We start from the raw sequence: 576,716 nt of genomic DNA on the forward strand, positions 1-576,716 counted from the left end.
TGCGTTTTGACCATTTTCAATATATTTAAGACAATAGCCGGATCTCCAGCTATTGCACCAGCTATTGCACCAGATATTTAAGTCTGTCTTGATATTATTGACTATAGGCTGCAATGTTACGGCAAATAATGCTGGATCTAAAGTATCACCTTGTTGAACTCCACTTTCTGATAAGATTATATCTTTGCCATAATATACGTTCTAGCTTGCTGGCTTCAGCATTGCTTTGGTGTACTTAGGGATATATCGAAGGAAAATTTTCCTTGACGATAGATAGCATTGTATACCTGTATATTTCATTGAATGCGTTCCTAAAATCAATTTTTAAGAAAGCTTTGAGCTTCTGCTGATGGTATGAGTAATAGATACGTGCTGTATGTGCTGCCGCTTCAGCACCATGTTGAATGCCTACACCAAGTTGGTGTGGAGCAAGGAATTGGAGTAGTGGTTGTTTAATCCTCCCACAGATAATCTTGGATGCAAGTCTGAAGTTGAAGTACCTCCGATGCTGGAAAGGAGAACATATAAGATGGAGGAAATAGATATCCAAGAGATGATGCATAGTGTTTATAAGGAAGTATGTGGAGAAGAACAACACGCCAACAGGTCTTCGGATCAATCAGTGAGACATAAAAACTAATCAAGAAAGCAGAAAAGCAGATCAAACGGAACACTATTATAAGGAGAACTCAAGGAGTGGAAGACAGGGAGAAAGGGACTGAAAAAGTAGTTATCTACATTTGTGAGAGAAGTGATAAGACATCTGGACAATTGGTAAAAGAAATGTGATGTGAAGCAAGAGAAAGTTTGAAAAAAAATGAAAAGAAACTACGATGGACTGAGCAGAAAGATGTAAGTGCAAATAGCGTAATAATAACTGGAAAGGTAAAATTAACAGACCAAATAAAGAGATGTTTGGAATTAGCTAGAGGTTTAAGCTATAGGTGGGAAACAGAAGAGAAAGAACCATATTGGTCAATATCATTGAAAAGGCAATGTTGCCAAGCACGAAAAGAGAGTGCGTCTTTTAATAGAAAAAATAAATGGAAAATAAGATTATGAGAAAAAAGTAAAAGGAGAAAGTGTTGATGTCCCTAACGCTGATACGGGATAATATGTAAACATGATTGGTGAGTGTAAAAGAGCTTCTAAGCATAGCTTAGAGACTGAGCCTGGTAGTAGAGATTGTAATGAACAGGTAGGAACAGAAAGTATAAGGAGGAGGAAAATTTTAATAACATTTTCAAGAAATGTAAATGATTGCCTTGGAATATGGAAATTGACTAAGAATCATTTGGAGAAATTTGCTAAAACAATTAAGGACGAGGAAAGAGATTAGGATAGAAACGAAAATGGACGGACAAAGGAAAAACCACTTCATGGACAAGATATTGGAGAAAATTGGAGGAAAATTCGAGAAAAGGTGGTACAGAAAAGTACCCAATGCTGGGATATACTTCATAAGAGGAGTGACGTAGACATAAGGACCGAGAAGAATTTTATACTGAACATGAGAAAGAGGGGTAAAATTATAGATAGCGACGAAGAGAGAAACAAAGAAAGCAGACATAGAAATACCATGCCAGTACTAAAGAGAAACAAATACTGACGATAAGCTTTAAAAGGAAGAAAAGAGGAAGATGTGGAGAATGAAGGAGAGAATGGTTTGGAAATGAAAGTGTATGTGATAAAACGGAGGTACTGAATAAAACGTTGAAGAAGGAAGAGGTTAAAACTTATAGAAAAGAAGGAAAGAGGAAAATATACTTAGTGAGAGAAAAAGGAAAGACGAGAGAAAGGAAGGCAAGATCAAAATAGGAAGGAGTAATGTACCAAGTAAATTGCAACGAGATGAAGTACGTAGGGGAAAGACAAAAGAGATTAGAACGAAGGATTAGATGACGCTACACTAAAAAATAAAAAAATGAAATGATTATTTTCAATTTTACGTAGCACAGTTAGGCAGGCTAGGCTAAATAAGGCGGTAATGATGAGAAATAAATCGAGTTGTGGAATGGACAGTTGGAAGGAACGGGAGAACTCCGGCCAAACCTACTCACACGACTCTTCCCCACAACAAAGTCCACTACGCGCAAGCTCGGGTCAAACGAGGGACTCCAAACACCAAAGGTGAACGCTCTCTGACTGAGTTAAGACTACAAAGACTGAAGAACACAATATATTAAAAAAGCGAGACATGAGATAAATTGGGAATGAATGAAAGGATTATAGAGGGAAAAGGAATTTGGTAAGGAAATGGAAAATAGCGTAGTATATTAAGAAATATGGGAAGAGAAAATGTATGAGAGAGATACTAAAAATTACTTTATTGTATTTACGGAAGAAGAAATGTCGTATTGCTAGCGGTGTTTCATCTAAACTATTGATTCTTCAAAAAATGTATAGGACCTTGTTGCGTTTAGTCGAATAATAAAACTTTTTGTTACAAAATATTGTTAATAAAATCTCTATTTAAATGGCAATAAGAGAAAAAGCTCTAAATGTTTTGCCAGTTGTCCTTGAGTTTTCTATCCCTGGAAGATCTCATACTTTCCGCTGCATGGCGCTGGTTGTGTCTGTATGCACCTCTGGAGTGTGCAGGTAGCGAGCGGCGTATTGTTCCAAATAAATGAATTGAGTGTAGTTCGTTCTAAATTTGCTGCGACTTAATAATATGCTGAAGTGAAATGAAATTGTGTCAACTTACTGGAAAGACGGACTGAGAATTATCCATAGTATGTGTTAATAGAGATTCTGGCCAAATCTAACCACTAAAGTAGTATTCTTTTTAAATTAAATTTTTGAGACAAAAAGAGAGAAACAAAGAAAAGAAAATGAGTGGTTTGTATGGTAGATTTAAGTCTCTTTAGAAAACTATTATACTTATGTTTCCTATTTCATATTATATTGTCTTGACAAGAAAAGAAAAGTAATGAGAATTAATTTTGAATTAGGTCATATCTTTTGACTTAACAGCTATTTAAGTGCTGGGGTTGCTGCTTGCTAACCTGTTTGAAGTAACCAATTAATTTTAACTACTAAAAGAAGCACAAAAACACTCAAAGAAATTAATTGCTTTAAATATAGTATTTTATGAGATTTTCAACCCTTATTGTTCTTTGGTCTTGGGATTTTATACTCCTTTCGTTCTTTGTCAAACGAAACCTTGAAGAAAGAGCTGAAAACTACTTGTTACCTGCTGTTGAGATGTATTTTTATCAGATTTATGTGAAGTCGAATACTATCTCAATTTCATATGTATTTCTTGTTATTGAATTTTTTCGTATTATAATAAAGTTTGTTATCTGTTTTGGGAAATAAATTCTCGTAATTGCCACTATAACTGGTAATCTGATATACTGCTAACAATCATACGAGGTCACTGTTTTCGTTAATTTTCTGTTTTTTTTTTTGTTTTTTTTTGTGTGTGTGTATGATAGTTTTGGATTTATCTCTTTAATACCAAATATTTCAGTACTGAGAATTTCCGGTGGCATATAATTATGTATGTGTGTTTACTCCGCAACAACTTTATTTATAGCAAATTTTATGCTCTTTCTTTTGGACAATAATATATTTTGAGCTAGAATGTAAGGGAGCCGAGTTTTTTAAAAACTTTATCACGCTATTTTAGGAGGAATCTGGTTTATGCACCATTTTACCAAGATTGTGGCAGCAGCGGAAATCTGACTAGAATACAAATTTAGTATGCTATTTAGATTATCGTAATACACAGGTTTTCAAGTTTGTAAAACTACCTCAGTTAATGCAACCAAAACCTAATTATACCCTGAACTACTGGTTTTAAATCCTTGTTCGTGGGAGAAAAGAAACATGCCTAGGACGACTTTGGCTTTCTACATCTTTGATTTGCATTTTAAGTTTTCTTAATACTGGATTTCTCGTTTACAGAGAGGTTACCAAATATTTTTTCTGATTTTCTGATTTGGAAAGTAATCACAAAATATAATTTACATTACAGAAATGTAAATTACAATACATGTAACAATAGAATTGAATTAAAATTTGGTATCGTATTTTCAAAATATTTGTGTGTGAACTGAGCTTGTTTGTATTTTAATTTTGTAACACCATTGAATGCCTTACAGAGACACATCAGTTGCTTAGTTGGCACATAGATTGGAAGAAGCTTTTTATATTATTGCCAGCGTTTCGTAATTTTTTTAAAGCAATTTTTATATTTCTTTTAGTAGAAAACTTGAATATTATCAAAAATAATTATAAGTTCCATTACGTCATCACTAGGATTAGTTTTTGTTGAAATTATGTATAGTAATTATCCTCCACTGAAACTTTGTTCCATATCAGGAAAATTTGATTATCATGCTTTACTGAATTTAGTTATTAGTCTTTTAACTTTTGCCTACGTTTACTTTATTCTTAGGATTTTATCCATACATTCTTTACGCTTTAACCTTTTCAGAAGTCATCTCACCATTGTTTCCCTCCTCAAAATTTAGTAAAAGAACGCTAATATATTTAGAGTACCAAAGATTGGAAATCCTAAAATGTAAGTATGTCATACTGTAAAATATGTGCTAAGATGTATTGAAAGATATTTACTAACGTGATAAATTCACATAATTGTGTCGGAAGGGCTAAGTGAAGAAACACCATTTCGTGCGAAAACTTGAGGTTAAATATAACTTCCATTCCAGCGGTGGAAGGTTGCCAAGCGCTCTCGTTTATCCCTCAGCAAAGAAGGATATTTTTTTCAAACTCATGTTCCTTAAATGTTAACAGTCTTGATTTTTTGATTGTTTTGGTTTTTTGCTTGTTAGAAAGAATTGTTTTGATTTTTTGTTAAACAATAATTGCTCAGAACGAGGCTGACTATTTGAACCTATAGTTTTCTGAATACTCATTAAGTGATTGTTCAAAAGAATTGCAACAATGCATGGATCACTGGTAAGATCGCCACTTGGTTCAATGTCAATGTTTTCTTCAATTACTCGTTCTTTAGTATGTTTCATGTTTAATTATCCTCCGTAATATGCGGTCTTTGTATAGCTTATATAGTACCCTGTCATGTTACTTGGTAACCCTACTCTCTTATATGATAAATTTGAAGATCTTAAGTTCTTACTAGAAATTTTTACTTTTGTAGCTATTCAAGATTTGTTATTTGTTATTGGAATTGGGCGAAGTTCTCTAGGAAATGCCTCATTGAAGTAACGAGTGTATGCTTCATGGAAAATGTTATAAGCTTCTTTTAAAGATATTTTGGCGTATATTTCCTTCCAGCTTTCATGACTAGGTATAAAATTGAAATGGGAGATATTCGTTTCATTGAGAATTCTTGTGTATGCTGATTTGACTTTCGAGAGTGTTTTGATTAGCTTTTTATACAATGAAAATATTTAAATTAAATAATTGACCTTCATGGTCCGAGAAACCACTCTTTATGACTGTAACTCTGCTGTTTATATATATGTTTGTTATAAAGTAATTGATCGATTACCCTACGACTATGATAAGTTATTCTTGTAGGTCCATTGAACATTCGTGTTAAATTATACGTATTTAAGAATAGTTTGAGTTGATCATCGATATCTGTTACAAGGAAATTTACATTTAGACCACCTACTATAACAGGATGTTTATTAGACTGAGCAAAATTGTCAATAGTTAATTCAAGGTTTTAAATAAAAATATTCAGATCGCTCTGAGGAGTTCTTTAAGCACATATTACAAACAGGTCATGTGTGTTGTTGAAATATATAATGATACAGTAATTCGAAACTAAGGTATCTATACTGGTAAGAATGTACATCTTCGTAGCTGAAAGAACAATGGAAGCAGGTACAACGAACAAATAAAATGATGTATCCATGCTGCAATGAGAAAAGAGAAAAATAAAACGGAATTGAATGCTATTGTCTTTGAAAGTCAGATATATTTCAACTGACGTAACTCTCAATGAGTGCTCATATTAGCTTGTAGGTTAACCACTAGGCTTCTAATCGTTATATGGTCAGTTCGATTACAACATCGTTTATTCTTTTCAGTTTTTAATGATATTATCCTTAATGCATAGATGCATCTAAATAATTATATTTCAAGAAATCACTTGTATGTGTGTATATATTCAACGAATCAATCGAAGACATAAGTTTGTTTTAATAATAATATTTTAAATGGGGCGTGTAGACAGAACGTCGGTATATTAAATACTAATTAAGCAAAACTTGTAATGGCAATACAATTCGTTTCATGTAGCTTACAGGCTATAAAGAACGCTGAACTCCAGAATAATCAACCAAATAAGATTCAATCTGTGCAACTAACGACGATTTATTAGTTTTTCTATTAACTGTTTCTTTTCGAGTACAAATTTGAACTATTTAGCTTTTTGATTACATATAACCTGCTGTTTATACTTGACAATTTGTAAGTATGATGAAAATTCCGCACATTCTTGTATCATTTAGAATAAGACTGATACTGTCATATCAGAACGATAAATTGATAAACTTCCTTATTATTTTATTAAAAACGAGAAAACATTTTCAAATAATTTCAATACGTAGTGGGTATGACGTAGTCACTACAATACGCCTATTAATATATAGGTACTAACATCAAAATGAGATGACGACCCTCTTGAAACAACGTGGAATAGAAAGGATTATACTATTAACCGAGGATCGTACCGGAATTCTTACCAGATTCACAGCTTTTGTATTACGATTAATTTATATAGAAACATAGTATTCATAAATAGTTATCGTTCATTTTATCATAATGCACTACAATCTTTAGTTAACATAACAGAGAGCATGCAGCCTTTATGTAAGACTACGGCCTCTTTTCTCAAACCAGTTAAATATATATTTATTTAACTTAGACTATATTACATTCTATAGAGCCTCTTTTGGACATGAACTATTTAGGTCGGAAGTCAAAGGACGAATATTTACCCATGCATAACTTGTGCAATAGATTAAAATTCTGTACTAAATTGAACATAGATCTCAAAGATCAAATATTAAACCAGATGTGAAGGACGAAACATATTAAAATTCAGTTTATACATTTGGTGTAGAGGTCTAAAGTGAAGTATTTGACTGTGACAATTTCCTATACGGTACAACACTTTAAAATCGGTTTTCACATTAGTCAATGTATCATCGACTACTATGTAACATAAAAGTTGTGACCTCGATGTCAAGGGTAAAATATTTAATTATGTGTAGCCCATAAACAGTATAACATATTAAAATTCTGTATCCCAACAAAGCAATTGTCATTGACTGTTATATACGGGTAAAATTGTGAAAGATCAAATGTCTAACCTTGTATATCTCGAAATTGTTACGATATATTAAATTATATTTTCTAACTTAGCAATGTTACATTGACTACTATATACACCAAAAGTTGTGAACCTCGAGGTAAAAGGTTAAATATTTACTTGTTACAACATGTTAAAATTGTATTAGCTGTTTCATTGTAAGGACCGCAAAGATTTGATATGAAAAAAGCTAAGATCTCAAGTCAACTCTTATGGGCATGATAAATTTATCAAACCCTATTTAACATACTAGGATTTTTTTTCTTAAAATTTTCTATGTCAGTCTATATTTCTCTTTTTTATCATTCTTTCCCATGTTCGTGAAGTAGATCTATGTTGAAGCAAGTAGTTCAACCATTAAATTTAAAATTTCTTTGCTTTATTTCTTTCTTAATTTTCTTCCTTTTACTTACAAACTAGATTTTTTAAATATTTATGCATCTTACACAATTACAACCATTAACATTACCACTAATTCTACTAGTTCCAAGTTCCTTTGATACTGACACATTTAGTTTCGGTGCAGCATCTTGGAACTTCGTACTAGTTCGTACATTTTTGTCCTACCAAACAAACTAATATAACACTCAAATAAACCAAGAGGGGTCATTTCAAAATGTTCAAAAATTTTCATTTTGAACAAAAATATAAAATTCATATTAAACATTTATAATTTTTAAACATTTCAATTGCCTGTATTGCGACAGTTTCAAATTTGAAATGTAATTAGGTCATCATTCTGTAGTTTTTTCTACTCCGAAGACAATTTGTACCAATGTAAGAAACGAAGGATGATCATCTAAAATTTGAATTGCCTATTTTCTTGCGCTGCTATATCTTTAATTTTGTATTTTAACTAACACAGAAGTCTCTACAACTGTCGGATACGTCTATAGCAAACAGGACAAATGTACTATTCGAATAAGCGAGGAAGGGTCATTACAAATTTTCCGGACCAATTATGTATTCAAAATTTTTAAATCAAAATTTAACTACCTCAAAATTGTGTAAGAGTCACGTTCCTTTTTATACATATAATGAAAAGAAAATGCACCATTTAAATAAGCGAAGGAGAGCAATATTAAACTTTGTAGTTTCATGTAGTTTAGTGCGATCATTTCAAGTTCAAACTTTAAGTAACTAACTCAGAACAATGTTACTTAATATTTATGTTCTATGAATTTCTAATTACACATATTTAATAATCTATATAAAGCGTATACAAAATGGGGTCTATTGAATGTAATTTATACAGAGTAAATCTATTTTGTAAGGTTTAAAATCAGATTATTATAATTTCTAATGGAAGTATAATTTCGGCTATGATAAGTTGCAGTATATAAATAATGCCCCGTTAGTGCAATTGTGTTATATAGGGGTCGATATAAGACTTACGGTTTTCTTGTGTAATTTGTGCTATGCTGAATAGATATTCTAAAAAGATTGTAATAAAATAAAGCCATCTGCTATGCTAAATAAGCGTCAAAAAGTGTGATTTATCTATCCTTTTGTAACACAGTCTGTATTTAATATAATTTGTACGATGTCATTTAGGAGTTGAGAATGTGTTGTAGTCCTTCATAAAAAACTTAACCACAAATCTATAGTTATAATTTAAACTCTGCTATGGTAAAAATTGGTTGACGAAATGTTTTAGTAATTTCTACTATTACTAAGAGGGTTATTTAAGACAGTTTTCTTAGCCTTTACAAATTCCTTGCCTTTAAATAGTGCTTGAAAACGTGCTCATGTTCTCCTAAGTTTATGTTGGTAACATGGGGTTGAAATTATGGTTGTGCTTTTGCGAAGCATTGGTGAAGATATTCTTGTACCATTTCATAATATGGGGTAAGAAAATGCGCTTAATTCCTTTTACTGTTCTTATGCCTAATTTTTACGTATGGCAAGATAGCGCCCCCACTTTAGAAAATTGAAACAATGACTAGGTCATTCGTTTGTACTACGTTTGTACCGTTTGTACCGAAAATATTTTCGTTTGTACCATTTTCCTTATAGGGTTACTTGAGAGGTCAACTGGGGGGGCTATCTTGGCGCCAAGATAGCCCCCCGTATCACAGCACAAAAAATTGGAATACACCATTCGAAAGCAAATCGTTTGTACTGTTTGTACCGAAAAAAGTTTTGTTTGTACCCTGATACTTTTCGAGAAACAGGGAATGATATTTGGGGGGGCTATCTTGGCGCCAAGATAGCCCCCCCGTATAACAGCACAAAAAATAGGAATACACAATTCGAAAGCAAATCGTTTGTACCGTTTGTACCGAAAAAAGTTTTGTTTGTACCCTGATACTTTTTGAGAAACAGGGAATGATATTTGGGGGGCTATCTTGGCGCCAAGATAGCCCCCCCCGTATCACAGCACAAAAAATTGGAATACACAATTCGAAAGCAAATCGTTTGTACCGTTTGTACCGAAAAAAAGTTTTGTTTGTACCCTGATAGTTTTCGAGAAACAGGGGATGACATTTGAGGGGGCTATCTTGGCGCCAAGATAGCCCCCCCCGTATCACAGCACAAAAATTTGGAATACACTATTCGAAAGCAAATCGTTTGTACCGTTTGTACCGAAAAAAGTTTTGTTTGTACCCTGATAGTTTTCGAGAAACAGGGGATGATATTTTGGGCGGGGGCCTATCTTGGCGCCAAGATAGCCCCCCCGTATCACAGGACAAAAAATTGGAATACACCATTCGAAAGCTAATCGTTTGTACCGTTTGTACCGAAAAAAGTTTTGTTTGTACCCTGATAGTTTTCGAGAAACAGGGAATGATATTTGGGGGTTATCTTGGCGCCAAGTTACCACCCCCCCGTATCACAGCACAAAAAATTGGAATACACCATTCGAAAGCAAATCGTTTGTACCGTTTGTACCGAAAAAAGTTTTGTTTGTACCCTGATAGTTTTCGAGAAACAGGGAATGATATTTGGGGGGACTATCTTGGCGCCAAGATAGGCCCCCTAATATGTACTTTTTCCATGCCCATTAATAAGTATTATGTGTCTAATCATGTGAATTTATGTGTATTTAGAATTCTTGTTGTACATATCCAAATAAAAAAAAAGGACTTGTTGGGAATAACGCAACGTTAAAATTGAATCGGCGAGTATGAAAACAGTGTGAGTTCAAAATAAGCCATTTTGAGTTAAAGGGGAAAATAACACGAAAGATGTAGAACTACAAGTTGTAATGAAGAGCAGTACAATTTGGAAGACCTCGCACGTTATAGCAGAATGCTATAATGTCGATTGTACATTTGTGGCATTAACAAACGAAAGTTCTTTCTTCAAATATCTCAAAATGCGTTTTGTGGACTAGTAGTATTTTTCCGCTCAACGATTCAATTAAATTTTGGCTATTTGTGCCCTTTTCCGCAAATAAATATCGTAAAAATAACAACAAAGTGTGTACAAATTCAGAAAGATACTGGATTTACAGAAATAAACTTAAACAAAGAAAACTAAAAGATGAAATGTTTGCTCACCTAACTGCGTCCTTTCACGTTTCAGCTTTACACCAACTGAAAAAATTAGCTGTTTATATCTGTCACATTAACGGCTCGAGAAGTTTGCCGCTTTCATGGACAATAGACGAAAGCGAATAGGCCATTGCTGAATAATACGTATTTACTTAAGGAAAAGGGCAGAAATAGAGAAAATTTAATTGAATCGGTGAGTGGAAAATCACTACTAGTTCAGAAAACGCATTTTGAGATATTTGAAAAAATAACTTTCTTTTGTTAATGCCACAAATGTACAGTCGACATTATAGCATTCTGTTATAACGTGCAAGGTGTTCCAAATTGCACTGCTCTTCATTACAACTTGTAGTTCTCCATCTTTAGTGTTATTTTTGCCTTTACTTCAAAATGGTTTATTTTGGACTCACACTGTTTTCCCACTCGCCGATTCAATTCTAACGTTGAGTTATTACTGAAAAATTCATTTTTTTATTTTGATATGCACAACCAGAATTCTAAATACACATCAATTCAAATGGATAAACATACAATACTTACTAATGGACATGGAAAAAGTACACATTAGGGGGCCTATCTTGCGTACAAGATAGCCCCCAAATTTCATCCCCTGTTTCTCGAAAACTATCAGGGTACAAACAAAACTTTTTTCGGTACAAACGGTACAAACGATTAGCTTTCGAATGGTGCATTTCAATTTTTTGTGCTGTGATACCTGGGGGGCTATCTTGGCGCCAAGATAGCCTCCCGCTCCAACATATCATCCCCTGTTTCTCGAAAACTGTCTGGGTACAAACAAAACTTTTTTTCGGTACAAACGGTACAAACGATTTGCTTTAAAATGGAGTATTTCAAATTTTTGTGCTGTGATACGGGGGGGCTATCTTGGCGCGAAGATAGCCCCCAAATGTCATCGACTGTTTCTCGAAAACTATCAGGGTACAAACAAAACTTTTTCGGTACAAACGGTACAAACGATTTGCTATCGAATGGTGTATTACAAATTTTTGTGCTGTGATACCGGTGGGCTATCTTGGCGCCAAGATAGCCCCCCCAAATATCATCCCCTGTTTCTCGAAAACTATCAGGGTACAAACAAAACTTTTTTTGGTACAAACGGTACAAACGATTTGCTTTCGAATGGTGTATTCCAAATTTTTGTACTGTGATACCGGGGGGCTATCTTGGCGCCAAGATAGCCCCCCAAATATCATCCTCTGTTTCTCGAAAACTATCAGGGTACAAACAAAACTTTTTTCGGTAGAAAAGGTACAAACGATTTGCTTTCGAATGGTGTATTCCAAATTTTTTGTGCTGTGATACGGGGGGGGCTATCTTGGCGCCAAGATAGTTTTCGAGAAAGAGGGGATGACTTTTGGAGGGGCTATCAGGGTACAAACAAAACTTTTTTCGGTACAAACGGTACAAACGATTTGCTTTCGAATGGTGTATTCCAAATTTTTGTGCTGTGATACCGGGGGGCTATTTTGGCGCCAAGATAGCCCCCCGCCCAAAATATCATCCCCTGTTTCTCGAAAACTATCAGGGTACAAACAAAACTTTTTTCGGTACAAACGGTACAAACGATTTGCTTTCGAATGGTGTATTCCAAAGTTTTGTACTGTGATACCGGGGGGCTATCTTGGCGCCAAGATAGCCCCCCCAAATATCATCCCCTGTTTCTCGAAAACTATCAGGGTACAAACAAAACTTTTTTCGGTACAAACGGTACAAACGATTTGCTTTCGAATAGTGTATTCCAAATTTTTGTGCTGTGATTCCGAGGGGCTATCTTGGCGCCAATATAGCCCCCCCCCAAATGTCATCCCCTGTTTCTCGAAAACTATCAGGGTACAAACAAAACTTTTTTCGATAGAAACGGTACAAACGATTTGCTTTCGAATGGTGTATTCCAAATTTTTGTGCTGCGATACCGGGGGGCTATCTTGGCGCCAAGATAGCCCCCCAAATGTCATCCCCTGTTTCTCGAATACTATCAGGGTACAAACAAAACTTTTTTCGGTACAAACGGTACAAACGATTTGCTTTCGAATGGTGTATTCCAATTTTTTGTGCTGTGATACGGGGGGGCTATCTCCGCGCCAAGATAGCCCCCCAAATATTATCCCCTGTTTCTCGAAAAGTATCAGGGTACAAACAAAACTTTTTTCGGTACAAACGGTACAAACGATTTGCTTTCGAATGGTGTATTCCAAATTTTTGTGCTGTGATACCGGGTGGCTATCTTGGCGCCAAGATAGCCCCCCAAATGTCATCCCCTGTTTCTCGAAAACTTTCAGGGTACAAACAAAACTTTTTTCGGTAGAAACGGTACAAACGATTTGCTTTCGAATGGAGTATTTCAAATTTTTGTGCTGTGATACGGGGGGGCTATCTTGGCGCGAAGATAGCCCCCAAATGTCATCGACTGTTTCTCGAAAACTATCAGGGTACAAACAAAACTTTTTCGGTACAAACGGTACAAACGATTTGCTATCGAATGGTGTATTACAAATTTTTGTGCTGTGATACCGGTGGGCTATCTTGGCGCCAAGATAGCCCCCCCAAATATCATCCCCTGTTTCTCGAAAACTATCAGGGTACAAACAAAACTTTTTTTGGTACAAACGGTACAAACGATTTGCTTTCGAATGGTGTATTCCAAATTTTTGTACTGTGATACCGGGGGGCTATCTTGGCGCCAAGATAGCCCCCCAAATATCATCCTCTGTTTCTCGAAAACTATCAGGGTACAAACAAAACTTTTTTCGGTAGAAAAGGTACAAACGATTTGCTTTCGAATGGTGTATTCCAAATTTTTTGTGCTGTGATACGGGGGGGGCTATCTTGGCGCCAAGATAGTTTTCGAGAAAGAGGGGATGACTTTTGGAGGGGCTATCAGGGTACAAACAAAACTTTTTTCGGTACAAACGGTACAAACGATTTGCTTTCGAATGGTGTATTCCAAATTTTTGTGCTGTGATACCGGGGGGCTATTTTGGCGCCAAGATAGCCCCCCGCCCAAAATATCATCCCCTGTTTCTCGAAAACTATCAGGGTACAAACAAAACTTTTTTCGGTACAAACGGTACAAACGATTTGCTTTCGAATGGTGTATTCCAAAGTTTTGTACTGTGATACCGGGGGGCTATCTTGGCGCCAAGATAGCCCCCCCAAATATCATCCCCTGTTTCTCGAAAACTATCAGGGTACAAACAAAACTTTTTTCGGTACAAACGGTACAAACGATTTGCTTTCGAATAGTGTATTCCAAATTTTTGTGCTGTGATTCCGAGGGGCTATCTTGGCGCCAATATAGCCCCCCCCCAAATGTCATCCCCTGTTTCTCGAAAACTATCAGGGTACAAACAAAACTTTTTTCGATAGAAACGGTACAAACGATTTGCTTTCGAATGGTGTATTCCAAATTTTTGTGCTGCGATACCGGGGGGCTATCTTGGCGCCAAGATAGCCCCCCAAATGTCATCCCCTGTTTCTCGAATACTATCAGGGTACAAACAAAACTTTTTTCGGTACAAACGGTACAAACGATTTGCTTTCGAATGGTGTATTCCAATTTTTTGTGCTGTGATACGGGGGGGCTATCTCCGCGCCAAGATAGCCCCCCAAATATTATCCCCTGTTTCTCGAAAAGTATCAGGGTACAAACAAAACTTTTTTCGGTACAAACGGTACAAACGATTTGCTTTCGAATGGTGTATTCCAAATTTTTGTGCTGTGATACCGGGTGGCTATCTTGGCGCCAAGATAGCCCCCCAAATGTCATCCCCTGTTTCTCGAAAACTATCAGGGTACAAACAAAACTTTTTTCGGTAGAAACGGTACAAACGATTTGCTTTCGAATGGTGTATTCCAAATATTTGTGCTGTGATACCGGGGGGCTATCTTGGCGCCAAGATAGCCCCCCCAAATGTCATCCCCTGTTTCTCGAATACTATCAGGATACAAACAAAACTTTTTTCGGTACATACGGTACAAACGATTTGCTTTCGAATGGTGTATTCCAATTTTTTGTGCTGTTATACGGGTGGGCTATCTTGGCGCCAAGATAGCCCCCCAAATATCATTCCCTGTTTCTCGAAAAGTATCAGGGTACAAACAAAACTTTTTTCGGTACAAACGGTACAAACGATTTGCTTTCGAATGGGGTATTCCAAATTTTTGTGCTGTGATACCGGGGGGCTATCTTGGCGCCAAGGTAGCCCCCCCAAATGTCATCCCCTGTTTCTCGAAAACTATCAGGGTACAAACAAAACTTTTTTCGGTAGAAACGGTACAAACGATTTGCTTTCGAATGGTGTATTCCAATTTTTTGTGCTGTGATACGGGGGGGCTATCTCCGCGCCAAGATAGCCCCCCAAATATTATCCCCTGTTTCTCGAAAAGTATCAGGGTACAAACAAAACTTTTTTCGGTACAAACGGTACAAACGATTTGCTTTCGAATGGTGTATTCCAAATTTTTGTGCTGTGATACCGGGTGGCTATCTTGGCGCCAAGATAGCCCCCCAAATGTCATCCCCTGTTTCTCGAAAACTATCAGGGTACAAACAAAACTTTTTTCGGTAGAAACGGTACAAACGATTTGCTTTCGAATGGTGTATTCCAAATATTTGTGCTGTGATACCGGGGGGCTATCTTGGCGCCAAGATAGCCCCCCCAAATGTCATCCCCTGTTTCTCGAATACTATCAGGGTACAAACAAAACTTTTTTCGGTACATACGGTACAAACGATTTGCTTTCGAATGGTGTATTCCAATTTTTTGTGCTGTTATACGGGGGGGCTATCTTGGCGCCAAGATAGCCCCCCCAAATATCATTCCCTGTTTCTCGAAAAGTATCAGGGTACAAACAAAACTTTTTTCGGTACAAACGGTACAAACGATTTGCTTTCGAATGGGGTATTCCAAATTTTTGTGCTGTGATACCGGGGGGCTATCTTGGCGCCAAGGTAGCCCCCCCAAATGTCATCCCCTGTTTCTCGAAAACTATCAGGGTACAAACAAAACTTTTTTCGGTAGAAACGGTACAAACGATTTGCTTTCAAATGGTGTATTCCAAATATTTGTGCTGTGATACCGGGGGGCTATCTTGGCGCCAAGATAGCCCCCCCAAATGTCATCCCCTGTTTCTCGAATACTATCAAGGTACAAACAAAACTTTTTTCGGTACAAACGGTACAAACGATTTGCTTTCGAATGGTGTATTCCAATTTTTTGTGCTGTGATACGGGGGGGCTATCTTGGCGCCAAGATAGCCCCCCAAATATCATCCCCTGTTTCTCGAAAACTATCAGGGTACAAACAAAACTTTTTTCGGTACAAACGGTACAAACGATTGGCTTTCGAATGGTGTATTCCAATTTTTTGTGCTGTGATACGGGGGGGCTATCTTGGCGCCAAGATAGCCCCCCCAAATATTATCCCCTGTTTCTCGAAAAGTATCAGGGTACAAACAAAACTTTTTTCGGTACAAACGGTACAAACGATTTGCTTTCGAATGGTGTATTCCATTTTTTTGTGCTGTGATACGGGGGGCTATCTTGGCGCCAAGATAGCCCCCCCCAGTCGACCTCTCAAGTAACCCTGTAAGGAAAATGGCACAAACGAAAATATTTTCGGTACAAACGGTACAAACGTAGTACAAACGAATGACCTAGTCATTGTTTCAATTTTCTAAAGTGGGGGGGCTATCTTGCCATACGTTAATTTTTCCTTGTAAACGGTTGAAAGGTGCTGACAATATTTTATTAGATTCTTATATAATTTTTGTTATGCTAAAATAATAGGTTGGTATATGTGTTCATATTCTCTGACTATCATTTCTGCTGTGTTAAGTGTTTGAAAATGTGCTTAGGGGATAAAAAACGAGCCTTAATCTTTTGAAATCCTGGCAATTTACACATCATAACGTATGTTAAAATGGGCCCTTTTACGGGATTTAAGAAAGGGGCCGTAAAAGGGCCCATTTTAACATACGTTATGATGTGTAAATTGCCAGGAAGATATTTTTCGGGAATAATCATGGGAAGATTCTTCAAAACGGGAATTTTCCGGGAGTTTATGTACACTCACGTCCAAGATTATTGTCGCATGTCTATAAATATGTTGTTATAGAAATATAATTTGATAACGAATTCGCCTGGTATTTCTTATAATGTTAGTATGTGTATAATCGGCGAGAACATGTACGTGGAAAATTTTATGTAAAAAGTGCAGTAAATAAGAACAATAAAATGAAAATAAAACTTTCTTGTCCATTAGCAACATTTTGTTTTACTCATTCTAATATTCGTATTTATATTTCTTTTCCTATTAAATTTACCTCAAATATACATTTTCTGATTATACACATACTACTAGTATTAAAAGTACCCTGCAAAATCATTATCGAATTATATTCTAACAAGAAGACATGCACCAATCATTTTGGACATGAGTGTACAATCACAAAGAAAATTACATTCTATTACTATATTATGATTTCAAAGTTAAATTATGTTTTCATATCACAGTATTACAGTTGGCCCCAAAGGAGTCTTCAAAATATATATTCTGTACGGTATTGTGTTATTTTATTAATACTTTATTATATTTAGAGAATACGCATAAATGTATATTAATTACAATATGTTCTATTGAAGTAAATATATGTGAAGAATGGTATACTTAGTACACATACATAACCAATTAACAGTATAAATCTATATGTAAGTGGATTTACTAAACTTGACCCTACTACTGATATAAACATGTTCAATTTCTATATAAAATTAACAAATTAGGTTGGGTAACTGCCAGAAGACACATGTCACACAATTAATCAACATTTGCAAATACATATTTATATTCACAATATCTCCAAGACAATGATATATCTTTATAATTTTGAACACACTGCCATACACAACCTTTTTTATTACCTATTTCTCAAAATATTATGGTGTAATTCACATGTAAGAGAAATCTTAGTTTTTTTCATACTTTCGAGTAAGAAACAAGAGACACACCAACGTCTATTTCAAACAGTGGTTGGGGTGTATTAATAGTACCTACTTCATCTCTATTTCTACATAATTTCTACCTTACACTAAACAGTAATTCCTTTTCAACATTTGTAAGTTAGTACTTTGCTATCTTTAGTACACATTGAAATACAACTTAGAAGATCATATTATTAATTATATAAGGTACAGGCAACGAATTTAGTTTTTTAACCTCCAAATTATTTATTTAAAACCTACAAGTAAATCATAATAAATGAAAGTAAAGCAATTACTCACATGGATCTTATAATTTGAAAGATAAAGTAAAGAAATCGAAATAATTCCTTCCCGGGAATTTATATGCTAGGGAAAAATTCCCGCTGCCCATAACTAGGCATACCTGGTCGATACTTGTGCGCGAACAGGTCTCGACTCCGACAAAAAAAAACACACTCAGAAAATGTCAAAACGCAAATAAAAACGGTCTCAAAACACACAAATGGACAAATCTCCCAAATCCACTAACGATCATAACTTCCACAGCCAAAACTCCCTCAGAAGTAAAATGTCATAACCCTCAACGGTCATAACTTGCACACAAATGGACAAAACTCCCACACATAAAAACGGTCACAATCACCACATAAATGGATAAAACTCCTACAAAAATGGACAAAACTCCCACATAATCGGACAAACCCGCAACACTAGTAACACTTTTCTTATGTTTCGCACGCTGAAAATAATAAAACGAATTCGAAAAAATGCTTATGATCTAAAGTGGACAAGGTGATAGGTGGAAAAGTTCTTGGACTTTAGATCTTGAGCGTTGTCTGGACATGCTTTTGTTATTTTCAGCGTACTAAACTTTCAACCAGAGTCATTTCAAAGTGTGGGAGATTTGTCTGATTGTGTGGGACTTTCAGTCATTTGTGTGGCGATTGTGACAATTTGTCGTGTGAGAGTTTGCTCCATTTCTGTGGGCTAATGGGGTCCTGCTACCAGTAGAGTTCAATTTATATTTAAATGGCATCACAACTGATAACAATTACCTTAACTATGATAGAAATTTATGAATCAATATTGCATTGGTCGATTTAGATATTTTACGGTCACAAATCCACAACACTGAGTGCAAATAATATCTTATATGGTTGTAACACTATTGATTTACGCGACCCCAAAAACAATGAATTCCACTCTAGTATCGAAATTTATCCATCGCTTTTATATGTTGCTCCCTCCTGCTACCCATTGGTGTGCTAGGAAAATTACCCAAGCAGCACTCTTTTCCAAATTGCACTCCTTTCCAAATCGAATGTGTACGATCAATAGTTGAAACTACGTAAATCATACCAAATGTATGTAGGAACGTACACACACACCCACACAAACACAAACAGATACATACATACATATATATACAGATGGTTCCATAACTCGTGTAATTTTCTAGATCACTGGGAGAAGTTGAAATTTTCACACTATTAATATAAAATTTGGCACTCTTGTTGACAAATATCTAACTTTTTCGATTTTCCAAACGTAATAGGAAAAAATTACTGTTTAGCGCCATTTTTAGGGGTGTAAACACAAAAGTTCATTTTCCTTCTGGGACATTCAATGTTAAATTTTGGGAGCACTTTTCTCAAATAGTTATTCGTAAAGATTTTGCGGCAAATGAGTTGTATTTGTTACAAAATGCAACAATACTCATTCACAATGCTAGTAAAGCCGTCTCAAACATAATTTTGGCACGGCCCACCTTTTGGGGGGCAAGCGGCGTAAAAAGGTGGTGGGTGACGTGTTACAAAATTCCCAAAATTTATTTTCGGATTGCCGGTAAACGTCACATTAATGACGAATGTCACAGAATGAACGCCTCAATGCTCCTTAGACGTAAAAGTGACTGATAATGGGGCTACAGCCCCTTTTCAAAAATAAGAAATTCACAATAAATGTCCTTAGTAGGGACATACGAGAAGAATATATTTTTTTATTTTTTATTGTGAAATTGGCGCCATTGTACCAAATGAGTATGCGTTTTTGAAATATGGAATGCTATTTTGGTAACGCAGCGCCTTAGGGGGCACAGGGGGCGAAGCATTAGATGATGGATTCTTATAAAAATTCACAATTTTGTTCCCGAAATGCCAGTGAGCGTCAGAGTTTTCACAAATGTCACAGGATTAATATTCTAATGCTTCTTGCATGGTCAGTGTCTTATGTAGGGCTATAGCCCCCCTTGAAAAATAAAAAAGGACGATAAATATCCTTAGTAGGGACATACGAGAAGAAGGTATTTTTTGTCAATTTATGTGAAATTTGGCGTCGATGAAGCAAAAGATTATGTGTCCTTCATATCTGCAATATTATTTTGTTAATGTACTGGCTTAGGGGGGCACAGGGGTTGAAGCATAAGTTATTGAATCTTTATAAAAAATTCATATTTTATTTTGGAAAATCTAATGTGTGTCAGATTATTCACAAATGTCACAGAATTAATATTCTAATGCTCCTTGCATGTGCCAGTGACTGATATTGGGCTACAGCTACCCTTCAAAAATCACATAATTTACGGTAAATATCATTAACAGGGACATACGGGAAGGAGATAAATATGCTTTACAATTAATGTGCAATTTGCCATTATTGTAGAAGAATATTTTGATTTTTTTAAAAATTTCCAATCTAGTGTAAATGGGTGTAACAGATTGAGGATAAAGCTATGTTTTTTTGGCATCACTGGAATACAAATTGTGTGTGTGTGTGTGTGTGTTAATCTCCGCTTCGTTATTTAGTCGTAGAAGAGAACGAGTAAAACGAATGGACTTCTTATGTTATTTATGCGCTGGTTCTGCATTTCTGCATGCTGTCACAGCTTTCATAGATTTGCAGTTGGAATATATGTTCATTTTAAACCTCTCTAGAGTTGCGAAATATACCATAGGTTTCTGCATGCTGTCAAGTGGCTGATGCTACTGTGTTCAACTGGAATCGTAATTGGGAGTTGGAACTACAATTTTTTTGCGCACTCGTGTAATTTCTACTAAACTGAAAGTGCGCATTCGCCACTGAGTGCTCCGGAAACCATGCGTGAGTGTGTGTGTGAGAGAGCCGAAATGCAATCTTTAATTTTACGTCCCACCAATATGCCGGATAAGCTGAAAAATACATTCGAAGTGAGAGCGAACCACTGAGAAACTGCAATTTTTCTCTAAGGCCTAGATAAAAGTAAAGCCTATATTCGTATTATCATTTTCGAAAACACCTACATACTGAGATCCATCCAAATCGTTTAAAATTGTCATCAAAATGGTGTATCCCACAGAAACCGTAAGACCTAGGTAAAAGAACATGGTATTCGTATTCAGGATGTCCGAAAAACTCTGTATGCCGAGTTTCATTCCAATCGGTTAAATTCTCATTTAAGGGTCGCATCCCATATAAACTATAATACCTAGCTGAAAACATATATGCTATTCGTACACAGTATGCACGAAAACCACTACATGTCAAGTATTATCGAAATCGGTTAAAATTGTCTTCAAACGGACGCACCCCACATAAGCTATAAGACCTGCGTAAAAATAAATGATATTCGTAATCAACATGCACGAAAGCCTCTCTATGATCAGTTTCATTAGAATCGCTTAAAATTGTCATCATAAGCTATAAGACCTAGGTAAAAAAAAAATATGATAGTCGGAGCGAGCATGTTCAAAGACCCCTCTATGCCGAGCTTTATGGAAATCAATTAAAACTGTCATAGAAATAGCGTATCTCACATAAACTGTAAGAACCAGAAAAATAAATGACAGTCGGAATCAGCATGTTCAAAAATCCCTATATACCAAGTTCATTAAAATCGGCTGAAATTGTCATAAAAAAGTGTATCTCACATAAACTACTTGGCTGAAGTAAAAATAAATATGATATTTTTGATCAGCATTTTGGAAAACTCATATATACCGAGTTACATCCAAATCGCTTACAATTGCCATAAAAAGTGCGCATCTCACATAACTGTAAGACCTAGGTAAAAATAAATAAGGTAGGCTATTTTTAATCAGCATTTTCGAAAACCCTATAAACTGAGTTTCATTCAAATTGGTTAAAATTGTTACAAAAGGGAGTACCCGACATAAAGTGTAAGGTAATAACTTTACTATACACCATAGTCATAAGAAAAGCAAAAACACTGCCGTCAATGTCATACTCGTGCTGCTCCTGTGTGTTATCAAAAACCGGAACGGGAACAGTAGTCGAAATCGGAATTGTAATGTTTCTGTGCATGGTTATATTTCCACTGATTTGGAAATGTAATTTTATTGGGCATGCGCTACCAAGCGCTCCGTGAACAATGTGATTCCGTGTGTGTGTGTGTGTGTGTGTGTGTGTGTGTGTTCCCGCAATCCTATCCTTGTTGGTACCTGCATATGGTTTAACACCTTCCTGTTGGAAAGGAAAAAATGTTGGGAAATTTTCCGTTGCCAACAATTTTTAATCTACAGGAGCTTCGTGCCAGCCCCCTGAGCATCCTCGCGGAAATTCTCGAAGGTACTAATAATTATAGAAAAAATGTAAGAATTTGTGTAAACTGTGTGTATGCTCTGCTGAATTAGCTGCCTCCTGATGGTCTCACACTCTAACTAAGTAATGATGTGTAAATATGACGCATACAGCATCTAAAGGCACTGCATTGCTTACGGGATGGAGAAACGTAAGGGGAGTGGAGAGAGGAGGTAGTCGTTCGAGGGAATAAACACACAAGTAAATTTTCACAGTGTTTGTTGGTACCGATACAACCTTGAAATTTTCGTTTTCGCAGTCGCGTCAACTCCCAGAGCCAGCTTATCATATGACATAGTTAAAGAGCAGAAAGTGAGTTGAAATCAGGGGAGGCATTGATCACAATGGTAGAAACTTATATGTATCTATTTACAACAAGTACTTCCAGAAACAAGGAGAACAGAAACAAAGATTATGACAAATGAATGAAGAGAGGCAAGCGTAAAATATATACACAACGCAGGATTTTATCGGGACACAATTATTGTTTCTATATACACACGTAGATCGAATTTATCTCTCTCCAGATACGAAGGCCTGGGACCAATGTCTGAAGTGAAAGTTAATTCATTTGAAGAAGAGCAAAAATAAATATATCCTTAGAGGTACACTAGAATAGTCTAAGATTGAAGACTGACAAACACATTTGCAAATCACAGATTCATACATAACTACATACGATATGATTTAACATTCACACTACTTTATTTCTATCGTTTGTCAAACAGAACACTTTATTTTAAAAATAAAAATATAGTAAATATTTATTTTAATTTTTAACAATGAAATCTCACAACCGTAGTTTACTAATATGTCGCATACAGATTTATTAAATTAATTCAAACATATGGAGTAGGAAACACGTAAGGTGTAAGGGATGGCAAAGGACAGGCAGCGACCGCAGCCCTTGATTGTTGGTGGGTGTGATAGAACTATCTACGTATTGTGTGAGTCTCAGTAGAATAGTAGTGCACCTCTGGTGACTAAGCAGTCTTACACTAAAATAAGATAACTCTAAAATCTAAAGTGGCCAGATTATTAAAGCTGGAATATTAGTTGTTAGTGAGGTGAAAGTGGTAAGTGTGCTGAGTGTGTGGCGAGTAACAACATTTAGGTGACGGTCGAAGTGATATAATCCTACAAAATTTACGGGAAAGAACATCCTAGAAGAGGAACAGTTTTTAAAAGAAAAGCCTCTGTGACAGCTACAACGTACAGCTTAGCAATATTTCGATATATCGATTGATAGATATTTTTATGTATCAAAAACTTTTAAAATTGATTTTCAATATTTTTCAATATTTCGGTATTTTCCAGCGTTACGATATTACGATTCCTCGATGGTTTTAATGCTTTACTATGTGCATGTTTCGCAATATTTTGATATCCTCTTCAAACCCAGGTAATTATCTGCAATCGTACAAGTATATATATTTTTTGTATTTATTTCGTAGAAAAAGCAAATTTGAATATTTTTTAATTGGTATACTATAAAACATACATATGACGTTTTGTGAGAAGACAGTTCCTAGGTATATTTATTTTTATAACTCAAAGCTGCAAAATCGAAAAAATAAAGAAAAACTGTGAATTTCAGTACATTTGTTATCAAGTGCATCAAGTGTATATTAGTATTCTTCAACTGTCAAAATACGAGCACAATATCTTAGTGGTGTCTACCAAAGGCGATTCGTTGGGTAATTACGACAGTAAAAAATAAAGTGGTATTGCTTCAAACAATCAGCCGAAAATTTTTCTCGTGTTCTGAGTGTTGAGAACAAAAATAAGAACAATAAGTAACATTTCTTCTTCCAGTGTGATGCGACAAAACCTTTAAGTTTTACGGACATGACTTCCCTCCCGAGCCGAGTCTGGTGTTTAAATGGTATTTTTTATTATTACTATATCCCTTCTTCTTCTTCTGTATTTCATATCAGTTTCACATTGCAGGAAAATCAACTGGACAGTTTTTATTTTCTCTATAAACAAAAACATCGTTCCCTTAGCTCACTTGAAACTTTCTAATATCGAACACCCAACCTTACTCCACCTTTGGTACGTTTTGTCTTCAGGTTGCTGTCTTTGCAAATCTGCATTACATTCACGTAAGAATTCTTGGTTGGTTCAGGGCTCACTATCCTATACAGTACCGATACTATAGGAAACGGGAAATAGAACGTAAAGCGTCATCCTAACCACATGAGCTCCCACCAGAAACCGAACACGGGTTTTACAAACAACATTCGTTTTCAGCTGTTGTGTGTGTTTTGTTGGTCTTAACGCTAAGTTGGGATATATTATAATTAGCTTTCTGTACTTTTCGCTGTAGGAGCAGTGACGACATCAGCTTTACGTTCTTGCTATAGGGTGTCTGTGTGAGAATAATCAGATACATTTTTTGGAAACCCAGTTATATTTTCGTGTACCGAAAAACTGCTGTATGAGAATACAGCATGCCTTCAAGGGGCTTCTCACGAGGAAGAAAGGCGGACGATGTGATCGGAAGGCTGCATTCCCCAGGTCCATTATAGTGTGGTCACTGCGTAGCAGTCATAAACGTCTTCGATTTTTGTTCTAACAATGGACGAAATTAAGATATAGAAAATAAAATACGACAGAGCACGAAATACTGTACAAACGCACGAAGCATAGGAACTGGAATAAAAATAGACTCTAATAATAATAATAATAAGTCAAAAAATAATTTCTTACGACGTGAAAATTTTGTATCACATTTTTCACCTTGCTATGCCATGTAACGGTTAGAGATTTAAATCTCTATTCCGTAGTTTTTTTAAAAAAGGAAAGGTCTCTCGAGAGTCCGGATAATTTGGTTTACTTTCCTACCCTGTAGTGCTTTCAGCTACTATCGAGAGGAAGCTTAGTATCGTTCTCCGTATGCTTGATTGTCAGCCCCGACGGTCATTTTTGGAACTACTCGTTCTACGTTTGAAAGCTCGGGGTTGAACTAAACATAATAGTTCGGAATGGGTAAGGTGCAACATCACCTAATAAGTGAAGTAAAAATCGGCGCAGAAAATGTCTTTACAATGTTTCAGAATTCCAAGTATAATTAATAGTGAAGTTATTACCAGAATTGTTATGTATTGCAAAATTTTATATGAAAGTTAATATATATATATCTTCTTATAGTGAAGTGTGTTTGAGTAAGAAAAAGGATTTCGACGTAAGTTTCATTATTCTTAACCGTTTGATTGTAATCAACATGTGATAATCGGTCATTTAAGGTGGTGGATTTCGTTGTTGAATTTTGGAAGATCTCCTATTATTCAATTTATACAGTAAATTGGTAAGTTCTTTATATAAATATATATATATTTAAGGTTAATATTTTTTGTATCTATTTTGAAGTTTGTTGTAATTCAATTTCTATCAGTTGTATCGAAAAGTCACTTGCTTAGATTTTTTATTCAACTCTATTTGACCATATATAAATCATACAGTAAGAATTACCTTATTTTCTTATTACATAATTAATTACTATATAAACCTTAGTTAGCGCATTTGTATTTGACATTTTGAACTTTAGAAGAGTAATTATTTACTTTTTCGATGTGATATAAATTCTCGTCATTTTTCTTGAAATAATAATACTAAAAATAATTCCCCCCGATTTAGCAGAGTTAGATTCCTATTCTGAACAATTATCGTGATTTAAAGGACCTGAAGGTAATATTCTGTTCTGTGCAACTGCACTTTTGTTAAGATTTTTTTATTTACTAATGTGCGTTACACAATTAAATTCCGAACTATTATCTTTCCTTACAAGCACCAAAGTTTTGGATAGACCTTCTATAAGTGCTATAAGAGTAGTTTTCTCAAATGTATTTAAGAGAATGATCGTAAGGATAAATGATATCATCAATCAGTGTCCTTGATAAGATAGAGCATTCAGAAGGTCAGTTAGGAGGTGTTTCTATTTGTATATGTACATACAAGAGACATATTTTAAATTACGTATACTTCAAGTTAATAATTTAGTGTCTAAGCAAGTGTAAAATACAAAACGTTGCATTTTACATCTTAGTTTTGTTGTTGTTAAGTACGCATCGAATCCAAAAGCTGTGCCTTATTAATTGTAATCCTTCTGATAGCAGGAGCATATTAAAAAAAACTCAATAAAATGTACAGGAGTTCTTCCAGTAATAGTCGTCCTGAAGGCTTGTGGTTAAACCGGTTTTCCGATGGTGACAATGGCCTCTTTATTAGGAGTCATAGACCACGAACAGAAAGTAACAGTTCGAGTGAATTGTCAACTCCCGATCCTTTCTTGCATACCTATAGCGATTCTTGGTTAGTTACGTCTGGTGGCTATTCTTCATCGCGTGGTGACAGGCAAGCAGGAACTAACGTGATGCAAAATGTAAACAAGGACGATACGACTCGATCAGCCGTATCTTGTGTAAGTCCACATAATCCTTTCGTCATGGAACAAAATTCATTGATTAGACAAGAACCAGTTGCTGTTCCGATTGAACCAGGTTTTCATAAGTTTGTAGAAAAACAAGGAAATAAAAACACAAATCCTTTTATTTCTCATAACGCTAATCAGCCAACAGGATTGGAAAATAGTAGACTTATAAATATTGGAGTACCTTTTTCTACCAATATTAAGAACTTAAGAGTAGATATAACTAGTAACAATTTCACAGATATATGTAGATCCATACCAATATGTGACGGGAGTAACGACCTATTAATTTTTGAATTTTTGTTATCGGTATATCAGATTGTCAAGCAACGCATATATCCGATAGAGGCAATACTCATGGCATCTATTGGGAAAACTCGTGGTGGTTTTTATGCTGAATTGTTAAGAGAAATAGGGTTATCACATGATTGGATATACATAGCAAATTTTATTTTTACAAATGTGGTCACACACATAGGCCAGAGACATATTTATGATAAATATATTTACTGTTTACAACAGACTACAGAAAGTGTGTTGGAATACGTAAGCAAAGTGATAGACAGTTTTACGATTTGTTATGGTGGTATGCAGGACGATAAATTGAGAGACATATTGTTGCGGGGTTTGAACCCAGTAGTCAGACATGAGGTTTTTCGATATAATATACCCTCATCTTTACCAGTATTTGTGCAGGAATTAAAGAAATACAGCGTTCACGAGCATAATGTTGACATGTATAATTCGTTGGTAGGTGCCAGGCGTGAAAGGTCGAACTTTACAATTCGAGGGAAGAAAACAACACCGAGGTGTTTTGAATGTTTAGGTCCGCATCTGGTAGCTCAGTGTGATCTACGACGTAGATTCGTTAGTGTTAATAGAGCTACGACTAATAGTACTGATAGATAGAAATCTGCGAGTGGGCAAGGTTCTAGCTTCAAAACTGACAGGACCTCAGTTCGATCTCAATCCTTGAGAATAGAGCCAGAAGTTAGTACAGAGAACAATATAAGCCAAAAACATAAAGCAAATTGTGTCCTGACATCGCCCTCAAGAAAACTAGTGGCGGCCTTTATAACAGGTTACACTTTAGGTGCGCAGAATTGTGGCGCCATCGATAGTTGTGCTTCCGCTTCGCTAGTAAATAAAGATAACTTTTTAAAATGGAATAGATCTTTGAAAAGACCGGTTAAGATTTTCACATAAAAAAAATTATTGGTGTTGGTGTAGGAAATACGAAAATCAAGTTAGAAAGTGTGGTATGGTTACCAGTGAGATTATATCAGAAAGTATATAGACTCAAATTTTATTTAGTACCTGAACTTAAACCTATACTTTTGATAGGCATAAACGAATTGAAAATGTTAAAGGCGCGAGTAGATATTGAAAACAACCAGTTATATCTTGGAATAGAAAAAGTGAATTACCTTTACGGTATGAGTGTAAGGAAAACTCGTCTTCGGACAATTTACATGACATTAATAGTGTTTCTCAAAGTGCGGAACAAGTAACATTCAGTGACAGTGTTAACACTTCAAATATATTTTTGAATTCTGAGTTAATGAATATTCAAGATAAATATGTGTGTTTAGGGAAGGAAGATGATGTAAGGGGCTGCATAAGGTAGGTTCCTCTGAGTGCACCCCTACGAGGGAGATGGAGCCGAATGGACAGCAGATACATCTTGCATCCAGAGATCTTCAATCCTCAAATCCCTTTAATAAAGATATTCCTCATCCCTCTAATCTTTATTATGGTCGCGTTGATAGGTCTATGGAGCACAGGGTTGCCACATCAGATAGAGAATCACGAGTGTCTCATATAAAAAAGAAGATCTTGCGTACTCATGATGGGATCAGTGGTCCATCACATGTCCACATCAATAGTGATCTAACTTCATCAGTGGCCCATCCAGCATCCAACCATCAACAGATGATAGGACAGCATCCTTCATTAGATGAACCGAGAACATCTTCTAGTAGTGGGGTGTTACCTTCTCCAACTGGACATAGTGCTCATCAATTAATGGGATGCACAGGTTTATGTGAGAGAAGAGATGCTACATATGGAGTTACAGTTCAGAGTGACAGCAGTGTTGCCAGTTCTATAGTGAATACAACATTAGTTGAGAATGGTACAAATAATTTTCGAACTTCTTTTACTCATCGAACTTGTTCGAAGGTTGGGGACTTAGACCATACTTTAGGTTCGGTACACAGTGTTGCTAGACTTAATCCTTTTCTTAGTGTCAATGAAAATCCACGTCTACACTTGGAACTTAAACAATCCAGAGATGTGAATGAACTTAAGTTAACATCCGAACATGATGTTCTCCCATCATTTTCAAAGAGTAACAATGTTGCCATCTTCGTGCAAGAAAACACCAGTGATAATGATTCAAGAGAGGGACATAAAACTTCTTTGTGTAATAAAAATCTGATAGACTTTAATCAACCTTCTGCTACTCGGAAGTGTTGTGTTGCCAACTCTAAACATTTGAAGAATACTTTATTAAATAATGATGGTGATTTGGAACTTCAACCTCTTATCAAACATGCATCTTATTCGAACTCAGTATCGTGTGTTGACAATAATAATAATACATTTACCTTAAATCTTCATCATCCGAGATTCCAATTTAGGTCCAATGAAAATAGATGTCTCGATCCTACAAATGATAGCAGGATTAGTGGGGAAAATGGTGAAGTGGTTTTCCATGATGGTGCCAGTCCAGTCCAAGGTTCCAGTCAGCTATTTGGAAGTCAGGAAATATGGATGGAGGCTAAGCCAAGCAGTGTTCCCGGTAGTCCAGCCAAGTTGAACTTAGGTACTTCTGCTAGTACAGATGATTCTGAGTGTTCACCCTAAATGTTCCAGATCGTGGAGAACGATGACCGACCACCAGCTATGACAGTGGATCCAATTCTCCTAGAACAAGATCCTAGTTTGGATGAATATATAAAAAAGTTAAGTTTAAAGTATCCTAGTGTATTTTGTAATAGAGTAGGAGTAGTTCCTAATTTTCAATATAATATTCAACTTAAAGATTATAAACCAATTAGACATAAGGCATATCCGATGTCCAGGGTTGCACAAAGAGAGTTAGACAAAATATTAGATTCACTATTGGAACAAAATATTATTCAACCTAGTTCAAGTGAGTATACTTTCCCATGCTTTCTAGTGGGAAATAGGGATGGTTCTAAGAGGTTAGTTGTCAACTATACTGATCTGGATAAATAACTAATAGTCAATACTCAATATACACCACGTATTGAAGATGTTTTAGCAGAATTATCAGAAGGTGTTCTGCTATCTAGAATAGATATAAAGAAAGCTTATCACACTATAAGATTAGCTCCAGACTCATAATATACTGCATTCCTCACGCATAGAGGATTATCTGAATTTAAGTATGTTCCATTTGGCATTGCCTCTGGATCTTTTCTACTTAGTAAATTGATAACAGATATTTTGCATCCTCTGAAAGATCTAGGAGTAAGTTGGGATGCAGATGATGTAGTAACTGCGTTCCGATATTCCTTCACATATGAAAACATTAGATTTAATCCTGAGTAAACTTGCTCAGAGTGGATTAACGTTGTCAGTAGATAAGTGTTGTTTCTTTCAACGACGAATTTCATATTTTGGTAAAATAATAGAAAATGGTAAAATGGATTTAGATCCAGCTCGATTAGAAGTAATAAGGAAACTACCAAGACCTAAAACTAGGCGCGCTGTGATTGCCTTGTGTAGTTTTGCTCAATATTATAGTAGGTATATACCAGATTTTCAAGAAATTTTAGAGCCAATTAGTCGTCTACGTTCTCCTAAGGTTCCCTTTGAGTGGAAAGAAGAACAAGATGTAGCTCTTAAGAGATTGAAAGAATGTTTTGAAAGTCATGTAATATTGAAATTACCGGATCTAAATAAGCCTTTCGTTATCTCAAGTGATGCCTCAAGTCATTCAATTCGAGGCGCTATCTCACAATTAGATGCTGAAAATAGATTAGTTCCTGTAAGTTTTTATTCTCGGAAGCTTGAAAAGTATGATGTAAACAAGCCAATCTTTGTTCTTGAACTCATTGCAGCTTTAGAAACCATGGAACATTTTCGTACATTTTTACATCAACCCTTTGAGTTGAGAATCGATAATTTGGGTCCAGCTTATGCTCTAAGAAACTTGAAAAGAGTTAAGAGATATGGTAGTTTATTATATAGGATTTTGAATTTAACTTTACAGTTAAGAGTGTAACTTCGTCCTTAAATGACCTGCAGATTTCTTCTCACGGTTCTTATCACGTTTACCTGCAGAATGATTCTTATCACGTTTACACAATATAGAAGATTTCGAAGATTTTAATGAAGACCCGTCATTAGATGAAGAGGTCATTAACTTATTTATGGTTAATATATGGAATATGCCTTATGAACAACTTTCTATTAAGGATCATCAGGAAAAGGATCCCGAATTGAGGCCTATAATTGCTAGGTTGAAAAATAGAGAGGAGGTTACTTGTAAAGGATATCCTATGCAAGCGTACTAAAGCTTTGAAGAACCCTTACAAGATTTGTTTGCCCAGGAGTTTATCAAGAAACATCATTGAATTCTACCACTCTTATATTCTTCCTGGGGCGCACTTGGGTTTTTCCAAATGTGCTTCTCAGATCTGTGCGAGATATACGTGGCCAGAAATGATAGCAGAAATTCGAGATTATATGACTTGTTGTATTGAGTGCCAGAAGTCCAAAAGTAAGAATACTGGGACAGTTGGTATCAACCTATGAGACATTTCCAAAAGGAAGATGGTCCTGTGACGTCATTGGACCACTCGTACAGTCCAGTTCGGGCCGATTTTGTTTAATTGTTGTAGATTATTTTACGAAAATATTTTTTTAGAACCTTTTAGAACTTTATCTAGCCAAGTAATCATAAATAAGCTATATAAGTTGATGTGTCGTCATGGATTTATCCACGCCTTATGCCATGACAATCACTCTGTATTCGTATCAGCAAGATTCCAGGATTTCTTGTATGCAAACGGTATCAGAGATATTAGAATCGCACCGTACCACAGTGGAAGTAACGCAAGTAAACGTTACATACGAGTGACTAAGGACTCTTTGAAAGCATACTTTTCAACGAAGCAACATCATTGGGACAAAGGCATTCATGAAATTGAATTTTCTCTGAATACGTCTGTCCACTCAGAACATAAACACAGTCCGATGGAATTAGTATATACATATCCAGTGTTTGATCCACCAGATGTGAAATAGAATGTTGATTCACTTGATGTTCGACACAGGGATCCAGATATCTGGTTGAATGCCTTGCGGAATATGGAACGAGCATGGCTGCGTAGAAAGAAGCTATACGACAAAAACAGAGTAGTGTCATCATATCGAGTGGGAGATAAATTATTAATTAAGTCCCAATTCCAATCTTCCCTTGCAGATAAGGTTACGAAAAGCTTATGTCATCGATGGCTAGGGCCATACACTGTTATTAAGCTGTTAACCAAAAATACCGTCCAGGTACAAAATGATTCGGACGAGCGTGATATAAGGAAATGTCACGTCTCTTTAACAAAGAAATTTAGGGTACCACGATCATAGAGATATGTGTTTACAAATCTGTAAATTGTTATAGTGAGCTAACTTAATGTAAAATTGATGGTATCTGTAGATATTTCTATAAAAATACATTCTAATTTCATAGTTCATTTTTACATATGTATATAGTAAAATCATTGATATCATTCCTGTATAAATGTTATTTATTTGCATTGTTCCGGAACTCAGTCATTAGGTATTGTAGTATGATTATCATCATTTGTATGTTTCTATCTTGTAAAAATTTAAATTAATGTGTACACATATACTAAAGTACTTTTATCTTCAGGAAAAACAAAGACCTTAATGTAAATTGGAAGATGTAAAGTCGCTGATTCGACTATTCCATATTTATGTATTTGACCTCATTATGTGGATGTTATGGAATGAATGAGCTCATCACTCTCATAATTCATCATCTAGTCATTAAGAAATTGCAAATATCTGAAGAAATCTACCATCAAGATAACTATTAATACTCACACATATATAGATTTGAAATAATGGAAAGAATTAAATATGTCAACTGTTAATAAGAAAAATATATATGCTCATATTTGAAGTTATATATGATGATAAAATTCTATATATCCATATTATTCAGCTTCTTATTTATTGTAAAATAGGAGATCAATATATATATATATATATATATATATATATATATAGAGCAGATTTTGTATAATTTTAGATATGCAGTTTTGGTTATGTACATATAATTTATGAATGTATATTGTTGTCATAAAGTATATTATTTTTATTTTACGTAATTATTATTTGGGAATTTTCTTTAGTTCTATTCTGTTTAAGTTTTGCATTTAATTTTATTTAATTTCCTTTGGTTTTATTATTTTGGGTTAGTTTATAGTAGTTAATAGTAATTAACAATTATTCGACAACAATATAACTTCATAATAGCATTTTGCTTACACGTTGTTATACATTAATTACAAAAAAGTAGATTATTATTCTAAAAAAATATTGCATTTTTTTAAATGTACGAAGGGACGTGTGTAACGGTTAAAGATTTAAATCTCTATTCCGTAGTTTAAAAAAAAAAGAAAGGTCTCTTGAGAGTCCGGATAATTTGGTTTAGTTTCCTACCCTGTAGTGCTTTCAGCTACTGTCGAGAGGAAGCTTAGTATTTTTGGAACTACTCGTTCTACGTTTGAAAGCTGGGGGTTGAACTAAATATAATAGTTCGGAATGGGTAAGGTGCAACATCACCTAATAAGTGAAGTAAAAATCGGCGGAAAAAATGTCTTTACAATGTTTCAGAATTCCAAGCATAATTAATAGTGAAGTTATTACCAGAATTGTTATATATTGCGAAACCTTATATGAAAGTTAATATATATATATCTTCTTATAGTGAAGTGTGTTTGAGTAAGAAAAAGGATTTCGACGTAAGTTTCATTATTCTTGACCATTTTGATTGTAATCAACATGTGATAATCGGTCATTAAAGGTGGTGTATTTCGTTGTTGAATTTTGGAAGATCTATTATTCAATTTATACAGTAAATTGGTAAGTTCTGTAAATAAATATATATATATATATATTTAAGGTTAATATTTTTTGTATCTATTTTGAAGTTTGTTGTAATACAATTTCTATCAGTTGTATCGAAAAGTCACTTTCTTAGATTTTTGTATTCGACTCTATTTGACCATATATAAAACATACAGTAAGGATTACCTTCTTTTCTTATAACATAATTAATTACTATATAAACCTTAGTTAGCGCATTTGTATTTGACATTTTGAACTTTAGAAGAGTAATTATTTACTTTTTCGATGTGATATAAATTCTCGTCATTTTTCTTGAAATAATAATACTAAAAATAATTCCCCCCGATTTAGCAGAGTTAGATTCCTATTCTAAACAATTATCCTGATTTAAAGGACCTGAAGCTAATATTCTATTCTGTGCAACTGCACTTTTGTTAAGATTTTTTCTATTTACTAATGTGCATTACAGGCACTCTGACGCCGCGGTACGGCGGTTGCAGATCACTCGTCTAGTATACTGGGTGCATCAAAAACCGGAACTTTCTAATGATAAATATACAACAACAGAAACAGGAAAGCTGTTGGAAATAGAAGGTTTTTAATCTGAAATCTCGAATTTATTCCAATCGCACTAGCCGTTTCCGATCCACATTGTAAGCTGGCCAGCTAATGTTTTACTGTTTAATATTTAGGATATATGAGTATACTGTATATATCGTATAAAATACTCATTCTCAATGCTGCTTCAAGACAGATTCCCGACGATGTCACCACCAAACAGGTCAGTTCATTGGAAATGAATTTAGGCGAAGATTGTAACTCACACTATAATAGATGTTCGATAACTCTTTTTATCTTCAATATAAAGTCCAAATCCCAAAATATATATTTTGGCTATGTCACTGACTTAGATACAATGAAAACAACCAGTAGGATTTTATTGATTATAAATCTCACAACCACGGCTGAAAATTACAACATGATTGCTTAATATGATACTTGATTTAATGGTTAATGCTAATGAATTAAGCTTAAGAGAAAAACAGAAACGGTAATGAAAATGATAAAATTATCGTCTTGTTTAACTAATGACAGAATTCTGCTTTGATAAACAAGGAGTAGGGAGAAGATATATCTTTGATTTTTATAAAAGGTACGGGCCACCGCACTAGACCTTGTCGCTCCAATTTCCTAAACTGTTAGACACAGTTAATATTGAAACTTGCATTTGGGAAATAGGAATTTAATAATTTCTTGGAAAACTCAATTGAATAAACTTCATCGTTCCTCCCCAAAAATAAACCAACCCTTCAGATTTTTCACTAGACGTATATCATACTGTATATATTAGAGCAATTAACAAAATAATTGTTTTGCTATATTAACAAAATGACCTGAGCCATTTCTAAGAAAATCGTTAGAAATCTCACCCCAAGAGTAAACTACATTTTGTGGATCATTTTTAATCATGCGAGTTTAGCCAAATTTTTAGCTTATAAATTGAAACATTTGTTTACGAAACTTGAAGAAAATAGTTTGTCGTTTGAAAAAAATTGTCAGGAAAATTCAGTTGTTTTACAAAACCAAAAATAATCAAAAAATACAAGAAAAAACTACCCCTAATAGGTTTCTCGCCGGGAAAGGATTTTTACAATAATATAAGGTTGTTAAAGAAATATTTATGAATTACCAACAAAATCATTAAACATTTTTGTAAAAATGGTCGATAAAGAAATCACCCCAATTCACAAACTGTCCCCCGTACATTTATTGACGTCAAATGACTTATTGCCAGGCTATTCATGAAATACTTATCTATGAAATACTTATTTATGGAATACGAATAAAATAGCATGACCCGTTTTTGAGTAAAGTATCGATAAAAGACTCAACCCCAAGAATAAACTATCACTCGCAAATTTTTCTCAGGGAAATGTTTTATACCACAATATCGCGTTCTTAATTAAATATTGATTTATGAAACATAAAAAAATGTTGGAGGCATTTTTGAGAAGATCGTGTTTTTCGATGTTTACTCTTCAGTAAACTATTTTAATTTGATGAAACCTTAGCGAATGGACGGACAGATGTATATCAAAAAATGACGTTTTCTATATGTAGATTTCACGAAAGATTTAAATACGTTAAGTTCGTAATTTTTTTCACGATCGCCATACTTTCTATCGGTCTTTCGAAAGCAAAAAGTAGAAAATGGTGATGGTTTTACAGGCGAACCGAAAACTGTCAAAGAAAAGTAATGAAATGGACTTTGAGAGAATGGAAAAGAGAAGGAATTGCAAAGAACTGGGAGATATCTAGGTATAACCGATAATTATAGTGATGAAGACGTCGTAGGGCAGAACCTAGAAGTGTAATTGGTAAATTACGGAGAAACCGGGAGGATGCTTATTTAAAGGAAAACTTCATATTAAAAATGGAAAGTTGACATAAGTTTTCATGTAGAAAGGATTTTCCTTTTTTAAGAAAAGAAGAAGTTAATTTAGGTGTTTTATAACGATAAATGCCCTTACATTTACGGCAGGACAGATGGCTTTTATAATGACATTTCATGAGCACTACGGTTCCATTCGCAAATTATTTTAGTTTTCTAATGTATGAATATTACCATTAGCTTACGACGCTCATTGATCGAATGGTTGGAATGAAATCTTCCTTTTTAGCACCTAGGCTATATGACAAGAGGCACGCTAATTTAGTAATCAAAACAGATTGCTCGGGTTTGTATTTGAAGCAACTACCACAACTAATGATACCAACTCGTGGGATAGATCCATATTGTAGGATTTTTAAACTTTTGCTTCTATAAAAGGGATAAAGGAAGTTTTCATCAAAATTAGCAGCGTAGGTTTATGTGGGAGTTTTAAACTTTATCGACATCAACAATTATTTTATGGACAGAAAATAGCCTAGTAAATCTTCAATCTGAAATTTGGTTAATTGTAATTTTATGCTAGAAGAAAATGTGGTAAAGGAAAATGTCTTTAACAAAACTGCTGTCGGCCTAAACCAGATGTAACTTGTGCTCTGGTATTGAAAAAATATACAGCGAAATGAAACATTTTCATAGGTTTTCTATTTCTGTTCTTGTTATTTTCATATTATTTTTTTAGTTACACCCAGTAGAAGATGATGGAACAAAGGAGTAGAAGGAATAATAAGTTTCGAAAATAAAGTATATTTGTATCTGTCAACATACTAAATTTCTTCTTTCAAGGAAAATCACTCTTTAAAAGCTATTTGAAAAACGTATAAATCGAAATTTGTGGATAATTAATCGTATATCAATGCTTCTGTTATTCTTACTATGCAAGTTTCGTAAATTTATAATTAGCAGAATGTAGGAAATTCAAGGGCAAAATGGAAATTTCTACACCACGGGATGGGATTTTACAAAGTTTGAAGTTAACATAACTGATTTGAACACATAATTATAATCTGTCCCCAAGGACATAAAATGGCGGTAATATTGTGCCTTTATTGATAATGTGTGCGGACTACGTATACGAAAAGTGCATTGGCGGTCTCATTGTTCTGTCCCCTAGGTTAATATACTAAGGAATTTCAAATGAAAATTCACGAAACGTTGTAGAAACCAAACGTCGTACGTTGAAATAACAATATATATCGCCTTGAAATACAGTACTGCGACATCTAAGAAGAGAATGTAGTGTCCGGCCTTGTTGTACCCATGCATGGCTGCCTTTCACATGATGCAGGAGAGAATCAGCCAATTATTTGTTCCGTTCAAGTCGAATTGAATCGGCAATGTGTGTGAAGAAATAATAGCGTCACAATTAAACTTCGACGATTGAAAAGCAGCGAGGTATTATCCGATTTTTGACTGGGTAAAGGGTTTAATCGATCGATATTCATCGCCGGATAGTGACTGTATATGGGAGAGGCTGTGTGTTCAAGAATTCAGTAAGAACGTGGAGTTTTCCTGCTTGTCCACACGTCTCGGTAGTCACACGAAGTGTACTGAATAAGTTGAAGTGGGAGCAGCTTGAGCATCCGCCCTACAGTTTGGATATAGCTCACTGCGACTTCCATCTGTTTGGGCCGCTAAAAAGACATCTCAAAGGCAAGTGCTTGAACTCGGACGAGAACTGAAAGGAAGAGTGTATAACTGACCGCTATCACACACACAAAATTTCTGGGAACAGGGAATCCTTCGGGTCATAATCCAGTGGGATAGTTGTGCTCAGGCGTCTGGTAATTACTTTTGAACGAAGACTTTGATTATACCCACAGTGTCATCTTTCATCTTTCCATTTGAACACCCCTCGTATATCAGGCTTAAATATAAAAAAAATCAATACATTCTTTGTATCGAGTTTAGTTATAGAGAACGATGAGAAGCGAAACGTGGCTGCCATAATGGCTCTCTGTTGATAAGAACTCCTTCTTAAGTGATATATAACGATCCTACATTTTTAAATCGCCAATATTAAAATCGAAAAATTTCTTCTATCGCAAGCATGCAAACGTTTAAGTAACCCACAGTGCTTATAATATGATCAAGCAAGCAGGTGGTAGCAACGATCCCGCAGACCCCTGGAAGTGCGTAAACCTCGATATTGTTTTGCACAGGGCCTGGGTGTTATTCTAGTGACGAGAAAACTTATTTAGGAAGGGACCAAAAGAAAAAATAAAAACACTTTGGCGGGCCAACATTCAAAGAAAAAGAAAAAACAGGTGATCGATACATTTTCTTAAAAAAGATTCTTGTAATTCGAAGTTCTATGATTGAAGACTATAACGTTGAAGTGGTAAATGGGATTTGTACAGTATTTCTACAAGTTTCTGTCAATATTGATTAAAGTAGGTTTCACGGATTGTCAGAAGTGAAGTTAAATTCTATAGATCAGGACTCATATTACGGACCTGATAGAATGCTTCAGCCGGTGTTATCTGGCCCGTGGGCCGTAGTTTGCCCATCAATGTTCTAGTCTACAGATGGATAAGACAAAACCGGTTCCCTCACCACTGTGCCAAGTTGCTGCATAATTAATATCTGCGCCAGACTTTAGTGATGTACTGGAAACTTTTGATTACTTTTGTAAGGTATTAACATGACTGCACTCCTATTGTTTGCGGTCATGTGTCATAGAATGTTTTCTTTCTTTACTGCAGTGAGCATAACGACTAGCGAAGCTTGGGCTCTACACCAATCACGGAAATGTTTTGCTTTACCAGTGATACATTAAAAGATTTCGGTATACGATTCGTGGAGCCTTGTTTCGAACGCACGCTTGTGGAATCGTCAAACACCAGAGATTCACCAACAATATTGCCAAACTTTGGAGACGTGCTGAACGATTTAGTTTCGCAAAAACCACATACTAAATAAATCTAAAGATACTGTATCCTCGTGAGATATTGTCCATACAGCGCGGGAGATGATAGAGGCAAAGCTTCATTCATAGGAGTTGTCAACCGACACCCTCACGTTCTATGGGCTGAAAAATTATATTTAGGTGAACTAGGCAATGTAGGCAGTGTTGAATGATATTACGAAGAGTGTTCGATAATTCCTGATGTAAAAAAAAACTTCCACGTTTCCCACATATGCTCCTTCCACTATAGTGCACTTCCCTCAACAATATTCTAGATAAGTTGTTCTCAAAGTCGGGTCCACGGACCCCTGGGTGTTCACGACGCTTAAAAATTGAAATATAATAAAACGAAACACATCAGTTACGCTGGAGCATTTTAAGTTTAGAAAAAATTGACGCTGTGGGTGGTACGAGCACAAAACAATAGCTATTAATCATTTCTAGTCCTCAAGGATTTTATTGATTTTTCAGGTGACAAACTCTTTGCCGAAAGGACAATTCTCTAACACAATTGAGAAACATACTAATGTTTCAAGCAAAATATTGACCAAATAGAAATATGATTAAATATCAGACAACTCAAAAATAATTGAAGTGAAGTCTTGAGATTGAAAAATCACATAATGTGGGACATGTTCGGCCAACACCGGAAGGATGGCAACCCTAATTTCACTGAAATTACCTGTGAAGAAATATACATGTTCTATTTCGGTATCTCACCAATACTTCTCATTTACTTATATTGATATGATTCAAATGCTTGACAGAGGTGGGCATTCTTTACTAACACGCTGAAACACAAAAACTATATCTCCAATTTAGATTAAATTCCAGATCTCGGATACAACTTAAAAAAGATTTAGATTGTGATTCTGATCCGATCACTTCCACCCCACAAGTCGGCAATTTTGTTATATAGTAGGCATATGCACGTTCGGCACAAGACGCGGATTTGATTCCCGGGCGGGAACTCATGTGGTTCGATTGTCACGTTAATCAAAAGGGCCACGTCTCATATATCGTCGCTGGTGAAAGGGGCGCTCAGCTGAAATCAACAACATTCCGTGTGGGAACTGAAGGGGTTAGGACACAACGATAGGGCGGAAGTTCATGTCAAATGATTCAGTGCTCAAAAGGCATGTTAAAATCCTAACCAACCAAACAACCAAGCTGCAGAGGCACATGAGATTTTCATGTACATTCACCACAACAAAAGATTACGTTAAACAACTTATTTTTTCCAGGGCACGAGAGCGGTAGTGAATATTGAGAAACGCACTATGTTATGAAACATTATATAAAATACATGTTTTAGATAAATGTTAATCTAAAAAGTTAATTTCAGAGACATATTAAACATTTACGTATAAGATGTTTATCTCACAAGGAGACTTACGAAAGTGAAACTAACCGTTTTGAATGAAACTTTGTAGACTTGTAAAATTTCGAAAAATAATCGACACGTATTTTTTATATTTCGTCAGTGGTGAAGCTTTAAGAGTAGAAACAAACTTTGAACCTTAGATATGATCTTGAAGCGTAGAGAGAAAACAATTATTTAATGTAGAAAAAACGTAGTGCCAGGTGAGGGAGTTTCAGGACAGCGGATTCAGAATCTGACGTCAAAATTAGAAAATGCAAAATCGTGCATCCAATATGATGTTTACAATTACAAACTTTTCTGGTTTGAAATGGTCTGCAGGTAGCCAAGAACAATTATGCTTGGCAGGGGTTACTGCGAAGAGGATCCAGAACGATTTGGAACACCTTTCTCTACTTATTTTAACGAGATGCTTGATTAAAGTAAATCTCTATACCTCTCACTATTTGGGGTGCTTGTTTATAGTAAGTCTTCTCGCTTGTGAATATGTCCGAGTTTCATATATCCTCAGTTGTTATAATTATGAATTTGTTGAAAAACGTTTTACAGTATTGATATTCCGCAAGAGATTTGTGATACATAAACATAGTTTACACAACGCACGCCTTATTACAGCAATACCTGTGCACAAATTAAAAAATGGTGCACAATGTTTGAAATAAAAGTTACGAAATTGTCAAACGTAGGAGGTTTTTCTTACAAATAACCGCTTTCGTATCCTAGATACGTATATATTTGCAAATGTGGGTGAAGAAAACCTATTTATGAATCAATGATTGGATCTTTATTACGAAGATGTTAATTTATGTTATAGAGAAGGACAATGTCAAAAAAAGTCCCATGAAAATTTTCCAGGGTCTAGAGAAAATACATCAAGATGCTAAATCCAATTCTTCCCCAGGAAATGTTTCTTATTTGAGATACTGTTTTGAGGTTTAATTTGGGATTCAAATATAATATAAATCAGTTAAATAAGCACCCGATTAGTGAGAGGCGATATGAGGCACTTTCAATAACCACTCCGAGTAGTAAGAGCCCAGGGTTTCACTTTCAAGCAGCATCCCTAGTAGTGAGAAGCGAGGCGACTCACCTTACATAAGCACCCCGAATAGTGAGAGAGTCAGAATATCACTTTAATCAAACATGCCGCTAAAATAAGTAAAGAAAGAGGTTTCAAATTGCTTTGCAACATTCTCGCAATAACGCATGCCAACTAAGATGGTTCTTGACTAACTGTAAACCATTTCAAACCAGAAGACTCTTGTAATTGTAATCAACATATTGGATGTGCCATTTTTATTTTTTAAAATTGTGACGTCAAATTCTGAATCAGCTGCCCTAAAGCCTCCTTCGGAGTATGTTTTCTTCTATATTAATTAATTATTTTTTGTTTATGCTTCAAAACCTTCCCTAACGTTCAAAGGGTTAACGAGGGACTTTAAATCCATACCATGGCCGAAATTAAAAAAAAAATAAGTGTCCATTCTTTTTCCATGTTGTACAAATCTGCAAAGTTTCATTCAAATCGGTAAGTTACACTTCCGTAAGTTTCCTTGTTAGAGACTCATTCACTAGTGTAATAATGATGGCCACAAAAATTGTCTTACACAGTGCTAGGACCTGCATTATTACAAGAATATCTAGTAATTCTAGAATTTATATACAAATTCTGAAAACAAAGTTGTCACAGTCATTTTCTAATGTGCAATTTTGGTACTGAGTGCTCATGTTTGAGTGTAATTAAGTTGTCACTTAAAGTGAGACATGTGGAATACTTTAAATTCATATGGTCAGTACAAGAGCCTGATCAAAAGCATATCCGAAAAGCAATTCCAGTGTCCCATATTGAACGTCTAAGTACTTAGCAAGAAAATGAAAAAAAAAATAGCTACGCGTTAGAATTCTCAGTATATCCTATTTATGTTTCTGTATTTACATTTTTCTTTCGAAACAATTCAGATCTTATGCTTTTCCTTTCTATCGACGGATCTGATATAAAAAGAGTCTGACTTTCGTGAGATTGTTTCTACGTCATCGTCACGCACAAAGTAAAGGAACTGTTTGAATGGCGGGAGAGTAATCAAAAAGGTGGATATATCCTTCTGAGCGTTTAGTAACAAATGCAGCGAGCACTTGTGGTCATAGCAAACTTCAAACTGCCTCTCGCCCGTTTACAAACGAGTTGTTTCTTTCGCAGTAAAACTTGTTTTAAATACCCACTTCTAATCCGATAAAGCGAAGTGGAGACCAAACAGAGTGTCTCCTGGTTTAACGTGGTTGCCAGGTTTAAGTAGTAGTGTAAGAAGTTAACTTCACGAAAAGCTGGTAATTTAGATATAAACAACTATGTAGTTTCTTTTTACACACTTTTAAATTCTTGTAGACTTCTTTCTGCAAAACTGCGTGTACTTATCTACTTTGTGCTATTATTTTACACTGTAGATAACTGAAAATTGTAACACTGTAGAGGTCCTAATACCGCCTGCAATTCTGTAAAACAATGTTAATAGTGTGTGTGTGTGACATTAGATCATCCAGATATGTTATTGGTAGCAGTACCATTTATATCTTGCTGGTGATGTTGGCACCAGAATTCATTAAATGTAGTACGTACCACACGTGTTCCCAAGAAACTGTCAGAAATAGCGACATAAGTATTTAAAAACTAACTAACTAGCTCTATGGCCTATAGAACCCGGAGGTTCAGTGCCGCGTTCACAAAAGCTCTCCACTGACTTCTATCCTTAGCTATTTTCCCTCCGCAAATATAAATAAATGCATTTTGATCTCACTCTCGTTTTTGTATCTCCTCTAGTTTTTTAATGCACATTTTGTTAAAACAAGTCGGTCTCCCAACTCGGAGCCAACAAGTGCGCAAATACGCGTATAGGTAAATGTGAGTTTGTCTCTGTGTGTGTGTGTTTGCGTTAATATTTGTTTCACTGCTTACTTCGTAGAAGAGTGAACTAGGAAAACAGATGGACTTTGTATGTTATGTATGCGCCGCTTCTCTATTTCTGCATTTGGTCATAACATTTCCACTTGGGAGTTAGAATATTTGTTTCGTAGTTTGTTGCTCCTGTGAAACAGCCTTTCTTGCGTAATCTTGAAATGTCTGCCATGTTCATAGTCGGATCCAGCTTCTCCTTTGCTCTACAATGTTCAATAGTAGTTGAAATATTTGGCCTGCTGCTGCTGGTCTTGTAATAATCTGAACCGGGAGTGGGAGTGGAACTGTAATTTCTACTAAAATGAAACTGCTCATGCGTAATCAAGTGAATATGTGTGTGAACGAAAAATAGGCTATTGTCTTTTATAATGCTTCGAAAACAGTGATTGTAACATCCTAGTCTTTGCGTAGTCTGCTCTCAGGTACCGGTTCTGGTACCGGAACTTGGCTCGGAGCTGGAGCACGAACCTGGAACAAATTTGCGCATGCGCCGCAAAGTGTTCAGTAAACCTAGTGTGTGTATGTTTCCGCATTCCTATCCTTGTTGGTACCTGAATATGGTTTAACACCTTACCAGATCGGGCCGGAACAATTGTTGTGACATTTTCAGCTACCATCAATTTTAAGCCTGCAGAAACATCGTTGAAAGCACCTGGGCCTCCTGGCCGAATTTTGGGAAGATCCCAATAATTATAGAAAAATAAGAGAATGTGTGTAAATCGTGTGTATGCTCTCCCGAATTAGCTGCCTCCTGATGGTCTAACACTTTAATAAAAAACGTATGGCGCATACCGGATCTAATGGTACTGCCCTTTATACGGGATGGAAAAACTAAGGTAAGAGGAAAGAGGTGGTGAGATGTGCGGGGGAATAAACACACAAGTAAATGTGCAAAGTGCTTGTTGGTACAGATACAGCCTTAGAATTTTCATTTGTCCAGTCGCGTCTACTCCCAGTAGCCTGCCTGTCACATGACATAAGTAAAGGAGAGGGTGTGTTGATATCACGGGAGGTGTTGATCGCAATTTGAGAAACGTGTATGCATATGTTTAAAACTCATACTTTAAGGAACGATGGGAACAGAAACAATGATTGTGATATATGCATGGAACGGAGGCTAGTCTAAAACATATACACAGCACATGATCGTATCGGGATACAATAATTGTTTCTATCTCTACACGTAGTTCGACTTTCTGTTGCACCAGATAAAAAGATCTGTGTCCAATCTCTGAAAGGAATGTTTATTCATTTTAACAAGACCTAAAACTAAATATATGTTTAAAGATGTGCTATAATAGTCTTAGATTGAAGACTTACAAGTATATTTGCAAATCACAGATTCATACATAACTACATACGATGTTCCAACTTTCACACTATTTTATTTCCTTCTTTTGTCAAACAACTCATTAGTTTAAAGATAATAATATTCTAAATATTTATTTTAACCTTTAACAAATAAAAAGCTCACAAACGTAGTTTATCAATTGGACCTATACTAATTTTTTCAATTAATTCAAACATGTAATTGCAAGGGATAGGCAGCGACTGCAGCTCGTGACTGTTGCTGGGGATGATAGGGCTAAATATGTGTTCTGTGAGTGTCAGTAGAATAGCAGTATGCTTGTATCGAGCAAACGGTTATAAAGCAAAATATGTTAAGTCTAATTTCGAAAGAGGACATATTATTAAATCTCTGCTCTATGGTGTTAGCGTGGTGAAAGTGGTAAGTGTGTTGAGTGTCGTAAGTAACTATATTCAGGTAACGTTCAAAGTGATGAAATCCTACAAAATTTACGGGGAAACGACATCCTGGAAGACGAAAAGTGGTTAAAAGAAAATCCATTGTGACAGGTCCCACCTAGAGCTGTGCGGTATTTCGATATGTGGATTCATAGATATTTTTCAGTATCGAAAACTTTTAGTATCGATGTATTTAATATTTCGATATTTCAATATTTTTCAATATTTCAGTATTTTTCAGTATCACGATATTACGATTTTTCGATAATTTTATTGCTTTAATATGTTCATGTTTTGCAGTATTTTGATATTTTCAAATTAACCTGTTCAATCACATATACTCATCTGCAGTCGTACAAATTTATATAGTTGTGAGTTTGTATCGTAGAAAATCATTTTTGTATATTTTTAAGTTGGAGTGCTATAAAACATGCATATGACGCTTTGTAAGAAGAAAGTAGCTACGTATATTTATGTTTATAGCTCCAAGCAGCATAATCGAAAAAATAAAGAAAACCTGTGAATTTCAGTATATTTATTATCTAGTGCATTATATATATTGGTGTCGTTCAACTATCAAAATATGACCAAAATATGTTAAAGGTGTCAACCAAATGCGGTTCTAAAGATAAACTACGCCAGTAAAGAATAACATGGTATTGCTTCAAAGAAACAGACGTAAAATTTTCTCTTGTTCTGACTGTTGAGAACACACACACAAACAAAAAAAACAGTTAGTAACATTTCTTCTCTCAGTTTGATATCACAAAATTTCTAAATTTAAGACCATGAGTTACCTCCCGAGACGGTTCCGGTGTCTAAATGTAATATTTATTGTGTCCTTTATTTCTCCTGTATTTTATATCTGTTTCAGTTTGTATGCAAATCATCAGGACGGTTTCTATTTTTCTCAATACAGAAAAACATCCTTCACTTAGCTAATTTGAAACGTTTTGATTTCGAACACCCAACCTAACTTCATCTCTGGTAGTTTTTGTCTTCAGTTTTCCTTTCTTCCTTTACGTAACTGCATCACATTCATCTATCCGTTTCCACAATTAGTTCAGATTCGCGATAGTACGTGGTTACTTGGAGATTTTTTCTCCCATGTTACCTCACTAAGTTGAGTTCATCACTGTTCATGGAGGTGAACGAATGGATAAGAGTAAATATTATAGTAGATTTATTACAGTATAGTCTCCTCAATTCCGTACCAGAGTATCAATGTTTCCCTCTCCACATATCTTCATTTTCTACAAGTTTTAAACTATGTAATAATCGAAATTAATCGGTACCTCAAGATGTAGGGGAACGTAAGAGTGATAGGTAAAATTTGCCACTACAAGAAAAAATATTTATTTTTTTTATTTTGGCAAACCCAGTTAAGATTTTCTTTATTTTATCGACTTCTACACTAGTTTTCCATACATGAATCTGAATTCTTCTCAGTTTCTGAAGCGTAGGATATTTTTTATTACAGATTCTAAATTAAAGGACCACACCAACCTTTCCGTAATTTTGGAATCTTCAGTGGCATGGACCGGACACTGCGTGTGTAGTGTGATTTCATAAAACTTTTGTTTTTCTGAAAATCTCGTTCTGGGACTTCTTTTGCACTTTGAGATATATGCTATAGTTGGCCAACTGTTTCGGCATATTGAACATTATATTTGGCTCTTCTACAATTGGTTTTAACATAAAAGACACTGTTCTTCGTTTCTTTCATCCAAATACATCAGTTGAAAATTAAAATTACTTTGTTGCAGTTGAACCAAAAATGAATAACAATGTAAAATAATTAGTACACAACAATATGGACACATTACTTTTGTTTCAACTCCTCCAGTGCTTTACCAGGAGGTATGGTTCCTAGTATTGAAGCTGCATCACCTCCCTGCACCGACATGCTTATTCTTTGAATTAGGGAGCTGGCAGCTCTTTCATTATCGGATATTTGTGTGATGCTTTTTCCTACTTCCTTTATGATTTTTATGCCTTCCTTTCCCTACGAGCCACCGGATTCATCTGCAACTGGTACGAATTGATATTTTTCCATAAGGTTGTTGTATTTTCTTCCTTTCTCGATCTTTTTCTGACCTCCTGCATTATCCGCCTGGACTGAAGAGAAAGGAAGGTTGGAAGGTGCAAAAATGTATGTGCATGTGAAGTCCCAAATTAAGGCTTTACCTTTCTTCCAAGCAATTAAGGATATCCCATCTGGTCTTTCTCCATCTGTTCAACTACATCGATTTTGCTCCCTTACTGCCGGTACACATGCGGAGAATAGTTCTCTCACAATGCTGTCGTTGCTCTTCGAGTATCGAGGACGTTTACCTGTGCTTTTTATGCAGGAGAGACCATGTAGTCCTTTTTTGTCAACAGGATCTTTGCACGATTAGCATACATGGGGTTCGGAAAATCTGCTCCCAGTCTTAACGCAATTCCTATTCTAAAAGATTCATCATTCAGGTGAAAGACTAGGGGACGTGAAGGCAATGTTTTGAGCCAAGCACATGCCTCAATGGTCAATCCAGCGATCAGTCTGGCCTTGTCTTCTGGGTTGTCGGAAGACTGTAGTAAAATTGAAAAATTTGATTGTATGATAGGTTCTTCCCATGTGGATTGTTTAGCCCTGAAACTGAAGTCAGATAAATCGGAGCCCACCAACAACGACCATGTGGACGAGCAATCTTGAACTTCAGAATCCCAGTGGAGATTGTTGTTCTGTTGGAGAAGTGATTTTATTATATATTGAGAGCCGTAGAGTGACGCCAAGAAGGCGGTAATAGCCAAATCTAAGGCTCTTCGAATACCTAATCCACCAAGATTAACTGGGAGAGATGCCTGAAACCATGTGATATTCTGAAGGACACAATTTATGATAGACTCCAGACCAGATTTTATACTGTTGTCATATCCTTCTATTAAATCCTCTTCTTTCCATGAAAGTGAACATCGCAGGAAATATAATAATCTTGGGATGTAAAATGATGTTCTTAGTAAGTAAAAGGCAGAATGAGCAGATATCGATGATATATGCGAGAAATGCACTTCTAACTGGTTAATCTTCTCAGTTAATAGAGTTCTTCTTGTTTCAGCTGAGGGAGCAGCTCCAAGGAAGAAAGCATTGGTTGGCGACATGAATTGAATACCTTGAGCTACTTGGTTGTATGACGAAAACAGTGTACGCTTTTGTTCATTTGTAGTTTCAAGAAAGCTGATTTCGCATTTCGAGAAATTTAGTTTCAGACCAATTGTAGCTGCCTGTGTGTTTACCATTTTCAATGTATTAATGCAATAGCCGGATCTCCAGTTATTGCACCATCATCGAGGTAGCAGATATTTAAGTCTGTCTTGATATTATTGACTATAGGCTGCAATGTATTGTCAAATAATGCTGGACCTGAAGGATCACCTTGTTGAACTCCTCTTTCTGATAAGATTATATCTTAGCCATAATATAAATTCTAGCTTGCTTGCTTCAGCATAGGTTTGGAGTACACAGGGATATATCGAAGGAAAATTTTCTCTGACGATAAATAGCATTGTATACCTGTCTATTTCATTGAATGCGTCCCTAAAATCTATTTTAAAGAACGGTTTGGGCTTCTGGTGATGGTATGAGTAATAGATACCTGCTGTATGTGCTGCCGCTTGAGCTCCATGTTGAATACCTACTCGAAGTTGGTGTGGAGCAAGGAATTGCAGTAGTTGTTGTTTAATCCTCCCACAGATAACCTTTGATGCAAGTCTGAATTTGAAGTACCTCCGATGCTGAGAAGGAGAATAGATAAGTGGAAGGACAGATGGAGGAAATAGATATCCAAGAGATAGCACATAGTGTTTATAAGGAAGTATGTGGAGGAGAACAACACGCCAACAGGTCTTCGGATCAATCAGTAAGACATAAAACGCTTATTAAGAAAGCAGAAAAGCAGTTCACGTGGGACACCATAAGAAGAAGAACTAAAGGAGGGGAAGACAGGGAGAAAGGGACTGAAAAAGAGAGAAAATTAAAGACAAGTTATCTACATTTGTGAGAGAAGTGATGAGATATCTGGACAATTGGTAAAGGAAATTTGGTGTGAAACAGAGAGAAAGTTTGAAGAAAATGAAAAGAAACTAGGATGGACTGAGCACAAAGAAGTAAGTGTAAATAGCGTAATAGTAACTGGAGATGTAAAATTAACACACCAAATAAAGATATGTTTGGAATTAAGCTAGAGGTTTAAGCTATAGGTGAGAAACAGAAGAGAAAGAACCATATTGGTCAATATCGTTGAAAAGGCAATGTTGCCGAGCACTTAAAGAGAGTGTGTTTTTAAAGCAATAGAAAAAGAAATGGAAAATAAGATTATGAGAAAATAGAAAAAAGTAGAAAGTGTTGAAGTTCCTAACTCTGATATGATATAATAAGTATACATGATTGGTGAGTATAGAAAAACTGCTAAGCGTAGCTTAGAGACTGAGCCTGGTAGTAGAGAGTGTAATGAACAGGTAGGAACAAAATGTATAAGGAGGAGGAAAAATTTTATAACATTTTGAAGAAATGTAAATGATTGTTTTAGAATATGGAAATTGACTAAGATACATTTGGGAAAATTTGCTAAAACAATTAAGGACGTGAAAAGAGATTAGGCTAGAAATGAAAATGGACGGAGAAAGGAAAATCAACTTCATGGACAAGATATTAGACAAAATTGGAGGAAAATTCGAGAAAATGTGGTACAGAAAATAACCCAATGCTGGGATATACTTCATAAGAGGAGTGACGTAGACATAACGACCGAGAAGAATTTTATACAGAAATGATGAAGAGGGGTAAAATTATAGAACGAAGAACGAAGAAAGCAACGAAGCAAGAAAAAACGAAGAAAGAAACAACAGACATAGAAATACCGTGGCAGCTACTAAAGAGAAACAGATACTTAAGATAAGCTTTAAAAGAAGAAACGAGGAAGATGTGAAGAATGAAAGAAAGAATGTTTTGGAAATGAAAGTTTATGCGATAAAACGGATTTACTGAAAAAACGTTGAAAAAAGGAAGAGATTAAAACTTATAGAAAAGAAGGAAAGAAGATAATATACTTAGTGACAGAAAAAGGAAAGACGAAAGAAAGAAAGGCAAGATGAAAGGAGGAAGGAGTAATGTACCTAGTTAATTGTAACAAGTGCTAGATGAAGTACGTAGTGGAAAGAGGAAAGAGATTAGAACAAAGGACTAGATGTTTTTTTTTTCAATTTTACGTCGCACAAATACGCAGGCTATGTTAAAGAAGACGGTAATGATGAGAAATGAATCGAGTTGTGGAAAGGATAGTTTGAAGAAACGGGAAACTCCGGCAAAACCTACTCACACGGCTCTTCTCCACAACAAAGTCCACTTTGCGCAAGCTCGGTTCAATCGAGGGACCCCAAACACCAAACGTGAGCGCTCTATCACTGAGTTAAGACTACAAATACTGAAGAACGCAATATATTAAAGAAACGGGACATGAGATAAATTGATAATGAATAAAGGATTATAGAAGGAGAAATGAATGTGATAAGGAAATGAAAATAGCGTGGTATATTAAGAAATATGGGAAGAGAAAATGTATGAGAGAGATACTAAAAATTACCTTATTGTATTTACGGAAGAAGAAATGTCGGATTGCTAGGGGTGTTTCATCTAAACTTTTGATTCTTCAAAAAATGTATAGGACCTTATTGCGTTTAGTCGAATAATAAAATTTTTTGTTACAAAATATTGTTAATAAAATCTCCATTTTAAATGACAATAGAGAAATAGATCTAAATGTTTTGCCAGTTGTCCTGGAGTTATCTATCCCTGGAAGTTCTCATACTTTCCGCTGCGTGGCGCTGGTTGTGTCTGAATGCTCCTCTGGAGTGTGCAGGTAGCGAGCGGCGTATTGTTCCAAATAAATGAATTGGGTGTAGTTTTTTTTTTAAAATTTACTGCGACTTGATAATATGGGGAGGTGAAATGAAATTGTATTAACTTAGTGGAAAGAAGGACTGAGATTTTTCCATAGTATGGGTTAGTGGAGATTCTGGCAAAATCTAACCACTAAATTAGTATTCTTTTTAAATTAAATTTTTGAGACAAAAAGAGAGAAACAAAGAAAAGAAAATGAGTGGTTTGTATGGTAGATTTAAGTCTCTTTAGAAAACTATTATACTTATGTTTCCTATTTCATATTATATTGTCTTGACAAGAAAAGAAAAGTAATGAGAATTAATTTTGAATTAGGTCATATCTTTTGACTTAACAGCTATTTAAGTGCTGGGGTTGCTGCTTGCTAACCTGTTTGAAGTAACCAATTAATTTTAACTACTAAAAGAAGCACAAAAACACTCAAATAAATTAATTGCTTTAAATATAGTATTTTATGAGATTTTCAACCCTTATTGTTCTTTGGTCTTGGGATTTTATACTCCTTTCGTTCTTTGTCAAACGAAACCTTGAAGAAAGAGCTGAAAACTACTTGTTACCTACTGTTGAGATGTATTTTTATCAGATTTAAGTGAAGTCGAATACCATTTCAATTTGTTATTGAATTTGTTCATATTATAATAAAATTTGTTATCTGTTAAGTAAAATAGGTTGTTGTAATTGCCACTATAACTGGTAACCTGCTATACAGCTTACAATCATACGTGGTCATTGTTTCCGTTAATTTTCGGTTTTCTTTATGTGTGTGTGTGTGTATGATAGTTTTGGATACTCTTTAATACCAAAGAATTCAGTACTGAGAATTTCCGGTGGCATATAATTATATATGTGTGTTTATTCCGCAACAACATTATTTACAGCAAATTTTATGCTCTTTCTTTTGGATAATAATATATTTTGAGCTAGAATGTAAGGGAGGGAGCCGAGTTTCTTAAAAACTTTATCACGCTATTTTAGGAGGATTCCAGCGGAAATCTGACTAGGACACAAATTTAGTAAGCTATTTAGATTATCGTAGTACACAGGTTTATCAAGTTTTTAAAACTACCAAAACCTAATTATACCCTGGACTACTGGTTTTAAATCCTTGTTTGTCGGAGAAAAGAAACATGCCTAGGACAACTTTGGCTTTCTAAATCTTTGATCTGCATTTCAAGTTTTCTTAATATTCAATATAACATTTTGTGTTATATGGACTTCTCGTTTACAGAGAAGGGTTACCAAATATTTTTTTTCTGATTAAACAACATTTGGAGAGTAATCACAAAATATAATTTACATTTTAGAAACGCAAATTACAATACATGTAACAATAGAATTGAATTGAAGTTTTGTTTCGTAATTTCAAAATATTTGTGTGTGAACTGAGCTTGTTTGCGTTTTTCTTTTGTAACAACACTGAATGCCTTACATAAACACATCAGTTGCTTAGTTGGCACATAGATTGGAAGAAGCTTTTTATATTATTGGCAGCGTTTCGTAATTTTGGTAAAGCAATTTTTATATTTCTTTTAGTAGAAAACTTGAATATTATAAATTGAATATAATATTATAAATAATTATAAGTTCCATTACGTCATCACTAGGATTAGTTTTTGTTGAAATTATGTATAGTAATTATCCTCCACTGAAACTGTTTCATATCAGGAAAAATTGATTAACATGCTTTACTGAATTTAGTTATTAGTCTTTTAACTTTTGCCTACGTTTACTTTAGTCTTAGGATTTTATCCATACATTCTTTACGCTTTAACCTTTCCAGAAGTCATCTCACCATTGTTTCCCTCCTCAAAATTTAGTAACAGAACGCTAATATATTTAGAGTACCAAAGATTGGAAATCCTAAAATGTAAGTATGTCATACTGTAAAATATGTGCTAAGATGTATTGAAAGATATTTACTAACGTGATAAATTCAAATAATTGTGTCGGAAGGGCTAAGTGAAGAAACACCATTTCGTGAGAGAACTTGAGGTTAAATATAACTTCCATTCCAGCGGTGGAAGGTTGCCAAGCGCTCTCGTTTATCCCTCAGCAAAGAAGGATATTTTTTTCAAACTCATGTTCCTTAAATGTTAACAGTCTTGATTTTTTGATTGTTTTGATTTTTTGCTTGTTAGAAGGAATTGTTTTGATTTTTTGTTAAACAATAATTGCTCTGAAGGAGGCTGACTATTTGAACCTATAGTTTTCTGAATACTCATTAAGTGATTGTTCAAAAGAATTGCAATAATGCATGGATCACTGGTAAGATCGCCACTTGGTTCAATGTCAATGTTTTCTTCAATTACTCGTTCTTTAGTATGTTTCATGTTTAATTATCCTCCGTAATATGCGGTCTTTGTATAGCTTATATAGTACCCTGTCATGTTACTTGGTAACCCTACTCTCTTATATGATAAATTTGAAGATCACAAGTTCTTACTAGAAATTTTTACTTTTGTAGCTATTCAAGATTTGTTATTTGTTATTGGAATTGGGCGAAGTTCTCTAGGAAATGCCTCATTGAAGTAACGAGTGTATGCTTCATGGAAAATGTTATAAGCTTCTTTTAAAGGTATTTTGGCGTATATTTCCTTCCAGCTTTCATGACTAGGTATAAAATTGAAATGGGAGATATTCGTTTCATTGGGAATTCTTGTGTATGCTGATTTGACTTTCGAGTGTGTTTTGATTAGCTTTTTATACAATGAAAATTTTTAAATTAAATAATTGACCTTCATGGTCCGAGAAACCACTCTTTATGACTGTAACTGTGCTGTTTATATATATGTTTGTTATAAAGTAATTGATTGATTACCCTACGACTATGATAAGTTATTCTTGTAGGTCCATTGAACATTCGTGTTAAATTATACGTATTTAAGAATAGTTTGAGTTGATCATCGATATCAGTTACAAGGAAATTTACATTTAGACCACCTACTATAACAGGATGTTTATTAGACTGAGCAAAATTGTCAATAGTTAATTCAAGGTTTTAAATAAAAATATTCAGATCGCTGTGAGGAGTTCTATAAGCACATATTACAAACAGGTCATGTGTGTTGTTTAAATATATAGTGATACAGTAATTCGAAACTAAGGTATCTATACTGGTAAGAATGTACATCTTCGTAGCTGAAAGAACAATGGAAGCAGGTACAACGAACAAATAAAATGATCTATCCATGCTGCAATGAGAAAAGAGAAAAATAAAACGGAATTGAATGCTATTGTCTTTGAAACTCAGTTATATTTCAACTTACGTAACTCTCAATGAATGCTCATATTAGCATTCAGGTTAACCACCAGACTTCTAATCTAATGGTCAGTTCGATTAAAACATCGTTTATTCTTTTCAGTTTCTAATGATATTATCCTTAGTGCATAGATATTTCCTTTAAATAATTATATTTCAAGAAATCACTTGTACATGTTTATATATTCAATGAATCAATCGAAGACATAAGTTGGTTTTCATAATAACATTTTAAATGGGGCGTGTAGACTGAACATCGGTATATTATATATGAATGTTAAATACTAATTAAGCAAAACTTGTAATGGTAATACAACTCGTTTCTTGTAACTTACAAGCTATAAAGGACATTGAACTCCAGAATAATCAACCAAATAAGGATCAACCTGTGTAACTAACGACGATTTATTAGCTTTTCTATTAACTCTGTTTCGAGTACAAACTGGAACCATTTAGCTTTTCCATTAGAAATAACCTGCAGCATATACTTGTAAATTCGTAATTATAATGAAAATTCCGCACATTTTTGTACCATTTAGAATAAGACTGATACTGTCATAGAACGATAAATTGATAAGCTTTTTTATTGTCTTATGAAAAACGAGAAAACATTTTCAAATACCTCATTCAACATTTTCAAATAATTTCAATACGTAGTTGGTATGACGTAGTCACTACAATACGCCTATTAATATATAGGTACTAACATCAAAATCAGATGACAACCCTCTTGAAACAACGTGGAATAGAAAGGATTATACTATTAACCGAGGATCGTACCGGAATTCTTACCAGATTCGCAGCTTTTGTATTACGATTAATTTATATAGAAACATAGTATTCATAAATAGTTATCGTTCATTTTATCATAATGCACTACAATCTTTAGTTAACATAACAGAGAGCACGCAGCCTTTATGTAAGACTACGGCCTCTTTTCTCAAACCCGTTAAATATATATTTATTTAAATTAGACTATATTACATTCTATAGAGCCCCTTTTTTACTTGAAATATCTAGGTCGGAAGTCAAAGGACGAATATTTAACCGTGCATAACTTGCGCAATATTTTACAATTCTGAACTAAATTGAACCTTGGTCTCAAAGATCAAATATTAAACCAGATGTGAAGGACGAAACATATTAAAATTCAGTTCATATATTTGGTGTAGAGTTCTAAAGTGAAGTATTTGACTGTGACAATTTCCTATACGGTACAACACTTTAAAATCGGTTTTCACATTAGTCAATGTATCACCGACTACTATATAACATAAAAGTTGTGACCTCGATGTCAAGGGTAAAATATTTAATTATGTGTAGCGCATAAACAGTATAACATATTAAAATTCTGTATCCAAACAAAGCAATTGTCATTGACTGTTATATACGGGTAAAATTGTGAAAGATCAAATGTCTAACCTTGTATATCTCGAAATTGTTACGATATATTAAATTATATTTTCTAACTTAGCAATGTTACATTGACTACTATATACACCAAAAGTTGTGAACCTCGAGGTAGAAGGTTAAATATTTACTTGTTACAACATGTTAAAATTGTATTAGCTGTTTCATTGTAAGGACCGCAAAGATTTGATATGAAAAAAGCTAAGATCTCAAGTCAACTCTTATGGGCATGATAAATTTGTCAAACCCACTTAACATACTAGGATTTTTTTCTTTAAAGTTTCTATGTCACTTTATATTTCTCTTTTTTATCATTCTCTTTCAAAACTCTTTTTATCCTATGTTCGTGAAGTAAATCTATGTTGAAGCAAGTAGCTCAACCATTAAATTCAAAAATTTCATCCTTTATTTCGTTCTTAATTTTCTTCCTTTTACTTACAAACTAGATTTTTTAAATATTTATGTACCTTACACAATTACAACCATTAAGATTACCACTAATTCTACTAGTTCCAAGTTTCTTTGATATTGACACATTTAGTTTCGGTGCAGCATCTTGGAACTTTGTGCTAGTTCGTACATTTTTGTCCCGCCAGACAAAATAATATATCTCTCAAATAAACCAAGAGGGATCATTTCAAAATGTTCAAAAATTGTCAATTTGTAGAAAAAAATAAATTCATTTTAAACATTCAATTACCTGTATTCGACAGATTCAAATTTGAAATATAATTAGCTCATAATTCTGTACTTTTTTCTACTCCGAAGAAAATTTGTACCAATGTAAGAAATGAAGGATGATCATCTAAAATTTGAATTGCCTATTTTCTTGCGCTGCTAAATCTTCAATTTTGTATTTTAACTAACACAGAATTCTCTACAATTGTCGGATATGTCTGTAGCAACCAGGAAAAATGTACTATCCGTATCAGCGAGGAAGAGTCATTACAACTTTTGCGGACCAATTTTGTATTCCAAATTTTCAAATCGAAATTTAAAATTTGACGAAACATTGTAGTAAATTCTATTATTATTAATATGGTTGTTTAAGACAGTTTTCTTAGCCTTTATAAATTCCTTGCCTTTAAATAGTGGTTGAAAACGTGCTCGTGCTCGTGCCTAAGTTTATGTTGGCAACATGGGGTTGAAATTATGCTCGTGCTTTTGCGAAACATTGGTGAAAATATTCTTGTACCATTTCATAATATGGGGTAGGAAAATGCGCTTAATTCCTTTTACTGTTCTTATGCTCAATTTTTGTTTGTAAACGTATGAAAGGTGCTCATAATAGTTTATTAGATTCTTATATAATTTTTGTTATGCTAATATAATAGGTTGGTATATGTTTTCATATTCTCTGACTATCATTTCTGTTGTGTTAAGTGTGTGAAAATGTGTTTAGGGGATGAGAAACGAGCCTTATTCCTTTGTCAGCATATCAGAAAGAGGCCGTACAAGGGCCCAATTTAGCATACGTTATTATGGGTAAATTCCCAGGAAGATACTTTTTGGGAAAATTCACGGAAGATTCCCCAAAATGGGAATTTTCCTGGAGTTTATGTACACTCACGTCCAAGATCATTGTCGCATGTCTATATATATGTTGTTCTAGAAATATAATTTGATAACGAATTCCCCCGGTATTTCTTATAATGTTAGTATGTGTATAATCGTCGAAAACATGTACGTGGAAAATTTTATGTAAAAAGAGCAGTACATAAGAACAGTAAAATGAAAATAAAACTTTCTTGTCCATTAGCAACATATTGTTTTACTCATTCTAATTTTCTAACCGGCATAACCGTGGGACGTAAAACTCAAAGATTTCATTTCATTTTTTTCATTCTAATTTTCGTATTGATATTTCTTTTCCTGTGAAATTTACCACAAATATTAATTTGCTGATTATACACATACTATCAGTATTAAAAATACCCTGCAAAATCTTTATCGAATTATATTCTTACAAGAAGACAGTTATAGATATGCACCAATCATTTTGGACATGAGTGTACTATCAAAAAGAAAATTGCATTCTATTACTATATTATGATTACAAAGTTAAATTCGTTTTCATATGACAGTATTACTGCTGTCCCCAAACAAGTCTTAAAAATGTATATTCTGAACGGTATTGTGTTATTTTATTAATACTTTATTATATTCAGAGAGTACGCATAAATGTATATTTACTTAAAATATGTTCTATTGAAGTAAGTATGTGTCAAAAATATTATACTTAGTACTTATACATAACCAAAAAACAGTATAAATTTATATGTAAGTGAATTTTCTAAACTAGACTCTACTACTGATATTATAAAATGTTAAATTTCTAAATTTCATAAATAAATTAGGTTGGGTAACTCCCAGAAGACACATGTCTCACAATTAATCAACATTTGCAAATACATATTTATATTCACAATATATCTTCCAAGAAAATAATATATCTTTATAATTTTGCACACATACTGGCACACAAAACCTTCATTCCTACTTATTTCTAAAAATTTTATGGTGTAATTCACATGTAAGAGAAATCTGAGTTTTTTTCAGAAATTCGAGTCAGAAACAAGATACACACCAACATCTATTTCAAACTGTGGTTCGGGTGTATTAATAGTACCTACTTCATCTCTATTTCTACATAATTTCTACATTACTTTAAAAAGTAGTTCCTTTTCAACATTCGTAAGTTAGTACTTTCCTACTTTTTAGTACAAATGGAAATACAACTTAGAAGATCATATTATTAGTTATGTAAGGTACAGGCAACGAATTTAATTTTTAACCTCCAAATTATTTATTTAAAACCTACAAGTAAATCATAATAAATGAAAATAAAGCAATTAGTCATATGTATCTTATAATTTTTAAGATAGAGTAAAGAAGTCGAAATAAATTCCTTCCCGGGAATTTATATGCCAGAGGAAAATCCCGATAATATTCCTGCTGCCCATATCTAGGCATACCGTCGATACTTGTGGGCGAACAGATCTCGACTCCGACAAAAAAAAAAAAAACACACTCAGAAAATGTCAAAACGCAAATACAAACGGTCATAATCCGCACACAAATGGACAAATCTCCCAAATCCATTAACAATCATAACTTCCACAGCCAAAACTCCCTCACAGGTAAGATGTCATAACCCTCAACAGTCATAAATTCCACACAAATGGACAAAACTCCCACACATAATAACGGTCACAATCACCACATAAATGGATAAAACTCCTAAAAAAATGGACAAAACTCCCACATAATTGGACAAATCCTCAACAATTTAAAATGATCCTAGTAGCACTACTTTTATGTTTCACACGCTGAAAATAATAAAACAAATTCGAAAAAATGCTTACGATCTAAAGTGGACAAGATGATAGGTGGACAAGTCCTTTGGACGTTAGATCTTAAGCATTGTCTGGACATGCTTTTATTATTTTCAGCGTACTAAACTTATTTTGGGAGCAGTTTTCTCAAATAGTTATTCGTGAAAATTTCGCGTCAAATAAGTTGTGTTTGTTAAAAATACTCATTCACAAAGCTAGTAAAGGCGTCTCAAACATTATTTTGGGAAGGCCCTACTGTTGGGGGGCAAGGAGCGTAAAAGGTGGTCAGTAATGTGTTACCAAATTCGCAAAAAAAGTTTTCAGAATGACAGTATACGTCACATTAATCACGAATGTCACAGAACTAACGCCCCAATGCTCCTTACATGTAAAAGTGACTGATAATGGGGCTACAGCCCCCTTTCAAAAAGACGAAAATCACAATAAATATCCTTAGTAGGGACATACGAGAAGAAGGTATTTTTTGTCAATTTATGTGAAATTTGGCGTCGATGAAGCAAAAGATTATGTGTCCTTCATATCTGCAATATTATTTTGTTAATGTACTGGCTTAGGGAGCACAGGGGTTGAAGCATAAGTGATTGGATCTTTATAAAAATTTCAAATTTTATTTTGGAAAATCCAATGTGTGTCAGATTATTCACAAATGTCACAGAATTAATATTCTAATGCTTCTTGCATGTGCCAGTGACTGATATTGGGCTACAGCCACCCTTCCAAAAATCACATAATTTACGGTAAATATCATTAACAGGGACATACGGGAAGGAGATAAATATGCTTTACAATTAATGTGCAATTTGCCATTATTGTAGAAGAAGGTTTTGATTTTTTTAAATTTCGAATCTAGTGTAAATGAGTGTAACAGATTGAGGATAAAGCTATGTTTTTTTGGCATCACTGACATACAAATTGTGTGTGTGTGTGTGTGTGTGTTAATCTCCGCTTCGTTATTTAGTCGTAGAAGAGAACGAGTAAAACGAATGGACTTCTTATGTTATTTATGCGCTGGTTCTGCATTTCTGCATGCTGTCACAGCTTTCATAGATTTGCAGTAGGAATATATGTTCATTTTAAACCTCTCTAGAGTTGCGAAATGTACCATAGGTTTCTGCATGCTGTCAAGTGGCTGATGCTACTGTGTTCAACTGCAATCGTAATTGGGAGTTGGAACTACAATTATTCTGCGCTCTCGTGTAATTTCTACTAAACTGAAAGTGGGCATTCGTCACCAAATGCTCCGTATACCATGCGTCAGTGTGTGTGTTTGAGAGAGCCGAAATGCAATCTTTAAATTTTACGTCCCACCAATATGCCGGATAAGCTGAAAAATACAATCAAAGTGAGAGCGAACCCCTGACCAACCGCAGTTTTACCCTAAGTCCTACATAAAAGTAAAGACTATATTCGTATTTCACATGTCCGAAAACACCTACATACCGAGTTCCATCCATATCGTCTAAAGTGGTCATAAAAAGGATATATCCCACATAAACCGTAAGACCTAGGTAAAAGAATATGGTAATCTTAATTTGCATGTCCGAAAAACTCTATATACCGACTTTCATTCCAATCGTTTAAATTGTCATTTAAAGGGCGAATCCCATATAAACTATAATACCTAGGTAATATATATACGTTATTCGTACTCAGCATGCACGAAAACCACTACAAGCCGAGTATTATCGAAATCGGTTAAAATTGTCTTCAAACAAACGCACCCAACATAAGCTATAAGACCTACGTAAAAATAAATATGATATTCGTAATCAACATGCACGAAAGCCTTTATATGATCAGTTTCATTACAATGGCTTAAAATTGTCTTCAAAAGTGCGTATCCCACATAAACTATGAGACCTAGGTAAAAATAACAATGATAGTCGAAACCAGCATGTTCAAAGACCCCTCTATGCCGAGCTTTATGGAAATCAATTAAAATTTTCATAGAAATAGCGTATCTCACATAAAGTATAAGAACTAGAAAAATAAATGACAGTCGGAATCAGAATGTTCGAAAATCTCTGTATGCCAAGTTTCATACAAATCGGCTGAAATTCTCAAAAAAGGACGTATCTCACATAAACTACATGGCTGAATTAAAACGATTATAATATTTGTAATCAGCATGTTGGAAAACTCATATATACCGAGTTTCATCCAAAGTGGTTAAAATTGTTACAAAAGGGAGTACCCGACATAAACTGTAATTTAATAACTTCACTATACACAGTAGTCATAAAAAAGCAAAAACACCGCCGTCAATATCATACTCGTGCTGCTCCTGTGTGTTATCGAAACCGGAACTGGAACAGTAGTCGGAATCGGAATTGTAATGTTTCTGTGCATGGTTGTTATTTCCACTAAATTGGAACTGCAATTTTATTGGGCATGCACTACCAAGTGCTCCGTGAACAATGTGATTGTTTGTAAATGTGCGTGTTTATGTGTCTGTGTGTGTGTGTTCCCGCAATCATATCTTTGTTGGTACCTGCATACGGTTTAACACTTTCCAGTTGGGACTGAAAAAATTGATGGGGCGTTTTCCGGTGCCAACAATTTTTAAGCCTACAGGGGCTTCGTGCCGGCCCCCTCAGCCTACTCGCCGAAATTCTGGAAGGTCCCAATAATTGAGGGGCTTAGTGGAAAAGGGGCGTATCCCACATTTTAATGTTTTCGAGAAACAGAAAGTTTTGCTTTGCAATTGACAAAAGTTTCACTATAAAAGAAAGGTACATAATTACAACCACATATATTAGAGGAAGGTCTGATATGTTTCAGAAAAAATCATCATGCATCTTTAAGAAGAAATAAACATAAGATATGCACATGATCATGGTTGCCAAACCAATACGAGCTTTCTATATCAACGGATCAAAATGAAAGTTCCAATACGTGAATACGTATGTAACGTACAGAATAACACGACAGAGTAGACCATGTTCGTCTCTGCAAATAACGTTTACGTACTCTACTCAGTGAGAAAGAAATCCACAAATGTTCGTGTAGCCATGCAAATAACATGTTTTAGAGAACAAAAATATTTCCTTTGTACGGCAGCACCCTAATATGCTAGAAACGTACACACTATAAACACAACACTGCAGACGAGTATCTTATACATTATACTGTACAATAAACCCAGGCCAATTACCCAGGGCACAGTACTCACGTCCCTGAAGAGACACTTCACGCTAACACTCGAGATCGCTACTGTCAATATCCTCTACCCGTACGTAGTTCCTGTCGCCATTATTGCATTTTAGAGATCTGTAACATTCGTGGTGGATTGGTGGAATGTAGTTTAACATGCTCATTAGATTGTCATACTTAGGCTTCTGAATAGGTCTTCCTTCAGGAAAACCATGTCTTGCAGAGAGCGCGGTTGTCTCTTCCTCGCTGCAAACGTATAGTACTCAAAGGCTCACATGTGGAGTATGTATATTTCACCTGGACTAGTTGGCTGCCTTTCATAAATTTCTTGCCAGTCGCTCCTCTCATATTGAAGACTTCCCCATCTTCTGTTTTTTTGCTAAATATTAGAACATACCCCAACGCTGATACAACCTTCATGACTCCTGTTGTCATTTCGATGACTTGAAATGGCTTCTTTTTAAGCGCTGTCTTTATCAGAGTGACTTGTGCGGGGGTGTACACAGATTGTTTTCCTCTTCGCTCTCTCAATGATACCGAAATCAGCATCGCAGGGGAGGAATATATGACCAAAACCAAAACTATGTTCTATTGTCTGGAGGTCGGTGACATTTAACAAATACAGTCAGAGTCCTATAATGAGCGAATATTTATTTTGTCCAACGCACGAATCACTGTACATTAATACGTCTGTTGCGAATATCTATGGTAGGTGCATCATCACTCGAAGAATACAGCTTGCAATTTCATCACTATCACGAGAAGCAACAGATTCTGACCAGACACACATAACAGCAGAATCATCATGACAGAAATGGAACCCGAAACAATATGTTCACAACTGCTGCAAATAGAAAACAGTTCGCGTGCTTATCATCGGTGTTGGAAGTGCTTGGTTCAGATCCATAACAGCAACTATGGTGCTGCTGTTAATGTATTTGCATTCTTATTTTGCATTTCTCAAAGATTGGTAGGCTGCTTCGGCTTTATGAATATGTATATGATATTCAGGTGGTCTAGGTTCTATGTGCAGCATCGAATCACAATGTTTACAATTGTCGGTGCTTGACATTTTAAATGTGATGTTAAATTCATTATTGAACACATGTCGATATGTATGTAATTTCACTGGACCGACTTCCCTTTGTTCACATTGTTCTACATATAAATCGTACATTTGTTGTAAAGAATGCACCGAAACTACAGCATGTATATATGAGCGTTCAGGGTTTGCAGCTCTGCTGTAGTGAGAACAGTATCTTGAAACGACTTAAAGTGATTCCTGACAATATCTAGTTTTTCTTCCGAAATAGCATGGCGGTGGTGTTGATGTTCACCTGGACGGTCCTCTTTGGAAAAATGCAACGGTTTCTCAGATATATCTTTCGTATGTGCTCTCTAATCACCACGGGCGGTACGCAATCTACGTTCAGTTATACCATGGGTATTGCAGAATGCTTGCTTGGCATACATTAACTTTCATTCCAGATGACAGACGAAGAACATAATAAAAAGTATTGGCGCATCCGAAGACATTCACATTTTTCCTGTCTTTAATGTACACATGTTCACATTCTGGCCTCCTCATTAGCCCAAATTGATAGGCATTTTGCGTGTTGAAATCTCGCATGTTGTAAAACGAAATTAAAAAATATCTTTGGTTTCAGAATCGATATCCTTCAAATAGCCTCTCTACACCACTCAGTTTTACAATACCTAACACCACTTTGTATTTTATCTGGTACTTCCTTACCTATGGGCCAATGTAAATCTTCCCTGTGTTGCTATTAATCTTACATTCATTATCCTTCCATTTGTCTTCGTTTCGTGGTTTAACAGGCGAATTTCCCAGACTGGAATTACTTTCAATGTCCTGCTTAGCGGCCATTATTACTTTCAACAGCAATGTGTATCAGCGGTCACGCTTGGTCGATTTCTAGACTGATAACCAATGACAGATACTGTTATATCACCACAAACTCACAATATTATAGATGGAAGCGGGATACGTCATTTTTCCACTAACATTTTTTATACAAAATTTTCTTAATTTTCGTCCTACGCTTATGGGATCCACAGTATACGGAGCCGAGTCATAACACTTCTTCTCAATATACCCGATAGTTCCCTTTATCCAAATTTGTAGATATCTCGATTTTCCAAATTTTGTGGGATACGCCCCTTTTCCACTAAGCTCCTCAATTATAGAAAAATGTAAGAATTTGTGTAAGCCGTGTGTATGCTCTGCCGAATTAGTTGCCTCCTGATGGTCTCACACTCTAACTAAGAAATGATGTGTAAATATGACGCATACCGCATCTATTGGCACTGCCCTGCTTACAGGATGGAGAAACGTAAGGGGAGTGGAGAGAGGAGGTGAGACGTGTGGGGGATAAACAAACAAATAAATTTTTGACAATGCTTGTTGGTACCGATACAACCTTGATATTTTCGTTTGCGCAGTCGCGTCGACCCCCATTAGCCAGCCTGTCACATGCAATAGTTAAAGAGCAGAAGGTAGGTTAAAATCAGGAAAGGCATTGATCACATATATGCATAGAAACTTATATGCATAGATTTACAACTCGCAGTTCCAGAAACGATACTAGAACTCGTAGTTCCTTAGAGGTACACTAGAATAGTCTAAGATTGAAGACTTACAAGCACATTTGCAAATCACACTACTTTATTTCTATCGTTTTTCAAACAGAACTGTTTAGATTAAAAATAATAATAAAGTAAATATTTATTTTAAATTTTTAAAAATAAAATCTCACAACCGTACTTTACTAATATGTCGTATACAGATTTATTAAATTAATTCAAACATATGGAGTAGGAAACACGTAAGATGTATGGGTTGGCAAAGGACATGCAGCTGCCGCAGCCCTTGTTTCTTGGTCGGGGGGATAGGGCTAACTATATATTGCGTGAGTCTCAGTAGAATAGTATTGCACCTCTGTCGACCAAGCAGTCATAAACTAAAATAATTTAATTCTGATATTCAAAGAGACCAAATTATTAAAACTGATATATATGGTGTTAGCGTGGTGAAAGTGGTAAGCGTGCTGAGTGTGTAGCGAGTAACAATATTTAGGTGACGGTAATCCTACAAAATTTACGGGAAACCTCATCCTAGATTAGGAACAGTTTTTAAAAGAAAAGCCTCTGTGACAGCTACAACGTACAGCTGAGCAATATTTCGATATATCGATTGATAGATATTTTTAGGTATCGAAAACTTTTAAGATCGATTTTCAATATTTTTCAATATTTCCGTATTTTTCAGTATCACGATATTACGATTCCTCGACGCTTTTAAGGCTTTAATATGTACGTTTCGCAAGATTTCGATATTTTCTATTTATGCTCTTCAATCCCAGGTAATTATCGGCAATCGTAGAAATTTATAAATTTGTGTATTTATTTCGTTGAAAAAGCAAATTTGAATTTTCTTTAAATTGAAGTGCTATAAAAAATACACATGACGTTTGGTGAGACGACAGCACCTAGGTGTATTTATTTTTATAACCCGAAGCTGCATAATCGAAAAAATAAAGAAAAACTGTGAATTTCAGTACATTTCTTATCTAGTGTAGTATGTGTATTAGTATTCTTCAACTATCAAAATATGAGCAAAATATCTTAATGGTGTCTACCAAAGGCGACTCGTAACGTAGAATACAACAGTAAAAAAAGTGGTATTACCTCAAACAATCCGCCGTAAAATTTTCTCGTGTTCTGAGTGTTGAGAAAAAAAAACAACAGTAAGTATCGATTCTTCTCCCAGTGTGATGCGACAAAACTTTCAAGTTTTACGGACATGACTTCCCTCCCGAGCCGAGTCTGGTGATTAAATGGTAATTTTTATTATTACTATATCCCTTCTTTCTTCTTGTGCATATCATACCTGTTTCACTTTGCAGTTTCTATTTTCTCTATAAACAAAAACATCGTTCCCTTAGCTCACTTGAAACTATTTGATACCGAACACCCAACCTTACTCCACCTTTGGTAGGTTTGTCTTCAGCTTGCTGTCTTTGCAAATCTGCATCACATTCACGTAAGAATTCTTGGTTGGTTCAGTGCTTAGCATCCTATACAGTACCGATAATATAGGAAACATGAAATTCAACTTAAAGCGTTATCCTAACCACATGAACTCCCACCAGAAGTCGAACACGGGTTTCGCACACAATATTCGTTTTCAGAGGTTGTGTGTGTTCTATTGGTCTTAACGGTAAGTTTAGATATATTATAATTAGCTTTCTGTACTTTTTGCAATACACGCACCGTAGTAGCAGTGACGATATCAGATTTATTTTCTTGGCATAGGGTGTGTTTGTCTGAATAGGCAGATACATTTTTTGGAAACGCAGTTATATTTTCGTATCCTGAAAAACTGCTGTATGATAATACAGCATGCCTGCGGGGGGCTTGTCACGAGGACGGAAGGCGAACGACGTGATCGGAAGGCTCCTTTCCCCTGGGCCCTTCTAGTGTGGTCATAGTGTAGCAGTCATAAACGTCTTCCATTTTTGTTCCAACAATGGACGAAATTAATATATAGAGAATAAAATACGATAGAGGACGAAATACTGTACATGCGTACGAAGCATAGAAACTGGAATAACAATAGACTCTAATAATAATAATGATAACTCAAAAATAATTTCTTACGATGTGGAAACTTTGCATCACATATTTAACCTTGCTATGGCACTCTGGCGCCGCGGTACGCCGGTTGCAGAACACTCGTCTAGTATACTGGGTTCATCAAAAACCGGAACTTTCTAATGATAAATATACAACAGAAAAAGGAAAGTTGTTGGAAATAGCAGGTTTTCAGTCTGAAATATAGAATTTATTCCAATCGCACCAGCCGATTCCGCTCCACACTGTAAGATGTCCAGTGTTAAACGTTGATAGTGTTTTTCTGTTTCATCTTAAGGATATACGAGTATACCGTATATATCGCATATAATACTCATTGTCAAAGCTGCTCCAAGATAGATTCCCGACGATGTCACCACGAAACAGGTCTGCACTTTGGAAATACATTAGTAAGCCGAGGATTGTAACTCACACTGTAATGGATGTTCGATAACTCTTTTTATGTTCAGTATAAATTCCAAATCCCAAAATATATATCTCGGCTATGTCACTGATTTAAATACAATGAAAAAAAAACAGTAGGATTTTATTGATTATAAATCTCACGACCACGGCTGAAAATTACAACATGATTGCTTAATATGATGCTTGATTTAATGGGTAATTCTAAAATATAAACCTTAAGAGAACAACAGAAACGGAAATTAAAATGATAAAATTATCTTCTTGTTTAACTAATAAGGACAGAATTCTGCTTTGATAAACAAGGAGTAGGAAGAAGATATATCCTTGATTTTTATAAAAGGTACGGGCCACCGCACTAGATCTTGTGGCTCCAATTTCCTAAACTGTTAGGACACAACTAATATTGAAACTTGCATTTGGGAAATAGGAATTAAATAATTTGTCTTGGAAAACTTAATTGAATAATCTTCACACTTCCTCCCCAATTCAGTTGTTTTACAAAACCAAAAATAATAAAAAAATACAAGAATATACTACCCCTAATAGGTTTCTAGCAGAGTAATGATTTTTACCACAATATAGGGTTGTTAAAGAAATAATTATGAATTATCAACAAAATCGTGAGACTTTCTTTGAAAATCGTCGATTAACCAATCACCCCCAAATCACAAACTGTCCCTCGTATATTTATTGACGTCAAATGAATTATGACATATTGCCAGGCTATTCATGAAATACTTATCTGTGAAATACGAAAAAAACAGCCTGAGACGTTTTTGAGGAAAGTATCGATAAAATGCTCAAACCCAAGAATAAACTATCCCTGGCAAATTATTCCCAAGGAAATGTTTTATACCACAATATAGGGTTCTTAATTAAATATTGATTTATGAAACATTAAAAAAAATGTTCGAAGCATTTTTGAGAAGATCGTGTTTTTCGATGTTTACTCTTCAGTAAACTACTCTAATTTGAAGAAACCTTAACAAACGGACGGACAGTTGCATATCGAAAAATCACATTTTCGATATGTAGGTTTCACGAAAGATGTAAATCTGTTGAGTTCCTATTTTTTTAAGATCGCCGTATTTTCTATCCGTGGTTCGAAAGCGAAAAGTAGAAAAATGGAGATGGTTTTACAGGCGAATCGGAAACTGACAAAGAAAAGTAATGAATTGGACGTATACATAAATGGAAAAAAGAAGGATTGCCAAAGAACTGGGAGATATCTAGGTATAACCGATAATTATAGTGATGATAACGTCGTACGGCAGAACCTAGAAGTGTAATTGGTAAATTACGGAGAAACCGGGAGGATGCTTATTTAAAGGAAAACTTCATATTAAAAATGGAAAGTTGACTAAGTTTTCACGTAGAAGAGATTTTATTTTTTAAGAAAAGAAGATAATTTAGGTGTTTTATAACGATAAATGTCCTTACATTATAACCACGAAGATTTACGGCAGGACAGATGGCTTTTATAATGACATTTCATTAGCACTTCGCAAATTATTTTTAGTTTTCTAATGTATGAATATTACCATTTTCTTACGATGCTCATTGATCGATAGGTTGGAATTAAATCTCCCTTTTTAGCACCTAGGCTATATGACAAGAGGCACACTAATGTAATAACCAAAACAGATTGCTCGGGTTTGTATTTGAGGCAACTACCACAACTAATGATACCAACTCGTGGGATAGATCCATATTGTAGGATTTTATATTATTTGCTTTTATAAAAGGGATAAAGGAGATTTTCGTAGAAATTAGCAGCGTAGGTTTATGTGGGAGTTTTACACTTTATCGACATCAACAATTATTTTATGGACAGAAAGTAGCCTAGTAAATCTTCAATCTGAAATCATGTTAATTGTAATTCTATGCTAGAAGAAAACACATGGTAGAGGAAAATGTCTTTAACAAAACTGCTCTCGGCCTAGAGCAGACGTTAATTGTGCTCTGGTATTGAGAAAATATAGCGCGAAATGAATAATTTTTGAGTTTTTCTATTTCTTTTCTTGTTACTTTCATATTATTGTTTTTAGTTACGTCGAGTAAAAGATGATGGCACAAAGGAGTGACCGGAATAATAAGTTTTGAAAATAAAGTATATTTGTTTCTGTCAACATACTAAATTTCTTCTTTTAAGAAAATCATTCTTGAAAAGTTCTTTGATAAACGTATAAATCTATATTTGCGGATAATTAACCATATCTCGCAGAAAATAACATTCAGAGCTTCTGTTTTTCTTACTTTGCAAGTTTCATAAATTTATAACTAGCAGAATATAGGAAATACAAGGGCAAAATGGGAATTTCTACACCTCGAGTTGGGATTTTATATCGTTTGAATTTAACATAATTGATTTGAACGCACAATGCATAAGCATAATCATAATCATAATTAAAATGGCGGTAATATTGTGGATTTATTGATAATGTGTGCGGGACCACGTACACGAAAAGTGCATTCGCGGTCTCATTGTTAAGTCCCCGATGTTAATATACAAGGACCTTTGAAAATGAAAATTCCCGCAACGTCGTAGAAACCAAACGTCGTAAGTTGAAATAGCAATGTATATCGTTTTGAAATAAAGTACTGCTACATCTAATAAGAGAATGCAGTGTCCGGCCTGGTTGTGCCCTTGCGTGGCTGCTTTTCACATGATGCAGGAGAGAATCAGCCAATTATGTGTTCTGCCCAAGTCGAATTGAGTAGGCAGTGGGTGGGAGGAAATAATAGCGTCACAATGAAACATTAGACGATTGAAGAGCAGCGAGGTATTATCCCATTTCTGACTGGCGAAATGGTCTAATCGGTCGATATTCATCGCCGGACGGTGGCTGGATACGGGAGAGGCTGTGCGCTCAAGAATTAAGTAAGAAAGTGGAATTTTTCAGCTTGTCCACACGTCTCGCAGGTCACACGAAGTGTACTGAATAGGTTGAAGCGGGAGCAGCTTGAGCATCCACCCTACAGATTGGACATAGCTCACTGCGACTTCCATCTGTTTGGCCCCCTAAAAAGACATCTCAAAGGCAAGCGCTTGAACTCGGACGAGAACTGAAAGGAAGAGTGTAAGACTGGCCGCTATCACACCCACTGGATTTCTGGGAACAGGGAATCCTTCGGGTCATAATCCAGTGGCCATTAATAGTTGTGCCCATTCGTCTGGTAATTACTTTTGAACTAAGACTTCGAATATACCCACAGTGTCATCTTTCACCTTTCCATTTGAACACACCTCCTATATCAGACTTAAATATGAAAAAAATCAATACATTCTTTGTATCGACTTTAGTTAGAGAGAACGATGAGAAGCAAAACTTGGCTGCCATAATGGTTCTCTGTTAATGAGAACTGCTTCTTAAGTGTTATATAATGATCCTATTTTTTTAAATCGCCAATTTTTAAGTCGATAAATTTGTGTTCTTCTATCGCAAGCATGCAAACTATTAAGTAACCCACAGTGCTAATAATATTAACAAGCAAGCAGGTAGTAGCAGCGATCCCTGCGGTGAACCTCGAAATTGTTTTTCACAGGGCTTGTGTGTTATTCTAGTGACGAGGAAACTCATTTAGGAAGGGACCAAAAGAAAAAAACACTTTGGCGGGCCAATATTCAAAGAAAAAGAAAAATTAGGTGATCTATACATTTTCTTAAAAAAAGCTTCTTGTAATACTAAGTTCTGTGATTGAAAGACTATAAAGTTCATCTGGTGAATCAAATTTGTACAGCATTTCTACAAGTTTCTGTCAATATTGATTAAAGTAGGTTTCACGCATTGCCAGAAGTGAAGTTAAATTCTGTAGATCAGGACTCATATTACGGACCTGATAGAATGCTTCAGCCGGTGTTATCTGGCCCGTGGGCCGTAGTTTGCCCATCAATGTTCTAGTCTACAGATGGATAAGACAAAACCGGTTCCCTCACCACTGTGCCAAGTTGCTGCATAATTAATATCTGCGCCAGACTTTAGTGATGTACTGGAAACTTTTGATTACTTTTGTAAGGTATTAACATGACTGCACTCCTATTGTTTGCGGTCATGTGTCATAGAATGTTTTCTTTCTTTACTGCAGTGAGCATAACGACTAGCGAAGCTTGGGCTCTACACCAATCACGGAAATGTTTTGCTTTACCAGTGATACATTAAAAGATTTCGGTATACGATTTGTGGAGCCTTGTTTCGAACGCACGCTTGTGGAATCGTCAAACACCAGAGATTCACCAACAATATTGCCAAACTTTGGAGACGTGCTGAACGATTTAGTTTCGCAAAAACACATACTAAATAAATCTAAAGATACTGTATCCTCGTGAGATATTTTCCATACAGCGCGGGAGACGATAGAGGCAAAATTTCATTCATATGAGTTGTCAACCGACCCCCTCACGTTCTACGGGGTGAACAATCGGTATATTTAGGTGAACTAGTCAATGTAGGCAGTGTTGAATGATATTACGAAGAGTGTTCGATAATTCCTGATGTAAATGAAAACTTCCACGTTTCCCACATAGCCCTCTTTCACTATTGTCTTGTTCCCTGAACAATGTTCTAGATCAGTTGTTCTCAAAGTCGAGTCCATGGACCCCTGGGTGTCCACGACGCTTAAAAATTGAAATGTTATAAAATGGAATTCACATCAGTTACGCAAGAGTATTTTTAAGATTAAAAGACTGTAGCTATGGGAGATACGAGCACAAAACAATAGCTATTAATCATTTCTAGTCCTCAAGGATTTTATTGATTTTTCGGGTGAAAAACTCTTTGCTGAAATGCATAAGACACTTGTAGAAGCTGTGGAGAATTAGCTGCAAAATTTCGAGAATACGTCCCTGCCCCACAACCTGGTAATAGTTGGATTGAAAATCCTTCCACTAATGTAGAAATCCATGACATAGGTCCTACAAGGTATGAATCTCTGACACAGAACGAGAAGAGCTATTGGTGCTATCGTGCGATACATCATGAAAAAGCTTTTGGTTGCGCGTGCGTTGTGAGAATGAAGAGTTGTCTAAAAAGCATTGCTGCATTTGATGCCTTTTTCTACATCTTACTTATGTGAGCACACCTTTTCTGCCCTTTGCAGTATTAAAACCTTAAAGCGAAGTCGCCTTAAGCTGGAATCGGACCTACGATTGATGGTGATAGAACAGATTCCAAAGATTTCAATGCAGTTATGGAAAAATACAATGAATTTCATTACTCACATGATTGATCCCACATTTCAGAACATTGTTTATTAAGTGGATTTCCTTTTTTGAAAAGCCAGTCTTGAAAGTTACTGTACTTTCAATTGAAATTTCGTTCCTTAGAAAGCAATAATTTATCATAGAATAAATTACTTATTGCATTATTTTTATTGATTGTTTTCTTGTCAGTGATAATTTTAATTAATATATTTTTAATGACATGTGACATTTCAGATTAGCATTGCAAGTGGGTCCGCACATCCACTTTCCGAATGAACAGGGAGTACGCGTTTTCGGAACGTTTGAGAACCAGTGTACCAGTTTTTAGAAAAATTCTTGACGGCTATGGTCGAATCCATTCTTCGACAACCTGCATAACATGTTCATCGTTGGCAAACTTTGTTCCTCGCGCGTGCTACTTAATCTTCCCAAACAGGTGAAAGTCACCTGGGGCACGATCTTTAGAGTGGGGAGGGTACTTAAGTATTTCATACCCGATATCGGCAATAGCGCTGAAGGTAAGGATGCTTTTGTGAGTAGAAGCATTATAATGCAGGGGCAGCTCTTTCATGTGTAGCATGCCTCTGAGTTTCCCCTTGATTGCCTGCCTTACTTTTGGGATCAGTTGTGAATAATAGTCACTTTACAGCCATAAGAATACATAATCAAATCAATTTAACTCCCTCCATTGTTCGGATTTTCACGCACTCAGGCTATGTGCAAGGAATTTCAAAATTTACAAGAGAAGAAGAATCTTTTTTAATATAATGTTACTTTAGTTTCGTATTTCAGATAACTCATTAAGTGTCTGGTTTAAGATAGATTAACTGTAAAAAGAATAGAAATATTTTCATTTTTTTTATGCTTTTCCGTAGTACGTAAGGTGTTAGTCAGGGCTGGATTAACATATCTGGAAGACCAGGGCTAGAGAAAAAATATGAGGACCCTGCTGAATTCACCTAATAAATTTCTCTCAAATTACAGTAGGAAAGTTAATGGAATATGTTTAATATTTTGGATTATATTTTATTTATTATACGGACATATATATTATATATTATATATTATGGATTATACGTTCATGTTCTTTTTAGAAGCCCAGTTGAGATTTTGATCAGATTGGAGGATCTTATTCACCTGTAGGCCCGGAGCTATAGCCTCCCTAATTCTCTTCCTTAATCCGGTCCTTGTGTGCATTCCTTAACCCTTAATACCGCAAGGTATTTCAGTTACATAAAACCGCAAGGCGTGTCCAATGGACACATTGCGATTTTTCGCCTCATTTCGTTTTCAATACTTTAATATTTTATTTTTTCTTAACTGCAATTTTGTAGAAATGTGTATTTAAAATCAATACATTCTAACATAAGCCAAATATACAATATTCAGTGTTTCCAACCCCTTTGCATTACGAAAGATAAGCGACTACAAATTTGTAAAAGTAAAGACAAATGTATTCTTCATAGATATATTTTTGTTTATTAGTGATATAACATGGATTAAGTTGTACATTAAACATCAAAATACTGTAATATAAGGAAAAATATAAAATATTCAGTGTTTCCATCTCTTTATAGTACCAAAGATAAACAACTAGTTTGAAAAACTGAACACTAATGTTTTCTTCCTAGACTTGTTTGGTATTGTTGACAAAACATTCAACACTTCACACATTTAACATCACTACATTCTACATTCTAACACACCACACAAAATATATATATCGTTCAGGGTTTCCATCCTCAAGTATCTAAAGTATGATAAGCGACTCATTTGAAAAACTTTGAAAATATTTAATATCTTCTTAGTACGTAATTTTTGATATATCATTGACATTACATTTTTGTATATTTCCCCTTAAGAGTTACCCATGAAGCATTTCAGGCTCTTTCTGATAACACTTGAGTGCTCAGAGCAGACATTTGTCTTGCAAATATCACACACTTGTCTTTGCATTCTGCACTTTTTGGGGTTACACATGTAACATCTTCTCTTGGGCATAGATTTCAGTGTGCCAACACCTGTAGATAATATACTTGACTGAGCTCCAGAAGCATCACGTGTCATGTCGATTGCATTAAGATCAGGTCTCTGAAGTCCTAATTTTCTTCTTCGATGGATTTGAGGGAGAACCAAGAATTCCGCCAACTCCCCAAGAAACATATGTCATCTCGAGTTCTCTTTTCTTATGTTCCACTGAGGATTGATATTCAACCACAAAACAAAGGCGGCAACAGCAGATGCATCCAGAAGATTCATGGAGAATGCTAGAGGCCATCGATTGGTTTTTCTTTTGCAGGAGTATCAGTGTACTAATTGATCTAAACTATCAACGCCGCCTTTTGTTTCATTATAATACAGTATTCTTTCTGGTCTCTTTTCTTTATCAACAACAATATTGTAATATGACTAAAGCATTTTGGTGTAGGGCGATTAATATTTCATTGGTTTTGGCTTAAGTAAACCCTGTTATATTAAATGCAAATAAAATTCAATCCTCAGTCTGGTGCTGTAGGTCATGCACACATGCAAAAAAATCAAGTAAGTCTCATAATAATTTAAAACTATGTCTAGTTAAAACATTCTTCTAAATAGGAAATATAAAAATATGTTATGCAGCAATGTATCAAGGAAATAATAAGACTCCCTACTTCACGTTACGAAGTAACTCCAAAAATGTAATGGTAAGCGGAAGAAATGTCGCTACCAAAACGAGGAAAAAAAGGTAGGTGGACTAAAAAGAGTAGGGAATTAGAGTTCTGAAGTGGCCGTCTGACTGGAAGTATCGACATCTCAAATTTTCACTCGTCAAAGTCTGGGTGAGTACAATGCTGGTTATTAATTGATATCACACTTTATTATTCGACCTTGTCTCAAATTCGTTTAATTCTTATCCTATTTTCAAAATTGATATGACAGCTATTATAAATTTTAACGTAAGGCCTCAGCGCCAGATTTGGGTAATATTCTGATCTGATATCTCTACTTTTATTTCTACAATCTAATTCATCCATCTTAACTAATATTTGCTCTACCTAAAATTTAATGGTTAAGTTTATTATAAGAAAACTCTTCAAATTGCCCCCATGCTATTATGGTTATTAATACATTGAGTTGTGTGTGGATAAAATTGTATATGTCAACGTTCGGATTCTCGGTCCAATATGTTGGCATATGTTATGGTGGAATAAGCGCCGAATTTTGTGGCTAGCGCCCGTGTTAGAAACACGTTATAGAACAATTTTCCGTTTAAAATATAGATATCGATCCCGAAGCCACACATATATGAGTAAGGAATTAAATCATGCAGAGAAAAAATTACATGGGATATCAGATTTAATATTATCCAGGATGGTGCTGATATATATGTTTGAATATGTGCATACCATTTCCTATAGAGAATTCTGTGGTAACTTACAACAAAGAAATATTACATATACATATAGATACGTTTTGCGTTCATGTTTGAGTTGTTTTTCATATGTCAGGCATTCTTAGGATATCGTATTGCAGTGCATTGAAACAGGAAATGCTTATGTAGACATTAGCGTGTGCGAAGGTTATCTTGAAAAACGAAGTAAGTTTCAGTAAAGAAATCACGTTCAAGAATTAAATATTATTCTTATAAAACTTATGAGCAGACGTAGGGTGAAATTAAGATCAGACATGGCGACCCCTCTATCTCCCTCCCATAATGTTTCTCAATCTAGTTCTCAGTCTGGAACACCCAACCAAAATTCACGACCTATTGTAAATGTGTATAGCAATGCTTTTCCTTTTCCTAAATATGATCCGAAAGAAATGACTATTCAGCAATTCTTTTCTGCATTTGACGATACTATAAAGCTAAACAAATTATCCCCGGATGAGGCTAAAGATTTAGTAATTACGTGTTTTTCAGGAAAAGATAAAGAAAGATTACGTGTTTTTATAAACAGAAAGCAGTTAAATTCTAAGTCATATGACACATTTAAGGAAGAAGTAAAAAAGTGTTTTAAAACACCGAAAGAGAATGTAGATATCTTTGCCAAAATTCAAAATAGAATTCAAAAGAAACATGAGTCGGTACAGAGTTACATATACGATGTATTAGGACTAATTGAGAAAGGAGCACCTACATTAACGGAAGCTCAGATTATTTCTATTTTGACAAACGGTTTGAGGCCATACTTTTTAGAAAGAGTAGGTGTGCAGCAATTTAATTCATTGGATGAGTTTATTCAAGCCTTGAATAACACCGAAACGAATAGGCATAGGGTGAAAAATAGGAAGAAACACGAGCTTCATGCTAGACTAAATTCATCAATGAAAAAAGAGTTGCGTAAATTGGGAAAATTGCGTAAATATATGTCGTCGGATTCTGAAACATCATCAGAATCAAGTGAGGCCGAATTATCCGAGTCAGATGAAGATGAAGATAATATAGTTTTGCGTCAAAATAGGAGATCGCGTACTAATATAAGATCTAGTTCGCAGGTTGCGAAAGTGACTAAACAGGACGATAATAAATTTGAAACTAGTGGATCGGAACGGAATAACAAAGAACATGACAAAATATCGCAGGCAATGGAGAATGTCCAGAAACAACTAGAACAATTAACGTTGAAAATGGAAAATTTTGAGGATACACAAAAACAATGTGAGGAAACTAATGTACAGATAACACAGGGAAACAATTCTGCTAAACAAAATGTTAATCAGAACAACAGAGGTTTCCATAGAGGAAATTTTCGTGGAAATTTCAGAGGAAATTCGAGAAATTATGGACAAAATAATTACCAGTCACAAAATAGTGTTGGAACAGGTTCATATAGAGGCAAAGTTTTTAGGGGTAAAAACAATTTTAAAAGTAGAGGTCGAAATAACTACTACCCACAACAGTCATTTGTACCCCAGATGTATCAAACTTAGCAATTACCAGTAGTTAATGACCCAAATTATGTGTCACAGGGAAATCTGTGCATTCCACAAATGGTACCAGTACAACAAAACTTTCCCCAATATGTAGTTCCTACTTATCAAAATATGCAGGTTTCAAACGCAAATGCATCTCAAACGCAAGGTTTAAACTGAGTTCATCCGTGCATGACGGCGGTGCATGTTCGGAGAATAACAAAGTACAGCCTAATAATCAAAACCGTCAACAGAAAGATAATCTAGTCACATATAACGAATGGCGTAAAAATGCTAGGAAATCGAAAAAGGAATTCATTCAAGTCCCTTTAAATATAGAAAACGAAATAGCTAAGTTTCCTATAGACGTAAATTCTAAGACAGTTAATGCTATTGCTGATTCTGCTTCTACTATCAGCATCATAGAAAAATCATTGTTACCCAGAAATGTAACACTTATTGAAACACAGACTAAAGTGTCGGGTGTATCTCAGAACCCCGTAATTATAAAATATATGGCAATTGTTAGATTTTGCATTAATGGAAGGACTTTTCACCACACGTTTCGTGTCTTGGAACATTTTAAACCGAAAGTGTTAATAGGAAATGATTTCTTAATATTTCATCAAGCTAACTTGTGTCTAGGAAAGAATCTTTTAACGTTAACTAGGTTTGGATTACCACCCAAGAATGCAGAAATTGATGTAAATAAGGAGCATAATGTGTCGAATTTCGTATTCTTTTTAGTTGAGGAAGCTCTTGCACCTAAATTTGTTGTAAAGAACAGATCTATGCTACCAGCAAGATCTAAGGTTATCGTTCCACTTACATTAAAACAATCTAGGTCACATAAAGAAATTGTTCTTGAACCGAATCAAGAATTACCGGAAAGGTTAGGAATTTTAATTCCGAGAGCTCTTGTGTCAGATAAGTCTCCAGTTATTGAAATAATAAATCCATTAGCACATAAGGTAGTATTAAATACTAATCTTGTAGTTGGTAAGGCAGAAGACGTATATATTCAACCGGCAGATGTTATTACCGCATTAGAAGATGACGATTACATAAATCATGAATTTTTGGAAGAAGGTCAAAGGTTATTTGATGCTTCAAAATTGAAAATAGGAGAAAAAGCTAGTCCGGAATATAAACAAAAAGTAATAAATAGATTTATGTTGGGAATTTGCCGATATTTTTACCTGGAATCCAAATAAATTAGGCCGTGCGAGAGGATATCAATACAGGGTGCAACTAAAGTCATAGTTACCTACCTCTCGTAAACAATATCAAATTCCGAAAGCCTTGCAATCAGAAGTACGTGAATACATGAATACTTTAATTCAGCAACGTGTTGTAGAAAGGTCTAATTCTCCTTTTAATTCGCCAGTGTTATTTTTGAGAAAACCATCGGGAAAGTTGAGAAAAATAGCTGATATGCGAATGTTGAATTCAAAAGTGGTTCATCATTCCTTGACTTTACCACCTATACATGATATAATTTCTTCCATGGCTGGACATGTTTGGTATGCAAATTTGGACGTCTCTTCAGCATATTTTAATATAGAATTAACACCAGATTCTCGTCCATATTTTGCCTTTTCTCTACCGTCACTTGGGACATTTCAGTATTGCGTTACTCCCCAAGGATTTGTAAATAGTGGTGCTGTGTACAATAGATTCATGTCTATGGTGTTGGCCAAGATCCATCCAGAAAACATAGCCTGTTATGTAGACGATTTATACATTTTTGCCAACTCACAGGAACAAATTATTGAGATTTTAAGAGATCTATTTAAACGTCTTAGAAAATCAGGACTTGGAATTTCAGTAGAAAAATCTCAATTTTTATTTCAAGAAATTTTAGCGCTCGGACACAAAGTGTCGCGTTATGGCTACCAAATCTCAGATCGGCTGTTAAAAGCAATTGAAACTTATCTTGTCCCGAAATCGACGAAGAACGTTAGATCGTTTCTCGGTTTGTGCAATTTTGTAAGGAAATTTTTACCTAATTAAGCGGAAGTAGTACAAAATTTACAAAAGTTATTAAAAAAGGGCGTGAAATTTAGTTGGGACTCTACTCACCAATAGGCATTTGAGACGTTAAAGAAGAAAATTTGGAAGCACCAATACTAGCTCCTTACCGGCCATACAAACCTTTGTGTTTATGGACAGATGCATCCAAAATCGGAATTTCTGCAATGTGTACGCAGTGTACGGACGATAAATTACAAGATTGGACTCCCATTGGTTATTACGCGAGGCTTTTGACACCAGCAGAGCAGAAACTTTCACAATAGAACAGGAATTGCTAGCCGTATTAGTCGCAGTAAAGGCATTTAAATATTATTTAATAGGAAGGCATTTTTATTTGAAAATAGACAACCGAGCATTAGTCTACCTCAAGACAGCAGCTAATCTACCGCCCAAACTACTTCGTTGGAGTTTAATTTTGTCGGAGTATGATTTTACCCCTGTTCATGTTCGCAGTGAGAATAACCCTGTAGACTCGATGAGTCGCATTTCGGTTGCTCCCCCACAACCGGGAGACCTGTTATTAGAAGATTTGGACGAAGAGAGATGTTTAGTAAATTTCCAAGCACCCGAAAACATTGGAAAAATGCAGAAGACGGACCCTTATTTTGGACCCATATACAGATGCTTACAGGAAAATAAGCAAGGAGAAGACTACAGGCTCGAACGGCAAGCTAGAGCATTTCAATTAATTGATGGAAAGTTATACCGTGCACATAGATTTGGAAATATCACAAAGCATTTATTGTGTATTCCATTCAAAATGATAGATGAAATTTTTAACTTATTGCACGCTCATCCGTCCGCCGCAGCGCATGCAGGCCAGAATCGTACATATCAATTGGCGCTACAAAAGGTGTATTTTCCACATATGCGTAAATATTTTCGTCAAAAAATTAGAAAATGTGTTTCTTGGTAAGTGAATAAAAGAGGAAGCCAGGTAGCTACTATTAAACGTCAAATATTTCCAAAAGCGGTCCCATTTTCAGTAGTCACAATTGATCAATGCGGCCCCTTTCCAACATCTTCTACATATCGTCACAAGTATATTTTAATTATGTTTAATGCGTGTACAAGATATGTCATAGCTCAAAGCATACCGGATTTAACGGGAGACACTATTGCGACTGCTATTTATAATAAACTCATCTTAAGGTACGGGGCACCATCATCTTTAATACTAGACCGTCTTCCATCTCATAAATCTAAGATCATGTCAGAATTAGCGAAATTATTGGGAATAGAATTGAAATTCATTCCAGTTAATTCACATTATTCTCTCAATTTGGATGAGAAAACAAGTGACACAATTCAAAGAGCGTTACGTCACTACATCAAATCAACTGGAAATAATTGGGACATTATGTTACCGCAAATTGTGTTTGGATTAAATAATTTGAAGAATCAAACTACTAAATATTCGAGTTTCTACTTACTCCATGGATTTGAAGCAAATATTGTTTTTGATCTCCAATTTAATACTCCAATTCAAGAGGAAGAAAATGTCAAACGGATGGAAACGATGCGTCTCGCTAGAGATGATGCCTATCAGAATATATATAAAAGTTATCTCAAGCAATTGCAGAAATACGAAGACCATCATGCGCAAACACAATTTCACCATGGACAAAAGGTCCTCATTCAAAATGTGACAAGACATAAAGGAATACCAGCAGCATTTGATTTCCGTTATGACAAGCAAGGTGTGATACTATCACGTTTGCCTAGCTCAAACAAATATCTTGTTTCTTTTAAAAATGCAAAAGGAGCTGATGTCCAAGATGAGATAGAAGTACGTCGATTAAAGCTGCTGCAATCTTCAACAGCAAATGAAAATGCTAACAAAGGGCAAGAAGAGACAAACGTCATCCTTGGAAATATGCAACCAGTGAAACACAGCATAATTGTGCAAGAAGAAGTCTATATCTAAATTATCAAAATAATTTAAATAACATAATTAGTGAAATTCATGAAAGAAAAGAGTAAATTAGAATACTTTTTATTTCATCCCCTTTTCCCCTCTGTAAATACGGTTTAAGTTAGGTTATATGTTGGTGTGGTCTATTTGTACTAAATAGTATTCTTTATGGGTGAGCGAGTATAAGGCGCTCTCCTAAAACTCAACCAAACCTTAAGCTAAAAGCTGCAAAATCGAGCTGCAGAAATGTAGTTCAAACCTTCATTTTTCGAACATTGAATACGATTTAGTACTCTTGTAACATTGTGTTGACTCTTTCATCTATCTTTGGGGTTGAATAGGACGTCATTTCGATTCGGAATCCCCTCCCATCCCCCCCAGAATAAAAATTTTCGTTAGAGACATTAGCTAAAACTGATATATATATATATATATATATATATATATATATATATATATATATATATATATATACATATTGCATTTTAGATTAATTAATGTTATTTTTTGTATTAGTAAAGTACACAACCTATTTTTTCGTTTTTCTCCTCATATGGATACTTTCTCGAATAAGTTGGAATCTTTAGCGCAGCAAATAGAAAATATAACTGTAAATGTTTACACTCCATCTTTACAAATCTCTAATGACCCAATGTCATTGCTATTAATAATATCTATTACAAGTGCTGTACTGTCACCTCTCATTATCATATTTTTATCTATAAAATTATTTAAAATTAATAGGGAGTTATCGAATATAAATACTAAAATACATTTACATAATGAAGAAACTTTAAACGATTTTAAGCACGTGCAAACGAATAGTGTGTGAAAGGTTTCCTTATACGAAAAATATTATTGCAACATAATGATAGAAACCTAAGTTATATATTACTGAAGTAATCAAATAATAGTCATAACATGATTTGCAAAGCAAATCCAAAGACAGACTATTATTTTCTTTGAAAGAAAAATTCCAGTTTTGAATATCAATTTCTTGCAAAGCGAGACGAAGACATCAAACTGGACAAAAAAAAAAAGGTACACAAAAAGGTATTCGCAAAGCGAATTTTTGGAAGTGTGTATGCGCATATGAAACAAATATATATTGTGTCTTATGTAATTATAAGTCTATTCATTAAACTCCCATACTAAAATTATATACAAACCTGAAGAAATACAGTAGATCAATAAATCTATTATAACTCATAGTGGCGCGAAATAAAGGTGAACCGTACTTCTTATTCCATAGGGACTTTATGTTTTTCCATTTCAGATGACCAGCAGTAATAAGAAGTTCAATAAATGCTAAAACTTCTTCAGAATCACACAACTTCTACACCTTTCCGCTCTTTTTTCCCCTATAGACCCGATTAGCTTTTGCATTTGTATTTGTAACAATATCACTTATAATATCATCCCCAACGAATAAGTGGAACACATCTTCAGGTGCCTTTATTTCACAGTTAGCAGGAAGAACTACTGCCTCTAACAATATTTCGTGCTTTTATTTTCGTAGAAGTTGGAACGTTCTTATTCCAACGGGCCCCATTTTTACTTACATATTCACTTACACTTGAACGAGAAGGTGCTTGAATGTCATTATCACTATCCGAAGCACTTTCTTGATCTTCATGTTCACTTACATTACTCACGTGATCCGCCTCACTCGAATCACTTTCTAGTGTTTCATCGAATAGCAATTCTTCAACTGAGTTTATACTGTAATCTGAACACGATTCATAATCAGCAAGTATTTGTGCAATTTCTGTATCATTCAGTTTTCTTTTTGACATATTTACACATAAAGTATACTCACAAACACAAAGAAAATATTTCAAAAGATAAATAATCTGGAACAACATCAACCAACACAAAAGCGAGGGAAAACAAATGAATTACTAAAGGCACATAAGAATATTCCCAGCCACCTCTGTCAAGAAAGCAACTACATACAAGAGATAGTACTTTACTAAATTTTATCAAAATAAATATCGCAAAAGAGAAAAAGAAAGAAAGAAAACACGAAAGAAGAACGCAAGTAAAAACTAGGGGATGATGAAGCGTCTAATAGTTGATTCAAAAATGTTGAAAATACAATTATTCAATACATTTTAAATATGTGTCCATTGGACACATCTTGCGGCATTAACGAACTAAAAGTATTTACCCCGCCATATGCAACAAAAATCAGCACCTAAAACGAGCTTACTTTGGTAATATAATGTTATTGAGTAGTTAGAAGCATACCTAGAAGAAAAAGAAAATTTTAAAAATAATAAAGATACAGCTTCCAAAAATTCAAAGCTGTGTGTCCATTGGACACACCTTGCGGTATTAAGGGTTAAGCTGCTATCCCGATAGTAGTACGTTCTCTGGTTTAAAATTAGAGAGGTTGGAAAATTTCGTATCCGATTCCCTGAAACATATCGTCCATTTAGGTTCTTCCCGTTTTTTTTTTGTTTTTTGTTTTTTGTTTTTGCTGATGCTGTAGTGGGAAGTCTGCATTTGATGTTTTGATTTTATTATAGGATATAAATACACTTACCAACTGGTCAATAATTGTTTCCATTTCATTCTTCTACGATTTTGTAAGATTATTTCAACGAAATTGTCAAACAGGGGACATTCTTTCAAAAATTAGCTGACCTTTTATTAAAAACCTCGACTTTTTTACATGTAAATTTGAAAAGATTTTACCTTATAAATGTCTGAATGATGTTGATCTCCATTGGTTCTTAAATCTGCATTGGTTCTTGTAGTTGCCCCAGCCAGCATTTTTTGACCGAAGTAATGCATTATTTCGTTGCAACAGGTATTTGTAAAATTCTTCATAATTCATGTGTGAAATTACGTACATTTTAGTACAATGACCGATCTCGTAACTGACTGTATTAATTATCGTTTTTACACTAAGTATTGATTAGAGAAATCATTCTTTACTCACTGAATTACCGTACTGCTAAAATCGCAAAATAAAATTGATAAAGTTCACTGGAAATTTCCGCGGTATTTTACTTCAGAAAAATGCCAATAACTACTTTTCAACAAGAGTTAAATTTTCATTCTAGACTAAGTACTTATATAAGATAAGGAACATATAATGGGTTATTAGGACCAGACTATATGCTATACGCCTAAGCTTATACGATTACTTACATAACTTTCGTCATTTTTAGTTTCGTCTTTCATTGATTATTTTCTGAAATATCATAGTTAGTTAAAAATTACAAATTCAACCAAACTTACTTGATCAAACTTGGCCTGGTTGTAAATCTTGATAACATTGTATTCACATGAAATAAATATGATGTGCAGGCTTTTAGTTCCCGAGTTATACGAGATCAAATTTGAAGTTTGGGCTACGACACATTTTCGAGAATCAATCTTAATAGTGAGTTGATTAGAAACCAATGAAAGACAGTTCCCTAACACAATTGAAAAACATACTAATGTTTCAAGCAAACTATTGACCAAATAGAAATATGATTAAATGTCAGACAACTGAAAAGCGATTGAAATGAAGTCTTGACATTGAAAAATCACATAATGTCGGACATGCTCGGCCAACGCCGGAAGGATGGCAACCCTAATTTCACTCAAAATACCTCTGAAGAAATATAAATATTCTATTTCGGTATCTTACCAATATTTTTTATTTACTAATACTAATATGATTCAAATGCCTGACAGAGGTGGGTATCTACTTGTTTACTAACACGCTGAAACACGAACACTATATTTCCAATTTAGATTCAATGCCAGATCTCGGATACAAATTCAAAAAAACGATTTAGATTGTGTTTCTCATCCGATCACTTCCACCTCACAAGTCGACAATTTTGTTATATAGTAGGCATATGCATGTTCGGCTCAAGACGCGGATTTGATTCCCGGTGGGAGCTCATAAGGTTCGATTTGCCACGTTAATCAGCAGGCCAACGTTTCATAATATATCCTCGCTGGTGAAAGGGACGCTGAACTGAAATCAACAACATTCAGTGTGGGAACTGAAAAGGTAAGGACCCAACGATAAGGCGGAAGTTCATGTCAAATGATTCAGTGCTCAAAGGGACGTTAAAATCCTAACCAACGGAACAACCAAGCAGCAGAGGCACATGAGATGTTCATGTAGATTCACCACAACAAAAGATTACGTTAAACAACTTATTTTTTGTTTAGTGAATATTGAGAAAAGCACTATGTTATGAAACATTATAATAAATACATTTTTTAGATAAATCTTAATCTAAAAAGTTAATATCAGAGACAGATTAAACAATTATGTATACAATATTTATCTCACAAGGAGACTTACGAAAGTGAAACTAACCGATTTGAATGAAACTTTGTACACTAGTAAAATTTCAAAAAATAATCGACACGCATTTTTTTATATTTCGGGATTGATGCAGGTTTAATAGTAGAAACAAACTTTGAACGTTAGAGTTGATCTTGAAACGTAGACTAGAAACAATTATTTAATGTACAAAAAACATACTGCCAGGTGGAGGAGTTTCACGACAGCTGATTCAGAATCTGATGTCAAAATTAGAAAATGCAAAATCGTGCATCCAATATGGTGATTACAATTACAAACGTTTTCTAGTTTTAAATGGTCTGCAGTTAGCCAAGAACAATTATAGTTGGCAGGGGTTACTGCGAGGAGGATGCAGAACGATTTGAAACACCTTTCTCTACTTATTTTAACGAGATGCTTGATTAAAGTAAATCTCTATACCTCTCACTATTCGGGGTGCTTGTTTATAGTGAGTCTTCTCGATTCTCAATATGTCCGAGTTTCATATATCCTCAGTTGTTATAATTATGAATTTCTTTAAAAACGTTTTCGTTTTCGTACCCCTATTTTCAAATGTCGGTGAAGAAAACCTACTTATGAATCGATGATTGGATCTTTATTACGAAGATGTTAATTTATGTTATAGAGAAGGACAATGTGAAAAAATGTCCCAAGAAATTTTTCCAGGGTCTAGAGAAAATACATCAAAGTGCTAAATCCAATTGATCCTGCAGGAAAGGTTTCTTTTTTGAGATAATCTTTTGAGGTTTAACTCGGGATTCAAATATAATATAAATCACTAAAATAAGCACCCGATTAGCGACAGGCGATATGAGACACTTTCAATAAGCACTCCGAGTATTAAGAGCCGAGAGATACACTTTCAAGAAGCATCCCTAGTAGTGAGAAGCGAAGCGACTCACTTTACATAAGCACTACGAATAGTGAGAGAGTCAGACAGTCACTATAATCAAACATGCCGCTAAAATAAGTAAAGAATGAGGTTTCAAATCGCTTTGCAACCCTTTCGCAATAACGCATGCCAACTATGATTGTTCTTGACTAACTGTAAACCATTTCAAACCAGAAGACTCTTGTAATTGTAGTCAACATATTGGATCCGCCATTTTGATTTTTTAAAATGTTGACGTCAAATTCTGAATCAGTTGTCCTAAAGCCTCCCTCGGAGTATGTTTTCTTCTATATTAATTGACTTTTTTCTCTTCATGCTTCAAAACATTCCCTAACGTTCAAAGGGTTACGGAGGGACTTTAAATCTGTACCATGGCCGAAAGTGTTAAAAAAATAAATGTCCATTCTTTTTCCATGTTGTACAAATCTGCAAAGTTTCATTCAAATCGGTAAGTTACACTTCCGTAAGTTTCCTTGTTAGAGACTCATTCAGTATTGTAATAATGATGGTCACAAGAATTGCCTTACACAGTGCTATCACCTGCATTATTACAAGAATATCTTCTAATTCTAGAATTTACATACAAGCGGTGAATACAAAGATGTCACAGTCATTTTCTAATGTGCAATTTTGGTACTAAGTGCTCATGTTTCAGTGTAATTAAGTTGTCAATTAAAGTGACAAATGTGGAATGGATTTAAATTCATATGGTCAGTACAAGAGCCTGATCAAAAGCATTTCCGAAAAGCAATTCCAGTGTCCCGTATTGAACGTCTAAGTACTTAGCAAGAAAATGCAAAAAATAGCTACGCGTTAGAATTCTCAGCATATCCTATTTATGTTTCTGTATTTACATTTTTCTTTCGAAGCAATTCAGATCTTATGTTTTTCCTTTTTACCGACGAATCTGATATAAAAAGAGTCTCACTGTCGTGATAATGTTTCTACGCCATCGTCACGCAAAAAGTAAAGGAACTCTATGAATGGCGGGAGAGTTAATCAAAAAGGTGCATATATCCTTCGTTTATTAACAAATGCAGCGAGCACTTGTGGTCATAGCCCGTTTACGAACGAGTTGTTTCTTTCGCAGTAAAACTTGTTTCAAATACCCACTTGTAATCCGATAAAGCAAAGTAGAGACCAACAGAGTGTCTTCTGGTTTATCGCGGTTACCAGATTTAAGTAGTAGTGTATGGAGTTAATTTGACTAAAATCTGGTAATTTAAATATAAACAATTATGTAGTTTCTTTTTACAGACTTAAATTCTTGTAGACCATTTTCTCCAAAACTGGGTGTACTTATCTAATTTGTGTTATTATTATACACTGTAGATAACTGAAATATTGTAACACTATAGAGGCCCTAATAGCGATTACAATTCTGTAAAACAATGTTTATAATGTGTGTGTGTGTGTGTGTTTGTGACATTAGATCATCCAGATATGTTATTGATCCCAGTACCATTTATATCTTGCACGCGATGTTGGCACCAGAATTCATCAAATATAGTACGGTACCACACGTGTTCCCAAGAAACTGCCAGAAATAGAGACATAAGTATTTTCCCTCCGCAAATATGAATAAATGCATTTTGATCTCACTCTCGTTTTTGTATCTCTTCTAGTTTCTTATGCACATTTCCTTCCAACAAGTCGGTCTCCCAACTCGGAGCCAACAAGTGCGCAAATACGCGTATAGGTAAATGTGAGTGTGTGTCTGTGTGTGTTCTTGTGTGCATTAATATCTGTTTCACTGGTTTCTTCGTAGAAGAGTGAACGAGGAAAATAGATGGACTTTGTATGTTATCTGGGCGCCGCTCCTCCATTTCTGCATGTGGTCATAACATTTCCACTTGGGAGTTAGAATATTCATTGCGTAGTTTGTTGCTGCTGTGATACAGCGTTTCTTGTCTTGTCTTGACATCTTGAAATGTCTGCCATGTTCGTAGTCGGATCCAGCCTCTCCTGTGTTGTGTATTCGGAACCGGAACTTGTACTCCACCTTGAGTGTGAACAGTTTGCGCATGCGCCACCAAGTTTTCCGTAAACCAGGGTCTGTGCGCGTGAGAGAGGGAGAGAGCTGGAAAGGAAACCAGACGCTAGCAGAGAGCGAAACCACTGCTCTACAAGTTCAATAGTAGTTGAAATATGTGTTCATGTTTCTACGTATGTTGTAGCCTTAAGTAGTCTATGGTCTGCTGCTGCTGGTCCTGTATTGAATCCGAACCGGGAGTGGGAGTTGGAACTGTAAATTCTACTAAAATGGAACTGCTCATGGGTAATCAAATGTATATGTGTGTGAACGAAAAATAGGCTATTGTCTTTTATAATGGTTCGAAAACAGTGATCGTAAAATCCTACTCTTTGCGTAGTCTGCTCTCGGGTACAGGTTCTGGTACTGGAACTTGACTCGGAGCTGGAGGAGGAACCTGGAACAATTTGTGCATGCGCCACAAAGTGTTCAGTAAACCTAGTGTGTGTATGTTTCCGCATTCCGATCCTTGTTGGTACCTGAATATGGTTTAGCACCTTACCTGTTCGGAGCAGAAAAATTGTTGGGATATTTTCCGGTACTATCAGTTTTTAAGCCTGCAGGAACTTCGTTGAAACCACCTGGGCCTCCTGGGTGAATTTCATAATTATAGAAAAATGTGAGAATATGTGTATACCGTGTGTATGCTCTGCCTAATTAGCTGCCTCCTGATGGTCTCACACTTTAACTAAAAACGTATGGCGCCTACCGCATCTATTGGTACTGCCCTTTATACGGGATGGAGAAACTAAGGTAAGTGGAAAGAGGTTGTGAGATGTGCGGGGGAATAAACACACAAGTAAATGTGCACAGTGATTGTTGGTACATATACAGCCTTGGAATTTTCATTTGCGCAGTCGCGTCCACTGCCAGTAGCCTGCCTGTCACATGACATAAGTAAAAGAGAAGGTGTGTTGATATAAGGGAGGTGTTGATCGCAATTGGAGAAACGTGTAGGCATATGCTTAAAACTCATGCTTTAGGGAACAATGGGAACACAAACAAAGATTGTGGTATATGCATGGAACGGAGGCTAGCCTAAACCTTATACACAGCACATGATCTTATCGGGATACAGTTATTGTTTCTATGTGCACAGGTAGTTCGAATTTCTGTTGCACCAGATAAAAATGTCTGCGGCCAGTGTCTGAAAGAAATGTTTATTCATTTTAACAAGACATAAAACTAAATATATGCATGGAGGTATGCTATAATGGTCTTAGATTGAAGACTTACATGTATATTTGCAATCACAGATTCATATATAACCACATACGATGTTCCAACTTTCACACTATTTTATTTCCTTCTTTTGTCAAACAACTCATTAGTTTAAAGATAACAATATTCTAAATATTTATTTTAACCTTTAACAAATAAAAAGCTCACAAACGTAGTTTATCAATTGGCCCTACACTATGTTTTTTCAATTAATTCAAACATGTAATTGGAAACACGTAAGATATCTGGGTTGGCAAGGGACAGGCAGCGACTGCAGCTCGTGACTGTTGCTGGGGATGATAGGGCTAAATATGTATTCTGTGAGTCTCAGTAGAATAGCAGTGTGCTTGTATCGAGCAAACGGTTATAAAGTAAAATACGTTAAGTCTAATTTCGAAAGAGGACATATTATTAAATCTCTGCTCTATGGTGTTAGCGTGGTGAAAGTAGTAATTGTGTTGAGTGTCGTAAGTAACTACATTCAGGTGACTTTCAAAGTGATGAAATCGTACAAAATTTACGAGGAAACGACATCCTCGAAGACGAAAAATGGTTAAAAGAAAATCCACGCTGACAGGTCCCACCTACAGCTGTGCTGTATTTTGATATGTGGATTCATAGATTTTTAAGTATTGAAAACTTTTAAAATCGATGTATTTAAATTTCGGTATTTCAATATTTTTCAATATTTCGGTATTTTTCAGTAACACGATATTACGATTTTTCGATAATTGTATTGCTTTAATATGTTCATGTTTAGCAGTATTTCGATATTTTCAAGTTAACCTCTTCAATCCGAGATACTTATCTGCAATCGTACAAATTTATATAGTTGTGGATTTGTATCGTAGAAAAAATCATATTTGTATATTTTTAAATTGGAATGATATAAAACATACATATGACGCTTTGTAAGAAGAAAGTAGCTACGTATATTTAAGTTTATAGCTCCAAGCAGCATCATCGAAAAGATAAAGAAAGCCTGTCAATTTCAGTATATTTATTATCTAGTGCATTATATATATTAGTATATTTCAACTATCAAAATATTACCAAAATATGTGTAAGTTTGTCAACCAAATGCGGTTCGTAAGGTAAATTACTACAGTAAAGAATAACGTGGTATTGCTTCAAAGAAACAGACGTAAAATTTTCTCTTGTTCTAACTGTTCAGAACATAAATGAAAACAGTTAGTAACATTTCTTCTCTGAGTTTGATATCACAAAACTTTCAACTTTAAGCACATGACTTACCTCCCAAGAGGGGTCCGGTGTCTAGATGGTAATATTTATTATGTCCCTTCTTTCTCGTGTATTTTATATGTTTCATTTTGTATGCAAATCATCAGGACGATTTCTATTTTTCTCAATACAGAAAAACATCCTCCAGTTAGCTCATTTGAAACGTTTTGATTTCGAACACCCAACCTAACTTCATGTTTGGTACTTTTTGTCTTCAGCTTTCCTTACTTTCTTTACATAACTGCATCACATTCATACTTTTCTTCAGATCCTTGGTTTCATTTTTGGGTTAGCATCCAGGCTATAGTTGTTTTAGTAGACAGACACGGGAGATGATATATTTTCTTGATACTCAATCCATTCTAGAAAACAACTTGTCGTTATATATTGCCGCTTTTATTCTAAAGCAACTAATCTTGAAACTGCATACGGTTGACTTCTACCACTTCCGGTTTGAATAGAGAGTTATCAAAGCCGGTTGAATCTATTCTTCAGTAGCATAATAGATTCCAGAAATCACTAATTTGTCTTACTTTCGCTTTCTCTCTCTCTTTATCTATCTATCTATCTATATATATATATTCAAACGGGAAACTGTAGTAAAATATTACAATTTCGGATTGTAATAAAGAAATACAGATTTTTTTTGACACACTGAGTCGATTTGTGGAAACTATTTATCAATATGTCGTACAGATTTATTTTATGTTAATCAATGATACCAGAAACGTATAATTTCAACAATTTCTGTTTGAACAGGATATTAACGGAGTAAAAAGGAATCTATCGTCGGAGGTAGAATCGATTAAAAACTGGTTTTCGATATATCTTTTCCGTTTTTTTCTCTATGGATATCAATATTGCGACCGGAAGTAATAGTAAATTTATAATGCCTTCGGTTTTAATACCATTTGGATGAAGATTCTGTAATCTTTCAAACAGTGAATTGATTCCTAAAAACAGCAACGTGTTCTGCAGCTCTTTTCAAGTGAGAATTTACATGAGTTGTAGCCAACGATACGAGATGTTTTCAGGTAGCTCATCTGGCATTGACAATAATCATAGTAGTGCGAAAAGTCTTTATGTCTATATACCTGCTACAAAATAATATCAACGCTACACAGTTATTGGGTGTAGCATAAAGTCCGCTCAAGATCACGTAACTTACCATTTGAAAAGATTTTTGATTATTACTGTTATTACTGTCTTAGTTTTAATGCGATCAATGCTGAGACTTCATAAGGTTGACTTTTACCACGTAAGACTTTTACCACGGAGGATTAAATGGTGCCTACTCTTGAGACGCTGAATATATTTTCGGAAACCACTTCTCCATATATCTCACCACTTTTGCTCTAATCTCCGTCGACAAACGGAACGACAGGTGTAGGCGTTTTGTAAGAGTTCCGGTATTTATGCATAGCATAGTTTAAAAGTCTAAAAAAATTAAACTCACTAATTTTTATATCAAATATCCATCATACCATTTATCATAAATTTAGTTCAGCCGACAGTAGTTATAATTCTTTTATTGTACCCAACAATTATAACATTCAAGTGACGCCCATTATTGTATGGACTTATTTTGTACTCATCCCGTAACCTTTTCTTTCTTATGAGGATCTTTTTATTTTATTTTTTTATATTTTCATTTTTCTCGACTGAGTAATCTAGAGCTTCAGGAGAACCCTATCATGACGCGCTAACACGTTCCCTCATTTTAGTGTTTACAGGAATGCTTCAATTTATCATAAAATATTAGTCCATTATGAACCGTTGTATAATTCAATTATTTTCAAACATAAGAATACCTAAGAAAAAGGTATTTAAAACTTTTGTAGGTCATTTCGTTTTGGATAAAACTTCAGTCGTCTTTTTATCATAACTTTATGAACTCAGGTATCAGCAGATTTATCTTCGTATCATGAATAAAAGTATTCTATAAATATTTCTCGGTCTATGCTGTCTATATTCTTAAGAGGAGACTAAGGTTACACTCGTCATTAATAACATGTAAACGAAAATAGTAATAAATTTTAACTATTAATAATGTCAAATGTTTAAGTGATTATATTAAAATTTAAGCTTCGTAAAGAAACGAAGATTTAAAAGGCAAAAATCCTCACCATCAGGAACGACGTTTTGGGGGAGTATAGAATGTATTTGTCACTCCTAGTTTTTTTTTTGTTTTTTTTACAAATATAGACTATTTAATAAATCTTATACTAATTTCCTATATAGAAGGTGAAATTCTATTGTCCATGAACGATCTTACTCCACCTCTGCCCGCTAAAATCTAACATGACCTGACATGTCACCCGCTGCTCACAAGATGTGAATATATCGATGTATAGGAAATGAGAGGTGAGCCTAGTTCCTAATCTTACAAAGGATGGTGTTTTGGTGTATGGCAGTGACATTCCATCGCTTATGGGACAACTGAAGGAGAACTACGACACTGAAGATTTGAGGCTATTCGTAGATTCCTCTATGATAAATCTCTAGGCAGTGTTATTACACACTGGCAATGAAAAGCCAGTCACTGCTCTCTATTGCTCATGATGTACATGTGAAAGAAACATACGAGAACATGCGAAGCCTATTGCAAATAATAAGGTACGAACCGTTTCAGTGGTCTGTATGCGCTGACCTTAAGGATATTGCCATCCTCACCGTTTTACAAGGAGGTTACACAAAGCACTGCTGCTTCTTGTGCAATTGGGATAGTCGAGCCAAAGATCAGTACACCATTACAAAATGGCCGCCCAGGAAGCAACTGGTCCGAGGGGAGATGAACGTGGCTAATGAACGTCTTGTGGATCTGAGCAAAATGTTCTTACCACCCCTTCATATCAAATTAGGGCTCATGAAGTCGTTCTTCAAGGCTCTGAACAGGGATGGTGAAGCATTTAATAGTCTCAGAAAACTTTCCCGAGACTCAGCGAGCTAAAGCTGAAATAAGGTGTTTTTACGGCACCTCAAATGAGAGACGTTTTTAAGTATACTACATTTTCTTCTAACCTTAATGAAGTGAGGCTTGGGAGGACTTTCGAGAAGTGTGCAGTAACTTCTATGGAATCATAAGTCACCTGATTACAAAGACATTGTGGGCAGGTTAGTTACTTCATTCCGTAACATGGGATGTAATATGTCCCGTAAGTTACACTTCCTGCATTGTCACCTGGACTTCTTCCCTGAAATGTACAGCTTGTGGGAGGTCTCTGACGAACACGGAGAAAGGTTTCACCACAAAATAGCTACCACGGAGAGGCGATACAGTGGTAAATAGAGTGTGAATATGTTGGCAGATTTCTGTTAGAATGCGACACGCGAGGCACCCTTTAGTAATTACAAGAGGAGTAGGAAAACGAACTGCAACGTAAGTGTTTAATTTCTTATGCAATTTTATCTGCATAATTTATATTGATATTTAAATTATAACGTGGAGATTATTATGAGGGGAGAATAGCATCTTTGGGCGGATATTAAGACATCCCTCTCCTCCCTGAAAAAATTGGTACGTCCTGGACAAAACCGGGTTACGGATTCGAACTCAGGAGCTCGAAACCTATAGGAAACACCTATTTTCGTTCGTGCTAGCGAAAAAGTTTTATTTTGCCGACCAGTGTATCCGATTTCTGACTGGAGAAGGGGTTTAATCGTCGATATTCATCGCCGGCCGTTACGGGAGAAACTATGTGTACAAAAAATATGTGGGAAAGTGGAGTGATTCTGCTCCACGATTACGCTTGTCCACACGTCTCGCAGGTCATACGAAGTGTACTGAACAACTTGAAGTCGGAGCAGCTTGAGCATCCGCCCTTCAGTTTGGACATATCTGACTGCAATTTTCATCTGTTTGGTCAGCTAAAAAGACATCTCACAGGCAAGCGCTGTAACTCGGACGAGAACTTAAAGACACGGTAGAAGACTGACTGCTACCACAGTCACAGGGTTTCTGGAAAGAGGCAGGCCGGTATCCAAGGGAGTTGATAGGTTTATCTAAAGTTTTACCAACTCCCCTATAATTTTCGCGGTAAGCTTGCAAGTGAACTATAATATTATGATGAAAAAAGATATTGTTAGAACAGGAAATTCTACGGCTCATTATACAGTGGGATAATTGTGCTCAGGCGTCTGGTAATTAATTTTCCAGTCGAATCCTAAGAATTCTATGCTCTCAAGTTGGTGGGAACTGATACAGAATATGGTTGACACAAAAGTTAAAAGATGGATTGCACAGGAATTGAACGCCGAAATCAGGAGATAAGTTTCTTAAAAGAGGAAATAAGTTTGTTGAAACGTGAACTGAAGTGCAAGCAGGGAAATTCGATTGAACACAAGCACAATTACGAACTAACTACACCGTCAAGCACTAGTGATGTGTATCAGTCGTGCTCAAGATGTAACCGAATGCATAAAAATAAGTATTGCCCAGCCAAATCTAAACGGTGTTTTAGATCTCTGTTTATGGGCCATTATGCAAGGGCATGTCTGGCTAAGAGGTTGAACCCAAAGTTTGAGTGGAAATATACAATCAAGAACGCAAAAGCTTCAAAAGTTGCCCAGGAAATGTCTAATTTTAATCTAATGCAGTTACAAACAGAAATTACAAGAGTAGAACAAGCCGGCAATCAAGTTGTGTTTCCAGAAGACAAACCACAATTTAAACAAAAATCGTCGAATGTGAGAGGTACGTTGTCATCAGTAAATTTTTTCATACGACAAAATGGCAGAAGCAGGGAAGGAAATGGAGGAGAAAGCACAGGAAATTAACCAGAAGTGCGAGAATGTTAAAGCGAAGGTTGCTAGGAGGAAGCTTAGACCAATTGAGACCATTCGGGATAATAATTCTAACTGGAAAGGCGAGCAGGAGAAAAAGATGACGAATGCAAAGTTTCCAGGATTGCCAGGGATACACATGCCAGGGTTGCAAGTAGTATACCTTCGAAGAACAAGATCTTACTGATGTTTACATTTATGAAGCGTTTGGGGAAGTGGCAGTCAGAAGTAGGACCGGGCCTCCAACACCAAAGGCGCGGACGCTAACCGCTTAGCCACGAAGGAGCTCTTAGGTCAACAAAGAGTGTAATATAACAACATTTCTTCTTTTAGTATATTGTTTAATGATTTGTATATATTTGAACGTTGATAAATGTTCTTCGCTATATTCGCACAGTCACGTTAAGAATTTATAGTTTTTATACAATGAATGAGGTAACACTAAAACATTTTTTGCGATCTAAGCCTAGGGTGAAATAGTTTCCCATTAGATTTGACAGATTTCTCGTCTTGATCATTACTTGTCTGCTTCTCGCCTCATCTTTAATTTGAAAATGCATTCGTCTCGTGCCAATCACAGGCCCCCAACCAGACTCAGATGTTTGGGGGGCATGAATATGTTAGGGTTGGCAAGTCATTAAAATTCTCTTATGCATAGCTAAATTCTGCCTGCATAACGTGCTCATCTGTGGAAAACTTTGTTCCTTTCGGGTGCTACGGAATCTTGGGAAACAGGTGAAAGTCACTTGGGGCAAGATCTGGAGAGTGTTAGCTTTCAAAAATGAAATGATGTTATTTCTAAGAGGATATCTGTCTGGAATGTACTATATCTTAAACTAACCTGAATCGTAATGCACCTGTAATCAAAACACATACGTTCACTCTTATTGAAGCCTGAGTTCTTTATTCTACCTTTTAATCGTATCCTTCTTATTAAAACCTTTTCACATGAAATTCTTTTGAATCCAACTGATTCATATACTTATATAATCTTTTTACTCTATGTCCTTACGACATATATCTTTATACATCTTGTTTCTTGCTCATCTTGTTTATCTTGACAATCACAGTATCTAACATAAAACTTAGACTACAGGATGTGCACTCTTTTGTGACACTTCTTGCCAACCTGCCAACAGAGAGTAGGAAGACTGCTCAAGAATTTTATACCCGGCAACGGCAATAGCGGTGGAAGTAAGGTGAATTTTTTGTGAGTAGAATCATTGTCCTGCAGCAGCAGCACTTTCATGTGTAGCATCCCTCTGCGTTTCCCCTTGATTGCCTGCCTAACTTTTGGAATCAGTTGTGATTAATAGACGCTTGTAATTGTCGTTGGACCCTGAAGATATTCAATGAACTTATACCCTTACTATAACCCCACCCAGAAAAAAAATCGCGATAAGCATGCCAGCTGATTGCATTATCTTGAATTACTTGAGAGGTGGAGATCATGCTGCCGCTACTGCATGCTATGTTCATTGGAATCTGGACCGCAATAATGTACCCAGGTTCTATGCAGTCATAAGATAATATAACCAAATCAATTTAATGCACTCCATCCACTATTCTAATTTTTGCGCACTCGTGCTTTGTGAAAGGAATTTAAAATTTACAACAGAAAAAGAACATTTGTTTTAACGGAACGTTACTTCAGTTCTCCTATTTCAACATAACACATTAATAGTCTGGTTTAGGATAGATTAACTGTAAAAAGGAAATAAATATTTTTATTTTTCTAATTCTGTTCCGTAGTACTTACGGTGTTAACCTATTTGTAGAACCGGGGCTAGAAAAAAAATATGTGTCCCGTTCTGACTTTACTTAAAAAACCTCTGTCAAAGTACAGTAGGAAAGTTAAGGGAAAATGTTTAATATTTTCAATCATATTTTACTTTATGATGATGTTGATTGTATTTTCATGATTCTTTTTGGAAAGCCAGATGAGATTTTCATTAGATTGCTGTCCTCTATTCACCTCGAGGCCGAGGGCTATATCTTCCCTAAGCCCCTCCCTTAATCTGGCCCTGGTGTTAGTACATGTGCTTTCGTGTCCATTGTTTAACCTCCTGTCCCGATACTAGAACGTTCTCTGGTTTAAAACTAGAGAGGTTAAAAATTTCGTATTTGATTTTAAGAAAAACATCGTCTGTTTAAGTTCATCCCGAAAGTTACTGATCTCCATGTTAATTATTTATTATCTGCCCTCATACTGTGATTTATTATGATCCTTTTTCTTATATGCTGATGCGGTAGTAGGAAGTATACGTTTGATGTTTTGATTGGACTATAGGATATAAATACACTTAGCAACTGGTCAATATTTGTTCTCATTTCGTTCTTCCTTCTTCGATTTTGTAAGATTATTACATCGAAATTGTCGAATAATGGACATTCCTTATGAAAACAGTTGACCTCTTATTAAAAAGCTGGACTTCTTTTACATGTAAATTTGAAAACACGTTACGTTATAATTGTTTGGATGATGTTGAATCTGCATTTGTTCTTGGATCAGAATTGTACTTGCGGAAGAATTGCATTATGTTGTTGCAACAAGTATTTGGAAATTTCCTCATAATTAATGTGCAGGAAACTACGTACACTTTAGTACAATGACACATCCCGTAACTGACTGTATTAATGAGTTTTTCCATTACGATACTGCTAAAATCGCAAAATAATGTTGATAAAGTTCACTGGAGATTTCAATGCTATTGTTATTTCTAAAAACTTTCCATTACCACTCTTCATCAGTTAAATTTTCGTTCTACACTAAGAACTTATATAAGATAAAAAAATATAATGAGTTATTAGGCCTAGGCTTTATGCTTAACTACATACATAACGCAAACTTTTTAAAAATTTCTGTCACTTATAGTTTCGTCTTTCATTGATTTTTTTCTGAAAGGAAAGGGGAATTATACAGTACGAATTCAACCAAACTCATCGATCTCAATCTAACTTGGCATGGTTGTAAACCTTGACAAAGTTGTACCCATATGAAATATTATTATGTAGGATCTTAAAATTGAAATCTTTGAGAACGTCATTCGGTCATGCCGGATAGGCTAAAAGTGAGGGGAATGATGAGTTATGAATGAAAAGGTGGAATGAAGGAAGCGGAAAGAAACACACGCACACTGTGTTTGTTCACTACAAACTTCAGTTGGCTGGGGTTGGGATCGAACCCGGGACCCCAAGCACCACAGGTGAACGCTGTAACACTGAGCCACCCCAACCCCATGCAGGCTTTTAGTTTTTGGGTTAGAGGAGATCAAATTTGAAGTTTTCGAGAATCAATTTTGATATAAGTTTGATTAAAAACCAATTAAGTACAGCTTTCTAACGTTATTGAGAAACATACTAGTTTTAAATGCAAAATATTGAACAAATAGAAATATGATTTAATGTTACACTTTCAATAATAATTGAAATGACGTCTGGACATATCAGAAGATCACAAGATGCCGGAGATGCCCAGCAAACTTAGAAAGGATGGCAACCCTAATTTTACTGAAATTATCTGTGAAGAAATGGAAATGTTCTATTTCGGTATGTTACTTATACTTTTCACTTATCAATGTTGATATGATTCAAAAACCGGAAAAAGATGGGTGAATACTTATCTATTAACACGCTGAAATTCAAAAGAACTATATCTACAATTTAGATTGAATTCCAGTTCTCGGATACAAATTTAAAAAAGAACTATTTAGATTGTGATTGTGATCCGAACACGTCCACCTCACAGTTTGGCAATTTTCCAAGAGAAACGCTGCAAATACACACTCTTTCCTTACTGTTATATGGATGACATATGCACGTTCTGCACAAGACATTGGTTTTATTACGGGGGGAGCTCATTTTGTTCGATTTTCACGTTAATCAATAGATTCACGCTCGCAGCCTCACTTGTGAAAGGAACGCTAAACCAAAGTCAACAACATTCCCAGCGTGAACAGAAGGGTTCTTACATGACGATAAGCACACCGATTAGTGAGAGGTGCAGAGACTAACTTCAATCACACATAACGCTAAAATAAGTACGGAAAGGGTTTCAAATCAGTCTGCAAGCTTCTCAGAGTAACTCCAGTCAACTATGATTGTTCTTGGCTAACTGCAAACCATTTCAAACCAAAATAATTTTGTAATTGTAGTCATCATATCGGATCCGCCAATTTTAATTTTCTAATTTTGAAGTCAGATTCTGAATCAGTTGTCCTACACCCTGGGAGTATGCTTTCTTCTACAATATATGATAGTTAAGTGTCTGTGCTTTAAGACCTCTTCTAACTTTCTAAGGGTTGTTTCTACCCTTAAACTCGCACATTGCATAAATGAAAAACTACATCTAGATTATTTTTCGATATTCTACAGATCTGCAAAGTTCCATTCAAATCTGTAACTTTCACTTCCGTAAGAGACGCATTCAGTAATGTAAGAATGACAAGGATTATAACAAGAACATTTCCTAATTCTAGAATTTACATACGAACTGTGGAAAGAAAGTTGTCACAGTTATTTTTGTACTGACTGCTCTTGTTTCAATGTAATTATGTTGTTCCTCAAAGTATCAAATCTGGTATATATTTAAATTCATATGTTGGATGTGGTCAGTACAGGAGCCCAATCCTAAGTCCGCTTCGTCTATCCGACACACAATTTCAAATGCCCCAAATTGAACGTCTAAGTACTTAGTAAGAAAATACTTAAAATTACTACACGTTAAAATTCTCCGCACCATCTATTCATATTTCTGTGTTAACATTTTTCCTTCGAAGCAGTTGAGATCTTGTGCTTTTCCTTTCTATCGACGAAGGGGAAAAAGGAGTCTCACTATCGTGAGAATGTCACGAAGAAGGTAGAGGAACTTTTTGAATGGCGGCATAATTAATCGAAAAGGTGGACACATCCTTCTGATCGTTTATTAAGAAATGCAGAGAGCACTTGTGGTCATTGCAAACCTCGAACTGTCTCTCGTCCCGTTTACGAAAACGTTTCTGCCCGGTAGAATTTGTTTTAAATACCGACGTCTAACCCGATAAATCGAAGTGGAGAAGAAACATACAGTCTCCCGGTTTAATTTCATTGCCAGATTTAAGGAGAAGTTGCTATCACTTGATGATGGAGGTCGCGTGAATTAGCCTTTTACTCCCGATTTACGTTAACCACAAAGTAAAATTTTTCCAATCATCTCCTTCGTCAGGATGCATAAACATGCTTTGCGAACCTCCAGCCAAGCTTGGGAAGACTTGAATGACAAGATTGGTCGCAATGTGGTGGCGTACGTATGAACTATCCTAATTTAAGAAGCAAAAAGAAAAATGAATATTAACTCTACCTCCTTTTTTCACCTGCAATTATCTACCGCAAGGGATAATTAACTACTTCCATATCATAGCAACGTACATGCCGCAACCTAAACGCTCGTGTTGGAATTAGGTTTTACATTCAAAGAAAGTTAAATAAGAAATCGAACTCCGGGAATTTGTTTTCAATACTCATATTTGCCCATAAAACAACCTGTCTCACATGGAAGAAGTGACACGTGCGTAATACATGTGTAAATATATTAATATTGCGTAAAACATGTACAAATTTAAACATACACACAATGAAATAAAATTTACACTGTTGGTATCAATTATACGGGCATAAAAAAGATTACGTGAAGATTACAAATTACTTTTTTTACTTGATAGCTTCCCTATCTAGCTAAACATAAGTTTTTATTTTTGGGTAATAACCTTTCGTGCACGTTAGAAGTGGCTCTTTTCGTTTTTTGTATAACTAATTGTGTGTCACCTTTTCTTTCTACTTCCGACGTGACGATAAAACTGGCACACTGACTAAGCAATCAACTTTATCTTGCCACTATACTTTTCTTCTGATTGAACCTAAAAATGTTTTGTAAAGTCTGGGTGAGCTAACATGATATTCTTGAAAATATCCTGTTTGATTTGATTAAAAGCTGCTTCACATTGTCCCTTCCATTGCCATTTATTTTTTTTCTTTCAACAAGCTATAGAAAGAGGCAGCTTTCATAGCAAAGTTCGGAACAAATCATCTTGACCAAGCAAACCATCCTAACACTGAACTTAAAGTTTTAGTATTGGAAAACCATTATTTCGCTTCGCAAATCTCGAACTGCTGTTATACTACGTCCGTCTTTACGTATTCCTTCCTTACTAGCTACTTAACCTAACAAGGGAACTTCTTAGGCACAAAACAAGCATTTATCAACGTTTAAAATGATGCCGTATTCTTTGAATTTCTTAAACATTTCTTCTAACAACTGTAAATGTTCTTCAAAACTATTTGTCATTACTAAATTGTCATCCACATAACGGATAATTTTACTATGTAATTCTGGCCCGAAAACGTATGCAATCATCGCGTTCAAAGCAGATGATCCGTTACGATATCCGAACGCTACTCGTTGGTATTGGTAACATAAACCCTCAAAATTAAAAGCAAAGTATGGCTGAGAATCCGAATGTAATTCGTTTTGTAGATAACTCTATTGTAAATTAAGAACCGCAGTGAATTTCTTCCCATGTAATTTCGCAAGTAAATCATCAATTCGTTCGGGCCTAACCTGTCGTAATACGGAGTGCTTATTCACCATACGTAAATCAATACATAAATGAAACTGATTGTTCTTTTTTGGTAATACTAAGACTGGGTTACTGTGTATACTCTGACTCGGTCTTATGATTTGCAACTGTAATAACTTTTGAAGCTCGTTTCTGAGAAATGGAATGGCCTTGTAGGGTATAGGATATTGTTTTCTTACTAACGCGCCCGAAGTATTGATTTATGCCTTATACACGAATCCTTTGCATTTCCCTGGGTAGTTAGTGAATGTTCCTCTATATTTAAATAACAAATATAGCAGCTGATTTTGCTGGTGTTGATTTAACCCATCTGCTTTCTGGATTGCAACAATGATTTGCTCATCCGTCGCACACTGTTTTTGAAAAATCTCTGACTCTAACTCCAACGCGATATTTTTTTTGCGTTCTATGACGTTAGTACTATCAGTTTGTTTCTCATCGCTTTCCTCCAAGGTTGATTGCACAGGGACGGGAAGCAAAGATATGACGACCCTGATATTTTCATGCTCCAACGAAAACATTCCCTGATTAAAATCAATGATACTTTGTAGTTGTGAAAGTACATTAACACCAAGATTAGAACGCTCATTTAAATCTTGAACAACATATAACTCAAGCGAAAAAGTCAATACATTGATTTGGACTGGTACTATTGTTTTACCCTTGCACTTTCTTTTGAAACGAACACTATTGTCAACTAAATGGACATCGTCAGCTGATTGAGCCTAGGTGTGAAAATATCCTTACTTATTTCTTTCCAAAATTCGTATGAGATTAGCGAGGCATCTGCTTCCGTATGAAGGAGTGTTTAACTGAGATGTCATTAACTTTGGTTTCTATATACGCTTAGTAATCCCGGTCATAGGCAGTGACGAGTTCTCTCACTTAGTTATATTCCTCCACTTCACTCCTTTCGTCAATATCTAGTGCATCGTCTGCGCCGAAAGTATAATTCCTGACTCGTACAAAATTCGGGGAATTTATAAATGAACTACCCTCGATGGACGCGACCCCTTCGTGCCCATCATATCTTAGTTTTCCTGCTGACCGTGGTCTGACGTGTGCCCACCTTCTCGCTCGGGCGTGCGCTATCGCCAATTCTGCCGTTCTTTACTCGAGTGAAAATTGAAATTACGTCTGTTCTTATTATTATATCGGTTATTTCCCCTTCGCCGATTACTACGATTCCCTAAACTTCGGGTATTACTATAATTGCGTTGTTGTCTGGGGCCACTGTTCGACCGTTCACTATCTGTACGAGCATCATCCGTAAAATGCTGTCCACGCCTATTCTCTTGATTGTTTCTTCCGAAATTTTTTGGTCTAAATTTCTGCTTTGTTGAGCATTATTATCATAGCTATTATTGGTCCTATCTCTAGTTGACCTACTGCATTGTACCCTGACCGACTGATACTGTATACTTCGATTCTCATAATTATTACCTCCCGGCCCGTAACCTTTTTCATTAGGCTTTCGTAAATACTCAAGACGTTTAACGCTGGCAATAAATTGCGCGAAATCTATGCGAGGGTAAAATGCGAAAATTTCTCTATATTTATATGGCAGTGTAGGCACAATGCGGGCTAGTATTATCGCTGGCGAACTTTCTGGATTTAAATCAGTTAATGCACGATATTGGGTGGTTGCAAATTCTAAAACTGAACCGTCTACTCTCGGATCGAACGAGGTATTTCGCAAATCGGTCAATCTGCTCACTACAATGGCTTCAGATTCAAAGGCATTAGAAGTCGTAAAAAGGTGCTGACGTTCTCGGAACCACTCTAAACAGGGGTTCTGTGACAAACTCGGTAATACTGGCAACACCGCATGTTCATGTACATTCAAAAGATCTAATTTGTGTTGGAGATTACGTAAGTACGAACGGGCTGTCTCTTTATCTAGCATTTCACTCTACGTCGGTAAATCTAGAATTACTTGAATGGTAATACTTGGTTTGCGCGTTTTGGGAAAAGATGTATTACCCTTTCATTTAGTCTCCGAATGGTCGAATCATAACCTTCACTGATATGCTCGTGCTCACTACTATCGTCAGCTTCATACGTAAAAATATCTGAGTCGCGGTTGAATTTCTTATCACTCGTTTGTTTAATAATATTTTGTAAATTGCTCTTTTCTCGTTCCAATTTAAAAATACTACTCTTAACTTCCTGATCTACTTCTGATTTTACAGCTAATTAAGTGGGGATATTTTGCACCTGTTGGGTAACATCCTGAATCGTGTGGGTTTCTAATCTACCTACTCGCATTCTTGCCTGCCTAATGTTATCTGTGTTTTCTAAAGCTGCCATTTTAATTTCCGCGATATCATCATGCATTTGGCTCATGTGCAACGTTGTTCCTATAAATCTGTCATCGTTTTCCGTATATACGTATTGCGGGTGCCTCTAGTTTCCTCGAGTTCTGAAATCTGGTTATCTGCTCGGGTACGAAGTTTGTTGACGTTAAATTCTAACACCGCTTGCCTTCCCTTTAGTACTCTGAATTTTTCTTGGTTTCTTTCACGATTCTGTGTGACTTCGGCACGGTAATTTTCAATCTGCGCCTTCGCGGACTCCAAGTTCCTCCTACACTCATCCGTATATTCCTCTATTTTCCTCTATGGCCTGAACATGCGTGGTAATGTTAGCAACGGATTTATTAGTCCGCACTATATCTTTACTTGTTCTTTCTAACTTAGAATATAATTCTTCAAATGTATTACCCAGATCTTCCCTTAAACTTGCAATTTTATCACTATTTTCTTCCAACATTACACTTAATTGTTCTTACTGTTTTTCGAGCAATGTGGTGAGCATTTCCTTTATCTCCTCAGAATCTCCATTGTGAATGATTCTGTTAATTGACACTAAGTATTCTAATAGAAGACTCTAATAGAATTCCTCTAAAAGAAGCTAATATTTTCTCTAAATGCAACTAAATTCCTCTCTAGAGTAACATTAATGGAAATAATACACATACAAAAGCACTAAATAAAACATATACTTCACACTAGTAATGCATAAATGAAAATATGTTATTATTATTATTATTTTCGTTTTAATATCGGTAACTAAGATAACATTTTCGAGTTATTGTAAAGGTGTCCTGGGAATTATGCTATCGCTTAATGAAGCAGGTTGCGTGAATTAGCCTTGCACTTCCGATTTACCTTAACCACGAAGTAAAGCTCTCCAGATCATCTCCTTCGTCAGGATGCATAAACATGCTTTGCGAACCTCCATCTAAGCTTGGGAAGACTTGGATGACAAGATTGGTCGCAACGTGGTCGGTTACGTATGAACTATTCTAATTTAGGAAGCAAAAAAAATGAATATTAACTCTACCTCCTTTCTTTATCTGCAACTGTCTACTGCGAGGAATAAGTCACTACTTCCATATCAAAAGCGAAGTACATGCCGCAACCTAAACTTTCGCGCTGGAATTAGGTTTTACACTCAAAGAAGGTTAAATAAAAAATCGAACACAGAGAATTTGTTTTCAATTCTCATATTTGCCCATAAAATAACCTGTCTCACATGGAAGAAGTGACACAATGAATTTGATCTATTAATATTGCGTAAAACATGTACAAATATTAAACATATATACAATGAAATAAAATTTACACTGTTGGTATCAGTTATACGGGCATAAAAAAAGATTACATGAAGATTACAAGTTACATTTTGTTCTTGATAGTTTCCCTATCTAGCTAAACATAAATTTTTATTTCTGGATAATAACTTTTCGTGCACGTTATAAGTGGCTCTTTTCGTTTTTTTGTATAACTAATTGTTTGTCACCTTTTCTTTTTACTTCCGACGTGACGGTAAAACTGCCACACTGACTAAGCAATCAACTATATCTTGCCACTATACTTTTCTTCTATTGACAATATTCCTTGACCGGTCCTAGCGCTAGCTTCTTGTGTTTTTACCATGGATAGGCCTTTCAAATAATACTTACGAATGTCTCTCCTGGATCGGGAGCTTCTCTTCTATGCCATCCTATAGCTGCTGCATACAATCAACAGGGAATGTCTTTACAACTTCTTTAATATCACTAATAAAAAAATAATTTCTGACGAATATAACTTTGAACTCTGTTCCCGCTTAAAACGAACGTGGAAAATTCTTCCAATATTTTCTTAAAAACGCACTTTTTGGATAGACAATGATTTACATTACAGTAGCTGTTTACACGCGTTATGCGTGGTCCCTTCTTTGATGGTCCCAGCCCGATTGCTTGGCGTACTTTTTGGTCACCACAAAGCACATGACCAGCAAGTAAACACTGGACGTAACACTCTTTCCTATTGTTGTTGGTCAATAATTGTCCAATTAGAATTTAGCTTAAAGTAACTTAGGAAACTGAATGATTTTGCAGTTTCTCGTTCCTCCTGAGAAACGACGCAAAAAGAGTTTTCCAGCACCTTCGAAACAAAGAGTTGTTGTTCGATGCACACACATATACACAGAAAAAGTTAGTTTTGGGGTCTTGAAGACGAGTTTTTCGGTAAAAGCACTTGCAGATATGCCAACTAATAATTTTATTACCAAAAAATAGTTATAAAACAATAAAAAAATGCGCATTAATTTTCCTGCCTCGACGAGCATCTAATAGTCGATAGCAAGGGTAGGAAGTACAATTGTCGAATATCTGGTAATTTAAATATAAACAAGTATTTAGTTTTTTCAACTTACTTCAAATTCTTGTAGATTTATTTCCCAAAACTGCGTGTACTTTCCCACTGTATTATTTTACAGTATAGGTGACTGAAATATTGTAACACTTTAGAGATCCTGATAACGCCTGTAATTCTTTAGAAGAATGTTAATAGTGTTTATGTTTGTAAGATTAGATAAGCTAGATATATTATTCGTACCAATACCATTCATACGTTGCAGGTGATATTGCAGCAGAATCCAATAAATATAGTAAAGAAGCACACGCAATTTCCAAGAAACTGCCAGAAATAGCGACATAATTATTTTTCCATCTCAAATTTGAATGAAATTCATGGATTTTTCATGACTCTTGTTTTTCTATCTCTTTACGTTTTTTATGTACATTTCGTTCCAACAAGTCGGTTCACAACTCGGAGCTAACAAGTATGCAAATACGTGTGTAGGTGAACCATATGCAAGCGGGCAACTAACCACTGCTCTACTATGTTCAATAGAAGTTAGAATATGTGCTCATAGTCTTATGTTGTAGCATTTGTAGGATCTGGTCTGCTGCTGCTGTGTTCAATCGCAAACCGGAAGTGTAAGTTGGAACTGTAATTTCTACTAAGTTAGAACTGCGCATGCTTAAACAACTGTGTGTGTGTGTGTGTGTGTGTGTGTTTGTGTGTGTGGATGAAAAATAGATGATAGTTTTTATATCGTTTCAAAAACAGGGATCGTAAGAGCCTAGTCGTTGCGTAATCTGCTCGGAAACCGGCACTAGATCTTGAGTCGGAACAGGAAGAGGAACTGCTTGCGCATATAGGTGTTCGGAGCTATTCTTGTGTAGCAGCTACAATAGGTACTCGTTGCGTAGTCGACTCCGGAACAGAACTGGCACTGCAAGCGGAACAGTTTGCTGATGCACTACGAAGTGCTTCGTAAACAATGTGTGTGTGTGTGTGTGTGTGTGTGTGTGTGTTTGAATTACACGCAAACAGGCAGAGAACCATTGCTCTATTATATTCAATAGGAATTTTAATATGTGCTCATAGTCCTATATTGTACCCTTTGTACTCTGTGGTCATAATCAGCTATGTTGTAGTCTCCTGCTGGTGGTGGTGCGTTTAACCGGAACCGGAAGTAAGAGATGGATCTGTAATTTTTCTGCGCATGCTTGTAATTTCTACTAAGTTAGAACTACGCTAGAGTAAACAAGTGTGTGTGTGTGTGTGTGTACGTGAATAACCAAACTCAGTATATATTGTTAAATGCTGTTGTTATTTTATAATCTCTGTTTACTCTGTTGTCATTGATCAAAAACTGCTCGTAAAAGAGAACGAGTACATCCCTGATGTTATGTAATGGTTGAAAAAAACTACCGTTGACATGTTTGTTCTATTATTTACATAGTCGTGCTGTTTTGTGTAATGTTTCTGCGCATGCGTGGTCCGGTGTGGTGCTCACAGTCGTAAATGGCTACTAGTTGCGCTTAGTCTGCTTCGGGGGAACCGGACAGGAGTCGGAACATCAGTCGGAAAAGGAGTCGGAACATGAATCGCAACTGCAATCGGAACCAGAACAGGAATCGGTACCGGAACTGGAATATTTGCAGTAGGTCAAAAAACACCATCAAATGGCACCAACCTACTTATATCGATCTCTCTATCTACTTATATATATATATATATATATATATATATATATACAGTGTTTCTGATAAAAAGCCCAGCGCTTATAAATCAGAAACGGCTGGGAATAAAAAGATGAAACAAAACCTGAGATAGTAAAATGTCATAGGGTATACCACATGGTGTTGCTGTGACTCCCAAGGCCACTCCTTAAACGGAGCCCATTGGCCAACTTCAAATTTTCAAATGAGAGCATGTGTTGATTCATACCTTATTCGGTAGCCCTTTAAAAACGAAACAACTTTTGTAGGAAACAATTTTCGATTTGCGCCATCGCTTTCAATGTGGCCGCAAAAAGTAGGTCTTGTATCATATAAAACGTCCAGTGCTTATAAATCAGAAACGGCTGAGAATAAAAATATGAAACAAAAACTGAGATAGTAAAATGTCATAGGGCATATCAGATGGACCCACAAGACCCTCTTTTTGCGGTAATTATGAAAACGGTGGCCAAATTCGAAAGTTGTTTCCTACAAAATTTGTTTCGTTTTTAAAAGAGATACCAAATGAGGTATGATTCAGAAATGATCCGATTTAAAAATTTGAAGTTGAACCCTGGGTCTCCTTCAAGGAAGACCCTGGTCGCATCACAACAACACCATGTGATGTGCCCTATAACAGTTTCTATCTCAGTTTTTGTTTCATCTTTTTATTCTCAGCCGTTTCTGATTTATAAGCACTCGACGTATTTTCAGAAACACCTTGTAAATATCGAATATATGAAACAAACGGTTCTTCTTCTACCAAATATAGAACTGAATAACCTCATTCCACAGTGTTCGAGACACCCTTCAAACCTGGCCAAAACCTCAAATTGTGAATACTTTAGGTACAATGAACAAACTCTCTGTCATAACAGAAACAGTAGAGCACTAAAACCGTTAAAGCTTAAGCTGCAATAAACTGGCCTGTTGGATTGGTTGCCGAAGTACGCAATATTTATACCACCGCCGAATTTCGAGCGAGAATATTCTAGAAACGTTAGCGTAGGTTCTTTAGCCAACGAGGCGAGGGGAAGATGCGCGAATCTTCAGGACGGAGCCGGATGTTGCGACGACGGTCCGAGAGCGTGAGCAAAGTAAGCAACAACGAGGTTCTGTAGCCTGCCGCTAGATGACATTTGCTGTCGGTGTACATAACAAGCAAAGAGTTGTCAGAAACGAATCGTGTTATATCAAGGGCTATGCCAATAATCATCGTTAACGTGGCATTCCAAACAAAATCTGGACATTAATTCCAATAACTCATTGAATATGGTTGTACCTATTTCAGTTTTATCATCAGTGTACAAATTAACTTAATCTAACTTCTTCAATTCTATAATAAAGATCCATATCGTTCAAATTTTCTGTTTCAAGGCAGCGCTAATACGTTCATTATTCAATCATATATTTTATATAACCTTAGTAAATATTTTGTTTATTACTTAGAGGTGAGCTACGTTGTTCTCCAGCTCAACGTACACATGCATTTCAACGTTAATCGTCTGCGTAGCACCGTATGTTAAGGCTTTTAGCTCAGGATCAGCTCTATTCGTATCATTTTCGGGAATATATAATCCGTCTGAATCCGTCTTATCAGAGCTTATGCTTAATGTTATTCTAGGAAGGGCAGGCAAATGAAGGTTGCAACTATAAAATGTATCGCATTATTCGATATATAGGTATATAAAAATAAGGGACAGAGGCAGTGAGAGAGAGAGAGAGATAGAGAGAGAGAGAGAGAGAGTCATCACTTTCAAATATAAAAGTAAATGTATTGAACTGGAAACCTATGAGCGTGTGGCCCCCCTCACTCCCATTCCATTTTAAAATTCCCTATTCAATCTCATCTGAAGTGGAATTAGGCTCTGTACTCTGTACGTTGACACAAACTTTACAAAATGGTACTATCTGTTTCACGGTACACTGCACTATGGTGACTTGCGTTACATGCTTGTGATACACTGGAATGGGTGAAGTGTTTGTTCTTTAAAAGAAATAGTCCTGTGAACTCTAAAGTAATCAATATTTAATTTTGCCTTTCTGAGTACTTTGATTTATTTGTATTAATGGCAAAAAGGTGCGGTAGTCTTTAATGCATATATTGAAGATTTTGCATTGATTTCTTAATATTTTCTTTTGTTACTAACGGGCGTAAGGACACAGACGCTCGGGAAGACGGCGGGAAGAAAGGTATTCAGGTGAACAGTATGCAGTGAATGAAGAGAAAAGGCAATTTGAGTTAAATATGAATCTTTGAGTAAAATTGCCATCTTCAGGAATATTATGAATTGAGAAGCGTAAATGACTTGAAAGAAATGAACAGAGTTTTGAAATGCATACGGTTAAAAGGAAACAAGTATAAAATGTTGTATTTATACAAATTGCTTAAGGTAATGTCTGTCCACGCCGCAAAAAATCGTACAGCGGGTAAAAGATTGGTTCGAAAATTAAATTCTTACATTTGAAAATATTAGTTTTAATCTCAAGAAGCCCCGGCAAGCAGAAAGAACAAATCTATATGAAATATTTAAAGTGTGTCGAATATTTGGCAATTTCTTCTTAAAGTTTGCAGTGCAGTGTGCAAGTCAAAGCATGTTATAAAGAGGCTCCCATTCTTCTCTAAAGTAAGAAGAGGAAATCAAAATCTATTTCATCGTAACCACGCTAAATTTTCCCTGAAAATCCCCAACCATCAAAGAGTGTAGTAAAGTGAAGTGTGTTGCAAATCAACGTGTGTTAGATGGTCATACACAACTAAGCTGGCAATTCATGGGCAAAGATCTACAATTTCTATCAAGTTATTTCTCGTCGTTTTTTTATTTTTTTTATTAACAAATAACGGGCTAAAAGCTAGTAAAACGTACAAAAAATTCATTAATAGAAATGTATTCGAAAAAGTGTACGTAAGTAATTTCATGTGTGATTTTTTTTGATCTAATAAATTCCATTTCATTTATATATGTTTGCATCCTATGGTTGTTTCAGCATGAATCGCTACCGTGTAAATAGCTACCAATATAGAGGGTATTGCATTCAGGTATTTACTTTCACTCTATGAATGTTGATGGGCGTATCGAAGACGGTGGCTACGCGCAAGAACAACCTCAATCTAAGTACATATTGGTTTGTAATCCTATTAGAGGTCTGCTTCCCCTTTATTCTTGCCATTGTAAATAGCGGAATAAAATTCTTGTTCCATCTAACCAATAAAACCACCATAAGAAAGCCGTACCGGACAAGATACGAACCCAGGCGGGTCATAGGAATGGCTTTCCCGGACAGGAACACGATCCAACCGGTCATAAAAATGTCTTCCCAAACAGGGACTGGCAGGAATCGAAACCCCTTCCGGTCATAAGAATGGCGCTCGAACACGGACAGAATTCCTGCACCGTTAAAGTAAAAGTAGTGATTCATGCGTAGAAACGTAAAGGTACAAGGTAAGTTTCTGACTCGTGTTTAGAATTTTTATACAGTTGTGCAAAATGGATGAGAGTAACGTTAAGTTATTGTTGGATGCAATTAAAGAAAATAAAGATGAAATACAAGTTTTACTTGTTGGTTCTAACAAAGAAATGCAAAATTTACGTGAGTCTTTAGAAAACAAAGTAGAAAAAGTCAATGAATCATTAGAAAATAAAATACAAAAATAAATGAATTTTTGGAAGTTAAAATAGAAAAAGTCGTTGAACAAACTAATAATGTACGTGAGTCCTTAGAAAGCAAAATAGTGGAAGTTTCTGAAGAAACAAAAATGCAGATTGATAATGAACTTGAGGTGCAATTAGAAATAATAAAAAAGAATGCGTGGGTAGACGAACAAATATCTAAAGAAATAGTCGAGAAATGTGAGAAGGTAAATGATAAATGCGAGAAAATATGAAGGAAAACTGTTCAGAACTGCCAAGAACTTGAGAATATTACGTTTGATTTAGGTAAATGTGAAGAAAAGGCAGACCGAGCACTCGAAAAAATCGAAGCGATCGAGGAGTCAGTAAACAATATCGAAAGTAATCTAGAAACCAAAGAAAAAAATGTTAGTGGGATTAAGTAATACGACTGATAAGTTAGAAAGAAATGTCACAATATTGCACCGTAGGGTCGATAGTTTGTCACAAAACACAGTTCCTCAAGTTATTGATGTCATCAACATGAACCAAATTATTGCTTTAATAGGTGACAGGTTGTCAAATTTAGAAATAAAGGTAGATGAAACCCAAACGAAGTTAACCTCATTATCGGAGAGCGCTAGCAGAGAAGGGAGTGAACGTAATTGGCGTAAATTAGGTATATCGGGTAATGATAGAAGTAGCCACAAGTCAAAATACAACAGCAAGGAAGAAACTAGTAGCTCCAACCAAACTGATTCTAGTTCTTCTACAGCAAGTGAGATAACGAAACTAAAGAAACGAATTAAAGTAAGAAAATCAGATAGGGGTAATGTAAAAAAGCCTAAACGACGAATATTGCGTCATGGTGACATTGAAATGTTCCCATAGTTTTCAGTTTAGAAGATGATGAGTCACCAACTTCGTTTTTAAAGCAGTTTAAGATTGCAGCGCACGCTGTGGATGTACCTGAATCTCAATATTGACATGTACTAGGGTTTGTTTTTACCGGTAATGCTCTCGAGTGGTACAAGTCAGAATTAGGTACATTCCGTTCATTTGAAGATTTCACTAAAGAATTTAAAGCTCAATTTGCCTCTGAACAAGTTATTGCAAGTAAACTATCGGTGTTGCAATCGCAAGCGCTTAACCCAAAAACCGACGGTACCGTTACCGATTTTGTCAACAAAAGATTCAACAAAATACGTGGTTTGTCATCTGATATACCGAATACTTTCATAGTGAACACGATTAAACAGTTGATTCCTATTTCTTACCGACGACAGTTAGCACTGTTCCCAAATTTAAATTTCATTCATTTTTAACTGCTATACAAAATCTTGAAGCACTGTATTATGACAGCAGAAACATTAATGATAGGAACAATTTTCATGGTAGAACTGTACGTGTCAATCAGGTAGATGAAGTGCAAGGGCATTATGAGAAGTTCAATAAAAAGGGAAATTATGGTAATGAAAACCGTAAAAATTCAGGTAAAGGTAAGTTTAACGGACCAAAAAGGAAGGGAAGTCCGAAAAAGAACATTGATTTAAATACTTAAGAAGATGTCTACCCATCATCAGAGGCTTCAGAATCTCCATAAGGTACCATGTAATATTTTATTCATAAATATCTCACAAAATACTGCACTTAGAAACTTAATGACAGATTATTTGTAATAATTACTTCCATAATGAGATAATCACTACTGCAGATAATTGATCAAAAGACCACTTTCATATCTCTTAAATTGCTACGGGTGACATTCTTTGAAGAAGACATGACGCGGAGGAATGCATTTTGGCAATTTTCGGACCCAAACTCATATCTACCACCGCAATTTTCAAAATTATTTACGCCTTGCGCAGTCTCCCTTTCCTACCCCAACCTCACTTCCTTACTGAGTTATTACAACTTTACGACCGCAACTATCAGAATTTGCTTCTCGTGTGAAAGCTGGTGTCTCTCTTGCGTCAACAAAATACTTCGTAGAATAAAGATAATCATATTTAAAATCTCAGTATCCAACATATGATTCCGAATGCTATTCTAGATCTTTTGTTACTTGAAAGAGATGGGTTCTCTTTTCAAGCAGTGGCTTTCACTTCTGCCACTCACAACTATACAACCAAGAAAAGTCTAAATGTGTCTTATTTATCTATTTTCTGTTTTCTGGATGGATATGTTTCATTTCATTTTATATTATTTATCATAAAAAACAGACAGTACAAGGTTTCTGTTGTAAGAACGAATTAATTGTATGCAGGGGGGCAAAAACCAAGTTTTCCTTGTTTATTTTTATAAACAGAATTTGGTTGGTTGAACAGGTTTGGTCCTTTTTGTATTTATCATGCCGGTCTTGCATGTATATGAAAAAAAGAAATAAAAATAAAAATTTAAGAACTACTCGACAGATCGTTACTAAATTTGTTCAGAATATAGTCAAGAATTAGGAATTGAATTTGTTATTAAAACTACCTATTCAAACCGGAAGTGATTTAAACTAACCCTTTCTGGTTTGATCGTTGATCACCATAGATCAAAAATCGTAAAATGTAGTGGTATCTGGTTTTCTGATTTGTAAGAACATATTTAATCTCTATTATTAACTCTCTACTAAAACCCAAAATGACTCAAATCAACTATAATTTCTGGTTTTAAAAAAATATTGATATACATAGAGCGAAAATGGTAAAAAAAAACAAAACAGAAAGCGGTTCCCTTCAATCGAGCAGCACTCAAACTTTCATATCCTTTTTTATCTTCAATTGAAACCACAGCCGCTTGAAAGGCCCTGTGGAAAGCCGCTCTCCTCCGAATGTTTTCGGGTTGCGTTTTATTTCCAAGAATTGGCGTTAGGAAATACGAGGGTTGATTTAAATTTTCCGTATATCTATATCGTTATAATGGTTCGATAGGTACTTTTGCTACAAAAACAATTGGATATTTTTCCGAACCTCTCATATATATAAAAGGCATTCTCTTGAGGCGGGGAACCGTTTAGTGATTCGAATAAAAGGAGAGGAAGTTTTGTTTTTCTCTGGTTCCATTTCAGGGGATGGGGATTCTTTGGATAAAACAGTCTAAATGATGACTGTCGTGAGGGTATTTTGCTCGATAAGTGGTGAAGGCACCTTTATTACTGTAAATTGGTTTACTTTATCAGCTTGTAAGATAACGTTTCATGAGTGGACCCTGATTAATTAGAGTATTAGTTTATGTAATTTTGTCTTAAGGACTGAAGTAGGAAATTCTTAGGTCTATTATAGTGGAAACTAATTCTTATTCTTTACACATTAGGATAGAGATATACTTAAGCCCCTCTCAGTCTCGGGAGGGCAAGTACAGACAGATAAATATTTTATCTAGAGATGATAGACTATTTTCAGCTATAATTCGCTCTTAATTGAAATAAAGAAATCAAAAAGAGGAAATTTGATGAGTTTTCATTATAATTTGAGTCTGGTATGCTAGTGGTAGTAAGAACTACCCTAGAGTCTTACAAACAGAGTGAATGAAAAGGTTAATCTAGAATTGGTCAACATGAAATATTGTACTAGGATATTTAAAGGATTAAGAGATATTTAACCCTTCTTTTCTCTCTGCCTCCCTTGAGTAAGTTAAATGAAATAAGGGAAAAAGGGGATCTTAACCCGATCTGGTCGAAAACAAACTTCGTGAAGTTAATTATTTGAGGTTAGTGATTCTATCATTCCTCCTCCAGAGGAAATGGAATGAATGAAATGAAATCTTTGCTTTACGTCCCACGGTTATGCCGGTTAGGCTAAAGGAGACGGTGATTATGAGAAATGAATGGAATGGTGAAATGAAGAAAGTGCGAGGAAACGGTAGAACGCCGAGAAAAGCCACGCACACGGTGTTTGTCCAACACAAAGTTCACTTGGGGCTGGGGGGGGGCTAGGATCGAACCCGGGACCGCAAGCACCAAAGTTGAACGCTCTACCCCTGAACCACCGCGTCCCCCTCCTCCAGAGGAGTTTTCCATTTGGAAAGATAGCTGTTAACTGGTGGGTGAGGTAATAACTTTAAATACTGGGAGTCTCGTAATAGCACTCGCACGCAGAGAGGTACGCCCATAATCGTTAAAACTGAGGGCTCGTAGTTGGAGCCATTGCAAACAGTGGGCACGTAGACCCATTTTTTCATGAAAATAGGTATTCCCTCATTTTCTGCCTACAATACCTGCGCACAATCTCATTCACTTCGGTAGATTTCTTCTTGCCTTTCGGGCGTCAAATTTCACACTTTTGGGTGGGGGCTCCTGCAGAAAGTAAAAAAAGCACGTATTCGTTTATGTGTGATATCTGCCTGCTAAATTTTTTATCAAAATTGGAGTGTTACACTTGGGAAGTGTTACATGTAAGTAAATTGGTCTTCTTCCTCTGGAAAACTGCCAGTAAAATATCTTCCTCTATATTAAACCATATGATCTTTTACATCCAGAAACCGGATTTACTTTCAGATTCAAACTCAGATGTCTCTCACCGAAGACGAGTATGCTAATAATTATTAAAATATTATTTGACATACTAGCTCCTTGGCCTTATATTTGCTTTGATACTTCTCCCACAGTATATACTTTTATTACAACACATTAGAAAAAAGTAATTTTAAAGATCCACTCGACATGTCCGATTCAAACCAACAACAGTCACAGCGTGTTCTTTATCCGAAATTTTATATCGGTACGGTTATATCAGGATACGAGTTGAATTGCTTTTCAGTTTAAAGTACATTTCAACGGCGAGACTATTCGTAAGAAGTGAAAGAATATTAGAAAAATTGACTATCACTGATTCTTAGTATTGCGATTTAAATCCATATTGAGAAGTAGGAATTTTGTATTTGGAAAGGTTTTGTAAATTGACATAGTTATGAATTACACTTGCAACTTTTAATGGAAAACACAAGCAATATATATGTGAGTGTGTCTTCATAGTGCCGGAACGATCAATTATGTCGTAAAAAATACAGATCAGGAAAACTAAAACAACACGTATTAAATAGTTTTGAAAAAGCTATACAATAATACCAAACGCAACCTCCTTTATGGGTACGGGGGATAACTGTGCCCACATTTCTTATTGCATATTTGGAAACTCCAGAAAAATTATCAATGACGTGGTCCAGAATTGAAGACAGGACGTTCACGGATGGCGCTTGAATCGACACACACAAAAAAGCGAGCAAGAAAACGTTATGAAAATATTGGACAAGAGTCCTGCATTCTGTGATCAGAAGGTTAGCGTACTGGAGTTCAGCCTAAGAGCTCTTGAGTTCGATACCCGCGCAAGGCAACCTCTTTAACTGTTTTCCCAAATATTAATTTTATACAGTTTAGCCTTGTAACGTATATCCTGTTTCTAAATATATATTTATGTTAGTACTACAATTATTTTGGAAGGATATTAACACGTTACACGCGCACCTGCCTCCGCAAAGACAACTTAAACGTGCACGCTGGAAAGAAGGAGAATTTAATTCCCCCACTAAAAAATAAATTATGGTTATGTTGGTATAGTTCAAGTAACTGAACAAAAGTGGGAACTTATTAAATCCAATAGCTACTAGTAAAAATACTCTCATAGCACGCCAGGTAAACTAAGCTCTACATTAGTCAAATAATAGAGTTAAATCGGATATTATCAACTTTATATCTGTAAACTCGAACAATATAATTAATTGCCAAGTTTTGAGAATACAAAAAATAACACAAAATGAATTTAATTTAGATCACAAAATTGAGAACTCAACTATAAAACTCATTATCATTCAAATATCAACCAGCGATAGCAGCATAGAAACAACCACAATGTTAAATGGCGTACTAACTTGCCAAGAGAAATTCTAGAAAATAATTTACTTACAGTAGGTATTCCAGTTATAAACCAAAGCTTTTCAGCAATAAACTCACATATTCACAATTTATCAAATACACTATCAACACTTAATTTAATTTAGAAGCCGATTAGGTTGAAACATATTCAATTTTGACACCAAATATAATCGTTTTCCTTCCTATTTGATAGCTGCCTGTGATCTGACGATCCCAGGTAGCGCTGCACTTGAACAAAATTATCATTCCAAAAAGTACCACCAGAGGTCATTGAGAACCATAGCTTTTCTTGAAATGATTTAAATCTCAGTTAGGATACTATGATTATTACAAATCGGTGGAAAACTTGCCAACTTCGTTTTAATAACAGAAAAATCGAGGATAATTACAATTTACAATTATTATTTTAAAAAATTCAAAACCTTGACTATAAATGACATATTACACACATCCGGCCCTCCCTAATTAAAAGGTTAACCTTTTAAATATAAACGTTCCTAAATTATAATCCATTTAATAAGCAATTGCCATAAGGTAACTACTCATAATATCTCCGTTAGTTGATTTGAATCATCCACTCCATCATTCATACCTAACCCCCAAAAAGAAAAAAGAAAGAAAAATAAACGAACTAAACAAAATCAAATACCAAAAATAACCAGAATCATCCATCGCCATACAAAATTCATTCACTCATGGATCTCTACTTCTAATCCATCACCCGTTAATAATTATGGCAATTAACTCATTAATAAATTATAATAATACAGCCCAAATTATTTCTCAATCTTGTCTAATATCGGATAGATTAATTTCAAATCTTATTCCTAATAAGCATTATCAAACTATTTATCAATGCTCAAATTAACAATGTTAGCTAACCTGGAAATGCAGAATTGATTTTTTTTTACAGATATTGGCTCTACAAAACATCCATTTAGGCAATAAACAATAAGAACATACTACTTACATACAGCTGACAAATTCTGCAATAATTGACAATATCCGAAACCAAACTTATTCATGAACACATACATACATCAATGGTAGTCGCGACAATATACAAAACACGGCATTGCAGGCCTGCAATAGAAATAACAATTACTATTTGATCAAAACAAATAATACACAAACAAATACATAACCAAAATAAAACTGGTAAGTGGTAACACTCTCTGACTCAGATACTCTACATTAGCTGGATTTTTTTTTATGTTGCAGTTACATCTCTTCTCTCTCGATACTTTTTAGTAAGGGCTACATGTGACCTACGAACATCATTAGGGTTAGCATCAGATCTAATTTGAACACTGTTCTGACCCAGGAATTTGACCAATGTGTACGGGCCCTCCCAACGATAAGCCAAGCTCTTATTAAACTTGTCCACCAATGACGACTTAACTTGCGATTTTATTAATAATTTATCCCCCACCTTATAATCAACAGGAATTCTCTTTTTATCATATAACGCCTTCCTTCTCTTCCACGCTAACTCCATATTACGCATCGCCGATGCGCAAATTTCACCTTTATTCTTATCCACAAATATTTTATCCACATTCCACTTAGTGTCAAGAGGGTCACAGACATTATACCCGTATACTATATCCACTGGACTACACTTTAGTTCTGTGTGGATCGAATTATTGAGTGAAAATTCAATTTCGTGTATGCCCTTATCCCACTGTTGTTGTTTATCATGGAAAAATATCTTTAACCCATTTTTCACAGAACGTATGTATCTTCCACTTAAATTCGAAAACGCTGCGTAAGGGGAAATCCTGATATCTTTGATTCCTTGACTATATAAAAAGTCCGTGAACAATTTAGATACAAAAATAGAGTGACAATCATGGGCGAAAGCATGTATAAACCCATGCCTACACATTAACTTATACATCTTATTTATAATACTTTGGCTGGACAAAACTTTAATAGGTTCCAGATAAACAAAACGTGAACAACCATCTACTATAATTAAACAATAACGTCCTGATTTTGATCTTGTTATTGGCCCAATTACATCTCCATACCAAAGACCGTTTACAGTCTTTTCATATTCTGATACTAACAACCCCATCTTTTTCTTATTTTCGGCTTTTGCTAATTGACATTCTTTACAAGTGGTTACGTATTCCTTAATATCTTTCAAGATACCAGGCCATGTATATCGCGAGGCTAATTTCCCAATCGTACGGCTCACCCCTCCTTGACCACCGGGCAAAATTTGTCCATGATAGAATTCCAACAATACTCTCCATAAATTTTTGGGAACACAAACCTTATAGGGATTCTTATATGCTTTTGTTTTCTTACAAAGTATTCCGTTTACCAATTTATAACCTTCTACCTGTTGTTTGCTTTCCAATTTTTTAATTATTTCTGACAAAAAAGGATCTTTATACTGATGCTCCTTAATAGATAAAGATGCATAGGGCATATCCCACATATTTACCATACATAGGTTTTGCATTTCCTCATCACTAGATTGTACATTCTCAATCAATTCGAAATCATGGGTGTTATATACTCTAGAAATAAAATCAGTTGTTACATTTAAATTTGACGATATGTGCTTAACATCAAAATGAAAGGCAAACAACCTATGCAATAAGCTACCATATTTTTTTACACGTTTAATATTCTTGAGGGCATAAGACAAACTTTGATTATCTACTAATAATTCAAATTTATTATGTAAATAGATTTTAAATCGTTCTAGAGTCTCTACTACTGACATCAATTCAAGCAAATAAATGGGCTTACTATAATCATAAGGACATAATTTTCGACTGAAATACGCTACAGGTCTCAAGTAGCCTTCCGAATCATACTGTTGGATCACCCCTCCAAGACTTTTTAATGATGAATCGCAACACACTATAAACTTTTGGTTTAAATCGGGTAATTTAAGCACAATGTGGGATTCGAACATTGCCTTGATATCATCTAAGGCTTTTTTCTGGGCGGGTCCCCAATGAAATGCCACTTTAGGAGATCTCAATTCATTTATGGATGCATTATTTCATGGAAACCAGGCACGAACCTTGAGTAATATTGCAAGAATGAACATAAACGCAACACCCCCCGACGATTTTTTGGTGCTGGTAAGTTGCGTCTAATATCTATTCGAGCAGGATCCATTTCAAATTTATTATATTCAATAATATGACCTAAATAAGAAATTCTGGTTTGAGACATAGCACTTTTATCAAGTGACAGCGTAATACCATTTTCACTAAAAATATTCAACACTTTTGTCAACAATTTCTTATGCGAAACAATATCTTTAGAAACCAGTACGACATCATCAAAAGACCACTCCAATCCTTCCTCTTTTAAGGGATATAACAAGTCTGTCATAAGTTTTGACAACAAGTAAGACCCCACAGATAATCCGAAAGGTAAATAACGAAATTGAAAAAGGCCTCTGTGCGTCAAAAACGCAGTATACTGGCGCGAATTCTCAGATATCTTCAGTTGTAGATAAGCTTTACGTAGATCAATCACACTAAAGATACGCCCTTGAGATAATTGTGCAATAACATCCTCAATAAGCGGAGTATATTGAGAATTAACCAACAGTCTGTCATTCAAACCTTTGTAATTGACTACTAATCTTCTTCCCCCACTCTTATTTTTAACTAAAGATGCAGGAAAAGCCCAACAACTATTACTTTTTTCAATAATGTTCTGTTCTAACCAATCATCAATAATTTTATCCATTCCTTCTGTTCACTACGTGAAATCGGATATGCTTTATTTCGAATAGGGGTTTCATCAGTCACTTTTAATTCATACTCAAGGTTTTTAACTGTTCCAATACGATCACTGAAAACGTCTGAATAATTAGCAACCAATTCATTTACATACCTTGGTAAATCAGGATCTTCATTCACCAACTTGGGATCGACCAATACCTTGGTAGCCTGCCTATTAGGAGTTCTCGTATCCTCTCGTACATTGGATCCATCCCCCTGTGTACCAGACTGTTGAAAATTATGTACCACCGCCCTGGATGTAGCTCCGCTGTTTGAAAAGGTTTCTGCTTGCACACCATCGCGAGACGCCTGATGTTCCACAAACCATTTAGAAGTCGGAAACTTATGGGACCTGGAATGATTAGTTTCTGCGGCAGAATCATTTTTCAAAAGAGTAGGGGTATTATTTAACCTTATTGGAACTTTAACTTTTCCACCATCTATTATAAATTGTTTCTTGTTAATGTCTATTGCTCCTTTAAGAAAACTAATTCCGTCTATTCCTATAATAAACTTAGGTGACAAGTTTTTATGCAAAAAGAATTTAAGTTTGTAAGTTAAACCACCAATTTTTATCGGTAGAACAACACATTGATCTAAATAAAGCACTTCCTTTCCAATCCCCACTCCACGAAAAGTATCTTTAATATATTGCACTCTCCAGTTAGTGTTTTGTTCCCATTCTTTAAAAGAGTCTATATCACAAAGATTCACTGTAGTGCAAGTATCTAAGGCTCCTTCTAACTTTCGTCCCAAAAAATACGCATCGATAAATGTAGCTATAGGTTTCCTATTATCTTCGGTTGACGTTCTATTCATCAAGGCCGCCTGTTGTTTTTGTTGTTGCTTTTTATACATACAATTTATAACCTTATGATCCCCGCCACAAAAATAACATTTTATTCTCTTTTTACACTCAATAGAAAAATTTGACCCGCACATTTCATCATAGACTAATTTTGATCTTTCATAATTCACATATTTAACAACTTCCTCATAAAGTTCTTGATAAGTTGATGGAATAATATATTTAAAGATTGCGTATCTAATATCGGGTTTCATACCGTGTAAAACATTCACTTTAATACCCTCTTCATTTAGAGTGCCTTGAAACACCACATAAGCATCATAAATATTGCTGATATATTCTAATATATTTTCATTCTTGCTCTGAATACGTTCAACAAACAATCTATTTATTTCTCGTAAGCCTAATGGTGTCAACAGAGAAGTTCGTAAGGCACGACATACCTCCAACCAGTCATTAACATTGCCCAACAACTTAAGTAATTCTGTATTTAATAACCCAGTAGTTTTTCCAATAGCCAACATCATAATACATTCTAAGGGAAACAACCTCAGTTTATTAATTTTATAAACAGAAAACAAAAACTGAAAGAGTTCTATATCTTTGCTTCCATCACAAAAGGGTATATTACGAGCAAAATCGTTTAAAGATTTTTGTGCTGAATGAGTTACAAGTTTACTTAAATCTGTTCTCAAAACAGAAGCATTAGTATTGCATGTGAAATTATTTACAACCGATTCTGAAGGAAATATCTGAGTTCCAGCCAAGTGCGAACGAATTGCTCGTGTTTGTGCTGATAAGCTACCACCAGCTGTTGGAGGTGAACGGCCTTGACTGCCGACTGCTGTTTGCTCGTGGCCACCTGACACCCCCGGGCGACTAGGCGAAGCCTTAATACAAACGTTATCGCTCTGATTTTTATTGCAACTTGCAATAACAAATGAATCATTTTCTACCGTATTATTCTTTCCAGCGTCACTCAAAACACCAGGATCACAAGTGAGATTTTCCACACTAGGATTTGTCAATTGAGTTTGGTTACTAAAACTCCAGTATCACCATTTTCGAAATGATCAAGTTCAAGACGTAGGTCATGATTAACAGGTCCGGTCGCCATCTTACGAACCCCTCGGTGACGCTCAATACAATTTTAATTACTTACTATTTAACTATAATGCAACCCTTTTACAGAATAATCCGGCTCTATCTATCACATAACAAAAATATTAACATATTTTACATTCCCACTCACCAACTGAGATCACAGGCAGCTATTTAGATTTGTAACGTATATCCTGTTTCTAAATATATATTTATGTTAGTACTACAATTATTTTGGAAGGATATTAACACGTTACACGCGCACCTGCCTCCGCAAAGACAACTTAAACGTGCACGCTGGAAAGAAGGAGAATTTAATTCCCCCACTAAAAAATAAATTATGGTTATGTTGGTATAGTTCAAGTAACTAAACAAAAGTGGGAACTTATTAAATCCAATAGCTACTAGTAAAAATACTCTCATAGCACGCCAGGTAAACTAAGCTCTACATTAGTCAAATAATAGAGTTAAATCGGATATTATCAACTTTACATCTGTAAACTCGAACAATATAATTAATTGCCAAGTTTTGAGAATACAAAAAATAACACAAAATGAATTTAATTTAGATCACAAAATTGAGAACTCAACTATAAAACTCATTATCATTCAAATATCAACCAGCGATAGCAGCATAGAAACAACCACAATGTTAAATGGCGTACTAACTTGCCAAGAGAAATTCTAGAAAATAATTTATTTACAGTAGGTATTCCAGTTATAAACCAAAGCTTTTCAGCAATAAACTCACATATTCACAATTTATCAAATACACTATCAACACTTAATTTAATTTAGAAGCCGATTAGGTTGAAACATATTCAATTTTGACACCAAATATAATCGTTTTCCTTCCTATTTGATAGCTGCCTGTGATCTGACGATCCCAGGTAGCGCTGCACTTGAACAAAATTATCATTCCAAAAAGTACCACCAGAGGTCATTGAGAACCATAGCTTTTCTTGAAATGATTTAAATCTCAGTTAGGATACTATGATTATTACAAATCGGTGGAAAACTTGCTAACTTCGTTTTAATAACAGAAAAATCGAGGATAATTACAATTTACAATTATTATTTTAGAAAATTCAAAACCTTGACTATAAATGTCATATTACAGCCTCAATCCGTATTTTATTCAAGTTACACACAAAACAAATTTCGATAATTGTTTTGCGAACTAGGTTTATGAAGTGGTACTTAGTAATAGAGTTATTATTATCAAAGTTCGTAGGGTTATTTACAACAAAAACAAACCATTTTTGTTGCAATTTGTATTTCCTTGCAAATTAATAAATTACGAATAAATACGTAATTTTTATCGAAGTTAAAATGTAGGATTTTTTCATTTGAGTACAAAGGAATACACATAAAATTGTTACTTTGCGCGAGAATTGAAACTAGGATCTCTGATTCCGCAGGCCAATATGCTAACCGTATGACCACACAAGACGGGGCTACCAACCCACAATTTCATAACTTTTCGGTTCCTCTCCTTTGCTTATGTAAGTGCTTATTCAAGTGTTGTGCAAACCCCCTCTCGAAATAAAATTCTAAATGCGCCCATGTATACTCATATAACTAGTTATATTATGGTTACCATAGTCGTTGTGTAAAAAATGTTCTTGGTCTTCGTGTCTTTATCAGTGGACAGTGCGAATTACAAGGCGGATAAGGGGAAATTCCCTTTCGTAATGCTTTATGTATGCTATAACATGGGGCGTCATTACAGATGACAATAGCATGGGAAACTATGACAGTTGTAGCCAAGGGCGTCATTTAGGGGAGAAAAAGGGCACACTAAAGCCCCAAGAGTTTGAGGAATACATATACTTTAATCAATTGTCTATTAATATACTAGTACAAAACGTGAAAGTCTCATGTCGGTGATGCTTTTGCCCCCGTCAACCGTTGTCTCAAATGATGTTTCTTTGTAGCATATATCCAGCATCACCAAAGGGGATTTCCCCCTCATATCCCTTGTACTTCGCACTTTCCACAGATATGGATACGAAGCGTCAAGAACAACGAATATACAGTGGCGTATTTAAGAATTTGTTTCGGGGAGGGACCATGTACAACACTTGAATAAGCACCTACATTTTTCCTTTTGGGTGCCGACAAATTTTAGTGAAACTGTGCATATATGAAATTTAGTTCGGGGATGCACATATAAAGTATTCATATAACAAACTGGGAGAGCGCAAAGGCCTAATATATCAGAGAAAAAGCATTGTCAAGTTTTTGCCTTGACGCATATTTCGCACGTTGCACAAAGTAATAAACTGACGGTGTTGTAGAGTCAGTCCCAAGTGTGACGCAGCAGCCAAGGTCCCGGGTGCGATTTCCGCTAGAGTCAACATTTTTTGCTTCATTCAATAAAGTAACCACTTGTAGCTGCAAGTAAAATGTTAATTCCCATATGTATTTAATGAATTAAAGCAATAGAAATATTCAAATCAGTTGTAAAATCTGTCAATGTTCCATGTTAACTAGAAACGAAATATAATCCATTTCCTAAATATATTGATATCCTTAGTTATATTATGGATACCACAGTCATTGTGCAAAAAATATTCTTGTCTACATCTATTGACAGTGTAAGAATTACACGGGGTATGAGAAAAAAGTCGTCTTCGATAATACTAGATGTTATTGTAATCAAAGGATAATTCCTACTTATTCCGTTTGTAATAAGCGGCGAAAATCTGTCTCCAACATTGGGGAGGACGGGTAAGATATTTCCCATATTTTTAAAGCGAGGTTGAAAATATTTATGAAGTTGAAAAACAATACTGCGGAGGTTCACGGGAGGGAGTTGTCTTCAACATTGAAAGGCGGAAAGATTTGAGTCTTCTCCCGCCCAAAAAACACATTTCAAATCGAATTATTCGGTGGGACAGTATTTCAGTTCCAAGTTTGGAGGAGACATGTCCGCCCTCATCCCCCGTGACATTTGCGCCAGTGCTTGTAATGCACACACTGCCAACAGATGTAGACACGAAGCATAAGAACATTTTTACACAACGCCTACGGTAACCATAATATAAATCGTGATATCAATATATTTCGTTGCTAGTTAACATGGAACATTGAAAGATTTTACAACATGATCTGAATATTTCTACTGTTATAATTCATTACAAACGTAAGTAAATTCATATTTTACTTGTAGTTACAAGTGGCTATTTTATTGGTTGAAGCAAAAGAAGAGATAAGTCAACTCCAGCGGGAATCAAAGGCGGGACCTTTTTCACGTGAGTCACAAATACTACTGATCCCACCACGCTTTCACTTAATGAACTTGCGCATTGTACGATATGCCCTGCGACTCAAAAACTTTAAGACGCTTTTTTCCCTTCAATTAGGCTAATGCGAACTCCAGTTTTTAATATGAATACCTTAAATGTGCACTTTTCACCTTACAACAATTGGCCACTAAGTTTAATTAACACTAGAACGGCGGTGTTTTTGATACTCTCTAGAACGGCGGGAGTGGGTCAAAAATGACCCATTCCATTTTTATTAATTTTTTGTATTCTAAGCCACTAATATTTATTGCATAATAAAACGTGACTTACATTCAATAAACAAAAAAACTTCTTTCAACTCTAGCTTAATATTTATTGATCAATCTGTTTTTTTGCCAATAATACAAATATAAGAAACGTGCTATTTTTTATGAATATAATATTGTTAGAATGATATTATTAAATGTATAATATACAATGTCAGTTTATTATATAGTAATGTTATATATCATTCTAATTCCTAGATAGTTATTATTCTTAGATAGTTTGTTCAAGTGCATGACCTAACTGAACTAAACTAACCTAATCTACACGCATCTAAACTTGCAGTCTTACACAGAACACAGTTCATTCACTCCTCTACAAGGAGAAGGGTCATACACAAACATTGTTCACAAATAAAAACGTGACGTATTACACAAAAATGTTTTTAGTAATATGGTTGTAATACGCATCTATGCATTTCTATAACTTTCCTCTTCCTATTGAGAATTTGTGAAAACACATAAACTGACATAACCTAAAATAGCATACACAGTCATAAACTTGCAGTAGTTCAAACCAGAAAAGGTTAGTATAGGGTGATTGTTTTCTAAATAAGATATGCTAGGTTCTAATCATGAAAGTTCTGACATAAAAAGAATGGTAAACTACCTGTTCTTTCGAACAACTACTTTAAAGATTCTACTTCTTTGGTTGAAATATAATTTATTCAAACATACGAGAAAGTAAGTTGTCTCGCATTTAGACCTTTGAACTTTTTGGTTTCAGTAGCTTTGAAATTTCTGGTTACGCCACAGGCTAGTAGTCTAAGAATTCTTGGCAGCGCAGGAAATTGAACTCGGAATCCCTCAGTCCGTAGTCAGCCACGTTCATCACTAGACCAGCGTGGCGGCCATATAGTGGCGATCACAGTGAGAGCTTTGGCTTTCTTCTTTCAACCCGTTGGTATATAGGAACCTTGTCCCAACCCGTCTGGTCAGCGTGGGAGCAGTAGACCAAGTCCTCCCTCCGGGGAGACGCCTCATCCAATAGTGGATCGAATATGGCTGTAGTTTATTTATTATTATTTATTTGTGCTATGAACGTCTTTTCATGAAACATTTCAACATAATGATACCAACCAAAAAAAAAACAACAAAAAAAAATAGCTTTATATTTTCACAATAGCATGCAAATTGTTTGCTAATTTTTTTGTTAAAATGATTGAAATTATTATGAATATTTTGTTACGATGTAAGACATATAATTTGTGTTTAATATTATTAATAATAATAATAATAATAATAATAATAATAATAATAATAATAATAATCTTATCTATTTTACGACGTTTATTTGCAGAAGTATCGTTTTTTGTGCTTATCTCTTCCTCTTTCAATATTTCATCCGAATCATCATATTCGTTGTTATTCGGCAGGTACTCATCTGAAGAAATATCAACGCATTCAGCGATAGACTCGGCCTCACTTATGTCAGCAAAACTTGCAAGTATTTCATCCAGTGGCATCAGTTTCTTGTTCAAAATGAGTGTTTGAAATAGCACATCAGTCCGGAAATAATTTAGATTCTCCTAATCAACCGACTCTCTAAAGTAGTACTAACTCCAACTAAACTGACAAAATTGCTGAGAAGCTGGTTACGAACACGAGGTGGAATGGGAGAGTATTATGAGCAAGAATGGTCGCAACATAAAGACGCTAGCCAGCAGTGTTGCTACAATGCAACAAAATATCACTAAGAAAGGAGTTGGGTCAAAATTGACCCACGCCGCCGTTCTAGTATAATTGTTTGGTATTTCAAAAGGCAAAGTGTGGATAAGAGTGACACTTAGTACAAATATTTCTTCAAGAGAACGAGTAAAAGTCACAAAAATGGGATCCGATTCGTAAGAAAATAGAAAAGTTGTTAAAACGTAAAGTTCGAAATGGGTCAAAAATGACCCAGCCGCCGTTCTAGTGTTAACAAAGTCTGCTTTCTCCTTGTGAGCTTTGAAACGCAACGAAATGAGTTGATTTTGTTGTCAAAAGGGAACTTTATATTTAAGGAAATGTATCCATATATTAAAAAAAAAAAAACTCCCCGGACATTCAGATTAGAGGTTGAGTGCGTTGACCACTGAACCACGATTACTATGCGTTGATTTGTCTTTAGTTTGGGGTCGCGATGGCTCAGTGGTAGAGCGTTCCCTTCTTCTTCATGGGGTCCCGGGATCAATGACTGCTCCCACCAAGTGAACTTTGTGGTGGATAATCAGCGTGTTCGTGCGTTTCCTCGGTGTTCTCCCGTTCCCTCCCAATTTCTTCATTCCGCAATTTCATTCGTTTCTCATCACCACCGTATCTTTAGCCCAACCTGCATAATCGTGGGACATAAAACTCAAAGATTTCACTTCACTGTAGAGTTTTACATCCCTTTCAGCAGCGAGGCTGTATGAGAGAGAACCTACTCATTAACATGGAATCCGAACCAAATGATCTCGCGCCAGGAATGGAATACCGACGGATTCTGTAACAAGTAGTGACTATTTTTATTAATACATGTATCATATAAAATGTCTCACTCCTCAAGTCTGATACTAAAATATTATTGTTACTACTACTACTACTACTATTATTATTATTATTATTATTATTATTATTATTATTATTATTATTATTATTATTATTATTATGTTAGATTTTACTTCAGATGCAAACTATAATTGCAGTATTTTAGAAGGAATATTATTTAATTGTTAATGCTCATGAGAATTTTTGTTTTCTATATTGGTGGATCTGTTCTCTCCGCCCTGGGAAAGCAGTAATTACATAAATTTTTCTTCCACTGTACAAATAAAGCACTGATTAGCATATAACACTGAAAAAGGATTAAATTTTAAACCCGAAAGTAAAATTTTCCATATTTTTTGTCTGTAAAACAGATGATTGTTTAGCTTTAGTGGATAAATATTAAAAATAAAAAGAAAAAAGAAACAGTAATGAAACGAATTAATTTCTTTCCTTTCTACGTTTCGATTCAATTTCTACGACCCAAGACAAATAGCTGTCATCTTTAAAGACATCAGAAACATATGAAATAAACATGTATCGAAACTTCTGCTGAGCTAATACTCACAGAACAATATATTAATATTTCGATTTTGTATTATTCCTAGAGCCGTTTACAATGTCCCTACAATGTTGTCTGCTAACGTGCAAAAATTGCCTGAAGAAAAATGAAAGAGAATACTAAACAGTTGTGCACTGCTCACTTTAAGTCAATCAATATATATCAAAAAGAGGAGTGGATCCCTGTTGTTAGAAAATAAATACTACTTTGTGAGCTGTTCGAGCAACCAACTGTTCCCTGCACATACTTATAGAAATAGAAGCTACTGTTAGAAACAGAAGAGTTCTAAATGTTGCAGCAAAGTAAAAATATGTTTTGTAGCTATTAAATCTAGACTATGAGAAATTACGACCACCGCGAGATTCGTACACGGAGTCCATGACTTCGTTAGTAGTCCATGACTTCACCGTCTGACCAGGGACTATTTGCTTGCTTTTGTTTGGTATATCAATACGTTTTGGTCAACACTTTAGAACGTGAACATTGAAGTGAAAAAAATATTATGGTAGGATTGACAGTTTGAACTGTTCACTACTGCAACCCTAGTTGGGCATTACAACATTACGCAAACTCTATTTTATATAAACTATTATTATACATTTCATTTTTATAAACTTACTCTTATGTTGTTTCCTCCCACTTTCTTCATTCCACCATTTCACTCATCTCTCATTATCACCGTCTCCTTTAGCCTAACTGGCATAACCGTGGGACGTAAAACTTGCAGATTTCATTTCATTTCATTTACTCTTATGATAGCACTGCCAATTTCCTAATTAAATTCAATGTATAGATAATAGTTTACTTCAGTTGATTTTGAATTTAGCGTCCTTTACGGCAGCGAGGCTATATGAGACGGAAAATGAAATGAAATTTTTGAGTTTTACGTCCCACGTTTATGCCAGTTAGGCTAACGGAGACAGGGATTAATGACTACCGAGGTCGACAGTAAACTAAATTTAAGTATTCCGATAAAAACAGTCCACCTTTCATGGTGTCTGCATGTTGTGTGTTTATATATATGGTGTTGATATAATGATAATAATAAAATAAATTGGAGTGGTAGTACTATCATTGATAATAGAATAATGGTATTGTCTATGTGGGATATTCAATCTACACATTGGCTCGTTTTGGTTCGACTCGATCTGAAGCTTGACCCAAATTCGAGTCGAGATGGAGATTTATCACTGCTTCTGATGAATATAACTGAGTTCAAAAGTATAAGTTCATTTCCGTATGGAAATCACAACGTAGGGTGTGAATACATAGGTATGAAATATTGTATCATTAAGTGTTTCAATATATCTTACTTTTTCCTACACTTAATACCATTTTAACATGTATTATTATATTTACCAGAAGGAAAAACATATCCCAAATACTACGCTTGCCCGGGAGGTTCCAACCAGCAACTTCAGTTTACTGTTTTCCGAAGATACTCGAAATTAGACATCTATTTGTTCGCATCAAAACAGCCATAATCGCATCGTTCAGTCTGTTTGGAATATGGTATATGCATTTATATCTGTAAACTCAGTTTAACTGTCTATTCATTATACAGCTATTCGTATTATTCATATTTCTCTATTAAAACTGTTTTCAATGTTATTATTATATTTCTCACACCATTTTAAGATTTCTTTCGCGAGTTGTTGACCAATTCCATCCCAATAATAGGCGTGTCGTGCATGTAATCAATTTCATGTCAGATACGTACTTTCACCTATTAATTCATTCGTACAGCTCAGAGGATTGGTAAATATTTATAGGTCTACAACAATAATTCTTTATGGCAGTTGGAATTCTATTCTGTAACTCGAACTAGCAGGCGAGTATATATCCCGACCTCTAGAAGGAAGGCGATGGACTCGACACATCAGGCCTGTACTTTACGATCTCTTGGTCCTCCTCATGTTGACTCCTAACTCTCGATGAAATTGGTCCATTTAAAAGATCGAAGAATAATCGAAATAAATATGTTTTAGTGTTTGTAGACAATGCGACACGGTATGTTATAGCAAGTGCTCTTCCGGCGCTTAGGGAAGAGATTATTGCACATGTAATATTTGAAGGAATAATTACGAAACACGGGACTTCCCGAATTTCTTAATATTGGTAGATTGAGCAGTCACTAAAGCAAAATCATGGAAGAAATGGCTGAGAGATTCGGAATGATTCTTCATTTTACAAATACCGATGCCCAATATACCGTGGGAATTGCGGAACAAGCGATAGGAACCATCCAGCAAATGATGAAACATTATTATAACAAAGAGTTCACGAATTGGGATGAGGTACTACCCAATATAATTTTTACGATGAATACTCAGATACATGACGGAACGTGGTATTCACCGTATTATCTGTTAACTGGAAAGGAACCCAGGACATTTTTGAAACAAGATCTGGAAATACCATGCGAAAATGTGGACAATGAGACGAGAATGCAAACCATCAGAGAGGCAAAAAAGTTGGCTTATAGGAACCTACAAAAGAAGTTCAAGGCACAGAAGGAACAGATCGAGAAGAAGTATGACCAACCGAGTTTCGAGATCGGTGAGCAAATCTTGATTAAAGAAATGCCACGAGCTGGTATTCCGGGATGTTTTGGTGGGAGAAATAACATCAGGGGCTCTATATTAGAGAAAATTAATAATATCTCATATAGAGTTAAGTATGAGACAGCGAAAGGCGAAAAGAAGAGGAAGAAGAAGAAGAAGATTACGATTCGGATAGTGATGAGTAAGAATGGAAGTAGGATATGGAGAAGAATGGGATTTTGATTTTTTTTTCAGAAAGAAAATTAGTGAAAAAAAACTGTGCACAACGCGTGTTTATGGGTGGCCGGTCCGTAAGGCGGCTGGAACTCAACCAAAGCCTCTGAGGAAATTCAGATATTTTAGTATTCTGAACCTATAGACATGTATTGGTCACAGGAATTAGCGATTTTTTTAATTAGAGAATATAAACCATTAGAGACATTTATATTTTAGACAATTTGACATTTGGTATTCCTCAGGTGTAGCTAGATAAATATATAAGTAATTAAATAAATAAATACATAAATAAATAACTAAATTAATTCAATAAATTAATAAATAAGAATAACAATAGTAATTCGATAATTTTAATTAATTTCAGAGTTCATTGGAAATTTGATTGAGTATAGAAACAAAAAAAAATAAATAATATGATGAGCAGATTAATGTACAAAATAAACATGTAAATCTAATGGGGAATTGGTCTGAGAAGCAACTAAATCTTTCAAGGCACATGCAAGAGCTTCATAACCTAAAAGAAAATTTGCTAAAACTAAAAGTTGAAACTGCTGTTCCACAACTTGTTGTTACGACAGAATACATAACATATATAATTTTTGAAATATAGGTCGTATTAATATTAAAGATAATAGCATTAATAGGGTTGTACTGTCGACTTTACATAGCGATTAGGAATTACAAATTGCAAAAAGAAGATGCATAAGGCATAATAACAATAATAACAATAATAATAATAATAATAATAATAATAATAATAATAATAAATATAATAATAATATTAACAATAATAAGATAAGAAGAACCTGAGGAAATACATTAATTAAAGTAATGCTAAAAAAGAATGGAAAAAATAAAAACAAATAAAATCCCGTACTTACCTATCAGCTAGAATGAAGTTGAATAAGGGGGTATCGAATCTAGAGACACAAGGCGAGAAGCGTAGCCGGTAAGGAATAAAACGGACGCGGAGTGACGATCGATGGTTAGAAGTTAAGAATAGTTAAAAGAACATAGTTAAGTATAGTAATAATAGATAATAGACAAATATGACTCTAATAGACAAAGTAGTAACTCGATAACAATAAACAGAAAATAGGAAAACTAGGAAATAGAACATCAAAAAGAGGAAAGTGAGTTTACAAGATCTATGATTTGTAATTTTAAATACATAGTGGTAAGCAAAAGGAAATAGATACTGTAAAATAATAATAATAAAGACTGAATAGGATAAATTCAGCCATGGAATATTTTTATAAATATTAATGAATATTATGTATACACGAGAAAATAGGTTAAGTGATTTTTAAACTAGCTGGTAATATTGTATCTTAGTATAGTAATATTATATATATGTATAGAAAGAGAAAATAAAGAATAATAAATGTAAGGAGAAAAATAGAAGAATAGAATACATTAATACGTATATTTTAGATTAATATGTTAAATTGTTTAAGTTTAATAGCAAGATAATAACAGAGGATGTTAGGATGCTTTAAAAAGCTTGGATGCACGTTAGGCTATAGTGACCTTGATATTGGGAGGAAATCCTCCGAAATTCCGAAGTCATACGGACGAGAACGAGAAGGCACGAAGCCATGTCAGGTAGTCGCGTGCCATCAAGATGGCTGAAGGCTGGAGGACGCGCATCTTCTCGCAGCGTGCGAGAGAGAGGAAGCTAAAAGTAGGATTGAAAGCACGAAAAGCATGCGTTAGATGAGCGAATTAAAGTTAAATAATTGGTTATCTGAAATTATACGGAATAATTAATAATAGTTAAGTCAGTGTACTAGATACCTAAATACGAATTTAAAATAAAAACTTTTGTACTAATACAGGAACAACAAAATAGCGTAGAATACAAGTTTAAAAAAACGACGGAAATTAAAGATGTACTTCAAGATACTATTTTAGTAAGATGAGAAGCTACATATAATAGGAGAACGACAAGATAAACATTGTATCAAAAACGCATAAGTATGCATAAGAAAATGCAATGAAAAGTTAGAAGAAGAGAAAAATGCCTATCGTACAATAAACGGGATTGTAATTTTACATTCTGCTGAATGATAGACAGAAATAAGGGAATAATATTTTAAGTATCTATAATTAGTTGACTATATCATCAAGTCATTAAAGTTTTAGTCCGCTTATTACAGACTATTGGGAATAATGGACAGTAGCACGTTATGCTTTTACATTGCGATTGTCGTACTTGCTATATTAGTAATTGTAATTAGTATGGTTACAGCCTATATTATAGTAAAAATAAGGAATTTAGATAGTAAAAACTGTAAGATGGTTAGTACAAAAAGCGAGACTAATCCTGAAATTGGATATGAAAGACCAATTATTGATACACCTAGTAAACATTAACTCTCTGTCCCAATCTATTGAAGAGTGAACAAGAGTAGTCGAAAACACACACACATGTTAACACACGAAGATGTAAAAACACACTCTATTCTTGAAAACATTAATCACAGTAAATCAGATCACAACTCGCAGAGAATGATTATTTCACAAAATACTGATGTAAATAATAGCAAGCAGCCAAGAAATAAGAACACCAAGAAGATATCACTAAGCGTATTGAGAATGCAGCAGATTCCACGAGTACGGCCGAACACAATAATTTTTGTTGTTCACAAACTGATAACGACGTAAAATCACAATCGATGGACATGAACGCAAAATTCAATAAAATTTATGTGATACCCTGTGAGTTATCGATAATATGACCGCGAAATTAATAGAAAACTGCAAATAATCGCGCAAGTGGAATGATGTCGCAACGACTAAAGACGCACAATGCGGACGGAAATCACTCTTGATTTCGTTCAAGGCCAAAGTGTAAAATTCAAACTCAACAAGTTTACAGAACAACGACAGTGTTGCAAAGGACATAATAATGAATTATCATGATTTTATAAGTGGTTATGGTGATATAAAAATTTGGTGACGGTAAAAACAGATAAAATAATTAAGTGTTGGTGAAGGAATGTGTTATATAAATAGTGAAATATTATTTTAAGTGTGTAGAATTATAACTAATAATCGATGCAGTATATCTTTATAAGTGAAGTAAAAACTATGATGACTCTATAAAAATGTGTTAGTTGGAGACAATGCATGGAAGGAACAGAAGGAAATTTCCATGTGTGACTCTGTCGATACATATATATAACTATGAAAGAGCAATGTGTAAAATACTGTGCAAGCATTTAAGAGCTTGTAATATGTAAAACAGCCAACAGATGGCAGGAGAACGTTTGTTTGAATAATGTATATTTTCAATTACGCAAATTAATGCGCGAAATTGTAAATATTTAATCTATTATTTTATATTTTGATTTTATTTTGTTAATATTTTGTTTTCATTTACGAAAATGGGATAAGGTTATAATATATTTGTATCTTTGTATTTGTGTATGTTAGTATTTTCAAATCTCAGGTATCGATTGTATCTGACGCGAAGCACCTTTGAGTTTCAAAGGGGGCCGTGTTGAAGGATTGAATTTAGATAAGTTTTATTTTCAAAATTTTTAAGAATTGGATCAAATAAAGATAAAATGAATGTGCAAGAACTAAAAGACAAAACTCAAAGTTAAGTAATTGCAGAATTAGGTTAAGGAAATTAGTTAAGGAAATAAATTAAACAATAAATTAGGTTAAGGAAATAAATTAAATGTTCTTCTATGTTTTGGTTGTGTCATATGTAAGTAGACATGTATTAATGTGCAATGTTGTAATTACGAAGAAAAACACATAAATAATGCTGTGTCACAAATTCTGAAAGAATAAGTTGTAATGTTTGTCAACAGCAACATAAAATTTTAGGATGTGACAAAATTGTCAGATTACGGAGATAGACGTCTGGAGATTTTGTCTATTTGATGATCATTGCAGAAACGTTAATTTCGGCAATGAGATAGCAAACACGTGAAGAAATGTGAAGCAAAGTGGCAGACTGGAGAATAACTAGATTGACATAAATACTCTAGGAAATTGAGATAATGATGATTCGAAGATCGTCATCATTCAGAGGACATTCGGCGAATCGACGGAGAGAAGTTTCAGACTGTTAGTCGACGAAGAGACTCGCAATTCAATCTTTTGTTATTGAATATTTCGACGAGATTTACTTTAAGTTCATGCATGAGCTATGGTCAACTAGTTCGTTATACAAGTACTATAGCCGTTCTACAGTGGAACATCGTAGCAACAATTTTTATCGTATAAGTTGGAGTTTACTCTGCTGCACCTTGAGTTTCATTAGAGATTACATCGACAGCTACCCAGAAGGTATGTGTTTCTTATTTGTTTTACACCATCAAAAAGAGAAATCAATCAGACTCATTAAGTTGTGATCTGGAAATGTTTGGGCATCCTACACATAACACAGTACACTATCACACCACGATTGATGATTGAAAATACAATGAATCTAAACCTTACTCGTCTTGTGTTTACTTTTTGAAATTAGTAATAGAATTTCCCGCACATTATAGAAAATGTTAGGAGGACGACCTTTCTGTCATTTTGAGCTACGTACATGTTTTTAAAGGCTCGACAAGGTGGGTTGACAACTGATGAGGTTTAATGTAATTATTTTATATAATTTTTCGTACGTTACGGAAAAAAAGAATTTGATAAAAAACAAATGAAGCAATTGAAAACCGAACTCTTGACAATACGATTTAGAATCCAACAGCTTACTACTAAGCTCATACATGCACTTTTGGTAATCTTCTTGTAGCGATGTATACTGGACTTACAAGGCAATGAAATTCTTATTCACTGAAAGCGCTGTTTTTTTTTTCAATTTTGATTTTTTTCACTACGTAGGCGAGAAATATATCCTATGTCTTAACATTCATCAGTCATTTGCATACGGAAAGGATATTTTACATATCTAAATTATATTTTATATTTATTATTTATTATTTCTTATTCGTATTAAGCATATACTGAGATTAATGTTTCAAAATGATGCATCATTGAGTACCATATTTCAATCAATATTGCTTTTTATCTACACTTCATGACAAGTATTATTATATTTAAAAGTAAAAATACACAACTGCAAATCTTTTCCCGATTGCAAATGTTGGTTTGTAGGTTCCAACCTGGTTCCCTTTCTTCCGAAGATACCCGATGTTGGGCTTAGATTTTTTTTTCATGAAAACAACAATAAAGAGTGCTGCCATTCTTTATGGAACAGCATTTACTTTGTAAATTTATCTCTTTAATCCCCAGTTACGTGAAGAACAGTAAAGAGAGAGTTCCGGGGCGACTTTAATTTCAACCCATGCTCTCAAGGGAGTGTACTTGGCCCCATGGTATTTTTCCTATATATGGATGATATTTGCTCGAACTTATCACTTAATCCTAGTGTCCTTCTGTTTTTCGCTGAAGACCGTAAATTATACAGAGAATCTCGTGTCTCCATGAATCAATTGTGTTACAGGAGAGCATGGATTACCTTATAGGCTGGTGTAAAATCTTACACTTGAAAATGAACAGTTAGGAATTGTAATAAGAGTTACTTTGTAAAAAAAAATTCTTTTCCATCCACATAACGTATAATTGATTTCGCTTTTACAATTTTTCCAGTCACAGTGATCGTGATGTCATCTTTGATTCGAAATTCACATTCCCTAAAAACAACATCCCAATCTACAAGAATTCCATGGGCATGTTGGGGCTTTTTTTAACGATTTACTGAACTAAGCACTTTCATCATAATCAACTTTCCTAAAACTACAATAGCAGCCAAGGTCGAAATTCGAACAATGCTCTCGCATATAGGCCATAGCACCAAATACACATCTCGTCAAACTTGTCTCAAATCTCAATTTTTTTTATTTATGTACTCTACTTTCGTGCTCTTGCACGTCGAATATTATCTAAGGATCAACCTTTGCGCCATCCTAATACCCAGACTCCGAGAATACACAAAAATATCTCTGATCTGAAATTTCATCGTAAAATAGTTAACGGAAACTTCAGAACGGAAACATTACTTTCGGAACTAAATTTACATGTCCCTTCCCACATAAGCCGGAATACCTACCTTTTCCAACTTGCCCACTCTATTTTGGCAATTATACAGAGATTTAGTTTTACAGACTACCGAACTGTTATAATCATTTACTAACTAATGTGGATTTTCTTCGAACTACCCGGTATCAGGAATAGCAATTAAGTGATTTCTGAAGAAATAATATTACTCTTTCATCGTTTTTGACACTTTTTTTGTTTTGATGTTATTTTAGTTGTCTTTTTTCTTTTGTCAATATTTTGCTGTGTAAAATGGCGAAGTTATGCTCTTCCTGGGAATTTATTCAATTAATAAATTTAGTCCTGGAAACATTATTCTAAGTATAGATTGATTATGATATATTCATGGAAATAAACGTGTTAATGACATCTAAAATTTCACAGAACTTACTATAAATATTTCTGTTGAAAATATAGTCATTATCCTACCGTCGTATACCGTCTGTACCGTCTATACCGTCTGTATCGTCGTAAAATAAGTGTGAAACAAGATAAATGATAGGCCCCAAATTTTAAATAGGAGAATTTATATTATTTTATAAATTATATTATTTTAAGATATAACGCATGGATTATTTTTTGCAGATGGAATTATTTAACCTAGCAATTTCAAAAATATAACAAATCAATTCAAGTTTAGGTTAGAAGCTAAATGTTCATACGTGTTTGACAAAATGACGATCAAAGTAATAATTCTGATAAGGTAGTGTTAAATCAAGCTACTGAAAATGGTAAGATAGTTCGTTCCATAAGAAACAAATGGAACATTATATATGAAACTTTACAAATATCTTTAAAAGGTATCGTAGATTTAAAAGCAATATCCTTATTATGTGTATATAACAATATGGATGCCATATTTTATTTCTAGGTGGCGTAAGAAATGGAAGTATTTAAAACAGTTGCTGTGTTCCTCAGCATTGTCTACTTGACGATATGTGCTCCTCATATTGATGGTAAGTGCGTTTTTACAATCCTGTCAATTTTTACAATCATCATATATAGCGTTCATAATCTAAGGAACAAGTCTTCGGTAGACACAAAATAAATTTATTTAATATCAATATATATTTTAAATCAAACTTGCTGCTGCAACTACTAGCTAATACTTTTCAAATTTTAAGTAATTTCAAATATATGTAACTAACATGAACACTAACCTGAAAACGAACACCAATTTACTGAAAGCTGTAATTAGAGAAAACATGCTAAATTATATCTATTTGTTTCACTTTTTTGTTTTGCGTAACATAAAAGCACTTACTTGTGTATGATTGTCCAAATAATGTTACAAAGCAAGTTAAATTTGAATATGGATTTTAAATTTTGAGTTACTTCATGAACAGCCTTGACGAATTCTCTTACAGGAACAAGACTGCAAGTGAAGTAATTTTAATAATTACCTTACAAGGTTTGAGATTTTTTTTAGAAAATAATTTGAGAACTTCAGTTAGGAAATGAATGATTATAATGATATTATGGATTTATAGTGATATTCTATATTTATAACTTAAATATTACTTTAGAAAATAGTCGATTCTACTGACGTCATACAGGCTGTGGTTAAAGATTTTGTTCCCTTCCGTAAGAGACCTTCTTAAAGTTCCCCCCGTGGTTTGATGACGAACTAAAATGCTTACTTCGCAACGAAAAAGTGCATTGAAGCTATGGAAGTATTTTCGCAGTGAATATATTTACAAGAACTTTACAGATATTACAAGACACAGTAAATATCTTATGAAAAGAAAATGCGAGCAGTACACTGAGCCCATTACAATTGATACAAGTAATATTAGCAAGCGTTTCTAGACAGCGATAAACAAATAGTTCTCGTATACCGACTGAACTGACCTACAAAAATGCATGTGCAAATGAAAAAGGTCTAAGATTTTTCATGAATATTTTGCTAGTAGCTTTGCTTCGTCCCATCCCACTTCTCCTTCTTTCCCTCTCCCTCTTCACCCTGTTTATTCTGAATCTTAGTCTTGTACCAATACCATTTTGACGTAGACCCAGCAGCGCGTCCTAGGGCCGAAAGAAATTTACGCTTGCTTCCTACGCAGCGTTCCCAATTCACTTTCTCAAAATCTTTCGAATTTATTAAATCGCTGTTTTGTAGAAAGTGTTTTTCCAACTGTTGGAATAGAGCTAATATCACTTTTATTCATAATTTAGTAAGAATATAAATGGTGTTTTCTCATATCGACCTATTTCTTTATTATCATCTCTCTCACTCGTTTGAAAAGATAATCAAAAGCAGGATATTTCAATTTGTTGCTCCATTTATAAACTTTTCACAACACGGCTTGTTGCCAGGAAAATCTTGTGTTACTAATTTAACTGTTCTTCTCTACCATGCTGTGAACAGAATCTCAGTAAATTCTCAACTCGACATTTTGTATTTGGACCTAGCTAAGTCTTTCAATTCATTTCCACACTATCTTCTTGTATAACAACTTAATTCTAGATTCAATTTGCATGGCAAATTACTTAGTCTTCTTTAAACCTAGCTCCGTAATAGGACACAACGAGTTACAGTTTCCGGTACTTTTCTGATTTTATTCCCGTAACTTTTACAGTTCTTCAAAGCAGTGCCCTGGGACCATTTCTCCTCCTATTATACATGTATTACCTGCCTTCTTTGTTCACAAAAAGCTCCACCAATATTCTTTTATTCGTTGATAACTGCAAACCCAACAGACAAGTTCAATCCGAGTACGACGCGATAACTCTTCAACATGATGCTTCCATTCTTCTCAACTTGTGTAACTCTTGGAAACTTAGCTTAAACATTAAAAAAATGTGCTTCTCTTACGATTTGTCTAAAAAGGAACCTATAAAACACATTTTCAAAATTGGTCATAAGATCATAAGCTCCGTCTCCTCTTTCAAAGATCTTGGTGTTATCATTGACAGTAAGCTTATTTTTGAGGATCATATTAGCACAATATCTTGCGCTGATATGAGAATACTGGAACTCCTTTATCGCTTCACCGACATAAAAATTCCTAATTCCTTAACCTTGTTTTATAAGTCATATTTTGCTCCCACTATTGACTACTGTTCTCCTATCTAGTCTATGGCCTGCCTTACTGATTAAAAAATTAAATTCCGTAATTAATTTATTTTAAGCCATTTTATCCTACGGAGTGCCTCACCTACGAACACTTCCAAAAAATTACGTTTTAAAATCCCTCAATATCAAACATCCCCTAGTGAGAAACAAAATTTCTGATCTAATATTTTTGCAAAAAAAAGTAAGAATGGTCACATATCATGTGAACAGTAGTTAAGTCAGATAAATTTTCGCGTTCCCGCTAGAACAGCACGGTCTAGTAATCTCTTTTACAATCGAGCGGCGAAAGTTAATATTGTCCAAAGGTCGCTTCTAAACCTAGTTGTCAGTGCCAATAACCAGTTACCAGAAACTGTAGACGTTCTTTAAGTGAGTGTACTTTCATATCATCTATTATTTAACTATTTTTGTAATCTCGCTGTTGTGTTGTACCACCTTCACCTCAAATCGTAAATAAATTGTTATAAAATGTTTAAAATGTTTCAGTGTAAAATGGCCTAGCGCTGTACCTGAAACCTCTTGTAAATAAATAAATAAATAAAATAAGTAAATATTAACAATATATCTTATTCATTTCATAGATTAACGTGCGAAACGAGGGAAAATGTTAGTTAGTTATGAATGGAAAAAGTAATTTTAGTTAATATAGAGGCCATTAAAGTATTCATGATTTAGTATGAAACATGAAACAAAATTGAGTGATTATAATGTTTTGCATATTTCTCTCACTTTGGTACTGATCTGCAAAGGAGGTTCATTTGATATGTTTATAATTGTAGCTCATGACATCGAAGGATATTATTCTTCTCAATCGAATTTAAATGATGCTACTTACCACTGAGAACGTCTATGAATTTCATTGCATGTTTATATCAATAATATGTTCCCCTATTGTTTTCCATATCTCTCATGCTTCTACCTTGCTCTTGAATATGATCTATTACGAATTTCCTTAGCTTTTTGAACCTATAATATTCTCTTTTGTAAAACTTCAATAAAACTACTTATAAGGAAAACTTTTACATTAATGTTTTCCTTTACATCTCTCGTTCATGCATTATATAACAAATGTTGAAACATCCCGGTTTTATATATTCTAATGGTAGGAATTTCGTGCCCGTTCATATAATTTGTACATTGAACGCTGTTTGTTAGGACGTTTACTTTAATATGTGCCTATATCAGATATCTATGGGGTTTGATATCTATTTGCACTGTTAATTTTCTTACCGATTTTTTGTAAATGTTAATAATTCTTCAAAGCATTACTCCATTCTCTTCTCTTTTCCCAATTTACAGCCAGTTTCTTATATTCATGCGCATTTGCATTATATAGTATAATATGTTTCGTACTTTCAAATCCACTTATGTAAACCAGAATTTTTGTGTATTTTTCCTTGGATGATGCTAATGTTCAATATCGTATTAGTAATAGAGAAAGTCGAAAAAATGTATTTTATACGTGGGATATCACCCCTCTTTCTGATGAAATGATACTTTCATTTTTATGTTCTCTAGTAATATAACAAAATTAGAAGTCAATAAAGGCGTTTATTACTCTATATTGGGATTACTTTAGTATTATGGTGTAAACATAGTTATAAAATAATATTGAGAAAGGGGAGGAAAGAGTTCCTATATTACTAGTATGGTGCGAAAAGAGACTGGTGTAGTATTCTCTGTGGTATAAAATAATATTGAGGAAGGGGAGGAACGACTAGATATTGTGTAGAGACCGTATGGATATTATACTTACAGTTTGTTTTACAATTTTAATAATAATAATTGTCATTGGGTATTGAGAGAGCTATTTGGTATATTACTGTATATATAGTGCCTATATTACTAGTATGGTGCGAACAGAGTTATAAAATAATAATGGAAAACTGAGGAATGACTAAATAGTGTTTAGAGGTCGTCTGAATAGTATATGTATTTTTTGTGCTCCTATTCTTGTAAACATTTCATGGTCCTTGACCACTAATGCTATTTGTGAAGCATCCTGTGACCGTACATATAAATGTTATTATTTGGGAGCGCAACTGTAGTGATATTATTATTATTATTCACAATTACAATTTCTGTGAAAAGAACCAATATTTACGGTTAACGTTGTACTATGTTTATGATTATGAATCCTGTAATATTTTTTTTTGTGAATGATGCATGCCTACCTGACATTGTTGTAATTGGCACATGACTGCCTTGCAAAGGCGCTGAAAATGGAAATGTTTATATTAGGTACAATTTAGGTGATAATAGCACTGAAGCAATTAAACAAATTGACAATAGTTATTGCTTTTCTGTATGGAATTAGCGAAAAAGCGAACACTGTTACTAAAACAGGTGTAGTGAAGGTTAAAATTGTTATACGAACTTTTCCAGGGTAAACTCTCAATGTCGTTTTTTTTCTACCTGGCATTTTCTCTTTTCATGTAAAACGAAAACTCTAATCTCAATACTTTTGTTTAACATGACGTTTGAAATAGAAATAAAGTTAGATGATTACTTGTTTGTCACATACAATTGTCTGTTTTGTGGTCGTTTGATGACAATGATTTGAGATGACACCGAACCATTTGTATTTCCAAGTGGAGGGTTGTAACGACCCTTTCCTCCTAATCCCGCCACACGAATCCAAATCGAGAGTCTCAATAAAGAAAAAAAGAAAAAGATTTTTAATTCAAGAATCGATTTAAACTCGAGCAGCAGACCCGAAAGAAGGGTCTTGGCAGAACAGACACATAAACTCAAGTTGCTGCGTTAGGTTGTGCGCATTAATATTCCTTGTGAATACGTTAATGCAATGCACAAAATAAATCAGAATACAATAAATAATAATAAATAATGAAAAAACCAAAATTCATTCAAATTTTTCAATAACAAACTTTATTACAACAAAGATGGTTGTGTATATACACTAATGCGTTAGATTAATATATATACACAAGGCAACAATAACAACAAAAGAGAATATAAAAAGTAATATATATTTAACTCGCGAAATAATTCGTAAATGATTTCCAAATCACACAATAATTTGATTTGATTTAAAAGATTGATTGTTAATTCAATAGCATTATCTAATAGCAATTTCGGTACCTCAATATGCATTGAATCTAAATTCATTTGAATATAACAACAGAAGTAATTTTTCTCTGATTGAAACATTTTATCAATTCAAATATTTGAATCAGAGAAAAATTCTTCCTTTAATATCAAGTGAAATTTTCAATGTTGACTCAAAACCTATGGTACCATTAGTTTTGCCACCGACTGTACATCAATCGTTAATTGATGACATCGACAACTCTCAGAGTTAATCATAAGAATTGCCTTCCAATCAAATCCAAAATATATAATACAACACTCGTTACTAAAAATTATACCTAGTCCTATTATTTTTGGACGTGACTGTGAAACTTGAAGAAATGTACTGTGAAAATTGAAGAAATATACTAGATTTCCAAATGATGAAAATTACTGATTCCACTATTACTAATCTTTTAAGACAATCAAACATTTGCACAATGAACCTTCAAATTTAAATGCTCTTCGAAAAGTTTTACTCTTTACTGCACGATCTAGAATATCAATGGAAACCATTCATCAGAAATAAATTTATTATGCACGAATTAACGAGTCTTACTAAAGGTTCAAAATTTATAAATATATCCACAAGGAATAATCCCGAACTTCTTATTATTCTTCAAACTAGTTCGTATCAGTACTCCCGGATTATCATTCCACCAATTTCAAAATAATAAGGCAACAATAACAACAAAAGAGAATATAAAAGTAATATATATTTAACTCGCGAAATAATTCGTAAATGATTTCCAAATCACAAAATAATTTGATTTGATTCAAAAGATTGATTGTTAATTCAATAGCATTATCTAATAGCAATTTCGGTACCTCAATATGAATTGAATCTAAATTCATTCGAATATAACAACATAAGTAAAAAGTAATTTCCCCAAGTAATTAAGAAAATTTAATAATATAATATTTCTGAAGCTAATGAGTATTAACAACATTTTATCAATTCAAATATTTCAATCAGAGAAAAATTCTTTCTTTAATATCGAGTGAAATTTTCAATGTTGACTCAAAACCTATGGTACCATTACTTTTGCCACCGACTGTACATCAATCGTTAATTGGTGACATCGACATCTCTCAGAGTTAATCATAAGAATTGCCTTCCAATCAAATCCAAAATATATAATACAACACTCGTTACTAAAAATTATACCTAGTCCAATTAGTTTTGGACGTGACTGTGAAACTTGAAGAAATGTACTGGATTTCCAAATGATGAAAATTACTGATTCCACTATTAGTAATCTTTTAAGACAATCAAACATTTGCACAATGAATTTTCAAATTTAAATGTTTTTCGAAAAGTTTTACTCTTTGCTGCACGATCTAGAATATCAATGGAAACCATTCATCAGAAATAAATTTATTATGGACGAATTAACGAGTTTTACTAAATTTATAAACATATCCACAAGGAATAATCGCGAACTTCTTATTATTCTTCAAACTAGTTCGTATCAGTACTCCCGGATTATCATTCCACCAATTTCAAAATAATATTTTGGGGAGAATTTGTATAGAACATGAAACTTAACCCTACTATGGCAATTTAAATAATATGCAATTAACGTCCTAGTCAAAGCGGAAACCACTCTATTCACAACCAGACAGGATTTGTTTACAATGCGACAAATCTACTACTAAAATTGAAATTTCACTCACCCAAATTTTTCTTCTTCTTGTTACCTTGTTTCTCGGTCTTACAATATTGGAATTGGCTTCGTTGACTGACCATTGAGACGTCACATGAAGAGAACAAACATATTAATCAAACGGCACTTATTAAGTAGAACCTTTTAAAAGATTATCGCCAAAAATTTAAACTGAAATGGTTTTGGCATGCGATCGAGTACTTGCATTAGCAGTTGAGCTCAATAAGGAAAAAAAAGCTTCCTGCATAAAAACCAAAGCAAGTAACTATCGTTTCTCAGTTTTTTTGTTCATTTCACAGATTGATTGTCCCACAAAAAATGCAGAATTCATCCTTTGGGGCAAAAATGCTCCACAAACTAACCAGATATAACTAAGGTTATCGTAATCAAATAGATTACACTGGTTACTAAGACAAATTCGAAACACAAAAGCGGGCACAAAGTTGACCTCCTTTGGTCCCCCGCACAACTCCTGCCTCGGCTCCTATTCTCCTGAAATCTTTCTGTTAAAAAAATGAAAAGAAGCTTAACAAAATAGCTTGCCACTGGGAAACTGCTATTAATTTCATAGCACAAATCACTATTTTCAACACTTTTCTTTCCTTGTGCCGTTATGCCCAATATATTTATAGGCTCCGTTCGACATCACTGTTAAAGACAGACACAGACATCGATACCAAGCAACTCAAGCTACACGTTTCGTTCCATTTCCAACACCGTCCTGCAATACCAACTAAGAGAAAGTATGCGGGCACAAGGCAGCCGCATAACACCAAACCTATATCTATCACGTGACGCGCAAGCAGACATGAATGATTTCCATTTTGTTCTTAGATTCGCGCACTCCTACTCTTTCTTTTTTTTTAAAAAAAGTTATTAACTGAAAAATACAAAGATTAAATATGTGTGCAAGTAAGAGCTAACATGGTTTAAATAACACTATTACATAATGTTAATATCTATTCCCTTTTTATTTCTTATTTTTTGACAATCTCTTGCTTCTCATACGTCGACATCATGGGACGAGTCAATCCTGTCGCAAAGCCGGGGGGTGTCCTCAAGGCGACTCGTTACAGGGTTTGAAACAACAAGTAACACTGCCTCTCTTTCTTTTTTCTTTCTTTTTAAGGTGCATGTCCTCATGTCATGTTGTTTTGATTTTAAACTATTTCCAGCGGCTAAGCCATTATGAAGATCCGATTAGTTGCTGACGACCAAATTAGAATGTATTCATCTCCCGATAATCTATTGTAGCAGGGGTTTGTTTTAATAAATGATTGAGTGGAAAACCTATGGTTAGTAACCTCCATTATCTGAACTTGTAAAAGTGATGCGTTGGATCCCTACTCCTTACTGCCTATGGAGGTCGAAATATCTGAATAGCGTGTGATACGCTCGCTTTCTACCTAACTACTCCGTTTTCCTCCGGAAAGTGGTTGAATGAAAATATGATGGAATAAATTAATTATCAAATTTAACAATGCTGGATGAAAAGTATAAATTTTGGACTTGAAGAATTTAATATAATGGTATTCTTGTAGCGCTTCTGATACACGTTTGATTCTTGCGATTTAGAGTTATCGGTGTTTTATTACTTTGTTAGTTAGAAGTAGAAGAACCCGAATCCAATTTTGTGAGTGAATATGTATCTATTACTGATTGAAATCTTTTATTTTTGTATTTTGCAGTGTTATAGTTGGCATAATTACATAATTTCACTTAATGAGAAACTCTTGTTTTAAGACGAATGAACGAATGATAGAAAGGTTGGGAGAGGATTTAATTGAGGATCCCTGAAGCACCAGTATATTACCAATTTATTATTATCATTATTAGTATTATCATTATCATCATTATAGCCCTTAGATTTTCCGGCTACCATATAATTTTCATGAACTCCTGTTGTTAAAAAATCTAAGAAAATCAGAAGAGACGATGCTGTCTACCACAAAGGCCAATTATGGTTCCTGACGCAATAACTGTTTTTGCTGTAACAAGACAATTACTTCTTAAAAAATGATTACACTTATAATTTAAACCACGGATATACTTCAAAGATATTAATTTTCTTATTCTTATTCTTATTCTAATAATAATAATAATAATAATAATAACCATTATTATTATTATTATTATTATTATTATTATTATTATTATTATTACTATTATTAGATCTAGGCAGAGGCCGCAAGAAAATAAAAAGCTACACGCCCAGAGATTGAAACATACATTTATTACTCAGAACGGAGTGGCAATCATTTAGAATTTTTACTTACATTAGCGCTGTTGCTGGGTTGGAAATTAGTTTATCATAATCACACAGACACACATTCAAAAACACTAACACACTCTCATTTTTTATTTGTTATTTTAATTATTTAAAGAATCAGAGCACTATTTTACGAACTATCTAGATAACACTGTACCGAAAGCGCGTTGCGTGAATGCTTTACTCTTCGCTCTTTGTAGGCATAGATGTACGACCGAAAGGGATTTTCAGCGATTGCATGTCAAGAATAGAATTAAACATAAGGTTAAAATGCATGCAAGCTGCTCGCTAGAGATGATGAAATATCCATCTGCTCACTGAATAGCACCATCAAACGATTTGAGAGGCTATAAAAGTAGATGAAAGGGAGAAAGGAAGAACCTGTGACAGGATGACGTTTTACTTGTATCCTTGTATATCCATGTACAAAGAAAGAATGAATGCATTGGTTTTTCTCACGCAAAGAATTATGGGAATTCTCAGAGTGAGAACTTTAACACGTGCTTGGTTGAAATAAAATTAATGTGGACTACAAAGTGGAGAAAGATAAGATAAACTATTATTTCTTCTTAACTCGGGTGTAAATATATGAAGATAGAATTTAATAATATCTTAATTTTCCTAACAAGTTCTTAAGTACTTGGATGAGCATTCATTGTGCCTTTCATTTTTCTCCTTTTTCTGTAGTGATATGGTATATCATAGAATGGGATAGAAAGGTAGTACACAGATAGAGGTTTAAATGTAAGATATATATCACAGATCGCGCCTCTCAGTTTCGGCACCTGGAAGTTTCACCGAAACAGGGCTATCATCATTCCAATCTTCTTTGCTTTATTATTTATTTATCATTCATTTGTTTTTTCATTTGAACAAGGGAAGTCAGGGACGAGGGATATAGTGTCCTTATTTCCATTTATACATTAATAATAAAATGTGTAAATGCTAGATTTTCGTATCAGGTTACATTTTCATTAAATGTTACACTTGTAAATTTGATAACTACTTCTGAAAGATTTCTCAAATCGCTTTCGCAGTACTCCTCCCGACCGCACACTTTCTTCGCCCCATGCCTCCAACCGCTATCGTTCTTCGGTACTACTCGATTCAGGAGCATAGTACTCTATTCCAGGGTATGGTCCTGCATAATTTTTATTTTCATGTGTGTTAAACAAATGTGGGAAATCTCCCTTTTTTAAATTACCTTAAATCTTCATGAGTTTTGACAGATTAAAATCGAGAAATAAGTACCAGACACGAAACATTACTTTATTTGCAATAGTGATACTAAAATCTTTTGCCCCGAATTAATGGTTTTCGAATAATATGCTTGGGCTCAATGAGAGATCTCAAACGGATTTTGTCAAAGCAGCAACCGTTATGTACCACTGCGCAGGTTGTACTAAATACGGGTCTATCTAATACAATATGTGTAATAATCTCACCAATGTTTTTTTTTAAAAAAAACGAGCAGTTACCATTTTCTCAACGGATGCATTGAAACGCTCATCACTGTCTTTGTTTATGCATGCTTTATATAAATGCCTTAGGCATAGTAGGAACACGTCATGGTCTCCACGATCATTCTCCGGTTTGCGCATGGTCTCCATATCATAGAAAATACAAAGAAACCTCTTTATATGAGTTTGTTTCGGTTTCGTCACGTAACATGTTTGACCTTCTTATACATGTTCGCGACATGTATTGCAAAATTTATTTGGCACATGTATGAGCCGATAACCGACTTCTTAAGTTATACATTGCATTACAGTTGGTGCAAACAGTAACAAATTCATCCACAGTCTTGTAAGCGTTATTGCCCTTTTAGTGTTTTTTGAAACAATCACTCCTGGTAAATTATATATAGCATGCATTATATGTACTCTCTTCAGATTAATATTTACTTTATGAAAATGTCATGTTGATGAACACATTAGCTCAGTCCTGCATGGACGCTTAAGTCAACTATAACCCGTTACGCAACTAATAAAATAACTTTTATTTCTTAATAATAAATTTGTTCTTCTTATAGGTCTAAAACAGCCAATGTTACTCTTTAATCGTAATAAATAAAAATTGGTTTTCATTAATGTGATGCTACTCGGTAAAAATATGTTTCTTTGGTAACTTATTCTAATCTTGTCTTCGCAACCTCGATCATAAATTATTATTTGATGCTTTGGTTTGATATATCTCGCAAATAAATCTGTATCATTAAACTAGCAACCATTTTTCAATTTAACGGTAACTCCTGCACGTTTACAGAGGGCATTAGCTTTATGTTTTAATGTGCCCGGCTTGGATTCGTTAACTGACATAAATTTTGTTGGAATTCGATATGATTAGCTATACCGCAGGCGATACTCTTGGGAAAACAAAGATTGGCCATATTGCTTCCCGAAAGTTCTTCTTAATGTTGAACCAAAAATACGTTCATGGGTAAATATTTGTAAAGTGACGAATTATTACTTCTACTTTTTCCAGCACCAAACATAGAATGTATTAGTTGAAATTGAAATAGCACTTGATTACCGAACAGAAATTCTTCATTACTATTTAAAACTCTTGAAATAGAATCTAATATGGTTTGTGCAGAAATATCTTTGCGTAGTCTTCATGGAACATACATTGCTTTATTAACCATTCTATTATAGGAATCAATAAACATTTCAACAAATTCGTTATGTCATGCATCAACAATTACATTATTCAATGCGAAATTCGTCAAGGTTTCAATATAGGTCAGTTAATTTCTGATTTCATACTATGCCTTTAGCCTTACTACAATTTCATGTTCCACAAAGTTAAACGTAGTGAAACTTTGCTTTCATGTACAACTTCCAAGTTACCTTCCCCTGAATTTGAACAGCTTTTTTAGAGCTAGGTTGCGCAATAGGAACACAACGTAATATTCCAGTATTTTGTGAAAAGATGTTCAGTAGTTACCCTCCCGTAACTTCGAGTATTTTTTTGAAAATTGCACAGTAGAATCGACTTCATCATTCACAACATTCAGAGGATATTGTTCACTTGCACGTAGTTCAATACCCAAGGCCCACTTAAGTTTGTGTACCGTATTCATTGAAATTAACAAGAATAGCGGAATTTTCATTCATATGCGCACCATATGTATCTAAATATAATTTTTAATAATAATTTATGAATAAAATCTTGTTCTTGTTGTTTAAGTGTATTTTCCAAGGGATGCATTTCTTCCTGGAGCATAGTTGCACTATTCTGACCAACAGATGACACCAAATTATTAATCCAAATAAATCGCGTACCATAATTACAAAAATCGCCTACCTTTGCTACATTTATTCTATCAGTTTGTCCGTGCTGAAAATAATTACAATGTCTCAATTTATCATGAACCCACTGGTACATAATTGTTCACGAAATAATCCGTGCGTGAACAAATCAACGATATCCGTTCTTGAGATGCAATATTGTCATATAAGTGACTATTCATGTTGATAGAAATGAAGAAAAGAACATAACAAGATGACATAGCTTTCGGTTGACTGCAGTCCCTGGCACTATTTATCCATTAGACTCCATTAAGTATCCAACACGCGTTCCTTGGTATCCAGGCCTTCAATTACCGCAGTCAAATCAACTCGTCCAATTCGTTGAATTGATTCACGATCGATCCGCCGAGGATATTCAAATGTGAAAATAGAAGTTAATTATTAAAAGTATATTAAAAACAAAAGAAATTACCAACCCAAAATATGAGCAACAATGTTAATATTTTCAGAAAACACACCTTATTTAATCCACTACATTACGCACGACCCATTCACCAAAATTATGTTCTAAGGTGCTACAATTGCTAATGTCTTGTATGAGAGAAAAAATCAGATATTGTATGGAATGACGAAAAAGAAAAATTCTGGTATAATTAAACGTTATTTACGTTAACAAATATATTTTAACAATTAAATAAAATAAACTAGTAAAAATGGAAACTGATATTTAACAAAAAATGATAAATAAATAATAAATAAACGTATTTGTCAACAAAAGGTTTTACTCACCGAACTAAAATAACATACAGAAAATATGAAATGGTACTTTCGAAATATATATAAGATTCAAAAGCAACAAACATATAAAACACATCTGTAATTGTATGACAAGTAAAAATATTTTTTTTCGTAGTTGTTGAAATTGTAAAGAATTACAATATACGATTTTATGTAATGAAACGAATCATTTCTAGGTTCACATCATAGCTGATCTAAAGACTTTCATGTAAAGAAAGGAAAGTACATAGGTATTAGGAAATGAATTTTTCAAGTTTCAATTATGTTACATTGAAAACAGAAATATGCGTAATTCATACTTATATGAAGTAGTAAGATCAATTTTTAAAAACAAAACTTTGTAACCGGAGTCCTTAACTTTGATCTGAATCTTAACATACTTTCTTCTTGCAAGTTGATCTGTTAACTCTGGTTAACAACTGGAAAATTCGATGATCTGTTGCCCTTAGTTGCTTAGTAAAATCAGTCTCTAGATGTTAAAAATCTTAAAGTGATCAGCAACTGCAACAATATAATACTAATATAACAATTGGTTTTATTTAAAACACAATGAGTATTCAACTAAATTTTACAAAGAAAAAGTAATGTCCTACAATTAACGAATGGACTTCGTCAGCATTGATATTAATGTGCTCATGTTTTTATATGATCAATACAAAAAGAGCTGTAACCTGGCCGAAATTTCGTAAAACAGCATTCCGTCTGCTCGTAGCGGTGTGTACGGTGCGGTGTTGTTGACGCTTTTGTGCAACGAGACACTAGCGCCGCGAGATTGTGTACGTAAAAGCTACAGTTAGCTGCAGCGCACGAATGGGGTTGTTTTACCAATTGTCTTTAAACATTTTACAATTTAATGTTTAAGTGTTAGCAGTGCAATGCTGCTTGTTTCTGCAGTATGTTTTTAAAACAGTTCTGTGTAGTGCGGTTTCAAGTTTAGTCTGTATGATTCCTTAAACGGAGTTGTGAATAAAAACGTTATTTTGTACTCGCAAATAAACGTGAATATTGTCAAACATCTATATTTTAAGTCTACTCATACATTTACTGTAACTATTGTATGTATGAAATATATATGTTAGTATAATAGTGCACTTCAATACATACTCATTATTAATTTCAACTAAAATATTATTTACATGTTGTTATCCGCATAGTGTTAATCATTTCCTCTAATTAACATTCGGAGTCATAAAGTTTTCAAAAGATGTCGACCCCATATTCGTTTTGCATTTCAACTTCTTCTCTAATTGACTTTATAGTGGTCTAACTTTTGCCTAATATCTTTTAGGTCTAACACCAAAGGTCTTTCTTAACTCTCTATATGTGATAGTTTAGCATTGAAATATGTAATGTGACACACCTGCTAAAATAAATTGTTCACGAAATTAGCGACTAACTGTAAATGTCTATAGCCTTTGGTAGATCAATTTGAATGGTATACTTTATTTTTCCCTATAACGTATTCTTTAGTTTTTAAAAGCAATTGAAATTATACTCATTTCATATATAGAGAACACCACTATTCTACTCATCGGGGACGCATTTAGATACATATCATGTCGACACTACTGAAGAGAAAACATGTGTATTACAATGTTTCCTGAATTCGTCAACGATTGCAAATCTAGACATGTAAAAGTATCGGTCATGGTATCTTCCAGAGGAAAGTATCTGTGTTATTCATCTAATCAAAAAACAGCGAAAATGACATGAAGTGCTTGAAATAAATAGAACACGAAACGGAATAGAAATTACGCATGCTTTGCGGAATGGGGAACAATCTTCTTGAAGGTATAATGTTGAGAAATAGAACGCGAGCTCAACGCTGTCTCTGAGCTGAGAGGGCTGGCTATAAGCTTTGTTTCCGAAATAACCGTAATGCCGTAGTAGATAATGGTCCATTTGACGCATTCGAGAAAAGTATCAACTTACTGAACTCCGTCGTGAATATTTCACGAAAACTACAAATGAATTTGTATTAGACCAGAACATTGAACTGATCGATTTTTCTAAGAAATGCTACATCGGAGGATATACTGAAATCTTTCGATCGTATATAGATTCTACGGATAATGAAAATATTTTTACTATTATATTATATGATTATATCCACATGTTGTGGTAAGAAAACCCCTTGTAGTAGGTTTGGTAGATTTGACAGACGTGGGGAGTATTCGTGGGATTGTAAAATATATCGTATGGACCCGAAACAGCTTTTCATTCGTGTTGTTTTGTACGTGGAGCAAGGACGATTAATATTCCGCCATTGTAGCTCATGTGTGAAAGAAAAAACTGTTGACAAATGCTAACAAAGCGATTCTAAGGGTGCTTGAGGGAAACATTCTGTATACCAGAGTTTCACCAGGCTTTTGAAAACTGTTATAATATCGCCAGATATATGCAATTTAGGGTTTCGTATTTATGGTTTCTGAAAATCGGAATTCGTCTAGTCTATTCCGGAACTATGTGCGTAAGTTTCTTCAAATAAAAGCAGGAAGACTCAGGTTATTCTTCTTGGTGCAATGCTGAAGAAGACAAAAGAAACCGTGAAAATTGTTATGCTCACGAAGGCATAAAACAAAATAATGGAAACATAAAACGAGCCCCGTACTTAGATAATGCGTGAAGTATAGCATCAATTCACTTTATGGAAAATTTGTACAATTTACAAATATGACACAGTGTGATTGTTGATGGTGGGTTGATGGTGGAGAATTTCATCGGTATCTTATAACACCCAGATTTGAGGTTCATAGTGTTATTCCAGTTGCTGACAAACGTCTTATTCTCGCATAGAAATAATTTAGAACTGAGGATGTACCTCGTTATACTTCGTTATACTAATTTTTCGTTATACTTGCTGGTTTATTATCTCATGGGCCCGGCTACAATTATGAATTTGGTTGTAACTGTAGAACCGAACAATGTTATGTACTATGACACTGAAAGCATCATGCTTAAGCAAAAATGATAAGTAACCTCCGTTAAAGCTTGGAAACTATTTGAGTGACCTCACGGATGAAACAGAAGAAGGGACGGTGTTCACAAATTTTATAGGGTCAGCGCGCAAAAAAATAATAATATGAGAAATGCCTCTGCGTGTCATACATTGATGTCATAATTTCTCAAAAAATAAACTTTGTCATCTTCTATGCATTGGCGTTTGGAAAAGTTGGTGCAACAAATAAAGAAAAAATACAAAGAGTATCGTGTAGAGACCGGGGTTTAAGATGTTTTCATGGCAAAGATATTGAAAACCAACAAGAGGTAAATAAAAAAAACGAAAACCTTCTTTTGACACACATTGTGACGGAACTATACCAAACAAAAAAATGCGTGGCGGACACAAGTGTTTGACAGTTAATGACGCCTGCTTTGAAACAAATACAGAGTATGAGAATTAAATATCATATCTGTAATTTCGTGTGGAGAAGAAACAAATTTGTGAACGAAAGCTTTAAAAGCAACTCAAGTTATTAATATAAACTTTGTCGAAAGTTATTCACTTATATCATCATGAAACTAGTACGACAAACGTTTTGGATCCAAAAAATATAACATGAAACTTTGCAAGCAAAGGCAAAGAAACCTAACGTGACCAGACTAAGGACAAATCTTTTACCTGATAGTGATCGTGCTTCAGTGGTCAAGGCGCTTAACCAGTAATCTGGAGGTTCTTAGTTCGAATCAACGTCGGGCATTTTTTACTTTAGGATTTTAGATGGCGATTGATCGTCGATGACATACGTGTTATTATATTCAGATACTTGAATAGTCGGACGTTTCAATACTTGAAATATCAAATCTTCAGGAATAATAATAATAATAAACTACTAATAATTATTAATATCTCGTACAAAATTAAAAGGTAGGACCTAATTGTCGCTCAGGTCTTTCTTTTAGAAAGAATATTGCGGTTTTGTTTAAAGTTGAGAACGAGGAGAGGAATTTTTCATCTCGATTTTAAAAAGGAAAAATAACATGAGAATTAACATTTTACATTCCAGACGGGACAAGCTTAACTCAAATTATCGCCTCACTTTGGAGATGAGAATCGAGACCAGACGAAAGGTATCGTTAACATTTCTCGTCTTGTCTCGAGTCTAGAAATAGTGGATGTCGATTCTTTAAGTAAAACTTGCTTTGTAGAGTGAATCTTATAGGCTATTTTGTTACTTTGCATTCCAGAGTTCATTTAATTACGGTCTATGTAGGTATTTTTGTAGCAAATCACATATAAATACTTCTCCATACCCTTAAAATTAGTTTATTATATGCCTTACTGTTGAGTGATTATGAGTTAGTTTTATAACAGATATTTTAAGTAAAACATACAGTAAAATACTTCTTACATGAAACTTTAGTCGAACGTTTTATTTCACAATTTGGGTAGTTACAGGCATTTGCCTTGACGGTACCGAACCCCTTCCAGGAAATCTCTACTTGTAAGCAAGCTTTGCCAAACTTTAGAACTTTTAAAACCATTATTATTATTATTATTATTATTATTATTATTATTATTATTATTATTATTATTATTATTATTACTGAAATGTGAAATTAGTGGTTCACCTGGTCCACCCAGCTCCTGCCTAGTATGTATTGTAAAGGACAAACACCGTGTCTGTAGGTTTTCTCCGGGTTTCGTTTCCTCCCACTTTCTTGATACAAATACTCTTTAATTCTTATAATCAACGTCTTCTCTAGTTTACCCGGTTTAACCAATAGTTGAAAGCAAATTTACTTATGCCTCTTGTGAGTTTAGTATCACTAATTTGTACGTGAAATTTGTTGGAAACCTTCCGTTTAATATTTAGTTATTTGAGGGGACAAATGCAGACGGTGTACTCTAATAGTCCTTGACAATTTTCTTCAATCTTGACTATTTTGTAACTTTTGCCCAACACTATAGGCAGCTTTTCAGATTTTAATACAATGTGTCATCATACGGAATTTGTTCTCTATTTTATCATTATTGTTGTTATTATTATTATTATTATTATTATTATTATTATTATTATTATTATTATTATTATTATTATTATTATTATTATCGAATATATGAGACCTCAATATTACGTCCTACAACAATGCAAATGAGCACATTGAAGTTAAGAAAGTGAAAAAAAGTTCTGAACCATCTGTATGGATGAATGGCCTAACAAGAAATACTTTGAAAGAAAAAAGGGACAAAAGAGGATGTCAGCTCCTGGACAATATGAAAATTGAACCGTCTTATGCCTTAAGATAAGGTAAGTAGGATGTGTCTTTATTGGGATACATGGTTACGCCTATTCCTTGTGTAAAATATATTGGAATATATATATGCGTTACATTAATATCAGTTATTAATGTAACGCATAATGTAACTTAATATTTAAAAATTTTGGTTGAACGGATACATGGGACGTGTTAGAAACGGCGAACAAATCTATTACTATTATTTATAGTAAGAGTGGAAGACTTTGAAACAATTCTACAATGAGACAATAACGTTTGAGACAGATTTGTTAGTCTTACTAGGCCCTTAGGATTATCCTTTTGAATTAATAATTTGTTCGCTGTTCCTTTTGTATTAATAATGTAATGCTAAATTTCACAGAGTAGGAATCGAGATTATAGACTGTGACGTCATGTTAGTGTTTCACTTGTGAAGGAAGTCTTTTCAATTGTAACTTGTAAGAACGAGGTAAATTGAATATTTTTCATGCTATAACACATCAGAAATATCAACATTGTAAATTATATTTTTTTCTGGATTTTCTCGGAAGGAATCGAACCGCGGAACCATCACTGAAGAAACGAATGCTCAAGCCATTAACCTAACACTGCTTTTTTAATTAAGAATCAAGAAACACTTGTCTTTGTAGCAAATTGCAAACGTGTACGATTCCAATATTTTGTTAACGATGAAACATTGATTATGGTCTTGGTAAAAAAAAACTATAGTCCAGAGATTTCAAGTTTCAATTTAAAAAACGACCGAAAGTATCTGCCTAACTTATCTCTATTATATTCCGTTATTCTCATTTTACAGTTATTTCCAGTAACCTTTTACGACAAGGACGCGAACACAGATATATCGAGGACATTTAATATTTCAAACGCTCTCCCACCAGGAATCGAAACACAATGACTGTAAAGTTGTAGTTTCTCTATGATTTATTACACGCATAACATAAAAAATTAACATGAACATTGAACATGGGTTTTCTACTTATCAGTATTTGTCCAATACGAGAAAATTTTGCTTTAGCTTTGGTATGTACCTTTGCTAGAAATTTTAATGTGCATATTAAAAACGAGATTCTAGCTGAACAAGAATAATATTATTAATGTGATCAATTGTTTTACAACTACTATAGGAAAACAGATTCCGTATAAGATAATAGCCACTGTCAATCGTAATACTTCAGAGTTGACACATAAACACAATATATTGTGTGAGGGTCACTTTATTCTCTTGACGAGATTAGTATATTTTTTTAGAAAGTGATTCATAGAAATAATAGGTTTAAATTACTCATATTGTAATTACACTCTTGAAAACTAACTATCTTCGACGAAGGAAGTCCATTATATCTAGATAAAGCTTTTCTGTTACAGTCGAAGGTACATGTACTACCAAAATGACCTACCATGTACATGTACTACCATGTACTACCTTAATTCACATACATTCAACACATGAGATACCGAAAATGCTAACTACCTTTAATTCTGTTAAGGCTTGAAATGTCTATCGCATTTGACATAGGCTCTTCATATAAACGAGGAGCACGTAGACATTTTTAGAAATCGATTCTAGTAAACAGAAATAAAAGTGGAACTAAAACTTCAAGTTAGGTGGTTTTTTGTTTAGGAAATCACTTCTGCTCTCACTCAGAACATTTAATAAAAATACACTACGCCGCTCACCACAGATAGAAGTAAGGAAAGCTGCGCATATTACTTTCGTCTTGTAATGAGTACCTGGCACAAACCACATATCCACTTCCTTGGTAGTTTTCCTTGAAACACTACTGGCTATACACGTTTAAAATCTCTTGAATTTCAAAGAATACATTTCTTCATAGTGCGGAAGTTTCCAGTCGTTTGTCTAACTAACTTCGATCTAAGGCCTAACCACGTCCTCAAGATACATTCTTCGTAGTATTTTCGGATTCTGGATTCGAGTTGTATAAGGAAAGGAGTTTATATCATCTTTATTACATATTGGAAGATAATTTATATTGCCCATACATTCTAATTAAGTTAGTAAAGTGTCTTATTCTGGACAAATATAACAAGATATTTCCCTGGCTCTTTTAGCTATGCACTTGGGTGATCTTACTGATTGATTATGCCTTGTTATCGCATTCATTGCCAATTTCTTTCCAAATAACATTTCAGATGAGGAGATATTCGAACAATCTGTAAATAGGTAGGTTTTCATCTCTTCCATGCATGGATCAGAAAACATTTTTTGTATAGAATGATGACGCATTTCAATAATTTCAGTACGTTGAAGAAAGGGATTGCATTTCGTACGAATAAGGTTTAGAATCTTATATTATCCCAGTATTTATAACTTACACTTCTAGAAGTTGTAATGGCAGAATTTGATCTCGATTTTTGCGTACCAGGCACCCGACGAAATCCAATTTTTAAGCCCATGCGCCCGGCGCCCACCTTGGGATCATGTGGTATTGCGTCATAAAGTAACGTGGTGTTAGGCCACGTCTCGTCGGGTCACGTTGTTTCGTGCTCCACTTTTATGGACTAGGTCCTTAAGTGTTAGATTTCGTTTCCTTTTATGACATAAAATTTGAGATTGTTATTCCCTTTCATGGAGTACAGATGTAGGCCTATGTATAGAACATTTCGTGGTAGTTGATTTTAACTTTTGCGCCCCTGGTGTGTGACGCCCACCGAAATTTTGCGTTCCGCATGCTATGGCTTACATGGTTTTACGCTCTGCTTTTATGGGATTGTCAGAATGAAGGATTCATTTTGTTTCCTTCACGCAGAAATTGTTTTCACGTACTTTGACGGAGAAGAAGGTGTATGAATATACCACTTTAATTTCTTTTCGTTCCCTTAGATGAGTAAGAATGATTGATTTTGGCGGTTATTGATGTTTCCTAGGATGGAGCCCTATTACGTTTATTTGGAGACATACTTCACATCATTCCCTTAAATTTGATGTAGTAGAATATGAAATTCGTGATCCATTTCGTTCTTTAAAATATACCTCAGGGATTAGCATGGATACCTTAAACGTGTATTGTTCACCTTAATCAATTTTAAGTTAATATAGGACCTCGTGATTTATATCGTTCTACTTGAATAATGTTGATTAGTATGTTATAGACATTGCAATCGTCCGGACACGGTCCCGAATTCGAACGTCCCATCAGAGGCTAAGGAAGACGATTATGAGAAATGGTGGAATGACAAAGTGAGAGAAAACTTCATAAACTTACTTGCTTGCAGATTGAAACAAGCCACCTCTCGCATCACAGGCAACTGCTATAACACTGAACGACGTACCTCATTGAAAAGATTTAGTTTTTCTGTGCGACTAGTTTTTACAATAGGTTTATGTTTCATATAGAAAAGGAACTTTCTTTAGGTTTGTGTTAAAATGTTATACAATTTAATTTTGTTTCCTGTACGACTTTGATTTTCATGGAAACATTGCTCACTCACAATGCAGTGCTAAGCATTAGCACTTAAACGTATAAACATAACATTATTGTTTAGTTTTGCTGTATTTAAAGATGAAGCAGACCTTTAGGAATGCTCGATTGTTGGTACGAGTTTAGTTGTGTTCATTTTGTTACTGAGAGTCTTAGGGGCATTACAACAGTGAATCGGAAACAATGGGTGCCCGATTTTTTAGTGCTGCTAACACTAAATTATATTTTATCAGAATTAGTCGATTCATTAGTTGGAGCAGTTTGGAGACGAAAAGTTATTTTTTTTAGAAACAGACTTTGTTTTGTACACAAGGTTTTTGTTAAAATTATTCTTAAGCAATTTTGTTTCATACACAAGCCTTTTTTGCATTTCTGGAAAAAAATGTTGATTACTACGCAACAGTTTTTTTCTGAAACAGAATTTTGTTTGTACACAAAACTTTCTTTTAAAAAATCTCAAGAAGAATTATGTTTGTACATGAAACTTTTTTAAATTTTTCTGATAAATTTCTGTAACGGATACTATCACATTCCATCAGTTCTCATCTCTCCATTGTATCAATATTATTCTATATGCATTCTTTAAAAGTAGATACCTACCTGAACGTCCAGAACGGTTTGTAAATCCTAAGAAAATCGCCTTCGATTTTGATAGTTCAAATATTTCTGATGACTGTGTTGTGTCATTTTTACTTATGGTGCCAGTTAATGGTTTGTTTTGAACATTTCGTGAATGTCGATGATGTACGTTTTGTGAAGTGTGTTACATATATTCCATAGAAAGTTTATCGCTCTCCTGATGCATACGGTGAGCCATTAGCAACTAATATTTTTCCTATTATTGTTGTTTACACTGCACTTTCAAATGTGCCTTACTAGAGATGGAAAATCCCACCATGCACCCCATACGTCGTTTCATATTATGTACAAGACGGAGAGATAGAATTAGAAGAAAATAATTCGGGTCAATAATTACGCAAAATATTTCCCTACATCTCAAGTAGCTTGTATATGGTTCTGGGAAATATCGATAGTCTATAATTCGGTTCTTAGTATTTTTCATTGATACTCTGGTAGGTGCCCCCTACTGTAATTATAACAAAGAGGAAAATTCTAGAGCAGTAAAATGATTGTTACACTTCGAAATGTAACAACACTGGGCAATTCGTAAATTTGTAGGCTATTTATTCTTATGTAATGTTGATATTTATACTAAGTACTTATTATATGTTTCATTCTTAGAGGGAAGACCTTGCCATTGTTTGGGTTAACCGCTCTAGCAACTAGACCTATGAATGAAAGATGGGCTGTTACTCATTGACACCATCATCTAGTACTTGACTTTAACGTCTTCCATTCAGCAGAACTATTCAGAACTTCACATACAAATGGATGGGTGACAGAACACGACAATTCTGCACGTTCTATTGGCGCCTGGTCACTTCCTGAATCTGTAATGACAGCGTTATTTATTTCTGGTTAAGATAACTTTCATTTGAATTGGATCCGTTGTGGTACGTGCTGAGCTGGAGGGTGAGGGCTCCGAGAAAAATTGTTTTTGCTCTTTCTCTCTGATCTGTGGCAAGATCTTTACCTTGAAATGATAACAATGTACCAAGAAGAAGGCCTCCTGGTAAATATTCTTCCCTCACAAGTTATTTTTGAGCTATAAGGAGAATGTATATTTTCCCCAAGTGTTAATAACAGTTAGTTGAGGAAATTTGCAATGGTACCTGATCTTTATTCCACTAGAAGGTTTATTAGTCTCATGAACTGTATCGGAAAGAAATATTCTTCCTTAAATTCTAGTTGGACACGAGAGTGGAGTGTTGTGTAATAAATTTGAAGCTCATTAGAATCATGTGTTACTATTACTGTTAGAATCTTCTTATTGCTTCCTAAGAGGATATTAATAAATTTGTTATCAATATATGAGTGCATAGGAGAATTTGCGTTTGTAGTTGGAGTATTAATTCCAATATGTGCATTGGCAGTCAGTGACTGTGGGTTGCTGTTCCGTTTCGGAGAGGGCAGCGGAGAAGACAGCGACTATTTTCTCTCCCCGAGATACAGTCCGTAACTTTCTTAGTATCTTGAACGTCGGCGGCGACACTCTTAGAATCCTGGTACGTAGTCAAATTAGAAGTATGTGATTCGTTGGAAGAAGAGATAGTCCAACTCCATTCCAACTTTCTGGGATACATTGTTTTGATAACTTTCATCACTCTGTAGCTGTAAAAATTGATTTCCCTAAAACACTCACTAGTACTTTCTATTTTCTTTATACATGAACAACCATTCATTGCCATTCGAAAACCTTGATTTTTATATAATTTTCATTTCGGACTTCCATTCCAATTATAACCAGTCGAGCAAGTCCGGATATCATGCGTGGAAGTAGATTCACAGCATTTAACAATCATAACCATAGTCATACAGATTCCAAATCTGGGTGCCAAAAAATTAATGTTTATTTCAAGTACCAGGATAAAAACGAACTATATTACAGCTGTCTGCTTTTAAACGATCCGGATTGTAGGATACATCAGTTATCTTAGCATCACTTTACTTCCTACAGAAAGTACATATAATTTATTTCAAGACAACGACGTATTTCCACATGACTGCGAAGCTTTATAAACAATGGCTGAGAATACATATAAAAACATCCTTAACATCCATCTCGAGTTAGTAGGCTACATAGGCTGTAATATTAGCTTTCTAAATTCCAGAAACCCCATATCATTTAATAAAATAGTTGTTTTATACAAACATATAACTTACTAATTTAACATTGGGAATCATCTGGGATACGAAAGTAGGCGGGGCTAGGCTCTTAGCAATTCATATTATATTGCTTGATATTGCTTGAACACATCTTACCATATATATCAATTTGCAGCACAAAAGAATATGATTGTCAATACAATATGGTATTAAACTTAGACAACACCTCAAATTGTTTAAAAAACGTCAAAATAATTCGTTTCTTACATTTATTAACTTTCACTGGTTTCGTAGACATTCAGTGTATATCTTTCAATCGATCAATAATTTAGAAAAAGATAAAAATGCATGTATACATAATTTGAAGCACCTTCCGCCCAGTGATTCATTTAGTATTCCAGAAAACTATAATTTATCGACTCGTTTTAATAAAATTTGAGTTGAAAATTGATTATAACATTTAAAAATTAGTAACAGCAATCTTAAAATGAAATGAACAAGTATTTACAATAAAAAAATCAAATAATGATAATGTAGACCAAACAAATCAGATTTGTAACGATCGTTTTTCAGATCGTTACAATTCCCCAGCTTCACCGGAAAATTTTATGATCTTCATAAAGCAACATAAAATTTTCACCTTCTACTATTCATTTTTTCTTACATTCATCTCTTTTGGTCTCTCAATACTGAATAAACTAATACAAATTACAAACTAAACAACAATTTTAAAAACAGTAGCATTAATAACATAGAATTCACTCACTCTTTACAAGGTCTTTTATTCTTCGATGTCTTACGTCACCTTTCAATTTATTTCGTTTCTTCCCCGTATATTGTTTTCCTTTTAATTGCTTAGACTTCTTTCTGCTATATTTCCTCGTACATATTATCGTATTACTTCTTTTCTCCAACTGTTGTATTGTGCTTTGTTCTTTGTGTTTCCTTATCTTCTTATAAGGTCTTTTGACTAGTCCATTTGATGTTTTCGTAGATTGTACATGATACAATTTTAACATCCGTACTTTCACCATATATTGTCATATCTTCAATTACATTTGTTGTCCATTGGACAGTGTTCATCAGAATAGGTTCTATTAATCCGTCACAAGATTGATCCTTTTGTCCACTCACTTCACTCAGTTGGTTCAAACGGATATCGACACTTGGTATCTCAATTTTCAAATCCTCCCTCAACTCTTGTTTGCAGTTGGTAAGTTCTTGATGCCACTTCTGTTTAGTCTCAATCATCCTTTTATTCATCCACTCTTCCAACTTCTGCCAATGAAGTTCAAAATTCTTATCCTGATCCTCGAATTTCTTTTTCAAATTTTTATTCATACGTGTCATCTGATCCTCAAAATTTTTATTCATACGCGTCATCTCCTTCCACAGTTTTGTCAAAATTGTTTGAGATCCTATATTACTCCTTTCAGCAACTTCTTCTTCTTCAGAAGCTTCATCAACCTCTACTATGGATTGACTATCTTTACTGGTACATCGAATACAACACCAAGAGCTTAATATTTCTTCTAATTTGGTTGATTCCACTTTTTCACAGGACAGATGAAAATAATTGCGGCAAGTATTACACACTATACTGTTATCAGTATCCTGTCCAGTTACTTCCACACCGTCACAACACAGATACATTAAATTGTCTCTGCTTTTAGCAGTTTTATCACCTTTATTCTTCCTTACCATATTATTCAATAACGTTCCGCCTACTTCCGAAATCCCAAAATCTTCTCCAATTTTTTTTTCTGGAATCCACTATCCTGAACGCCGATATCATTTCAGATCACTGTCGTTATATTCTGACTCTGTATCTGCGACCAGTAACAACATGTCTTCAAAGTCCGGTAACACGGTCGCCATTTTCTGTGACTGTTAAATATTATTTTCTAAAAACACTCACATCTTCCTTCTACTGTAATAACCATTCGTTGCCATTCGAAAACCTTGACTTTTATATAATTTTCATTTCGGACTTCCATTCCAATTATAACCAGTCGAGCAGGTCCGGATATCATGCGTGGAAGTAGATTCACAGCATTTAACAATCATAACCATAGTCATACAGATTCCAAATCTGGGTGCCAAAAAATTAATGTTTATTTCAAGTACCAGGATAAAAACGAACTATATTACAGCTGTCTGCTTTTAAACGATCCGGATTGTAGGATACATCAGTTATCTTAGCATCACTTTACTTCCTACAGCCAGTACATATAATTTATTTCAAGACAACGACGTATTTCCACATGACTGCGAAGCTTTATAAACAATGGCTAAGAATACATATAAAAACATCCTTAACATCCATCTCGAGTTAGTAGGCTACATAGGCTGTAATATTAGCTTTCTAAATTCCAGAAACCCCATATCATTTAATAAAATAGTTGTTTTATACAAACATATAACTTACTAATTTAACATTGGGAATCATCTGGGATACGAATGTAGGCGGGGCTAGGCTCTTAGCAATTCATATTATATTGCTTGATATTGCTTGAACACATCTTACCATATATATCAATTTGCAGCACAAAAGAATATGATTGTCAATACAATATGGTATTAAACTTAGACAACACCTCAAATTGTTTAAAAAACGTCAAATTAATTCGTTTCTTACATTTATTAACTTTCACTGGTTTCGTAGACATTCAGTGTATATCTTTCAATCGATCAATAATTTAGAAAAAGATAAAAATGCATGTATACATAATTTAAAGCACTTTCCGCCCAGTGATTCATTTAGTATTCCAGAAAACTATAATTTATCGACTCGTTTTAATAAAATTTGAGTTGAAAATTGATTATAACATTTAAAAATTAGTAACAGCAATCTTAAAATGAAATGAACAAGTATTTACAATAAAAAAAATCAAATAATGATAATGTAGACCAAACAAATCAGATTTGTAACGATCGTTTTTCAGATCGTTACAACTCAAGCTATCAGTTTACCATGGCAGCTCAAATTCTCATGATTTTACATTAAGTCACAAATGTGAGATTAAGCTGACCCAGTCTATTACTTTGTTTCTGGTTCCGCTACTTTGGTAATTCAAATTATTATTCTTGAGGATAATACAAGAGTTAGCAAACATAATGAGGTCTCGGACAATCGCCAGTAATTGTAAAAGCGTAAGATTAGCACCAACTATAATTTGTTAAGAGAAACAACTTTAGGGAACTGCAGCAAACTTCATGTAACGTCATGTATTGTTATCAATAAAGTTTCAAAATAACAAGGAACTCATGAAACTGAATAACTCTTATTATGGCTGCAACCTCTTTGATTCGCTCCCAACCAATCGCAAATTTTGGTGTTAAGTACTGTTTAGGAACGTAACCTAATGTCAGCTGACTGTACTATGACCCATGACTAGTAATTCTGGCGACCAAGTAATCCTATTGGTATTTTGGCAGTACAGAGATTTCCACCCAGTCAGTCAGTACTTACATCCGGATTTTCTGTAAGTGTTCCGATAAATCATTATCGAAGGTTCTGTTACAATGTAATCTGAAGAGAGACATTTGAAGCTTAAGTTAACAATAACGTCCGATCCAATTTCTGTTATTGTAGACCGTAAGTTCTATCCCTACTAGACATGGGGAGAAATTTCAGTTTAAACTATCAATTTTTTTCCTGTGCTGGTGCTGACTAAAAGTCGACACTACTCATACTCCTACGTTCTAACTCTGCGCTTTGTTCATGAGTAAACAATGAATCATCGAAATTATTTTCTCCTACATCAGTGCGGGAACCTACACTACAAAATAAAGAATAAATATAATTTGCAAAGGATATATATTTTCTTCATATCGGCAATTTTCATTTCCTTTGTAGCTGGAGATTAGCTATTATTATTGTTAAAACTAGTAATAACTACTGTATAGACGGCGTATTGCTGCTACTTGTATTGCCCACTAGACTTATTTAGGTGGGAAGAGAGGACTGAACGAACTTTTTCGTTTTCTGTTTCCTCTAAGCATATAACAGAAGTACCATAATCTGCCTAATCTGTATTAACTGCCTAGTCTGTTCAACTATTCCATTACCCTTACTTTGAATGAAGAAGGCGACCTATTTTCTTTGCATTATCTGTTCTGTCCTATCTAGAGGTATGTGATTCGATGAGAACGCTAGCATAAAAAGGTTCAATACGTATATTAGCGAAGACTGTCTCATCACTACCATCTTTGTTGAAAGAATAGAAATCGGATTACCGCAATTTCGTTTGATATTTATCCCTTAAAACTTATGTTTCAAAGGAACCTCCTCGTTTATGTGAAGACATACGTACCACAACTTCATCACATAGTTCTAATCGACTTGAAAAATTTCCTGGATCTGTTAAATGTATTTCTTTTATACGTGCTTGGTGCGATGAAACACCAGATAGGATGCTTGGCCTGAATTCTATCTCAATACTTAATTCCAGACCTAACTGGCCTGAAACTATTAATTCTGCTATTTCTAACTCGCCCCTTAAATTAAACTCATTTACTAAAACTCCACTCTAGGTGGCGTTTGTACAATACCTGAGTTAACAAATAAAGCATTATTTATTGGTGTACGTCTTCCACTTTGTTGAGCAATTTTTATTTCAGGATATGACAGTCTGTACAGGACTAGGCGAGGCCTGTGGAATTGTTTCACAGCTAATCACTGGAAGAGTTTGGATTTAGGAGATTGAGGTTGCTGGTTTGAGATACCTTCTTTATTCCAAGTATCGATAACTCTTGGCGCAGAATTTTCTTTCCAGCGACCATATTCAAGGTAAATACCCCTTAATCTTTACATTTAAGAGAGTAGAGATTAGCCTACTTATCCAACATACCACGATGTTTTCCAGTCTTTGCTTCCGTGAATGACTTGCTCATCAAACTTAAATGATTGCTTTATTTTCTTTGCAAAACTCATATTTTAAGATTTGTTTTTCTTCAGCTTCTGATCTATCTATGGCAGTGTGGAATCAAAACGTCTTCTTATGAAAAAAGGTTCACACTGAAAGACCTGACTCCCTAGGTAGTATTAGGGCAAGAATGACAAATATGAGTGCTACTTTTATTTTGTTTTTTCGTGATCCCGTTGCATTTGAACACTTTCAACTTCAATTTATCAATACCTTGTTTTTTTCTTAAACGAAAGTTTATGGTTTACTTGCTGCATATGAATGGATTACAGACCACAATATGAATGAAAGTCTAGATCTCGACGGCAGTCCCCATGCAGCTTGGTTTGTTCTGTAACCCAAGAATTAGAATCATGCCAGCTGAAAGTTTTGTTACGCTTTACATAAGAGCAAAAGTATCCAGCATCTTCATTCTACGACACTATCACAGAAAAAATAAAAACTTAAAGAGATGAAATGTGCTTGTTAGTCTTATAATTACATAATCAACATTGTAGAACATAACTTAATGCGACACTACTTTAATCATAAATGAGAGTTAATAAGTTTTGGACTTGCTTGGAAGGACATACATGGCAAGGATTGAAGGCTAATCAATTTACATATTAAATTTATATATTACTACTTTCAATATTATCTATTGAAAAGGAGACTTCAATTTAACTTCTTCGCCGGTATGTGCTTGAAGACAGAAAAAAATTCAATTACAATTTAGACCGATGTGTTTTTAAGTTATAAGAAATAAATAACTCACCCAGAGGAACATCCACCTTAAACTGTTACAATAAATTTGGACTTGAGTTAGATTCACCAGATAGTAATTTCGCATTCCACCATAAATTCTTACATGAAACGTGTGTTATGATCCTGTGCTTTGTGTGTTTGTTAATATCAATCACACAGTATTTTCCATTTAAAAACGGTGGTTCATATACATTTTCCTATATTGTTTTACCGACTTCTAACGCATGCTCTTTCCACTAGCCATAAAGTTTTGAGAAATGGAAACCTGCATTTAAGCCTAGGTGGTATACTTCAAAACATTTAAAAGTATTAGAAAAAAGAGGTAAATACAATTCTAGATACCAAGAATATAACATCGTACCTCATATAGTACAGCGACCTCTGTGTAATAGTCCTCTAGAAGGATAGTTCTCTCCGTTTTTGCGTAGACCAGTATATTTTACACAAGATTTATGACCGGATACATTTTATTTATCCCCTTCAAGGATTAGTTTTCTACCTAAACTAAGGTTACTAGCATTTCTGATTAGAATAGTGGGTACAATCAAGTGTTGTTTAATCCTCGTAACATTGAGAAAACTGTGTTTCTCTGTAGCAACAGATTTTTTATTTGTAGTGCTACTTTGTGAAATACAACCGAACGAGCTCTGTTTAAGAAAATGACAGATGCAGTTTTTGCGGACCTAAAATAGAAAAAATAACATTGGCAACTTATACCATATAATATATGCTGCATCTTGCATCTTCTTTCATGAAAAAAAAATCCTAACCGGACTAAGCAAGGCGTACTATAAAATTAACTATAAAAATGCATCTACGATTTATAACGAGCTAACGTGTAATAGACACGCTTGCATCCAGGCACGGAATCAGAGTAGACCTAATTCAAATCTAAGCCGGATCTAACTACCATATCTTATTAGAGTATGGCACGTAAGAGACAATGAAGTGTATTACCAGTGTGCATTAGGCTAGCTCGTGATGGTATCTAGAGGTGGAGCACTCAGTTCGTTTGCTACCCTCAGGGCTATACGAGAATTTGTCTTAACCAAATATGTAGCAACTTCGGTTCGAATCCCGAACACAACAATCTATTGTGATCTTTGCCTCAAGCTTCATAGGACCTTACAGCAGCAAGGCAACTTAGGGCAGTTGGAATAGTAAGTGAAATGAATCGTCGAGTCAAACAATTTCGAGGATTCAGTCATATATTTAAGGGAATATTTACACCTACTCCTCTCTCAGTGTAATAGCATTGAATTTAGTTCAAAGTCTCCACGTTGCGTGGTGAAACTACACGATTATAAAAACTGCGCTAGCGAATTACCACTGGTTAAGTACTACCGATCTTATTACATTGTTGGATGCTCTCTTTCGCAAATATTAAAGTGTGAATATGTACGTTTCAAAATGATTCCTGACTTGTGCTAAAACATTGTCACAGAAAATAAGATTGTACCTTTTTTACAGGCGTCTTAATAGATCTGGCAATGATGGCCTATTTGTAATTTGGTATTCGTATAGAAGTAAGTATCCCAGTTTATCTTTCGACTACTGAAATTTGGATGGAATATTGTTTGGACATTGGACCTGATCTTCTATATTCTGTAACTTTTTGAGAACATAGGAGAAGTAGTTAATAAAAATAAGATTGAGTAACCCATTACAAGATTATCATATCCTTAGTGATTCACACTATTTTCCTTGCATAGATAATACCATGAAGTTTTCAGTGAAAACAAGTTTAGATTCAAGAATGTTTGCATTGCCTTAAAATTACTATATATTATAAATTGCTATTACGTACACTTAAAAGAACTTCCTGTCCTTTCATGATATTATATTTTGCAATAATGCCGAGTTTAACACCTTCAGCGGAAGATTGTAAAATTTTAAAGAGGGAAGAGTGTTTGTCTGATCCTAATAAATACAGCCAACTATATTTTATAGGTTTCAAACCAGAAATAGAAAGTGCTACCACAGTAAAGCTCCTCATCCTCACTTAATTTTACATATAAATGCTTTTTAATGTGTGATGATTTATGGGGCTCTTTTCGGAAGCATATATATACACGAGTGGTAACTATTTAATAGTTATTTATCTCGCCTAGGTTTTGGTGCTAAATACTTAATTTGGTAGTCTATAATATTAATACAACAAAAGTACTCTAATTTATTTTTCCATTTGCTGGGAGATTCGTGATTGGAAACCATTATACACTAAGTATACACTGATCGCATATATATATATATATATATATATATATATATATATATATAACTAACAGCTTTACTAACTCTCTTAACACGTATTCGTCTTCAACACATACTTAAATTATACATTTTCAAAGAAATTATATGATACTATTATTTATTCCACCAAAAAATGTAAGACTTGTCTTACAGTATACTTATTCCGTTAGATGATAATAATTTTACTGGACATCGCTTTTCATGTGTTGTTTTCATTTTTCGAACTGGATCTGTGGAGCACAGCAGAACTGTGTTGCCTGGCTTTCCTAGAATTATACATTTGAAATAGGGTGCTTAAATTCGTTTGTATAAAAATGTTTTCCTTTCTCTACAAGGCTCAAAATGAAATGCTTCTATGGTGTTGTAATAATAGCTAAGAATGCAAAATTTTACATTTCCCACAGATGTTTGCTTATTTGATTTCGATTTTCTGAATTTTAATTACTTTCTTTACATTTTCAAATTCTGCTCTGTGAAATCTTTTAGTCCATTCTCTCATTCCTTTGACAAGATTACATTTTTAATATTCAACAAATCACACACTTCACTAGATGCGCTTTTGTGGAAAATGTAAAAGAAAGGAGCATTAGTCATCCACACATTCAGCACTAAGTAGACGAGAATCGTGTCCTGTTGTAGTGTAATTCATTTTGACTTAATAGCTGATTCAAGAAATCCAATATCAATATTTAACATTTCAATGTCCTTTAGTTCCCTACTCATTATTTCCTTATCTTATAACATGATGGTCTTTTCTTTTCACTATCTTCCGGATGAAGAAAACTGAAAAAAGTATTTCTATTGTACTAAAACTAATCTTAGTTCCATCTACTTTAGGGCCGTACGCATTATCAGGCTATATAATTTTGTGATTTTTTTGATTGAAATTTTGTTGCAAAATGTATGTTTTATTTCAAATCTATTTTTAACTGAATGACATTTGTAGTGTTAGTGTTAAATGAATTTATTTAAAATAGTGACGTTTCTTGAGAGATGGGATCTGATCCCAATGCTTGAGTACGTGAGCTTCAATTCTTATCGTCGAAATGGTTCACGATTGAGAGAAAATTCATTCTGCGAGAGAAATTTTAAATGTAGTATAGTCTTCGAGAGTAGGTTACCAAACATCGAAATTTTGGATTGGCAATTGTCTAATGAAATAAACTCTGTAATGAATAGATGAAGAATAATTTAATACGGAAGTTTGAACACGAAACTTTGTATCATAGACGTAAGCAGAGACGTTTTAAGGATGGCTTTCCGGGCTCTTCCCAATGAAACTTTATTCAACATTTTAAACTAAATAAATATCTTGTAGAATTTTCACTTTTAAAACAATAACTTTACAAATACACCAAAAAATGGTAAATACGGCACTGATCACCAGAAACACTTATGTTAAGACTAAGTTTGTAAAATTGATGGAAATTTATTTGGTGTATTTTCGTATCAAAGTTCAAACCATGGGATTATAATTAAATAAGGAGTCAGGATAAGGTGTGTTCTTTATAATTTTATACAATTATAGACTAGTGGCGGAGTTCTAAGCATTTCTGAGCAAGTGCCAAGAGGGTGAAAAATACCGTCCCGGTTGGATAAATTTCGCCACTATATTAGTAGTGTTCCTCACAATTCTAAGAATTATAAAAAAAAAAAAAACTAGTTGTTCAATATACAAGTGCAAAAGCAGTCTCATGAGGATGTTAAGCTTTCAGCACAATTGTTTATTTAAATACATCGGCAGACTGTTTGTAATGACATATATCTAACGCCTTTACAACACTGGAACAAGTTATACTTCGATTTATTTGTAGGAGTCTAGGCTTTCAGTTACAGAATGAACGGGAAATGTCTGCGTATAATGGAAAAATAACTTAGGGAAATATAAGAAAAATAATCTTATATATCTCTTCTAGCGATTCATTTAGTTATTGCTAGGCAGCAATTCCAAATAGATGAGTAATAAATGAATTTATGTGTCCTCTCTTATGTCCAACTTAAACTGAAAATTTTACATTGATCCACCAAACTGCACCGGATGAAATATGCTTTTTGCAGTTTCAATAGGGTTCGTAATATTCGATTTTAATGGAAGTACAAGTATGGTTTCTTGCCAATGTTCCCACCGTCAGTGAAGCACTGGAAAAAGTATACCTCGCTCGATTTGTAAGAGTGTAGGCTTTCAGTTTACATAACATAGAATACAAAAATTATTGAGAGACATTTAAGAAATTTTAACCTTAAAAACCCATCTCGCCAGTTTTTCAAGTTGAATAATAAAATGTATTTATATGTCCTATTTTATGCTGAACTTAAACTGAAAATTTCATCTTGATCCATCAGACTGCAGCGTAGGAAATCATATACATTAGTATTCACAATAATAATAATAATTGATTTTAATGAAACTAAAAGTATGGCTTTGTGTGAAAGTTACTTTTTATTCATTTTTATCGAAATCAAACTGTACTAGGTGATTTTCTCATTTGTCATATCTGACAGATTACCTGTACCAAGAAATCCTCTAGGATGGTTTAGCGGTTTCTTGATACGTAGTATAATACAAACATTTCAAGCAAATAATTTTACTCTTGTGTGTTACAATAAACTCTTTTGGAAAATATTGGTTTTATGGTGTTCTACAATGAATAGAATTACCAAACATGCCCGCTGGTATGTGAAGTTATCAGAAAAATATCCAAGTTGTTGCACAGTGCATGCATTAGTTTTGTATATGCATACAGATAATCACTCTTTGGTATAGTGCATAATATGTAGTTTCCTAATTCACGTAATACTTAACAATTTGTTATATTTTTGTGTTCTTGTTTGTGTGTAAGTTGATAATAGAAGCACATTCGCGTCACCATGCAGTGTCGCCGTCTTGCCCAGTTTTATTGACCTGAAAACTTTTATGGATTTCTTTTCGATTAAACTTATGATCTTTACGTCAGTCTTGTTTTATGAGTACGGTGTTACACAGTTGCTTGGGTTATTGGAAACAGCAATCTAGTTTCTTGTGGCAATTGTCGCCTATCTGACTGGCTTCTCTTTGTTGGCGATTCTACTTCAGAATAACTGAGAACACATGGATCTCATCAAATATGCTCCTATTATAGTCACCATCGACAATAGTCAGTCCATTCTTATCTGTCCAAGGCAAAATTGCTACATTCAAAGAGTCAAAACTTACCTCATTTTATTATTTGTTTATAACTATCACTTCAACTGCATATAATAGTTTCCCTAGTCTTCGCAAAATATTTTAAGTGTACTATAGTTGATGTCAAAATAGATGCTCCTAGGTTTTTGTCACAAGGAATATAGAATTAAAGGCTCTTCTGAACCGTAATGACCACTAATCTTCATATTCATAAATATTTAAATTAGAAACAACAATATATGTTTGTGTTTTCAAAAGCGGTGATGATCTCCAGAATTCTGATCAGTCTTGAAAGATCGAGCAGTTCAGTTAAAAGGGTAATTGAAAGCTACAAGAGGATATGAGTTAAATCAGGAATTTACCATTCCTGTTACGGGCGGCCACAAAATAACTCACGCCTACCGATGTTGAGTAACCCTTTCACAGAGGAAGTCGACTTTTGTCGGCAGAACCAAATTTCCTTAACATGCGTATGTCGACTATAGTCGACGTGTTAAAATTTGATTGTTCTTATCTTGGCTTTGTCGAGAGTAGTCGCCAAAGTTGTACCGTTCATTTTTGTTTGTGTTCGATAAACAATAGAAATCAGACAGAAAACCTTTGGCGACCACAATCGACAAAACCAAGATACAGACAAATTTTAACACGTCGACTATAATCGACATTCGCAGGTTAGGGAATTTTTTTCCGTCGCCTTGCACAGTGAAAGAACAGCTCACAGTAAGAGTAAAGCTGCTTTAACAACGTAAACACTTACTCAAATACCTGCACGGAGTTTGCATTCAACGAATTTGTCTTAAGATATTTCTGTAAAATGAAAAATTTCCACGCGACAATCTGGGACAAGTTAACACTAGAAGGACCAAGCCGTCATTTTGACGGCATCACGTAAAACAATTTTCTATATCTCATATATTTCTTTGAGTTATGCAACCATACTTTAGGACTTTTATTCTTTTAAGGAGAGATCTGATACAGCATATAAACATTGTGTTTCTATTTTAAATAAATACGCATTTTTGTTGTATACCCCTAGAAGGACCAAACCGTCAATTTGACTGCCTCATTTAAAAATCTATATATTGTTGTTGATGTAGACTGTTTTATAGGTTGTACGCTATATGGTAATAATAAAGGTAATATTTCTGTTAGAAACAATAAATTTTGAAATATTTTACGTTATTTGCCAACGAGTTTGCTAATTGAGATATTTTTTATTTCTGCTTTTCATTGCTGTAAAGGTAAAATATTTGGTTCTTCTTTGATTGATTTCTTCTTCAATTATGTTCGTATCTTGTTGGTAACATAGTTCTCTGTAGAAATATTGGTTTTCTTGAAAGTACATATGAATAATTACAAAAGCAACATGAGACCTGATAAAATGTTACGTGCTTTCTAAGATTTGAGTGAAAATGAATTTCGCTTGGAAGATCAACAAGGAGACTGCTTCGATGAAGCCAGCAGTAGTAGCTAGAATGTAGTGTCTGAAGCTACTTCTTCGGATAAGAGGAAGGAAACAGATACAGAAGTTTCCAGAATCAATCAGTCTTTATAGCAGGTCATGGGACACGTTGGAGTAAAATGGACAGGGAACGATGGTGGGTGTACTGCCTCACACGACGTCCTTCGCGAGAAACCTGTTCGTTATATTATGATTTACATCATATTGAAGATGGTGATTTTGGTAGTGCTTTTCGCTTGTTCATAGACGAGACAATGATGAGAAACATTCTGAAATGCACCGTTATTGAAGCTCAAACAGCGTCAAGATTTTCTTTGGCCATTGTCAATTGCAGAACACTTTCATTTTTAGCAATATTGATATTTCGTGTAGCTTCAGATATATCTGTAAAGGAACTATAGAACGTAAGCTGTAGACCAGTGTTTTACAGAAAGATTATGTAAAGAAAGACATTTCTTGAAATAATGAAGTATCTTCGGTTTGATGAAAAGTGCCCTAGCTCTTCAAGGCTGAAAGCAAACAAGCTTGCTTTGGTATCATCTGTGTAGAACTTATTCATTGAGAATTGTATCAGGCACTATAAAACCCACCACAGTGTTTGTGTGGATGAACAGTTATTCTCTAGTAAGATGACATGATGCAAATACATATAATATATGACAAACAAGCCTGACAAATTTGGATTCAAATGTGGCTGCTTGCAGTTCTAAAGTCACGGTATCAACTAAAAGGCATTCCCTACCTGGGAAACGACTAAGAACGACGTCGGGACTTAGAGTTCGGCGAATATATTGTTCTGAAGACGATGGATTCTTTTCTCAACAAAGGACTGAATGTTACATGCGATAACTTTTCTTACGAGTTAAAAATTAGCCGTATCTTTGAAAAAGAAACAGTTGACCTTGATTGGTAGTATGCGTCCAAATAGAACAGAACTTTCCAAATGTGCTTGAATCAGAAAGAAAAGAATATGTTCACTACAAACTTTATGGATATCAATCAGAAAATCCACTCACAGTACACAAGTGTAAACGCGAGAAAAGTGTTTGAGTTCAGTGCATACAGGCTGAAATAAAAATGTATTGAAAATGTAAATTCACCTTCATGTAATAAAAAGTTTGAAATAAATATAATGATTTAGGTGTATTATACACTGGGTCTGTGCTAAAGAAAAATAGCCCAGCCAATGTCTACAGGGCAGGTAGTGTGATCACGTGATTAGTAAAAAATGATTTCATACGTAGGAATGTACGTATTATTCCTTTATTTTAATTTTTCAGTCACTGTCCTCTGAACAAACTTTCGACATTGATATTATATTTAATGTATTGACGGGATTTAGTGGATCACCCTGTATTATATCACGAGAAAAACTTACATAAAACATAAGCTAGTCCATTAAACATATTAAATTAAAGCTAAAATAAAAGAAATATAAAGAAAAATGATATATATCTCTTGCATTTAAGTAGCCGTCAAAATGACGGTTCGGTACTTCTAGGGAGGTAAAAATTTTGGTCCTTCTAGTGTTAAGGTACTTCAATCCGAATTTCTTCCTTTCATGAAATTTTCCTTCTTCCTCTTCTATTCCGATTACGGCACCTATTTCTCTTAGACGATCTTGCGTTTTTTTATTTACTACGATCTCCTCTTCTTCTTCTTCTATGACATTAATAAATCCGGCAATCTCTTGTAATAAATCTTGTGTACACTTGTTTTCCATTTTTACCACCAGATGTATATACGTAATGCAAAAAATATATAGTTTCCAATAGGTATAAGTAAATAGTAAGTAGAGGATGTATAAGTATTATTTAAAATGGATTATAAATAAATGTGTTTTAAAATAATATACGAATAAATAAAAAAGGGCTATATATAAGTAATTAACAAAGGAATAATACTATCAGTAAGGATAAGGAAAGGATTATACACGTATATTTATTTGTATTCAACCTAAAATAAAAAAGTAATGGATATCGTTACCCATAACCATATTCCAAATAATTATAAACAATATATTCATAGATTTCAATTCGTTATACGGAAAAAGCAGAAATTTCAAGGAAAAAAATAGCATAACTTTTAAGTAGTTAAAATGGTTTGTAACTTTCTTTTTCGTATTCCATGCGAGTGAAACAAATGTATGTGCACAGCTTGCTTCAAGTGTGTTGTCTAATGTACAAACGTTCTGTACGTTAATTTTATACTTATTCTTTCAGAGTTTCAGCGACCACTAAAAATATGTATTTGACACTAATATCGTCCGTTTTACAACGTAAGGAGTATATATGTGGGACGTTAAACTGAAATATCTCTCTCTCTCTCTCTCTCTCTCTCTCTCTCTCTCTCTCTCTCTCTCTCTCTCTCATTTACGAGGGTACGATGTCTGAGTCATTACGAAAGTTATCACTTAGCTCAGTATGATATTTGTATTCCGTAGCAAATACGGAAACTCAATTTAAAGGCCGCCCAGATCTTTAGATGATGTGTTATTGAGTTCAGAGTATCATCATTAAACACAGTGCCCCATAAGCTACGAATTTGACATTAATATCGTTCATTTTAAATTATTTTAACGTGTCTTGATACTACCCTGGAGACCCCAACTTCAACTCCCTTAGATGGTGTATTAACGAATTCAGAGTATCATCATTGAACACGGTGGCCCCGAAAACTATCAATTTCACACTAATATCGATCATTTTAAATTATTATTAAGTGACTCGATACCAATCCTGGAGACACCCAACTCCAACCCCTTATATCATGTATTAATGAGTTCAGAGTATCATCATTGAACCCAGCGGCCCTGCATGAGTGTTGTGGTTTGACCTCTCTCTCTCTTTCTTGTTTAATGGGTCTCGTTTGCTCGGTGAAAGAGCGTTCACTTCTGGTGCATGGGGTCACAGTTTCGAAATCCTGTTCTCACCAAGTGAACTTTGTGGTGGATAAACATCGTGTACGTGAATTTCCTCCCACTTTCTCCCTTCCAACATTTCACTCATTTCTCATCATCACCGTCTCCATTAGCCTAGCCGACATAAGTGTTGGACGTAAAAGTTAAAAATTTTCCATTAACATAATCGTCATAAGCGTTGGAGATAAATCTCTAAGATTTCATTTTATTGTTTATTTCGTTACTCATGTTTTTTATTCTATCTCCACACTTAGGGGGACACGGTGGCTCAGTACTTGGGGATTCTTGATTCGATCTTAGCTCGGGAGCCGCGTTTCTGATCATTTTTAGATACCTTTTCATCAGGGGATCTCGGTGACACAGTGGCAGAGCCTTCACTTCTGGTGCATGGGGTCACAGGTTCGAAATCCTATTCTCACCAAGCGAACTTTGTGGTGGACTAACATCGTGTATGTGCAAGGTCCCAGGTTCAAAATCCTGTTCCAACCAAACGAGCTTTGTGATGGACAAACACCGTGTACTTGGATTTCCTCCCACTTTCTCCGTTCCAACATTTCATTCATTTCTCATCATCACCGTCTCCATTAGCCTAGCCGACATAAGTGTGGGACGTAAAAGTTAAAGATTTTCCATTAACATAATCGTCATAAGCGTTGGAGGTAAAACTCTAAGATTTCATTTTATTGTTTATCTCGTTACTCATGTTTTTTATTCTATCTCCATTCACTTAGGGGGACACGGTGTCTCAGTACTTGGGGATCCTTGATTCGATCTTAGCTCGGGGGCACGTTTCTGATCATTTTTAGATACCTTTTCATCAGAGGTCTCGGTGGCTCAGTGGTAAAGCGTTTACTTCTGGTGCATGCGGTCAAATGTTTAATATCCTTTTCTCACCAAGTGAACTTTGTGTTGGACAAACACCGTGTAAGTGGAATTCCTCTGGGTTCTCCCGTTTCCTACCACTTTCTTCATTCCAACATTTCATTAATTTCTCTTCATCACCTTCTCCGCTAGCCTAGCCAGCATAACTGTGGAACGTAAAACTTAGATTTCCCATTAGTCTAATCGCCATATGCGTGGGACGTAAAACTCAAAGATTTCATTTCATTTTTTCTCTCTTTCGATCTTAGCTCGTGGGGGCCTCGTTTCTCATCATATATTGATAGCTTTTCATTAGGGGTGTCGGTGGCTCAGTGGTAGAGCGTTCACCTATGGTGCACGGGTTCCGGGTTGAACTCCCCAAAACGCTTCGTCTTTGTCTAATACCATCACCATATTTAATAACTTTTTGGGTCCCTTGTCTGATCCCCAGATCACAGATAGAGAGACAGACAGATATACAATTTATTTAAAACTATCATATGATATTATCAATGATATCTTCGATTCGTCTTGTTCTGAGACCATGGCCAATTTTTCATACCTTTTCGGCAGGGGGCCTCAGTGACTCAGTGGTAGAGCTTTCACCTATAGTTCATGGGGGTTCCAGGTTTCAAGTCCTGTTTCCACCAAGTGAACTTTGTTGTGGACAAACAGCATGTGCGGGATTTCCTCGGAATTCTCCCGTTTCCTTCCACTTTCTTCATTCCAACATTTCATTCATTTCTCAACATCACCGTCTTCATTAAAATAGCAGGCATAGCTGTGTAACGTAAAACTTAAAGATTTCCAAACGTGGAACGTAAAACTCTAAGATTTCCCATTAGCCTAGCTGGCATAACCATGGGACGTAAAACTCAAATATTTCCATTAGAATAGCTGGCTTTATCGTGGGACGTAACAATCAAAGATTTCCGATAAGCCTAGCTGGCATATCTATGGGACGTAAAACTCAAAGGTTTCTTTTCATTGTTCGCGCCTTTAATGTTTGCTGGCCCCGAGCACATACTACAGACAGATAAACAGACAGGTAGACATGATATTATCAAAATTAAAACACATAATATACCTCTTCATTTTATAACATTATTTAATGAACGTTCACTATCTGCTTTATACAAGCCTCCAGATATCTTACGTCAGCTGTAATCTACTTGTAATACGAGTTAGAAAACATTTAAGAATTTCATCATATCATTTTCTCACAATTCAACTTGCAACGAGCAGAAGCATCATGCAGTTCAAATTCGCTTAAATGCATGTTTATATATTTTTTAACGTTAGAATTTCATCTCATTATCAAATGCGGAAACGCAAAGTAAATACACTGTCTGTAGTGCATTTATAGTTAAATGAAGACATAACATACTGTTTTATTCTTTCGGTGATAATCATAGACCGTAATATTTTTTAATAATATATTTTTTACTTACCTATTTAAATAAAAACATCTGATGATAACATTTATCCACAGCTCTAGACATTCAAAGGATCAACCACACACAAACACACACACTATTACAAGTATGAACTGGAAAACAATAAAGACTAATTACCGCTTTTCTCTGTTAACTCTAACTTACAACTATTCTTTTCTCAGGTCTACACACACACATACCCACATACACACATACCTGATTCCCTTTGACAAACATATCATAACACGTTCACACACATCTTCAATAATCGGGGTCGCACACTAGTCATCGAAAACATATCTCGTCACGGTTTCAATACATACATAAGATAATACCTTTCACATCAGACTTCAGAAAGTCATGTTTCATTTTGTTTATACAGGCATCTCTATGGGAATGTGCCCTTGTTTTGCATGAGTATACAGATTTTCATCCTACGTTGTGAAAACATTATCAAATGAGATGAGATGCTTCCGTTATTAGATTATGTCCAATCAATGGAATCCAATACGTTTCAAAACAATCATACTCATCTTAGCAACCCAGGGAACTTTCCCAGGGCTAAACTTTTTCCACATGTGATCCTAACTCTTAGCAACACGATTTAGTATGGGAAGGTATTTCGCTATGAGAGCCATATACCGTTTCTCATCCCAAGTTTTAAACAAATCATGAAATATAATATTTACCTTAGCAACTTAGACCATTTTCATACAATCTGCTTAGATTTTCATCCTACGTTGTGAGAACATTATTATACGATATGAGAAGCTTCCGTTATTAGATTATGTTCATCAATGGAATCCAATACGTTTTAAAACAATCATATTCAGCTTGGCAAACCCAGGGAACGTTCCAAGGGCTAACCTTTTCCCACATGTGATCCTAACACTTAGCAACACGATTTTGTATGGGTATGTGTTTCTCTATGAGAACCATATATAATTTCTCATTCCACGTTTTAAAAAATCATGAAATACAATACTTACGTTAGCAACTAAGACCAATTTAATACAATCTGCTGAGGAGCTTCGATCATTTGAATATCACGTCTTCAGTTCATAACCTACAGGTATTTCGTGGGAATAGGATCAAGGGGTTAAATCGCTTATGTTCTTCGCCTTTGCAGGAGGAGTAGAGCGGGGGTTGAAATAACTATCCAATACACGACGAGAAGACGAAAGGACATGTTTCATCTTGATTGTATAACTGGTAGTAGTCAAAGAGTATACTTCTTTATTCTAGCATAGCAACATACTGGTTTAGGCATGTCCAGGGCCCCCTGATAACAGTTTTAGGGTTAAAGTTTTCCCACGGGGATGAACGCCGGGATCTCTACTGCCGTACATACGGGAATTGTTCGCTTGGAACTTAGCAGAATGTTTCCTGCAAAGAGGCTACTGGTCTACATTCATAGATACTTTCTTTTAATTCTCGGTTAGACTTGCCCAACTTCGAAACTTATATGTTTTTAAAACATTGAAATGACATGGCTTGGACTTTGCTTTCTAGCAGGATTAGTTCTTGATCTTTTAAGTTGGGGTAGATTTTATATGTATTTATTATTAAAAGTTGTAACTCGTGTTGTGTGACGCTTTTCAATTCATCTTTATACTTTCCTTTGTTTTTAAATTGTAAAAAAAAAGTAAGCAATATAATTTGCCTCTTTGCTTTAAGAAATATGCTACCCAATACTCCAAGTTAGATCATCTAATAGTGCAAGAACGTAGTACAAAGTTATCTTTTTTTTGTGTTTGTTCTAATCTAAGACTCACCGTTTCTAAGTGAGACTTCTTGCAATTTTCTCATTATTTTGGGAACAAGTAAGGCCGATAAATGAGACTAACTACCCAGTGTTATATGCAAGTTGGTTTTAATTACGAAAATTGAATTACTTTTGGGAGAAGAAAAGCAAGCTATCGCATAAAAGCCAACACACCGTACAGAGGAAGGTTACTTAAAGAACCTTGTATGAAGATCTTTACAACTTACAAGATGTCCGGTATGAATATCTTCACAACTTGTATGAAGATCTTTACAAAATGTCCTTCTTTATAATGGTCGATTTATATTATATGTACAACAAACACACACACGCACACACAACATCAACAACAGAAACACGCAAACAAACAAAATAAGCGGTAACAGATTTGGCGGTGGTCGCCTCCGGTTAAAGAACTACATTCTTGGAAACATCAAACAACTTACTGACGTTCAAGTGTATCACCGGGAAGTTGAAACTCTAATTTTTTACTTAGGGCAAATCGCGAATATGATTTCATTCTAAATTCTCGAACAAACACTAGTGTTTTTGTGCGAACTTGAAGCAAATAGAGATTCTTTCCTACCAGTTAGTCACTGAGTCCAGTATTATTTAAAGTCAAATACTTTCACAGCCGCATATACTCCACCGGTAATATTCAGGTTAGAACACGGGTGTGCGTACAAAGTGGTGTTTTTATTAAGTTGGGTTCCACACAGGTTTATTTTGTGGCTATAAATTACCAGTCCCAACTTCTCTCGCAATATGCTGAATGGTGCGAGTGGCATACTGGTTTTACAAGCGCTAAACATTACCAGATGATATAACCCGACAAATATAAAATTTGAACAAAAATAATAAACGAGATCATTCAGGGGCAATGAGTTTCAATTTAAGCTTCTAAAGCTACTACTTTGTGGTTTGTCATTCTAAACAGCTCTTTCACACAACCGATTGATACCCGAAGCAAGGACCAGAGAAGATAATTAAGAAGTGCTACAGACTACAAAGTTGATAATGTACTTTGAATTAGTGTAATAAAGCGCAAAAACATTTTTCACAAAATTTAAATGGGACGTAGAATTCCATCGGAAACGCGAAATTGGAAGACCAACTACCAATATGATGCAATAAAGATGCCACACTGTAACCTTAGAAGCTAAAATTTCCTTTCTAAATACCAAACAACTATCTTACTGAAGAAGTAGCTAGCGAGTATATGGATGTCTTTTGCAGCGTCTACAATGAATTCAGGTAGTCTTACTGGACATCAAACTTACAACTGTGTTAAATATGATTCCTATAGGTATAATTATAATTTTAAGCATCGTTGCCACGGTGATGTAAATTATTCATCTCTATGGATTAGAAACCTTAATATCTTTCGAATAGTATGTAGAGTGAGATTATAAATGAAAGTTGGTTGTATAATGTGTTTAATACTGTTATGGACGTCTCTTGTTGATAATTGGAGAGTTTAGGAGCGCAGTGGAGATGTACAAAACGACTTTGATGTGAAAGATTATTCATACTATTTTCAAAACTAACAAATATTAGTAATCTTTCAAGTTTGAATCATCACTGATGTTATCATATATGTATATCGGTCACACGGAATTCGTTATAGTTGATCCTTGTCCAAAGATGACTGCCAAGTGAACGTAAATGCTAACTAACTAACTCTATGGCCTATGGAACCCGGAGGTTCAATGCCGCGTTCACAAAAGCTCTCCACTGACTTCTATCCTTAGCTAACTGCATCCAGTTTCTACTTTGTATTCCTATCTCTACGAGATCCATCTTAATATTATCCTCCCATCTGCGCCTAGGTCTTCCTAATGGTCGTTTTCCTATGGGTCTTCCAGTCAAGACTTTGAAAGCGTTTCTACTTTCTTCCATTCTAGCTACATGGCCTGCCCACCTAAGCCTCCTAGACTTGACGACCCTAACAATGTTGGGTAAACCGTATAATCTATGTAGTTCCTCGTTATGAAGTTTCCGCCATTCCCCATTCTCGTTCCTCTTGGGTCCGAATATTCTTCTCAGGATCTTGTTCTCAAATACTTTCAGTCTATGTTCTTCCCTCAGAGTAAGTGACCATGTTTCGCAACCATACAGAACAACAGGCATGATTATCGTTTTATATATTTTAAGCTTCAAATTCTTCGACAGAATTCGCGACGACAAGAGATTTTGAATCGAATAGTAACACGAATTCCCTGCTTTTAGTCGGCATTTAATTTCTTCGTGAATATGATTTTCGTCTGTTAATATTGATCCTAAATATTTGAAAGTTTCCACTTTATCAAAAGTATTATTTAATATTTTAAAGCCTCCACAATTTGCAGTATTACGGTCCCGACGCACTTCCATGTATTTAGTTTTCTCTGCATTTACTTCTAAACCCATGTCCCTGCAAGCATTTAATAAGATCTCTGCATTTATTTCTACTGTTCTCCTATCATCCCCTATTAAATTTACATCATCAGCATATGCCATCACCTGATGAATGCCGTTCAACTCTAGGCCCTGGTTGCTATCTTTGATTTTCCTTATAGCGTATTCCAGCACAAAGTTAAATAATAATGGCGACAACGCATCTCCTTGTTTCAGGCCATTTTCGACGTGAAAGCTCGTGGACAAAAATTTTCCTACCCGGACTTTACTTTGGGCTTCACTTAAGCATAACTTAATTAATCCAATTAGCTTTCTCGGTATTCCAAGTTCTGTAAGAACGTTGTACAATGTTTCTCTCCTAAACGAATCGTAAGCCTTTCTAAAATCAATAAATAGTTGATGTACCGGCCTATTGTATTCCCACTTTTTTTCGAGTATTTGGCGAATGGTAAATATTTGGTCAATAGTTGATCGATTTCGTCTAAATCCGCACTGATAATCTCCAATAATTTCATCTGCGTATGGGGTCAGTCTTGCTAATAGAATATTTGAAAGGATTTTATAGGATGTTGACAGAAGAGAAATGCCTCGATAATTATTACAGTCAGTTTTGTCGCCTTTCTTGTGAATTGGAACAATGATTGATTCTTTCCATTCTTGTGGCAATTCTTCCTTCTTCCAGATAAGGAGAATGAGTTTGTGTATCTTGTTCCACAATTTTTCGCCTCCAGCTAAAATTAACTCAGCCGGAATTTCATCCACACCCGGAGATTTGTGTTTCTTTAATTTCTTTATAGCGGCTTCTACTTCTATTCGATTGGGTTCTGGAATATACGGTTCTGCGGTGTGTATCTCCTTTTCTCCACGCGCATTAGTTTTTGGCTGCGTGTTCAGCAAATCGTCAAAGAAATCTTTCCATCTATTTAAGAGGCTCTCCGTATCGGTGAGAACTGTTCCGTCAGCTTTCTTTAATATATAAGCACGAGGTTGATAGCCTTTCTTAAATTCGTTAATCCCCTTATACATGTCCCGAATATTTTTAATTTTTACTATTATCTTCAAGTTCCTTAATTTTAGCTTTCAAAAAATCGCGTTTCTTTGTTCTAAAAGTTTTGGAAGTTTCCCGCCTGATATCTGCGAAATTTTGTGTAGTTATTTCATTCGGATTTTGTAGTCACCGCAATTTTGCCTGTTTTCTCTTCTCTGCTAGTTTAATGCATTCTTGGTCGAACCATGGTTTGTTTCTACGTATTTCCGCGTGTCCCAATTTTTCTACTGCTGAACTTTTAATGCTATCTCTAATTTCAATCCAAGTATCCTCAACACTAGTGCACTCCGAGTCTTCTAAAACCGAGAATCTATTCGAAACTTCAACCTGGTATTCCTTTCTTACATGGCTCGCTTCTAATTTCTTTAAATTAAATCTCTCCGTTTTCGGACATTGAATATTACCTTTATTGAACGATAACCTCTCCCGTATTATCGCTACTACCAGGTAGTGATCAGTGTCACAATCAGCCCCTCTAAACGACCGGACGTCAATTATGCTAGATTGCCTTCTTCTATCTACTAAAACGTGATCAATTTGATTATGTGTTCTTCCGTCTGGTGATGTCCAAGTGTATTTATGAACGTCGCGATGTGGGAATTTTGTACTTTTTACGATTAGGTTTTTGGATGTTGCAAAGTTCACGAGTCTAACACCGTTGTCATTACTTTCCTTATGCAAACTTTCGTTCCCTATGATCGGTTTGAAAATATCCTCTCGTCCTACCTTCGCATTGAAATCCCCTAATAGAATCTTCATATGGTATCGCGGGAGTTGGTCAAATATCCGTTCCACTTCTTCGTAAAAACTATCTTTTATATCGTCACCCTTATCTTCAGTTGGAGCATGTACATTTAAAACAATAATATCACACCACCGTCCCTTGAGAGTAATAAAAGAAAGTCTGTCAGTAACAAATTCAACCCGTTTAATTGCTGGTAATATTCGTTTGTGAACGAAAAACCCTGTTCCTAACTGGTGATTTTTATTTCCTTCCCCGTAAAAGAACGTAAAATTTCCGGAATTCTCAGACCCATTTCCTTCCCATCTAACTTCCTGAACTCCTACTAGGTCCATCCTGTATTTCTCTAACTCACTCGTAACAGATTTTAACGCGCCTGCCCTATAAAGACTTCTAATATTCCATGTTCCAAATCTCATGTCCATTTTCTTTTGCCGAGGTCGTGCCAAGTTATCAGTCCTTGTCCGAGGCTTTTGTGAATGTTTCTGAACAAGTACCTTTTTTTACAGGATGAGGGTGTTAGCCTTACCCAAACCCCCAAGCTGGAGGACCACTCCTAATCGTCTGTCCGCGACTGCTTATTCAGTATATTCGCAGCTAACCTCTATATCTAGAGGCCTTCTCCTCGATCCGCAACCTGAGGACGCGCCATGCCGTGGTGACAGGAACCCACGTTACACGGGAAAGTAAATGTTAAATCAACAAAACAAAATATCATCCTCATTTCCACAGAGCACAATCTAACACGCCGCGGTTAATTAATACTTTACTTTCTATTCTGGAACCTTAACATATTAATACCATAAGTAATAACAATATTTATGTTTGTGTTCACGGATAATTTCAACATAAAAATATGTAATTTGACTTTATTATAAAGTCAAATATACTGTGCAAAAATACTGTGCAAAATTACCCCTTAAATAATGGAAGAAAATATCGAAGATCAGCTATTGAAGGACAAGTTCGGATTCAGGAGGAAAAACGGTAATAATGGAAACAATACTGAGTAAGAATAATAAATAATTAGTTAAAACAATTGTAGATATAAGAAAAGCGTTTGAAAACCTAGATTTTGATATCGTGTTCAGAGCGTTGACTGATCTAAAGATTAATTACATAGACACACTAATCATATATCAACTATACAGTAATGAGACAGCTGATATATGAAGATATCAAAAGGAAGCTAGCATAAGTAAAGAATTAACGCATGGAAGTTGACTTTCATTTTACCAGCTTAACGTCTATATAGAAGAGGCTCTGAAAAATTCTTTAACAAAAAACGAGAAAGTCGTAAAAGTGCTTGTAATTGGTAAAATTTGATCACAATATGGTTTTGTTGCTGGCATAGCACGGATACTGGAGAAGAAAAAGGAGATGAAGGAAGCACTTGCGTACCTGAATAGTCACAAAAAAAACGCAAAATGAAGATAAATAAGAAGTAAACCAAAATGACAAAGAGAACATAGAGCAGGACAGAAAAAAGACAAATTAATGGCTTAAGGAAGATAAAATTGAAGACCCAATGAATTTTCCCTTTTTAAGTAATCTATTATTCTTCGACGGAAGCAGTGGAAGATCAAAAATAATGCAGGCTAAACATGTATGTAATACTAAAAGATGACTGCTAAAATCAAGAAATTTGTCGTCAGGTGTTTGAAAACGATTTATTAAGCTCGGGAACAGGCCAGAGACGTCGAATGTGAGAAAGGATGAAATATATAAGCTGTAGGCATTTTAAATTAACTCTTACCGCTGAATGTTGCACATCTCATGATCCGAAAGGAAAAGGTATGAATAAGTGCTAAAGGACGCTAACTAAGGACGACAGATAATGAAGGTGAGACAAAAAAGGAAGAGACAGCAATTTTTGGAATCCGATTCTGCACTATGATTGGATCACCATGTGGATGGAGGGAAAGGCAAAAGGAAAGCCAGGACGATCAAGACCACTGATAGAATATATCGAGATGGAGTTACGAAAAGGAACCGTATCAAAGCATAAAACAGTTCCCCCAAGGGAGAGAAAAGTTTTAAACATTTTCATTTACCCACAGTCCTATTGCTAAGGTGAGGAAGGAGAAGGTTTTCCTCCGTGTCATAAAAGACGAAATACTTGGCATTCTCCAGATATTGCTAAACCTGGACTAGGATCACAAAACTGCTTCTAAGACAACAAATGAATGAAACTCAAAGCACTTGATTTCGGGACACATTTTTCGTTTTGGATCCGTGAGAGGAAAGAACTCACGTGTAACTTAACATATGTATTATTGAGTATATTAGTTAAAAATTGAATCATATAGAAATAGTTTATTCAATGTACATGGACCGATGATTTATCTTTCAATACTCTTAACGTTCTACTACTGAAGTCAGCATTTTCATCCTTATGCTTTTGTCTGAAATATATCCACATGGAATAGTGGACATGTTTTATTATGAAGTTTAAATATGTTAATTAACTTTTCAGTCTGTATGTATATTATTAAAGGTACTCATAGTTACTGTTCATATATTACATGTAGTTTGCTTCAACAATATTATATTAATATTTTTCGTATTTACATAGTACATGCCAGTTTAACTTTTGTGTTTTATAAGGACATAGAAAATTAATACCTACCTGGATAGAACTTGAAGCTTTTCTATTATTTTTTATTTTTGTGGTGAAAGAATGGAATATTCCGTTATCACATTATAAGACCGCTGAGTGGCAGCTTTGAGGCTTATTAGCACGGCATAACTCATTTTTAACACTAATGTAACATAGCGGTTTTTCGAGGGGCAGAGTCGATATGACATACAAGTGTAATGCAAAAGTTTGTTCTTTTACCGTACCCATATTATCAACATTAAGTGAAACATAGTGGATTGTAAATATCTTCTATTGTAGAAAATATTCAAATAGTAATTTGGAACTTGAAATATTGATTCCAGTATATTGATTTCATTGTCAACACTACTGCACCAAGAAATCAGGGAATGGCCAGAAATTTACACACTTCGACCATGCTTCTTCGTATTATTCACATCAAGAAATACACAGTTGTGTGTGATTGTGATAGTGTCGTTGTTTGTTATTTATATGTGTCAAGAATGACATTTATTACAGGAGCGTAGTATGCTTAATTCACAATTTTAAGATTTTATTGTTTGTAAAATGCTACTACCATGTTCTGTTTCGAAGATATAATGGTAGTTAATATTACTGTATGCCAAAAATAAAGGAACTCACTTCACAAAAGTTAATAATACAATTAAATGGATGCAATCAACATTTTTAAGAAAAAAATCAGCTCACCTTGTTATTCTATTTATTTTGTTATTAAAGTATTCAAATATTATATATTTTGATAACTTTCATGTAAGAAACATCTGTACTAAGTGTACAATTTTCACAATTTCAGGTCGTCGACCAAAAGGAAGACCAGGTAAGAACTGTTTAAGTACACTTTCTCTTGCATGGATATGATAACTGCACGATAAGAATATACGACGACAACTAACGCGATTTCCGTTCGACTGACTACCGCGTACTTTCAGGTAATAAAGGTAACTAGCGAAAAAAAAAGAAACTTCTTCATGCTTCTCAAGTTCGAATGGTTACACAATTTGTTATTCTAGATTAAAATGCAAGGTTCTTCCTTTTCATATATTATTTTTATTCATGTAATTCTTCTTTTATAATTTCTTACGCCTTATCATTCGGATATGGTTATATTTTGAACTTCGTACAGAAAATCTAAAAGATTCTCATATTTCATTAAATATATATAATTAAAAATATTCGGTATTGTATATATAATGTTTATATACAGTCAGACAAATAGATTCTTCAAATTTATAAAAGGAATAAAAATTAAATCTAAGACATTTTTTTATATAACAGCGATGGCTGAGCGATTCCTCTAATCTCGCAAGGCATCTCAAGGTTTTCACAAATTATCGCTATCGTCTTACAAACTAAAAATTTAAATATACATTATTCCAGATAAGATCACACAAAGTGTATATTCGGTTCACTTCCGAAAATGACAGAGATAAAAATGATTAAAATTTTGAACTGTATTTCAATGAACAACAATGATTAAATTTTCTAATTTGAAACGTTAATGAAAGCTGAAAGTTTTTAAACTGATAATTGTTTCTTTAAATTTACTAACTCAAGAATTTTTTGGAGCTAAGCATATTGTTCGACCCGATATTAATACTACTAACAACAAAATCAATAATAAGAAAAGTGAGCAATAATTTCAATGTATTGTGTATATATATATATATATATTACAATAACAGTATACATAGAGAGAGAGAGAGAGAGAGAGAGTTCTACATATTTATATAGGATCATTTTGCACTCAATGCTGTTTGTATAATTAAAGACAGCAGAGCTTATAAAGTACTTTCACTAAATAATTTTTGTTATCCCTCTTTCCTTCATACCAACTTTTCTTTAGCTTACGGACTTTTACTAATTTATAAATTGTGTGTCGCTTGGAAACATCTTTTAAACATTTGTACGATATAATATGTAGATTTTCTATTATCTTATATCAATTTAAATCTGATTCTATTTTGGAATAATGAACCATATTAGATATCTAAAAAAGTTCTAGGTCTTCATTCTTTTACGTGTTTCATGTTAGGTGTTATGATCTACCGGTATAACACAGCCTATTGGATTTCACTTTGGAATATTTACTTATGAGTCACATATACAGCTTTTATATAATTGACTCGTATATCTTGCATTATAAATTAATGTCTTCCTAGCTATAAAATAGATTATTTAACTCTGATTGAATAAAACTCAATCGCACTATAAGCTAAATTTTAATTAATAGAAGTATTTTAATAGAAGTTTGACAATGTAAGGCAAGGGAATTAGATAACTTTTGAATTCAAGCAGTCGCTCGATTTTGAGGAATGAGTAGATTGTCCAACTTTTAAGAAGAAAACTCATCAGATGTGAATTTTTTCAACAAAAAAGTTTAAAATTTGTAAACAGACAGAAGAAAACGCATGATTTGTGTTTGCGCATTTTAACTATCATTCGGACATTCCATGTAGGTATAATATAAGCATTTAAACACTACTTAAATGAACGAATCGCTAGAAACATTGCTTATGTTGAATTCAACTTTGAAAAATCTGCCATAGATATAGAGAGAACAGCATATTGACACGAGGTAATCTAATTGTTGTAATCGATTCTAGGAATATTCTTCTTTTGTTGCAATAGACTGTGTGTAACAAATCCCAAAATCAAATCATATTTGCCACTTGGCACAATGAATATACAGGATGGATCCCATAGCATTGGAGCCATGGAGTTTCGAAGCTCTTTTTTTCGGCATCCTATAACTCCGAAAGGAAGCATATGTGCACCCAAGCTTGTCTATACTTTTGCCTTCCTTGATGTCAGAAATAATCTCCGAAACGTCTTCAGTGTTGTTTTGAAACACCCGGCATATATATGAGTTTTGCTGTTCTAACGTCGGGCTCCTTGCTTGAATGTATATACCTCATGCTCACTCGCATAAGCGTAACAAGATAAGGGAGAGTGAGTAACAAATGGAGCAAGTTAAACCAAATATTAACTACCATAGGACGCTACTTGATCAGCGAGCGTTGCTAGCTATAACCCGTGCCTTCCTGAAATCGAAAAGAAAGTTAACACTATGTAAGGAATGCTAACTGCTTTTACTGTCTGCACCAAAAGCCGAATAAAAACAAATAGTGTCTTCAAAATTTGTAAAAGGAATAACAATTAAATCTAGGACATATTTTCACATAACAGCGCTTGCGCGGGTACTCCTCTAATCGGGCAAGGCATCACAGGGTTTTAACAAATTATCGCTATCGTCTTACAAACTAAACATTTAAATATACATTAATCAAGATCTGATCACGCAAAGTGAGTATTCGGTTCACTTCCGAAAATGACAGACATAAAAATGATTAAAGCTTCGAACTGGAATTCAACGAACTACAATGATTAAATTTTCTAATTTGAAATGTTAATGAAAGCTAAAAGTGTTTATACTGATAAAAGTTTACTTTAAATTTACTACCTCTTTTTTTGAGCTAAGGATATTGTTCGACGCGATATTAATACCACTAACAACAAAAACAATAATAACAAAAGTAAACAATAATTTCAATGTATTGTGTATATATATTACCTGATAATACAAACGTGGAGCTGTAGGCAATAATAATACTTCGCAATCAAAGGAGATTTTATAGAAAAAGTAAGTTGAAAAGATATAAATAAATAAATAAACAGTAAAAATGTACATCCACGATATTTTCATTAAAATAAATTTACTTACGAGCCACGCCCTACTTTCAAATTTTAATTACGGAGAATAAGAATATATAATAATAGGCAAAGGAAATATGATTATTCTTTCCTAAGCACCTTTCATGGAACCCAATGCTATGGTGTTATGATAATTTATGTATATTAGTCCAATTTCTTTCCCGCTATTATTTTAAAGCTCATAACAATATCGGAGTTGAATATGGAAAGGAGATGAGCTTGGAGGCCGAAAGGTAAGAATGTGCAACCACAATTGGACAAAATCAATTAACAAAGTATCATATCTAATTATTTAAATAGTTTTTCTTTAACATTTTTAACAACAGCTTACTACAAGAAATTATTTAAACTAATACTTAGGTAATTCCGCCAATATATGGTCTGGTGGGCGGAATTCCACCTAATATTAGCGTGTTCCGTATTCATGAAATACTCTATCATACTAAAAGCAAATAACTTTCCTCAATTAGCGGATAACAAAGATAGAGAAAGGAAAAAGTAATTTGATATATTCCAAGGATAATTCAGTGTTTTTGCAAACGAACCGTGCTAAAATTAAGTTCTTTGTCTTATCTTTGAACTATGAAGACGTGCACTAACAAAATTATATAAAATATCGAACCATATATTAGGCCAATTATATCTATCCGTTCTTATATTCAATGTTTCAGTGTTCCTTCTAAACCCGTAAAATTTTTATGTTCAACTCTTAGATTGTTTGCATTAGAGTGAAAGAATAATCAAGTACCTACTTGTTTGTCTTTTGTGCACATGCTATTAGTCAATCTACAGTCCATATTTATACAGAATCTCTTATTTGACTGAGTATTACTTCAACTTGTTCAGAAAATATTGAACATTCAATACGATGAAATTAACAGTCCTGAAGATGCTTTGTGTGTACTGCGTATTTTATATGACCCAGGATAAATATTTAAAGAGTTACTACACAACACCTATTAGGTGATGGAAACAAATTGACCACACTTCAGAGTGTTTAATATTTGCTAATGTAGTAACTAATTATTCTTATGAGCCTCATTTAACATAATTATTTTCAATGAGCTTTTTCGTTTAAACATAAAATGTTTATCCATAAGCGAAATATATCTACCCTTAGTAGCAAGTAAATTATTGATATGTATTAATGTGTGTTGAAGAATCAAGATGATAATACAAGTTGATATACTATAAATTTCATTCTCCTTTTTCATGCATAACATCAATGAATATTGGATTAAAAGAAAATATTGATTTATAGAATTTGAGATTGTAATTTTCATTGAATTTTAAAAAAAAATTACTTTCATCTTTGTATTATATTTCGTGTATATATACGTAGATGCGTTTGTAATTTTATTTATTTCAAGATTTATGACTAGTTGGAGATAATAGTATTTCAATTTATTCATTTCACAATGTCCTAATGGTGCGGGATGAAATCTTTTTAATAGCATGTTATGGCAAGCTCAATAACTCGACATGTCTCGTTAGACATATTACTTACTTTGCATCTTTACATGTTAAATTCAAACCCACTGTGCCACTACATCGCATTATTACAGTTTGATAGAAATAGATATTAACTCAATTTCTTAAGTGTTTAAATTTTCTAGTTCATGTCATAATTATTGATAAAAACAACCATGTTTTGCCTTTCAAGTAGGAATCAATCTCAAATGTGCAGACAAGATGTTATTTGTTACTTGAGTTCTGGTAGATTAATTATCTGTAATCTATTTTATAGTTTAACTTCGTTCTCAATAGTATATACATTTTGCCCTTATATGCTATGAAGCTAATAAATGATCAATAACCATTTTTTTCATAAAGTAAATAAATTGCTACGAAACCAGTTTTATATTGTTTCCCACAAATTTTGCTTGTTAACACAAAGGGATTCGTATATAAAGCAGTCACAAATAATTCTATAGCTGATTCTTGTCCGAAGATAACTGAAAGCAAATGAGTACATGAACGAAACTGGACAGTCTCTTGATTTCCCCAGCGCAACATAACACTCCGCCGTGAATTTTCGTCTTCACTCTTTAGTATGGAACTATTGGCATATTAATGCAATATGCAATACAATTGTGTGGATGTTCGCCAATAATGTCAATATGAACATATATATTTTGACTTTACATATAAATTTGTTATCCCGTACATCGGAAATACTGTGCAAAATTATCACCAAACGAGTGGAAAGATAGTCGAAGAACTGCTATCAGACGACCAGTTTGGATTAAGGAGGAAAACGGAATTAGGGGAAGCAAAACCGAGCTTACGGTTCATCATTGAACAGTACATTTGTAAATATAGGGAAATCTTTTGACAAGGTAGATTGAAATGTCATGCTCAAAGCGTTGAAGAAACTGGAGTTGGATTACAGAGACAGGACAATGATATAACAGCTTTAAAATAACAAGGCAGCTTTTATAGGAAGAGAACAAATGGAAGCGGGAATACATAAAGGAGTAAAGCAAGGATGAGCATGTTCACCTCTCCTTTTCAACGTTTCCATTGAAGAATTTATGAATAAAATGGATAGGATCGAGAAAGGCGTAAAGGTAAATGGCCATGTTTTCAGCACAGTCAGGTTTATTGTTGACATAGAACTGATAGCTGAGAACAGAAACATTTCTTGCAGGAAACACTTGCAAACTAGAACAATGGAGTGGAACGCACTGGAAAGGAAGATAAGTAAGAAGAAAACCAAAATGACAATGTCTACAGGAACAATACAGAGAGGAGCTATAAAAAAAGTAAATGTAAGACTTTAAGACGTTCTCTTATTTAATAAGTCAAGTATTCTCGGACGGAAGTATTCAATAATACACAGGATAAAGAATAGTGCAAGCTTAATAAGCATGCAATTGGAAGAAAGAGCCGCTGACATCAAGAAATGTGTTGCTGGATTATTGGAAATGATTTATCAAGGCAATGGTGTGAACGAAGAGACTTACATGTCAGACTGGTAGACAGAAGGTGAATTATCCAAGCTGGAAAAAATTTATATGTTGTTGGAGTGAAAAATCATGCGCATATAATAGGCCGAAAGGAAATATGTACTAAAGGAAACTAACGAAGGGTGAGAGATCATGAAAGTGGTAGAAAAGGAAGGAACAGCGTGTTTGGGAAGCTTATTTGTTAGTCCGTTTGGACAACCGTGTTGAGAGAGGGAAGGGCAGAAGACAACCTGGAATAATAACACCAAGAATAGAATATCTAAATGCAGCACGAACAAAGATCTTATCAAAGTATAAAACAACTCTCCCACGAGAGAGAAAAGTTTTAAAATTTCCATTTCTGCACCAACATATGACTGAAGTAAGAAAAAATATTTTACTATACTGTCGTAAAAGATGAGATATTTGACTTCCTCCAAATATTGCTGAATCTGGACAAGACGTACAAATTTGTTGGCAAGACAAGGAACACCTAAAATTGAAAATACTTAATTTCGAGATACTATTTGCATTACTGGAAGAATTAAATAGACAAGAACTGAAGTATAACAAAACGTATTTTATCCACGATATTACTTAAAAACTGAACTATATTGAAGTTATTTCTCCTAGGTAGACGAACCAATGTTTCACCTCTCAATATATTCAACTTTATACTATTGAAGTGAGAAGCTTTGTCAGACTTATGCATTTCTCTGATATATATCAGCATTAAGTTGGTGAAACATTTCATTATTAAATTTAAATGTAACAATTATCTTCTTTATCCTACCTGCATATTCTTAAACATACTCATAATTTCTAATCATATTTTGCATTTACGAACAAATATAAAATAATGCAAGACTTTTCAAAATGCTTAGTATAATATCATACTACCATATTCATATTCAATCCTGAAAAGATAATTGAAAACGTTCATATGACATACGGTGTTACGGAAAGTCTGTTGTCTTATCTTACTCTTATTATGCATACAAGCATTACGTGAAAAATATGGATTCTAAATGTGTTCTAAGATAAAGAAGCACGATCTTTACATTTGGGTTGGAGGGTGGATTTTATCTCATGGTATAAAATGTGTTGAGTATACGTTTAACACATAGTATCTTTGTCCCTACAAGGTATGCTTTACATTCTAAATGCATTATAACGGACGTACTCGACATTCGTCACTAGTACATTGAAGAGAAGTCTTTCATTAGCCATGCAGACAACATATGTCACCACTAGTACTATCCAGTGTTCCTTCTTTCTAATTGAGCTCGACGTTTGTATTTTGATAAAATTGCTTCCACACACATCCATGATTATGTGGATGCTGAGAATATTGTAGGTGTGCTTGGTGAACTATCAGCATTTGACGTAAGTCACATTGGTTTAGAAGGAGATGAAGATCAAGATTTTCTGTTAGGATGGAGTGGCGGAGAAAGCGACACCAGTTCTGGGTTAGGTGATGTTAATCCTTGTTGCTGTTCCATGTGTGTTAATCCATGTGCAAGTTCATCACATAGGAATGTACAAGAAAGTTACAGAAGGTGGTCCACTCGTGATATCCAACCGTATTTTCCTGTTTGCGAAGAAACTGTAGTGGTTATCGTTGGTCTTGATCCTTCATGTACTCCGTTAGATTGTTTTTCTACTTTGTTTGGAGCAGATATGTTCAAACACGTGGAATTGGAAACAAATCTTTATGCTGGTTATAAAATGGAATTCCTGCATGTCAAGGAAAATTTAAACCACGTTCTGTATGGCACAAGTAGGTCACAGTCAAAAAACTAATTCTAATTAGGACATTTTTATACTAGTGACAAAAGAATAATATGTATTATATGTGCCAAATATTATGATATAATTACTAACAGTACATTGGCAATTTTTTGGCAATAAGGTGATACTTGTATGGTTTGAGTCATAAAATACCTTTTTTGTAAAACTTTTTATAGTTTCGAGAAGTTAAAGATCCATCCTTTCAAAGACTAGTTACAGACATTTTCATGGGTCGAGAGAATTAAGATAGCATATGGGGCTAAAACACCAGAAAAACCTCCACAGCCATAACATAAAACCTAAGGCCCGTCCTGCGGGCTAAAATACGAACAACGTACGGCGTACGAGCATAGTGCCATACACGTTATAACTAAATTTTTTAATGTTCAGGAAGGAAATATTCATAAAGTCATTTTGTAGTTGATATATCGATTGCAATACATTAATCTCATTGGCAACTCTTACTGCAGTAGAAAGCAGAGAATGTCCAAAAGCTTTGACAATGCTTCTTCGTATTGATTTATTTGACTCACATGAAGAAATATACAGTTAAGGGTGATTGTGATAGTATCATAATTTGGCATTTATAGTCTCAACAGTGACATGTATTACAGAATTATAGTATGTTTAATACATAATGATAACATTTTATTGTTTGTAAAATGCTGCTACCATGTTCTGTGTTGCAGATATGATGGTGATTTATCAGATTGTACTGTAATATTATTATACGCCCAAAAGAAATGTACTCCCTTCACGATACTTAAAATTACAATTATATGGATATAATAATCCTTTTTCAGAAAGAACCCCGTACGTCATCTTGTTACAGTACTTATTTTGTTATCAATATATTGAGAAATTATGTATTCTCAATATATTGAGAAATTTTCATTTAAGCCAAAGTGGTACTAAACGTACAATTCTCATAATTTCAGGGAATGGACAAAGAGATTTGTCAGGTAAGAATTGTTAAGGTACACTTATTATTTTTCCATACATCTATCCTAGCTATTTTTCCATACATCTACTAGGATTTGAGATTGTGTTCTATTGATAACCGTGAACGTTCAGCTATTAAAGAGAACTAAAGAACGGAAGAAAAAAAAGTTCTTCGTAGTCTCAAATTAGAATATCATTTTGCATTTTAGGTTAAAATTCAAGGTTCACCCCTTTAAGCCTCTTTTCGTATATGAAAATCATATTTTAGATTTTCTCGTGTCTTGTGATTCGGATTTGTTTATATAATGAACTTCGTGGGGAAAATTGAGTACGGTAAATTATGATATTTCACATCGTATATAATTTGTAGCCTATCTATCTAGGATCGTTTTGCACTCAAAGTCAGGTGCATAATTAATTACGGGATACCTTAGATGGTACCTTGAGAGGTAAACTTATTAATGGAATACATTGAGAGGTAAAACGTTGGTTCGTCTACCTAGAAGAAATAACTTCAATATGGTTCAATTTTCAAATAAAATCATGGATAAAATATATTCTAAGTTATGCTTCAGTTCTTGTCTATTTGGTTCTTCCAGTAATGCAGATAGTATCTCGAAATTAAGTACTTTCAATTTTAGATGTTCCTTTTCTTGCCAACAAATTTGCAGGTCTTGTCAAGGTAAAGCAATATTTGGAGAAAGTCAAATATCTCATCTTTTACGACAGTATAGTAAAATATTTTTTCTCACTTCAGTCATATGTTGGTGCTCAAATTGAAATTTTAAAAATTTTCTCTCTCGTGGAAGAGTTGTTTTATACTTTGATTAGATCTTTGATTGCATTTAGATAGTTTATTCTTGGTTTTATTATTCTAGGCTGTCTTCTGCCCTTCTCTGTTGACAGGGGGAAATGGGAGAAATGTATTCGATAGATACTTCGATGAACAGAGTATGTGTCAGTTACGATTAGTAACGTAATCTTACATGTGTGTATAAGAAAGAAAATGAAGTGAAATGTATGGACACGCTGTTCCTTCATTTTCTACCACCTTCATGATCTCTCATCGTTGGTTAGTTTCCTACAGTACTTCTTCGTACATTTTTCCTTTCGGCCTATTATATGCGCATGATTCTGCACCCCAACCATATTTGAATTTTTTCCAGCTTGGATAATTCACCTTATCTCATCGTCTACCAGTCTGACACGTAAGTTCCGTTTCATTAGAAAGAGGAAAAATGAGTGAGGAAAAGGAAGCAGAGGAAAGGAGGAAAAGGAGAAAGGAAAAGGATACCACATGTAAAGGATTACTGGATAATTATAGAAATATGGTAAGGGAACTTTAATAGTTATTAAGAGGTGATTTATGTTCGAAGGTTATTATTTGAGGATCAATTCTGAATAAATCCCGATGAGAAAATTGTTCCCTCATACTACTCCAACCTGGGTCCAGCCAACTTTACTAGTGGGAGTTGTACTAGCCCAGTCCAGGCGACAAAAAGTTTTAATTTAATGGTTTGTCTATTATTTTGAAATGTTAAATAACCTGTATCCAATATCTAATTATCTATAATGGAGATAGAATGCATATCAACCACGGAAAAAATTAAAGTAATGAATATATATTTCCCACAAATACAAATTTTGAGATTTCTTAAAAGACTGTAGTTATTCAGGCTCATTATGTTATTTTGGCCTCTCCCCCAGAGAGGGTTTAAAATATTTTATAATTAGTTTTATTTCATGACCTCCCTCAGATACTTATACATATAACATGCTATTGTACACTTATTATTAAAAACCTGCTTGCATCGTGCCTTTAATTTGGGGACGATTCGCGTAGTGATGCAAGAAGTTGCTTCTGTCCATTATCCGAAATGGACAGGTTTTGAACCAATTCTGATATAAGTTTTGCGTGAGGATAATTGAATAACAAACACTCGATTAGTTAAATGAATTGATGTATTCAGATTAATTAATAACGTGTAATGTGTGATGTTTAAGAAATGGATATGACATAACACTCTCAGATCTCAGTATCCAAACCTTCAGAGAATTTAGACATAGGCAACAATATAGCTGATGAACACATACCTGGAGCTGATCGTACTCTGAAACTTGGACAATGAGATGAATCACCTTCTGGAATCGAACTGGAACGTCCGATGTATAGTTTACCGCTGGTAAGCATGGAACTTAGGAATAACCATTGTACTGTCATTTAAGTACGCATAATGGTTGGCTCGATGACTACTTTCCGATTACAAGCCAACAACTAGAGGCCGTCTGGTCCTGATCCTCTGACCGAGGTTTCACATATCTCGTCGACTTCTCCTCCTTAATTCAAGAAAGAATTGGTTTTTATCATTTTGTTCCAGAATTTGGAATTTGTCATCTCATGTCTGGATTGACGTCAGTTGCCTCAGCTATTGGAAAACTTTCGTTTCTCCATTGTCATGCCATGACCAAAATTCTCAGACAGTTTATTTCTGCCAATCTGCATATTATGTCATATCCTAAATTGTGTCTTTAGTTGACAAGCTGAATTTACAAAATATCTTTCTTAATTTTAAGCTTACACGATCTTTTCTCAACTCTCTCTTTACAACATATTGCAGACTTGTATCTGGACGGTGTTACATAAACAATAACAAAACCATGTGCAATAGTCTACTACATGTTACTGTTTGCATTTTCCTTATTCTTTCTGAAATCCAAAACTTGATTTTATTTCAATACAATTTTAAACCAAACTATACTTAAATAATTGATAATAATTGATTATAATAATCATTAATAATTGAGTGCATCCACATTATGAACACTATCATAGTAAACCAGTATTAAATACTACCACTGAAAACTAAATTGATCACTCATTGACACACACTGACATACATACAAAACAGCGTATCGGCATGGATGAAAAAAGTTTAATGAAATCATCTAAGTACATTTATTACATCTATTGAAGATTTAAACAGAATTTTATAGGCATGCAATAAACATACATATAATTATATCAATAAATACACGAGGTTGAACAATAGCAATCCAAGGATATGTAAGTACATATATTTATATATGTATTAAAAACAGATTAAAAAGGAAGAAAAATTATATTTTTATTAAAGTTTTCTTAAATATAAGTCCTTGAAGAAGTATAGTATACAATATGATGAGTGAAAGATAAAAATTGAAATGGTTAGAAATGAGTTTTTATCTCATATATGAAAATATTTAAAGTAATTATACGAGTTCTGTCTTGTACTCTCATAAAAGCTTTAATATCATACCTATCTTCGAACCAACCTTTCTGGTGTCCATGCATTTCACTTCATTTCACTTCTTATACACACATATAAGATTACGTTACTAATCGTAACTGACACATATTTTGTTCGTCGAAGTACCTATCGGATACATTTCTCGCATTTCTGGGATCTAGAGAGAAGGTTTTGTCACTGACATCAGGGTGACGGTTACTTATTCTGTCATTTACTTACTATCCAATTCACTGACAATTTTTCAATTAATATAGTACATAAATGTGGTTGGACTGGCAGGTATACACATTTATCCTTAGATTCACAATATATATATATGAACGAGAATTTTTACTTTCAGAAGGATTTTTTGCTTTTGTACCGTGAGCACGATTACTGAGATGGAAACACTGATCAAGTTTGAGGATTAGACTGGGACGGTTGGAATGTAGTTTCAGAGAAGAATTTCTGTTTACTTACTTGAGGGTAGATTTAGGGATACATTAGGGTTACGATGACCTGCTTTAATCCCATGCTACATGCAGTTGTTGTTTTACAGACTATGTTAGTCGTTACATATGATACTTAATAATATTACAAAGATTGAAGAGAAGATATAACATCCGGCGGTATGTTCTAATATTCACATTTTATTTTAGTTGGATATTTCGGGACTATAATAGCCAAGAATCATTCGGGGTAGGTACCAAGATCCTTTACCCATATTTATTTATTCAATTCACCATGACACATTTCACTTTAATGTAATATTTATATTCTATACATATTTATATATTAATATATATACTCAATAATCATTTAAACTTTCAAATCAATAACTCCGACAAAATTAATTTTAAGGTTGTAACACATTACATAAGATAATGCAAATATATCGCAAATTTTCGCAACTGACCGCACGTATGATGATACTAGTATTCTCAAGCATTTAATGTAAACTGGTAGACATTCAATTCGCATATCACGCATGAAAACACAGTATATGTACAAATAGTATATACCTATAAAGTCACCATCGGTGGAAGAAAGTGCTAGGAATGTTTGCTTTTGCACACGCACACTCATACACACACACACCCACACATACACACAAACAAATGGACACCTTTTGAAAATTGTCTCGTCGGCAGCGTACATAGTTATAATATATAAGATGCGTGGGAAAGTGCCGCTTTCGATTTAATAGTTTTAGTTGCGGGTCCGGTTGGAATGAAATGCTGTTTATAAGAGAGTAAGCTTATTTTCAGTCACCTATGCTAAAAAAATAAACTTTTAAAGATAGAAAAAGTAAGAAAAAACTTGTGGGGAATCGAATCCAGGTCTCCTGCCCAGTAGGCCCACGTTAATCCCCTACACTACCGATTTCCTTAGATTTTCAACTTCCTTCTTCCTGCTCACATAGCACTGGTACGTAGCGGCTGGCATCTGTGCGGAATTATATACCTCTAAAGTCGGAAACACACTTAATTGTTTGCATCCTTCCACAAAACATACAAACACTAAATTTTGCATACTTGTTCGTCATGGGATGTGAGTAACGGGAAAATTCCGATATCACGAAAAATGCGACATTTTCCAAGTAAAGGAAGTGTCGAAATTTTTCGTCGTTTCGAAATGTTGGTTTTTAGAGTAGTTCCCCACACCATAAAAACGTCATATTTTGTCAGTCAGTGAAGATAGGAACATATTTTATGATAGAAAAAGAGCATTAAAATTCGTTTTGGTTTAGCGGCGAAAATCGAAAAAATGTGAAGTTTGTAATGGCTGTGTCTATTACGTTGAAACTCCGAGGTGATGTTTATTCTGATGCGTAGTTTACGAATCCACCCTTAAACTTGAAAAAAATAATCATTTTCGGTGTAAAAATGTTTTAGGAATGTAATAAGGGTGCGCCTAATTCTAGGCAACTTGTAGATATGGTGGAATCACGAAATTTCGTTTAAGTGTGTATATTACAGCGTAAGTGAGGGGAAAAATCCGACATGTTGGAAAATCCATCTTCGATTCAAGACGGCGGTTCAAAGTTTGTATCCATGAAAATTATAACTTGTTCTCACGGTAGGACAGTCATGTTCTGCTATACTCTTAAGGATGAAGTGCAGTTTCAATGAAGAAACAAATCATTGGAGAAGTCTTCATCTTGAATGCAAAGATGCCATGTTGTTGAATTGGCTTGATCTGCCTTGCTATGAGCTATGTTTAGCATAATAGAGCAAACATAAATCAACGTACGAGCATGGCTCAGAGGTAACGTGTGAGCTTACTAATTAGCGGGTCTGGGTCCTATTCTCGACTAAAAGATTTTGTATTTTTTCTTATCTCCATTTCTTCGTATTAGCAAAGAACTTTCTGTTCGTACTACGGGAACAAAATATTTTCATTATTACACACGTAGAGGAAAAAAATATACTTACACGGCATCTTTTGAGATGGTCCCGAAACGGGACAGTATGTTCGTGTATAGTTTCGAGACGATACTGAAGTATTTAAAATCAAACATATGTAGCTTTTAAAATGGAGCATCACCAGTGTCCCTTTCGGGAGCAATGTTCGGGGGAGCAGTATTAGCCCTAGGGCACTGCTGATAACATTCAATTTGTTATTGCATTATAAACGTATTATTTTGATCTCGCCAGGGGCGCTCTGAGGATGCAGTGTCCCCCAAAAAGAGTCTGAAAGAGACATTGATCATCATTTTCACGATAAAGTGTCCCTACAAGACAACAGTACATTTAGTCTCGCGACAACAGTGTCTGCTTCAAATCGTAAATGGTTGCAAAATATCTCTCTCCCCTTTTATGTCCCTCGTTAAGATACATGCGTATACCAAATTTGAAGTGAATACCACAAGTGGAAAGTATAAAATAGTAATTTTAAGGAAATACACACACACACAGGGACGTACGCAGGGGGTGGGCCCTGGGAGTCCGGACCGTCCCCGAAATTCCAACTTATGTGTAAATTTAGCCTAATTTTAGGGACAAGTTTAGGAATTTCAATATAAAATACCCTGATATTGAACTTGGACCCATCCCGAAATAAATTCCTTCGTACGCTACTGCACACACACACACACACACACACACACACACAAATGGACACATTTTGAAAATTGTCTCGTCGGCAGCGTAATAGTTATAATATATAAGATGCGTGGAAAAGTGCCGCTTTCGATTTAATAGTTTTACTTGCGGGTCCGGTTGGAATGAAATGCTGTTTATAATAGAGTAAGTTTATTTTCAGTCACCTATGCTAAAAAAATAAACTTTTAAAGAAAGAAAAAGTGACAGAAAAACTTGTGGGGAATCGAACCCATGTCTCCTGTGCAGTAGGCTCACGTTAATCCCCTACACTACCGATTTCCTTAGATTTTCAACTTCCTTCTTACTGCTCACATAGTACTGGTATCGTCATCCGCAAAAAAAGTACGCATATACTGGAACTTCCACATTTTCATTAATAACTCAGTTTTCTTAATATATTATCGCTTCTTTGTGCTTTCCTTAACAAAGCAGTGTAGTAATGAATAATTATTTATGATTTTTGTGAAAAAATAAAGCAAAATAATAAAATTATAAGCAAAAAACTGTGATAGTTATGAAACTTTAGTCTGTCAGATAATTACGCGAAGAATATCCCGAGGGAAATTCACTCCATACAGTGCACAGGTATTAAGAGCACTCACAAATACGTAAAATTAAAGGAACCGAAAATAATGTATTTTTGAGATGAACATACAATTCACACTTCACGTGAAGTTCAAATATGGGAAATCAATCAATATCTTCAGTTGAAATTACTGAAAAAAAAACAGAAAATGGCTATTTAAAACTCCAAGTGTAAACCTGCGCTTGAAGCGAGTTTTTATTTTTATATACCTCTATAATCGGAAACACAGTTAATTGTTTGCATACTTCCACAAAACATACAAACACCAAATTTTGCATACTTGTTCGTCATGGGATGTGAGTAATGGGAAAATTCCGATATAACGAAAAAGGCGACATGTTCCATGTAAATGAAGTGTCGAAATTTTTCGTCGTTTCAAAATGCACACCATAGAAACGTCATATTTTGTCAGGTAGTGAAGCTAGGAACATAGTTTATGATAGAAAAAAGAGCATTAAAATTCGTTTTCGTTTCGCGGCGCAAATGGAAAAAATATGAAATTTGTAATGGCTGTATCTAGGACGTTGAAATTTTAGGTGATGTTAATTCTGATGCGCAGTTTGCGAATACGCCCTTAAACTTGAAGAAAATAGTCGTGTTCGGTGTAAGAAAGTGCTAGGAATGTTATAAGCGGGCGTCTGATTCTACACAACTTGTAGATACGGTGGAATCACGAAATTGCGTTCAAGTGTGTAGATTACAGCGCATGTGAGGGGAAAAATCCGACATGTTGGAAAAGTCTTCATCTTCGATTCAAAATGGCGGCTCAAAAATTTGTAACCATGAAAATTGTAAGTTGTGCTCTTGGTAGGTAAGCCAGGTTTCGCTATGTTATTAAGGACGTAGTTCAGTTTAAGTGTAGAAACAAATCATTGGAAAAGTCGCCATCATGAATGCAAAATTGCCATATTTTTGAATTGCCTTCATTTGGACTCATGTGGTATATTGAGGAGATTAAAGCAAACAAAATTCAACGTAGTAAGTTAGCTCCTGTGGTAAACTGTCTGCTTTCTGAGTAGCAGGTCTGGGTTCGATCCCCGCCCAACCTTGTTTTATCTTACGTTTATTTTCTTATCACGTTCTTTCGTTTTATCAAAATAGTTTCTGTTGGCATTGCGTGAACAAAAATTTTCGTTATTACAGACATAGACGAAAAGAATATATTTATACACTAACTGTTGATATCGTCTCGAAACTAGGCAGTATGTTCGTGTGAAGCTTCGAGACGATACTCAACTATTTAGAAAGAAACATATGTAGCTTTAGAGATGGGGTAACACCAGTGTTTCTTTCAGAAACAATGTTCCTGAGGATCACAGTTAGTATTCCCAGGGGTACTGCTCATAGTATTCTATTATTATTCTATTATACGCGTATTATTTGGTCTCTTGCGGGGGCACTCTAAGAGCCCCAAGGAGGCAGTGTACCCCCCAAAAACATTTTGGAAAAAAACATTGAGCATCATTTCCACGATATAGTATACAGACGAGACAAAAATACATTTTGTCTCGCGAGGATAGTGTGTGCTTCGAACCGGAAACAATTGCAAACAATCTCCCTTTTTATACTGGTCGCTTAGATAGATGCGTATACCAAGTTTGAAGTCTATACCACAACTGAAAAAGTATAAGATTATAACTTTTAAGGAAATACACACACACACACACACACATATATATATATATATATATATATATACGCACCTTTTGACAATTTTCTCGTTGGCATCGTATATAGTTATAATATACGGGATACGTGGAAAAGTTTCTCTTTCGTTTCAGTAGTTTGTTTACAGGACCGGTTGGAGTGAAATGCGTTTTATAATAGACTCAACCTTATAGGCAAACACTATATGCTATAAAAATAAACTTTCAAGGAAAGAAAAAGTGAGAAGAAGATTGTTAGGAATCGAACCCAGGTCTCCTGTCCAGTAGGCTCTTTTTTTATTCTTTATTCAAGAAAAGTGCAATTACATACTTAAGCACATACTTAGCTAAAAGAAAACAGAATACAAATTTTGAACGTTAATAAATGGCGTTTACATAATTAGCAAAATATTTCCGTTGTTGTTGAGATGTAAAAAATGACAGACGAGATATTAAAAGTTTTAGATACAGATCAGTATTTCCTTTGATATCGTCCTCAAGTATTAAAGCTGCAGTAGTTATCGTTACCCAGATAATAAGGTTGTGCTCTGTTTGCGGAAAATGTTTATATTCAGGTAGCAGCAACATGTTCGTAACAGTGACATATTTTGCGTGCAAACGGAGAATGCGGCTTACAATAGAACAATATTTGGACCAGATCACTTTGCTTTCATGACACCCTGAAAGACGATGTTCAATTGTATCCTCAGTAGGGTAACGGGCACAATACATAGTAGTACTTAGTCCAATGTTATATCTACGTACATTTGTAACAATTAAATTGTGTACAAGAAGAAACCAAAGCGATTTAAGACTAAAAGAAAGAAATTTCGCCGAAATATTGGTCCAAATTTGCGACCATTGAACAGTCGGAAATTGCTGCTGTATTTTAGGAACATTTCGAATATTACTATGACAATAACAATATAATTGTTTAACAGTATACGGTTCAATATTCTCATGACTGATTAGAGCATAACTTATATCAAGAATAGCATTAGTAAGGTGTGGGTACATATGAGACCAAGGTAGAACACTGACTGGCGAATCTAAAAATACATAAAAAAGACATTGTTTTAGTAACACAGCTCTGATTGAAGAATCATACACATAAAGTAAAACACATGTACGGTGTAATAATAAGCTGCGGCATTGTTGGCGAATATTTAAAATACGTAAACCTCCATGAGCAAAAGGCTCATAGATAGTTGGACGAGCAACTCTGAAGATTTGTTTATGCCACAGAAAGTATAATGCGTGGCTGCTGATTTTACTTTCATATTTGACCGGTAATGGGAAAATTTGAGCAAGAAACCAGAGTTGAGAAAATGCAAATATATTAAGAAAATAAGCACGACCATATAATGTAAGGTCTCGCAACTTATTAGCATATAAAGTAGAAATTATTTTACCCGTGACTTGCGAATAATTATAATCTATGGTTTCTTTTATTGTGCGTCGCCAGTGAACTCCTAAAAGTTTAAAACCATCAACAAGAGTACAAGGTGTGTGATAAAATTGCTCAGCCTCAGAGTGAAAACAAAAAAGTTTACTTTTGTGGTAATTAACGACAGCATCCGAAATACTAGCAAATTTATTAAGCTCCGTCTGAATCACCTGTAAATCTGCAGGGGAATTAAGTATGCCATGGACATCATCAATGTATGCTTGAATGCAAATGGCCCTTGTTTCAATACGGACACCAGGCAAAAGATTATTGAGTTTGTATACTAAGGGTGCAATAGCTAAACTGTATAAAATGGAACTTAAGGGGGATCCCTGGGGGAGACCTCTGTTCACAACCAAATGCTTAGATAAAATACCATTACAATGCATTTGAAGTAAGCGATCGGAAGAAAGCGCTTTTATCATAGAAATAAAATGAGATCCGATACCATATGACGGCAGTAATTGATATAAATAATCGAGATGGAGATGATCAAAAGCTTGTGTCATATCGACTGAGAGTAATGCAGTGGTAGAACCTTGAACATTATTAAAATAAGCAATAGTGTCCCTGATATTACTTAAGGCGACATACAAGGGAGCCATGACCAAACTGAAATGGAGACAATAAACGGTGTAAGACGTGCCTCAGTCTATTTGCAAGAAGACGTGCAAGAATCTTGTAGTCAGAATTAAGTAATGTAATAGGACGGTAATCTTGAATGCGAGTAGAATGGGCATGTTTAGGAACTAATACCAAAAAGCCTTTTTTCATGTGCCGAGTCAAGTGAGGCCGACTCCAAAATTCATTAAACATTTGAGTGAGGAATGGTAACATCAAATCAGTAAACATTAAGTACATTTCATTGTGTATCATACCAGCACCTCCTGACTTTTGCCGTTTAGCCATAAGAATGACATTTTAAACATCCTGTTCTGTAAATGGTGCATCCAGAGTTTCACGATCGGCAGCCTCCAAGCTAGGAAGCATATCAAAAAAGGGGGAAGAGGAAGTACTTATGGGAGATACATTTGTATATAAACTGGTATAATACTTATGAAAGCATGGCACCACCTGATTACCCTGATGCACAGTGTTAGTCTGATCTACTAATTTACTTATCAGTGTACGTTGACTGCGTTTGCGCTCTTTACAAATTTGCTGAAGTGCCGCATCCTCCGTTGCATTACAACTTTCCGTTTTACTTCTGACGAAAAAACCTTTTGTGCGCTTCCGATACAATGATATCAGTAACGCTTTAATTTCTTTGACCTTGACAAACACAGAAGGAGGCATAGGCCTAGGATATGCAGAGTAATAGTCATGTAGTAAACGAGTATAATAATTAAACTGGGTATGATAAGAATGCCAACGCTCCTTACTATAATGTCTACATACAGATCTTAAAGCTGGTTTAATATAAAGTTCCCAACGAGTAAGCAAGGATGAACGTCCACTAGAATTGGAAAATTGGCGCCATTTAGTGAGAAGGCGTTGTTGCAACTCAGGGTCCGTTAACAGAAATGTATTCATATGCCATACCGGAGAACACTGAAAAAATTTTTGAACAGGTAACTTCAATGTTAACAATACAGCACAGTGATCAGTGAACGAAGCAGGATAAAGTTGTATATCCAGCACACAAGGAATTAAGGATTTAGATATGTAAAATCATTCTAACCGACTAGAACTGTGGCTAGTAAAGAATGTATGTCCTAGTTCCGTAGGCTTATAATAATTCCAAACATCGATAAGGTTAAACGAAGTGACTACCTGTTGTAGGGTAGACGAAAAGTTGCGTCCTGGATGATGATCTTGCGCAAGAAGAGAACAATTGAAATCCTCTGCGCAGATAATAGGAGCGCTACTATCATGTAAAGCGACTGCAAGGTCAGTAGCAAAAAAATGCTCTCTGTCAGCTGTGTGATTACTTCCAGAATGAGCATAAACGTAAGCAAGGTGACAGTGTTCTAATTTTGCTGTTAACAGTCTACCTTCCGGATGTAAAAATAAATTATCAATTGCCAAATCTGCCCTATAAATGAGAACAGTTCCGGTACCAGAAGGAGTATTATTAGCAACATAGGTATATTGATGCGGTAAATGAAGAGTAGAAAAGTTTACTTCTTTTAAAAACACTACGTCAAGAGAATGGACCAAAATAAAATCCACTAATGCAGCTTTTCTAACCACGGAAGACAAACCATTCACATTAATTGTAGCAAAATTCACTGAAAACATGGATAAATTATCATACGGAAACGGCAACAAACACAATCAAAACCCTACAAAAAGATACCATAAAAGTAAAAAACGGTTCGGGAGGAGATTCATTTTAAAAACAAGACAATATCCAATATACACTAGGCACTGTAGTTTTCAATTTACACAAGATCGGCGAGTTCACTGAGAAGCACTGACATCCTCGGGAGCACTGATATCATCTTGTAATTGAACGGTTTGAGAAAAGAGTAACTTACCAAGTTCATGTCGCTTCTTACGTTTTCGACGTCCTCGTTCTGGAGATGCAAATGACGAACGGTTGACTTCCGTGGTAGTAGGTGCGGTTGAAACGCTGTCCAGCACCATAGAGTCAGAACAAGTCGTAGTGGTAGAAACAGGATGAACGTCAGTAGTAGTCGTACTCTTGCTAGATGAAGTATTCAAACATGTCACAGGAGTATCCACAGGGGTCTCAACAGTGGGAGGCAGTGAAAGTGGTACCGGAGAGCCGGGCAATTCTTCTACTACGGTAGTGAGACTGTTGCTGCGACTGCAAAATACAGGATCCGGGGGAAACATTTGGCGCTAGAAGGTGCAGCTTCAAAAAACGACGCAGCACTAGGTAGAAGTTTAGAACTGTTAGGAACTACTGTTGATAAAAGCACTTCCCCAGTTACAGGTGGGGGCTGGCACAGAAGAAACACATTCAACACTGGTATTAGCGGGAGAGTCTGAAGGAGGTTTCGGTTGCAATACAGGAAAAATACTGTAATTTGTAAGGTCGGCCGCACTGTCAAGTTGTAAGGGGGGAGGGGGTCCCCTCAGTACGGTACGGACACCTGGAGCCACTGACGTTGACGTATGCCCATGAGTCTGAACCGGCTTGGCCTGGCGATGAGGGCAGGAGGAAACGAGGTGATTTTCACTATCACACCGAGCACACGTTTTAGATTGCCCAAAACAGGTAACCCAAAGCCGTAAATTACAGATGGTCACATAGGAAAGAATGTTCCGTTTTAAAATCATTTGAGGAGTTTCCGACCAGTTCGTACAGGATAATACGAGGGCTAGTCAAGAAAGACTTGGACTGATTTTTTTTCTAGGCAATTTATTATTACTCAGCAACAGGCACATGATCCTTTTCAAAGTAGCCCCGCCCATTTGAATGCACTTTTCCATTCGAGTCTTCCAGTCCTCAAACACGTGTCGCAGGCCATTCTTTGAGAGGTCCTTCAAAACCGCCTCCGATGCCTTCAGAACCTCGGAATTATCGGAGAAGCGGCGTCCACGCAGTCTGGATTTTAGGGCAGGGAATAGAAAAAAGTCGCACGGTGCGGTAGGCGTCTCCACCATCCTCACACCTTTGCAACATCTCCCTGCAAGTCTCCACTCGAATGGCCTTTTGCTCTGGTGTCAGGAGTCGCGGAATCCATCGCGCACACACTCGGCTCATGTGGAGGTGGTCATGCAAAATTTTGAAGGCACTGCCATGAGATATGCGTAGTGCGGCTGCCAGATCGTCGATACTGATGCGGCGATCTTCTCTAACAATGACTGATGCCGTGTTAATGTTCACCTCAGTAACAGCTGACGCTGATACACCTGGTGCACCAGCTTTCGTGATTGTCATTCGGCCCTCTTTAAACTCTTTGAACCACCAGAACACGGTACTTCGTGGCAGAGCGTCATCTTTGTAGGCTGCTCTCAACATTCCTAGAGTTTCTGTTGCACTTTTCCCCAGGCGATAGCAGAACCGTATAGCTGCAAATTGTTCATCTCGTAATGACTCCATTTCTTCTACAGGCGACTTCTAGAAGCGGCGCAGAACATCACCTACAATAAAAAGTCGTGGTTACCAAACATGCAATGATTCCTTAACAACATTTTATATATATGTACAGCAAGACCCACCCTACTTGTATGCCAAACTATGAAGCTCCAGCATTAACAGAACTGCCGGGAAAAAATCAGTCCAAGTCTTTCTTGACTTGCCCTCGTAATGACCTTTGGTGTATTTCTCTTCGTCCATAGAAATAATTTCGCCATACTGTCCCAGAACTTGCTTTATTTGAACATCCGAAATTTCCATAGGAACTGTATGAATTTTCACCAATTTGAACATGTGAGAAGCAGATTCTAAAGGCAGTTCATAAGTACCTTCAGCGTCAGTATATGATACAACACCATTACGATCCATGAGGATCCGATCACACAAGTCCGCATTAGAAAGTTTAATAAAAAGAAACTTACGAGCAAAATCAAGTTCTATGCTCAAAACATCACTTAATGCAAAGTTAAGTTCATTGTGTATCCATTCATGTAAGTAAATAGAATTAGGAACATTTACTACACACTGGAAGTTAATACGAATCGTATTAAGACGTAAGGAAACCATTATTCACTGAATAATCACAAATAATTAACTTAGCATTCCAAGAAAAAGAAGAAAAAAAACAATGCAATTCAATTCAATTGCACAGTCAGCAAACACAACACCAAACGAGGGCAAAAACTGCTAAGCAAACAGACACCACCCTCCACCAAACTCCAAGCACTCTACTCGTACAGACACAACACAGTACACGATGTGAACTGCACGAAGGCCACGGACGAACTAACTCTCGTCAATCCCCTACACTAAAGATTTCCTTAGATTTTCGACTTCGTTCTTACTGCTCACATAATACTGGTACGTTGCGGCCGGCATCTGTGGGGAATTATATACCTCTATAATCGGAAACACACTTAATTGTTTGCATACTTCCACAAAACACACAAACACCAAATTTTGCATACTTGTTCGTCATGGGATGTGAGTAATGGGAAAATTCCGATATAACGAAAAAGGCGACATGTACAATGTAAATGAAGTGTCGAAATATTTCGTCGTTTCGAAATGCTGGCTTTTAGAGTAGTTCCGCACACCATAGAAAAAAAAATATTTTGTCAGGCAGTGAAGCTAGGAACATAGTTTATGATAGAAAAAAGGACATTAAAAATCGTTTTCGTTTCGCGGCGAAAATCGAAAAAATGTGAAATTTGTAATGGCTGTATCTAGGACGTTGAAATTTCGAGGTGAGGTTTATTCTTATGCGTAGTTTGCGAATCCGGCCTTAAAATTCAAAAAAATAGTCATGTTCGGTGTAATAAAGTGCTAGGAATGTTATAAGGGAGCGTCTAATTCAACACACTTTGTAGATATGGTGGAATCACGAAATTGCTTTGAAGTGTGTAGAGTACAGCGCATGTGAGGGAAAAAATCCAACATGTTGGAAAAGTCGTCATCTTCGATTCAAAAGGGTGGCTCAAAAATTTGTAACCATGAAAATTCTAAGTTGTGCTCTTGGTAGGTAAGCCAGGTTTCGCTATGTTATTAACGACGTAGTTCAGTTTAAGTGAAGAAACAAATCATTGGAGAAGTCGCCATCTTGAATGCAAAATTGACATATTTTTGAATTGCCTTCATTTGGACTCTTATGTGGTATATTGAAGAGAATAAAACAAACAAAATTCAACGTAGTAAGTTAGCTCCTGTGGTAAAGTGTCTGCTTTCTCTGTAGCAAATCAGGGTTCGATTCCCCGCCGAACCATGTTTTATCTTACCTTTTTTTCTTATCACGTTGCTTCGTTTTATCAAAATAGTTTCTGCTGGCATTGCGTGAACAAAATATTTTCGTTATTACATACATAGACGAAAAGAATATATTTATACACTAACTGCTGATATCGTCTCGAAACTAGGCAGTATGTTCGTGTGAAGCTTCGAGACGATACTCAACTATTTAGAAAGAAACATATTTAGCATTAGAGACGGGGCAACACCAGTGTTTCTTTCAGAAACAATGTTCCTGAGGATCACAGTTAGTATTCCCAGGGGCACTGCTCATAGTATTCTATTTATTATTCTATTATACACGTATTATTTGGTCTCCTGCGGGGGCATTCTAAGAGCCCCAAGGAGGCAGTATACACCCCAAAAACATTTTGGAAAAAACATTGAGCATCATTTCCACGATATAGTATACAGACGAGACAAAAATACATTTTGTCTCGCGAGGATAGTGTGTGCTTTGAACCGGAAATAATTGCAAACAATCTCCCTTTTTATACTGGTCGTTTAGATAGATGCGTTACCAAGTTTGAAGTCTATACCACAACTGAAAAATATAAGATTATAACTTTTAAGAAAACATACAGACACACACACACACACACATACATATATATTTATATATATATATATATATATACGCGCCTTTTCAGAATTTTCTCGTTGGCAGCGTATGTAGTTAAAATATACGGGATACGTGGAAAAGTGCCACTTTTGGTTCAGTAGTTTGTTTACAGCACGGGTTGGAGTGAAATGCGTTTTATATTAGACTCAACCTTATAGGCAAACAATATATGCTATAAAAATAAACTTTCAAAGAAAGAAAAAGTGAGAAAAGGATTGTTAGGAATCGAACCCAGGTCTCCTGTCCAGTAGGTTCACGACAACCCCTACACTACCTATTTCCTTAGATTTTCGACTTCGTTCTTACTGCTCACATAATACTGGTACGTTGCGGCCGGCATCTATGGGGAATTATTATATACCTCTATAATCGGAAACACACTTAATTTTTTGCATACTTCCACAAAACATACAAACACCAAATTTTGCATACTAGTTCGTCATGGGATGTGAGTAATGGGAAAACTCCGATATCACGAAAAAGGTGAAATTTTCCATCTAAATGAAGTGTCGAAATTTTTCGTCGTTTCGAAATGCTGGTTATTAGAGTAGTTCCCCACACCATAGAAACGTTATATTTTGTCAGGCAGTGAAGCTAGGAACATATTTTATGATAGAGAAAAGAGCATTAAAATTCGTTGTCGTTTCGCGGCGCAAATCGAAAAAATGTGAAATTTGTAATGGCTGTATCTAGGACGTTGAAATTTCGAGGTGATGTTAATTCTGATGCGCAGTTTGCGAATCCGCTCTTAAACTTGAAGAAAATAGTCATGTTCGGTGTAAGAAAGTGCTAGGAATGTTATAAGGGGTCGTCTAATTCTACACAACTTGTAGATATGGTGGAATCACGAAATTGCTTTGAAGTGTGTAAATTACAGCGCATGTGAGGGAAAAAATCCGACATGTTGGAAAAGTCGTCATCTTCGATTCAAAATGGCGGCTCAAAAATTTGGTCGTGTTTGTCTGTCCGATCATCACGGGAAATCAAATCAGCCGTTTGAAATAAATATTTGAATACATTTAGTACTTGGAAGAAAATGGTTAGCTGACGTTCACTAGAAACTTGACAAAACTTTGATACAAATTAGAGGATAGTCAGCTATGCCTAAATCTATTATTGTAGGGGAAAGTGAAAACGACGAACGAAGTAACATCGGATTAAAATTTAGCATTAGAAGTCATTGAAAAACAGAATGTGATGTGCGAAAACGAGAAAAAAAGAAAAGGAAAAACGTAACGTTGCCGACGACAACACACTGGATGGTGCTTATTGAAAGACCCATAAACGCTATTCATTATCTCATTCTTCTCGGTTTGGATTGCAAGAAATAAAACTATTTCTTCGTGCTAATACACCTCTCAAAACGAAATGCTATATTTCTGCAAAATTTTTTTTTGTCACATGACTGGATATTTTTTAAAAAAATTATATTGTGCTGAAGAAAACAAAACCATATGACGAGCTGTGTTTGATCTGAAGACCCCATGATCTTTACTACATGTTCCTATTCATTTCATCAGCGAGACGTTGTTTGCAATGACACTGATACATTGAGTGTTTGTTCGAGAAAGTTGCTTGTCTCGATTTTGTTTACTCTTTAGGTTTTTCGTATAATACATGAAAAAGAATACATACATTTTTCGCTTAGATATCCAGGAATCCTGTTTTAACTGATCAGAAAACAGCAATCTACTGGTGAAATGATATGGGGTAATGTGTAGCATTTTGTTTTCACGCCATCGATAGCAGCAAGGGGCACATGAATTACATAAAAATTGAGTGTGTTGTTATGAACTACTAATATCTTTTTCAAAAAATCTACGTGTTACTTCGTAGCTCAGGGGATAAGTGAGAGATTACAATACACAAGTTCGAACGATCGAGTCTTGTCCCCTGCTGTTATGTTTTTTTTTTCATTTTCATTGTTTAACGGTGAAAGTGACGTAGATACATTTTCATTGGCATTAAAAAATAAAAGAATGGAAGGGAATACGTAGCCCTGAAAAGGGCTGTTTATATATAAGTGTCTAATAGGAGGTCCAATGACTTTCTACATCGATCACTACCTGGAGCCTTCTGTGCATGCTTTCGGTAAGTCTGCGGAGAAAGCGTTCAGTACGGGAGACTTCCTCCCAGCTGTTTTCAACGATTTTCCATAGTTGATTTTTTGTGGATGGAGGCGGGTTAGGCCAGTTCTCCTTCATCACCCTTTTGACCTCTGCCCATACTGTCTCAATTATATTCATATCGGCTCCACGCGGTGGCCAATCTTGGACCTCTAAATCAGCCTGCTGCGAGAGCCAATTCTGAACTAATTGACACATATGAACCGGAGACCTGTCGTGCTGAAACTGGATTACTCCATCGTTGGAGATAACGCACATATGGCAACATAACATCCCGAAAGATATGTAAATATTGCTCACATGTAAGACGCCCCTCTACCCTATGGAGTACTCCAAGACACTGTGATATCATGGAACCCCAAGCAGATACAGATACCCGTCCACAGTGACGTTTGTGGAAAACGTATCTGAGATCATGCCTGGAGCCTCTCGGACGATACACGACTACTGGGCCATTATTTGAGGAAGAAAATGTGCATTCGTCTGTGAAGACAACATGACTCCAATCACGGTTCACATTTTCTTCCGCAAACTGAAGCCGTCGTCTTATATGCTCTTCCGAGATGAATTCTTTCACCGCATCACGACGGGCGTGAAGATTAGCTTCCCTAAGACGCCGTACAGCAATATCTCGAGAGCCTGGGAAATCTGATGCGTGCCGAAGTTGTCTGGCGGTCATGTTGGGATTAAGTCGCGCAGCAGCAACAAGCTGGGCATCCTGCTCAGGTGTTGTCACACGACGCCTACCAGTACCTCGGCGCCGCATAGTTTCTGCAGTCTCTCGAAAACGCTTTATCCACTTCTGTGCTGTTCTTGGTAAAACTCCACACCTTTCAGCGGCTTGTGCAGAGCAATAGCCTTCTTGCACTAAAGCAAGAACACGCTCTTTTCTATTCTCAGCCATTTCTGACTTATACCCTTTTCGCGAGTTGCACGTTGAATGAGCACCCCTTTTAGTTGAAGCTATTAAACGATATGCGCAGTTGGTTACTCCAAGAGCTAGTAAGATCGTCGTTTTTATTTGCTAAGAGGCAGAAAACACGTTATTTCGATATATGTTGTTTGACTACAAGGGAGCACTTCACAACTGATTACTGAATGATAAGATCTGTGGTATTCTGTTCAACTTTCCTTTAGGCAATTTTAAACGTAATAGACAATATTTGTCTGACCTTGTCAGTGCCTGAGGCAGAAGACAAAAAAAATGAAAATGTTTTCAACATAACATTTTCGATTTATGTTTATCTCCTATCCGGTTTTGTTACGATTGCCTCCTTTAGAAATATCAGCTCTCTTTTTTTGGCCCCTATAAGGAAATGCCATTGCGGTTTTCCAACGTTGAATATTTTTAGCAAAATTAACACTTTCAAATAAAGCTGAACAAGCATATGTTTCACAGACAAAACAATATGTAAAGTTCTTTCCAGTTAGGCAACATTCCTTCAAAAAATTGCAACTATAGTTTGCATCTCAAGTAATAGGGTAAATGTGCCAGTAGTGGACCATTTAAGGAGATTTTCAACTTTGTTAAAGTATTAAAAAATCATTTTTTACTAATAACTTTTACTGCATATGTCATTAGAAAGAACAGTGTTTATTTTTTTTGCGTTTGTGTAGCTCGCATAGGAAATCTTTTATACATAATTACACAGGAAAAAGAAAATACCAGAAACCCTGAAAAAAACAGTAGTCGGCCTATGAAAACCAAAGGTCAGCCATTACTTTAACCAATACTCAGCCACACTATAGAATTGACTTTTTAATGTAATTTTAGAGATCAATTCCTCAGTAGCAAATTAAGGAACAAATATATTGCACTCAGAGTTCCTACAAAGAAAAACTACGTGGAAAACAGGCCCGCAACTAGAGGGAGCTAGGGGGCTTGGCCCTCCTAAACTTTTCGTGGCCCCTCCAGACCTCAACACAAAAAACACAATTTACATATGTGTAAGAGATTTTTAATGACTTGCCCCCCCTAACATATCTATGCCCCCCCAAACCTCTGTGGCTAGAAGCAGGCCTGGTGGAAAATATATTGCGATACAGGAAAAAAGACTTCTTGTATGATATTTACCATAAACTAAGAAAAATGTACCTTGGCCTAGACTAGCCTATTTAAAACTAATATATAGGCCTATTTATATTTACATTTATATTTACATTGATATTTATATTTAGCTATGACATTAACCCTTTAATATGAAGTTCATTAAGCACATTCAGGACACATAAGCACTTGTTTAGCAGGTTCCTCGTACGATAATACACTGAGGCACGTGCATTTTCAGTGGTACCAGTGATCACAAAAGTGACACCCAACATATATAAGTGTATCGTTCTCAATATCACTTATGAATTCTTCTTCAGGCCTTAGACGGCATTTCAACAACTTCTTTCGTCTCGTCTTTTTAACTACTAGTGCTACTTGGCTTGACAGTCCTTCTCTTTTTGTTTGACTTAAAATTTTTCCTTTTTTGTATTCTCTCCCTTTTTCATTTTAAACATTCTTCTTCTAGTTTTCTTTTCTTTTCATTCTTTACCATCTGATAATTTCTCCATGCTTGGGAGGATACTGCACTTTGAACTTTTTCTCTGGGCACAAGTTTGGTAGTTTTGTTTTTGATTGGAGCTAGCCAGAAAAGATGCTAATCAAAGCCAGATGGTATGGAAGTATTTTACGAAGGTTTTCTTTGAATTTCTTCTGAGATCATATGGAGTTATTTTTGGCTCTACTGACTGTAGAAACAGAAGCAGACCTTTCACCTTGCGTCGCTTCAGTACAAGATGCCATAACGGATATGTTGTTTTCCTGATTTGAGTCAGACGTAACGTCTATTTCTGATATCGAAGATATATTTTTAGGCTATAGACGGCCAATCGCTAAAATTTGGTATGTTCCTGGACTAAGATATCGAGCATTTCACTAGTAAGTATCTACTGATAGCAGATCGATCCTCTTCGGACAGAACAATAGCCTTATATGTGTTCATTAGTGTAGAATAAGAAAACTCTTTGGATAGAGTATCCTTAACGCACCTGATTGCAAAAACATCTGACACAGAGTCTATTCCAGTAGATGTCTTTGGACTGGTTGAAAGAAACGCTAAATCACGCGTTCTTAAACTGTTAGACATATTTTTCTCAAGCTCATAGTGAGTTAGAATGTAAATATTTATGATTATTCTGTATTGTTTCGGAAATCAGGCAACTCTAGGAACAGAGCAGATAAGAACAAATAATAATAATAATAATAATAATAATAATAATAATAATAATAATAATAATAATAATAATAATAATAATAATAATAATAGGTGAAGAGCAATTGCAGCCTTGGAATTAAAAACGTGCAGAAACGCGACATTGTGCGGAATAATTTTAAAAAATAAATCAATTAGATATGGATAACCCTTACTTTCTCATAGCTAACTTAGATTAAAAGACTAAGCTATGATCAGGGTCAAGGGCGTCGATCCTGCTAGGGCCGGGGGGCCCGGGCCCCCAAAGCTTATGTAGGGCGTATGCTTAGGGTAAAATAAATACTCATTACCTGTCCTTTTTAAATTTTAGAGAAATAATTCCGACCAGCCTAAATCCTTAACCTTTTTTCCCTCAGTTCTAGAAAAATACAAGAATTGAAATGGTTACAATACCAGACTGATATTAAAGTACGGGACAAAAATAAACGACCAACATCGTCATAAGTTTTAATGGCATTTTCGATCGTTTAATTTTGTCCCGTACTTTATAACTGTATTATACTTGTATGATGCAATTAGTGACATCATAACAGTTACTTTTTCATTAAATCGTTAGAAAATTCTTCTACGTATGAGTTAAGTGTCTTAGTTGTATGTCATGTGTCATTTAAATTGAATGAATGATAAGTGGATGACTACTGGAGTATATGTATCCAGTAGTCGTCCGTTGAAAGTAATGGGAGATTGACCATTGGAAATTGAAGTGAAGAGTCATTTCCAGTAGTCAGCCCCTAATGGCTGACTACCGGAAAACGTTATCAAAAATGCAACTTGTAGTCAGCCCCCCTTATTTCTACGCAATATCTTGTTTTGTTTCATAAACCACGAATTTTTGATAAGCTACGATACAATCATGCATAGAAGAAAGCAATAACTCGTACTATTTCACAATAATATAATTTTAACTTAACTTTGAAGTAAAGCTTCCTCCTTATTTTTTTATTAACAAAATGCGCACTTTGCTCACTTGCATCACCATACCTCAAATGATAATTTTTCATTTCTGCCACGAGGAGTCACACCAGGCCAGAACAAATGAGGTTGAATACTGGAGCTCTGATTTAAGTTGTAGTTTATTATTTGTTTGATAACAAGCGACTGTATGTTTATTTAATATTCTTTTTACTGAAAAATGGCTGACTACTGGAGACGGCTGACTTTATTCACACTTACCCTCTTAACTAACTAACTAATTCTATGGCCTATGGAACCCGGAGGTTCAATGCCGCATTCACAAAAGCTCTCCACTGACTTCTATCCTTAGCTAACTGGATCCAGTTTCTAGTTTGTATTCCTATTTCTGCGAGATCCATCTTAATATTGTCTTCCCATCTGCGCCTAGGTCTTCCTAATTATAAGCTCAAGTAATATGTAACATAATAATAATAATAATAATAATAATAATATCTTAGTATCAAACTTTAAGCGATTTTTATATGATGCATATATTCATGAAAATATTCACTACTTCTTATGTACTCATTTGGTGTTCCCCTAGGGTTACTAGGAATTGAAATCAGGATCTCTAACTGTGCAGTCTAGGATGCTAACTGTATGACCACAGAGCACGGATCTGACAAAAAATATTTTCATAACGTTTTGCTACCCCTCCTTTTCCCGTATCGATTAAAGTGACATCCGTGATGGAATTGTTTTCAATTCTGAGTGAAATCAGTCACTTTTTTCTGGAGAATCGAAATGTCCAATAAGAAATGGGGGTCCCACTTTAAAATTTTAAAGTTACCCATACCGCCAAAGGGAATGGGGATAGCGGATTTTGTTTGGTATAATTGAACTATACATATAAAGCAGAAACATATATTCTCATTTTTGGCGTGTGTTTTCAATTTGATATTAACTTAGAAATCTATTTGAACTTTGGTAGTGCTAGCATTTCCATAGCGTCATCTTCGTATACAAACAGATGATGAATAAAAGTGACAGAGGTTTGAAAGCTGACAGTTTATCTGATTTTGTTTTTATAACCAATTCAAATGTTAAAAATGTAACGTTGTATTTAGAAAAAATAAAATATCCTTATATTGAAAGAAAACCGGACTGGGAACCGAACCGTCAATCATTACTGTAATTTCAAGCGCCTCGCTAAACCCACTTATTTTCTTCTTAATTTACGTCGCGAAAGGCGGCCCCGAAGTTCACTTACCAAAGTCTACTTTCTCCTTATCAGTACTTTCTGTATATTTCCTACTCGGTTATACACGTTTTACAGTAACCTTGAATGATAGGGACACAAACACAGACAGGTTGAGAACATTTAAAATTCCAAAAGTTCTCCCACCGGGAATCAAACCCGGTACCCTGTACACCATAGACACACATGCTACCCATTAGACCACACAGCCAAGTTATAAAGCCAGCGCGTTTTAATAATTCTACTGGACATGCACGAGATATGCACTTGTAATACATTGAGTGATTTACTCGAGAGAGGCAAAGCATTTTACTTTGAATTCATTTCTTGGTTTCGTTTGTACTGTGTTTATTCTTTGTATTTTTCGTACACTACTTGCAAAAGCAAATACATTTTTCGCTACGGTGTCCAGAAATACTATTCTAACTGATCATAAAACAGAAATCTTTCGGTGAAATGATATGGGGTAATGTGTGCTATTCTAGTTTCATACCGAGTTCCTTCGTAGCTAAGCGGTTAGCATGCGCACCTTTGACGTAAGAGACCCGGTTCGATTCCCGGTGTGAGCTCATGTGGTTCGGATTTCACGCTAATCAGTAGGTAAACGTCTCATATAGCCTCGATACTGAAAGGGGTGTTAAAATCAACTCAACAGTATTTTATACCATCAATTGAAGCAAAAGGTAGACAATACTATCCTGTTAAAAACATGCATTTATTTCTTTGGCACATATTACAAAGCATCGGACTATTTGCGACACTTCAAGAAAAAGATGCTTTATGAATATTAAGTCACTTCAAGCGTTCAAATCACTTTGTAAAAATCCAGATTATGAATTGCAATAACTTTTTACGTTGTAATTAAAATTACAGCATATTTTGTTTTCTATCTCTCTCACATACTTTCTCTCTCTCTCTTTCTTTCTCTATATATACACACCTGTATATTACAATAGGTATCAGAACATGAATAATTTTCGTTTTGGACGTGTGATTTAAGTTTGGTATTCAAATCAGAAAGTTGTTCCCATTATAACAATGTTAACGTTCCTCATTTTAGCGTCTTCGTATATAAATGATGACAGGGTGAACAAATGTAACAGGCTTTGAAACGTGATAGTTCAATGATTTTTTCCTCAAGCACTTCAAAGCAGAACTTTATATTTAAAGAAATGTTTCCATATGTTGAAAAATATCAAAACTGCCGGGAGGCAGATTCGAACTGCCGCCCTCCGATGCTAGACTTTCAAGAACACTACTAAACACGCTTGACCACCTTTTTTTCACATTTTTATTGTTCTTGAAGGATTACAGAATAATTACATTGAAATACAATATTACTATAACAGCAGGAGTATTACATGATTACAGTAGTAATATATCAAAAGGTTTTAGAGCATTTATATAGTAGAGAAGAGTCACACAGATATCGGCAAATAGTATACAAGAGTGGTAAAATCGTGAATTGATGGAAAGAAGTAGAATTTTACCATGTTATTTTTGAACTTCAAATATATTCAGAAAGTACAATGTACAGGTAGTTCGCAAATAGCTTTTATCTTTCTAGCGGGCGGAAAGCGTCTGTATTGAGTGCACAAGAAATCTTGATAGTCTGTTACAAAGCGTAGTTTTCAGGATTGTAGTATGTATTCAATCGTATGAGCTGCTAACCAGGTAATTGAATTGAGTTTAGTGGTTGGATAATAGTGAAAGTCCGGTAGAACGAATATGCGAGCTGTGGTAAGGGTAGGAACTGTACGGCAGATTTTGCTGACAGCTGTTTGGAATTTGAGCCATATTGTCTCTGCAGATCCACATTGAATTAAGCGATGCACAATATCATCTTCACTACCACATGTGACACAACTAGTAGTGTCACTAAATTTGAGACGGTGCTTTTTGGCATTCGTGGGGAGAAGCTCATTGACAACAGTGTACCAAGTCGACTGAACAGATCGTGGAATGTGACGAGCAAACACATTGCTCCAAATCTGGGACCAATTGTTGTTTGGATGTTTCAGTTCCATACGAGGAGGCTCAAGGTTCAGCTGGTTGAGGAGTAAGATATAAAGGCACTTCACTGAAGTTATTGATGCTTGTTGTTCAGCACTCATTTAAATATAATCAGCAACCACCTCTCTGAAATACCAGTAGCAACAAGGGATTGAATTAATATGTAGAGGCAAGTTTTTACCTATACGTTCGATACAATCAGCTAAGATACCATGGCTGACACAATTTACATTGTGTTTAATATTTTCAAATGATCGAAACTTGAATAAAGCAGTAGCTTTACATTGAATATGAACAAGACCCAAACCTCCATGTCCGGTGGGTAGACAGGTATATGGGTATTTGACTCTGAAGACGTGACCGTCCCAAAGAAACCAATTCCCAACACTGGTAAGACGTTTCGCAATGTGGGAGGGCATAGGTAGGATCTGGGCTAGATACCATAGTTTGGAAAATGCGAAGACATTTAGAAAATACACTCTGGACCGTAAGCTGAGTTGACGAGATCTGTGAAGTGGGAGAACATGTCACACAGTATTAACTAACTGGTTATAATTTAACTGTATGGTTTCAGCAAGGAGAGTCGTGAAGGTTATCCCAAGGATTTTCAATTGGTCGACCGCTCGTATTTGTGTGATAAAAGAGGTCTGTACAAGTGGCAGGATTTTAGTATTTGCACGATTTACCAGAGTGCCAGACATATTCACATAATCTTCAATGCATGCTTCTACAGAATGAAGATCCTCTTGGTCACGTAAGGACACCGTCACATCATCCGCATAACTGCCAACTTTTAATTTATTATTATGAAAAGAAATTCCTTGTATATGTGCTGCAATGTGCCTGAGTAGAGGACTAAGTGAAATAATTAAAAGGGTCATGTTCAGAGGACAGCCTTGTCGGACACTGCGTTTGATTTTTATGGGCTCACTCAAAAATCCGTTTAAGTTTTGTTTGTGCTTCATCATAGAGTACACGGATCCATCTGATGAATTTCTCCCCTATACCAAACTTTTGTAGAAGCGCCCATAAATAGCCATGATTTACTCTATCAAATGTCTGATGGAAATCAATAGATAAAACCGCAGGAGTGCTAGAGGAAGCTTGGCAACTAGTTATTACATTCCGAATCGTTTGCAGAAGATGATAGATTTTCCTATCTCCTACACTTGCAAATTGGTATTGCCCTGCCAAGGATTCCAAATATGGTTGTAGTCTGTTATTCAAGCAGCGGGCCAGAATTTTATAGTCAGAGTTCATTATTGTGATGGGTCGGTAATCAGTAACTAAAGTCGCAGTATTTACTTTGGGAATAAGGACTGTCACTCCTGGAGATTTATAATTTTGCACTGGCGCATCACTGAAATATTCATTGACTATGTCTGTTAATGTGTCTCCTATCAAAGGGAAGAAGCGTTGGTACCATTCTGCTGGAAGTCCATCTAGACCAGGAGATTTGTTAGAAGGTGCATTCATCACAGCAGATTTTACCTCTTCTTTCGAAATCGGGGTGTCCATCGCTCTGGCTGAATCATAATCGAGCACTGGAGAAAGGTTGTGGAAAATCTGTTGTTGGGTGTTTGCTTCGCCGCAGGCACCAAATAGGGAACTATAGTAGCTGTAAAACGCTGTTTTGATTTCAGGGAAAGAGGAAAATGTGTTCCCTTCGTCATCTTGAATGCGTGCTACTAATTTACTCGCACCACGCTTATACTCCTGTATAACATGATGTAGTGATGGCTCTTCTTTGAGGTCGAATATAGGAGATTTACTTCTGATAAGTACACCTTTCATTCTTTTTCTGGTCATTGTTAAAAGTTTTGCTTAAAATTTATTAACAGTACATAGGAGCGTATGATCAGAAAGTGCTGAATGTTGAGCATCACATAAACATCTGTAATAAAAATTGTACAGGCTACGATCATCTCGACTCTTCTCTGACGAATACCATCTGGAAAAACTAGAAACACGAGGTTTCAGATATTGATGCCACCATTCGCTGAGCGTTCGAAAATGTCGTCGTTGTGTCACCCAATAGTGCCATTTAGCTGTAAAAGCTTCACAGTAATTAGTGTCAGCGAGAAGGGAAGTGTTTAAGTGCCAGTATCCTCTACCACGTTCAATTTTGACATCAGGAATTTTCAAAGATATGGCGTATGCGTGATGATCAGAAAAGATGGTAGGAGTTACTTCTACGTCTATAATCTTTCTGGCTAGGCTGGGAGACAAATAGATACGGTCAATTCTTGAAGCGGAATTATTCCGAACGTAAGTATATCCGCGTTCATGTGGACGTTTCAATGGCCAGCTGTCTTGTAAGTGAAACCCTTTAACCAGTTCATTTAAGGTAGGACAGTAGTTAAAACCAGGAGATTGGTCTTCAGGACGGAGCACGGCGTTGAAATCTCCAGCCAGTAAAAAATGGTCAGTGTTTGAGAAGGCAGATGGAACATCATGTACATAAAATTCATTCCTTTCTACACGATGTTGTGATCCGGATGGTGAATACAGATTTACGAGCTGTATGTTTCCTTTTGTGACAGTCATTATTCTGCCGGTTAGGTGAAATGTTCCAGGTGTGAAGTTTACGTCACTCTTCACCACTATTGCAGTACCAGTGCCATTTATGGTGTAATTGTTATAAACTGTATAAGCTGCACCGAGATTTGGCCTTTCTAAGCCAACTTCCTGTAATAGCGCGACATCTATATGCGACTAAATTAGAAAACCACGTAACGAAAATTCTTTGGTAGATGACTGCAGGTTGTTAATATTAATAGCTGCTATTTTAATAGACATGATGAAAAAGAAAAACATTATAGAAAAATGTAAATCGGTTTGTAAGTACATCATATTGTACACAAGCTATTGAAATCAGGAAGAATCGATATGCTGAATAGAAATATCCTACGAACTGCACTATTACTGGAAACGGAAATGTCATACAACGTCCAATGTTGGCAAGAAATTGACAAACAGGGAACAGACACGAAGCGTATACTGTACACAACTAACCTAAGGTTTGAGTACTTACTTTTTATCGGAGGAACATGTAGAAACGCTATGTTCAGACTGTTGATCAGTTCTCTGAGAGAGGGCTTTACACAGTTCTTGTAGTTTTGTGCGTTTACGTTTAGTATGGTCGGGGGAACTAGGTGCACCTCTTACTGTTTCTTGTGGAGACGAGTAGTCCTGCACTTGATCATCTGCTGGAAGACTGAGAACGGGCGAAGACAGGGACGAAGCACTGAGAGTTCCTAAGATTGGTTGAATGGGGGTTGCACTTTCGTCGGTAATCATGCTAATGGAATCATCTTCTGGACAAGGGGGTAAGGAAGTAACCATATTAGAAGGGGTGCCAAGTGGAGAGGGAGTTGAACGTTGAGGTTGCGGTATTTCCTCCGGAAGAACACCTGGTTGTTTGTTCAGAGAGGGACGCTCATCAGCCTCATTATCACATGAAAAGGTTTTATCACAATCAGCAGCACATTGAGACATGAGGGGTGGAAAATCACTGGTATTGTTGATATCAGATGACACAGGCATTACGGTATTATGAACACTAACATGGGAAACACAACTTTCGGACACTGAAACCTTTGGAGACTGGTTCCGCACACCATAGAAACGTCACATTTTGTCAGGCAGTGAAGCTAGGAACATAGTTTATGATAGAAAAAAGAGCATTAAAATTCGTTTTCGTTTCGCGGCGCAAATCGAATAAATGTGAAATTTGTAATTGCTGTATGTAGGACGTTGAAATTTCGAGGTGATGTTTATTCTGATGCGTAGTTTGCGAATCCACCCTTAAACTTGAATAAAATAGTCAAGTTCGGTGTAATAAATTGCTACGAATGTTATAAGCGGCGTCTAATTCTACACAACTTGTAGATATAGTGGAATCACGAAATTGCGTCCAAGTGTGTAGATTGCAGCGCATGTGAGGGAAAAAATCCGACATGTTGGAAAAGTCGTCATCCTCGATTCAAAATGGCGGACCAAAAATTTGTAACCATGGAAATCGTAAGTTGTGCTCATGGTAGGTAAGCCAGGTTTCGCTATGTTATTAACGACGTAGTTCAGTTTAAGTGAAGAAACAAATCATTTGAGAAGTCGCAATCTTGAATGCAAAATTGCCATTTTTTTGAATTGCCTTCATTTTTATTCTTATGTGGTATATTGAGGAGAATAAAGCAAACAAAATCCAACGTAGTAAGTTAGCTCCTGTCGTAAAGTGTCTGCTTTCTGAGTAGCAGGTCTGGGTTCGATTCCCCGCCGAACCTTTTTTATCTTACGTTATTTTTCTTATCACGTTGCTTCGTTTTATCTAAATAGTTTCTGTTGGCATTGCGTGAACAAAATATTTTCGTTATTACAGACATAGACGAAAAGAATATATTTATACACTAACTGTTGATATCGTCTCGAAACTAGGCAATATATTCGTGTGAAGCTTCGAGACGATACTCAACTATTTAGAAAGAAACATATGTAGCTTTAGAGACGGGGCAACACCAGTGTTTCTTTCAGAAACAATGTTCATGAGGATCACAATTATTATTCCCAGTGAGACTGCTCATAGTATTCTATTTATTATTCTATTATACACGTATTATTTGGTCTCCTGCGGGGGCACTCTAAGAGCCCCAAGGAGGCAGTGTACCCCCCAAAAACATTTTGGAAAAAAACATTGAGCATCAATTCCACGATATATAGTATACAGACGCGACAAAAATACATTTTGTCTCGCGAGGATAGTGTGTGCTTCGAACCGGAAATAATTGCAAACAATCTCCCTTTTTATACTGGTCGTTTAGATAGATGCGTATACGAAGTTTGAAGTCTATACCACAACTGAAAAAGTATAAGTTTATAACTTTTAAGGCAATACATACACACACACACACACACACACACACACACGAATATATATATATATATATATAAATATATATATATATATAATATATATATATATATATATATATATATATATATATATATATATATATATATATATACGCACGTTTTGAAAATTTTCTCGTTTGCAGCGTATATAGTTATAATATACGGTATACGTGGAAAAGTGCCTCTTACGGTTCAGTAGTTTGTTTACGGGAAGGGTTGAAGTGAAATGTGTATTATAATAGACTCAACCTTATAGGAAAACAATATATGCTATAAAAATAAACTTTCAAAGAAAGAAAAAGTGGGAAAAATATTGTTTGGAATCGAACCCAGGCCTCCTGTCCAGTAGGCTCACGTCAATCCCGTACACTACCGATTTCCTTAGATTTTCGACTTCGTTCTTACTGCACACATAATACTGGTACGTTGCGGCCGGCATCTGTGGGAAATTATATACCTATATAATCAGAAACACACTTAATTGTTTGCATACTTCCACAAAACATACAAACACCAAATTTTGCATACTTGTTCGTCATGGGATGTCAGTAATGGGAAAATTACGATATGACGAAAAAGGCGACATTTTCCAAGTAAATGATGTGTCGAAATGTTTCGTCGTTTTGAAATGCTGGTTTTTAGAGTACTTCCACACACCATAGAAACTGCATATTTTGTCGGGCAGTGAAGCTAGAATCATAGTTTATGGTAGAAAAAAGAGCATTAAAATTCGTTTTCGTTTCGCGGCGTAAATCGAATAAATGTGAAATTTGTAATGGCTGTATGTAGGACGTTGAAATTTCGAGGTGATGTTTATTATGATGCGTAGTTTGCGAATCCGCCCTTAAACTTGAAAAAAATAGTCATGTTCGGTGTAAGAAAGTGCTAGGAATGTAATAAGGAGGCGTCTAATTCTACACAACTTGTAGATATGGTGGAATCAGGAAATTGCGTTCAAGTGTGTAGATTAGAGCGCATGTGAAAAGAAAGATCCGACATGTTGGAAAAGTCGTCATCTTCGATTCAAAATGGCGGACCAAAAATTTGTAACCATGAAAACTGTAAGTTGTGCTCTTGGTAGGTAAGACAGGTTTCGCTATGTTATTAAGGACGTAGTTCAGTTTAAGTGAAGAAACAAATCATTGGAGAAGTCGCCATCTTGAATGCAAAATTGCCATATTTTTGAATTGCCTTTATTTGGACTCTTATGTGGTATATTGAGGAGAATAAAACAAACAAAATTCAACGTAGTAAGTTAGCTCCTGTTTTAAAGTGTGTGTTTTCTGAGTTGCAGGTTTGGGTTCGATTCCCTGCCGAACCTTGTTTTATCTTACCTTTTTTTCTTATCACGTTGCTTCGTTTTATCAAAATAGTTTCTGTTGGCATTTCGTGAACAAAATATTTTCGTTATTACAGACATAGACGAAAAGAATATATTTATACACTAACTGTTGATATCGTCTCGAAACTAGGCAGTATGTTCGTGTGAAGCTTCGAGACGATACTCAACTATTTAGAAAGAAACATATGTAGCTTTAGAGATGGGGCAACACCAGTGTTTCTTTCAGAAACAATGTTCCTGAGGATCACAATTATTATTCCCAGGGGGACTGCTCATAGTATTCTATTTATTATTCTATTATACACGTATTATTTGGTCTCCTGCGGGGGCACTCTAAGAGCCCCAAGGAGGCAGTATACACCCCAAAAACATTTTGGAAAAAAACATTGAGCATCATTTCCACGATATAGTTTACAGACGAGACAAAAATACATTTTGTCTCGCGATGATAGTGTGTGCTTCGAACCGGAAATAATTGCAAACAATCTCCCTTTTTATACTGGTCGTTTAGATAGATGCGTATTCCAAGTTTGAAGTCTATACCACAACTGAAAAAGTATAAGATTATAACTTTTAAAGAAATACACACACACAGACAAACACATATTTATATATATATATATATATATATATATATATATTTACGCACCTTTTGACAATTTTCTCGTTGGCAGCGTATATAGTTATAATACACGGGATACGTGGAAAAGTGCCTCTTTCGGTTCAGTAGTTTGTTTACAGGACCGGTTGGAGTGAAATGCGTTTTATAATAGACTCAACCTTATAGGCAAACAATATATGCTATAAAAATAAACTTTCAAAGAAAGAAATAGTGAGAAAAAAATTGTAAGGAATCGAACCCAGGTCTCCTGTCCAGTAGGCTCACGTCAATCCCCTACACTACCGATTTCCTTAGATTTTCGACTTCGTTCTTACTGCTCACATAATACTGGTACGTTGCGGCCGGCATCTGTGGGGAATTACACCTCTAAAATGGGAATAGTAATCGGGTTATATATCCGTTTTTTAGTATCATTAAGAAAATGATGTCTTGTTATTTAATTGTAATAAGAGTTGAGAAAGACACCATTCTAATACACTGTAATACTACTATGCAAAAAGTGGTTTGTTTAAAATGCTATAAACAAATTTTCAAAAGCGTCAAATAATATTCATATTCTAAATTACTTAGTTAATAATCGTCTTCATTGAAAATATGAGAGTAAAGATACACGAAGACTCTATGTAGTTGCCCAGTGAATATAAACATTTCAAGAAGTCTTGCTGCCCAGTAAGTACATTTTTTACCAAAGGACACCATTATAATAAGATGTACTACGTTACACTGCAAAAACTAGTGTTGAATCAAATGTTATGAACTAATGTTTAAAAAGCCTTAACAAAATTCATTTTTATAAATTACCTACAAATTGTAGTCTTTATTGAAAGTACAAGACGAGAGATACAGGTTGACTGCAAGAAATTGTCCAGTAAATATGAAATAATTGAAAAAGTCTTGCTGCAGGTAATATGTACAACTATGCCTAAGGTTTCCATTATAATCCACTGTACTACATTACAGTACAAAAGTAGTGTTCACTCAAATGCTATGAAAAAAAATTAAACAATTTCCAAGAATATTCATATTTGTAAATTACCTAGTAAATAGTAGTCTTCATTGTAAATACAAGAATAAATATGCAGGAAGCCTGAAATATTTTCGCACTCTTATATCACAGATGAGAATTACTTTTAGTGCAGGTAATATGTACAATTGACAACAAGGGCACTATTATAATACATTGTACGTACTAAATTACACTGCAAAACATAATATTTAAAAGGGTGGAAAAATTCACATTGGTAAACAGTGAGTGTTTTCGGAAAATGCAAGGTTTAATTGGTAGGTTATTGCAAGACTGTGTCCGCTGTTTATGTTTCAGAAAATAAATTCTGTTATTGCCTCTAACATGCATAGATGTGCGCAAAGTGTTTATAATTAGCCATGTATTATCTGTCAGGAAAGTAAATGTACACCTATTTTTCGAGTCTGGCATTCCTGTGCTCCATCCGTGGAGAGTATGAGAATTAAATCAATCAAATATTTACTAAGGAGCAAAAAGAAAGGTTTAATCTGAATAAGACATTGCAGAGGGGCACAAGCTCCGAATACGAATAGTGCATAGTGTAAATAAAGGAAGACACCGAAAGAGAAAGCCAGAAACAGCTGTTAAACTTAGAAAAAAAAGTAAAAATTTTCGAAGTGGGAACATAAAACACAAACACAATAAATACGCCAATACCTCAACGTTCACCATGCCATGATTGGTGTAGTGGTTAAGGTGATGGCTTACAAATGCAAAGGTGGTCAGTTCGAATACGCATGAAGGAAATTTTTAAAATTTTTGCTGATAATGCATACATCTCATAAGAGGGTAAAAGAGGTGGTATTTACTTTTTCGTAGCAATTATTCTTGGTAATGTTTAGTACTGATAATACTTTTCTTGTCTTTGCGTATTGCTTTTATTCTTTTCTTCATTTCGAAAGAGAAGAATATCCGAACAAATGCCACCAAAATATCTCTTATTTTGAATGTAAACGCAATTTGCGGTCAGTGAAGAATAAAAATTGAACGTTCCGAAGCAGCTGCAAAAATTAAAAAGAAAAACATGGAAATGAACCATACTCATGGTTACTAAAAATACAATTTCTACATGCGTTACACCTCCCGACCACATTTCTATGTTAGAAAAAAAGAGGCTTGTGTTTAGGTTAGTCTGGTCATTACGTTTTGCAAAGGGGCCTGGTTTAGCTCTGACGCACCACAGGTTTGAGAAAGGAGCAAAACACTTTTTCTCTATGTGTGTGTGTGTGTCTATTTATCTTTCAATCTGTATATATATATATATATATATATAACGCTATTTGTGAATGCCATAACCACCCTAATTTTCAGCGGATTGAGAGGAAACTTGGCACAAACATTAATTGTTGAAATATCTTGATGCGTTCGTTAACCAGAATAATCAGACGAAAATGTTCAAAATGGCGCCCCTTCAAACTCTTAAAAAGTTCCAAGCGAACCAAATTTCGCCCATAAATAGGTATTCAGAAAGTTTGAATAACTTTTCCTCTTTTACTGAAATATTTGTGTGCAGGGACTTATCCTCTTTTATTGAAATATTGGACCCGATTAATCGCCTAATGAAGGTTCACGCCCTTTCGGTACGGTCAGGCTTTTTTTTTTGCAGGAGGGGTTATTTAATATCGGAACAAGGTCATTATTAGTGATGATAAGGAATTACACATTGAAAGTGAAGTAACTTGTGAAACGTGGTATTTGAAATAATAATATAATAAATGTGATTTCCTCTAACACAGAGAACTGTAAATCATTTATTTCGAGTTCGGGAGCGTGAATGTCGAGGAGAGTTATTTGATTTGCTCTTTAGTAACACATCGCAATGCAAATAAAGGTAGGCAACATTAGTGGTAAGTAAATAATAATAATAATAGTAATAAAAATAATAATAATAATAATAATAATAATAATAATAATAATAATAATAATAATAATAATAATAATAATAATAATAATAATAATAAGTGTTGTTTGTGGCAAAGCAATATCTTCCTCAATTCTTCTTCAAACGTAATGATTGTAACGCCATATCTCCCTTACAAACAAAATATTAGCAATTTATATCGAGAGAACGGGAAATTGTATAGTGATGGGAGCAACGTTGGACAGTATGCACTCATAGTACTCAGAAAAATAAGCGATTTCAGTGAAAAATGAACGAAGAGTCATTGTCATGGGGAGTCGTGGGGCCACGGCAGAGCCCTCTTTAGGTAAAATGTCGATAACTTATATCGAGAGAACAGGAGGTAGTGGGATCGGACCAACGTTGGACACCGTGGACCTATAACACGCATCGAAAAAATTTGGGGGGCGGACGCCAGCGAGCCTTATTTCTTTCCACATAATAATATAAAATTATATTGTCGAAATACACACACGAGTTAGCTCCTAATATTTCATATAATTATAATAATAATAATAGTAATAATAATAATTATTATTATTATCGACAGCGTCTATTCATTACGTGAGCATGATTGACATGAAACCAAAGAGAAGGTCCATCATTCGTACAAAGAATAAGTATAGTCAGTTACTTTAACTGTGAGCGACAGGGAAAAATAAGAAAAAAGTGACTACCTTAGCGAAGAGGAACAATACTTTCTCTCAAATTGATAAAAAATCAAGCCGAGATAGATTCCAATTCGCATGGGGGGTGCGAAAACCAGTGCTTTGTCCTATTTTTTTTAACTAACTCACCGAACGTGTTTCAGTAACTTACTTATTGCTAATTTTACTTGCTTCACTCGTTTAACTTGCTTTTTCTAATAACTTATAACGACAGGGACACAAACACACATACATCATAGATTCTCTCTTTGCCGGGAATCGAACCCGTTACACCATACATCAAAAGCGCACGTGCTACCCACTAGACCAGCAGGGAGGGCATAGCTCAGTCTCTGTCATTAGGGATTACGATCACTGTATTGCCAGCTATCACTTCTGTAGGTTGTATACTATGATCACATGTTTCTTCTTTGTTGGAAGAGTTAAAACTACGTTCTATGTAATACATGAGGTATTTAGACCTACATGCTCTTCATATAATGTAATAAAAGGGTCAAGCTGGGAAAAAAAGAACATTACTTGGACAAAACGGAAACTATTGGAATCAGAAATATTTATCTACGAGGCATGCGCAGTAGTATATTTCAGAATAGTTGCTGTTTAGTTCAGTAAACGAAGAAAGGGGTATAGAAAAGCAAATACGTCGCGTCAACGAGATCGACCAGTGTTGACAGAGGCGGAAGCAGATGTGTAGTAATACAACAACTTGGTTAAATTGATAATTGGTTCTTTATTCTGTAGTAGATCGTATCACAACTTTACGGGAGAGCAGAGAAAGACTTACTGACGCTATAATAGAGTAAGCTTTAGTAACACGATCATATAGACACAAATGGATTTAACTGTGAGTACTACAACTTAAATTTAACGAAACCGTTTAGATATTCAGTGATTTGCAGGGTTGTATAAGACACAATACAACTCTTCATACCTCAGCTTCCAGTAGCTAGATACATGCAATTTCTGGTTAGATACTGAAACTGCTGTCGGATTTTAATACATAATGTATTGCAGGATACAAAATGCATTGCATTACTTGTTTGTTTGTAGACAGCTACTAGCTTAGTGTTCTGAAAGGTTGTGTATAAACTAGAGATAGCAAATTCCGGAATTATTACTTTTCGGACTCCCGTAAGTAAACCCGGAGAAATTCCGGAATTCGGAAAATTCCGATTTTGGAATAATTCTGGAATTCGGAAAAATCCGGAATTTAGAAATTTCTGATTTCGATAACATTGGTCACGATATAAATTGCTAATATTTTGTTTGTAAGGGAGATATGGCGTTACAACCATTACGTTTGAAGAAGAATTGAGGAAGATATTGCCTTGCCACAAACACTTATTATTATTATTATTATTATTATTATTATTATTATTATTATTATTATTATTATTATTATTATTATTATTATTGTTTTATTTACCACTAAAGTTGCTCACCTTTATTTGCATTGCAATGTGTTACTAAAAAGCAAATCAAATAACACTCCTCGCCATTCACCCTCCCAAACTCGAAATACATGAGGCCCGGATTCGATTCCCGGCTGCAGCTCATGTGGTTTGGATTCCACGTTAATCAGTAGGTCCACGTCTCATATAGCCTCGCTGCTGAAAAGGACGTTAAACTCCAAATCAACTCATATCAACTCGAAATACATGATTTACAGTTCTCTGTGTTAGAGGAAAGCAGATTTTAAATATTATTCTTTCAAATACCAAGTTTCACAAGTTACTTCACTTTCAATGTGTAATTTCATATCATCACTAACAATCATCTTGTTCCGATACGAAAATAACCCTCTCCTGCAAAAAAAAGCCTGACCGTACCGAAAGGGCGTGAACCTTCTTTAGGCGATTAATCGGGTGCAATATTTCAATAAAAGAGGATAAGCCTTGCACACAAATATTTCAGTAAAAGAGGAAAAGTTATTCAAACTTTCTGAATACCTATTTATGGGCGAAATTTGGTTCGCTTGGAACTTTTTAAGAGTTTGAAGGGGCGCCATTTTGAACATTTTCGTCTGATTATTCTGGTTAACGAACGCATCAAGATATTTCAACAATTAATGTTTGTGCCAAGTTTCCTCTCAATCCGCTGAAAATTAGGGTGGTTATGGCATTCACAAATAGCGTTATATATATATATACAGATTGAAAGATAAATAGACACACAGAGGGAGAGAGAAAAAGTGTTTTGCTCCCTTCTCGCACCTGTGGTGCGTCAGAGCTAAACCAGGCCCCTTTGCAAAACGTATTGAAAAGCCTAACCTAAACTTGCTAACGTAGAAACGTGGTCGGGAGGTGTAAGGTATGTAGAAATTGTATTTTTAGTAACCATGAGTATGGTTCATTTCCATCTTTTTCTTTTTAATTTTTGCAGCTACTTCGGAACGTTCAATTTTTATTCTTCACTGATCGCAAATTGCGTTTACATTCAAAATAAGAGATATTTTGGTGGCTTTGTTCGGATATTCTTCTCTTTCGAAATGAAGAAAAGAATAAAAGCAATACGCAAAGACAAAAAGTATATACAGTACTAAACACTAACAATAATAATTGCTACGAAAAGCTAAATACGACCTCTTTTACCCTCTTATGAGCTGTATGTATTATCAACAAAAATTTTAAAAATGTCCTTCACGGGGATTTGAACTAACGACCTTTGCATTTGTAAGCCTGCACTTTAACCACTACATCGAGATCATGACATGGTGAACGTTTAGTTATCGGTTTATTTGTTGTATTTGTGTTTTATGTTTCCACCCCGACAAATTTTACTCTTTTTTCCAAGTTTCTGTTTCTGGCTTTCTCTTTCGGTGTCGTCTTTTATTTACACTATGCACTATTCGTATTCAGAGCTTGTGCCCCTCTGCAATGTCTTATTCAGATTAAACTTTTCTTTTTGCCCCTCAGTAAATATTTGATTGATTTAATTCTCATTCTCTCCACGGATGGAGCGCAGGAATGCCAGACTCGAAAAATAGGTGTACATTTACTTTCCTGACAGATAATACATGATTGCCAGAATAGAAGTAGTAATAAGAGTTCTTTCTTATAAATTGTGTGTTTGCTGTCCACAGTTAAATGGAAGAAATAATACCGGTTCAATTGAAGTATGTGTTGGTAACAGGTGTGTGCTGTAAAGGGAAGTGAATTCCTCAAGGTATAGTTTTCCAGAACTTGACACCTTATGGGAAAGCCATGACCGGGGGTCTGGGGGCTTAGCCCCCATCGAGCTTTAGCGAGTTACACCTCTAAAATCGGAATAGTAATCGGGTTATATATGCGTTTTTTTAGGATGATTAAGAAATGATGTCTTGTAGTTTGATTGTAATAAGAAATGAGAAAGACACAATTCTAATACACTGTTCTACTACAATGCAGAAAGTGGTGTTGTTTAAGATGCTATAAACAATTTTTTTAAAAGCCTCCAATAATATTCATATTCTAAATTACCTAGTAAATAATCGTCTTCATTGAAAATATAAGAGTAAAGATACAGGAAGACTTATGTAATTGTCCAGTATAAATAAACATTTCAACAAGTCTTGCTGCCCAATAATTACTTTTGTACCAAAGGACAGCATTATAATACAGTGTACTACGTTACTGTGCAGAAAATGGTGTTCAATCAAACGTTATGAACTAATGTTTAAAAAGCCTTAACAAAATTCACATTTGTAAATTACCAACAAATTTAGTCTTCATTAAAAATACAAGACAAGAAATACAAGTAGACTGCAAGAAATTGTCAAGTAAATATGAAATATTTCAAAGAGTCTTGCTGCAGGTAATATTTACTACTATGCCTGACATTTCCATTATAAGGGACTTTTCTATATTACAGTGCAAAAGTAGTGTTCTCTCAAAAGTTACCAACAAATGCTTAAAAAGCCTCCAACAATATTCATATTTGTAAATCACCTACAAATTGTAGTCTTCATTAAAATACAAGAATAAATATACAGGGAGACTGCAAGAATTTGAGCAGTATATATGAAACTTTTTAGGAAGTCTTGCTGAGGTAATATGTACAACTATGCCAAAGGTTTCCATTATACAACACTGTACTACATTATAGTACAAAAGTTGTGTTCACTGAAATGATATGAAAAAAATGTAAACAACCTCCAACAATATTTTTATTTGTAAATTATCTAGAAAATTGTAGTCTCCATTGTAAATACAAGAATAAATGTGAAGGAAGCCTGAAATATTTTCCCGCCCTTATATCACAGATATGAATTACTTTTCCTGCAGGTAATATGTACAATTAACAACAACGACACTATTATAATACATTGTAGTAAATTACACTGCAAAACAAAATATTAAAAAATGCTTCGAATAAATATTTAAAAGGCTGCAAAAATCATATGCAAAATGCATGGTGTAATAGGTAGGCTATTGCAAGACAGTGTCCGCTGTTTATGTTTCAGAAAATAAATTCTTTTATTGTTTCTAACATGTATAGATGTGTGCAAATTGTACATAATAAGCCATGTACATGATTGCCAGAGTAGAAGTAGTAATAGTGTTCTCTCTAATAAATTGTGTGCTTGCTCTTCAAAGATACATGGAAGGAATAATACCGGTTGAATTGAAGTATGTGTTGGTAATAGGTGTCCGCTGTAAAGGGAAGTGAATTCCTGAAGGAATAGTTTTCTAGAACATGACACCTCATGGCAAAGGCATGAACGGGGTCTGGGGGCGAAGCCCCCAGCGAGCTGTAGCGAGTATGATTTTAAAAGGAGAACACTACATTTGGCCCAAAAGAACCATAACATTTACGTTTATGGTTACCAAGAGAAAAAAGTACAGATGACTGATAATTCACTGGAATTCCGAATGAATAATGAAAAAGGTATAATTTTGTTGTGTATTGAACCATCACTCGCTTTTACAGTGCCTCGAAATATGATAGAGAAACGTTTCCTCAATATTCTATATCAACGAGTACATCCATGAATCTTGTCTCGTCACATCTCATTTGGTTGTTTAGATTCAAAATATATATACTAAAGGGTGGAAAGTTGTCATGTTCAAAACTGGGGGGTGGGATGGTTAATGAATAAAAAATTTGAAGATGATTATAAAGGGCTGATAAAGAATAGAAAGAAAGGAAAGTGGCGTGCCAAAGGAATCAGCGAGGACACTAAAACTGTAAAGATTAGTGGTCGAATTTACACATAAAACAATCCACAGCCAAATATATTTCCATATGCCGAAAGAAGTTGGCCTACTAAATTGTGTGGCCTAACTGTGAACCTGAGTGCCCGAGGACGAGTCCGTGCTTTCTATGCAACCATCTCACAAGAATGGTGGGTCCCAGTGGTTTCAAATTAGTTGTCATTACCTGATGAAGAACTAGTCCGTCATGATATATTTACTCTCCTGAGAGAGAGGACTGTAAACATCCTTCAATGTATGGAAATGATTTATTCAAAAAGATTTGATAAATTCGAAATTTGAAGTTCTTACAGTAAAACATATACCATCGAAAAAGATGCTGTAAAAATGTTAATCAATTGCCTCTAAGGATAGCTTATTATAACTTACGATTACAATTGAGATAATGACATTTTTGTTTGGAGGGCCCAATATTTCTTAACGCACTGTGTACTGTAGATTTTTCAATATGTCATTTTTGGTCCATGTAGTAAATTCATTTGTTCTTTACTTAAATCAAAATTCATGAGGAAACTTCGGAATAATTTAGCAGGAATTATATTTTGAGGAATAATATCTTTATTTATACATTATTCTAATGAAATCCCTCTATATGTGCATGCCAAATAGATGAGTATTGAACTTATACACTTTCATGCTACGTGAAATGATAGGCCCGGACTTGGACAGAAATTTTTGAAATTATCCACCAATCTGATGTTTGTCAGAATAATTTAAACTTGCTTCGTCCCTTTGTTTTGCAAATATCTTCTCAAAATACTTGTGCGCATTGATTTTACTATTTTTCATTCGTTTTATATTTTCAGCCGCCAAAACCAATTATTTCCGGCGCTATCGTATTAAGTCGTGTTTCTTTTCACTTTTCAACTTGGGAAAAGCATCGAATAATAACACGTTGATTTACTCCAAGGATATTTTAGTTTCCTCACTAGTAGGCACAAGAAATCAAATAACGATATATAAGTTAGTCAAATAGAAAATGAAATGAATTGAAATATTTGAGTTTTACTTTATGCCGGTTAGGTTAAAGGAGACGGTGATGATGAGTAATGAATGAAAATGGTGGAATGAAGAAAGTGGGAGGAAATGGGAGAACTCCGAGAAAACTCACGCACGCAGTGTTTGTCCACCACAAAGTTCTCTTGTCGCGGGCTGGGATCGGACCCGGGACACCAAGCATCGGAGGTGAACGCTCTTCCGCTGAGCCAACGTGGCCCCGATTACTCAAATAGTCCTTCGATGCAGAAGGGAATGTTGAACAGTAAAATTCTGCAGTGCAAACAGTCAAAAAATAGGGAGATATGGACTTCAATCAAAGCGACGCCATGTTCCTAAATGTTATTAGTGATGGAAAGGATTCATTCCCGTTTGTAATCTTTTCAGGACAGTTTGATGATAAGTGTTTTCTCTTGAAAACTCCCGTTTTCCTCAAATTTTTCTTGTTATTTTTTTATAGGCCTGTCCTTATATAGCTTCTGTTTTTGTATGTATTAAATATGATTTTTTTTAAAAATTATTAACATGGCGCTAGGTGTAGGTTTATTTGCGGTTAAATTACATTTCACAATATCCATGTAAGTTAAAACAGGAACTCTCACTTACTCCTGAGTTGATCACAGCTTCCAACGATAATTGGCTAATTCAAAATTCTTAAGGGTTCTTTGCCCATCTGGAAAGGGGCCTATTTTTCATTTTCATTAATAATAACTGGAAACCACGATTTAGCTGATGGAAGGGCCATTGCGATCTGATTATTTTGTTTCCGTATTCTCACTTTATAGAGCCGGGCTTAGATGGTGAAAGTTGGTGATTAGTTTGATTCACGCATATTTGAATAATATGGATTAATATGATAAGGGATATGTATTAATATTGTTTTTCTTTTAGGTTTTCTGGAATGTAGCATATATGTGTGCCTGTAATTTTAGTATTTTGAGCGTAACGATGTGGGAATGAAAATGTGATTTATTTGTTTCCGGACAATGTATTGTTGCTCATCAATTATTCGTCTCCTTTGTTCAGTTCTTTATAAATACATTGATTCATAAAGAAATTCATAATAATTCCGTACCGTAAGTACATATATTGCTTATGCCTCCGATAGCAGAGTGCAAAGCGTGTTTAGAACTCCAAAGTCTGTTTTCGTAATACCACTGGCATTTCGTGCCGAGTTGAGAACTATTCGAAGCTAGGTTTTTTTACTCCGATACTTAACGAACTGGTCAACATGAAAATGACCCACCTTTTCCAATTAATGATGAGTATATATTCGTTCTGGTCCATATGAATAGGAATCTAGATAATCAACTTTGTAAATTAACTTTTCTGAGAAGAACAGTCATTTGTATAGTCCAGTAATTAAATAATTAATTGTAAACTTCGCTTTTCCCCTTAACTCGAAGTTTGTATATGTGCCTTTATTTTTTTTGTCATTCCGCAGTTTAAATTCTCTTTCCGTTGCTTTCTGTCAACGATCGCACTGTTAACGTTTTCCGAAATATAACCTCATGTATTTATGGATATTGAGTTTTCACTGCATACAAAAAGATCCGAACCTGTAAAGTGAAGTATACTATGGTTTGTTTGAAAGAATCTGATATCAATTCATACTAATTCGAAAGTATTGATTAGCGTCCTATAGTAGTTTGTTGTTTTTAATATATATATATATATATATATATATATATATATATATATATATATATATATATATATATATATATATATATATATATATATATATTGAGATTGGTTCGAACAGTAGTGTTCGTAATTGTAAAGTATAGGATGTCTAAAAATAAATCGACGTCATAGGAAAATGATTAAATGTATATGTGAGTAATGATAATATTAATAATATATTGTCGTAAGAGTGAATAAATAGACGATGCCCAGGCGTATATGTGCCCAAGCAGTAGATTTTATTACGATGCCTTATTGTATTTATATAATGATAAATATTAGTACATTACTCATTACGTTTAAATATCGTGTGAGGAGAGTGTGTTGTGGATAACGTTAGATTGTATCTCTACTTTGTGGCTTGACATTTAATAGTAATCGGTCATACTAACAGATCATGCAGCCTAACGATACGAATAGTGGTTATAGAGAAAATGATTCCGGGTATTTATCTGTTACTCACACAGCAGAATAACAGTTTGCAGAATTGACCCAATTTAAAAATATGTCTTCCTTTAAATTTTTCCACGTCACCTGAATAGGCTAAGTTCACTACTGCTAGAAGAAATGACGAAATGGATAGGATCGAATAGTATAGAAAATATATTACCGCGCATTCTCGTTATTCCGTACCAAGCTGTCGAACCTCCAACTTCAAATATTTTCAATTTCGTTAGTCTTAAAGTAAGTAGCGATTGAAATTTATTGACACCAAAAGTTTGCGCCCTTATGGATGTGGGAGCAACTAGTGAGATTTGGCAAATAAAAAATTAGTACAAAATTTATTTTTTAAAATTGGTTTCAGTAAGAATGTTTTCTATTTTATCGACCGTATTCTAGTTTGCATACTTTACTTAGAGGTCTTCTCAGTTTCTAAGGTGTCGGATAATTATTTTTTTATTTTGAAATTATAAATTAAGAGACAATACCAACCTTTCTTTTGGACCGGTGGTAATATGAAGAACCTAAAAATTAATTTCTCGGAGTTATTGATTTGAAAGTTTAAATGATTATGGAGTATGTATATATTAAGATATGTGTGTAATATAAGTATTATATTAAAGTAAAGTGTGTAATGGTGAACTGAATAAATAAATAAATAAATAAATACGTGTAAAAGGTCTTGGTACCTACCCCGAATCGTTCTTGGCTGTCATAGTCCCGAAATATCCAACGAATATAAAATGTGAATTTTAGAAGATACCGCCGCATGTTATATATTCTCTTCAATCTTTGTATTATTATTAAGTATTATATGTAACGACTAGCATCGTCTGTAATACACTAATTGTAATTAGCATGGGATTAAGGCAGTTCATCCTAACCCTTATGTATCCCTAAATCTACCCTCAAATTAGTAAACCGAAATTCTTCTCTAAAACTACATTTCAATTCCATTCCTCCCATCCGAATTCTCAAACTTGATCAGTGTTTCCACCTCAGTAATCGCGCTCTCTGTATGAAAGCAAAAAATTCTTCTGAATTTAAAAACTCTCGTTCGCCCTGCGAAAACGAACTAAGCGCTACTTTCATACTTTTAAGAAAATTACGTATAAAGGTTGATGTCCAGCATTAATGTAGCCGTAATCAAAAGTGAAATTATGTTGGTTTTTTTGTTTGTTTTCCTCTATTTTCGATTGTGCAAAACGTTCTAATGCTTATCTGGAACGAATCGTCACATTTACGTGGATTTTCGAAGATTGGCGCTCAGTTCACTTTTGCATAACACGGTACATCTATATAGTTATATATATTGTGAATCAACGATAAATATGTGTAAGTGTTAGTACAACATTTATGTACTATATTAACTGAAAAATAGTCAGTGAATGGGATAGTAAGTAAATGATAGAATTAGTAACCGTCACTCTGATGTCAGTCACAAAACCTTCTCTCTAGATTCCGGAAATGGGAGAAGTGTGTTCGATAAGTACTTCGACGAACAGTATAGGCGTCTGTTACGGTTAGTAACGTAATCTTATATATGTGTATAAGAAATGAAATGAAGTGAAATGCATATACACCAGAAAGAATAATAGGTGTGATATAGTTCGTATTAGAGTACAAGAGAGAACTCGTATAATCACTTTAAATATTTTCATATATGAAATAATTACTAATTTCTAGCCCTTTCAATCTTTCACTCATCATATTGTATACTATACTTCTTCAAAGACTTATATTTAAGAAAACTTTAATAAAAATATAATTTTCCTTCCTTTTTTATCTGTCTGTTAATACATATATAAATATATGTACTTATATATTCTTGGGTTGCTATTGTTCAACCTCGTGTATTTATTGATATAATTATATGTATGTTTATTGCATGTCTATAAAATTCTGTATTTAAATCTTTAATAGATGTAATAAATGTATTTAGATGATTTCTTTAAATTATTTTTACCCATGCTGATACGCTGTTATGTATGTATGTCAGTGTGTGTGAATGAATGATCAATTTAGTTTTAAGTGGTAGTATTTAATATTGATTTACTATGATAGTGTTCATAATAACTTTGTAATATCATGTTAAATTTATTAGTATCTGATTGAGGTCATGAAAGATAACTAATTTTAAAATGTTTAAACCATCTCGGGGACAGAAGACAAAATAACACGATGAGCCTGAATAAATTTTGTTTTCAGAAACCTCAAAATTTTTATTTGTTGGATATATACATTACTTTAATTCTTTCCGTGGCTGATATGTATTTAATCTCCATTATAAGTATTTAGATACTGGACACAGGTTATTTAACATTTCAAAATAATAGACAAACCATTAAATTAAAACTTTTTGTCACCTGGGCTGGGTTAGGACAATTTCCACTAATGCGGTTGGCTGCACCCAGGTAGGAGTAGTTTGAGGGAACAATTGTCTCTTCGGGGTTTATTCAGAATTGATCCTCAAGTAATAACCTTCCAACATAAATCACCTCTTAATAACTATTCAAGTTCCCTTACCATATTTCAATAATTATCCAGTAATCCTTTACATGTAGTACCATTTTCTTTTCTCCTTTTCATCCTTCTCTTTTCCTCCTTCTGCTACCTTTTTCCTCACTCTTTCTTTTGCTCTTTCTAATAAAACTGAAGAGGGTTCCTGGCTGTAAGCTGTTTCTATAGACACAGTCATTAAATGTCTTTGATGTTTCCCTTCGAAAGTCCAATATGAATTATTTAAGCTTAAAATATACTTAGAAGCAATAATTCAAGAATTTATTTATTTATTTTCATTTCATATCAGGCTGAACTATCAAGTTAAAGATTCAGTACAAGTCAGGGATTCCCAATCACGGCGCTTTTTGTTTCATTATAAAAGTGAAATTACGTTAACTATAAAGAACTGTTTTCTCTTACCTCATCTACGATTACTCAAGTTTTTATGAATTCACAAAAGTGCAAATATCACTTTTCAGACTTATTTGATTTCTGTACTTTTTGTTCCGCCCACAATGCTAGCCTTTCGGTAGGGTCACGGTTTTGATGGGATATCCCTTTTTTTGTAAGGTTTGAAAGTTTTAGCAATTTGTTCACCCCGGTTCGAGCCCCGATCACGAATTTCTTTTTTGTAGACTCGCAGTATTTTATTCAAAATGAAGTAGTTTTTTTTACTTTGTAATTAAAATCTCTATTTTTTATAATTTAGGGGATAGTATGATATAATGCCCTCCAAGTCCAAAATTGCTTATTCCTGTTTTCTCGATCAATTTGATTATTAACAAGCAACTGCTTTGAACGAAAAGCCAATGCTCTTTCTTTAGGGAAACTAGAATAAGTAGAGCTTTAGATGAAGAGTTGGAATTGTGGCTTCCCAACCCGGTGGTCCGGATTCGATTCTCCTTTCCCATCATACATTTTAAAATCTTACATTATAAATCACAGCTCCAGTTGGATGCCACTTAATAGAAGATAATCTCCAATAGAGCAATTCAGTGATGATATAATTCTGAAAGTAATGGAAGAAAAAGGAATCGAGGAAACGAGTGACAGTGTTAATTGTTGCAAGGATTTTTATCCGTTAATTTCGGATTTGGCATTATCCGTTAATTTCGTGAATTTTGAAATTGTTGCCTTTTTACCCTGTATTCTACACTTTTCTCTTTGTGTCTAAGTGCTTAACTTTTCAGAAATTTAATTGCACAACTCACGAGTCATGAGTTACATTTACAACCTAGTGGTAAATACTCTTAGTACGGATAAGTTCTCCAACTCGTTTGAGTGTTATAGAATTATTCATTTTTAATATTTACGAATAATTTACTGATTACCAATATTTAGCGTTTTCAAAATACAGTTAACCAATAATGAGATTTCTTCTTTGTATCAAGTAGTATTACGTATCAATCAGTGGCGCCGCAACCTAAGACCTCAGGTTCTGTAGGACCCCCAAAATTTTCATTGAGGCTGGATTCTTCTCTTCAAAAGATCCATTCATACTTTAAGTAATTTGCAGGTAGGATTGCTGTTAATATTTTTTTAAAACTCAGCAAAAATGTATAAGTTTACATTAAAATGGTTATATTCTACATATATCGTATAAACAATGTGTGTATTATTTGATACACAGATACGTATATTAATTTAAAATAAGTAAGCTTGTTTATATAATACCTAATTTTAGTCAATGATAAAATTAACTAAATCCACAAACTGATATTTACTCACCGGAGACTCTGGTGAATATGTGTAATTTTACGTGTTCATCATACAAACAATAAGTACTATCAGTACAAAGGCTCGTTTCTGTCATTTCGTCAGTCTGTATTTTGCTCCACTCCTGCATTGAAACACTCTTTCCGATTTGTTTTTTAACATGTGGGGAAAACTTTGTGCTGCTGATGTAGCTACTAGAAGCTGCATCAGTTGGATTGCCAATGTCTCGGATATTATAACTCAAAAATTTGTTTGGCGCAACGTAGTCGTATGTAAATGCTATTAAATAACGAATGATTGCACTCTTTATTGCTGTTGTGAACCACCATTTCTAAAAGTCCAGCTTTGCGTATCTTCGAAAAATGTAAACCTGGTTCGAACCTGGAAGCCAACTTTCTCATTCGGGAAAAGTTGTGCAGATGTCTTTTAAATATAAGACTTGTTACTAAGTGTAGAAAAACTAACATATTGAAATGCATAGTGATACAATATTTCAAATCCATAAATGAATGTCAGCAAATGCTTGTTTGTTATTTAACTTTCGAACGTAAAACAGCATATAATTTTGTAATAAAACCTTTCCAACATAGTTCTGGCATCGATAGTAAAGCTGAAAGAGAAAGGAAGAAGGAAACCAAAGAAATTCTTAATGGATAAGAATGGCATTGTTTGGAACTTCAGTTAGCTATATATCGCTAAACGGACCTTGTCCTTAGTTGGGCTGTTAGATCAGTGGTGAACATTACGACCTAAATCAAAAGGCCGTGAGATATTTCTGTACGAAATTCTATTTCCCTCTATGTTTGAAAAACATTTATAATTACAATAAAATAAATCAGTAGCATAGATATCCATATAATCATTACAAGAGATAAGTAATTATTATGATTATAAGGTAATATCTGAAATGGGGAAGTGTAGACACAAATGTATGTATATGATATGGGAATATTAAATACAACTGGATAAAATCGTGTAATAGCAACAAAATAGTTGTGTAGTGTATTTATTTGCAGCTATTTGCCATACAGAGGTTAGTTCTCAACATTCTCGTTACAACAAGCTATTTACGTTTTTGAAATGTAAAGAGAATATGCGGTTATAAACAGAAATTATTCAAACTGAATCTTGGTTCTAAACACAAAACTCAGGAACCCCAAAACCATGTAAAAAAGAAATCTACGAACACGAAGTCTTGACAAAGGCATTTATTTATACTTTAGGAAGACTGGAGAATATGATTTCTTTCCGAAGGATATCACTTCTATACTGTCCAATTGATTTATATAGGGTCTCTTTCTTTCCGTCTGCGCTCGTACTATATTTGTGTATGATCCATCATAAATCTAGCATGCCTGAAGTAATTTTAAACAGACTTCCTACATATAGTATTTTAGTCTAAAAGGATACTGTTATGATAAGCTATAGACAATTGGAGACGGAAACATATGTACTGTAAAAACGATCGATATTAGTGTCGAATTTATAATCTTCGTTGACTCAGATATTAATAATTACAGACCAAATAGTGGGAAAGTCCAAATTTAACTCCCATCGTAAAGCTCCTTTATGGCCTTTGTATAGCGTACACGCTTCCGGCATGGGAGACCCAGGCTCGGGACCCAGGGGAACTCTTCTGGTTCAGATTCTTTTTAATCATTACGTCCACGTCTCAAATAGTCTCACCGCTGAAGGGGACGATCAACTCAAAATCAACTCAATCGGTGAAACTCCTTCGTCATGGCGGGCGATCAAGGATGAAAAATAAAACGCTCAGGCGAGTGAGATTAGTGAGTTTGGCTTTGTCAAAATATTACAATAGCAATGACATTTAATGCCAAGCTATTCATGACTGAATATGTTACCTGGATTTTGAAATTACAGGGGCAGTATCAAAGGCGTTGGACACACAGCTCTAAATATTTTAACGGATTTGTAAGTTATATTACCTCGAAACTAAGGAATCTCTGGAACAACTTTTATGAAAAGTGGAGACATATTACTTTCAATATAAGAAAAATACTATTGTGAAGCCAGATATGCGAATTGATGGATGTTGGGAGGAGAGACATATAAAAATATAGTAAAACGATTCATCGTAGACAGTTATCCATAGTAGTCAAGGTCCTTGAAATGAATAGTGACGCACTCAATTGCGTTTACATCCAATTTCATCCCCATCTTAATAGGATGAGGGGTTGTGAGATATGACCAATAAAATGTGATTAATTGCTGAAATATTTGTGGAATTGATAGCTTTCGGGGTCTCGAAAGCGATTGTAATACCTTTGAAATGTAGGTTTTGCCACTTCTAGATGGGTTTTTGATCGCATCAACTCTTTACCTTAAGAAAAAATTACTATTTCAACTATTGTATGCATCAATTCAACTCTCAGAATCTTAAAACAAATGTGTAGATGTATGTTTTGTCTATTATATGGAATACGAAATGACAAAATAAGAGATGGATTGGGTCGGTGAGTCAAATGGGTCAAAATTTGTTAGTGGGTCAACAATACGTGACCTATAGCGAAATACCTCTCACCGTGACTCACACTGACCCACCGACCCACTCTGCTCAGAGGTCTCTTTTTGATAATCTAAATATTATTCCTCGACCAGAGATGAAGTGGGTCTTTTGGTCAGTGGGTCGATATTCTTTAATGGCTCAGTGGGTCGTGGGTCGGTAGCAAGTGGTCCACTGTGATGCACCATCCACTGTGACTCATTCTTACCCACCCACCCACCATGATCCACTCTGACAAACTGACCCAGTCTCCTCAGTGCATTGTACACAACTTCTTCTTAACACTGGTGAGTTTGTCTACGCTTTACTTACAATGATGAGTCTGTCTACGCTTTGTCTACTCAAGATCTCCATTTTTCTTCCTTTTCAATATGGTTTTAATGACAAAAGACGTTCATTCTCTTTTGAACATTGATATTTACAATAGTAACAATAGCAATATTTCTTACTACTTGGCTTTGTGATCTAGAGTAGCCTGTGAGTTTTACGGGAGCTAACTACTCGAAAAGAATTACTTTATTACAAGTATAACCTCTTTAGTCAGTAGTGTTAACGGGTCAGAGTTAAAGACGATTTGTTTTAGTGGGTCGGAGAAGGTCACAATGGTTTAGAGTCTTTATAATAGTTGGTAGTGGTTCAGTGGGTGACGGTGGGTCAATGGGTCACACTTGGTGGTGAGTCATTGTGAGTTAGGGTGAGTCGTTGGTACTGCGTCGTGGTTCACGATGTGTTGTGAGTCATTTTGTTATGGATCTAGTTTTCGTTCTTCCACGCTATGTCTGGTTAACCTTCTACAGCCAGCCACAAAAGTAATTCTGCCCCTAAGCGCTCTAACTACCTTACTTTGGGTACAGGTCCTTTGGGGATTAAAGAACGCCTAGACAGATACAACCCAACTTACACGTAACTCTTCTCCTGACTGGCAGCAGTTGGTAGTACCGAGTTAAGCCTGTGAGGAAGTAAAATTCTAAAAAGATGACGCAGGAAACATTTCTCCATTCTGAGATCAATCTCTCTGGTTCCGAGCGTGGTGTCCAATGAACATCATACTTTAATCTCAATATTGATGTTTATGTAATGTATTTTTTTCATTATATACTGTATAATCAAATAAATAAAAACACTGATCACATATGAATCAGAAAATGCTTCAAAGTAGCTAAAATACCAAATCTAGAAAAAAATGCTGGAAATAACTTTGTAAATGATTGCCTCCATTGAGAGTCCTTCTCCAATTCTCCTCATTCCAACATATTTTTCTTTCTAGGAAAGAGAAGATTTTGCTTATCACACTCAGTATGCATTGGAATCGAAATTGAAACAAAAAACTTCAAAAATATTCAGCCTAACTGGGACTCGGACCCGGGTCCTCCAATAGAAGTTCAATGCGTTAACCTCTCGCCCACCGCGCCATTTAAACTTCCACTCAAACTAATACCTAGTTAAATTCGTTTCATGGAAAAATATAAACAAGATAATCAAATATAACAAAAACAAATATAAACAAAATATAAATAAGAAAATATAATCAACTTGTGTGAGTATGTTAATGACTTTTTCGAGATTGCCTTGTTTAAGTTAAAATCAAGTTTTATATAGATTTTTCCATAACTTGTGGGGCCAGAGGCAACTGCCTCCTCCAGAGAAGCTCCCAGCCATTTGAGGGGGCCCATTTTGAGACAAAATTTTCTTACTCCATATACGATATGAACATGAAATTAGAAATAAAACATCAAATAGGAACGCTACATTACATAAACAACAGAGCACACAAAAAAGAAATAGAACAAAAATGAGTCTCCGACCCATTTTAGTAAAAAATGTCTACTATTTGGAACTCTAGAAATAATATTTGTTCGTATGGCTTTCAGATTTATGAATATTGTCCTCTTAATAATTTTGTCATGTGTGGAATGGGCCCAGGGAGTAACTAAGGAAACCGCAAACCTTGCCGTACGGGGGGGTCACAGACTCCTACAGGCCCACAAAAATTGAGAGAAAGTTGGAAAGATGGGACCTAAGAATCAGAAAAACAACTTTTTGTAGGGGGACCAAATAAGCTTATTGATGCTGCCCCCCCCCCTCAGAAAAAATCTAAGTTACGGTTGGAGGAATTGTCCCGATTTACATTACATTTCGACTTTTACATAACTTCTAATTTCCAAAGCAGAAAAGACGAGAGAAATTAATTCACATTCTTTTAATGGCATAAACACGTGTAGAAATTGACACTGCTATGTTTACGTTCCATAACTACAAGTTTATTTTCTTATTTTCACATGTGGAATTTGAGGGAAATTGAGGCGACAGTATCACGAAGCTGCTTATCATGAGGCGCAATCCATTAGGGGTTCGAATTCCTCTGACGATCAAGGTCGGAATTTTAACTGTCCTTAGTATTTCTCTGCTCGCTTTCCTGTAGTGTTTGGAATACGTCGAAAAACATGAGGTGCAAACGGCAATACTCGAGTTGCGGCGATTTCCTTAAAATAAATAGTGAAAGCAGGAAACTCCCATTCCAACTACTTGGGTTCTTATCCCGCCGTAACAATTATTATTGTTTCTGAATGGAAAGGTAATGTTTATGTAATTGGTGCTGAATTTATGTCATATATTATTACCACAGAAGGAAAGAAAAAGTAACATAGTCGAAGGTATTCCTAGAAACAGAAAAGATATTCAGTATGTCAGATGTTTCCAAGGTTTACACGTGAACGCAATAATATTATTACGTTTATGGATTTACCAAAAGACTTCTCATTTTATGTCAACAAGAAATGGAAGATAAAGATTTGTTACCAGAAAACAGTAATGCATTTTGTTTTGCCTTTCTTGTAGGTACAAAGGTGAGGTGATATCTTAAAAAGGATCATTTCTGTGAGTAGCGTTGTAAGTTAGATCACAATTTGCTATTTGTGCACAGCTACGAACAATTCTTTGGAACTCATTTTTGGCCCATACTACAGCAGTCAGGACGTGTTTATCTCTTATGTGTTCATCAATTCTTGTCCAAACACGTTACTTGCCAGACGGTTATTAATGAAGTTAATACGCATGATGTAATTTTTTGCTGTGGACATTTCACCTGTGTTTCAACTCTTAGACCAGAAAAATTGAACATTTTTCATGTTACTATAAATCAGAAGTATCAGTTTTGTAGGTTATAAAAATTTACTGAATTGCCACACCCGCAATCGTTTCCAACATTACGAAACTAACGCTTAAGTTACTACTATAAGACATCACTGTCCTGGGAGAAGGAAAAAATGGAGTTGTAGTGAATTCGGTATTACACACTTTTACGAATCCAGTAACGCTGAAACTTTCTGATTTCAGCCATGATAATGTAGCAAAGTATTAGCCAGAAAGAATGGTCCAGAGAGGTAAATTTTGAGTAACAACTCATATGTACGGAGGCGCTCCCATATGCTCTCGCCTCGGGCCCTGATTTATCACTGCACAGCATTGGGCAGATATTTATATTGATTGGAAACTGGTGTTTCAGGGCACTGGAATATTTTTTGTAAGTTAATTTATTTACCGAACCTTTCTCAGTAATTTGTTTTCTATTTTTACGCGTTTTACTCACTTTTACAGTTTGTCCACTAATTCTCTAAGAAGGGGGACAAAACCACAGCAACATGGAGGAGAGTAAAAATCACGAACACTATTCGCGCGCTCTTCCCTTGCCTGAAGTAAGACAATAAAATATGGAGACTATGTAATTTTTGGTCTTCCAACGTCTATGTGTTGTGAAATCTGTAAACCAAACCAAACAAAGAGCAATTCTACTACACAAACGATCAACCAGTATATAAACAAATCATTTATCTTATTTTGCCGAAATACGTCATACCTTATCTGACAACCTAAGTTCATTGATCTCAGCTCTTATTCACTTACTCTATTATGATCATCACAACCTTTAGGGTAATTCCCGTAGGTATTGAAAGGTAATTCTACAGGTGATAAATGATAATACAGATGGTTCAAAGGCAACAAATGTAGTATCTAGGCTTGGTGTAGCATGCACGTAAACAAATAAAGAGCCACAGGATGATATTTCCCTCCGCCAAGTCCCCTTCAATGGAGTGTGTTGTTCATTCAACAAAAAGACGTGAAATCGATTTCAGAAAATTCATAAAATATAAAATATGTTGCTAAGTCTCAACTTTCCAATAATAATAATAATAATAATAATAATAATAATAATAATAATAATAATAATAATAATAATAATAATATAATAATAATAATAATAATAATAATAATAATAATAATAATAATAATAATAATAATAATAAAGGAATATTATAATTACAATATCTATTCCGTAAACAATAACTTCCAATTAAGAAAAAATAATAAATTCCAGACCGAGATTCGAAACTGGATGAGTGTAATGGCAGTTCTCTGCTCTCGCACTTTGACATCAATTCCTCAGACAAAGATAAGAAAATAAGCTTGTAGTTATATTAGATAATCATAACACGCCCTATTTCTACACGTGTTGTTATAATTTCGAGAATGTGAAAGTAATTTCTACCATCTTTTCTTCTTTGGAAACTAGAAGGTAAAGAGGAATTGTAGGGTTGGCCGCGAGCGAGTACGAGCGGGTTTTCACTCAAACTTAACTGGACTCAGAACCAACATCTTTGAGCTCTACTCGAGAACTCAACTCGAAAAATTTCCTCCAACTTGACTCGAATTCGAATCGAGTTTCGATTCGATTCGATTCAAAACGAAGAAAATCGGGCCAAATGCTATGTGTAGTTTCAAGTACTTTCTTCAAGTATCGTCCACAAACAATATAATTCTTACCAATGATGCTACTACTATTACCACTACTACTTCTACTTATTATTGATCTACTACTAATTAGACTATGTACTTATTATTATTATTATTATTATTATTATTATTATTATTATTATTATTATTATTATTATTACTTTTACTGTCGATCGGTATGGTAAAACTGAAAGCTTATTTGAATGAAAAAACTGTTATGAAAATTTAAAAAATCCTTACTCACGCCAAAAAGTATTTTCTTAGAACACTCGGCCACGAGGGCCGACAGCAATTTACCTTAATTTCAATTATATGTAGGTCATGACACTTGATGTTATATCTGTAATAGTCCAATATGATCAGAGGATATCTTAAATTCTTGGAATCTTACTTACATCAAGGTCTGCAGGGTCGTTAGTTACGCCTCTGGACCCATTCCATAAGGTAAACGTTCCACAAATTAAATAAGGAAACCATATTGACAAATCTATCAATAATATATGAATATATGTTATTTCTAGTGCCCCTGATACTAGACATTTTTTTACTGAAATGGGCCAACGACTCATTATTGTGTTATTTGCCTTTGGTGAGCTCTTCTGTTTATATAATGTAGTGAACTCTTGTCACTTATAATTTCATTTTCGTATCGTATATTGAGTAAGACAATTTTGTATTTAAATGGTAACCACTTTAACGGCGGAGATCTTCCCTGGTAGTGGAGGCAATGGCCCATCCGCCCCAAGAAGTTAACTGTCGTCGATCATTGGAAAGTATGGGAGATCTATGAAATAAAGTAAATAGACACGGATCATTTTGTTATACAAATACATTGCGAACGCATTCTATCTCATCAAAAACATTTATTGTCTCATATATACGGTAAAAGAACACTCTGATTGACTAAATTAAAACGATCTCAACGATTTATCCCTTTACAAGCGACATCTCCTTCATCGCCTGCGTGGCAAAGTCGGAAAAACACCCGCCAAGTAATCATAAGGTTGGTGTTTCGAGCCTCCTCGGGTATACTTTTCTTGTATTATTTTAGTGTTTTTAGGCTCACATTAAAGTAACCAAATCACACGTATAGGTGATTTAACATATTTTGTGGTTCTTTGGCGTTTTGTCGCGTCAGAAGATGCTGTCTACAATGCAGTGAGCAGAAAGGGTCGGTGGGTCGAAGTGCGTCATAGTGAGTGGAGGGTAGAGATGCAAGGGCTCGGAAAAAACGGCTTTTTTGAAAAAGAAAATGGTTTTATCTGCTTCGCTTTTTTGCTTGGGAAATTTTGGGCTTTTTTGAAAATTTTGGTTTAAACTGATAAAGCAGACTTTGTTTCGCTTCTCTACAACAAAAACTGGCTTAATTAGTGGTTGATACAAATCATAATATGAAACCTCGAAAATAAACCATGAATTACAAAAAAATATTTTTTTAATTCTTAACATATTTACATTATGATTTCCAAAGGATTAACCGATATATGTAATAATATTTTAACCTCTTATATACAATAAGTACTTTAAAAATGATACACAAATAACTTAAAGATTTTATTTAGCATTTTTACTTCAAAATATCACAACCCTTTTTTTCGCAAAATAAGGGAAAACATGAAAGAAATCTGAACATCAAGACATTCGTTTCGGGTGGTTCTCTTATTTCTTGAAATTTTTCAGTACAGTTTTAATTTTCGTATACATTGTATCAATATTTCGACCACATTTTTCACTGATTAATCACATACGTAATAATCTGTTACCACCTATCAGGTGCTTCGGATCTGTAAAGTCGGTAAAGTTCCAAATTCTGTAATGCACAGACTGAAGCTTCTTCAGGATCGGGAGGTATCGAATTTTCTGTTCATGGATCATATACGTAATAAACGGTTCATCTGAGTTTATGGTTTCCTAGGCTGTAGAATATATAACCACCATCACGGTCTTTCCAGTCCTGAAGGTTTCTGAGTTTTTAACAAGAAAATTCAACACAACGTTACGAAACTTTTATTTATTAATTTTATTTTATTTTATTTTATTTTATTTTATGTTTACAAAAAAGAAAAGTATGGAATATATTTAAAAGGAGTGGAAAAATCAATTACTGTTCCAGTTCACAAGAAAGACGAAAAATTGACTGTAATAATTATGGAGGCATTTCTCTTAACATTCTATTAATAAGATTTACCCCATACGCAGATGAAATTATTGGAGATTGTGAGTATGGATTTAGTCGAAATCGACCAGATATTTACCATTCGACAAATACTAGAAAAGAAATGGGAATATATTATGCAGTACATCAACTGTTTATTTTAGAAAGGGTTACAACTCGGTTTGGAGGGAAACATTGTACAACATTCTTACAGAATTTAGAATACCGAAAAAGATTTATTAAGTGTTTAAATGAATCGCAGAAGTCCGAGTAGAAAAATGCGAGATTCCACGTCGAGATCGGCCTGAAATAAGGATATGCGTTATCGCAGTTATTCAGCTTTGTTCCGGAGTGGGCTATAAGAAAAATAAAAGATAGGAAACAGGGCCTAGAGTTGACTGGTATTGACCAGGTTGTGGTGTATGCTGATGATATAAATCTCATAGAAGAACAATCGAAAGAAATGCAGAGGCCTTATTAAACGCTTGCAGGGACATGAGTAAATGCAGATAAATCTGAATACAATGAAGTTCACAAGGATCGTAATAGGCACATTATGAATGCATTAAAATATCAATAAATACCTTCGACACAGTGAATACTTTCAAATATCTTGGATCAGAATTACCAGACCAAATCATACCAACAAAGAAATTAAAAGTCGACTGAAATCAGGAAATTGAATGTTATTATTCAGTTCCAAATATTTTTTCGTCGCGAATTCTGTCAAGGAGTTTAAAGCTTAAAATATATAAAATGATAATCATGCCTGTTACGATTTATGGTTGTGAAACATGATCGCTTACGCTGAGGGAAGAACGCAGACTGATATTATTTTAGAATAAAATTCTGGGACGAATATTTGGATCCAAGAGGAACGGGAATGGGGAATGGCGGAATCTTCATAAGGAACAAATAAATAATTTGTGCGGTTTACCAAACATCGTTAGAGTCATCAAGTCTAGGAGGCTAAGGTGGGCAGGTCATGTAGCCAGAATGGAAGAAAGTAGGAACTCTTTCAAAGTTTTAACTGGAAATCCAATCGGGAAACGTCCATTAGGAAAACCTAGACCCAGATGGGAGGAAAATATTAAGATGGATCTAGCAGAAATAGGAATACAGAGTAGAAACTGGATTGAATTGGATAAAGTGGATACCGACGAAATCTCGCGGCCGAAACCTCAGATGTAAAAATTCAGATATTATTTCATAATTTCATAAATATTAGATTTTGTTAGAATTTCCTAGGGTCAGCGTCAAAGTGAAGTAAGAACTAACCCAGGTTCAATCCCCATATATGTTGCAAATTTCATCGAGATTCGTCTCGTGGTTTATTAAGTTTTATTTATATTTAAATATATCACTCTCCTCCTCGCTGTGCCGCCAAAACTAAATTTTAAAATACACCCCAGGCACAAACCTCATCTATATTGAAAAAGTTCATCGAGATTGGTCGAGTGGCTCAAGAGATATGATGTCAAAAAAATAGTTATTTTCATTTTTATATAGGATAGATTTTCAAAGCACGCGTTAGAATTTTTCTTCTCATTATTTAAAATGCAATTATGTGATATTGGAAAATATATACAAACAGCAATAGAGCACTCAACATCGAAAAAATCGTCGCGACGACCTTATATACTGACGACATTTCCTCCACGCGAGATTACGTCCTGCGTAGTTTAGACCAGGCGAGATTCTGTGTCCCGAGATCAGAAACGCGAGGTTTTGGCCAGGCGAGATTTTGGGTATGACGAGATTTTGGGACGCGAGGTTTTGGCCGGCGAGATTTTCACCCGCTGGTTTTGGATAGGCGAGGTTTTGGCCCGCGAGGATTTGGCCAGGCGAGTTTTCGGCACGGCGAAATTTTGGGCCGCAAGGTTTTGTACCCAAACCTGGATAAGGACAGAAGTCAATGGAGAGCTTTTGTCCTAGAGAGAAAGAGAGAGAGGGGGGAGAGAGAATACATTTAAGTTAAGCAGAACTGCACAGCAAACATGAGTGAGTTGTTAGCTTTCGCGCTTCTATCGTAAAGTCTGGGATTCCATCCCGCATTTGACCATTTTGAAAAAAAGTTTTCTTAATTTCATCTGCGAATGTAGACATAGAATCCATCTGGTCGACTTCCTTCCTAATCGATTTTAAATCTTTTTTACTACTAATTACCAGCAGTGATGGATTTGCGAAGAGGGTTAGAGTGGGATATCTTTCGTATTGAAGCCTCAATCCCGAAATTGCGGAATTTCTAAAACAAACTAAATATTAGTTTTGCCTTTATTCATAAACTTCAAGCTGTCCTCAAATAAAAAATTAGGAACTTTTAAAAAATTAAGCATTAATTAGAAAAGACCCTCGCAAAATACTTTTTCTAATTCCGCCACTCATTATCAGTATAAAATGTTCTTCAAGGTTGTATCTGGAAGATTATAGCTGAATATTCAAACGAAACGAAATATTTGTTATGCCTGTACTCATAAACTTAAGCTCCTCTTAAATAAAAGCTACGAATTTTTTAGAAAAAATCAAACATTATTCAGAAAAATCCTCCCAAATATTTTTCTAAACCCGATACTGATTATTTCTATCAAATGGTATTCAAGCTTGTGTCACGAAGATTATTGTTAAATCATTGCACAGCTACAGTGTAAAGGAAATGTGGATATACGATTTTACGAATATATTGAAAAACGTTCGCTCTGACGGATATATCAAGAAACATAAGTTTAATTATGTGCTAGAAGTTAGAGTACTAAGCTCTAACTAGTAAAAGGCGGATGACAAAAAGAAATTATCTAGGGAAAAAATGTCGGTAATTCAGAAGTTGAAATCTAGTTAAATAGCTTCTAAAATTGCCCTCAAATACTACATATTTTATTTTTACTTTAATTCATAAACATGTGCTCCATCCATCATGATGGTGAATTCCAGAGCGAAGTATGGCATTCAGGTCATGGCATCTTACTTAACTTTAGAGTATACTATAAGAAACCTATTTGAAGAGAAAAATCATGAAAATGAGAAAAAATTCAAAATTCTAGTTTATTTTTCGAAAAAAGCCAGCTTTTTGCATCTCTAGTGGTGGGTGACGGTGGGTTGTGTGTCGCAGTGGGACACGGTGGATCATGGCTCGCCTGGGGTCACATGCTGTTCACCCACGACACAATGACCCGCTCCAACTCTGGATTTTACACCACATACAAAATGGAAGACCAAAAATTGCATGTTCACCATATTTTATTGTTTTACCTCAAGCAACGGAAGAGCTTTCTCCATTTTTACTCTCCTCCATGTTTCTGTGGTTTTGTCCCCCTTCTTAAAGAGGTAGTGGGAAAACTGTAAATGTGAGTAAAATGCGTAAAAATAGGAAACAAACTACTGATGAAGGTTCGGTAAATTAATTAGCTTGAAAAGATATTAAAGTGTCCTGAAACACCAGATTCCAATCAATATAAGTGTCTGTCTAATGCCGTACCGTGAAACATCAGGGCCAGATGCGAGAGCATATGGGAGCGCCTCCGTACATATGAGTTGTAAATGTAAAGTTGGCTTCTCTGGACTATTATTTCTGCATAATACTTAACTATTTTTTCATGATTGAAATCAGAAAGTTTCAGCATTATTATATCGGAATCGCAAAAGTGTGTAATTACTGAGTTCACTACAGCTCCACTTTTCCTTCTCGCAGAACAGTGATGTCTTAGAGTAGTAGCTTAAGCGTTAGTTTAGTAACGTTGGGGACGATTCCGGGTGTGGCAATTCAGTAAATTTTTACAATCTACAAAACTGATACTTCTGATGTATAGTAACATGAAAAATATTCAATTTTTCTGTGTCTATATTTGAGACAACTTCCTTTACATGTGAAACGCCAATAACACAAAATTACGTCATCTGTAACAACCTTCGTAACTGTCTGGCAAGTAATGTGTTTGGACAACGATTGATGAACACATAAGGGCTAAACACGTCCCCACTGTTGTAGTAGGGCCCAAAATGAGTTCTGTTCGAAGCTGTGCACAAATTGCTAATAGTGATTGAACTTACAATAGGGATCGCTGGTCACGAGAATGATCCTATTTAAGATGTCACATCACCTTTTTACTTAGAAGAAGTGCGAAACAAAATGCATTACTGTTATCAGGTATCAAATATTTATATTCCATTTCTTGTCATAAAATGTTAATTCTATCTGTAAATCCGTTAACGTAATTTTATTATTGCGTTCAGATGTAAACTGAAGAAACATCTGACATACTCTATATCTTTTCTTTTCCTATGAATACCATTGACTATGTTACTTTTTCTTTCCATTGCGGTAATAATAATAATAATAATAATAATAATAATAATAATAATAATAATAATAATAAAGGAATAACATAATTACAATACCAATTACATAAACATTATCTTCGAATTCAGAAAAAATACTGATTACCACGACGGGATTTCAACCCAAGTAGCTGCAATGAGAGTTTCCTGCTTTCACATTTTTTAAAAACAAATCACCCCAAACGGAGTATTGTTCGCCACTGGCACTTCATATGCTTTCGACATATTCTCAAAAGTACAGGAACACGAACACAGAAACACTGAGGACAATTAAAATTCCGACCTTGCTCTTCAGAGGAAATTGAACGCCTAGTAGATTGTTCCTCGTGATCAGAAGCCGAATGTCCGGGATCACTCAGCCACTGCCACCGGTTCAATTTGCCACAAACTCCTCATATGAATATAAGTAAATAATATATTAATTGTGGAACATAAACATAGAACTGTTTTTTGGAAATTAGACATTATGGTAAAGACGAAATGTAATGTATATTGTGACTATCCCTGCAACTAATGACAAGCGCTGTAACTTAGATTCTTTTCTGGGGGGCCTTTTCGTGGGGTACCCGAGTTCGGATTCCACGTTAATCAATAGGTCCATGTCTCGTATAGCCTCGCTGCTGAACGGGACTTTAAACTCAAAATCAACTCAACTCTTTTCTGGGGTGGCAAGCATTAATAAGCTTATTTGGGCCCCCTAGTAAAAGTTGATTTCTAACTATTGGGCCCCCTCTCTCCAATTATTTCTTAATATTTATGAGCCTACCAGAGCCTGTGGGCCCTCCCGCACGGCAAGGTCCGCAATTCCGTTAGTTACTCTCTGGGCCCATTCCATACATTGCATAATTATTAAGGAGGGAATATTGATAAATCTCAAAGCCATACGAATAAATATTACTGAAATGGGTTCAAGGCTAATTTTTGTTCTTTTTACCTTTTGTGTGCTGTTTTGTTTATATAACGCAGCTACCCTATTTGACCCTTCATTTTTCATTTCATGTTCGTTTCGTTCGTTTTGTTCATGTTCACAAGTTACGGCTCTGCCGATGATGTAGGCTCAACTTGACGAACATATCGTGATACTTTCTTCATTGTGCAACATCTATATAACTTGTTTTTGAGTTAAACAAGGAAATCTCGAGTAAGTCATTAAGACACTGACACAAGTTGCTTATATTTTCTTATTTATATTTTGCTTATATATGTTTGTTTTTGTTATATTTGAATATCTTTTTATATTTTTCCATGGAAAGAATTTTAACTAGTTATTTTTAACTAGTTAGGTTAAGTGGCGCGGTAGGTTAATGGTTAGCATATTGCACTTCTGTTCGGTATACCCGGGTTCGAATACCGGTGAGGCTGAAACTTTTTCAAGTGTTCCTGTCAAAAATTTCAATTTCAATGCATACTGAGTGTGGTAAGCAAGAAAGAAAGAAAGAAAGAAAGAAAAAGATGTCGGAATGAGGAGAATTGGAGAAGGTCTCTCAATGGATTCGATCATTTACAAAGTTACTTACAGTAATACTTCTAGATTTGATATTTTCAGATACTTTGAAGCATTTCCTGATTCATATGAAATCAGTGCTTTTGTTTATTTGATTATAGAGTATATAATAAAAAATACATTACATACTTATCATTATTGAGATTAAAATATGATGTTCGTTGGACAACATGCTCGGAAGCAACGGTTCACTATAGCACCTCATAGAACTGGAGAGAGAAGGGTTTGTTTGATTGGCTAAATGATGAGCTTAGCAATTTATGCTTCTAAGAGCGGTGTTTTGGACGTCGTTTCCCGTTTTTGCTCTCCCCGCTGGTCTATTGGCTAGCACGTCCGCCTTTGGTGTATGTGGTCCCCGGTTCTATTCTCGATGTGGAATCCTTTATAATTTTAGTTGTTATGGACACCTAAGCATTAGTGTCCCTGTCGAACGTGGTAGAAGTCAAGGAGACCTTGTATATGAGAAAACTCTGGGTGTTCAAGAAACTGACGTATGATCATTTTGTTAACAACGTGACGAAGTCGGAGGAATATTCGGCTATTAAACTTAAGGTTAAATATTCGTGCCCACCTCGAGATAATTGCTATTATTCGAGTGTTTTTAGACTCACCTGAATGTTAACAATTACGAATATAGGCGAACTGACATATTTTGTGGGAGTACTTTTGTTGTTTGTTGGCGTTTATCGAGTCTCTGCAGCTGGTGGTATAATTCCCAAAACGGAATTTAAGGCCACCGCAGATTGTAGCTGCGGAGAGAACAAATTTTTGGAGAGAGGTTGGTAGTTTCCCATCTGTGGTACATTAACGCTCACGGCATGGGGAGTTTTATCTGAAAACTAAGAGAATATAGATGCATGGTATTAATGAAGCCAGTTTGCGTCCCTAAAATCTGAAGTGATGAAACAGATGACAAAATGGGATAGCACGTTTTTGTCAATTTCAAAGGATCGCCGTATGAAGTAAAAGAATTTGCCCCAAGGTTCTTCGGAGGGTTACAGGAGGGGTGCAACTCGAAATTTTTAAATGGCAAATTGAATCATGTACTATATCATTTAAAAGTATTGCTAAAATTTTAAAAAAATATGCTAAGATTCTAACGTCTCTATGCTAATCTTGTGTCATCGTTAAAGGTTGTAATAAATCATCCATTGAAAACTCCGTAGACACCTCTAGAAATGCGAAACTGTGTAATCTGTATCAGAAAAGGAATTACGAAATTAATGGTTGAATACAAAAATCGAAGAAATGCTGTTGCAAGCATCATGCTGTTGCTATCCCTTACTTATTCAAATTCTTGAAAAAATGTAAATGCAAAGCAAACAATAACTAATTGCTGATATTTCAAACATTGTGCTGAACTGTCACTTATACTGGTAAATAAAACCCCTCTTGCGTGGCATTCCTTCCATTTCTGTATTCTACCATTAATTTCACAATTAACCACCTGTCCTTTATCCTGAAGGACACAACAGTGAAGCATACAATTTAACGTTTGTGGTATAATAAACTTGCAATTTCTCGAATTTTGTTCTACGTTGGTGCATTATAGTTTGCAGTGATAAGGTAAGTATTTTCATCTTCTGATATCTTCACGGATATCATACCGTAAGCGTCGGTGCTTTACCGATGAGCTACTAACGACATCTCGCCAAAACTTGACGGTCGAGTAGCAACGATCTGAGATGGCTTAACTTCCGATTTGAAAACTGTAACACCAGCGGCAGAGACACTACGAAACGCAAACGAACCACAAATGTAATATATGCGTGATTTGGTTACATTTGGGTGAGTCAAAGAACACTAATAAATACTCATTGATGGGCGCGCACCATCAACGTTCAGATTACTAAGCGCGTGATATTCTGACTTCACCACGGGAACTGTGTTAAGATGCTCGTTTGTTGAAGGATATATCATTGAGGTCTTAATTTAACCAATCATACAAACCCCTATATATCGAGTTCTAAGAGGTGTACCATGAACTATAGCAGAGTTATTGCTTTCCCATGGGGTACAATCTGCGTGTAAAATTTGAGAAAAATCGCCTACAACACATTTGGAGCCTATTCTCTTTAGTACAATTTTAACCAGAGTTAGCGTGAGTCATTGAAGACGTGATCCACGATGCCTGTTACCCACTCTGATCCACCATTCAAGAGAAACATTCACCCAGTTTGACCAGCCAGACGAGTGAATCTTAGACTCACCCTTAACTACCAGCTACTATGAACCACTGTGAACCATTGTGATATACTCTGACCTATTATCCTCCTCTCCATTGAGAAGAGAGGTTACACTTGTAATAAAATAAGACTGTGAAATTATCACTTATCGGAGTTTTGAAATTCTACGGTCAATCCATCCAGCACGGCTCTGTCACAACACCGTTGGATCTTACCTTCACCGTGTAAAATGGCAGTTTGACATTTTCCAAATTAAGATCAATTTAAATTTATCATATATAATTATTTCTTTGTTGGCTTACAGACACATTTCAGTAGAAGTAGGATTAAATTTGAAAGTCTCAAATCAAGGTAAAGTACACCAACGTAAAACAATCTATCTTTTCATATAGTTAAGAATGACGTACTCATATAAAATGCCCATGTAATTAAAATTAGAGTACAAACTTTATGGTCTTTTTTCTAACAAATTTGTAGCTTGAATGCCTTATGCTCTGAACGATCCATATTGGCTATTGCTGAAGATGCAATATTGCTGAAGATGCAATATTGGCTACTCTCGAAGAGGAAGAAGAAATTTCCGAAAATCTGGAAGAAGATAATTTAGAAGTTGAAGTCCATTCGGATTCTGATGAAAGCTGTTACGATAGTGATGCTGACCCCGAATACACACCGGAAGAAGACGACTTAGATTGTGTAGAAGCAGTGAAGAACATTGAAATTTCTACTGTTCCAACTCAGCCTCGGAAAAAGAAAAAAGACAATGTTCTGAACGAAAGTATAAGAAACAAAGACGAATGTTCCAACAATGTTGAAGGAAGATCTGCTGGAAGTGTTATCAAAGTACAAGAAGAAACATTGAAAAGCAAGAATGTGTTTGTGTGGAACACGTCATGCCTAAAGAACAAGGGGAAGACACCGTCCAAAAATGTTATTCATATACGGCCAGGACCCACAGCATCAAATAATTCCCGTCAAGCCACATCTTCTCTTGAATGTTTTGAACTATTTTTTGAGACGAAATTCTTGCGACTATTCTCCAATACACCAATGAAGAAATTGAGCAACAACGGAAGAAGTACAAAAGACCTGAAGGAAGCATAAGCCATGTTTGTATGGAAGAGCTTCGAGCACACTTGGGGATATTAATTTTATCTGTGCCCTGAAAGACAATCATCTGCCCACTGAAAAGATGTTTGATACGACCCTATGTGGAGATCGCTACAAGTCAACCATGTCGGAAAGGAGATTTAAGTTCTTGATAAACTGTCTCAGATTTGACAATAAAGAAACGAGAGAAGTAAGGAAAAAAAAGATAGACTGGCCGCCATATCTGATATTTGGAATAAGCTTTTGTAAAGAAGTCGAGATAATTACAAGGCTGGATCATACTTAGCCATTGATGAGCAACTTGTTGGATTTCGGGTAATGCCCTTTTCGAATGTACATTCCTTCAAAGCCCAACAAGTATGGTATTAAAATTGTGGTTATGTTTGACAATGCAACCAAATATATGATTGATGCAAAAGTTTATTTGCGGAAAGGGACAGTGCCGCCAAAAACTCCTGCTGCAAACTATTTTGTGAATGACTTGGTGAAAACCATTCAAAATTCAACCCGAAACATTACCATGGACAACTGGTTCTCTAGCATCCCACTGCTCAAAGAACTTCTCCAAAAGAAATTGACTGCAGTTGCAACTGTGAACAGAAACAAACCAGAATTACCAGTAGAATTCACAGGCAAGAAATTTCAGAATAGGCAAGAAGGATCTTCAAAGTTTTTATTTGATGAAGATGTAACAGCAGTCTCCTATAAACCAAACTCGAAGAAGATGGTGTGCTTATTGAGCACAATGCATGATGACGGCACTCTGAACGACCGCAGAGGAAAGCCAGAGATCGTAATGACATATAATGCAACAAAAAGTGCGGTTGACACCATGGGCCAAATGTGTCAAAACATAAACTGTGATCGTAAGACACAAAGGTGGCCTCTCTGTTTCTTCTATAATATGATAAACATCTGTCAGATAAATGGATATGTAATTTATCTTCACAACCATTTCAGAAGGAGTGGAGCGAATTCCAAACCAATGTCAAGGCAGGGCTTCTGTATAGACCTGCACAAACAGTTAACAAGACCATGGCAAGAGGAATGACTGAGGGAAAGGACACTGAGTCGAGACTTGAGGATGACAATTGAGAAGGTTCTTGGAGACTATAGGAAATTACAGAAATCGCAACCAACAGCTTACCAAAGAGGAGCAAGAAAGTACTGTACCTTTTGTGATGTAGGGAAAAGAAGAAAGACGAATACTTACTGCAAATGTGGAAAAGCGATATGTGGGGAGCACCAGAAAAAAAATTGCCCTGACTGCACCTAAATGCCAATGGGTTACATTGATGTCCTTGTTTTCATTATACTTATTCATTATTGTATCCAAGGAGTAGATTTTTATAATTGTAAAATATATACATAGTACGGTAAGTTTTTCTTAAAAGCACATTTGTAATTTCTTTTATATACGGTAAAATTAGATAGCCATTTGTGGAAACAAAACTATTCTTGTAATAGCAGATAGTGTCCTGTTTAAGATAAATAAAAAATAAAATATTTTTATAAAAACAAAATGTTAAATAAAATAAATGTATACATTAAACATCACTCTTTTGTCCAGCGTTATGACCTACACGTCAATTTAACGTGTCGCTACCTTTAACGTACATATTGAGAACGCTACCTTTCTAGGGTTATTTTTTTCAGCAGTGATCTCCTCTAAAAGCTCACACACTGCATACCGTAATCCACCTCCAATTGCTATTGATATTATTACAATTGCAAACATTAAAATCCAAAAGAACCTGAACTTTTTCATAAGAAACACATGAAAAAAGAAGAAAAATTGAGGTCTTGGAGTTCAAAACGTAGACAAACTCAGCAGTGTTCAGAAGGTGCTCACTATAATGCACTGGACAGAATGTGTCAGTGGGTCAGTTTGAGTCACGGTGAGTGGTGTTTCCCAAGTAGCTCACATCCTTTTGACCCACAATCCACTGGCCCACCCTCAAATCTTGACCCATTTTACCCACTGACCAACCGACCCATTGATCCACTCCATTTCTGATTTTAAATTGTCTTATTTCATTCAAAAGAAAAAACGTACATCCACACTTTTTTATCGATTGGGAAGGTTGCCTTGTTACTTGTACTAGTCGAAATAGTCATTTCTTCTCACGGTGAGAAATTAATATGGTTAAGAATTCCAGCTTAAAGTGGCTACAATTTATCGTCCAAAGTTATTAGCAACGTTTTCGCGACCCCGTAAACTATGTATTCGACAAATATTTCAGTAATATTTGAAAATTTATTTTCAACTCTTCCACGCCCTCATGCTGTGAAGATTATAACGAATTTTGATGTAAATGACATTAGCTGCAGAACAACCCATCTCAACGACCGCGACTATTATGGATAATACACTAAGACCACGTATTTTACATCATTTTTAGATGTCATACCTCCCCTACTTTCATAATTTGGGGTATCACACTAGGGTGCAGCGTTTTACCACTTTTTTCTCGGAACGAAATGTAATACCCTGCAAAAGTGGCCTACCCACATGGACTTTTTTTTTACCATGCAAAACCCGTAGAAGGGAATACCTTCTCTTGGGAGTGAAGTAAATGGTATAGGGAAACTGAGGATAAAATGGAAGGGCAAAGAGGTTTTATTTCATTTATTTGATACCTTTATTTATTCATTATATAGTGGATCTTTATTCATCAATTGATTAACAATAATCGTCATTCAACGTATGTTCATTATTTGTCATTGTCTATGTATGATAGGATGAAAGATGCAGTGCAAATTAGACGCCACAACACAGTGATATTGGTTAGTTAGACAGATGAAGGGTTATCTTCTTGTGCCGGGGCGACTCGGCACATAATGAGAGACAGTATGATGCCCTTGTTATTGCGAATTAAGGTGCAAACGATGGATAGATGTTGGGTGATAAATCTGATGGTTGATATGCTAATAGATAGTCGTCTATGTGTTCGTCAGGATGGAAAAGAACATACATTGTAATTAAATGTTGAAGGGGTGTAGGTTGTAGACGGGGTGGAACGTCTTGTTCAGCATCTATACGTATACTACTGCAAAGGATGGGATGGCCTTGCCTCCAACGAGTAGTGATGTATCTGGTACGCAGTTTTTCCAAATGAAGAAGAAGATGTGGAAACGGAATACGATCGTATAGTAGCCGGGTAGGACTAGGCAGTTTGATGCGATATGCCAGGCGTAATGCATGTCTTTCAATGATCTGGAGGCGAGTGTAGAATTTGTTACTGGCATTAAGCCATGCGATGTGTCCATGATGTATAGATGGTCGTATGAAGACTTTATAAGTATGTAACACAGTCTCTTGATGAAGGCCGCATGAAGTACCGACTAATCTCTTCAGAAGATTTAGTTTATTTTGCGCTAGAGATATGAGATGCTGAAGATGTCCACGCCATGAAAGATGGTCATCAAAGATTACACCCAAATACCTCGCTGTACGTGTGACAGAAATGCGTGTGCCTGCTATGGTAAGATGTAAAAGAGATCTATTGCGTCGGACCCGACTGGTACGTCCTGATGGTAGGATGACAAGTGCCTGTGTTTTAGTGGAGTTGATTCGGAGTTGCCAAGTATTACACCAGTCACAGAACTTATTTATTGCCTCTTGAAGTATGCTATTGATATGCTGAATAGATTTCTCACAGGCAAGGTAAGCAGTATCATCTGCAAAAGTAAAGGTGTGGATAGGGTCAGGAGGAACAGGCAAATCTCGAACATATAATATATATAGGAGTGGCGATAGCGCTGACCCTTGGGGTACACCAGTAAGTGGGAAAATAGGAAAAGATAGAGATGAATTAATGGAGACATATGATATGCGATTGGTAATATAGTGATAAATCAGTCTGATATATGCGAGTGGTAGACGTAGGAGATGAAGTTTGTAAATTAATCCATCGTGCCAAACTGAATCGAAAGCCTTCTCTAAGTCAAATAACAATAAACAGGAAGGTTGGATGCTATTGAAGTGGTTGGTAAGAATAGTGGTAAGTTTGAGTAGATTATCATTGAGACTGTAGTTGGGGCGAAAACCAGTTTGGTGTAGAGGAATGTGATTGTGGAAGAAGTGAGTATGTAGGCGACGAACTAATATGCGTTCAAGTATCTTTCCCAGTGTAGACGTAAGTTGTATTGGGCGGTAAGACTCTGCCTTTGTGTTATCCTTATGTGGTTTCAAAAACATTAAAACCTTTGAGGTTTTCCAAGAAGCCGGATAATCACCAGTTTGAAGTATAAGATTATATATAGCAGAAAGTAGGAGCAGAACCGCCAGTGGAGCCTCTTTAAGTTATACCATCAAATCCAGGAGCTGTATTCTTCTTATTAGCTAAGACTTTGGTGATTTCCAAAGGTGTAATCGGATGAGTAAGAGGATGATCCGAATCCAAGTCATGACTAGCACTAATACGAAGATGTGTTTGATGTGGATCTGTTACGTTGCTGATTCTAATGAGTAAACGTTCAGGTGTATAGGAAATGACTGGTGGCGTAAAAATGCTTTGAAGCGATTGAGCAAATACGTTAGCCTTCTCTGTGTCAGTTTGTAGCGAGGTCTGATTGACGATGAGCGGGTAAGAGAGAGACGAGCGTCTCCCACAGAGCCTGTGAAAGGCATTCCAGAATTTGGTAGGATTATGTTCCTGGTCAAGATGGTTAACTGTTTGGATCCACTTACGTCTTTTATAGGCAATGATATAATGGTGAACTTGGCGTAGATATTGGCGCTGTAGTTGTAAAAGCCCAGGATCACGTGTGCGAAGATATTCATGGTATGCCTGCCGTGCAAGAGCAACTAGTGTGCGATATTGAGGAGGAAGTGCGGGTCGAGCATAATTAGATCTAATAGTGGGTATATGCTGATGGCCACTATTTTGTATAGCAGTAGTGAGCGTATCGAGCGTGGTATGCAAGTCAGAGTGATGTACTGGAGTATTCACAATAGAGAGTGTAGTAGTCAAATCTTCTCGATATTTTTCCCAGTTACACGATCATAACAGAGAACGTTACGTGGTGGTGTGTCAGGAGCTTGACGGTGGTTTGGAAAATGTAAAGTCACTTTAACTGGGTCATGGTCACTGCCGATGGAAGATAGAACATGACAGTTGATGAATGGTTGTAATGTAGATGAGACAATGACTGCGTCAGGAGTTGTATCCGAGGAAGGTCGGGTATGTCTTGGTAATGCACATAGTTCAGCATTTGTGTGGTGCATTAGAAATTGATGGAAGTTCCGTTGTTGCGTAAGAGTGCGACTGGATAAATTGAGATCAGTCATAATGATGTAATGACGGTACGTGGTGTCCATGTATTGGAAGAATGTCAAGGGAATTTGAACATTAGGTCTAACATACATAGTAGCAAAGGCAATAGTACGTGAGGGAAAATAGATCAGGGTGATGTTGTGCTCTGGAAGAGGGGCCTGAAAGTGATGCGTGATCATGCGTTGAGGTAGTCTGCTTCGTACTCCTATAAGGGTTCCGCCATTTGCTCGATCTCCAGGTGGACCATCGCAACGAGAAATAGTATATGGCTGATAATGCACATGTTGGTGTGGCAAAAGATATGTTTCGTTCAACGCAAAGGTGTGAATATTTTCTTCCAGTAGTAAAGTGTGAAGTAGTACCCTTCGAGTGTTGAAGGAGCGGATGTTTAAAAACAGAAATGATAAATCCATGATTATTCCTATAATTTTAGACAGGTGTTGAAACAGGATGAAGCTGAAAGTGAACATGTTGACCAGAATATGTAGCATAAAGTTGAATGTTATATAGTTGCTTAACTGTAAACATGACTTGATTTAGAATATGAGAACGCAGGAATGGATGAATGTTTTGGGTAGTAACTGTAAAGAAACGAATCATGTCCTCAATCGTAACAGGATGAGTTAATGAATTATTTGGTGGCGTTGAACGGTCAGACGTTCTGATTGGAACAGTAAACTGTGGTTGAGTAGGATCAACTGATGGTTTAGCCTTACATTTAGAACTGTAAGTTGGATGCTGATCAGAGCAAGTGTTGCATTTAGGATTTGTATTTCCATTAGGACAATTTCGAGTAGCATGAGGTTGGGTACAATAACCACAAATCAAAGAATTTTTACAATCTTTGGTCACATGTTGATTATATGTTTGGCACCGTTCACAGCGTATAGGCTGCGGTGCTGGAGTTCTTGAAGGTTCAACCTTGTGTCTCCGTCTGTAAATGTATGCTCCTGTAAGAAGAAGGTGATCAACTACAGATTGTTCAGGAGTCAATACACGTACTAGATAGGTGGGTCCACGGTCATTCCGGATTCGAATGCACTTATGTACTTGAACTTGTTCCGCTTTCAGCTCTTCCTCGATTTCAGTGTCTGTATATTCAGAGTCAACGCCCTTGATGACTACAGATAACATAGGTGGTTTTCGAGGAGGCGGAGGTTGTTTGTTTTGTCTGGGTTGGAGTTCTGTTATATTGGCGTTTTTGCCAAAAATCTCAAAAGTTGCCTTGTTCCGCACATGGCGATGGAAATCCGGGTTAAAGGATTTCAAAATGACTCCATTATTGCGGAAGATAATCTCGCTGATTTCGACACGCGGAACGTATTTGATAAGTTGCTGAAAGATATGCTTTGGAGTTTTGAATTTAGTGTCGAAATTAGTTAGTAGAAAGTTGTACAGAGTTGGCTGTTGAGGATTGACAGAGGCGGATAGAGTAGCGGAAGTTTCTGTTGAAGTGTAATCCATAGATGAGTCATGAAGATTAGTTTCAGATGGAGTTCGTACTGGCGAGCGTGAGCGTGAACGTGTAGGTTGAGAAGTAACAGTCTCTATGGCACTAGAGTTTCGAGATCGCATTGGTGAGCGAGAACGGGATGGAGGTGAAGAGACATTTTTAGAAGATTTAGCAGAAGTAGATGAACGTTGTGATACTGTCCGAGGAAGTCCGTTATGCATGGCCTAAGTCGTATGCGAAGTTCGAAATCCAAAAGAGCAGCTTGTGTCGCAAAGCGACAAAGAGTTGGTCAGAGTATGAAAAACAGTGACCCTCAAAAGCGTAAGTAAGTACCCTCCAGAAGATGAAAACCTTCTGTCAGACTCCTAAGTAGGGTATCTGTACTGGTCTCACAAGTACGTTTGCTATACTTGATCACAGCATAGTACAGTAACAGCTACAAGAGGAGCTAGGTTAGAGGAAAGATGCCCCACATGGACATTACAGGTATAGATTTCTTTTCAAATCAGATAATATCTTCTGTGAGAAGTATTGCCTCAATGTTTGAGAATTTCAGTGAAAATTACAAAAAAATACCAAAGTTGTTCGTTAATTCTATTTATGTTAAAGAGAACATATTTTTGGTTAAATACATGACAGTTACTATGAAAACTGACATTCAAGTATAAAAATGCCAGTTATATGCCCTTGAGAGGGATAGGTGTGCCTCCTATGGGGCCAGAAAAGGGAGAAAATTCAGTACAGTTAAGCGGTTGTGCAGCATCTTGTTCACCTGGCAATATAGTCTGGCCAATCGACCCAGAGCCCACCACGTGGAGATGGGTGCACCTAAGGTTTCTCGGCCAGCCCTACCCATTCAACCAGCCATATGTAGGGGTTGTGAACTAATTCGATCCTCACTGTCAGGAAAAATTTTCACAAATTCGGACTTTAATTGAAATTTAGACTCAACTTGTCTAGAAAGTAAGATTGACCCGATCATCCCGTCTCTAACATCACTGCCACATACTCGGGAGGCTGCTCCAGTGACTAATTTCACTATCCGATTTATTGCCACGTGTGGCACGAATAGACGGTGAAGGGCCATTCTGGCACAGTGTTGTCAGAAAGTGTAACAGATGTTTGATACCGTCCTTAAAACTGATGATACAGTTATCGAAACATCAGTGCTTTCCCAAAAGATCATTTCAGTGTAATCGTTCGCCTCAAAATTCAGACTGTGAATGACGTTATACCTAATGAAGTTATGAAGATTCCCTGCTTTGTGTTCTCGAGCACTAAGAATCTTATGTAATGTATGTTGTCGGGCAGCAAGCCGACCATCAGTCGAGAACATTCTCTGGGATTGCGAAGAATGCATTTATCTGAATGGGTGAACGGATTACTGCCTGGTATTTTCTTGGTAAGTATTCTATGACTGGTCTCAAACTGGTTCTATGACTGGACCCTATGAATGGTCTCAAAGACGTGACGAGGACCATCAGCAATGGAATACTGTTCTGATACGATATTTCTTAACCACATAGACTGTAAGTATGAATGTCATAATTTCTACTAATTTCTTGGTTGCTTTCTTTTGTGCAATATACAATCTTAAAATTCTGTTTGAAGTAGTCAGCCAACGATCTTTGTTTAGTTTGCTAGGAATCATAGAAAGCATGCTACGGAGTCAATGGCTTGAGATATCTGGAACAAGTATCTCAGGTCTTTACTGAGTTTTCTGAGCCCTTCTGTACTATTGTGAGTTAAGTCATATTTTATTGGTTTGAATAGCATCACTAGAAGCTTTCCACAGTCAGATACTTTGGAGCCTATGGGACCTGTGTAAGAGTACATCTTGAATAAGCGCCTTCAATATGCGTGAAGAGCTCGGAACGGCAGTTCACTAAAACGCAAGACACAAATAGCCCATTGCATAGGTTATCCTGTTAGTTCCTCTAATTTTCGAAGAATACCTCCCTTCCAACCAGTGTTAATGTTTGTTCCATCACACCCAAGAACCTCAACTTCATCAAAGCCAACAATGAGTTGGTTCATGATGAAGTCGAAAATAACCATGGACTCGTCATGTGCAAAGCCAGAGGATGGTGTCACGTGACCAACGGTTCAGTGCTCTTCTCTACTGATGCCTGGGTGTGTTTTAGTGTCATCCCTTCGACCATCAAAGTAGAGGTTTTATTGGAATCATCATTTCTAGAACTTTCTTTTAAATTCCGAGCAACTTTAAGTTTCGCACGTCTTATTTTCCTCCTGCGCAAATGAAGCAGATGTTATGTCGCTAGATTGTTGAGATGTTATAATTCCAGCCTTTAAAGCTGCCAGAAGTACAGTTGATGTTATATGTGCCCAGTCCTCTCGCATAAATTGTATCCCTGAGCAATATAACAGTTTCAGTTAAATCTAGCTTCGGTTTAGATGTTCCGTCTCTGGGTTTGGTTTCTTCTTCAGTAGAGCTACCCTCTGCTTTGTCTTCAAGGTGTGCTTCATATTCACTAAACTTTTGGCTGCCATTTGAAGCAGATGATTGAGAAAGGAAACTCATGTCTACGCTTTTTACTCGAACGTTAAGCCCTTTTCATCATTTGTTACTGCTAAATCAACTGACCTGATGCGACCAATTATGGGACCTCTTTGATCAAGAAGGAACTGGCGTATTTTCTGTGAAAATAGTGGTTAGCAAACTATTATCTGCAACGGCCAATTCATGTAATCTAAAGGCAACAGTAACAAAATACAGCACTTGAGAAATGGCACCCACTTCGAAACGTATCCGACTCGTTGCTGACTGCAACGCTGAGTTAAACAGATCGGGACTGGAGAAGAGCGATGTGGTATTGTGGGTTGGAGTGTCAAGATTTAAAACAACAATGCTCTGTTAATGCTATGAAGCACCAGTCGAAAGAAAAGACAAGGACGAAATTAGCTGTAGAAACGTTTAATTGCACTGAATTTGTCCCCCTTTTCCTACCCCAGAGGATGCACCCCTATCCCACCGCAGGGGCATATAACTGGCTTTTTGTGACATGAATGTCAGGTTTCATAGCATCTGGCATGTATAACCTCAAAAATATGTTTACTTTAACATAACTAAAAATAATGAACAATTTTGGTTTTTTTTTTAATTTTTAGTGAAATTTTGAAAGTTTGAGACAATAGTTCTCACAAAAGATATTATCCGAATTGAGAAAAACTCTACACCTGTAATGTCCATGCGGCCACTTTTGCCAGGTATTACATTTTGTTCCGAAAAAAGTGGCAAAACGACCCACCCTAGTATCATACTAACACAATATTTCCCTTTTACAGTGAAAGTAATATGTCCCTACGTTTGGCATAGGTTGACCCAGACATTTCGGAGTTACGCTGGAATAAATATTTAAGCAGAAACATTAAATATTTAGGGTTGTATGAGCAACGTCTTCGATGCTGCAACTGTAAAGGCAATATCCACCTGACTTATTCCTTCAAAATTGATGTTATTTATCTCCGTCATAACGAAACTATGTACTATATACTAATATCAGTCGTTATGTATCATTGTATATGTTACTCCATTCGACTGTCCTTAGTATATGTGCTAGACGATCTTACCCCTACCGGAAACTTAACTTGTACTTAAGGTTCATCAGAACTGCTCCCAATGAACATATGGACTCTGAAATGTGTGGATTTCATACTAACATTTGTCATTTTCATTCTTTTACATGTCACAATTTAAAACAGCCCTTCTGGATGCTAATAGGAGCTTAACTTATATGAAATCCGGAGTGCCACACTTTATGTAAGCGACATCCGAAATTATGGATTGGCCACAAATGTCGTTTTCTAAATAATTTTTATGTCAGATCCTTCCATTCTTCCTAGGAGCTGGATATTGCCAGAGTTAGGCCTGAATTTGGTCTTAAATCACAAAAAACTTCTACCAATAATTTTAGCGACCATTATTGCATTTAGAATATCGGCGTCCCTACGCACTTTTTCTCTCGGCGGACCCAACAATTACACATTTCTCTACCTCTTCATCTCTAACATAAAAATAAAACTTAATGCGATTATGCTTAATTAGTGAAGTAACAATTTATTACAGCTTTGGAGCAAAGATTGAAATCATAAAAGTGCTATATCAATGAGCTCACTCTCACTAAGCATTTGATTAAATGTATGTGTTTTCACACTGATGGAGGGGGAGGTATCTTCTCTTCCTACCCTTCTGAAGTGACAGAATATTTACAGTATTCAGACTCTGCAAAGTCATTTCAGATCAAACGACAGAAAGAGTGTTCATTCCAACAGCAACAGGATTGAACTGCAATTTTTTGTTTCAATTTATCTCCACAAATATAACAAATATCAAGTAATATGTTTGCCATAAGAAGTAGATTCATTTCATTTGGAGAAATGATGCTGTAGACGATAGTGGGAATTTCGGCCAAGTGTACGGGAATTTTCAGTGCCTGGCGTTTATGCCACCTACCTTCTTTTAAAGTTAATTCGTTTGCAATACTTCCCGGGAAATGCTTCGGACTCAACTAGTGGAGCACTTTAGCCGTAAACCTCCATATGGCTCTACCATCCAGAAGTGTCCCCCGCTGTACATCTTACTGTTTTCAGAAGATGAGAACCACCTCAGGGAAGTTACGTGTACTGATTGCAAGCACCTGGAAGATTTGGCCAAAGATTTAACAACTGCAAATCAACATTCACTGTGTGAACTACTACTACTTTAATTGTACCGGAAATCATTTTTACCTTGAATTGTGTTCTGTTTGTAAAGATGCTGAAGGAAAATATTTTACCGTTCTAACATTTGAAAGATTACTTTTCATTAAAACCTTAGGACAATGGTGGATAGATACATAATTAGTTTAACAGAAAAATAATAAGCAGCCATTTTTTCTGAAGCATAGGGATAGGCAAGAGACGAGCTACAGCACGACTCGACTCGAATTCAAGTTAAGTTTCAACTAGAGTCTAAGGTAATTTTCTCGAGTCGAGTTCGGAACCGATTCACAGTTGACTTCGAGTTTCGAGTCGAGTCGAGTTTGAAAATGGGTCGCTCCTTCAGCTCGTTTAAAGCCTGATTACACTGGTAGGGTGGTTGCGACTATAGTCGACCTACCTATAGTAATCGTCCACCCCAAAAAGAATTACTCGTAAGATCATTATTTAATACCGCTCAGTATCTAGCACTGCATTTTCGAACGGTACGGGAATTTTCAGTGCCCAAGTATTGTGGTTATTCATTTTTTTGTGTAGGATTATTGTTCTAGCGATTTGGCGGGGATGTGATTGTTCGTGAAGTCGTATTCAATCGTAGCTGGAGAGCCCAATAACAAGATGTTTTTGAGGATCTTGCCTAGAGGTAAGCAAGCTTTAATTTTATTATATTAATTTTATTATATTTAATTTTATTATATTATATTTTATTATATCAATTTCAATTTCTGACACGGTAATATATAATCATTAAAGATAGTATTAATTAAATTTTTATTGTTAAAACATTTTTCGTTATGTATATTAGGGGGTGGTCGTCTACTCTATTGACGATGTGAATGCATATTTTGAAGTCGGCCATCCTGGTCGACTACTATGTTTTCCGATAGCGATTAAATATTGATACGATTCTTGCCTCAAGGTCCACGAAAGAAATAATAAAGCATATAAAGTAGGAAATATTGCTAACTTTCGAATGAAAGCAGTAATCGCCCTAGGGTGGCCGGCTTCTGTATCTTAGTGGTCGACTACTGTATTTGAGCTAATTATTAAAAGTCTGGTTTGAAAAATAGCGCTAAATAATTTCCTAATCATCAATTGTTACTGGTTATCGGCATGAATTGTCTCGCTAGAAATTTTCATTAAGCACTATGCCTTTATTTAATTATTTATTTTAGAAAAAAGGCAATTTAATATAGAAACTTGGAAAGTAGTGAGATTGAAAGTATTTCTAGCGATAAACACTTCATTAAAAGATGTTGTAACTTTCATGATAGGCCCTACCTTTCCATTCATTTAAATTAGGGGCAATACTCTCAAACGGGGTTAACTTTAAGCCGATATGCTGTTTAGGTTTGATCATGTATAGCTGCTAGCTGAGTTTAAAAGTGTTAAGTGTTAGGATCAAAATTTCCCTATTTCTTTAGGCAGGAAACATTTATTCCATTTTTCATTATGTTCGCTTGCCCGTTATCCCTACGTGATTGTAAACACCATTCAATTTTTGTCGTATGGCTCTCACAAATTACAATTAATAAGCCAGCTATTCTTTGTTAGTTTCATTCGATTCCGAATCGTAATCCAATGAATGGGAACAACCTTAATTGAATCAATGTAGGATAACCTTGTTGTACGACAATTAGCGTACGATAAATTCAAATGGTGTGTGCAGACACTAATAGTTTTCTTGCTGTGTAAATGTACTTACCATTCTTATCATGACAGAAAACCTAAAACAATCTGTATCTTGTTTTCAGGGAAAGCGGTTTACGTCAAAGCTCCCATGGCTCCACTCAACAAGAAACGCTTGTTTAACTACACTGAAGATGCTATGAAGAATGCTTTGGAAGCCGTAAGGTCGAAGGAAGTGAGTGCGCGAAAACCCTCTAGTACGTTTGGTGTGCCAAAAACAACACTTTTAGATAAATTACTCATCAGGCGTCCAGAGGGAAGAAAAATGGGCCCCTCAACTATATTGTCACAGAAAGAAGAGAAACAACTTGCAGATTGGTTAATTGCTGTAGCGAAATTAGGGTTCCTAGAAAAAAGGATGATCTTCTAAACACGGCGCAAAAACTTATTTCTTGTGGTAGGCCTAGGCCATCCTCTTTCAAAAATGGGCGTCCTGGTGTTGGCTGGTATAATGCGTTTCTGAAAAGACATTCCGAACTGTCTGAGAGATCGCCTGAGATAGTGTCGAAAGCGCGTGGGTGTGTATCTGAAACAGGAATAATAAACTGGTTTAGTGAAGTAAAAGATTATCTGACTGAATCAGGATGTGAAAACATACTTGGAGATCCTACACGTATACTAAATGTTGACAAAACGAACTTTCAAATATATCCAAAGAGTGGAGTTGTATTAGGCCCTAAAGGATGGTTAAATCTTTACGAAATTGCACCAGGTTCAAAAAGAGATACTATCACAGTACTAGCTGGTCTTACTACTGATGGGAAAACTTTACCAACGATGGTTGTATTTCAATATGTAAAACCTCCTAAAAACATCGTGGAGTCCGTTTCGGCTGAATGGGGTATAGGTCTATCCGATTCTGGATGGATGAAGTCTGAAACTTTTTTACCAGTATGTTGCAAATTTACTTCTACCATGGTTGAAAGAACAACAATCCATGTTTCCTGTCTTGTTTTTTGTTGATGGACATAAGACACATTTAACTCTTCACGCAAGTCAGTTCTGCTCGGATAACGGAATTCTCTTGAATGCCTTTTACCCTAATGCTACACACATATTGCAACCTGCTGATGTTGGAGTTTCCAGAGGCTTGAAAACTGAGTGGAAACGAATTGTTCATGAATGGCAAGGGCAGAATCCTAACCAGGTCCTATCTAAACAATATCTTTGTCCACTTCTCACGGAAGTAATACCACGTAGAGCAACATCAGAAGTAATAAAAAATGCGGACTTTTCCCATTTGAGCCCAATAACGTTGATTATACGAAGTGTTTCAATGCAAGAAACAATGATTCCTTTCTTTGTAGTGTTTCTGAAGATAGCAGTAAATCTACAATTATTAATGAGAAATATAAAATTGCGCTAGAGGTTGTGAACTATGAATTTGGGTTAGATGTGGCACAAAAGTTTTAAAAACTAGCGGAATATTGTGAAGAAACAAGAGTTTCTGATCACCAACTTGCTATATTTACACTGTGGCGAAAACTTCGCGTAAACGGTGTTGAAAACATACCCGATAGTTTGTGTACGGGAGGAATGTAATCTACAAAAGAAAATACATTAAGTGCTACGCCGGAAGTGCTTGAAGTCGATGCTAGTGGCCAAAGTACTAGTCAAGTTGAACATCTTCCTAATACTCGTACACTTCAATCTAGCCCTACATCAAGTTCTTTTCAAGTTCATTTGTGGTGGCCAGGCGAAAGAACGTCAGCGAGGAAGAATACCAACAAAAGATTAGAGAAATTTCCTTTCGCAGTGTCTTCTTCTGATTGGATAACGTACTACTCAGGAAAGGAGAAAGCTAAAGTCTTACAGGAGGGAAAGAAAGAAGAGAGTAAAAGACAATCTACGGAAACAAAGGGAAAGAGAAAATCTAAAAGCAAGTCAGTTTGGAAGGAACGTCTACTTTGAACCAAGACAAAAGTAACAAAAATGAAGTTGAAGACAGTGTAAAACGTTTTGTCGAGGACTTGCAAGACAAGGACGAAAATGTAATTCAAAATAAAATATACCTAACCAATACCATTCTAACTTCTTTCAGTGTAACAGACCTGTGCGAAAGTGTAACAACAAATGGGGAGAAAAGCAGAAGCAGAAATGATATTGGAGATGATGCTGCAAATGGAAACGTTGAGAATATGCAATATTAGCAGTACGTTGACACTGAATTGAATGACCTCCTAAAGTGCGTTAGATGTAACCAATGTTCCGAAAAACTTCATTTGGTATGCATTCTCAAAATACACCGAGCATTTTATCCTGATTTAGAAGCATCAACTGCAAATACTTATGAAGAATTTCAGAATCCTCAATGGTTGTACGGACAAAGTGACTCCAGTGATGAAGAATTTCTGTTGAACTGTAGTAAAATGTAAGCAAACGTATTACTAACATTAGTATTACAGTTCTTTGCACTATACTAGTTTATTAGGAGGGGCAACATACGAGACAAATGTTTTAAAAAAACTGTTTTGTAATATGTTGTGAAGTGTTTAGGCATATATTTCATATTTTAGGCATATATCTGTCTCATATTTTCAGTGGCCGACTACTGTAACAATTACAGGTTGACTACTGCTTTTGTGTGGTCGAGCCCTATACGTTTTAGTAGTTTTCAAAAATTTAAATTTATAACAACATTAGAAGAATTTTACTCAAGGTTTTATCCGTTGTATTTTTGTAGAATATTGCACTCTATAGAATGCATGTACTTTTTCTTTTGCAATAAACCAGTCAGCACTAGCAAAGTTTCAACGTAGATAGTTGTCAAATTCGGTCGACTACTGTCGCATTTACCCTAAGTGAAAGTCATGAGAAATGAAAGCAGTAATACTGAATAATTTTAGGATTGTTCACGAGAGGGAACTGCTCGCATCTCATCTCGTCCCGCTAACAAGACCCCAAGAGATTTTAATAACTAGCTTACTTCGGTTCGACTCAACTGAGTGGTGGCTCAACCCACCTTGCTTCGTGTGAACCACCAGCTCGAGCCGGCTTGGGTGGAATGAGCAATATGCTCGCTTCAGGTCAACTGAGCCGTAGGTTCTAGCAGGGTTTTGTTGTCTTAGCTGTTGGTTCGGATGATTTCTCGGTTCGGCTCGATAGTGAATGTGCTGCTTAAGTTTGCAATTCAATACCTGGTCCGAGCAGTTTTGAACATATTTGGGCAGCGCCCTATAACTTTCAACGTTCTCTTCGTCATCCAACAATAGTCTACCATCATTGTGATATTCCATCTGCTTTGATATCTGTTCTCCAATCTTTCGGCTTGCTCTTCACTGGCGTCACCAAGACTAACAGGAGAATGGTAGAGTTGAGACTGTAGAAAATGTATCTTGCAGTTTATGTTACACCCAAGTGCGCGAAAATGGAACAACATATCTTCTACAATTGTTTCATAGGGTGTCTGTTGTTTGCAAGAAAGTTACGTACAACATTTTTGAAACTTAACCAGGCGTTCTTTTCAAATTTGATAATTTAGTTATCAAATGGTTCATCTACTAACGAATTTCTAATTTGTGGCCCTGTAATAATGCCTTCAAAAGTTTTGCTGCACTCAGTTTTGGAAAAGTTTAAGCTATATATTGAAAACACTGTCCATTCTTGTCCACAGCTTGTACAAATTGCTTCATAATTCCTAGATTCAAATGAAGTGGTGGAAGTAGCACTTTATTGCGATCAATTAGTGGAAAGTGCATTATACTTTTCTTCCCTTCAAACAAACCTCACTATTGAGGTCTCTGCCTCACATTTCAGCGCTTGTCTCTGCCCCTGCTATCCCATTCAGATAAAACGCATGGGTATTTCGTATATCCTGGCTCCATTCCTATTAGAAAACCTATGACTTTAAAGTCCTCGAAAACAGAAAAGCCTTGTTCTCAGTATTTTAATTTAGAAAGTATTAATTTCATATTATTGTACGTTTCTTTCTACATAATTGGAGGAATTGATCCAAGTTTGTTTCCATTATGCAGAGGAACTCCTTTTAGGCTGGATTTGGAAGCATCTGTAGAGGGTGTCCAAACGGATGCGTCATAAGATGCACGCGATGCATCCGCAACAGCTGGAATGTTGTTGCAGAACACTAACTCATGTTCTTCAGAGAAATAAGGAAGAAAGTCTTTCTTTCGATGTCTATACTATGAGTAATGTATCCCACTGGCCAAAAGGTTTTTCGATCGAAGTCCAGACCCAAGAACTTCTGTATTCTTTTCTCTTAGATTTAAATCTTGAACAAGATGTTTATTCACTAAACGGCAGTGGAATCGTGCTAGGATAGTTGCTATGGTCCTCGCATGGAACACGTTTCATTAATACTAGATGATGATAAAATATCCATAGATGCTGGTAAATTGGGAATCGGTAGATTTTCGCAATGAGTAACGGTCCAAATTTCTGAAGTTACGTGATCCGGATACAGAAAACCATTATTGTTCTTCGCATTGTATCCTTTAACATTTATCGCACAGAAATAACAGTCATCATGATCGTTTACAGGCTGCCTCCACACCTTAGATATTCCGATGTGCATTCCTTTCTTTTTACGTTTGGTCAGGATCTCAGTATCTTTACAGATATTCCACACACACTATGAGCTGCCCACGATTTATCTTGAGCATCTAATTTCATACCAATATAAGCCAAGTACGCTTTTTTATGAAACTTGCCATAGAGAGTCTATGCTAGAACATAGTGTAACTGCCACACAATAACAGAAAATGGCAGGGTCATTCAAACATTTACGCGATGTCATTTTCTAACAATTGAGTCACTGCACTAACCAGGAACACAGAGCACTACCAAAATAAGTACCAGCACATTAAAATACTTTTAAATAGTTATGCAAGAAGATACAGCATTGCAGAAATAAAGCATATTTTTTAACTAGTTTAATTACTACACATTAGCTAGAACAACACAACAGTAGCAAAGTAACCACTATAGGATTTTCTTTAAAATTAACTAGCTTCAGTCAAATGCCCTTCAACCAGAAACACAAAGCACTGCTCAAATAAGTATTTTCTATTTCTTCAGCCAATCAAAGAACAACACCACACTCGCAAAATAACTACACGTACAGCGATAACGCATACAGCAGCAAATATTCAATACTACTATGGGTATTTATAAGTGTATAGGCGTATAAATATCAAAGTATAAGTATTTTAACAACAGTATGTCAACACAATAAAAATAAGTGTTTGTATTATTTTTATTCACATTCAGTTGCAAAATGCAAGATTTGTAAGGTAAATGTACATGTATGTTGATATATTTAAGTAGCGCCATTATTTGACAACAACTGAAACCTTTTCTTCTCCTAAATTAAATAAAGTAATATGTTATAGCTTTGTGCAAAAACTCTACGTGATAGAAACAGTCTTCATTTTCGGAAAGAGCATACCAAAATTATTAAGAAACAGCTACTACCCCTTAAAGAATTCGTAAGCGGGCCCAGGTTGGACCACCAGACGTATTCGTTGGCCCGACAGCGACGGCCGCCTACGGCCCACCATGCGTTTTTGTAAAAAAAAAAAAAACCCACCTATTGAGCCGCCATGGCGGCTACAAGTAGGCAAGCCACCATGCAATAGCGGCCACAAGTTGGGATGTCATCATGCAGCTGCGGGCCTACTTCGGGCCCCCACATTGTAATAGGGGGCCTGCTTCGGCCCCACAATGTTGCCACTTTCAAGCCCCCATGCTGAGATGGCGTGCCGCCTTCGAACCGCTCTTCAGCATATTTATATAATCCTTTAATAAACTCATTAATCCTTCCTCTCGCATTCTGCATATATTTCTCCATAGTTTTATAACCTACAAACCTGTATCAGGGAAAATACTTCTACACACTACTCCATAAAGGGTTAAAGTTTGAATGGAAGGAGCCTCTTTAAATGAAACTTCGATTTAAACTTTAAACTTTTATGGAGTAGTGTGTGTAGAATAATTTCCCCTGGTACAGGTTTTTAGGTTATAAAAGTATGAAGAAATAGTATGCACAATGCGAAAGGGAGAACTAATGAGTTTATTACTGGAGATTTACAGCACAAGAAAAATATCTCATGTGTGAATTACATACGTGAATATGTGACAGAATTTGGTGCTAGACTAACTGCATTTACCGTAATCTTAATATAGCGCACAGTAATTATTTGTAAATCTATAAATTTTAGCAACAATAACATCTTTTTGCCAAGTAGCTAGTGCGCGTATATGTAATGCACGATATTCGTCTCGGTGCGATAATTGAGTGTACTATTGTGGTCGGGTTCGACTTCAAATGTAGATCTGAGTTGCAGTGCTGGACAACAAATATATAGATAAGATGTTTTAATCAATTAACAAATCAAGTAAACATCACTATGGTGGCACAAGTAAATCATAAAATGATGTAATAAAGTGTTTCTCAACCTTTGTCAAGCAGTAGCCAAGAAAGTGAGACGTCCCACTAGTAGTATATAGAACTCCTCTATCTGTATTAGATGTGTTCACTACTATAACATAGCAATGTTTTTTTTAATTAATATTGAATTTCTATATTTGCTATAAACGTACACATACCATGAACGTTGGAAGAAAATTGTCTGTAGTGGACAAAGTCAGACGACGTTGAATCCAGTTATAAACACAGCACTAACTATGTAAATGTTACATTAAAGTATTGAGATGGTATAATAAATAAAATGCATATTTCTAATTACTGTATTTTTTATTAACACATACATATAAAAAAATAATATACACAGCTGCCATCTTTCAGTGGTACAGTGATTATTTAAATACGTATATACATTCTCATAGACTTATGCTACAATATAAAAAAAACATTCATCGTCTGAGTGTTGCACAAAATAAACTAAATATATGACTTTAATGTAAAAAGAAGAAAAAGTGGGAAAAAGTTTCATATCTACATTGGATGAAAATGAAACGAAGTCTCTAGTTTTACGTCTCACGAATATGAACATTAGAACAAAGATGGGTGGTTAATGAATGTTAGTAATACTGAAATAATTGGTGAAATGAGAATGGGGAAAAAAATGAGAGGCGAGAAAATCCACGGATACGATATTCTCCACCATAAACTCGTGCTACAGGAGACTGAAGTAAGGACTCCTAGTGCCAGAAGTACACCGTAAGTGCTTTACTAGTGACTCATCATGGCCTCTATAGCTACGTGAAATACCTCATTCAACATAATATCAACGTCTTTCGAAAAACTTCCTTTATGTTCAAGAACACAGCGGACGTTTATGGAGGCGTTATCAGAATGTTGAAACGTCTCCAGTGGTATGTTCATTGATTTCTGAAAAAGGGATTTAACTGCCATTTAATTAATCATATTTCATTATGAAATAAATAACTTAGGAACAGACCATAATTTAGTTTCGTTTAGTTCAAAATTTATATATAGAATTTCGGAATTTGATATAAGAGGCTGATCATACTGGTATATTTACTATCTAAGAAATATGGTATCTATACATATTTGCAAGCACTGTGCTGTATTTACATATATAATGTGTTCCCTGGAGGACGGTGGTTCAGTGGACTTGCGATGGATCCCTGGTTCGATCCACGGGCAGTCTAGTTTGTTGTAGACAAAATATTATCGTCTAGATTTTATCGAGGTTATTCCGCTTCCCCAACACTTGCATTCTACCAATTATTTCACACTCATTTACTTTCATCGATCATCCGTCTGCGCTATTCTAAACGACATAACCACGTAAAACTAAACATTTCACTCCATATTTACAAAGTGTATCTCAATTGCTTAACATATTACACCTTTTTATGACAAAAGAATGTTTTCAATTTATGTGATGTGATAATGGGATACGCACAAACGAATCTTGATCAATGTCCACTGTTTTAATTTCCTATTTAAGAGGTAAGAGAACACACTTCCTTACTCCGTGAATATCGAAACTTGCAAGATCTGAAGGGGAACGAACTTTTAAAATTCCCAGATTTGAAGATTTGCATTGATATGTAAAAAAGTCAGAACGTACTTGAAATTTAACACCAATGATGTTTATACTATTGTCAATTACTACAAAATTTTTCACTATTACAACATTCATGTCTGGTAAAATACAAACACTGTCTCTTAGTTGGGACACATTAAACTTATATCAGTTAAAATGTAATACTTGAGTTTTTTTCATCAGTTACAGAAATATTGAAAGTTACATTATTCGAATTCTGTTCATTACTATCAGTATACTCAGGAACAGACAAAGACCTGTTACTGCCACAATCAGACACTTCTATGTTACGTATTCTTTCACCTGTAAGTCCAGCTTCAACACTTACACCTTGGTTTGGTAATGAAACACCAACATCACTATCTAAGGAATTACTTTAAGTCATCAATATTTCTTTTCAGATTTTTATTAATATGATAGTAATCGTTTGAAGTTAAAAAATTGTCTTGCCTTTTCGGCATATTGCTGAATTTAAAAAAGTAATGAACACATATACACAAAGTTCTACAACTTACTTCCGAGTGAAGGCCCATACACTCGGTTCATGCTCCAAAATCTGGTTAGGCATCTGATGTGCTTGCGTGTGTTTCCACCTGTTAAAAAAATCATCAACATCGTATTAGCTCTACCTGCATAAATTTGAAAGATAATTCATAATTATTTGTTTTCATTTTGTGAAAGCTACACAATGCAAAAAATAAAATAGCAAAAATCTAAAAAGTGAAACTAACAATGCAGAAATGATCACTCACTCAAGATGTTTCACGACATCACATGTAATTTAATTCTTCGATATTTCTGAGATTAACTATTTTAGCGATCTTATCTTTTACCGAATCTTATACTTAAGTAACTACAATTTTAAACATATGAAACATTGTAGAGTACCATAAATAATTCATTATTCCTTCTTCATTAGGAAAAATATTTTTTTATCATAAATATATGTTAAAGCACATAGAAAATTTCGAATTTCACTTTATGTGTTAAATACAAGTAACCAAAAAAGTTCTTGCTGTTTCAGAGTAAGGATATACAAACTGCAGTACGCTGGATGGTACGTATCTATAGTAATCTCCATCAGCATTCAACACCTTATGCCAACTTTCCCGGAGAATCAGTGATCTCCAAAAAAAAAAAAAAAGCGTACCCGACACCGTGTTTTATAAGGAGAAGATCCAAATCTTTCTATGAGTATAATCAGTACACTTCATATTTTTATACTTATAACAACATGTGTACAATGTACAAAACAATAATCATTGTACTTCACTTAATACGTAATTTATCATATTACAACTAAATAACGACAAAACTTTATCGTGCAATAACATGGCGTGGATTTCTTTAACTTTGTTTTGCAACGATAATGCCGTGCCCCTATAGAGGGCTTTAAATTGTTAATTAATCTAAATGCTACATACACTGAAAACCGTGCTGTGCATAGCACACTACCCTACTAACCCACTAAACGTTACTGCTTTATTCGGATTTTGGACAGAATGATCCAATAGTGACAGAGTAATTTTTAATAGATATTTATCGGCATTATTATGTGAATGAATATGATAGTGCAATCTTGCTACAAGTACAGCCCGGAGAAATCGTACCGAAACCCTGAGATAAGGTGTTCAAACCCGGAGGGGTGGTCACCCTACCTGGTGATAAAAGTCGGCGACCTTCGATGCAAGCAAGTCCGTGAGTGCGTTCCGCAGATCTCCCTAATTAGCAAAGGATCTCCCACGGACATAGTTCTCGAGGGAATGAAGCAGAGGGTAATCAGTTGGTTCAAAGTCTAGTGAATATGGTTCATGCAGTATCTCCCAGCCAAGTTTATTAAGGATCTCCCGGGTCCTGCTTGCCACTTGTAGTTTGGCATTGTTATGCAGGAACAACATACCATTGCAACCTATGACGCTGAGTGTTCACATTGCTTGCATTACTGAAGGTCGATGGTCAGCCTGGATCGCTTGGCAAGCACGTAAGTCATTTCGTTTCCTCTCTGTGAGTGCATGATGAATTTTACGTCAAAAACGGCAAGAACATTTTTGGTTACCTTGTAAAATGACTATACGGTTAGTCAGGTATGTTTACCGTTGTATCAGTTTTAGAAATAACACAGGAATTCAATCTGCTTCTAAAACTTCATACTTTTTTCGAATTATTGCTCTTTTTACTATTATGCACCATTTATCAAATTGAAAATTTCATAAGATTAGTAAAGAGAATTCACACAACTAGCAACTATCATCAGCTGCAAAACCAATGACTAGTAGTTCAAGCAATACCTTTAACTTGCATGCAATGTTAGGCCTATTGCTGTTAAAGGCTATTTACTATCTTGAAAAAAAATGTTAGGCCAGCTTTCGGCAATACTAAATTAAACAATGTGGATTTTCTTTGACAAATGTAGATTTTCATTTAAAGCATTGGAATATGGACTTCTAAAGTAAGGTGGGTATGCTAGAATTACAAACTAAACCAACTATTCCTATCAGTAGTAAATCTATCAGAAGGGCATTAGGGCCACGCGTGGAGTAGCAAATGAGTCAAATGTTGCCATCGTTACAAAGTTTGGCCACTTGTCTTTGTCCTAAGGAGACACAAGATCATTGATCTTCTCTTCCCTTACAATGGGACTGTAGATCAATGGCGTATATAGAAGATAAAATTTGGAGGGGCAACCAGATTGCAGATTACAATAGGTATATCTTGAGTTTAAACAAACCATTTTAATTTTAAAAAAGATTTATAACTGATATCTTCGGTTATTTTTGATGTTCAAAACTTTAGGGAGCCTAGGCTCCCCGGCCCTGGGCTAGATCAGCCACTGCTGTAGATCTTGGCATTCAAGGAAAAAAGTTGATTTTGCTTGTGTGCGAACTTTAGTAGTATTTTCAGTTAGTAGCAAAGGATAGTATATATATATATATATATATATATATATCAATAAAATAAAAAGGCAGAAGAATAGCAACAACAAAAAAAGCTTAAGAAAAAGGTAACAATTAAATAGCATATTCAGGTTTTTCTACCACTTATACCAAAAAACTTTTATGCGATTATACGTGCATGTCACGAATTATACGCTTAGACTTTAATAAATGTGGCACTAATATCCAAGTAAATACGGTACGTTAAATGTTACTCCTTAAGGGTTGTAAACGTACATCATTGTACGTATTTTAATTTCAAAACCGTTCTACCTCCACTGTGTAAAGAATCTTCTGCTACTTAAAAAAATTGTGATTGCTAATGTCACTTGTGAAATAGATTTACAAGCTGGAAAAAAGCACAGTAAAGCAGTTATGTTTATACGTAGCGAAGCACGACAAAAAGGAGCTATCAATTGGTTAAATGATGCCACTGTTACAAAGGATTATTTGCTTGTTGCAGTTTAACATCACATGGTTATGCCTTGGCGGCTAGGAAGACGTGAACCTTACGGAATTCGAATCACTTTTTCCGTTCAACTATCTTCCACCGGGAATCGAATCTGGTACTTCGCGCACTTAAGGCAAGCGTGCTACCTACAAGACCAAGGGGGGTCCTTAATTATTTGACACTCATCAGGAGGTACAAGAGGATTAAGCTCTCTTTCCTTTAATAACGTCAGCAGTACGTCATGTCTTTCAGAAAATTGTTGGTGTTTTTTGTGTGCAAACTATAAAATCCTTGGACGCACGCTTGGCCTAGTGGCTAGGACGCTTGCCTCGGTGCGCGTAGTCCCGGGTTCGATACCCGGTTAGGGTACTGTTCAATGAAACAAATTGGTTCGGATTCCACAATAATCAGTAGGTCCAAGTCTCCTTTAGCCAACATGGCATAACCATGGTACGATAAACTCAATACCATATCTATAAAATCCTTATTCAATGCACATATTTGCATTATTTAATATTGGTACCAAAATAATTATTGGGGCCTTAGAATTAGCGATCGGTTCGATTCCAGGCTTTAGACATTGTAGTTTTTGTGATCCTCATGTTCGATTCCACCTTATCATTCCACTAAATATACCATGATCATCTGTCCCATTTAGCCTACAAGACACACTGGTGGAACATAAAACGGCACCAATTTACTTTGGATCACTCAGTGACTTCAGCTCCAGCCCTTCGTCTGTCAAGGATGCTTTTTTTTGTAAACTGTGATAAAGGTAGAAAACAACGAGCCCTGCGGAGCTTCTACCTCCTTCGCTAGCTCAGCAACATTTTGTTAATTATCACTGGAGATCTTACCTGCGTCACCTAGAGTTACCCATAAAACTGAAGGAAATAGCTTTTATATTAACGTCCCACGTTTTATGCTCTGAGGCTAAAAGAGACGATGCTAAATACGGAATGGTTTAATGAATAGTGGAAGTAAATGGGAGGACCCCGAAAAAACTCACACATCGGCGTTTGTCCACAACGAATGGGATCGAATCAGCGACTGAATACTGGATCTAAACTAACCTAATATTGCTGCTACTGTAAATACTACCATCACTATTGCTACTACTATCTCTAAACAGTCCCTACTTTTTAGGGGAGATTGGAGCATGTTATGTTTGGTAGCTGGAGTTCTGGAACACTGGTCCCCCTCTCCATTGAGTTGTAATTTGATATTGACAAAACAACGTGCCCTGCGGGGCTTCTAACATGCCTTGTCTCGCTATCGCTCGCTCGTCAATACTGTGTGAATTAAGTATAGAGCTGTGGTACACAAAGAGACAACTGGCTATTTACCTGTATGTTGGGATCAGGGTTCTAGAATCTTCCCGTATTCTGTAGTCGCAAAATAAGGTTTTAACTTTAGCAGACAGCTCAGTAACTCTTCACTCTGGGTCGTACATTAGAAGCAGTAGTAGTAGTAGTAGGGCGGGTTAAAAGCCCCGCAGGACTGGGTTGTATTCTATTCTCGAAATTAATATCACCAATAGTAGCAGTAGAAGTAGTATTGATAGCAGTAGTAGTAGTAGTAGTAGACGGCACTACCAAATTAAAAATTTATATGTCAATAAATCTTATTTAGGAATGAAAATACAGAGAAAAATAAATATTTTATGGTGGAACTATTTAGTGAAGGCGGGGAAGGTTTTAGATTACTGGTCCCCCATGTAGGTTAGTAGCTGGGTTGGTTTCTTTCTGTACTAAAGTTTATACATTTAATTTACACAGTATTGCCGAGCGAGTGTTAGCGAATGAAGGCGGGTTAGAGCCCCACAGAGCACGTTTATTTCTGCCTTTATTACTGCTCAATGGGAAGGGGGACCAGTAATCTAGAACCTTGCCAGTGACGCGGAAGGCTGCAGAATACCAATAAGGAAATTGCGTATAAAAATGACAGGAACTGTCAGTAACTGCGATTATTTAACAGAACAAAACCTACCCAAACCTAGGCTAACTGAACCTTCTTCTCCTGCTACTACTTCTACTCCTTTCTATTCCAATAATATTCTAACCTAACGTATGGTAGAGCTTCCTGCTACCATAATGCCAAAATAAGTTACTGAAGAATGATCAATAACATGCACACTATTAACGTATGTCAGATTGTTAAGTAATTAGGACTTTCTTGTCCAGAGAAAACTGCATTTGGATGGCATTTAGTATCTCCGAGTACCTTGTTTTTGTCTAAATTGTGATAAAGTTAGAAGGACAAGGGCCCTGGGGGCTTCTAACTCACTTCGCTAGCTGTCCCTAGCTCAGCTATATTTTGTAAAGTAAGTAACACACTGTAAATCTTATATGTGCAAGATTGGGGGAGATACTAAATATCATAGCCACTGCATTCATAGTCATCCTTATTACGTTCTTCTAAATTACACCTAATCTGACCCCTGCAACATCGCTTACAAAATACAGTTTTGGAGATAGGCCCTACTAACAAATAAACTTTATTCAAATAGTAAGATATGATCTACTACTGTGTACACATATTCCCATTGACTAAAACTTGCAAAATGCAAGTATATTGAGATTATATCTTAATCTATAATGGACAGCGGGGTGTGAATCCCATACTAATAATATAAACCGCCACGCCAATAATAATACATATTTGTGTAAGGAACAAATATATACACCTACTTATTGAATATAATACGTGGCACTGATGGTTTGTCCAAGAAGTCTCCGGCGGAGTATATAAAACAACAAATTTGCTCACCCGTTTTGTCTTTTTTCAGAATTGGCCATTTGCAATAGTTATTTGTAATCCAGCACTTGGGAACAGTACTTACGCTATTATCTTCGAAAGTTACTACAGCAAAAAGTTTACACATGTTTTTGAAATAACAAAGCGACTATTTATTCTTCTTCAAAGTTACTGATTACACCTATACAGTCATTAAAAATGACACAACACTCGATTCCTGACTGTGACTTTTACGTACTTGACCCGCCACTTCGATGCACTATGGGAAAAACAATTGAAAGGAAGAATGCGGTTAAAGTAGGTGGCATCTTTCTAACGGAAGTTAGTAATTGACAAGGGATGGGGTACAGATGGTTTCCAACTGGTAGCCGAAGTTAACAATTGGCAATTGTTATAAGGGTGGTACATAGTTGGCTCCCAACTCCAAGCCGAAGTTAACGATTCAAATTTCAGATCTCGTGGTAGAAAGGACGGGGGCAAACCAGCGGCTGCCTACCAACAGAGTAGGCTCAAGAGGGACCTGCCACACCTACAGTTTACCTCCTTAATGCCGACCCGTAGCCTCCATATGGTGGCACGTCGCCTTTGGCCCGCCATACGAAAATTCAGGCCTTGGCGGCCATTCTGCAAGGGGTACCTTCCAGACAACCAATTTCATGCTGACCAATGTTATTAAATTAATAGGCAAAGATCCTATCATTGTAAGAATATTTACTTGATGGCAAATTAAAAAAAAATCTTAGTTAACTGTGATTGAAGTTCATGTTCCTAATTTAATACTAGCTTATTATCGTGGTGTTATACAAATGTGTTATTGATCTTCCCATAAGAGATTTCCTAAGTTTAAATTTAGATGAAAGTGACTGAGATTATTAAATGCAAAAACAAGATGAATAATTAAATTTTATACATTTGAGCACTTCCGTATTTGTGCATATCAGGTGTGTTCATAAACATGTCATAGACATTAGACTTAATAAGCTATTAAAACAATATACTTAGCATAAAAACAAAACAGTGTCTTATATATATATAATATACGTATAGGAAATATACAGGCATATGTGACATACAAGTATACAGTCAATATATAATAAACAATTACCATATGAAACAGTTTTAACTTTGCATTCAAAATCCTCCCAAAATCTCGATAAACTGAGAGTGAAATAAGTAAGTGACTTGTAGTGTTCCGGAATATCTATCTTGAACTTTGAGCCCTATGGATTCATTTACTTTCAAATTGTCCCTTCTCTCTACTCTGCATGAAATATTTTCATTTGTGACGTTATTTTTTTCCAGACCAATATTGAATACTTTCTTTTATAACAAATATTGAATGTACCTGCAAGAAAGTTCACAAGCTGAGTAATACTGTTTTCAACAGGAAATACTGTAGTTGCAACACTGCTGTACAAAGCACATTAACATACAAAACGAAGTGTGGAATGCTTTATCTTCCCCACTACAAGCTCTATTTTCTTTTATGGAGGAGGACCCAGAGACGGTTGAGATTTACGAAAACACTCCTGCAAGTTCTGAAACCACACGCGAAGGTCCCTTTTAATAGCGAGTAAACTCATATCCACACTAAGGATTCGGAAAAAAACAAGCCAGTATTGCTTCATGGTTCCTGGAGTTAAACGTCACAAACAATGTCGATATCGTTCCAACAACACGCTTAGTAGACGCCAACACTCAGCAAATAGATCTAGCTAGGCTTCGTGCCGCACTTGAACGAAAGGCATCTGCACAAACGACACTAATAAATTAAAATTAACGTTATTATAGTTTAACAATTTGATAAGAGATTGCTAAAATTAAAAGAAAACAATTATCATAACGCTGCCCTCAGTCTCTCTTGCTCTGGAGATATACTTTCCATTGCCCTGTATTCATTTTCCATACTATTACAGCAAATTGTCTTCTAATTACGTTTTGATTCTAAATTCCGTGCTACTTTATCTTATGGTGCTGCCAAAACGCCACATAATTGAAAAAGATGATAGAAATATCAATTTATAACGAAACGTAATATAGAGTTTCATTTTTAACAGAGCTACCTTACTAATGTCGTTAAAGATTAAGTGCTGGAAGAGCAACCAACAGTGGAAATGAAAGCAGTCGTACGTAAGCCGGTGCCAACGGCTGTCTTATGGTTATTTTGTCTCCTGAACGGGAGTAATTCCCCTGCTTTATTCATCTATAAAGAAATAAGGATTTTAGCCACAAGTGCAACTCTGCTTGGGGAACCTACTACATATGACGAGGACTACATTCTTATCTCTTCTCGTTTCCGTTTGGGACTTTCTGCCTCACATCATATTCACAACGCAAATTACGAGTGACATGCAGCCGATTTACTTGAATCCGGCCTCTATGCATTAGATACGGACCTCAACATTATGGCCTCACATATTAAGGCTCGGAACGGTGGCATTCACATACGAAAACTGTTACTCTGGTCTGCTGGGTGACAACTGCAAGACACGGTATTTGATTGATCTGGAGAACGTGTTGCTATATGCCACGAGTTCTGTAGTGCCCCTATTCACCTGTCTCCTGAAACGAACCCAAACCAATCTGTCAAAAAAATAATTAAAATCACCTGATTGCTTGAGACTCACTCGAAGAGAACTTTTCGTTGAGGGACCTACGGAGGAAGCAGGGTGACTGCCGAGTCCTCTTTAAACAGTCATCTTTGATCCTATATGGTCATACTCAATTAAATATTCAACAATAAATAAAAAAATCAGATTTTCATACAATAATGTTATTAAAACCAAATGTCGCGAAGTTGAATATTCAGGCAAGGCCTTAGACAACTGTACATTCACTGTCAACAAAATACAACATAGTCAAAATAGTACAAAGAATAACAATCTCGTCAAACCAAATATATATATATATATGGCTTTAATATACTATCAGCAGTTCAATCTTCCTCTCAAGTTTCAAACTCTCATATTTATTATAAATCTCACGTCTAAACAGAAGTTATATTAAGGTGCTGGTAAAATTCTCATTTGAAACTATTATTGTATTTGTATTGGATTATATTAATAATAATAGCTTTGTACTATATCATAGGTCATTACTTATGGTTGAAAATTTTTAGTTTTTCACGAACATTATAGTTATTTTCAAATAAGATTTGTCTTCATAATTTTCCCGGGTATTTCACTTGAATTGTGGATCATTTCCATGAATATTTATTTGATAGACGTTTAGAATATTACAATGGTTTTCTACTGAATGTGGGACATTTATTAAAGACCAAAGTTATGCGTGATTGCTTCTAGGATTAGAAAATAATTGATTAGTCATTTGAGAGATTCACAGAATTTTAATAATACATGATCTGAGCCAGGACTTTAACAGATAAGTTGAAATTTACGGATAACATGTCCTTTGCTGGGAATTAAAGAATTTTAAGTGTGAATTTCAATTTTTATGTTGGTATGTGAATATATGGTCATTCAACGAACAGCCACATATTCACCAGCTCGATATCGTCTTTACAAAATTTTAATATAAATTGTATTTTTATGTCTAATGTATTATTGACTTTTATCTATATATATATATATATATATATATATATATATATATATATATATATATATATATACAAAAACACAGGGTGAGCACAGAAACAGTACCTGAATTTAAAGTGCCAAATAATTTACATTTAGTTGAATATTTACATGAAATTTTGTACAGAACTCAGTAAATTCAAAGTATTTTCCGATCTATCTTTTCAGAATTCTAGTTCTGACCAGGGCAGCTATAGGGCAGTAACATAAAAAATGGCGTTCACCCCACAGCAACGAAGCTGGCGCGTTTTAAACTAGAATTTGCAAAAACAAGCAGTTTGTGAAAGTGCAGCGTGATTTCAAACGACAATTTAATGCTGATCCACCCACACACAAATCCATTGTGAAGGTCATAGAACGTTTATTGAGACGGGGTGCATTTGTGATCAAAGAAAAGGACATTCAAGGCGACGTCGAGACCCCGAGGAAACTGTGGAGCGCGTAAGAGCAGCCTTCGTACACAGCCCACAGAAGTCTACCCGTAAAGCTAGCAGAGATTTGCAGATGCCAAAAACAACAGTAAGTGAATGCACCTCTCCTACCAGCACCTCTGAACGATCTCCAAGAACGTATCCCTGATGCTGTTAACTCCATCATACGGGATATACTTCACAATGTGTGGTTGGGGCTAGATTACCGCCTCGATATTTCTCGCGTTACAGCTGGCGCGCACATCGAGTGTTTTTGATTTCAATTACTGCTACAAAAACTTTTTGGGTTTATGTATCGGGTTCTTTCTTCTCCGCATTCACACATTGGGCTGGGTTTTAACTTGATTCTGTGGAGATGTTGTTCGTATAGTCCATGGCCTAATAGGTAATGAACCAATCCATATGTTGGATTTAAATGCTTTATTTTTAGTTTGTCGACGATGCTAGGGAAGATTCGATGTAATCGTTGCTCTCCACTGTATTCCTGCCATTCTTTAACTCATAGATGTATTATGTTGTCTTTAATTTCTTTTTCATCTTTTAGATCCCTGTTAAAAGCTTCTTTAAAGGAAAGTTAATTTCCCTTTTCTCTTCTTTTTTAAGTCAGTAATTAGTTGCCCTTTGCAATAACACATGGTTCATTGGTTGGATACCAAGGATTATACAGAGTGCACTATGCGAAGTAGTGTTAAAAGCTCCAGACATTCTGATTAATAGGTTTATTTGTGATCTATTTATTTTGTTTTTGTAGGTCTTGTTTTTTAATAGTGTTTAAATCCGAACGCTGGATGCGTACGCCATGGTAGCTGACAAAATAGTTTCTTGGTATAGTCCTAGTATTTTTAATGGTAGCCTGCAGTGGCGTATTTACGATTTTGTTTCGGGAGGGGCTTTGCTAACTTTCGGGGGACTTTGCCTGAAAATGTGAAAATTCTGCAACTTATTTCATATACTTGACTATAGTAGGTAAGGTTTCGGGGGGGCTTAAGCCCGGAATTCCCCCATAAATACGCCACTGGTAGACTGTATCTGTTTCTTGCAATAGTGGTCAATTTATTCGCTACACTCTTTCTCCTTTTTACTATATACTTCAAATGTTCATCAAATTTTAGTCTATCGTCTAGCATTATGCTAAGGTGTGTTATGCTTTGCACTCGTTCTACTCCTACTCCATTTAATTTTATGGTCGGATTTCTTTGTTGTTTTGATTCGAAAATAAGATATTTGGTTTCCTTTGATGATATCCTTAATTTCCTCTCCATACTCCATTCTTCAAGTGTTTCTAATATCTTTTTAACTTTTTCTTCTAATTCCCTTCGGCTATTTCGTGATGTTAACACGACGTCATGGACGAATGCCTCTATTTTAACGACTTGTTGCTTTTTGTTTATATTTTCCAAGCATGGTTGTAATTTTATGTCCTATAGTAGGAGTCCTAATATTGATCCTTCCGGTCATCCTTTCTCTGTTTTAATTACTATGTCGCCCTCTTCATTGGGTATTACTGTTTTTCTGTTTTCTAGATAGTTTCTTATCAGATTCAGTAAGTATTCAGGCATTTCCAGTTTTTTTTTTTTTTTTTTTTTTTTTACCTTTTCAATCAAGGATGGAAACTATAAATTGTCAAATACTCCTTCTATGTCAGAGAAGAAGATACATATTCCTTTCCGTATATCTTTTTTTAAATATCATTCAGAAGAGTATGGCATCTTCTGTTTATTGTCCTACTCTAAATCCAAATTGCAATTTGTCTTTAGTTACGTTTCTAAATTTTTGGATTCTGTTAAATATAACTGTTTATTATAATCGCTTGAAAATGTATTATTACATATTCTTTAAATATTATTTAGCTATTTTCAAGGTTCTCGTTGTACGCATGAATAATACGCCTTGCATTTTCTTGGCCTTTATCCTGTCTCGTTAGTGTTCAAATTCAAGGGTTATTACTAATTTATGGTTAGCCTCTACTAATATCCTTACCATAAAGTCTGTGAATATTACAACCTTACCTATTTTTATTAACAGCATTAAACCTTTTGCTTTCATAGCATATGACATAAGTGATTACGACATCATGATTCAGGGTATAGGATTTCAACTAACAAATCGGGGGTGGTTTTGTCTTATTCGGATCGTTTTTCTTCGTGTCATTCTTTTATCTGCATCTTACAGTACACGCCCTTTGGGATCTATCGTTGTAACTCCGTGGTGACAGGTCTTGTCTTTCTTCTTCTGATCACAAAAAGATTCAGTATGTGGTAGGTCAGTCGTAGCTGTTTTCTGGACACATATATTTCATCCCGCATGACATTCATCACTTCGCAAGCTCGGTTTCGTTACTGTCCAGTTTAACATTTCCTATTTGGACGAACAACTGTAATACCTCATAGATTTTTCCTCTTAAATGTACAAAAGAGCAAATAGATTTTTTAACATTTGATAGAACACCATGCAGTTCGAATCTATTAAGAATGAATACGTAATAAAGTATTAATATGAAATTAATTCAGAACATGTTTCTTATTTTTTATTTAGGTTACGTAGTTGTAGCTGTAGCATCCAGTGACTGCTTTTTAACTGTAATTAATTGTTAATTTACTAATTTACATATTTAGTTAATTTTTAGTTTTCCCCTAGGGATTAAGGGGTGGTGAAACTATTATTTAGACACCAACACGAATGTACCTAGAGACGCAGAACTCCTAAATGCGGGATTCTTCCGGATGATAATCCCTGTCTTCCACCAGAGTGTTCATGAGCTGCACAATACTGAGGCTTCCATGTTTCAAGTCCATTCTCCTGGTCCTTATAAGGCCGTTTATTTACATTTTTCAGTGGCAGGCACTTTCAATGTTGTGGAATGTCCTAACTTTCAGTGTATGTTTTCCTATATTTTTCTCACTATGTCTTTTTCCCACTGTATGTTGCCCTATGTTTCCTTCAAACAAACGTTTCACACCTTGCGCATACAATTCTTGTTTTGACAAGTTTCTTCAATTGAATGTTTTCTCATTTGGCTTCTTTGCAGCAAAGAACAGATCTTCCTCTTTCTGTATTTGGTTCTTTCACTTCCATAACACTTTTCGTCACTTTGTGTCCAAAAACATTCAATTGCTGTGAAAACGTGACTTTGGTGACCGATTGGATCCTTAGCTCTGTCCTGCACATTTTCCTTGATAAGTTCTTTGCTGTTTGTTGGAACTTTTTTATGCCACTCCGGATTATTCAACGCGTAAATAATATAGGAATTGATACAATTTATATCCAACAACGAGAAAACAGAGATAATGGCCATCTTCGGGTGTTCCTTTTGATGGTATACTTCCTGGCGATTTGTTCAATGGAGTCGGCTCCGCATTTGGTCGAGTTATAAAACAGTAATATCGGACTTATTTTTATTACTTTCATCGCACTTTGTATCTGCATGCTGCGTCAAGAGCATGTATAGTACTTTCTTTAGCTTTTCCCGAACAATGTACGACACAAGTGTGATTAGTGGATTACCAGAAGCAGGATCCGTAAATGCAAATAGGTTAGAATGAAATTCTCTGCATTTAGTGGACTTCAGTTCTTCTGGAATGTACTTCCTATTGCACTGCATCGTTCCAACTACAGTAAGATTATAGTCTGTATAATTCTTCGGTAAGCTCTACAGATGTATAATACCTGTCAGCTGTCACATTGCGTCCTGTATTTTCAATAGGAGCAACAAGTCGTTCCACTATTTCTTTAGGGTCCCTTGATTGGGGGGGGGGGAGATTGATCCTTCTAGTTTGCCGGCATAAACTTCCACATTGAGGCTATAACTCTGTTCAGAGTATGCTACCCAGACAGCATGTTTGCTTGCAAGCTTGCCTGCCGCTTTTATTTGATTTTATTTCGCTTTGGCTTATACACAAAAGCTTATTTCTGCTTAGCGCAAGCTGTAGTGAGGGCAACCCACGCTTCACTTGCGAGTCGCTTTTCTTTAGATTGAAGTAAAAAGCCAGCGCGCGTTCGATTTTCAGTTGTTCTCAAAAACCACGTGACGCTGACCCCTTAACTTTCGGCGACAAGGTAGTGTTTGCGTTGTTAGCCTCTTGTTAGCATTCAGCTTGAATAAACGACAAACTTAATTATTTTTTTAATTGTGCCGTCTAGTACTCTAGTATTCTAGTCCCACGTACCTATAATGTCGCTCTTTATTTCCTCATATTTCGGTAACTATGAGGCATAACGAATATTTATGTATAAAGCATAAATGCGAACATAGATGGCAGCAGGTTTGAGCCTACTTATTTCGCGAAGGAATACAGAACTGGTGGAGATATTTTAATATAAACTTCAAGTTTAACTTACAGTTAAAACTTTATCTGAACGCTGTGTTTAAAGTATAAATATTTTTCTGCGTTTTTATATAAAAAGGTAGAAATTTCAAGTACTCGCGGATAATATAACAATATATTAGATATTTGTAAGAAGCAACGGCGCGTTGCTTGTCACAATTAAAACTTAACAATTATGTTAATTTTGATGTTTTGCAAAAGCGGATCGGAGACTTGGGTGTTTTCACGGTTGTGCATTTGCTTCAGTAATTGGGAAGTTGAAGGGACAATATATTCTAGCATAGATTTAGTCACACGGTTAAATTATACTGATTTCATACTGCTTTATCTAAATTCGCCTACTGCAAGCTTCCATATAACTTGTTTGGCGTGTGTTTCGCTTGCAATAAGCTTATTAAAGCTTGCCATTGATGAGAATACGCTTATAATTGGCTTGCGTTTGAGATAATTTGACTTGTGTTTAACTTGTGAAGCTTGCCCCAAGCCTTGCCCAGATGTAACTAACTAGCTTGTCACAAGCTTGCAGCAAGCTAATTGGCTTGCATAGTATAGCTTGCGGCAAGCTAATTGTCCTTGCCACAGCAAGTTTGGGGCAACTTGGAGCAAGTTTAAATTGCTGTCTTGGTAACATTCTTATCAATTTCCTGTACTTCTTGAGCTTATCTTTCATGAACATCTTGAACGGGCATCTTCCCCTGAAAGACGAAAGCATTTAATCGACATCAGTGTTTTGGCCAACTTTGTAGTGCTTGGTAAACGTTTCATTTGTAAGCAGGAATGTTTCACGTGAAACAGGAAATTTGTCTGTAGCTCTTCTTTTAACCCTTGTACTTTTATAATCGAATCTGAGAACACTAAGAAGTGAAGTGAATCGATTTTGATTCACGCCTGTTATATATGATGACCTACCATGTTCATTTGACCATAAATCATGATAATTCTAATTGTTCTCGTTCTTTACACCCATCAAAATCAAAATTCCAATCAAAGATTTTCAGTTTCAGTTGGTTTCAGTAACATCTCTTCTTTGTGCCTCTTTATTAGTGCATTTAACACTTAGTGACAAAATGTCTTTCGAAAAAAAATAGAAAATGACTCTGTTATACAGCTTACGTTTGCAGACGGTCGCAAGCCTGATTTTTCACGTATAATATTCTATTGCGTTCTGCGTGTCGGCCACTTGGCCACATTCAGCAACATATGCTATGCCCGATGAAGGGGAACTACCCTCTTCATCGTCACTACCGCCATCACTATTATTCATTTCCTTGAATTCTTGATTATAATTTGCATTGTGTATGTTTGCGCTTATCTGTTCATGGAAAATGTTTGCTGTTTACCCATAGTTTCCACCGAACGATCGCAATTGTCAACTGTTTTTCGTGGTATAGATACAAGATACGAAATACGTGGTAGTAGATTGCGGAGTTTAGTGCCGAGGCGTGCTTTCAAATCTGCGATTGGCACAACGACATTGGTGAATGATACTTTGTATCAGCTGTGCCCGCAGCAACGCCAGAATTTTAAACTTTAACTTGATATGCGAAATCTTCAAAAGCATGACATCTTCAATTCAAAATGTCGCACCACGTATCGAACGCATGTCCAGCTGAAACTACTGGCGTTGCAGAAGCAAAAAGTGGTATTTACGTTTATGGTTAACAACAAATATTCACAAAATAACAATCTTATCCAATATGGCTGCGAGTGAAAAATATGTTTGTATATAAATATGCTATTTCTTGGAATATTGTGACAAACCAGCAAAGTTTACGCAGCTCGATCCACTGAAATGATTTATACATGGTTTGGCTCTGTTCGCTAATCTTGTAAATGAGTGTCTTGTGTTTATTTTATATTGCTTGAAATATTGTGACACATATATGTGAAACTATGACACATACGTTACTATAGAGCACCCAACCTGATTTGTGCTGCAAATCATTTATGTATTAACTACGTATGAGAAAAATAGAAAAATACCCGAAGCTACTCAACTTTTGATTAGTAGTACGAATAGGAAGTCACAGTTATACGTTCATCGCATACATCGCATCAGATCGTAAATGATTTCGAGAGAACCGTGATGAAAGTGCATTAGCAGGAAAATGTATGTATAGTTTACGGAATAAAATAATAGTTGAAGTGATCGGAATTCAATTGTTCTCTAGAACATAGGTTTTAAGCTGCCATCTTGGATTCAAGGTGGAACTTGATTTTCAATTAAGCCTTATTTACATTTTGATCTGACGCCATTTTGCACATGGTTGTCGTACAAAGTCGATATTTGCTCCATGTTCATTCATTTAAAAATTTTCAAACGATGTACTACTTAACCCCTCTTGCCATTTGAAACTCTTTGTGGGATACCTCTTGGGACCATTTAACTTAAATCCTTGTACTTTGAAAATTAAATCCTTGTACCACATTTTCTTTCCTGTTTTCAAATTTGTCTCACCATTTCTCAATTATAGGGGTGACCATGGACTTTTCAATTAACTTTTAGTTTACATTTTCACCTCCGCCATGGTGCTTGGGGTCCCGGGTTCGATCCCAGCCCCCGCCAAGTGAACTTTGTGGTGGACAAACACCGCGTGCGTGGGTTTACTCGGGGTTCTCCCGTTTCCTCTTACTTTCTTCATTCCACCATTTCATTCATTACTCATTATCACCGTCTCCTTTAGCCTAACCGGCATAACCGTGGGACGTAAAACTAAAGATTTCATTTCATTTTTTTCACCTCCGCCATTTTCTACAGGGTTGTCGTAGAGTCGAGGCTTACTACATTTCTTTCGTTTTGTAACAGCTTTCAAACGATGTGATAGTTAATATCCTTTGTCATTTGAAATCTTTGAGCTGGACCCCGTGTGAAATCCTTGGTGGAGCCTGGATCAAACATTTTTATATTGGAACAAGTGTCCTTGAATGTGATGTAATACGTGCTCGCCGAACTTTCCATTCACCTAACCGTTTCCGAACAAATGACCAGGTTCCAACTGTTCTGACAACCTTGTAGCTTTTACATTAAAGCATATGTTGTAACTCACGACATTCTGGTGTGGCAATTATTATATGGGAAGCCTTTGCCAATGCACGTACTATAATCTTCTCAGACGAACAAACAACATATCTAGAATGATTAGAAAACCTACCACCTGCAGAATATAGTTACGCATAACTTCCATTACTAACACATTTCTAAAATGGCATTTGATCTAAGCAGATAAGTGCATTGGATCTAAGCCCCAAAAATGAGATTTCGTTCAACCTTCTTAGAAACGGTCATTTGAAATCAATTAGGTTTATAAGATCCTGCATTATCAGTCTTACAACAAATAGTATTCTTTCTCGATCACACAATACTCATCGTGCCCATGATTACAGTACTCGTCGGATATTTTATAGCCTTAATTCTATCAAATACGTACATTAACCTAAAGCTTCTAGCTGGTGAAACCTTAGAAACTATGTGAACAATTCTGCCCTCTTTAACGCTAATTTTCTTTCCTCTATCCTAACTTCGACTTCTGTATCTTTTAGATGAAATTCATCAACCAGGTAAAGGAATTGAACATCAATGATATTCAAGCTACGAATATTCGAAAATCTTTCTTACAGAATTTGCCTCTTATCTAATTCATGCCAATGATATAAATCTCAATTTATTATATCTATTAGACGTCGTCAATCCTATTGTACAACCTATTAATATCGATATCCGTATTCTAGTTACTGCAACGGACGTACTCCAGTCAGGAGCTATACCAGCGTTTGGTATTAAAGCCAAAATCAAGTTGCTGCTAAAGTCAGTCACACAGGTCTATTCTTCGGTTAACGTTCAAAAATTTGTGGTGCAAACCATAGAGTAATATAAATTGTTGTTGAAGAGTGCCCTCACTCAGTTTCATTAACTGAATAATGAAAATAGTACAAGAACTTTCATTGGATGGTTGAAAGTAAGGAATGGTCTTAGAATACAATAATATCCAATAGGATATTTTAACTAAATTATAAATATGTCAAACTGAAGTCAGCATTTAGGAGTATTTTTCTATTCCTCATATATCACCTTTAAAATGACTCAGGATATTCCTTATATTCTCCTTGCCCAATCTGTTATTTGCATCCATTATGCATTTTAACTCAAACACCCCGGAGCCCTGCAGAATATATTAATATTTAAAAAAATAACTATAAACTGGATATGATAACATAGCTTTTCGAACTTTTGATCTCTCTACTTCAATCATAAATATATCATTTAACTTACTTGGAAAAGTAACTGTTCTACTAATCTTTTCTATGTCATTCTGGTTCCTTTTAGGACGAAGAAACATCAAATGACATAAGATTACTCTAACTCTCCATAAAGAATGCGAAACCATTCTTAGACCTACTAGTCACAAAGGAAGAGCTTTTTTATTTACTTTCTTATTTCGTTTCATTCCATTTAATAGCTTTATAAGTTTTTCTCGCATGTATTTATTAGTTCAAGCCATATAATCTTCACACTACAATTAACCTTCCTTTTATGATTAAGCTTCATAATGTACGGCCGATTTAGAATTGATAATACTCAACACGTATATGCCTCTCATATCTTTCATAGCGTGTATTAAAATAATTAGTAATATTATTCATCCGGGAACTATAGTTGTATATTAGAATTGCAGGACGGCTCCTTCTAACAACCTTAGGTATTACAGAACCATACTTTCACCATTAATAATTGAGCAAATTACTCTACAAATAATACAATCCGGTCTTGCAGTAACTTAATGCTATGTATTTCCAGTCCTAGTTGGATTATGTTCAAGAGAAAATACATATCTCAGCACAACAAAACCATTATTACCACCCAGTTGATAAAGACTTTTACTGAGCCCCTAGGAGCCTTAATTACAACTTCAGGCCTTACCAAATTACTTCAACAATATTGCCCTTTTCTATTTTTTTAGTATCCTGTTCATGTTAATAATTATAATTCAATGATGTCGAGATGTAACGCTAAAATGTACTTATCAAGAACTTCATACTATTTAAGTAACATTAGGCCTTCGATGAAGTATAATTTTATTAATTATTTCTGAAGTATTTTTTTCTTTAAATCACTCTTCAACAAGGGAACATCTTATATTGATAGTAGCATTTTGCGGTCAAAGAGTGCGTAATCGATAGAGGGCTAAAAAAGGGAGAAATACAAATTTATACGTGCGGACACTCACAAACACAGGAGATACAGGGGAAAGAAGGAGCAATAATAATGTGCAGATAGCAATATAAAATAGATATTGACGTAGAAATACCTGAAAAACGAATAAAGTCATCAAAAATAGACTTTCACAGCAGTATCGTAAGCAAACATTGTACCCACAAATCTGCTCAATAACGTCAGAGGCAACGTAGTGTTGAAAACTGACCACAAAATAAACTTCTGTGCAATGGTACGGGGAACGAATGATAACATGTATAAAATATAATTATTATAAGTAATATACCTGTGAATTCCGGATGGACAATGTTGCCAACTTGTGAAGATAGCCCTGTATGAAGTCCAAAAGTACATAGAGTACACGAGTTTAACTACTGGAAACCAAATTATGAGTTCACTAATAAAAATAGAAGCACTGAAGTACGAAACGAACGGACGAAGCACAGTGTCGAAGCTGTGTTGCCGAAGTGGAAAATCATAAAAGCAGCAAAACACAGCATAAACGCCCAAACGGTGCATGCTCTGGGATGACCTATCTTCAATCATACTTGTGGTGGACGTGTTTGACGTTCCACTTCCCACACGTGATGAGGGCTGAGGCGCCACCCTGTCCACTTCCGGACGATAGGTCACGATTATGTGCTTAGTTTTTCTCAGGAATGCCTCTTGTAATTTGTACCAGTACATTTCGGACACCCTGTACATATATATATGGTATTCTGCATCCCGCAATTGTTGGAAACTGCGCATCAGCCAACTGAAACGTCCTGACGTGGGGCTGTGCCGAAGGTGTTATTTACTCAAACGTGCCCAAGCGTGCCGTCCACGGGAATTCCAAACACGTATACATAAACAAAAAAATCAATTGGGTGCAACCGGGTACGCCACTCGGAAGACATTCATGTATGTATAGTTATCATTGAGGAGCACGTCGCTGTCAAGCAAGTTGTAAATGTGTTTTAGGACAGTTTCGCGGAGCGTATGAAGGGCTAACTGACAGACATTGCTACTCTTATTTCATGGCGTTTTTTATTGTTTTATGGCAAAGAAAGGGACGGTACAGTACGCATGTGATGTTTGCGAGAAAGACCTGTGTTCCAAGTGCTGTGTGTGTGTTTGTTAGTGTGCACTGAGTGCGCGTCTATGCTATCATTAAGACACCAATTCGGGGTTTACTCTATTCACAAGACACGTACGTACGTTTTATACGTGCAAAGCTATAAAATGGACCCAGGGCGTGTTGTTGCTCTTTTGAACTTGAATTTGGTACCAACCAAACTACGCCAACTCCCGCTGATGTGATTATGTTTCGACAAATTACACAGCAACTTACGAGGAATGGCATCGATGTGGAAGAAATCATCACACTCGACGTCCTTGATTCGGAATCGGATCATAGTGACGTGAACGTGAACGATAGTGACATTGAAGAGGCAGAAACAAGTTTCCAATCACAGAAGAAACCCTGCACACCACCACAATCACCGACAAGTAGTAGTTCCGATTATATGCCATCACCTCCAAAGAGACAACATATAGATCTAACAAGTGAATGTCTAGAGAATGCGTACAAGTATTGGATCAGACTGTCAAAACACTACAAGATGCAATTAGCACCACGTCACAAGGCAATTGACGGGACTTTCAACAGATTAAAATTTACAACGGTTCAGAGCAAATTTAGATGCCTGCGTTACGCACACCAACTTTCTAGATTTGAGAACAGTCGGAATGGAATATCCATCAGACGTATCAACAAGGAGGTCTGAAAATTGTTCAAAGACGCCCGATCTAGCAACGCCATCGTTCGTGACCGAACTCTTCGCGTGTGGGGATTGCACGTAAAACATCAAGTGAAGGTTGAACCGACGTTTAGTGGTCATATTGGCACCTGTAATTTCACAGCTTCACGGACATGGTTACAAAAGCTTAAGCGAAAATATAATATAGGTATTCGAACAGCTACCCATCGAGTTGGAAGAAGTTATCACCTGGATGAGAATAAGATATAGGAAAGTGCAGATCACTTTATTTCTGATACGAGAACCGTAATCGCATCAAAGTACTTTCCATTAGAAAATATTTAGTGCTGACCAAAGTCGCTTCGAATAGGAGCTGCAATCCCACCGGACTCTTGCTGTGAAAGGAGCTAAACGAATACATATTGAGGTGGGGTCTCTTGCCGCAACTACAAATTCTTATATGATCATCCTAGTGATTTCCATGTCTCGTAGGCTTTTCTCCTCTCTATGTGCTCGTGGCGGAATCCACTGGTCGCTTTGTTAGGACTAAAGCTGATGATCCCCAAACATTACATCGTTCGCCGAAACTACTGCTAACATAAAAAAGGCGATCTCCATCCCTTCATGGCACAAGCGTTTTGGCCTTCAATCCAAAAAAAAACTTCTACGAGTCCTGTTCTTGTGCTTGTGGACTCATGGAGTAGAAATAAGAATGTGACGCTTGTTCAGGACACAGTTCCTGACGGTATCGACTTTCAGCGACGATTAATTCCCGGGAAATGCACTGGACTCATACAGCCCCTTGATGTTGGTTTCTTTCGCTCGTAGAAATACTTCGTCCACTTCAGTACGGACAGTGTTTTGCCTACTGGCGAGTACGACATTATGAGAAGAGATAGTTTATTACGTGTTCAATCCTTTGCTTATTACCAGTTTTCTGGGGACAGGTTTCGGGACATGATTAAGTTTGCCTTCTTCAGATGCGGTTATACTGATGAAGTACCAGCGTACTTTCTGACACCAATTTAATACTGCTTCAATGCCACGATATCAGACGATCTCCTGGAGGAAACATGTACAAAAGTGAGATTCGTCATGTGTGCACATTGCACAAAGTGTTTCTGCTTATCTCACACCCTCATTACAAAACTACATGGCAACTGTTCCCAATAAAGAATGTACCACAAGCAAACTGCGTGTGCTACATTTTAGGCCTTTTCTTGTGATTATATCAGGGATACCCTCCTGGTGTACATATGTAGTTAATGTCAGTTTATTACTATTTTCACGCGACCCTCTCCTCATAAAGACCAACGTCTTGAGGACCGCTTTATAACCAACAACAATGACATAGTGACTACCAATAAAGTGTTGGGTGCTTAATATTGCGTGCACTACGTAAGTGAGCCGCCAGCAGCATACATCATTTCGGAGTTTGTGATGTGTTTGCCTGCTTTTATGATTTTCCACTGGCAACACTGCTTCGACACTGTGCTTCGTCCGTTATTTCCGTACTTCAGTGCTTCTATTTTTATCAGTGGTCTCATATTTTTGTTTCCACTAGTTATGTAATCTTCTACACCTGCGATGTTATAACTTTGGACTTCATACAGCGCTATCTTCACAAGTTGGCAGTACTGTCCATCCCGAATTCACAGGTATATTACTTATTATAAATAGATTTTATATATTTTATGATTTGTGCCCCGTGCCCTTGCAGAAAAGTTTATTTTGTGCTCAGTTGGCGTATGTGGGTACAATGTTTGCTTACGATACTGTTGTAGAAGCCTCCTTTTGAAGACTTTACTCCTTTTGCAGGTATTTCTATGTGAATGTATATTTTACATTGCTATCTGCACATTATTATTGCTCTTTCTGTCCTCTGTATCTCCTGTTTTTGGGTGTCCGCACTTATAAATGTGTATTTCTCCCTTTTCTCAGTCCTTTATCGATTGCGCACTCTTTTATCGCGAAATGCTACTTTCCCTTGTGAGCCTTCTTTCCTAATATTCTTGCACCAACCGTAGAAATTGGGTCATTTTGGCCTACTACAGGAATTGTGCCGTTCAATCCAATGCATGTACTTCTTCTCAATATTGCTATTCTTACTAACTCTGTAACATGTTTTTACGACATGCTAATAGAAGCAAATCACACTCAGGCAACAGAAGGTCTTCTCCTTACTATTCTCTTAGGATTATATTTTACAGCACTGCGAGGAAACGAATATTATGAAGCCCCATTTACCATTTCAGACGAGGTTTACGAATCTATATTTTGCATTGAAGAAGGCTTCCTCGGACTTCATTAGTTTTTCACATTTAAGCCACATTCCATACGTTACCACACTTTACCCCAACACATCATTTCGAATTTGATCTCCTGTTTGATTTGACGCTTCGTATTCTTAGTATGATTACTCCATTTCATTTGTAATTATTGGTGAGGAGATAGCTTATTTAATATATAAAGTACAATAAAAAAGATCATTCAAATGAAATGGACAATTATTACGATTTTAACAACTGTTATTTCAACTACTATCGGTATTTATATTGTCATTGCTATTTGAACCCTACTGTTAACGGCCCCAAAAAAAGTTTACTCTTCGAATGTGGCTTTGATAATAGATCTTCCTTCATCCTGTGATACTCCCTCGTTCAACTTATTTTTCTTATTTTCGACCACGAAATCGCCCTTCTTCTACATATAACATTTACTATCAATAACACTAAAACACTATCAAAATCACTCGTTAGACTAACCTTCCTATTAGTTCCCTTTTATGGTCTATTTCTGAATGACATCCCTATCATGGACAGACTAATCATGACTGGAAAAATAGTTAAATATAATATTTCGTCTGCATGCAGATGGTGTAGTCATCAACTTATCTCAAATAGGAAGATAGTCGAAAGAGTGTCGGTCTATATGCTAAAATTGTGCAAAAAATGATGGTACAAGATGGTGAAAAAGAAAGTTGAAAACTCAGTGGCCACCCTGAAAATCCTAAACAGAAACAGATACGGGAAGTGGTAAACACTTCTCTTCACATCACAAAATTGGAACCACCAAAGTAGAAGTGCCCCATTAAAGGTTTATTACATGTATAATGTTAAATTTTGCGTTCCGCGGTATTGTCCTATATCCTAAAGAAAACGCGATTATAAATTATGAAATGTATAGTAAAATAAAGAAATGAAAGTAATGCTGAAACATCAATCATTCTGGGGATAATGCTCTTATGTGAAAAAGGTAAAAGCAAACCAAAAATGAATTGCGGATATTGTTAAACTTTATACCGAACTGTCAATTCTACTGGTAAAGAGAACTCATCGTTCCCAGCATTGCTTCCGTTTGTATATTCTGCCAATCACCTCCACATTTAGCGCAATAGTTGAACTTCCAATTTAACACGCCCACAATGAAGCGATTTATCCTAATGCATTTTACTTTTCCGAAGCTAAGACAAAGGCGCTAGGCGTTGCTGCGGGCACAGATGATACAAAGTGCCATTCACCAATGTCGTTCTGCCAATGCCAGATTCGAAACCACGCCTCGCACTAAATCCAGTTCCACTTATTTGTGACAAACAGTTCAGAATAGCGATCCATTGGTGTAAACTATGAGTAAACAGTACACATTTTTCTTGTTTTGGACGCAAATACGGCATATTTTGTTTCCGATAGTTACATTGAGCGCGAACTGGCAATGAACACAGATGATAGTGACTCTGCATCTAAAGTTGATGAAATTCTAAGTGAAAGGGAAAATCACTTCAGCCATGTACACAATGCGAATTATGATCAAGAATTCGAAGAAATGAATAATAGTAATGGCTTCAATGACGATGAAGAGGGAGGTTCCTCTTCATCGGGCATGGCAGATATTGCTAAAAGTGGCAGAGTGGCCGACACTCAGAACGCAACTGAATATTATACATAGAAAATCAGGTCTGCGAACAACTACAAAGGTAAACAATATAACAGAGTCATTTTCTAGTTTTTTTCGAAAGACGTTTTGTCACTAAGTGTTAAATCCACTAATGAAGAGGCGCAAAGAAGAAATGTTGCTGAAATCAATGAGACTGAAATGCTAGCTTTGATTAGAAATTTGATTTTGATCTGTGTAAATAACGACAACAATTAGAACTATCAAGATTTATGGTCAAAAGAACATAGTAGGTCATCATATATAACAAGCATGAGTCGAAGTCCATTCACTTCACTTCTTAGTGTTCTGAGATTTGATGATAAAAGTACAAGAGCTACAGCCAAATTTTCTGCTATACGTGAATCATTCCTGCTTACAAATGAATCATTTACCAAGCACTACAAATCTGACCAAAACACTGATGTCGAAGAAATGCTTTCGTCTTTCAGGGGAAGATGCCCGTTCAAGGTGTTCATGAAAGATAAGCCCAAAAAGTACATGAAATTGATAGGAATGTTAGCAGACTCTGAACAGAGTTATAGCCTCAATATGGAAGTTTATGCCGGCAAAGTAGAAGGATCGACCCCCTCTCCCCAATCAAGAGACCCTACAGAAATAGTGAAACGATTTGTTGCTCCTATTGAAAATACAGGACGCAATGTGACAGCTGACAGGTATTATATATCTGTAGAGCTTACCGAAGAATTATACAGACTATAATCTTACTGTAATTGGAACGATGCAGTGCAATAGGAAGCACATTCCAGAAGAACTGAAGTCCACTAAAGAAGGAGAAATACATTCGAACATATTTGCATTAACGGATCCTGTTTCTGGTAATCCACTAGTCACACTTGTGTCGTACATTGTTCGGAAAGAACTAAAGAAAGTACTATACATGCTCTTGACACAGCATGCAGATACAAAGTGCGATGAAAGTAATAAAAATAAGTCCGATATTATACTGTTTTATAACTCGACCAAATGCGGAGTTGACTCCATTGACCAAATGGCCAGGAAGTATACCATCAAAATGAAAACAGGAAGATAGCCACTGTGTTTTTTCGTTGTTGGATATCATTTGTATCAATTCATATAATAATTAATAATTCATATATCAATTCATTTACGTCTTGAATAATCTCGAGTGGCATAAAAACGATCTAGCAAACGGTATAATTTCCTCCATCAACTCGGCAAAAAACTTATGAAAGAAAATGTGCAGGACAGAGCTAAAGATCCTAAAATGGTCACCAGAATCACGTTTTCATACGAATTAAATATTTTGGGACACAAATATTTTTATAAGTGTTACGAAAGTGAATGAATCAAAAACAGGAAGAGGAAGATGTGTTCTTTGTTTCAAAGAAGATACATCAAAAAACATTAAATTGAAGAAACTTCCAAAAACAACAATTCTATGCGCAAAATGTGAAACGTTTGTTTGTAAAAAACATAGTGTGAAAACCAACGTATGCCTTGCTTGTAAATGCAATATTATTGATTCATAGTAACCGGCAAATGACTTTGGGTACGTAATAAAATAATGTTTACTCTGTAATGTTACCACAAATGAAAATAAACTTAGGTTTGAACTACCATGTCCTTATTCTTGTAATTACAAAAATATGCTAATAGCATGCCTTTGTTTTTAAAATATATTGTAAGAATAAAAAATACAAATGTTAAAACACATAATTGTTTTGTTCGTGTACGTGTTTCTTAGTACAAACATACAATGTCGCAAATTAAATTTTCTGGGACAGATAATTACAATTATCTGGACATTTTAACCCTCTCTTGGTGCACGAAGTTACGCGCAGCCCCTTGGTGCATGTAGGGTTAAGGTGGGCATAGATTTTCAAATAATTTTTGACTAAATTGTGATCCGCTGTAATTTTGCACAGAGTTGTCACAGAAAGTCGAGACTTGCTTCATCTTCTTTCATTGAACAACAGCTTTCAAACGATGTACTACTCAACCCCTTGGCCATTTGAAACCTTTTAGTTTGCCCCCAATTGTGACCCTCACGCAAAAAACAAGTATAGTTAGAAAAGCCAGAAAATGGGTGACAGTTACAATACTGCATGGTTAAAAAAGTGACGACCATGCTTCTAGGCTACTGATACCATAAAATATTGTTGAAATGATATAGCTCGATTTACAAGAAAATTGGGGTAAAGGAACTATATTATTGTTCAATGAACAACGGTTTTAGCTGGTATTTCCAACTATATAGACAAGATGTAGCTGGAAGTACAATACAGTATAGTTGCAAAAACCACATCTCAAAAGTAGACAATACGCGTAACAATACTATATAGTTGAAAATGCAATGCTGTATTGCTGTGAGGACGATAAAATATTGTAAGACGAACAGTACTGCATTGCTAGAGATACGATATCATTGGAGCGACGATTGTAGCTTCCACCACACTGTATTGTTGCTACTACAATATATTGTTGTTGTCTTGACCATAGAGTGTTGTACACCTGACAATATCTTCGCTGTTTATATCGTGTCTGCAACCATACAGCATGGCAACTGTAACAATACTACATTGTTGGCCATACAATATCCGTGGTGTCCATATTGTATCGTGCACTATACTATATTGCTGCTGGAACGATGTTGGATTGTACTGCCAACTATGTTTGATGGTTGTTCGTACGATCTGTTGAGAGTCCATATTGTACCAAATACTATAATATATAGTTGGTCGAACCATGTCGTGAAAGTCAATATTGTACCCCCTACTAGACTGTATAGTTGTTCCTAAAATCTTTGTAGAGTCTATATTGTACAGTAAGGGACACCTCTGGATGGTATACTTTTGCCGTAAATTTCCATATGGGTGTACCATCCTGAAGTGTCCCTTACTGTACCTGTGTCTTATTGTACCTATTACCATGCTATGTGGCTGTTGGTACGATGGCTTGAAGGTCTACATAGCATTGATAGTGCATACGACACGCTTTCCATAGCGCTTTTTCTAGCTTCCATAACGCAGTTTGGTCCTGAGAAACGGAGACATGTCTTACAAGATTACGTTACGTATTACCTTGTCCATGTATAAGAACTACTCTGCTCTATTGTATCTTACTCTTGAATAGCAACTTTTTTCATTTTGTACCACACAAATTTTCAATTTCTTTCATGTATTTTGTTTTCACAATGATACACTGCTATTTGTATCTACAAGAGCAAAAGTATAAGTTTTAGCTAAAAATAAATAAATAAAATAAAAACTGCACTATGGAAGCTTGAATTAGCGCCGTAATTCTTACCAATATAACATAAACCTTTATTACCTCGTACGAAAACATAGTATAGTAACAGGTACAATATAGCCTCTGAAAAAAAAATTCAGGAAACTTGAAAAATGCGTTGCTTATACCAGCAATGCAATATTACCTTTCATTATATCGTATGAAGACACTATAGTAACAAATACAATACAGACTCTAAGGACATGCATTCCATTCAAAATAAATTTCAGGTGGGAAAGCAGTGAATGTTCTCCAATTCTGTGCATGTAATACCTCACACTAATTTCCTCTCTTGTATGTGTTCAACTGCGATCTCGGTCCCTAGACGGTATATTTCTTGATCACTTCTTTATTACAGAATCGAATAAGTGAAGTGTAAATGAATGGTTTACGACAAACGATAGGACCATGGTTAAAAAAATGTATAGGGCGTCTCATAAACAATATTAAAAACTCAGACCAGAGATTCCTCGCATGAAACCAAAGTCTATCTAAGAAAGAAGTTCAGAAGTGGGAAGCGGCACAGCTATACACCTCCGAAAGTGTGGGGAAAAATGAATTTCACATCTGCCTACCAGATGACGACAGAAGCTACCATAAACTTGAACAAAGCCTTTTTAAACCAAAGATCATAATTAAACTTTATTTACAAACTTATTTTCCACACACAGGAAAAGTTCTATTATCGAGTGACAAATCAACCGGGAATTCTACTTGATTGCCTTTACAAACTCTGTCCTCCGTAAACCTTGATTTACAATAATGAGAAAAGACTGTAGAGCAGTAAAGAAGATTATGAGGTGGAACCCCCACGTACCCCGAATAAGCAAGGTTAGACGTAATAGAAAGACTCATTTGAATAACATTTTTATATGAAAAAATATATACAGAATTTGTTTACAACTTCCTTCAATCCTTCAATCAAAAGAAAAGTGACAATTACGTGACTTTACAAAGACATATTTTTACTTTCACTTTACTGCCGAAACGTTATAAATTAATCTTACTCTCACAATTCAGTGAATTAACTGAAATATTTATTAAAACCAAAAATCACTACACTTTTATATGCTCGTATTAAATACTATACTATTAGCACACAACATCGAAACCAAAAGAAGAGTATTTTTTCTAGATGCTAAATATAAAAACTAAATTTACATTTACCATATAAGTATTTAAAAGGAATGTTTCTCATTGAATATTTACTATAAAAACATGAACATTAGCTATCAAACTTTCTGATTACAATCTACTAGAGACTGTTTTACACACTGTACTTTTACCAGACATTTATAGACTTTACTTAGTCAAGAACACATTGTTCAGAAACAAAAGCAGAGCATTTTTCCAGATGCTTACAACGAATAATACATTTACATATACCATATAAACATTTGCATTAAAAAAATAAATTTTTACTTAGTACAATACAAACATGGACGTGTTAATTACTTAATGTTTATTACAACCTACTGGGGACTTCCAGTTATTAAAGAATATAACAGATCTCATATACAATTTGATAGACTTCGATTCCCGGCGGGAGCTCATGTGGTTCGGATTCCACGTTAATCAGTAGGTCCACGTCTCATATAGCCTCGCTGCTGAACGGGACGTTAAACTCAAAGTCAACTCAACTCAACAATTTGATAGACTTTATTAAGAACACATCTGTTGTGTAAAATGTTTCACCATCTAGTATAATGCAACAGTACGAAAGAACTTGACAATATCTTTAATGTGCTTAAATCACTACCGTCATGGTCGTCCACTAAATTGCACACCACTTGATAATAAACTACAGGGTGGCCCAAAAGTAGGTATATAGACCACCATCGATCAACTTTGACATTTTAACTTATTAAGATAATACATTTATTCCTTCGGTCTGTTCCGAGCTTTAGGTATAAGTGAAAAGAAATTAAGAACAAATAACGAAGAAACTAAGTTAATAAATGTATGGATAATAATAAGTAAATGATATAAAATGTCATGAGCCGATCAGTACGGGACTGTATACTTACTTTTGGGCCACTCTGTATACGTAATAAAACTTTCAAATACAAACTAAACATTTATTTGAGACTAGTCAATTTTATATCTAACTGTACCAGTATTATGTAGCTTTTAACTAGATTTCAAATAAGAAACAGCAGAAGACAAGGAAAAGGTTTAACATTGCAGCGGCATGCTTATAAAAGTATTTGCAGGCAATATCCTGAGCTACAGAAACTTCAATAGAAGCCCACCTTCTCCCCATGGTTTACTAATTACATCGCTCTGAGACAACTTTCGTTGGTATTTTACTTACAAGAATGATCGTATACACTTTGGCGCTAAAAAATCTTCCTTAAGGCACCCAAACCTAACTCACAGCCCCAAAATTACTAGTGAGGGATGGACAGAAGATGTCTGGGCGAAACGAGCAGCGTAACACTAGTAGAAATTACCTAACTGTTTCCACAAGAATTTTAGGATAGACGAGACCGTACTAGAAACTTGAATGGTATGACAGTAACGTTAAATTTTTAATTTATTACCAATTGTTCATTAAATTACTATATTGTAACTTCTATGCAATCAACCTTTGTATATAAAATCGTAATTGTAAGACATTACAATCTATCTACATGCGTTGCGAAATAACACTTTGCAAAACATCATTGCGCTTTAATAAGTATTAGTTACGTGTTTAAACAGCAACATGGGAACGCGTATATAGGTAGGAAGGTTGAATAAAGAACTGAGAAATTATAGAATCCAGAAAGCCTTCATTAGTGATTACAGTAGATAATGGAAAAACACAAGGAGAAATTGTTACATTCTGAGAATTATGTTTGCAGGGTTCTAATATTTTCACGATGGAGAATTCTCTGACTTTTCCAGGTTCACAATTACAAATTCCAAGATTTATATATAATGTAAAAAAAAGAAATACCAACCAACTAGAGTTTCTTAATCTACACATGTAGACACGGCTCCAAAAGAGCACCTGCAATCACATACGGACAATTGTAGTTTCTTTTTTCATAGGGATACCCATTTAATAATATTTATAAAAAGAGAACTAAAATCGTCCACGTCTAGTTTGTTGTCTAAGTTTGAAGAATGTGCCGAATAAAGGTGGTATTCTTTCCAAGCTGTGTGTACATGTGTATATTTTTTGTGATTGAAGATACGAAAGATTTGCAAACCAAATTACGTTCTTTTGTAATATATTACCTACCAAATAGCCAGGTGAGGCACAAATAAACTCAGCAGACCTGTAAAATCCTCATAATATATATATATATATATATATATATATATATATATATATATATATATATATATATATATATATATATAATCCTCATATTTCCAGTTTTTTTAGTTTCAAGAATTCCCTGACTTTCTAAGGATTTCCAAGTCAATGGAAACCATAGTGTAGCTGAAAACGAACACGTTAGTGTAACCATGTTTACATCTTTGCGCCCCCTTTACTGTAATATTAACTTATGCCTTTCTGTATTTCATACTTCACTTCTTTCAGCTTCATAAGCCCTACCTAATTTATCCGTGCCAATGTTGTTTTCTAAACAATAACTAATACCCTTTAAGGCCTAATATCAGTTAGTATTGTCACAGTATTAGTTGTCAAAATCTTTCATGTTGCTGAATAACAAAATACATTACAAACAAACAGAAACGTATAAGGCACCATTACTCATCTCTTTAACCCTTTCACAGAGGAAGTCGACTTTTGTCGACAGAAAGTAAATTTCGTTAACATGCGAATGTCGACTATAGTCGACAGGTTAAAATTTGTTTGTCTGCATCTTGGCTTTGTCGAGAGTAGTCGCCAAAGTTGTACCGTTCAATTTTTTGTATTCTATTGTTTTCGATAAACAATAGAAATCAAACAGAAAACCTTTGGCGACTATAGTTAACTAAAACAAAACCAAGATACAGACAAATTTTAACACGTCGACTATAATCGACATTCGCAGGTTAGGGAAAGTTTATTTCTGTCGCCTTCCACAGTGAAAGGGTTAAAATAAGTAGGAGGTTCTGAAAGAAAATTATTAATGTCGATACCTTTCCACTGGTTTCATAAGCACAATAAGAGCTCCTCTACACATTGTAAAATATACTGGATGTGCTTTCTGGTGAGATGCGGTTCGCTGTATAGTTTGGCTATAAAATAAAACACTTCTTTCTCCATAGCCTCCTGATAGACTTCAGGTAAGCTGCTTTCTAAAAGTCTCTCATTTGTTTTTTCATCTATGTTTTCATCTGCTACTATAACAGCATCAGTATCAATACCACAAGTTGTTTTATGTTTAGACACATGTATTTTATTTCGAACAACATGAGACATAGACAGAACATCTGGGAAGTCGTGCTGCTTATGTAAATGCTTACGAAAAGAATTAAGAATATCAAATTCACGCCCACACAAATATTTTCCGCAGCGATACACACTATTTATGTGCAAATTGTGGATACATTTGAAATGTTGCAACAACAGTTTAACTGACCTACATTACATCTACATATATAACACCTCGGCATTTTACTTTATGTACTAAAGCCAATATTTCACAACAAACAAAATATGCACTATTGATTTCTACACCAGTTCCTCTAACATAAATTCATTTACAGCTGTATATTTGTCGAACCGCAAAAAAAAAAAAAAAAAAAAAATAATAATCAAGGCTGCTGCAGTTTATTTGCGTTATTAAACTACTTACAGCTGTGAACTTCTTGTCCCACTGAGTAAAAACTTCGTAGATATGTTGTTGGATGAATATCCAAGCTTGTTCACTTTCCTTCGGGTACTGCAAGTGTAATACATGGAAACACTTGAAGCAGATATCCATGGCCTTCAAAATTGTTTCCATCCTGTATAACTGAGTTTCGATGCACACAAAATATGCTTCTGAATTTTTTATATCCTTCGCAATAACTACGGGCAAAGGTTGAACACCACAGCCGAATCTTTTCATCTTCTCATGATGCGCTTCTAAATTTGCCTGGAGGTCAGATGCTTCCTGCAAAACACAATTATTTGATAAGATTATGTTCAAAAGCTGGAATAAATATCATGCATTTGAAATAAAACCTACTGTAGGGACAATCTTAATGTATGTATTTATGCGGACCCTCTGCTCAATGAATGAGGAAATACTGCGGACAATAGATGTATGAGCATTAGCCCAATGAAAGTGAGTCTTCGCCTTGGAAGTTTCGTTTAGCGAAAACTATTGGTTCGACGTGCTAGCTACGTGATGGTGATTTATTGGCTTTTCATTCTTCATTATAGAAGTCCTGGGGGCATTTCTTATATTTGCATGTGAGGTTACCGCTATTTTTATGCGCATCAATATGATTCGTGATTCTTGAGTTTTGGTCGTTCCAACCAATAATAAAAGAATGTACAAATTACCATGTGGACATGATGATGAAACCTTTCCAATGGGTTGATTTCGGAATCACATTTATGTAATTATTCACTACTGCGGAGGAGAAAGTTAACTAGCTGCTAGGAGTATTTGATTTTCTTCCCCTGCTTTTGGGGCTTTATGTGTAAATTCATATAAAATTATGTTGCGCAGTGAGTGACAAGAATACGGTACGAAGTGGGGCGCCAAGCTGTATAAAACTTATGGTGGCGGAGGACGTGACCAACTGATTCAGTGTAGGGGAGTTTCATTTTTCGCAGCCCCTTATCAAGGGCGAAATTTGGAGGTTGCAAGTGATGTAACGTAACAAACGCACAAGAGCCACCTAGTATCAGTCCCATGTGAAGTGTATTTGTAGCCGACTTGGAAGTGAGGACGGAATGCTTTCAATTTGGCCACAACGACACATTTTATACGAAATTGATATTTGGTAGCTATAATGCATTTGGACATAAGTAACATCATTTTCTACCTCACGGTCTCACTATGACTAAGAGATTGCGAAAAATTAGACTCCCTACACTGAATCAGTTTGAGACGCGTTATCCAGCTGTATAAGTTTTATACAAGAAAGCACCGTCCAACTTTACATCAAACTTGTGAGTTTTGACATTACACTGATTTTTCTGCTACGTTCGCTTCAGCTGCAATATGGAAATGATCTCAAAACTTGAGAATCAATTTTCCCCTTTCTGCAGCGTCGATAACGAAACTCACGTTCGGCTGTGCAAAAGTACATGAGAATAATTAAATAGTGCCAACAAATGTAATGTGTCCCCTCAAACTTTCGATGAAACGTAACCATACAAATTAATTTCATATACATTTAAATTTTGCTGGTTGCTGCTAGGTTACATTTTAAACAATATGAGACAAGAAATGCGAATAGTTGAAAAAGAATGTGACGTCAGACTCAATACTAAAGTGTCATATATATATTTCGTCTCTTCTGACAGAGAGAATGAGTGTTAGTAATTTCTTTGTCTCTAAACCTTCGCATTTCTTCTTTCAGAAATTTTGAAATATAAATTACAGCAATTAATATATATATATATATATATATATATATATATATATATATATATATATATATATGTAATTCGAATATATATAACTGAATATTTATGGGATTTTGAAAATTTATTATGAAACTTGAAGAAACAGTTACTCGATTTAGACAACCTTTTTGAATCACTTAACAATGTATCTCGGATAAACAATCTTTCGATTGATCTGACGCAAACATCCACTCTTCCTTTGCACTTTTTCATTTTATTTCTTCCTCAGGTTTTATTTGATCCATATACTTCTCTATTTCTACTATACGGTATTTAACTTAAAAGGCAACATACCTTAACATGAAAAAGGAATCCCTGCTGCGCTTCTAACTTTGTTGGCTTCCAGTATCCTCCGCTATCTTTCCTCTTTACCGACGAAGTGACAGGAGGAAAATGTCTACCTAAAAGTAGCAGCAGAATTACATTTCTGGCTCCTGTAAGTATAAAAAATATAAATGTAATTAGTACAATTGCTTTAAACTGTAACGTCTTTCTTAAAAGAATATGCCTATATAACATGAATAATATCACATTACGAAACCTAATGGATACAATGTATTGAATACCAAATACCATATCCTAGTTGCATTGGTTACTAACTACGTATACGTTGGATTAGTTTTGATACAGATCCAATGAGTAGTTTCCATTTTTGGTACGATTTTACACTATACGAATGTGACTAAAAATTCCGGTTGACATTCGGTGTACTTTCAGTTTCTATAGGGTGAAAAGAGAAGTAGACTGACATTTAAATCCATTCAAGTACGATGTACAATTCAAGTACGATCATATTAATTGTTTAATTCACAGAAAATAGCCACAATTTAAAAATTAATTTTTACAAAACTTATTGCTGGTATTAAAATGTGGTCGCGTCGAAAATTATAACATATTTGCTGTCATGAGGAAACTATAGATACACGAGTTTAGATGTAAATAAAATGTATACTCCTAGAAGTACATAAAGGTAAGCTAAGTTAAGCTAAAAAGATATGGGTTAAATTAAGTAAAGAACAAGTTTTAAGGTTTCGTTAAATGTCTACCGTATGTTAAAACAAAGTGCTGGTTTCCGACAAGTTGGAACGGAGGGCTGACTTCAACAATTCATAACTAAAATTAGACTCATTTGTTCGGAACCAAACTATGATACCTTTTAAAGAAGTTTATTGTTAATACGTATATCAAGTTTTAAATTGATCTGATGTTGTTCCGATGAGTTCTTGTGTATTTTGTAAGATAACGTTTCTTCAGAACTGAGAAAGCGTATCAATAAAGAGATTTAGCTCGTTTTGAAGTTCAGTGAAATGTCAAGCTAAACCTAAAACTGTTTAGTGTAGATTATGATTTTCATATAAATGTACATTTAATCATGTACATATGTTCGGCGAGCGTATTAAAGCAGGCGTGTGATATTGCCAAGTTGACTGGCGAGCAATCCCAGGATGGCACATATTATTAAAAAAAAATTCGCAACACTTACTCGCTTCACATAAGGTACTGAAAACCCATTCCTCTTACGTATTTTACATACACATACTACACACATAAGGAGATTCTCACGTATACTCTACCTAACAGTATTGGCAAGATGGAAGGAACACCAAGAATATCATTCGTAACCCAAGAAAATATAATATCTCAGAATCTGGAAGTTATGAACGCAAAGATATGAAAAAATAGGCGTCTGAACATTCAATTAAGAAGAGACAGCGACGAAGAAAAGTACATAGAAGGGTCCTAACTAAACTGCAAGAACAATGTGAATTTCAATATCCATAAGTAACGCCAAACAATCATTTACAGATATCGACAATGATACATTAAGTCAGGGTAACCACTCTTTCGTGATTTCAATATTCCGTGACATTTTCCCGGTTTCGAGAAAATCTTTTTCCTTAAGTGATCTGCAAAACGTACTTCCTAGTTCACCTCAGATACGAGCCTTCTTAATATTGAAAGTTGTGGGAAGCACTTTATCAATTGTGCTTTCTAAGCTCCCATGCAATAAATGGGCTGGAAAGTAGATGATTATTTGTAAACCACTTATAACTTATTCAACAATTTTCCAGCTCGTCGAACAAACTACAAAAGATTCGCGGAATTTCTGTGTTTCCGAAACAAATTTCCAGCTTAGCATGAACATAAACATTTAGATGTTACTCCTCGGGCCATGGAAATAATGCTGAACAAAGAATAAGTGCTGCTGGCAAGAAGAAAGTACCACAATGTGGAAGTTTTGATACTGTACGACATTTCACAAATGACAAGCTTCTTGTTGGAAAGCTACGTTCTTTAACATTACCAAAGACTGATGAACCTTTTCTTCGCGAGTTTCAAGTAAAGCTGGCTTAGAAAAATATAAATAAAATGAAATATTTAAGTTTAACGTCCCACGGTTATGCCGGTTAGGCTAAAGGAGACGGCGATAATGAGAAATGAAGAAAGTGGGAGGAAACGGGAGAACCCCAAGAAAACCCATGAGCACGGTTTTTGTCCATTACAAAGTCCACACGGCGCGAGCTGGGATCGAAGCAGGGATTCTAAGCACCGGAGGTGAACGCTCGACCACTGAGATCCCGCACCCTCGAAAGCTGGTTTAGCTCTTTCCGATTGCAATTCCCTCCAGGCTACTATATTGTCCGCTGCTGGTTGTTTTGTAAAAGATAGCGTTTTGAAGAGCCAGCGATTAGTTATGATTGATTTCATGAAAAGTGAAAACGTAAAGTAAGCTAACTTTGTAAACATGGCTAACTTATACACCGAAAGATGTTTTACGAAAAGCCAAGACTATCGGAAAAAGAAATTCTTGAATTCCCGAAAAGATTGTCGCGTAGGATGTCAGAAATCTGTATTGAAAGTAATGGAGAGGTCAGCTCTGGAAACCAAACTGACAAGAGCAATTTGGAGAGTATTCTATTTACAGGTTTCCGTAATTCCTGAAGTTTTAAATTTCCACGTTTTCAACTCTCCCCTGGAATCTTGGTCATGGAGGTTAAAAGCAGGAAGAAAAAGAACAGAAACATCAAAGAACACATAGTAACGGACTTACAAAGAGGACAAGATATGTGGAAAACACATTGTCAAGTGCGTCAGCTATCTGCAGATGGTCCTGAAACAAACTAAAATATGGCAGTCAGTTTGTGCGCCTTTTCTATTTCTGTTGGAAGTTTGCCAACTCATGTTATATTTTATTATAATGCCAATACTGTGAAAATTTTGTGATAACAGCCTCCCATTCGTCACTCAGTCATCCCGTGTATAGATTTAATTTTGGTTTCGTTAAATGAATAAATAAAATTTCAAAACACAGTCTCTCTACTTCATTTCTGGCTCCAAATAGAACTTTTGAATCTTCTACCCTGCACTGCGTTTCTTTTAAATGTTTCGATAAACCTGACACCGGATTTTCGCTTTCGAATCTCTAATGTGTTCCTTTACTCGGACTTTTGAATTTCTTTTCGTTTTGCCTATGTAACTCTCTTGGCAACTGCATTTTATGTCGCAAATACCATATTTGTCATTGGCATCTGTGTAATAACTCTTAAATTTGGTGATGCTCTTTTCTAACGTTTTAGGTGGTTTTAAAGCTGTACGTAAATTGTATTGTGTGTAGATTCTATTTCCAGAGCTCCTACTGATCTGGAGAAATTTATTTCCCTGACTTCTCCCTGACCTTTGATAGGAAATTAAATGACTTTCATGACGTATGTCGGATGACGCTGACATATAAACAAAGAATAGATAACGGTGAATATTTATATATGGAAACATTTATTCTATAGAGACAAATAGTAATCAATTGCTCATCATGCATTCCACTTACCTCCCATAAAAATCTGAGCAACGTCTCATACTGTGACCATTAATGTTTGGCTAAACTGAAATTGGTGTACAATTAATGTTAGAAAAATATATTTTATAAGACATCCCTGACTTTCCCTGATTTTCAACTTTTTTCTCCGAGTTTCCTGACCTGCACCATTTTCACTGAGTTTTCCCTGACCATTAGCAACCCTGATTTAATGTAGTTGTCAGTATAGGAAAAATAGGCAATCCTATCCATCTTTATCCTTCATGTCGGTTTCAGGTCCTTTTAACCCGATTATACCAATTATTTAATAAGGAATAACAATTAGTTCAAAATTGGATGAAGATGCCGGATTTATGCGCCCACTCAACACGAGGGGTGATGTGAAATTGCTCCTGTGACACTAGAAACGATAAAATTAACTTATATATTCGTGAAAGGAGAGAACAATCCAATTTGTTTAGGCACCAGGTCATCTGTAGGTGCGAATTCAATAACACAGAAAGAGTGAAAAATTGAATGACTGGACGAGGACTCGAATCAGGGATCTTCGGCATACCGTGCCAGTGCGTTAACCACTACATTACCCAGAATAGCCACACACACCTTCTCATTCCTGAAGTCGGTGCTCTCCGCTCCGACCACATGGTTTGTACCACAGCCTAGATGCTGTTCTTGGACTTGGACAATTAAGAAAAAAACTCTTATTTTCTCCTTGCATGAATTACGCGTTAAAAGGTGTTCTCAATACATGAATACTGGATTATTCAAGCACAAGAGCTAGGCCGTAGTACAAGATTGTGGTCTGAGAGAAGATCACAGATTTCAGGAGTGAACGTGTGTGTGTCTGTGGCTGTTCTGAGTAGCGTAATGGTTAATGTATCGGCACGGTATGCCAAAGGTCCCCGTTTAGTCATTCACTTTTCACGTGTCGTGTAATATCGTTTATTCACTTAAACTTACCTTGTTTATTCACAATCAATTCTGAAATCACCACTATTTTCTTACAGGCACCTATTCAGTGGGAAAAGAAGGTGATTTGAACAGCAGTACTAGCCATTTGAAGTTTTTACTCTCATAAACATCTGAGAACGTAGGTTTTAACTTCATATTAATAACATTTACAATATCTCTGAGGTCAACCTGAAACTTTCAAATGATAACTCTTATAAGAAGTAATAAATTTGTATTCCAGAGAAAAAATGTTACTCGTAGAGATTAGGGGCGGCGTAACAATCGAGAGAAAGCATGGGGTCTGGAGCAAAACCCCATAGAGCTAAAACGTGGTTTGGAGAAAAGTTCCTAACGGGGAAAAATGTGGTCTCGGGCGAATTCCAGAGCGGTGTTCACACGGAAAAATGAAATGAAATCTTTAAGTTTTACGTCCCACGTTTATGCCAGTTAGGCAAAAGGAGACTGTGATAATGAGAAATGAGTGAAATGAAGAAAGTGGGAGGAAACGGGAGAACTCCGAGAAAACCCACGAGCACGGTGTTCATACTGAGTCTTCAGCGAATGAAGCAACTACAAAATTGTTTAGCACTCGGTCCAGCTCAATTCACAGGCAGTATTCAATGACCTTTTAGTATAAAACCCATGGATACTGACTGACTGACAACAGTGCATGCCAAACTATGCAGTTCAAACCGGTATAGCTACAAGACGAAACTTGGCATCAATAGCAATCATTAAGTGTCGAATAGTGGTCTGCGGGCAGAATCCAAGAGACAAGGGTGATTTTGTTATAGAAACAGCACAAATCAACGGCTATCTTTGGAAGATAGTATCTTATGTTTGCATCTAAACAGAAATACCATGTGTTTCGAAACGACATAAAATTACAAATCTTCACAAAATTAAAGATTCTAAACAGAATTTCCTGATTTTTCCGGTTTTCTTGGTCGAGTGGTCACCGTGTAAATCGCGAGTTTCGATCATTCAGGGAAAGAAACTATCCAGAAAGCATGTAAATACGTTTATTGGTGTGGGTCGAAGAAAGAAATGCAGTTTTATAGCTCTCACCACTAAAACGATGAAATATATAAAGTATGTTATAGCAGCTTTAAAATATAGGATCCAGACAGCTGTAAAACGTTGTTAAAGTAGCCAAAATTTCAACAACAATGGCCATATCCGCTACTGTAACAATACTTCACATTAACGGTTGAAATACATACTTTGCGACGTCTTTTTCATAGATAATCTAGTCCTTCCAATAATAGATATTTAGCCTTTCTGAGGCTTCAAGATACCTACTTTTGTCTCATTAATAAGGGTCATCGTTTGAGTACGGTAAAGTTACAAACTCTTCCATTCACCCTAAAATTTATCACAGAGATGATAATTTGCCATAACCATACCATTCATGTGCACAATGTAGGTTTGAAGTTGAACTGTAATCAAAGTTAAACTTACGTGGCTCCGGTGAGTTATTAGCCGCTGAATTCAACACGTCTTCACAGTTTAAGCTGTCATACAAATACGTTTCAGCGCTTTCACCAGCAGCAGCGGTAATAACAGTAAAGTCACACACCTGAAACTGAAATTATATGCAGTACTTACTGAAAATAGATTCATTCGTTGTACAAAAGATACATGCCAATTTCTGGTGATATTTCAGTTACATGTGTAATCTTTTAAAGAGATAATAGCTGTATATTTTAGCATTAAAAAGACTCGTTAATATGTTTGTTAGTTTTTGAATTAATTTCTTGGTACCAATAAATTTAGAACGTACTTTCATCTCGTGAAGCTTTTTTTTTTCGGAAAATCTACCATTTTCGGCATGTGCATCCTATAATGACTTGAATGTTATCACAAATTCAATCTTCAATACAAAGAAAAGCATTGTATAATGTTTAAAGACATAGTTTCATTGAGGCTAAAAGACAAAACGAATTCACTACAAAACAAACAAACAAACATACACACACACAAAAAAAGTAGATCCTGCAGCACACAAATTGATCTCAACATTTCGCAGAAATCAACGCCACGCGTCTATCTAAATATATATCATGTTAGCCATAGCTTCGTCCTCACAGCATTCTTTTGGTCTAGAAAGTCGAGAATACAAAGAGGCCACTGAATAATCCACTTTTTCCTCACAGATGAAATACTCGGTCAGTGTTATGTGTCACAAAGTGACATAAGTCCCTCACCAAGAAAATAACTACATAAATAAGTTTTGGAGAAGCGAAAAGAATGCATCTTGAACGATAGCTATACGTTGGATAAATAGCATCTTGAACCATAGCTACACGTTGGATAAATATTTTCTTCAACCCCGTATCGTATTGTAGAGAATATTTTCTTCCAATTGATCGCTCTATCAAACAAATAGAACTAGAAGCGTAATGTCGATAGGTCTATTTTACAAATGACAATATATATATATATATATATATATATATATATATATATATATATATATATATTTCCAAAAAGTCTACCTGTATGGTATTTTTTCTAAACGACGATGCGTGGCTGATGGACCAATATCTTCCAACAAGATAGAATTAGCCTATAGGTAATTCTGTCATACTGAGATAAGGTCCTTTCAACATGTTAAGGAACACCGTCCCGAAGATGTTGCTCACAAAGAAAAAAAAAAGTTTTAGGTATGTAGATCAAAAATCAAACATTCAAACAATTAGTATGTTGTACTGTGGACTGACTTAAATCAGGGAGATATACAGGGGAAAAAATATCACGGAAGTCATCTCACCTTGATATCTAATACTAAAATTCATGTCTTTGCAATAGTAAAATTCATGTACTTCCCTCCTATAAAGATCAGTATTTCAGATATAGTTCCGGCAATAAGATAATGTGGAAAGCTTAGTGGGTTTTAATAACGTGCTTTTTTCCAGAATGGCGCAGACTGAAAGAGGAAATTGTCGCAAAACCTGTCACGTGTAATTATATACAGTTTTAAAATTATGAATATTTATCTGAAAGTAGATCCTATCATAATCACTTCTGAGATATGTGTCCGGACTTATACTTTTAACATTCACTTGAAGATGATACTGAGATACAAGATCAAAAGCTCATCCATATTGCAGTCATTCCATTTCAAATCAACACTAAGCTCCAGCTTTTCAGATTCACTTAACTTTTAGTACACGGTGAGACAGAAGTCCACTTTTTTTCTTTTTTTAAACATATTTTTGAAAATTACCCAACCCCACAAAAATTCCTCATTTTTATATACATAAGTCATAAGTCCGTAACCCTCAGTCATATAAAACTAATTTCCGGCCCATTTTAAAGTTGTTGCAATGCCCTTCAATTCATATGCAACACAAGAGTCTGTAAATAAAAACAAAATTACAGGAACAATTACAGGAACTGATTGGAACTAAACTTAGTACAAAAATGAGTACATATTGTACCTTACTTGATTGTCATGAGTGTGATCCAACAGTTATGAATATTAGCAAATGGATTAGATATTTTCGCTTTTAGGAAATGCGCTGTATTAAAATTAGTATATTGATAAAGTATCTGTTATTATTAATTGGGGAAGCTCGAATAAATACCCTAAAAAACGTAGTTAGTTAATTAACTGTATTTCTGCTGAATTTCGTACCTCGTTAACAGAAGAACTACTACTTTCCGTTGTTTCTGACCCTGAAGTGGAACAAGATATAGGCTGGTGTAATTTCATATCCTCCTTATACTTCTCGTAGCTCTTCATAAATCTAATTCGTGGACCCACCTTTGAGATTAACTCCTTTATAAGATCCGGAGTGAGATGTTGGAACGTGTCGTCGTCAATTTCCTCATCTGTAAATACGAATTCAGTGATGATTTTTAAGGTATTAAAACTGGCCCTTGAATCAAAGTAATGATAAAAACAGACTTACGGTGGGCACAAAAAATGTTCATACATTTATCTCAAATTGTTCAACTGTTTCCTTCTGATGTGATCAGAAACAACAGGCAGCATTGCTATCAACATGAAGAAATCATAGGAAATGCCCTCTTCCCTCCCTTAAAATGAGAATTCTCCAAACCACTGGGACACGCGTCCACTTATATTTAATATGCAATTTATCTTTCAAGTTTCATCTTCGTAGCTTGAAAAGATCGTGAGATAGTCAACTTTTCGTACCAATTTTGACTTTCCAGCTCCCACTTAGAATACGCATTTTAATCAAAGTAACATCATAAATATCCTGGTCGAAATGTTCATTTCAAATGATCTAATCGTTTTCCGCCATGCAACTAAAATAAGATCCTACTATAAAACTTACACTGATTCACACGTTAGTTCAGCCACTAAGAAGCTATGGGTGCTCAAAGAACACTAAAAGCCTTCCTCTCTCAACTGAAATCTTAATCACTACTCGGTTTGCAAATGAGATACTTTATAGGGCCCCACCGGGAATCGATACCTGGACCCCTTGATTACAAGGTAAAAAACAGATTTAATCTAACCTAATGATATTTTTAGGTAACGCTGTACAAACAAAGTGGCAGAACAAGTTTACTTTATTGGGTATCACAAAAGTGCTTCAAAAATTACTTCAAATGTAATGACGGGCAAATATGTAAAGCGGAGGCAGATTTGCGTGATGAAAGCCAAAAGGGGAGGAGTATTTTTATCGTTGGGTCCTCAGGGTAGCCGCTTTCGCTTTCTTCAGCATCGCCATGTGACTAAAACGAAACTGTAGCACAAAAAATAATAATTTTGCCATTACTACTACACACGACTGTATTAAATATAAGTAAATAGTTGCCGATTGGCCTACTTAGAGTAGATTTGGTTACGTCCAGGTAGGCCCCAGATACCTAAACAAACACTTCCTGCTACCAGGAATAATTGTCAGAAAATACAAAGCAACCTATGCTAGGTGGCCGATAAAAAGCATGAATTTTACTTAACTCGGGGAGAGCAGGGCGAAAGTGGTAGGCCGGCGGGTTAGCGCGGGGCTGCATCCGTAGGGAGCAATCATATCAGCGATGGTGGGTATACGCATGAACTCCTATTTATTATCTGTAAATTAACTTTTACATACTGTTGATTGTCAGGAAAAACGTACATATTCATTTTAATTTTTTCACCATCAAAATTTAATATCGTATTATACCTCTAATGTTTCGTTTGGTAACAGTCTGTCGCAGTCCGTAAATAATTAATGAACAGCGTGTTGTGTATACTGCACAATTACGATATATTGGTCGTATTCCGCACACTAACTCTTGCCTTAGCGATATCACATGGTAGTCATTATGATGATGATGATAATAATTAATGTTCTGCCTGAAGGCAGATTTTTTACCCAAAGGTTCCTATACGACAAGGTGAACTAACGGTGGTTTACCATTGTCTTCATGAGATGATGATGACATCCTAAGGGTGCAGGTGTAGTCTTGGCTGACGACATTTTGGAAGATTAACAGATAAAATTGAAAACCTTATATCAAAAGACATACATATAAAGAACAAATTCCTGCAGACGACAAAATTAAATTCAAAGTAACACTGGGCAAGTTTCAAGAACAATGGGTCACATTCCCATTAAGTCGCAATAAAGAAAGTAATCAACTTTGTTACTAACCCGCCTACACTCCTTATCGCTCGCTCGGTATTACTATGTGAATTGAGTATGGGCTTTAAAGAAAGGAATCGACCTTGCTACAAAACCACCTTTACCAATATGTGCAGACCAGCATTGTAGAATCTTCCAGTAATACCACTGTCGGCACATTTTTCTTTTAGGCAATTCAATCATTCTCGATTCGTTCAATGATTCCAATTCCAAACTGATTCCTTGAAACAATTTCTTCAATGTTCCTAGGTATTACACTCCGAAACAGAATCGGTTTAAGAATCATGGTTCCTGCTGTCCATATCTCACTAATTATTTTCAACATTGTTTTCTTAAATAAGGAAAAATTTATTACTATCCTAATTTTCACTCTTAGAATAGTCCTAAATTAATCAATGTTTCAGATATTCAATGTTTAAAATAATAAAAGGAAATACTACACCAGGAACAACGAAATTTTCCAACTCCTGCAAGTTCTAGAACAAAACTCATAAAAACCTAAGGCATTACTGCTGTATGCCAGACCACACGAAAATAAATAAATAAAAAAAGATTATTACTCAATATCTTCCCCAAAATACTAGGTTGTGACCCTGGCTTACTTAGTAGTGACTACTGTTCGAAATACAGTGTGGACGTATGACATACAAACCAACTTGTGCAAGGTGGACTCTAAAAGCACGAATGTCATCTAACCGAGATGGGGCAGAAGTGCAGCAGGTGGGCGCCAGCGATAGCGATCGGGTGGGTTTACAGGAGCAGGCGCGTCAGCGATGGTGAGTATACGTATAAATGAGGATAGGGGAAAACACACACTATACGTCATCCAATGCATGACTTATGTGCTGAATAGGCAGGGGGACTAAATGCCATTCAAAAAAGTACAAAATTAAAAGTTAGATATTGCTCTTTCCTGTGGTTTGAATTCGTTTCCACACATAAACTGTTCGCCTGTTAAGTATACTATGCCCATCACACAACTTTAAGAATTTCCACTCCTTATTTCCGTATAACCTGATAAAACTCAAACACGATATGTTACATTTGTGATTTGCACATCTTTTTTACACTGCCTTTCCCATAATCATAACAAGTGTACCTCTCCGCTAAATAGTCCCTTATGCCTCAATAGACACTGTCCCTTACAACATCAAAAACAACTAACAACAATTATTTTGTTAACTTCAACTATTCCCCTCACCTTACTTTCACTCACCCTTCCACATAAAGCAAAATAAATTATCCAATTCATCTGGTAAAATTTCTAAGATTGGTCCGCCGATACAGCAGTTAACTCAAAACTAACTATTATATCGGAATTCTTGTAGCAAAAACAAGTGAAATAATACATTAGTTTTTATGAGCTTGAGGTAAAAAGCAATCCTAAACTCCAACAGTATAAATTACACACACACACACACACACACACATATATATATATATATATATATATATATATATATATATATAACCATAAGTACATACCCATAAAATTCACATAGATAAATACAATTCAGCCGCATCTCTCATACATATTACTTACTCCTCACTAAAGTACAAAATTGCAAATTGCATAACCAACCTTACCCACAAAATTGAAAACGTACTAGAAAACTGCAAGCGTTACTAATACCACAAACTTATTTTCTAACATCCCACCATCGAAACGATCTTTATTATTTATAATGCTTGTGTTGACCCTGGCTTAACTTGGATATCATACACCCTTGAGGGCGGGGGAGCGGTATAATCGTGAGGTAAAAATACCAAAATCGACCAATAGATAAAACATATAGTCGAAATGAACACAAATTTGTGTGGCCAGGCTCGTGCACGTTCACTAGAGAGTCTGAACTCACGCGATCATCATCCTTACCATCCCTTTAATTTTTATCGGGTGCGTTCACAGGAGCAGGCGCGTCAGCGAGTATACATATAAATGAGGATAGGAGTAAACACACTATACACGTCATATAATGCATGACGTATACGTCATATTAGTTTGGTGTTGTTAAATAGTATCAAAAAGAAAATAACAAGACAGAGATGTAACGTAAACAGCTAAACGTATACGCAAGTTAGCAAGGGATCGCAATAATCGAGGACCAGATGACTCTGGCAGTCTTTTGAAATGGTTAATTATTTCAGAAATATAGGTTTTGTGAAGCTTAACTTTGGTTCAGTTGTTTACCTTATGAGGAAATTAAGCAGCAAGCTCTGCGATCGAGTGCTGAAATATAAAAAGTCCTGTAATATCCACCTTGTAAATGAGACTGCCAGAGTCACCTGGTGCTCGGTACCACAATGTGCATGAGTTCTGACTCTCTAGTGAGTGTGCACGAGCCTGGCCACACAAATTTGTGTTAATTTGGAGTAATATATGTTTTATTTTTTGGTCGTTTCTGATATTTTTATTTCATGATTATACTTCCCAACCCGAAGGTGTAAGGTATCCAATTTTAACCAGTGTCAACTCAGGTATCATAAATAATGAATCAATTTCAGGGTCGGGTGTTAGAAAATAAGATTGTGGTACTAGCAACCCTTGCACTATTGTGGTTGGCCTTGATCATTTCGAATTTCGTGCTTAAAATGGGCAAGCTGCATAAGCATGTATGTCACCTAAATTAGAGACATTACTCAGAAAATAACTCACCAAATATACCATTAGCTATTAAAATCATTCATTTAATCTCAAACACGGCATTCAATTGCGCTCCTTTGGGGGGCGCGGTGGCTCAGTGGTAGAGCGTTCACCTCCGGTGCTTGGGGTCTTTGGTTTGATCCAGCTCGCTCCGTGTGGACTTTGTGGTAGACAAACACCCTGATCTCGGGTTTCTCGGGGTTCTCCGGTTTCCTCCCACTTTCTTCATTTCACCATTTTACCCATCTCTCATCATCACCGTCTCCTTTAGCATAACCGCATAAACGTGGGACGTAAAACTTACAGATTTCATTTCAATTCCGCTCCACATTCCTTGCTATACATGTCAATCTTACGCAACAACTAGAACAGAAAATGAAAATGAAATGAAATCTTCGAGTTTTACGTCCCACGATTATGCCGGTTAGGCTAAAGAAGACGGTGATGATGAATAATGAATGAAATGCTGGAATGAAGAAAGTCGGAGGAAACGGGAAAATCCCGAGAAAACCCACGCACGCGGTGTTTGTCCACCACAAAGTTCACTTGGCGGAGGCTGTGATCGAACCCGGGACCCCAATGCAACTAGAAATAAACGAATGAATTGCTAAAAGAAAGTACGGCAATTGTTAAGCTTTGGGGAGGGGGGGCAAGTTTTCAACCGAATTTTTGCGATATTCTATTCATATATTCATATTCATTCATGCCTTATTCTATTGGTTAGGTTAGGTTAATAACTTTTCATTCCGAGCTAGCGTTAGCAAGTAAAGGCGGGTTACAGCCCCGCAGTACATGTTGTTTTCTATGTTTGTTAGTGTTGGCCCCATCAGGAAACAATTACCGAAAATACATGCTCAGATGTATTTTAGGTTTACTAGTGCAAAATAATTTCAAGTGCTTTACGATGAATAAAATAAGGGAGGGCATTCGAAAGATGACACCCTTACTTACCCTTTCGCACTCATGTATATCCACCATCGTTCACACGCCTCATCCCTTTGAACGTAGCTTCGTCCTGCACTGACTCGGTTACATAGGGTAAACATTTAGGCTTTTTAGTGGCCCCCTAGCACAAGTTCGTTTGTTTTTGGAACTGTAGTTTTTATCCAATACACGCGCAAGCCGTATTTATACGCAAATCGTAAAAGATGTATAATTTTTTAACAGTTACTTCTGGTGGCCCAATTGAGTTTTATCTGTGCCAAGTAGCTTTTCATTTCGCCCAACGCAAATCTTTTAAGGCTATAATAAGAAGGAAATTTGTGAAAGAATTATATTTTTTCAACGATTATTTCGGGAGGTCTACCGAAAGTAAACGTGCACGGTTCTAAGTACGGGATATTCAGTTTAAGGACAGTAATGCTCTTTTTTCCGTAAAAATTATACTTGTTAAGATGACCTAAGTAATTTGCTAAGTGAACAGTTGTTAAGAGTGAGAAACTTGACCATTCCTTTAATAACATCTACTTTAACAAATATTAAAAACTAAAAACAAATAAAGCCCTACCTTTGAATATCTTGATGTAGTTGCAGAGATTATTGCAAAACGTCTTCCATGATTATAATCTTCTCGTTGAATAAACACAAACAAACTATACTCTTCCGCGCCTGCGCGCAAACCAACCAAGCCTGTTATGTTGGTTCAACTCACAGTATTGCCAAAGTAGCACACTCGAATTTCATGTTGTGTTCAATGGACAAAATATGAACAATACACATTGTGCACGCAACTATAAAATGATTAACTATATTTTATAATTCTCACAACAAAACCGCTATGATTATTAGAACACAGCACCAGGTTGTTTCACAAATTTTCTCAGTTGGAGCAGCAATTTACTTTGACTATACCGTTTAACTATAATTTTATTGTACACGTAACCCATTTTGTTTTTTGAGTGCTGTTGAGGCCGTGGAACAAGACGCTTTAACTTAAATCGTTGTACTTTGAAACTAATACCACACTTCCTTTCCTATTTTCACATTAGTCTCACCGTTTCCGATTTAAAAGGGTGCCCAAGGACTTTTCAACTAAGTGTTTGAGTACATTTTACGCGGCGCCATTTTGCACAGTGTTGCCTTAAATAGCCGAGACTTGCTCCATTTTTTTTTCAAAAGATGTGCTACTTAACTCTCTTGCCATTAGAATAATTTCAGTTGGACCATGTCTGAGACACTGTCGGGGACCTGGTTCAAATTCTTTTACTTCAATAATAGCAAAAATAAGTTACGTTGTGTATTTACTTCAGCTATTTTTCTTATAGAAGTCACTTCTCAGCACTCTCATTATAGCAGGATGTTAACGTTCTTGAAATATTATCTGAGGCGTAAAGAAAGAATGTCCAAAATGGGATCGTGGTTCCTGAGAAACAAAGGTTGCAAGAAATTCCTGAACCACATGAGTCACGGGAACATAGTGGAATTGTCCCTATGAAGCAAGTATTCCACTACGGAAAACCTTTGCATAAGTTTTCAGTTCAATATTCTTATATGTTTTTCTAATAAGGAAGCGGTGGAGACTTGGGTCTCTCTCTCAATATAAATAAATGTATGTATATTCTTGTGTCTGTGTTTAAACATAATTCTGATATATCTAAGGTAATATTGAACATATTTATTACAGTCTGGAAAAAGAGTTGTGTCGGAATACATACAAAATGCTAGAAAAGAGTAGATATTAATATCGAATCCATAGTTTCTTGGTCGCTTAGGTAAAAATTTCATTTTCAATTCTGCTTAATTCTTATTGAACTCCCGTAATAGAGTGTAGTTACGCACAGACGTAAAAATATCGAAATCGGCAGATATTTGTGTCAAATCGTAAGTTTTCAGCGTTTCCGACAGTGTAACATTTCCCATTACGTCAAATAGGCCCGGGGCTATAGCAAAAAATTTTTAATGCTAATAATTATGAAAATAAATAATATTTTATTATTTTATGACAAAATTAGAAATTCAAGAACAAATATTCTCTTTCATGAACCTCTTTTACTATTTTATTATAATTAGTGATAGCGTAAGAAATTTGAAAATGATTCAGAACATATTTCCCATTTACTACTTCTAGTTATGTAATTGTAGCTGTAGCATATACTGAGTGGTATTTAACATTCATGAATTGCAAATTCACTAATTAATCATAATTGAAATAAGTTTTTAAAGCTGCGTATCAAGGTGTGGAAAACATTGTTATTACTAGGGCAGCAAAAGTGCCTAGGAGTGCCGAGGTTTTAAATACTGCACTAGTCAGTAAGTTCATTGGTAGAAGTTGGAATACCATTTGAGACCAATACCCTGTATCCCTCCTAGGAGGAATGTCAGAGGCTGACATCAAAATGATAAAAAAGACCGAATATTATCGAATTAATAATTTTAGTGTTGCCTAGATACCGAGTGTCACTTAAGATGCCAAGTAAGTTAAGCCGTCATTTGCACAGTGAAGGAGCTTGTGAAATTGTGAGATTTAAAGTTAATTGCAAATCACCAATATTACTCTCGAATCCATAGCTGTCGTGTTCCCTAAGTTAAATGGGAGCAGTTATGATGATCTTTGGTTTAAGTTCAACTTCTAGTAGGAGTAAGAACCATTAGCACAGCTACAAAAGAATGTAAGGGAGTAACATATACAATGATTGAAACCCACTAATATTAGTATAGAATATGTACTTTCTGGATCACCGACGTAAATAACAACGCTTTTTTGCGGCACTTATCTTGAAGTCTCCCTTTATTGGGAGAAATAGTGACATTAAAAAAGACTCGAGAATATTAGAAACGAATTTAAAGTTTAGAGAACTCTATTTTGATTGTCGACAATTCCTATCAACTTTCTACGTTTAGCCTTCTTAGTACCCTGGGTTGATGTCCACTGGCTGATATGTAAAATGTCGAATTTGTAATTGGGGTTCATCAAGTCTTTAAATTTCGAAAGCAATAACATTTAATGCCACGTTTATGCCTGTCGGAAGGGTTTGAATTTACAGGGCCAGTATGGAACCTATTGCTTGCAACGCTCTAAATGTTTTAGTGTGTATGCAGATATCTATAGTCCAGCGTAACACCGGAATGTATGGAACAACTTTTACCAAACGTGCAAGATATGTTACCTACAGTCTAAGAGAAAATATTGTAGTATGATAACCCAAGTAACTTCAGTTGGAAGGAATGACTTATAAAAGTAATGTATAACGATTAATATTAATGTATTACCTATATTCTTCTGCGTGGTTAAGATGAATACTGATGCTCTCAATTGCTTTTACGCTCAAATTCATCTCCATCTTAAAAGACTGGAAGATCTAAAAAATTAATGTAAATATTATTGAAATGTTTGTCGAATACATAATTTTCAGTATCGTAAAAGCGTTTCTAATAACATTGGAATGTAGTTTGTTCACTCTTCAAGACGGGCTTTTTAATCATATCAATTTCTTACCGTCAGAAGGAATGAAAATCTCTATGCTGTTAAAATAACCTTCACAATATAGAAACATTTTGTGTTTTTCGTCTTTTAAATGATATAAAACACGTTAATACCATACATGGAGTGTGTGAGTGGGTCAGGGATTTCTCAGTTGTTTAGTGCAGGCCCGTGCTGGCCCACCGGGAGAACAAAACATGTCCCTTTGCGCTGTCTCAAACATAATGTTCTAAATAAAAGTGTACGTTTTTTTAATAATAAATTATTACACTTCATATAGGTACAGAATCCTTATTAGTACAGTGCGCTCTTTAGATAAGGCGCCCTTGGAAACCACATAAAAGATAAACGGTTTTATTTACTTTTTTGTATAACATAGCTCTGTACAATAAACACGTACTGTTACTGATGATAAAAAACTCTTGAAGGATCAAGAGCGCCCAGTCAAACATCACATTATAGATACGTGGTTTCATTGGTTCTTATAGCAAATTCTAGTGGCTATTGGTAAAAAAAACCGTGAAGAGTACAGTGCGCCCTCATATAAGGTGACTTGAGAAATATCACATTATAATTTTTTTTTTAATCTGTATATCAGATTAATATTATACATTCATACAGTTGCTATTGCCAAAGATCATGTAAAGAGTACAATCACTTTTCAGAGGAAAATATGTATAAAACCAGTAAAGCAATTGACATGTATGTCTATTTGGTAAGATAATATATAATAATATAGCCATTTTCGTACAACTACTTCATTATACTCAAAAAGCTCAGAAGCAAAGCACAATCCATATAGAGCAGTTTAAACAATTCAAGCTTGTTAAAGCTCTTTATTTACAAGTTTGGTTGATTTTGTGCGTTTTGTTGCAGTTCAAATAATCATTGACTATTGCATTATAAAACATAGCCATATTGATTTATTGGCATATATTTAGCTTCATTTTGTTTAAGGAAAAGTTAATTACGAGAACTAGAGTGTGTTTTTCTAGTAAAGACGTTTCCACAGTTTATAAATTTACGTTACTAAATATATTTGATGGATTCAATATATAAAATGGCGCCCTTATATATACAGGACGAAAATTCATTAATAAAACAATCGTCGGGAGATGATTCCTGACACCAAGATATAAAGAAAAGTATACACCAATTTGGGTGTAGAAAAGCCTCGGAGCTATGAACCTCCGAGAATGATCAAAACAATGAAAAACAAATATCTATACTCGACAACTAAATGTCGGATCGAAATCGGGCAAAACGGAATGTCCATTATCTTTAGTCGTAGATTCCATTAGCATAGAATCGGATGTAATGCTGTGGCGACGCCAGAGTGACTTCCAAAGAAATTGAAGTATTCCTTCGAGTATTTTTTTATCAAACGTATAATGAGGAAAATTAACAACAATCAAGTACAAGATTTCAAAAATCAAAAATAATATTACATCCTTCAAGTTAGAATAACTCTTAGAAGTCAAAAGAAAGAGAGATACACATGTGTGATTGATCTATTTTGTCGTTACAAAACAAACTCTCGGGAGAAGTATTTAAATGAAACTATGTCTTCAACGTATCACGGTTGTATCTTTTATTCTAATAGTGACGGATGATAACGGAGCCTCTTCCTGCCCAATTTACGAGTGTGCAAAAATGAATAAAATAACTGATCCCGATAAGGTTTAAAATGACTGTGCACAAGACAGGCGGCATGCAAAGAAACGTAACATGTAGTACCCAAAAATGCAAAGGTCATGTATGATGAACGACTGCACAAGTTATTATCCACATTACACAGGCACTCCCGAATATTGCGTGAATATACTATATATTGGGCAAAAGTCAATCGTATTAAAGTGTTTAATCCTCGTAATATGTAAGGCGTGGAAAAGGATACTTCCGTGCACAGTAGCAACAAAAATGGACGAAAAAAGAAATGTTGCACTCCTTGCATAATGATACAAAGAAATGCGCTGGGACAAGATACTGGATTCATCCTTTAGGTGAATCTTCTTCCAAAAATGCTTCCAAAATATCGTCTCTTGACGTTCCAATGAACCTTGGAACTAGATGGACGTACTCGGAGGAAAACGAATGCGGCATTTTTGCGTACACGTAGCAACATGTTCGTAACTCACATAACTTTTACAAGGAGTATGATGGTTTGGTCGCACAGTACGGAATTATCGTCCTTTGTGTGCGAATTGTGAGTGGCTCGGAAAAGACTATCTTGCAGTTTTTTTGTAGAATCACGTCAATTAGAATGCTGTATTAAAATAGGTATCTACGCAAATTGTGAGGGATATACGTAGTCCAACGCTCTGATGGTACGTGTGGAATTGCAGTATACAGTATATGAAGTATTTCGTTCAACGGTAGAAAATTTTATCCAGGTATTCTCGACCATGTAAAATTGTAGACGTTGGTGTTTAAGTAAAATTGATTTTGTAAATCTGTACGTGCCTGCGAAATGACAGATTACCCTGTACACGAGCTCGCAGATATGCACAGAAAAGGAGAGAAAAATTTATATCGTGACAGTCACCCTCAGAGAAGAGCAACTTTTCACGTATTTTCTACACGCCTCCGTATTCGTCTTCGAGGGATAGAGTCTCCTCAATCTCTCTTATATGAAACCCGGAGGAAGTGGTACCATGTATACAGTTGAATTTGAAAACAGTGTGCTGGGAATGATCAGAGACGTTCCTGAAACTAGGCACCTATAGGGCCTAAAAATCGTGTAATGAGCGATCAGCAGCAGGGATTTAGTGTAAGCGTGGGGTGCGGTATGTTGGATACTTTTGTGGTAGGACCTTCATTGTTAACTGTGAGGGAGTTCATATCTTTTATGTTTACGTAATATTCTCCCTACATTGTTAGAACATATCAGTAGATGTGATCCAACCATAACAGTGCACCTACAAGTTTTGACAGAAATATGCAAACCTACCTAAATGAAACATTCCCAAATCGTTGGGTCGGGAGAGAAAGACCTTGTTACGACCATATCATTTACCCAATCTCAAGCCCCTTGATTTCTTTTTTCAGGGATTATGAAACGCATTTTATGTACAACACCAACCACGACAGCGCAGAATTGATATTTGAATTTATAAAGCTTCTGCACTCATCTCCCAAATTTCAGTTATGTTTGATCGCAAGCGGAGAAATCTGCTTCGCAGATGTAATCTTTGCAACGCTCTCAGCGGTCGACAATATCAGACTGTGAACTATTATTCTTCACTGCTTTCTCGTGAACATATATTGCACAAATACTGTACAAGTTACCTGTGACTATTTCACAGTTATCCTACTTTATGCGAAACAAAATAGATCGCTAGTTTGAAACTGTGTGTCTTTACTTTATTGCGCATTAAGCACAAAGGCTAGTGTTTCGTCAAGTGTCATTTTTTCTGTGCTTGGAATTATTATTTTCCACAGAATTACGTATTACGTGGAGAAAATATTTTAATGCAGCTTAATTTCGCTCAAACTTTATTCACATAATTTGTGAGATTTACTGTTGTCATCTGACGACTCCATTGCACCTTTGTCAATCGTACATGATCTTTGTGTTTGAATGTTTTATGCATAGTCATTACAAACCTAATCTGGGTCAAGGTTATCACACACTCTTAACATGGATATCCAAAGACTAAACAATTAAATATAACATTCATTCAATCCAGTTTGGAATCAATTCAGCGCGAGAAAAAGATTGATATGTATTAAAACATGATTGATAATATAATTTGAAGAAATCAGCCATTAATTGTCGAAGTTTCAGAATGGTAAGAAATATTCCGCGAGTCGTCATTTGAAATGTACTCAACGCTCCGAAAATACATTCCATTACCTCAGACATTTCTCTATTAAAACCAGATGTGGTAGACACTAATTATTCCTCGTTTCGCAGTGTATCTTGAAACTTCGTATTGCTGGATATTTAACAGAAAGTGCTTTTTGTAATATGTTCTAACAATGTATTGAATATACATAACAATGTCGCTTTTCCAATCGGATGTAGTATGTAGTAACACGTTCTATATATAGAGAGAGCAATAACGGTAACACAAGAAAATGGAGTTTTGTAATATATTCTTACTTCAAAAAATATTATGTAGTTCCTCTTTTGGAATTACAGTACTTTTGGTTTATTAATCATCCATTTTCGATTGGAACGGTAACAAGGAAGACCTTGTTTTTCATCCAATTTAATAGTTGGATATATTAGTAGCTCTTTAATAAAATCAGAAATAGTACAGATTTTTATTGGTTTCAAATTTGTTCTTAATCTATGAATAACAGTAAAGGGTTACATATGATTAACATTTAATGTTAATTGTGTACTACTTCAAGTTTTATTATTTAATTTGAAGAGTACACATAAAATGTACTTCAATTTTAGTTTTCTTCAACACTTTTCTACATTCACTTCTACACTCGTATCTATGGATTACTATAACCACCATATAATGCATGTTTAACACAACAATGTCCATATAACATTATTTTATAGATAACTAGTTGAAACTATGCTCTCCACACAGCGCACCATCTACATATGAGTATCAACCTGCTTGTCATTCCTCACAGCGTCTGCACATGTTCCTTTACAGACACAAGCGAAAGACGTCTTGATACAATTCTGCAAGAGGTGCCATAAATGGGAGATCTTTTCTGTTATTTTTTTCAATATCTCTCAATGTTCAAAATTTAGCCTAATTCCGAGTGGAGTTTCTAACTTATGTTTGATCAGTGTTTTATTTCTTCTTGTATGCAGTATGTAATAAGTAAACACATTACATACAATTAATTATGTCAGTGGTATGTGGTGTTCGTTGGTCAAAACAGTAAAAAAAAATTAAAATTCATCTTAGACTGGAGAAAGCGTTATCCTTCGTTTTTCATTATCATTTGACCATAAAACAAACACCTATATACAATTATGTGGTGTTGGAATGTATAACTCATATGATACGTTGCTTTTTAAAAAAAATCCAGAGTATCCTTGAAAATTTAATAAAGAAATAACGGCCAATTAATTTAAATATTCAGTTCGAACTGGACAATCTACATAAAATTTTGTAATGACCCCCAAAAAAGCTCGTTTTTAGCATTTGTGTTGTTAATATCTCGTTGTCGAAAAGACTGAAGACAAACATATAAACGACTGTCGCGCCTAGCATTTTAATATATAGATACCCATAAAATTCTAAATACCCATGGCTTGCAATAATTAAGCTACATGGTAACAGAGCACGATAATGTATATGAAGCTACTAGCCCCTGAGTTCGTTGATCATCTGTACTTAGCTCATTTTAAGGCTGAAATATGGATAAAACTATCAGTTGATGCCAATGAAGAATGTAGAGTGTAATGCTCTTACGAAGGATGAGTTTTTAGTGTAGTGTTAGATGGTGATAATTCAACTAATGTTACTGGTGTTTTAAATAAGCTCTAAGGTGACATTGTGGGACGAAAGACGACAACGCTAAGTATCATTTTCAGTAAAATTAAATTGCTATGTGAAATCTATTTTAGATGGAACCCCCGAGCAGTGTGCATGTTCTAAAGTTTCATAAACGTACCTGCAGATGAAAGGGAAATTTGCTTCTTATGATCCATCATTGCAGTGCAGATCATATGCATTTATTAAATATATTATAAAAATAATTATACACAAATGTTAGAATCAAGTATTTATTTCCTAGCTGTGTAGTTAATAATTGAACGAAATGCAAAATTATTACGATTTTTTGTACGGTAAAGGTATATTATAAGAGTATAAAATAAATAAGCTGCTGGAAATTAAAACCACCTGAACTCCTATAATTATGCATATGGTAGTCCACATGAATACTAGCAAAGAATATAATGACTAGTTTCACTTGAGGGTAATTTTCGTACCGTATATACTAGACTTCGGCTTATAAGAAGAATGTATCATATTCTTATAACTGCTAAAACCAACCCAGTTTTCCTTCGATGGAATTCCGAATATAAAAAAATGTTGAAACACTTCTATTAAATTTAAATGAAAATTCCAAATAGTGAATTTGATGTCTGTAATCTTACGAAAGCCGTTATTTAATGTCAGAAAGCTTTAATAGCTTTAATTCTCGTTCTCTCTCTATTATATTTTCTTGCTTTCTACGTAGGTTAAATGTAAAAATATCTAAAGCATGTATGTAATTATTTTCAATAAGAAATACTCAAACCAAGTATTATATCTCTAATATTCAGAGATTCTGACATATATATACACCAGACTGTTGAATAGAAAGACATTCCAAGGTACATACTTTTTGAATGAATAATTGAGGCCCCTGTTTCGGCTTACTAAGAATCAATATTTTATGGAATATTACCTAACAAAAAATATAACGAATCTTAAACCATTTGGCCATATGACACCCAGTGACTCAGAACTTCTTACTTTATAGTACATACAGACACAGAGTTTTCCATTTATCATGATTCCTGTTTAATAAACTTGTCATCCAATGAATTAGAAAAATAATAAGCAAGGGACTGAAAAATCCGATTTTTCTAAAGCGTTTATTTCGCAAAACTGCCAGGACAAATATAACATGCAATTACATGGATTGCTCTTAAACGTTGCGGAGTTCATTGTACTGTTTACACGAAACTGCTATATCAAATCTTTCCTCTATCTCTAGGAACATGTTAAAAATAGATAGAGTTTGAAACGCAACATATAATTGTATGATTCCGACATTCTACGAGAAAAAAAAACATTCGCCTAATGACGTAGAAGCTAAGCAAATCAACTACAGAGTGTGGTGTTTTAAGAATTGCCCACTGTTGCAGAATTTAAGATCATAATCTTGTTGAAATTAATAAAGATTACTGACTGTTTCAACTAAATCAAAGATTATTTCAAAGCAAACAATGTTTTCAAACTTACAATGTAGTTTGAATTTAATTTCCTTGATGTTTACTGTTAGTTCCCTCAAGGTCATATTCCACATCTCTATTTGTAATAATGGGGGCCGCGGTGGCTCAGTAGTAGAGCGTTCACCTCTGGTGCATGGTGTCCCGGGTTCAAACCCTGCTCCCGCCAAGTGAACTTTGTGGTGGACTAACACCGTGTGCGTGGGTTTTCTCGGGGTTCTCCCGTTTCCTCCCACTTTCTTCATTCCACCATTTTTCATAATCATCGTCTCCTTTAGCCTAACCGGCATAACCGTGGGACGTAAAACTCAAAGATTTTATTTCATTTCCCTATTTCTAATAAAAAAATACAAATACTCAAAAATTAAAACAGTCAAAAATAATACTGAATTTTAAAAGTAATAAACTATCGTCTAATTTTCATTTTATATCAAACTCAGTTATCATAGGCCATAATTTTCATTACATAGAAACTTGATTCATCAACTGTTAAATATATTAAAAAATTCATACAACAATTATCAGTTAAGAAATACATCATGTGAACTTAGAAATTTACAAGATTGAATTAAATATTAATGTCTTAAAAACGAGTGCTACTATTTTATTTTCAATAACATACTTCTTATAAGAAGCTTGAATTCTAATGCCAATAGCAATTCGATTACAATTTTCTCTTTTAAATAGTAATCTAGAACGGAAGCTACTATGACTTAACTGCTCCAAAGAATTATTGAAGAATGTTACCGATTCGAATAGTACATAAGCTTCGTAAGCAAATAACTCGGCCAAAGTTATTTAAATTTTAAAATATAAGAAAAAGAGGAAAATATATTAGATAAGTAGCTACAAAAAGAAAATCACGACAAATCTAATTTAACAACACAGAAAATTCCGTCTTAAAATCAATATAAGGTAGCAAACTGATGATTTTTCTGAACGTCGCTTATGACACACATCTAGTACAAATAACACCAATATCCAATGAGAAAGTAATATTTTACTACGTAACAGACGTTAGTATAAACAAGGAACATTCTAGGTTTAGAAAGCACTAAAACTATTTTCATCACAATCTGTAAACTATTAAGGCTGATAGACCCAAATAAAGGAAGTTTGAAAGAAACTACTGATTTCACTTACCAATTAATTACTGCACTTGGTCAAGCGAAAGTCAGCTTGCACACCAAACAAAGACTGAAAGCGGAGATTAATATACTTATCCACAGCAACAATATATAATTTCTATTCAGCAAGCTAGGAAACAAAAGATAGAAGTTCTGTTCAGAATTTAATAAGTATAATAATGTTGAAAAATAGAAAACGACAATATTATATAATTCGAACCACTAGTCCACTTACTCACTTTGACGGCGACACATTCAACTTCATTTCGATCCCGTCATCCTGGGTAGATGATATAGACCCCTAATTGCATGAGATCTTGTGACATACAAAAACGTCAGCTGCTACCATGAATGCTTTGGCGCTACGTGCTTTTTACACGTCACTCAACCTTTGAAATATTATAACTGTTACAAACTATTTGTTTTCAAATCAGGTAAACGAAAAGAAGGAAATAATGAATGAAATAAACTTCTTTTACATAGAATTTCTCGTAGAATGCTTGCAATGTCAATTTTCGTTTTTATAGCTATATTTCAGTTCATATTAAACGTCTCGCTTGCCTTCCCTCCTTCTGAACAACAGAATGACTCTAAAGTCCAGCATTCTTCTCATAGTATGCTACCAAATATGTGTGGGAATGTACCATCGGCTGCACCACAAATACATTATTTAAAGCAATCTCAAACGGATGGACATCATCTTGTGCTCATACAAAAGTGGTAAAAATTTTATCACTGACATTTGTGTCATACTAATACAGTGGTCTTTGTCGTGCTGAGAAATTCCCGTGAACATGGTCGTAACATTTGCTTTTGTTTATTCTTCTTCTCTACATGATCTGCGTTTCTCTCTCTCTCTTTCTCGTTTTCACCCCAGCGGTGATTGGTAAAAGGAGCTTACTGTCACCGATGGGTTCGGCCATGCACTATTCATTACTAAACAATCAGATTCCAGCAACACACCTGCATTAACAGCACCATCCGGCGCTAACTCCAACGCGTTGTATTTTTTGACGATATACCGTTTACGTGGTTTTCAGATCACTTCACTTTCAACTGGAATTCACCTGAACATAAAATCACAACAATACATACAAAAGTCTTGTACCAGATTTGTTATACATTTCCTTCTTGAAATCAATTTATAAGAGTAACTTTGAAAGGATTCTTGTCATTTATAATTGTAAAGAATATATGGGATGTATGATGTACCAACAAAATATAATTGTCTTAGACTGCATTTTTAGTTCTTTGTATTGTGGGATAGCTTTTCAATCACTACAGGTCACACATTGAAAAAATGAAATCTTTGAGTTTTACGTCCCACGCTTATGCCGGTTAGGCTAAAGGAGACGGTGATGATGAGTAATGAAAGAAATTGTGGAATGAAGAAAGTGGGAGGAAACGGGAGAACCCCGAGAAAACCCACGCACACGGTGTTTGTCCACCACAAAGTTCACTTGGCAGGGGCTGGGATCGAACCCGGGACCCCTAGCACCAGAGGTGAACGCTCTACCACTGAACTACCGCGGCCCCAGGTCACACATTGAATATGGGATGTATGATGTACCAACAAAATATAATTGTCTTAGACTGCATTTTTAGTTCTATGTATTGTGGGATAGCCTTTCAATCACTACAGGTCACACATTGGAAATGATAACATATTGAGATACCAAAAATAATTTCCTCGAAACAGGACCATGAATTTTACCTCTCAAACGGATGGACATCATCTTGTGCTCATACAAAATGGTAAATATTTTATCACTAATATATGTGTAATACTAATACAGTGGTGTTTGTCGTGCTAAGAAATTCCCGTGAACATGGACGTAACATTTACTTTTGTTTATTCTTCTTCTCTACATGATCTGCGTTTCTCTCCCTCTCTTTCTCGTTTTCGCCCCAGCGGTGTCACGGCGAAGTACGGATTAAAAAATATTTACATTCACCTCGAACCCGGAGCTGGGAGTCTGGGGAGAAGTATATAAGTACCGTAAAAATGAAACATATGTGCATGCAACTAATCTAGATACAATTAACGAAAGTCAAACAAGTCAAGTCAAGTCAACAAGTCAAAATTAACTTTAGGAGCAAATCACAGAACCTAACTCAAATATGTAGAGTGTGTAATAACACTTAACATAATTTTCATTACATTGGAAATAACATCAAAGTATTACATACAAACAAACGTTCTAATTTACGTCCGTTTTAATTTATTTATGGAGGTGGTTGTGTGGCGTAATTAATAAATTAAGTTATAATTTACTCACAATAATCTTCGACCGGACAACTCATTCAGGGTCGTTGCGATCATAATAAACTCAGATGTTCCACGTTGCCCGATCACAAGGGTCCACTGTAGTACTTCGTTAGCAGGGACTGACGGTCGTCCGAACTATAGCAATTACAGCTTTCTGTTCAATAATCTGAAGCCAGCTTGTGAAGCTATTGAGTCGATTTTCATAACTCGAAAGTAGGAATACAAATGAGTGTTGAGGGTGTAACGCTCTCGCGCTTGAAAGTGAAAACCATCTAGTTCGTCCAACGATCCCCCCAAAAATTCCGTAATAAGAATTACAAGCAAGGCGACTCGGCAAATCACAATACAGTGGGCTGCTTTAAGAATCACAGCCGTGCTCCTGAAAAAATGTCAGTCTCTGTATATATAAATATATATCCCTTAAGTAAATTATCTAAAGTCAAGAATTAACAATTAAAGAATTAAGGTCTTAAAGAATTACACTAGCAATATATTAATTCAAAATCAACTAAATTCTATTTAACAATTTATTTTCTTTAACAGTTTGCATTAAAACAGAAGAAAAATATATATAGCAAATATTACTTTTCAATCACCCTATATATATAATTCAAATCTCATTCAATCCGTAGTATAACAACAGTTCCAAGAATTATTAAATATTGAAAGTTAACATTAATCAAACAATAATATGCGAAAGATCCTAAACAGAACCTAAAGCAATATAATTGTTTAAAAAAAATAACTCCAGAAAACAACAACAACAACAAAAAAAACAGGAATCCGACAATTTCAGAACCGAGCTAACTCCCAATAAATAGTTTCAGAGAACAACGATAATCCAAGAAAGCTATTAGATCTGGCCGAATATTTTACAGCACTAGGCTAAACTTCAAATCAAAACACTTACGTGAACTGGGAATAAAATTTCCTACTCAAACTCCAATCGGAAAATTAATAGCAAACAAACGATAAATTATAAGTTCAAAGAATATCAACTAGGACTACAAATTGTAACAAATAATTTTTAATTAACGAATTCAGACGGTTGATTTAACAATTAAATAAAACCAAATTGAATACGAAATAAACCCCAACAACAAGAAATGACGTTAGACCACAGAATCGAATTTATTCTTCCGTAATTTTAATTTGGAAGCTAGCATCATTCAACTAGATCAAATAAACCAAGAGTAGCGAACTTGAATAATAATACAATATACCAACTTACATGAAAGAAAGCTTCAAACAATAAGGTTAACGTTGCATAAGTACTTGAAACTAACAATCCGAATGGGACACTAAATAAAAAAAACTATCCACAACCTAAATTACTACGACAAAATTACTCAAAACTGAAAGAACTAAGAAAAAGGACGCTAAATCTAAAAAAAAAAAAATTACAGAATTGACTATTAACGCAAGATTACTCAAAACCGAAACGAATTAATTGTGACATTAAATTAAACTAACCGAACTTCAATCCTAATTAATCACAAAAACCCTGAATCTGAAACAAATTAAATGAGACGAGAAAGTAGAGCAACTAACCTCCCAATTAATTATGCAAAAATACACGAAATGGAAGCAACTCAATGGGGACGCAAAATTAAATCAATCTTAAGACCAATTAACAAAGAATACTAGTAATTGAAGCAACTCAATGGGGACGCTAAATTAATCAATCTTTAAACCAGTTAACCAAGAATACTAGTAATTGAAGCAACTCAATGAGGACGCTAAACTAAATCAATCTTTAAACCAATTTACCAAAAATACTATTAATTGAAGCAAATCAATGGGGACGTTAAATTAAATTGAACTTCAAACTAATTAACCAAAAAAACTAGTAATTGAAACAACTCGATAGGGACGCTAAATTAACTCAACTAACTATACCAAAGAAAATAGTACCTCAAACAGAATATAGAACACAAACTATGAAAAATCCACTCCTTTAAAGCAGAGAACTTAACAACCCAAAAGAAAAAAAGAGAAAAAGAAACACAAAAATAATGTTTCTTCACTTACCGCAATTACGTTAGCTGCTGGGCTTTCTTTTCCTTCCTTCTCAATAAAAATTACAGGATACAATTTTTCTCAAACGGAAATAAATCCAAACGATGGATAATCAAAATGATTCAGAAAGTCCAGAGATTTCGATAACAGTACCAAGCGACGTAAAAGCAAAAACCACAAAAAAAGCAATGAATTCAATTAGAATAAGTCCCTCTTAGATTTCAAACATTTCCGCTCAAACATGCATACAACAACTCGTTGACGTGGCAGTACAGAAAGCACGGATGGGATTGCTTCGGTGCTACGAAATAGTACCTCAGACAACGTTCAATTCTTCCTAGCTTCTGGCGCGAAGAAAGCAAAGCACCAGGAAGAGCGCAATGGTACAAAGTTGACTATTGACGTATAAATACTTAAAAATCTATACAAAACATCTTTATTATTTTTCAAAGTGATTTCTTTTCAGTTTTTCTTCACAATTAATGTCTCTTCTTTATTCTTTCATTTCTTCTTTTTAGAAAAAAGAAAATCAGAAAGTTCTTTATTTTTGTATTATTTTGCATAAAAATAGTCCATTTCATACCAATAGCAGAACGTATTTCTTAAATCCAATAATTGCCGATGGTTGTAGAGTCCAAACAAAACGGTACCTCAAACGTTCAGATACAAAAAATAGAAATTCACAGAAAATATTGTGACTCTGAGTCTAAGTTGTCACAAGGGTCAACACATCCTATAATGTTCTGTTAATTACTTCAATATTAAATCTCGGACAATATTCCAACTTTTAATGCTCGATCCGAAGAAGGGGAGCCCGCTTGATACAATCTTAAGAATAAAGCACTTTCCTAGAAGTGGAAGTGGAAGAACGAATGTAAGAGCGCGTATAGTCCTCTTGTCTAAGTATTAGATACAACCCAGGGTTTGTGGAAAATGACAGTCCCGAAAAGCAGACACAAAGAAACAGTCACCAGAAATGCAGCAATCACGCATATATGGTCCGCACTTTTTAACCATATATGGACACAGAATTGGAGCCAAATCCACTAACACATACACAAATAATACCAAATCGATGAGAGAAGGCTTCAAAATTTTTCCTTCATGTACGAGGCTTGGTCAATTAACTTGAAAATTAACTTTGCCTTTTCCATTTTGCTTAAATGAGATAAATGGGCTTGGGGTTGGTGATAATAGCACATACTTGTGGTAAGAGATATTTGTGTTTTGACATATCGGTGGAACTGATAATCTTTAGTACATAATTTTCTCTAATCCAAGACTTGAATGGTGAACCTGTGCTTTGTCAGGTTTAGCAAAAGGGTATTTAATTTAATTGACTGAAAGTAATAATTAAGATGACATCTAGATTGCTATGTACCTTAGTAATATGCGAAAGTTATTAGCTTTTACAGGTATGTGACATTAAGGAATTCATGCCCAGAAATCTAGGGAATTAGCGTTGATTGTACATAGTGATAGATTCACATTATGAAATGTTCAAGTAGTGTTATCAGGACTCAATGGTATTTAAATATATTAATTTTACACTGTTCTATATATAACAGTTCCAAAACAGGTATAACAATATTGTAACACTGAATATCTCATTTTTGTGTTACCTCCAAATTATTAGTACGTGGTATTATCAATGTCATAATCACTTGTAAGTTTTCAGCATACTAGAGAAGAAAAAAGAAAAAAAGAAATTTTGCAAATTTTACTTCATTTTATAAATTTTACTATTAAAGGCAGAGATTTTTTACTCTTTTCCGATATCTTTTCAAATGAGAAAATGTATTATCAGCCTTCCGTTATACAATCCTTTGTAAAATTATATAATGAAAGAAAAAAATATATAATTCAAAAAGAGCTTAAGAGTATTGATTAATTTACAGGGGGTTAAAGTTTTAATTACATGAATGTCTAAATTCATTGGCCTGGGAAATGCCATCATTGTTGGCTCATAATCCACAAAAGGCTCTCTATTCTTGAGGTTTGAATTTTGAAAGTAAAATTTCATTCTCTATTCCTTAATTCCATTTTCAAATGCCTGAATGAATACGTACTAACAACGTATTCTCTCAATATGTAAATAATCATAAAATCTCTGACTGCTTTAACCCTTCTTCTAGAGATAGATCGGCCTTAACCCTACTTTAGCGCTGCACGTCAGTAATGGCAGAAATAAATCATTCGTAGCTCTATCCAAATTCCATGTTCGTCCTTCAAAATATTCATCGTAACATTGTAATATCGGCTTAAAGTCGGATTTAAAAAAGCAACGAGAGGAGACATGATAGAAAGCTGCTGGGCTTTCTTTTCCTTCGTTCTCAATAGAAATTACAGGAAACAATTTTTCTCAAACGGAAATAAATCCAAACGATGGAAATCAAAATGATTCAGAAAGTCCAGAGATTTCGATAACAGTACCAAGCGACGTAAAAGCAAAATCCACAAAAACAGCAATGAATTCAATTAGAATAAGTCCCTCTTAGATTTCAAACACACCCACTCAAACATGCATACAGCAACTCGTTGACGTGGCAGTACAGAAAGCACGGATGGGATTGCTTCGGTGCTGCGAAATAGCACCTCAGGCAACGTTCAATTCTTCCTAACTTCTGACGCGAGGAAAGCAAAGCACCAGGAAGAGCGCAATGGTACAAAGTTGACTATTGACGTATAAATACTTAAAACTCTATACAAAACATCTTTGTTACTTTTCAAAGTGATTTCTTTTCAGTTTTTCTTCACAATTAATGTATCTTCTTTATTCTTTCATTTCTTCTTTTTAGAAAAAGAAAAACAGAAAGTTCTTTATTTTTGTATTATTTTTGAATAAAAATAGTCCATTTCACACCAATAGCAGAACTAATTTCTTAAATCCAATAATTCCCGATGGTTGTAGAGTCCAAACAAAACGGTACCTCAAAAGTTCAGATACAAAAAAAAAAGAAATTCACAGAAAATATTGTGACGCTGAGTCTAAGTTGTCACAAGGGTCAACAGATATCAACCATCACACATCCTATAATGTTCTGTTAATTACTTCAATATTGAATCTCGGACAATATTCAAACTTTTAATGCTCGATCCGAACAAGGGGAGCCCGCTTGATACACTCTTAAGAATAAAGCACTTTCCTAGAAGTGGAAGTGGAAGAACGAATGTAAGAGCGCGTATAGTCCTCTTGTCTAAGTATTAGATACAACCAAGGGTTTGTGGAAAATGACAGTTCCGAAAAGCAGACACAAAGAAACAGTCACCAGAAATGCAGCAATCACGTAGATATGGTCCCCACTTTTTAACCATATATGGACACAGAATTGGAGCCAAATCCACTAACACATACACAAATAATACCAAATCGATGAGAGAAGGCTTCAAGATTTTTCCTTCATGTACGAGGCTTGGTCAATTAACTTGAAAATTAACTTTGCCTTTTCCATTTTGCTTAAATGAGATAAATGGGCTTAGGGTTGGTGATAATAGCACATACTTGTGGTAAGAGATATTTGTGCTATGACATATCGGTGGAACTGATAATCTTTAGTACATAATTTTCTCTAATCCAAGACTTGAATGGTGAACCTGTGCTTTGTCAGGTTTAGCAAAAGGGTATTTAATTTAATTGACTGAAAGTATTAATTAAGATGACATCTAGATTGCTATGTACCTTAGTAATATGCGAAAGTTATTAGCTTTTACAGGTATGTGACATTAAGGAATTCATGCCCAGAAATCTAGGGAATTAGCGTTGATTGTACATAGTGATAGATTCACATTATGAAATGTTCAAGTAGTGTTGTCAGGACTCAATGGTATTTAAATATATTAATTTTACACTGTTCTATATATAACCGTTCCAAAACAGGTGTAACAATATTGTAACACTGAATATCTCATTTTTGTGTTACCTCCAAATTATTAGTACGTGGTTATTATCAATGTCATAATCACTTGTAAGTTTTCAGCATACTAGAGAAGAAAAAAGAAAAAAAGAAATTTTGCAAATTTTACTTCATTTTATAAATTTTACTATTAAAGGCAGAGATTTTTTACTCTTTTCCGATATCTTTTCAAATGAAAAAATGTATTATCAGCCTTCCGTTATACAATCCTTTGTAAAATTATATAATGAAAGAAAAAAATTATATAATTCAAAAAGAGGTTAAGAGTATTGATTAATTTACAGGGGGTTAAAGTTTTAATTACATGAATGTCTAAGTTCATTGGCCTGGGAAATGCCATCATTGTTGGCTTATAATCCACAAAAGGCTCTCTATTCTTGAGGTTTGAATTTTGAAAGTAAAATTTCATTCTCTATTCCTTAATTCCATTTTCAAATGCCTGAATGAATACGTACTAACAACGTATTCTCTCAATATGTAAATAATCATAAAATCTCTGACTGCTTTAACCCTTCTTCTAGAGATAGATCGGCCTTAACCCTACTTTAGCGCTGCACGTCAGTAATGGCAGAAATAAATCATTCGTAGCTCTTTCCAAGTTCCATGTTCGTCGTTCAAAATATTTATCGTATCTTTGTAATATCGGCTTAAAGTTGAATTTAAAAAAAGCAATGAGAGGAGACAAGATAGAAATAAGCGTTAAGGTTCACGAGACTTTTAGGTTTAGGTACACAACATTGCTATATGGAATTTTACTAGCTCAATGAAATTAAAAATCAACCTCTCAAACATTTCCCCATTTCTTCGTCGAGGACACGTAGAATGTCTTATTTTAGGTCCAACAGATTACCGAGTTTCCTCTTGTTCTCCCTCGTGGTTTAATGCACTCCAATAACAAAAGTCATAAGGTGCCACAAGATCGATGTGATAAAGTTTGGTCTTCTCGCAACAAGATTATTCTGTCCGGAAACTTCTCACGCATTGTATCTCCTGAATTGTGAAAAGTTGCGGTGTCTTGTTGGAACCATAATTTTTATCTTCATTTGATCCACAAAGCAGTGAACATCGTATGATATTGAACTCCATTCACCGTGACAACCCTTCCTTGTTCATATTCAAAAAAGTAAGTGACCACAAAACTTCTGCTGCAAACAGTAACAAGCTGAGGATGTTCGGGGGGTAATAACTCTTTGGTTCCCTCCTTCCAATATTCGGCAATTATAATTATTCATAAGGCCATTTATGTGGAAATGAGTTTCATCTGAGATATTGCTGCCCTTTGTGAAGACATGGCTCTTTCGTTCATTTTCCAGATTCCATTGCACAATTTAAGTCGTTTTCCAACACCATCTCGTTTCATTCTATTATTAATTAAACTATATGTGGGACTGAGTGCAAACCTTTTGTAAACGTTTCTAACAATCCATCTCGTCAAGAGATTTTTATCTCTGAAGAATGGGTTTGTTCTAAAGAAGAAGAAAACAAAAATAAAAAATTAAAAATAATAAAAAAAGAAAAATATAAATTAATGTAAAATAGCGTACATAACAATAATTAATTGTTTGTTCTCAATTGATTGTAATTCTAAATTGAGATCATTCCGTAAGGAAAGAGGATGAAAGTAGGAACGCAATATAAAAAAAATATGAATTTACTGAAAGACTGTATATTGTGGACAACAAGAGTGAGGGAGGAAAATAGCTTTTGCGCGAAAAGGAGGCGTGGTCTGCTTTGACCCCTGCGAAGCAGAGTAGCATCTGGCTACGTTGTCTAGTTCCTTGTTGTTCGACCTGGCGGTTTGGCTCTCTTCTTTCTCTTTGCTTGGAGACAGTGTAGTAACACTTGTGTGTAATGTTAAACAGGTCTGCTCTACGAGAGTTTGAAGTTTCGTTCCAGTGTGAATTTATTCCAGAAAATGATTCGCCATGAAAGATATTATCGGAGTGTATCAATGTATAATGATTCCGAGTGAAATAATAGTAAACATAGTGGATTCGCTAAGATTGAGAAAAGATCCGAGCCGGGGAGGACAAAAAGTGTTCATAGTTGAGGTATTAGAAACCTGTGATTTTGCAGTGTTATTTTCAAGATTGGTGATTATCGTGTTTAAGTTTTGTTCCTTAGCCATTGCCGTGATTATTTTCGCAATCTACAAGCGTTGATTTTTATCGAGAAAATTGCCGAAAAATACTACTATTGTGAGAAATGTTAGCATTTTTTATGAATGACATTCTTGCTGGAATGTGTGGTATTTTTCCAGGAAGCAGTGGAATTTTTCCATGTGTGTATTGGCTTCTTTTTTTTGCGTTCCATTCATTTGCTGGAGTAACAAATCTTTAAGTTTTACGTCCCACGGTTATGTCGGTTAGGCTAAAGGAGACGGTGATGATGAAAGATGAGTGAAATGGTGGAATGAAGAAAGTGGGAGGAAACGGGAGAACCCCGAGAAAACCCACGAGCACGGTGTTTGTCCACCACAAAGTTCACTTGGCGGGGGCTGGGATCGAACCCGGGACCCCAAGCACCAGAGGTGAACGCTCTACCACTGAGCCACCGCGCCCCCTACTGGAGTAACAAATTTAACCAAGTTTAGAAAGAACATTCAAATGGCTCAAAACCGATAACTTGTCCTATTACCTGACCAATGAAGTCCAGGACAAAGAAAGTAAGATATTTCAAATAGGACTACAGGACAAAGGTAAAACAATTTGTCTGCAACGAGGTAAGTTTATATCCCTATTAATTAAACGAATAGTTGAGTCAGTTTATTTCTCCTCCAATAATTTATGCCGATCGGTTGAATCGGGATTCGACGTAAATATTTTTTTCATTCCTGTCGTCAAAAAAATAGTATTTCTTTATGAATTTGTATGTTTCTTTACAGTTTGAAGACTTTGGAAATATTGCGTTCGATAAGAAATTGCTTTATAAGTTTATTTTTCACTCCAGTTCCTGTTGTTAAAACTTATTGGTAATAATTACAAAATTAATTCTGAATTTAAATTGAGAATTCCTCTAGGTTTGATTAGAGGAAACAGAATTTCGATTGATAGCAATATTTAAGACTGTATACTTTGATTAAATTAATAATAATAATTTCAATTGACTAGAATATTGTCGACATTAACCGGGTTTAGACTTTATTGAATTTGAAGAATATTTTTTGCACATTGGTGATATTTTGTAAATTTAGGTTCAGAGATTTAGATTTAGTAACTTGGAGTGGCAAATTGAGATTCAGATTTTATTCAGAATAAATTTGATTTTTATTGAAAACTTCTCTTCGAAGTAAGATTTGAATGAAGCATAAGAATTTATTATGTTTGGCCTTGGTCTGAAATATACGTAATAACTTTGTTTCGATGCTTAACAAAACATTAATACTCACGTATTTTCATTTTTCATCAGATTAAATTCTATATTTTCATTTGCATTTGTATATATGCGTTGTTGTAACGTTGTAGCGGATATACACAACCACATTATTGTTATTCAGTAAAATTGTTATCTCAAAATCGAAACATTGTGTTTAAATTTTTTAACTTGTTTATGTTGTTTTGTTTTGTTTACATAAATAAATATTGGATCAAACGGTCGCCGTTTCCCTCGTTGTGTTGCTTTTGATAGGAGCCCTAGTAGCAAAACCATTTATCCAGGATTTATCTTCGTGAATCAAAATTGACAGTTTTTGTTAATATTTTATTTTTTTGAAAAACTCTTGGTTACAACTTGAATTGGTGAGGCTAGGTGGACATGGATATTACACGATATGTGCATTGTTGCTGAGCCTTTGCACATTTTTGAGCACGATAGCGATATTTTTTTGTCAAATCCACAATAAAAGAATCACTTACAACAACATCTGCATCACTATGTGCACTTCTAGGGCGTCCATTGATTTGCTGTCTTCTGTTGAACCGGTAGTTTTCAAATTGCTTAGTATAACCGAAGATTTGTTTCCGTGTATTGTTGTGTACAAAAATAATACAGAGATTTAGAACAGTTTTTGAGAAATTTTCAAATTTCTGTAGTAGTGAGTTTCAACAATCAACACTCGCTGTTCCATATTGTATCATTCCATGACAAGTTAACTAGTTGTAAAATGATAATTGAGTCATTACACAGCCTGTTTCCTTAACACATGGCTAATAACATTTTTACTAAACTTTAATACGTATTTCTATAATGCATAGTTTTTAATATCACATAGAATTAGAAAGTTAATTAAAGGTAAAAAATTCTAAAGAATAGAAATTGAATAAATTTGATTTTAAATTATTTTGACAATTAATTGAGCAATATCTAATTTAAGCTATGGTTTACATGACGTATTACTTTGCAATTATCAGTAGTAGTATTAATTATTAAGCTTTCAAAGATTTTTGGTAGCCTATTTAACTAGAGAATAACATTTTGCAGCAAGTTCCTTTCCAGACTTAACATATAATTCATAATGTGTTCTGAGATATCTTTAATATCTCACATCCCAGTGTCAACTATGAAATAAAACTAATGTTAAAAATGTTAGACGACAATTCTATGTGAACCAACAGTTTGGGTTCATTTCAGTTTCTCCAAGCTATTAATTCCTCCGGAGGCATATGCAGAACCAGTTTTGTTCCTATTGGTTCAAACTGTCTTACATTAAGTTTTCCACAAACCCTGGTTATTCTGTGGCCGACGTACTTAAATCTTCATGCGGCGGAAAACACCTAAATTATCATTCCAAAAAATGAAATCTTTGAGTCTTACGTCCCACAGTTATGCCGGTTAGGCTAAAGAAGACGGTGATTATGAGAAATGAATGAAATGGTGGAAGGAAGAATGTGGGAGGAAACGGGGGAATCCCGAGATAAACCCACGCACACGGACTTTGTCCACCACGAATTTCAATTGGTGGGGGCTGGGATCGAACCCGGGACCCCAAGGAAAAGTGGTGGACGCTCTATCACTGAGCTACCGGGGCCCCATCATAATTCCAATCATGAAGTGAATGTATATGGTAGTTCGTCATAAAACAAAAGGAAAATCGAAATGATTTACAATTATATGAAATTTTAAAATGAAAGTAATAATAACTATCCACTTTTAATGCGACTAATTTAGACATTATTATGTAAAATCATTTGTTTCTCTCTTTCGTTATGGGTTATGATTTGACTTATAGAATATATGGATAATACATGTTACCGTAATTAAGTAACAATGCCGAAATCAGCAGCCAAACAACGAGATTGCATACTTTCGTTTTATATATTTATTACTATCACTATTATTGCTATTGTAACACGACAACTTTTTCATGTTTTACGTTATGCTGCGAACTCTCTATACTTTTGGATTGACACTCTCTATACTTTTATGCCACTCACTGTTACGCAACCAAATTCGATCATTTGTTGCAAAAAAAATGTTAATGTGTACATTTACATTTTAAAATCTTGTATCGTTATATCATAAAATTCAGAGACCAACATTAATATTAAGGTAATCATTATACATGGATGTAATGCTCTCTTTGAACTAACTCTGTGAGAAAACAGCTTATGTCTGGTCAATATAGTTCCGGTTTAGAAACCAATCTCAGCTACGATATGAAACTATAATTTGAACTTGCATTATAGCTACTTACAAAAAGAAAATCTATCATATCGTTTAAGTTCCTCCGTGGAAAAAGCAAGTCCAGCTGCATTGCCATCAGTTGAATTTCCTTACCATGTTGAAACTCTTCTCTCACAATGAGTCAACATATGAATTGTGCTAGCCATACCTGGTTAGTAGTTTCAAAAAAGACAAGTGCCGGTGAGTAACATACCTCTTCTTTCCTTTCTTTTTTAAATTGTATCTATTATTATGGGAACATAAACTGACTTATTCAAATGGGTTTGCAAAAACGAATCTATTCGTTCTGAAACTGGGTTGTATTATTTTGTCCAGATATTACTGTCATTTCGCAGCATAACGTAAAACATGAAAAAGTTGTCGTGTATTAAATTAAGATTCTCTGCTGTATACAACACGGATACGCATAATGACATACTGTAGATCACTGATTGGTTTTCCCCTTTCTGATTCTAGCGAATTTTTATATGAAGATTCACGGTGGAGGTTTTTCATCTGGTATATCCAGACATCCATATATCTGGATTGGCACTGAAAGTAATAGCACAGTTTCACTGACTTTCACGGGATATTACTGGATATTGTTGCGCTTTTCCCCTTGGTAGGATATTTGGTTCCAGAAACCATTTTTATTTTCCGTAAGAGAGCGCTATTTGGTATATGTACAGACTGTCCTATTAATGTGTACAAAAAATAAGGGTAGATGGGAGATGTCAAACCAAGAAAAAAACTAATCTTTATCTTTGGCCAAAAGTTCGTAGTTGCGGAGATATAGAGTGCCGAAAGCGTGGGATAATGAACATAAAATATCTATACCTTCACTATCCTAAACGATAGAGCAAAGGCCGTAATGTCAAGTCAAACACATCCAATGGGCTCTATCCAAAAATGCTTACGCCACAATCGTGAAACCCGTGCGCAAAGAATTCCCTAAAGAAGTGGGGAATCGTCGTCTGTTCTCTTGAGAAAGGGAGGTCTAATTTAGCGTTGTTTGAAACATATACAAAGAGCAAACAGTCGTTTGTTGTCGGCAACTTAATCTCTTCAACAAATTCAAGATGGCGCGTGTGAATTTGGTAATTTGCTATTTGTCGTTTCATAACTGCAACATCAGTAAATGGTAAAACATGCTTTAGTTAACATAAATTAGAAAGGCGGGTCATTCGAAGTAAATAAAAGCAGCATAATATCATATCAGCTCAACGAATTATTGTCTGTTCCTTTTATAGTCTAATGTAGATTTCTCTTTTTCAAGAGAATTGACAAGGATTCCCCACTTCTTTTGGGGAATCCCTTACGCACGAGTTTTACGATTGCGGCATAAGCATTTTTGGATAGAGCCCATTGGATGTGTTTGACTTGACTATACCGTCTTTGCTCTTTCGTTTAGGATAGTGAAGATATAGATATATAAAGTTCATTTTCCCACACTTTCGGCACCCTTTTTGTCCGAAACTATAGACTTTTGGTTTCACATCAGGTATCTACCCTTAAATTTTTTACGCATTAATAGGAAAATTTATATATTGTCAACCCCCCTTGTCGTGCCTTTATTAGCAAGTCCGTTTCTCGAGGTGACAGGAAGGTTGTCGTTGTGACATTTTCTATAATGTCAGGGAAAATTCTATTACTAATTGCAATATAGTAAACACATGTCGAGTTAGGTTAATAGTCATTGTATTTTCAATAATCAATCGTGATGTTAGAGTGTATGTTATTGTGTGTAGGATGTACAAACATTACCAGATTACAACCTAAGGAGTCTGACATTTGATGACGGAAAACGAATAGCAAAGACATATCTTCAGGATAGCTGTCGCTGTTGTATCTCAGAAAGCTCAAGGTGCAGCAGAGTAAACTCCAGCTACTGGCGATAATAATGCTGCTCAAATGTTCCACAGTAAAACGGTTATAGAACTTGTATTATGAACTAGTTGACCATAGCTCATAAATAGTCTTAAAGTAAATCTCGTCGAATTATAAAATGACAAAAGACTGCACTGAGAGTCTCTTCTCCGTCGAATCGCCACGATCTTATCTTCCAGAGTATTTATTACAAACCTGTTACTCTCCAACCTTCCACCTTGCCTCACATTTCTCCATGTCAACCCCCCTTGTCGTGCCGACTTTCTCCAAATTATATGGTTGGAGTCCACCAACAATATTGTGTACTGTGGACTGTATATTGTGGACAACAAGAGTGAGGGAGGAAAATAGCTTTTGCGCGAAAAGGAGGCGTGGTCTGCTTTGACCCCTGCGAAGCAGAGTAGCATCTGGCTACGTTGTCTAGTTCCTTGTTGTTCGACCTGGCGGTTTGGCTCTCTTCTTTCTCTTTGCTTCGAGACTGTGTAGTAACACTTGTGTGTACTGTTAAACAGGTCTGCTCTACGAGAGTTTGAAGTTTCGTTCCAGTGTGAATTTATTCCAGAAAATGATTCGCCATGAAAGATATTATCGGAGTGTATCAATGTATAATGATTCCGAGTGAAATAATAGTAAACATAGTGGATTCGCTAAGATTGAGAAAAGATCCGAGCCGGGGAGGACAAAAAGTGCTCATAGTTGAGGTATTAGAAACCTGTGATTTTGCAGTGTTATTTTCAAGATTGGTGATTATCGTGTTTAAGTTTTGTTCCTTAGCCATTGCCGTGATTATTTTCGCAATCTACAAGCGTTGATTTTTATCGAGAAAATTGCCGAAAAATACTACTATTGTGAGAAATGTTAGCTTTTCTTATGAATGACATTCTTGCTGGAATGTGTGGTATTTTTCCAGGAAGCAGTGGAATTTTTCCATGTGTGTATTGGCTTCTGTTTTTTGCGTTCCATTCATTTGCTGGAGTAACAAATCTTTAAGTTTTACGTCCCACGGTTATGCCGGTTAGGCTAAAGGAGACGGTGATGATGAAAGATGAGTGAAATGGTGGAATGAAGAAAGTGGGAGGAAACGGGAGAACCCCGAGAAAACCCACGAGCACGGTGTTTGTCCACCACAAAGTTCACTTGGCGGGGGCTGGGATCGAACCCGGGACCCCAAGCACCAGAGGTGAACGCTCTACCACTGAGCCACCGCGCCCCCTACTGGAGTAACAAATTTAACCAAGTTTAGAAAGAACATTCAAATGGCTCAAAACCGATAACTTGTCCTATTACCTGACCAATGAAGTCCAGGACAAAGAAAGTAAGATATTTCAAATAGGACTACAGGACAAAGGTAAAACAATTTGTCTGCAACGAGGTAAGTTTATATCCCTATTAATTAAACGAATAGTTGAGTCAGTTTATTTCTCCTCCAATAATTTATGCCGATCGGTTGAATCGGGATTCGACGTAAATATTTTTTTTCATTCCTGTCGTCAAAAAAATAGTATTTCTTTATGAATTTGTATGTTTCTTTACAGTTTGAAGACTTTGGAAATATTGCGTTCGATAAGAAATTGCTTTATAAGTTTATTTTTCACTCCAGTTCCTGTTGTTAAAACTTATTGGTAATAATTACAAAATTAATTCTGAATTTAAATTGAGAATTCCTCTAGGTTTGATTAGAGGAAACAGAATTTCGATTGATAGCAATATTTAAGACTGTATACTTTGATTAAATTAATAATAATAATTTCAATTGACTAGAATATTGTCGACATTAACCGGGTTTAGACTTTATTGAATTTGAAGAATATTTTTTGCACATTGGTGATATTTTGTAAATTTAGGTTCAGAGATTTAGATTTAGTAACTTGGAGTGGCAAATTGAGATTCAGATTTTATTCAGAATAAATTTGATTTTTATTGAAAACTTCTCTTCGAAGTAAGATTTGAATGAAGCATAAGAATTTATTATGTTTGGCCTTGGTCTGAAATATACGTAATAACTTTGTTTCGATGCTTAACAAAACATTAATACTCACGTATTTTCATTTTTCATCAGATTAAATTCTATATTTTATTATATATTTATACTGTTATTAATTTGCATTTGTATATATGCGTTGTTGTAACGTTGTAGCGGATATACACAACCACATTATTGTTATTCAGTAAAATTGTTATCTCAAAATCGAAACATTGTGTTTAAATTTTTTAACTTGTTTATGTTGTTTTGTTTTGTTTACATAAATAAATATTGGATCAAACTGTCGCCGTTTCCCTCGTTGTGTTGCTTTTGATAGGAGCCCTAGTAGCAAAACCATTTATCCAGGATTTATCTTCGTGAATCAAAATTGACAGTTTTTGTTAATATTTTATTTTTTTGAAAAACTCTTGGTTACAACTTGAATTGGTGAGGCTAGGTGGACATGGATATTACACGATATGTGCATTGTTGCTGAGCCTTTGCACATTTTTGAGCACGATAGCGATATTTTTTTGTCAAATCCACAATAAAAGAATCACTTACAACAACATCTGCATCACTATGTGCACTTCTAGGGCGTCCATTGATTTGCTGTCTTCTGTTGAACCGGTAGTTTTCAAATTGCTTAGTATAACCGAAGATTTGTTTCCGTGTATTGTTGTGTACAAAAATAATACAGAGATTTAGAACAGTTTTTGAGAAATTTTCAAATTTCTGTAGTAGTGAGTTTCAACAATCAACACTCGCTGTTCCATATTGTATCATTCCATGACAAGTTAACTAGTTGTAAAATGATAATTGAGTCATTACACAGCCTGTTTCCTTAACACATGGCTAATAACATTTTTACTAAACTTTAATACGTATTTCTATAATGCATAGTTTTTAATATCACATAGAATTAGAAAGTTAATTAAAGGTAAAAAATTCTAAAGAATAGAAATTGAATAAATTTGATTTTAAATTATTTTGACAATTAATTGAGCAATATCTAATTTAAGCTATGGTTTACATGACGTATTACTTTGCAATTATCAGTAGTAGTATTAATTATTAAGCTTTCAAAGATTTTTGGTAGCCTATTTAACTAGAGAATAACATTTTGCAGCAAGTTCCTTTCCAGACTTAACATATAATTCATAATGTGTTCTGAGATATCTTTAATATCTCACATCCCAGTGTCAACTATGAAATAAAACTAATGTTAAAAATGTTAGACGACAATTCTATGTGAACCAACAGTTTGGGTTCATTTCAGTTTCTCCAAGCTATTAATTCCTCCGGAGGCATATGCAGAACCAGTTTTGTTCCTATTGGTTCAAACTGTCTTACATTAAGTTTTCCACAAACCCTGGTTATTCTGTGGCCGACGTACTTAAATCTTCATGCGGCGGAAAACACCTAAATTATCATTCCAAAAAATGAAATCTTTGAGTCTTACGTCCCACAGTTATGCCGGTTAGGCTAAAGAAGACGGTGATTATGAGAAATGAATGAAATGGTGGAAGGAAGAATGTGGGAGGAAACGGGAGAATCCCGAGATAAACCCACGCACACGGACTTTGTCCACCACGAATTTCAATTGGTGGGGGCTGGGATCGAACCCGGGACCCCAAGGAAAAGTGGTGGACGCTCTATCACTGAGCTACCGGGGCCCCATCATAATTCCAATCATGAAGTGAATGTATATGGTAGTTCGTCATAAAACAAAAGGAAAATCGAAATGATTTACAATTATATGAAATTTTAAAATGAAAGTAATAATAACTATCCACTTTTAATGCGACTAATTTAGACATTATTATGTAAAATCATTTGTTTCTCTCTTTCGTTATGGGTTATGATTTGACTTATAGAATATATGGATAATACATGTTACCGTAATTAAGTAACAATGCCGAAATCAGCAGCCAAACAACGAGATTGCATACTTTCGTTTTATATATTTATTACTATCACTATTATTGCTATTGTAACAGATTGGATTGACACTCTCTATACTTTTATGCCACTCACTGTTACGCAACCAAATTCGATCATTTGTTGCAAAAAAAATGTTAATGTGTACATTAACATTTTAAAATCATGTATCGTTATATCATAAAATTCAGAGACCAACATTAATATTAAGGTAATCATTATACATGGATGTAATGCTCTCTTTGAACTAACTCTGTGAGAAAACAGCTTATGTCTGGTCAATATAGTTCCGGTTTAGAAACCAATCTCAGCTACGATATGAAACTATAATTTGAACTTGCATTATAGCTACTTACAAAAAGAAAATCTATCATATCGTTTAAGTTCCTCCGTGGAAAAAGCAAGTCCAGCTGCATTGCCATCAGTTGAATTTCCTTTCCACGTTGAAACTCTTCTCTCACAATGAGTCAACATATGAATTGTGCTAGCCATACCTGGTTAGTAGTTTCAAAAAAGACAAGTGCCGGTGAGTAACATACCTCTTCTTTCCTTTCTTTTTTAAATTGTATCTATTATTAAAGTGTTATTCTCCTCTCCACCATGCATAGCGACAAATCTGTGAATGTAGAAACAAAGAAGCCTGACATAATTCATTTCTATAATGAGACAAAGAGCGGAGTGGACGTTTTGGATGAGCTAATGCATAACTATACAGTGAATCGTAAAACAAGGCGGTGGCCGCTTCGGTTTTTCTACGGAATGTTGGATCAGGCAGGTGTGAATAGCATGGAACTTTTTAGAAATGCTACGCAGAATAGGGGAATGTCCTTCACACGACATCTATTGCGTGAGTTGGGAATGCAGCTAGTGACTCCCCATATGCAAAACAGGCTCAGGACCCCCCTTTCAACTCCTCTTTCAACCATGATCAAAGAAGTACTTGGTGTAGAAGATGACTTATGACAGGCTCATGTACCTACACCAAAGCAAGGCAGGTGTCACTTGTGCCCGAGATCTGCAGATAGGAAGACAAAATCATTCTGTACCAGGTGCAGCAAGCCAATTTGCGCTGAACACAAGAAGTTTGTTTGTGGCAACTGTGTGTAATCAAAACTGAGGTGTACTTCAAGAAATTATTCATTAAATGCTTCTTAAGGAAGGTGAAAATGTGTTTCTTTCAAAAATTTAAAAAAAAAATCTACAAGAGATCCACATATACTTATGGGGTGCTAGAGCACCCCACTATGTAAGCACGTGTGTAAAATTTCCCGTTGTGTTCCCGGGTTAATTGTAAATGGGTAGTAAAACAGGAATGTTCTTGCATGTGTGTAATTTGTATGAACCGAGATATGTGTCATGAAAAATGGAAAATTTTTGCCGGGTTTACCTTCAGATCGATAAGACCAAATTGTCGATGTTTACTTGAAAATCACTTGTAGATGTCTTGTAACAGGATCAGTAAATTGTTATTTTCGTTAACTTTATCTTGGTCCAGGAATGGATCGATAGTAATCTTACGATTACATCAAAACGATGTATCGACATTGTAAGGAATATTTTCTGAACTAGATCGATATGCATGACGCACTTAGAAAAAACAGCTTAGATTATGTTATCTCAACTTTCCCCCCAGAAGGTGATATCCGTTGTAAAAATTTAAATGTTTTTGACCATGAGTCTCAAGAAGTAACCTCCTCGTGTTCTTTGTCCCATTTAATCCCTCACAACCAGCAACCCAACGCAGAAAAAAAGTTTCTATCTGATTGGGTGAAACCCATCTGAACTGAAATTTGTAAAGCACTACACATGTTTCTTTGAACACTTCTAGTGAAATTATAATAGAGTAAGCAGCGGATTAATTAGCCGATATTTTTCATATAACAGTAAGATACTTTGTGCCGTTCAGAAGAGAACCACGATTAAAAGATTCGTCGCATACGGCGAAATATCAATAATGATTGCAAACTGTGGGATGCATATCGAAATATTGCATTTTTTCTAATATAAAAGATCATGCAAAGAAAACACTGATTAAAAATATCTGACTATATTTCAAAAAATTCAGACAGCAAAATCAACATTCGTAAACAGTTCTGCTGTCCTATCAGATCTGGGTTTAAATCTTATGTGATAATTCTTGTGATCCACATTGGTGACTCAAGTGCAGAACACGTGGAGAAACAGAAATTTTCATATTTTTAAAACACATTTTTAGATGCAAATACAGTATCCACTTAAATCTCTTTTCAATTCATATGTATGTTTACATTATCTCCATATCTACCAATCCTCCAGAGGTAGAGTTAGTCTTATTGTATTTGAGAATATGAGCTCGATCTTTCTGTTTCCCTCAAGATCTAATAGTTTCTGTCATCATTAACTATATGTCTACTAGAAGCCTATTATCTTCTGCTGAAATCAATACCTGTCTGCTCCATTTGCGAATCAAGACAGAAAGATTGCTTGTAACCTACAAGGCTAACTCAATCCCCTTAAACATACTAATCGTCTGCTTACAAATTATCAAAGACATGGGTTTTGAAATTACCCTTTCCATATCTTAACAGAACCCAATATGGTTTCGTGTCGAATAGGCATATTCTAACATCAGAAGAATGCTTAATCATGATGACTTCAGTTGATTTTGGGTTTAACGTCCCTTTCAGCAGCGAGGCTATATAAAACGTGGACCTTTGTGAACATTGTTTTCAACAATGTACTTCTTGACATAATCTTTTTTCAATTTATGAAAAGTCTTTGATTCCATTAATCATTATTATCTTATTTAAAGAGTCTGGGTCACATTTATCTTTGCTGTATATCTACCTAAAAGTTCGCATTCGCAGAATCGTCTTGCTGGTTAGATCTCTACCTCTCTGTCTGTAACAGCTGGCGTAGCACAGGAAAGTGTACTATGATCCTTGTATTTACAATGTACGTGAATACCATGACTAGTCATTTAATTGAACTACCAGCAGAAGCCTGTTATATGCAAACGACTGCAAAATTCTTCGGATAAATGAATATTCAAAGCAGTCGCGAGAAATCCTTTTGTGACAATGCCTTCCATAGCGCCTAAGAAGCAAAAAGAGCGAACGTCAACAACAAACGTTAGTTCAACTGTGACGGTAACCAATTAAAGGAACCCACATCCAACATTTGTTGAGGCATTATCTATTTGACTATCTGCCAACTTTAGCACAACCGATTGCCCATCTGAAGAAAATTGTGAACTCTGACCTGTAGAATGTCATCGACAAAGGTACTTCTTGTAAATCCCTGCAATAATTACATTATCTACATAATCAATTACAAGTTTTAAAGTGAGTGGTTCTGGTTCATAGTGTCCCAAACAATGTTTTATCAAGATTGGAGGCTTCAATTTACTTTGCCGAGCTCCAACTAAGGAAAATTGAAAAGATTCCTTCACAACAGTACAACAACACGAGTGGATCGGTACAGTGGCCGGTTCAGTGGCATCGGTAAATTACTTAAGGTGGTGAAAACGATTTTAGAATTACTGAGAAGTTTCCTTGACTCATAAAAGCTCATAGGTATCTAAGATTTCAAAATAATGCTCCCGTTACATAACACGGAACTTCATCTAGTATATTTCTGTGTATTTAATAAAATCACAATTCCTGTAGGCAAACAATTTTCTATGCCCGGTACTTTTGAAAAAAAAAATTGACTGTTATCTAAAACTTGATAAATTAATAAAAACGTATGAAAACCCGAAAACTGACAAAAGTGAAGTGGACACAAGACTTCTTCTTCCCATTGATTCAGTTAGAATTACCTGAAAGTTTCCTCGTTGGAATTTATATCTATAAGTTTTCCCGGGAAATGTCGTTCATGTCTCTGTGGAAATTACGAGAGCTACAAGGACCACAAACGAGACGGTCTACTATTTTCTCCCCTTCCATGTTGTCGAAAACGCTGGGAGGCAAAGACATCGGTTTTCATGATCTTTAAAGTGTCTGTGACAATAGTCAGTAATAAAATTACGTTGAAATTTCCAATCAAGCTCAACCTCCCTTAGATCCTTGATTTATATGAGACGAGATCTACTGATTAACGTGGTATTCGAACCACATGAGATCCCGCATTAAATCGAACCCATGCATTTCACGCCAAAAGCGCGCACGCAAGCCTTAGCCAAGAAGAGCTCTCACTTCTACTTTGATACAGACTTTGAACAGAGAAAGTGGAGCCTATTGTTTATTCATTGAACCGAATTTTCTATAACCGTTTCTGCATTTGCTCTCATATTTGTTGATAATGGAGACTGTAGGCTGCTGCCACATGTCAACAAATTAGCCTACAATTCGAAAATTCTGGCTTTAGTTTCATAAGCAATATCATTATTAACGTACGAAAAAGACTTCTGTATATAACCCACTTATGGCTGGTTCCAGGGAGTAACCGGCTAAGTCGGGAAAAGTAAATTTTACAGGAGAACAGTTTAAAGATTTGAATAGTATACGAAGTTCGAAATATTGTTAAACCAACACCTCTTGTGACGATACATTAAACCGTTTGGAATTTACTACGGCGTAAAGTTGCATCATGAATAAGTAAGAATGAAGCGCAGTTTTTTCTTTGTTTTATTGAGTTATCTGGTTATGCACTTAAATATTTTATTTATAACATGTGTGAAAATTTGCCAAATACCAAAAGTAAATATCACAAAGAAGTTTCTATTACAAAGTATTTTAAACAGAAAAGTCAATAATGAAACACAAAGTTCTTACTATTACAAATTTCTAACCATATAATCAATATTTTCAATATAGTAAATATTGAATTCAAACGCAAATTTACAATGGAGTATTGAAGCCAAAACACTTGTACTTTGTCCCACTCTAGCCAAAACTGCGATGTAGTACTTAAACAATGTCAGTAGAATGATATTTATGAATAACAAAATCTCGTGTAAAAACTGCAAGCCGTTCAAGCGTCCAGGTCAAATTATTTTTAAAAGATAACGAAGTAAGTTCTGTCGCTTTTTGTGGGGGTCTCTGTTCTATTGAAACTCACACCATGAGCTGAATGCGAATAGAGATAAATCGAATTTGAGTTGTTGGCATAGGTATACCATCTACAACCATCCAACATACCATCTGGTTGTGGCAGTTCAGTTACATTGTGAACTTGCGTAAGGACAGAGTGAACATGGGACCTGACAGTAATTCATAAGGGTGCGTATGCTGTACGACTTCAAACCAGAGTCAAACGACGCTTCATCTGGGCGAAAGATATGCCACAACCTTTGTAAGGATGTAATGATTACGCGGACAGTGCAGCGGTGTTTTCACAAGTTTAAGCTACATGACGAAACATTTGAAGACGCACCAAAGTGAAGATATTCCAGCATAGATTGAGGTGAACAGGGGCAATCATGTGAGGAACTGGGACTAAAATTCAGTGTGAGTGGAGAAACTTTTCGGCAATACCACCATCAACTTGGGAGGCACTACAAGTCGGATCCATGTGTCCCATATAATTTGATTCCGAGACAGATGATAACGAGAGCAGATACTTCTATTTCTTTGCTGTCTTGTCTTCGGTAGAGGACAAGTCCTGATATTGTGTAGGAATGAGATGAAAAATGAGGCTTGTACGAGCCACTGAGTGGATCCTGTGGGTTCTGTAAAAGCCGTCATCATTGACTGGAATGCCATGAACCCGTTCCGAAAAAGCCGAAACCAGGACTGCAGCACAAGAAAGTCCGTATTTGTGTTTGCCTGACTTCTAGCGGGATCATGTATCGACAACTACCAGTTGGTCAGACCATCAATGTAACTGTGTGCTATCAGCAGGTGAGCCGTGTTCAAGAAAGACTCAAAACTCTGGAGCCACTTCTGAATCGCATAAGAATCGTCCGGTTATAATACAACGCTATTTCCCTACGTGGCTAGGATAAACCGAGACACCATTCTACGCCTTGGATGGGAAACATCATTGTATCCGCTATGCTCCCCTAACATTGCACCATCAAATTATCACCTGTTCCATTCCTTTTACAATCACCTTAGATTATGTCAATTCAAACCCATAGTAGAAGAGCAAAGTGCACTTGATGTATTCTTCGCTTCATAGCCCAGCAAGTTCTACCGCGATGGATTCATGACTTTCCAGAAAGTTGGCAGAATGTGTGAGATGCTTCTAGGTATCTCTTAGGTCGCAAATTGATGTTCGATTGTGGTGGGTGAAAAAGCGACAGAGCTTTCGTAATTATCTTTATAAATTAGGATTGTAGATTGTAGACTCTTGTAGATTTCGTGAAAAACAAGTCCCAACAATGGAAGTGAATCCAATAGATCCTTCTTCTTTCTTTAGTGATGAATAGAGGTCCTACATGTGTAAAAAGAAATGAAGAAAATGTATTTTTCTGTCGACTGAAATTCAGTGTCAGAAATAGCTCTGCCTCTTTTAATGAGTGCTTGTATTTCAACTCGAAGAAGCGTTTTCCACACTGAAGCCATTTCACTGGATGCCATAGTAATCTCCCCTTGTACGGAAAGTACATTGGAAGGTACTTTCTTGTTACATATACGGACAATTTGCATCCAACCATGAAGGCAACGGATCTTCAAACCAGTTACCTTCTTTTCCCTTTTTTATTAAGAAATTATCTGAGACACATTCAATGTGGGTATCTACACTTAGCAGGGACTTGTACTCTAGTTTCTGCAACTCGGCTTTCTTTTGAAGTGCATGCCTAAACAATAATGCGACATGACTATCTTTATTTTGCCCACATATGTATCGTCCTGAAACATCCTGAACATTGGATTGGGGGTTTGTGGGGGTCTTAAAGGCATGATGGAATTTTTTTATCTCTTCTCCAGATGCGGATTCATCCCACATGTAACATGTTGCATTATCAATAGCAAGATCGTATCATTAGATAAAACGTTCAAAATAAACATTTCTAAAACGATACAAATATTGTCAAATAAGAAGTAGGGATACATGGCTGAAGTCGAAAACAAAAAACAATTAGGTGGAGATTTCCTTGTCCCTTCACTTGGCATTGCTCGCTTCTTCTGCGAGGGTATGATGTTTGTTACGTTCATAATAACGACTTCCCTTATACTTTCAGAGGAAACTACTCTCTGTTTCTTTATATGTGTAACTTCTAAGAAATCTCATTTATGGTAGGTATATTTTTGTTGTTTCTTGACCCAAAATCAAATGATTTCCCTTATACTTTCAGAGGAAACTATTCTCTGTTTCTTTATATGTTAAACTTCTAAGGAATCACATTTATGGTAGGCATCTTTTTGTTGTTTCTTGATCCAAAATCCAATTCATGAAAGTATTTATTGTAAGTAAAAATGAAATAGGATTTGTTCTCCGTTCTGTATATAGTTTGTACATTTTACTGATCGTCAAATGTGAGTTTAAGAACTTTCTGGATGCTTTTTAGCGATGATTGTGACTTCCAATACTGTTTGCTGTAAATTGGCTTTTGGTTCTTCAGACGACAGTGGATTCAAACGAAAGCTAAGACACACAGAGTTCTCGCTATTGCAGTTCAGAATAAGACCACGTAAGATCGCGCCACGTAAGGTGAATTATTATAAATTTATCATAAGAATACATCTAGATTTAACCGCTTATTCACTCTCTCTGCGAATTTTAGAGTAATGTACAAAAAGAGGTAAATTGATATATGTCCTTACTAACAAATACAGTATTTTCGTGATTAAGAAGTTAACGTGAGTTACCTGTTTAATATTGGCATAACTGGTTATGCACATGTTTTAACTTCCTCAATTTTAAAAAATTCGTCTAAGCAATGTAAAACCCTTCAAAAGATGCTTGTAAAATCCCCAAAAGATACCTTTAAAATCTCAATTTTCAAAAAAAATCGACTTAGCCAGGTTTTTCAGTGGAACTAGCCACATTTGCCCCGGCTGCTTTATCATTATCGTAAAAGATTTGTTTAAGAGATTTGTGTAAGAGTTTTTTTGTGTTCAGGTAAAACCAATATATATGCTTAATTAACATACTTCTACTACATATGTTCATTATAGCGAATGTACCATTTCCATTGAACATGGAATATAGAAAGTAGATCTTCTGACTGCATGGAAAGTGGTTTATTGGTTGCTCCGGTTTAGTTCGAGAAACACGAATTTTGAATATAGCTCGTGACATACATTGAAAGTCTAAATACTCGATCAATAATACTCTAGAAATGGCATCGAAACACATAAAGCCTCTTGCACTCATATTTGGGAAAGGATATCATGAAGGAAAAACACTCGAAGTAAATTTTGTACCAAAGAAAGAGACATAGCATTATTATGTGAGGAACGTGTTGCATCATTGTTGTGTTTCTTGTGTGGACTAAACACAGTTGACTCATTCCCACTTACGTTGTAAGAAATAAACTTTAAAAATAACGTTTAACAGAGAGAAATGCCTTTCAAAAGCGAGAATGAAAATGTTTACATGCGTAACTGAATGTGACTTAAACTGCCTCATCTAACCTATAGTCCAAAGGCTAAGGTAAAATGTGAAAAACGAATGAAAAAAATATTAATGCTAGGTATTAACACAAAAATATATATTTTGTAAGGAAGAATTCGTGAAGTCCCATTGATTCTAGCGGAAGACGTGTTAATACTCAAATCTCCGGGAAAACCCTCAGGTAGGTTTCCCCTTTGTTCGTAAAAAGAGGACAGCAAAGTGGAGCAAGATGACAACAGAGACGGTCATTTTTTGTGTTTGTTGTATACTGAACAACCCATTCAAGAACGGGTCAGTAAACAGTAATTGAAAGAAAGGAACGAAAGTTTAATGATATACCGTATTATCATGCGTGATTTCTAATCGAGGATAATCTAAGAAAAAAGCAAGGAAGTAGGTAATAATAATAAGTACGAGCATTGGAAAATTTATATTGAGGAAAAAGAGCAGAAATAACTTTCCCCTGCGAGGTTTTAAATTCTATATATTTCACTCAAAAAGCGAAAATATTTACTAAATGTAGGTCGAATCATGCTGAAGGATATTATGAAGTTTTATTTAAACTGTACATTTATTAGAAAACAGAGCTACATAATATCCTTCATGCGCAAATTACTGGTGGGACGGGTTCAATCAAGAACTATGATTGGTTTCGCAGACTTATAAAACCATTCTTTTAATTCTTGTTAAATCTGATTTTTTTTGTTGTTGTTGTTTTAGGCAACCTTAGGTTCTCAACATCATACATACTTTAGTAATTCATAAATCGAAAATATGTGTTAGTACTTCTTTAATTGCCAAACGTTAGGCACTATTTAATACGTTGCATTTATCTGTACGCCAAATGCTATTGTATGGAACCAAGAGAGTTTGAACCATTGATCCGCACGGGCTTAAAATTGAGTTCTAATTTCAAACGATACAAGGCTATCACATTTTGAGTAGCGATTTTTTGTGATCTAAATACACGTTTGTCATTATCTGTGTACTAAATGCCGTTTCTTGGCATCTCATTTTAAAGGTTCTTGGATCAGTTCCCCACTTGAATTTTCAATTACCTTACTCAAGGTTTTAAAAGCTGAATGATATTAGTGATCGCTACGAACAGAGATTTATCTAATGAAAGGAGAAAGAAGGTAAAGAGAATGATACAACCTAAGTTTGATAAAGCCCTTTCGTTTAAATTGTTTCATGTTTTCCGCTTATTTCTTTCTCTCTTTTCTTGTTTTCTTCTTTTTCTTATCGTTTTCCCCGTTTTCTAAACTTTCTCTCTCTCCGCATGATACTTATTACTAATTTCTTTTATCTATTAATTTCTATCTTCTGTAGCTGAAGTTATAAATTGAGTTTACGTATATCTATCTGGCTTTTATTTAAGTGATATTCAACAACTCATACTTTTTACTCCAATTTAGAAACATGCTCTTACTTCTCTTGTCTCCCTGTCAGGAGTACAGTGAAAGTAATTTAGGAAAAATGTTATAATTTTCTACAACTTAAACTACATTCAATTTTGTCTTTCAGTGCATGCTCTCCAGTGATTTTCCTACTTACCTTCTTATAATTGGATTATCCTGAAAATTAGAGCGTGTGGTTTCCTTAAAACTTTCCGATGATTTAGCGGGTAGATCAAAGCAAATTGAAAAAAAAACTTAGAGGTCCTTGACTAATAATTAGGAACCCTTGGTTTGTGAACCAAGGGTATTAAGGCATAAGTACTACTCCTTTGAGGGGGTATAAAAAGTTATATTTCATATATATTGCTTTAATAAATGTATTTGTGGTGCAGCCGATGGTACATTCCCACAAACATTTGAAACAAGACTATGAGAAGAATGCTGGACTTTAGAGTCATTCTGTTGTTCAGAAGGAGGGAAGGCAAAAGGGACGTTTAATATGAACTGAAATATAGCTATAAAAACGAAAATTGACATTGCAAGCATTCTACGAGAAATTCTATGTAAAAGAAGTTTATTTCATTCATTATTTCCTTCTTTTCGTTTACCTGATTTGAAAACAAATAGTTTGTAACAGTTATAATATTTCAAAGGTTGAGTGACGTGTAAAAAGCACGTAGCGCCAAAGCATTCATGGTAGCAGCTGACGTTTTTGTATGTCACAAGATCTCATGCAATTAGGGGTCTATATCATCTACCCAGGATGACGGGATCGAAATGAAGTTGAATGTGTCGCCGTCAAAGTGAGTAAGTGGACTAGTGGTTCGAATTATATAATATTGTCGTTTTCTATTTTTCAACGTTATTATACTTAATAAATTCTGAACAGAACTTCTATCTTTTGTTTCCTAGCTTGTTGAATAGAAATTATATATTGTTGCTGTGGATAAGTATATTAATCTCCGCTTTCAGTCTTTGTTTGGTGTGCAAGCTGACTTTCGCTTGACCGAGTGCAGTAATTAATTGGTAAGTGAAATCAGTAGTTTCTTTCAAACTTCCTTTATTTGGGTCTATCAGCCTTAATAGTTTACAGATTGTGATGAAAATAGTTTTAGTGCTTTCTAAACCTAGAATGTTCCTTGTTTATACTAACGTCTGTTACGTAGTAAAATATTACTTTCTCATTGGATATTGGTGTTATTTGTACTAGATGTGTGTCATAAGCGACGTTCAGAAAAATCATCAGTTTGCTACCTTATATTGATTTTAAGACGGAATTTTCTGTGTTGTTAAATTAGATTTGTCGTGATTTTCTTTTTGTAGCTACTTATCTAATATATTTTCCTCTTTTTCTTATATTTTAAAATTTAAATAACTTTGGCCGAGTTATTTGCTTACGAAGCTTATGTACTATTCGAATCGGTAACATTCTTCAATAATTCTTTGGAGCAGTTAAGTCATAGTAGCTTCCGTTCTAGATTACTATTTAAAAGAGAAAATTGTAATCGAATTGCTATTGGCATTAGAATTCAAGCTTCTTATAAGAAGTATGTTATTGAAAATAAAATAGTAGCACTCGTTTTTAAGACATTAATATTTAATTCAATCTTGTAAATTTCTAAGTTCACATGATGTATTTCTTAACTGATAATTGTTGTATGAATTTTTTAATATATTTAACAGTTGATGAATCAAGTTTCTATGTAATGAAAATTATGGCCTATGATAGCTGAGTTTGATATAAAATGAAAATTAGAAAATAGTTTATTACTTTTAAAATTCAGTATTATTTTTGACTGTTTTAATTTTTGAGTATTTGTATTTTTTTATTAGAAATAGGGAAATGAAATGAAATCTTTGAGTTTTACGTCCCACGGTTATGCCGGTTAGGCTAAAGGAGACGATGATTATGAAAAATGGTGGAATGAAGAAAGTGGGAGGAAACGGGAGAACCCCGAGAAAACCCACGCACACGGTGTTAGTCCACCACAAAGTTCACTTGGCGGGAGCAGGGTTTGAACCCGGGACACCATGCACCAGAGGTGAACGCTCTACTACTGAGCCACCGCGGCCCCCATTATTACAAATAGAGATGTGGAATATGACCTTGAGGGAACTAACAGTAAACATCAAGGAAATTAAATTCAAACTACATTGTGAGTTTGAAAACATTGTTTGCTTTGAAATAATCTTTGATTTAGTTGAAACAGTCAGTAATCTTTATTAATTTCAACAAGACTATGATCTTAAATTCTGCAACAGTGGGCAATTCTTAAAACACCACACTCTGTAGTTGATTTGCTTAGCTTCTACGTCATTAGGCGAATGTTTTTTTTCTTGTAGAATGTCGGGATCATACAATTATATGTTGCGTTTCAAACTCTATCTATTTTTAACATGTTCCTAGAGATAGAAGAAAGATTTGATATAGCAGTTTCGTGTAAACAGTACAATGAACTTCGCAACGTTTAAGAGCAATCCATGTAATTGCATGTTATATTTGTCCTGGCAGTTTTGCGAAATAAACGCTTTAGAAAAATCGGATTTTTCAGTCCCTTGCTTATTATTCTTCTAATTCATTGGATGGCAAGTTTATTAAACAGGAGTGAAGATAAATGGAAAACTCTGTGTCTGTATGTACTATAAAGGAAGAAGTTCTGAGTCACTGGGTGTCATGTTAATGATTCATATGGCCAAATGGTTTATGATTCGGTATAGGTTTTGTTATATAATATTCTATAAAATATTGATTCTTAGTATGCCGAAACAGGGGCCTCAATTATTTATTCAAAAAGTATGTACCTTGGAATGTCTTTCTGTTCAACAGTCTGGTGTATATATATGTCAGAATCTCTGAATGTTACAGATATAACACTTGGTTTAAGTATTTCTTATTGACAATAAGTACATACATGCTTTAGAGATTTTTACATTAAACCTACGTAGAAAGGAAGAAAATATAATAGGGAGGCAAACTGAACGAGAATTAAAGCTATTAAAGCTTTCTGACATTAAATAACGGGTTTCGTAAGATTACAGACATCAAATTCACCATTTGGAATTTTCATTTAATTAAATTTAATAGAAGTGTTTCAACATTTTTTGATATTCGGAATTCCAACGAAGGAAAACTGGGTTGGTTTTAGCAGTTGTAAGAATATGATACATTCTTCTTATAAGCCGAAGTCTAGTATATACGGTACGAAAATTACCCTCAATTGAAACTAGTCATTATATTCTTTCATGTGGACTACCATATGCATAATTATAGGAGTTCAGGTGGTTTTAATTTCCAGCACTCTTATTTATTTTATACTCTTATAATATACCAATACCGTACAAAAAATCGTAATAATTTTGCATTTCGTTCAATTATTAACTACACAGCTAGGAAATAAATACTTGATTCTAACATTTGTGTATAATTATCTTTATAATATATTTAATAAATGCATATGATCTGCACTGCAATGATGGATCATAAGAAGCAAGTTTCCCTTTCATATGCAGGTACGTTTATGAAACTTTAGAACATGCACACTGCTCGGGGGTTCCATCTAAAATAGATTTCACATAGCAATTTAATTTTACTGAAAATGGTACTTAGGATTGTCGTCTTTCGTCCCATATTTAGGACAATGTCACCTTAGAGCTTATTTAAAACACCAGTAACATTAGTTGAATTATCACCATCTAACACTGCACTAAAAGTCATCCTACTTAAGGGCATTATATTCTGCATTCTCCATTAGAATCAACTGCAAGTTTTATCCATATTTCAGCCTTAAAATGAGCTAAGTACAAATGATCAACGAACGCAGGGGTCAGTAGCTTCATATAAATTATCTTGCTCTGTTACCATGTAGCTTAATTATTGCAAGCCATGGGTATTTAGAATTTTATGGGTATCTATATATTAAAATGCTAGGCGCGACAGTCGTTTATATGTTTGTCTTCAGTCTTTTCGACAACGAGATATTAAAAACACAAATGCTAAAAACGAGCTTTTTGGGGGGGGTCATTACAAAATTGTATGTAGATTGTCCAGTTCAAACTGAATATTTAAATTAATTGGCCGTTATTTCTTTATTAAATTATTAAGGATACTCTGGATTTTTTTAAAAAAGCAACGTATCATATGAGTTATACATTCCAACACCACATAATTGTATATAGGTGTTTGTTTTATGGTCAAATGATAATGAAAAACGAAGGATAACGCTTTCTCCAGTCTAAGATGAATCTTAATTTTTTTTTTTTTTTTACTGTTTTGACCAACGAACACCACATACCACTGACATAATTAATTGTATGTAATGTGTTTACTTATTATATACTGCATACAAGAAGAAATAAAACACTGATCAAACATAAGTTAGAAACGCCAATCGGAATTAGGCTAAATTTTGAACATTGAGAGATATTGAAAAAAATAACAGAAAAGATCTCCCATTTGTGGCACCTCTTGCAGAATTGTATCAAGACGTCTTTCGCTTGTGTCTGTAAAGGAACATGTGCAGACGCTGTGAGGAATGACAAGCAGGTTGATACTCATATGTAGATGGTGCGCTGTGTGGAGAGCATAGTTTCAACTAGTTATCTATAAAATAATGTTATATGGACATTGTTGTGTTAAACATGCATTATATGGTGGTTATAGTAATCCATAGATACGAGTGTAGAAGTGAATGTAGAAAAGTGTTGAAGAAAACTAAAATTGAAGTACATTTTATGTGTACTCTTCAAATTAAATAATAAAACTTGAAGTAGTACACAATTAACATTAAATGTTAATCATATGTAACCCTTTACTGTTATTCATAGATTAAGAACAAATTTGAAACCAATATAAATCTGTACTATTTCTGATTTTATTAGAGAGCTACTAATATATCCATCGATTAAATTGGAAGAAAAACAAGGTCTTCCTTGTTACCGTTCCAATCGAAATTGAATGATTAATAAACCAAAAGTTCTGTAATTCCAAAAGAGGAACTACATAATATTTTGGAAGTAAGAATATATTACAAAACTCCACTTTCTTGTGTTACCGTTATTGCTCTCTCTCTATATAGAACGTGGTACTATATACTACATCCGATTGGAAAAGCGACATTGTTATGTATATTCAATACATTGTTAGAATATATTACAAAAAGCACTTTCGGTTAAATATTCACCAATACGAAGTTTCAAGATACACTGCAAAACGAGGAATAATTAGTGTCTACCACATCTGGTTTTAATAGAGAAATGTATGAGGTAATGGAATGTATTTTCGGAGCGTTGAGTACATTTCAAAGGAAGACTCGCGGAATATTTCTTACCATTCTGAAACTTCGACAATTAATGGCTGATTTCTTCAAATTATACTATCAATCATGTTTTAATACATATCAATCTTTTTCTCGCGCTGAATTGATTCCACGTTGGGGTTGAATGAATGTTATATTTAATAGTTTTCTCTTTGGATATCATTATTGAATAAGTAAGTAGCAATGCATGTCAATAATTGTCAGTTTGATAAGAGGTGTGAGGGTCTCAATAGATTATTTCCCTTTAACTTTGAAACCACCGTAAGAAAAACTTTGCTGTTAACTGTTGCCGTATCTGTCATCTAAAGCTCAACGTTGAAAATGAAAACTTCTTAGACGCTGAATTGCAATGAAGAATTGAAATATGAAATGAAACTACTTTATTTGAAATCTTGATCTTTTACATATAAAAAGAATATCCTTAGATTTCATTTTTATTGCTCTGAGATATTAGGCGGACAGGCAGACAAAAAGACCAAACTTTTTCATTACTTCTAACATTTATGGACAATATAGTTGGGAATCTCATAGCTGAAATATGGTTTAAGAAGAGCAAACAACTAACTAATGCAATCTGGCTGAATAAACAGTTTAAAATAATAATAGACAATATATTCCCTAAGGGAGGATCTATCTTAATATGCACTCTCTTACTATCTACTTACTTGTTAAGGAAGCAATATATACAGGCTGAACAGTGTATTACGCAATGTAAAATATCTCTTGAAGGAAGTTATTGATTTGGAATAAGTTGAGGTGACTTATTTCCATTCATTGGGCCATTATTTTGCATAATCTAGTCAACCTAGTCAACCATTCTAATATCCCTTAGGCCATTGTAGAGAACGTAATAATAAAGTGGAAGTGTATTTGGACCGATATCACCGTACTAACCTACAAGCGAGCGCAAATGTTGATAATGAGAGACTGGCGAAAGTAAAGTAAAATAATACATTCACGTGTGAATAACATAGAAGAGCGGTATGCAATCCCAGCAGTATTATTAAGGTGAGATTTATGGTGGACACACACCATGTGAGTAGGTTTCCATGGTCTTTTCAAGTTTCCTTGTAATTTCATCATTGCACCATTGTCACATTTATCATCATCATTGTGTCACTGAGCCTAACCGGCATAACCGCCATACGTAAATTTAAAAGTCTCCATGCATCGTGTAAGGAACAATAAAACTGGTGAATGAAGTAGAAGAGCGTTATTTCACCCAATGTAGCTTCTCATGTTGTTTAGCTATCCGATGATCTAAATTGGACGAGCCGAAATCTCAGTGAATATCTAGTCAACCTTAAGTTGTCGACTGGGAAAATTAGTGAATTTTAAGTTACAGAGTCAGCATGATTTCCACGGCCGCGCAAGACACATGGTTACTGTTATACCTGTTAAAACTGTTTATGGTGAGTGCTGCTATATACACTTTAGCCACAACGTTCTCTTATAATGTTAGGCTTTCAAGTTAGGCCTAACGACATAAATTTTGCTGTATATATAACTTCCCACTAAAACAAATCATTATCAAATTGTCAATATGAATGTATACTTTGTTACAATCTATAATTCAATTAAAAGCTGATAAAACAAAAACATATTTATAAAATACAGAACCATGAACGTATACTTAGTACATCTCAGCTAAAACTATATAATCTGAATTTAAACAATCCACATAATACAGTCTCATTTTTATCTTCTTCAAATATTTTCACTTTGGCATGTGTGTACTTATTGCAGCACTTCCCAACATCTTCCCCGGGTCTCCGCAAACATTTCAACACCTAACGTTTTCCTCGGGTCTTCGGAAATAGCCCTTCTGCACTTCTCGTTCAACCTTTATGATCGGCAACCTACTCACTGACATAGCTTTCCTGTTCTGAAGCATCTCGACATCCTATTGTTTCTGAGCACTAAGCTCCTTTTGAGCACACAGTTCCTTTTGAGCACAAGTCTCACTTTAATCTGAGCACAAGGCACCAACTGAGCACACAGCTTCTATTGAGCATATCGCTCCTCTCAAAGCTCCTCCTGAGCTTCCACTGAGCAGACAGCTCCTACTGAGAACTTCGCTCCTCTAATAACTCCTTCTGAGCCCCAACTGAGCACATAGCTCTCACTGAGCACTTACCTCCTCTAAAAGCTCCTTCTGAGCATCAATTGAGCACACAGCTTCTCTAAAAGCTCACCTTGAGCCACAACCGAGCACAGCTCCTACTGAGCTCTTAGCTCCTCTAAAGCTCCTTTTGAGCCACAACTGAGCACAGCTCCTCCAAAAGCTCTTGCTGAGCCCAACTGAGCACACAGCTCACTTTAATATGAGCACAAAGCTGCAAACGAGCACACAGCCCCGACATCTGCATAGAATGTATGATTCTCCAGATACCACATTTGGCTATGTTCAGTCGAACTAAACTTTACTTATGCACCTTATCTGGAAGTCGTCGATCTTTTCCAAAACTATGCCATTGTTATACCTGTTAAAATTGTTTATGGTGAGTGCTTCTTTATACACTTTAGCCACAACGTTTTCTTATAATGTTAGGCTTTCAAGTTAGGCCTAACGACATAAATTTTGCTGTATATATAACTTCCCACTAAAACAAATCATTACCAAATTGTAAATATGAAAGCATATCTTGTTACAATCTATAATTCAATTAAAAGCTGATAAAACAAAAACATATTTATAAAATACAAAACCATGAACATATACTTAGTACATCTCAGCTAAAACTATATAATCTGAATTTTAACAATCCACATAATACAGTCTCATTTTTATCTTCTTCAAATAACCGTGTGCGTGGGTTTCCTCGGGGATCTTCCGTTTCCTCCCACTTTCTTGATTCCACCATTTCATTCATCTCTCATTATTACCGTCTCTTTTAGACTAACCGGCATAAGCGTGGGACGTAAAACTCAAAAAATTCATTTCATTTCATTTCTTCTTCAAATATTTTCACTTTGGCATGTGTGAAAGTCCTCTTCCCAACAGTTACATTTGGACATACATTAATACTTTATCGACCATAATTCTGCCTCCAATCGGTGCATAGTCAGGGTGCGGTTAATATACTTGTATACATTACAATGCACTCATTCATGCAGTAGGCCGCGTTTGGCAGTAGTTTCCGACGAATGATTTTCACTATTCACATGACATACGTAACAGTATAATTCGAATCCAATTAGATATGTATAAGATATAATGCTATTTTCGTTGAAGATTGCTTGCACTGACAACACAAAAGTGAATCGGTCTTACATCGTGTAGCCATAAACACTGAATGTTTCCTTAATGAATATTATTTTCAATTATGTGCCACCGGACCTTAATTCAGCAACTGGAAGCATATAACAATGATTCCAATTTCTTCAAGAAGGAATGGTCTGATGAAACCACCATTGCAACACCACTTTAGAGAGAGAAATCTGTAATGCAATTTTGTGTGATTTGGCATAATTCCAATAAGCACAATATTGTCTGTTCAAATGACCGTTCATCTTAAGTAGGGTGTCATGTATAGTTAAGTTTAGAAGTACTTAGATTTAATGTATTACTTTTCAATTTTCAGAGATTACGTACTGTAAGTTTAATTCTTATTTGAAAAATTAGAAATCTTTGTAGTACGTGTGATAATTTAATATAATTATGATCATTAATTAAAATGTAACTATATTTGTGTAATGAAATCTACCCTATCTAAATTAGTAGCCAATATGTAGTGATGTTACTATATCATACTTTTACTAAAATCTCAATTTTGACTATGTCCCAGAATTCAAGAATAAATATTTTGTAAACAGAATCGTGGATGTATCTCTCGTATGAAGATATTCCAGAAACCTTAAATCTAGATGTGTCTAGGAGGAAAGCAAAATTAATTTAGTAAAATCAGGCCGCCTATAGGATAATCACATTAGCTAATGTAAACTTTATAAATTTTCGAATTCATCTGGAAAGAACTAATATGTCTGCAATATGTTTACATCTATCTATCTATCTATCTATCTATCTATCTATCTTTAGATGCTAGAGGTCTAAAAATGACGAAACAATAGATACATTCTAAATTTTCTACTTTGATTTATTTGCTCCTCTCTATACTATATTGACTAAATCTTGATCTGAAGAAATGCGTGAAGCAATAAAACTATGAATATGCTATTGCCATCAACACGTTCTATTCTAATTTAGTTTTCGGAATGTCATGATATTTTTCCTAAAATATCACTATTTTTGCAGAAATGACTTTTGATGTCACCGTTTTACAAAGAACTAAGTATAAAAAGCTTTATCGACCCTATTATCTATTCACAAATAAATATTTTGGTGTTTTTAAGAAACAAAATGTATTTTGTTCATTACATACCACCAAGGCATCTTTCTGTGAGGCGAAAAAGTCGAAGGAAAAAAGTTTATATTTTCCAATAAATTTTGTTGAGAGTGGTAAAGGACTGTGAAAAACATCGTTATAGAAAGATTCGTTAATTAATTTTAACAAATAACATATTTATACATATCTATAATTTTGAGGGGTTTAAACGGGACGAAATGTTTCCAATAATTTGGATTTTTTTTTAAATAACAACAATATTTTACATCTTATTGCAATAAATCTGACATAATTCAGTCTAAGTAGCATAAGAAACATTTTCCCGAGATGTGTCAGTAATTAGATAGAAATAACGTTGATTGATATGACGATATATTTTATGGTCAAGGGGTTTTTCGGGATGAATTTTGGTTATTTCCAGGTATCCAACTCTCAACAGAACGTGTAAGAAAATGTCGGCAACTGTGAGCGTATTCTTCAAAATGTCGCTTCTCATGCATTTCTCATTTCATAAACTATTCTGTTTAAACAGTTCACAGAAATTAGGATGGAAAATTGACAAAAACAGTGTCTACCAACATTTCAGATAGAATTTCATCGCCATACCCAATTTCTTCGGAGAAAGTCACACCACCGTTCGCTCATAACAAACAGTATTGAGAAGGGGGAAATATGTAGAGGAGGAGCCCTCCCCACGTGCGTCACGCAGCAGCTCAATAGTTGATTGACACCTGAAGTTGCTTTATAGCTGTTTTCTTCCGCTGGTTATAAAGCAGTAAGGCGAACAAGAAAGACTGGTAACTGTTTTCAATAACAATTGTATAGGGTGTGCTCTACACAAACATATTTAAAGCTGAGAAAATATGTAGAAGCCCTAGACTAAAAGACACACACCATTTGAAATATTATAACTACAATACATGTATATAGAATAAGAAATACATGTTACTCAATGATAATTAAATGATCCAATGTAACACCACTCTAAATATATCCCATATTTTCAGGAACACCATCAATAAGACCGTTATATTTATTTATGGTTTAGTGTCTCACTGGTAATTATATTGAAAGGAGAGGTTCCGACTTCATCTGATCGCATGCAGTTTTTTATATGGTTTCTTGCCTTTCACTCCTTACATTGTGTCGTATTATTATTATTATTATTATTATTATTATTATTATTATTATTATTATTATTATTATTATTATTATTATTGTTATTAGTGAGTTGAGTTTATTTTGAGTTTAACGTCCGTTTCAGCAGCTAAGCTGTATGAGAAGTGGACGTACTGATTAACTAGGAATCCGAAACACATGAGCTCCTACTGGGAATCGAACCCAGGTACCCCACGTCAAAGACGCGTACGCTAATCGCTTATCTATGTAGATACTAATAATAATAATAATAATAATAATAATAATAATAATAATAATAATAATAATAATAATAATAATAATAATATACTTTAAATTAAAAGACAAATTCTGACCAAACATATTAACTAAAAAGTAAATTTGCCGAAACTGTAACGCTATTATTTATTAGTATATATATGCTTTGGTCAAAATTTGTCTTTTAATTTATACAAGAAGTTCCAAACCTAGAATGATTGGTATTGAAATAATATAGTTAATAACATCAAGAAATTTTGAAAACAATATTTTTGGGAGAAAATAGTTTTTGTGGTGGTAAATTGAAGAAATGAAATTAACACTAAAAGCATTTGCGAGAGTAAATGTTTTTATAAACTAAACTACTTCCCTGATATTCGAGAAAACCGCACTCAATGTCTTTAATTTCTTCATTTTACCTTCTCAAAAATAGTTTCTTCTTTGTAATGCATTTTATAAAAACTTTGGTTTGTTATAAATTCAGCATTATCTTTACCAAAGGATTTACCAATGAATAAATGAGAAGTTTATTTATGACCTCTTTCTAGTACCGAAGCTATACGTTGCTTGAAAACAGTAATGGTTTTAGATTTTCCCTCAGGGGTGAGGATTTTAATGCACTAGGTGTGAAATGTAATATTGTTGAAATCGTAGGAAATCCACATTTAACATGCCCAGGAGGACTTCAATAGCTCCAAGGGGCTCCCTGTCACTCTCTGAAATAATCACTACTTGAAAATGAAATCTCAGAGTTTAGTGCCACACAATTATGCTCCAAGGCTGAAGGAGATGGTAGCGAATGAAACAAACAAATGATGGTAAAATCTTGGCGATATAAAAAGCGGGATGTAATGGAAGATCTTCGAGAAAACCCGTGCACATAGTTTTCATCCTCAATGAAACCGGCTTGGCGAGAACCAGGACCGAAGCTGGGGCCACATATCTTAAGAAGTAGGTTGGTGCTCTATCACTGAGCCACCGAGGTTTGCGTATAAGTGAAAGACCTTAAGATCGAATCAGATCTATGTTAATGAGTTCAAATGTTAAAGCTGATCAAGAATCGAACTCGGAGCCTCTTACATCACGCTCGCCAACCACTAGAACAGAGCGGGGAGTGTAAGGGGTGAAATACAGGGACCTGATCCCTATTAATTGTAACTTCCTGAAGTTAGCTCCCCACTCATCAGAAATTCATATTCCAAATATTATACTTTATTCCCTTGAAGTCGTTTTTAGTACTCAAACAGCATATTCCCTAAAAATCTCGAAATCTAATTTTGTAAAACAAACATAAGGGCAGATCCAGGATAGCGATCAGGGTCGATCGCAACCCCAAGAATAGGATTTAAAACAAATAAAACCCATCCAAAGTTGTAGCTCTTGATTTTTTTAAAACTTTGCATTATAATTGTAGAATAAAACCTAAAATAAGTAAGTCTTCAATTGCAGAAGCTAAATGAATCAATACATCTCAATAAATTACTTGCATTGGAGTTCTTTCTCAGAAAATGCCCACTTTCGAAAATGTAGGTGGCCGCTTCTCTTCTTTCTTTTCAAGATGCAATATTCTGAGCTATCCGTTCCTTCTCAAAACTGATTTCTGCTTCTTGTTAACAATTGGTAAACAGTAAGCTATAAAACATTTATCCGCAAGTGTTTGCCAATATTCCGGTTTTAGAAAGTCCAATTTCACAGTACAAAATGTCAATAAACGTAATGGTTCTGGCATTTTACATGCAAGTGCAATTGAAAATGAAATGAAATGAAGTCTTTAAGTTTTACCTCCCGCGGTTATGCCGGTTAGGCTAAAGGAGACGGTGATGATGAGGAATGAATGAAAATGGTGGAATGAAGAAAGTGGGAGGAAACGGGAGAACCCCGAGAAAACCCACGCACACGGTGTTTGTCCACCACAAAGTTCACTTGGCGGGGGCTGGGATCGAACCCGGGACCCCTAGCACCAGAGGTGAACGCTCTACCACTGAGCCACCGCGGCCCCCCCAAGTGCAATTGAAAATACAAAGAAGAAAGTAATATAACTAGCGTATGAATAGAAATTAATGTTAATGATTCAAGAAGAATTCGTATTCTTATTATTATTATTATTATTATTCTACTGCTATTACTGTTATTATTATTATTATTATTATTATTACTATTATTATTTTTATTATTATTATTATTATTTATAATTCATCAGTATCAACGTTTGAACAAGTCAACATGTACGGCAATGCATGGCAGCCTAGTTTCGCGAAAAAATGAAAACTGGCCTGCACTGCCGTAAGCATATTATACACGAACAAGAGTTTTGGGTAAAATCGCCGATTTCAAGGCTTAGCTCTGTAAAACCGATTTTAGTGACGGGAAGAAACATGAAATTTAGAATTTCAGGAGATATCCGAGAGATGTGCTCATATACCAAATCTCACATTTCAAACCATATTCGAGTACTGGACCCCTAAAATATGCAGTTTTCAGGCTCATGACTCACTGACTCACTCCCAATGAGGCAAATTGATTAGGTACTTCCCAATGAGACAGAGACGTGAAACTTAGCACAAAGGTACCTTATAATGACCTGAGTATAGAAAAAGTCCGAAATCTGATGAATGTGCTATGGGATTTTTTTATGGGCAAAAACCTGTCCTTAGCTAAGCAAGAAATCGTTTCACTCACTCACTCATCAAATTGATAAGGTACTCCCCAATGATCCAATAATATGCCACAATTAAGATATACGATATTGACATGGTGAAGTACAAAAATAAGTGAAATATGAACAAAAACACCAGAGGTACAAAAAGTGCAGCCAAGTTCGTCAGCCTCAAAAAGTGTTGAGATGAGGATGGATGAACCAAGTTCCTTGGCCCTGCATCTGAAACGAACACTGCAACTTGGCGCGAGGTGTCAAGGAAAATGATGTTAAGGAACCTTAGGGATAGTGGTGGTGGGCGTGGTGGGTTTGGAACCACCACTAACCTTAGGAATGTTAACTTCGCTAAGGCGCTAAGGCACACATGCAGTATACTGCAGTAAGATTGGTGATTCGAAACCCAGACCAGGAAAACTTATATTCCTTTACGAATTGTCAAGGTAAATGATGTTAACGAGCCTTAGGGATGGTGTTTGTGAGCGTTTTGGGTTTGGGGGTCACCATTAGCCTTATGGCTGAAATGTCCCGCCGTGAAACTAGGAACAGACATCTTAATGTATTCGAATATGTTAGACATCTCGCACCAAGTTCCAGTGTTCGTTTCAGAGGCAGTGATAAGGAACTTGGCTCATCCATCCTCATCTCAACACTTTTTGAGTCTGACGAACTTGGCTGCACTTTTTATACCTCTGGTGTTTTTGTTCATATTAATTCTACAGAAGAGTCCATTCCCTTTTCTAAAATTGTTTGACTTTTCGTTTTTTCTTTATTCTTTCTTTTTTGCAATGTATTATTGCCTTGGTTTGAGCTCGAACGACTGCCCCCACCCTCAATACTCAACTTGGATCCGCCTCTAGTTACACAATTAATGAATTACCCACAGAAAGATACATTTAATTTTTTTGTTGTTTATTACAAGCGCTTGCATGCGTGGAATGAAAAGAAATTTCTATTTTACGTGGATACCAATGTAAAGCTAATTATTGTTAACTGGAAAGCAAAGTTGTTAATGTTTAATTTAGTCGGCAATGTTCTAGTGAGATCAGCGAAGTTAAATAGTACCGGATCTGGCCCGAGTGACCATGCGTACTCATTACATGGTATCGGCATTTCAGTATCCACCCAGCGTCATGAGGACAATTGGGTAACTACTTGAAAGAAAGTATTGAAATATGTGAATTCAACTTTCAGCTATTCAAGATTCGTCTAATAACCTCAGGCATTAAAATTTGCAGATGTTAACTCAAGAAATAGTGTAAGCGAATCTTGTATTCAAGATTGCCTAGTGTGAAATTATGTTGGTAGTACTGACAAGAAATGACAAAATTTAAGAAATTTGTAGTTTCTAAATTAAAAAAAATAAAAATAAAAATAAAAAGTACACATCAAAACAGTATCAGCGCAATTACACTATATGACTAGATATTATATGTTTGACACCAAGATATGAAAATATTACGTGAAGTTACAAAATGCATTACAGAAAATATAAAATGAAGTCACCAATTCGACGAGAGTTTGCATAATTCACAAAATAAAATTAAACCAATCACCAAAGATCACTATAAGCACAATTACGGTATAGATAGTATACGCTTGACATCGAGCATCACCATTAAAAGTGTAAATTTTTAATTAAGTGCAAACTGTTTTAGTGCAGTGTGCAGGGGTCTGAACCGAAAAGAAAAAAGAATAGTAAAATAAAACTTATGGGACAGCTTCTTCCCATCAAGGCATATCCTAAAAGTGACCAGATATTCACTGAAGCTTCACCCAATATGGCTGCCATATCTCATGTGATCGCCGCAGTCTATAGAATATCCATGTGCCCTTGATTTCTTATTTCTCGTTCAATTATACGATTTTGAAACTTATAACAAAATATTTTGTAAACAAATTTCTTCTCGGCTGATATAAAGTACAATCTCTGTAGGTGAGGTAGATATAAAGTTACAAATGAAGGAGAGGGTTGTGTCGTTTAATCTTGTATTTTTTTTTCTCAAGCGTATTTTTCTGATTTTTCATAAAGAAAGCAGATTTCATCAATCAGTCAAAATGTTAAAATACATGAAAATACATAAGGAAACATGGATGATGTGATGATATTTTTACATGAATTTTCAGGAAGTAACATGGCTTTGTCTCTGTTGCAAAAAGGGAAGAAAACCTTTGAAACTACTCAAGAGGCAAACAGTTAATTGTAATAGGTTATGAGTATATTCAATAATTCTACCACGAATCCTGAAGAACTAGTAAAAGTGGGATAACGTTTCCAATTATACTTTTATGCATCCCATGGTGTGACGCACTGGCTTTCTGTCGATATTTTACATACAGAAGACTTATTCACACGAGTCACTTACCTCTCAGTTTTACTCTTAAGAGCAAGTGTGAGCAGACGGCACGTATAGAAAGTGTACCATGAGGAGCTAACTTTGCTGGAGCAAAATGTTCAAGTAATTAATATGTGGGGAGCAACATATTCAAGTACTGGGGATCGGAAGAGAAAATGGAGAACGCTAATTAGTTCGTTGTTTGGACATAGCAGCACCATTTTTTTTAAGCTCGTGTATTGCAAATGTAAAACTCTCACGTACTTGGGCCTATTGTTTATGTTCGAGATTGTTTCACTCAGACATGCAGTGGCGTAACTAAGGGCTTGGGGGCCACCCAGCAGACAACGTGGAATGGGGTCTCTTCTCTACGTCCTACATCACGATTTGGGGCCCCGGGATGGCTTTGCCCCCCTTCCCCGCAATGCGGGGTCTGCGGGGCCTTTATTTACACCCAACCGTATCGTTTATGTCCCAACAGTGTACCGTGCCAGGGATGGACTTCTTTTATGTCTTTTATGTACCATAAATTATTTCTATCGCTTATAAAAAACTGAATTTTGCTTAAATAACGTTTTCTCTATAGATTGTTTTGCTAAATAAGATTACAGAAGCTTCCGTATAATTACCTATTGTTCTCAAATGCATCATATTTTGTATATGTCAAGTGTAATTTTAGCATGTTCACATATTTTCTTTCTCTATTTTTTTTACTTATATAAATATTATTTGTATAAATAAACAAAGAAATTAGAAAAATACGCTTGACAGAAACACAGGCACAACATTATGCAATACAAGCCTACTCCTTCATTTCTAGATTTATATCTACCTGACCTACAGAGATGAATATACGAAACGAAACGAAATTTTATTCTCAAAAATATTTTGTTACAAGTACCAAGACCGTATAATTGAACCTAAGCTAAGAAATAAAGGAAAACATTATTTTTCTATACACAGTGTCGGCCAAATTGAATATGGCAGCCACATTGGATGTAGCTCAAGAGGAATGTTCGCGGACTTTCAGGATATTACTATACTTGATAAAAGGAAACTATCTTGCAAGTTTCGTTAGGCTACCAATTTACGCTGGGTTTGTCAAAATTTTCCGCTACATACTGGACTATTTAATAAGAACGTGAAAATACTTTCAAGAACAAACGATAACTATTAACAAGGTGCAGGACTAACAACGTATGCGAGCTAAACGAACTGTTTTCAAAAATCAACTTTCGCCTAGTAAGAAAATTAACTGTGTCATCGCTTTGATTGACGTTTGCATAACTAGGAGGTATTAGGCTTATCTTGAATAGGCGAAACTTGAAGCCCGGTGAGCTCCCGTCTAGTAATCCAGCATTAACGGCGAGGGGCGATGTGCTGACCACACATCACTCCAAAGGCATGAGTGCCGTAAACCAGCTTTTAAGCCATGGTCCCCTAAAGGCTGTTATGCCAGTGTTTTTTTAAGTTTAATTCAGTGATGGTAGGTAGTATTCTGAGATTTATTATTTTTCTTTTTCCATTTTGCATAATTATGTTTTTTTCTCGTTATTATATATATATATATATATATATATATATATATATATATATATATATATATATAAAACATTCTAGCAGTTTCGAATTGCTCGACTAAAAACACGGAAGTGTACGATAATTTGGAACTATTCATACTGTTAGGTGAAAAAAAAGGTGTATACCTATATAATACATCACCGTCTTATGAGCTTGTATAAGAGACAGAAAGTGAAATCTGAACTAGGAGAGATATCTGAGTTTGAATCTCGTGGTTGGTGACACTATCCGAGACCATAGATAATATAAGATGATTGTTGGATTTGAGTTTAGTGTCCCATTCTGCACTAAGGCTATATGAGACGCGTACCTATAGCTTAATGTGTAACTATAATATTATGGAGAATAAGCGCATCGTAAGGTTGCAATAACCTAGTGTTATAAGTGTCTATTAAAGTTGGTGTTGTGAATGGTAATTAAGGATTTCATCCATTTGAAACAAATATTGTATTAGTAAAATATCTATTTGTTAAGATAATGAATGTGATTTTCTTTGTTTAACATGGCAGTCAAAGAAGAATTAATGGATAATAAATACGAAATTGTAAAATTTAAATTTCCTATCGTTTAAATACATTCTTGCTACTATCGACGGCATTATCTGGTAGAAATGTTGAATACTCTGATTCAGCAGGAAGAAAATAAGGTTATTGAGGTTATATGAGACAAGATATGTTGTTTAAAGTGAAATGTAGATCACTATTCGAGTTTTATTCAAGGCTTCATATACGTACTAATGATTGAATCCGCAAACACGCATACGAAGCACAAGCATTACAACTTAGCTACGAATGGACACGCCATTCAATAATTCTAATTCAAGAATGAAGGCTAAAAATAAGAAAGATGAAACGACAGTCTATAAGATGATACTACTTTCACATGTTTTATTTCACACTACTTATTCCGAGACGATATCGAGACTTGACATTCTAGATCGAGACAAGCGTACAGTGTGTTTATCGAGACGAGATCAGGATCGAGGCCATTATTTGTCAAAGGAGACAAGACCCACACTGCGTTCTCGTCTCTATACCACCCCTAATCCGAACTACTCTAAATTGGACGATTCTCTAAAAGAAGTTGAACGAATTATAGGCTCAACAACCATTTCTAACAGTTTAGAAAATGTTCATGATTCTTTGATGATGAACTTTATACCTATTTACCAACATTATTAGGGAACTATTCACACAGGTCCTGAGAATAATCAAGAAATCACCACTGGAACTGTTCACATAGGCGGTGACAAATATAACTATGTGTAAAATTTTGGATGGCTGATGCCGTGAATGATAAGAAATAGTAGCATGTTTTGTGAAGTTTCTTTCCATGTGCTGAACAAAAGGAAAGACAAGCGGAAATAATGAAAGCAGAAATTTTATCTGCTTTAAGTCCACTCGCTCATGGGAGAGTGCGACAAGTGAGCGATGAAAAAAAACGGAAGAAAATAAGAACGAAAAAAGACAACTGACATAATTTACCTGGAATATTGATCATAAAAGAAAGTTCAAAACAAAGAAAACATTTTACTGGATGGTAGAATAATTATTTCGTTCTGCAAAAATGAAGGTGTGTAAAATTAAGCATGTCTGCATGAACTCGTTTCAATCCCTCTAGTCGTTTCAAAATTAACGTGACATTTCTACGTTCTATCTTCGCACTTTGCCCTCACTTATCTCCCATCCTGTATAGGGTCTGCCATTAAACACTCTCTTTTTTTTCTGTTTCTTTTGGGGCTGAATCCAGTGCTAATAATCAGTTTCAGCAATTTAATCTTTTCAGGATGGGATAAACGAAAGTTCAAAGTTCATGAGATTTATTCATTTATTTTTTTTATTTTTGTGAAAATTTTCAAAACAATGTTCGAATAATATTATTTAAAGAACATAAGAAAATTTTCGTCAGAACTTGAATAAATTTACACAAATAATCCAGCTTCCAAACAATTTATAGCATCTATTATACTTTCTAATTCCAACGACATGGAGGTCCTACAACTATCTATGGTATTAAACCTTGTTGTATATGCTATGGCGAAATAATTATTCAAGAATAACAGGACCGGGCTGGATAGGCACTCTAGTTTTATTGATACATTCAGAGTCAAGTAGCACGAATTGACTATGAAATGTATTTTGTTTTTCACTTTAGTTTGATATTAAGTTTTTCTATGCAGTGTCGGTATAACCCCGAAAAAAAAGCTAACCCTGCACGAATCTGTTTTTACAACTTTGAGGAAGGAATACTAAACGTCACGGCCGTCTTGCACTGCAGCGACTGCGGACTTGTTATCCCAGTCACTGCTTCCGTGATGTATTTTTCATAAGTGCAAGTTAAATAATTAATCTGAAAGTTTTTTTTTCGATACCAGTTTGATTGGAACTTATCACAGCGTTCCATTTCTTTTTAGTTTTCATTTCAAACTCACGACGAAATTTTTAGGGTTGTCAGTATTATAATAAACATGAATAGATTTAATCGAGAAGGATGTGGGTAAGCAGGAGATGGATTGAATCAGGGATTCAGTACCAGAGGTGAATACTATACCAGTGACTTACCACGGTCCCGTAATTAGGGGTCCAGGTCTCAATCCTCCCTCCCTCTACACACACACACACACAATTTTGAAATTCAAAGTCTTTTGTACGGCAAAGTATTGTGGTATTTTCTTAGCTTTTGTACCGAAAACCCCAAGTTTTGTGCTCTCGCCGTTCTCAAGTTATAGCAAGAATAATTTGGGAAGGCTGGAGACTTCGGAAACTGAAAGTTCATTCTATACAAAAGTTTTGTACTAGTTTTGTGCTGAAAACTCTTATTTTTTTCTCTTGCCGTTTTAGAGTTCTCTCTCTATTAAATATGGGGTACCCATCTCTTCAGCCGCTACTTTAGAAATTGAAATTCTTTTCTAGGCGAAAGTATTTTTTAACCCTTTTACTCTGAAAACCCCAAGTTTTGTGCTCTTGTCGTACTCAAGTTATAACAAGAATAAATTTGTAGGTGCGGGATAGAGACATACAACCTCCCACTTTAAAAATTGAAAGTATTTTCTAAGTCAGTTTATATCCCCAGTTCCGTGCTCACATTTGTCAAGTTAAAGCAACAATAAATTTGAGGGGGCTGGAGACATGCAACAACCCACTTTAGAAATAGGAAGTTTTTTTTTCTATGCTAAAGTTTGGTGCCGTTATTTCCTGAAAACCCCGAGTTTTGTATTTTCACAGCTTTCGACTTACCCCCATTTTAAATGTGGGGGATGCATATCTCTAGCCCCATTTTAAAGATTGAAAGTTCTTTGTATGCGAAAGTTTTATGCATCTAGTCCACCTTCTCGCGAATATTCTTAGAACGTACACCAATCATTTATGATTTGTTTGGGAGGATATACGAGTGAAGTCCCAAAGTTAGAAGTTTACTATTTTAAAGATACATTACCGCAAATTGGGGGCCAACTTCGTGAAGTTAGCACCCCATACGTCACATATAATTTTAAAACCTACATCAATTGTTTTAAAATTGTCTGAGAGGATTTAAGACTGAAATCCTAAACTTTAGATGTTTACACTTCTCAAGATACAGCCAGTAAAATAAAGGCGGTAACATTCGTCACGAATAATGCAACCTACGTGAATTGTTTTGGATTTGTTTCGAAGGATTTAGGGGTGAAATTGTTAAGTTGATGAGTTAAAAGTTCTGGATATACAGTAGAACAAAATAGTGAGTCTCCCATTAGTCAAACCTATCAATCGTTTACGAGTTATTTGCGAGGACTTAGGAGTGAAGTTCCAAATTTCAGGAGTTTTTTTTTAAGGGCTGGAAATAGTTTATGTGTTGTTTGCCATGACTTCATTTTGGCGTTGTTTGCCACGGTATTATATCTGCCTTATATCACAATCGTGAAAATTTATAGATAATGGACTTATAAGCTGAGGGTTGCCAGATGACCATATCATAAAAATCATATCTATTATATTTATAAACATAATACATACCATACAAACTGTCCCAAACACGTTATTGGGTTACTACGCTATCAGCTGCTAACGCCGCTGTTAAATTTATTCAAGTTGAGTTCAAGTACTCGAGGTAATCATTGAGTACTCGAGGTGTGCTTAAAATTTCCCCAAATGCATTTTCAATATTTATATGACGTACAATTTGAGTCTGTTCGAATGTGTAGCCAACGTTGAATGTAGGCATTTCATTAGGACCACTCATAAGTAGGAGGTAACCATCTCAAAAAATGAGAACCCGGACCATCAGGAGGGTATGTTTTTTTTTATCTTTCATTGCTTTCCTAGAGATTAAATTAAACAAAACTATATTTAAATATATGGATTTAACAATCTTTTAAAATTTTTGGTGAGAGGAAGGAAACTTGTATTGGTAATACAAAAATTTAGTGACTTTTGTATTGTTAGTTGGCTATTTTCAAGCCCACTCATAGAGCTCCTATGTGGCTAATCGGTTAGCGTACGCGTCTCTGACTTGGAAGACCCGGGTTCGATTCCAGCGGGAGCTCATGTGGATCGGATTCCACGTTAAACTGTAGGTTCACATCTCATATAGCCTTGATGCTGAGCGTGCCGCTAAAAATCAAATCAAATCAATTCAACAGAGATTATTAAAATACATGGATCGGCAATCTCTTCATAGCTTTTTTGAAACAAGATGGAATGTGCATGAATTGGAGTAGATTTGAGTTAAACATCCCATTCAGCAGCAGACTGAGACATGAACCTACAGCTTAACATGGAATCCGATCCAAATAAGTTTCCGCCGGTAATCTAACCCAGGTCTCCCACTCCAAAGGCGCGTATCCTATCCACATAGCCACAAGGAAGCACTGTGTACGATTTGATACAATAAAACATATGGCAGAAGTAAACTAGCAGATTACATTTCTCTAAGTTTGAACCATTAATTCTCTCGGACATTTGGAGGTAAAATTAAGACTATATAAATGTAAGAAGCTGAATTCCGCAATCGAAAGATAAATCATTCGATACTGAACCACCCCCAGAAAAAATAAGAACAATTTAAAATTTTGTTTTTGTGATGTAATCGTACGCAAGATAGTATCTCAGGTGGATTCTAGGGGTGCAGAAATGAGAAATATTTGCTTAATTTTTCAAGCAAGTATCAGAGTAAACACTTTAGATGACAGTGATGCAGTGGGTTCTTCGGTTTCCTACCACTTTCTTCATTACACTATGTTTCATTCATTCTGATCATTACCATATCCTTTAGCTTACACGTCATAACCATGGGTAGTAAAACTGAAATATTTCATTTCATTTTTCTAAAGTACATAAAACCCAGTTCTTTAGTCGCGTAGCATAACGAAAAACGTAACATTTTGTAACAGCCCATATTAAAAACTCAGTTTAAAAAAATGCAATTATATCAATTTACTAAGCTATTGTGATATTAATGATGTTTTGTGTTCAAAGGCGATAACATTTTCCACTTGTTCCAGAGAATCAAAAACAGAGGTGCCTTGCAAACCTTCCTTTTACTCCAGGTGTGTGTGAACTTTCACGATAATGAGATATAGTAAGAACGGAATGCAAATCGTGGCAAAATCGTGGCAATCAACACGAAAATCGAGTCATGGCAAACAACACTCCACCTTGAAATACTGGGGAATAACTTTGTGAGGGAGTTACTTCCTGAAAGTAGCTCGTCAAAAAAAAAAAAAAAATCAAGCTCACTCTCGAAAGTCTCGGTCTCTCGTTTCGAATATCGGCAAAAAATACATATATCGGGTGTTGCAAAATAAGTGTTACAACTCTTGGGAGGTGACTCCTGCCATTGAGACAAGAAAAAAAGTTCTCTTGAACTTTCGGCTATCAGGCATAGTTTCAGATCTACAAGGTGCCGAAAGCGTGGGAAAATGACTTTCGGACGCCAATAGCTCGGGAACTATCCAACGTAAAGAGGGCGGGTAAAAAAATCACTGAAGAAGTCATACCTGCTGTATTGAATTTTGCATGTTTCACAATCCTACTATGCACGCGCAAGGTATTCCCCAAAGGAACGTAGGGAGTACCGGATAATCTGCCAAATGAAAATTGGTCTAAATGGATATGAATTGATAGTTTCTACCAGGTAACAATAATTCGTTTGTATTAAGTCGATATTTGGAACAAATACAAAATGGCGGACACCTTCATGCCCGTTGTGTGTGGTTGCATAATCACCAGGTACGGATGCTAGCCAACAGTGACGTTCTGAGTATTAAGTGTAGCGAATTTGTACTCAAATGCTCTAGAGAGACATCTGGAGTGTCGGTAAACCACAACAGACGAAGCAGGGTGATTGACATGTGTGGAAACACTTAACGAAAAATGTCCAGAAATGCACTCGTACTCAGTAAACAGGAGTTCAAAGCGTCGGAAATGTAAGGATTAGCGTCAAGAACATGAAAGCCATTGCCAATTCCCCAATAATAATCCCTCAAAAAGATTCAATATGATATGCACTGTTGCATACCAATAAGGATGCAACAACTGAGGCCAAGTTGAAATTGTGCAAGGTGACTCACTAAGAAACTACGTAAACTAAATGAATATCACTAGTGGGATCGCATGATCGATATTGAAATGCGGCCAATGTGTGTGTTGATATCGACATACCTAATGGACAAATGCCAACATGTCCCAACACTGCTGGGACACCGTCCCACGTGCGCAAAATAGGAAAATAACTACTCGGATCTTGAATCTGAGGCCGTGGGCTCCCAGTAGAATTGGAAACAGCGACCACGCGAGCGAAAGCGAGCGCTCTAGCCCTGAGGCTCGAGGGAGCCTCACTTTCTCTGTATTCATTTCTTTGAGGAGTACCCACTTTGGCAAGCGCTCTTGTACAGCCTCCCGATATGCTTGTGTGTTTCATTTCGTTACTCCTACTACACAGTTGTAAACAATCAGAGCTTTAAGACGTTTCTTCCTATTTCTCATGTCATTTTATTTTCCATATGTATGGTGTTCCAGCTGTAGTGTTACATGTGCCAATGCCAAATTGGTTCATTTTCGTCTTTGTCTTGGCATGTGAACTGTGTTTAAGATACTAATTTCTGGATTATTTTCCTATATTTCGAGTACATCATATGTCCCAGAAGACGTGGAACATGATACAAGTTTGTTATTTTCACGCTCTATCAGAATTTGAACCATGGATTAAGAGATTTCTTTTCATATGTGTCGACTGTGGGACAACGTCCCAAACAAAGAAGGCCATTGATACAATCATGTTCTAGTTACGTTATACCAAAAAATGCACCAGATATAATAGCAGAATGTACAACGTTATTTTCCTATTTTGCGCACGTGGGATGTTGTCCCAGTAGTGTTGGGACATGTTGGCATTTGTCCATTAGGTATGTCGATATCAACACACACATTGGCCGCATTTCAATATCGATCATGCGATCCCACTAGTGATATTCATTTAGTTTACGTAGTTTCTTAGTGAGTCACCTTGCACAATTTCAACTTGGCCTCAGTTGTTGCATCCTTATTGGTATGCAACAGTGCATATCATATTGAATCTTTTTGAGGGAATATTATTGGGGAATTGGCAATGGCTTTCATGTTCTTGACGCTAATCCTTACATTTCCGACGCTTTGAACTCCTGTTTACTGAGTACGAGTGCATTTCTGGGCATTTTTCGTTAAGTGTTTCCACACATGTCAATCACCCTGCTTCGTCTGTTGTGGTTTACCGACACTCCAGATGTCTCTCTAGAGCATTTGAGTACAAATTCGCTACACTTAATACTCAGAACGTCACTGTTGGCTAGCATCCGTACCTGGTGATTATGCAACCACACACAACGGGCATGAAGGTGTCCGCCATTTTGTATTTGTTCCAAATATCGACTTAATACAAACGAATTATTGTTACCTGGTAGAAACTATCAATTCATATCCATTTAGACCAATTTTCATTTGGCAGATTATCCGGTACTCCCTACGTTCCTTTGGGGAATACCTTGCGCGTGCATAGTAGGATTGTGAAACATGCAAAATTCAATACAGCAGGTATGACTTCTTCAGTGATTTTTTTACCCGCCCTCTTTACGTTGGATAGTTCCCGAGCTATTGGCGTCCGAAAGTCATTTTCCCACGCTTTCGGCACCTTGTGGATCTGAAACTATGCCCGATAGCCGAAAGTTCAAGAGAACTTTTTTTCTTGTCTCAATGACAGGAGTCACCTCCCAAGAGTTGTAACACTTATTTTGCAACACCCGATATATACTTAAAATGCACGCATTGTTAAGTTACATTTCTGATAGTAAACAATTACCCTTGGGTGGCCTTGTTCAGAGGGATATACACTGGAAAAGAGAAATTCCACCTCTGAGGTGATTCACAAGGTATATCGAAAGTGTTTAAAAACACTCAAATTTTGAGTTGTGACTCAATATAGGGCCTACTGTAGATCTATTCCCTTTCAAGTCATTTTTAGTCAAAGAGCATATTTTCCACAAATTCCGAAACCTAATTTTGTAAAACAAGCACATAAGATTTCAATCTTCCAATATAATTTTGTTACACATAAGGGTAGATCCAGAGGATTTTTTTTTTTTTTTTTTTTTAGGTTGTAGAAGTTTAATGAAGCAATACATGCCAAGAAATCATTGGTGTTCTTGCTCAGAAAATTTCGACCTTCGAAAATGCAGGTAACCATTTCTTGTTCTTTCTTTTTAAGATGTGATATTTTGCGCTATCGCTTCGTTCTGAAGGTTTGGTGCTGATTGCCACGTGTGCTGACTGCCACAGCCAATTATTGGTGCTGATTACCACGACTGGCGCTGATTGCAAATATTAAGGTGCTGACTGCCACGACCTGCGCTGATTGCAAATATCAAGGTGCTGACTGCCACGACGGTGAGCTGATTGTCACGAGAATGAGAGAAACTATTTGGAAAGAGCGGAATTAATCCCTCATACTAAATTAAATATACATCATACTAAATTAATATGAGGGATTAATTTAGTAATCATCCCAGCAAATCTATGTAGCATCCTGTAAGTTACAAAGTTGCTCACTAAGTGTAACGACATACGCTTGGATGTTTATAAAGAGATTGACTTTCTGTTATACTTATGTACAATTTGCACATTTCATTGTTTATATTAATTGTTTTATTGTATTATTTAATGGATCACTATTATAAAGTAAAAATAGTATGTATTTATTAACCCAAATAAAAGTGTCTACAGGCTATATACACTAGCACCGCAGTGTAGTGGTTTCTATAGGCTATATAAAAAATAAAAGTGACTACTTTTGTGACTTAGTAACTCTTGAACCACCCAATCGATCACAACCAAATTTTCAACATAGATGAGTTCCAGCCTGGGATGGTTTTTATTATTTCATTTTAACGGTACAATGTAATGGACGGGGAGGGGGTTCATTTAAAAATGATCGAAAATTACCGATAATAATGTCGAATCCTTAGATTTTAGTGTCTTGAGATGAACAGTGACACTTCCGATGCCGTCTAAATCCAAATTCAGCTCTGCAAATTGGAGGAAGGAATGGTTATATATATATATATATATATATATATATATATATGTGTGTGTGTGTGTGTGTGTGTGTACATATGTATACCTTTCGGGTCCTTGTCTTCAAAAGCGAATTGCACTTTGTGGAAACGTCGCTGATAAAAAACCATTGATTAGATCTACCAATGAATCAAATAATTACATCGATTCTTGCCAGATGACAGTTAAAGTCAATCATGGGCGTCTCTAGCATGTTAAAATTGGGGGGCGGGGACGACTAGAATGCTAGTAGACCTCAACTAAAGTTATGTGAAAATTATGAGTAAACTGAAATCTACTTTACTAATGACATCCGTTATTTCTAGCCTTAGCAACACAATTCATCATCATTTTCTTCCATTACTTTTGAACTACTTGCCGAAAATAAATTATGTTTGTATATAATATGGTTATTAGGTAATTTCTTCACCTTGACATTCCTACCGTCGAATTCCTGCTAAGTTTTCTTAAACGCATTTGCAGCAGTGTAGTTTTATAGTCCTCATATATTTTAATTGTTTAGCTAACAAAATCTTAACTCTCTGAAAGAAGTCTTATGATGATGCTTGATTTCATTGTGAAATCGATTTTTTTTAATTTTTCTTCTTCTGCATTCTGAATGAACTCAAAAGGTATATTATCTACCTTTTTGTTCTTCATTTCGCTGTATGTTTTTGAACTAGTCCAATGAACCATTCTCGTTTACTTCATTTTCCGTTTTAATGTCTAAAATGTACTGTTTATTCTTGCTGTCATCCGACTCCTCATTGTATTCTTTTCATTTTCTTCAAACTCAATTCACTCATTAACACTCATTCCTATCTTTATTTGATATATTGTCATAGTAGTTGTCCCTTGCTGCCCTTCTACAGTATTCACATGAAATTTACTCTCATATATAATATTCAAATTTCTCTATCTTTTTGAATTCTTTTTGGTCACCTTCGCATCTATTGTATATTTCCGTCCTTGTAGATTTCCCTTCTTAATTCGCAGATAAACTTTCTATACATCATTTCCTCCCCTTCTCCAGTCTCCCTTCGTCATGGAAACCAATTGTTGCTGGTTAAGCAATGAAAAACTTATGTGCCTGCAGCAGAGACTACTTTGACTAACCAAAAAGCGTAACTTTAAAATTAAATAAATAAATAAAATCCTTCTTTCAAAGTAACATACGTCAGGCGGACATTCTATTCACGTTAACCTAATTTTTAAGAACAGGCATAATTTTAATTTGTTCTCCCTATATTTTTACTTCTTCCACATAAATCTAAATACTTTCAGCATTGATCTATTTATCTCGTACTCAGAATATTTGGGGGACGCGTCCGCTCTTTAGACCGCCAGAGACGCCCGTGAAGTCAATAGACGTTGACACTAGCACCAATTATTATCTGAACAATCGATATAACTGTTTGAGTTGAGTTGATTTTGAGTTTAACGTCCCGTTCAGCAGCGAGGCTATATGAGACGTGGACCTACTGATTAACGTGGAATCCGAACCACATGAGCTCCCGCCGGGAATCGAACCCGGGTCTCCCACGCCAAAGGCGCGTACGCTCACCGCTTAGCCACGGATGAGCTCTTATAACTGTTTGATGGATTTGTAGAGCGATGCTAATGTTCCAAATTAATATGCAATGTTGCCACATAGTGAAATTTTAATAAAGCTGAGTGAGGCCCCGGAAGGCATTCCATCATATAACATTTTCCCTTTATTTTGACCTGCAGAATAGTGTTCTGTAGTTTGTGAGCGCCATTTTAGGACACCCGATATATATATTTATATCTATATATAAAAAATAACCGATCGTAGTGTCGAATCCATAGTTTTCGGGGTCGCGGAGATGAACAGTGACACTTCCGATGCTGTTTAAATCTTCTGAGTCCAGCTCCCATTAGTACTCTTAAAGGGGATGGTGACTTAAAAATAATTGAAAATGATCGATATTAGTGTCGAATTCATAGTTGATTGGTGACCGTATTTTTGTCCTTATATGTCCAAAATGAAACTTATTCTCCACGTGCAAAAAACGGGCATTCTGGTAGCGAACAATAAATGAGAAATTGTCAAATTTCTATCATTTAAATACATTCTTGCTGCTATCTACTGTGTTATCTGGTAGATATTGAATAACTCTGATTCAGCAAGAAGGAAATTAACTATAGTATTGAAGTTGACTGTGAAGAGTTTCTCTGCAAAGCAAGTACTGAGAATATATGATAAGATCTGTTGTTTAAAGTGAAATGTGGATCATTGTTCGAGTTTTATCCAATGCTTGATATACACCCTTATGATTGAACCCGCGAACACACATAAAAAGCACGAGTGTTGTCCACCTAGTTACGAATGGATATGCCTGATTAAAAGGTGAAAGGGAAATAAAACTATTGCAAGTGGTTTGATATGTGAAAACGTCACCATGAAGTTCACACGATTCGCATTTTTCGTTCTTTTTTTTTTGGGGGGGGGGGCGTTTAAACCAGTTATTTAAAAAAAAGTTGGTGTAAACCAGCCAACCATAAAAGTAAACACTTCTTTTAAAAAAATATTTATTTATTATTTATTTCATAAGGACAACACAACAGGCTTAATGCCCAGTTAAAGTGTCGTATACAGAATTATTTAACATACACTATTATACATACACAAATATACGTTATCTAATTATACATAAGTATTTGGATGATAATTCTTTTGAACTTGTTCTCTGAGATACTAAACACATCTATTACATGAAATCTAATCATTTCATTATATGAAGCAAACATTCTCCACAGAGAAGACTTATGTAATATTTTTGTTCTTGCTTTTCTAGAATAGAATGTCCCAGCGTTTGCTGTTCTAGTCTAACCTGTTGGGACGTAATAATAGTTTTGAAACTAATTCTGGACAATCAATTTTACCATTTAATAATTTATGTAAGAACAACAAATCGAAAACACATCTCCTCTTTTCTAATGTTTGAAAATTAAAATTCCTTACCAAGTCTTCATAGGAGACATACTTTGGATAGAAACCGGTTTGCTTGTATGTAAGCATTTTTAAGAATTTAAATTGTATATTTTCTATTGCATCAGTGTATTTAGTGACATTTGGTGTCCAAACAGTACAACAGTATTCTAATTTTGACCTCACATATGAAAAATATAACCTTATAAATGTTGATTGTTTGCAGAAATCCTGTCCTATCCTATAAATTAAACCTACGTTTCTATATGCACTACTCGTTATCGCATCAATGTGTTGAGCAAAAGCCAATTTGGTATCAAATATAACTACTAGATCTTTGATAATATTTGCGGTAGACAAGGAAGTGCCACTTATTGTATACGTAAAGTTAATTTGATTTTCTTTCCTCGTGAAAGATACAGATCTAACATTTGCAGAAAAATACACAAATAACTAGCAAAATTATATATATTATTTTTACTTCAAAATATTCCACACTCTCTTTTTGAAGCAAAATTAAACAAAAATAAAACATCAGAGAAATACTTAGATTTATATGATACACTTAAAGGCTGCACATCTAGAGATTTTGGTTCTGTATATTCTTGAAATTCTACAGTTAAGTTTTATATAACCACCATCACGGTTTACCCAATCTTTAAGTTTTCTGAATTTTTAGCAAGAGGATTCACCAGCGTAGCATTACGGAACTCCCGCTCTTAAAAAAAGGACTACGGGATATATTTAATTTAAGCTAAATACAACTGCACAACAAACATGACTGAGTGGTTAGCTTTTGCGCTTCTATCGGGAAGTCCGGGATTCAACCCACCATTTGACCATTCTGACAAAGCTTTTCTTCATTCCGTCTGTGAATGTAGAAATAGTGCGTGTACTGGCCGACTAGGAGTGTAGGAGTTGGCCGATTTCCTTTCTTATTGTTTTTAAATTGTTATTATTACTAATTACGAGCAGTGACAGTTTTGCGAAGATTAGGCTTGCGGTCTTTCGGGCAAGCCTGTTCCGCAAGAATGTCTGCAACAAACGAAATATCTATTAGTTATGCCTTTACTCATAAACTTTAAGCTCCCGTCAAACAAAAATTACGAATGTTTAGAAAAACTAAACATTAGTAAGAAAAACCCTTCCCAAAATACTTTTCTAAATCCGCCACTGATTCTCAGTATAAAATGATCTTTAAGGTTGTATCCGGAAGATTATTGCTAAACATATAAACGAAACGAAATATTAATTATGCCTGTACTCATAAGCTTCAAGCACCTCCCAAATAAAATTAGGACTTTTTAGAAAACGAAACAATCAGAGAAACCCCACCTAAAGTACTTTTCTAAATCCGCTACTGATTATTTGTATAAATTAGTATTCAATGGTGTATCCGGGAAAGTATTGCTAAATCATTGCACAGCTACAGTATATTACAAATGTGGAAGTACGGTTTGACGGATATATAGAAAAACGTCAGTTCAACTTTTGCGCTAGAATCTAGAGTACTAAGCTCTTAGCAATGATACACGGATGAAAAACTAAAATGATGTAGAGAAGAAAAAAATGTCTATAACTCAAAAGTTAAAATAAAGTTAAATAGCTTCTAAAATTGCCCTCAAATACTACATTCTTCATGTTAGCTTTAATTCGTAAAACATGTGCTCCATTCATCTTGATGGTGAATTTCAGAGCAAAATATCGCATTTAGGTCGTGGAATTCTTATCTAACTATAGAATATACTATAAGAAAGCTATTTAGATAGAAAAATCATGAAAATGAAAAAAGCCAAAATTTCCAAAACACTCGTTTTTTCCCAAAAAAGCCGGCTTCCTATGTGAAAAAACCATATATTCAAAAAAGCCGGCTTTTTTTGCATCTCTACTACTTACACATTTTTTATTTTATACTATTTACTTTGAGACGAGATCGGGACTGAGATCACTTTTGTCAAACGAGACGAAACCGGAACTGCAGCCTCGTTTATATACCATCATTACCCGGACTCCTTCAAATTCTACTATTCTTTAAAAGAGCTTTAGTCTCTCTCTCTCTGTATATATATATATATATATATATATATATATATATATATATATATATATATATATATTTAATTTAGAAATTTTTAATGATTTTTTCGATCAATTTCATATCAATTTGCGATCATTATTAGGGAATCATTCATATAGGTATTGAGAGTAATCAATAAGTCACCATAAATCATCACCGTGACTGTTGTTCACACAGGCGGTGTCAGATACAACTATATGTAAAATTTGAATGGCTGATGCCGTGAATGATAAGAATGGTATCATATTTTATTAAGCTTATTTCTATGTGCCAGATATAAAGGAAAGACAACCATATCTTTGAAGTTTTCTAGGGTACACGGACAGTAGAGCCTACATACAATGAAAGCAAATATTATCTACTCTAAATGCACTAGCTCATTCGTAACACTTGAGCAAGTGACAAGAGAGCGTTGCTTTTTTATAATAAGAAAAAAGAAAAGAAAAATAATGAAAAAAAAACTGACATAGTTTTCTTGAAACATTCATCGTAAAGGGAAATTCAAAGAATCTAAGAACACAAAGGAAACATCTAACTTGATGCTAGAACATCTATTTCACTCCCATTAGTAACAAAAATGCAGGTGTGTAAAAGTTTTGTTCTATTTTTCATGTATTGAACCAACATCTTGCCACATGGAATGAGTTCCCCCTCTTCCGCATTATGAAACCTTTTGCTGTGATTTAGCTTTTTCCGTTTCCCGACTATCCACTACCGATTTCTTCACACAACTGGATACTTGAGATGCAGTTTACAGAAGTCACATGGATCACAAACACTTTGAAAAGAGACACCTGTCAAAAAGGGGGAAAGGGTCATCGGGTTAATGATCCCCAAAGGGTACCGCAGTGACTAAGTGCAAAAGGTATAACATCTTGTGATCCTTTGTTCAATCGCAGGAAGTTTCATGTGAATTTTATAGTGTACAACTCGGTGTTTGAGCTTTATTCTACCTTTCTTTGGCGTTTTCATTACATGGGTTCCTCCATTATAACTCACTGTACATCATTGTTGTTCTTCATCTCAATGGGAGTAAAACGAAGATGTTGAGGACTCATGCTTGGTTTAGAGGTTAGAACGCTTGTGTTCGGCGCGCGTAGCCCTAGGTTCGATTCCCAGTGTGATACAAAAAGAGTGATTCTGATTCCACAATAATAAATAGGTTCACATCTCCTTCAGCCACCACGGCGTAAGAGTGGACGTTAAACTCAAACAAACCAAAAACAAAAATAGGTTAAGCTTTCATTTCACATCGAGTTTTCTTCAACTGTGAGTTTTATTTTTAAAAGTAGTGTACTTAACTTTCTAGTGAGTAAGTTCTATGTCTAATTCTATGTCTAAAATCCGTGGATCGAGTTTTTCATTGTTGCAATGTTTTGAAATATTTTCCATAAAACTTATTCTACCCGTGCGAATAGCGGGCATTCTGTTATGGGGATAAAAGTTTCAAGACTACTTTTACACAGGGACCACTAAGAGGGGCTTATCTGTTCCACTCTTAAATTGGTAGAGGTAATAAAAGCAGTAGATATTACTTACACAATTACCAACCGCCATGACAGCACTAGACTATTCAACTTGTATGAAAAGAAAACTTGTACATGTATTAGTAGTTTTAATATCATCGACATGTTCTTGAGACTAAAGTTGAGTTGATTTTGAGTTTAACGTTCTGTTCAGCAGGGAGGCTATATGAGACGTGGACCTACTGATTAACGTGGAATCCGAACCACATGAGCTCCCGCCGGGAATCGAACCCGGATCTCCCACGCCAAATGTGCGTCCGCTAACCGCTTAGCCACGAATGAGAGCTCTTGAGACTAAAGAAACCACGTTAAATAAAATGGGATGATGTAAAAATAATTCTTGGGACTTAAAACGCGGACGGAGGGAAGAAAAGCAGAGAAAATCTACATGTTCAGTGCTGTTCACTACAAAATTCATATAGCATGATCCAGGCTTCAAGCTGAAATTGTAAACATCCCATTTTTTTTTTAAAAAAAAAAAAAAACAAGTTTGGATAACAAAACTGCTTTATACAGATATGAGGCGTTCGGGTAGCAAGGGCAAACTCGCAATCATTTTTTTCTACTTTCTAAGAAAGATAGGAGATAAGATTTTAGATGTTTTTATAAATTTTCCCACGGAGGGGTGTTGGATTTTTTTACTATACCCCAAAGAAAGGGAAGTTTACTGAAGGGTGAAAATAAAACATATTTTACCAAATCGGTGCACAAAACTTTGGTATAGAAAAGACTGTCAATTTCTAAGATTGGGAGATGGGGACATCGATCTCATAGTTAGATCGTGTAAAAGTTCTTTTTAGCCAAATTGTTAGCATGCGTTTCTTCTCTTCGTCTCTTCTGACCTTTATGATATAAAATTGTAAAGTGTTTGTCATGGGCCAAATTACGATGAATTTCAATTAAATTATCATGGTATTATTACTTGCTTGTTGAATGATCGATACTTTTCAATATGAAAAAGGATTAAATCTGAAAGTTAAAAATCAAGATAAGTAAACTAACGGAAGAATAAAAAGTGGAAAATCATGCGTACAGTCCATAGTTACAATGTCCGTGTAATCAGTGTTGCCACAGTCCTAACTCTGGAGTGGGCTGAAAAATGAAACAAAAAGGGCTGAATTCATTATTTTATACCATCGGGGGTAAAATATCGAGGAACGCGGGGGAGGACGCCGTCTACCCACTTTCAGAAAATATCTGTGGTGCCCCTCACTTCCAAAAAATTACAATGAGCAAAGATAGGCACGGGGGACGGCGTGACGTCATGCATCCCCTTAGTTTTTCAAATTCACTTTTACCCCCTAGTGTAATACATGGCTCTATAACAGAGATAACAGATTTCTATAACACTCTCCCCCCCTTTTCCAAGAGTTTAAATCAAAAAAGTGTTTTTGTTTAATTAATTTTTAAAAACATCCAAATAGGAAGACTAAAATTTCTACCACACTGCTTCTTTCTCGTCTCATTTATGTGCGGCGCGGATGCGCTCATCTAGCGTCATTTGTTTTCGGTGTAGTTGGAATTACGAAATTTCTACACAAAGTTCGTAGCGTTATGCGGTGTAAGCAGGGTTGAATTCAGGGGGTAGCCTGGGGGAGAATCTCCCCCCGAAGAAAATTCATTCCCCCCGGAGAAACTCAAAAAAAAATCAGTCACAAAATGTAGAAATTACTTCACCCAATTATTTGCTTTCCTTCCGTCCACGTGCAGACGAAATCCAATCTCTCAATATACATATAAATGACGCAGACCCACCCTATATAAATATTAAACATGTAACATCTAAGATAGAATACCAAATAGTCAATAAAACTTGTATTTCTTAACCCTAAGACCGAGTTTGGCAGAACATGAAATTGTTAACTGTTGAAGAAAGATTTGTATTTTAGTAGGTACTATACTCTCGCTCTATATTATATGTTAGTAAGCAGCACTAGCACAGGTTGAGATAGGAAAGGAAAGATAGGGAAAATCTTTCTATCATTCCACATGATCTGTGATGTCAACAGACTTCGATTCTTGAAAATGTACAGTTCTTGCATTATTTGAAATAGGGCACCTAAATCCCATTTCTCGCTTCGGAAGTAACAGACGTAAATGTGTTTTACGATTGTTAAAGTAAACACACCTTTCTTTAATTAAAAATAATTCAGTTAAAGGGTGAGATTCAGAGGGCATCATTTAGAGGGATCAGGGAGGAACAGTTATCCCTCCTGGATTAGAGACTTATATAGAATTTATCAATATGATAGTAATATATAAGTGAAAGATTGCTATTGAAGGTGATGAAGATCCTGCTCAGTGCCGTGCCATGGGGGAGGGGCAAGCGGGGCGACAGCCCCGTGCGCCGAAGTAAGGGGTCTAAAATTCGGGAGGGAAAAAGAAAAGAAAAGAAGGAAAGAAAAACAGAGGAATGAAACACATGTGCACATATATAAAATGAAAGGAAAAAAGTAATGAAAAGTGCTCAAAATCAAGGAAAAGCATGGCTTACTTTTTAAAATTTTCTCACCTATCGCAGCTGGTCTGTCGACCTCACTCATATATATGGAGGTGCCGTCGTATACTCTCGCGCCAAGCACTGATTTTCCACAACACGGCACTAATCCTACTGAAGACTTCGTAAACTAAATTACTGATGTGTATGCAGTGAAGAAACCAAGGCTAATATGCTTGATTTAGAATCAGAAGTGTGAGAAAGAATGATAACTTTTTGTTAAGATATTCCTATGTATTTGTTTTAGGACAAAGATATTTGAGTTAATTTAAATCTTTTTAAAAACTTCTACATTAGTAACAAACAGTAACTACTGAATATAGGAAATAATAACAAAAATAGCTACTGTAAATAGCAGTTAAAGTTTAGTGTAAAATATTTTTGCCAGTCTTTATTCAATATTTTAGATGAAATCAAACGATTGTTTTATTATTATTATTATTATTATCTGACATTGAATATTTATCAGCAATTAGTCTCAACATTAGGTAAGATGTGTATATGAATGGAATTGTTAAATATGCTACTTTCTTGCAAAAATACAGAAAAACAACCCTGCCCCCCGAGGAGCAGACATTCCCCCCCGGGTGAAAATGTTTGAATTCAACACTGGGTGTAAGGTCACAGAAATGAATGTTCAATAGCATTTTTTAAGAGTCCAACACACAGTCTGAGTAACGTGAGATATAGGAAGTCTTACTGACACTTTTGAGAAAGTAACAAGTATTTGTTAAATGGTGCTGAATTGGGTAGAATTGTACCAACTTTCTCACAAAAGGGGCTGAAAATGCCTGCGTGGCACCAACGGGCCGATGAATGACAAAAAGGGCTGAATTTGGTACAATTGTACCAAGTGTGGCTACACTGCGTGTAATTAAGCTTACAGTACAAATTTTATGTGTATTTTTCTTGCAACTTGATTGGTTGATTGCCCTGTGCCCTAAGCGTTTCATATAATAAACTTAAGCTTCAGGAATTATTATGATACAAAACAAAGCTAAGCATTGTATTTTTTGTTTCTCAATACCAGTAATTGTTTCAGAATTTGTTTCTCAACTAACATCGATCGTTTTCGCTTATTTTTGCAAACCAACTCACTACCAATTTTCCATATACAAGAAAAGTGCCGCCCCCATAAAGAGAATTAAAAAAAACGCTAGGACACGTTTGTTCATTTTCAATAAAGAGTTAATATACTGAATTTCAGTTCCATAAGTTTAACGGCTTGCGGGACACTCATTTTCCTCCAAAAAATTTGAATCCCTACTACCACCTTAGAATATATATTATAATGAAAACGATATGATAACACCACAGTTTGGATTAGGCCTAACTATATACTAAAAGTCATTTCATTTGACTTGGCAATTTGGCCGTGATGATCAGGCACACATAGTTACATTTAATTTTTTATATAACATTTTGTATATTATAGTGATTCAAAAAAGTATTTTTTTCAGTAGTTTCCAGTAGTTGTCCACGCTGTGTCTCGGAAGACAAGTAGTAGTATAAGTCCTATTGCTATTATTATAATTAGAGATATCAATATCCAAAATTGTCTGAAGTTCGTTTTTTCACTTACATATTACTCATCTCAGGTAAGTACGCATAAACAGAATCAATTGAAAAAGGAATGGAAATGGAGGCCTTGAAAGTAAAACGAAGACAGATTTGCCAGTGTGCAGATGCTGTCTGCAATGCAATGAGCAGAGTGGGTCGGTAGGACAGAGTGAGTTGGTGGGTCAAAGTGAGTCATGGTGGATGGTGGGTCGCAATGGGTAACGGTGGGTGGTGAGTCGCAGTGTGTGACATACTGTTGAATCACGACCCACGAGTCACTGTATTCATATATATATACAGTGGCGTATTTAGGGGGCTTCCGGGCTTAAGCCCGCCAGAAATTCTAATTACTATAGTAAAGTATATGAAATATTTTGCAGAATTTTCACATTTTCAGGCAAAGCCCTGCCCGAAAGTTAGCGAAGCCCCCTCCGAAACAAAATCGTAAATATGCCATTGTATATATATATGTAAGATAATATTGCCTTAATAAGATAACAAATGTCTGTTAAACGTAAAAGATGGTGTAATAATTGAGGTGGAAAATATGTCATAAAATTTACATGGTTCTTGTAAACAAGAGGTTGTCGAGAAGTCTTCTTTGTATTAAAGTTGCAAATGCCTTATTTTTTCTGTGAAAAATAAGCAGATAGTGATTATAACCAATATTTGACCCTTTATGAAGGAAGAAAGTATATCAAAGAGTGCAGTAGTCCTAAAAATTAAAAGATTAATGCAGAGATTTTGAAAATATACTGACAGATTATTTAAATTTTTTTGTTTGTTTTAAATGCCTTTGATCCTAAACTTTTTTCAGATATGAAAAAATTGCAGCCAATTCAAAAAATAGTCTAGCAGAAAAAGGGAAAATACATCTATGGTTTTAATAAAAATTAGGTTTTATTTTTGCTCACAAAATAGAAAAATACTAAGATATTATCCGGATTAGACAGCCTGACAAGTAAGATTAGAAAACAATCGATAAGGGATTTAACTACTACAAAATCTGGTTATTAATATCATATAATTAATACATTTAGAGACAAAAAATTATTTTAAGTGACTTAAAAAATATTTGTTTGCTGCTGCTGAAGCTACTACCATAAATTATTATGGTGGGCAAACTTTGTAGGTAAGCTGTATCGACCAGTCCACATATAATAGAATAATTCGGCGTTCAAACTTAGTTAATTTGTAACATTAAAAAGCAATAATAATAATAATAATAATAATAATAATAATAATAATAATAATAATAATATAAATTTTCATTATTATTATTATTATTATTATTATTATTACTATCACTTGTAAACTTATTATTATCACTTTGGACTTACATAGAATTCTAAAAACCCTGTACATCCCTCTAAACCTTCCCCTAATAGTCTTCGCGACACGTGGTAGAGATATATGATCCCTTCTGGCTGAAAACCAATGTTGTCACAATTCCTTTCCTTTTTCCTAATTGAAATCCTTTTTATTATTATTATTATTGTTGTTGTTAACTGAAAATGGGAAGGTATGCTTTTTTCCTTATTTCTGCCGGGCTTTAACTACACACGCGGTGAAGCTATTGAACTCATCATAAATCAAAGTGATCAGCTTCATTTCCTGGAACTAGTTACAAAAATTGTAAAAGAAAATAAATAAATAAAAATAAAATAAAATAAAATAAAAGAGTCAATGTTACCCTAGATGAGGCTTTTGGCACGCGACACATTCAAAGTTCGACAGTGAGTTTTTGTTCTCCTCTTTTCTTTCTCTCTTTCTTTCCTTTCTTTAGCAAAAAAAAAAAAAAGATAGGTTGGAGTGTGACAGGTAATAAACAGAACATTTCAGGTTATACTTTCAAAACACTTGCTACGACACAAAAAAAATCTACAATTTAAATTATAGGCTTTCTGTTTTAGTGGAAAATTAGCTAGAGCAATTTCTCAATTATCTGATTATGACATACTCACAACAAGCATTTTCTAGAATCTTTCGATTAAAGGATCTCATCAATTAATGACGATAGCTTTCCGATATTGGTACTTTTGTATTTATGGAAGGATGATTACTATTAATTTCTAGCCTAGAAGAACGTTGGGGTGGGAGAGGAGTAGGTATCACCGTCTAGGGGTAGTAACACTGCTTATCCCTTGTATTAAGAAACACTGCATTTCGCTCTTCTCCATTATCTATGTAAGTACCTTGCTCGTTATAATTTTGAGAAAAAAAAATCATATTGTACATCAGAACTAATATCAAACTCTCCCTTAATTCCGAGTTATTTGAAATGTTGAACTCGAATATATGACCTTGATCTAGAATAGGCTATGGGTTAGTGTTCTTGCTTTCCAATCAGGATTTCCCGTGTTTGAGTTCGGGAACGACCTTTTGGAGGATTCTTCAGGGTTTTTCCTGCATTTAGCCAATGAATGCCGGGGTGATAGCTCTAAATATGCTTTGGCTTTTATTTCCAATATCTGTTGATTTGTCCTTAATTATTACAAACTAAATTGGCGTCATTTCCTCTACCTGATGCGTTGTTCAATTAATATAAACCGACATTCCAATTAATGGTGTTTTTAATGATTCGCGGTAAAAATGCCAGGCGGAAAAATGGTAGTATAGGTTTTTAGAGCGGAAAAATTGGCAGGCAAAAGACAAGTGGGAAAATGGCAGGAAAGAAAATTGTTCATGTTATTCTTACCGTATCACTTTTAATACTTGATCCGATACTCGCAAATTATCCACATTTACTAAAATATTTTAGTTTTAGTTTGTAGATAATCAGTTTTGAGACTAACGTGAATTGTTGTCAGCAAAGCATGGCGCGTTCTCATGTTGAAAGTCCCCCAAATATGGAGGAGTTAGCTGCGAATATGCGAATGAGCAGTCACGGACAACCAACAGTAAGTGGCCTCCTAGGTTGTACGTTTGGCGTGAGGCGAACAGCTCCTTACTGTAAATAATAACTTTCAAACGCAATGTGAACTTGAAAACCATTGTGAACATTTTCTTCGGATACGAAGGAAGTAAATGAAATGAAATAAAATTTCTTGTTTAACTTTCCACGGTTATGCACCGGGGCTAAAGAAGACAATGATGACAAATGGATGGAATGGTGGCATGAAGAAAATAGGAGGAAAAGGGAGATCCTTAAAAAAACAACCGGAACACAGTGTTCGTCTACTATAAAGCTCGCTTGGTGCGAGGTGAGATCCAATTAGGGACCCCACACACCGGAGAGGAGCACTCGTTCACTGAGTAACCGGGGTCTCACCACTGAAATAGTTAAGAAATTCTGTATGACCATTAGTATTCAAATTATAGTCTAATCGAACACAATGCATTCAGTGCTCCTCCCATTTTTTACTATATCCCACCAAAATTCTTTTCTCTAATAAAGTTTCAAAAAGCGTTGTCCAAACTCAAAATTTTTTGAACACTTGTTAGTAAGCCTATGCTTGTTAGTCAAAATCCCCTCTTCTTTCTACTTTGGATTATCACACATCGGCCAAATTAAAATTGTGTCGTGGAATACATCACCCTCTGAGGTGTGTTCAGAGAACATTTAGGCCTATAGATAATATTTTTTTCATTGTTGTTAGGGTCTAAGAACGAGAAATAAAGGTATATAGTGCGTTATTTTGCTGGGCTTCTGTACCAATTGAGGCGCTTATCAATCAACTTTAAAAAAAACAGCGATAATTCATTTACGAAATTTTTAGTCACTTGCGGTATATTTCAAACAAACAATTCGTTTAACGAACAATTGAACCAATCATTTCGAAAAGGCCATATATCCATCCCCACCACATTTTCATTTTGGTGCAAAGTCGAGTCGTGTGCGAAGAAACGCGCATCCCCTGTGAAAATACCAATTGTGTGCCAACGTTATGTTACATATCCTACACTATTGCCTCAATATCATCTATGCTATTATGCATGTCGAATTTGCAATCCATTTTTTTTTCTTTCTCCTCAACAATTTACTTTGATATATATATGGCCTTTTCAAATGACTGATTCAGTTCTTGATCCTATATAGTGGCGTAGCCAGGGAGGCTAATCGTTCTCAAGGTTGAGATATAACTAATGATTTCCCTTACATACACAATGCTCTAGTTATGACCCCACTGCTCTGACGATTTAAATATAACTTTAGGCTTTAGGATTCAGATTTCCGGGCTTTCGGCATGTAAGGCAATTATCCCTTGACGATTTGAGGGGATGACGTCCCTCAGCGAGCACACAATCCGGGGAAAGGGAAGGAAGAAAGGATTGGGGAAGGAAGTGTGAAGTATCTGTCTATTGGAAATGAAGTAACTGTCTATTTGATATAAAGAAACATGAACTTTTGAAAACTTTGAAAGAAAACTTTGTTTAGAAGTGTACAGTCTCAGACACATGTTGTAAATGCACATTTGTTAAATAAACTCGACTAGCTTCCTTCTTTCCTTTCCGCATACCTTCGACAACAGCCTGATACTTCCCGATTAGGTCATCATTCTTGAATTGATCAAAACCACGAAGAACAGAACAACAAGGGGTATTCGACACGCGATTAAGAGAGATGCAGGATCATCGGAGAGAAACGGATCCCACCATTGGAGGACCACCGACTCCACAAGACAAAGAGTACCATTCTGACGGTTCATCGCCGCAGATACCTTCAAGTTTGTCACCAGAGTAGTAGAATGAAGATGTAGAAGGACATTATCGTAAGACGCTTATCGACGCCCCTTGCAGTTCAACAAGATTAAGATCCAGATGTTGACTGTCACCAGCTAATCCAGACTTCTCCAGATATTCATTCCAGATAACCAGGACGACACCAGCTTCGTTGGATATGTCAGGCTAGTGCTCATTCCTATTCTCTAATTACAAGCTTTCTCTTTCTCTTACCCTTTTCCCCAACTAGTCATTTTCTAAATTAAAAACACTTGAATTTTATTTAAATTCAACCACAATTTTACAGTTAAGTACCGTGTTGTGCATCAGTTCCATCCCCATTTGATTGCATTTATTTATTTCATATTCTGAGCTATAACTGATGACAGCACCGGCACAGAAGGAAGCAGCCAGGGATAGTGATGGGCAGTGGGAATATTCCCAGTGGGAAGGAATTTAAAAATGGGAATATTCCCGGGTTTTTTCCCTGGCCTATACATTCCCGGGAAGGAATTTATTTCCATTTATTTACTTTATCTTCCATATTATAAGAACCATATGACTAATTACTTTATTTTAATATATTATGGATTTACTTCTAGGTTTTAAAGAATTTGAAGGTTAAAAAATTTAAAATTATTTGACGGTACATTATATAACTAATAATATAATTTTTTAAAGTTCCATTTCCATTTGCACTGAAAATAAAGTAAATGTTTAGTATTGGGGGGCCAAACTAGTAAAAAGTAGGATGATTTACGGAAGAAATGAGTTGATAGTGATGCTCAAGTAGTCAAAAAAGTATCGAACACCTTGTTTTTTTTTAGGGCAGTAGGGGATTTATACAAAACGGAAAGGTCAGTGGAAGTGATTTATGTGAGAACAGAAAGTGAATTGTTGGTAACGAAGATAGAAAACAACGTGCCATGCGGGGCTCTAACTCTTCATTCATTCGCTAACGTTCGCTCTGCAATGCTGTCTGAATTTAAAGTTGGTAACGTAATTTAATGTATGGAACCATAAAATAACCGCACCTGAATAGAATATCGCAAGAAAAGTAGGTACAGAAGCTGGCCCCCAATGCTAGACGTCGGTCTGTCTCCTCTCTCTGACTTGAATTTCTGAAGAGGTACTCGGACTTCTTTTACATATGAATTAACGTATGGAATTTCGAGAAATAGGTAGAATGAAAGGTCGTGTATGGCAATGTTACGTGCTAAAATATAAAGATAAGTAAGTATCTTGCAAATTTTGTCAACATAAATATATATGCGCAAATGTTGATAAATTGGTGAGACATGTATCTTCTAGCATTAACCCAGTTGGTTTATAACATTTATAAATTCAATGTATTTATAATATCAGTAATAGAGTCAAGTTGAGCAAATCCACTTACATTTAAATTTAAACTGTTATTATATAATTTTTCACACATATTTAATTGATAAAATATGTTGTATATAAATATACATTTATGCGTACTCTCTAAATATAAAAAAGTGTGAATAAAGTAACATAGCACCGTTCAGAATATATAGATTTTAAAGAATCCTCTGTGGACAACAGTAATAATATGCTGTGATATAAAAATTAATTCAACTTTGAAATCATAATATAGTAATAGAATGCAATTTTCTTTCTGATTGTACATAAATTCCCGGATAAATTTCCATTTTGGGAATCTTCCCGGGAATATTCCCAAAAAATATCTTCCCGGGAATTTACCCATCACTAGCCAGGGACCTATAAGTTAGGTACCACCCCGGCATTTGCCTGGTATGAATGAGGAAAAACCGCATTCAGGGTGACGCCTGAAAAAGCGTTTTACACTTTTTCGACCGAGTATCCCCATCGGGAATCGAACACGGGACCGCTCGCACCTGTTAAACATAATTTATCACAAAGAAGAAAAATAAGTATTATGAAGTCATGTTCAAAAAACTAACTTCCCAGAAGCTTTCTATTTAACCCGACAAAACTATACAATACGGTGCGTCCTCTTACATTGAGCCATCAACAACAGGGCGCGGCATATGGAACCAAACGCATGCATTGCTCTGGCAGCCAATAAGTAATTGCCTCTTTCTCTTCTCCAGCTAATGGCGTCATAACGAGAGAACTCAGCTGTACTGTTGTACCAACATTGTTTTCAGTGTAGATCTTCTTTCAATTTATCCCTTCTTCACAGTCTTTTATTTCTAGCAGTATTCAGGAAAAAAATTCGAAAGGGTGTACAGGATCCTTTGCCACCGGGATCGGTGACCGTGATTCCATAGATATGCGTGCCCACCGTTGACATATCTAGCTACGCAATTGGTCGAACCAATGCACTATGAGGTATAACATATGTTGAGGCCACACGTTTAGCGAAAGCATGACTATTTCATCAAGTACCTTAAGTAATTTTAACATAGATTAATTAGATTAATATTTGTAATTAAAACAAAAATAAAACCCATTATTGTTCAATTGTTGCCGATGTATTAAGACATTTGCACGTCCGCACTTTGCACTCTAAATTAATATTTAGAATATAAATCTCTAACTTCTCACTAACAGTGAAAACATTCTATAGTAAACAATTATGGCTAATACTGATTTTCCTCAGATGTTACTTATAGTGTCATCAATAGATATAGGTAATTGTGATATTTACATTTTCAAATATAACAATTGAAATTTTCATTTATCTAAAAAAAGAAAAAAAATAATTATTTAACAAAACAAGTAAGATAACAATACTTAGAACTTATAATGATAACATTACTCAGAAATATTTTGATTATGATTAAAATGCTTGTGTCTAAAGTTAACTTCGCCTACTTCTCGGAAACTACTCAAACTTTCCACATGGTTAGTGCACCGAACACTGAGATTAGTGCTATCACAGTTTATAAGTTATTTGCAAAAATACCTGGGTGGAGGGGCTAACTTATGATTATTCAGTTTTAGTAGCATTAATTATTAACATTAACGTTACATTAATTATTCATTTTTAATATTAATTATCCAACTAAGATGGGGCAAATATCAATGGTTAGTACATCCTTAGTACTTTCCAAAACACTAAACACTAACGTTAGCAGTGGCGGCTAATTTTAGCGTTGCAGCGTTGCGCAACGACCAAAGTATTTCAAGAAAATATATTATTATCAATAGTAGTAAAGAACAGAAAAAAAAACTTTTCAATACTCGCATATATGCAATTTAAATAACATATTTTTTTTTTTACTTCTGTATCTGTCTGTTCCGTTAATCCGTTTCAAAAAGCGAAAAATAATCCGTCACAGAGGTTCTAATTTATATTGTGTTGCAGCGAGCATACAACGACCAGATTCCTTCAGCGCGGCAATTGGAGCAACCGGAAGGAGACTTCTGAGTCTCCTTTCCCCTATCTCAGAAGTTAAAGGGACTGGTCGTTGCAGTGCTTCTCCAACAGCACTGTTTCCAGAGAACGAGAAGGTTTTTCGCGTTAAATAAGATTTCTGAATTTTCTTTCACTAACTATTAATAAATAGAATTTGTTTTTATGCATTCATATTTTTAAATTACGGGACCATACTGAAGCAAATCAATATAATGACAATTAAAAAAAGTGATTGCAGAATTACAAAATAAGAAAGGGAATATCTAGTAGAGGAGAAAACACAGGAAAGTAGATCCGCATTTACAAGTTAATTCTTAGCTTACATTGATAACGAAGGCTTCTTCTACAGTAATTTGTGAATCAAATATTAATAAGTCAGTATGTAGAATTGCTCCCCCCTCTGTGGATAGTATTTTAGTATAAATATATTTCTTTTATAAAATAAATATATTTTATACTCTTGATAATTTCCACATAAAACTGTATGATGGGGAACGCCACATTGAATATATAGCAATGCTCAGGGGCGTATCCACGAGGGGTCCACCGGGTCCGGACCTCCCAAAAATTTCGAAACTTGACTAACATTGGTAGACTTTCTTAACACTGCAGTGGTCGCGCGTTCTACTATTGCAGAACAGGTGTTTTATTTTTACAACCCTGAGCAATTGGCAACACACTCGAGAATGAGCGGTTATGTACCTTTCTCCGCCAACCTTCTTTACATTCTTGCCTATTTTCAGCGCTTGTTCTCGCATCTGCTCCGATTTGTTAACATGATTTCATTAGTGTTCTACTATTGTAGATTGCGCGACTATTGGCGTACTAGTTTGTTTCGTATTAGCCCGGCACCGGGCGCGTGGTTACTAGTAACGCAAGTGGGCGCGTGGTGAGATTTTCTCTCACCTATGAAAGTAATGGAAAAATCTCTCTTATTAACACAGTTTAAGATTTAATTGTGAATTTTATTGTAAATTTACAACTTTAGAATATTTTAGTCATATATGCAGGGTATTTTACATTGTTTATTGATATCACTACACAATAAAAAAATAAATAATTTTCCAACACTGAATAATACAGTAAAGCTACAGAATCACAAGAAAGAAACAAATGAACAAAATGATAAACAGTTTATTCAAACCGAGGAAAATCCTTTTGGAATGTGGCAGTTATCACTCACTGTCTTGATGTTGTTCACGCCCTCGGCACCTGCAACAGAGAACAGCTGGTGCGTGCTCCTTGCACACTGGGACAAGACAGTCTGCACAACATGTTTTGGTGTATCCATTTTTCTTCCTGGGACAGAAGCCACATTTCCTTTTATCACTATTTCCTGCTGGTGCCTCGGAGTGCACAGGTGCTGGAGTCACCCAGGATCCTTCTTATCTGTGATCGCAAAAATGTAGGCAAGCATGGTATTGTTGCTATTCTAGTGAGGTATGGCTTGCAGAGTTCCATTGCTAACTTTTTCTGATAGAGTCTCCTTGCGTCAGCATTTTCACAGTTAAATCTATGTATGATGTAGCTGTTTAGAGCACCAATATCAAGGAGTGGGTAGAAGATACGTAACGGCTACCTTTTGGTTTTCCTTGCAACTGTGTAGAGACTCTTTAGCCCATCCACGCAGTCTACACCACTCTTCGTCATATTATAAAATGTAATGATTTCCGGTTTAGCCTGCTCCTTTGTTGCTTCATAAATGTGTTCTCCTTCATGCATTGTGGAGAGTAATAGCACATTTTTTCTTCTGTTTGACACATATGAACAAAGTAACATATCTTCTCCATGAGCGAACATGCTTGAAAATGGCGGTCTTCCCTTTGTACTTAGGAACTCAACCGGAATCTGAGGTTTGTTACTTCTTAGAGTTCCAACGAGTGTTAATCCGTGATTCTTTAGAAGATCTAGCGCTAAAGGAACTGATGTGAAGAAATTGTCTGTTGTCACATTTCTGCCAGATTTAGTAATGGGTTCGATGAGACGTTTGACAACTGCGTGCGCACTGTTGTCCTGAACATATGGTCCTCGCGGCTGTTGTGTTCCCGGATAAATCTCCATTTTCATTGTGTAGTATACATGTGCGTCCACTAAGGAATATATTTTAATGCCATATTTTGCCGGTTTATTTGGCATGTAACATCGAAACGAGCAACTTCCCCTGAAAGATTCAAGCATTTCATCAATAGTTACATGTTCCTGTGGTGTCCAGTAGGCCGCACATTTCAATACGAATTCTTCAAATAATGCCCGTATTGGAGCTAAATTGTCTTCTTCTTTTCTCTGCTGCCTGGTGTTGATGTCATCAAAACGCAGGGCGCGTAGAAGCATACGAAACCGTTTCTGAGACATGACCAAACGAAACAATTCTGGAGCTGTTCCGTCAGTTGCCCATAAGTCCTCTAGATTTAAACGAGAACTCTTCATCATACCCGATAAATACAGCAAACCTAATAGAGCTAACATTTCTTCATAATCAGTGTTACGAATATCTCTTTCACGTGTTATTCCTATACGAATTTCTGCTAATTTTAGATTCGTATATTCCACAATTTGTTTTATAGTGTCTTCAGGGAAAAATAAATGCCATGCTTCCATTGGCGATTTTACATTCCGTGCTTGCCCTCTGACACCTTGTAAATGTCTCACGAGATTTCTATGCCTAGTTTTATGCGTCGTGTTTCTGGAGTGAACATTCCACGTTGTAACTCCATCTTTCGCTGTATATATAGTTCTATCTCTGACAACTTGGTCAGAATTTACAACATCGGGTTCTGTTTCTATTCCCGAAAACTCACTTTCACTACTTTGTTCAACTTGCTCAACGTTATCCCCTTCATTGTCACTGCAACTGTCCATTATTTCACTTGCACTTTCATCTGCGTCTTCCCTTATGCTCATCTCCCTTTCCACCTCATCCATCCATTGTAACACTTTCTGTGCAGTTTTGTCATCCATAGTTTAATATATTTACCTACAGTCAATGTATTTGTAGTATTCAACACTGCCAGAAATAATAACGTAACAGGGCGCAAGGTGAGATAAAATCTCAGTGAATTGCAAAGCTTCTAACAATGCACTGCTAACAAAAACAACGATTCTTCATCAACAATCTGTAGTTGCAGATTGAAGCTAAAAATAGTGAACTTGGAATACATAGAAGGATATACACGTGCGCATAACCATTGCGCAGTAGTACATGGGGAAAGCAAGGAGTGAGGGATTGCCTCACCACGCGCCCTGTGCCGGGTTAGTGATTTATTTCGTTTTACATTTTCACGTAATTTTTGCTGAATACGTGCTTGTATATATTTGAAATGTCAGAGTATGGCAGAGAACAGGCGCGTCTTTGGTTAGAAGAGGCAGAAAGTGACTGTGAAAGTATATTTGGGATTGAAGACATGGATAAGCTCTAGGAAGATTTTTTTGAATAACAGTTGAGTGCAGTGATACCGAAGATGTACACGACAACATACCGGAAGAAGAAGAAAACATTCCAGTACAAGCCAGTGTTAAAGTCCTGGGTCCTGATACACAACCTTCTTTCGAGACGCGTGCGTTTTCTACTGTAGAGATAAAAATGAAGAACATTCTCGCTGGTATATAAATCCCATAATGCCAAGAAACTCATGAACTCCCAACTTTTCTAAGGCTTGGTCCACAAGGCATAATGTTTATGCCTAATTGGTGATGAATTGATCATGAACGTAGCTGGTATTAATGCTCTAAATATATTTAGAGAAATAAGAATGATGAGAATGTCAGATGCAATAATTTCCTACAGGATCTAGCTTTTGAGCTGCCAAAACTAGCAATAAACCAACGTTAACCATGGAATCCTGCTGATTTCTGCTGAGCTTCAGTGAAGCTGTTTTATTATCCCAAGACAGAGTTTCCGTGGTAGGAAAATGTTTCCATTTTGGTTGTTATCCCAAGTCAACAAGAAAAAACATAGTAAATTATAGGTGTGTCCAGACCACGAGGAAAGCGTATATGACTATTGCTTGGAGTAGACAATCATTCAGAAAAAGTACATCAATATACCTCTATGATCTATCATAGAAGAAAGTTTATGCTGTTATTTCAACACTTACACCTAAGCACTTATTTCATCTTCTCTTCAACATTGTTATATTTTCAACAAGATGTACCAAATGTTTATTTTTGTAAATATTATTGTATTAGTCAAAAATAATAATCTTAAATCATTTTAAAAATACATTTTAATACATATATATTACTATAACTAACATGCCCGAGACAAAATATTGCTAAAAATCATAACAGTACAGAAAAAAACTGGTGTTCTATAATAGTAGAACGCGCGACCATTCTTGTAAGTGTGGAGGGCGCGACCAACGCACTGTTAACGAACTATACTTGTTTAACAGAGAAACGATTGGTGTAGGCTAAATATTTCATTTTACGCCTCATTATGTACTATCATTTTTTCTAAAAATACAGGTGACAGTAAGTAAGAATTACTTATCGTGTTTTCGGGTGCAGAATAAGACAGATCCCATATTAAATTTATGTAGACTATTGGACCTCCCTCAAATACTTTGGACCCCTCCCAGTTAACATTTTTGGGTGTAAAACTGCTGTTTGTTTTGATGTTCTTTGATTTTTGGCTTCTATTACATGCTGTTCCTTCATCCGGCGAGGTTTCCTTTCCAGACCATATCACATTGGTAAGCGTTGTTTCGCCTCATGTATATATTAGACAGATTTCCTTCAATCAAAGAGAGGATAATGAACTTAGCAAATAATTAAGGTGATTAATCGAATAAAATGTTCTGCATTTTTTATTTTTTTAAAAACAGAATTTTATTTAATTTAACATGTCATATAGCATTTGCATCTAAAGTTATGCTGATTAGTCAATGAGTCAACTTTATATGTTCTGTCTCTTATCGTTCGTACTGCAACACCCGAAACCACAATCCACCTGCCGCCACAGAACGTTAGTCCTATCATAGTATAGCAGCAATTAGTAAAATACCTAGATGAGCAAGGATAACTTTAGATAGATATTAACTTTAGACTTTTAGTAACTTTTCATTAACACTGCGTTGGTCGCGCCCCCCATCTTTACGTGAGTGGTCGCGCGTTCTACTATTGTAGAACATCAGTATTTTTCTATAGCGATAGGGTTTTTAATGATATTCGGTCTTGGGTATGTTAGTTATAGTATTATACACGTTTTAAAATATTTTAAAATTATTTTGTTTGATTAATACAAGAACATTGACAGAAATAAACATTTGGTATATCGTATCTAATATATGACAATGTTGAACTGAAAATCGAGCAGGTGTTTCGGTATAAGTGTTCATATAACAGCAAAAATCTTTTTTATTATACATCGTACAGGTAGAATGATTTGATGTACTCTTTTTGAATGGCTACCTACTCCAAGCAATCGTCACACACGCTTTTCTGCTGGTGTGGGCACACAAATCTCTGACATTTTCCAAAAGATTTTACTTGTTGACTTGTTGCGAGAATTGTAACAAAGGACACATTTTCCAAACCCAGAATCTCCGTCTTGTGGTAATGGAACACCTTCATTGAAACCAACCAGAAGTCTTCCTCTACGTCGAAGCTCGTTTGGCAAGGATTCCACGGCTAAACGTTGGCTTATTGCTGGTTTTATAAACCTAGATCAAAGATTAGATCATGAGGGAAATTCTTTCGTCTGACATTCTCATTATTCTTATTTGCTCTAAATATATTAAGAGCATCAACACCAGCCACATTTTTTCCTCAATTCATCATTAATTAGGCATAAAAAAGATGCCTTGTGGGCCAAGCCTATGAAAAGCTGGTATTATATTGACATTGCGAGTTCGTGGGTTTCTTGGTATTATGTGATCTGCTTATCAGCGAGAAGGTTCTACGTTATTCTCTCTGCCGATATAAAACGCACGAGTACCGAGAGAAGGTGGTGCAGCAAGATGCATGACTTCAATACTGGCTTGTACTGGTATGTTTTCTTCTTCTTCTTCGTATATTGCTCGTATATCTTCGGTATCACTGCACTTAACTTTTTCTTCATCAAAATCTTCCTCGAGCTCCTACATGTCTTAAATCCCAAATGCACTTTCACAGTCACTATCTGCCTCTACTAACTAAAGACGCATTTGTTCTCTGTCATACACTGACATTTCATATATTACAAACACGTATTCCACAAAAATAGCGTTAAAAATGTAAAACGAAATAAATCACTAATACGAAACAAACTTGTACGCCAATAGTCGCGCGATCTACAATAGTAGAACACTTAAGAAATCATGGAACAAATCTGAGCAGGTGCAAGAACAAGCGCTGAAAATTGACTCGAATGTAGGGAAGGTTTTCCGAGAAAGGTACATAACCGCTTAAGGTCGAGCGTGTTGCCAATTGCTCAGGATTCTAAAAATAAAACACCTGTTCTACAATAGTAGAACGTGCGACCACTGCAGTGTTAACTGGCTATGAACTGGAAGGTGGATAACCCATTAATTACCAACATTAAATCAAAGAAAGTAGAATCAGTTCCTAAAATGAGAATTACCTTCACAAATAACTCCTAAACTATTATAGCACTAACGTTAGTGTTTTTTGTTTCGGGTAGCGCTAGTGATGCACTAACCTTTGACGTTTGTACCATCTTCGTGGGACAAAAATGAAACATCTGGTTCCACTTGGGCATTTCGTTGGTCACTCTTATATTATAATAGTGCTTACATTAGTGCTTAGTGTTTTGGAAAGTACTTACGATGGAATAACCTTTGGCGTTTATACAATCGTGGCATAATTACTGTGAAAGTTACTAAGTTGAAAAATTTAAAGTTTTACCCCATCACACAGGTATTTCCCAAATAACTATTAATGTGTGATTGCACTAACGTCAGTGTTTTCTACTTCGGAAAGAACTAACAATGCACTTCGGAAAGCACTTTGGTGCTTGCAGGATTTGGTCGGACAAATTTGAAAAATCTCTGTTTGGCTCCGCTTGAGTACTTCGCTAATAATTTCTATTGTATGATAGCACTAATGTTAGTGCTAAGTGTTTTCGAAAGTCCTAACGATGGACCAAGTTTTGGTGTTTGTTCAATCTTCGTGTGATAATTGATGTCAAAATTAGTAAAATAATAATAATAATAATAATAATAATAATAATAATAATAATAATAATAATAATAATAATAATAATAATAATAATAATAATAATAAAACAAGTTAGCCACATCCAGGTATTTTGCAAATAACTTCTAGGAATGCGCACGAGACAACATATGTGGCTGTCTCGTCTCGAAAATGTGCTGTAAAAGTTATGTCTCGACTCGAAAAATGTATATTTCTCTATTGGAAGAGCCATGTCGCGACTCGAATTTTGTCAGGAAAATTCTGCCTCGACTCGTCTCGTGCGCATTCCTACTTCTAAGCTATGATAGCACTAACGCTAGCGTTTTCTGTTTAACTAGCGTGCAGTAACGATGCACTAACTATTTGGAAAGTTTGAGTAGTTTCTGAGAAGTAGACAGGACCAACTTTAGATACATATCAAATTCATCACTTATTTGCGGACAACGCGTAAACACGTCGCACTTATTTTAGTCTCGTTCATGTCTGAACGTAATTATTGCATCAGAATCCAGAAACTGATTGTTTTGTGCTGTTTTGTTTGAAGAAGATACATTCCTTTGCCAATATTCTTGATATTTCCATTCTTTTTGTTATATGAGGTAAGTACAACTATGATATTTTAAAACAATTTTACTCGTTTATCTTTATAAAAGCGTGCAATTATGACGCCGAATAAGAACTCAAGGATAATTGATGAAGCGATCAGGGCAAGCGAGTCTGATCTTTTCATTTTTTCCCTAGAGAAACAATATTTCCACCCCAATACAAAGTTATATTATTTGAAATGGCACTACGTGAGGTTATTACATACGTCAAATTTACATGTAAAAAGAGGAATAACAATACAAAATTTAGCATTCAATTTTGCAAATATGGTATACGTAAGGGTGGTACTTTTGTGGTCCATGGGCATAAGATATAGGGCGCGACGATGTTACTTATGCAAACACCTTTTCGAAACGTCATCCATGGAAAATATCAAATTTTTAATTATTTGTATCTCTATTGGTATGTATTGGAAATGTTTTGTATTATCGCCGCAGTATTTGGCACTAAGGTGACACAAATATGTATTGCCTTTCACTGGCTGAAGTTAATGCTGTTTTAGGGATTTCCAAAGTTTGAATATTTGTGATATTGTATCCCTTAGTTTGCAAGAGCTAATATTAAGTGCGGTATTGTTAGTGTTATTTTCACATGTATGTATATTGGAAATATGTAATAAACTGACATTTTCTTCTTGAAAGAATAGAATTTTATGTTTGGTTGAGAACTCTGTTTATCCGGTAATTGAAGAGAATAGGCAGACGCGCTTGCCCTACCAATGATTATTTCGTTCAAAATTCAGCATGTTCTGTCCTTTAATTTCAAACTTATAGTGCGTTTGAAGATAACGGTCTACTGTTCTACGTATACAGAGTGGATTATTTATCATGAAACTCTCTTATAAATTTATGTAATTATATTGCTGTCATTTCTGTTTACGTATTTTTCCTTTTTTTTTGGAAAAAATATTCACAACTATTGTTCATTATAATAATACGTCACTTCTTTTATGACACTAAATCCCTGCCGCACATTCTTTGTTATACCATCTTGTATACATACACGCTATATTAATAGATATGAACAATGAACAAAAAGAAGATAACGTTACGTTATGGAAACTTTTACGAAGTCCTTTACTTTTAATAAACAAGTGCATACTCTGGTCAGAAAAATATTTTTTTTCAGTAATTTCATAAGGATTCTGTACGATATAAGTATCAATTAAATTCCGTATGTCCATGATTAAAGAAATACCTGATCCAAAGCAGCAAACTAATTATATACTAAAAATTATACCCATACGCAGCGGCAGTGGATCAGTTGAAAAAAAATGGCTTTGTATTCGGAAAGTTGTGGGTTCCATTACCAGGCACTGCATTTCCAGGGCAATTCTTTAATTACACCACAGATTCCTAAAGGCATGTAAAAAAATCAAATTTAATCAAAATGCACTGGTAGTTGTTGGTGCACTTCCCGTCAGAAAACCCTGGATCCCGCCCTGTTTCTTTTTCGTTTCTAAATTTGACTTGAGAAAACACCAATTACATACTATCGCCTATTTCAGTTTGGTAACTTTAACCTGGTAATTCTACTGTAATATTTTTCATACCTATTATATTTTTCAGAAGACTGTAGTTGGACTTCATACTCGTATTTCTAATAATTGACAATCGTAAAACTAGAGAAGCATAAGCGATAGAAAGTATATTTTAAGAAAATAAAGTTTGAAGTTCATGATCATTTTCTTGTTATTTATTTAATTAGTTATTCCGCATTTTTATATCATGATAGAGTTAAGGTCATCAAGCAATGTTTAACATTCAACCACGTGAGGAAATTTCTATACTAATGCATTACATTATAATAATTGAAATAATAATAATAATAATATAAACTTTATTCATTCGTGATCACTCAAATACGCCATTAACAAATATTATATCATGCCTTTCCTAACCTTTTTTACACTGCGGTCCCTTTTAGAGACTATGAAGGACCCCTTGAAGGATATATATATACGGGTAGTATTTATATTTGTTCCCCATGTTGGTGTATATATGTGTATATGTGTGTATGTGAGTGTTTTTGTTTTTCGATGCGAGAGTGGTGCGATGCATACTCCGTAATCTGGAAGTCCTAGGTTTCAAACATGAGGCCGAATACCTTGACTAAGATATTGCTTTAAAAAAGTCAAGAGCTTTTAGAATGCCGAGGAATATATATTTGACTGCAAACTACACCCTTAATATGGTAATACTAAGTTGATAAATTTCAGATCTTATTAAAACTTGTATTAAGTTCGATTTTCCTTTCCCATGGCAAGCAACACAGAGGGAAAAGGACTGGTCTATAATTACCAATGACAAAAGTAAAAATGACAACTTGGTCTCTTACGTCTCTGAAACTTCATAGCAGTTTACAGTGTACATCTTCGGGAACTTTTTTTTTCCTTACATATGTAACCCTACTTGGATCCTAATTTTGCCAGTAGAACAAATCTTACATATTCTCAGCTTCTTTTTTGCTGAAATGAAATATATAACGAAATTTAATGAAACCATAGTTTCAAATTCGACGAAGAGCTACCTTATGTATCTTTAGAAATGTTCTAGTTGTGCTTCATAATGTGAAAGAATCAAGTATTGCTCTTGAATTTTTGTGTTCCTTACGAGCAGCGATACTATATAAAACGTACATATTAAGTTTCAAGCGAAATCAGAACCACTGTACACTCAAAAAGCAAATAAGGTTATGAAACAAACGTAAAAAAATTACTAAAAAACTTCGCATGCTACTGGAAAAATAATTTTTGTAATATTTAAAAATATTAAAAGTACCTATTATGTTATCAGAACGATATGAGAAAGTTCTTATGTGCTTATAAAACATATTTATGATATATTATTATTTTATAGTGTCTATAATTATACACATAGTTACGTTAAAAATATAAATGGTTGTAGCGCAGTGGCGGATCCAGGATAAAATCAAGGGAAAGGCTAAACCATAGTTTGCCGCTTTATCCAGTGTAAAGCAGGATTGAAGCCCATTTTCTCTAGTGTATACTTGAGCGTCAAGGGTGATGGTGTTATAGCCCTTATAGGCCCCTATTGGATCCGCGTCTTCGTATGTATCGTTTTGTGTTTACTTATAGGCGTATTAGAATCACAAACAGTACACGTCTATTTGTAACTTAAAGAACGAATACTTTTACCACATGTTATTGAGACTATAAGATATAGCAAGCCGCATTATTTTCACCCAGTAAAAGAAATCCAGAGAGTGGAATACACAGCTGTTTGCATCATCACATTTCCTTACGCGTATACGTGCAGGATATTTCCCTTAGGCCTAAAGAGTTGGAAATCTTATCCTTCTTTCGGATTTGTTCTGAAAAAAGAGTTTATTTGATATTTGATCATTTAAGGTATTAAGAGACACTAAAGATCCAGTTATTATAAAAAATGGTAAGAAACTATATTATTCATAAACGGTTATAGTCAAATGAATGCACTCATACGGTAACATTGTTTGTATCTGACAGGAAGAGAGATTGATATTTGATTGAAAGGAATGCACTTTTCTAATTAAAGGATGGGGTAGCAGAAACGTTATTGTCAAAAATTAAAGTGGATGATATACCGTTATGCGCAATATGCCCTAGTTCTTATAGCCACTGACCTGGCTTTCATGCTGGTGTAGTGATACAAGATTCTACAACGTGAGCTACTGGGTTCGATTCCCAGTAGGAAAGTTAATAATAATAATAAATATTCGGCGTCTAATTCTCGATGACTATTCTATATTGTGTTTCCAATGACATCGTTTGTAAAGTTATGTTTAAATTTCTGTGTTGCCCCAACGGAAATCAAACTCAACGCACCAAAGTCCTCGATTGATTGATTTGTTTTAAGTTTAACGTCCCGTTCAGCAGAGAGTCTATATGAGACGTGGATCTACTAATCAACGTGGAATCTGAACCACATGAGCTCCCGCCGGGAATCGAACCCGGTTTGCGCTTAGCCACGAAGCAGCTCCAAATGCCCTGGAGCAAACATAGTTATACATATGTTTGAATTCGGGTAGCAGTTAGTACAAAGTTCCATTCCTCCAATATAACGAAAGCATGAAGATGATCCTTATAAATATTTTCTATTTTGTTAACATGTTATAAATATACATACTCTCAGTCAAGTAATAGGGCCATAGTTCTCATCTGGCAATTTTCCCAGGGTGAAGACTGTACCACCTGGTGTTCCAGATTATAGCAAAGGAGCATTCATTCAACTGCATCATTGATTAGTCACCAATATATCCGATATTTGAGCAAAGATTGAAGGGCGGATCCAACTTAGTATTTCGCAGCCTATCTTGTTTTGAAAGTAAGCAGGTGTCATTCGTTCTGGACATTTGAGCAAAACAACGTGGAAATCGTAGGAAACTTTCCCTAGCTAGTTTTTCAAAGGAAGGGCTAATGATAACATATTTTCTTTTAATCTTAGCACCATCTGATACCAACAAGTGTAAAATGCCACAGTATGTATGGTTTTCATAATAGATATTATTTCTCTGTTTACCAAGTTCCACTGCTGTTAAGTTTGTAAGCATTTCAGTAAGAATTATTATTCGGGAATTACATTTCTCGACTTTTATAATACATTTTTGTTAAACATGTCCACAAGGAAAGCAACACTTTTCATCAAGTTGTCTTGTATAAATCTGAGGTTAATTAGGGCGCGGTGCGTCGAGATTTCAAGTTTTTGAAGGTAACAAGTCAGAAATTGTACGGAAATTTTAGCATTGTGTATTTAAGAAATACTAAAAGTTATATTGTAAGTCTAACATTAAGATATGTAAATTACATTGTTCTGTATATCAAGTTTGTTTATGCAATAAATGTCCCATTTAACCATTTCTTTAATTTATTTTCCTTCAAAAAACAGTTTCAGTGCTAGTTTACATGTATACTCCACCCAATAAACAAAGTAAATATATTGTCGTCGATAAAAAGAGATTTAATCTCAACTATTAATTTTAATTTCACAACTTTTCGATACTAACAGTAATTACGTTCAGAAACATCAAAGGTCTATATAATATTTTTGTAAGAATATCTAAAGGATTCTTTGGTGTAGTATAAAGTATTGTCTGGACAAAATAGTGTCAAAGGCGGTCAACTCAGACTTTATTTTATCTGGCTTAGTAGACCAATATACTCAGGCAGAGAGGAGATAATAAGATAGCTTTTCTCTGTATGTGAGACAAGGACCACTCTAAAGATACTATTCCAGCAGAATGACACTATTAACCTACAGATAGGATATGAATGTCTTCACTGATTTTTTTAGTTATCGGGACTTCATAAATAATAAATTTGGGGGTGAGGGCAAGGGAGGTGAGTGCGAACGATTCTCGGGCTAAAACTAGCGTTTTAGTTTCAGACTGTGACAAGCCAAGTAATTAAGAGATAAATATGAGTTTTTGGTTTCATTTTGCTTAATTATGTTTGGTTGATTTAAATGATACATGCTCATAACAGAGCAAATGAAGATTGAATTTTGTAAAATTATTTCGAACATCTACTAAATCTGTGACAGTGTTTCCATGATTTAGAAAATAAACACTTGAAGAAAATAAACATGAAGTTTACGTGCAATAACACTAAGATTACCTTACTTTTGGGCAGGGGTGTAGTGGAGGGAAATGCAGGGGAACGACGTTCCCCTACTGGCTGCTTGATAAATATATATAAAATGTGTTTTTTAAATGTATAGTTCATACTTTTTCAAAAATATCGGAATAAAAATATTCCAACCTTAAAAATATGAAATACAGATAAATAAATAGAAATATACTTGCAGATAGACTTTTAACGTTGCACCAGTGGAAAATTTGCCTCCACATCACTGCCTGTCGGGTTATGAAGACCAAAAAGTTGAATAGCAGAATTTTAAACCATCTGGTCGGAGCACCAATAGATAAAACGGTCTTGACATTTACATACGATATAATGTCTGCACTTTTGGAAAAGTCTCTCATTCTAATCCCTCTAGGTGATTTCCCAAAAGTTTTCCAAACGAAGTAAGTGGTTTGAAAAGATTCTACAAAAGCAGGTTTGCATCACAGGTATGTTGTAGTAGCCCGAATGAGGTATAAAGTTCAGGGACCAATTTCTGTATAAATTTCAACATCGAGTTTACTATCACTATTAATTCCTGTTAGATGGCTGCAAAGTTCCGTTTCTGGGTGTATGTAGAACTAGTAACTCAGAAAGAAAGCAGTTGTCTGAGTTTACGCAATCTGTGTATTCTATTGTTCACTTTTACAGACAGCTTCACTTTTCCAATTTATATTCAAAGTCACGTATATATATTGAAAGCCCAGAACCTGTTTAAAGCAAATAGTAGACAAGTAGCCCAGGATAGTTTCAGTATAGCGTAGGTCTATTAAAATGAGTGCTACGCAGAATTACGTTGCCGAAAAAATGTAAAGGAAATATATTTTAACGTTAATTTTATTGATAATCAAACAGTAAAATTTTAAAAACAACAAAAAAATAAAGTGTTTTTTCTCCCGCCACTATTCTCCAATGAATATAACTTGATTTCTATATATTTATAGTGGCGGGTCCAAAGGGGGATATAGGGGCTATAGCTCCTACTTAACGCTTAGGTATACACTGGATAAAATTGGCTTCAATCCTGCTTTACACTGGCTAAAACGGCAAAATATGATTTAGCCAATCCCTTGATCATTTACTGGACCCGCCCCTGTATATATATAATATAAAAACCTTAATTCTAGAAAAATATAATTATAATAAAAATAATATTTAAAAATAATAAAAATAATATTAAAACTTCACAGAGACGAAGATATTATTGAACGTAAGGGTGAGTTATGGCTTCGTACCCCATTGAACGTAAGGGGGTTGATGGTTCAAGGGTGAGTATTGGCTTCGTACATTTAGTTGTAAGATCAAGCGATGACTGCGTAAATTATGTAACAAATGACAACAAATTAATTTTGCGGTACGTTTATTCATTTTAGAGTCTTACAGATGTAGCTCGCAATCCAATTTACATTGAACTCATGTAATAATGGTACGGGAAAGGATTTAGAAGGGAGTAATCAGAACGTATAAGAAAAGGTGCAAATAAGGTATCGCCTGGTAGATTGAAGAAACGTTTTACAAGAAGTACTATATTGATTTCAAGCCACTTTGATAAGTAACGTAACAATACGTTTTTTCCTTTCCCGGTAATAGTTTTCCCCATGGAAGAAGTTCACAGTTTTTAAATTTTCATTCACTTTTACTACAAAACCAACATTTGTACATTTTTTTGTTTCAGGATATATATACATATATTCATATATATATATATATATATATATATATATATATATATATATATATATATTCAATCAATTCTCATCAGCAACACGACATTAGGTAATATTGTCTTCGTATCCCAACCATCCCCGTCGGAGGGAAATTGGAAGTTTTCGAATTTTAACTGTAATATAAATCATATTTATCTGTTATATTTATTTGTAAAATAAAACGGGTGTTTTAATCATATCTCAGGTTCCCCATATAAAAATAAATTTTAAGTTCAGAGTTTCCTAATTTTATTTGCACTAGAAATCATTTAAATGTAGAAACCGCCGTGGTCTCTGGTGGACCGTTCACCTCTGGTGCATGGGATCCCTGGCTTCATCCCAGCTTGAGCCAAGTGACCTTTGTGGTGGAGAAAAACTGTGCGCGTGGGTTTTATCGGGTGCACATGCATTCAATTGGTTCTACTAGGTTTAAAACGAATGAAAATAAAAGTTTTATAAAATTTCAATCTTAGTTTTAAATTCTATACAAAAAGTGCTCTCAAGGTACTCGTATTAGTAACCCCTGAATCAAAAGGCCAGCACAAAAATGTCTATATGCATGTGAGGTAAAATGAATGAGAATAAAGTGTAACAGTTTCAAAATTTTTAATTCTGTAAAAATGCTACAAGAACCCTGTCATAGTGTTTCTGAGGTCAACTTGAAAATTTTAAGTGATAACTGTTACAAAAAGTAGTGTTTTCTAATTCTCGAAGTTAAAAAAGTTAAATCGGAGTCTGAGGGAGAAGCCCCGAGAGGAGCTTCGGGGACGAAACCCACAGGCGTAGAAACATGGAATATGAGGGCCTATACCTACGCTTGGTTAGTCGGTGTCCGGGTCAGGGCTCCTTGCGGCGGATTATCGGGGTTCTACGGTAATAGGTTTTCACATTATTCTTCCGAGTTCATCCGCAGGTTAGTAAGCTTTTTCTTGAATTACTGAGAAAAAATCCTATTTACAAAATTTAGCTTGATTTTGCTACATAGGGCGATGTTCATAATACGATATTTGAGATGGTTTCATGTTGTCTCAGGGTAATGTAGTCTCGTCTCGTTTTCGGGATGTGACGAGATGTGAGAATTGCCCTCTCTCGGGAGCAACTCTAAAATTATTCCACGTTACTTTTTCATAGCTTTCAATTTCGAAACACAAATCCTATTATCTCTTAATGAGCTAAAAGGAGCAGCACCGGTGAACGAAGTATCAAACTCGATTCGACTCGAAACTCGACCTAAAAACTGTGACTAGAATACAGAAAATTTCTCTGGCTCGGCTGAAAACTCGACTCGTGCCCATTCCTACTTGTAGTAATCTAACAGTCTTCTAAGGCTATTCGTGGTATTTCTCGTACCTTTACAGGCCCCTGGGGCCGCGATTGTGCACCATTTTGTGTAAAAGTAAACAATTCACTATTTTGGAAAGATATTCTTAAATATTCACGAATATAACCAGAAGTAGGAATTCAGAATACATGTGTGTGTGGTTTTGTTCGGAAAGTATGTCCATGCTTAGGATAATGACGTATGATACACGACCCACATGACTACACCAGCAAATCAATTTGTAACTGTAACTATGTTTTCGGAATGTGCACTTTCAGTTCTCCGAGAAGTATTAAAACCCTTGCAAAATAGTCCAAATTGTTTGAAACTTCAGTTTTTCTGAAATTATTTGTCTTTCCTCAAGAGAGTAACGCATAAATAGGTGAATATAACGATAATTATCAAACGATATATTGACTCTCGAAAGCGGACATTTTTTTTGTAAATATACGCTGGTAGAAGAATTCTTAAGGGAATATTACACATGCCTTTAAGCTTCTCTTTAAGTTCAATTCCACTTTGGAACTCTTAAGTAACAAGAGAATTTGGCCGTAGAAATAACAATGGAAATGAAGATATTTTCGAAAGTAAACGGTGTAATTTGAATTGCCTTATCTTGTGTTCCATTGTATTATTTTTATGTCTGCCCCTTTAAAGAATTATAAATGGGTGACGATACAACTATATTATGAGAATTCAACTAGACAATAATACATATAATTCATTTTCGAAATAAATTCAATCTCGAAAGTCGAGATGTGCCTACGTGAGATAGCTTAGTGCCGCAACGTAGAATAGTGATCAAAGTACTTGTTCCAATTTCTATTCTCGGTAGCAGACTAAGCCGTGAATGAAGAACAGACAAAACGGATCATATCTTTACAGAAACATTATATTATGTATTATCGTTTATGAACAAGAACGTCAGATTGCACCTTATAAAATAATCGAAAACTTATTTGTTATACTTTGCGCAATTTTATCACTACAAGACGCTATAAACACAGGAACTTGTTATTTACCATCTAAGCAAAAATCGACCGTACTCACCAGCTCGTTTGATTGATTGACATATTTTTTGCATAGCCTGTAGTAAAGGCAGAAAAAACGAGCTGTAAAGCAATAAATCACCTCTAGTTTTCACGTGTCAGTAGCTCAGTAATATTCTTTTTTTCTTGGGAATTCACTTTAACTGTAGTTTCTACTTATACACGATATACCATAACAAGTAAGCGGAAATGATGTGTTTGTTATGATTTTCAGTAATATTTTTGTTATTTTTTTATTTTCAAAATTTAATACCTACCATGTTCCATATGTAGTCAATTATAAACACATAATAATCTCTGAGTTGCTTCGTGTAAATAGACAGAAAGCATACTAGCTGAGGGTAAGCGAAAACTTCCATTGACGCACTGTAGTGTCCACAAATCATGTCTATTTACTGTATAATTGCAGTATCTTTTCTTCGTCACAGAGATAATGAAAATACTGTAAAGCATATCCAGAATGTAGATTACACTTTGGAACCAGTGCAAGCCAAAAGTCATATTTGTAACAAGTTTTGGCTATTTTTGTCTCATGGTAGCTAGTTACCTCAGCCTTTTAAAACGGGAGTGATAACAGTGTATAGAAAATAGTCGAAAACGTTGTTTCATTTAGTCGTTCGGTTTAGACCCCTTGCATATTTTAGTTCATTCCAAGATGGGTCAAAACGCGCCGGAAATGATCCGAATAGACCCCTGGATATGCCGCGTATCTATCTACCTCTGGTTACAACTAAGAAATGGCTACAGCAAAGCAAATGGAGTACTTTGGCTCAATGATATGTGGGCAACACGTAGATTTCCAATACTATTTATCGTTTATTTCTTTCGAAATAGAGATTTGACAACTCATAATTCAAGCGTTTTGCAATTGTCTCAAAACATGAGATCAACACCGTAATAGTCAAAATAATTTAAATTGTAAAAGAAATAAGTCATAAATATTATGATGTCACCATATGTGTTTTTTGATTTTTCTCCCTAATTTTCTCTTATACGGCGAAAATCGGAAGTTTCGAGTTTTCTCCCTTTACCTGTACTATAAATCATATATATGAGGCATATGTTTAGTTGTCACATACACGAAAGGGCCTATTTATTTGAAGAAAAATATCACAAGTGAAATGACAATGTGTAATTTCACATATGGCCCCTAGTTTACTCTCTTTCAGGCGAAATTTTATGTTTTCGAATTTTTATTATATAATTGTCACAAAAGCAATATATACCAAATTTTAAGTTTCGATATTTACAGCAAATAGTCTATAAGCTTTGATGAATGAACGAGTGAGTCATATTCCAAATATATAATGTTTTCACGACCCTGTTATTTATAAATGAATTAAAATGGAACTTCGAATTTTCCAGGCTATCGGTGGTGCAGTTTAGAATAGTAACTCAATAAATGCTCATTGTATCATCTTCAAGGAAAGATAAAATTTGTACATGTGCAGAAAAATCCCTGAGTTGCTCCTCGTAACTAGACACACGGCATGCACCAGCTGAAAGTAAGCTAAAACTTGGTTTGAAGCAATGTTGTGCAACTAAATCATGTTTATTTACAGTATTATTGTAGTGACTATTGTTCTCCACAGCACATTGAGAATGTAATTTATAGTTTATAATCGGCGCGAGCCAAGAGCCATATTTGTAATAAGTTGCTGCTATTTTTGTTTAATGTTATATAGCTACTTCAGCCTTCTAAAACGAGAATAATAAATCGAACAGTGTATTTTTTATCTAGTCGTCCGTTTTAAACCCCTGGCATTTTTTTAGCTCATTCCAAGATGGATCCAAAAGCGCCGAAAACGACGCGAATAGACCCATTGAGTATGACACGTTTCTATCTATCTGAACTTACAACTAATGGCTACAGCGAATCAAATGGCATACTTTGACTGAATAGTGAGTGGGCAGCGCGTTGACTTCCAATAGCATTTATTGTTGTTTTTTTCGAAACAAAGATTTGATAGCTCGTAATATAAGGGTTTTCCAATTGCCTTAAAACATGAGAGCAACACCGTAATCGTCATAATACATGAAACTGTGAAGGAAAGAAATCTCGAAGAATCAATTACGAGAAGATAACTTACAGCTTAGAAGCTGAAACAGAACAATCTTATATATAAAATGGTCATGTGATGAAAAAGCAGTTGAAGACAGAAATATTTTTGTACTGTTTATATATTAAAGTATTAGCAGAGAGTGGTGGGCTGGTATAACCACACACACTAAACATAAGAGCATCAACATATTGTAATATAGTAATCAAAAATAGAACATTTTCATCATGAGTTTAAAATACTTTTGTATCTGTATATTGTCATAAAGCCATTTGCTAACTTTTATTTTGAACAGAATGCTTGGTCACAGGATTTCCCGATTGCAAATCAGTAAAGATTACTGATGCTCGCCCAGTAAATACACATCCTGCTTTGACGTCTACTGATACACATATTTGTGGGCAAGTAAACCTCAGTATGATGAAGCCGTAGTTACTCTGTTATTGTATACGTAAAATCTCTAATTCTATAGCTTTATACTCCGCAGTTTTTACATACATTTTTGAACAAGTTAGAATTGCTCTCTCCGATTGTGTACTAGTCTACTAATCTCGACTGTGTCCAGCAGAATGCTTCCTTATTAGTACACATGCATGCGCAGATGCATCACTTTGTAGTAGAAGATCCCTGGCAGGACTAGATTAAATCATCTGGAAACCCAGGGCTAGAAAAAAATAGTGAGCCCTGTAGACTTTGCTTAATACAATTATGTGAAAGTAAATAGGAAAGTTAAGAGAATAATATTTTTGGTCATATTTTATCTTATGATGATTGTATATTGTATGATTCGTTTTAGACAACCAGTTGAGACTTTAATCAAATTGCGGGGCCCCATCCGCCATTAGGCTCAGATCTACAGCCCCCTAAGCCCTCCTTAATCCGGCCTTGATCCGTGGATAGGAAATGAAATGAAATCTTTGAGTTTTATGTCTCACCGTTATGCCGGATAGACTAAAGGAGACGGCGATGGTGAGAAATAAATGAAATGGTGAAATGAAGAAATTGGGAGGAAATAGAAAACTCCTGAGGAAACCCACGGGCCACGTTGTTTGTCCACCACAAAGTTCATTTGGCGCGAGCTAGGATCGAACCAGGAACCACAAGCACCAGAAGTGAACGCTCTACCACTAGGCCAATGCGGCCACTAATCCCTGGGTAGGTTTAACAATATTTTTATTTAATTATGCTATATCAATTCCTGTTGTTCATAGAACTTTCGTGAGGCCTTAAACTTAAAGTAATTTGACAATAATAGTATTTTAAAAAAACGCAAAATAACTATAGAAGAATATACTCAAAACACAAATTGCACAAAACATAAATTTAGATGAGAAATTAGAGTAAATACTGGCATATTAAGAAACATTAGAAATTTTTAAAGTTGGGAAATTAAGTGCATTAAAAATGTTTACTTTGCATTGAAATGATCATAATTTTTAATAATATAAACAATAACACACAGTGGCGTATTTAGGAGGGTCTTCCGTTCTTAAGCCCTTCGAAATCCTACTTACTATAGTAAAGTAAATGAAATATCTTGCAAAATTTTCGCGTTTACAGGCAAAGGCCCGCCCCGAAAGTAAGCAAAGCCCCTCCCAAAACAAAATTTTAAATACGCCACTCATAACACATATTGCAATTCTCCACTCACTCAATCTAATGAATGTAATCCTTCTCTCTTTGAATTATAGAATCTGTAAATCCGAGAATGTTAACACAAATAAAAAGCTAGTTGTTATTAATGATCCTATTAGCTATGTTGATTACTGAGGGAGCAATCAAAATTCGTATTACACTAAACTGTCAATTAAGGAAACACTCATTTTGGAACAGGTTGGCCCCTTTTGTAATTGCGCTTTCATGGCATGGCTTCCACACTTAAAGGCACGGGTTCAATGAGATGACGTACATCTTTCATGTTTAACTTAAACCAAACATTTTGGTGCCCCTTCGTTATTTGATAAACGCTTCCTGCCTAATTTACCATCCATCTAACTGGAAGCTTCCAAATATCTAATTCTCAATTGAATTGAGCCAGAGAAGTGTGGGGTAAATGACAAAGTATAAATAAATCATTATGTGTACCTCTAAGAAGCCTGCGGTGATTGGAGCGCGGTGACTAGAAACTGTTTGCCACTAGATGGATTTAAAATACTTTTTCCCAAGTTAAATTTTTTCCTTACCAAAAGCGTAAGAGTAGTGAACTTTGAATGCATACTACAGGTACAGGTATCTCTTTACTGTTTCATAAGTTGAGACTAATCTAATTCGCTTCCGTGTATCCTGACTTTCTTTTTAAGTTCTTGTGAAAAATGGTAGATCAATTTTCAAGATGTAATATATACACTTGCAATTTTTCCCCAAACTTTTCGCTGATTTAGTAATTAACATGCGCCCTTGGTACATTAGATCATGGGTTCGATTCGTGATGAAAGAGTACCTAAATTTTAAAGAATTATGGTCGTTCACATTCCATATTTCACTGTAGATCTACGCCTTATATAGCCTTGGTGCATAAAAGAAATGCTAAACTTGAATAATCATCATAGTCTTTCCTCCACATACTTGTAACCGGTTTGAGTTTTGTGAAAGTTTAAACACATTTAGTTTGGAACATCATACTTGAAAGAGGACTTTGACCACATTTCGTGAAATTAGTGGAACTTCCAAAAAGGTTTCTTTCTACGGAGACTTCTGAATCCTCCCGCACTTGATAATAGATGAAACGGGAGAACCCAGAGAAAACCGATGCACATGGTGTTTTCCTAAACCAAATCTGACTTGGGACTAGCCACCATCGAACCAGGAAACGCCACCATAAGGGGTCTACAACTTTATCAATAAGATATTTATGAACTATACCAAAAAAATGTCCCAAATTGTAAGTGCTACATCAAGTGTTTCATGTTTTACGTTTCTATTTTAATGTTTCTGTGTATTTATCTTTTTATTTATTAAGTATTCCGAATTACTTAGAATTAAGATGTGTTTTGTTTACTTGGATGACTGTACTTTTTGTGATCTTGGTATACTGGTAGAGTTGGAAACTAGTATAACATTTTTCATTTAAAAAAAATCCCAAATGGGATGGAAGAAATATAATGGATATATGTGGTTTGATACCACAAGCTCTTATACCATGATTATTGCTATTCTCGTTGCTATAGTGTCTAGCACTCACGACTTTGGTACATGGGGTCCCGAGTTTGATTCCCGCTTGAAAAAGAAGAGAAAGAAATTGGAACGCACAAATATAGTTCGGATTCCACCTGAAACTTTAGATTCAAGTGTCAAATAGCCTTACTGCTCAAAAGAAACACTAAACTTAAAATCACTATCAAATGAGCATACTTTATAAAGTTTCAGTAAAATATATTGAACACTTCAAGAAAAGTATGTTGGTAGCACTGATCGTCCTACTTAGACCCCTCCGTCCCATTTATACCCCTATCGTTCGGATTAGACCCAGTTTTGGTCCTCAATAGACCCATTCGTCCTTTATAGAACCCTTGTGTATTTTCGTGCATTGCAAAAGGAGTCTAAACGAAACGAAAACATCCGGAATAGACCCATTGCAGCTACCTATCTATCCATCTCTCTCTCTCTCTCCCTTTCTCTCTCTCTATCTATCTATCTATCTATTTTTATATATTTATGTATATATATATTGAACATGTTTTCCTTGTACAACTCATATATTTAAAAATTACATTTAATGTGGCCTTCACCTTTCTATGACGACGTATTATTTTCATGCTTTTCCTAGTCTTCATACTTCATACTTCATACATCACCTTTAACAGGTCATATCTACCATCTTGTATCCATGTATACTCATTTCTTGTAGTTAGAATGACCAGCTTTAAAGAAAAAATACATTTTATCACCCTGTTCGTAACGTATTGTCGTTATACTTTTGATCTTTCTCGAGCCCTAGTGCCCCTACCTCTTTGACACTGCAGCTATAATTTTGGCTGTGCGAGTTTTCCCGTGTACTTTTCTCTATGTACAAAGTTTCATGAACATCGGGCTCTGATAGACTCCTAGGATTCCTTGTCAGACTCTAATCGGAAGATCGTAATTTTTCTTTACCAGTAGGAAGATGATGTACAGTAGAGTACGATATATTATATTTTATCACGAAAAATATGCCCTTGGGGGTAGGGCGCGTCCTTACCTTATTACTTATTTATAAGAAATATACAGAAAATTCTGAAGAGATTTCAAAAATGATTTCAATATCGTAGAATTTCAAAACTATAATTCCGGTGATGATACGCTATATTTTATCCAGGATAATGTGCCTTCGGGCTCTGGAGCCGTCATTTCTTCCTTATTATATATATATATATATATATATATATATATATATATATATATGGAAATATATATTTACATATATATATATATTTACATCAGCTAATGGTTATGACAACAAACACTATTCGAAGCTTTCTTGCACCCACTGGAAAACGTGAAGTATATTAATATTTATATGCATATATTGTTATTGTAGACTGTTCCCATAATGCCCACCGACTTCGATTTTACAAAATTTGAGAAATAAATTTCACTTTTTATTTAGTGGTCAATTTGAAGGCATTTTGTTATACTACCATTAAGAAACCCATATACATCATACTACGAATCAATCATTATGGAACAATCTTATGTGTGACACGCAGCAATGGTACAAATCTTTGAAAGTTTCATTTACAACTTTTTTCCTTATTCTTTTTTAACTGATTTTGTGAATAATGGTGCATTCAGTATAAAGGTACAACAAAATATTCTCTCTCTCTCTCTCTCTCTCTCTGTGTGTTTTTGTGTGTGTGTGTGTGTGTGTTTGTTTGTTTCTAGTTTCCGGCGTAAGCATGTGGATACTACCAGGTATACTTTCGTGTGTACATATGCTAGTGTGTGTGTGTGTGGCGCGGGTATATGAAGTATTAATTGGGATCGCGTAGTGGAACTTATCGATATTAGTACGTACATACAAACGACTATTACTTCCCATGTTAACTTTGGACGAATGCGAATTTTTAAATTGTGCTTTTTGCAATAAATAAGTAGAGTGATTCCTCTCGAGGGAGTTCCCCTAAATGGTAGCCCCTACCATGTCCAATTGAATAACAAATTGTCGCAATCATTTTTACATTGTTTGTACAGAAATGTGCAGGCCAAATTTTCGTTTGTACACTATTAGGGGCGCCGCCAGAACGAAAACAAATTGGGGGCTGTCTAACCGGTAGCCCCCCACCAACATGTGCTATTCAATCACAAATTATCGCAATCGTTTGTACTTTGTTTGTACAGAAATGTGCAGGCAAAATTTTTGTTTGTACACAATTACGGGCGCCGCCAGAACAGAAAAAATGGGGGCTGTCTAAGTGGTAGCCCCCCACCATGTCCAATTCAAACGCAAGTTGTCGCATTCGTTTGTGCATCGTTTGTACAGAAATGTGCAGGCGAAATGTTTGTTTGAACAAACTTAGGAGCGCCTCCAGAACGAAAACAAATTGGGGGTCTGTCTAAGTGTTAGCCCCCCCATCATGTCCAATTGAATCAGAAATTCTCGCAATCGTTTGTACTTCGTTCGTACAGAAACGTGCTGGCGAAATGTATGTTTGTACACAATTAGGGGCGCCTCCAGAACGAAAACAAACTGGGGGCTCTCTAAGTGGTAGCTTCCAACCAACATGTCCAATTGAATCACAAGTTGTCGCAATCGTTTGTACTTCGTTTGTACAGAAATGTACAGGGGAAATGTTTGTTTGTACACAATTAAAGGCGCCGCCAGAACAGAAAAAATGGGGGCTGTCTAAGTGGTAGCCTCCCCACCATGTCCAATTCAAACGCAAGTTGTCGCATTCGTTTGTGCATCGTTTGTACAGAAATGTGCATGCGAAATGTTTGTTTGAACAAACTTAGGGGCGCCGCCAAAACGAAAACAAAGTGGGGGCTGTCTATGTGGTAGCCCACCCAGCATGTCCAATTGAATCACAAATTATCGCAATCGTTTGTACATTGTTTTTACAGAAACGTGCAGGCCAAATTTTCGTTTGTACACTATTAGGGTCGCCGCCAGAACGAAAAAAATTGGGGCCTTCTAAGTGGTAGCCCCCCACCAACATGTCCTATTCAATCACAAATTGTCGCAATCGTTTGTATTTCGTTTGTACAGAAATATGCAGGCGAAATTTTTGTTTGTACACAATTACGGGCGCCGCCAGAACAGAAAAAATGGGGGCTGTCTAAGTGGTAGCCCCCCACCAACATGTCCAATTGAATCACAAATTGTCGCAATTGTTTGTACTTCTTTTGTACAGAAATGTGCAGGCGAAATGTATGTTCGACGCAATTAGGGGCGCCGCCAGAACGAAAAAGATTGGGGGCTGTCTAAGTGGTAGCCCCCCACCAACATGTCCAATTGAATCACAAATTGTCGTAATCGTATTTACTTCGTTTGTACAGAAATGTGCATGCGAAATTTTCGTTTGTACACAATTAGGGGCGCCGCCAGAACAGAAAAAACTGGGAGCTTTCTAAGTGGTAGCCCCCGCACCATTTCCAATTTAATCGCAAGTTATCGCATTCCTTTGTGCATCGTTTGTACAGAAATGTGCAGGCGAAATGTTTGTTTGAACAAACTTAGAAGCGCCGCCAGAACGAAAACAAAGCGGGGGGCTGTCTAAGTGTTAGCCCCCCCATCATGTCCAAGTGAATCAGAAATTCTCGCAATCGTTTGTACTTCGTTCGTACAGAAATGTGCAGCGAAATGTATGTTTGTACACAATTAGGGGCGCCGCCAGAACAAAAACAAACTTGGGGCTCTCTAAGTGGTAGCTTCCAACCAACATGTCCAATTGAATCACAAATTGTCGCAATCGTTTGTACTTCGTGTGTACTTCGTTTGTACAGAAATGTGCAGGGGAAATGTTTGTTTGTACACAATTAAAGGCGCCGCCAGAACGAAAACAATGTGGGGGCTGTCTAAGTGGTAGCCCCCGACCATGTCCAGTTCAATCATAAATTCTCGCAGTCGTTTGTACGTCGTTTATACAGAAATGTGCAGGCGAAATTTTCTCTTGTACACAATTAGAGGCGACGCCAGAAAGAAATTAATGTGGGGTTTGTCTAAATGGTACCCCGTCCATCATGTCCAATTCAATCAGAAATTGTCGTAATCGTTTGTACATCGTTTGTACAGAAATATGCAGGCGTAATTTTCGTTTGTACACAATTAATGGCGCCGCCAGAACGAAAACAACGTGGGGCTGTCTAAATGGTAGCCCCCACCATATTCAATTCAATCACAAATTATATCAATCGCTTGTACATCATTTGGACAGAAAGGTGCAGGCGAAAGTTTCGTTTGTACTCTATTAGGGGCGCCGCCAGAACGAAAACAATGTGGGGGACTATATAAATTGTAGAAACATTAAAAAAAATGTGTCACATTTATGGAGTATTTTTCTAACTGGACCTTGTTCACACTATTGTGTGGTTTGGTATGTTCACACTATAGTGTTATTCACTATATTGATCTTATTCTAACGATGATGGAATTAAATGTTTTTTCTTTTGTTTTTTATGTTTATATTTATACTTACAATCATTATTGCTGAGTTAGTTTATCACTCCTTGGCTCTTATTATTAAACTTATTCATTATTTCTTACGTGAGCTGAATCCTTATGAGAAAAATTAATTTTTTTCTTTCTATCTTGCGCAGAAACCGTTATTCTCATCTCGTACAGGAAATTGATAAGTGGAAGATATAACAAATTCACAAAGTAGACTGTTAAATTGAAAATTATAACACAGTATTTTGTTTTATTTGATCATCTTCATTAAACTCATTTTGAAGAAACTATAGAATGCATGGTGAAGTGTTTTGGTGCATTCAACATTCTGATTTACGAGTAGAGTTACTAACTGGCCAGTATTTGCTGTGATTTTGATTAAGGCCGGTGACCGGTACAAACTTCTTATTAGCCCCCTTCTGACCGGTATTTTGGAATCTGCAATCCAGAATATAGCATTGAGCATCGAAATTTTTCAACAGTGCCTTTACAAACACAAATTTCCGTTGTATTATACATTATCGATATTTTTTAATGTATGGCAGTTTTTTATTTATTTAACATAAGAAATTTGATAACACTTATATTTTATTGTAAAAGAATTTTATACATTTATTGAGAGTAGAAAATGACTTTTTATAGGAATTTTCTTTGTTTGAAGTGTAAATTTATAGAGTAAATTTCATTTTATGAATCAACTATTGTTGCATAAAGATTAATATCCAGTATTATAAACAAGTGGCAGTTGCTGGTAAATACAATAACGATCAATACAGACTTCAGTTTCTCATTTGTACATAGAATTTTGAGGGTGTGCCGGTAATTTTGTTTTCCTGAGTTGGCAACCTATTTATGAAGTTTTGTTTCAACTCTGCTACGTAGTGGCTCCGCACTGACACTCCGCATGCAAATAAGTATGTAAGGCTACCATACGCCCCGGTTTCTTAAAATTTGTTCCGGTGTGCAGAAATTTTCCTTCTTGTCCTGTTTTCTTCTTTATTATTATTATTAATTACATATCAAAATTTCTATAAGATAAAATCGACTTATTCCTTTTGCTTACAATTCCGATAATACTATAGGAACAATTTCATTCTAATCTTTATTATTATTCCAATCGCTGCTTCCCCGGATATAACATGCAATGTTTAAATCCTACTAAGTAGCACTTTTATCACTAAAAGTAAGAACGTATACCCCGAGGTGGCAACAAATTCTTGTGACGTTGCAGACCAGCCAGGAAAACACATTTTTTTCTGCTTCAGAAAAACAATTATTTAAATTGCTTTCTTTTAGTTCGCATTTGAGGTTAACAAAAATAAATCAGTCTATTGAAATTGGAAACAAATTCATAAATCTGGATTTTTTTCTTTATAGACATGTAGAGCATGTAAAGGTTGTATGTGTAATAATATTGAAAATATAATTTTTGCCTAAATATTGTATGTTCACTGATTGCGTTTATATTGTATAACAGCTTCTAGCTTGTATAATAATTTTTAGCACTGTTGATTAAGTATGGATTATATTAATACATTATTTTAAGTTGTATAACTAGTGCGATAATGTAGTAAAATACGAAAGATAAAATTAATACAAAATGCAATATTTACTACTAATTTGTAAGATGTCCCGTTTTTTCTGTTTTCAAAAAGTATGGTAGCCTTAAAGTATGCTAAACCATACAAAATAAATTGTACTGTAAATTATACCCCTCTGATAGTGCTCTCAAACGGGTTGCTTCGGGTCATTCGGGTTAGCTCGTGTCGGGTCACTCGGGTCGGGTCGTCACATTCTTCACTTATTTTGAAATACTATAAAAAGCTTTGTTGTAGAATTCAATTCGAAGTTGGTGAATGAATGATAATTGTGACTAATTGAAGGTGAAATAGTAATAAAATTTTAATTTAACCCTATTGTTACACAGTTGTGCCTCGTAGTCCTAAGCCGGACTCACATTATGGGCGAGACGCCCGCGCTTTTTAAATTGTATGTGTAGTAAGAAAAAGAGAGATAGGGAGAGCGAAGTCAGTTGAGGTTTAAATTGGTTTAGCAACCTGATGCCTCATTAACACAAATCCACACGCATGTATTAGTGGTATAACCCTAGCTTTAATTTTACTCAGATCACAGAGCTGGGTCCTAGAGGCAATAGTTAGGAAATACCACAAAAGCAATAAATATATAAAATCTATTATGTAGTTAAAACCAGGTATAAAACAAAAACTGTAAAAAAATGTAAAATAAAAATTTCAATCCCGGCGTGATAGAGAAAAAATCATAAAAATACTAAAAGTTTTAACCACTATTGAGCATGCGCGTGAAAAAGTCTCTCCCATGCTCGATGAGGCTCGTGACGTCGCCTTCGAGCTACGTCAGAAAAGGCAAAAATGCGTGGGACGAAGCGCCTTTATAAACGAGGCTTGTCTGCCGCACCGGTTGATTCTACGGACGGACGGCTAACAGTGAACTTCGCTCTGGTTAGGGACGCTCTTCAGAAAAATCAGGTATGTGCTAATTTTTTCTAAGTTCCCCCTCCACACGGGATGAGCACTTTGAGATTGTTTAGTGATCAATATGAGTTTTATTTTCAAGTCCCATCAATCTGAGACCACATTCCCTCTTCGAAACTTAACATGTTTTCCTTTCGTGCCAATGCAAGTTACGATGTACAAAGTTCACACTTTACTATTTTCAATAACTCGCAGTTTAGCATAAAACCTTCTAGCACCCATTGAGTATTATAGGGTTGTGCTCCCACTTAAATAATGTAGAAAAAACTTCCAAGTTGTAACTCTAAGTAACCGATTTTGTTAAATTCATCTATATTCTTATTTTTATTTTTTTTAATAAAAAGTAAAGTGAAATGGTCTCTTTGATTCAGTCAAGCTATCCCACCTAGTTAGATTCAACTCACAGTCTTCAAGTGTTACCTGGGTTTCAATTTTCAGTACCAAGCTCTACCACTGTTAGTGCACTTTCTCATCATCTTCGAACCAGTAGGCTAAAGACGTTTTCAAAACCGAGGCTAATAGGGAATTGGACTCCGAACCAACTTCGTCATACTGGGTGGAGAGTGAAAAAGTGATCTCAATTACAATTTCACAAAGAAAAGTGTACAAAATTGCTACGCCAATCTCAAAACAACAAAACATCATATATAACATTTTATGGTGTTCGGTGTTCGCCGGGTAACCAACTGTGTGTTCTTGAATCTCTAAACAAATCTCTGGTGCTCATTCACTTTATAGAAGAACCAAATATCTCAATTGCCTGAAACGCGATTTTTGCAAATCGGGAGTGATTTTTTTTTATCGAAAGAGTTTCCAATAGATAAAAGTGAAACGTATACGCGAAGTTTTCTTTTGACTAGTCAAGCGGTGTATCAGTACTATGTAAAGTCAATACAGTTCAGTGGCGTACTTGGACTAGGCGGTGTTCAGCCTATGACTCTGATATACAAGTATAATTTTTCGGCTCTAAATAGTGCGTTTCACAAGTAGTGAAGTGGCGACGAAATTTTTTTTTTCCTCAACTTCTCTCGCTTAAGTTGTTATAAGTCAGCAGAAAAGTTGCTAGGTTCTGCAGATCAAAACTCAGTTTACCTCACAACGTTTTCTTGTGTAGTAAGGGAAATGGAAAAATCGGGACGCGAGTGTTAAAAAAATGAATTCAGCTATTGTCTCATGTACTTGCAAAACTTTAAGTCAGCTTATGCTTCTGCTCGCTTTGGTGGGGTCACAGTCAGTTTTATCTCTGGTCAACAGAACCTCCCGTTTTACGGGATGAAAGTTCGACTAGTTTGCCCAGCGATAAGTGGCTAATACCTTTACCACTTATTTGGGGAGGATCACAGGCAGTTTATCTCTAGACAGTAAAACCGCCCGTTTTACGGGATGAAAGTTCAACTAGTCTGTCCGGCGATAAGTGTCTAAAATCCTTTCCCATGCAAAGCTTGAGGGTCACAGGTATCTTATTCTCTAGGTCCAGCAGGGCCCCTCTGTAATAGGGGTGCAAGCCCGACGGCTGCCTGGGAATAACTGCCTAAAACTCACCTTTATGCAAATGCAATATTGGAAATGAAAATGCAGGTACATGATCCAATGGTTGGTTGATCGTAATTCCCCTTGTAAATTTAAAAAAAAAATTAAAGTTCTTTAAAAAAAAAAACAATTTAAAAAATAGAAGTAAAAAGTAAACTTCTCATAAGTGAACAAATATTTATTATCTGTTATAAACAGCTGTCTAGTCACTTTCCGTTTCCCGTTCTAAAAAGTAAAGCAAAATTTATAAAGAAAGGGAAGTTGAGTATTCAAGTTCAAAGGAAGTTAAATGAAAATATTGAAATAATAATAAGTCTCATAATACATAGCAATTTAACGTAGTATTTCCGAGGGAAGTAGCTATCAATGATTAAATTCTTACCATATCAGAGGAAATAGGTTGATTACCCACTGCCCTGGTTTGAGAGGCCACTAACTTGCAAAAAACAAATTTATTGTCAAAATGAGTTTCGCGCAGAAAATAAAAGAAAAGCTATTAGATTTAGGGCAATCTCATTGTCCTAAAACGCCCACGGGCAAGCACCGTTATATTTTAAATCGGTGGAATAATTACTATTGTATTAAGTGCAATAAGATAAAAATACACGGGCATTCTCCTCCTGAATTTGGCCGTTGAAAAAAGAATCCATTACCAAAATACTTGGATACCTGGAGTCAGCCCAGATATCGTAAACCAACGACCGCTAGCCCGCAAACTCCAGATGCCCCGGCGAGTGGCTGCGATCTAACGCCGCTGGCCGCGTCTAGCCCTATCCCGACTAAAAATGATATAAAAATACAAAGTGCTGGTTCAAATGAAAAACCAATGCCAGCTCCTAGGACGATATATGTAAATTCAAATACGGACGAGACCCCACCGGGGGTAGATCCGAAAACTCTAGTGAATAATGTAAATTTAAAAAATAAACTAGAAATAGCCAAACTAATAACTGCAGGTCAGGAATGGCCTCAGGCAACAATTGAAATAAAAACAACAGCAGGTGTAATACCTGATGTCCCCTCGAACCAAAGTCCCCTAGATAATAATAAGTTAGTTGTTAAGGAACATAAAATAAGTGACTTAGTGTTAAGTTCAAAAAATAAAAATATTGGTGTATCTAAAGGACCGGATAGCCCAGTAGCGCTATATTTCCCCATAAAATACGAACTGTCAGATCCTAAAACGCCGTTAGAAATGCAAAGAACCACCTTTCAATCTTTTTATGCTGGTAGTAGTGATAAAACGGTTTATGCAGAAATCGATCCTAAAGCTATGTATGCTAACTTAAATACTAAATCACGAACCTCAGTGAATAAAGAGCCAATCTACGAAAATATTGGTCTCGAACCCAAGGCAATCACGAATAAAGAGCCAATTCATGCAAATATCGGAACCGAACCAAGGGAAATGAAAATTAAAAACCCTGACAAGAATAATAAAAATGAATCGCGCTCTCTAACACAATCTAACGATAAAGCGTTAATAAATCAGATTAAGCATTCATTACAAACAAAACTGTCCCCAGCAGTAGGAAACTTAATTCAACCTTTAACTAAACAACTTCAAAACAAGAAAGTACAGGTCACAGTTGTTCGCCGCCAAGGTAACGCCGAAAAAAAATTAGGTATTTTATTCCAAGCGGACCCCTCAGTCCCCATTGAAGATTTATTACCTGAGGAAAATGTAGTTGGAAATTTTAATATGAAAATACAAACTGACGATTTTCAAAAGAAAAATGTTAGTGTTCAGACCGAATATAAGTTTCCTAAAATGATCCGGATTAATACAGACCGGAAACTTAAGGTTCTTCGGACAACAGCTACCCAAACCAACCCTGTCATGTTTAAAGAGAGCCTTACCCTCCAAGAAAAACTGCAATATTTGGACAGTATAGATAACATACTCAGTGTAGTTAGTAAAGTTAGGTGGTCAAACGGAAATGTTAGTAGTGCCGACTCAGATAGGGGTAAGTTTTAAAAAACAATTGGTTAGGTTACAAACTAAAAAAATTACAAAACGACGAAATAGCAAAATTACAAGACGACAACTCGGAGTCTTCTCCTGCGTCATCCCTAAAGAATAAGTCAAAACCTTCGTGAAACTCCAAAAAAGAACTCCGATATGACCATTGGGATCCTCCCACGGTCTCTACTCCCCGAGTAACAAACCAAGACCCTCCCAAAGAGAACGCTGACCAGAGAAATGACCTCGTCGCCCCTGCTCCAATCGAGAGGAGGTTAGGCGAAGAGACGAAAAGTGATGATGCTTTTCCCTCAGTTTGCTCTGACCGCCAAAAGCAAATTAAGAAAGAAGAAAAAGAAAATAGCAATTCCTGGTCTAAAAGTAGAATAAACAAAAACATTGGTAAGATCTTTAATTACGCGGAATTTGGTGCGTCAGTAATCTGTTTAGATAAAGTAAAAAATTAAGACGATCCCTCAACCTCTCCAACCCAATGTAAGTCTAACAAACTAACTGATAGTGATAAAAATAGTGGTTTACAACCGTCAGCTAGTACTAGTTCTAAATTAAGTTCCTATAATGAACCTAGTGAATCACCTGCGACTAAAGAAATAAAAAAGTACCAACAAGAGGAAAAGTTAGATCCCTTACAAATAGTGTTTGTTTCGCCACCTAGTAGCGTAGTTACACCCACGACCCCAGTGGAGAGATTAGAGTTTAGCGAAGGGGAAAAAACAGAAAAATCAGTATTTAGCAAACATGATAGATCTTACACATCAAAATCTTGTTCAGAACAAACCTCTGAGTTAAAAAATAAAAGCGTAACTAATACCGACTATAGGTCCGTCTCAGAAAATTTCAACACCTCAGCTTCCGTAGACAAGTCCCTAGATCTGAAAAATGAGCCCGTTTCACATTCATCCAGTGAAGATAAGACCTCTAATAAGCAAAAATCAAATTTTTCGCCCTTTTTAAAAGTAGATCCTGAGGATAAGCCTCACATAAATTTAAAACCTGAGCAAGAAAGTAAAACTAGACCGATTACCGAACCATCTATACCATATAGTTTTAAAAAACCTAAATTTACAGCTACTGTAGTAACAGGCAAAGTTAGCAACCCTCCTCCCGAGGGTGACAATCAAAATTCTCCTATTAGTGCTAAACCACAAGCATTCAAGATCTATCCAAATGTTGAAATTCCCTCCTTTTCTGGTAATAGACATGAGTGTGTGGAACTTTTCCTGCAAGAATATGAGTTAGTCGCTAGCATATACAAATGGTCAACCCTAGAAATAGTAAATTACCTTCCTTACTGCCTGAAAGGGGAAGCTTTCTCCTTCTATTTAGTAGACCTAGCAAACACTTTACCTTTAAACTATAACGAAGTAAAGGAAAAACTTAAAAAGGCTTTCCCTAGTATTAAGTATACTGCAAAATTAGAATATGACGTTAATACAAGAAAACAACAACCCAATAAAAGTACTTTAGCATTCATTTATAAGTTAATAAAGAATTTGAAATTCTTGCGAAATTGGGTTAATGAAAGTAAATTGATAAATAAACTTAAAATAAGTTTATTGCCAGACATCCTCAATAAGCTGATGCTTGAAGTAGATAATTGCGATAACCTCGAACAATGCCTACAATATCTTAGAAAATTTCACACAGCACAAAGAGTAATTAGCCAAAGAGTTAACCATGACGTAATATGAAAAAACGACCGCCTGGACTGGTCAAGCATTAAAAAACAACACCAACCAGGATTTGTACAGATTAGTTCTTGTTACACAGACGAAGTAGTAGCAGAACCGGATTACAAAACGTATAGGAACACTCACCAAAATACCTATGGCCTTGGCCATGGGCAGGCGCAGCTTTGTACAGTCAAAATAAAAATAAAAAACCGCTGGGCGCAAGCTCTTATAAATTCTGGCTCTGAAATTTCAATAGCTTCAAAAACCCTTTTACCCCCAAGATTCCCACTAACTAAAAAACTAAAGGGTTATGTGAAACTTCGCGGCGTCGGTGCTCAGCCCACAAATTACATTCCTGTGGTAAAAATAGCGTGTTGCTTCAAGAATCACTTAAAAACAACCAAACGAAGATTCCTAAACGTAGCTATAATTGACCCACAGTTTTGCGCCTATAACGTTATTTTGGGGATAAATTTTCTGCACAAGTATGTCACCACCATTCATTCCAAATACATGAAATTATCAAATAAAAACGGGAATCATGTTAAAAACCTATGGTTCATAGTCCCAAAAAGTATATATAAAAATCGTCATGGTATAATTCATACCTTAGATTTAAAACATGTTAAACGATACCCACCATCCGTAGGAAAGAGATCGTTTAATAATTCCCAATCAAGACAGAACGGTAATGCTGGACAAACGGCTTACTCTGTCCCCCCTCATGAAAACAAACCAATTTATAGGAAACGGAACCTCTCATATAAGAGGAAGGATCCGTCTCCAGAATTGGGCACCGAAAATCACATAAATCCTGTTGTTAGCGTACCTAATAAGAGACAAAAACGTCATACTGAAAAAATTACGTCCCGCGTATTCGTGTGTTCCAGGGAAACTACAAAATTTCCCTCGGAGCCTACGAATAAAACAAATGGAAAAGTCAATAGACGTAGAAATGCAAGACGTAAACAAACTAAGAAAAGCAAGGTATCTTCCAGTGCTCCTGAGCTGAAATTTACCCACTCGCCTGACGTACAGAAAAAAAAAAAAACACCCAACTTTGACCCTCAACCAGGCCCTAGTGGAATTTTGGCAGTTAGTTCCACAGATAGTTCGGATACAGAAATTATACCGAGAAAAAAAATGCGTCTTATGCGACAAGATATAACACAAAAAAACAACACTCTGTAAAGCCACCCCTGGCCTCCCAGGCGCCTCATGAGCCTGTAGAAAAAAAATCAGACAGTAGTCAGTTAGAGCCATTAAAAAAACAATTGATAACACAAAAAAATAAAAATAATCCAGCAACTCTCCCTGACCTAAAAAGTTCTGCCCAGGATCATAGTCCAAAAAAGGTCGTACCAAACCCCTTGGGATTAGGCGACAAACTTTTTAATATCTATCCGTACACTACCTACAAAGTACACCTTCCGACAAATGTCCGCGTGCCGTCCAAAGCTTCATATAACATAGAAATTACCGCACCAACCGGAAACGTGCATATTTGGAAATTCTTACCGTCCAAAGGAATTCGATATTGGCACTCCTGTTTGATCCCAAGAGGTCCAGTTTTTACTGACAATGGACATATTACTCTGACTATTTTTAATAATTCAGATCGAACCAGATCTTTGTCTAAAAATCTTTATTTAGGGAAACTGGTTCCCCAGGTCGAGTCCGTAAATGACAAAACGAACAATGGCAAACAGGCCGTTAATCAAATTATACAGGAACATCATAAACAACTCAGGTTAATCCGTAAGTTTGCCCAGCAAACTATGACGCATGCACAGCAGCAAACTACCCACCAAAATAACTCACGCGAGCTAGACGTTTCTAGCGATAGTAAAAACAAGGAATGTTAAGCGTATCATATAAGTTGCCCATGAAACCTAGTCGCCTCAATTTAAACAAACTCTTAAAAAAAAAAAGAAAAAACAAAAACTTGGCGTATATTCATTAGTGAGTGTATCGAATTTCTCATACGTCACATAAACCACTAAAAGGTGAAGTACACGTAGTTATGCAAAACCCCTGGCATACCAAAACACTTGCATACAGGGCTATAAATAAAGCCTAAAAAATATACATGAAATGTTAAAATGGTAAAATTTAAAAAAAAAATTATAATATACTCTTCATCTATCGGAAAACCATAAGTTACTTTCTAAAATCCATTCTCCTCTCCCCTCGCTGCTATAGACGGCATTAAACACCCATGGCCTACCATGAGTAATAGGCAATCATCTTAGTTGGCGGCACTAAAAATTGATTTGAGGAGCAAATAAGTCGTTTTTAGAATCAAAAAAAAGTTAAACGCGTCACCGAGAAAAGTTATGTCGGGTTAATACCAAAATAAATGTTTTGCCACCATATTGGAATAAGTATTTTTGTTTTCTCTTTGTGTGAATGTGGCCGGCCACGAATAAGTTACCCTTCTTCTTCTCCTATAGGACTCCCAATATGCTGCCAAACACAGAAAACCTATAAGGAAAATAAATGTTAACATAGCTGGAAAGTAAAATATTATTAGTAGCTACTAACATTAATACGTACAGGTATAACGCCTTAAATATGTAACTCCAACTTTAAGTATACGTCGTTGCCGCTGCAGGTTCCTCCTTCACAGTATAAAATTCCATCCGTTGCCGCCGCCCGATTATTTCATTTCTCTCTTACGAAAAATCCGCCGCTCTCCCTCTTCTTGTCTAAAAAAGCGTTAACCTAGAAAATAAAGCAAAGTCAATATTGCCTGTTCTGGGTTATTCCGCTACAAACTTATGCCTACTTATAATACACGCGTGCTTACGGGTTGCTTTCTTATAAAAAAAAAAAAAAAAGAGAGAAAAAGGGAAGCTGGATTCCCCTCACCAAACATTTACATAGGTTACTCCACACAATGCCTACCCCATTTGTTTTTCCTTGAGCAATTATCATTTTTATTTTATTTTTTTTTCCGCGTAGTTCGGGCGGGAAGTATATTGGTTAAATTTAAAAAATAAAATAAAATAAAATAAAATAAACTAAAATAAATTAATGTAGAATACGAACTATGGAGAAATACGCCTTAGTCGCTGACATGTTGTTTTCTGCTGTTATTACTGCTGCTATTCATAGATAAGAGTGAAATTTGTCTGCGACCCCTTCTGGGTGAACACAAGTGACCTTATGCTGTTGTAAAAAAATGGCCAATCTCTTAGCAAGGATGGCCAATCTATTGGCAAACTACGGCAATGTACGAGCATACTGCGCATATTGTACATAATGTAACATTATGTCTTCCATTTTCTTAAAAGAATGTAAATAGCTACTTGTGTACTATACTTGCTACATTTAGTCAGTAAGATTACATTACCTTTAAGTTATGCTCAGTTAATGTTGAATTATGATCAAGTATTAACAGTGATGCTCATTTTTAGAATAATGTTTTCAGTTATGTTTATCAAAATACTAGATAGTATCATATTGTATCATTATTTCATTGTGGTAAGATAAGCTTAAGTTAGTGTTAAGGCTACCATATGTATTTCGTAAGAATATTGGGGTAGATTGAGCCCCCCCCATTTTTTTTCTGTCCTCCCATCATTGGGTAATGGGCTAGAACCCGCTCATTGTAACTAACTTGCTTATATTACCATCACCATGTTATGTCAAGTCACGGTTACATAAAGGACATCATTGTGGGCTACAGTAACTTCTCAGATGTTGTCCTACCACTACACCACTATACTCGTGTTTCTCAATCATCCTTGTGTAACTTGCCTTCATTCAAGTTAAAATCTTGGCTTGAATTGAATTAAAAGGCACACCACGCTGATAGTACCATGCAGAGTGGTATTAAATCACGTTATCATTGGTACATTAAAATAATAATAATGACAATAATAATAATAATAATAATAATAATAATAATAATAATAATAATAATAATAATAATAATAATAATAATAATAATAATAATAATAATAATAATAATAACACTAATAATAATAATAAACATAATAAAACATTGGAAGCAAATCAGTACGTGTACATCATTTCGTAATTGGGTTCAATACTCGAATAATAGAAATTTCCATAAATTAAAGGACACATATTAAGGATATTCGAGCTCTGTCAACTTGTTTTTAATGAATCTAGTATAAAATAACTTAATTCTGTTTAGAATTACACTTATGATTATGCCCGCCAAAAGGTTTAAACCTACAATTCAGGAGACTTTCAAAATTCGGTGGCCCCCTTCATAAGCGGCCCTGTCTAATAGGTGGAAAAAGCACTGCTTCACAACAGCGCATGGCGCACACGAACTTTAGGATATAATGTATAAACGTGACAGTAGTTAAAATTTTAAGTGAAATAAATTGTGACAATAAACAAACATAAGGGTAATCTTTAAAAATTAAAAGTTAATCAAATAGCATTTTGTTTGGATGCAAATATTTATAATGTTCACGGATACTTTCTCAACACTTGTCTTTCATTCTGCCTTAAAACTAAAAGCAAATCACCTCTTATCGGGTGACGGAAGTGAGTCCAGCTGTTAACAAGGACTCAGGATGTTGTTGCGTGTAGCTTCTATACACACCAACATTTCTAACGGGAAAATAGATAAGTAAGAAAATAGGAAAATAACGTCACAACGAAATAAATAATAATAATAAGGTTGCCTCATAAATCATCACGATTAAAATAACCCATAGTCTCAGATAAACAATTGATTCTTAGCAATTCCTGGTTCAATCCCCTAATGGATCATTTCTTTTATCCTCTATCTAAATTATCGCTCCTCACGAGCGCAAGTTGGTATTTGAATTTGTTATGTAAAAGCAGGTTAGAATCAAATACTTTCAATGGACACTTAGTGGATCACATATCATCACTACCTACACTAGAGGTCCTGAGTTCGAGCCCCGAAATATTCAATTCAAAATTAATATCGTTGTAAACATGGTTTCAATTACCGGAGATGATTATTGGCAGTTACGCAATTGTATCTAACGTTGAAAGAAAACAGATAAGTCGAAGATCGAGTCCCGACTCACGCACTTTTTTGTATGAGTGACACACACTAAACAACGTTTTTGTTTTTCCTTAAGGAAACATTAAATTCACAGGTATTGCAAACCGCACTTCGTATAATCACTGTTACCTTGTAATTTAGGTCACTCTCGTTCATTATGATCTCTTGTTTTTCTCAATTCATTCAGTAGTAATAAAATCAGTATGGGATACTCCCAGGATATGAACTGTGAGTTCGTTGCACTCGAGTTAGCACTCAACGATGTTCACATTCACTAGTAACACAAATTGGTAGCTTAACGTGAAAAAATTAAAATGCATGCTTAAAAAAAAAAATAACACACTAACAAGTCAAGGAGAGTACTTACCCTGTAATAAGAAAACTCCCTTTATTGTCTCTTCCCTTCTCCTTTTATTGTCTCTGGAGACGTAAATCTTCCCTTCTCCTTCTTTTGCGTTCTCCGAGCAATAGATGGTACGTATACTCCAACAAGCTGAAAAATATAAACCACAAAGTTAAGATCTTATTTAAACTCGTTGGTTATCATACTTAATAATTAACACAGTGCAATACTCAGCATCATAGTTAATATTTAAAAATTAAATAAAGGTACCTTTTCTCTAAATCCAGTCATGCCTTAACTACCAAGTTCGTCAAAATTCGACTAATACGTACCCGAGACACTACACTCAACTTCAGGTTCCCGCGTCCAGCCTATAATACTATATGTGTGTAGAAGAATTTTTTTTCGTTTCAGGTTTTTCCTTACAGAAGCCGAAGTAGTAGAACCGGCCCAGGTAAAAGCAATAACAGGACCTACGCCTTGGAAATAACTGAGTATCCATTTTTCTTTTTATATTTTTGTTAAAAGATAGTTATGTTTAATCACTTGAATATCAATTTCCTTCAAAACAAAAAAAGGGAATTTGACATTTTTCTTGTTATTCTTACTAAGCTACCTACAAAGGGTTGCAAATATAATAAACAAATCACATTGTGCGCAAGATAAGACTGCCTCCTCTGAGGGTATTAGCTATATTAATTAACTTTATAGGGCTCAAAACCCTACAATATTATTTCAAGAAATCCATAACAATTGAGATAACAGGCACGTTATCCGAGAATTTCTCAAGTGCTAAATTGCCCTATTGTAAGATACGTCTTATCTTAAACACACAGAGGTAGTAATGTGTAAAAATAGAAATGACTAACAATTAGGATGTAATACACGATTCAAATTCATATTAGTCTGATTGATATAATTGAAATTTTCAATAAAGTGTAAACAATGTAATAAAGTGTAAAACTAGCCATGAATTTCAAGTATAAAACACTTATAAAAATTTATACTCGTTTGCTTGAGTTTGTATTAAATTTTTAGTTAAAATTGACTGATATAAATTTTAAAGATACTTTGCAACTAATTTTCTTAACTAGCATATTTGCAATGGTATAATTAAATTTAATTAAATCTTGTTGAATCTCAACTCTGTTTAATAGTTCTGGGGTTTACGAAGTAACCTAGATTCAAAACTCACAATCTTTGTTATAGTTAATTAAAAAAAATAAAAAAAAAGTAAATAATATTAACATTCCAAGGTATAAAAGATTGTATACAATAAACTTCTTGTACTCATGCATGAAAATCTGAACAACTCACCACTTCTTGTCTTCTAAATTAGAAAAGCAATGCAAATATACTTATCTAACAATGCTGAGATGTCACTGGTCTGAAGCTGGCTTCTGTAACAGTATACTAGATGAATTCTCTCAGTTGCGATGCAAAATCCCCTTTTTCCCCTCTCTCCCTCCAAACATTCGTCAGCTGAGCTGATAATTTACCAAGCCACTTGTCAATATACCAAGCTGTATAATTAGCTCACTTCCGCCACGCTAGCTAAATTCAAACCTCCTTTTAATACTCTAGTTCTCAACCTAACTACAGCTAAAACAAAAAATACGGCAAATGTATGTCAATATGGCCATTACGTCCTGACGTGTCATAACACACTAGGTATTAACTCTCTTGTAAAGTACCTCGAATTTACTTACCATATGATTCATCACCCATTAATCATTACAGTAAATGAAAAGAATATATATATATATATATATATAAAATTCAATTTCCTCCATCATTATCATTCCACTCACAAAGAAACAAACCTAGTTAGGTACATCAATCAAATTGGGAAAAACTTGTCTTACATTGTTTTGATCTTCATCCACAATCACGGCTTGAACACAAGAGGCATCCCAACAATAATGTGTGGTCAGCGCACATACACTTAATTTTAGGATTCCTGTATAGTGGTTCAATAAAACCAAATTGACTCTTGGGATATTACTACAATCACATACAATATTTATACAGGTTTCTATACCTCGATTCTGACGATGTGTGGTCAGCACATTCAAAACATCTAAAGGAAAAACAATCTGTATTCGACTTTTATTGTCGAATAACCTCAATTTCTGGGTAACCTTCGTAGGTTCCATCGATCACTATACCTCTCTTAAAATTAATGTGTGGTCAGCCTCGTTAAAAAGAAATATATATATTGAACAATTACAAAAAGGATTCGGTGGATCTCCTATATAAACAAGTACTTCGCATAATCCAAAGGTTATTCTGTAATGCATTAATGATTATGTAATCTAATAGCCTATTTGATTGCAGATTCATATCCATTGCCTACCCAGTGTGATGACTAGAATAAGGCCCCCCCCCTGGTATCTAGAGGTACCCAAGGATCCAAATTGCAGCCTGTCAGCCCCCTCCAGGGCTGATCCAGAGGAACGATATGGAAAGTGATTTTTATTATTATTCAATCCATCACTGTTATTAGTGGACAACAGTGACCCAAAACCTAAACTTCCATCCGGATACAGAACTTTCTCTGTGCCGTAAAAATTATAAACTTCTACTGTGACAAGAAAATTTCTTTTATCTACGGACAGACTCCCATTGACTTACCTCAGTTCATTGCTTACAGGTGAAAAAACTCTTCTCGTATCAGTACAAACAAAAAAAAATGAACAAGTAAAAAGACTCAAATAAAAGGAATAAAAACTCCTTTCAAATCAGCGTTGTGAAAAATCATAAGAAGATTGTAAACAATGTCAAGAAACTTTAAATATTTCTCAATATATAAAACAACTCAATTTCATTGTAATATCCACAATCTAACGGACCAATAACAAAAACCAGGGACAGTTATTGTCTAAATGTAAAAATTAAATTTCTATTGTTTGGTCAAGTAAAAGCACAAGTTTTTTTTTTAAACATGTTCAAAGCCTATAAGTGAGCATGGTAATCAAGTTTACACATTTTCATTCCACCATGTTAAAGACCGTAAGTTTTAAAACCCTCTGTATGACTATCCTTTGAAAAACACTGAAGCGAAAAGACAAGGAAGTAATTTATTAAATTATCCATTGCACATTAAATTTAACTGTTGCTTAACAACAAGGTCACCACGATGACTTCATATAAAATTATTCTCCGTATAATTAAATCACTTACACGATGTATTTAAAATTTAAAAACAAAAAAGTTCACCACAACGGAAACCGAGGCGTTATCAGTCAAGGCTAGTAGAATTAGAAAAAAAAACGGAACATACTTCCTGTGTGTTTTTAAAAAAAACACAGCAACCGTAGTTTATGTTGTAGTTAACTTTTGCGTTTAAAATCTATCCTATAAATCAACAAAATCCACTAACACAATAAAACATGATGTAACTTAACTTCGTAAAATTCCCTTTGTAACCGCAAAAAAATCCCTTTCAATTTCAGTGTGTATATTTTAAAAAAAAAGACATAAAATATGTTAATATTATCAATAATAATAAAAATAAAAATACTAACAATACTAACCTATAAACCCCCCTAACATTCCCCCATTATTATAAAAAAATATTATGTAGTCCCCTGTAAAAACATGTACTCTGATATAGCAAATGTAACTGCATCCCTGATTATTAAACTTTGTATCTGTTATTACCATAGGCCATTAGGGCATAAACTAACACACTAACCATAGAATCAGTATTTTAACCATTCAAACTCCCCCTCTGCTAACAGAACCACTCATGGAAAAAAAAGCTAAAGTAATGGCATATTAATCTCTATGTGCGCTAAATCGCACCAATCGGTGGTAATGTCTATATATTGTCAATATACGTAAAAATAATCAATGTGTATAGTGTATTGCATACCACACAGGATGAAAAAAAACAAATCGAGGTCGAAATAGCAATCAAGCTGAGTAGAAGCTTAGAAAAACACATATACATACTATGATTACCCTGTATAAAACAGAGCTATACAGTAAGTTTGTAATATATTACATTTATTGCGTTATCATTATAAAAAGCAATAACTAATAATGTGAGATTCATTCTCCAATAACATTAAAATAAGTTTTAATATATTATGCGTATAGACGCACTTAAAACATTTATTAGGCATTAAGCCACTGTTTTAATCGCTATTTGTTAATTACTCAAGTTATTTTACATATGCGGTTTAACCATTTAGTATGCACTCGCTTCTATGTTACAAATAAACCTATTACCAAATATGTAATAAAGTACTCAAATACTCTCAATACATTACAGGTTATAAAATATTCACTTAATTCTAAAAAGTAGAGTATAGCCTATGATTTATAAAGTATAACTGGTATATAGAAACAACATAAGAAATGTTGTTCACAAACTGTAAAGCACAACCCCGCAATAATTTAAAAAAAAAAAATCAGGCAACACAATTGAGTGTACTAGTCTATATCATTGCATGTTTCTCCCATTTAGTTTATACTATAAACAATGAGAACTACTCTTGTAATTTTATCGTTCATCACAGTCAAACTTTAAAGCGCTTCACGCTATTTTTTATTTAAGTGTATTTAATGTTAAATTCCTTTCATTTATAGTTAAATAAAATTAGTAGCCTGAGACAAGCACATTTAGCACGTATAACTATAATTGTACTCAGTACAGTAAATACGATTGTACTGAGCAAATCAGTAAACTCACAAAATCTTAATTTTCTTTATAATATTAAAAGTTGTACTCATAATCGGTTCGAAGTCATGCTTAATAATATAGTTAAAAATTGGTTTAAAAAAATACTATGGTGAGTTCATACGAAACCTTTTGATAGCTATAAGCTAAAAGAAATCCACGGTTATAAGGTTTCATCCTACATAGTTTTAGTCTACTAGTTTGTTAATGGAATTAAGTAACATTTAAAAGTTCTATAGTTAGTTAAGACACATGAAATCTTACAATCACGCTCTCTTGCAGTTAGTCGTGCATAATCTCCAAATCCCTCCAAAAAGTTTTGTTTTTAGTTTTCTAGCGCCTGACGTAAGGCCAGTTCTATATTAACCCCTTTAACTCCCAGCAACTTACCTTGGACAACCGTTTCTGTAACCGAATAAAAATGCCAGAAAGATAACTTTCAACATTTTTTTTTTGTTTATTTTTTTTTTACCGAGGTCGGCGGATAACTGTTACACAGTTGTGCCTCGTAGTCCTAAGCCGGACTCACATTATGGGCGAGACGCCCGCGCTTTTCAAATTGTATGTGTAGTAAGAAAAAGAGAGATAGGGAGAGCGAAGTCAGTTGAGGTTTAAATTGGTTTAGCAACCTGATGCCTCATTAACACAAATTCACACGCATGTATTAGTGGTATAACCCTAGCTTTAATTTTACTCAGATCACAGAGCTGGGTCCTAGAGGCAATAGTTAGGAAATACCACAAAAGCAATAAATATATAAAATCTATTATGTAGTTAAAACCAGGTATAAAACAAAAACTGTAAAAAAAAAATGTAAAATAAAAATTTCAATCCCGGCGTGATAGAGAAAAAATCATAAAAATACTAAAAGTCTTAACCACTATTGAGCATGCGCGTGAAAAAGTCTCTCCCATGCTCGATGAGGCTCGTGACGTCGCCTTCGAGCTACGTCAGAAAAGGCAAAAATGCGTGGGACGAAGCGCCTTTATAAACGAGGCTTGTCTGCCGCACCGGTTGATTCTACGGACGGACGGCTAACAGTGAACTTCGCTCTGGTTAGGGACGCTCTTCAGAAAAATCAGGTATGTGCTAATTTTTTCTAAGTTCCCCCTCCACACGGGATGAGCACTTTGAGATTGTTTAGTGATCAATATGAGTTTTATTTTCAAGTCCCATCAATCTGAGACCACATTCCCTCTTCGAAACTTAACATGTTTTCCTTTCGTGCCAATGCAAGTTACGATGTACAAAGTTCACACTTTACTATTTTCAATAACTCGCAGTTTAGCATAAAAACCTTCTAGCACCCATTGAGTATTATAGGGTTGTGCTCCCACTTAAATAATGTAGAAAAAACTTCCAAGTTGTAACTCTAAGTAACCGATTTTGTTAAATTCATCTATATTCTTATTTTTATTTTTTTTAATAAAAAGTAAAGTGAAATGGTCTCTTTGATTCAGTCAAGCTATCCCACCTAGTTAGATTCAACTCACAGTCTTCAAGTGTTACCTGGGTTTCAATTTTCAGTACCAAGCTCTACCACTGTTAGTACACTTTCTCATCATCTTCGAACCAGTAGGCTAAAGACGTTTTCAAAACCGAGGCTAATAGGGAATTGGACTCCGAACCAACTTCGTCATACTGGGTGGAGAGTGAAAAAGTGATCTCAATTACAATTTCACAAAGAAAAGTGTACAAAATTGCTACGCCAATCTCAAAACAACAAAACATCATATATAACACTATATTAACTAATTGGCAATTTAATCATTATAATATTACTACTGACTTTTTTCCTTTCTGCGTTTCTATGTCAAGTTAAATGTCACATTAAGTGAAATTGAAAGGAAATATCTAGTTAACGTCCCACGTTATGCACCAACGCTAAGAGAGACAGTGATGATGAGAAATAATTGAAGTGATTGAATGAAGAAAGTGGGAGGAAATGGGAGAACACCGAAAACAACCATGCACATTGTGTTTGTCCACCAGAAAACTTACTTGGTACGAGCTGGAATAAATACCCATGGACATTCGGGTCAAACATCTGCCTTTGGGCAGGACACATTATTATTATTATTATTATTATTATTATTATTATTATTATTATTATTATTATTATTATAACTTTAAGAGTGCCCAAGAAAGTTCCGCCGCCTTTTCGCCAACAAGTTCGAAGATTGGTATGTAACGTAGGACGTACCTGGAATATCAAAAATCGTCTCCATCAGCCTCGACGACCTTCTGCCGACGTTCTGGAAGGCTATGGATTCCATCGCAGTCGAACTTGGTGGGACGTGAAGTGAAGAAGGTATCAAGTGCATATTGAACCTCTACTAGCGATTTGAATTGGCGTTCTCTAAGGTAATTGTCCAAGGAATGGAACAGATGATAATCGGACGGTACAATGTCTGTGGAGTATGGCGGATCCAATAGTGTTTTCCATCCAAGGCGTAGAATGATGTACTGGGTCATTTTAGCCACGCGGGGCTTAGCGTTGCCTTGTAACAGGAGGACCCCTTTGCGATTCAGAACTGCTGCATCCAGACAGTACACAGTGACAGTACACAGTTGCATTGATGATCTGACCAGCTGGTAGCAGTTCCCGATGGACGATGCCTCGAACAGTCCACAAAATGCACAGGAGAACCTTATTCTGGTGTAGTGCTGGCTTGGGCTGTTTTTGAACCGGTTCATGGGATGCTAACCAGCAATGACGGCGCCGTGGAGCTTCGAACAGGACCCACTTCCTATCACATGTCAACACCCTGTCCAGAAATTGCTCCTTCCTCAGACGAGATACAAAAGAAACACAGGTGTCTGCTCGCGTTGCTTTCTGGCTCCAAGTCAAATCATGTAGGACCCATCAACCCAACTTGCAGTGCTTCCCAATTTAATGGTGGTGGTGCCGAATGGTTTCTCCACTCACACTGAAATGTAGTACCAATTCCTCGCAGGTATGTCTTCGCCTCAATTGCTGCCTGAAGATCTTTATTTTGAACATCTGTTTGTCTTCCGGCGCGTGGTGCGTCTTCGAGTGTTTCGTCAATGTCCTTAAACCGTCATACCACTGCACTCTCCGCGTAGTCACGACACCTTCACAAAAGGCCTGTCATATCTTCCGCCCCGCTGAGCAGCAATTTGAACTCGTACAGCAAACAAGCCCAATTGACGCTCTGTGAAGGCCCTTTGTGACGCTCTGTGACGCTCTGTTCACTCAGTCCTTACGCACGTTCACGGTGTATCTGAACAGCCACAACCAAGTAGTATGTTGGATATAGTTACTAGTGTTGCTCACGGGACCAGGTTTGGGGCATTCTCGTCTCGAAAATGTGTCGTGAAGGTAGTCTCGTCTCGAAAAGTGCATATGTTTCTATTGAAAGAGCTCTGTCTCATCTCGTACCCCTTCATGAAAATTCTGTCTCGTCTCATCTCGTCCAACAACTGACCTTCACCTTATATCCATTCGCATTCAACTCACGGTGTGAGGGCCAATTGAACACAGACCTCCACAAAGAGACAGAACTTTCTTGGTCATCTTCAAATTTTATATAACCTTGCAAATATCTTCTAGATAATATAATCAAGAAAAAATAAAAGGTAATTCCCTACAGAATGATATTTCAGTGCAATTAGTTCCTTATGATTCTATCAGACAGGAACGCTATTTTTAAATAGAAAAATCGGAATGTTAATGTGATGAAATTTTTGTTTCTTACACAGCAAAAGATATTAAAAGAAGTTCTATATACATTCTTTACTAGAAAATAATGTTGTCTTCAGAACTTTTATTCTTTTAGTCTTCAGAACTTGTCTTCAGAACTCAGTCAAATTTTATTTTGACTTTCGAAGTTGATTGCCTAAATTTTAACCTTGGAAATTTGGATGTGGAGTAAAATAAAGAAGGTTAGCAGGGTAGAGAGGAAAACGAATTAGAAAATGCTGAAAATATGCAAGTGACGAGAGCAATATTAGACGATATAAGGAAGCGAAAAAATGGACGGATCACGAGTTTCGATCTTGCTAAGGGATTGTATTCTGAGAGATGTAGTAAAGGGGGTGATATCAGGAGAGCGAGAGTGTGTAAGAAGGTTGCAATTGATAGATTGTAATAAGGAGGGTGGTACTTTATGTTGGGTTGCGAGGCAGATGTTAGCGGGAAATCGCAAAAATGGAAGCTTCTTACCTAGTTCACGGAAACTGGCCTGTCATTAATGGCAGAACACTGAGGCTGAGGAAGATGATAATTATACTACAAATAAAAAAAGCCGAAACAATGATTTATGCATAAGAATTGGTCAGCATTTTTTTTCTGGTGGCAGTTTTGTAAGGTTCTAGCTCTCCCAAACTGGTTAGATTGTAAGGTCAGGTCACTCGGGTCGGTTGTCGGGTTAGGTCACCTCGGGTTGGTTCACTCGGGTCACTTTTGGTCGGGCCAATCGGGTCAGCTCTGGTCGGGTTGTCGGGTCGAGTCAGTCAATTCGGGTGACGGGTGGGGTCGGGTCGGTCTTCAACACATATAATTTCCACGAAAATTACAATATACCACGGTTTATACCTCATTGGACTTCCAATAAAACATTTGCAATGATGTGTACACCATGTCACCATTTTTGTATGAGGGAATTTCTAGAGGGATTTTGTGGGAATTTGATGGAGTGTAGATTCCTGTGTGTGTGTGTGTGTGTGTGTGTGTGTGTGTGTGTGTGTGTGTGATACCTTACAGGATACAAGATATCGAAGAAGTGTGTAAATAAACCGGACAATTTCTGTTATGTATGTGGGGAGCTGATATTTAGATCACAACGTCGATGTTTTACTCCACTTGTGAGGAAGTGTTATCAGTTATATTTTGGTTGCTTTGTAGGAGACCAAGATAAGAATTCGCTCCTCAATACATTTGTTGTACTTGCGTGAAACGTCTGACTGGGTGGGCAAATGGTGGACGAAACATGAACTTCGCAGTAACGATGATCTGGAGGGAATGAAAAGATCATTCTTCAGACTGCTACTTTTGTATGACACAGATAAAAGAAATAAGCAGTAAATCTAACCACACAGTACAGTACCCTAATTTGCCATCAGCAATTAGGCCAGTTCCACACAGTGCAGAATTACCTGTACCAGTACCTCCTCCTCATCTTACGGTAAATGAGGATTACGTACTTGAGGCAACTATTGAAGTTCCAAATGAAGACGATGATCCTACTTATGTAGGAAGCACATCTACATTGGATCCCCATCTGATATCTCCGGGTGAACTAAATGACCTCGTACGGGATTTAAAACTCTCCAAGACACAGACAGAACTTCTTGATTCTAAACTTAAGGCTGGAATCTGCTCCATCGTGACACTAAAGTGTGTATTTTTCGAAACCTTCATACAGAGTTTCAAAACTATTATTCTCAAGAAAATGATTTAGTGTATTGTAATAATGTCTGTGCTGTGATGGATACACTTGGACATGCACATATAAGTTCAGAGTGGAGATTGCTTATTGACTCTTCGAAAACTAGTTTCAAGGCTGTCCTTTTGGACAATGGCAACAAATTTCCTTCAGTGCCTCTGGCTTATGAAACTAATATGCTGTTTATTCCTCACTGGTGAGCCCTGATTAGATAATTCTACCTCCTCTTCACATAAAGTTGGGGCTCTTCAAAAACTTTGTTAGGGCAATGGACAAAAGTAATGCAGGATCTTGCTACCTCAAGGAAAACATTCCTCGGGTTAGTGACGCTAGGGATTCTTGTAGACCCCTAAATAAGATGTTTGATTCGTGACCAAAAATTTGAGGATCTCTTAATTCTGGTTGAGAAAGCAGCTTGGTGTCCATTTAAATGTTTAACAGAGATTTTTTTAGGAAACAAGAAAGTCCCAAGTTACCGTGAAATTGTGAGTGATTTCCGGCAATCATTCAATGAAATGGGTTGCAACATGTCCCTTAAAGTTCACTTTCTAGACTCCCACCTGCATTTCTTTCCTGAAGGGGAACATTTTCATCAGGACAATTCCTCCATGGAGAAGAGATACCAGTGACAGTGAAGTTCAAAAATGCTAGCTGATTACTTTTGGACACTTAAAAGTGATGTTCCAAAAACCAAACACAGAAGAAAGTTGACAACTAAAACATATTAGATGAGGTAAGTAAGTGTCCATTTATTAAGAAGATACCACTCACTTCTATTGTATTATTTATTAAGTAGATATAAAATGGTGACACGGTGTATACATCATTGAAAATATGTTTTATTTCAAATCCAATAAGATATAAACCGTGCTTATATTGTAATTTTCGTGGAAGATATATGTCATTTTATCTGCACTAATGAATATTGTAAAATGAACAATACACATAGCATATTTTTTATATAAATATGTTTATTTCTCTATATAGAATAATGCTATTCTTATGAAACTTAGAGGGCTTACTAAGTATAAATCAAGCTTACATACAATATAATTTGTGCGTTCATATACCTAAGGTACCCAAGCTACAAGTGTGAAAATTAAAAAAAAAAAAGAAAAAGAAAAGGAATTTGAGGGGAAATTTTCCGAAAACACCTCTGTCACGGGAAAACTGAGGGTGATGGAGAAAACCTGATTGCAGATTCGAATTCTACGTGAAAAGTTCTATTAGAATCACGTATTTTCTTCCGTGTGCCAGAGAAAAAGTTTTTTTTCGACTAGTGTAATTGGTACCATTTTCAAACTCAGCAACCGTTATTCAAACCGGTTAACGTTGATCGCAGATATTAAAAATACTCACATCCGTATATTATTTAATACAAACGAAAATTTTACCTGCACATTTCTGCACAAAAGATGTATAAACGATCGCGACAATTTGTGATTAAATTGGACGTGGTAGAGAGGATACCATTTAGACAGACCTCAGTTTGATTTCGTTCTGGCGGCGCCCCTAATTATGTACAATTAAAACTTTCGACTGCAGATTTCTGTACAAACGATGTAGGAACGATTGCGACAATTTGTGGTTGAATTGGACATGGTGGGGGGCTAACATTTATACTGTCCTCCACATTTATTCGATCTGGCGACGCACCTAATTCTGTACAAACGAAAATTTGACTTGCACATTTCTCTTCAAGCGATGTAGAAATGATTGCGACAATTTGTGATTGAAATGGATATGGTAGGGGGCTACCATTTAGACAGATCCCACTTTGTTTTCGTTCTGGCGGCGCCCGTAATTATGTACAAAGGAAAATTTCGTATTCACATTTCTGTACAAACGATGTGGAAACGATTGCGACAATTTGTGATTGAATTGGACATGGTGGGGAGGCTACCATTTAGACAGCCCCCCAGTTTTTTTGTTCTATCGGCGCCTCTAATTGTGTACAAACGAAAATTTCGCCTGCACATTTCGGTACAAACGAAGTACAAACGATTGCGACAATTTGTGATTGAATTGGACATGGTGGGGGCTTCCATTTTGACAGCCTCCCAGGTTGTTTTCGTTCTGGCGGCGCCCCTAATTTTGTAAAACGAAAATTTCACCTGCGCATTTCTGTACAAACGATGTAGAAACGATTGGGACAATTCTTGATTGAATTGGACATGTTGGTGGGGGGCTACCATTTAGACAGCCCCCATTTTTTTCTGTTCTGGCCGCGCCCCTAATTGTGTACAATGGAAAATTTCGTCTGCACATTTCTGTATAAACGATGTACAAATGATTGGGACAATTTGTGCTTGAATAGGACATGTTGGTGGGGGGCCACCATTTAGACAGCCCCCACTTTGTTTTCGTTCTGACGGCGCCCCTAATTGTGTACAAACAAAAATTTAGCCGGCACATTTCTGTACAAACAATATAGAAACGAGTGTGACAATTTTTGATTGAATTGGAAATGGGGAGGCTACCATTTAGACAGCCCTCACATTGTCTTTGTTATGGCGGCGCCCCTAATTGTGTACAAACGAAAATTCCGCCTGCACATTTCTGTACAAATGATGTACAAACGATTGCGACGGTTCTTGCTTGAATTGGACATGGTGGGGGGCTATCTCTTAGACAGCCCCCACTTTGTTTTCGTTCTGGCGGCGCCCCCTAATTATGTACAAACGAAAATTTAGCCTTCACATTTCTGTAGAAACGATGTGGAAATGATTGCGACAATTTGTGATTGAATTGCACATTGGGTGGGGGGCTATCACTTTGACAGCCCCCAATTTGTTTCAGTTTTTACGGCGCTCATAATTATGTACAAACAAAAATTTTGCCTGAACATTTTTGTACAAATGATGTACAAACGATTGCGACAATTTTTGCTTGAATTGGACATGGTGGGGGATACCATTTAGACAGCCCTCCACTTTGTATTCGTTCTGACGGCGCCCCTAATTTTGTACAAACGAAAATTTGGCCTGCACATTTCTGTACAAACGATGTAGAAACTATTGCGAGAATTTTTGCTTGAATTGGACATGTTGAATGTCTACCATTTAGACAGCCTCCACTCCAATTCGTTCTGGCGGCGCCCTAATTTTGTAAAAACGAAAATTTCGCCTGCACATTTGTGTATAAACGATTGAGACCATTTCCGATTGAGTCGGATAAGGGGAGGGCTGTCTAAATGGACGTCTCCTTTTCACCTCTACTGTAATTAAATTCTTCCTCGAGAAAATCTGTAATCAACACTGTCAATAGCTACGTCGTCAGCTAATATATCTTATCCAGTACAACTTTATTTTCGTATATTTTTCAACAGTTAACCAATTTAAAACTATCGCAAACAAGAGTATGTAGTCAACTTCTTTAATACTTAGCTCGCAGGAACCCGTTCAGCGCGTGCAACAAGCAAAAACATGTTTGGCGTCTCACAAATGAAAAAGAGGAAAAAAGAAAAGCAAAAGCAGCACGGCAGTGCCTTATCGCAGTCACAGCTGACAACATAGTTTCGGTCGTCACTAACGCCAATAGACCTACTAGCGGTGTACAAGAGTTATACAGTTACAATATACGTTGTGCCACAGTAGCGCTACAGGCGGAATGTGCACGAACTATAAATGAATATGTTCCCTTACAAGCATCAGTCACTGTTGCACCCTCTTTACATCCTACACATCCTTTTTCTCCCACTTTTTGACCTTGACAAGCAGAAGTACCAGGCTTTCTGAGTTCACAACCACAAACTGTTTGTGTATAGAGTACGTTTTCAGTTCTTCGAATGACTGTGCGCGCGAAGAACAAGGGTGATTATCGGGCTACCGAATACGGCAGTCAGAAACACCTGGTTGCAACTTTAAATGTAAAATACAAATATAGAGCCTTGACAATGCCGTCAGGATGTATACTATTCGGTACAAAACCTCTTGTCGTCGCGAATTCTGTCGAGGAATTTGAAACTTAAAATATACAAAACGATAATCATGCCTGTTGTTCTGTATGGTTGCGAAACATGGTCACTTACTCTGAGGGACGAACATAGACTGAAAGTATTTGAGAACAAGATCCTGAGACGAATATTCGGACCCAAGAGGAACGGGAATGGGGAATGGCGGAAACTTCATAACGAGGAACTACATAATTTATATGGTTTACCCAACATTGTTAGGGTCGTCAAGTCTAGGAGACTTAGATGGGCGGGTCATGTAGCTAGAACGGAAGAAAGTAGAGACGCTTCCAAACTCTTGACTGGAAGACCAATCGGAAAACGACCATTAGGAAGACCTAGGCGCAGATGGGAGGACAATATTAAGATGGATTTCGCAGAGATTGGAATACAGAGTAGAAACTGGATGCAGTTAGCTAAGGATAGAAGTCAGTGGAGAGCTTTTGAACGCGGCATTGAACCTCCGGGTTCCATAGGCCATAGAATTAGTTAGTTTATATATATATGAAATTTTGAGAATCTACTGAAATGATTTCAAAAATTCTTTCGCAGTCTGTGAATATATGCTATATTATATTCCAAAAAATAGGCCTTCGGTCCTGGGCACGTCATTTCTCGATTCATTTCATATAAAATCTATATAGAAACTACTTAACCGATTTCAAAAATTCTTTCAGCGATGATACAGAAGCGCACCATAGGTATAGTGTATATTTATTAAAACTTCCTTTCGCGACGTGTAATTCAACGCAACTGTATCTAATAGATAAACAAGTGTCAATATTTTCTTTGACCAAAAGTTTATAGCAGAGCATTATGTATCACAGTGAATCACTGTGAGTCCTTGATCAGAGTGTGCAACCCACGAAAGTGACTTCATATTCACTCTACTGAAAACTAAATTTAAGATTCGTATTCAGTGCTTTCGAATCTATAAGATGGGTTTTTCTAGAGTTTCAATGTAATTCCGCAGAAATAACTCTCTATTTTCGCAACTGAAAAATATAGTTCAGATTCTTGAACTATATTCATCTATATTGATTAGATTTGAAACTATAAGACCTATTCAATTCCATCCTTGCCCCAAATGGTTTGTAGACAGGGGTATTCCACAAACAATGAAAACTATCATTATTAATCCTTTTGCCTCCTGAAAAAGGGCATTTCTAATTATGGCACTGAAAAATAAAGTTTAGATTCGTAATCAGCGCCTTTGCATCTATAAGATCAGCAAGGTTTCAATCTTTCCAACTATATAGTGCACAAAAAACTCTAAAATACTGTTCTTTCTGGTAAATTTCTTTGACCTCCTCCGCAAAAAGGGACTTTCTAGACATAGCACCCAAAAACAACGTTTATACTATTAATAAGGACACTCAAAAATGGAAGATATAAATCGGTTTTCAGTTGCCGGAAAATTGTTTTGTCCAAGTTATGATTTATCCTAATTTTTGGCTTCCTCTCCCTGAAAAGTGACTTTTTAGTGACCCCAATAAAAAATAAAGTTCATATTCGTGATTAACACTTTCAAAAGTATAGCATATGTCTGATTTCATCCACCCCAATAGACAGTGATCTCTAAAACACTGGAAATTACAATAATTTATTACTTTGTCCCCTTGAAAAGGGTTTTCTATTACGCCACTGAAAAATAAATGTCATATTTTTAATTAATGCCTCTGAATATATAAAATCAGATTATTTTAATTCTCCTCAAATGTAATTTATAAACAGGGGAGCTCTAAAACCCTTTTTGTTATCGTAAATGTTCACTTTGATCCCTACAAGTAATTTTCTGACTTTACTGAAAAATGAAGTTAATATTTGTAATCAGAACGCTCGAAAATGTAACATAAGTTGTATATCCGTTGCTGAAAATGTGTTTTATGAACACCGTAATATATCGTACTTTTATTTTATTTTTATCACTTCCAAGTGTCTTTCAAGTCACGCCACTAAAAATAAAGGTCATATTCGTGACCACAACATTCAAAACTATAATATCCGCGCAGTTGTGAAAAATACTGGAACTTCAGAACTTTTGTTAATACAAGTATACGATCTGGAGTCGATAACACCAAGGATTTAGTTAATTACTTTTATATTAAAGTAAATTTTAAAAAATAATTTTCGAAATTTTCCCTGTTTGATCATGAAAATAGCCTTAAAGTCAAAAATTGAAGACAGTATTATTCTCTATTTTTCTATTGCATAAAACAAGTTTATCTTAAGTGGGTACGTGATATTAAGGAACATTTCAGTAACACTCTGAAAACTGTATTAAATTAGAATAATCCCCAGTACCACCCCCACATTGACCACGCTTGTGTCGCACAACGCCTAATGTGGGAAACGTGGGATGGAGACGTGACCTTTAGAACGATAATGACCCGATAATTCCGACATATCAACACAAATTTCTGTAGTGGAAGTTTTTTTTAAAAGACAACTAACGAAGTAGGTCAAAGAATGGTTGAAAAGGAAATGGGAACTACACATGGGACCCAGAAGAGGCGATGGACGCAGTTGCGACTCTTATCAGCCTATATTGGCCACCTACAGACGCGGCAACACGGAACGGAATGCGTTTCTCATTTCTTAAGAACAAGCTTTCTATCGTGCAAACTATTTTTAAACTCAGTTCAGGTAGTTTCTGAATATTTTATATGTAAAATTAATCAAATAATGACACGTTCATCGCCCAATGGTCCATTTTTCTAGATAGAATTTAGCGTATTATAACTGACACTAGATACGCTTTCCACGAAGAAGAGAATTTTTGAAACCGGTTCAGTAATTTATATTAATTATCTTTGAGAAAAATTAATTTCCACAACGCCGAAAACCCATTTTCTTTTGTAAAATATAGAATCTCATCATTGGCATTAGATATTACAATACTGAAAGAATTTTAGAAACCCTTCAGTAGTTTCTGAAGATTACTTATATATTTTGAAAGAGAAAATGATGCCCCTAAACATAAAGGTCCATTTTCCATGATATAGGGTAGCGTACCATCAGTAGCATTAGATATCTTTTCCAAAACCGAAAGAATTTTTGAAATCAGTTCAGAAGTTTCTGCTGATCTTTCATAAATTGCGAATAAAACAAAAATGACGTCCCCAAACCCGAGGACCCATTATCATCACTGGCACACGACAAGCTTTCTACCGGGGAAACAATTTTTGAAATCGATTCAGTAGGTTTTGAATATTTCATACATAACATGGAACAGAAATGACGCGCCCAGTGCCCAAGGGTATATTTTTAGTGATAAAATGTAGAATTTTATCACTGATACTAAATTTGTTTTCCAACAACAAACGCATGTTTGAAATTGGTTCAGGAGTTTCCGGGAATATCTGCTAAATATATTTTAAAAAAAACAGTTGCGCCCCGAGCCTACAGAGACCTGTTTCTAGAAAAAATATAGGTTATCGTCACTGGCGTTAGATATTTTTTTTAACACCGAGAAAGTTTTGAAATCCGTTAAGTAGTTCCCGACAATTTCTTGTGTATTGTGAATCCAAAAATGACTCCCCAAGAGCTCATTTTTCATGATAAATTCTAACGTATAATTAGTGGTGTTAGACTGGTTTTCCAACGGTTAAAGATGTTTTGAAATTGGCTTAATACTTTCTGGTATAAAATGTAGCGTAGCAGTTCCGTTAATTTCTGAAAATATCTGTTAAAAATGTATAAGCAAAAACTAACGCAACTAAGGCCCGGGGGCTCATTGTTGTGCACAAAATATATGTTTTTTATTTTATATAGCTCTTCTCATGGATCTATATTCATTTATTTTCATTCTCATACTTACTTTCCTTACTTTCTTTATTTTATTTCGATAGAAAAAAACAGAATCCAGTTTTCTGGATATATTATAAAGTGTCATCACTGGCATTAGGCACGTTTTCCAACACCGAAAGAGTTTCTGAAATCCATTTAGTAGTGTCTGACGATATCATATATATATTGTGAATCAAGACAATATGCCCTCAGCTCCCAAGAGCTCCCTTTACAGGATAAATTATTAGGGATGCGCACGAGACGAGTCGAGACAGGATATTCCTGACGAAATTCTAGTCAAGACACGGCTCTTCCAATAGAGAAATATACATTTTTCGAGTCAAGACATCACTTTTGAGGACATTTTTGAGACGAGACAGCCACAAATCTTGTCTCGTGCGCATTCCTATTAATTATATCACATCTTCATTGGCACTAGATAATATTTTCAATACTGAAATAAAAAATTATTTCTGTTCACTAGTTTCTGATAATTTCTTGTGAATCAAAAGACGGTGCCGTGAGCTCCCAACGGCATATTTTACAGTATAAATTGTAACGTATCATCACCGACATTATACAAGTTTTCCAGCGGAGAAAGAATTCACGAAATCGAATGAGAAGTTTATGTGTATTTCTTATATATAATGAATAAAAATGATGTTCCCGACGCCATCATCCCATTTTCCGCGTCTTGCCTGTCATTAAATACGTTTTCCAATAGGGAAAGCATTTTCGAAATCGGCTCACTAGTTCCTCCTAGTTTGTCATATATGTTAAATGTTAAAACTTATCATTTTCAAACTGAAAAAAAAAATAACAATTGAAAAGTGATCGAAAAATGTTACGCAGTAGGTTTGAAGTTAAAAACACAAACATATACGAAGCAAGGATTGCAAATGATCAGGGAAACATACTATCAACTCAGGTCAAAACAACAAATTGCATTAAGAATATTTTTTCCTCTAATAATCTTAGATAGTGATTTTAGAGTTCAAATCCATATATAAATCTATTTTAATATTTACGTATCATGTCTTAAACTTTTCACACCAATTGTCTTCGACTGTAACTCTTCCAAGTGCTCAAAGAGTAAAATTGTAGCTACATCTGCAGGCTATGTAAGGCTTAAAACCAGAATTGTGAAATTTTAAGTACCGAGATAAAAGTCGGATTTCATGAAAGTTAACTTTCATCCAACGATCATATAATAAAATTTATGACTAAAGTTAAAAGGGTTAGAATTATCATTTCTATCAATCGATTTCAATCATTTCCTATCACGTTTGAAGTTGTAAAATTTTCAATCAGTAACCTTGAACAACAGATGAGTCTAAGTGTGAACATCCTTAAATTTGAATTTATAATTTTTTAACAATGAAAGAACACAAGTTAAATTATTCAAATTTAAAAAGTTCTTGACACATGTCCTATGGCCTAACACTTAAAGGTTCAATGTCGAGTTCGGAAATTTCTCAATTGACTTGGCAAACAGGAAACAGTTTCTGCTTTTTATTCATATTTCTGCAAGATAATTTTTAGTATTGTCCTTCCATCTGCGTCTTGATCTTTCTAAAGACGTTTTTGTGTAGGATTTTCAGCCACATATTTGTAACTGTTCCTATTTACATCCAGTCTTAATACATGACCTGCCCCCTGAGCTTCCTAGACTTGATCATCCTAACAATGGGAAAGAATCTAAATTATGTAGTTTGTCGTTATTATATTTATGCTATTCCTCATTTCCGTTCCCCTTGGGTCCTAGTATTCGTGAAAGTACTTTTTCTCAAAGTCTGTGTTCTTCCCTGTGTCCATGTTTATCAACCTTGCAACCCAATTGGCATGATTATCGTTTTATATGCTTTAAGTTTCAAATACCTTGGCACAAATTGCCACGAAAAAAGTTTTTGAAATAAATAAAAACACAAGTTCTCTGCTTCAATTAGACGTTTCAATAATTTCATTTAACTTACGAATAGTATTATTTGACACTTTGACTCATTCATAATTTGCCGTATTACGATCCTTACGAACATTCATGCATGTATTTTTCTCTGCGTTTACTTCAATTTTCACTGCAACTTCCTTTGCATTTCCTGTTACTGGTATTCTATTAAATCTTATCAGATTTACATGATCTGCATATACCATAATCTCGTAAATAATAACATTTAGCTCTAATTCCCAATTGCTATGTTTGATTTTCCTTATACCACAAAGGAAACGAAGTTTAATAATAATAGAACATCTTCTTTCAGGCCATTCTCCATGCAAGAGCACGTGAACAAGACTTTTTCTACATGGAATTCATTTTAGGACTCATCTAAATAATCTTAATTAATGCAATTGTGATATCTGGTATTCCAAATTTTACAAGAATGTGCAAGTTTCCTTTTTAAAAGAGACGTAAGCCTTTCTAACATGAGTAAACAATTGATGAGCAATTGATTTTCTCATTTCTTTTCGAGTGTTAGATGATTGGTGAATATCTTGCTGATATTTGACTGATTCGTCTAAATCCGCACTGATAATCTCCTTTCACCAGCAGCGTGTGGGATCAATCTTGCTAATATAATATTTGAGAGTATATTGTATGATGATGTCAGAAGACAAATGCATCAACACTTATTACAATCCGTTTTGTTGTCTTTCTTGTGAATTCTAATAATGATTGCTTCTTACCATTCCTATCGTGATTCCTCCTAATTCCAGATATCTTGCGTATCTTGTTCCACAGTTTTTCACCTCCAGTTAAAATTATCTCAGTCGGAATTTCGCCTACAGCCGGAGATTTGTGTTTCTATAATTGTTTTATAGTGATTTGTACTTCCGTTCTGCTATGCTTTGTAATATATGGTTTTGATGTATGCATTTCCATTTCATCACGAACATTAGATTTAGTTCCATGTTAAGCAAATCTTTTCATCTATTCAAGATGCTCTCTGTTTCAGTGAGAGCTGTTCCATCGTTTCTCTTTAATATACAAGCTCGCGATTGGTACCCGTTTTTAAATTCGGTGGCGCCATTATACATGATTATACATGATTATACATTTTATTATTTTTACTGTTACGTTCAAATTCATTAATTTTACAATTCAAAAAATCGCCTTTCTTTATTCTGAACTTCTTTCCAAATTTCTTCCTGATGTCAGCGAAGTTTTGTGTAGTTATATCGTTCGAATCTTCTAGTCAATGCACTTTCACTTGTTTTCTCCTCTTGACTAGTTCTGTGCATTCCTGGTAAAACCATGATTGTTCCTACGTATTTCCGAGAGCTTCTATTTTTATTTTGTTGATATTTTAATGCTATCCTAATTTCAACTCAAGTATTCACACCTGTAGTCCATTCCAAGCATTCGAGAATCGAGAATGTATTCAACAGTTCAAACTGGTATTCCACTCTTGCCTGGGGCTCCTCTAAATATTTTTAAATTAAACTGTCCATTCTCAGATGTTGAATATTCCCTTTATTCAACGATAATCTCACTCTTATAGTCGTTGCTACCATATAGTACACAGCAATACAGCCACTGGACAATTGAACATCAATTATGCTATATTATATCATACTAATATACTAGTATACTTCTCTTTACTAAAAATGTGATCAATTAGATTACGCATTTTTACATCTGTTGCACATGGTGTTCTCTGGTGTATTTATGAACGCCAGTATGTGCTCTTCACAACAAGGATTTTTGAAGTTGGAAAGTTCAGCAGCCTAAATCCGTTGTCATATAGTTCCTTGTATAGCCATTCATTTCCGATCACCTTTTCAAAATATCTTCTCGCCCTGCTTTCACTTTGAAATCCACTAATAGAATGTCCATATTGTATCGCGATAGTCGGTCAAATACCCGTTTTTCTGGTTCGAAGGAACTGTAATTTATGTCGTCATTAGTTTCTTGTGTTAGGTTATATACATTTAAGACAGTAATTTCATACTACTAACAGTTAACAGTAACAAAAGAAATTCTATTATTAATATATTCAACTCGTTTAATTGCTGATATGCCTTTGTGCACAAACAACCTTGTTTTTAGTTGCTAAATTTTATTTCATTTTCATAAAAGAGCGAAGGTTTCTGGACATTACTGTTCCCTTTCATTCCCCTTTAACTCCCTCTGCTCCTACTAGACTCATCGTATATCTCTCTGACACATTCAATACTAATTTTAACCACGTGCACTTAAAGGACTTTATACATTCCATTTTTAAATTCTCTTGTATATTTTAGTTTTCTGAGGTTGTACTTAGTTATCGGTTCTTTTCCGAGGCTTTTGGGAATGTTTCTGAACCAGCACATTTTTCTACAGAGCGGGGCTTAGCGTTATTCTGTAACAGAAATACAACTTTGCGATTCAGAAACGTTGGCTGCAGAATTTTAAAGTTTTTCTCGAACATGACCCGACTGCTCATTGTACACAATTGCATTATTATTCTCACCAGTAGGTACCAGATCTGAGTGCACAGTGTCGGAAGAACTCTACCAAACACACAGGAAGATTTTCACTTGTCGCAGTGCTGGTTTTGGCTATTTTGAAAACGGTTCATGGGAATTTAAAGAACGGTGCCATGGAGCTTTGTGCAAGCCTCACTTCTCATCACGTGTCAACGCCCTGTCCAGAAAAGGCTCCTTCCGCAGATGAGACACTAAAGGAACACGGGCCTTTCTCGTCTTGCCTATGGCCTGGGATCAAATCATATGGATCCCATCGAACCAACATGTAGTGCTTCCCAAGTTGATGGGGGTTCTGACGAATGGCTTCCCTATTCGCACTGAGCGTTGCTGCCTGTGGTTCTTCAGTTTTGGACATGAGTTGTTCTTCCGGCACGCTATGCGTCTTCGAGTATTTCTTCACAGCTTTAATCTTGTTAAACCATCGCTGCATTCTCCACATAGTCACAACACCCTCACTGATGGCATGAGATAATTTCTTCCCCGCTGTAGCGGCGTTCGACAACAGTTTGAACTCGTACAGCATACGTGCTCTTATGACGCTTTGTTTAGGTCCCATGTTCACTCTATCCTTACGCAAATGTTTCGTCCTCCACTGCCACAACAAGGTAGTATGTAGGATATACCGACACCAACATTTGATCTTCGCCTTATTTCCATTCATATGCAACTCAGGGTGTGAGGTCGAATTGAACAGAGGCCTCCACAAGAAGCGACAGAACTTTGTTACTTTTACAATTAGATCACAAAATAGTAAAAATCGAACTGCGGCCATACTCAATTCGATTTTTCTTATCAAAGGGAACAATATTTACCATCCCGTTATGCAATGGTACATATTCAAATCGAAGAGGACATTTAGAAAGACATCCATAGCTCCAAAACTATGGGACCTACCGTAGACGGGTCAGGACTTAACTTATAAACTAATATGTGCACTACCCAAAAATGTCTGTTTCAGAATCCTTAGGTACTCATGCAGCACTTTTTGCAGCGGGTGTTTGCCTAGGGGCATATAACTTGATGTACTCACAAACTGCATCTATAAAAATTGTTGCGGAATTACTGCAAGATTCTGAATAATGAATGTATGGATAGGGTACATACTAATTACTAATTCCTGACTGAAGTCTTGACTCCACCCCACTTGACTCCACAGTAAACAAGAGCGACAAGAGAGACTCCTTTAGGTGGATTTTCATCGAAAAATATGTGAGAAACTTCAGCTCAGAAAATAGATATGACCTCTGGTCTGTTTACGATACGACTGTATAGACATGAGACGATTTTAATTCATAGTACTGGGGAAATTTTCATTCATTTGAGATAAATATTAACCCATTGCAATGAAGGCAACCCAACGTATATTTAAAATCCTCTTAAAAGCAAATGGAATTATTTATTGGTAAGTAGTAACAAACAGACAATTGTTTCTATGAATGAAAATAAGATATTAGCCTCATCAGGAAATGAATCATAACCACCAGCCAGCGATCTAACGCCCACACGCCTAGACTGGGAGAGCAACTGGAAGATAAATTCGTTGCTAGTAGCCTAATCCCCTCAGGTACTTAAAAACAACTTCAAAAATATTTATTGTATGTGTCGTCTTTGTGAGATCTTTTGGTATATTGTTGTTATTAAGAAAATTAATAGGGTTTTCTGTTGTTGTTATAATTTTAAATAAACACTATTAACTTCACAAAAGAGCTTCGTCTTTTTATAACCTTCGGGGTAAAAAAGACCCCCTATAATCCTTATTCAAATTGCTTTTCGGTTGAATTCCTTAAAACTGTAAAATGTTGTATATATCGTGATCCTGTGAAAAAGTCTCAATGGGAACAACAATCCATTACTGACCGTTTGACCACAACAGAGCCACTCTTTTCGAAAACAGCACACGGTAATGGCATTCTGGATTTCGGTGGAATTACGTCGAACCGTAATATGTTATAGATAGTGTAATGTTGTTTTATGGTACAACCACAATAACCGTTTGGCCACTATAAGGATACTTTTTGAAAGCAGAAAAAGATAATGATATTCTGGATTTAGTTGAAAATGACTGGAATCGTGATACTATGTAGACATTGTGATCTAAGTAAAGTTTTAATGGACGCAACCAGCAATCCCTAACTGTTTGGTCAGTACAGGGCCACCTTTATGAAAACAGTAAAAGGAAATGGTATTCTGAATTTCAGTGGAAATCATTGAAAGTGTATTGTGATCCTGAGACAAAGTCCCACTGCAAGGCCACTGTTTTGAAAACAGCACATAATAATATTGAATTTCGGAGAAGTAGTGATCCTGAGGAAAAATATTAATTTGTGGGTACCGAGCAACAGTAGGGATGTTGATAGACCATTTGTTCGCATTCGAGAGGTTTATCCCGGGCAGGTCATCCTGTCTGCTGCTTTATAGGACTTTCCTTTGTCTATCAAGATAAACATCGGTATGTTATCTATGCTTGCATTGTGTTAGCCGTTACTTTCTTCATGAAGTTTCCGGATTTTTGGATAAGATGACTGAATGTAGACTTTTTCAGAGTTTCATAAAATTCCAGCAAAATCCAAGAACATTGTTACTTTCTGCTGTCTTTACAACGTGACCTTGTATTGGCCAAACGGACATAAATGGGTGATTATGCCCATTAGGACTTTTTCTCTGGATCACAATAGCTACAACATATTAGGTTTCAATCTTTTTCACCGTAATCCAGAATATCATTATTTGCAGCTCTTTAAAAATGTGTACTTATAGTGGCCAAACGGTCAGTAATGAGTGTGTGTACCGATTGAGACTTTTCCTTAGATCATAGTATCAACAATATATCACTATTTCAAACAATTTCACCGAAACCAAGATTACCGTTATCTTTTTCTGTTTTCAAAGAGTGGCCCTGTAGTGGCCAAACTGTCAATGGGTGGTTGCGTCCATTGACACTTTTTCTCTGATCACAATATTTACAACTTTTCACGGTTTCAGTCATTTTAACCGAAATCCAGAATATCATTTTATTCGACTGTTTTAAAAAAGGTGTCTCTGTAGCGGCAAAACAGTTAGTGATTGGTGGTTGGGTCCATTAAGATTTATTCTCTTTATCAGTATATTTATAATATGTCCCAGTTTCAAGCAATCCCACCGAAATCCAGAAAAGTGTTACCCTAGTTACAAAGTTAGTTCGCCCACCGTTGGGACTTGAGTGGGATTTGGTCAAAACGGTGACTCATGGTCCATGCGAACATATAGCGGAAAAACGTTGGACTACCAACTACTTCACGCAACGTTACTGGAATTGGCTGTTGGCTAAAAATCGGGAAACAGATCTACGAAAACCACCTTTCCCACCACTTTGTTTTTCCGTTGCCTAATGGTTGCTACCTACATCAGATATGACGCTGGTAAAGTGCGTAAATACTATGCGCAGTTCTTTGCACTGTCTTGTTGTGTTCCAATTACGAAAACAAAAGAGGAGTTCGTGTTGTGTGTATAGAATCATTTTCCTATATAGTGTTATAGTGAGCTTTTTTTCATATATAGTGTAAGCTTTCCGCTGGCCTAGTGGTTAGCATGTGTGCCTTTGGTGTAAGGTTTCCCAAATTCTATTTCTGGTGGGAGACCCTTTGGAACTTTAACTATCCTAGATAATTTTGTGTTACAGTCCTTGTTGTTCTAAGCTACTCGAAAATGGAGCAAAACAAGTAAAATTACGTAAAAACCTACCAATAAGCAGTTAAAAGAAGTATTAAGCATGGCTACTCGCCACCCTAGTAGAAAAATCGGTTAGCAAAACGCTGGAAAATGGTGCGGATGTGACATACAGACGTTGGTCCAACGTTAGGTTTGGCCGCTTTGGCATCCATTTAGCACCAAACCACAAATATCCCAGAAATTTTCCAACCAAACGAATATTGGGCCTTCGTTTATTCAACAAATTCCCTACCATATTCCTACCTTGGCCCAACCAAGCGCCAACGATATTGAAAATGTTAGGCCTTTCTTCACCTACCCAAATCTTATTAGTCTCGCTACTTGAACCCAGCCAAACCTCGACGTTGAATGGTGGTGTACCATGTAAATGCTGATGTTTATCTAATCAAGATGGAGTCTTTAAATAATCGCTTATTTTTTGTTGTACTTCGACTGGACAGAAAAAGAAAAAAGTGGAAACAGCACTGTACGAATCGCGAATCCTAGTTGCCCAGTTTGCTAGCAGGCATGCTTCCAACGTTTTTTACTACTTATTACTAGGTTTTTACTTAAATTTACTTGTTTCTCTACTAACCTAGAACACAGAAATATCAAGGACAGTTAAAATTACAAAGGGTCTCCTACATTAATCGAGACCGGGACTCCTTACACCAAAGGCACACGTGCTAGCCACTAGAACACCAGGTAGAGCAACTCAGCCACAATCAAACACTTTAAATTGTTAGATATTTGACAGTTGTTGTGCTTTGTAAATTTTCTTTTTAAAAGAAGCTCACTATGTATAGGAAAATGATTCAACACAAACATCAATAACTCCTTCGTTTTCGTAATGGGAACAACATAACGCCGGTGAAGAACTGCGCATGACTAGTGACGCATTGTACCAGTATCAAATATGATGGAGTTAGCGACCTTCAGCCAACGATAAAACAAAGTGGTCGTGTTTTGGGAAAATCGCTTTTTGTAGAGCGGTCCGCAACATGTAGCCAACCAACGCTAAAGTAACGTATTTCCTGGTTACTCCGTATCACTGAGGTCGAGAGAATAGGTGGTTTGCCAACCACACATTTAACTATTGTCGGGCCAAGGTATAGCTAGAACCATTTTGGCCAAATCCCACTCAACAAAAAACTGTGGCCAACCAACCCTGCTACTAGGATAACCGAGCAACTTTAATTTTCGTCTCGTACACTACTGCTTTCACTCTTTCTTTTCCTACACGGTAGAAGTACAACTAAAAATTAGTGAATATTTAAAGAGATTTGGTCAGGTAAAGGTCAGCATTTTGATGGTGTACCAGCATTCAACATCGAGGCTTGGCTCGGCTAACCTTGGGATTTGGTTGTTTGCCCAACATTGATAATGTCCTTGGGATTTGGTGGGAACGGCGTTGGGAGATGGTTGCGGAATCGATGGGTAAACGAAAAGAGCAATCTTTGGTTGGATAATGGTTTGACAAAGTGGCTGATCCTGACATTGGGCTACCGTTTGGAAGTAATATCACCAGGATTTTTCCAATGTTATTTCAACTGTTTTTGCTATTTTGATACCTTCTGCTGATTTCACAAAAAGTGGAACTGTAGTGGCAAAAGATTCAGTGATTGGTGCTTGTGCTGAATTAGACTTTTTTCAGGATTAGAATATTTGCAGCAAATCACGGTTTCAAGCAATGCCACCCAAATCCAATTTCCAAAGCGTTTGTGCGGGGTCCTTTGCTTATACGAAACTTGGTTAGTACCCTTAGTACACCTTGAACCACACTCAAAGGAAGAGAAGTCGATCAATTTTGAAGATTTCTAGTATAGACACCCTTAAAAAATCGGAATCACATCTTATAATATTACCACATCCAAAGCGAGTGTGTTATCTTCAGCATTACTATTTTCGATTGAAATTCAGCATTGTTTGGAAAACTCTTTCTTACTGAAAAGAAGAAACTTTCTGCACTTCTGATTAAGTGTATAGTTCAATCAAAATTGACAAGTTTGGAAGAAGGTAGGGATTAAAATATACTTCAGATACCAGAGAGCATTTTTTTTTATTTTACTTGACATATTGAAAACACATTGAGTAGTACTTCTATTGTCTGAAATTACTGATAACGGATAACTTGGCACAACTTGAGCAAAATAAATTGGACGTGAGATTTGGAACATGGAATATTAAGAGTATTTATATGGCAGGCGCGTTAAAATCCGTAACGAGTAATTTAGAGAAATACAGGATGGACCTAGTAGGAGTTCAGGAAGTTAGGTGTGAAGGAAATGGATCTGTGAAGTCCAAAAGGAAACAAAAATCGCCAGTTAGGAACAGGGTTTTTCGTTCATAAACGTATATTACTAGCAATTAAACGGGTTGAATTTGTTACTGACAGACTTTCTTTTATTACTCGTAAGGGACGGTAGTGTGATATTGTTTTAAAAATATATACCCCAACTAAAGATTAGGATGATATAAAAAACGGATATTTGACCAACTCCCGGGATACAATATGAAAATTCTATTAGGGGAATTCAATGCGAAGGTAAACCGAAAGGGTATTTACAAACCGATTATAAGGAACGAAAGCCTGCATGAGGAAAGTAATGACAACGGTGTTAGACTCGTGAACTTTGCAACATCCAAAAACGTAATCCTGAAGAGTACAAAATTCCAACATCGCGACATTCATAAATACACTTGGACATCACCAGACCGGAAAACACATAATCAAATTGATCACGTTTTAGTAGATAGAAGAAGGCAATCTGGCATAATTGATGTCCGGTCGTTTAGAGCGGCTGATTGTGACACTGACCACTACCTGGTAGCAGCGATAATACGAGAGAGGTTATCGTTGAATAAATGTAATATTAATTGTCCAAAAACGGAGAGATTCAATTTAAAGATTCAATTTAACGGTAATGTGAAATACTTTCAGTTTTGTCGTCAATAGGGCACACAATTCGCATCTCGTCTCGGTAGGATAGGACAATATATACTTATAGCGAACCTCAAGTGTTCTGATCACATTACTGTAATTCTGTCCACTGGCGCAAATCCCGGAGGGACGAGGGGATCATGGCCCCCAATCTTGAACCTGGGGGACTGTCCCCACAATAATCTGACTTAAAAAGTGATTTTTGGGATAAGTGTGATGATTTGTGTCGGACTGCGACAAAGGAATGTAAGATGAAATTGATTTCTCTTGGCTTTTCCACTTTTTTAAGAAAATAATCGTATTCTGCAGTACAGTATTTCAAACTGAACTTCGTGCTGTAGTGCGTTTAGTAGTCTCATTAATATGTATTAATTCCACTTCCGCTACTTGGGCACAAATTGCAATAAACGCCAGAGGAGGATATGTCCCTCTCCGCATGTTGGAAAGTTGTCTCAGCTGTATATAAGGGCACAAATTTCGGGAAAATGGGGAGACATGTCCCCCTAAAATTGGAACTGGAGGCTCTCCCAATAATCCGATTTGAAAAGTGCTTTTTGCACATAAGTGTGATGATTTGTGTTCCACAGCCACAAAGGAAAGTGAGATGAAATATGTTTCTCTTGGCTTTTCCATTTTTAATGAAAATGAAGGCGTGCGACTGTGCGTGACCTAACCTAATATGAAATCTTATCTCATCCTTTCCCCTAGGCCCTAGCACACGAAGAGTATTTAGACTATCCAATGTCAGTAGAACCCATTGTTTCAGTAAATGTGCATTTAATCTATTTGTAGTATCAGCCTAGGCATCTAAACATGTTTCGTAAGCCTATGGAAACCGTAGGTTGAATGCCGCGTTCACAGAAGCTCTCTACTGACTTCTATTCTTAGCCAATTGGATCCATTTTCTACTTTGTATTCCTATTTTTGCGAGATCCGTATTAATATTGTCTTCCCATCTGCGCCTAGGTCTTGCTAATGGTCGTTTTCCCATTCGTCTTACCGCTAACACTTTGAAAGAGTTTCTACTTTCTTCCACTCTGGCTCTATGTCCTGCCCACCTAAGCCTCCTAGACTTGATGACCCTAACAATGTTTGATAAGCCGTATAATTTACGTAGTTCCTCTTTATGTAGTTTCCGCCATTCCCCATTCCCGTTCCTCTTGGGTCCGAATATTCGTCTCAGGATCTTGTTCTCAAATACTTTTAGTCTATGTTCTTCCCTCAGAGTATGCGACCATGTTTCGAAACTATACAGAACAACAGGTATGATTATCGTTTTATATATTTTAAGCTTCAAACTTCTCGACAGAATTCGCGACGACAAGAGATTTTGAACTGAATAATAACACGAATTCCCCGTTTTTAGTCGATATATAATTTCTTCGTGAATACATTTTCGTCTGTTAATATTGATCCTAGATACTTGAAAGTATCCACCCTATCAAAAGTATTATTTAATATTTTAACGCATTCATAATTTGCCGTATTATTTTCCCGACGCACTTCCATGTATTTAGTTTTCTCTGCATTTACTTCTAAACCGTTGTCCCTGCAAGTGTTTAATAAGACCTCTGCTTTTCTTTCTATTGTTCTTCTATCATCTATTACATTTACATCATAAGCGTACGCATAACTTGGTGAACACCGTTTAGGTCTAGGCCTGGTAGCTATCATCCTTATAGCTTACTCCAGGACAAAGTTGTAGTTATTTCATTCGGATTTTGTAGCCAACGTAATTTTGCCTGTTTTCTCTTTTCTGCTAGTTCGAACCATGGTTTGTTCCTACGTATTTCCGTATGTCCCAATTATCCTTTTGAGAGAGGATGCTTCGTAAGTAAAGAAAATAATTCAATTGCTAATATATTTTTCTCTATAATCTTAAGGTTACATCTGTTAAAGAAATGTATATGACATGTGTCAGATTTCTGTAACGATTCCTATAATGTTATTGAGATTATCATCATTTTGCTCAAAGAGTATTGTTGCGTCATTAATAATTGAAATTGATATTCTTTCTTCATAGTTTTGGGGAAGTCATTATTTATATTATTATATTATTATAAAACAATTATAACGTGGATCTTTGGGAATGCCTAATTAGGAACATACCAATTATAAATATGTATGTACATAGATTTCAGAATATGTTCACTGCTGTGATTTGTAATACTGATGTGTTCTACTACTTCATCTACATCGCCTAATATATAAGATACTCTACAACAGTTAATCAGATTCATCTACCGTAACATGAGTTTTATCTCCCTTCTCTAGAATAAGGCGTATTTAGGAATTAGGCCCAACACAAGGAAGAAAGGTGGCAATTGCCCATCTGAGTTTGAGAATTAAATATATATTAATTTATGCATAAAGTGAAGTTATAATGGCAAGAATTGTAGACCGATAAATCCTATATATGATATGATACTAAAATTTATGAGTGAATCTAACCCTTTATTATATTCATACAAGGAAAAGGAAGCGTCCTCTTGGCCTTCCTAATTTCCAAGGCTAATTATTCCCCCGTTTTGATTTTCTTCAATCAAATATTTCCTTCTTTTAAAAATAACTAAACGATATATTTTTTCCGCTGTTGTAATAACAAAAGTCCTGTCATGTTCATGTCCGCGCAAGTTGGTGTGGAACACCAGTTTCTCTTATCAACTCCTCTTAGTTTTGGTGTTACTGATGACGGTCGACTTGAATCACAACTGACAACGGTCGATAAAGTATGATAGGCGAAATGAAAGAAAGTAACATCAAGAAAAAGAAACAGAAAAGTAGAAAGGACGAAAGAAAGAACAAAAGGACGCAGTTCTTACATGGAATGAAATTTGACAAATACAGTACTATTTCTGAACAAAGAGCATACCAAAACGGAAAGTCAGTGACATTCTTAGAAATGGTAAGAAGGATTGTTGTTGTACGTGGAATGCGAAAAAGTAACAAATTTATTTCTGGGGGATTGAGCCCGATAGCCACCAATTTACGCCAGTGAAGACAATTCTGCTCTCCTGATCCTTCACAGCATTGTTTTTAACTTCGTAAATATTTTGAACATCGCTTATATGTATGTATATATATATATATATATATATATATATATATATATATATATATATATATATATATATGTATATATATATATATATATATACTGTGTAAAGAAAAAATAGCGACAGCTCAATTCTCAAGCTGACTAACACAGAAAACCACTGTTGCAGCCCGTTAAAAGATTAATAGAAAGTAATGAAGAGTGGGATAGTTCATTCGCGTTATCTGTAACACCTATGATATACGACATCGCTTGCCAATTGTTTGTGTATCAGTAATGTTTTCGCTAGATGGGGCACTGAGTGCGTCTCGTAAATTATTGTAGTGAGAATTCTGCATTGTATTTGTGATTATAGGCTGAGGTAAATAGCATTTTACGATTGTTCTTTGCTTTCTCATTGTTTGAACAGTGTCAAGTGGCGAAATTGTTGTGCACCGTTGTTTGTGTGTTATATTGTTGCTACTTGTGGACTGCAAACAATTAAGATGGGTAAGAAATGTGACTTGTTGCCATGCGAACAAGACATAATTATTGCTTTGCGCAGCTAAGGCAAATCTCCAAGGGAATAGATGGAATACTGAAAATCCATCAATCTGCGGCAGCAAGAGTAATTCGCCAGTGGAAACAGAATAATAAATCGCTCCTTTCTTCAACAGTGTGAAAGAAAAAAAGAAAGCATCATCCAGAGCAGATTGCTAAATGAAATCAATAGCACTGCCGATTTCAGGAGTGATTTCCCCAAAAATCGCTTGTAGTTTGACATGATCTTGGAACTGCAGTTACTCGTACAGTTATTGCCTTGACTGTATGAAGAGGATATTACAGAGAAGAAAAGACGTAGAAAGTCGAAACTGACAAAACACAGAGGACTTCAACATGTAGGTTTGTGAGTTGATATGCAACTTAGAATTCTGACAACTTTAAGTACATCGTTTTCTTCGTTGGAAAGAAGTTTAGAATAGTGGGAAACGATGGTGGTGTGAAGTTGTGGATACGAACAAGCAAGGAACGTGATAAGGATTTTGTTTAAGAGATGCAAATATCCAGTAACTGAGTGATGGTATGGGCTTGGTTCATCGTTAAAGACGTCAGAACAACAGATATATGTGAAGGATCGTTTGATGCACGAAAATATATTCAAGTTCTAGTACGTAAATTTCTTACAGAAGCGAAAGATGACTTTTCTGAAGAAACTTTGGATTACTTCCTTTTCCGGGACGATAATGCTTCATGTCACCGAGAGAAAATCGTTAATATGTGGTTCAAGAATATGACTATTTAGAGACTCATGTAGCCTACGAACTCATATGACATGAATCCAGTTGAAAATTTGTGGATCAATATGAGTAGAAGATTCAATAGACAACTATCTCAAATATAATGGAATCAAGGAACGGATAATCTGGGTGTTATTCCATGAAATCGAGGTTGCATTTTGCAATAGCCTTATTACCAAAGGGCTCCGATGATTGGCTATACTGCAGAAAGCCCATGGTGCACATACAAAATACTATTTTGGTGTATGGTAATTCACGATGTTTTGCACACAATATGTCTTACCCTTAAGAAATTCCATTTCTTGTTTTCTGATATTTTTGTTGACCTTTTTCAGTTTTATGTATAACTCTTCCTATAAACGATTTTGCTCAAAACACACATAGCTACTTATATATGCATTTAAATGTATTAAATTCATGTCAAAAGCCTGAAACTCTGGCGCAAGTATTAAGAATGAACTGTTTATTAGGAACATGCATTGTAATATTATCAGGAATTCACGTAAAATCATATTGCTTAAAGTGTGTTGCGAAAACCATATCCGAGCAAGTGTCGCTATTTTTTCTTTACAGAATACATATATATATATATATATATATATATATATATATATATATATATATATATATATTATGCGAACGGTCTCACCCGTTTCCCCCCCCAATGTTGTAGTCAAATTTGTGCCGATGATTGTGTCCATCATGTCTGATCTGCACGGTCCAAATTTTGAGCCCATGCAGAAGTGCAACCGGGGTAGTAATGACAACCGGCTCCGGTTAACAACTTTTAGCTTGAGCTTCTAATGCTTGCTTGCTTCTCCGGGACTAAAACCCAGAACTTCGCGAGTGATGCCCTTACATTTTGAAGACTCACCTACGACCGAGATCTGCAGTCAACTAGTTTTTAGTATTCAGATAAAAACCGCCTGTCTTTCATGGTTACGCAATAGGTTGTACTGATAAAAATAATTATAAAATATATAAGAATTAAAATGAAATGAGATTGAATGTTAGGTTCATGAATGAATTTTGATGTTCTTTTGTTTACTTTCATTATAATAATAATAATAATAATAATAATAATAATAATAATAATAATTATTATTATTATTATTATTATTATTATTATTATTATTATTATTAGTAGTAGTAGTAGTAGTAGTAGTAGTAGTAGTAGTGGTTGTTATTGTTATTGTAGTACGTATTCTTGCTTTCGGCAGGTCCTTGGACTAATGTTTTTTTTTTAAATTTTAGATTGGGGCTTCGAAATGTTTGTATCATTTCTCTCGATCTTGGACTCCTTCTTTTAACTCCCAATATTTTCTCTTGTCTTTCAAATCATTGATCGGCTCTGTTCTTCTTCCTATTCCTCGCTTCTCTTCCATCTTTCCTTCTATGGCGGGGTGAAGCAGACAATTTCTTAACAGACAATGTGGCTTTCTGTGAAAGATGGTGGTTGGAAGTGTCCTCCTCTCTTATTCGTTTTAAAACATATACGTTTATTGTTCTCTAGTAGTTATGTTTGCCAAATGTAAATAAGAATGCCGTTCTAACTGTAAATTATGTATTTTTAATGTCTTTAAGATGTTTGACAAGTTAGAAAAATCGTCTGAAGTTAACTTTCTCATGTGAAACTATGTCATGATTTCTAAAAGTTTCTTCCTGCAAAATGTGAATGACATTTTGTGACCACTGATGGTTGTTGTGTCAACGTAAGTGCATGTTCCATGCAGTATGATGGTTCCCAATGGGGCCCAGGACACATCCAATATTTCCCCACCCAGGATCCCACCAATGTTTTCCTGCTTATGTAATGGTCCCTATTGCCCTATGTAAAGAACGTAAAGAAAGAAGGGACTCCAAAGAATTTTATATAGCCATGCATTGCTCAGGACTGCTCCATTTTTTCCCTTGCATACGTTAAGGTTCCTATACCTCCTGTCTTTCTCAGGACCCCATCCATTGATTCCCTTGAACATATAAAAATAATGGGTCCATGAACCTTTGATTGTGAAAAGAGTGTCTCTGTTAAGGTATTGGCAATTGGAGCTGGAGTGCAGGAGAAAGAGAATCCATGATATGGAAGAAAGGAAGGAATAGGGTTCAAATATTTATTTATTCATTTATTTTTTTCTTTTTTATTTTTAAAAAAGTTTCGTTTGCTGTGTAAACTCCGAACAATCTATGATTGCGATCCAATTAGTTATTTATTCTTTGCTCATTATGAAGCTCATTAGAAGAAAGTTATCATGAACGTACTAAATGGAGTGATTATGTGATGAAGTTGTTGGTAATAATCTGAAGGATATCGTGTAGGGAGTACTTATTCTGATAAATATTCAGAGTGTGGTCTTCATATGTACTTCCTGGCTGTGGTGTGGATACTAACTGAGGTTTACGCGCGATTTCCTAACCTGGATGGAAAGAGGGAAGTGAAAGCTGTTGGGGTAGGTTATTGCCCTTATTACTATGTGACATCAGAGAAAGTCGGTGACGCATTAACAAACAACTTTGGCAGCGCGGTGAGAAGACAACAGGTAAAATCGCCGTCTAATAGAAAAGAACTCTGGAACCAGGATTGATAGATGAAAGTGAAAAGCGGTTAGATAAGTGATTGACCTTATTGCTACGTAACATCATAGAAAGTTGCTGACGCATTATCAATTAACTTTGGCGCCACGGCAAGTAGATATCAGATAATACCGAAAGTATGATAGAAGATAACTTTGGCACCACACCTGGTATCAGAGGATACTGACGAAGAATAAGATTACATATAACATTACATAATATGAACAATGCACTAGTAAATAACTTTGGTATCATGATGAATACGCATTAGAAAATAAAAAAATAACGTCACAGAATATAAAAAGAAATTTGATATTACGAACGGTAAACATAAGAGAATAATAGTCTGGAATAGTAAAAGTATGTTTATATTGTAAAGAAATTATTTGTACTTGAACAATATTAATGTTGGACATAGACTTCCTTTTTTGAAACTATTTATTTCCAAATGGTTGACATCTGAATGGTGAATAACACTATTGATGAAATATTATTCGTGCTCAAAGCAAATGTGAATGACCAGCACACCACGCTACGATGTTGTTTTAAGAGATCACGCGACTTATTATTTCTTAATTGTCTCGTTTCACATGGAAACTCATTGTTAAATTCGAGTTCGAATATGTTAAAAGCTCGTTGTTAAAATGTGATAGCATTATTTCCTTTTAATGTATATTTATGGAATTTGGGAAAGTGAAAGTTGGTTGTTTTGGAAAATATTTGAAATGTAGTAATGTGGAACAGTTTGAAAAATTCGATTTAATGTATCACGTGGTATGACGTTGTTGATAAAATTATCTTTATATATGGGGTTTGAAGGGAAGGTGAGCATAGAATCGTCATGTACTCGTTTAACGCTCGAGTACAACAAGAAATTGAGATTTGTAACGAGCTAGAGTAGGATTCTTGATTTGAGAGTATTGAAACTCCAAATAAGTTTAAGTCTTCATCGGATTCTACTCAATCACAGAATATTATTATAGAAGAGGAAATCATCGATCTAAGGGATGAACCAGTTCTAATTCCCACATCTCCAGTAGGATCACCATCATTATTAGCAGTACCAGTCTTTGCACATAATTTACCTTTAGTAGCAGCCTCTTCACATAATGGAGCATCCCCTGATGGGGTTTCATGGAATGGATCTTTAGTAGTAGCCTCTTCACTTAATGGAGCATCGTAAGGTCCAGGAGCATTAGCAACACCAGCAGTAAAACTTCCATCAATGGAATGGATTTTAGTACAAGAATCTGCAGAATCTCCAGGCCTATACAGTGAGGCTGAAGAAGAAGTAGCAAGACCACCATCATCTCCAGATCAAAAGAAGCAATTGTTTCTCCAGTGGATTTTTCAACTGCACCTTCACCTACAGCAAGAGTTTCTCCATTGGATTTGCGTGTGCAATCTAAATGGCGCTAGTGTAGCAGTGAGTTTATAGAAGAAAAGTGTATTAAGAAAAGTATTGTTAAATGAAAACCAAAGGATGTTTACTCTATCTCGCATGGAACCTAAACCATTTCAATCAAATTAAACATAGGTGGTTATTTCTAAATAAATAGACATTAGAGGCAGAAGCCTGGGGTATTATGTCCATGAAAAATTTAAGAGACAATGTGTTTAATGTCTATGTTAAATTGCATTTTAATAGTAAAATGAATAAACATTTGTTTGATAGAGAATACGAAGAATTATTAAAGAATCCTGAATATATTGTGGATTTACTTGATCTCCTATTAGCAAATGATAAAACATATTAGTGTGTAATTTTTCGATTTCATGTCTCGCTTATCTTTTGTTTGTGTAATTGTATTATTGTTTGTTATATACAAATAAATATGTAAAAAATATTTTTAATTTTATTTAATATTAAAAACTTTTCCTGAATAAAAAAGTAACATTGTTATTTTACAATTGTAATGGTTACGCTTCCTATGGTAGCTCATAAGTACACTTACAGTGTGTTTATTTTATTTGTTCGTTTGATCTTTTTCTAATCCTATTTTCTTATAGAAAGTCGTTGTTAAAATAGATTGCGAGAATATTAAAATTGTTGTAGAAACTCTGCTTTTGTATTCTATCGTATGGAAATTCGTTTTTACTATTACTACTACTTTGTATTATATAAAAGTTTGATGAGTCTTGAAAATTTTTAATTATTATTTGACTAATCACATTACAATCAGCTGACAGCAAAGTTCCTCCAGAACTAAATGAATAAATAAAATTAAGAAAAAATGATTGATTACCCTACATTCAATTGACAAAAGATCTTTCAGAACTGAATGAATAAAACCATGAAATATTTGAATGATCTGTTAAAAACTGTTGGATTAATAACACTACTTACAGATTTGTTGCACGAAATCATTCTTCATACAACTTTTTCAAGTTTGATACCGTAAATTATATTCCTACATAAGAAATTTTTAAAAATAAAACCATATAAGGAAAGAATAATATTTAAACAAGAAATATATATAGTAATTAAAAATTTATTTACAAATTTCAATAGCATATTGTTTAATATATTCAATATTTATAATATTGAATGTACAATTACATACTGACCAGTTTAATGCCAAACGTCTTTTACTTCGCTTTTTCGTTAACTTACATACATTGGTTTCTAATTGATTTACAAAATAGTTTTCATTTTCCATTATTATTTACAACTTTTAAAATGCATATTATATTGTCAATCATTTTGTAAGAATAACTCGGTAATTAACTGAATATTTTCTCTGCTTAACAATACCTTACATAATGCGTATGTAAATGTCAAATCATCAATTTCAATATCATAATGCACTCTTGAAAACTCTTCATATAATCATCAAAAGTTCGGACATTAGACAAAACACACCAAACATCATAGCATGGCATATCATAGTCTAAAGTAATGCATTCATGTTAAGAGAGCTCCTTCGTGGCTAAGCGGTTAGCGTACGCGCCTTTGGCGTGGGAGACCCGTGTTCGATTCCCGGTGGGAGCTCATGTGGTTCGGATCCCACGTTAATCAGTAGGTCCACGTCTCATATAGCCTCGCTGCTGAACGGGACGTAAAACTCAAAATCAACTCAACTCATTCATGTTAAGCTAAATTACTGCGATATGTAACGCAACCATAACACAAACGTTTACGCCCTGGTTTCCATTCTGCAATGCATAGTTCATCTATAGAAAAATATTGTTCATCTATACAAAAAAAAAAAACTCTACTGATAATCACAAATGTCATATGTATTTAGTGAATCAAGCTGAAAATTACACTGCCGATTTTCGAAACAAATTTTTATTCTGTTCAAGATACGTTTCTCTTAAATCAGAAATATGATAATCATTAAATGTAATTTCTTGATATATAGACCCTATAGTTAAATTTGTTTATAAGGTATAGTATGATGTTTACGTCAATATATTTTATATGTGTTTCCAGATCTTGTTTTAATATTTGTTCACGAGTTGATTTTCTAATTAGGGAAATCCACACAGATGTATTTAATTCTTCACCACTTTCAGTTACACATTTATGCGCAGTTTTCTTTACACTACGAAAGGAACATCCTTCAGAAAGTATTGGTTCAGAAAGATTATAATATTATAAAAAATGTTTTACAGAAAGTCTCTTACTTCATTAGGACTACATTTACACTTTAGTTCATTAAATATAAGAATGTCATTAGAAATTGTAGTTTAGTCTTCTACCTCCTCTTCAGATGGTATTTCATATGAATATCAGAAATTTCGTCTTTTGATATTCACAATATCTTCCACCAATTCTTGTGTTGGATACATTATTTTACCTATCTCATCTTCTCCAAGAATATCATGATGATTTTGATGAACAAGAATAATTTTCTTTTATTTTTCAAGTTGAAAACCTTTTTCACGTGGTAAAATATACTTGGAGTGTGCACATTTATTTTCATGTAAGGTAAAATTAGTTTGAATTTCACATTTCCTTTGCTTATTATGAGATGATGATGATGATGATGTAAAGCAGTATTTTTTATACTTTCGCATTCGATAAAACACCTGGCTTTTGATTGTACATCATAACAGTGCGCAATCCACTCAATAGCAGTACCACAACCGCATCTTAATTTATAGTCAGAAAACGTACGCAGATTGCGCGTTATGATATTTAAATCAACACGGACGTCACTTGTTTTTCATTGATTACGATAACTTAAGAAACATATTAACCTTATGAGGATTTTATGTAGAGAAATAAGCATTTGTCCTGTATTGACGAAATAAATTATCATTTACAGATCATGAACATTGTCTTAGATGCAAAACGATAAGAATACACAAACTAAGGGAAAAATTTCAGTACTTTACACAGATATATACATGTAACAATAGACTGGTAGTTATTGTATTGCAGACATTTGCAGACATTGTAATGTTTTAATATACACGTACTCCACTCGTGAGCTGCACTGAGCACTAAAGACTGGATATGAAGTACACAGAATAAAATAAATTAGAGTATTTAAACTACTAAGAGAATTAGAGAATTAATTAGAGGTTCTGAAGAGTGAAAATTGAGATATTGTTTTCCACAACTACGTGAATTCCTTGCTGAAACGTGAAGCAGGAGGCATTAGGTTTTCCTCACATTATGTCAAACTAAAGGAGAAGAAATAATAATAATACATTGAAGAGTGTCTTAACCAGAAACGCATATAGCTAAATGACAACCATGACCGTAGCCAAGCTATTCCTGAATTCGCTCTACGACACATGGGAACAAATACTCCACTTACATTAGGACCCTACTTGGGTAAACTAACCTACGAAGTAAAGGATGGGTGGGAAATAGGCAATTCTATAGGATTGGGGACGAAAAATTGTAGCTATTGGATAAAAGAAATTGGGACGGGTAAAGTAGAGTATGTAGACAAAATCAGTGGTATTACTTTGGACAATAGAACACATACTAAATAAATTTTGAACATTTTTAAGACTTAGTCCGAGGAAAAATTGAAAAAAGGAGTTAAACATCCCAGGGAAGACAGTACGTAAGACTGCGTTTACCATTGCTTCACGACGCGAGATAAATACACAATGAATTTAATAACAAAAGACAATCAGTTGTAACAACTACATGATATCATTAGGTAAGACAATTCAATATATATCATGAGGTCGTAGCGAAAGCAATAGTTGAACCTAGCATAATCACGTTTTCTTTAAGTTTCTAAGGTAATGATTAACATTTTAATTTCAAATAGTCGATACAAAATTCTGAGTATATATATATTATGTGAACTGTCCAAACGCATATTACGTGACCCCATTACATTAAAAGCTAAACAAAGAAAATATTGAAACCAGAAGTTCTCTTCTTGTGTGACCTCAATTGAAATGAAAAATGTGAGAATCGAACGCAAAGACATTCTTCAGAACATTAGAAAACATGTTTATTAGTAATTTTACACCACAAAATATAAAGTCGCGCAAGGTGGAAAAAGTAATGTGTACTACTACTAGAAATCAGAAATCAGTATTTACATTAATCTTACTATTTTTTTGACAACAAAGATGTATACTAGTATTAGTACATCTCAAAAAGCAATATTTTTCGTATGGCATTGGGCAAACAATGTTATAAACAAATATATGAAGTAAACAAGGCATAACAAATGAACACTGACGCAGATGTTAAATGTAAGAGCACTACTACTGCGCTATTGATGATGTGGATAAAATCAGCAATACATGGTACCAACGTACCAAAATCTCATGCACTAGCGAAACAGTCTGAACTGAGTATGCTAACTACGAATTAATTAAGGGTATCACAATTCTGATGAGTAAACGGAACTTACGTAAGGATTGTAAGATGGTCGTTAAGATACTAAGAATAAGGTTAACAAGATAATCATAATCTTGTTCTCTGATTCTCATTACTTACATATTTGAAGGCAATATTATTAATACTATATATTAATTACCTCCTTGAAATATATATATATATATATATATATATATATATATATATATATATATATATACACTTATTTATGGTTCACTAGTACATTGATTCTCATTCAATTATTGTCTTAGCGAGACTCTATCGTCTATATGTACGATATTTACACATCCTCCTCCTGTTTTTATTGAGAGCTTTCCAGTATTTTACAGTGTATACAATTCGTTTTAGATAGCTATAACAGCAAGAATCATTTGTTATCAGTTGGAGTAAAAATACTAATAAAAATAGTCATTTCTTCGAAAATGTACCCACCCCTCCGTAAATGTCTTACAACGCGTCTTTTGATATTCTCGTAAAATTCCATCTTGAACATTAATATTTGTGACCAAGCTTATTACATTTGTTTTTAAAATATCCTTATGGGTGATCATATATTCAAGCTTGATAGTTTGCTTATATCCGTTTGAACAAGCATTGCACAGTAACACATTTTCTTAGGGTGTCACACATGGGACGTTTTTTATTAAACATTGATTATGTATTCATTTTCATTGCATTGACAAATGAACACTGCTTGATCAGACATTTTATATTCACCAGTACGTTGAAAGGGGCAAAAGCAGGAGTAGAAGCAGCTTTTTTTTCAAATAAATTCCTTTTTAACGCTGAACTAATTCGTTTATTTAATTTCAATTTTTATTTACATATATATACACGAAAACGAAGACGAAGAAGAAGAAGAAGAAAACACTGAGTAAAACTACGAATTGAGTTATTTTTTTCAATGATTTCAAAACGATGAATAGGACTAGTATATGACCATATTACACACAACTTCTTCCTTTTGTCAAATGTATTTATATACGTTTGTCGTGACCTAATTATAGCAATGACCAAGTTTTAGCGGCGCTTTTATATGAAGCGCCCAGTTAAAAACAGGTTTTTCCTCCAAACAATAGATTTCTTACTTTTATGGCAGGTTTCAAAATGTAATCCGATGTTTGTTTGTGAATTTACTTTTTCTAAAATTTGCCCACACTAAACATTAAAAAAAATCAATTCAAGTGCTTAATGATTTGTATTACAACACTATGAGAATGTTATACCAATTTGCCAAACCTCATAGGATAGATATAATACAATATTTAATTTTTGATTTTGTTTCTAAGGTGACACTAGGGGGAGGTGAGTAGTGGCGATCACCTAAGAAAAATAGGTTATTACTTAGTTTCATTTGCAAAATATATTGAAACAAATTTGTAAATATAAACTAAAATATTTCTACAATAAATGTTTAAAATAAAAAGAGGATCATTCTTTCAGTTCAGGAACGCGATGGAAAATACTCAAATTGCTACTTTGATCGCCATTCCCATAACATGTTGGTAATTGCGACTAAACACACATAGTTACGTAGGCATTTCGCTTTTTTAATTTTTGCTAAACTGCGCCTTAGAAATATTGAGAAACGTCAACTTAATGTTTAATTGACGTTTCTTCAAAGACACGCCACAGATATATCCACGTAGTGAGTCCACAGCAGTACAGTCAGCATGCACCCACAATCCACAAAGGTCACTCCGATACCAAAGTTCCAGTGTCAGAATCAAGTAGGCGTATTAGCTATCTTAGATCTAGCCTGTTTTATATTTTTTTGGCTGAAGAAGTATTCCAATAGTTTGTTCGGATAGCAATCACCTTGATGGTAAACCGATCACGTCGATCACCATTCCTAATATTAGCCATTTTGAAAATTGAGCTGGTTATATTTCAAAACATAGTTTATTTGAAATATAACTATGTGTCGTGCATTAGACATAAATATAACTTTTTATTAATCTTAGTAACTTCAAGATCTTACAAACATAAAATTGTATTTATCGTGAGTTGAAATATGCAGATCCGTATAAGAAAATAAACAAAAACAAATTTCAGCACGGGGGGCGCGGTGGCTCAGTGGTAGAGCGTTGACCTCCGGTGCTTGGGGTCCCTGGTTCGATCCCAGCTCGCGCCGTGTGGACTTTGTGGTGGACAAACATCGTGTTCGTGGGTTTTCTCGGGGGTTCTCTCGTTTCCTCCCACTTTCTTCATTCCATCATATCACTCATTTCTCATTATCAAATCTTTCTCAATGTCTCCTTTAGCCTAACCGGCATAAGTGTGGGACGTTAAACGTAAAGATTACATTTCATTTTTTTCATTTAAGCACGCTCTAGACGTCAGTCTTCTCTGACAACTTCCTCGACAATACAAAAGAAACCTTGCTACAAGAAGCAGATGGCAGCAATAGTTTCACTTCTCCTCGGGTCACGTAAGAGGGCAAAGTGGGCTGATCTTCATTCCCTTCCTCTCCCCTACTACAAATAAAATTGGTAACATTGTACCGTTTTTTTAAAAAAATGACTAAGGGAAAGTGAAAAGTGTAAGGATTTTATTAAAAAATAAGTAGACTTAAATTACAAGAGTTTTTTATTCAATTAGTAATGAGTTTCCCAATTATGAAGAAAATAGAATTATACTTTGTTGATTTTCATCAAATCTCTCTTATAACAACAGAATAACTAACACTATGGGTTCCGGAAGTTCATTGTGGCGTTCATAGAAGATTTAAATGACTTCTATCCTTACCCAAGTGAATTCAGTTGATGCTATGTATTCCTACTTCTGCGAGGTTAGTCTTAATATTGTTATCCATGATCTTCCAAATGGTCATTAAAGGGTTTGAAAAGCGTTTGGACTTTCTACCGTTTTGAGTACATAATCGGAACGACTGAGTTCCTAGATTGAAACCCCAACACTGTTTGATGTGTGATATCTGTTTATCATTATAAAAATTTTAGTCATTACCCCTGCATTCGTCTTATTTGTCTATATTCTTGATTCAAAGTAAACTGCTAATATTTCACAATCATACAGAAACAGGTATGATTATCATTTTACACATTTAAAGCTTCAAGTTTTCGAAAATTTACATCATTATATTCCGAATTGTCTTGCTTTTTGTTGACATTTAATTCGTTGTGACCAATTTTAAGCTTTCCTAATAGTCATTTTTTTTTTACTTTCAGCATAGCTAACTCCTTTTAGTAATCATTTATTAGAATGTAATATTACACATTTTAAATAAATATAATAATAATAATGCTTATTCGTATATATTAGTCGAGCTTTATGGTTTTACTGTATACGGCAATACTGATCATAGGTACACTCCAAATATTTATGCCTTTGCAAAAACTATTCGTCAGGTCCAAATCAATTTCGTCAGGTCAGTTTATAAATTTCCAATATTATCTTACCTTTGTTAATAACTTATTTCACCATTATATCAGCATACCAAATATATGCTTAAATAGAACGAATCCAGAATTAAATCGGGATAGGGGTATTTTCTGAAAAACAGAAATTTGTACTTTTCATCTTCTTTTATCTTGGTGGATAGTGCCTATACTTCAGATTTACACATTGTGACAGGCCTTGTACTTTTGGTATTTCTAGATACGTATTTCAGCTTTAGTAAGTTTGTTTATGAGTGTTAGCATTTGTTTCTTATTGTTTTTTTTTGTTTTGTTTCTGTTTGAATTTTGAACTCATGTTGTAGTTTTTATATATTTTCATTGTAATCACTGTAACATAATTTGGTTATAAATTGATAAAGTAATTTTACGAACATTATAAAAGGAAGAGCATTTTTTCAACATAAGCAAATCATTACGGATTATATTCTAGTACCAAAAATGCTTTACGTGTTATATTACACGGTTAGTGGACTTATCGTGATCTAATTACACTAATATGAAATTTAAAAAAGGAAAATCTGACCATACATTTTCCACATAAATTTAACATTCGATACATGATAAAAACATATCTATCAACGTTAAAGACACATTGGGATACATCACTCAACCATGTTGCGTGTGGCTCATGGTTCGATCCCTGCCCAGTGATATAGTCTCTGTAGGATTTCTTTGAGTTCCAATATTTTTTCAGTTTTAAATTGAACTTTGCATTTAATGTAATAAAATAAACGAACGAGCATTACCGTTAATGTTAAACTCAAATATTAGTAAGAAAAAAAGGAGAATGCATATTGTCGCCTAGGTGGTAAGAAGAGAACATGTATATTATATATCCGATGGCGACATACATGCGAATATATACACGTAATTGTTCTACTATGTATTAAATTGCAGTGCTTACTGCATCAGTTCAATCTTCTTACGTAATACTGTACAATTTCTAGCCAACCCCCGTATCACGATTTTTAAGTAGATGCTTTAGTGAAGGTGTTTTCCCTAGATTGTGGAAACAAGCTAATATTGGAAATATTATGAAATCTGCTTGCGCGAACAATGTTTCATCATACAGAACCATTTCTTTCTTGCCCACCCTTTCTGCGGTGTGCGAGAAAATAATCAAAGATAGATTGCATAAATTTGTTTCACCCTAATTAGATCCTGCTTAACATGTCTTTCTTCCTGGCACTTCTACTCTCACAAACTTATCTTTATTACTTTCGGAAGCAATTCAGTTTCTGTTCAATAATACACAACTTGATGTAATCTATCTAGACCTAACTAAAGCTTTTGATCGCATTGACACTAAGCTTCGTCTTCATAAATTAGCATATAGATTTAATATTCACGGCAACTTCTTCTCATTGTTACGAAACTATTTCACTGAACGTGAAAAACGTGTTATTTTCGCTGGACCTGCTTCGAATTTTGTTCCTGTTCTCTCTGGTGTTCCCCAGGGTAGTGTTCTGGGCCCACTTCTTTTTGTTCTCTTCATGGATGATCTCCCGTCTTATCTTAAATTACCTGAACCAAAATTCATCTCTCTGCTGACGACTGGATATTATTTCGCGAAATTAGGACATAAGATAAGTTTCTATGCAGTGTTCAGGATGAAGGAAGTGTATAGGCTACATTCTGCGTTCGACCAAGAAGGATAAGCACAACTCTCGCTCTGTATGTGGCATAGCCTGTGATTATAAAGTATACGTACACAACTTCGTTGTTCTAATGAGCTAAATATCAATGCAAAGAATAAATCATTAATTGGATCGCAATCATAGATTGTTGGGAGTTTACACAGTAAACGGAACTTTTTAAAAATAAAAAAGAATAAAATAAATGAATAAATAAATATTTCAACCATATTCTTTACTTCCTTCCTTAATTTTTCCTTCTCTTTTCACAACCAAAGAATCTTTGACTCATTATGTATATTGTGCAAGGGAACCAATGGAATGGGTCCTGAGCAATACAGAGGGTATAGGAACCATTACATATGCAGGGAACCAATAGAGAGGTCCTGGGCAATGCATGGCTATAGGAAATCCATTGGAGACAAATCCTTACAGAGGCTATAAGAAGTTCATTGGAAGCCATTCTTTGCAACGACTATAGGGACCATTCTTTTCAGGGACTATAAGAAATTCATTGGGGACCATTCTTTAACAGGAATATAGGCACCATTCTTTACAGGCGCTATAGAAACCATTACATTAGCAGGAACCATTCTTTACATTGTACTATAGGGACCATTACATAAACAGGAACTATTCCTTACATTGTGATATAGGTACCATTGCTTAAGCAGGAACCATTCTTTTGGGCTATAAGGACCATTACATAAGCAGGAAACCATTGGAGGGGTCCTGGATGGGGAGACATTGCATGAGTCCTGGGAACCATTGGGAACCATCATACGGTGTGGACCACGCACCTACGTGGACACAACAACCATCAAGTTTTACAAAACTCGTTCCAGGAAAAAAGTTTTAAAAATCAAGACATGCTTTCACATGTCAAAATTACCCTCAGACGATTTCTCTAACGTGTCAAAGGTCTTAAAGACATTTAAAATACGTAATATACAGTTAGAGTGGCACCTTTATCAATATTTTGCAATCGAAACTACTCCGTCCTCCCCCCTCTCTCTCTCCCTCTCTCTTTGGCCATTTCATCTTCTACATCTTTCTCCACGAACATAGTTCGAAGCTCTCTAAATATTTTTTCTTTAACTTCTTCTCTGACTTTCATAAGAAGGTATTTTAGAAGAGATAATATAACTTTTGAGATCTGATATGAGATGAAGTGTAACATTTTGAATGAATAAAATGAAAGAGTAAAGGATGCTAAAGGAAACGAAAGATCATTGTATGAAAGATTCATTAATTTTAATTATGTGTACAGGGCACATTAGCTCATTAGTAGTTTATTTACACCTTTGTTCAATGAGATGTTTGTTCCTTCTCTTTAAGTTAAGAAAACATATTGTCTTCTTATTTTAGTTTCACAAATTATGTATGAAAATGAATATGAAGATTTCACGGGCATAGTATCTCGGTGCCAGAGTGCTTTTCTTTTTGCTATTGGAGATCTGTAACTGTATTATCTTCTTATTTTATTCGGGGATTTATTCGGGGAAGTTTTGTTCTCTAGTTAGAATTGTGAAAAGCTTTTTAGTTAGATTATAGTGTAAAATTAAATAAATAAGATTATCATTGAGGTTTTTTGTCTCATTTTTATGTAAAAAACTGTTACAGTTGAATGAATTACTTGTACCGATTCCAGCTCATTGGTAACTCATTAGCTTTTCGGTAGAGCGATTACCTTTGCTATCAGATATGTTAGTCCCTTATCTCTTTAAGTTTATAACAACAAAGTGGCCTCTTTAGGCTGAATTCACAAAACGTGTAGGGTGGTTGCGCCTTAGGTCCTCCTACCTATAGTAGTCGACCTTTGCGAGCAAATTGTGCTGTAACATCGCTTTGTGTCAGCGCTACTTTTTGAACGCACCCGGTCTTTGTTTACTTGGCACCACTTCGTCAGAGACGAGTGATGGGTAGGTGGCGGTAAATATTTCGTTTGTGAGTACATTGGCTGAATTTCACAGTTTTCTGGAAAAAAATATATTTTTCAAGATTTTCAGAGGTAGGCAAAATACGATTATATATTTCTGTTGTGTTTTCATGCATCAAAGTTTTTGTTTGATATTAAATAAGCAATAAATACACGCAATGTCTGTGAAGACCAATCGTTCCCTACCGCGGGAGGCGGGGTTTGGACTACTGTATCCGTATTTTTATAGTCGACCTACTAGGTCGAATAATGTGGTTTTTCAAAATTCTTAGTAGGGGGACTATTTTTATACATAAGCAGAATTTTGTATAAGACTACCATTGTACTATTGTAGCTACATACACATTTAAGAAATAGTGAACAACCTAGGGTGGTCGGCCTTAGAATACGACGTGGTCGACTACTGTGTCTGTTGGAACATGTATTTAAGTACCTTATTATCTTTAGATTTAATTCTTTTAATTGATGTATTTCCTTACAGCAAGAAGGCTGAAACCCTACAAACTGGTGAATGCGATGGCGACGCAGCTGTTGAAACTGATGTGTGTCTAAATTGTCAACTAAAAGATAGTAACTTTATTCTTTCAGCAACCACCAATTTTCTTTCTACTTTCGCAAAAATTTCACACAGCAAGAGGAAGAGAAGCATCTTGTCAAGTAAAAGATCCCGCGCTTGCAGTAAGGCACTAAGCAATTAGTTCAACTTTGAATTTCCCTGGGTCGAAATTATAGAGAACCAAATTCAGATTCTGTACAGATTACAGAAAGACACCAAAGGACTAGTCCAACCTTTAATTTCCCTGATGAAAAAATTGTTGAAAACCAAAGTGATTCTGAAAAAAAATCTACCGCCATTTCAGCAACATTTGTGGATTTTCTGGTAAGGTGGGTTCTAACAAGAAAAGTCATACAAGAGCTGCCCAAAAAGTGCCATCTGCAGTTTCTTCTCATGAGATGCGAAAATACTACAATGATAAGGAGAATGCTAAGAAGATGGAAGAAGAAAGGAAAGCCAAAGTAAAAGAAGAACAAGAGCAAAAGGCTCTCTGAAATTAAAAACAATTCCAAAGACGACCGAAGAAGATATTGGCTAGAAAGAATAAACTTAGTGAACTCAATTTCCTACGTGAAATGGATTAAGAAATATGGTTCATGAAGACATGAATCCTCCAGGATATTCTTCATGTCAAGAAAAAAACTCAGTGGAAGAAGTCTCAGCCTCAAGTGAACAGTGCTTGAAATGTTCTGGAAATTGTTTACTAATTCTAAATGTACTAATCTGAAATCAGTGCTTTGGAATAAATGTAACGGAAAAGTGCATTTCGTTTGTATCCCAAAAGTCCGTAAAGCATTTTTTTCTGATTTGGATATTCAATGTGCAAGTGTATATAAAAAATTTGAATCCCAGAAGTGCTTTTATGATGACATTGATAATAGTGATCTAGGTTACCTGGCAAAGGCTTTAAAGGTAAAAATAAGAGCAAAAATGTTCTTCAATTTACGTACTACTAACAGCTGTTTCACCTAAATATCATTAAACAAGTATTTTCAAAAGGCAATGTTTTCACTTCGGAGTAATTTATATTAATTGTGTATTGCGACTGCTTTCATAAAAGTTGCTAAACGAGTCCATTGATTTTGTTGAAAAGTGGAAATATTCCCTTTTGGTACTAACCTAATCGAATATCATTGCACTCAGTAGCACACAAAATTTCGGTTTTCTATATCGAGTAAAAATTCCCATATGATTATGTCACATAATGCATATATTTATAGTTGTATCTTGTAATTCCTAGCGGTCGATGTTCTGTCGACTACTGAATTTTACTGGTCGATTAATGTAGTTTTTGGTACTTTTCTGATTTTTTTCATTTTTGTACAAGAAAAAACAGAGTGAAAATAAACATTGTTTCATGTTCCTTGAAGTTTAATTTACATCTCCAGCATAAATTTGTTACTTTTAGATGAACAGAAAAGCGTACAGGAGTAACATTTCACAGCAGTGATCAAAATCGGTCGAATACTGGCGCAATCATCCTATATGTCAGGGGCATGCTACCTGATTGGCAGAGCGCTCGCCTTGGTTCCTTCTCTCTTTAAGTTCATGAAAGAAGATTTGAAAATATTATAGTTCAGTTGTAGAGTGATCAATGTTTCCAATATAAAACTTTAATTCTCTTCTTTTTTATTTTAATTTGCGGATTCCAAATCAAGAAAAAAAATTTCTCGTCTTGTTTAAAAGTTTTATCCGTCTCGTCTTATTTAATTTGTCCAGAGGAACAATTTTCACCTTTTCTATTCAAAATATCTAATTCTATTGTCTTCTCTTTGTTTTCGTAGATTCGTCATCAGAAAGAAACGTTTTTTTTTCACACCAAGAGTTTTGAAAGTGGCTCCTTTGATTTCTAAAAAAAAAGAACGTTTCTTCTTCTTTCGGTTATTGTGTAAAAAGACTTAAAATGAGATAATTGTCTTCCTTTCTTTGAGTTCACAATGCATTTAGAAAATAAATTTTAAAAAAAACAAGGCCATAATAGTTCCGCGATAGCTCATATTTGCTGTGATTTTATTTTCTTCTGTTTCTATGGGATTAGAAATATGTGCCTTCACTCTATCTCAAGCAACAAGTATCCTTTACACCAGAGATGCATGCGTTATCCATTTAGTTCTACAGGTCACTAATAGTAGTATACGTATTACTTGTAAATAATTAGATAAAAAAAATAAGAATAGCAACTAACTTTCAGTACTTTGTCTTCATAAGAGCAATAACAAAAAGGAAATGTTAATGACAAAAAATTTTTAAATGTATAATAACATGAAATCCTTGTTTTCAGTCGAGATAAATTTCCTCATGATCCTAGATATTTGAAAGTATCCGTTTTGTTGGAGTACTACGTTCCCACTAGCTTCCACGTATTTAGTTTTTTTTTTTTTACTTTTAAATTAATTAAGGTTTCTCCATCTCTTTCTATGGATCTATCATCCCCTATCATATTACATTATCAGCTTACGCCATTTCCCAGTTAAAAGCTTTTAGCTTTAGGACTTGATTACTGTCGTTGATTTTCTTTAGTGTGTCTACAGAAAAAAAAACACTCTTTAAGAATGACTTCTCTTTGTTTGAGGCCATTCTCAAACTGAAAGTTCCTGAACAAGAATTTATTACTCGGATCTTACTTTGAGGATCATTTAGACATATCCTTATTAGTCAATCCTTTCCGGTATTCCAAATTCCGTAAAAAAAAAAAAAACTTATACATTGTTACCTCGAGTCGCGAGCCTTTCTAAAGTCAATAAATAAATAATTGATGTTCATGTATATTGCACTACTGCTTCTTTCCGAGTATTTGTTTGCTGAGTTCTTTTTGTAAAATCATTGTCACAAATTTTTGTAACATTCACAAACAAATTCCCTCATTACATTCTACGTTCGTTTACTTAGTTGCAAATTTTATTATTTATGCAACTCAGCTTAATATTATAATGCAACTAAGCTTATTATTATTATTATTCTCTTTCGTTTATGATTTGCTTTGTATGTGATCAAAGAAACGGCCTTTGTTCGTGTGATTTGTGAGCACATCAGTTAAAGTTTCTCACAGTATACTCGGGAGAATTGACAAGATTGAGATTCTTTTAAATCCTGCGTGATTTTGTTAAGTTTTGTGTCCCACGCAGGAGAGTGACTCATCATATTATTTCATTTAAGGAAAGTGTCCTGTGAATTCCCAAGTACAAGAGAGCAAGCTGATTTGGTGATCATACATGTAGATTACGCCATACCCCACACAGCAAGGAATATTTCCTCAATCAAAAGAAAATGCTTTCCTTTGTTTCCAAAAGGATTTCCTTTTCTAGAGATTTCCATGCTGGTTTCCCCAATGCATTCTGAATATTTCCCGAAAATATTTTCCCAAAAATGTTTGTAAAACATTTTAGAAATTACCGAGAGTACATTTTGAGAATTCTTGCCGGAAAGTAAATCCATGAAAATATTCACAAACTATTATAAGAAATATTGTTTTGGATCTAATTTAATATGTTTTCACTGTTGAGAAGGGAAATATTTTCGAAATGATACTAAAAAGGTTTTCCATATATGACACGGAAAACAATGAAACAAAATATATTCCATATATTTAGAAAATGTTTTCTCATACGTTATATGTAATATTTTATATTTTTACGAGAAAATATATTGAATATATATTTTAAAAAAGGTTTAAAATATTTTAACAATAAATTATTTCGTGGTATAAGAAACATTTTTCAGAAATGTTTTAAAAAGGTTTACTTAATTTTTACAAAAGTACTTAGGTAATCTTCTCTTATAATTTAAATGAAATAGTTTCGCACAATATTTTGGTATTATTCCCAGAATTCTTTATCGAATTTTGAATATAAAAGTTTAAAACAGAGAAAAGTAAACACATTACAAATGAATAGAAAACGTTTTCCGTTATGTTTTGGAAAATATTTTGTGTTTTTAGTTAACATTTTCTGATATATTATAGAAACATTTTTACATTGTTTTCAGAATATACTCTTCCGTTACTGAAGAAAACATATTTCTTGTTATATGTGAGAAATATCCCAAATATTTACGGGAAATATTTTTTTAAGAAATGTTTAGAAAACATTTTATGAAGTAAAGGAAGTATATTTTTAGAAAGTTAGAAGCAAAATAATATAAGGAAAATTCTCTCAAATTGTATAGGGTGTTCGAGAAGTCCTTCCCTGATTACAGAAATTGATAACTCAGGCTAGAAATAAGATATAAATATGATCTGGTGTTGAATTGTTTACAAACTATAAAAGTTTGGTCACATCGGTACACTTCCACATGAGCACCCTTGGTAGCACGTAGCACATCTAGGCGATATTCAATTTCCATCCACACATTAGCCAACATCACTGAAGGGATCGATGCAACGACTGTGGTTGTTCGTTGCTGCAGGGTTTGAAGATCTGGTACACGTGTTCGGTAGACCTTGTCCTTGACATAACCCGTAAAAAGAAGTCTAATGGGGTTATGTCAGGAGAGCGTGGAGGCCATGCTGTTGGTCCACAACGACCAGTCCATCGCCCAGGAAATGTCCTATCAAGACTGGCACGGACGTCCAAACCCCAATGATGTGGTGCACCGTCTTGCTGAAAAACGACATGGGGGCGATACTGAAGCAGCTGAGGAACAGCATACAGCTGCAACATATCCACTGCAGATTTGATGGTATCCTCAGCGAAGAAGAATGGCCCGATAATTCGATCGTGCGATAACGCGCACCAAACATTCACCTTTGGACTGCCTCTGGTGACCTCCCTTGCCTCCGTGGGGGTTCTGAACCCCAAATGCGTACATTATGGCGATTCACTACTCCACTGACAAAGAATGTCGCTTCGTCGGAAGAGGCAATTCATCTGAGATAACCACTATCGTCCTCAATACGTGATAGCATATCGACCGCAAAGTCATATCGACATGTACCGTCGTCGTGCAACAAGGCCTGAACGAGTTGCACTTTGTAAGCACGAAACAATTAACGTTTGTGTAAAATCTCATGGATAGAGCTTTTTGGCATCTGTATTTCACGTGACGCCCTGCGCACCGATTTCTTAGGACTTCTCAGAAAAGACTGCCGCACAGCCAACACCGTGTCTGCTGAGGTTCTTGGTCGACCAGACCTCGGAAGGTCAGCAACCGACCCTGTGTTCTTGAACTTCTCATACCAGGCTTTAATGCTCTTGACATCAGGTGGAGTCCTCCCAAATGTTGTCTGGAAATGTCTCTGCACCGTGGTTGGTGATCGTGTCTCATGGTACCACAGGACACACTGTGCCTTCTCCTGGTTGGTTGGGATGGCTTCTTGGGCTTCTTACTTACGTACAAAAAAATCTAAAAGAAACAAAATTGAGCCTTGTTAAACAGAACAAACCTAACACAGACAAAAACTTTTATAGTTTGTAAACAATTCAACACCAGATTCATATTTCTATCTTATTTCTAGCCTGAGTTATCAATTTCTGTAATCAGGGAAGGACTTCTCGGACACCCTGTATTAGAAATATTGTGTTGAATGTAATGTCATGTTTCCGATCTTGGGAGAGAAGATGTTTCGAAAGTAATACTAAAAATGTTTTGCATACATGATATGGAAAACAGAATAGGAAATATATTCCATATATTTTATAAATGTTTTGCAACATATTATTTGCATTTTTTTCTATTGTTACGAGAAAACGTATGAAATATAATTTTTAAAATTTTGTCGCTATAGTTGTCGAATCGGGTGGTTCGTGGGGTCCCGAAGCCCTTAACTTTATAAAAGAAGTTGGTCACCGCTTTTATTTATCGTCAGGAGACGCTAGAGCAACCTCTTTTCTACTGCAACGCATCAGTATGGCAGTACAAAGAGGGAACGTTGCATCAGTTTTGGGAACGCTACCATCTGGTAAGGAACTGGAGGAGATCTTTTGTCTGTAATCTCGGCGAAGGTTTGAGGATGTTGTTGCGAGGCTTATCAAAATAACGTGTATTAGTGGATAATTATATTTTGATATTCTGTAAAATATAAATTGTGCACTGTTAAAGGAATGTAATCTTTTGTAGTTTTGCCAGCGGACTTAATGCCAAGTGGGTTCTGTGCGTAAAATTGTTCATGTCTGGTTCCTTATTTTTTGCTATTTTGTTTAGTGTTTTGCTATTTTTAAAATATTTCGAGTATTTTAAAAATAAATTCATTCGTAATATTAGAAATATTTTCCAGAAACGTTTTAAAACGCGTATTAATTTTGTATGCAAATGTTTTTGTAACCTTTTCCTGTAACTTAGATGAAATATTTTCATACTATATTTTAGAATTATTTTCAGAATAGTTTATCTAATGTTTTTTTAAACATGAAAACAGGTATTAAAATGCATAAAAGTTGTTTACCATCGTGTTTTTTAAATATAGTTTGTGCTTTTAGCTAATAATATTTTCTATTTTTATCAAAGAAATACTTTCACATTATTCTCACAATGTATCTTCAGTTGGTCGGGAGAGATTATCGTTGAATAAAGGTAATATTCAATGTCCGAAAACGGAGAGATTTAATTTAAAGAAATTAGAAGAGAGCCAGGTAAGAGGGGAATACCAGATTGAAATTTCGAATAGATTCGCGGTTTTAGAAGACTCGGAGTGCACTAGTGTTGAGGATACTTGGATTGAAATCAGAGATAGCATTAAAAGTTCAGCAATAGAAAAATTGGGACACTCGGAAATACGTACGAACAAACCATGGTTCGACCAAGAATGCATTAAACTAGCAGAGAAGAGAAAAAAGGCAAAATTACAGTGGCTACAAAATCCGAATGAAACAACTACACAAAATTTCGCAGATATCAGGCGGGAAACTTCCAAAACTTTTAGAACAAAGAAACGGGACTTTTTGAAAGCTAAAATTAAGGAACTTGAAGATAATAGTGAAAATAAAAATATTCGGGACATGTATAAGGGGATCAGAGAATTTAAGAAAGGCTATCAACCTCGTGCTTATATATTAAAGAAATCTGACGGAACAGTTCTCACCGATACGGATAGCCTCTTAAATAGACGGAAAGATTTCTTTGACGATTTGCTGAACACGCAGCCAAAAACTAATGTGCGTGGAGAAAATTGAAGAAACACAAATCTCCGGGTGTAGATGAAATTCCGGCTGAGTTAATTTTAGCTGGAGGCGAAAAATTGTGGAACAAGATACACAAACTCATTCTCCTTATCTGGAACAAGGAAGAATTGCCACAAGAGTGGAAAGAATCAATCGTTGTTCCAATTCACAAGAAAGGCGACAAAACTGACTGTAATAATTACCGAGGCATTTCTCTTCTGTTAACATCCTATAAAATCCTTTCAAATATTCTGTTAGCAAGATTGACCCCATACGCAGATGAAATTATTGGAGATTATCAGTGCGGATTAAGACGAAATCGATCAAATATCGAAAAAATATTTACCATTCGCCAAATACTCGAAACGAAGTGGGGAGAGAAACATTATACAACGTTCTTACAGAACTTGGAACACCGAGAAAGCTAATTAGATTAATTAAGATATGTTTAAGTGAATCCCAAAGTAAAGTCCGGGTAGGAAAATTTTTGTCCACGAGCTTCCACGTCGAAAATGGCCTGAAACAAGGAGATGCGTTGTCGCCATTATTATTTAACTTTGTGCTGGAATACGCCATAAGGAAAATCAAAGATAGCAACCAGGGCCTACAGTTGAACGGCATTCACCAGGTTATGGCATATGCTGATGACGTAAATTTAATAGGGGATGATAGGAGAACAGTAGAAATAAATGCAGTGATCTTATTAAACGCTTGCAGGGACATGGGTTTAGAAGCAAATGCACAGAAAACTAAATACATGGAAGTGCGTCGGGACCGTAATACGGCAAATTGTGGAGGCGTTAAAATATTAAATAATGCTTTTGATAAAGTGGATATTTTCAAATATTTAGGATCAAAATTAACAGACGAAAATCATATTCACGAAGAAATTAAATGTCGACTAAAAGCAGGTAATTCGTGTTACTATTCGGTTCAAAATCTCTTGTCGTCGCGAATTCTGTCGAGGAATTTGAAGCTTACAATATATAAAACGATAATCATGCCTGTTGTTCTGTATGGTTGTGAAACATGGTCGCTTACTCTGAGGGAAGAACATAGACTGAAAGTATTTGAGAACAGGATCCTGAGAAGAATATTCGGACCTAAGAGGAACGAGAATGGGGAATGGCGGAAGCTTCATAACGAGGAACTACATAGTTTATACGGTTTACCCAACATTGTTAGGGTCTTCAAGTCTAGGAGGCTTAGGTGGGCAGGTCATGTAGCTAGAATGGAAGAAAGTAGAAACGCTTTCAAAGTCTTGACCGGTAGACCCATAGGAAAACGACCATTAGGAAGACCTAGGCGCAGATGGGAGGACAATATTAAGATGGATCTCGCAGAGATAGGAATACAAAGTAGAAACTGGATGCAATTAGCTAAGTATAGAAGTCAGTGGAGAGCTTTTGTGAACGCGGCACTGAACCTCCGGGTTCCATAGGCCATAGAGTTAGTTATTTAGTTAGTTAGTTATCTGCAGTCACAATAAAAGTACATATTCCTTGTTGTACCTAAAATTAATTTTACCTGAAATGTTTGTTTGTGTGTGTGTGTGGGGGGGGGGGGTGTGTGTGTGTGCACTGCACGAGTCCGGCTTGGGAAGACCAGCTATACTGTTTCATTAGCCCAGGCCGGGCTTGGGGGGCCTGCGCTTCAGGTAGGGCAGGGCTTGGGCGATTATTTGCACTTCTTTAGTAATTATTGGCTTTAGTTAAATGGTAATTGCAAAGAAACCAACAAAGAGTGAAAGGTATTAAAAAGAATGCAACTTTTACTGTTGGTATTGCTCAGCGTCTCCACTTTTGGTATATGGAGAATTAATTGTTGACCCTAGTGACCGGTACGGTCCGGGCTTGGGCGGGTTGGCTCCACTATTAATTTATTCCGGGTCTGGCTTGGGCCAAAAACTTCCAAAATTTTCCTGGTCCTGGGTTGGGCTGGGCTGGGCCTAGCTACATTCGAGCCCGATTAGGCTTGGGGCGAAAACTTCGGCTCTTGCATGTCTCTAATATATATGCCACATTTAGTAATTTCGTCCTAGATTTAGTGATTTGCTATTGAACTAGTGATCTAGCATGTACTTCGGGTAAATGTGAACATTCTGGTGATTTTTATGGCGTTTCCTTCCTCATGCAGACAAATAGCAAGGAAATAGTTCTTAAAATAATAGTATATTGCAGTTCGAACGAATATAGAAACTTCCAATTATTCTTTTTTCCCCTCTGACTGAATGAAACCCCTGCTGTTAACGACCTTTAATAAACAGCGGCTATCTTTGGTCCGCTACCTCCTTTTGTTAGCAGATATGAAATGGACTAAATTTGTATTTTTTTCAAGAAAGTTTAGAAATAATTATCCGGTACATTTATGTTAGGCACAGTCTTTACTTGCTTCCCAATGAATTTAAGGAACATAAAATAAATAAAACGTAAGTACCAGAAAATAGAGGCAATACAGACATTTTCATTTGTAACACATTCGTTGAGAACAATAGTTAGATGTCACGTGCAAGCCCTCTAAACACGTTCCGTCCTTTAATTTTATCCGTAAAAGAATTCCTGATTTCAGGAGAAAATTTCCATTAACTATGCCATATGAAGTTCTACACTCTTATAATTTCTTTATGTGTGTGAGATCACATGAGAAACCAAGAAACACTGCTAATAGGTTTTCTTCCAGGGGCAAAATCCAAGTGTGAAGTTGCTGAACTGGGACTTAAATTGCGTTCTTTGTGCAAAAGTAACAAGTAATCGCAATTTTTATTTAGTTTAGTTCTTGGGGGAGGTGGAGATGGAAGCGAACCCTCGGACGGATCTCTGAAAAAAAAGAAACACTGCATTCTAACCGCCACTGTTTGGTATACCTGTATTACACCAAATAAGGTTGTAGTTATATTGTTTCAATTCAGAAGAAAAGCGACAAAACTGACTGTAGTAACAATAATTATCGAGGCAACTCTCTTCTGTCAACATCCTATAGAATCCTTTCAAACATTCTATTAGAAAGATTGACCCATACACAGATGAAACTATTGGAAATTATCAGTGTGGATTTAGACGAAATCGATCAACTATCGACCAAATATTTACCATTCGGCAAATACTCTAAAAAAAGTGGGGATAGAATACCCCGATACATCAATTATTTATTGATTTTACAAAGGCGTACGACTCGGTTAGCAGAGAAACATTATACCGTTCTTACAGAACTTGGAAAACAGAGAAAGCTAATTAGTTCAATTAAGGCATGATTAAATGAATCCCAAAGTAAAGTCCTGGTAGGAATTTTTTTTCCACGAGCTTTCATGACGAAACTGGTCTGAAACAAGGAGATGCGTTGTCGTCATTATTATTTAACTTTGTTATGGAATACGGTATAAGGAAAATGGAAGATAGCAACCAGGGCCTACAGTTGAACGGTATTTACCAGGTTATGGCATACGTTGATGATGTAAATTTAATAGGGGATGATAGGAGAACAATAGAAAGAAATGCAGAGATCTTATTAAACGCTTGCAGGAACATGGGTTTAGAAGTAAATGCAGAAAAAAATAAATACATGGAAGTGCGTCGGGGCCGAAATACGGCAAATTGTGGATGCGTTAAAATATTAAATAATACTTTTGATAAAGTGGATACTTTAAAATATTTAGGATCAATTTTAACAGACGAAAATCATATTTACGAAGAAATTAAATGTCGACTGAAAGCAGGGAATTCGTGTTACTATTCGATTCAAAATCTCTTGTCGTCGTAAATTCTGTCGCTGAATTTGAAGCTTACAATATATAAAACGATAATCATGCCTTTGTTCTGTATAGTTGCGAAACATGGTCACTTACTCTGAGGGAAGATCCTGAGACGAATATTCAGACCCAAGAGGAACATAAATGGGGAATGGCGGAAACTTCATAACGAGGAACCACATAATTTATACAGTTTACCCAGCATTGTTAGGGTCGTCAAGTCTAGAATCTTAGGTGGGCAGGTCATGTAGCTAGAATGGAAGAAAGTAGAAACGCTTTTAAAGTCTTGACTAGAAGATCACTTAGAAAACGACCTTTAATAAGACCTAGAAGCAGATGGGAGGACAATATTAAGATGGATCTCGCACAAATAGGAATATAAAGTATAAACTGGATCCAATTGGCTAAGGATAGAAGTCAGTGGAGAGCTTTTGTGAACGCGGGATTGAACCTCCGGGTTCCATAGGCCATAGCGTTAGTTAGTTTTTAATGTTGTAGTTATATGTAAATAATATTGCGTTTTCGTCAGGGCTTTCATTCTGCAGGAGAGGGGGATAGTAATACCTGGAGAATATTTTCTACTATTTGAGTAGTGCAGGTGATTGCATTTCTTCCATTGTAACTTGGCCAAGCTAGTTTCATTATATGTAAGGATCAACATAGAATAAAAAGATTAAATTTCCATGAAAGTTTTCTCTGTGCCCATGCTACTCACTTTTCGGTCTGCGGGACCTGTGTTCCGAAATTTTCAACTACCCAGAAGATAAGTGTACCAAAGGCATATACAATATATGTGTGTTTATTTGAGACATGGATCTACAGTTTAATGTGTGATAACAACTACATGAGCTCTCACCGGAAATCAAAAGATGGTCTCCCGCGCTCAAGGCGTATGTGCTAATCATACAGACGCGAGGAAATTCACATAAGCACGCACACACATATATATTGTTGAGTTGATATTGAGTTTAACGTCCCTTTTAGGAGCGGGACGTAGACCTACTGAACAGTGTTCGTAGTTTCAGTGAAATTTCTCTAATCTTGGGAAGTTTCATAGGTAAATTTAACAAAAAGGGAAATTTTAGATAAAACTTGAAACATCCAGGGAAATTCTCTAATATCAATGCTTAAATTGTTCTTTGTTCTTCAGAGGTAAACCAATACAATAAATATAGATTGTTTGTGCTGAAAGTAGCATAATTTGCAACCATTGTTGGCTGAATGGGGGGGTCACGGTTTCTCTGTGGTAGAGCGCTTACCTCTGGTTCGTGGGATCCCTTTTTACATCCTCAGCCAAGTTAGCTGGTGGTAAACAACATCGTGTACGTGGATTTTCACGAAGTACTCCCATTTCTTCCCACTTTCTCATTCTTCCATCATTTACTTGCCTTAATCATCGTTTCTCTTAGCCTATATTCATAGACGTGGGACGTTAAACCGAAAGATTTCATATCATTTCATTTTGTTGGCTTGGTGTATTTCGGTGTATATTTTTAGAAATTCATGATAAGTAAACGAAAAAATAGAAGCGAAAAGCAAATGAATAAAACAAATGTGGTTCGTAGCTCCTTTAATATAGCTAAATTAACCTTACTAAGTAACTTCTGTCATAGGTTTTGGACACTCAAAAAACCAGGGAAAATTCAAAGAAAAGGAAAATTTTTGTGTCACTCGAGGGAAATTTTCTTAAAGGAACCTACCAACACTACTACTGATTAACGTGGAATCCGAACTAAATGTGCTCCCGCTAGGAATCGAACTCGGCCTTAGTAGCACACTTACGTCATAACAACGTCAAATGTTGGTCATAAAATTCCACAGACGTCAGGCGGAGAAATATAACGTCATTTGTTACGTTAAATAATGGTAACAAAAATGACGATGTTAAGATACATGTGGACGTCTTTTACAATTAATTCTATTGATTGTAGTTTGGAGCCCTAGGGGCAAGTATTTGAAGTTCAGACAGTGAAACCAGTCAGCGTGAAATTTCCCATAAAACGGAAAATTTTGAGCACTGACGGGAATGTGGGAATTTTTCTTTAATATAGGCTGAAAACGGGAAATTCTGGCATTCTCTACTTTTCTAGGCGTAGCCTGAAACATTGAGCTCTTTCTTGGTAAAAGCAGTTATAAAAGTTCGGGGAATGCGGGTGGACGCCGTCCCCCACCTCGAAAAAATATGTACAACGTCCCCTCAATTCCTAAAAATATTACAATGGGCAAAGATAGGCAGGAGGAACGGCGTGACGCAATGCCGCTACCTACAGTCCGCCCACCTTTTCAGATCCACTTTTTCCCCTCGGTAAAAGCAGGGCTAAAATCGAGGGGGAACGCAGGAGGATGTCGTCTTCTCACTTCCAGAAAATATCTGTGGCGTCACGCGCTTCTAAAAATTACAATGGGAAAAGATAGGTACAGGAGATGGTTTTACGTAATGCGTCCCCCTATCTTCTGAGATCTACTTTATCCCTGGGTAAAATTGAACATTACAAAAACACAAAAGATTTGAAACATCAAGCTAATGTAAACTATTGGAAAATACCCTACTTACCATTGCATTTTTAAACATTTTAATTTTTTATTTATTTATTTTTGTGGCAAGGAACAAGCAGTGTGGAAGCAACACCAGAATCCTGATAAGGCTAATACAATTTAATTAAGTGTTGCTTCGCTGAACGTAACATCCCTTCCAAACCACAAAAACACCATATTGTTCGTATAAAAAGGTTGTATATTCTATTGTCTTTTTTGAATTTCGTCCTGCTATAGATATTGTAAATTATATCTACTGAAGTTGACAGGAAATTTCGTATCTAATTGGGAAATTTATGGTTTAGGACGGGAATTTTGCTGTAATAAAACTGGCATCACTGAATTCAGAGAAAATTTTGAAAACAAATGAATGTTGTAGTGGTTGGGTGAAACTGAAGCATAGGTTTGTGTGATGTGATACATATGTATATATATTGATTGTCTGTTTTTATTGACAATTGGGTAATGTCGGCTTTTTGGGACCTAAAGTGCGTAGGTTAGATAAAAACATTGTTTACAGGAGAAATGAGTTCGTACTGTGGAAGGGTAATTGATGAACTTGTGAAGTGAATACAATGGAAACGCAAAAGTGAGGTGTTCCGAAATATTAAGAAGTTACTAAAATGATAAACTGTCATCCACACGCAAACAATTGAAAGTAAGTGAAGTTGGACAAAGTGGAGAGTTAAAGTCACTTGGGAAGATTAATGGCATTACTCGAGCAGTCGGTTGTATCAACTTTTGACACATTTCTTCCATTTTCAGGTTAGGGTAGAGTTTTGTATTTCTATTAACAGATTATGCACTAAATGAGGAGTCTATTATTACTTGCAGATTGACATCAGGAGAGGTCAGTACTAGCACAGCGTGGACGTAGGGCATAAAAAGTACAATGCATAAAACACGAACCAGTTTTTCGTGTGGCCACTGAAAAGCACGAATGCTACCCAACTGATTGAGGGCAAGAGTGCAGCACGGAAACCCGAGCGACAAGAGGGTGCGTCTATAGGGAGCAGGCGCGTCAGCGACAGGGGCTATACACATAAACGAAGATAGTGGAAGAGCGCACTAACTAACACATACAATGCTTTCACTGTTACTCAAAATTCATTTTAATATGCTGTGCTGTGACAGTAATTGGTTATATTCACAAGTAGTATAAAAATGTACGTTCTGCGTCACTGACCGTCTACCCACTTTCTCAGTCCCGTCTGAAGCAGACAATGAATTTCCTAGTGCCGCCCGACACACTATGGCGGGGGGCACAGGGGGGATATGAGAAATCGAGCACTTTGAACCGTCCACCGACGGTCTCTCTCGGTCTTCATTTTAGGGGTGTATTTGTTCCCTTTTATGAGCACTCTTTGGGGGATTATTCATTCCCTTTTATGAGCATTTTTAGGGGTGGACTCGTTGTCTTTTATGATCACTTTTTCAACCCCTTTGCAGAGACTACGAACACATAGCAGATCAGATATTACCTAACATTGCCGGATGTATTCGTTTCCTTTTATGAGCATTTTAAGGGGTGGACTCGTTCCCTTTTATGATCACTTGTAAACCCCTATTTGAACATTTTACTTTAGCAGAGAACACATGGAGACTACGAACACATAGCAGAGCAGATAATACATAAGACTACGTAACATAGCAGGGATAGTACATTTTTAGGGGTGTACTCGTTCCCTTTTATGATCACTTTTCCACCTCTAATTTTACCATAGCAGATAATACATAAGACTACGTATCATAGCAGGGATGTATTCGTTGTCAACTCCTATTTGAACGTAGCAGATAATACATAAGATTAGTTCCCTTTTATGAGCATTATTCAACCCCTATTTTAACTACAAACATAGCAGACAATGAATACCTATATAACATAGCAAAGGGGGGTACTGTATTCGTTCCACCCCTATTTAAAGATAGCAGAATTAGTAAAAGAGTATGGCTCATTTTTCAACCAATATTTTAACATAGCAGATAGCATAGCAGAGAATACATAAGACTACTAAACATAGCAGGGGTGTACTCGTTTCCAACCCCTATTTTAAAATAGAAGAAATTACATAAGATTAGGAACACACATAGCAGGGCTGTTCAACCCCAGTCCATTTTAGGGATGTATTCATTCCCTTTTATGAGCACATATTAGGGGTGGACTCGTTATCTTTGATAACCACCTTTTTCCACCCCTATTTTAACATAGCAGAAGGGGGTGTACTCGGCTCAACCCAACTACTGACCATCGAGGTCAAAGGTCAAAAACTCGAAAACGGAGCCACATATTAGCACTTTTAAGGGGTGTATTCATTCTCTTCTGAACATATTTCTCAACCCCTATTTTAACAGGTAATGAATACATAAGACTACAAACACACACTATATTCGTTCCACCCCTATTTAAACATACCAGAGTATGGCTTATTTTCCAACCCCTATTTTAACATAGCAGAAATTATATAACTCTTCGTAAACTTTTATGTGCTCATTTTAGGGGTGTATTCGTTCTCTTTTAACATAGCAGATCGATAACACATCTTCCAACGGCCTATTTAACATAGCACATATTACATAAGACTATGTAACATATCAGAGCTAATACAAAAGTATGAAAACATTTTTCAACCCCTATTTTAACATAGCAGATATTACATAAGACTAGCAGGGGTGTATTCGTTCCAACATAGTCTCTTTTATGAGCATCGTTTCCAACCCCTATTCGAACACAGCAACAAACTAGGTAATGATGGAGATGTACTTGTTCCCTTTCCAACCCCTCTAGCAGAGACACATAGCAAAAAGGGGTGTAAGCGGTAATGGCAGAGTTTTAAAAAATAACATCAATTAACAAGTCTGGTTAATCTCACTGAAAACCGTATATCCCTAGCTGTACCAGTGAGCAAACCATTTTCGATTATTTGAAATTTTGGCAAAAAACGGTCCACTTCTGTCGTGGCAATGTTAAATTTCGCGACGTTGAAATCCTGGAGTTCCGAAGCTACTAGCGCTGTTGGTAATTATAAATCAGCCCAACAGATGGCAGTAAATGGTTGACAGTTTTGTTAATAGATGGCATTGCCGGCAGATAGGAGAAAAGAATGGTTGATTAAAAATTCTGCTAAATATCTTTTTATTCAGAGACTTTTTTGTCTTTCCAATTGTAGCGCAATTGGTAAAAGCAGCGATCTAAAGAACAGAGATTTGATTGATAACGTAGATTGGAATCCTGTTCGAAGTCGTAATAATTTATAACTTTGGCCGGGTTATAAAGGATTACATCTACATAGATTGATGAATAAAAATCTCTATCTCTCAATTGGGAGATGATGAGTTCCAATGCCGTGCCATGGCAAGGGTTTTCAGTACAATAGTTGCAACCTGGCACCCTGACAATCATCTCCCAGTTATGGGAGATAGCGTTTTTCCGAGAGGGGTTTTGCTAAAATTTACAATAAATAATTATTATTATAAGTTATTAGGAAAAAAGACATTTTATTATAGTATAGTAAGAAAAAATAAGGGACAGAGAGAGTGTCTTTGATTCAGTAGAAATACTATAAACATTGCTTTCAATATATCGTTGTAAAACGATGAGCGTTAAGAATAATAGCTTATTAGAAAAAACACTACTTGGCGTTCTATAGTTGGAAGCCCAAATTAAGATAAAAAACTGCAAACATTACTTGGAGATCTACAGCGTTAAAAATAATACGTTTTTAGAAAAAAGCACTATTTGGTATTCTATAATTGGAAGAGTTAACATTAACGTTAAAATATGGATTCAAATCAACAAAGTGGCATGTGTAACAATTGGATTACAAAGAAGCATTATGGCAGACATATGAAACGTATTCATTCATTATTATCATCAAGTAATATTGTGAAAAGACAAAAAAAAGCCAATCAAGGGGGTAAAGACTGCATTCGAACTTACTCTTAGAACATATTGTACCAGGTAAAAATATTGAATACTATTTATGTGACACATTAACGTTTTTAAAGCGTATTAAGCCGCAATATGAATCAATTATAAAAGAAGTTTTGAGTATTGATCATTTAGTTAAAGTCAATTGCAGTTTAACCACAAGATTTATACAACCTTCATCACCAGATGTTATAACAAGTTTTCCTGTTGTATCCGGATATCAAGTAATCCAACCGGTTGATGATATTAGCAAAAAACTGGATGAAATATTCCACGACTTATGTCACTTTCAAGAGGAAATATGTATTCAGAAATCAGGCTGGAGTCTATATTCTGAGCCGGAACAGAAATTAAAAATTGATGTTGATAAATATATTCCATTCAGTGCATCAAGTTATATAGATTTGCCAGATTGGATTAAAGCTTAAAAATGCGTACCTAATATAAAAAATAATGATAATAATTGTTTTGTATGGTGCGTATTGGCAGCGTTACATCCAACTTCACGACAAAATCATCCTGATCGTGTGTCTTGCTATGCTCAATATCAAAATGAACTCAAAGGTATATTTGGAGGTATAGAATATCCTATTGCCTTAAAAGATATTGATAAGTTTGAGAAACAATATTATGAGCATACTCAAAAGACTATTTCGGTAAACATATATGGATGTGACAATAATATTTATCCATTACGTGTAAGTGATGTTAGTGAAAAATATGATTTACATGTTGATCTGTTATACTTGATTCACGAAGATGGTCGAAAACATTATTGCTTAATTCGAAATTTTTGACGTTTAGTTCATAGTCAATTAACGAGTCATAACCGTAAACCATATATCTGTCGACGATGTTATCAATTCTTCAATACACAAATTAAATTAGATAATCGTTTGGAGCTATGTACAAAGCATAAAGTATCATGAATCGAAATGCCTAATTTTGGTGAAATACTTAAATTTAATAAACTTGTGACCACTTTAAAATTGGACGCCGTAATTATACCAGATTTTGAAAGCATTTTGAAAACAATTAGCGGTTCTCATAATAATCCTGATATATCGTATAGCCGTCCTATTCAGCATCATGAGTTTTGCAGTTTTGCTTACAAAGTATGCTGGAATAGTAATACACCAACGAAACCTGTACTTTAAAGACGAAGTAAAGACGATGATCGATCGGCGTCGGATGAATTTTTGTTTTGCATAGAAAATGAATTATATAATAGTATTCAATGGATTCACGATAAAAAACAAATGGATGTATTGACATTTGAAGAAGAGAAAATGTATAAGAAAACCACTGAATGTCCTCTATGTTGTAAGGAATTTACATATCAAAATTACAAAGTTAAACACCACAACCACCTGACAGGTAAATATATTAGTCCTTTATGTAATAATTGCAACTTAAAAGTAAAACGACAACATAATTTCGTGTCTATATTCTTTCATAATTTATCAGGATATGACAGTCATTTACTTGTAAAAAAATAGGGTGTATGCCTGGAAAGATCAATGTAATACCACAAATTGAAGAACGATATATATCATTTTAAAAATATTTCACTTTTGCAATGAAACTGTAGAGCTTCGCTTTTTAGATATGTATCTATTTCTGCCATATAGTCTGGAGGCTCTGTCATCAAAATTGGTAGCAGATCAAATGAAATTTTCTACATCTTTCTTTGGGGTTGATAAAATTGATTTAATCATTCTTAAGGGGGTATTCCCTTACAAATATATTACATCACTTAATAAATTTGAATAAGAGGAATTACCCCCGAAGGAAGCGTTTCATAATACTTTAACTGGTGTAATAATTAATGAAGATTATTCGTACGCTTTTGCAATATGGTGTAGATTTGATTGCAAAACACTGGGTGATTATCATGACCAGTATTAAGAGATGTATTACTTACTGCTGATATTTTCAATAATGCTGATGAGTGTATGCTAACGTATCAGATCGATCCAGCACACATGTTTACAACACCTGGATTAGCATGGAATGCTATGTTAAAATTTACTAATATTGAACTTGAATTGCTTTCAGACATAGATATGTATATGTTTTTAGATTTGAATATTCGTGGGGGAATCACACAGTGTTGCCAAAGATATGCAAATAGTATTGAAAATGATTCTTGAATTGCGTATTTTGACGTAAATAATTTGTATGGGTTTGCAATGGCGGACAATTTACTATATGGAGAATAACATTGGGGTACATATCCTGAAAAATATACTGTAAGACTTATCTTAAGTTGGTGTATAGATAAGGAAGAAGGGTGTTTTCTTGAAGTAGATTTGATATATCCAAAACATTTACAAGAGGTACATAGTGATTTTTTGATGGCATCCAAAAATAAAAATAAAAAGTTAATGTTAACCCTAGATAATAAATCCCATTATGTGGTTCACTACCGACTTTTACAATCTTACATTTTACAAGGTCTTAAACTTACAAAAATTCATACAAATTTATGGTTTAAACAGGCTCAATGGTTAAAATCATACAATCATGAACATAACACAAAATTACTAGCATAAGCCACTACATCCTTTGTGTAAAGATTTTTATAAATTTATGAATAACCCCCTACGGTAAAACAATGGAAAATGTAAGAAATAGGGTTGACATTCAATTGGTATCCGATCGGCTGAAAGCTCAGAAACTTTTAGAATCACCTCATTTAAAATCTAGAGATATTTATAACGAGGATTTGGTAATGTTTAACATGGAGCGTTCGAAAATTGAATGAAACAAACCTATTTATATTGGTGTTGCAATTTTAGAATTATCCAAACTTGCAATAGCAATATATGGTGATAACATCAAAATTATGTACACAGATACACACAGTTTCATTTACCAGATATTTACAGATAATTTATACAATGATATGAAAGAAATGTCTGATTATTTTGATAGTTCTAATTATCCGGAAAATCATACTTTATATAGGACAAAAATAAGCAAGTTTTAGGTAAAATAAAAGATGAAGTAGGTGGACTCCCCATTATAGAATATGTTGAAAAACGTGCTGAAGTATATGCAATTCGCACTAAATCTGACAAAGAAATAAAAAATAAGGGTATAAGAAAATGTAGCACGTATGATTTCTATCGAAGATTTTAAGGATTGCTTAAACAATAATCGAACTATTAGAAAGAAACAAGCACAGTTTCAATCTAAAGAACATGAAATCGTTACAGTATCGGTTAATAAGATTGCTTTAGATCCTCATGATGACAAGCGATGTATTCTTAATTGTAACATTCATACATTGCCATGGGGTCATTATCAGTTACCATTGAAATATTGTGATAAGTGTAAAATGTAAAATAAAATCTTTTTTCTGAATATTAAACGTATAAATGGTCAAAAATCAAATCTTTCCAATCGAAGCAGCATAATGATAATCAGTGTAAAATATGTAAATAATATTTTAAGAGAAATATATAGAAATGATGTCTTACAAGAAGAAATATTGTAAATGAATTACATAAATCTGCTAGAAAACACTATGCTAGAATTCCTGTTCTTACCAAAGGTATTCACGATTTATGGCAGGCAGATCTTGTAGAAATGAATAGTGGGAAATTAAAAGGTCTAGCAAAAAATAATAAAAGTTATAAATATTTATTAACTGTCATAGATACATTTAGTAAAAATGCATGGATGGTGCCTGTGAAACAAAAAGACTGGTGAACAAGTTGTCAAAGGTTTTGAGTCGATTTTAAAGCAAAATCAGATAAGTCCTAATTATTTTTAGACGGATAGAGACAAAGGATTCTACAACTCATATTTTACTGAATTGTACAACACATATTAATGAAAAAATATAATATTAAGGATTATTCTACATTTACTGAAAGAAAAGCTAGTATTGTCGAAAGATTTAACAAAACATTGCGTAATTTAATGTAGGAATGCTTTACTTTACAAGGTAATTATAAATGAGTCCATATATTACCAGAATTACTAAAACAATATAATCATACTAAACATAGCACTATCAAAATGAGACCTTCAGATGTAACCAAAAAACATGAAAAGGTTTTATTATCAACGGTGTATTGTAAGAAAAAATTGCTTCCTTTAAAGGAAAACCAAAATTTAAAGGGAATGATTATATTAGAATAAGTAAGGCGAAGAAGCAATTTCAAAGAGGATTTACTCGTAATTGGACGACTGAAATCTTTCAAATAGCTAAAGTATTCCTGACAAATCCAGCGACCTACCACTTAAAAGATAGCAATCAACAACCTATACAGAGGCGTTTTTATGAACAGGAATTATTGAAAACCAAATATCCTCATACGTATTTGATTGAAAAATTTTTGCGGAAGAAAAATAGTAAAGCCTATGTGAAATGGTTAGATTTTCTAAAAAGTGAAAATTCTTGGATTGATTTAAAGCATACTCTATTGTAAAAAAAGAAAAGTCAAGAATTTATAGGTGAAGCATGTCGCCATAGCTATTACTTGTAGATTTTATAATTTCAAAATCTAATTTTATATTTTAAATTCTAGCAACACTGTAAATTTTCGTTGCTTAGTTAAATTGTCATCATCATCATCACGAGGTTTATCAGTATCACAAGTAAAAGGTATACTAAATCAAATTTGTTCAACAAACGTTATGTTTTTATGTAAAGGAGAAAATAAAGCAAAATTGTTAAAAACTTTATTTAAAATAAATGTGATATCTCTGTAATATGGAGTGGGAAATTCCTTTTACATGTATGGTACCTCGTCCTACAGGCTGTGGAAAAGCATATTTTGTTAAAACATTTCTTGACCATTATAGTAAGTTTTTAAAAATCTTGTATGGTGCTATGGTGAATGGCAGCCGTTGTATGATACTCTTTCAGGCTGCACGTTTAGAGACAGTTTACATCAAAATAATGAATTTCAAGCACACGAAGGTCCACATCTTGTCATTATTGATGATTTAATGCGTGAGTGCGACCATGAATTGTAGATATCTTTAGTAAGGGTAGCCATCATAGAAATATAAGTGTAATATTTATAACACAGAATATTTTTCATCAACAAAAGGGAATGCGGGATATTTCGTTAAATTGTCATTATATTGTTTGTTTTAAAAATCCTAGAGACCAAGCGCAAATTAATTATCTGGCACAACAATGGTATCCAGGTAATAGAAAATTTATTCAAGAAGCATATAAAGATGCAACTCGAATTGCACATTGTTATTTACTTTTTGATTAAAAACAAAATACTCCTGATGAGCAGCGAGTTCGAACAAATATCTTTCCAACAGATTCTTTTAATTATGTTTATGTGCCTCTAAAAAATTGCAACATGGTTTATATTCTAACAACTATTTGTGCTATAATAGCTGTAAAAATGATTAGTAAGGAAAATGAACATTTGTTAAAACTTTTAGCAAAGTCAAAACGGAAAGCACGTAAGGCAATTTTACAAAATGCAGATCTTGATTTAATTCGCTCTATTTGTGAATGTTCCTATAACGTATTACAGGGAAATGTTCCATTAAATAAAACGTAGATAAATAAATTTAAAAAAATATAAAAAGGAACTGAGATATTTGGTGAAAAAAGGTCCGTCATTAAAACTAGACCGTAATCCACTTCCTTTCCAGTGTAAAATTACATTTTCGCAGACGTAATACGGTATTGTACCATGTGTGAATATTAATCGTAAGAAAAAATGCAGTGTGAGTGTATGAAATCAGAATTAGATTTATTTGCTGCTTTACCTACTCAAACCAGTATTATAGGTAATAAAATAGTTACATATAAGCCTGTGGCTTCAATATCTGATGATACATCAATAGAATTTGTTGTCCCCGGTCATGGGGATGAGTATATGGACTTACCGCACACACTGTTATATATTAAAGGTAAAATTACTAAATCAGATGGTTCTAATTTAACTTCTGCCGATAAGAAAATTAGTCCTGTAAATGATTTTCTCAATGCAATGTTCAGTGATGTGCAAATATATTAAATAAAGAACTTATTTCCTACTCTTCACATACACATCCATATCGATCATATATTGAAAAACTTCTAAATTATAACGCTAATGCTAAAACAACGCATCTTCAAACATCAATGTGGTTTAAAGATATTGCAGGTCATATTGACAGTGTGGCCGATGGTAATTTAGGATTTAAACGTTTTCCTCTCACTACTTTAAGTTAGTCATTTGAATTATTGGGTTATATTCATGCTGATATTTTCAATCAGGAGAAATTTTTACTGAATGGTGTACAACTGCGTATTAAACTAATTCCAGATAAACCTACATTTTTCTAATGGGTGACACAGATGCTGATGGAAAAGTTGTAATTACAGATGCAACATTGGTTGTGAAAAAGGTTTATGTATCACCAGCAGTTAAAATAACACAAAATAATGTATTGGAAAATCCTATATTTAGAATAAAATATCCTCTAACGAAAGTGCAGGTGAAGACAGAAACTCTGCAACAAGAATTATGGATAGTACACTTCTAGATTTGTTTTCAAGCATAATGCCTAAACGTACACCGCACACACTGTTATATATTAAAGGTAAAATTACTAAATCAGATGGTTCTAATTTAACTTCTGCCGATAAGGAAATCGCGCCTGTAAATGATTTTCTCAATGCAATGTTCAGTGAAGTACAACTATATTTAAATAATCAACTTATTTCCTACTCTTCACATACATATCCATATCGATCGTATATTGAAAAACTACTGAATTATAATGCTAATGCTAAATCAACGCATCTTCAAACATCAATGTGGTTTAAAGATACGGCAGGGCATATGGACAGTGTGGCCGATAGTAATGTAGGTTTTAAACAACGTTTTCTTCTCACTACTTTAAGTCAGTCATTTGAATTATTGGGTTATATTCATGCTGATATATATAATCAGGAGAAAATTTTACTGAATGGTGTACAACTGCGCATTAAACTAATTCCAGCTAAGCCTACATTTTGTCTAATGGGTGACGCAGATGCTGATGGAAAAGTTGTAATTACAGATGCAACATTGGTTGTGAAAAAGGTTGATGTGTCACCGGCCGTTAAAATAGCACAAAATAAAGTATTACAAAATCCTAAATTTAGAATAAAATATCCTATAACAAAAGTGCAGGTGAAGACAGAAACTCTGCCACAAGGAATTATGGATAGTACACTTCTAGATTTGTTTTCAAGCATAATGCCTAAACGTATTATTTTTGGTTTTGTTACTAATGCTGCTTTCAATGGTACTTATCAAACAAATCCGTCCAATTTTCAACATTTTACTATGTCGTTTTTTACACTGTATGTTGGTTGAACGCTTGTGCCATCCAAAGCAATACATCCTGATTTTGATAATAAGCTATATATAGAAGCATATTCTACGTTATTTACAGGTTCAGAAGTTTATTATTCTAATCAAGATAATGGTGTTTCACTTGCCGAATATCCAAATGGTTATACTCTACTGGTGTTTGATTTAAATCCCGATTCCAGCGCAAGTGCTGCATTTCATACTAGTCCACAACGGCAAGGAAGTGTACGTTTAGAGGTTCATTTTAAAGAAGCAGTGCCATCTCCTGTAATAGCAATTATTTATGGTGAATTTTCTTCAGAATTAGAAATTGATTTCCAGAGAAAAATATATATTAATTAAAAATGTTAAATAGAATTGAACTTTATCAAGCACTACAACAAATTTTACCTAAAAATCATTTTATTGGTGTGTATGCTGCAGATGAGCTACCGCTGTTTATTCATACATTTCCAGCCGCCATAATTATAAACACTGATTCTAGTGATAAGCCTGGTGAACATTGGGTTGCTGTTTATATATATCTATTATTTGTGTGGGAGAGTATTTCGATAGCTATGGTATACCTCCCTATATACAACACCATATAAGGTTTTTAAAACGAAACTGTCTGTATTATACATGGAATAATAGACGTATTCAAGGGGATTTATCTCAATTTTGTGGACATTACTGTTTTTTATATCTAGCATGTCGTGCATCTGGTTATTCACTGCGCGATTTCTTAAACAAATTCTCACTCACCACTATTGATGCTAGTGATATTATGCTTTATTCATTTATGATGGTGTTGTTATTTTTTTAAACTCCGCCAATGCCGGTTACACCCTCTTTGCTATATGTCTCTGCTAGAGGGGTTGCAAAAGAAAACAAGTACATCCCAATTATTCTCTACTTTTTTTGCTGTGTTCGAATAGGGGTTGGAAACGATGCTCATAAAAGAGACTGTGGTGGAACGAATACACCCCTGTTAGTCTTATGTAATATGTGCTATGTTAAAATAGTGGTTGAAAAAATTGGTCATACTCTTGTATTACCTCTGATATGTTACATAGGCTTATGTGATATGTGCTACGTTAAATAGGCCGTTGGAAGATGTGTTATCGATCTGCTATGTTAAAAGAGAACGAATACACCCCTAAAATGAGCTCATAAAAGGGAACGATGAGTTATATAATTTCTGCTATGTTAAAATAGGGGTTGGAAAATAAGCCATACTCTGCTATGTTTAAATAGGGGTGGAACGAATACACCCCCTTTGCTATGTTACTTAGGTATTCATTGTCTGTTAAAATAGGGGTTGAAAAAGTGATCATAAAAGGGAACGAATACATCCCTGCTATGTTACGTAGTCTTATGTATTCTCTGCTCTGCTATGTGTTCTTAAGCTGATGTTCAAATAGGCGTTGAAAAAGTGATCATAAAAGAGAACGAAGAGATCCCTGCTATGTTACGTAGTCTTATGTATTCTCAGCTATGGTAAAATGTTCAAATAGATGTGGAAAAAGGGATCATGAAAGGGAACGAGTCCACCCCTAAAAGGGAATGAATACATCCCTGCTATGTGTTCGTAGTTTCTGCTATGTTCAAAGAGGGGTTGAAAAAGTGATCAGAAAAGAGAGCGAGTCGACCCCCTTAAAAAGGGAATGAATACAATCTTGCTAGTATTATGTATTCTCTGCTCCGCTGTGTGTTCATAGTCTCTGCTATGGGGGTTGAAAAAGTGATCATGAAAGACAACGATTCCACCCCTGAGATGCTCATAAAAGGGAATGAATACACCCCCTAAAAAGTGCTCATAAAAGGGAACAAATACACCCCTAAAATGGATGTAAAAGACCGTAGGTGGACGGTTCAAGGTGCTCGATTTCCCATATCCCCCCTGTGTCCACCGGCATAGTGTGTCAGGCGGCACTGGGAAATTCATTGTCTCCTTCAGGCGGGACTGAGAAAGTGGGTAGAAGGCCAGTGGCGCAGAACGTATATTTTTATACTACTTTCACAATGTCATTACTTCACAAAAAGTGTTTCACATTATATTTTACCTATAAATTTTTTATTTGTACAAATTTAAGTTACTAAGAAATAGCAAACTAGGCCTGGCTTAAATTAAGCTAAACTAACAAGACCTAACCAAAATTAGCCAAATTTTAACAATGCAGTAATTTTTACCAAAAATTTTGGGTCACAAAAAGCCGACATAAGGTTCACTCGAGCAGACGGTTCTAGCAGATAGAAAATTTGAAGGTAAACCACTATGTGAAACGTTTTTCGTGAAGTGATGCGAGTGTGTATATAAGTAATTACGGTCAATGAACAGTATATTGAAATTAATTTTTAGTGATAGTGAAAGTATTGAATGTCTAAGTGTGCTCTTCCACTATCTTCATTTTCGCTGACTCGCCTCCTCTGTACGCACTCACCCCCTTGCTGACGCTTGCCTCTGCTTCACTTCTGCCCTGACTCGGTTAGATGGCATTTGTGGTTTTAAGTGTCCACATAGCACAAGTTGGTTCGTCTTTAATGAACTGTACTTTTTATGACATACGTCCATATTGTATTTATAATGAGTCCTCCGTAAGTCAAGCTGCTAGTACTAATGGAGCTCCTCATTTAGTGAACTTTTACGTAACATGAAAAAAGGCTACAAGAAATATGTCAAAATTTATTAGAACCGTCTGCTTGGGTAGACCCAATTTGCAACATTTTACTTTGAGTCGGACAGTAACTTCAATTGGTTCTTATAGGTTCAGTCACTTCCCAGAAATGTTTTGTGCCTCAGTCACTTGTTGGAATTGTCCACGCCTTTGGTGCTCCCCTTTGCAAACACAAATTTATTGATAAAAAAGTGATTCACTTACGCAACGAAACGTAGGTGAGCGAGCGTTAGCGAGCAAATTGGGTTAGAAGTCTCGCGGGGCTAGTTTTATTTGACTTTTACCTCATGATTATACCACATGACCTTACATCACGACCTGGTGCAGAAACTTCACTGTGATTCCATTTCAGGTGAATTGGTTGCAGTCACTGTCCGAATCAAAGTAAAAATTTGCCTCTTATATATGCTACAATTGTAATGTGATATACCGGAAATTTATTTTATTGGTATATTCTTTATTTGATATCGTATAAATCTTCTTTTTCAAAATTTTTCGCTCACGATTATTCCGGCTAGACTAAAGGAGACGATGATGATGAGAAATGACCGAAAGGGTGAACTGAAGACAGTGGGAGGAAAAAGGTAAACCCACGCAGATAGAGCAGCCTTTTCTAACCTTTTCTACACTGCGGCCTCCTTTAGAGTCTACAATGCATGTGAAGGACCCCTTGCAATAATATACGGTTATTATTTATTTTATCCCATGTTAGTGCATATATTGGTGTGTTTGTTTTTCTTTACAATGGTATAATCATGTTAGAGTTGTATGATGCTAACCACGTAATCAGGTGGTCCTTGGTTTCAAATCTCTGGCCGGATATTTTGACTAAGATGTTGCAAATAAATCCAGTACGTAAACAACACAAAACCACAATACCCTATCCGTCCAGTATAGAAGAAAGTATTTTTTCTGGAAAAATATAAAATGTATTAACTTCAACAAATTAACCTGACACTAAGTGTATGACTGACCGAGGTACACAACTTCGTTAATGTCATGGTTGGTGTTATCTTTCAGCCACAAACTTGGAAATGTCAGGATCAAACGAAGAAAATTTTAAGCGACGATCCGCCTCAACTTCAAGTCTATTCCGGGGTTCGCGGTGGGTTAGTGGTAGAGCGTTCACCTCCAGTGCTTGGGGTCCCAGGTTCGAACCCAGCTCGCGCCATGTGGACTTTGTTTTGGGCAAAACATCTTGCTCGTGGGTTTTCTCGAGGTTCTTCCATTTCCTCACACTTTCTTAATTCCACCATTTCATTCATTTCTCATCATTACCGTCTCCTTTAGCCTAACCGGCATAATCGTGGGGTGTAAAACTTAAAGATTTCATCACGTCTGATCCTGTTCTTATTCTTCAGATAAGAAAGAGCAGAAAACGTTGATTCAGAACAGTATGTCGTGATAAACGGCTTGAAGTTTCGTGGCACCCTTTTAGAGATTGATTTGTCATTATTAATTCGATCATTAACTTAAAATGGTGTATTTCTCATCACTGTGTGTGTGTGTGTGTGTGTGTGTGCCTTTCTCAGATTGGATTGCGGACCCCAGGTTTGGAAATGCTGTATTATTGCTTATATGTATATGTACAAGGACTGAACACTATAAGCACTGGTGTCACCCTTAGAATTTAGGCAGTATTGTCTTGTTTTGAAAAGAAAGGCATTGTTTAAAATTGTAACTAATAACTAATTACAAATAAATTTTAACTAATAACACATCACGGGCCCATATGACTTTTTTATCATGTGCAGAGTAAGAATTAAATGAAAACTTAGCTGCTAGTAGTCGGATTTCGGTTAAAACTACGCTAGAAATCGTGTAGCCAAATAGTAACCGAGCAGTACTCATTGAAACTACACTTTGCCTTTTCCTGAATTTCTATAGTACAGAAGGTATAACATCGTTGGCTTCCCGCGAAAATGTGTAAGGACGTTTATGGGGAGTTGCCAGCTTGGTTACTCATGGCTCGCTGAGCACTGTGAATTGTGGCTGGTGATTGGCAATCCTCTTACCACACCCCCAGTGACGAGCATGTCCAAGTGCGGGAAGTCAATGACGTTATTACTTCTGGACTTTAGTTACCAAGAAAATGAGCGAAAGGTGTTAATCAACTTACTTGGTTACATTAAGCAAGAGGAATAACAATTGCACAGTTTTGCGGTAACCATAACCATCTCTTCTTTGTAATTGCTCGTTGCACTTAATTATTGCCGGGCACTTGGACTGTTGCAGACAATTAGCTATTTTAATCCCTTTTCCTTGGTTACAGGACTTGATTATTCAGGAAAAATTAGCACGTCTTAATTGATCTTTCTTTTTGGGTATCGAAATTCTTATACAATATTAAGTTAGCTGCCGTATGGGATATTTCGAAGTAATTTTTTCTGTTAACAGTATGAAACATTCTCAGATATGTTGATTGTCATTGTCGTGTATGCGATGCACTAACCGAGTATAGTAGTGTCTACTAATTACGGTTCTCCATTAATTTAATCGTTTTAGTTGGTGTAATCTTAAATATATTCACCATTATTAAGAACCCCAGACAGCATGTTCGCTTACCGCAATCTGGCCTGTCGCTTTTATTTGATTTTATTTCGCTTTGGCTTATACACAAAAGCTTATTTCTGCTTAGCGTAAGCTTATTGCGGGCACTTCACTTGCGAGACGCTTTTCTTCAGATTGGAGTAAAAAGGCAGCGCGCGTTCAATTTTCAGTTGTTCCCAAAAACCAAGTGACGCTCACCTCTTAACTTTCGGCGACAAGGTAGTGTTCGCGTTGTTAGCGTCTTGTTAGCATTCAGCTTGAATAAAGGACAAACTTAATTATTTTTTTTAAATTGTGCCGTCTAGTACTCTAGTACTCTAGTCCCACGTACCTATAATGACGCTCTTTATTTCCTCATATTTCGGTAACCATGAAGCATAACGAATTATAGTATTTATGTATAAAGCATAATGTGTACATAGATGGCAGCAGATTTGAGCCTACTTATTTTGCCAAAGAATACAGAACTGTTGCAGATATTAGAAGATATTTTAATATAAACTTCAAGTTTAACTTACAGTAAAAACTTTATCTGAATGCTGTGTTTAAAATATAAACATTTTTCTGCGTTTTTATATAAAAAGGTAGAAATTTCAAGTACTCGCGGCAAATATAACAACGTATTAGATATTTGTAAGAAGTAACGGCGCGTTGCTTGTCACAATTAAAACGTAACAATTATTAAAACGCATACATTCCTCACGCCACACATGCTAAATATTTGGGAGTGATATTAGACCGTGGGTTAACATTCGCTGCGCACATCAAGGACATAAAGCAAAGAGCATTACGCAAAATCACAGCATTATATCCAATCTTTCGCTGCAGTTCAATTTCTCATGAGGCCCGAGTGCACATATTCAAAATGATAGTCCTGTCCACACTTACTTATGCATGCCCTGCCTGGCAACATGCCTCATCCAGTCACCTTCAGACACTCGAAAGTGTGCAAACTAGAACCGGTCGTATCATTACTGGCCACGACAGATATACTCGCAACCGCCAAATTCTGGAAGATCTAGAGCTTCCCCCTGTTAGAGAAGTTTTACGCCATCTCCACCATAAGTTCTGGTGTGCCTTACCCAGGCATATTAACCCAGCTATTGCTAATATCGGCACCGAATGCGCTCTCCGGAACGTCCATCGCATGCCACGCATATAATGATTCTATAAAGCCCGCCTAAAGTCACCATCAGCCACTCTGCGACAGTTGCAGATGTAGCCTACCATACCTACCAACTCAATAGTAATACCCAGTTTTTCACCTGTACCTCTGTATTTTGAACTCTTTCATTCTACTCATAGAGTCAGGGGCTTTGGCCCGATACTCTGCATACAACTTCAATATTACCGTGACCGTGACCGTGACCGTTGTTTCTTTGAACTGGCCACCTGGAATCTCTAACCAGGTAAAAAAAATAGGGTATTCGTAGCTGGCGAAGAAAAATAACCAAGTCACTTGGTGTGTCCATCCCTCATTGTTATTTTTATTCGCGATCTTCGTACATACGGTTGGAATACTTGCCTCTTTGGGGTTTAGGAAACAACCGTCGAATTGTATTTTCATACCTCCACGGAGGTTGACACTTTGATTTGGTCGTAACTGTTGACAACCTTGCTATTCTCTAGGTTTACGATTTATTTTGATACTCTCCTCTTCGGAGGCAGAGGCACCTGAAGGAAAAAGAAAAAATAGTTGACGACTTTGGCACTTATACCGGTGAACGAGTGTTCCCTCTCTGGAGGAAAGAGCACCTTAATAAACTCTAAACTTAGAGCTTTGCTCTAACACCAGAATATACACAGGGGCCGTCGCTACCCCTTTTGTGGTAAGCTGGCGCCATTTCCCACCTTAGTAATAAAGATGGCTTCTCAGAAGCCAGCAGCAAAATCAGATAAAAAAGTACAATCACCCCGGATTCCAGGTCTCAGGGGCAAAATAACAAAACCAACGTACAAACCGGAAGATTTTCTAGTGCCTTTAGGCAGAAAGAAACAAGCAGCCGCCCCAGCGAAATTAAAATCCACTGCACTTAAGCAGTCCAGCGCTTCACAACCATCCACTTCGAGTAAGTCTGAAGACATGGACTTTACGGTAGTAGGAACGCTGAAGCGACGAAGGTCGTCTTTAGCAAACACCAAGACAGAACACCTCACTAATAGTGTCTCCGAATATCCACCTCTTCCACTCAGTAATAAGTTCGAGGTTTTGTCCCCAGCACAATCAGATAATGCTAGTACTAGCACTAAAACTGCAACGACAAGTCAGCCACACAGTTTCAAGCCTCCTCCGATTTTCATCTACGGAATTAACAACACCTATACATTTATTAAGACCTTGTCCCGAGCATTGAAGGAGCCCCCTCTAGCTCAGCCAACTAAGGAGCGCATTCGGATTCAAGCGGCAAACAAAGATGACTACAATTCTATCAAGGCTTACTGCGATCAAACGAAAACTTAGTATGCCACAGGGGTAGCAAAAAACGAAAGGCCTATTAAGGTGGTTGTGCGAAAGCTGCCTATTGACACTGACTTAGACGATCTGAAGGATGAATTTATCCGACTGGGCTACAAACCAACAAGCGTTCATCAAATGTCTCGCAAAAGCAAGACAGATAACAAGAAAATACTAATGCCACTGTTTTTGATTGCTCTGGAACGAAGTGCAGCTATTAAAGAGATCTATGCTATCAACAACCTACTTCATTACAAGGTCCATATCGAACCATATAAGCCTCCCTCGGTGCTACAGTGTTACAGATGCCAACGCTTGGGGCATTCACAGGACACCTGCCAAGCGCATCCACGCAGTCTCAAATGTGGGCAATTTCATTTTACCCAGTCCTGCAGTAAATCCGACTCCTCCACACCCGCCACTTGCGCAAATTGTAAGGGAGATCACCCGGCAAATTACCGTGGATGTCCCGTATTCAAATCCTATTCTGAGGCTCTTAAATTGCCGGCACAGCAACCAAGAAAACTTCAAGATAAAGCGGAGAAAACTGTCAACAAACCAGCAGCAGAGACAATTCCCGATCCCACTATTATTAATGTCCAACCTATGGCTACGGACAATGAAGACGCTGAAGCCCCTCCTGCTTCCCACATCCAACCAGCATCTGCCGAAAAACAGGAGAGCCCCAAAGAAGACCTGGATCTAAAGTCTATTCTTTCGTTCCTCAAGGGGTTACATTTCCACAAAATCATAACGCATATTAAACGCGGTATTACCCGTTTCCGTCAAGCAGCAGATTCAGCTTCCAAGGCTGCAGCAGTAATAGAAACAATAGCAGAAATGGTTGACGATGGCTGTTTCTAACTCCAGCGTCCTACATCATACACTCATCCTCGCTACATGGAATGCAGATGGTCTCGAGGGGCAGAAACAAATGCTAATTAGATTTCTTACACACCATAGAGTTGATGTCATGTTTGTACAAGAAACACACTTTACTGCTCGGATCACTTCTTGGCGACTACCCAATTACATTGTCTATCGGCAGGATAGAGTGGGCAGACAGAAAGGAGGATTACTACTTATAACCAAAAAGGCTTTCCCAGTCAGGTTGGTTACCATACCACCCCTACTTACTTTGGAGGCACTTGCTGTTGAGCTAATAACTCCAGGCGTTCCATTAATATTGGTCACCGGGTACAGGTCCCCGGCCACACAACTAGAGCCCACAGACTTCGATGTCATCGCAAACTTAGGGCCAAAGGTCATTTTAGCTGGAGATCTTAACGCTAAGCATGGAGAATGGAACTCGATTACTCCAAACAGTGCTGGAGACGATTTACACCAATACCTCCTCACGTCCAACTTCGACATCAGTGCTCCGCCAGACCCAACTCATCATCCAAAGTTCGGCGGACAACCCGATGTGCTTGACGTCGCTCTTTGTAAAGACGTGTCCTTTACTGTCCATCCTTATGTCATCTCAGATTTAGACTCTGACCATGATCCAGTCATTTTTCACGTCTCACACCGCAGCATTGCTCATTGTGCCCCTATTTTTAAGCAAATAGAAACCGATTGGGATGTCTTTAAACAAAAACTAAACACTATGATCGATCTCCGCGATCGGCCAGCTACTATTGAGGACATCGACCAAGCGGTTTCTCACATCACATTAGCACTTCGAACAGCAGAGGCAGCGAGCTCCACTACTAAAATCTCTCCAACGCACACAGGACAATCTGACAGTATACATCTGCAGATCTATATTCATTTAAAACGTTGGGCTAGACGCCGATGGCAGCACACACTACATCCAGCATACAAAACATTATGGAATAAACTGCGTGCGAAGCTCAAGATGCTCACACAGCGACAAAATCAGCAGTACTGGGAAGATACTTTTCGCAATATCACAGCCAATGATCGAAAAATTTGGAATGCTTCCAGAGCTAGAGTCCTTCAAGGCCCACAAGGACTGACTCAAGACCCACAGTCGCAAGCGGATATTTTTGCTGACTCCCTGGAAGAACAGTTCCAGCCTAACAGATCACGTCTTGATCCCTATCTCAAACAGCATATCCGAAGCACACTACATAGCCTAACTACACAAAACCCTATACATGACATCAGCTTAGTTACACCTCGAGAAATAGAAAGACATATCAAATGTCTGCCGGCAAAGACAGCATCTGGGCCCGACAGAATTCGATCTGATATCCTAAAACATCCAACCAGAAAACTACTGGTCTTCCTAACCTATTTATTCAATGCCATCTTTCACTTATGCTATTTCCCGAAGACCTGGAAGGAAGCTCGTATTATTACCATCCCCAAGCCTGGGAAGAATCCACTTCTCCCGGAAAACTATAGGCCAATAAGTCTTCTGTCACACCTAAGTAAACTCTTTGAACGTGTGTTTCTCCGGAGGCTGAAACAGCATGTTGCTACTAGAGATCTTCTACCATTTCATCAGTTCGGGTTTCGTGCCCAACATAGCACTACTACACAACTCGTGCGAGTAGTGGATCATTTAACAGTGGCTTTCAACAGAAAACAACACACCCTTGGAGTCTACCTGGATGTCTCAAAAGCCTTTGATAAAGTATGGTTAGCTGGACTTTTATATAAACTATACACGCAAGGTTTTTCAGACCGTCTTCTGCATTTACTGCGTTCCTACCTCATTGGCAGAAAATTCCATGTGTCTGTTGATGGTGCTAAATCCACGTCTAGATCTATCAAAGCAGGGGTTCCACAGTGCGCTGTACTTTCACCGCTTTTATATAATCTGTACACGGCGGATCTCCCGACTTTACCACATTGCTTTTCCGCAATGTATGCTGACGATACTGCCTTTTTTACGACCAGCAGCTCACTTGCACAGTGTTACATCTACATGCAACGTCAACTCAACGGCTTTCAGGAATGGGCAAGACGTTGGAGAATTAAAATCAATGCAGACAAAAGCTGTGCTGTCATCCACAGTCGACGACGCATCCGCGCCCCTCGAAATTTAACGTTTGAGAATGCACACATTCCTCACGCCACACATGCTAAATATCTGGGTGTAACTTTGGATCGTGGATTAACGTTCGCCTCACACATCAACGATATAAAGCAACGAGCATTACGGAAAATATCAGCATTGTATCACATATTTCGCTGCAGTTCAATTTCTCATGAGGTCCGCGTGCACATATTGAAGATGATTGTCCTATCAACTCTTTCTTATGCATGCCCTGCCTGGCAACATGCTTCTAACAGTCATCTTCAAACACTTGAAAGTGTGCAAACGAGAGCCGGTCGTATCATCACTGGTCACGATAGATATACACGCAACAACCAAATTCTGGAAGATTTAGATCTGCCTCCTGTTAAGGAAGTTCTACGGCACCTCCACCATAAGTTCTGGCATACTTTACCAAGGCACATAAATCCAGCTATAGCTACCATTGGAACCAAATGCGCTCTACGTAACGTTCATCGCACGCCACGCCTTTAATATCTTTCCTTAGATCGTAATGACTTCAACATCAGCTACTCTGCGGCAGTTGCAGATGTAGTCTCACAGACATAACAAAACAATAGTAATACCCAACAAGCCACCTGCACATCTGTATATATTCTTTCTGCCATCTTACTCATGGAGTCAGGGGCTTCGGCCTGATACTCTTCACAAAAATTCAACATTACCGTGACCGTGACCGTGACCGCGTTGTTTGTGTGCCAAAGAGTGCATACCTTACCAAGCAACCTAGCATCTCTTGTGTCAGTTACTGTGCCAGCGAGGACCAAGTATAGCATACGTACTTGCGAGCATAGCACAATTACAGCACTTAGGGGTCTGACGAAAGTTTTCACTTTCGGAGGGTTTCTTGTTTTTTTAACCTCATCTAACATCTTTTTCATTTTTTTCATCTTCATCTGGGCTTTGGCACTCGGCTCCTCTATCACGATGACGGACACTGGCAAAGTTAACGGATCCACGAATCTCGGTCAAGATGTAGGATTACAACCTCCACCGCTTAACATCGGGCCTAACGGTCGCCAAAAGACGCAGCCAAGGATTGTTACGGGAACACCTCGTTCAGACCGTAACTCTATTCCTTCCTATGCTGACTGCATCACCAAAGGACATAGAATTCGTTCTCGATCTTTCTCTGATGGCGAACAAGCGCTAGATGCAAAGAAGCAACGCATTACTCCCAGTGTTAATCAGACTCCAACTGACAGCCATGGTATGAACTGGGCATCCACTTCTGCCGATAATCACCATGAGCAATACCAGCCAGATCCCGTGTACAACTTCTTGCTAACCGACTACGATCAGAAGTATGACACTGTTCGTGCTGTTTTCCAGCAATTAGTCAAGTACGTCTCTCGGCCTGAAATCCGTGAAATTGTTAAAACACGCCGTGTCATCATCTTGAAATCCAGTAACCCGAATTTCGCCACGCATGTCCGTAACAAGGCAACGTATGAAATTTTTGGAACGAAAGCAAAGATTTCTACTTTGCAACCGAGTTCCCGCAAAACTCCTCCTCCACCACGGCGACCTCCTATGCTGTCTGTGGTAATTCGTGGTGTAGAACCCGATCTTACTGATGACGAAATTCTTGCTGAACTTCATCAGGAAGGGCTACCTATAAAACGCTGTATTAGGATTAAGAACAACCAGGGGCCAACCTATCTCGTTCGAGTGCTAACTGATCAACAACAGTTGATTGATCAACTTCTCTGCAAGGGCGCCTATATATATCGACGCCGATATAAGGTCGAGCCATCTCGCACGCCAGCACCTCTGCCTGTTCGATGCGAGAAGTGTCAACAGTATAACTCACACCCAACAGCAGAATGCACAAACACCATCAAATGTGGTTATTGTTCCCTCGAACATCCTACTAAAAGCTGCCCAAACCTTCAAGAACCACCACGTTGTGATCGCTGTTCTGAGCGTCACCCAACATACAGGTATAAATGTAAAGCTAAGCCTCAGCCTGATCCAGCTAAGCCTGAACTTGTAGTTCCTATACGTTCGGTCGATACCCCAACTCTACCAGCAAATTCATTACGTCATCCAGTTACTGTAGAAGATCTACTCCGTGTTCTCACTATTTCATTACAGAACATTCATCCATTTCTTCGCAACCATATTCTAACTCAAATCATGCACGCAGCCAAATTATTGTTTAATTTACAACTACATGCAACTTATTCGGGGCCAACAGTGCATTTTCAAATCCAACCACTTGAGGTTTATGTTTAATATGGATAATTCAACCTATTCACTTATATTCTTTATCGTTATGAGTTACAACTTACTTTTTCTTAACATACGATCTCTGTTGACACATCACGTACTCTTCACCCAGCTCCTTCAGGAAGAACAAATTGCCGCATTTGCACTAAATGAAACTTACCTTGCACCATATTTAACGTGTTATATACCAAAGTATCATCTACTTCGCCACGACGCTCCAACAGGCCCACGTCTCTACGGAGGCACAGCTATTGGTATTCGGCAAAATCTTCCTTTTCGTGCAGTTACGGTTCCACCTGCACTTCATCTTCCCGAACACAACATCACGACGGTCTATTTTCGAGGCCGCACAGTTACCCTTGTCCCCGTTTACTATCGTCCAGGACGAGCTATTAATTATGATTTCTTCCGCCACATTGATTCTAATTTTCGTCATTACATTATCATGGCCGACCTAAATTTTCATAGTCGCTCACAACGTGACAAGGACAGCTTTTTAGATTTTGTTCGGAATGAAACAGGAGCTGAATTCCATAATTTACCGAAACCTACATGTCCTATCAGTGGTACTACTCCTGATGTAGTCATAACCTCATCTTCTCTCTCTCAGTCCATCCATATATCTGTGCTAGACTCCATAGGTAGCGACCATGTTCCCATCAAAGTCGAACTTCACTGTTCTCCTAATACTCAGCCTAAGCCCTCTTCTCAGAAGGTCTACTGCTACCAAAGGGCAAATTGGGAGATTTATCATTCCGACTTAGACGCTGCAGTAACTTCATTCACTATTCCTAGCACACAATACGAACTCGATAGGACAATAACTGATCTAACTACAGCCCTTCAGGACGCAGCACACCGTTCAATTCCAACAATTGAAGTTCAGTTACATAAACCTAAGCTACCTCCGCAATACTTACCATTTATTACAGCCTCACGGAGAGCTTTCCGTGAATATCTAACTACGGGCAACCTTGAAGCGCTTCGTTTGCATCGCCAATACTTAAGGATAACTCATAACTATATCGTTGCGTTTAAGAAACGCCACTGGATCGAAACTTGCAACACACTTGCTAATGAAGCACATCCTACAAAATATTGGCGCAAATTTCACCAACTAACTGGTAGAGTTTCTCGTACGCCATACTCCATCGTTCATAATCATCAAGTAGTCCTTACGGATACAGACAAGGCCAATATATTTGCTTCTTATTTTCAAGGCATCTTTACCCCATTACCCGGTTGGTATACATCAGACCGCTTACAATCAGCTATCAACAGACATACCGATGCAGCTTCTACTTCCTTTCGCCCATGTGCAGATCATACTTTAGAACCAAATAATCCTCTAACCATGGCAATTCACCCCGAAACTATCAGTAATGTACTTATAGGCAAACGGAATACAGCACCAGGCTTTGACGCTGTTACATATGTTCTCGTCAGACAGGCGTCTCATTCTTTTCTCCTTTTTCTTAGCAGCATTTATAACTTCATTCTACGAACTGGATTTTTTCCGCTCGACTGGAAGTACTCCAAAGTACTTCTTTTCCCTAAACCAAAGAAACCTACATCAGAAGTCACATCGTATCGTCCTATTCACCTCACAAGTTGTCTCTGCAAAATCTTGGAAAGAATCCTTGTACGTCGCATGCACGACCATCTCAACTCGCATAACCTTCTTCCAATTCACCAAGCTGGATTTAGACCACATTTTAGCACTCTAGATCAATTATTTCGTCTCACCACAGCCATTTATAATCAGTTTAATACAGGCTTTCCTTCTTGCCTTGTAACGTTTGATCTAGAAAAAGGTTTTGACAAGTTTTGGCACCCTGGTTTACTATACAAACTTCGTAATTACCTTCTACCAACCTCGTACATCCGATTCATACACTCATTCTTAATAGGACGACTAGCTTATATCTCTATCAATGGAACGCTATCTCATCCCATCTTCTTACACTCTGGAGTACCGCAAGGCTCCTCTCTGTCGCCTTTATTATACTTATTGTACGTCGCCAATCTAGTCGTTTCTAATACCACAATAATATTCCAGTTTGCGGACGACACTGCATTTTTCACAACTGCCCGCACAGTAAAATCTCTTAATAAAACCATGCAAGCAGCTATTGATGCATTCGTGCGTTGGTGTCATATATGGAGGTTGAACATTAACTCTTCCAAAACACAAACCATAGTTTTCTTGCCACGTAGACGCCGCTCTCGAGTCCATCGAAATCCGAATCTACTTCGCCTTCAGGTTGATCTTACGCCTGTTCCAGTGTCACCTACCATTACGTATCTCGGTGTCATTTTTGATACTGATCTTACCTGGACTCCACATCTTACCAAACTCATAGGTCAAGCTCAAAATCGACTTAATCTTCTGAAACGGCTAGTTGGCACAACTTGGGGACTACGAGCACGTACCGTAATCAATAAATATAAAACATTCATGCGGAGTACGTTAACATACGGACATACAGCTTGGATATCTGCACCGTTGAAATTCTACCAAAAAGTTGCTATCCTCGAGCGCCATGCTCTACGCCTAGCGTATCGTATAAGTCTGCCGCATCCTACGAGATTAGTTTATGAAATGATCGAATTTCCGCCATTACTAAATCATCTTGAACAACTTCGTATACGTTATATCTACAAACGAATTGCTCAGCACCATCCCCTGATGATTGAAATTCTCCGCTACGACCGTGATAATGATACACCGCCTCATTACGTTGATACTCCCCTTCAGCACTTCATGACACTATATCATTTACAATTAGATAACGATATGCTGGACCCCGAAATCTTTGCGGTGTATGGCCCGCATGACCTTTCATCTCATATCTATCCATCATACGCACAATAAGTACCTATTAACAAGGGCCTCCTCCGTCCTCATCAGTTCCTGAATCGCCCCAGGAACAGAAGATAACTTCATTCGTCTAAACTAACATAACCCAGTGATGTGACGTTCAGAGCACTACATTTCATCCATTCCATTAATTACATTTGCACCTTTATTTTTCAGTCCACACATTCCTCCATGCTTTGTGTTCATGTAATACCTGGCACTGTTAACATATTCACTTATAGTACCTAAAATATTATCGTTCATGTATGTGTTTCTTTATATGTATGTGTGTCTATGATAATATTAATATGATGAATAAATAAATGATAAATAAGAAACCTCTTAGACCACCTACATTTCCTTGAATTCAATCAGTCAAATTAATGCACTTACCCGAAGAAAGGGCACAACCCTTTAACCTTGATGACGGAAAAAAACCAAAGAGAGGGCGTAACCCTCTAATGGCTAGGAGTGCAACATCTCTTTCTCAAAATGGATGCTCAAAAATGATGAATATAGATACATATTTTATACCTTTACTCCCTCACCTTAAAAAAAAACGTTGTTTGTCAGAACTAAACAGTAATAATTATGCTTATTTTGATGTTTTACAGATGTGGATTGGAGACTTGGTTGTTTTCACGGTTGTGCATTTGCTTCAATAATTGGGAAGGCGAGAGGAAAATATATTTTAGCATAGATTTATTCAGACTGTTAAATTATACTGATTTCAGACTCTTTTATCTAAATTCGCTCACTGCAAGCTTCCATATAACTTGTTTGGCGTGTTTTTGCTTGCAATAAGCTTAATAAAGTTTGCCATTGATGAGAATACACTTATACTTGGATTGCGTTTGAGATAATGTGACTTGTTTTTAACTTGTGAAGACAAGCTTGCCGCAAGCCTTCCCCAGATATAACTAACTAGCTTGCCACAAGCGTGCAGCAAGCTAATACGCTTGCAAAGTATAGCTTGCGGCAAGTTATTTGACCCTACAACAGCAAGTTTTTGGCAACTTGCAGCAAGCTTAAATTGCTGTGGGACTAGTTGCTATATAAATGTAAATGTAGTATATAAGCGATTTTTAAAGGGAAATTTAGACATAGTAACTCCCACACGATTTTTTACAGGAGGGAGGGGGCAAAAGGACCGACATAACAAGGGAAGTCACGAATACAGATACCTAGAACCATATAATATTTAATGTAAAAAACAATTTTTTACATTCTCTGCTAACTTCACTAACTGTTGTGTGTGAATAAGAAAATTGAAAAATTTGATATGTATCTCGAAAATCTATGGGGAAAGCAACTGTTTCCTCCAGCGGGCGGCTATGGTTGTAGAATACTGTTTTTATTGATCCTCATTTAGTAGAGCCTGGAATCTAGAATAAGATAGTGCTATTATAAAGAAAAGAGTAAGTTTTTATATTTTAGGATTTTTTATGTATTTGTAACAGCCCAAAAAAATTGTACCATCCTCTCAGCCCCCAAAAACTTACTATCACCATCTCAGATATTGTTGAAACTTTTTTATAGCAACTAGACATGTTTTTAAATGACCCGTATATTTTTTTGTCGGAAAAATAAATTCCCACTAAGTAATGGGCCATCAAAGACGGGGAGTGCAATTTATGAATTTTAGAAAACATGGGAAATGGTCATCTTCGCAGCCGCGCCATGCAGCTATGGAGACAGATAGTTATAATTCTTATTGTGGTATGTACATAGGGATATAAATAAACTATATTTTATTATACTTTGGTTCGCGCATGCGTATCGTTTTGTACAAATATTGACAAATGAACGTCAGTTTATCTGAAAAGTCGAAGTTTGTGATATTTTTCGAGCACTTCCGGTTCGAATTTTGAAATTCTGTTTGCACTCGGTTTCCGAAAAAAAAAATGTATCGCTTCTTTGTGCAAACGTTTTGTCGCAAACATATTCGACAAATCGTCAAATTTTTAAAAATATCCATTTTTGAGCGCCATTTCCTCGAAAACACCATATTTTAAAATTCTGAAATTTTGTCAGATGGTTTAACTTTACATGAATAATAAACACACCAAATAGCATTCTCGACCAATGCTTCATGAATTAACTAAACTGGCAACACTGAAAACATTGAAATTTCAACAATATGATGACGTGTGTGGTTCACATTCATTAAATAAAGAATAAAAGGTTTTTTTTCTGGCTGCTTTTTATTCTTTTGACCAAAATGGCTCTCTGAAATGATAAAATGAATCTCCCCCTACTCCTCCTCCGTTTTCTTAAACCGATGCAATCAGAGATAAAAATTACGATTACGAAACACACAAATTTTAAACTTACTTATTTAAAATGGTTTTCGAAAACAAAGTTTCACAGCTTTTTTAACACTGCTTGCTTAGTGTCTTCTTCGCTAGTAGCATCTAACCGTGTAGATGCTCCAATAGGTGTTGGTGCACTCAGATCTGTTAGCATGTTGTCGATAGTCACAAAACACTTATTTTCACTTCTCTTATGCCTTTCTGGAAACATGAACCCTGTTGAAGGTCTGTGTGGAAACATAAAGAACACTTCAACTTCCTGTAATTCATGATTTATTGATAATATTTCTCTTATCCATCACTGGTTATTATGTATGCATGTAACAGAAGTTAATTTTGCAGATTTTTTTAAATCTACACTTTTAATTGCAGCAGCTCGATTTTGGGGAAAGCACGAAGTTACTGCCATGAAACCAAAGATGACTTCGTTGAATACCAGTTACCGATCGCACACTTTCCCATTCTTACTTTGTTTTTAATTGTCGAATTCGGCTCTTGACAACAAAACGAGTGTATTACCCGGAGTTTGTACTTGCACTATTCTCACGAATTCTTCTGCAGTGACTCTGTTCTTGCCTAAGGTTATGCCGTGTTGCCACATTCTTTATACCTTTCCCCCACACCCCAAATACCATCACAGAGACCCTTGCCACGGCCGGTTTCACTGAAAAGCCATTGCTTTATCGGAACTGTCTCCGTCTCGAACATATGAAGGCAATTTTTAAAGTGCGATACAGCACCATTAGAAATCACTCAAACGGTTTGGTAAATAGTAGAAACTTATCTTCACGTATTCGAACATTTTTCTAAAACCTATATTTTCGCTTTTCTTCGAGTATTTTAGAATCTTATATATGGCTATGAGTACGAGCGGAATCGTGTGTTTTGTCGTCGTCTATTGCAGCAAAACTGTCAGTTGTTTCTTAATAATATACCACTGCCGTAAAGAGGGAGATTTGATCGTTTTCCATTGATCACTCTGAATTTCACTTTGCAGAATAACAGTCCAGTTTTCAACGAAGTCCACATGCAGTAAAATAGAATTTGTGTCTTGAAATTTTACACGATGCTTTTCGGTAGCAATTCATTCTCTTTGGATTTTCTCGATGTACTCATGATTTAAAATTCTTAGTTTTAACCAGCAACGTACGATACAAAAACAGAAAGTGTCACAGTTTTCTTTCTTTTCTTTTTTGTTTTTTAACGAGACAATTATTTTACCATGTGGCATACGTAATATTTTCATTTTCATCAGGATCAATAATTAAAGACTCCACACTTACTCCTTCCGCTGCAGGACAATCACCACATTATTGAAGAAGGCAGCCGTCATTTTCCACAATCCATACTACTAATGGAAATAGGTCACTCGTGACAGTTTCAATACAAGCTGCTCCTTTGATTTGTTGCAACGCATTGGCAACTAACTTAAAATTTGCACAAAACGCAAACACCTCCCTCGCAGGTTGCGGACTGACCCACATTGGTCGAATACTATAAAATTTCGAGTGAACCATTTTTATGCTGGGATTGATCTGTTTAAACAGCTCGTAAATTTCTTTGATAGAACGCGTAAGAAAACCTTTCGATTTTTTAAAATTTTTGTCCATTTTCTATCACTATAATGAATCGTACTTATTGGGATTTTGTCTGGAGCATTCCAGTTCATCACTGAGGCAATAGTTCAGGCTGTTTGTAGATCAGGATCTATTGAATGGCCGTTTCAAGTAAACTTAAAATGTGTGTGTTTGATAATCGTAATTTCTATTTTTGATTCGATCGATTTAAGAAGACGGAGTATTTGGAGGCTCATTTTACTTCTTCAGAGACCCATTTTGATCAAAGTAATAAAATGTAGCCAGGAGAACATTTTATTCTTTATTTAATGAATGTGAACCAAAAGCATAATTAAATTGTTGCACTTTCGTTGTTTTCAGTCTTGCCAACTGTGACATGAAAGTTAACGACTCTTCGCTAACTTCAAAAGTTGTAGGTAATTTACGAAGCAATGGTCGAGAATGTTATTTGGTGTGTTTATTATTCATGTAAAGTGGAACCATTGACAAAATTTCACAATTTTAAATTATTGTGCTTTCGAGAAAATGGCGCTCAACAACGGCACTTTTTTTTTAAAAAAATTGACGATTTCTCGAATTTGTTTGCGACAAAACGATTGCACACAGAAGGGATGCTTTTTTTTTGGAAAGCGGGTAACTGGGTGTCACTTACCGTGAAAACAGAATTTTAAAATTCGAACCGGAAGTGCTCACAAAATCCTCGACATTTTAGATAAACTGAAGTTCATTTGTTAACTTATATACAGAAATATACGCATGTGCAAACCAAACTATAACAAAATATATTTATTTATATCCCTATGTACATACCACGACAAGAATTATAACTATCTGTCTCCATATCTGAATGGTGGTGCTCCGAAGTTGACCATTTCCATTTTTTCTAAACTTCATAAATTTTTCTCCATGTCTATGATGGCCCATTACTTGGCGGGAATTTTTTTCGACAAAACAAACCAAAAAAATATGAGTCCCTTAAAAACATGTCTAGTTGCTATAAAAAAAAGTTTCATCAATATCTGAGATGGTGATGGTACACGCTGTACCTGAATTGAAATGGAAGGCACCTTTTTGTTATTCGATATGCCTATTAGATCGGATAGTGAAGACTATTGTATTAACCCTTTTGAATTATGATAGCACAAAACCTGTGCCATGGCGTCGACCTTCGGAATTTACAAACAGCACCAGCTTTCCTCTATGTGAGCAATGGATAACCCATTTTGCACATGGGGCAATATTTTCTCCTCCCTATTTTTCAACACACAATATTGAAATTTCGTATAATTATTACACATAGTATGTAGTATGTTTGAGATATTTTGGGGCTCTGTGGGTTGTCACAAGGGCCGGCCAGAGAGGCCAAAATCGGAGAAAAAAGGATTTTTGACAAAAATGTCCCTTTTTCGCATTTTTTTCCACTATGGCAATTTTTTCCACTATGAAACCGTTTGAAAGACGGGTTAATGGCAAAGAAAACGAGGTACAATTCATGTTCCCACAATGAACAGTCTTGATGATGATGATGATGATGATGATAGTATAGAGATTCACTAAAAAGTTTTATCAAGGGAAAATATGTAAATCGGCTGTACCATCAAAACTATTCATCCCAGGGCCACTCTTTGTATCTCCTTCTCTTCACCATAAAGCAAAGTTTTTTTAGTAGCATTCGCATGATCCAACTCTGTACCAAAGGGGAGTTATTCGAGATAAAAAAGGTATTTTTTAAAAAAAATCCCTTTATCCTACTTTGAGCGGAATTTTCCCGCATTTTGTACACTTTAGGAAAATTTTACGGACGCAGTTGGAAACACTGCTTTAGTAAAAACAAAACGGTGTATGAACCATGATCCTACGGTAAATATTCTTGACGCAATAGATGATTGAGTGAAAATCTACAAAATACCTCAAAAAAGCCATAATTTAAAAGGGTTAATAGAAAGTTGAGACATTATAATAGTAATAAATTTTGATAAAAATAGGCACTAACTGCACATTTAAATACGAAGAATGGGCCAAATAAAATTTACTTTAGGCAGCCTGTGGCACCCCAAAATAAATTAACTTATGTTTTTTATAGCATATCTAAGGTAAAGGAATGATATCGGTCGATTTGGCGCTTTATTGATGCATTTCGGAGAAAAAAAAAAAAAACAGGACTTAGTGTACGAGGCAATGCCTCGGGAAAAAGATCCGCCCGAGAAAAGAATATAATTCCCGGCGGGTGCTCATGTGGTTCGGATTCCACGTTAATCAGTATGTCCACGTCTCATATAGGCTCGCTGCTGAACGGGAAGGTAATCTCAATATCAACTCAAAAGGAAATAAATTCAGGCAGATGAAAGAATTCGCCGTACAGGATTTTGAAACTTTTGAAATTGTAGAATAATGCTGGATTTGGCCCATAAATCCGTCATGGAATGATAATGTCATGGTAATATTAACATAAGACAAAATAAATTATTCAATATGCATGTTACATTCTGGTTTCACTGTTGTTTTCTTTCCAATTATCTGTTGCAAATACATAGTAATAAGCAGTAACGCAATGTTATGAATTGGTATGAAGTTATGAATATCCTCTATGTTAGAGATATTATAAAGTTAACTTCACATAATTTATTTTGGGGTATCATAGGATGCCTACAGCAAGTTTTATTTTAGCTCATGATAGATTGATGCTGAAAAAAAATCCGCAAGTCATTGTCTCCGATTTTCCGGAAATTAGGATATATCATTCTAAAAACAAAATAATTAGACCCATATGTTTTCTTTCTGCATCAGATAAAAATTTATTTGAACTATTAGAACAAAAATTTACTAGAATTTATTAGAACAAAAATTTATTAAGCATTTGTTGCAACTGAGACTTTCAGTGACTGTTTACCATAGGACATACTATAACAACGAAAATTTAGTTTTGAAGATGGCATTTTAAAGAAAATTTGGATCAAATTTCACCTTTCTGAAATTCCTAATTTTAGCTTATGCAGTTATTTTTTAAGAGTTTTTGTGTTATTAGTGTCTATTTTTAAGGCTTTTAGTACGTAATCATTTGGTTTCTGGTTATGAAATAGAGTATAACCGGTTTAAATAGGTTACCCTATTTAGATATATGGCTTTGCGTCCAAACGTCCTGCTCCGGTATCGCAGGGTGGTATAGGAGCAGAGAGCTGGTGTTATTTATCACTAGGCTTTAAGATATAAATAACTGCATATAAGTAAGCATAGTGAGATGGACCACATATACTTCTACCTTATTAATTTGTAGGTATCGTTAAAAAATGTGAATATTAGGCTACCTTTAACCTGCAGTTTTTTTAAAAAGTTTATATCTTTATTACTTTATGGAAGGCATATAAATGGCAGTTGGATTAGGGCGCCAAGGTCCATCGGGAAAGCTCTATGTTAGTTTTGTACATTATTTATTTACATTACCAAAAATACAATAAATTAAGTTTTTAAAGTTTTTACTTTTTAACTCTTATAAAGCGAACAAACCTTCTTTATCTTTTAAGTCGAAACAGGAAATATAAACCACCTAACGATTTCTGTGTATGAACTCTGTCAAACTCATAACCCAGCTGAAGGTGCCATAACTTCCTTCACTCCTTCCTTTACTCAGTAATACTCATGCGTCTACAGCCTCCATTTTCATCCTAAGATAATTTTGTTTGTTTGCAATATCATTATTCTATGTTTGGATCATAGTTTCAATTTTATATCTACACTACAACTTATTCAGCGTTCCAAATTTGATTGACAGCTACTAAGATATTTAGTTTATAACTTCCAAAAGTATTCGAAACAATGTTTTAGTCTTTTGAATAGCCTGTGCTAATATATATATATATATATATATATATATATATATATATATATATATATATATATATATATATATATATATATATATATATATAATGCATAAATCGCTTCTTTTGACTTAACCTTGATTCTGAGATGTATTTCATTTTTAAATTTTGTTACACATGCTGCAAATTCTAAAACAATTGCTTTATTTTAGGAGTGCACTGTGGAGGCTAGCAACCGAGATGATTTCAAGGTACACTGCACATAGATACTACATAGACGATACTAAATTTGACCGTAAGCGAGGATGAATCCCAGGAAAAAGAAGCGTGTTCTGTCTCTCCTAGTACTTCGAAATATCTTCCTATAAGTAATGAACTATCATCAGCCTGCACGCTATCATCATCATCCGATCATTAGCCTGCGGTTTGCTCACAGCTTCGACCAAAAACGTTTGGCATAGAGACATTTAGTGTGGGGAGCCCAAAATCCATAGCATCAACATAGCAGCAATTTAAAAGTCTAGACTGGAGATATAATTCTTATTCACTGATTTTTTTTATTGGCATAGTTCATTTAGTGTGATGTATATGGTACCCATTTAAGCTAATTTGCATACACATTGTGCTCAGTTTTAATTTATGGCAGTTAACTTTCCAAGAAATAGTTTAACTTATATTGTCGGTGTGTGGTGAACGAAGGGGGAACGTAAGTAAACGCATGATTCTGCTGCTTGGTTTTCAGCGATTCGTACTGGAATCTTCTGAACTACAATGCTAGGATGTGGGGACAAGACTGAAAATGGATGTAAGCTGCAACTCTATTCGAACTGTTCTTAAAAGTAAGTGCTTTTTTTAAAATGTTATATAACACTGGTAAATATTGATACACTGATGAGGTGTATATACATTCCAAACTATTTGAATGTACGGTATGCAATTACTAGACTTAAATTATTATAGACCTTTGTTTATGTATTCACATTAAATATATTGTGTACAACAAATTTATACTCGATGTAAAATTAACAAATTATTCTCATTAAATGTAAAGGATGTTGTTTTATGTATTGTCTTTTAAACCTTCGTTCCTTTATTTGGCTTTCTATTTGTTATGCAATCTAAGTAATGTAGGGTGGTGGAATTTAGATAATTTTAGGGATAAACGTTTTAATTTTTCTATTATATACGATAACTCAAGGGAATAATCGATTGTATATTACATTAAATATTTACATGGTGTAAAATCAGTTATTTTCTCCATTTATCATATATAAATCTAACCACCAATGAACCCACCACAAGGACGACATGAACCACTTACATGTTGACACCCGGGGTGTCTTTCTTGTGCTCTGTCATTTATTTTACGCACTACAATAGCTATTTTACTGTTGTGTAAAATATACAACGAAGAGAACACTGAAGGCACCCCACCTGTGAACATCTGAGTGGTCCATGTCGTCCTTACGTTGAGAGTCATGGTGCAATTAAATGGTTTCATGGTGGTATGCCCACGTTTTATAATTACTCTTTAAAAGAAAAACTCATTATATACATGTGTTTGTAAGTTTCGTGTATTTTAATACTTCTGTAAGAAATTGTACTAATGTATTTTATAGGAATTCCATTATAAATACATTTCTCAAAATGCATGAGATTTGTTAAATTGTTATTGTTCCTCCATATTTTTTAATGAATATTGTCATAGATATAGAATGTGGTGTGTCCAAGAAGATTTAGTTTTTCCCCACTTATACGGTACAGTGTTTCCTGTGTTTTCGCTTTGTAATATTAAGGGATCCCGGGTACATGACAGAATATTTGGATAATATAAGGTAGACACATCAAAAATATTTTCAAATTAGTTTATTTTTTTTTTGCAGATAAATGTTAGAAAAATATTTTAAGTACGTTCTGAAAATACATACAACAACAAATCAAAATCAGCCATTGCTATTTGAAAAATGATTCGTAAATATTTTCTTTGTTATCACAAATTCATATCTGAAACTACTTTAGTATTTTGTAAACATTTTCTAATGTTACAGAACACCAAGGAAACTAATTTGAAAATGTTTTTGATATGTCTACCCTGTATTATCTGAAAATCTTTTGTCATGTACAGAAAATATTCCCTAAATATTTAGTCATATACAGAAAACATTCTCTAAATATTCTCTGTGATATACATGAAATATTCACTAAATATTTTTTCATGTATAGAAAATATTTTTTGTTATGTATGGAAAACATTTTAAATTTATTATATTACAGATCATTAATTTTTGTTAAAAATGATTTAGATATCTTCAGAAAATATTTCAACTAATGTACCCAATACATTTAAAAACTATTTAGAAAACAATTTTGTTCATTCTTGGCAAATTATTTTCTTTATTCTTAGTAAATAATTTTAAAATATTCCATACGAGACATTTTAAAAACTATTCCGCTAACATTGTATAAAATGTTTCAAATACATTTTCAGTAATGTTTGGAAATCGTACGGAAAACATTTTTTGGAAAACTTTTCTAATGGCGTATAAAATATTCTACAACGTTTTTGAGTGTATTGCGAGAATATTTTCAGTAATTGGAGCGTTAATTGGAAAATGTTTTCAACATCGTATGGAATATATTTTGTTAAGGGAAGTAGGATACATTTTCTGAAGAAAAATGATGGCACGTTTTAAAAGCGTTTTGAAAATAATTCATTGCTGTGTGGGACTTTTCTATGTATCGTTGGACACAGTATCTGCAAGAAAAAATTGTCGTTTAGGTCTCTGCTGTTTAAATATATAATTGTATTAAAAATTGCATCATCAATGAATTTATTTTAACTAAACTTAACACATTGCCGTTGGTATTTTTTTTACGAAACTACGGGATTTGGAATTTCTCATATCTGGTACTGAAGATTGTATCTCAAATTGTAGGTTGCAAATTAATTACAACCATGTATGACAATGTGTGTGTGTGATATTTTAAAAAGAAAAATAGTGATTTTAGCGGGAGGGTTCACTAAAAAGTAGAAGCAGATAATGGTGCATTATTATCATACTTGTAAATGGGTTACTCATATTTAATATACGAATTAATAATGATTAATTTAACTGGACATAGCATGCATGACATTGAGTTCACTCAGTTGGTCACGTCGTAAGTTTAGGGACTTGTACAAATAAGACGATACGTGATTCTTGTCCTTTTCTTCATTCTCATCCATCCTATTCATGTGTGCTCAGACAATGATGTTTGTATAGTGACAACATTTTTTGTTGTTCAGCTATTGGAGTAAAATGTCCATGAGTGTTTGTCCATCAGCTATGGTTACTAGGAAAGTGTATGTGTTAAATGTTGAATATGGTCTTTGTTCAAGGAAAGCAAAATTAATAAGTAATGGACTCCATAGTGATACATTTGAACAGTTATACGTATTAGTAAAGAACTTGTGTTTGGAGTGAAGTTAAATTTGTTGGGATGGGAGAAACTTGTACATTTATTTCCGTTCGTTTCCGACTGTTGTAGACTGCATTTACAAAATTTATTAGGTTAATTGCACGGATTAATGAACATGTCCTGTTAAAACTAACGGGTGAAAGAAGAGGTATGTTAAAAAAGAAAGGAACACTTCATGGTTCTCGAAACAGTGTGCACATGAATTCAAGCGATTGACTTCATTTCTAGGAAATATCACGGTATAGTGAGCATGCTGTAAAGAACAGTAAAAAATGCAGTGTTGTGGAACGTGAATATTTTAATCTGATTGGAGAGACTATTCACAACTGTGTACAATCGACAGGCCTTACATGTACGGGACTTGAGGGAATTCATGCATGTGTCAATCAACAACATATTATCAATGGAATGAACATCCGTTTTCCAAATGTTTATCTTGCTAATAGTATCAGTGATGCAAACGTAGATGCTGAAATATTAAAATTGGAAACAAATATATTTTGAAAACAAACTAATATGAAAAAATTGACTAATTATTTGAAACTTTAAAAACACAATCATGTTAGGTTGGGCCTGATAGTTAACCATTGAGAGGTATTAATAAGATGGATATATATTGATAAAAACATTACAAACAAGAAGGAAAGCAAAAGATAATAATAATTATGTTTGAGTTATAGTGAACACTGTAGTGAATTTACTGAATTTAATAAAAGTTACAATGAAGGTTTTTTTTTATTTAGACAATAATTGTTTTCTTGTTCGTCACTTAAATATGACGCTATTTGTTATACATTTCTAAAAAACTTATCCTTTATTACTCCGCTAGTATTTTTCGATTTCCGAAAAAATCGACTTAATTATTAGTAATACAGAAATTTTAAAGTATGTTTAAGTAGGATAGTCTAGATTTTTCAATATCAAACACACTGACAATTGCAGAATCTATTCGTTTTAATGGTTTGAACATATTAACGTTGTAGAGAAAGTGGCCTGTTGTTAATTGCTACATGAGAAGAAAATGGGTTTCAATATCTAAAATGTCTGAATGACATGTGGGATATGAATGATTTTGGGATATGTTATTGAACTTAGATGATTGTTGTGCCTAGGAGTGCAGTTGTTTCTCGGTTGAAAATGGTCTCAGGTACCTCATTTAGCCCCCAATTTTTTTAAAGTAATTACTATTCGAACTCTATGCGAACGTTTTAAAAAAATTAGTTGTTCGTTGCGTTTACAGGTTTGATTCTAGGTATTGTGTAAGACTTGATTCACATGATCCCTCTACCCCTGGGTCCCCAGGGAGTCTCAAAATTTCAATCTCAGGAACCTTATCTGAAAGGCTTGCACAGTAAATGCTAAAGCATAGGAGAGACCACATTGAGTGCCATTAGAATCTATGGTTGGTACTAATAAAAATATGAATCGATCCTTTTACCCTCTCTTTTCCCTATGGAAAGTGCGATTAAAAACTGTTCCGTAAGATTAAAAGAATGGGAATCGAACTCGGGACATCCACAAAGGCGTGCACAGTAATCCATGGAGAAGAAAATGTGGGGCAAGTTAGAAAATGAAAAGGGACATAATGGATTCTCCTTCTGAAGTACGTCTCGATCTTCTGAAGTGGAAATATTCTTTTCTTTATTCATTCATTTCATTTTATTTTTGCTGCTGCTGGTTCGTATACTGTATGCAGAGCATGATCTTCATACGTCCTTCTTGATCGAAGTCACTAGACTGATTGACATCTAGCTGGATAGTTTGCTGTTTTGTGAAAATGTGTCTATCTCAGACGTCACTATCCCCTACGTCACAATGCCAACGGCATAAACTACTCGTTACAAGGAAATATGTATGAAGCTTCAATAGTTTTTAAAGGCCTCTTGTATTGTGACTTCTTCCTCTTTCTGTGCCTGTAAACACTGTGCTATATGATTGACCTAGCTGAGGGGTGAAAGCGAGTATGATGAGAGCTGCGAGTGAAGCGGGAGTGGAAGGAAGTGACTCTGTGTTGTGCGTGTCAGGAGAAAGTATTGCTGGTGATATGACCGCAATGTAACAAACTCCTCCATTTACATACTGTATGATGCGTACATGCAGATAGACTTCACGGTTCCCATCACTGTCTTCTTGTGCATATTCTATGTGGTTGAGCTGGCTGAAGATAACAAAGCATGCCTGCGACGTCAGGATTCCTACGTCTCCCTGCCGTGTTAAAGACCTCTTACTTCATTCCAACACCAGTTAGAGCAAACTGTGTACCTATGAAGTATGAAAACCCCGTTGCTGTCATTAACCTCTTGTATTTTAATTACCTCATAACGAAAACATTTGTACTCGAATTTCGTTACGTATTTGGTAGCGAGATATAGATTTTGAGAACATAGTACTTGTAAAATCATTAAGAGCATTAATAGTATCACCATTTCTAATCAACAAATTAATAACCATGCATTAGAATGAACATAAAGTCTAAGTACAGTTCGTAATTTCAATCTACGAACAACATGTCTGCAATAATGAAAATGTCAGTTTGACTTTTTTCAAAATATATGGCTATGCAATCTCGTATACGTACTAAAAATTTCTAATATGTGAACAATGTAATGTTCTATGAAATCGTCTATGAATTATTTTAGACAAATGTTAATTGATGTTGGATGAACTAGATCAAATATTCCAAATAAAGTTTTATAAACCCTGATATTCCATTTTCTTTATATTGTGATATTAAGTTGTGGTATGTGGTGTGTTAAAGATTTTTTGTGATTTATTCTTTGAAGCTGTTTTATTCTTCGCCTTAGAAGATACATGTAAGTTGTTCCCTTTTGTATTTATTTTATGGTCTTATCTTTGTATGAAAAGTTGTTGAGGGGATTTTACAAAGTTCGAAAAATGGTGGAATGAAAAGCGGCAGGAAACGGTAGAACTATGAGAAAACCTAGGAGACAAAGTTATTGTATGGTACAAACCTAGTTTGTTGAAAACCAACTTATGCAGTAGTAAGCTATAATCTTTGAATAAATAGCACAATGATAATGTGGGTGTAAACGGGAAAGCTCCGGGAATATACACAGATACAGTTATTGCGTATTATAATGCTAACTTGAAAAAAAGTTATTTTATTTTATTTTTCTATGTAAATGGTTTAAGAGGAAGTTTACAATGTAGGAAAAATGAAAGAATAAAGAAAGTGGGAGGAAATCGGAGATACCCAGGAAAACCCCTAAAAGGATTTAAACCCTTAACATGGCGGAAAGCGAACTATGTACCATTACATCCTGAAAATTGTATCAATAAGGTTTCATTTTTGAAAAAAAATGTAATGTTAATGTAGAAGAAAATAGGAGCAACCCCGAGAAAAATCTTGATCATACAGAATTTCTTTTTGTGTTTTTGAAATGTGTGTTTTATAAGTTGAATAGTATATTCAGGAACTAGAAATCGGATTATTTTTAAATGTAGTCTATTGTTCAACACCACTACTGTATGATACCTGGACATACACTTTTAAAGACCAATTTTCAATACGTTAATAGGTAACTGCATAGTGAAGAAAAAATCAAAAAAAGATATTTTTGTATATTTTCATAAGACTTTGTTAGTTGCGGTTTAACCGATAATCCAAACCACAGAACGTATGATGTTCAGGCACAGACCCCGGTTTTCACACCAGAGGTTTGATCAAAGGAACGTTTTGCGCACGCGAACACTTATTTGCGAACTGTGTGCGAGTTTTAACGTTGAAGCTGTAAACTGTTTCCCGTACAGCCCCAGTATCGATTCGGATTTTGAACTCGTTTCTTTAAGACAATGACCTTTCTGGCCAAGCTTGTATTCGATTTCCTACATTAGAGGCGCAAACAATACGTCGTATTGCTAGCGATGTAACGCCAAACGTGTCCTGTCCCCACTGGCTACCAATTTACAGAATAGATTTTTTCGCCCGGAATTAAAATCAAGTTTTAACTTCAAAGAAGAGATGCATTGATGCTTATACCGTGATTGAAACTTGAATCTTTTAATGCATTAAACGCGATGGATATACGCTTTTGCCGGTGTTCAAATTGTAATGTTTTATTACGGTAGAAGATGCGTACATTAACCAATTTTTATCTTTTACGGAGTGCTTGGATTTGAACCTCAGATTATGTGCTAGGGGTACTCTACACAATATATGCTCTCTACTCGAGCCTTTGGAGAGGAAACGAATAAAATGTTTGTTAGGAGGTTTTCAATATTATAAGCGAGGTAAGAAAAATGCTTTTTAATTATTCGATATTGTAAGGTGAAACTATGTTTCGAAAATACTAAAAAGTGTGAGAATACTTTTTATTTGCTGATTCGTTTGCCGAAGGAAACTCAGCATATGTACTACGGGCACAAGTACCGATACTTTGTGTCTATCACGAATCTTTCAAGAGCAAAGGAATAAAAGAATTTGTAAAGTTAGGTGTCAGTTATGTTTGGTTATACAGCAATTATTAAAATTATTTTTCTCGTAATAATTTGCTTGATCACTTTGTGTGATCGTTCTAATTTTTTTTCTGGGAAGAGTCCAAGCAAATTCACTGATTTTCGGTACAAGAATTCCCTGAAATTTCGAGAGGACAGAAAAAAAATATATGAGGGGTCCAAGCAAACTTAGACTCGTGTTGTTATTTCATATGCATTGAAACTGCAAATAATTATATACTATATTTTGTAAGTAATTAGAGGTGTGGAGCCAAAAACTATTGGTATTGCATGCAAGGGCAACTCATTACTAAATCTCTATTAGCAAAAGTCCCATTAGGTACAATACTTTTTAAAATGGTCTTCTATTTATAATAAATCTACATAACAGAAAACGAGTTTACTCACACAATTATTGGAATTGCATGCACGAAAATCCGAGCTGACATGCATGATACGATGTGATATAATAGTTATTTATCGGGTTTTGAACAATTTCCTTTTACGCCGTCATAGGTAAAAGATCAAATAGGCGTTTCCTCCGTGTTTTTAAGCAGTACATTTTAAATAAAAATATTGGTGAAGAATTTTAAACAAGATAGAATTTTTATTGAGATCTATTATCAATATTATATTGCAGTGTACTAATCCCTTGTGAACTATTTCTGGAACCTGCAGTAGCGAAACAAGAAATAAACTTTCTAAGGAGAAATATTAATTTTGCCTTTTGTTGAGCTTCAGGAATACCGACGTCACTACGTCATCTTTTTACCATTTTCCAGGGTATATCAGCTGGTAAGATGTGTGTACTTTATACTTCTTATAGTTGCTGAATTTTAAAAAAAAAGAAATCATGCATATATTAGTTTTCCACTGATAGTTTTCTATCAGTGTTAACAAACAGTGAGATAAATTTAATATTCTGCATAAAATAATTTGAGTGTTTTTCTTTTAGTCATTATTTAACTGAAGCCTGAAAATAAGTGATTGATCCTTCTTTTACACAATATTTAACTGCCATTGCAAAATAATGTATTGCTTTCCTTGTAAACACATTACTTAACAGTTGCTTGAAAATAAGTTAATGATTTTTTTAAAAAAAGATAGTCATGTATCCTAATGTACTGTACTGGTTTGGTGTCATGTATAGTAGTAGTCAGATCTGTCAGTTCAGTTGTAGTCAGATCCTATGTAGTCATGTATAGTAGCAGTCAGTTCAAAGAACTTTAAAAAGTCATTTATCGTGATGTCTTGCTTTTAAAAGATATAAAGATTGACCACTTACTGTATGTTTCGTTATCCAATGAACAATCGCAAGGGGAAGGCAATAAATATTCTTATTTTCTATGCCTATTAAATGACATTCCAAATAATCTTCGTATTTTGATTATTTCTCAACGGCAATCATTGCATTTTTCCCCTTGCATACATGCTGTTGGCCACGTGGAACCGAAAGAGTACTTAATGGACACAAATAAATTCCTCATTTCAATTTAATACTCGTTTAATTGAGATAAGGACTGTTCCAGCAGAGAAATCACACTTTCTTCTCCATGGTATATACACAGTTTTGTTGTTTGTACTCTTACTACTACCTATGTACAACCCGATATAATCCGTGGCGGGCGCTCTGGATTGCACACGTTCCAACTCAAAATCAATCAACTTTTAATAGATTCCTGTGGGTTGACAATGTTTCTCTCATTACTCACAGCTCTGATGGTAATTTCAAGGCTCGTACGATGGAACTTAAGAAACGTTTTTCTTGTTTCTCAAACAACTTCGAAGTTACTATTTCTCTGATTTTGCCCACCATTATTATTACTACTACTGCTACTACTTGTGTTACTACTACTGGTACCACATGTACTATTACTATTATTGCTTCCATATCCAACCAATATTGGAACAGAACGTGTGACGGGCCAGGATAAGGATCAGATTGTTTCCCATAGTCACGAATAGTGTGTACACAATGTTGAAACGGGGTAGTACAGAGGATTTTGTCACTGGAATTCTAGCCTGAGTGTAACTACAGCTTCGTCGTCATTTTCATCCAATCAAGTCATTTTTCTTCAGCGGAATGTAGATCGTAAATCCCATCTAATTCATCTAGATCGTAACTCCCACCTAATTCATCTAAAAATACTAATTCCAAAACAGTTAATTCATTTATATTATTATTACTTAAGTTTAGATTTGCTTCAGAGGTCACACTATGGAGTTTTCAGATTGGATTAAGTATAGTTGCGAAACCAACCGCGCTCCAAAAACGAAAAAGTATGTCAAGTCCGTATCGTTTCTTTCAGTCTACATAACCTTCCCCACAAGATAATAAATACGTAAGTTTTATCTGAGACTGATCAGAAGTTTCATATGTATGAAAAAATCCGTGAAATAGCATCACTGGTTATACAGTACTGGAGAATTAATATATATTTACCCTAAAAGGTAGGCAATGGCGCGTAGTAGTTCATCGCGTTTTCTGACAACGTTGTCCAAGGCGCTGCAACTCCAGTGCGACTTTCCAGACGCTAAAGACTGTCGAGTAGTCGTTTAGACAGGATGTAAACCTCATAGATCATGTTGTGTTCCTCAATTGGGCAGAAGATATCCATGTAAATAAACAAAAGGACCACAGCTATTTTTAGTCATCAAGTTCACTTTAGTAATAATGTTTAAAAAAGCGACTAATCACTTATTTTCAAGCAGTACTTAAGTGTTGTGTACAAGAAAGGAAGCGATCAATGATTTTCAAACAGCAGTGCAAAAGAAGGGTGAATCATTTATGTTCAAGACCAGTTAAATAATAATGTGTAAAAAGGGGAAAGACAGCATTCAGAATAGTTTATGCAGAAGAAAAACTAGTTTTTTAAAGAATTTTTCACTTATTTTCAAGCAAGTGTTAAATAATGTGTTTACAAGGAAAGCAATGAATTACTTTCAAACGGCAGTTAAATATTGTGTAAAAGGAGGATCAATCAGTTTTTTTCAGTCTTCAGTAAAATAGTGAGTAAAAGAATAACAGTCAAATTACTTTTTGAAGAATAATGACCGCAATTTATAAATTTATCTCAATCTTTGATAACACTGGTAAAAAACTAAGAGGAAAATTAGTATATGTATATTTTTTAAAAAAAATTCAGAAACTATCAGAAGTATAATATACAAACATCTTACTATCTGGTTATACCCTGGTAAATCTCTAAAAAGAAAATAACGTGGTGACGTCGGTAGTCCTGAAGCTCAACAAACAGCAAAATGGATATTTCTCCTTAAAAACTTGATTTCTTGTTCCGGTACTGCAGGTTCCACAAATAGTTCAGTGTAATATAACATTGATAATAGATCTCAATAAAAATTTATCCCGTTTAAAATTCTTCACCAATATTTTTATTTAAAAACTACTGCTTAAGAAAGATTAAACTCCTACTGATCTTTACCTATGACGGCGTAAAAGGAAATGCTACCAAAACCCGATATATAACTATTATATCACATCGTATCATGTATGTCGACTAGTTTTATCATGTATGCCGACACGGGATCTAGTAGCGACACTTGGTGTCAATTTTTTTACCCACTGTTCAGTTCACTGTTAAGAGAAGTTCAGCTCGGATGTTCGTGTATGTAATTCCAATAATTGTGTGAGTAGACTCGTTTTCTGATATGTAGATTTATTATATATAATATACAATTTTAAAAATTATCGTACCTGACGGACCTTTTAAAAGAAATACAGGGATTTAATAATGAGTGTCTCTTGCATGCAATACCAACAGTTCCTGGGCTCCACACTTCTAGTTACTTACAAAATATAGTATATACACGTATATAGTTTCAAAGCTTGTCAAATAACACAATGAGTCTAAGTTTGATTGGACCCCTCCCATAAAAATATTATTTCTGTCCTCTCGAAATTTCTGGTAGTTTTTGGTCCTAGTGCCAAAAAGTGGTGAATTTTCTTGGACCCTTAACAACAAAACATTTAGTACGATCACACAAAGTGATCGAGCAATTTATTACGAGAAAAATATTTTTAATAATTGCTGTATAACCAAACACAACTGACCCCTAACTTTACAAATTCTTTTATGCCTTTCCTCTCGAAAGATTTGGGATACACAGAAAGTACTTGTACTCGTGCCCGTAGTACATACGCTGAGTTTCCTTCGGCAAACGAATCAGCAAATAAAAAGTATTCTCACACTTTTTAGTATTTTCGAAACATAGTTTCTCCTTACAATATCGAATAATTAAAAAGCATTTTTCTTTCTTCGCTTATAATATTGGACACCCCTAAGAAAGATTTTATTCATTTCCCTTACAAAGGTTCGACAGGCAGAAATTATTGTGTAGAGTACCACTAGCGCATAATCTTAGGTTCTTATCCAGGCAGTCAGTAAAGATACGTGTTCGAAGAAGTAACACGTGAGCCTCACACTTATTTATTACTTGACTGAACACAGGAAAAAAGATACATTATAAATGCGTGCAAATATTCTTCCCAATAATGTCATGCATGTGTATGCTAACGTAAAATACATGCATACATAATTTTTATTTTGTCTGAGTGTAGATGTTGAACGTGAAAAAGCACTACAACACACTCCGTGCTTTATGCAAATGCAAGGTAAAAACGAAAACAAATCTTACAAGATGCTTTCAGTTATTTAATAAGAACAATTTCTCAAGTAGCTAAAACCACCATGAAAGGAAACATCCCTTTAGAATCCCGTCAGAAGTGTCGTTTACGAAAATATAAAAAGATCTTACGTCTTTTATCTCAACAGGTACAGCACTAAAGAAGAAGAAGAACAAGAGAAAGAAGTTTTAGTGTTAAAAAGGTATTGCTCTTCTATCATTAATCTTGGGACCACTTCTTCCAGCAGTAGGCAGTAGCATATAACGTACAATGATTTTAATTCCTGAAATGGCTGCACATGAAATTCAATCAAATCTTCAGTCCGTAGATTAACACCAGTCATTTTTAGATAAAAAAGGATGAACAATTTATAACGTCATGATATTAATATACAGCAAAAGTGGAAATTATATCAGCAAGCCCTGCATTATTATTTGCAATATATATATACTTCATTTAAACATATGAAGAAGATGAAAAAGGAAAAAGAAAAATCCTCCTCAACTTTCCAACATGATAACAGTACTTCTATTTTATCATTTGTTCAGATATTTTAAAATCAGTACCGAAAACTCTACGTACGGAAACAGATCTATTAATAAATTTGTTGACAAGTTCTGATAAAATTTTGTGAGACAAGTCTGGTGTAGTACGTATCAAAAGAAAAACAATACAAGGATCGAATATCAAGGATTTTGTAAATGACGAACTTCGTACAAGAAAATATTCAGAAATCCTATACATATCCATGAATTTAAAAATGTATTAGAAGGTCTTAATGTTTTTAAATAATTTATTAGCACACCTATTCGCAAATCCGCATCAAAAGTATATATTAGTAGTATTGAAAGACAATGTAGTTGTAAAGTAAGAAAATCATCTAGCCCTGCACCAGTAGCTAATTTATTTAAACATTTGAAATAATATAGTATGTAAAAATTTCAAAATTATCTAAAAATATTATCATTATTC

At 35.4% G+C, this 576,716-nt stretch overlaps 1 protein-coding gene and 1 long non-coding RNA gene across 2 annotated transcripts; one reads left to right on the forward strand and one right to left on the reverse strand.

Annotated features, from left to right (window-relative positions):
- The first annotated feature begins 52,771 nt into the window (after positions 1–52,771).
- LOC145683321 (uncharacterized) lies at positions 52,772–388,812 on the forward strand. The gene is made up of 5 exons (XR_014131038.1): positions 52,772–52,828; positions 140,559–140,643; positions 192,379–192,402; positions 200,974–200,997; positions 388,785–388,812. It is a non-coding gene; the product is annotated as an uncharacterized LOC145683321 (long non-coding RNA).
- LOC145683585 (uncharacterized) lies at positions 318,322–325,837 on the reverse strand. Its single transcript, XM_081754931.1, has 3 exons — positions 325,224–325,837; positions 323,133–323,460; positions 318,322–318,347 (listed from the first exon to the last, which is right to left on the reverse strand). Exons 1-3 carry the CDS (start codon positions 325,503–325,505, stop codon positions 318,322–318,324), a joined length of 636 nt encoding a protein of 211 aa, XP_081611057.1. The 5' UTR covers positions 325,506–325,837.
- Positions 388,813–576,716: the final 187,904 nt, after the last annotated feature.

This window comes from Thermobia domestica, chromosome 4, assembly GCF_964235325.1.
Source record: "Thermobia domestica chromosome 4, izTheDome1.hap1.1, whole genome shotgun sequence".
In the NCBI taxonomy this organism is placed as follows: Eukaryota; Metazoa; Arthropoda; class Insecta; order Zygentoma; family Lepismatidae; genus Thermobia; species Thermobia domestica.

Excerpts from the sequence above, each read along its gene's own strand:
- LOC145683585 (XM_081754931.1), bottom strand. The coding sequence starts at position 325,505 with ATGGTATTTGGTATTCAATACATTGTATCCATTAGGTTTCGTAATGTG. Across the intron at positions 323,461-325,223 it reads GATTCCTTTTTCATGTTAAG|GAAGCATCTGACCTCCAGGC; the intron begins GTATGTTGCCTT and ends TGTGTTTTGCAG. Across the intron at positions 318,348-323,132 it reads TTTAATAACGCAAATAAACT|ATACAAATAGCAGTGTATCA; the intron begins GCAGCAGCCTTG and ends TTGCTCTTGTAG.